This window comes from Macaca fascicularis, chromosome 4 (assembly GCF_037993035.2).
Source record: "Macaca fascicularis isolate 582-1 chromosome 4, T2T-MFA8v1.1".
NCBI lineage: Eukaryota > Metazoa > Chordata > Mammalia > Primates > Cercopithecidae > Macaca > Macaca fascicularis.
In genome coordinates, this window is record NC_088378.1 from 55,428,247 (window position 1) to 56,004,962 (window position 576,716).

The window sequence follows — 576,716 nt, forward strand, 5'->3', positions numbered from 1 at the left end:
GTGATTCGAAGGTGAGTAGTTGGACGGCTGAAGGCTGATACTAAATTTATCCCCCCACAATTCGAACCCCTTGCTCCATCGGGAACAGTGAGATCGTGGGCGAATTAGTTTTGAGGTCTCAATTTCTTCTTCTGTAAGATATGGCATATTACTATTTACCACATGTGTACAGATCTGTGAATAGATGCCTGGCATAGAGTAACTTTCCAAAAAATATTTGCTGATAATTTGTGTTTCTTAGCAGCATCATTCAAACTGCTGAAATATTTTCTTTAAAAAAAATCAAAGATCCTTGTGAGTTAGTATTGGAATATAAAGATAAACGTGACAAAAACGTCTGTACTTAAAAGGGGAATCGGTATAAAGTCACAAAGTCCACTTCCTTCCGGTGAATAGAATGAGTTTGGGGACAGGGACAACGCCTTAAAACGGGGCCGCGCGGACGCCAGGGGGCACTGTGAGTCCGCTTTGGAGAGGAAGAGGCGGCGGCCTGCGCGGGGCGGGGAGGGCTGCGCGCTTCTAGCATCCCAGCGCCCAGGAGCCTCGCCACCTACCAGGGTCCGCGACCTTAACTCGGCTCCGGAAAGGGCGTCCTGGGTGACCCAAGGCTGGGGCCACAAGCAGCTCCACGGCTCTCCGCGTTGGTCTCTCCCCTTCCCCCAAGCAGACAGTCCTTTCTGCCAGCTGTTCTTGAGATTCGTGAGTCCCGCGGTTTGGGAAACCAGAACCCCCCTGCAACTGTAGGGAACGTTTTGGGTGCGCCTAGGTCGGGTATTTTCCTGGGCAAAAGGACAGAAGTTGTCATCTGATTGTTTAAAGGGTTCGTGTCCCAAGAGGGGGTTAAGCTCTCTTGGTTTAGGGTAAGAGGGCCCACCCTACCTCCCACCCAAAGGCCAAACACACAGCAGGTCGGGAAACGACTCTGAAATCACTCCTTGTCCACCTCCCAAGGTCGGGCGAGAGACTGGCACGCCCCACCGGCAATCTTCAGGAAAAGGGTCAGATCCAGTCCTTAAACAGCTCAGGTGCGAAGCTGAATCGCCCTTCTGCGAAAAGAGAGGAGACGGTACCTGCCCCCGCGGTCCCTCACTTCCCTTAGTCTCAAGAAGAGGTCAGACACCGGAAAATTGGGCCCAGGCAGTTGGTCTATTCCACCTGCCACTCGAGTCCCCACTCCCAAGCGGTTGCTCAGACATTGGCATGATGGGGAAACTCGGTTGATTTTGTTACCTCCTAGAAGGAAAATGCCGTGGGCGGAGATGTCTGAGCGTCCCTTCCAACACGAGCTGGGTGGTGCTCTATTGATTTTCACGCAATCCACGGGCGGGAGCGAGAGCACAGGCTTGGATTCACGGGCTCCAGGACTGAACGCATGGCAGTGTCCCTGGGAGCAAAACCACCCAGGGAGCCCGTGCTACAAGGTGGGGGGCCCGGAGAGAAAGCATAGCGCCGACAAGGGTGAGGGGCCGGGCAGAAAGTAGGGTGGGGTACCAGGTGGGACAGACCGACCTAGAGAAAGTACAACCCACCCCAAACTTTCGCAGACCCGGGAGCTTAGAAAGGGAGAGCCAGGCAGCACAGCAGCCTCTCCTGCCGCCCAACGTGCCCAGCTGCAGCGAGGAGGGGCTGCGCTCACGCCGGCTGGACGCTGGCCGTCCCTAAGTCGCGCCCACCCTCGGGCCAAAGCGCCGCCGCTCGGGTCACAGAGTGGCCGCCCACGGAGGAAGCCAGATCGCCGGGCTCTGGGCTGCGTAAGGGATCCGAGGAAGGGGGATTCAAACGCGGATCCGGAAGGAAGGGACACTGAACCCCGCAGCGTCTCCAGCGCCGTGGGGCGGCGGGACTGTCCTTGGGCTGCCAGCGGGCGCGCAAGCTGGAGTCCGGCAGGGTCTGGAAGAAGTGAGCGCAGAGACTTCCACGGGCTAGAAGAGTCAAATTAAAGAGAAATGTGAAAAGCAACTCAGGGCAGCCAGCGGAGCTCGGCAGCGTAGAAGCCACCGGGTTCCCGCTGGGAGGACTACAGTGACTGACACTCGCGAAGACGAGGCCCTTCCAGCAGCCGCTGGTCTGGGCGGAGGAGTCGCCTCGCGGCGCGGAGCGCGCCAGCAGCTGCCAGAGCGCGAGATGCGGCGCGCAGCCTCCGGACCGTCCCGGCTGGGAAAACCCGCGGGCGGCCCTGCGCTGCGCTGACCCGGCGCGGGTCCGAGGGGTTTGCCCCTGCCCCTCCCGTCTCCACCCCCTCCCGCGCCCGTCGCGCGCTCCTCCCCGCGGCAGCAGCGGCGGCGGCGCATCCAGGGGCGGCGCGGGGCGGCGCGGAGCGGCTAGCCCAGCCCAGCAGCCAGTCCCTGTGAGCTCCGCGGCTGCTTGGGGAATTCACTTTGCTGCTTGTTCGCTTCTCCCTTCCTCAGGCTTCTTCAGATGTCTTTCCGCCCCCGGCCCGAGCCTTTCCTTTAAAAGGAAAACTTTACTGCGATACCTTTTTCCCCTTGGAGGAGAGGATTAAAAGTTCCAAGAACTGGTGACGCCTGTGCCATTTGGGCGCAGGGAAGGTGCTCGGCGGCTGGGTTCCCGGTCCCACCATGTGCACCAATATAGTTTACGAGTGGCTGAAAGCGCTGAAGCTTCCGCAGTACGCGGAGTCCTTCGTGGATAACGGCTACGATGACCTGGAGGTGTGCAAGCAGATTGGGGACCCGGACCTGGATGCCATCGGGGTGCTGGCGCCCGCGCACCGCCGCCGTATCCTGGATGCCGTGCGCCGGCTGCGGGAGCAGGACGCGGACGCCGCCGGCCTCTACTTCACGCTCGAGCCGCAGCCGGCGCCCCCCGGGCAGCCCGCCGACACCGTCCCCACCGGCCGCCGGGGGGAGCCGTACGGCGGCCCGGCCCAGGGCACCCGCGGGGACTCTCGCGGCCACACGGTCGCCCCCCGCAGCAGGGAGCTGGTGAGCTACCCCAAACTGAAGCTGAAGATCATGATCAGGGATAAGCTCGTCCGTGACGGCATCCACCTGAGCAAGCCCCCGTACTCCCGCAAGGTAAGGAGGTGCCGTCCGGGCGGCCTGGGGCGCGCGGCGGGAGGGGACAGGACCCAGCTGCCTGTGCCAAGGCTTTGCACCCCATTCCAGGTGACGACGGAGAGGCCAGGAGGCTTTGGGTATCTGGGACCCTCTTCTATGTTCTTTCTGTATTAGCTCATTATTTCTTCCTTCCTGGTGTCTCCAGTGGTTGGTAAGACAAGCCCACGCATCCAGTTGTTATCTCTAAACTAACGATCAAAACTCCACATCGTCTCTGGTGCTTGCCTGTCAGGAATCGGACTCGCGCTGCTTCTCCTGGTAGCCAAGGGGAATTCCTAATGCCCTCTGTAATAGTTCTGGGTTTGAAGAGTACCAGACAAATGGTTAATACCTACATTGCTTTCTACCTTCCTTTCTCTCTTTCTTTTCCTGTTTTGAGTCTTGAGAAACTCCCAAGGGAGATCGGTGAACTCTTCAGAGAGTGGGAAGTCAGGCCCTGCCTTTCTCAATTCCACAAAAAATTCCAGCGCTGCTGCAAATTTGAGAAGCGTTACCATTCACATGAGCATTTTAAGGGGAAAAGTGAAGGAAGCACGTGTCAGTCCACCTGAGACGATTTCCTAAACTCAGGTATACTGGAGGCAATAAGGTGCTAAGGACATGGGAGATAATCGGGTCACAAGATGTGCTTCAGAGGTCTGTGCTGTCACCAGTTTGGTTTATTGAGCCAGATAAGATGAAGCAGGTACAACTGTGACTTCCAGTAAGTGTGAGTGAACCTGCATTTGGGAGAGGAGAATCGAGCACAAGTGAACTAAAGGGGAATCCTCTGCACAGGGGGCCTCAGGAAAGGAACCTGGAAGTTCGGAAATGTGGAGTGGGAGCTGGGTAATTAACAGAAAATTGTACTTCACACCAGAGCTCTGCTTCTGGCTGCGAATCTGTTCCGTTTAGGTTTCTAGTTTGGGCGGCTGTCAGAGTAGAGGGTCCCGACTTGATAGAGAACTAGATAGCACCGGTAACCCTCAGGGTTGCGGAAGGTGCACAGGAATATGAGCACCTCACCTTAAAAATCAAGACTTAGAAGAGCCCAGAGAGAAAATGATGGCAAAGATACTCAGCTGGTGGGCCACATAAACCCAACTCCCTAACAGGAAATGTGGTTAATCTCAGTGTTGTGTGGGCATCTTGGGCCCTGGTAGTATTGCTGTAGAATCTTAAGTAAAGGCCGTAATGCCTGGACTTAAGGAAGTTCAAGGGAAAGCTTTGTAAAGAGTATATAACAATACCTAAGGTAGATGGGAATAAGGGGTTTAATATTATCTACTACCTTGCAGGTACCATAGGCAATTCAGATAACCTGCTTGACCATGTCAATTGGTTTTTTTAAAGAAGGATACAGAGAAGGCAGGTTAGGAGGACAGAGTGCTTCAAATTAAACACGTGTTCTGGTTAACCACTCTGACTGTGCCACTGATGTGTGCGCAAAACAGGAAAGGAGAGAACACTTTTCCCAGGCAGTTGCCTGTATGTAGGAGTTCTGTGTGTGTCTAGTGTGAACAGAGAGATCTGGTCATGAGTATGAAGGCTTGGTCGTGGACACAGCAGGTCAAAGGAGATCAAAGCCCAGTTAGATGTTTGTTATTAGCATCCCAGGAAGTAAGGTGGGCTTAGTCTGAGAGAATGTGAGTACCTGGGCACTTGGTGAGGGCATAGTTCAAGTCCTGGCAAGAAAAGAATGCAGAAAGCAAAGTGTGTCACTAGAGCTTACTTATTCTTCAGGAAAAGTGCTGTGTAATGGGGTGGGGAGAGCAGGGACACTGTGGGCTGGAGGTGAGAAGGGTACGCTTGAATTGACAGTTTAGTTCTGATTCTTAAAGAGCCAAAGACAGACCTACATATCAAACTTAGAGGCTGGAAAGGATGTTGAGGGGATGAAACGTCAGCGCATAGGCTTTGAAATGTGGACTCCTGCCTTGATCGGTGGGTAATATGGTAGTGCATTTGCATAAGTGCAGTTTACATAAGAAAATGCCAAGTTGCATTGCGATACTATTTACTTTCCATGTAAATAATTACTTCAGTCAACTTTGCTTTAAAATAAATCCCATAGCAATAATGCTTGATAACAAAGATATGCTCCTATTCACTTTCTATACATATTTAATTCTCCTCAAACCGATGGAAGAATAAAATAGAAACAGAAGTGTTTTCATTATCTCCTTCACTGATCCTTGAGTTGGGGACCACAAAAAAACTGGCGCTGACAAACTTTATTGTAAGAAAGAGTAACACACACTGAAATAGGCATTAACATATAATTAATGCACCCATATAATTAATATACATATATAGCAAGCTGAGCCTACACATGTTTAGTACCAGATCATGTTGATCATTCTGGATTTGTTGCTTATGTGTGCATTGCCTCTTAAGTTTTGGATTTTAAATTATTGAAGAATTTGTTTTCTGATGTAGCTAGTTTCTTCATGAACAGTGCTAGGACTTTTTCTTTTCTTATGTGATCCACATTCTAATTTCTCCACTTTTCTTGGCTTTGTCATGATCAAAATGTGTAGCATTTTGTTTGTTTGTTTGAGATGGAGTCTCACTCTGTTGCCCAGGATGGAGTGCAGTGCTAGGTCTCGGCTCACTACAACTTCTGCCTCCTGGGTTCAAGCGATTCTCCTGCCTCAGCCTCCCAAGTAATACCTGGGATTACAGGTACCCGCCACCACGCCCAGCTAATTTTCGTATTTTTAGTAGAGACTAGGTTTCGCCATGTTGACCAGGCTCATCTTGAACTCCTGGCCTCAGGTGATCCAGCCGCTTTGGCTTCCCAGAGTGCTGGGATTACAAGAGTGAGCCACCACACTGGCCAGAATATGTAGCATTTTTGATGTGCATTTGGAATTCTGCTTGGTGGAGTGGGCTTCAATCTCCTTTGCAGTCATTTGCATCGATGATGCCTGTGATTTTGTATTTTGCTGAGATTTTTAGATGGCTTGAAAGTGACTTATGCCAAAGATTATTGAGATAGGGAGAGTGAGTCTCTTACAGAGGAAAGTAAGTTGAGGGGTCTTCCCAAGAATCACCTGAAAGGATTGTAGGATTTGATCCAGTAATGGTCAAGGTTATGCAATTTAGGGATCAGTGAGTTAAAACGTAAATAAAAAGTAAATTTTCTTGTGTTTTCCAAAGGGAAGTCTATAGCTTTGGAAAAACAGGAGCTTAGAGAGAGCACCAGGCTTGAAATTAAACATCATTGGAAGATTTCCTCTTCTGCCCTGTATGTAGCTTCTCTGACTGCTGTGATTTCTACCTTTGTGAAATGGAGATAAAATAATTTTTTACCAAGCTTCTCTATGTCAGGCCTTCTGCTGGACTCTAGGTTGCTGTGGTTGGCAGGATGTGAAAGCTCTGCCCTCTGGGAACTTAGCATCCAGTAGGGAAGACTTAAAATGGAATGAACAATGATGATAATGTGTGATGATTGATTTGATGAGAAGTATATGATACCATGAACAGGTGTATCCAACCCAGTTTGCAGGGATTGGGCACCATCGCAGTTTTTCCAGAACTGACCCATGGCCTGAGTACTGACGGTTGAGCAGATTTAGCCTGAGGAGGAGCAGGGTCTTAAGGGGAAGAGTGTTCTCAGCAGAGAACAGTGTGTGCAAAGGCCAGGAAGGGGAAGAAGTTTAGCATCAACAAGAATGGCAAGGAATTCTGTCTGGTTAGAGCACTGAATGCCTGGAGAAATTGGCAGGAGATGGAGAGGCAGGCCGCGGCCAGTCTTGGGTGGCCTAGAAGTCAAAGAATTTGGAGTATATCTTGTGAGCAGAAGGGAGCTATTGACACATCCTGACCAGAGGCAAGCCGAACACTTAGGAGATCTTTGTAGTGTCAGGAGAGAGATGCTGGTGGCATGGGCCACTTATGACAGTAGGGCAGGAGCAATGGAAGTAGACTTGACACAACTTAAGTGATTGTTTGGATGACAGGGTGGGAGGGGAGAGGGGTTGGAATGACATGCAGATTCCTGGTTTAGGATTGTGCTGTGATGTAGGAGACCCAGGAGAACAGCGAGTTTGGGCGAGAAAGATATTGCCTTCAGGTTGAAACATATGGAGTGTGAGATACCTGTGGAATGTCCCTACATCACACACAGCACACTGCAGCTGTGACTACAGATGAGCAGTAGAGGGAGGAGCCCTGGGGAACAGCAGAATTTCAGACACGTGTAGAGGAAGAGGAAGCTCTAAGGGAGGCTGTAAGTATATTTTATTTTCTAGCAGACTTGTCAAAGCAAAAGGGAAGCTCTAGGGTAAATAATGTGGAGAGACTGACAAGGGTAAGCAGAGGGTAGGTGGAAAGCAAGAGGAAGTGGTGTTCTGGAAGCCACTGGAAGCAGTGATGTTTCAAGGAGGAGGGACAGGTCAGGAAGTCAGATAATGGTCAGGTAGGACAAGAACAGAATCACTTCATGGGAAGTGGTAACCATGCCATCGGTTACCTTTGCCACGGCAGATTTGGATGATGGGGCCAGTGGGTACAGACAGGGATGACCCACAACTTTGAAACCAAGTTTGATGAGAAGACAGAACTAAGGTTACAGCTAGAGGAAGAAGGGAGACTTTGTGTCAAGGGAAGGGTTTTGTGGGTTTGTTTGTGTTTAGGATGAGAGAATGAACAATGGAATGGAGTATGTCTGAGTGTTAATGGTAAGTAGCCAGAGAAAAGGAGATGTTGGGGGACATCCCAGGAGACCAGGGTCCTGGAGGAGGTGCAAGGGAATTGTGCCCAGGGCACATAAGTGAAGGGAGCATTCACTTCTGCTTCCAGTGGGCGGGGAGCTTCTCTTCCAGGTCAAGGGGAGGGAAGAAGAAGGGGTCAGGAGACTGGAACCTTTGGAGTCATTACACCAAAGAGCTCTCATTTCTCTTTCTGACTGAGTGGTACCAGTGAGGGAGGAGATGGAAGGATTAGAGGTTTAAGGAGAACATTGTATTAATATAGAAATGTTCGATGTTGTGATCTAGTGGAATCCTATCATTCCATCATGTCATGTTTAGATATGGTCATAAACATTACATGATGGAATGTATAGGATTCTAAGTACGCACACACAGAAGGAACGCTCACCATTCACATATTTGTGCATGACATTTTGTTGAATTCCATCATGTCTGGCAGTGCTTATGGGACTGTGGCAGATGTGAAGGGTATGGGGCTGTAAATATATCTGTCAAAGCAAAAGGCAGGCTCTAGGGTAAATCGTGTGGGGGAGGCGTCTACGTTTTTTCACTGAAAAGTTGCTCCTTGCCACATCTACCAATTAAAATTGTTTGAGTTAGTATGGCATTATTTAATAGTTTTGTAGGAGTGTTCATCTTCATTCATACCCTTAGTGTGACTTTTATGAAGTAACAAGAATCACATACTAAGGCTATTTATGGATATTCTGGAGAGATGGCCTGGAATGAAGGGATTTGGAGAGAAAGAGGTAGTAGGAAGGTTTCTGTCACTGGGGCCAGGGTAAAATATTTAGAAAGGAGAGAGAGAGAGAGATTGGCAAAGATGTGCTTGTGTCCTTTGGAGTTTTGCCTTGCGTGTTGGCAGAAGCTGAAATGACAATAAATATTCTTCCTCCCAAGAATTCCTTCTGCCTTCATGACATTACTAGGGACAGATTGGAAGCTGAAAAACTTCAACTGTCTCCGACTCAATCAGTGTCCTCAAATGTCCTCAACCTATATCCTTCTAGGTTTTTTTGTTTTGTTTTGTTTTGTTTTCAGTGGCTGATTGGAACACTGTGGAAAAAAGTGGGGGCCGGAAGGAGACAAGAGCTTTGATGGTGTGGGAACATCTGCCTTTGTGTTCTCCTCACTGTTTACTGCCTGTGGAGTTTCCATATAAGTGGACCATCAACCAACTGCCTGTCCACTCATCCATCCATCGATTTATTAATCTATCCATCCGTTCTTCCATTTATCCATTTGTCTCCCATCCATCCATCCATTCATCCATCCATCCATCCATTTATTCATCCATCCATTCTTCCTTCCATTTATCCATCCATCCATTCATCCATCCATCCTTTCATTTACCCATCCATCTCTCCATTCATCTATCCTTCCTTTTATCCATCCATCTATTCCTCCTTTTATCCATCTATCCATCCGTCCTTCCACTTAACAAATACTGAGCACATGCCATGTGCTAGGCTTTAAGATCAGGATTGCAAGGAACTAGACAGACATGGTCTCTGCTTGTATGTGGAGGCCTAATCCAATGCCTGACATGTAGTAGTTGCACCATATCAAAGTTGAATGTTATTTCTGCAAACATGAAGGATTGGAGAATATTGCACTTGTGTTTATTTCAAATGTTAAAGAAATCAACTCTGATTAAAACTCAAGTAAAGGTAACGAATGATGAAATTTCAAATCAAAATGTTTGTTCCTCAAGGGTTAGTGAAGAAGAGCTGGGAATGAAAATGCCACTCCTGTAGGACATTTTAGAAGAAGACCTCTTTCTGCAGCATGGCCAGGACTGGGGTGAAGCAAGTGAGATGACACCAAGGACACAAAATTGAAGGAGGTGCTGATTCTCAGGCTCATGCAAGCCCAGGCCGGACTAGATGGCTGACCACCATTAACAAAATAAATAAGTTACTGTGAAATATTAGTTATTAAGAGGTATTGTAGGTATTCCTCAAATCATACACCAAGTCACCTACTCTTCTATGCTTAATACCTGTCCTCAAGAACAATGTGCTGAGAACCATATCAGTGCCCATCTCCCAGACTAAGAAAACATGGCTTCTGTGAGCTATGGGAGCCCATGGAATTCATTTAAGTAAGAATGGTACTGCTTTCCGCTGACACTGTAGTGTAGTGGTTCAGCGCAACAGGCTCAGAACCAGATATCACAGTTCAAGTCCCAGCTCTGCTCCATACTAGGTCACTGTTTGCTCCTCTGTGAAATATGGACAAAACTAGTGACTGCCACATAGGGTTGTTATGGAGATGAGATGAGCTAACACTCATGAACTTATTAGATCGACATTTCTATGTATCCTAGAACTGCCATAAAAAGTTCCACAAACTAGGTGTTTAAAACAATAGAAATGTATTCTTTACAGTTCTGGAGGCTTTAAGTCCAAGATTAAGGTGCTGTCAGGGTCTTGCACAAAAACCCTAGAGGCCTGCACTGTGAGTCAGCTCTAAGGCCCAGCAAAGGCTTTAAACAGCATCCATGTCTGCCACTGTTACTTCAAGTACCTTTGGATCTGCTGGATCATATGGCCCAAGTGGCAGAGCAGCTTGCACGACAGCCTGGACCTGCTGCAGAACCTTCTTTTTTTCTGGCTCCAGTCAAAATTAGCAGCTTTGGGGTCACTCAGCAAATAGGTTTTTGTGGCACACCCAAATGAGGAATATGTTGCTTTCAAAATTCAAAGAGGCTCACTGGATATTGTGCATCCTTCTTGGTTGTAGGAAAAGCCATATGTAACACCTTATTCTTCATCTTAGAAGGGATATCTTGATTTGCCCCACGTCACTGGACCCCTGCAGTTTTCACTGAGGTAGAAAGTCCCTGATGTTTTGTCAGATTTATTTTCCACCTTCTGACATGCAAAGTAAGTCTAAAGTAACTGCTTCATTTCAGTCACTAGATCCAAACAGCATAATGTCATCAGTGTAATAGACAGCAATGATGTCTTGTGGAAGAGAAGGGCAATCAAGGCCCCTTGGAGAGGTGAGGTACCTGAGGTGGGACAGTGAAGCTGTTGCTGGCCTTCCAATTGAAAGTAACCTGCTTCTGGTGTTCTTTACTAACAGGTGTTGATCGAAAAAGAAACATTTGCCAGATGAACAGCCTGGCTGTAAGCACTCACCTGTGGTAGCTCCTCTGTACGTGGGTTTGCTTGGACATCTCAGTCTCCGTCATAGTGGCCATGTGTCAGCTGTGTACAGAAGGGTCTGCTGACCCAGGTCTTATTCCTAATGATAGGGGTGTTTGATGATAAATCGGTGGTAGATTTTTGGTGGAAATGATACCCAGTTATTCCTATGTACTGGAGGATGGAATAACAAAAATGATTTTTAAAAATATAAACGTTTCAAAATTTAGATATTCAAAATTAGGTAGTAATCTTGAAAACAGTCACTTGGAAGATCACAGTGTTGCTGTTTCTGTGTTGCTGTTTCTCAGAACATTTCTAGAGCTCTGTGTCTCAGAATATTCTTTGGAGTATCTTCAGTGGTGGCAAGCCTTCATTCTTATCAGATAGATCTGGTTTGGGGTAAACACCTAAAGTAATTTGGAGTCAAATCAGGCAGTTAAGAGTGATGACATTCAGTAAAGTATGAAATGGAAAATGTAATCTTGGCAACAAAATAATGAGTTTTTTTTGGTATGACTTATAGAATGGTTTTCAGATTTTATGATATTTACACTCCTTTTCCCTAGTTTAAAACACTTAAAAAATGCTCTTAGTGGGTATCCATGTTTGTAAATATGCAAATTCCTCCAAAAGGCTTTTCAAAACACAAAAGTCAATTCCCCATGTATTTGCAAAGAGCAAGGTATCTGTCATGGTCTCTCTAGATGGAATTTTAGTGTAAAGGTGTCTGTGACCCAAAAAGGGAAGAATTAGGTAAATCGTGCATGGATGTCAGTAAACTGTGCGGCACTCGATGGAATAATCAGGATTTGGAGAGTGTAATGGTGTTTTTAGGGCTCTTCATTTGCTGGTCCTTCTGTTCTTAGAAAGCCCTCTACTGTCTACCACCTTATCAAATCATAATGTAATCATAGCTGTGCTCATTCTTTCCTCCCCACTCTTGAGTGAAAAAAAGGTGCTAAAGGCAGGGGTGGCAATATTAAGGCTGCCCTCATGAACTTTGTCTGCTCTTCAGTAGTTATCTAAGGCATACCCATGAAAAATAAGATAGAAATCAGAACTCTATAAATGGATAAACATGCAATTCTCTTCAGATTCTGTTCAAGTGCTCAGATTCATCAGAAATATGTTCTGAAACTAATTTTCCTGAAGTAAGGTGAGTCAGATGACATGGACTTGATCAGGGTTGGTCCCAGAAATAAAGAAGGCCTATCCTGAGGTGAAGACACCCTGAAGCTGAAAGAACACTGTCCAGGGTGGAATAAAGTACAATGGGAACCATAATTGATGGCACACAGCTTCTCAAGGTTATAGCGTGTGCAAAACTAGAAACAACATAGCATTTCTGGCTATGGGAAAAGCTTGTTATTACTATTAATACTACTAATATTGAGTTGAAAGGTTTTTATCAGTGATTTTCTAAGTTTATGAAAAAATGTTCTTTCAGATCAGCCACTGGTTTGGACTTGGAGAAGCCTGAGAGGAGTAGTGAGGGAGTCCCCATTTTCAGTCAATATAAAAACTATTAAGGGCCAATAACTGTGGATCACGCCAAAAAGAATTAAACATACAATCTGTCTTACATAAAGACTAAGTGACATCTAATAGTTTAAAGAGATTTCATTACTGCTTCTAATTGAAATAAATGGTCTGATGCTGTCTAAAATCTTACTGTTACATTTCCATAAAGTTAAAAATGCAAACAAATAAGACCTCCTTGATTTGGAACGTGTCAGAAAGATAAGGAAAACGATTGGCACGTATTCTTTATTTAGCAAAGTTGTAATGCACAGATTGGACAAATTTAAAGATGTTTTTCCCCTAGGGTATAATGTAACTCTATAATAAGACTAGAGATATACCTACTGCATTTGATACCTAAAATGCATCATTTTTTAATACCTTCACTTTTATATGAAAATTTACTTTAAGTAATAGTCATGTAATAATACACAGTAATTATTATTGTCCTCATTCCTTCTTTAGTTTTAAAGCAATTAATAATTAAAGAAATACATTTTAAATTATTAAAATTTAGTAAAAATATTTCATCTGCAAAATAGAATTTGCATTTACCAAACTCAAGTATTGCACCTTGCAGTTTGTATTGTTTCACTGTTTTAATTTTTCAACACAAATAAAAACTTCAAGTGGTCACATAAGAATAAAAGAATTAACGTATCACAAATTTTGTTTGTTCATTTTTACAGATCATGGTATTATTGTTTATTTCAAATTGACTGTTTAACTCAAGAATACGTAGTCTCATGGGGGAGACAGGGCAGCTTTACAAAACTTACTCTTGAAAAGTACTTTTTTTCCAAGTATGTGGGTTGGGGGCCTCTGAATTAACTTCCATGTAGAATACAATGCTTATTAAAGGACAAGTAAGATGCTAATTTGAAGCCTATACAAACCATGAAAACTTAACATGCAGCAATTAGCATTTAGGCCAACAAAAGATTTTTCAAGGTGAAGTGTTTTATCACTGACCATTTTGGACATGTTCATAATAAAAAGTTTTGTTTTTAAGGATTCCTTTATTCTTATAACTAGAGTGACCCTTCCCTCTGCCTGGTCCTTGCAAGATATAGAGAAATGTGATCACTTTAAGAAAAGTTTCTGTATAGTGGTGCCAATATCTACCTCACAGAGCTGTGGTATGAATTAAATGGGATAATACTTATGAAGTTACTTTGTAAAATTCTAGATAACTTTATAGATTTTTTTTTTTTTTTTTTTTTTTGAGATAGAGTCTCACTCTGTTGCCCAGGCTGGAGTGCATTGGCGTGATCTCGGCTCACTGCAACTTTTACCTCCAAGGTTCAAGCGATTCTCCTGCCTCAGCCTCCCAAGTAGCTGGGACTACGGGTGCCACCACCACACCTGGCTAATTTTTGTATTTTTAGTAGAGACGGTTTCACCATGTTTGTCAGGCTGGTCTCAAACTTCTGACCTCAGGTGATCCACCTGCCTGGGCCTCTCAAAGCGCTGGGATTACAGGTGTGAGCCACTGTGCCTGGCCAAGAACTTTATAGATTTTAAGTGTCTTTACTGATAGTGAGTAAACCATTATGTTTATAACAAAATTTGAAAACTGTTTCTGTTAAAAAGCAAACACATTGTATTGAGAAAATTTGGAGAACAGTGAAACAGATTGATAATTTTAAGTGGCCTATATTACAATTTATGAGATTATGCTATATTTCTTTAAAAATCATTCATGTGTCAGAATACACAAAACTAGTATCACAGTCTAAATGGTTAAGAGTCAGGCTATTTTTTTGTCAGCAGATGTCATTTGAAAAATGATTTTCTCCTAGCTTTATTAAGATATAATTGACAAATAAAAACTATATATTTTTGGTGTACAGTGTGATGTTTTGATATTTGTATACATTGCGAGATGATTAAATCAAGCTAGCTTATCCATTACCTCACATACTTACATTGTAATGATGAGAACATTTGAGATACAATCTCTTGGCAATTTTCAAGTATACAACACATTATTATTAACTGTAGTTCCCATGCTGTATAATAGATCCCAGAACTTATTCATCCTGTCTAATTGAAATTTTATACCCTTTAACCAACATTTTCCCATTCTCCTTCCCTTCTGACAAATGATTTTAATACTAATACATATTTAGTCTCAAGTTAATACCATAATTAATTTAAGCATATCCTTATTGGCCTGAAATCTTACCCATGGTACTAATAATTATTTTTTTATCATTTGAAAATGTCATGTTTGAGAAGTGGCATTTCATCATTCTTTGAATTATATTTCTTAGATTACCAGTTCACATAGTTTTATATTTGTGGCTTTTTATGTATTGCCTGTTCATGGTACTTGCTTCTTTTTTCTACTGGTCTTAGACCACATCATGTTGCTTTGCAAGAGCTCTCAATGGATTAAAGAAAACAATTATTATTTCATACACGTTGCAAATATTTTCCCAAGCATAAGAATGTAACTTACGAGAGAATTTTATGAGTATTTTTAGATGTCCAGAAGTTTAAAATTCTTGTATTTTCCACCTTTTCAGTAATGTTTTAGCTATTTCTTTCAAACTGGAGAAATAGAGAGGGTGCAGTCTCAGACAGAATTGTCAATTCTTTCTTTACTGTTTACTTGAATACGTTTAGTTTTTGTAAACCTGAATTGCCTCATCTATAAAATGGGTGTAATATTACTTATTAAGGCTATTGTGAGGAATCAATGAAGCAGTATGTAAAGGGCCTCATATAATGCCTGCCACACAGTAATCACACAGAACATCTGACTAATATTTATGATGTTATACATAACTTTATGATTGTGAAGTGATTCTCAGTGTGAAGACCTTATGTTAAATTATTAGTTCATTTCCTTGCCATTCTGTAGAGACGTGGTTGTTCTTGTCATAATTTAAAAAACTTCTTTAAATAACAAGAACTACAACTTTTTTTTACTGTCACAGCCATTAAACAAAATTTGCTCAATTTGTCATTAGCCTTTTAGTTTTCTTTATTTAACTAGAGAAAACAGATCTTCTTTTGTGTTTGCTTTTATCTTTACAAATCTTTTCTCTAGTGCAAAATCCATTAATTTTCACCCATATCTCCCATTAATATTTTGGTTTCACTTTTACATGTAACTTTCTAATCTGTCTAAATTTATTTTAGTATGTGATATAAGGTAAAGCTCTATTGTTATAAAATTGCACACACATGATACTCTCATCTCCTCCTTTGCAGGAATTATAGCTCTTATTTCTTTCTTCTAGTGTTATTGCATTGGCTAGAATTTACATAGCCATGTTAAATAATAATGACAACTAGGTATTCTTGTATTTTCCCAATTTTAATGGAAATACTGAAAGTATTGTTGCAATTATCCTGCTGCTGGCTATCAGTTTAACATAGTTTCCATGACTATATTAAGGAAAAGCATTAAGGAAAACATCCTTCTTTTCCTAATTTTGTAGGAGTTTTTATTGGGATTGAATATGTAATCCTATGAAACATCTTTTAGACAACTTAAAAATAATCAGGAGCTTTTAAAACTGGGCCCAATATTGTGATGTATTAATATTACATTAACAGATTTCCTAGTCCTAAACTATTTTTACATAACTGAGAAGAAGTAAAAAATGAAACGATAGCTTTTAAAGAAAGCTGAGTGTGAGATGAGAAATTTATAATAATCTTACTCCAAGACCATTATGCATTCTTTTACACTATTATATATCTTTTCTATCATGATAAATGTTTGACATTTACCTTCAGTTGTGTAACCACTTCGATGATTGTTGTCATGATATCATTACAGTTGATTTCCTGCCAATAACTTTTTGGAAGTTTCGGGCTCTGTCTAGACAGGTACATGAGGCAGCGATAGCAGTGGGGCGTGGGGACCAGCAGCCCCGTTGCTCAAAAGGCAACAGCCACATAGTTGTGGGTAAAGGTTTCCTTTTCTAGCTTTTGCAGACATTCTGTTTTTGAACCAGGGGACAGAGACTGTGAGGGGGCAAGGAGTTAACTTGAATCTCTACTGATTTTACTGTTTTCACAGTAAAGAGGGTTTTTTTTTTTCTCAGTGTAGTTCAGGAAATTCCTCCCAGGATCTGGAATTCTGTTCTTCTTCTTCATCCTCCACTCTTTCTACTCGCCTCCCCCTCAATTCCCCATAGTCGACTCCCTTCCTGCTCCCACCCCACCCCAGACATTTTAGTGAAATATACACTTAGGAGTTGCTTGCCAGATGCCATGTCAAAGTGAAAATCCTTATAAAAGAAATTGAAATGACAGTCATTCTAATTTGAATCATGGGCTTTGCATAGAAACAACAACCCAATGTGTAACAAAGAAAATTGAAAATTCTACAAGAGATATTACTATAACAAATCCTTGATTTACATTTAAACATTTATTGAAACATCAAATAGGTGGATTTTTTTAAAAGGTCATTGAAGCAAGGATTAAGAACAGGGTACAGGCCGGGCGCGGTGGCTCAAGCCTGTAATCCCTGCACTTTGAGAGGCCGAGACGGGCGGATCACGAGGTCAGGAGATCGAGACTATCCTGGCTAACATGGTGAAACCCCGTCTCCACTAAAAAATACAAAAAAAATACAAAAAAAAAAACTAGCCGGGTGCGGTGGCGGGCGCCTGTAGTTCCAGCTACTCGGGAGGCTGAGGCAGGAGAATGGCGTAAACCCGGGAGGCGGAGCTTGCTGAGATCTGGCCACTGCACTCCAGCCTGGGCGACAGAGCGAGACTCCGTCTCAAAAAAAAAAAAAAAAAAAAAAGAAAAAAGAACAGGGTACAGGAATCGTATTTTCTGGAGAACATACCTCAACTGGGTGCTAAACTCAGCGAGTTTGCAGAAATGGATGCACCCAACACTTTCCAAGGTAACCATCAATCATGCAATAAAGATATAGCCACTTTAAACAATCATGTATCAATACAGAATGGAACACTGCTATATTAAGACACGCTCCTCTGGGAAGTTCTTGATTGACAAAAATAGTACTGTGTTAAGCAGCAGCAGTATTTTCATGGCCAGAAAGTAATAAAACTAAAGATGAGCTTTATGAAGAGAAAATATTTCACATAAAAATCCATGGAGCAATCCTTAGGACTTGCTTCCTTCAGGATCAGGTTAGGGGGCAAAATGTGAAATGTGAAAGTAGAAACTGATAATTTGCTAATTTGTTAATTACCCACACAACTGGTCTTACAGTCACTGTCATTTACAGGCATCTGAAGAAAGGATGGGATAGTTGCTGCCTGGGATCACACAAACTCACTCTATCTCTGGCTTGCTTAGGCTTGTACAGTAGGAGCAAAAATCAGGATATTCATATTGAACCCATTATAGATTAGAGTTGAGCCAGAGAGTATGCGAGTAATTTACTCTTTGAGACCTACTTCATTACAGAGAGGTGGTAGAGAGTCGGAGTTAGGTTGGTGACATTAACTTTTCAGTTTTATTCCAGTGTCATTTTAAGTCAGGGATTTTACTGCCACTTTTTGGCATAGCAGTTTGGGCTAGTGTATTTCTCTCTGTGTTAATGTGATCCTTCATATTGATATACTTACCTTGAAAAAGGTGGCGAATTGATTCCTCTGCTCTCTTCTGATCACTTCTCCAAACACTGTGGCATGACCCACTTGACCTGCTCTCCGACAGCCAGTGTGATATTCTTGATCATCCCCAACATAGCTGGTTTTGGATGAACATGACAAATTATAGTAACAGTGATTTGGGGGGAAAGGGGAAGAGTAATGGTTTTTTTTGTTTTTGTTTGTTTGTTTGTTTTTTGAAAGCAGGCAAATTGTAAAAGCAAGAGCTCCTATAATAGTGAACTGAAGCTTTATTCTGAAAACCTTTTCATCGTGCTTTGATTTCATTGATTGTAATAATTAGACGACTTCTTCATTTGGCTATATGTTAATTAGTCACAGATATGTCTGCCATTCCTTTTCACATCTGGAGCGGACTTCTCTCCTTGCTTGAACCACCTCCCTCCTTCTCTCTGTGGAGTTTAGAAAAGTAAAATATTGTTTTCCATTCGCACCTAGATTCACTTCTTAAATAAGACTTGCAGAAGTTGGGAGAAGCTTCGTGCTGTTGGTGGTCTCGTCTGCTGCATTAATAACATAAGGAAAAAGCCTTGAAATATGTCAAATCACAGAAACAGTAGTGAGTTTATATTCATTATCATTTGTGAAGAGCACTTTACCAGTCTTTCATTCAATCCTCACAGCAAGCTCTTAAGGTAGAGATTGTTTTTCCCATTCCTGTTTTATACACAAGGAAAACGAGGCTTAAAGAGCTTAAGTAACTTACACAAAGTCACATAATTAGAAAATTTCATTTGAAGGCCACATGTACTGACCTCAGAGCCCATGGTTCTCATCACTGTGCAATTTCTCCAAGAAACATTGCTTTATAAGATTTGGCAACTGCCTGTTTCTCTGTTGGTGAAAAGTAGGTATGGTATAGGGAGTGGGTATGTCTTAGAGATTTTTATTAAAAAAAAAAAAGTAAGACTTAGCAGCCTGTGCCCTCAGGAACTTGTGGCAATAACCGCTCAATCAGTAGGGTTTACATTGACTGTGGTAAGTAGGATGAGTAGCTGTGAGGACCTGTCTGCGTGGTTCATAGACTGGGCATCTAGTATGACAGGAAGGAAGATTTTCATGGAGGTGGTGATGGTGTGGCTGACCCCTGAAGATATGTGTTGGAGACAAGTGTGTCATCAATTTGGCCAGCCTGGAGTGGGAATACATTTTTAAAAGTCCATAGAACACTAATTAATACATGGGGAAATAAGAATAGACTGGAATCTGTGGAAATGGTATTTAATCTTTTAGTAAACTCTATTAATTGATATCCAAAGTATTAGTAGCTAGACGTTACAAGGGTAATGACTCTAAGTTTTCCCACTTGTGACTTGGCATTGTTGTTACTGGCAATGGAAAGGCCGAATTTAAATCACAGTCATCAACCTTCTAAAGAGAGTAGTTCAGAATTTAATCAAGGTGTGAGCTACGGGGGTTGCTTACTATGTGAGCAAAATCAACACCTATGTCGCAAAGTCTGATGAAGAGAGAAGCCTTTGCCAGTCAGCATTAGGGAGGCACTGGTTACTGCCAATGTCCCTGAATGTTCTTGACCAGTTCTGCTTCTTTAGCAGGATCAGTCTGTTGATGTGTTCACATACAAGAAGAAAAGCACAACCAAGAAAGCCAGCATGCCTTCTGGAAAGCTAGATGGTTTCATGGTGGTGACATCAGTCTCCAAATTAATCTTCAATTTCAACAAGCAGCAGGTATAGGCCCAGCCTTCTGGCCATTATCTTTGCATATACCACAGAGACCACACCTGGCTGCCTTTTGAGACTTCATCAGTGTCACCTACAACCACACTCTTCAAATAGCTTGCTAGAAATGAATTCCTAGGGCAGAGCTCAGACATGATGAACTGGGCTTGTTGCAATTCAAGTAAAAAGCATGAATATGTGCAGAGGGAATGGGAGCAGTGTTTTGCAGGGAAAACACTTTAAAACTGGAGTTTTATAGGCTTAGATTTGGTGAGTCTCATATTTGTGTTTAGTAGTGCATTTTAGCCTATTATGTGATTATTAATTAATACTATTACTTACATTCAGCAAATATTAATTGAGCATCAAGAATGTGCAAAGCACTGTTAGGTGTGATGGGGGAAATTCAAAGGTGACAATCGTATGAATGTGCCCTAATGGAAATTATAGTCTGGAGAAAGATAAACACTCACACATCCACAGATCCATCCATTCATAGAAATATATGTAAGTAAACAGAACATTTCAGTGTGATATGAATGCCAAAATGAAATACAAACCTGTGGGAGCACCAAGGAGAGAACTATTCATTTTGACTGAGGTTTTGGAGTGTCTTTCAGCAATAACTGAATGTGGAGGATAGGTAGGATTCTACCAGGCAGAGCCACAGTGTAGACTGTATACTGGAAGCTAAGGGAACTGGACTGTGAACTCCACAGGGATACTGTCCATTTATAAGCTTTTGTATATTCAGCACCTTGCTATAAATATTTATTGAATGAATGCATGCATGAAACAGCATTAGCAAAATCTCAGAGTGGCAAAAGTGCAAGGTATGGACTGGTGAGTGGTCCACTTTGGGCGGCGATAGGATAGGGGACAGTAGTTATGTGGTATAAATGAAGCATAAGGTTGGGCCGAACTGTTGAGGAACTTCCCTGTGGTACTAATGAGTTTAGAATTTATTCCAGAAACTGGGACCTGTCAGATATATTTGATCTGAAGAATTACCTAACCCTGTTTATTTAATGAAGCTCCTTCACATTTTTACCATTTTTGGATTTCTTTCCCATTCTGTCTTCAGGAGTTCCTCATCTCTTTATCCCTAGGCACCCCTTTTACTGTATCCCACCTTATCCTCCAGCTTTCAAGCTTTGCATTGAAAAGCTTTGCTACATTGCTCCAGTGATAATCAGTTCATTTTCCTATTTTCATTGATCAAAGGCACATAACTCAGTGTACTAGTCCATTCTCACATTGTTATAAAGAGATACCAGAGACTGGGCAATTTATAAAGAAAATAGGTTTAACAGCTCTGGATTCTACAGGTTGTACAGGAAGCATGGCAACATCTGCTTCCAGGGAGGCTCAGGGAGCTTTTACTTTCGGTGGAAGGCAAAGTGGTGATCCAGCACTGAGTATGGCCAGAGCAGGAGGAAGAGAGAGCAAGGGCAGAGGTGCCATAGACTTTTAAACAACCAGATTTTTTGAGAACTCACTATACATTTCCAAGGGGGTATGGAGCCAAACCATTCATGAGAAGTCCACTGCCATGATTCAGTCACCTCCCACCAGGCCCCACCTCCAGCACTGGGGATTACAATTCAACATGAGATTTGGGTGGGTACACGTATCCAAACCATATCATGTGGCCCCTGGCCCCTCCCAAATCTCATGTCTTTCTCACATTTCAAAATACTATCATGCCTTTCCAACAGTTCCTCAAAGTCTTAACTCATTCCAGCATTAACTGAAAAGTCCAAAGTCTCATCTCAGACAAGGCTAGTCCCTTTCACCTGTGAGCCTATAAAATCAAAAACTGCTTAGTTACTTCCAAGACACTGGGTAATTTATAAAGAAAAGAGGTTTCATTGGCTCACAGTTCTGCAGGCTGTGCATGAAGCATAACAGCATCTGCTTCTAGGGAGGCCTCAGGGGGCTTGTACTCATGGTGGAAGGCAGGCGTCTTACATGGCAGGAACAGGAGCAAGAGAGTGCGCAGAGGGAGGTGCCATACACTTTTAAACAACCAGATCTTGTGAGAACTCACTCACTATACAAGGCAGGAGGCTGCTAAACCATTCATGATGACTCCAACCCCATGACCCAATCATCTCCCACCAGGCCCCACCTCTAACACTGGGGATGACAATTTCACATGAGATTCGCTGGGGACACAGATCCAAACCATATCACTCAGGAACCGGATAAACCAGCAAGGGTTAAGCATGGATTTAACTGCTGACTGTATTCGTTTGCTATGACTGCCATAATAAAATACCACAGACTGAGTGGCTTCAGCAACAGAATTTTATTTTCTTACAGTTCTGGAGGCTTGAAGTCCAAGATCAAGGTGTGGACAGGTGTGGTTTCTTCTGAGGCCAGGTGCCCCAGCTTGCAAATGGCCGCCTTCTTACTGTGTCCTCATGTGGTCACCCCTCTGTATCTTGCCTGTGTCCTAATCTCCTCTTCTTATAAGGACACCAGTTATACTGTATTGGGACCCATCCTGTGACCTTATTTTACTCTAATCTCCTCTTTAAAGGCCCTGTCTCCAAATACAGTCACATTCCGAGGTACTGGGGGTTAGGACTTCAACATATTAATTTTAGGGGAACGCAGTTCACCCCATAAGACTGACCTAAGGAGTTACATCCGTGCTGTACCACCTGACTTAGAAAGTTATGTTGTCAGTGGTTAAGTTAATCCTAGTCACATGTGGTTGGAATTGGAGCTTGACTCTAACAGCTGATCAAACTAGATTGTTGCCTAGTGAAAGTGGTCTCCCCTAAATAGTTCAGTTTCTACCACATGCAGGAGCAGTCACTATTACAATAGCTTTAAGTAGGCTTGGAAAAGATGAACATAAATCCACTGCATATTTGCATGGCATTTGTTAGAGAATAACCCCCTAAACAAGGGCCAAACAGTACCATTGATGAAATAAATCTCAGACTCCCAATTCACATGGTCCTGACTCCACCACTTTTGATCTGTGTGACCTCAGCCAAATTGCTTCAGCTTTCCCTGCCACTGTTTCCTTATAGATAAATCTAACATAACAGTGTTTCCTCCTGCCTAGAAATGTTCTGAGGATTAAGTCAGAAAATGTATGTAAAGCACTTAGCTTAGTGGTTGGTACATAGTAAGCACTTAGTAAACTATTATGTATTCAGTGTTAGCTTTTATTAAAGGTGAAAATGGCAGATCTATTCACAGGCATGTTAGCAATAAAACTACTAGTGAAATATTACTACTAGTGAAATAAAACTACTAGTGAAATATTTGCAGTTATATTTATGTAAATCAAATAAGTTTTTATACATTGGCAATCATGTTTTTAAAATATAAATATTGTTCTTCTAACCTTATCAAATAAGATATAAATGTTATTCTTATCTATACCCCAATGTTATTCAAGAATAACTTCAATTGGTCTTAATCCAACAATTTGATGAATACCAATTTAATGTAATTTAGGTGTATTTATCTTCTAGAATTGAACATTCTCTTCTGCTAATAGTATAAACTTTAATTGTCTTATAAGGTATACACGCAGATGATCTCTCTCGTTGTGTTGCTAAGATATACAGAATGATTGGACACTTATTGTTTCATTATAGACAACCTCATAGGAAGCCTTCCAGAAGGTTTGCATAAAGGAATGTAGCACACCTAGAAAATGCTGAATAAACTCATCAGTAATGATTTCCTTGGGTCATTTTTACTTTCTGCCTACTTCATCTCCACCTCTAAGCAAAGCATTTGGTTTTATTAATGCTTTTCATACCACTTATTTTGCTAGTATTATACTCATTTTAGAACATTTTTTAATATCTAATAAAAATGAATTGGACACTTACAAATATTTTGTACTATAAGAATTTTTTTTGAATATTGTCATTAAAACAGTTATTTCAGGATTTCCCAGTTTATACAATGCATATGGCAACTGAGATACTTATGATCTGTATTATGTGTTTATTAGAATAAAGTTAGTGAAAAAGATTTATTAGTTCTAGAAATCGGTTGAGAAGACATTTAAAAATGTCATGTGCGTTTGGGATTCTTCAGCATTTTTTCTTATGGTGGTTTTTTTTTTTTTTTCTTAAAGTATGTTTTTACCATATATGGGGACGACTTTTTTTTCTCTCTGATATTTAGGCTCTGTGTAAACTCCAAACAGAACTATCAAACAAACATATTAGAGGTTTTGCTGCAGAAAGGACAATATTTATTTTTCGTGTTCAAGATTTCTTTGCAGTAATAATTAACCTTAGATTTTGAACTATCATTGGAGGTGATGTGGACAGGAAACACACTGATACTGGAGAAGAAATTATTTTTCGCAATACAGTAACTTACTACCTTGTGCACACAGGCACTGCCCATGTGCAGGGACGTTTTACTTGTCAAGATTTACCTCGCAAGAGCATGGTCTGTGCACAGCACAAAGGCGGCAGGTGCGGATGGCTTTTTTCTCAGTGATAGAGCACGTCAGTTCTTATTTCCTATATATTGAGGAGCACAAAGCGAAGCAGCCGGCGTTGCCCTCTGGGGCCAACCAGCTCCTTCCTTCCTCTTGCATCTTGGAGATATGCCATCCTGTCCCAGTCCCTGCCTCCTGAGCCACAACTGGCTTGTGGGTTTGCTTTTTGTCTTTGTGGTCCTTGTCGAGGTTTGTGTAATTAATAAGCAGAACCACCAGTGAGAGGCAAACCTTGTGGACAGGGGAATTCCTGCAAAAGCTAAGAATCACAGACTGAAGAGAGCGAAGGTGCAAATGGCTTGGGGTGGAGTTGAGGAATTGCCCGACCAGGCCATGGTTCCCAAACACAGAGAGAAAAAGCACATTCAGGGTTCTGAGCCCCAGGCATTTTGCATAATCAGCCTTCTTTGCTGTTTCTACTATTTGATGTCTTAATCTGTTATTCTGGGACCTATAAAATTGTGGAACACAGATCCAAGTTAATCCAAGTTAACCTCCAAACTTGCCCTACTTTCATTTAGAATTAGTCTTATTTAAAGTTGTAAACTACAATCATGACTGAAACACACTAAATAGTGTTCTGTTATAAAACATAAACCTTTTTCCCTCTCCTGTAGATCCCTTCTGGCTGAAGAGGTCTATATAAGAAAACCAGAATGTATTTTTCAGTTATCCCAGGACATTTAAACTTTTGAGGATTTAAAAATGATAGTCTTAAAAGTTTTTCTTTTTTTTTTTTTTTCATTTTACAGATGATAGAGATTCTTAATTTCGGTTCTGATTTTTAGAAAAATATTTTAATCCTGTTTATGTGAATAAAGTCCAGTCCACACGTGAAATTACACTGAAGCCATAATAATCAGTTATGATTATGTAAATTGTAGAACTGATTTTGGCTAAGCATTTCAAAATCCTGCCCAAAATTGCAGTATTTAATTGTAATCTTAGATTATTACCAGGATAATTGCTGTTTTAAATCTTCTTATTTCCATATGATGGGAAGGCAGGCCCATGCCTTACTCATCTCCTCGGCCCCAGGCCCGGCATAATGCCTGGTACCTGGCGGGCACCCAGTGAGTGTTGCTGGGAATGGAATGCTCACTAGGACACGTTCCTCCATTTTCATTTTGCCCATCGGTGCAAACAAATGTATCAACCAACATTCATGTCAGAACTTATTGCTCATTATTGCAACTGTAGGATGGCTTCCCATATAAGAGCTCGGCCAAAATCAACAAAAGACATTCTGTGAGAGCCAATTGGATATATGAAGTTCATAATGAGGGATATTATAGAGTTTATTTATTTTGTAAATTGTGTGCTACATAGCCTTTTATTTTTGGTCTAGAAAAAAATATTTTATTTAAAGATGAGCAATAAAATGACCCATAATAGAAATTTGTATGAGATTATATCATCAAAAAGTTTTAGAAAGGAGGAAATAGGAGAATTATATTCAATATAATAATTTGTCATGGACAAGATAAAAATATTGAAAAATTTTGTAGAAATTCAGTGAAGTAATCATTTCTGTAGAATAGGATCACAAAAGAGATACTAAAACCAACTATTATGTAGAGACTACCAGAAAACAAATGTTCGTCTCTTTTTTCATTACTCTATTACTATCCCCTAGAACAGTGGCTGGCACATACTGTTTCATATATATATATTTTTTTTTAATAATTATTTTTATTTCAGTTTTGGAGGTACAGGTGGTTTTTGGTTACATAGGTAAGTTCTTAAGTGGTGATTTCTGAGATTTGGTGCACCTGTCACCTAAGCAGTGTACACTGTACCCAATAGGTAGTCTTTTATCCCTCACTCCCTCCCACCTTCCCCCACCTCCTTGAGTCCCCAAAGTCCATTATATCATTCTTAGGCCTTTGCATCCTCATAGCTTAGCCTCCACTTATAAGTGAGAACATATGATATTTGGGTTTCCATTCCTGAGTTACTTCACTTAGAATCATGACCTCCAGCTCCATCCAGGTTGCTGCAAAACACATTATTTCATTCCTTTTTATGACTGAGTAGTATTCCATGGTGTGTGTATATGTGTGTGTGTGTGTGTGTGTGTGTGTGTATGTATATATATATACACCACATTATCTTTATCTACTCATTAGTCATGAGCACTTAGGTTAGTTCCATATATTTACAATTGCAAATTGTGCTGCTATAAACATGTGTGTGCATGTGTCTTTTTCATATAAAGACTTCTTTTCCTTTGGGTAGATACCGAGCAGTGAGATTACTGGATCAAATGGTAGTTCTACTTTTAGTTCTTTTTTTTTTCTTTTTTTGAGACGGAGTCTCGCTCTGTCGCCCAGGCTGGAGTGCAGTGGCCAGATCTCAGCTCACTGCAAGCTCCGCCTCCCGGGTTCCCGCCATTCTCCTGCCTCAGCCTCCCGAGTAGCTGGGACCACAGGCGCCGCCACCTCGCCCGGCTAATTTTTTGTGTTTTTAGTAGAGACGGGGTTTCGCCGTGTTAGCCAGGATGGTCTCGATCTCCTGACCTTGTGATCCGCCCGTCTCGGCCTCCCAAAGGGATTACAGGCTTGAGCCACCGCGCCCGGCCAGCTACTTTTAGTTCTTTAAGGAATCCCCAGACTGTTTTTCATAGTTGTTGTACTAGTTTACATTTCCACCCACAGTATCAAAGTGTTCCCTTTTCACCATATCCACACCAACATCTACGTAGCCTTTGTATCAGTACAGTTTATAACATAGTTATAATGAGGTTATGAATGTGTCCACATGCATACATTTTTCCTCCCGGAGAGCCAGTTGTTAAACATTTAGCCTGCACCACCGAGAAGGCATTTTTATTATGGTTACTTGTAGTTCAGATTTTGACTAATAAATGTCAACTAAAGTTCTTTTAAAGTGAGATTTGGGGGAGTGGTGGTGTTTTACTTCCTGTGTCATTCTCCCTGTACAGCAGAATGAAAGCAGTGCAGCCAGGGGTCAGGCCTTACTTGGGAAGGGGGCTGGCAGTGCCAGCAGAGGCCAGCATGCCTGGAGCCCAGACCCGGCACAGGGGTCCAGACCAATCCACCAAGCCCTGGAGCGGGTACAGGGCTTGCGGGGCATGAAGTGTATGAAATGTAAAGGTCTTCTTTAAAGGAAAAGAATACAAAATTAGGCAAAGGGCCTGGGAAAACCAGGGCAAGAGGGCTTGAGGCCTCAACTTCATAGTAGACCTACTGATCAAGAAGAGAGAGCATTTAGGAAACCAAGGCCAGGCGCGGTGGCTCCCACCTGTAATCCCAGCTACTCCAGAGGCTGAGGCAGGAGAATGGCTTGAACCCGGGAGGCGGAGGTTGCTGTGAGCTGAGATCGCACCATTGCACTCTAGCCTGGGCAACAAGAGTGAAACTCTGTCTTAAAAAAAAAAAATAGGAGGAAAAACTGACAGCAGGAAGGTAGAGGACAGGATTTGCAAGAGCATCAGTGGTGACAGAAGACAGCAAGAAGAGAGTCACCAGGAGTCCAGCAGAATGAAGAGATCTGTATTAGAGAAACAAAACCAAGAGGATGTGTTTCTTCCCTCTTCCCCTTTCTCCCCCCACCCCGCCTCCTCTCTTATTTTAAGGAATTGGTAACACCACTGTGGGGCAGACTGGCAGCTGCAGATCCAGGGATCCAAGAAAGCTGATGTTGCAGTCTTGAGATTGAGGGCAGTCTGGAAGCAGAATTCCTTTTTTCTTGGGGGACTTTAGTCTTTTTCTCTTAAGGCCACCAACTGATTGGATGATGCCTATCCACATTATGCAGGCTAATCTGCTTTATTCAGAATCTACTGATTTAAATGTTAATCAACATCTAAAAATTACTTCACAACAATGTCTAGACTGATATCTTACAAAAATAAACTGGGCACCACAGTCAAACCAAGTCGACACTTAAAATTAACCATCAGAAGCCCCAGTGTAGATTCTCAGCCTAGCCCAGGAGATAAGGAGGGCCAAGAGGGCAGGCCATCTCTTCCCACAGTGTGGACATGACCCGAGGTACCTAGAATAGAGGTGAAGGACTGCAAGAGGAATGTGGAATGCAGAGCCCTGTGATGCCATTAGCTAGTTTTGTTTTGGGCCCAAGGGCGGTGAACCCTTTTACCTTTGCAGTCTGAGTTTTCTGCTGTGTGAAGTAAGAGCACTTGTAGAGACATGACGAGTCACAGGCGAAAGGACTGAGTTCTTTTTTCTCATGGCACCCTTTTTAAAGCAAAATCTCGTGTGAAATCCAAACCTCCCCAAACAGAGTTCAACGTATCTTGTCTAAATGAATGGTTAGGGCAAGGATTGTAACTACCCAAGGGGTTTACCTTGCCTGCTGCCTAGACAGAGCCAATTCATCAAGACAGGGGAATTGCAAAGGAGAAAGTGTAATTCATGCAGAGCCGGCTGTGCGGGAGACCAGAGTTTTATTATTACTCAAGTCAGTCTCCCCGAGCATTCAGGGAGCAGAGTTTTTAAAGATAACTTGGGGGGTGGGGGGAAGCCAGTGAGCCAGGAGTTACAGATAAAATCATAGGAAGTTGAAGCTGTCTTTTTGTGCTGAATCAGTTCCTGGGTGGGGGCCGCAAGATCAGATGAGCCAGTTGGTTGATCTGGTTGGTGCCAGCTGATCCATCAAGTACAGGGTCTGCAAAATATCTCAAGCACTGATCTTAGGAGCAGTTTAGGGAAGGTTAAAATCTTGTCACCTCTAGCTGCATGACTCCTAAACCATAATTTTTAATTTTGTGGTGAACGTTAGTCCTATAAAAGCAATCTAGTCTCCAGGCAAGAAGGAGAGATCTGCTTTGGGAAAGGGCTGTTACTGTCTTCGTTTAAACTATAAACTAAGTTTCTCCCAAAGTTAGTTCAGCCTGCGCCCAGGAATGAACAAGGACAGCTTGGAGGTTAGAAGCGAGATGAAGTCAGTTAAGTTAGATCTCTTTCACTGTCTCAGTTACAATTTTGCAAAGGCAGTTTCAGTCCCTCCCTTTGGGTTTTATAACACCTTAATTTCAAGGCATAGGCTATGAAGACAGGAAAAGGCCGTTGATTGCTTTGGCTTCTTCCCGCTGACAGGAGACAGAGTGGGAATGGGAGTGAACCCCGAGGTGAGAAGTGTGGAACCGCTTTGTAATTGTCTGAGCGTACTCATGCAGACCTGGTTGAGCTTCCAAGGCTTTCGGGGCAAAAACATTAGTATTTTCATTTATAGTTTTACTACAGTGTTTAAGTGAACAGCCTACTATAAGGTAAACAACGAGTCCTAGGATGAGGAGTACAATTTTCAATTTTAAAAGCAAAGATTTGAAAACATTAGTTTGGGGACTTTCAACAAACACATAATTTAGAATTTAGTTTAAACTGCAGAAAAAACCTTAAGAACAGCTAACAACAGTGTACTATAGTTCTTCTTTTGAAGCATAATTTTTTTCTTTAGTCCCTATTTTTATTAAAAACAAATCATGATAGAACTGATTTGTTTACAAAATAAACTTTAGTCTTTCTGCACTTGGCCTGATTATTTGCATACAGTGTAGCAAGAATAATTATTTTTTACTTAGACTTTTTTAATTGGCTTTGATAAAACTTTATTCTATGAATAATTTTACCTAAGACTTTTTAAAAGCCAAGGCTAGCCATGGTTTATATCCTTAAATATATATGAGTTGGGCAAATTCCTTTTCTCTGGAGGTCCTAAGATAATGTGGGGTTCCTGGGCCTGTTAGAAGGTGACATTTTTTATTTACCACAGGTCAGGAACCTTGTACAGGGAATCTGTGTGGACAAGGTATGAGGCCAGGTGCCCCAACGTGCTTTAATTGGCTCTGTAAATCAACTTGGATTCTTTAAAGGAACCATGCCATTTCAGTCAAAGCCTTAATAAAATAACCAAGTTTTGTTTGTTTGTTTGGTTGGTTGGTTGGTTTTTTGAGACGGACTCTTCTCTCTGTGGCCCAGGCTGGAGTGCAGTGGCGTGATCTCAGCTCATTGCAAGCTCTGCCTCCCGAGTTCAAGCGATTCTCCTGCCTCAGCCTCCCGAGTAGCTGGGACTACAGGCACCCACTACCACGCCTGGCTAATTTCCTTTTGTATTTTTAGTAGAGACGGGGTTTCACCCTGTTAGCCAGGATGGTCTCGATCTCCTGACCTCGTGATCTGCCTGCCTCGGCCTCCCAAAGTTCTGGGATTACAGGCGTGAGCCACCGCGCCTGGCTGAAAATAACCAAGTTTTTAAATTGCGTTCTGTTACAAAAGAAAACAGATTTTTTTTTTTTTTTTTTTTTTTTTTTTTTTAGACAGAGTCTTGCTCTTTTACCCAGGCTGGAGTGCAGTGGTGCAATCTTGGCTCACTGCAAGCCCCACCTCACGGGTTCATGCCATTCTCCTGCCTCAGCCTCCCGAGTAGCTGGGACTACAGGTGCCTGCTGCCACGCCCAGCTAATTTTTTGTATTTTTAGTAGAGATGGGGTTTCACCATGTTAGCTAGGATAGTCTCCATCTCCTGAACTCGTGATCTGCCCTCCTCGACCTCCCAAAGTTCTGGGATTACAGGCGTGAGCCACTGTGCCCGGCCAAGACAACAGATTTTTATTGTAATATGCAATTAACTATACTGCCATAAATTGGGAATACTTACAAATAGTTTTTAAATTCTGGAGAAATAAGGTAGAGAAGAACAAATATGCTTTAAGTTTTGTTTATAGGAGCATACTTGTTAAAAGTTGCAAATAGCTTTAAAGATGTAAGTTTTTTGGCTTTGCAAATAAAATGCATTAGCTTTTTATGACAGTTCAAGAAATTTGTTTTTTTTTTTAATTCCAGTAGCACAATTTTTAAAGTTATTTGAGACCTGCACTTAGAGCCTTATATTTGATTATAAACTGCCTTTTGCAAAGGACCAAAGTAAGACAAAATATCTGTGGATGACAAGTCTGTAGCCATTATTAAATCTATAATTGACTAGGAATTTTGGTTACTTCTGTGGTGTACAATAATTTTACATAATTATAATTATTGATAATGTACACTAAATTATAGTAACATTGTAGAAGTTTTCCATAATTTTGGAATACATCTTAATAACATATTTATACAAATACAGTCCAAAGAAAACCAAACACCATTCACTCTTATATTTGAATAGTTTTTTATTCTAATGTTACAATTTTCCAAAGTTATTAATCAGAAACCTGCATTTAAGAGCACCTGTTAAGTTTTATAGCTGATTATAAAATCATTTTTTAAAGAGGACCAATGTGAGATAATAACTGTCTGTGGATGACAAACATTTTAGAGCAGCCACAGTTAAAGTCACAATTGATGAGGAAATTTACTTCTGTGGCACATAGTCATTTAACATAATAATTGTAATTATTACTGATAACATATAGCAGTTTAACATAATTTTGGAATATATATCAATAACACATTTACACAAGTATAGACCAAAGAATGCTAAACACCATTTTATATTTGACAATGCTTTCTGTTTGATTTTTGTATCAAATAAGCCAAATGCCATTTTTGGACTTTAGAGAACCTAATATCTAAAATATTAGGTTAGAAAGAGACATGATTTATAATTTGATTTTGGAAAGTTTGTTAAATATTAAAGGTTTAAAACACTGGATATCATGAAATAGAATTCCAGGTCACCATAAGTTATTCATTTGGCCAAAATGGTAACTCCAAAAAAATTTTTAAAAGAGAAAACCTTTACTCTGATAGAGGAGACTCACCTTGCCAAACAAGACCCAATAAAGATAGCATGAAGCTAACTAAATTAGTCTCTTTTCTTTTCTCCCTTTTTTCCTGGCCATTTACCCAAAGGAGATAATAAAACTCGTTTGTAATTTTTTAACATTGCATAAAAATCATCTTTGAAAGAGAAAAGTAAATTTCATGTTTGCATTAGTGAATTTTTAATGTTACAGCTAGTTTTTTATTTTTACTTTATTTGTTTATTTACTTATTTATTTATTTGTTTGTTTTTTGGGGTGGAGTCTCGCTCTGTCATCCAGGCTGGAGTGCAGTGGCGCGATCTTGGCTCACTGCAAGCTCTGCCTCCTGGGTTTATGCTATTCTCCTGCCTCAGCCTCCTGAGTAGCTGGGACTACAGGCGCCTGCCACCACGCCTGACTGTTTTTATTGTATTTTTAGTAGAGACAGGGTTTTTTAAATAAAATTTTATATCTGTTCAGTTTTAATTTGACCATAAAGTAAGATTTTTATAAACTTTTTAGAACCCTTCACAATTTTCCATCAAATAGCAGATTAATTTTTTTAAGAAAACCCTGTTATTTGGACACATAGGCCCAGATTCTGGCCCCACAACAGTATCGTTTTAATGTTTTAACCTATGGAAAAAAAGCTAAGTAATTTTTTTTTTTTTAATCTTAGCCAACTTGTTTATACCCACAGATTTGAGACGGAGTCTTGCTCTGTTGCCCAGGCTATATAGTGTAGTGGCATATCTCGGCTCACCGCAAGCTCCGCCTCCCGGGTTTACGCCATTCTCCTGCCTCAGCCTCCCAAGTAGCTGGGACTACAGGCGCCCCCCACCACGCCCGGCTAATTTCTTTTTGCGTTTTTAGTAGAGACGGGGTTTCACCGTGTTAGCCAGGATAGTCTCGATCTCCTGACCTCGTGGTCTGCCCGCCTCGGCCTCCCACAGTGCTGGGATTACAGGTTTGAGCCACTACGCCCGGCCAATTTTTTAATGCGATAAACTCTTTATAAACCCTTTCACTTTGCTTAAACTTTTAGTTTTGTTCCGTTACTCTTTTAGGTTAAGACCATCTTTAAGACCCTCTGAACTAGACAAAATTATATTCCCTTTAACAAAAGCCATATTCCCGTGCCTTTTTATAATCTTTTAACAAAAACACATTTTTTACACACCTTGCATGTAAAGCTGTTTCTCCCATTGTCTTAATTATATGTTACAATGTTACTTTTATTTTTAGTGAAAAACTTGATAAATAAGCAATGTTAATTATGTACCGGGGTGGATCCTAGGATGTCAGACAGAAATGAAGATAAGGTTTGACTGTTTTTAGGATAGTTAGTGGGCATAGCTCTTCATATGTCCCCAGGCCTTATTCATAATCTAATGCTCCAAAGTAGGTAAATCAAACAGTTTTCAAAAGTTAAGGAAACACTTTGACCTTGAAGCATTTAGCAAATCAGATATCTGACCTTAATTTAGACCAAATGTTTACACTTTGAAGACATTTTATTTTACTAATAATTTTTAAAACTGTCTTTATTTCCAAAAGATTACTGAGGTCACGTGAACAAAAAGGCATTAAAGTTTTTATTTTTCTGACAAAATATTTGATTTAAGCGCTTTTTAAAAATCAGTTAATCAGAGCTTTTTTATATATAAACATCACACACACACACAACACATATACATACAGACAGACAGAAGATTGAGCATTTATAAGATTTTTCATTTGCCAGTTTTGTGATTGGATTACTGGCCTAAGGGTGGATCGCTTGGAGGAACAGGGCTAGGAAAGCATGCATTTCTCCGGTCAAATAAGCAGCAAAAAAGCAGCTGAAAGCAAAGACAGATCCCCAAAATTAAAGGTGCCCTTTTATACTGGATCCTGGATCCCCAAGAGGAGGGAAGTATCTCCAGGAGAAGACAGTGCAGTACATCTACTCTGCATTTCATTGCAAGGCAACCCAAAGCCAATCAGCCCGTTTTGTAATCAGCCTATCCTTCACAGGAGTCTCATCTCCCAGTCGGGGGTGAGGATGTTTTCTTGTCCTCCAGGTGGCCAAGAGCATGCTTCTCTGATCCAGGTGTTCGAAGAGTCAAGCATCCCTCCATAACTATTATTAGCCATCCCTTAAAGTATATTTCCTACCTAGTTACTACACACCAAAGTTCTTTCATAATGCGAAGTAATTTCTGATGCCCCCAAAACTCAAAACCGTCAGATAACACAATGCGAAACAGAACATAACCTTTGATTTTGAGAGGGATTTATCTGCTTTTAATTCCTGGGGTATCATGAGGAAAACAGTGGTTTCTTTTTTTCTGCCCCCCAAAACAGGGTCTGTGGTGCCTTCTCTGTTTTTCCCAATGAGTTCCAGGCTACCAGAAGTTATTTTAGGACCACTTATGGGTGCATTAACAGTGGCAAGACAAAAAAAAAAAAAAATGGAGAAAAATAATTTGGTTGACTGAGAAGAAAAAACTTTTCTCTAGAAAAAGAAGTTCCAAGAGGAGAAAAACATAAAGGCCTTTTAAAGATATTTATAGCTTGTTTATCTACTTTTAATTGAGCTAGCTTTTAATCAAAGTGTTTTTTAAAAATCCTTTAAAATTTTTTATTATCTGACTTTAGCCATGCCAAGCAGCCAATGATTTTGGCTTTTGAATTTTACCACAGGTAATGTCCCACATGAAATTAATCAGTTTTAACTAAGATTATAACTTAACCATGGACATGTAGGTGTCTTAAAGAGATGATAAGCAGTTTCTTTTTTTTCTTTCTTTTTTTTTTTTTTTTAACAAGATTTAGAATCTCCTTCAGGGTAGTTTAGAGAAAGGTAAATTTAAGACTGCAAATCAGAAGCTAATAGGGGGAAAAACCTTAATAAATGGCAAAGTTACATAAATATAAAACCAGAAAGGAGTCATTCCAGAAGCCAAGAATAGAACCCAGGCTGTCATTGTCAAAAAACAAAGCCGTAGCTACTGAGTTGGAGAGCAGTGAGCAGTTTCTATTGCTCTTCCCAGAAGGAACCCAGAGAAGCCAGTTTCAAGCTTGCAGTGGCTTTTAACTGCTTAAGATAATTTTTAGGTCTATGACATGAACCTCAAAATTCCTGTCCTCTGGATGGTGGAAACCAAGAGGAAGTATCCCCACATGGTCACAAGGTTAAGCTCTTAAGGACACAAAACAAGACAGAGAAATTTCATACAGTATTTATTGGTTTCAGAGACCTGTAGCAAAGTTTGTAACTGACCAGCCTGCTGCAAGCTTGCAGGGGTCTTAAACCCACATTCTATCCTGTAATACTCCTTTCTCCATTACAGAAAACAGAAAAGCAAATTCTTAGCACAAAGTACACCAGATTTGCTACCACCTAAGACTAGTCTCACAAATCCTTTTTCTGTTAATCAAACCCTTGCAGAGAGACAAGAAGTGACATTTACCGTTTACCCAGACAGAGAAAGACAGAGAGAGGGGGACCAGAAACTTGGCTGGTAAGAATTTCTTATCCGTTTTTTTGCCAGCATACCAGGTTTCTGGGATCCCTTTCACTGCAGCTTCCTGAAGAATGGAGTGGCTTCTGATGACCCTGCTCACTGCACCATAGCTGTGGGGGTCAAGTCACATTTTTTTTTTTTTTTTTTTGAGATGTAGTCTCGCTCTGTCACCCAGGCTGGAGTATGTTGGCGCAATCTCAGCGCACTGCAACCTCTGCCTTCTGGGTTAGAGCAATTCTGTTGCCTCAGCCTCCCGAGTAGCTGGGATTACAGGTGTCCACCACCACGCCTGGATAATATTTGTATTTTTAGTAGAGATGGGGTTTCACCATGTTGACCAGGCTGGTCTCCAACTACTGACCTCAAGTGATCTGCCAGCCTCAGTCTCCTAAAGAGCTGGGATTACAGGCGTGAGCCACGACACCGGGCCCTTCAAGCCACTTTACAAGAGAAAATCACCTCTTCCTGTTTTATGGAACCATATGCAAGATTCTTAATTTGCAAGATGCTGCCCAGCAGGCTGCAGCGGGGATAAAATTAACATTTTCCACCCCAGCAAAACACACATAACAAAACAAACATTAGTCACCTTGTTTGGCACCAAGTATTAACCTGGCAAAGCTCAAACTTTTTCCTGTTGGTCCCTGTTGTCTTTGATTCATTCCAGGTGGGAAGGGACGACCTCCAAATGGTAATTCACAATGGAGTCTCTGGGCAAGGCAAAGAGCAGCTAGTCACTCTGAGAAACAGGCCTGTTGAGCCTTCTTTAGGACTCATTGAATGTGACCAGACAAATAAGGAGGGTTCTCTGAGTTAAGCATGCTGGACTTCCATCAGCAACCCCTTCTGAGATCCCTTCCACATATACAAACACACACAAAGACAAGACAGACAGAAGACCTTCCAAATCAGATCCCTAACCAAGAACTCCAAGAGTGTCCCTTCCAAACGATAGTCCTATTCTCCATTTGAGAAACCTCCTCAAAATCTTCCTGATTGAGAAGTCTCCCATACCAGGACTCTTCCTACTACTTAGAAAGAGCCAACCAAGATCCCCCAGGAGCTAAACAGACACCCCACAATGGGGCTATAGACACAGATACCCCATAATGGAGCTACAGAGAGACACCGTGCAGTGGGGCTGCAGAACCAGTCTGGAGAAGGAAGAAGGTGTTGGCAGTGCCTAGGATACTCACCAATCCAGACACCCCACAATGGGGCTACAGACAGACACCCCACCATGGGGCTACAGACAGACACCCTGTCATAGGGCTACAGTTAAGGTACATCTTCCCAGGACTATTTCTCCATTGCAATTAAATCCATGCATATTGTGTCGGCAGCACCCTGCCAGTAGAGAGAGTACCAGAGTCAGTCCCCAGTCCAAGAGAACTAGGTGGCTGCTTGGGCTGGCTTCTGGATCCATTGCTGGAGGAGTGCCACTGAACTAGGGGCAGGTAGCCACAAGGACAATCCCGGATAAGCCCCCAAATTTGTAACCACCCAAGGGGTTCACCTTGCCCACTGCCTAGACAGAGCCGATTCATCAAGACAGGGGAATTGCAATGGAGAAAGAGTACATGTAGAGCCAGCTGTGTGGGAGACTGGAGTTTTATTATTACTCAAATCCGTCTCCCTGAGCATTTGGGAAGCAGTTTTTGAGGATAATTTGATGAGTTGGGGGAAGCCAGCGAGCCAGGAGTCCTGACTGGTCAGGGATGAAATCACAGGGAGTCGAAGCTGCCTTTTTGTGCTGAGTCAGTTCCTGGGTGGGGGACACAAGATCAGATGAGCCAGTTTATTGATCTGGTTGGTGCCAGCTGACCATCAAGGGCGGGGGCTGCAAAATGTCTCAAGCACTGATCTTAGAGGCAGTTTAGAGAGGGTTAAAATTGTGTGGCCTCCACCTGCATAACTCCTAAACCATAATTTTAATTTCGTGGCTAATATTAGTCCTACAGAAGCAATCTAGTCCCCAGGCATAAAGGAGGCCTGCTTTGAGCAAGGGCTGTTACTGTCTTTGTTTAAACTATAAACTGTAAACTAAATTTCTCCAAAAGTTAGTTCAGCCTACGCCCAGGAATAAACAAGGACAGCTTAAAGATTAAAAGCAAGATGAAATCACTTAAGTTAAATCTCTTTCACTGTCTCAGTTATAATTTTGCGAAGTTAGTTTCAGGATTGGTCACCAGCAACCCTGGGCAGGCCGGACAACTGTGAGGAATGTGATTTGAAAACCATCGACTGGCATCATTCTAACCATACTCCCCCATCCTAGTTTTTTTAAACCACTGAACCTTCGTCTGTCCCAGGATCACAGAATGACAAAATTAAGAGTTGAAGTCATGTTCCTTCTAACTGCAAAATTCTTTTTATTGATTGAAAGCTGTTTAGTTTTATCCCTGTTTACATTAATTTGCCTAAACACACATGTTCTGATACCTAGAAACAACTTTGTAATTTAAAAATAGAGCATTTTGGTAGATCTCTCATTTCTCCTATTGCTAGAGAAAGTTCTGAGAGTGAGGGCAGAATTATAGAACTTAGTTGAACCTGCATAAAAGTGAGAAAATTTTAATTAAAAAGATTTACTATCAGAGTCTTCATATTGGTGTTTGTGTGTTTGATTTATTTGCTTGACACCTACCCACATTATGCAGGATATACCGAATTGGTTATAATTACCATAATTTATAATATTTAGGTATGTGTACTTGAGAAAGGACACCTTGTTCTGAACTTATGCAAGGGCTAGGTATTGAGAATTATGGACAATTTTCTTTACTACTGCAGCACTAAGATATGGTCTCTAATGATGAACTTACAGTTGACAAAGACAAATCTGTGAGATATTAAATCTGTGAGATATTAAATGCATAAGTTAAGTGACAGTTTGAGGCAGCAAATATGGGAAATCAGGGTGGTTATTAAATGAACTAAGGGTTCAGAATAGGGAAAATGATTTCTTCAGGATGAGGTGATCTGGGTATGCAGTCAGGTCTAGATATGAGTTGGGAGAAGGTTTGGAGGCATTGCAGGAGAGTGTAAAATGCAAGCATACATGGGAAAGGAATGTTTAAGGGAGAGCAAGCTCCTCTCTTTTAAAGATAATAAGAAAGGTATGTTTAAAATCAAGATACTCACAAGAGATTAAGGCCCTTAACAGTATACTGTGAATAGAAAATTATAATGCACATAATTTATAAAATACTTCCTAAGGTGGTACAACATTTTTATAAGAAAATTGTTGGGTCTGCAGGGCTGTAACCCCCATTGTGGACAACAGATACGTTATTGTCAAAATATAGAAAATTTGATTTTAATGAGCTGACTTGCATTGCATGATCAGTTGTATGATGTTAATAGTAAATAGTATATTTAGATATATCCATGTGAATTCTAGTATTTATGGAATATTAATCTGAAATTCTGAAAGATGCACTATCTTAGATTTTCCCACATAACCAATCATTCTTCCCAGAGTAACTTTTATATAAATTTATATGTGTAGCAAAACAACTTGACTTATAGTTATCTAAAGTATTCATCAGAGGAGTATTAAGGGTTTTTAAGAAGTGGTTATTAAGTTATAAGCACTTAAACTTCTATAGAAAGTTATATTCAGAGTATGGCCATCTCTCAGAATGGCTTGGTGGATTATCTTGTATTCATTTCTTATATTCATACGAATAAAACTGTTGTCATAGTGTCCTTGTTACCTTTTAGCAAATTTAGCGACATACCTTTGCCATCTTTAGAAAGGAGACTCATTTATGCTGACATTGCAGTGTCTGTTGTAGTCAGCTCCGATGGGTGGAGGTTTTGCAGTGGGATGGGAAGTGATGTACTACTTTATATCCTTTTGTGGCTGGTATATTCTATTTGATTTTTTTACTCTATTTTTTGCGTATCATTTTTGCTGTAGAAATGTAAAATCCTGAGTGAATAAGAAATAATTCACATAATTTTGTTCCAGAACAGACCACCAAATTTGGCAGCCTAAAATGCTGTTACTTATTGCTGTAGACAAAAATGAACACTTTCAAAGTTAATTCTGCATAGCTGAAATTCTTTGGCAACAAAATAAATTCTGGATACTACTAGAAAATTTATGGATTTCAATTAGAGTTTGTAGTGTGTCATAATTCCAGTTTTATATTCCATGCAGTTCAGAGTTTTGGGTTTTTAATGGGGCCAGTGCAGTAATAATAAAAATGATTCAAAATGCACCCAGTAATTACAGAGATTTGCTGTTGCGTTTGCATTAAAAATGATGATGATTTATGCTTGGTGAAATTGTGGTCTGTGGCTCTATTTAGGGCATTCTTGCTATTAAGCTGCTTATTAGTTATGGTCAGTGATTTAAAGCTTAAGACCTACATTAGAGGGCTGTAAAATTATTTATTCTTTAATAGATAATAGTAAATTTGAAGCAGACGTTAGGTTAATTATAATCTTGTACATTAACGAATACAGATTAGTCCTTTGTCTCTTTTTAGGTCTTTTGAAATTCAAGTAAATGGAAAAATGGTTGATTGAGTTAGAGAGTTCAGTGAATTTACTTTCGCTTCCTGGTTTGTAAATAGTTAACACCTTTTCTGAATGTTCTTGAAGAGAATTTTAACTTCTCATCGTGGCTCCTTCTCCACGCTAAACAAATGCAAGTTCTCTCAATAACCTGTCTTTGTTCCATGTTGACATTCCTTAAAGTAGCTGAAAAGATCCGAGAGGGAGGCTTTTTGCCTGATTTGTCAAATCAGGTGGGGGTTGTGGAGGATGGAAATGTAGTTAAGGATAAGCGGACTTTAATTTGGCATTGCAGAAGGGAGTTTGTCATTATTCCTATTACTAGTAATTATGTATAAATTTACATAGGTATGTGTATATATTTATACTCAGGTGCACACAAGCACAAATGTGTGCGTGTGTGTGTGTGTATATATATAAAAAACACAGACACACACATATATACATACATAAATCAGAATTTATATACCCTTCTTTATAGTTTGTATAAGACGGAAATCATCTAATATATAAACATCAAAGTGTATTAGGATAGGAATTTCTTGTAACATTAATTAAATTTGATATTCAAATTCCTGTGTGATGCTTGGGTGTTACACGCTAAAACAAGATAAATATCTAAGAGAAAGACACTGCGTATAAAGCTGTTAAATCAAATGAGAAGATATGTGGATATTATTCAGGATAAGGTTTGGTTTCAGGATATGGTTTAATAAGAAAATATCTACCCCTCCTCCAACCCCCTAATTCGCAACCTTAGCATAATAAATGCTTATTTCTGGCTCTTGCAAAGTCCTTAGGGTCTGTGGAGGCTTTGTTCCATTCAGTGACTCAGTGATCCAAGCTCCCTCCATCTGGTGGCCTATCATCTCAAAATATGACCCGACCTCTTCAGGGACAAGTGAAGACTGGCTTAGGATGATTTTTAAGAGTGAGGCCTGGGCTGGGCGTGGTGGTTCACACCTGTAATCCCAGCACTTTGGGAGGCCAAGGTGGGTGGATCGCCTGAAGTCAGGAGTTCTCGACCAGCCTGATCAATGTGGAGAAACCCTATCTCTACTAAAAATACAAAAATTTACTGGGCGTGGTGGCACATGCCTGTAATCCCAGCTACTCAGGAGGCTGAGGCAGGAGAATTGCTTGAACACTGGAGGCGGAGGTTGCAGTGAGCCAGGGTCATGCCATTGCACTCCAGCCTGGGCAATAAGAGTGAGACTCTGTCTCAAAAAAAAAAAAAAAAAAAAAAGAGTGAGGCCTGCAAGTGACTTCTGTTATTTCTGCTTACACCCCATTGACCAGCTCTCCATCAGGTGGCCCCAACCTATCTGTAAGAGAGCCTGGGAACTAAAGCCTTTTGTGTGTGTGCGCTAAGAAAGAGGAAAACAAAATGGCATTAGATGAACACAGTGTTTTGTCCGCTGCAGTATGTAAATGCTTCTGAACTCTCTGAATATAATCATGTGAATTTACAATCAGAAAAATGCCAAAAATGCATGGCATCTTTTAAAAACTTTCATGATCTCCCCATTCCCTTCTGCCCTATGTGCTAAGAATTGGAAAGAAAAATAGTTGGTTGTATCTAGATTCCTATCACTAGTGGTTTGGTACACTGTAGTTTATTCTAGTTATTCTGCCTCTTTCTTTCTTTAGAGTTGTTGATGGCCTCACCTGAGAATAACACTATACACCTGGGCAGGGTTGGCATTTCCCATTACTCTGTCCCACTTTGGGTCCTGCCTTTCCATCACTGACCTCCTCCCTCTTTCCCCTGTTGAATTCTCTTCCTTTTGTGAGAATTAATGGTGCACATTCTGAAGGTGGGAAAGAGTCATTATTTAGCTGTTTAACAGAACACCTCGGTTGATACATCTAGTTACATGTTGCATTAGTTTTCTATTGCTGCATAATAAATGGCCACTAACTTAGCTGCTAAAAATAACATCCATTTATTATCTCATAGTTCTGTGGGTGAGAATTCTGGGCAAGCCCCAAGCTTGACTGGATTCTCTGCTCAGAGTCGCAGAAAGCCAAAATTAAGGTGTCAGCCAGCCCGGGCTCCTATCTGGAGGTTCTGGGAGTGGGGGATACACTTCCAAGCTCATTTAGTTTGTTGGGAGAATTCCTTGCAGCTACAGATAGGAGGTTCCCGTATGCTTTGCTGGCTGTTAGCCATGGTCCACTCTCTGAGCTGGAGGCTGCTCTCACTCCTTTTCATGTGGCGCCTTCCATCTTCAAACCAGCAATGGTGGGTTGGTTCTTTGCAAGCTTTTAATTTCTCTGACTTATTATTTTCCAGCCAGAGAAACACTATGCCTTTTAAGGGTATTAGATTAGGCCAACCCGAGAGAATAATCTCCCTTTTGTCATGTACTGTAAGCTCATTGTGGGAGTGCCATCTATCATATATTCACAGGCTCCACCCACACTCGAAAGGGAGGGGATTACACAAGAAGAGGAATCATTGGGGTCATTCTTAGAAATCTGTTGACTGCATATATTTCTGCCCAAGATAGCTTAGGAAGAAAGTTTTTTCATGGAACCTGTAGTTTTGCCCAAATGCAGAATTGAAAGGCAAGAAATCTTTCTTCAACAAGAATTAGATACTGATAGGGGAAGAGGAGGTGGCTGAAGCTGGTAGGGAGAGAAGATGAATTTTCTTTTAAAGGCTTCTTGATATACAGAAAATACTTAAAAAGCAACTTAATTTAGGTAATGGGCATGTAAAATAGTTTACTTGCTTGATTTTCAAATTAAGAACAGCACTCATAAAATCTCATTTAATAAGTTCAGCAAGAAAAAATATAATAATAGCCAATTAAGAGAGAGAGAGATTTAGCAGGGAGTGGGAAGCAGAGAGACAGCACAGAGAGCAAAATCCATTCAGAGATCTTTATAGATGAACAGTATCCCTTGGAGGATAATGTTGCTAACTATTATTAAAAATCAGGTTGTGATTTTACATGAGTGGTTTAATAGTTTTTGTACATGTTGCTTCCTCAGAGAGACCATCATTTCAGTACCCCAACACTCATTATCATATCACTCTCTTACTGTCTTTCTAGAACGTGGCAGAATTTGAAATTGTCTGTTACATGTCTAATCGTTTATTCTCTGCTTCCCAATTTGAATACAGAATTATGTGTTCCCTGTTAACTTTATCCCAGAATGGGAAATACAGAGAACCAAGTCCTAGTCCCAGGTCTGTCATTAACTTGCTTAGAAGTCAATTAATTTGTGATTCTGAGAACTGAACTCATCTCAACATCTATAAAATGAAGAAATGTATAGTAGAAGAATTAGATGATTTCAAATGCTTCTCCCAAAGGTATCTCCTATACCTTTTTTTCCCTTTGGAAAATGATCTACTTAAAATGATCTGCTTTCTTGATTAGTACTTAATATTTCTAAAAATATTGGGTGATCATGTGCTGAAAGAAAAGATGGTGCTGTGAAGGAATTTGCACAGGATTCCCTGAAGTCAATTGTTTCTCTTACCGTTGGCTTTCTCCCTATGAAAATGAAGGCAGAGTATGACAGATTGTATTTCTCTTCTTGAAATCACCTTTCTTGCATTGCCCCACCCTGCAGGAGTATTATGTGTCTTCACCCTTTGATCTCTGACGTGCTTTGGTTAACGAAAGGTGAGTAGAAGTGATGTGTCTGTCTTCCAGGCAGAAGCTTTACAAAACTGTGCATGGTCCCCAAATTAAATATTTTCCCTTAGTCACAATGACTGGCAGTGATCCTGGAGTGAAGAAAATGGCACAGAACCATAGCTGACCCACACTGGATTTGTAGCATGAGTGAAAAATAAACCTTTGTTGTTGAAAGCCATTGAAATTGTGAGGTCATTTGTTACTGCAGCAGAACTGGCCCATCTTGACTGATACAAGTGGCCTGATACTTGCGTGCACCAATTCAAATCATCTTGGCCTGAATTCGTATTGCGGCCACTGCTGAGCAAACAGCTCTGCACAAGTTTCAACCAGCATCACATAGGTTCACCCTAGCAGCTCATTGATTTAGGCCTGTGCTTCTTGCTTTCGGTCCAGAGGTTCCTGTAACTTTGTCATGTACTCCCGTGGGAGCTGACTGGGCACTCATACATGTATGAACAGAAAGTGCAAGGATGTTAATGCCCATGAGACAAAACTTGACAAATGGATAATGGAAGGTGACGGATAAATGTTTCTCTCTTTGTTCTTTTTTTCATGCACAGCTCTGAGATGCATTTCCTAAGGCTCCTGGAAAGATTTTGCATAATAGAGCAACACATCTCCAAGTGGCCAACCCCTTCACGCATTGCATGGTTTTGGGCTTTCCTTCCTTTGTTTCACTCTCTCCTTCCTTTTATTCTCTGGGATCACATTCCTGAATAAACTGTCTACATATGAGGCTTTGCCTCATGTTTTGTTTACTGGGAGAACATGACTCATCACCAGTTAGACTCTCTTTGAATTGAACCAACTTGAACATTATCCCCCACCATAGCGAATTATGTACTTCTATAGCATGGAGGATTATACTGTACATTTATAGAAACTTGCAAAACACAAACAGTTTGCTACTTAGACTGGAAGTTATTGTTAGATTTGCTGATTTAAAAATAAGTTCTCCCTTCCCCCATTAATCCTCTATCAACTGGTATTATTAAAAAGTCAAAAATAGGCCATACATAATGGCTCATGCCTGTAATCCCCATACTGGGGGAGGCTAAGGCAGGAGGATCACTTGAGCCTGGGAGTTTGAAGTTATAGTGAGCTGTGATCACTACACTCTAGCCAGGGCAACAAATGAGACTCTGTCTCTCTTAAAATAAAAAAGTCAAAAAATAACATGCTGAAGGGAAAGGGAACATTTATACTCTTTTGGTGGGAATCTAAATTAGTACAATCTCTATGGAAAACAGTACAGAAATTTCTTAAATAATTAAAAACAGAACTACCATTTGATCCAGCGATGCTGCTACTAGATATTTACTCAAAGGAAAAGAAATTATTATATTAAAAGATACCTGAACTCGTATGTTTATCACAACACTATTCACAATAGCAAAGATATGGAATCAACCTAAGTATCCATCAATGGATGACTAGATTAAAAAATGTGGTATATGTACACAATGGAATACCATTCAGCCATATAAAAGAATGAAATTATGCCTTTGTAGCAATACAGATGGAACTGGAGGCCATTATGTTAAGTTAAACTATTCAGAAACAGAAAGTCAAAAACAGCATGTTCTCACTTTTAAGGTGGGGGCTAAAGAATGTGTACGAATAGACATAGAATGTGAAATAACAGACATTGGAGACTCAGAAGGGTGTGAGGTGGGAAGGGGTGAGGGATGAGAAATTACTTAATGGGAAAAATGTACATTATTGGGGTCACTGTTAGACTAAAACAGCCCAGACTTGACTACTACTCAATATATCCATGTAACAAAACTGCACTTATGCCTCTTAGATTTATATATATATATATGTAAATATATATATACACACACACACACACACACACACACACACTCTCCCATTATTAGTTCTCAGTCCATCCTGGTGCCATAACACACAGATTTTGGTTGGGAGGCATCCCTATTTTTTGGCGTTCAGTGATTTGTTGAGTAGCATGTTGTTAGACACAAGTTTCAATGTGAAAACACAGTAGAGGGGTTAGGAGAGCTGTCATTCTATAATACCTGTTGCCCTTCCACTCCAAGTTCTCAGACCACTCACAGTGCCCTGGGGGCACAGTTCAGTTGTTAGGTGCCAAGGGAAATATTGTTTTGTTTAGGAACTGAATTGGCCAAATTCTCGTTTGCTTCTGGGCTCTATTCCCTTTTTCTCCTCATCAGTCTATTCCCTAGAAATCATAAAATTACAGCATGATAGAACCAAATCTTAAAATCATCTAGCTAACTCCCTTATTTCATAGGTCAAAAAACAAGAGGTTAAGGAAAATGATCTACTTTGTGGGGTGAAGGAGAGAAATTAAGGGGGAATGTAATTTTGGCTGTTAAGGAAATACCATTCTCTTTTAACATAATTAAGTTCTTGATTGTGATGCTCTTAAATGAACCATGAAATTCTAAGCACTTACCATGCAAGTGTGATTTTTAACTAAGCCTTTTTTTTCTACCCCCAATCTGAATGTTAAGGTGGCAGATGCATAACTAATCTTAGCTGAATCTATATTAAGAAATCAGCAAGGTGTCTTTATTTAACTTCCATGATGTGTGAATATAATGTAATGTTAAATAGCATGATTTTGCCCATTATGTCCTAAAATAAAAACAACTCCCTTAAAGTGATAGTAAAATGCAGTAATGTGAAAAGTTATTTTTTATTTGATCTCAAACAAATGAAAAGCACAGAAGAAAAGAATTGGATACCTTATTCTTGAATGTGATTCTTATATATATGGATTACATATATATATATTTTAACATTTTAATTTATATATATTTAATACTTTTAAACCTGAAAAACAAAAGTCAGTGTTTGGGTTTGTGTTCTATGTCACACAGAGGAAGCTCCTATCAGCAGGAGAGAGGGTCTAAAATCCTTGTTATCCGAGTTTAAATTTTCCGAAAAATATCCCACCCATTGAGCTTCTATGTTCTTGCTCAGGGATGTCTCCGTGGGTCTGTATTAGTTCCAGGAAATTTGGGTCCTTTCTATTTTGTCTCTGGAATTGAGGTTCCTGCAGAAACTACAAGGGATTATCTGTGTTCTTTGCTGTTTAATGTCTTTGCTGCAATGAGTCAGATTCCTGAAGGAGTAAACAATGAAATGTTTTAAGGCTAACTGTGGGAGATTATGTGGAGAGGAAATACAGCTATTCTGAGAGAAGACATATAAAATGTTGGCCTTTTGCTTCTTGAAATAATACTGTAAAGACCCCTTGCCTGTTGTACATTAACCACTGCAAGCATATTATATTTGAAGTTGGGATTCTGGGGTTCAACTTTTTCTCAGTTAATGAATTTTTATTTTAATGTAATTGAATTTTCTTTAAGAACCCAATTTCCACTTCAGAAGATACCATTCCCCTGGGAAAGTGGCTCCCAATCCAAAGAACACAGACCCTTGAGGAATTAATACAAAACTCTTGGAACCTATTTGGACACCAACAATTGTCAGTGAACATCTACATAAATAGTGTTTTATATAAATACATTTGAAGGTATTCTTACATTTTTGGTCACTTTTTAAAGCAATACTTTTTCTCAATCAAAGGGTGGCAGGAATATAAGAAAAGCCTAACCGTAAGGTGACTCTGTGTATGTGTTTGTGCACATGCATACGTATGCCTGTGTGGGGCGGGGGTGTGGAGGGGCCGTCTGTGTTTCTAAAAACAATTAAAAAGGCCTTTATGCTTTAACAAGCTGAGATCTACTATGGTAGTTATGTTCTATACAGCATGCGTCACAAAGCTAAATGAAAAATTTTAAAGTTAATGGCTAAACAGTGCTTAAAGCATACACATTATTCATGATTTATTCTAATAACATTTGTGGATGACTAACTTAATAATGGTGCTGAACATCCATTATGTTTTTGTTCTAAACATGTGCCTAAGTATCTATGCCCCCTTAGGGGTGGGTTTACATCACTCAGTGATTGAACTAATGTGTAATTCCATGTCTCTATATAAGACAGGTACTGGAAAAATCATCCAGACAGGTATATAGGCTTCCACTGTGCCAGATCCTGTTCTAAACAGTCTTACAGATATTAGCCCATTTAATCTTCAGGATAACCCTCTGGAATGTAGGTACTGCTGTGGTTCCCATTTTGTAGATGTGGAACTGAAGCAGAGAGTGGTTAAGTTGGGTAATATGTCCAAGGCCATCCATCCAGGAAATAGCAGAGCTGGACTTTGAATCTGGAGTCTGAGCAGATCCTTTGCCCTGTCCTGCTTCCCCCAGGGAACTCATGTCTGTCCTGCAGGAAGGGATGGGATGACTGCTGGGGAAAACCTAGAGGCTGGCTGGTTTGGTTTAAAGCAGTATGCCTCATGTGTTCTGCACTCCCTACCTCCAACTTCCAAATTGTTTTCTCTCTTTCTGTTTCTTTCTCTCTCTCATATACAGACTCACATACCTACAACCACTCTGGACCCACTCTGGACACCATGCCATAAGTTTGGCTGAGAGGTCCTTTTATCTGGGCTTTGCTGTTAAACCTTCTCCTAGGAATTGTCACTGTATAACACCCAGCATGAATGGGTAAGGTCTCCAATGCATGATAGAACTCAGTCCTATTTACATATTTTCCTGCTTTAGGTCACCCATTTACGTTTCTTCCGAGTTCATTTGGACAAGGTCAACATCTTGAGTGTTATTCAGATGACTTTATAAGCCCGTTCTTTTAAAGCAGTTAGCAATGGTCTAACTTGAAAGCCACATCACAACATTTTTTTTTTTTTCTGAAAGTGTTCTTTTTCAGCCCTGCCAAAATTGGAGATGAGGTAATGGGATGGAAAACAGCACGGGTACCCTGGACTTCCTTCATTCTGGCTGTCACTAAACATGTGTGTTAGTCCATTCTCACACTGCTTTAAAGAACTGCTCAAGACTGGGCGATTCAAAAGGGAAAGAGCTTTAATTGACTCACCGATCTTCAGGGCTGGGGAGGCCTCAGGAAACTTACAATTATGGCAGAAAGCAAAGCAAACATGTACTTTTTAACATGGTGGCAGTAAGGAGAAGTGCTGAGCAAAAGGGGGAAAAGCCCCTTATAAAACCTTCAGATTTTGCAGGAATTCGCTATCGTGAGAACAGCAGTATGGGGGTAACCGCCTCCATGATTCAATTACCTTCCGCCGAGTCCCTCCCATGACACGCGGGGAATTTTGGGAACTAGAATTTAAGATAAGTTTTGGGTGGGGACCCAGCCAAACCATATCAACATGCAAATGTGCCTGGGAAAGAATTGCTAAAGAGGATGACGGCTGTTGTCTTGCTTCCTTGCCCCTTCCGATTCATCAAGTGAGGTCATGGCCAGTGGAGGCCAGGCTTCAGTGTTTGGGGAATTGAGCTTCGTTGCCAGGAGGCCACAGGCTATTTTGATATGGCAGACTGGCTGCACTCAGAATTGCTGGGTCACTTCAAAAGCTCTTGTTATTGGAAAGGCTGGCAAGCACAGTCCTTCAGAGAACCATGTTTTTTTCCAGGCAGAGCAGCCGTCTTTGCAACCCCCTCACCAGACTTCCTCAATGGCAGGAAGGTTCCAGACTTCCCAGTTCCTGAACGGGCTAAGTCAGATGAGAGCCAGCAGGGTGAATGTGGAGTGATTGCTAGGATGGAGCTATCATTTGAATGGGCAGAATTCTATTTCAGACTGACGACTTGGTTTGACACTTGATGCTGATTTTGTGATACCTACCTTGACTTCTTGTATCCAGACGTGGTATAGACCAATAGTTCTCAAAGTGTTGTCCCCAAGGCCCTTTCAGGGGATCTGCAAGGTAATAATTATTTCATAACAATACTATAATGTGATGTTATTTGCCTTTTTCACTGGGAGGGCATTTGTACTGGCAGCACAAAAGCAACAGCGGATAAAAATGTTAGTGTCAAACGGTGTTAGCACTTACTGGATTCTTCACCCATATGCACACCCACATACACCTGCCAAAAGAGGCAATTTTTCCTTAAAATAGCCTTGATGAAGCAGTAGAAATTAATGTTTATTAAATCTCAACCTTTGTGTACATGATTTTGAATATTCTGTGTGACAAAGTGAAAACTACTCATACAGTGCTTCTGTTGCAAATGGACATGTATGTAAATCTAGTCCCCTTGCAAACCACTTGTACTCCTGTTTGAGTTGCTGGCTCAACTGACTGCTTCTTCCATGTAACACCATTTTCACTTGAAAGAGCAGCCGAGAAACAAGCCATGCTTATTTCGACTTGGGTATTTGGCAGATTTCTTAAAAATAACTAAAGTGAACCTAATATTTCAAAAAACATGATTGACAGTATTTGTTATTAATGATAACATGTGAATGTTCAAGTGAGAACAAGAATTTCAGAAAACTTATATTTGTCCCAGTGACTTTGATAGTTTCATACTGCCTAAAGATTTTTTTGATTAGGCAACCTCGGGTGGTGATATTAACACATGGGATTTTAAAAATATATTGAATAATGATATGTGTTGACATTTGGAAGATCTGCATAATTCAGAAACTGAATATTTCCCAAATGACCAAACATGATACCATAAAATCATGTATGATGGAAAAAGTCAATTAAAAGTAGAAGATTGACTAAGATTTTAATGTAATAAACAGTAAGAAAAGTTGACTGATATGGTTTCAAATTTCAAATGGCAAGTGACTTTTAAGAAACCATCTCTTGTCAAGTTTTGCCATGGTATTAAAATGAATATCTACAATTATTTATCTGAAAAGTCTGTTCAGATACTCCCTACTTTTTCAGTGCCACGTCTGTGTGAGGCCAGATTTGCTTCATATACTTCAATTAAAAACATATTGCCACAGATCAAACATAAAGAGATATAAAGAGACATACACAGGTATGCACAAAAGTAAAACAATGCCATTCTTCTTAATTTTGGGGAGAATATATGTTTATTTTTCATAAAAATATTTGTGTTCACATGTAATGCATTTACTAGTGTTATTTTAAAATGAGTGAAATATATTTTTTAAATATTTCACAGTTATAATTTAAAATACAGTACATATCAATAGTTATAACCCGTAAAACAAAAGCTCTTTGGAATCTTCAGTAATTTTTAAGAATTCAAATGACTCTTAGAACCAAAACCAGAGAATGGCTGGGATACAACATTGCAGTGTTTCTCAAGTTTCTGAGAAACATAGTATTGTTATGGAGGTTTCTGAGCTGTCATGAAACTACAAAAAGTTTCCCAGGTTGGGAATAGTGACTTTTCATTATTAAAGTCACTATTTCATTATTAAAGTCACAAACAGAGACAATTACTTAAATATTTTTATCTTTAAAATGAAAACTTTGTAGAGCTTTCATTTGTAGAGCATGTGTATGCTTATATCACACATTAAACTCTCATTCTTCAATAACTGATATAAAAACAAAAATACTGGCAATTATTTTCAATTTTAATTTATCAGAAATAAATTATATCTACAACGATGGCATGTAATTTTTAGAGCAATGCTTGGAAGTGGCCACTAAAACCTTCTCTCTTGTCTTGCAATTTAAAATAAGTCACAAATACTCAAGTAAATAATAAATAAACCCATGGATATTTTGAGCAAAAGAAAAATAGTAGTTCTGTATGTTGACTATTTTCTATTTTTGATACTGTAACCAATAGTTAAATCTCAGTCTGCATATTAATACACATGGAGTCAACATATAAACATAGTTTTTTTACATATTTTAACAAATCATATTTTTCATACATAATTTAAACAGTTTGCATCATTTATTGAATAAGAAGAAATCAAACTTTTTCATTATGACATTAAATATAACTAAATAAGCATCATGCATAATATTTTATATTCTGAATAAAAATAAAATAACTTTTGTCTAAAATCACCTTTGTATCTATCACCAAAAGCAATTAAGGGATTAAAAAATATTTCTAATGGCATTTAAAATTCTGTGTTCGCTGCAAAGGAGCCCATGTTTTCTAGGGCTTCTGTAACAAAATAACACCAACAAACAACAGAAGTTTGTTTTCTCACAGGTCACAGCCAGAAGTCTGAAATCGAGGTGTCAGCAAGGCCATGCTGCCTCCAGAGCCTCTAGGGGAGACTTTCCTTGTCTTTTCCAGCTTCCGGTGGCTTCTGGCATTCCTTGGCTCATGGCTGCACCACTCCACTCTGCTTCCACTTTCACCTGGCCCCTTGTTGGTGTGTCCCTGTGTCCTCTCCTCTCCTTTCCTTATGAGAACACCAGGGACTGGATTCAGAGTCCACCCTAAATCCAGGATGATTTCATCTCAAGATCCTTAACTAAGAACATCTGCAAAGACTCTATTTCCAAATAAGATCACATTCTGAGGTTCCAGGTGGATGTGAATTTTGGCAAGGGGATGCTATTCAACCATTACAGTTTCCCAATAAAAAATGATTGGAGAGCATAGAAGTAGTTTTAATAAAGTGGGCTTTGCTGTTGCACAGAACCACCCTGCCACTGATTAGCAGTTTGACCCTGGCAGGTTGTCTACACTTTAAAGCCTCAGATTCTTCATTTATAAAGTTGAATCTATGGTTTACCATCGCATTGGCATGTGGTAAGAAGTAAAGGTGATTGGGAGCAAGATGGCCGAATAGGAACAGCTCCAGACTCCAACTCCCAGTGCGAGCGACACAGAAGACTGGTGATTTCTGCATTTTCAACTGAGGTACTGGGTTCATCTCACTAGGGAGTGCCGGACAATCGGTGCTGATCAGCTGCTGCAGCCCGACCAGCGAGAGCTGAAGCAGGGCGAGGCACCGCCTCACCTGGGAAGCGCAAGGGGAAAGGGAATCCCTTTTCCTAGCCAGGGGAACTGAGACACACAACACCTGGAAAATCGGGTAACTCCCACCCCAATACTGCGCTTTAAGCAAACAGGCACACCAGGAGATTATATCCCATACCTGGCCGGGAGGGTCCCACGCCCACGGAGCCCCCCTCATTGCTAGCACAACAGTCTGCGATCTCGCAGCAAGGCAGCTGCAAGGCTGGGGGAGGGGCGCCCGCCATTGCTGAGGCTTAAGTAGGTAAACAAAGCCGCTGGGAAGCTCAAACTGGGTGGAGCTCACAGCAGCTCAAGGAAACCTGCCTGTCTCTGTAGACTCCACCTCTGGGGACAGGGCACAGTAAACAACAACAAAAGCCAAAAGCAGCAGAAACCTCTGCAGACGCAAATGACTCTGTCTGACAGCTTTGAAGAGAGCAGTGGATCTCCCAACACGGAGGTTGAGATCTGAGAAGGGGCAGACTCCCTGCTCAAGTGGGTCCCTGACCCCTGAGTAGCCTAACTGGGAGACATCCCCCACTAGGGGCAGTCTGACACCCCACACCTCACAGGGTGGAGTACACCCCTGAGAGGAAGCCTCCAAAGAAAGAATCAGACAGGTACACTCGCTGTTCAGCAATATTCTATCTTCTGCAGCCTCTGCTGCTGACACCCAGGCAAACAGGGTCTGGAGTGGACCTCAAGCAATCTCCAACAGACCTACAGCTGAGGGTCCTGACTGTTAGAAGGAAAACTATCAAACAGGAAGGACACCTACACCAAAACCCCATCAGTACATCACCATCATCATCAAAGACCAGAGGCAGATAAAACCACAAAGATGGGGAAAAAGCAGGGCAGAAAAGCTGGAAATTCAAAAAATAAGAGCGCATCTCCCCCGGCAAAGGAGCGCAGCTCATCGCCAGCAACGGATCAAAGCTTGACGGAGAATGACTTTGACAAGATGAGAGAAGAAGGCTTCAGTCCATCAAACTTCTCAGAGCTAAAGGAGGAATTACGTACCCAGCGCAAAGAAACTAAAAATCTTGAAAAAAAAGTGGAAGAATTGATGGCTAGAGTAATTATTGCAGAGAAGGTCATAAACGAAATGAAAGAGATGAAAACCATGACACGAGAAATACGTGACAAATGCACAAGCTTCAGTAACCGACTCGATCAACTGGAAGAAAGAGTATCAGCAATTGAGGATCAAATGAACGAAATGAAGCGAGAAGAGAAACCAAAAGAAAAAAGAAGAAAAAGAAATGAACAAAGCCTGCAAGAAGTATGGGATTATGTAAAAAGACCAAATCTACGTCTGATTGGGGTGCCTGAAAGTGAGGGGGAAAATGGAACCAAGCTGGAAAACACTCTTCAGGATATCATCCAGGAGAACTTCCCCAACCTAGTAGGGCAGGCCAACATTCAAATCCAGGAAATACAGAGAACGCCACAAAGATACTCCTCGAGAGGAGCAACTCCAAGACACATAATTGCCAGATTCACCAAAGTTGAAATGAAGGAAAAAATCTTAAGGGCAGCCAGAGAGAAAGGTTGGGTTACCCACAAAGGGAAGCCCATCAGACTAACAGCAGATCTCTCGGCAGAAACTCTACAAGCCAGAAGAGAGTGGGGGCCAATATTCAACAGTCTTAAAGAAAAGAATTTTCAACCCAGAATTTCATATCCAGCCAAACTAAGTTTCATAAGTGAAGGAGAAATAAAATCCTTTACAGATAAGCAAATGCTTAGAGATTTTGTCACCACCAGGCCTGCCTTACAAGATACCCTGAAGGAAGCACTAAACATGGAAAGGAACAACCGGTACCAGCCATTGCAAAAACATGCCAAAATGGAAAGACCATCGAGGCTAGGAAGAAACTGCATCAACTAACGAGCAAAATAACCAGTTAATATCATAATGGCAGGATCAAGTTCACACATAACAATATTAACCTTAAATGTAAATGGACTAAATGCTCCAATTAAAAGACACAGACTGGCAAACTGGATAAAGAGTCAAGACCCATCAGTCTGCTGTATTCAGGAGACCCATCTCACACGCAGAGACATACATAGGCTCAAAATAAAGGGATGGAGGAAGATTTACCAAGCAAATGGAGAACAAAAAAAAGCGGGGGTTGCAATCCTAGTCTCTGATAAAACAGACTTTAAACCATCAAAGATCAAAAGAGACAAAGAAGGCCATTACATAATCTTAAAAGGATCAATTCAACAGGAAGAGCTAACTATCCTAAATATATATGCACCCAATACAGGAGCACCCAGATTCATAAAGCAAGTCCTTAGAGACTTACAAAGAGACTTAGACTCCCATACAATAATAATGGGAGACTTCAACACTCCACTGTCAACATTAGACAGATCAACGAGACAGAAAGTTAACAAGGATATCCAGGAATTGAACTCATCTCGGCAGCAAGCAGACCTAATAGACATCTACAGAACTCTCCACCCCAAATCAACAGAATATACATTCTTCTCAGCACCACATCGCACTTATTCCAAAATTGACCACATAATTGGAAGTAAAGCACTCCTCAGCAAATGTACAAGAACAGAAATTGTAACAAACTGTCTCTCAGACCACAGTGCAATCAAACTAGAACTTAGGACTAAGAAACTCAATCAAAACCGCTCAACTACATGGAAACTGAACAACCTGCTTCTGAATGACTACTGGGTACATAATGAAATGAAGGCAGAAATAAAGATGTTCTTTGAAACCAATGAGAACAAAGATACAACATACCAGAATCTCTGGGACACATTTAAAGCAGTGTGTAGAGGGAAATTTATAGCACTAAATGCCCACAAGAGAAAGCAGGAAAGATCTAAAATTGACACTCTAACATCACAATTAAAAGAACTAGAGAAGCAAGAGCAAACACATTCAAAAGCTAGCAGAAGGCAAGAAATAACAAAGATCAGAGCAGAACTGAAGGAGATAGAGACACAAAAAACCCTCCAAAAAATCAATGAATCTAGGAGTTGGTTTTTTGAAAAGATCAACAAAATTGACAGACTGCTAGCAAGACTAATAAAGAAGAAAAGAGAGAAGAATCAAATAGATGCAATAAAAAATGATAAAGGGGATATCACCACCGACCCCACAGAAATACAAACTACCATCAGAGAATACTATAACACCTCTACGCAAATAAACTAGAAAATCTAGAAGAAATGGATAATTTCCTGGACACGTACACTCTTCCAAGACTAAACCAGGAAGAAGTTGAATCCCTGCATAGACCAATAGTAGGCTCTGAAATTGAGGCAATAATTAATAGCCTACCAACCAAAAAAAGTCCAGGACCAGATGGATTCACAGCTGAATTCTACCAGAGGTACAAGGAGGAGCTGGTACCATTCCTTCTGAAACTATTCCAATCAATAGAAAAAGAGGGACTCCTCCCTAACTCATTTTATGAGGCCAACATCATCCTGATACCAAAGCCTGGCAGAGACACAACAAAAAAAGAGAATTTTAGACCAATATCCCTGATGAACATCGATGCAAAAATCCTCAATAAAATACTGGCAAACCGGATTCAGCAGCACATCAAAAAGCTTATCCACCATGATCAAGTGGGCCTCATCCCTGGGATGCAAGGCTGGTTCAACATTCGCAAATCAATAAACATAATCCAGCATATAAACAGAACCAAAGACAAGAACCACATGATTATCTCAATAGATGTACAAAAGGCTTTTGACAAAATTCAACAGCCCTTCATGCTAAAAACTCTCAATAAATTTGGTATTGATGGAACGTACCTCAAAATAATAAGAGCTATTTATGACAAACCCACAGCCAATATCATACTGAATGGGCAAAAACTGGAAGCATTCCCTTTGAAAACTGGCACAAGACAGGGATGCCCTCTCTCACCACTCCTATTCAACATAGTGGTGGAAGTTCTGGCTAGGGCAATCAGGCAAGAGAAAGAAATCAAGGGTATTCAGTTAGGAAAAGAAGAAATAAAATTGTCCCTGTTTGCAGATGACATGATTGTATATTTAGAAAATCCCATTGTCTCAGTCCAAAATCTCCTTAAGCTGATAAGCAACTTCAGCAAAGTCTCAGGATACAAAATTAATGTGCAAAAATCACAAGCATTCTTATACACCAGTAACAGACAAACAGAGAGCCAAATCATGAATGAACTTCCATTCACAATTGCTTCAAAGAGAATAAAATACCTAGGAATCCAACTTACAAGGGATGTAAAGGACCTCTTCAAGGAGAACTACAAACCACTGCTCAGTGAAATAAAAGAGGACACAAACAAATGGAAGAACATACCATGCTCATGGATAGGAAGAATCAATATCGTGAAAATGGCCATACTGCCCAAGGTTATTTATAGATTCAATGCCATCCCCATCAAGCTACCAACAAGTTTCTTCACAGAATTGGAAGAAACTGCTTTAAAGTTCATATGGAACCAAAAAAGAGCCCGCATCTCCAAGACAATCCTAAGTCAAAAGAACAATGCTGGAGGCATCACGCTACCTGACTTCAAACTATACTGCAAGGCTACAGTAACCAAAACAGCATGGTACTGGTACCAAAACAGAGATATAGACCAATGGAACAGAACAGAGTCCTCAGAAATAATACCACACATCTACAGCCATCTGATCTTTGACAAACCTGAGAGAAACAAGAAATGGGGAAAGGATTCCCTATTTAATAAATGGTGCTGGGAAAATTGGCTAGCCATAAGTAGAAAGCTGAAACTGGATCCTTTCCTTACTCCTTATACAAAAATTAATTCAAGATGGATTAGAGACTTAAATGTTAGACCTAATACCATAAAAACCCTAGAGGAAAACCTAGGTAGTACCATTCAGGACATAGGCATGGGCAAAGACTTCATGTCTAAAACACCAAAAGCAACGGCAGCAAAAGCCAAAATTGACAAATGGGATCTCATTAAACTAAAGAGCTTCTGCACAGCAAAAGAGACTACCATCAGAGTGAACAGGCAACCTACAGAATGGGAGAAAATTTTTGCAATCTACTCATCTGACAAAGGGCTAATATCCAGAACCTACAAAGAACTCAAACAAATTTACAAGAAAAAAACAAACAACCCCATCAAAAAGTGGGCAAAGGATATGAACAGACATTTCTCAAAAGAAGACATTCATACAGCCAACAGACACATGAAAAAATGCTCATCATCACTGGCCATCAGAGAAATGCAAATCAAAACCACAATGAGATACCATCTCACACCAGTTAGAATGGCAATCATTAAAAAGTCAGGAAACAACAGGTGCTGGAGAGGATGTGGAGAAATAGGAACACTGTTACACTGTTGGTGGGATTGTAAACTAGTTCAACCATTATGGAAAACAGTATGGCGATTCCTCAAGGATCTAGAACTAGATGTACCATATGACCCAGCCATCCCATTACTGGGTATATACCCAAGGGATTATAAATCATGGTGCTATAAAGACACATGCACACATATGTTTATTGCGGCACTATTCACAATAGCAAAGATTTGGAATCAACCCAAATGCCCATCAGTGACAGACTGGATTAAGAAAATGTGGCACATATACACCATGGAATACTATGCAGCCATAAAAACGGATGAGTTTGTGTCCTTTGTAGGGACATGGATGCAGCTGGAAACCATCATTCTTAGCAAACTATCACAAGAACAGAAAAACAAACACCGCATGTTCTCACTCATAGGTGGGAACTGAACAATGAGATCACTTGGACTTGGGAAGGGGAACATCACACACCGGGGCCTATCATGGGGAGGGGGGAAGGGGAAGGGATTGCATGGGGAGTTATACCGGATATAAATGACGAGTTGATGGGTGCTGACGAGTTGATGGGTGCAGCACAGCAACATGGCACAAGTATACATATGTAACAAACCTGCACGTTATGCACATGTACCCTAGAACTTAAAGTATAATAAGAAAAAAGAAAAAAGAAAAAAAAAAAAGAAGTAAAGGTGATTATGTAAAAGTGTACATTCTCATCACCGTCCCTGGGAGGTAGGCACAGAGAGAGTTCACACAGTAAATGTTACCAGCCGTTTGCTGCTATTGCTGGGGCCGGCAGGTAATAATAATCATAGTATGTTCTATAAGCACACTGTCATGGCAATTATATTGGTGATAACTGAAGTATGAGTTAGCAGATTAATGTTAATGGTGATTTCAAAGACAACTAGTATACAATAATAGATGATTTTCCTGTGGAGTAGGTTAATGAGAGAGAGAGGCAGAAGGAGAGAGAGAATGAGAACCTTAAGTGAGCAGCCCAGGAGCCTGGTGAGAGCAAGGCAACAGAAGTGTTGTATCCAAAGACCCACCATATTTTAAAGAACTGCAGTAGAGGCCAGACACTGGCATTCAGCACACTCCAGTATTTATGGCTATTTCTGTTCTGGGCTTGTGTTGCGTAGTTATAAGGCCTGTGTCTTGATCACATTTTGGATGGTATTTGGAGAACCTGAATCACAAGACAGAGGAAAAATCTAAAGGCACCTATCACTGTGATTCCAGTCAATCCAATCTAAACCTGCCCTCAGCTCTGTCAGAGTTCTCTTGGTGGCTATTTTTGAATCTCTCCCTCGTCCTCCTAGAAACTCTGCCCTTACCCCTCTCCTGGGCTCTTCTGCAGGTAGCCTTGGCTCATCAGAACTGAGAAGTGGTCCACAGCACACTCTCGCCCCCACTGCTTCTCTCACTGACCTCCAAATGTGTGGGCCCACTGACCCATCTGTCTTCATTCCTTCTGATTTTGATGAGAAATTACCCCTCTCCCCTTTAAGACTAACTCCCCCCTTGTCCACTCCGACCCAAGTGATAATTATGGTTCATAATTATCCCTTTGTTTTTTGCATTTAGTCTGTCTCCATGGAATCCTTCTGCTCCGTGTGTAAATATGCCCAAGCTCCCTCTTTGTTCTTAAAATCACTGTCCTTTCCAACGACCAAATACCTCCTTAATCGTTCTATTGAACTTCTTGAAAGAGTGGTGACCTTGCCCCCGCTTCTTGTTGTGATCAGCTGTTAATTATTAAACAATGGTTGAAAGTACAGTACAAAATTCCCAACAGTTAGAGTCCCAGTCCTTTCTTCCTGACTGAGATAAGGCATGTCCCTGACTCCAGGCGGTAAGGCGGCACTAGCCTCAGAAGCAGCTGTCTCTGGGAGCTGCCGCCTGCAGACCACAGCCCTGTGGGTTGTTCTTTTGTGTAGGAAGTTGGCATTCTCAGAAGTGTCAGTGATGGGTACAGCAAAGTACTTTTAAGAAAGTAGGGAATTTGCATAGCTATGCAGTTGGAAAAATTATAAAATCGGTTAATGCCCCAGGATAGCATAAACAAAGAGGCTTTTGTTTTTTAAACTCTGAATTTGTTTCTGATACTTTCTTCCTGAAGAAAAAGCCATAGGAAAATGTCCAGCCAGCCTCTCTACTATACTTTCCATTTGCTGAAAGCTGCAGAAAAGTCCTGAATGAAGGTTAGAACCTGTGTCGAAGCTGCAGAAAAGTCCTGAATGAAGGTTAGAACTTGTGTGGCCCTGAAGAGGCAGCGAGAAGCCCTGAATTTTTCTCTGGGAAGTAGAGAAAATTATTTCACTTACCAAGGACACACCTCTGATGAAGACAGGACAGTGAGAAGAGTTTATAATTAGGATGGCATTTGGATATTTGCTTCTAAAATTAAAAAAAAGAAAGAAAGAAAGAAAATACATGTAGATCATAATGTGGATCATTTTCTCTTCTATAGAATCTTAGAAAATGTACCCTAGAAGACTCTTTAAACAGAAAAAGAGCATATTGGGACACATGTGTAGGCCAGCCATTTGTATAACCTAACATTGCATCCTTCAGTCCTCTGGGTTCGGGAGCCCGCCTGAGCCTTCCCCAGTGTAGAAGCCGAAGAGGAGATGCTTAGAGGAAAGATGATCGTTAAGACATATATGGGCTCAGTGACCATATGTTGATCATGTTTTCTTTATTGTATAGGCAATAAAGACTATCTGACTTTCTAGACTAAACTTTTCTAAAAGGAATTTAGTTTAGTGAAAAATTTTTGTGAAAATTATAGTAGGGATGATTCAGTTGATCAGCAGTAGTGGTGGCTGACATTACATATAATGCTCCTATAGGAGATATGAACAAATGTGAAATGTGGGGGTTTTGTTCTTGGGAGAAATTTACAGTTACGGTGAGTCTGTATTTAACTGTCCTCTCTCCACACAAATTCCCACCTTTCTTGGTCCTATAGTAACAGCCAGTGTGACGTAGCTGAATGTTGGAAAACTGAAGTTGAGTTCTGTCATGAGGTCAAAAAATCTTGTGTCTTGTCACCAACCACCCAAAGACTCTGCTTAGTGCCCCTGTGTTACCAGAAGGATGGAAAGCAGCAATCCTACCATCATCAATTTTTTTGTTACACAGTTGTCTCCCAAATTGTATGCAAATTTCACATACTATTAATATACAGTCACTGGTTATATTTCTTCAGCAACCAAATATGGAAAATGTGTGTCAACTGGTTCTACAGCTGCAATTGAGCTACATCCTTTAGAATAATGTCACAATAGAGAAATGACTTCTGAATGGTGTTTAGCCTGCATATCACTCTGATTGCCTTTAATTAGGGGGAAAATCACAAGCTAAAAAGAGTAACAGACTTGAAGTCAGTTAAAAATCAGAGTAATCAACTGAGAAAAAAATGCAATCTCATAAATCTTAATTTTTAACCATAGGATAATAGTTTCTTTATTCATTGAATAACTTTTACTGCCTCTCTCTGCTTCTCAGATTAGAATTCTAACACTGATAGGAGATTTGGCATAGAACTGCCTAGCCTCTGAAATGAAGGGCCCCTCAAACCCTGTAAAAGCCTAGAAAAAATGAAACTGAGAAAGTCACACCCCAAGAATTAGGTTTGGGTGGCTTGAATGTAAAAACTCCCTGATTGAGAGTGATCTCAAAGTCAAAGGGGGAGAATAGACCAACTGTGATGCAAACATTTTAGCAATGTTCTCCTAGAAATAGGGAGATAATAATTTGGCACACTACAAAGAAACTTCTGGCAATCACTTTAAAAAACAACAGTAACAAAACCTTGTCTTTAAAAACGAAAAACGTTAGGGGTGTTAAGACACCAAAATATAACTTGGTATTTATTCCTGCAGTGGTTGGCTTTCATGAATTTATTTATTTATTTATTTATTTATTTATTTATTTATTTATTTTTGAGATGGAGTCTTACTTTGTCGCCAGGCTGGAGTACAGTGGCACGATCAGTACACTGCAACCTCCGGCTCCCAGGTTCAAGCGATTCTCCTGCCTCAGCTTCCTGAGTAGCTGGGACTACAGGCACACACCACCACGCCCAGCTAATTTTTGTATTTTTAGTAGACACAGGGTTTCGCCATTTTGGCCAGGATGGTCTCAGTCTCCTGTCCTACCTTGTGATCTGCCCGCCTCGGCCTCCCAAAGTGCTGGGATTACAGGTGTGAGCCACCGTGCCTGGCCAGCTTTCAAGAATTTTAAGAAGGGATCAATGCCTTTCGTGATTTTTAAGTCAACCTATTATGATAACCGAGAAAGAAGACTGTGAACACATGTGAATAGATTATTTTTCTTGGTGGAGTGAAGAAAGAGCTTTTATTTTCTTCATAGGGGTGTGCCTGAGAATTTAGGGGGAAAATGAAATATGAGAAATGTGTGATACGTATGGGAACAGCTCTGTGAATGTTTGTCTGTAAGAGTTATCTTCAGCAGTTACCTCCTTCAAGCTTGTCAGAATTTTAAAACTGTTCATTTCTGTTCCACTCGAAGAGTGAGATCTATCAAGACCAGCCTCTGCAGTGCCACGATGTGATTAGCCAGAAAAGAATGAAGGAGCATTCGGCACAGGGAAATCACCGACGTGTCCTATGGTCGTGAAGCAACATGTGCTCCACTAATTATTGTTCTCTCTGACTGCTCTCACATCTTGAAACTCTCCATGACCCATTGCGGAAATCCTGTTCATCTGCCCCCCACCCTCTCCCCCAAAGAATGAAAAATAGCAGATTGCAAGGCTGGACTTGTCTAATGAATGTGATTTGTTTTTGTGGAATCAAAGGCATGAGAGGTTTTGGAGGCTGTTAGTTTGACACTAGATTTGTGAAATGACTTCATGGTTCACACCGTTCGATGAGTTTAATAGGCAAGGTGTCTTTGCTTGCTAGATGATAATCTGTCCAAAGGCATTTTCTTTATTTTTCTATGTTTCTAGAGCAAAGTGACCTTTGAAAGTAGGCAGGATCATGTCTCTGACTTCAGGCAGAAGTCTATTGAACATGGGGCAGACATGGAATCTTGCATTATAATGAGAATGTCCTGAAGATACAGCGGACTCCCTCTGTGGCCTTTTCTTTTCCTGGAAGTAGTCTTGCTGCCATCTGAGTGCCCTAACACTGTAACCTAAGGCTTTTCCTGGATTTTTTTCTGACACAAATAGCTAGTTTTCTTGTACTCTATAGGAAATGCAATTTTTGGTGTTAATGCCTTTTTATGTATTCATTTATTAGAGCATTAAAAACCAAAGTGTTGGCCAGGCACAATGGCTCACGCCTGTAATCCCAGCACTTTGGGAGGCCAAGGCGGGCGGATCACAAGGTCAGGAGATCGAGACCATCCTGGCTAATACGGTGAAACACTGTCTTTACTAAAAATACAAAAAATTAGCCAGGCGTGGTGGCGGGCGCCTGTAGTCCCAGCTACTTGGGAGGCTGAGGCAGGAGAATAGCGTGAACCCAGGAGGCGGAGCTTGCAGTGAGCCGAGATCACACCACTGTACTCCAGCCTGGGTGACAAAGCGAGACTCCATCTCAAAAAAAAAAAAAAAAAAAAAAAACCAAAGTGTTACCTTCTTTATATTCAGGTAACTTCCCTTCTCTACAGAATTTTCCCTCACTCCTCCTCCCTCCCCACAAAAGCCCAACAACTTGGTTTGTTCAGATAGGTTGAAGATTACTTTTTTTGCAGTTTATAACAAGAGCTGATGTTTAATAGAGGTGTTGGGTTGCGTATGGGTTTATTTTGGCGACTATTTGAATATATTAATTAGTAGTAACATATCATTACTTAGTATTACAGCAAAATAGCTTGATTCTCTGGAGAAAGAAACTTCGTGAGCCTGGATAGTAATACTTTCCATCTATTTAGATGTGATTGCCTGATGGTGCCACCCAAACTAATTAATAATGACATATTAGCTAACATATTGCCGTCAGCAGGTGGCTGTTTGAGCAGGGGTGAAAATGGCAGGTGCTACAACAAATTGCTATACCCTAGAGAAATGTACAGAATTCTTCTTTTAAAGAGTCTTGATGATGTCTGCAATATGATTTTTATTTTTTGGGCACTTACAAGGCTTGGAGAGGTTGGAGAGATAGAGACTAGAAAAACAAAACTAAAGAAAGGAGAACAAAATTGATTTAACCTTTTCCAGTAGTTTTCCAATTCAATAAGCAAGTGGTTAGATCTAAGCAGCACAAAATTCCCAGGAAAGACTCAGGCATCCTTCTTCTTCCTTCCAACTTTCCTTTTCTTCCTCTTGTTTGTCCATCTAGATCTGTCAAGGGATTGTGGGCACACAGCAGAGCCCTGACAGATGGGCAGTGCAATGTAATCTACTGCTGCCTTTCAATTTCAGAGGGATAATTGTGACAATGAAGGGGTTAAAACTGTCAACAACTATCAGAGCTTGGAGATAATTACTGTAATATAAACCCAAGAACTTTGATGGCAAAGACCACCCAGCAAATGAATTCGACTAGGTTGCTGCTTTGTAAGAAATACTTAATTAACCTCTTTCCAGCTCACATACAACTATGGTTTTTATATGCCTATGTGAAAAAGTTACTGTTTATACATACAGATGACAATGATTAAATAGGATTGTGAATCATTTTTACTTTGGAAGATGCATTTCGAATTAGCACTTGCAGCTACAAGCTGAATAGATAAGTGCTCTTCCAGCATGAGATAGGTTGCCTTGGGAATGTCTCACAATGTATTGACTGTTGCTGTGGTACTAACGTTACTAACGTGTAGTACTTAGTGTGACTTAGGATGAACTATTATAAGGTATATTTTTATCTAACCTTTTTTTTTTTTTAAGTTTCCACCTCTTAGAAGGAACATAAAAGGAAAATAAAGTAGACCTTTTTAAACAAAATATAGGCTTGACAAGGATAAAATACATTCTTTGTTAATTAGCTTGAAAGAGAAAATTGATAGATAACAAGCAAAAACTCTTAGGGCTGTTCTTCAAAAGTCCATGTGGTAAGCAGAAAGAGATAAGTATGACTTAAAAATAGGAGCAGAAATCCATGATGGACTAGGGGAAGAATGGGTAAAGGAGAACTTCAATAACCCAGATATGTTCAAATCCACAGGTCCCAATGGCTGGCATCCTAGAGTACTTAATGAATTGGCCGAAGTCATCACAGAACCGCTAGATATCATTTTTGAGACCTCGTGGAGGACTGATGAGGTGCCTGAAGACTGGAAAAGGGCATATTTAGAACCTTCTTTCAAAAAGGGAAATGGATGATGACCCTGGAAATACTCATCAGCTTAACTTTTTGCTTGGACAATTTCTGGAATAATCAACTTAGTAAACTGGGTAACTGGCTTATAGCAGCTAGAAATAAGGCAGTGAACTATCACACATAAAGAAGTACTGAGTTCATTTTTTAAGAAGATACCATTATGAGATACAGTCCTATGCATTTCTTGGCATTCTCCCTTCCATTCTTAATGAAAACAGATGAGGTTGGCTAAGGCATTTGAGTCATAACTTACTTTAAGTATAATATAACAAAAAGATAGATTTCTGATATTAAGTAGTAATTATATTATTTCCAATTTTGCTTTTAATTTGAGAACAGTAGCTTTAATTTTTATATTCTAGCATACATTCTACTTCATTTCATATAGGACCATGTTTTCATAAGATAAGATATATAATTCTATGTAGAATAGTTTGGTGAAGGAATTCTTATTTTAAGGTGCTTTTATATAGTTATTTTGTATATTGGTACAATGATAAAGCTGATGAATTAAGGAACATTACCAAAGGAAGACAATTTCTTCTAACTTCTTTTTTTAAATTTAATCTGGCTGAGGTTTAGTATTAGGACTAATAAAAGTGTCTTGCTCTGACATGTATCAAGCAAGAGCCAGCTATTTTACTTCATAGCTAGTTTCTTGCAGTCTATGGAGACTGCCAGGGCCACAGACCACAGCCCGTTCTGAGCTGCAGTGCTTTATCCCACCTTGCTCTTCGGGCTTCTGACTTCAGGCCTGTGGAGGCCAGGAGGTGGGCAGTGGCAGTGGCCTGAGGAGCCCTGTAGAACTACGGCCGAAAAAGAGAGTAGATTGAGGTGGGGGGAGGAAATTAAGATGAATCTAGAATTTTTCTAATTCTTATTGTTCTTGTGTTTGGATGCTCATAGTTTTTTTGTGTTTTATTTTTTTATTTTTTTGAGACAGAGTTGCTCTGTCACCCAGGCTGGAGTGCAGTGGCACGATCTTGGCTCACTGCAACATTTGCCTCTCAGATTTAAGGAATTCTCCTGCCTCAGCCTCCTGGTAGCTGGGATTATAGGCACGTACCACCACACCTCAGCTAATTTTTTTGTATTTTTAGTAGAGATGGGGTTTCACCATGTTGGCCAGGCTGGACTCAAATTCCTGGCCTCAAGTGATCCACCCACCTTGGCCTCCAGTAATGCTGGGATTACAGGTGTGAGCCACCACACCCGGCCTGGATGCTGGTAGTTTTATTTTCTGCTTAGAAAATGCAACCATGTTGATGGGACCAAAAACTTAGTTGAAAGAAGCCATGGCAAAAGATGTTGACATGCAACAGGCTTCTGAGGCTGTCAATTTTTGAGAGCTCCCAAGTAGTACTGCATTACAGAATCTACTACTTAGAAGTACGTACAAGATGTAAGTTCCTATCAGCATTGTCATGGTAAGAAGAATAAGAAACTCTCAAAGGAAAAGAAACTTACATTCACTTTTTCCTGGTCCATTTTGGTTCCTAAGAATAGATAGGCAATTAAGAGGGATATTAGGTTTCTAAGGGCAATTTTAACACAATACTGCTTTAAAAATCTGAAGTTTAAATAGTTTAGCTATTTCTGTAGGTTAATTCAGGCATGAGTAAAATCAGTCTCCTTATTATATACAAATGTAAGGAAATTAAATTTTAAAAGCATGTATAGGTTGTCCTTAAACTATACAAAAGCTTGTAGTTTTATAAGGATCATATTCCAGTCAACCTTTCATCTTTTTTTTTTTTCCAAATGAACTAGGATCTTTAAAATTCCTAAGATAGATTCTTTTAAGTGGTAGAGGAGTCTGTATAAATTACAGATATAATTTATTGTGGTAACAAATGGCTTCCTGTTTGACCTCATTTCCAGGTGTTGCGTCTGTGGCCGATTTATTTCACAGATGTACATTTGCATGCACTTGTTGAACTTTGCTAGAAAGAACGCAAGTTTTGAAAAATCTATTACTTTCACTGTGGGCGTTACGAGGCAATCTACTGCAATGGAAAAAGGGTTCCTTGGTCATTTCAAGTTTTATTTTCTATTTGAGTAATATCTAACTTCAATTATTTTGCCAAGTTTAAACCTTTCTGTGTCTGCTGTTAGAATTTGAAAATAACAATGCTCTACTTAAAGTAAGAGTCACAGTCAGCAAAAAAAGCCAGTGGATTTTTAAAAGACATCTTAGTTAAAGCTAGAGGAAGAAAACTTTCAAATAAGCAAGAAGTATTGAAGGATGCCCATGAATTCCTTTGCATTAAAATCAAGATGAGGTAAGAGGTAGAATATAAGAGAAAGGAATTATTTTTACAGTGAATTGTATCTGGAGACAATTAGTCTTAGGAGGAGTATTTTTTTCAGTGTTTTTTTGTTTTTATCTAAACACCAATAATATATTTAACTTTTGAATATAAAAGAAGTAGCAATTGACTAAGAATAAATATGTTATAAAAACTAGAGTATTGTCTTGATTTGCATTTCCTAGAGCATTAAAAGAGACTAATTACAGACTTTTACTTGATAATATTGAGGAGTTTGGAGGGTCATAGCAAAATTTTCTTTAGTTCATCTTAAAATTTATGGAGGTAAAAAAAGATTTTATTCACATGAAAGATTTCTTGGCATAGCGAAGGCATAATGTTAAGGGCTCTTTCCTTACCCGTGTGGGAGCCGAACCAGTAATTGTGGGAAAAACTGAATTTATAGCAACAAAGGATAGTAGTTTCTCAACCTGGAGCGTTCAAGCAGTTTCTCAGTTCAGAGGTATTTATAGCATCTTGTTGTTATGCAATAAACAATGACAACAGTAAGCATTGAGTCTGCACTTTGGAGTTACTCAAGTCTTAGTTTAAATTCTAAAATTATTCCAGTAGTATTTTCCTGTGGTGAATCTGTTAAGGATGTAAGCTATACTGTAGCTTGGGGAATCATCTTGAGCAGTTATGAAACTCATTAAAGCTTCTTTTCCCTTGTCTGTAAAATGGGAAAAATAAATACCTCTATAGTTCTTAAGAGGCTTAAGAGTTTTACACCCACATACAGTCCTTGGCTCAGTGCTAGGCATGTAGCAGGTGCTGACTGCCTCTCTCCCTTCCCTTCTTTACTCTCAGTTGTCTTATTTCTTCTTATGTAGAAGAGATTACCTTAAAGCTGACTAGAAAACTCAGACATAAATTGACATTTCCTTATCATTGCCTGAAACCCACTGAGTAAGTCCCCTTTGATTTCTCTAAGGAAGGATAAAAATGGCTACAGTACTGGCTCATCATAGCAGTTCAGTAAATGTTTATTGATTGAATGAAAAGAATTTGATTAAAGGAAACAATAACACTCCATCCTGGGCAAAAGAGCAAGACCCCATCTGGAAACAAAACAAAACAGCAAATTCTTAATGGACGGCAGTTTCAAGTCTGGGGAAATAGGCACATAGACAGATATGAAGGCATTTTATTAGCTTTCTTCTTTTTATGGCAGCTTCAGATTGACAAATTTGATGTACAAATGAGTGAGTGGCATATGTACATTTTCCTCTGATTTTATGACTGATTTACAAATTAGGAGTGCAAATGGGCTATTCCCTGATAGCATCTTCTGGGAAGAATCCAGCCAAGATACAAAGCAGATGATGGTGGATCGGCAAACTCTTTTCTATGAAAAGAAAAACCAGATGTACCAAGGACTGGAAAGCACCTGCTTGAAAATTGATATGAGCATATCTGAATTTTTCTTTTATAAGAGCCTGAGTATTGTTAACAGCTCACTTGCATGGGGGGTTGAAAAATAACAAAAAAACAAGTTAACATAATTAAAATGCTTGGACAAAACATTTGCTTTATATAGATTCTTATATGTAATATTCAATTAGGTATCAAAATAGGTTCAGGCAGGTGGAAGAGTTCTGAATTTTCAAGGCAAATGAGGCATAAAGGGTGGAACATTGCATCTAGGGATGAATAGTGAAATAAGTGAAAGTCTGACCCTACACTGCCAATTCTCAGACCGAGTACAAAGTGTTAGGAATTTTTTATATCAACTGACATCTTGTGCTTAGAGTAAAGCCATATCGATGCACACATAGTTACTTTATTAAATCAAACAAATTGTGCAGAGCAGAGCAAATCCATTAGGCTTTCTCTTTTAGAGTTTTCTAATTTTACTCTTATTAACTCCCTCAGTTGTCATCAATTACATATTCCTACATCAGATATTTTAAACTATCAGATTCTTTGATTAAAAAATCATCTTCAGCTTTACCTTATTAATCTCTGAGGAGATAAATAACTTTCTAGTCCTTGATCATTAATCACTACTATTTTAGATATTTCCATAAAAGGCTTAAAGGGAAAAAATAATGGTAGGTACGTCAGAAAAAAATGGTGGGGCGGGGTGGCTCACGCCTGTAATCCCAGCACTTTGGGAGGCCGGGGTGGGCAGATCATTTGAGGTCAGGAGTTTGAGACCAGCCTGGCCAACATGGTGAAACCCTGTGTCTACTAAAAATACAACAAAATTAGCTGGGTGTGGTGGCGTGCGCTGTAATCCCAGCTACTAAGGCAGGAGAATGGCTTGAACCCAGGAGGTGGAGGTTACAGTGAGCTCAGAACGCGCCACTGCACTCCAACCTGGGCAACAGAGTGAGACTCTGTCTAAAAAAAAAAAAGAAAAGAAAAAATGAAGAACATAACTTTTCTACTTATCAAATAGATAATTTTAAAAAATTGTTTAAATTCCTGGAAATTAAGTGTTATTTTTTATTACTGCAGTTGAGAGCTACCTTTTAACAGAGGAAAACGAGAGGCTAAATTCCATGTTAAGAGCTAAGCAGTATTTTTTTTTTAACAATTTTGCCAGAATTTCTTCCACCAGACCAAAAGGAAGTAAATCTATAATAAATCTACTGTCTAAGTATTATTTAAGATGGGAAATGTCTTTTGTAGGTATATTCTGTATAATACCCTTAATTAGATGAATTATCCCTTATCATTCCAAAAATGAAATGCTGTGTTAAGTATCTCCGGGGCAAAGTGGTATGTTGACTGGGACAAATGTTAGAAATTGTATTGTTCATTGCAGTTGTTGCCCTGTTGCTCCAGCTTGTCAGTGTTTAGAGATACTATTTGGGTTGTTAAAGCCATCGTTCATAGAAAATTTCTGCCCCTACAGAAGTGTGTGCATGGGCCTTGGAAAATCTACATGTGTATATCTGAGTAGCCAAGCACAGATTCACTCTAATTGAAAGCAGCAGTTTGGTTTTGTAAATGTAATTGCAACTGACACTTTCTTTTTCCTTTCAGTTATTATTATTTTTAAAAAGGATGTTATGAGAAGGCACTATGAAAAGCCTAATTGGAACAACATTATGAACCATGTAATGTATGCCCATGCACACTGTGATTTGCAAACATATGTCCGCTCTTCAATAAATGTTACGGCTTTCACAGCGGTTCCGCCTTGGCCTCTTTTGTCATCTTCCACATTTTGATGAATGTGGTGGAGTTTGTGCATTGTTTAAATTGACAATATGTAAATGTTTATGGTGCTATAGCATTATGGTCAGCATGGGAAATCAGAGTTCTAACTGGAAAGAAAAAAGTGGCTCTTCCCACACTGCACACCAAAGTGAAATAAATCCATTTTATGAGCTGGGATTCTTTGGTATGGTTGTTACATAGGAGTATGTTGTAGGCTTCTCTTGTGTGATTCTGTGCCAGTCATGGCGGCTCACCACGGTGGGAGATGGGATGGTGGGGGCTGTCGGGTGGTAAGAGGGGCCATGTGTGGAGTTTCTGTACCTGTGTTTCTGCTGTGGTTCCCGCAGCCCCTGAATCTCCATCACCTGGAATGTGTTGTGAGTCAACTCCAGATAAGCAGTATTTCAGTGGTCATTAGACACAGAGTACTGGATTTGAATCCCAGCCTTACTACTTTCTGGCTTCAGGACCTTTGGCAAGTGGACTAACTACTGTGCATGCTTAACACAGTCACCAGTCCCCAGACATTAAATTGAAGACGTTTTATCACAGTGTTTTGGGTTTTATAGAAATGTCATCATGTGCGATGATTTCATGATGGTGCTCATTGTTTTTCCCACTGGATACAAGATGAGAAGAAAGTAAATATAAGAAAAAAAATGTATGGTAAATATTAGGAGGAATATGTACGAATTTGAATTTTAGAAATGAAAAGGACCTTGGGGATAACCTAGTCTGATTCATAAATTGTGTAGTTAAGAGACTAACGTGCCAGGAATTTGTGGCCTGTCCGTGATAACACCCCAGGTTGGTGGCAGACGATTGGCATTCTTCCATCTCCTTGAATCCTGGCTTTTGTCTGATGTCAAATCCTGGGAAGTATACCTAAAGCGTTCTGTGGCTCCTTCCAAAAAGACTCATTTTTCTAGAATGGACTTAGTTTGAACTTAGATCCCTGGTTTTTAAGGCATAGACATAACCCTTTTGTTCATAAACTAAAGCTCCAAACTGCCCCAGGGCTCTGCAGGGGCCAGAATTGTGGCTTGAAAACCTGATCTTTCAGCCTTAAAACCTTATACTTCAAGTCCTCCTTGATCTGATAAGCATATTTAGAAAAGTTCATGACACTGGTGGGCAGCCCTAAAAAGTACTTTTTAAAAATAGGGAAATGTACGCCTGCAGTAAAGTTCACAAATAAGTGTTTGTCAAAGAAGAGGATGGTTTATATCATTAATGAAATCACATCACATAAGGCAGCTTTTAAAACATCTTTCATCTGAATCTAGATAATGAATATCTTCTAGTTTCATTCCAGGCCATTTGCTGTCCCACTGAGAATTTTTTTTAATTTAAAAGAGGAATCTTGAATAATTTTAAATGAAAAACTTACTCCACCCGCCCCCCCCCCCCCGCCCACCTCCCAGAGTTACCCTGAGGACAGAGTACATTCATGTAATTATGGACACTTTTTTGACTAACTCGTCTACTTTGAAGTACATTCATGTACCAATAACAGGATGTCTGTGGAATCTCATTTGTTTCGTGGCTGAATAATGAGCACCAATTGTGAACACTGTGTATTCAGTGTACATTGTTTTAGATCCCTTTAGCTCAATCAATTTAACTTCAACTTCATTTTGGAAGTTAATTAATCTACATAATAGCATTTACAAAAATATCCATTTTGAGTGAAGAATATACATTTAATTAAAAAAAATCCTTGCCTGTAAATCAGAAGTTCTTAAATCCAGTCTCTTGGTTTTGCTGGTGAGCGGAGCTATCTAAGTCACTTCCTTTTACACCTTCAGTCTCCCATCTGCAAAAGTGCTCAGTGGACAGCATTGGTAAACACACCCTGTGAAAGGTTTGAGACACAGATGGGATCTGTGAATAACCTCAAGTTTTTGTTTTTTTTTCTTGATGACCTCCACCAGGCCATCAGTCCATCTGGTTTGTCCCACTGGGGTTGTTCCCCGCTTGGTGTTTCCCTCATTCCTAGTGTATTATCTGGCATGGTGCAGTGCTCAGTAATATTGTAGAAAGAATGAAGGACTAAGTAAACTTTCTCATAAGCCTAAAGAAACTGAATGCTTAGGTTATATGAGATGGTTAGACAGGGCATTTCCTATTTTCAGGGAACCTGAAGTAACACTGGCTTTGTGTTGGAAGAATAGTGGCTTTCTCCCCTATACCTGGGAAACCAAGTTTCCCTTTTTTGGAAGTGCACTTTATGGTGTGATTTTGTTATTATTCAGATTTTCTGACTTTCCTGTTTACTTGTCTATAAAACCATAAATGCAAATAAAATTCATAAAATAATATTTTATAAACTCAATTAGGTTTGCTGTTGCAGAAATGTACTAAACATTTTAATTTGTGAAACCACACAAAAAATACTAAAATGACACAGGAAAACAGGGTCTCACCCTGTCACCCCGGCTAGAGTGCCGTGGTGTGATTGTGGCTCACTGAAACCTCAAACTTCTGGGCTCAAGGGATCCTCCCACCTCAGACTCCCAATGAGGCACTATTTGAATTAAGATTTTCTTTAGGTCATATAGTCCTACTATGAATTATGAGAGGGATATATGTCTGCAATTAAAACTAGTAAGAATCAATTGATTTCTGCAATTATAGCTAATCAAACTATGGTTAATATACTTAATCACATACATGTTAGTATATGGTATACTGCTAGACAAAACACCAAGACATTTTGATGTGTTCGGCACAAACCCTAATTTACCTCTTAGATTACATTTTTGACACATCCCCTTTTAGATATATTTGATATGAATTTGTGACCCATAATTTTGTCCCTGGAGAGAATTATTTCTTCCCTAAAGGGTACTTCTACCCTCTACCAAAATAAAGGCAAAAGAGAGTGAAGTAGTTAAGAACAGTCCAGGATCATTCAGACCTGACTTTGAACCCCACAAAGCTGCTGAGAATTACAATTGCTTGCCTTAAGAATGAGCTTGCAACTCTGCAGTCATTATGTGTCTTGTTTTCCTTTTCTTCCTCTGATATATATGGATTACCTGGGAGCCAGAAATGGACATGAGAGCTTTGAAGTCACAAAGGCCTGGATACAAATCCCAGCTCTTCACACCTGGCTGTGTGTATTAGTCCATTCTCACACAGCTACAAAGATACTACCCAAGACTGGGTAATTTATAAAGGAAAGAGGTTTAATTGATTCACAGTTCTGCATGGCTGGGAGGCCTCGGGAAACTTACAATCATGGCAGAAGGTGAAGGGGAAGCAAGGACTTCTTCACATGGTGGCAGGAGAGAGAAGTGCAAGCAGAACAAATGCCAGATGCTTATAAAATCATCAGATCTCATGAGAACTAACTCACTATAATGAGAACAGCATGGGGGAAACCACCTCCATGATCCAGCCACCTCCCATGAGGTCCCTCCCTTGATACATGGGAATTATGGGGATTACAATTCGAGAAGAGATTTAGGTGGGGACACAGAGCCAGACTATATCACTATGTGACCTTACGTAAGTTACTAAATCCTTTCCAGTCTGTTCTGTTATCTGAAAAGTGAGGTTACTAATACCCCATCAGAGGGTTTCTGGGAAAACTTAACAAAATGACATGTAAGATAATGATAGAAGATTTTGTATTGGAGGAACACAAGTCCTTACTACATAGCAGCTGGGCAATAGAATGTGGAGGGTGGGAACAGAAAAGAAGTTTGTGACTCATTAATGAAAATTGTTTTCAATATATGATAGAATAAAAGCTTTCATTCTATGAATGAAAGCACGGTGGCTCACACCTGTAATCCTAGCACTTTGGGAGGCCTAGGCGGCTGAATCACGAGGTCAGGAGATAGAGACCGTCCTGGCCAACATGGTGAAACCCCATCTCTACTAAAAAAAACAAAAACAAAATTGGCAGGGTGTGGTAGCGGGCATCTAGCTACTCAGGAGGCTGAGATGGAAGAATGGCATGAACCTGGGAGGCAGAGCTTGTAGTGAGCCACAGTCACGCCACTGCACTCCAGCCTGGGCAATAGAGTGAGACTCTGTCAAAAAAAAAAAAAAAGTTACATTCATTACTCAATTACAAAACAAAAACATCAAAAAATATGGTTGCCAACAGTAAAAAAAAAAATTTAATATGTGCCCAGGATAATTCAAAGCACTCCCCGTGTATTATCCCATTTAACCTTTACAACAATCCTATGAGATTATTCTCATTCTACAGATGAGGAATCTGAGGTAAAGATGGGTTTTTCATAATTTACCCAACGTCACACAGCCAGTAACCAAGAAAGTTAGAATTGGAATCTCAGCAGTGTGACTTTAGGTCTGTCCTCTTAACCTTTATTTATCTTCTGTGGGGACTAAACTTAATACAGAATCAAAATGTAAGGACTACATATCAAGAAGCAGGACAGTAGAAGAAGAAGATTGACAAAGTTCTGATAAAAGAGGGGGTGCTTGAGGGATGAGGAGACCAAATGAAAGTGGTGTCTTAGTCTGATTGGTGCTGCTATAACAGAATGCCTGAGACTGGGTAAAGATTTTTTTCTCACACTTCTGGAGGCTGGGAAGTCCTAGATCAAGATGCCAGCAGGTTGGGTTGTCTGGTGAGAGTTGCATTCTCCGGAGAATGTTGGCTGTGTCATCACATAGCAGAAGGCAGAAGGGTAAGAGACTGAATGTTTTTCGAAGCCTCTTTTGTAAGGACCTTAATCCCATTACTGAGGGAGCACCCCTCATGGCCTAATCATATTTTAAAGGCCCCACCACTTAATACTATCACATTGACAACACCTGAATTTTGAAGGGAATATATTCAAACTGTAGCATTCTGTATCAAATATATTGTATTTCATCAAATCTAAGATGAAAAGCACCACCAGTAAGTACCATTAAGAAAGGAGAATGCTGCCAGTTTAACTATATTAAAAGTTTACAATATTTTTCCCATTTAGATTTTTATTTTCAACTTATTGATAGAGCTATCTTAGGCTTATTTTTACATAGATATTTATGATTTAGCAGTTAAACATACATAACAATAAAAGCAAAGCTAAGTAAATGTAAGGAAATTCTATAGTACTTTTGTAAGCAGTCGCTTCTGAATCTTTTCAATTCATGTCCATCTATGGCCCTGTTGTCCTCACATGTTCTCTGGCCCACAGAGGCATTGCTGAAGTAGCACTTCTGAGAGCCCCTCTGTCATATCTGGATTTCATCTAAACCTTTCTATGCATTTATATGCTGGAACTTTCTTGATCTTCCCGGAAGTTGTCTGCAGAAAGTTTTCAGACAGCAACTCATTCTTTTCTCAAATAATCATTAAATGGTTTCTTGGCTCAAATGTCACGGGTTGCAGCTCTGCAGCAGTTGTGCCACCAGGAATGGCAGCCATGTCTGTGTGTTTGCGCATTGTGGCAACTGTATCAATAGCTGCCAGTCAAAATTGACTGTAATTTTCTATCTCCTCTTTTCAACTCTGGTTTCACACATGTTAAATGCGAAAACATGTGCATTCAAATCAATGAAATTACAAGGAAATTTGGACCATCGATTTCATTTTACCAACTGTCCCTTGACATTCATAATGATATATTAGTCATTTTGCATGTAAGTGCCTGAGACTCAGAATAAGAATATCTTTTGATATTTTTTGTAGTTGACTCTGCTAATATTATTCTCCAGTGGGTGTCTGACATGATTTACCCCATGGATACACATTACATACTGGTTGTGTTTGGCTTACTGCCGTTATTCTGTATCTCATGGAACTGCCTGGCTCATGGAAAGTCTTTAAATCATTATTTAAATATTATTTTATAGAATTTAGCATGTTCCCCCATGGAACAATATCAATATTTTATTTTATTATTTTAATTTTTAATAATAATGCCTGATTATAGGGTTACCCCTTGTACTACCAATACCACGCCCACTACTGGAAGCAGAACAGGAGTTTTTTTCTCACTGCTGGTTCAGGGCAAGAAATACTATATGTTTTCATTGGAATTCTAAGTGGCAGCTCAAAATTTACTATTTGGCCTTTAAATATTATAATTCTGTGAAAATACTTTAAACTTTTTTTTTTTTCTTTGAGATGGAGTCTTGCTCCTATTGCACAGGCTGGAATGCAATGGCACGATCTTGGCTCACTGCAACCTCCACCTCCCGGGTTCAAGCAATTCTCCTTCCCCAGCCTCCTGAGTAGCTGGGATTACAGGTGTGCACCACCATGCTGGGCTAATTTTTGTATTTTTAGTAGAGATGGGGTTTCGCCATGTTGGCCAGACTGGTCTCGAACTCCTGACCTCAGGTGATCTACCCGCCTTGGCCTCCCAGAGTGCTAGAATTACAGGCGTGAGCCTCTGCACCTGACCAAATATTTTAAAGTTTTAAGATGTCTTCAGGAGCTTTTAGACTTCCATTCCTTTATGCTCTGTGTGGTATAGTGGAAAAGGGGTGGGGCCTTGGGACCAGGGAGAAAGTGACTTCACACTCTTCACTACCAGGTGGCCTTCATTAAGTGCTTTCACTAGTCAGGGCAAGTTGTGTACACATTTCATTCAATCCTTGTAGTAACCCAACAAATAATTGTTGTTACTGATCCATTTTACAGGTGAAGAAGCTAAGGCAGTTTAAGTACCTTAGAAAATTAACTTCTGTTATCTGTGATGTCCTTAGATTTATAAAACAAAGACTTGCTGTATTAGCCGTAACATGCATAAAGCACACTGCACATATTTGGTGACTGAAATGGAATCTAATTTTATTACACTGGTTTTTAATTGCTTTTCTCCTCCATTCCCCAAGGAGTATTACATTGCCCTTTGAAATAGCCTTATAGATTCTAAAAGGAAAGTAAAGTTTTTAGAATTTTAAAACTGGAATAAAAATAACTTTCTATTATGCAATTTGATTCTACCTGTTTTGTCTTATGTGATTGATAATCCTCATTTCTTAAAATTGGGAAAACCAGTAGGCAGGTCCATACCTAAGCCCAGGATTTCCTACTGCCTGCACATCTTCTCCTTGATGCCTAAATTGAAGGAATTTGTACTTCGCAGTGATGAAATTCTTTTTTTCAGTGGATCTTTGGGTGAGGCAAGCTAACATCATCTATACTTTTGTGAATCAATAACCATCCAGCTGGATACATAACTTCTAGTAGTTTTTATCTTTATAAAACTTCAATGTCCACATTAGATATATTCCTTTTAGAAAACATTTGTCATTGCCCCTACCAAGTACAAAGAAGGGTAATATTTATACATATGTTTAAAACAGAAGTTAATTCAATAATGTGATAGGTATAATTAATTAAGGCGTAGTTTTGGAGAAACATTGCAATAATTGCCTCAAATTTTTGAGCCTGTCTGTCTTCCTTTCTTCTTTCCCTCCTTCTTTCCTTCCTTCCTTCCTTCCTTCCTTCCTTCCTTCCTTCCTTCCTTCCTTCCTTCCTTCCTTTCTTTCTTTCTTTCTTTCTTTCTTTCTTTCTTTCTTTCTTTCTTTCTTTCTTTCTTTCTTTCTTTCTTTCTCTCTTTCCTTCTTGGAACTGACAACTAAATGAATTGAATATATCTCTTTTAGCCCACAAATCCTATTCATCTGCTTTTATTTTTCTATGCTTTAATCTCCTTCCAAGTACATTTGAAGAATAAGTAAATATATTTTCTAAAAACCTTGGCACATTTCCTGATTTTGAAGGCATGAGGAGAGAGTTGGCAAAAAAGTGATTTTTGAATGAAAATAAGTCTATACTTACACTTAAAATCCCCAGAAACATCATTGATATAAACCAAAATAGCCATTTTCATAAAGAAAATAGCTAGATTTTATGTGCTTTTGATGATACAGTGTTTTAAAAAAGCATGTAGCAACTGAATATATATGTAAATCTAGTGTATAGTATTTCTACATCACAAACCGTAGCATAACCTAAACCAATAATTGGAAAAGAACAAACCAATGAAAGCTATATTCTAGAATCAAGTACAATATTACAAAAGTTCAGTCTACCAAAATAACAGATCTGTTAAATGCAATTTTAGGAACAAGGCAGAGCTTCTTATTCTGCCATACAATGGAGAGAAGCTGAAATGCATTTACAAAGCCCACTTCTCAAAGTTATATACAGTAGAGAGAATCAAGAAGGGTAAGAAAAAGCCATGCATTTCCTTTACTGTCCATCAGAAGAGGTTTCTCTCTACTTTATAAATTTTTTTAATCTTGTCTTTGAATTTTTTGACTCTAATTATTAGTTGCTTAAAATTTATTTTGATACCATGCCATTTAGTTGTGTTGTTAGTAGAATGTTTTGTTTCTGTCTCTCATATAATTTACCTGGCTTCATAAACAGGAAACAATGTTGCACAACTAAAGTGTCATACCCATTTCCATTCCCACCTCCTTGAAGAAGAGTGATCCTAAGTTACAATAAAAACATGCTCTGACTAATGCTTCTCTCTGTTCACCTTTGTAGATAGCAAAGGAGCTTTAAAATTCACATGAAATTCCATGAGAATACATTAGGATGAATTTGTTCTTTTTGTTATGCATAAATAATTCTGAAGGATTATCTAATTGCAGAAAAAAATTAATTTTCCCTTTAATGGTTAAGTTGATTATAGTAGACATGGAGGATGATAAACGTCAGTAGGTTGTAGCTCATGTTAGGTACTAAAATGCCACCAAAACAATTTGGTGTTCATAATCATAGGAAAATATATGGCAGGTGTTAAAAGTTGTTTGTGGGTAATAATCATTTATATTTTATACAGAACATCAAAAGTAATATCTGTAAAGTAGAAAAAAAAAACCCAATCCACATTTGTTACAGATGATAAAACACACTGCATCAAAGGAAAGAAGAGTCAGACACGGGTCTGAATTTCTTTCTGCCACCTAAGTCCATGTGGTCTTGGGTGAGTTACCTTGCCTGTCTCAGGATAATATAAATAATTTGCCTAGTTCTGTGCATAGTAAGTGCTCAGTAAGTGTTAGTTATCATCATCATAATTCATTTACATGTTTGACAAATATTAAGACTGTATGATGAACCAAACCCTAATAAATTCCTAAACAATCCAGTTTGAGAACAATTGACTGAGCAGTGTGCCCTGCAGGTACTGCACTTGTCTCTGAGGGAACACAGGAGGAATGAATAAAGGATTTACCATAAGTAGGAGGAGATAGCCAGGCAGAGAACTTAATCTCTATCAAAACAGAGTGGCACTAGTGTCAAATAAATTCCTGATACATGCTTACAAGCTGGGAAAGTAAAGAGAAGATGTATATAACTGAGATGAACAGTCTTAAAAGATTGGTAGGATTTGATAGGCATAAAGGGACAAGAGTGCAAGGCGTTTTATGGAAGAAAAGCAATTGGCCAGTGGCTTTGGAGTCTAGGCTGAGGGGAAGAATAAAAGCGAAGATATGCCTGCAATCGTTTGGAAGTAGGCCTTTATTTATTTATTTATTTATTTTTTGAGACGGAGTCTCACTCTGTAGTGCAGGCTAAAGTGCAGTGGCGTGATCTCAGCTCACTGCAACCTCTCCCTCCCAGGTTCAAGCAATTCTGCTGCCTCAGTTTCCCGAGTAGCTGGGACTACAGGCAAGTGCCTGGTTAATTTTCATATTTTTAGTAGAGACAGGGTTTCACCATGTTGGTCAGGCTGGTCTTGAATTCCTGGCCTCAGGTGATGCACCTGCTTCGGCCTCCAAAAGTGCTAGGATTACAGGCGTGAGCCACTGCGCTCGGCCCTGAATTCTTAAATGTTATACTTGGAAGGCATATTTTATTTTATAGGCTGGGTATTTTCCAACTTTCTTTAGGCTTATGAATGATGCCCAACATATTTTCATGCAACAAATATGTGTGGAATCCTTACTCTGTGCCAGGCACTGTTGTAAATGTTAGAACAAACTAGATTTAACTCCTAACATCATGGAGATTCTCTTTCTAGAGAAATAGAGTGTGGGCAATTGAATGCTGGCTACTACTTTCTCCTTCACTCAGGAGGGAATATCAAAACGCAAGTCCCTCGTGATTTGGTTATTATAGGAAGAGCCTAACTCGTAATGATGCCCACCACGCACAAAATGCTGCTTTAAATATAGTTGTTAGTAGATTGTTAGTGTACTGAAAATCAATGCCAACTCTTCTGGGTGTCTGGACCCCAGCACTGACAACTGCTGCTCAGGTCTTCCAGGAAGGCAGTAGTGTAACTTGAGAAAGAACCAGAGAATGTTAATATCAAGGCCAGTCTCAAGTTCTTCTGAACGCTACCATTCCACCAGGTCAGGGACGACCTTTCCCTAAACATCCCCTCAGGCCTCCTACTTATTTGTCAGACCTCCTCTTACATTTATGCCAAAGACGTAGCTCTTTCCATTGTAAATTCACCACTGGGATTTTCCTCTCTCATTATATCCTACCCCTCTTTGTTTTATTTTCCATCCTCATTTCTGTAATTGTATTTGTCTAGACTAGCACTGTCAAATAGGACTTTCTGTAATGATGGAAATGTTTTATTCTACACTGGTCACTGGGGTAGCCACTAGCTAGCCATGTGTGGATGCTGAGTAGGTGCAATGTAGCTAGTGTGACTGAGGACTAGACTTTAAAATGTTGTTTAATTTTAATTAAATAGTCATGTACGGCCTGTGGTAGCATATTCGCACAGGTCTAGATGTTCATGAAAATGTCCAATTCCGTATTCTATTTCCTTGACAATATATATCTGGTGAATTCTTACATTCAGTTTATCTAGCTTTTAAAGACATAAATTTCTTTTTTGCAGCTAAACTATGATTTTTTAAAAAACTGCTCACCTAATTCTAGGAGCAGGAAAGTGGTAGAGAATTTCACTCTTTGTCTACACTTGACCTTAGAGTCATAGCAGCAGCCGGGAAAGAGACGCTATGTTGGGGGTAAAGCTCTGCTGTGGCTTTTTATTTTAATCTACCTCTTGACATTCTCTAGCCAAGGAAAAGAGCAATTTTTCTCTATTTTTGTCTTTTTTTTTCTCTTTTCTCCAGAGAGGCTGCCTAAGGTAAGAACTGCAAGAGGAAAGAGGTAGCTCTGCTTAGGTAACAGTGTACTTTAAACAGTGATGTGATTCCTCCTCACTGGTTCCTGTTGCTAATGGATGTGGGGTGAAGGAGACAGAACAGACACGTATGACTTGACAGGTGACTGCATGCATGGCACCATTCATTCATAAATCATGTGCAAGAGAAAGTATACATTTGTAGGGCAAGGGGGATAATGGGCTCCCTTTTGGACATGTTGAGTTTGAGGTCTTTATGTTGAGATATGTCCTTGGAAGTTATCCATATGTGTGCGCCTCTGGAGAAAGATCTGTCCTGGAGATGAATGTTGGTGTGGGGGGGTGGATCATTGGTATATGCTAATTAAACCACAGGAAAGGATAAGATGGCCCAGGGACAGCGGGAAGAGTGAGAAGAGGAGAGGATGAGCGATGAAATATAGCCAGAGCACCAACATTGATATGATGGATGGAGGAATAGGAAGGAGCTTTGAACCAGGTAGGAGGGCAAAAACCAAGAGAAGGCAGTCACCGAGGATGAAAGGGGAGACAAGTCCAAGATAAGGAATGTTCAACAATGCCACCTGCTGTGGGACTGTCAAGGTAATGGAAGGACTGCAAAGTATCCATTAGGTTGAGCCCTATGACATAGAAGTCAGAGACCTCAGTGAGAACAGTGTCAGAACAGGTGACAAGGGTTCAAAGGATGGGTGGGAGGTGAGGAAACAAAGATAAAAAATATAGAGAGCTCAGATATTTGGTTGTGAAGAGAGGGAGCTGGAATAGCTATACCTGGTGGGGCAGGAGGGTGAGAGGTGGGTGGAGAGTTTGTTTTGAAAGTAGATTAGAGTATGTTTAAATACTGGTGGCAAAACGGATAAAGACACAGAAGGAAATGAGATCATTAAGGAACCAGCCCTTGAAAAAGGAGGAGGGTTGGGGTCTAGAGAACAAGTGGTGAAAGACACATTGACCTAGGCAGAGAGAGGGATGATTTTCGGTTTAAGATGGAAAGGAGGGGCTAGACATGGTGGCTCACCCCTATAATCCCAGCACTTTGGGAGGCCGAGGTGGGTGGATCACCTGAGGTCAGAAATTCGAGACCAGTCTGACCAACATGGTAAATCCCCATCTCTACTAAAAATACAAAAATTAACTGGGCATGGTGGCGCGCACCTGTAATCCCAGCTACTTGGCTACTTGGGAGGCTGAGGAAGGAGAATCGCTTGAACCCAGGAGGCGGAGGTTGCAGCGAGCTGAGATCTGCCACCCCCCCCCCCCCAATAAAAGGAAAGGATGGGTGTGGCTGCAGGTAAGTTAATAGCCTCAGGAGGTGATGGTTGAAAGAGGTCCTGTCTGTGTGCTGGCTTTGCCAAAACTAGTTTTATATCTAAGATTCTATATAGTCCTCAAGTGACTTTTATGTTTGAATGGAGCTGATGTGAACATTCTCATAAAAAGCATCCCGGTGCAAGTGAGTTGTGCATTTGAAGTTGGCATTGGGCTTTAGGAAAGCCAATCTGTCCAGTCTTATCTGCAGAAGGACTTCTTAGCAGCAGTCAGTTTTGGGGCTGTAAAGTGAAGAGGAGCTTTAGGTATTTGCCATTGACTAAAGTAAAAGCCAGAATCAAGCACAATACTTCTTTTGGCTTTTTCTCTCTGCCGTTTCTATTGGAAGTGCATGATTCTAATTTTGAAAACTCTATAGAAGTGTGTCCTGGAATGCCTAAGGTGCAGAGCCCTAAGCAGAGAGTGAGACTTGGGGTTGGGTCAGCACTGTGTTCAGAGGCCCCGTGTTCATGGTCAGCAGCACTTGTTTGTGAGGACAGTGGGGTCTGTAACGTGTGCCTGCCACAATGTACAGCTCAGACATGACCTTTGCAGGTCCTAGAAAACACATGTATTTCAGGCACGTGGAGTGTGTTGGGATCTGGGTGGCATCAGCATCTGAGAAAACCTTGTTATGCAAAATGAAAATATAAATAAACATTAAAAGACTTAATGATTTCTTAAAGCAATATACCCTTTCATTAAATAAAAACAGGACATATAAAATCCATATCTAGTTTTACACATAGACATTTCATTCCGTGAATATCTCTTTAACATGAAACTGAACAGCTGTTTCTCCAGATGCCACATCAGGGCTCTGAAGGGAATTGTTGCTAAATCCAATACCATAGTTAGCTAGATGTGGAAAGAAATGCTACTAGATGTATCTGATCTAATCAGTAAGCCTCAGTGAACTAAAATTTAAACACACAGCATGGAATTAATGTGAGAATTTGGATTACATTCTAAACAAGTGGAACGTAATTGCTAGGCCTTTGAGCTTACCACATTCTAATTTTTATTATTTAAAAAGTATTAAGGATCCTCTTTGTTTTTTCTACAATAAGTTGTCATCGTGGCAGCCAATTGTTTTGAGAGAGAAAGTACAACATTATTATTTATGAGAAAGAGCTGACACACACAATCCATATATTTAGCTGACTCTAATATGCCTGGACCAGCATATTAAATTACATAGATAACTACCTGAAAGATAGATCTAGAAGGTTACAGGTAATTTTTAATGCAGGAACCATCAGCCCTGTACTGAAATGAGAAAAATACTCATCAACTACTTTATAACTTATTGCCATTCTACCCCATAGAGTGGTAAAATGAACAGCGGGAGAAATTTATGCTCTAGGTCTATTGGTCTAGAATAAGTGACCTGATAAAAGGTGAAAAAGTGGAATTTTCAAACACACACACACACACACACACACACACAAAAGGGCTATTTACTTTGAAGAAATTTATTAGTAAAAACAACTAGTCAATCCTCTTTGACAAATAAATGATGAATTTCTTGAGTATCTTTCCATTTCTAAAACATGTATAAATAAAAATGTTCATTTATATTGCCAAGTTTAAGAAAGACTTTAAAATACTCTGAAGTACTTCAGAGCATATGATTTTAGAAAAATATATATATATATAAAATCTACACATCTAGGAAAAATACTGGCAAGTCAAACGGCAGTATGTTAACAATTCCTATCTCTGATTGCTGTGACTATAGGAATTTTTATTATTTTTCCTTTATTAGTAGATATCAGCATTGAGCATGTATTACTTCCATACATTAATATATTATTAATATAACCCACTAAACAAGTAACACCCTGAGCATTTCGTACGCTGTGATGGGAAGTTCATAAACATCATTCAGATGATGTTAACCAAGCACTTGCTTTTGTTTGTCAAAGAACTATCTTTTGCCTTTATCTTATATTATATTGATGAGGAAATTCTTTAATCTTTGTGATTTGATCCACTGCTTCTGTCACTCTTTGCCACGTATGCTTCTTATCCTCATGCCAAAGACCACAGCATCGGAGTACTGAACAGTGGCCACTTAGCCTGCAGCTGGCTCAGCCCATGTCCTCCCCCCACTTCCCAGAAACCTGGACTGGCCAGGGCTGCTCTGGCCTCACCACCATTGCCTTGGCCAGTCCTAGCCCACAGTCCTTATTATCAGCTAATGGGGATCTGAGACAGGGCCAACTGTAGGTGTCATTTGTTCATCTGATCCACACAGCATTTTATCAATGATGAATTAATAGGTGCATTATAATTATATACTTTTTTTTAGTATAATATGCCTTCTTAGAGTAAATAAATGAGGGTATGTATTTTCCTTTAGAGAGTTTCAGACCACTAATTAGATTAGCTCTGTAATTAGCAAAATATAACTTGTGTGTTATCCATGGCAGATATGTTACCAGCTATAAAACCTTTATTAGAAAATGTGACAGAAAGGAAAGAAGGCACATGAGAGAAAAATCTGTTGATTTTGCAAAAGTAGCTGCTGGTAAAAACAGCTGTTACAAACCAGTGGTTCTTAATACTTCAGGATGTCTAAATGTATGAGTGTACTAGAAGCATTTGGAGGATGGGAGAGAGCTCTTCTATAAATCGTACCCACTCATGTTGACTCTATGTGCCTTGTCCCCACCCTCCACTCAATGTCTCACCCACTTCCATGAGCCACTCTTCCTTGTGAGAGGTGTGTCGGGGCAGACAAAAGATTGAGACCCATTAATAGTGACATAAGAATGTGGAGAATATCATGGCACTTATATGGAGGATCTGTTCTTGAGAGGGATGGAAAGGAGTGGAGGATTTTTAAACATTGCAAGTTCAAGTGAAAAGTTATAGAGGTAACTCCAAATGCCACTGTAACTGTGATCAGAGGGAATGGAGACAGGAAAGGATGAACAGCATGAACCCCTTCCAATAGGTTTAGTCAGAAAACATTTCCCCAAAGTCAATAACTGATCTCACCAAACAGAATAAGAGTTTGCTCTTAAGAGCTGTGATGGGCTCAGTACTGACTCTTATGAACTCTATGTAATGGGCAAGAACTACTAACGGGAAGGCGCCAGAGGGCTCCTGTTTAGAAGGTGCATTAACTATCTTAGGCCACTAGGAATTTATTTAATAAATTGCTATTCTGGCATAGGAAATCACCCCTTCATGGCCTGAGAAAAAAGTGTTCCATGGAGCAGCAATTCACTCCCTTCTTGGCAGGAGGAACAAGCCCCATATACAATATTAAAAACCATCCATTTCTTCATCATTTAAAAAAGGATTCTGAGTTTTGGTCTTAAATTACTTGCATATAAATTATATTTGATGAATTTCTAAAGAATTTGATTTTCTTAAGACCTCATGCCATTTCACTTTTGAGAGAGAGAATATATACATACATTCACACTATGAAGGCTAAAAACAGCTGGTGAAAAAGTAAAAATTCAGTGTTGACATAAATCCTGTTGAAAGCATCTCAAAAAAGATAAAGGTTGTAATTTAAATCAAAGTTTCTTCATGTCGCCGTTCAGAACAACATGGTCATGACAGAAAAAAATGGGTCACATCAAAAAATGAGGTGAGTTTTAGAAGCTGAGATATCAGCCTTCCTTAAGGATGGCCACTGTAGGGCGCCATGATTAATTAAGGTATCTGCCAGTCATCTGGGCTTCAATCATTGCTTTGGAAAGGACAGAAAGCCCCAATATTTACATAGGGATCATACGCTCATATTCACAGTGGTGCTGCTGCTTCTCTTGGCAGCCTGTGACTTGCTGGCAAAATGTCTTCAATTATGGGCAAACTGCCTAGTCTCATATCATCACAAACCAATTTGTCAGGGTGTGTGTATTTGGAAAGCTCTGGAAACAGAAATGTTTTACTTATTTTAAGAGAGTGGGGAGAAACCCTAGTACACATACATTCAAAAAATACCAAGTCTTACAAAATTTTACCCTTAGACAAATATGTTTGTGCCCTCCATAAGGGAAAAAAGTAGAAATATCTATATTGATGTTCATGTGAAACAGCTCTATGGATGTTTACAGAGAAATTGTGGAATGGAGAGGCTAAAATCTCTCCACCTGAACTCCACATTTAAACTAATCAACATTACCATGGTTTTTCTTTAAATAAGTCCATATTATCTAGATATTTTTAATCACTATTTCTTCAATACTCTGTGATAATTGTGGGAGTTAAAGTATTAATTATAATAATTTATATTATAAATAACAAAAAGATATAAATGATATAAAGATAAATAAATGATACATGGAATGTGGAAAAGCGCCTATGGTAGCCAAAGTAAAATAAAGGAAAAGACAATTAATGAAGTAAAACCCCAAATGAGGAAATACATTAGCATTCTTCCAGTTTTCTTGCTTCTCACCTTTCTCTTTCTCTGATATGTTATAAAATAAAATTTCAGAATTATGAGAACTCATAATTATTTGTACATAAATTATGTTAACACTAATTTCATTCCTCATCTACAGTTTTATATATGATATTTTAAGCTTTGAAAAATATCTGCTTGCTTGCAGAATTGATTGTACAGTGAATATCAACAAAATGAATGTTATTTTCCTGTTAGATTTAGTTTTGGGGTTTGAGTATTTATTTATTTGTTTATTTGTTTAATTCATATCTTTTCTGCTTGATTGTAAGTTTGCAGAGGGTAAGGACTATGTCTTTTTCATCACTATATTCTCAGCGCCTAGGGCAATTGTAATTCCTGCTAAAAATACTTTTTCAATGACTATTTTTGTTTGTTTTTTGTTTCTTGTTTTTTGAGATGGAGTCTCACGCTGTTGCCCAGGCTGGAGTACAGTGACGTGATCTCTGCTCACTGCAACCTCTGCCTCCCAGGTGCAAATGATTCTCCTATCTCAGCCTCCCGAGTAGCTGGGATTTTAGGCATGTGCCACCACGCCAGCTAATTTTTGTATTTTTAGTAGAGATGGGATTTCATCATCATGGCCAGGCTGGTCTCAAACTCCTGACCTCAAATGATCTGCCTGCCTTGACTTCCCAATGTGCTGGGATTACAGGCGTGAACCACCACTCCCGGCCCTTTTCAATGACTATTGATGCTGTTCTAGAAAAGTATCTGGTATAAAAAATTGGAAATTTTGTAAAATAATTTCAGTTGAGAGATCATCTACTCCCATGTTATAATGGCTATATTAATATGCCAACAGGGATATGCTTTTCTGACTGGTGAATTTACTATAGAGTTACTTTTTCTCCTGCAGCAGTTTCAAGACTTGGTAGGACTTTCCCTTTTCTGGGCTCTCCCTTTGACTATCTGACATAGTTTGTTCTTCCCAATCTACCAGAGCAATCACTTATTTTGTTAAGTTCATAGAACTTAACCTCCTTTCTCTATTTCATGTCTAAGTTTATAATAACAAATAAAGCTAAACTGTGAGGATTTATTTTTCTGAGGTATGTTCTACAACTGGGAAACTTTCAGTGTTTGAAGCATTGCATTTTTCAAAATATGTCATGGATCTACTGTTTCAACTTTTTAAATTTAGCTCTCTATACATAGATTTCTTCAAAAGAGATATGTGTGCTTCTACGGTTTATAAGTGAAAGCAAATAAGTTAAGGTGAAACAAGCAATAATGTGAGGCAATTGAAGGCTAAGGAACAAAGTCCAGGGTACGGTCACTTAAATCTCCCTCATTCATTCTGAAAAGGAATCATTATAAGCAAATTAACAAATCTTAGTGAGAACTTGAAACATAGATACAGATCTTAATTTGTTTTCAAATAGTTTAGATAAATGCACAATATAAATAATATTGACCAGTTTTTTTTCCTCCTTACTGTTTTTTTTTTTTTTTTTTTTTTGAGACAGAGTCTCACTCTGTCACCCAGGTCGGAGTGCAGTGGCATGATCTCAGCTCACTGCAACCTCCGCCTCCCAGGTTCAAGCAATTCTCCTGCCTCAGCCTCCTGAGTAGTAGTCCCAAGTAGGGACTACAGATGCACACCACCGTGCCCAGCTAATTTTTGCATTTTTAGTAGAGACAGGGTCTCATCATGTTGGCCAGGCTGGTCTCAAACTCTTGGCCTCAGGTGATCTGCCTGCCTCGGCCTCCCAAAGTGCTGAGATTACAGGCGTGAGCCACCATGCACAGCCTGCCCAGTTTCAATGAATCATTTCAGTTCTCCAAATAAAATGTGTTTTTTGTTACCCTGTGATGCAATTTTGAAATAGCTTTTGGAAGATCACTACTCTAACAGTTTGCTTATCAAGACATTATACCAGGCTTACTTATTATAAGGATCACTTAGCTTACAGAAACTGGCATTTGGTTGTTTACCCCATCCATCTTTTTACTAATTTTCAATTCATGTACTAAGTACTCAAGTACTCAGTACTTCAGTTCACGAAATATGGGCATGATTCCATGTTACAGACAGCCTTGCTGGGGGATTATACCTTCTGATTTATGCCTGTGGTCCTGGCATTGTTATTATTATTATGAGATGAGGTCTCGCTCTGTTGCCTAGGCTGGCGTGCAGTGGCACAATTGGAGCTCACTATAGCCTTCACCTTCTGGGCTCAAGTGATCCTCCTGCCTCAGCCTCCCCAGTAGCTGGGACTACCACGTACCACCATAGTTGTTGTACTAGTTTACATTTCCACCCACAGTATCAAAGTGTTCCCTTTTCACCACATCCACACCAACATCTACATAGCCTTTATATCAGTACAGGTTATAACATAGTTATAATGAGGTTATAAATTTTTTTTTTTTGTAGAGACAGAATCTCACTATGTTGCCCGGGCTGGTCTCAAACTCCTAGGCTCAAGCAATCCTCCTGCCTTGGCATCCCAAAGTGCTGGGATTACAGGTGTGAGCCACCATGTCCTACCTGGCATTATTATTTTAACAATGCCTGTTTTCACTTTCAAAAGTTTCGACAGTAATTTATATGTTAGTCCGTCTGTAGGGACTTTTAAAACACCTTCCACATATTTTTCCCCACTTCTCTCCACCTCTGATTCTCACAGACCAAGCCTGTCTTTCTGATATGTGCCACAGAGACAAATCTAGCTTGGTCGTTATGAAACATAAAGGATTAGGAGTTGGAGCCAGACTACCTGGGTCCAAATCCCAGCTCTGCCATTTTCTGTCTGTGTGATCTCGAGCAGGCTAGCCAGCCTCTCCAGGCCCCGGCGTCCTCATCTGAGCATGGGGGAATGGTAGTAGCACTTCTTAGAAAGGCAGTAAAATATAGCAGTTACCAACCTAGACTTTCATATCCAACTGCATGGGTATGAATCCACCATAACTTAAGGCTGTGACAGCATTAAACACATTGATATATATATTCTTAAAATAAAGCTTGGCACATAAAAAATGCTTAGTATATGTTAGCAATTGTTATTAGTGCTCTGAAGATTAAATATAGTATAAGAGTGATGCGTAACACATAGTCAGCACTTAATTAATGAAATCCAATAGTGTCACTGGATACTTACCTGGAATGTCTCTGGCTTATCCCCCTGCCTAATCCCAGCACTAATGTATTCTTCACAGATATTCTAAATATGTGCATACATTTGTATGTGCATAGGCCCAGAATTAGAAACTCTGAGCAGATATTGCTTTATCTCTCCAAATAGACTGCTCAGGGCTGCCAAATTGCAGTTAAAAATCTAGCACAATGCCAGCACATTTCAAATAAGATGCAAATATGAAATTCGCTTACTCTTAAAGGGTATATAAAGGCTTTGCTAAATTAGAAAGGCAGAGAAGGGAGGTTTATTTATCCTGTTTATTTGAAGTGAGAGCCAGAATCATGATGATTTAACAGTCCTAAATATTTCCTTGGGTTTTTCCAGGAGAGAGAGATTGTATTTATCTCTTAAAGGCCCACACCTATTTCCACAAAGGAACTGGGAGTAATTTTATTTATTTAATGTTTCTCAAAGAAATCCACGATAGCTGGGTCTGTGTTTTTCTCATTTAAAAATCCACCTACGTAGCATAGTGTTTAGCTCATTGTATGCCCTCATTAACTGTTGGTTGTTTGTTTTTTGAAACAGAGTCTTGCTCTATTGCCCAGACTGGAGTGCAGTGGCATGATCTCAGCTCACTGCAACCTCCGTCTCCTGGGCTCAAGTAATCCTCCCACCTTGGCCTCCTGAGTAGCTGGGATTACAGGCATGCACTGCCATGCCTGGTTAATTTTTGTACTTTTTGTAGAGACAGGGTTTCATCATGTTGCCTAGGCTGATCTTGAACTCCTGAGCTCAAGTTATCTACCCACCTCAGCCTCCCAGTGCTGGGATTACAAGTGTGAGCCACTGCGCCTGGCCTCAGTAACTGCTTAATAAACCAATACTAGATGAATGATTGGCTTCTTTCTTGGAAATAATGCTGCTTTGGTAAAGAGAATGCTTTCTCAGAAATGATTTTCACCTAGAAAAATCTATTGGTTACCTACTGGTATCTGTTTTCCTGTAAGAAGTAACTAAATGGTAGTAAATTGTCTTGTTTTTAAGATGTGGTCAAGGACTTAAGATTATTTTGACGTTGTGTGTTATTTATCTTTGTTTAAATGTATTCAAGGTTAAAATGAAATGAACTTTATACCTTTATATGACTTTTTCTCCTGGGTGTATTAGTGCTATTCTTTGAGGTCTTTTAAAAAGCTGTTAAACAATGTAAAACCATGGAGACAATAGATGGAAAAAATTGCTTATCTAAGACAGACTCTTACCTGTATTGTTTCCATAACAGCATCAATTTATGAACAACAACAACAACAACAGTAAAAACAAGATGGGGAAAAGGTCAACAGAGCAACTACGTCTCTCAAAATCAACCATTTCACAGAATGCTCATACTGATAAGAAAAACACTTCACTCTTCAACCATGATGGTTTAAGTGTATAACTCAAAGAAGGTGTAACTCCAGTGGCATATAAAGCTGCTTCAGAGTGTGCACTACCTGATTGTCCTTGTATCCCTCACATGCCCAGCGCGGGGCCCTGCACCTGCTGCCACTCAGGGAGTGTTTGCTGAATTGAAGGGGGTCGCCACACACGGGAGGGGTCAGCCACTGCTGGATGTGTCAGTTTTCTTTCTTTCTTCTCACTTATGTACTAAGAACAGAGTTCACTAATGTGAAATCTGCTTGACCTGCTGGAGTATGTGACACTTTATGCATAGTTTTGAACGTTTCCTTATGACCAGCTTACATCTTATGGCTTGCACTATAAGGATGGACATTCTAGCACAAAACCAAATCAGTCATACATCTGGATAACAGGCTGTTCAGTTTTCTATTGAAATGGGGATTGTATTCATTTAGAAATAGGGGATTTTCACTAATTTGAAAAAACTAAGGATATAAAGATGTCTGTGGCATTTTTGGAGAATGAAGCTGTGACGAGCATATAGCATCTACATTTACAGGTCACCCTGACCCCCAGGACAGCACCTCCTTCAGGTGCTCCCTCGGAGCCTTTTCAGAGTTCCTGTGCCACCTCTGAGAAGGGCTCAGGAGGCAGTATCCCTCAGCAAGCAGCTCTTCTGTCTCTAGAAGTCTCTCTAGTTTTTCTAGCCTGGTGGGTAAGATAGCCACAGGAGCATTGGGAAAAACAGATCAGAATTAGTGCCGGAAAGTAGTAGAGAATTTTACTCTCTCCTGAGGCCCTGATGTGCCTCACCCTTTATGTTCAAGGAGATGGGCTCAAGCGATCCTCCAGCCTCAGCTTCCTAAATAGATGGGACTACAGACACGTACCACCACACCCAGCCAATGTTTTTATTTTTTAGTTTTTTGTAGAGACAGGATCTCACTGTTTTGCCCAGGTTGGTCTCGAACTGCTAGGCTCCAGCAATCCTCCTGCCTAAACAGGTATTTTCCTAAACAAAGCCCCACCTTTTCTCATATGAATTGTTCCACTCCCCTAGTGGCTGCAGAAGGTTTCTCTCCCACCATAGAAATGAAGAGGCAGCTAGAATGAAGTAGGATCAGTGCAAGGAAAGAGGTGGGTGCGGGCTGCCATGGGAGTGTGGGAGAGGCACCTCACATGGTCGCAGACCTTCAGGGATGGCTCCCAGAGGAAGAGGCGGGCATCTTAGTTAAGCAGCCAGCACATCCCAACACAAGAAATTGGCTCCTATGGATTTAAAGAGTGAACATAATTTAAAGAATGACATCCAAATATGTAAAGCTCTACTCAATTCAGATAGACTCTATTCTCCTAAAAGCCTGGGTTCATGTGTTAATAATACCCAGCAACTAGATGATGGTCTTGATTATGAACATGTTCGCTCCGAAGGATTGGGCAAGATGCTTAACATTTCGGTGCATCAGTCTGCTCTTCTGCAAAACAGATAATAACACCCATATCGAAAGGATGCATGAAGAATGTGTGAGAGAACATATGTTAAGTGTCCAGCCTGGGATCCGACATGGAGTAGAATTTATAGATGGTTAGCACAGCTGTTACCGTCATTCTTTTTTCTTACACTGTATTCAGGATCCGTAACATTCATCCACCATTGAGATCTTGAACCTCCTTGAGCCAGAGGTAGCTCCTAGACTTTTGGAGCTACAAGAGACTTCAGGATCATGTAGTCTAGGTGTTTGATTTTTTTAACAGCTATGTGGTGGAGTCCTGGGATACTGCAGAGGTAATTAAGGTTGTAAGGGATTGGGTTTGGGTTCATGTGTCAGGGAAATGGTGTGGTAGAGGGAACTGGCTTTATTAGATCACACCAGAAGTTAGTGGCTGGGACTGGAGTCCAGCACTAATGCATTTGCTCATTTACTCACTCATTCATTCATTTTACTGAACATTGAGATCTTACTCTGTATCATGCACTAGGAAAATAAAAGGCTTTATAGTCCTAAGCAAAATTAGACCTGTGCCCCTATCCTAACAGAGCTGAGAGTCCAGTAGGGAGACAGAAAACATACAAATAAATATCCAAGTAAATGTATGATAAATGTATGATCAATACACTGAAGCAAAAGGAAGGGAGGCTACGGGGAAGGGGTGAGAAACCTATTTAGATTAAGGAACCAAGAAAGGCCATCTGTGCAAAAAGTCACTGATTTAACAGAGCTTATAGAAGTGCCATAAAATGTTTGATCAATAAATCTGGTATATTCTTTATAGCGAATGTGTTGGAAATAGTAACCAATGCCCCAGCTGTGTATTGAAGCATTAGTATTAGTCACTTGCAATTGCCTGGATGCAGCGTTTTTCAAGCTGCCTTTATCTGAAGGTTTTTCAGAGAGTGACATAACTTGAACACAGATTTCAAAATGATTAAAACTGCAAAAGCATGCATCAAAGTTAGACTCTGCTCTGCTCGCTTCTCCACAGTCATATCTTGGGCTTACTTTCCTTCTCCACGTCTGAAGGCTTAGAGGACACATCCATTGTAGGAGCTCTAAGACTCTTTTGAAGACTCATCCCCATGAAAGTAAAATAAAAAAGCAATAGGCAGCCGGGTCCGGTGGCTCACACCTGTAATCACAGCACTTTGGGAGGCCAAGGTGGGCAGATCACCTGAGGTCAGGAGTTTGAGACCAGCCTGGCCAACGTGGTGAAACCCCGTCTGTACTAAAAATACAAAACTTAGCCTGGCTTGGTGTGTGGGTGCCTGTAATCCCAGATACTCAGGGGGCTGAGGCAGGAGAATCGCTGGAATCTGGGAGGCAGAGGTTGCAGTCAGCTGAGATCGTGTCACTGCACTCCAGCCTGGGTGACAGAGTGAGACTCAGTCTCAGGAAAAAAAAAAAGCAATGGAAGCAAAAGAATAAAATGCAACAATGAGCACTTCCATTTCCTAGTCTGAATTAGACCATTTGTGAATTATCAATAGCTGAGTACTTGGATCCCTTTTTCCCTATCCTTTGCTCATCTCTCGCTCATTTGCTTGCTAAGATGTGATCAGAGTTAGGTAATAGCAGAATGTGGAGAATGCAATAGTCTCTGTTCCTTTTTGTTAACAGCTGTTGTAAAAGGTTTTGAGAGCAGAGAAGATTGAAGGTAAAATGAGACTATAACTAAGTTCACAGATAATGTCATTGATTTTAATTATGCCAAGTTCTGAGTAGCAGACTGAGACACAGTTTATTCTATAAGTTTTTATCTAATCCATTATATTACAAAGGTAGGTATTGGCAAATTGTTGTCTCCACTTTAAGGTCTATTATTAAACAGATCTAGTAGAGTTATTATGACAGCAGATTCCTTTTAGTATTCAAAGGGGAAAGACAGGGGGATGGAGCGGTGGGACGTTCAGAGCCCATCCAAACTCCAGCTTTACTTGGGGAAGATAACTGTAAACACGCTTCACTAACAGTCAATCAGAAGTGGTCACCAACCAGGCATCTCTCAGAAATTTTGCCATATGAAGAAAATTGGAGTCCAACCTGAAGGTCTTCAGGTAATTCAAGAGGTTGAAGTAGCCTCTGAAGTCTCTTAGGAAAACCGAAGTAACTTCAGTATCATTTTGTTAACTATTCGTATATTCTTTCCTCAGAAGTTGGTGATGCCTGCATCTTGAAAGATGATAGTTCTGCTTACCAGAATTTTTATTCATCTAGTACATCCCTTCTCTAACCCCAGGTGGAAAATATAACTTATCCTACTTGACTAAAACTACAGATGAAAAACTTGCTGAAGCTATTAATTTTATGTGTTAGAATAAGTTTCATATGCTATCTTAGTACTTGCTGTACCTGTTAAGACCACTGCATAATATAACGTCTTGAGAGTTGCTCTAGCTCAGAGATTCACGCAGCCTTGAGCAGGTCCTTAAAAAATGCCTAATATATTTGGAATGTTTGCACAAATTATGAGATCTATTTCTCAGAATAATGACAATAATAAGCATTGATATTATTAACACCATGCAAAAAGCTTTATATGCAACATATAACTTAGTAGTCACATCAAGCTATGAGAGTACTCTTATTTCCCCCATTAGTTTGAAACTTAGAATAACTTTCCCAATAGTTAACCCAGATTTTAATTTTAACTCGGCTCTTCAACCCAGTCTTTGGCGAACTGCTATTATTAGGCCTCTAGAATAAATGTGCCCCAGACTATCCCCACCCCCTACTGTATTTTTAGTAGCGACTAAACTACTTTTTTTTTTTTTTGAGACAGAGTCTTGCTCTGTCACTGAGGCTGGAGTGCAGTGGTACCATCTTGGTTCACTGCAACCTCCGCCTCCTAGGCTCAAGAGATTCTCCTGCCTCAGCCTCCTGAGTAGCTGGGACTACAGGTGCCTGCCACCACACCCAGCTAATTTTCGTGTTTTTAGTAGAGACAGGGTTTCACCATGTTGGCCAGGATGGTCTCGATCTCCTGACCTCATGATCCACCTGCCTTGGCCTCCCAAAGTGCTGGGATTACAGGCATGAGCCACTGTGCCCAGTCTAAACTACTATTTTTTTAATTAGTAGGCAAGCCATCCATATTCCTCATGTTTCAATTTTCTTACCTGGAAAATAGTGATAGCAGGGGCCCTCTATACAGCTCCATATTACTCTTATTATTAGGAAGCACATGCATGTGGGATAGACTTTTAGCAGCATAGATTGTGCTAGCCAGGGATATAATGTAAAATATGTTTGGAACACATGCTGATTACATGATGAGTTTGGCTGTAATCCCTTCTGTGTTTGTCAGTTTCCCAGTTAAGTAAGAAACTCAAGGCCATGGAAAAGTAACTGAAAATTGGCTGGAAAACCAGATTACTTAACTATTTCTTTTTTCCTCATTTGCTTTCTCCTCTTTGCCAGGATTATGTTTGCTGATTCTGTCTCCATTTTTTAAAATTATTATTATACTTTAAGTTCCAGGGTACATGTGCACAACATGCAGGTTTGTTACATATGTATACATGTGCCATGTTGGTGTGCTACACCCATTAAGCCATCATTTACATTAGGTATATTCTCCTAACACTATCCCTCCCTGCTCCCCACACCCCACAACAGGCCCTGGTGTATGATGATCCCCTTCCTGTGTCCAAGTGTTCTCATTGTTCACTTCCCACCTATGAGTAAGAACATGCGGTGTTTGGTTTTCTGTCCTTGCGATAGTTTGCTGAGAATGATGGTTTCCAGCTGCATCTATGTCCCTACAAAGGACATGAACTCATCCTTTTTTATGGCTGCATAGTATTCCATGGTGTATATGTACCTATATGTACCACATTTTCATCATCACTGGCCATCAGAGAAATGCTAATCAAAACCACAGTGAGATACCATCATCTTACACCAGTTAGAATGACGATCATTAAAAAGTCAGGAAAGCACATCAAAAAGCTTATCCACGATGATCAAGTGGGCTTCATCCCTGGGATGCAAGGCTGGTTCAACATATGCAAATCAATAATCATAATCCAGCGTATAAACAGAACCAAAGACAAAAACCACCTGATTATCTCAATAGGTGCAGAAAAGGCCTTTGAAAAAATTCAACAGCCCTTCATTTTAAAAACTCTCAATACATTCGGTATTGATAGAACGCGTCTCAAAATAATAAGAGCTATTTATGACAAACCCACAGCCAGTATCACACAAATGGGCAAAAACTGGAAGTATTCCCCTTAAAAACCGGCACAAGACAGGGATGCCCTCTCTCACCACTCCTATTCAACATAGTGTTGAAAGTTCTGGCCAGGGCAATCAGGCAGGAGAAAGAAAGAAAGGGTATTCAATTAGGAAAAGAGGAAGTCAAATTGTCCCTGTTTGCAGATGACATGATTGTATATTTAGAAAACCCCATCGTCTCAGCCCAAAATCTCCTTAAGCTGATAAGCAACTTCAGCAAAGTCTCAGGATACAAAATCAATGTGCAAAAGTCACAAGCATTCTTATACACAAATAACAAACAGAGAACCAAATCATGAGTGAACTCCCATTCACAATTTCTTCAAAGAGAATAAAATACCTAGGAATCCAACTTACAAGGGATATGAAGGACCTCTTCAAGGAGAACTACAAAGCACTGTTCAATGAAATAAAAGAGGACACAAAGAAATGGAAGAACATTCCATGCTCATGGATAGGAAGAATCAATATCGTGAAAATGGCCATACTGCCCAAGGTAATTTATAGATTCAATGCCATCCCCATCAAGCTACCAATGAGTTTCTTCACAGAATTGGGAAAAACTGCTTTAAAGTTCATATGGAACCAAAAAAGAGCCCATATTGCCAAGACAATCCTAAGCAAAAAGAACAAAGCTGGAGGCATCATGCTACCTGACTTCAAACTATACTACAAGTCTACAGTAACCAAAACAGCATGGTACTGGCACCAAAACAGAGATATAGACCAATGGAACAGAACAGAGTCCTCAGAAATAATACCACACATCTACAGCCATCTGATCTTTGACAAACCTGAGAAAAACAAGAAATGGGGAAAGGATTCCCTATTTAATAAATGGTGCTAGCCATAAGTAGAAAGCTGAAACTGGATCCCTTCCTTATACCTTATACAAAAATTAATTCAAGATGGATTAGAGACTTAAATGTTAGACCTAAAACCATAAAAACCCTAGAAGAAAACCTAGGCAATACCATTAAGGACATAGGCATGGGCAAGGACTTCATGTCTAAAACACCAAAAGCAATGACAACAAAAGCCAAAATTGACAAATGGGATCTAATTAAACTAAAGAGCTTCTGCACAGCAAAAGAAACTACCATCAGAGTGAACAGGCAACCTACAGAATGGGAGAAAATTTTTGCAATCTACTCATCAGACAAAGGGCTAATATCCAGAACCTACAAAGAACTCAAACAAATTTACAAGAAAAAAAACAAACAACCCCATCAAAAAGTAGGCAAAGGATATGAGCAGACACTTCTCAAAAGAAGACATTCATGCAGCCAACAGACACATGAAAAAATGCTCATCATCACTAGCCATCAGAGAAATGCAAATCAAAACCACAATGAGATACCATCTCACACTAGTTAGAATGGCAATCATTAAAAAGTCAGGAAACAACAGGTACTGGAGAGGATGTGGAGAAATAGGAACACTTTTACACTGTTGGTGGGACTGTAAACTAGTTCAACCATTGTGGAAGACAGTGTGGCGATTCCTCAAGGATCTAGAACTAGAAATACCATTTGACCCAGCCATCCCATTACTGGGTATATACCCAAAGTATTATAAGTCATGCTGCTATAAAGACACATGCACACGTATGTTTATTGTGGCACTATTCACAATAGCAAAGACTTGGAACAAACCCAAATGTCCATCAATGACACACTGGATTAAGAAAATGTGGTACATATACACCATGGAATACTATGTAGCCATAAAAAATGGATGAGTTCATGTCCTTTGTAGGGACATGGATGCAGCTGGAAACCATCATTCTCAGCAAACTATTGCAAGAACAGAAAACCAAACACCGCATGTTCTCATTCATAGGTGGGAATTGAACAATGAGATCAGCTGGACACAGGAAGGGGAATATCACACACCGGGACCTGTTGTGGGGTTGGGGAAGGGGGAAGGGATAGCAGTAGGTGATATACCTAATGTAAATGACGAGTTAATGGGTGCAGCACACCAACATGGTACATGTATACATATATAACAAACCTGCACGTTGTGCACATGTACCCTAGAACATAAAGTACATAAAAAAAAGAATATAAAGTTCTCTACAATGTCAGTAGAAGAGTTGAAAGTTAATTCATGTTTTTTCAGTGCAATTTAACTTCACCATGAAACTTCAATGTGTGTAGCAATACTGCAAAATGTACTACAAAAGCATATATCAGAAATCTAAAAACATGATAGTAATGAGGAGTAAGATGAAGTTTGCATAACTCTAATAAAGACAATGTAATAAAAAAAAAAAGTCAGGAAACAACAGGTGCTGGAGAGGATGTGGAGAAATAGGAACACTTTTCCACTGTTAGTGGGACTATAAACTAGTTCAACCATTGTGGAAGACAGTGTGGCGATTCCTCAAGGATCTAGAACTAGAAATACCATTTGGCCCAGCCATCCCATTACTGGGTATATACCCAAAGGATTATATATCATGCTGCTATAAAGACACATGCACACGTATGTTTATTGCAGCACTATTCACAATAGCAAAGACTTGGAACTAACCCAAATGCCCATCAATGATAGGCTGGATTCTTCCTCCATTTTTTTAATGATTCCTGTGATTTGTCAAGCAATATGTCATAGTATAGATGAGTTATTGGCTAATGACTGTCTTTGCCTCAGTGCCTTCAGTACTGTAAACTTTCTTATAAAATATTCTCAAGTTTTAAACTTAGCATGATTTTTAAACATTGATTAAAAAGTATATTTTCAGTTGCATATTTATTAGACCTACTAGTCTGTGGTTATGGCCATAATTGCCACTCTGGCAAAATTTTGGTTTGTATGTATATATGAATTCTAATGGAAACTAATGTTCATTCTCTACAAATATATTTTTCAGAGAAAATGGGATTATCATTTGCTGTGAGATTGTCATGTTAGTAATTCAATTTGAATAATGAGCTATTAAGCACTCCAGTATTTCTCTTTCCCCAATTATTAATGAGTTATTACCAAAAACTCTATAAAACTATAGGAATGATAAGCATCACTTAGATTTGCTCTAGCCACACTTCGTAAACAATACTTCTTTTACAAGTATTTTTTAAATTTACTTAACAAAACTGCCCATCCACTAACATTTGTACACATCTGCTTCATTGGTTAGATAGGTGTTATTGAAGAAGGGTCTATGTCTGGTTTGATTTTATTTAGAAAAATGTCACGTGAACTAGTTGCATGAGCTGATGGTAATGTTTCTTTACATTTATTCAGAACCTTCCATTTCAGAGGAATTGGGTTACTTTTGAGGGCCATGTGCTTTAAGTTTCAGATAAATGTCATTTGAGGACTTTTCTTTCATGCCTTAAGTGCTTATGGTTCTGGGTCATGGTGGAAATGTGGGGAGTGGACGCCCAGCTGAGGAATCACCTGGATTCGTGATAGCATGGGCATCCTGGGATGCCATTGTCTAGTTAGCCAGCAAGTATTTTGGAAGGATATTTATCATACAGATGGATCTTTAGAAAATCACCATTTTCTCAACTGTAAGGTTGATGATTTTTAGGATTAATTAGTAAGGTTATTAATCCAAACAATTAAATTCTCTCCTAAGAGTACAGCTGTCTGATTAATTAATCTATTAATTAATCAGTGGCTCCTCCAGATGTCTATTGAGATACTGTCCCTTGAGCACTGCTGAGATGTGTTTTCAGACCATGAATTAATCCGTTTCACTTATTCAACTCTACAGTAAAAGGAGACTATTTATTAAGAGAGCCCAGTTGTGGGTTTGCTGTGAACAAAAATCTATTTGTAATTATTTCAGGTTATCCTTCTCACTCACGTATGTGACATACTTCTGTGTTGTGAATTGATAACGTTTGATAAAATCTTAATAGCTTTTTAGATGTATTTCCTCTCACCCTACCAGAAAGTGTACTTACAGAATTAAACATTGCAGTTGAACAGAGAAGAGTCATCACGTTCTAAAACATGATTTATTTATTTCAATAAAGCAAGAAAATTATACCAGTAATTCTAGTCATATAAATTTCATGATCTCTTCAAGAGCCACTGTTTTCCAAGGCAAAACTTGATGCTGCAACCAGTTTTTTCCTGACTCTTGCTTCAAACTCACATGAGCTCCAGGTTCCCTCAACAGTCCTTCTGTGGCTGTAGCTAGGAATCACCAGGGAGTCATGATCTGGTAGCTTACAGGGTGACTTCTCCCTCTGGGCATGACTGACCCACCCTGTCTTCTGGTCACCTAGATACTGCCCAGATAAGAACCACCCTGCTGGCCAGGACACTCAGAGCACCCCAGGCCTGCATAGCTGCTCCTTGGGATGGCTCCCTCCTTCCTGGTGCCATGCTACTTTGGCTGGATTATGCCAGGCCCTCCAGGCAGAGTCACCACACCATTGATGCAGTGGAGTCTGGAGGTGACAAAGTTGCCAGGTATTCTTTTTTCTTTTCTTTTACCAATTATTTTATTTTGTTTTATTTTTGAGACAAGGTCTGGCTCTATCGCCTGAACTGGATTTCAATGGTGTGATCATGGCTCCCTGCAACCTCCGCCTCCTGGGTTCAAGCAATCTTCCCACCACAGTCCCCCAAGTAGCTGGGACTACATGCATGCACCACTACACCTGACTAATTTTTGTATTTTTTCTAGAGAAGGAGTTTCGCCATGGTTCCCAGCTGGTCTCCAACTCCTGAGCTCAAGTGAACCACCTGCTTCAACCTCTCGAAATGTTGGGATTACGGGCATGAGCCACCGCGGCTAGCATATTCTTTTTAAAATGAAAAAGCATGGTTCTCTTTCCCCTGCTTTTTTGGCAACAATATAGTACAGCAGAAAACAATATAGATTTTGAATCAGAAAGCCCTGGGTTTGAGGCATTCATCTACCCAATGTCTACATAGATTAAAAAGAGGATAATCATGATGATGCTGACTTCACAGGTAGCTGTGAGAAATTGCACTGGGAAAACTGAATAGAATCCAGGCATCTCATTCTGCTCTTTCTGGAATCCAACCCTTGGATCCCCTGCAGAGTTAAGACCATCCTCTTCTGTACATCTGACATGTGCATGCATTCATTCATTCGTCAATCTGCACCTACTGTGTATCTATCATTAATATTTAGGACTGTGTTGATGTATGTCCTGAAGGTGTGTCCCAAGTGCATAAAGTTGGGGAAGAAGACAGGAGAGAAGAAAAAGCCTGGGTAGAGGTTGAGGTTGCAGATTAATTGGAACTGAATATGCACAAATTAAAGGGACAAAGGCTGAGGATGTACTTCTGGGGAACACAGACATTTCAAGGGAGGGCAGGAGAACTGTTCAATAATGAATGCTGACACTGTGTCATAGAACACTGAGGACATCTGGTCAGTGGAGGGGGAGGAGAACTGAGAACCACAGTGGGGGAGGTTGCAGAAGATGAGGGAGAGTTCCAAGGGGCACGTGGAAGCATACCAAATGGTTCCAAGTGTCCCTTTGGTTGGACAAGGCTAGGACTTCTATGACCTTGATGGAGTGATGGCAAAGAATGCCAAATTGCTGTGGGTTTAGAAGTGAGTAAGGAGAATGTATAGGTTTCTTGAAAGAAGCCTGACTCTAAAGGCAAGAAGGCAGTAAAAGAGACAAACAGGGCTAAGAGGTTTGTATTTTCAGACTGCACAATGTTGTGATAAGTTTCAGATAATTTTGCTTGCCACAACAATTTAAACTTTGCAGCGAGATAAGGTTTCTAAAATTGTAAAATGTTAATGAATCTGTGAGCACAATGTTAATTATTAAAGTATAAATTCTAATCTAATCTAGCCATAGAAGTTGTTGGAATTGTAGGGAAAATGTATTTTTGAAATTTTTAAAAATTCTTTTCTTCCAGATAAAATCTGAGATTTTGACTAGTGAAATCCTTTGGGGGGAAAAGGACATGTCCACATACTTTTCTGTGACCTCCTTTGAGGCCTCAGCATTAAACTTGAAATGTTTCTTTCCTGAGTTAGAATTAGAAGTGAAGAGAACCAGAACCATTGTCAGTTCATACTTCCGTTCCATTTCTTGTCACAAGAGATTTGTGAAAACGAACACAGTTTTGCTTCACTGCTTGGTAAAGCCAAAGACCTCACTACCAGACTGGTCATTGGCTGTTTCTCTCAGTTATTCATGTAAAAGTGTTATTTACATGTATTTTATTGTAACAGCCTGACTTCTGCGGCAGTAAGGAAACAAATGCTGAACTTAGTGTACTGCTGGGGCTCCAAGAGGTCCCAGCAGGTATGTATGGGACCAGGAGGTGTGTATGGGACCAGGAGGTGTGTGTCGGACCAGTCGTGGTCACCCCATCCCTCTCCTGCTGCCTGTTTCTCCTGGAGCATTCTGGTTTGGGGAGTGAGAGCCACTCTACTTGGAGGAAAAATGACCAGGGAACATGGATCCTCTTTGCAGTGTGGTCAGAACAGATGCTAGATATTGAGCCTCTGGGTCCGTGAGGAGCTCCTTCTCAATGGAAAGGTCGTAGGAATGGTTCCTCATGGATATTCTATTTAGTCAGGAGCTCTAATGACTTCTGCAGCAGTTTTCCCTGACCCGTCCTCTTCCAGGTATCTCTGCTGTCACTCCAACCCTGCTCTAGGGAGTTCACCTGGGAGGCAGCCTGTGCCTGCATAGAGACTAAGGAAAAGTCCAGACTTTGAGATGGTAAACTTTTCTTTGATTTTTCTTCTTGGCTTCAGGTAGGTTTTCTATTCCTTGATAGATAAAAGAGGTAAAGAAATAGCACTGAGCGATGACCAGCCTCCCATTCTTGGGAGTTTCATATGGAGCCTCCTCCCACCCTCCTGTCTAGTTCACAGGGTTCCCTGATCTCCGATTTGTCTTTCTCTTCACTTTCAAAATTAGGTAAAGAAACATATCTATTCTTGGAGTACATCACTTTTCTCCACCCTCCCTCTCCTCATTTAGAATCCTATGTTTTGACATAATTTATCATGGATTGTCACCCTTGATGATTAAAAATGGCACTAATGAGATGAGGCTTGTCAAGACTTGATCACAGGGCCTCTATGTTCTGTCAGATGGTGATAGGACATCTTCAAGAGACTTTGAGAAAGCAGAAAGTGTGAGAACAAATTATGGATTCTTGTGGATAAGGGCAGAGGTGAGATGAGGCTACCTCAAATCTGATTCCTTAAGGAAATGGAATGCTGCTATCGCAGTTCTACCCTTGACTGTGTGTGAACAGTGCACCAGGCAATATGGAATGAATGCTAAAACTTAAAACTAGATCGTCACAATCGTACAGTCTTAAAAATCATGGGTGGGCTGTTCTTGCTGTGATTGGGACCGAACTCTGATTATTTTATTTGGGTGACAAACAACACATGAAAGGCTGACAGATGTATTAGCTTTCCATGGGTTCCATTTAGAATGCACAGGCTGACCGCAGACAGGTGAGACTGAGTTTACACACTTCTTCAGTGGAGCGTGTTTGAGATCCGTCTTCTATTCTCCATCAGTGTGGTGTGTCCAGCAACTTGGCAGCAGTTCATTAGGAAATGGGTATCCAAAAATAAGCAAATCACAAAATCCATCAGGTTTCTCCCATATGAGTTTATAGATTGTAAATGCACATTATTTGCCCGTCCCCTAAACACCATAAATCAGACTTTTTTTTTTTTTTTTTTGCTGGACTGCGGGCAACTATTTCATTCAGATATTTGGATAATCAGTTTATTTTTATTTCTAGAACAACCTCTCTAACTCATGTAAGGACTTATTTTACTGTATGATTTGTATCTGACTGTACCTTGTGGTTTAAAAAAAAAAAAAAAACATCGTACACGTGTCAATTTAATATTGTTTTAGAGAGTAGGAACTTCGGTGCGTCCTGAGCTCACACTTTGATCAGATCTTCCCAACGGAACACATGTCCATGTACACGTTGTTTGAAAATAAACATACCGTAGATTATAATGCTCTGTCCTGGCCATGAATTGAAACACTTGTTAGAAAGATAGAAAATAAGAAACAAAATTAAATAATTAAGTTAAAGCATTATTTTCGCCTCATGTTACTGTTCTTCATGTCTTATGTGGTATTAAAGGATTAATCACGGTATGTTGCCCGTCGACCCATAGATTTGACACAGTTTACTTCACCGTGAATGCAATTATGCATTTTGGGGTTTTCATGAAGAAGCAGCTGCCAGAAGGAATGGGTACTAGGGAGTGTTCATATTTCATGAAAGCTATCTTAGTGCATTGCTTCCTTCACTTGAATTAGCACTCAATTGTCCTAAAGGAAGGGGCTGAAGACTCAGCAGAGTTGTAAGAGACCTCCAATCTCATTAGTATAACAGCAGCTGCCTGAATTTGCTCACATCAAATTGCAGCAACTTGTTTCATTCTGGTTTTGCTGTCTTACTTTGTAAGAGATACAAATGCATTTCACATTTTAAAAATATTCTCACACAGATTGAGAACTACATAACAGCTTGAGAACTGGTCAAACCTTTCACTTCTTAGATATCTTTCATTCCCATTTGGGTTGGACAGGCTAAAGACTGAAAGTGCATCATTTTCAACATAACATTTTCAATTCTAAACCAAACAATTGGACTGGAAAGGGTAACAGTGCTGAGTTAATGCCATTAATTCTGCGTTAAAAATTATACTAATGTATTTTTCCAAATTACCTATAGGGATAGTATATCAGGTCATATTTCAGAAGTGTTCCTTTGCTATGTTTGAAGTGATCCTTGTGGAAACAAACATTGTCACAAAAATTCTCACCCAGTAGGGCAGGCGTAGTGGCTCATGCCTGTAATCCCAGCATTTTGGGAGGCTGAGGTGGGTGAATCATCTGAGGTCAGGAGTTCAAGACCATCCTGGCCAACATGGTGAAACCCTGTCTGTACTAAAAATACAAAAATTAGCCAGGCGTGGTGGTGGTAGCCTGTAATCCCAGCTACTCGGGAGGCTGAGGCAGGAGAATCACTTGAACCTGGGAGGCGGGGGTTGCAGTGAGCCGAGATTGCACCCCTGCACTCTAGCCTGGGAGACAGTGTGAGACTCTGTCTCAAAAAAAAAAAAAAAAGAAAAGAAAAGAAAAACAACAAAAAAACTCGCCCAATAAAATAGAGTAGTTCTAGAATAAGAAGAGTTAATAGGTAATTGAACATAGAAGAAAGAAATATTCAGGCCAATAATGCTAAAATGAAATGTGTGGGTGTGGAGGATGAGGGATGCTGAAAGCCCAACTGTGTCTGGATCTAGTGGAAGAGGGGCTACGTTATTTGAAGTTGATAAGAATCAACTGAAATGGAAGGAATGGATGGAATGGAAATACATTTCCTAAGTATACACAAATTACTGTGCTATAATTTTAAGGCCATGTAAAAGTAAAGATGAAATTGAAAAGATAAGACTGCCCAAGTTCAAGATTCTCATTCTTTAAAAAGAAACAGATCTTATGTTTCTTCTTGGGGAATTGCATCAAATATATTAACTGAAGTTATTTCTGGGTAAATTACAACAGAAATTAAATTGAGGTTTAGGGGGGATATTAATAAAACAGTCTATTGGCAGCACGATTTCAGGCCCACCGGTATATTATGCAGTAGAATATTTTCAGTGTCCTATACAATAATTTTTCTCAGCATGGAGGTGTATGTAGATGTTATATTGATGGGTTTATACTGATGAAGAGAGAGATCCTTTTTCATTAGATTTCTAGGTTGGACCTTTTAAAAATTATTATTATTAGAGTCAGACATTCCCCAGAGGCAATCCTTACTTCAAAACTACAGGGATCAGTGCTTCAAATTTGCTCTAGTTAGCAACTGACAATAGTAAGTTGAGTTGGAGGAGTGACAAGAATGTGGCAGCCTCTCAGTGGCTGCATCTCCCAGCACCAGGGCCTGGCTGCTCTTCAGTTCTTGTGAGGACCAGTGAGGGCAGCTCAGTGTCACAGAACTAGTGATGTGTAAAGCCAGGTCTGGAGCATAGGTTTCCCAATTTCCTAACCAATACCTTTTCACTAAGCTGTTCACAAAGAGTTCATGTAAATTGACATTTGGCATACTTACGAACAGAGTACATTCATTTCATTAAAAAACAAAACAGAACAAAAAACAAAAACAAACAAACAAAAAAACAAGCCACCTTCCTTGCTGGGAGCTGGAGGGTTTGATTTTTCCATGTTTATGGAGAAATTGAAATCTGGGCAGGATGGAGTTAGTCTCGGTATGCTTCTAGCTTTCGCTGATACTACTCTCTAATAATCTTTCTAGAAGACATTCTATCTTACCCTATGAGGCTGCATGTATGTTTTTAGGCCTTAATTTCCCATAGTGGTTGGATTAAAAATGCACATTTTTAAATTTAATAACCCTGGTGTTTAATCTGGAATATAGGCTTAATATTATGAGAAAATAATGTTTTGTTTCTAACACGAAGACAGACGACTAGAAAAATTGCAAATTTAACACAACAGCCAAAGTGAGTTACGCCAGACTGACAAGATTATTTTTTACATAAATATACTAACTTTTTTTTTTGTTTTTTTACTAAATGATGCTTAAATATCAGGACTTATGACTTGAGTTATGCTTAGATCAATGAAAAGTCTCATTTTTAACATTGTCCTTAATTATTTCTCCTATAAAGACCTGGCAGTTCTTGATGAAAAAAAGAGGACAGCAAACATGTTCTGCAGTTGGAATGAGATTGTGAGGAAATTATGCCCCTTTCCCCCTAGCACGTAAGTTCCAGCCAAGAGATAGTTTCCCTGTTAGGTTAAGTGCTATGTAATTACAAAATCACTTTCAAGAGAGGGAAAAATATAGTTGGCAGAATTGGGGAGTTTTGAAACACGTGAGCCCATGCCAGCAGCAGTAGGTGGGGATCCAATTTCAGTTCTGGTTTTCAAGAATGCAACTAGTTTTGGCGCATCTTTCATTGAAGTGCCAAGGCGCTTTTGCTCAACTTGGTTGGAAGAATTCTTTTGATTCTCCGGCACATTGACTTAATTAAGCTTCAGCATCATGGAATATGTGAACCAAAGCTGGCAAATTTATTGAATAAATTTACCTACTACGTAATTGCCTTAATGATAGTTTTCTATGTATGTCTTCTAGAATACCTGCAGTCCACATGTGTTGATGTTACAAAAACTCCAGGTTATATCTTATTGGATTACTGGAGCATGGAGAATAACATAATGACTTTTAAAAATTTAATTAAAAAGATAGTGGGGAACTAAAAATGTTTTGAGGAAGAATTTCTAAAGCTCTAAAGTGTGACCATTGATTTATATATGAAGGATAATCGGAGCCTTGACCACTAAAATAAGGAATTTATGGTTTGGTTCCATTTCCACATCTAAGATTTCTCTGACACTGTCTTCTGTCACTTTCAGTACTAGTTCAATGTCATGCTCATGTTGTTGTTTTTAGCATTTTATTTCATTATTATTTTTTAACAGACAAGGACTGTTCCAGGCTGGAGTGCATGATCATTTCTCACTGCAGCCTTGAACTCCTGGACTCAAAGCAAACTTCCTGCCTCATCCTCCTGGGTAACTGGGACTACAGGCATGCACCACCACACCTGATTAATTTTTACATTTTTTTGCGGAGATGGGGATCTCACTATGTTGGCCAAGCTGATCTTAAACTTCTGGCCTCAAGTTATCCTCTCACCTTGGCCTCCCAAAACACTGGGGTTATAAGTATGAACCTCCATACCTGGCTTTGTTTTTAGCATTTTAATTTCATAAAATGTATTGATAAGAATGGATGGTAAAGAATCTGTAAGTAATCTTTGTAGTCTTAAACCTATTCTGGAAACCATAGTACCATGTAATATGCTTGGAAAAGAAATACTTTTCCAGGTTTTTCTATAAACAAAGCAATGTACAGAAAAAGGAGTGAATGGGAGGGATTTTTAAAAAAATATTAACCCATTTTTAAAACCTATTGAAATTCCATTAAAATCAGAGACTTAACCCCTTTATGCTTTCCTAAATTCAACAGAATTCACATTAATTTAATTGCCATGTATGCAAATTTATCACACAGAAATCCAAGATGGACTGATGAATTGAGCTGAAAGATAAAAACAATTACCGTCAGGACTGTATCTGATGATGGGCAGTGTACCTTAAACGGAGAAAAATTCCTTTTTTTAAGCTGGGAAGCCAAAATGGCAAAGGGAATAAAACTGTTTCCCATGGGGTATGTTTGAGGCACATAGTGCTTATCACAGAGAAGACTAGTGGGCCTAGAGCAGGGTTGGCACACAAGATATAGCGGATATTTGATGAACGCATGAATAACGGCATTCAAAAACTCTGGGATTATCATGTGAGGGAGGAATTAGATAGGTTCTGTTTGATCCCACAGACAGAATTAGGCTCTATTCTGCTCAATAACAGGAAAAACTTTTACCTTCCGGCTGTTTACAGGAAGTTGGGCATTCTCTCAGGGGGATTCCTGCCCAGGACAGACTAGATGACCCTTTGGCATGGGTGCAGTAGAGAGGACCCAAGAAATGTGCGGAAGGTGGGCACAGGTGGCTTTGGTGGCCTTCGGTGACTTTGGTGGCCCCCTTTGTGTCTGATGTACTGTAAAGTGATCTTTTGTTGTTGTTAGGTTGTTTTTCTTGGATTCTCACTTGATTTCCTTCTTGGCAAATGTTGAGGCTTTAATAGTGCTCCTGGATTTATTAAATAAAACTAAACAGAACAAAGATAAGCCATGGCGAGATTAGGCAGGCCCGATGACCCAACGTAGGTCTTTCATGGCAATAATCTTTATGTCTGCATGGCACAAGGAACATCTGTTACCACTGCATTTTTTAACTTTTTATTTATTTATTTATTATCTAAAAAAATGACAGCTAACTTAAGAAAAATACTTTTTTAAATGAGTGTAGGTAGTGGGTAACAGACAGAGGAATCACAGTGACAACTGCAATAGTAAATACTTTCAAACCACTAACCGTGCCAGGCACTATTCTAAGAAATATATATATATGTGTATATATATAAAATATATATACATATTTATATATATAAATAAATGTGTGTGTATATATATACACACACACATATATACTCTCAATTAATCCTCACAACATATATATAGTTCACTTTACAGATGTGGAAACTGAGAAACAGTGAGATTAAGCACAGCTTTTTCACAAGGTCACACAGTAGTAAAGTCAGACAAATCCAGGCAGAATATTCCAGAGAATGTACTTTCAATGATTATTATACGTAGTTAAAGGAGGAACAGAGAGAAATGTATTATCCAAAGTCATTCAAATCTGTAGCAGCTTTATTCAAAAAAAAAAAAAAAAAGAAGTATATGAAGTCCTTGTATTCTGCTTTTCAAGTAGCAAGTCTAACTCCAGGCTTACAGCACATTTTAAAGCAGTGACTTGCAACCATGGCTGGACATTATGTCATCTGATGAGCTTTAAAAAAATTCTTTCATTTTTATAATTGTTTTTATTAACTCTCATAGAATTTTGAATTTTTTTAAACAGAAAGTGGAGGACACCAAAATAATGGAAAAATATTCCATGTTCATGGATTGGAAGAATCAATATTGTTAAAATATCCATACTACCCAACACAATCTACAGATTCCATGCCATCCCTACCAAAATACCAATAACATCATTCATAGAAATAGTAAAAAATCCTAAAATGTGTGTGGAACCACAAAAGACCTAGGACCAAAGCTATCCTAAGCAAGGAGAACAAAACTGGAGGAATCACAGTACCTGACTTCAATTTATACTATAGAGCTATAGTAACCAAAACAGCATGGTACTGGCATTAAAAACAGACACATAGATCAATGGAACAGAATGGAGAACCCAGAAACAAGTCCATTCACCGACAGTGAACTCATTTTTGATAAAGGTGCCAAGAATATACACTGGGGAAGAGACTGGAGGGTATCCATATGCAGAAGAATGAAACTAGACCCCTGTCTCTCACTGTATACAAAAATCAAATCAAAATACATTAAAGACTTAAATATAAGACTTCAAACTGTGAAACCACTGCAAGAAAACATTGAGGAAACTCTCCGGAACACTGGTCGGGGCAAAGATTTCTTGAACCATACTCCACAAGCACAGGCAACCAAAGCAAATACAGACAAATGGGATCACATCAAGTTAAAAAGCTTCTGCACAGCAAATGATGCAGTCAACGAAGTGAAAAGACAACCCACAGAATGGGAGAAAATCTTGGCAAACTACCCGTCTGACAAGGGATTAATAACCAGAATATATAAGGAGCTCAAACAACTCTGCAAGAAAAAAAATCTAATAATCTGATTCAAACCTGAGCAAAAGATTTGAATAGATATTTCTCAAAAGAAGACAAGATGGCAAGCAAGCATATAAAAAGGTGCCTACCATCACTGATCATCTGAGAAATGCAAATCAAAACTATAATGAGATATCATCTCACCCCAGTTAAAATGGCTTTTATCCAAAAGACAGGCAATAACAAATGCTGGTGAGGATGTGGAGGAAAGGGAACCCTTGTACACTGTTGGTGGGAATGTAAATTAGCACAACCACTATGGAGAGCAGTTTGGAGGTTCCTCAAAATATTAAAAATTGAGCTACCATGTGATCCAGCAATCCCCCTGCTGTGTATATACACAAAAGAAAGAAAATCAGTATATCAGAGAGATCTCTGCATTCCTACATTTGTTACAGCACTTTTTACAACAGCTAAGATTTGGGAGCAACCTAAGTGTTCATCGGCAGATGAATAGATTAGAAAATGTGGTACATATACACAATGGAGTATCATTCAGCCATTGAAAATAATAAGATTCTGTCATTTGCAACAAAATGGATGGAACTGGAGGTCATTTTGTTAAGTGAAATAAGCCAGGCACAGAAAGACAAACACCACATCTTCTCGCTTATTTGTGGGATCTAAAAATTAAAACAGTTGAATTCATGGTTATAGAGAATAGAAGGATGCTTACCGGAGGCTGAGAAGGGTAGTGGGGGGTTGCAGGGGAAGATGGGATGGTTAATGGGTTAAAAAAAATAGAAAGGATAAATAAGACCTACCATTTGATAGCACAATCAAATTGTTATAATAGTCAATCATAATTATATATTTTAAAATAATGTAAACAGTGTAAATTGGATTGTTTGCAACTCAAAGGACAAATTCTTGAGGGAATGGAGACCCCATTCTCTGTGATTGCACGCCTGCATCAAAACAGCTCATGTACCCCATAAATATATGTATACCTACTATGTACTCACAAAAATTTAAAAAAATAAAATTAAATAAAATAGAAAGTGATCACTTTTTAAAGGATACTTGTTTTCTTGTATCAAATGGGTAAGAGCTCCCTTTTAAAAGCTATTATTTTTCAAGTTTCTTGTTCTGAGCTTAACTGCGTTCCCCCACCCCAAATTCATATGCCAAAGTCCTAACCCTCAGTACCTCCGAATATGATCTTATTTAAAGATAGGACCTTTATGAAATAATCAAGTTAAAACAAGGTCATTATAGTGGGCCCTTTTCCAATATGACTTGTGTCCTCATAGAAAGGAAATCTGGGGCCAGACACACACACACACACAGGGGGAGCACCTTGGGAACATGAAGATGGCCACCTACAAGCCAAAGAAAGAGGCCTGGAACAGAACCTTGCCTCTCAGGCCTTAGAAGGAACCAACTCTGCCAACCTCAGTGTAGGACTTCCCACCTCCAGAGCTGCAAGACGATAAATGTCTGTTGTTTAAGCCACCCAGTCTGTAGTTGTTAGTTATGGCAGCCCCAGCAAACTACTGCACTCCCTGAAAGACATTACTTCCCATCACTACTGGATTGCTAAAGGGAGAACATATTTACCTTCTTTTTTTTTTTCTTTTTGAGACAGAGTCTCACCCTGTCGCCCAGGCTGGAGTGCATTGGTGTGATGTTGGTTCACTGCAACCTGCAACCTCCGCCTCCCTGGTTCAAGCGATTCTCCTGCCTCAGCTTCCTGAGTAGCTGGGATTACAGGCACTCGCCACCACGCCTGGCTAATTTTTTGTATCTTTGGTAGAGATGGGGTTTCACCATGTTGTCCAGACTGGTCTTGAACTCCTGACCTCATGATCCGCCAGTCTCGGCCTCCCAAAGTGCTGGGATTACAGGCATGAGCCACCGCACCCGGTCAGGGAGAACATATTTAGTGGATCAGAGAAAAACACTTGTCCCATGTAAGCATTTCTATTTTTTTATTTTTTAGATACACCTGGATTTAATTTTTTTAACAGTCTAGTTCAAAAGACCACAGCTTGTTGTCTCTTTGTTGTTTTCATCAAACAGTTGGGAAAATAGCCACGAACCAAGTATGAAGATCGCACATTATGCTGTGTGCTGTGCTCTGTAAACAATGAACATAATTTTCTCACTTATGAGATACTTTCCATGCCGGGCACAAATCTCTTGTTACACATCTTACACTGTGCGTGTTCAGGTTTCCATTTACATTTATATGTGAAAAGTATTTGGGCTGGCTGATAAACACACAGTGAAAGGAAGGAAATGGATCATTTACCTGGAGCATTTAGTCTGTTGCAGTTCCTATTATTCCTAACTGATCTACCCCACTGATGTAAAAATAGGAGAAAAAAAAAAGTCCCCTCTAAACAAGAGTCTGTATTCAAGACATGACCGGCGTTGGTGCAAGGATGACACTCCTGGGAGCAATCTCAATGCCAGGCGACGCTGTATGTAAGCGGTGCTCCAGGGAGGTGATTCCGGAGCGGTGTCTCCCCACTGCCATCTGTTATGCAATATATTTCCTCTAAAATTGTATGCAAGCATGGAATTGAAATGTTTATCATTACCAGTAGTTTTCTAAAGTAAGGCACTTGCTGGACATGGCAAAGTAACACCAGAATGTCTCTGAAATTCAAATTGCCCACTAGTCCTTTTAATCAGACCCACACATACTGACTGTCCCAGGAGCATCCTGATTGGCCTCAGTCTCGCAAGATTGACAAGTCCTGAATCAGTTGCTCTGGTGAGTTTCTGGCCCTCATTTCTCTTATGGTTGCAGGAGGTTTGATCAGGATTTGGGGTTGGGCCCAGGAGGGTGGCCTGGGATAGGCGACCAATTAGAGAGAGATGGATGTGGAGAGAATCAATAGGATGAATAAAAGCCAGAATTTTTTTTTTTTTTTGAAATGGAGTCTCACTCTGTTGCCCAGGCTGGAGTACAGTGATGCAATCTCAGCTTGCTACAACCTCCACCTCCTGAGTTGAAGCTATTCTCCTGCCTCAGCCTCCCGAGTAGCTGGGACTACAGGCGCCTACCGCCATGCCCAGCTAATTTTTGTATTTTTATTAGAGGTGGGGTTTTTCACCATGTTGGCCAGGCTGGTCTTGAACTCCTGACCTCGGGTGATCCACCCGCCTCGGCCTCCCAAAGTGCTGGGATTACAGGCGTGAGCCGCCGCACCCAGCCAAGGCCAGAGTTCATCGTAAGAAGTTAAGAAGCCTGGCTCCGGAACTACATACAAACGCTTAGACGGAAAATGCAAGACAGGAATTTGAAATAAGAGACCGAGAATCATATCCAAGTGGAAGCTTGTTTGGAAGCCACATAGAGATGGGTGCACTGGCTCATGCCTGTAATCCCAGGACTTTGGAAGGCTGAGGCGAGAGGATCACCTGAGACCAGGAGTTTGAGACCAACATGGTAAAACCTCACCTCTACTAAAAATAGAAAAATTAGCCAGGCATGGTGGTGCGCGCCTGTAATCCCAGCTACTCAGGAGGCTGAGGCAGGAGAATCGCTCGAGCCCAGGATGCGGAGGTTGCAGTCAGCCGAGATCACGCCACTGCACTCCAGCCTGGGTGACAGAATGAGACTCTGTCTCTTAAAACAAAACAAAACAAAAATAATAAAAAAAAAAAAAAAAAAGAAAGAAAGAAGGAAAGAAAGAAATCACCGCGGAGAGTGAGGGACAACCACTGTGACCTGCCGTGGGGTTTTCATAATGTGAAAGGTGAAGGGCACATTGAACACCTCTGAAGATTTGGAGTTGAGCCAATCTTGAGCTTTGCTGCTGGTAAAATTCTTTAGCTGGGAGGAACAGAGACTCCTCAAAGTCACCTGAAGTACTACAGCCTGGTTACAAGGATCTGTGGCCAGAATCTCACTCAGGGAGGTTGCCTAGAACCCTGGTTACAGTCATACATTAGCTTCATGGAGATGAAAGTGTAATCTGGGAAAAGGACAATTGTCATTGGGCTCTAAGACAACTGGAACTTCTAATTATCTTCCCAACACCTGAGCACAACAGCTGTAGATACCTGCTAGAATGCTGGGCCATCGATGAAGCTCATCTCCCTCTGATTCTGCTTTCCTATATATGCCTTTAGGCATCTATGGCTATTACCAATTGTTTATCTATCATCGTGTGTCTCAAGTTCAAACTCTCCGAAAGCAAGGGTAGTATAGGTTTAGTTGATTGTATTATGGCCTAGTTGCTGTCCAGTGAATAGGTGGATGTATCTTGGGTCAATTCCTAACCCTTAACTCTAACCCTAAGCCTAACCCATCTCTTGTCATGATGGGGAGGTCACGTGGTTTCCATATGGTGACACAGAGGAACACTGTTGGTTGGCAGAGACTGTGAGTTTGGTACCATTCTGAGACCTGTTTAGCCTAAAGCATAACCAGCCCAAAAAGTCACAATGTGCGCAACTTTTATACTAACCTAATGGCCTAAATCATTCTTTTTTTTAAATAAGACTTTTGTATTCCTATTTTTTCAATAAGCCTTTTAAATCATTCTTTGTATTTTATATTACCTCTGATTTAAAAACCAAAACTTAATTCCAGTACTGCTTCTGAAGGATCAAGTCTACACTTCATTACTTGGCATTGAAATCCTTAGTCATCTGGCCCAAACTACTTTCCTAACCTCCTCCTCCATTAGTGTTCTATTCTTTTTCTACCATCTCAAATTGCTCTCTCTAAATTCCTTTACCTATTCAAATCCTGCTCGTGAACTTTTTATTTTTGAGAAATATGGTAGGAACAATGCTAGATTTGGCCTCAGAAACCCACGGAAGCACAGAGGAACCTGCTGTGTAAAATTGGATGAATCACAGGTTCTCCCTGAATCATCGTCTTCATTTATAAAATCTATTGAGTTCTATCACGTTATGTAAGCGCCTTTCTTCATTTTATACTTGCTGTAGGTCTGAGCAGTGACACAACTCAGTCTTCCCTCTGACTCTGTTTTCTCCTTCCTGAAGTTGTCACAGTTAAAGTCTCAGCTTTTATGGAAAAATTTGGCCTGGTGTGGTGGCTCATCCCAGCACTTTGGGAGGCCTAGGCGGGTGGATCACCTGAGGTCAGGAGTTCAAGACCAGCCTGACTAATATGGTGAAACCCTGTCTCTGTTAAAAATACAAAAAAATTAGCCGTGTGTAGTGGCCTGCGCCTGTAGTCCCAGCTGCAGTGAGCCGAGATCACACCACTGCACTCCAGCCAGGGTGACAGAGCAAGACTCCATTTCAAAAATAAAAAATAAATAAAAATTCATTATGATTATATCTCATAGAAGCATTTGTCCTATCATCTGCTCCTCCACCTTCCTGCATCCCCTAGAGCAGCTGTGTAGTACAGGAGGAGTGTGTCTAGTCAATGGGTTTTTGTCCTGTGAATCTGTGGGTTTCTTCCTTATTGAGCCCCTGATCCTCTTATATGTCTTCCGAGAGCCCCACCCACTAAGAGATAGTCTGACCCATTGTCAAACTTCTGGCTCCTTTTCTGGCTAGTCGAGACTCGGCACTCACTCAGGCTTGGAGACAGGGATTATTCTCTACTCCTAATAGTTCTCTTCCACTGCCACCTTGAGACCATTCTTTTTCTTCCCCTGATACCCTGAACAGTGACCACCAGGCCTGCTGCCTGCTGTTTGGGAAGAGGTATAATGAAAACTCCAGGAACTTAGTAGCTAATATTCCATTAAATGTTTGTCAAGTGAATTCACTAACACAAGAAGAGGAATAAATGAACATATAAGGCAAAGAAAACAAAGAATGAGATTGAGAGAAACAGAGAGATGCAGAAGAAAGGGTAGAGGAGGAGGAAGAGGAAGAGCAGAAGGGGGAAGGATGGAGAAAGAAGAAAAGAGGTGGCAGGAGAGGAAAAAGGGAAGGAAAATGGTGAGAATGCATCTGGGCCTTAATTAAACATTTTCCTCCCTCTGTCCTCCACGGCTCCACCTCCCAGCTACATTCATCCACCAAGTGACTATTGGTCTGTGTCCTCTCCTATCCTTCTGGTGAGTGCTCTATAGAATGAGGGAACCAGCACTTCCTGTCCCCCAGGGAGTACCAACACACCACATGTGGCAAAATGAAATGCCTTTTAAAGAAGACAACATGAGCAGAAAAGGAGCTGCTGTCTGGGGAGATCGAGAAAAGCCTGATGGAGAACATGGTGTTGGGTGAGTTCAGTAAGATCAGCAAGATTTGTGAGGCAGCGAAGGTGGCATCTGACACAGAGTGAACAGCCTGTAGAAAGATAAGCCAATAGGCCGGGCGCGGTGGCTCACGCCTGTAATCCTAGCATTTGGGAGGCAGAGGCAGGCAGACCACCTGAGCTCAGGAGTTCGAGACCAGCCTAATCAACATGGTGAAACACCATCTCTACTAAAAATACAAAAAAAATGAGCTGAGCGCGGTGGTGGGTGTCTGTAATCTCAGCTACCTGGGAGGCTGAGGCAGGAGAATCACTTGAACCTGGGAGGCGGAGGTTACAGTGAGCCAAGATTGTGCCATTGTACTCCAGCCTGGGTGACAGAGCTAGACTCTGTCTCCAAAAAAAAAAAAAAAAGATAAGCTGATAAAAACCAGCAAAAGAGTGATACATGCAACAATGTGGAAGAATCTCAGAACTACAGTGTTGAGTAAAAGAAGCCAGACACAAAAGAGACACTCATAAGATCCCATGTCCATGAAGATGAAACTCAGTCTAAACTAATCTGTGGTGTAGGAAGCTGGAAAATGGTTACCTGAGATTTGGGGTGGGAGAGGGTTGGGGATAATACTGCCTGGGAAGGGACCCAAGAGAACTTTCTGGAATGTTGTCAGTTTGCTATGAATAGTGAGTACACGAGTACGTACATACATTAAAATTCATCAAGCTGCATACTTACTTCACTTAAGATTTTTGCATTTTACTATAGAGTTGGCCTCTGTATTCGAGGTTTCTGTGTCTATGGATTCAACCAACCACAGACTGAAAATATTTGGAAAAAAAATGTATCTATACTGAACATCTTCAAACATCTTTCTTGTCATTACTATGTTATAAACAAATTTATATCTATGTTTAGATTATTTAGAGAATCCAAATAATATCATATGACAATTATTTGCATACCATTTGCATTGTATTAGGTATTATAAGTAATCCAGAGATGATTTGAAGTATATGGGAGGATGTGTGTAGGTTATATGCAAATATACACCACTTTATATAAGGGACTTGAGCATCTTGGAACCAATCCCCCACAGATATTGAAGGATGACTGTATATAAATTATACTGCAGTTTTTAAAAAAGCTAAGCAGAATAAAAGTATACATGTAGAACAGTACATTCAAAATACCAACACAGTCAAACAAAGCATATTAGACACTAGCCCTGATTTTATAATTTGTATTTCTGGTTTTTAAAAGCTCATTGAAATTTTAAATTAGGCTATATTAATGCCATGTGAATAAATTATATCTCTGATTTTAAGCTTAGATTCAATAAATGTGTGAACCTTTAAATAGTTATTAACTTAAAAATAGATCACTGATAATATTTGTCTCATGCCTTTTGGGCACCTATTTTCTATGATTTGGGGAAAAGCATTCATTTTTATTTACATCAAAATTAATAAAATTGAGAAAAATGAAGATATTACTTATTTTGAGGAGCAGATGAATGAAATAAATGAATGAAAATTATTTCATCCATGGTTGTGAACTCATTTATAAAAGCCCTCCAGAAATAGCTGAAGAATTTGCCATGCATATATTAGTGAAATCCAAATATTAATAAATACTTACTTCTTTGAAATACGCCTCAAATGTGTGTCGGCATAAACATATCTTCCTCAACAGAGTGGTATGAAAATATTGGCTAGAATGATTTAACTGAAATGTTTGCAGTTGAGTATTTTTTAAATAAATAAATTATATTAACCACAGTTTGAAATATACCAAAAACATAAAGTCCTTCACTATGATTCTGCTGTTCTAGATGAGAGGTCCTGACTTTCATCTTGGCTTCTAAGTTGATAAAACAAAATGTTGCAGAGGCTCTGGGGAATGAGGAGTGGGTCACATGTGTGGTTACATTTAGGATCCACAACCTCATAGGTGGTGTGACATTGGGCTTTGGCCTTAACCTTTCTGAGGCTCAATGTCCTCATCTGCAACTGCTTGTGCAGTCCCTGTGAGGACTGAGTGATAGGACAAGCTGAAAACACAGTCTGGCATATAATAGGTGCTCAATAAATGTTCCCCTCCCTCTCTCTTTTCCTGGGGATTCCTTGGTCACTATGATCCCGCCATTAGTCAGCAGCAGTGGCTGCACTCATACTGTTGCTCTTTGGCTTTAATGGTTCTATTCACTAGCCATATGATATTTTCAGAATATTAATTAGTAAACAGAGAGGGAGTGTTATTTGGTTCAGATAACATTTGTTCCTTTGTTTGGAGTGTTAATAAATAAATTCTAGTTTGTATTAGTCAATTTTCACACTGCAATAAAGAAATAACTGAGACTGAGTAATTTATAAAGGAAAGAGGTTTAATTGACTCAGTTATGCATGGCTGGGGAAGCCTCAGGAAACTTACGATCATGGCAGAAGGTGAAGGAGAAGCAAGTACCTTCTTCACAAGGCAGCAGGAGAGAGAGCTAAAGAAGTGTCACACTTTCAAACCGTCAGATTTTGTGAGAACCCACTCACTATCACTAGACGAGCAAGGGGAAAATCACCCCCATGATTTAATCACTCCCTTTCTTGATACTTGAGGAATGCAGGTCCCTCCCTTGACATGTGGGGATTACAGTTTCAGACGAGATTTGGGTGGGGACACAGAGCCAAACCCTATCCGAGTTGGAGAGAGCAAGTTGAAATTATGGGATAAAAGTTTCTCCTTGGTAATTTAATTATTGAGATCTAGTTGAGGCTCTTCTCTTCTTGAGGATCTCTCTTCCTTTGTTATGTGAGGGGTATCATATCGTGGATAGTCTTTGTTTAGGTGAGTCTTATTTATACCTGATATGAAGAGACACTGTCCTCTGAATGCGAGATTTGCAGAATTATGCTAACTCAAAGGGTTATTAGGCAAAATTATTCTTCAGGGAGAGTATAGCTTGACAAGCAGGTGAGAGACACTCAGGAACTTTAAGAAAATGAGGACCTTTTATGTTGGTCGTGTGTTCAGCCCCGGCCGCCATGCCCTTGGGCCTCAAATTATGGAAAAGTATCTGGAAAAAGCAACTTTTCTGATTCATTGGCCTTTGGAATTGGTTTGTGACTTATAGACTCTACTTAGAACATGATTATGCCATTTCCATCTTCATAAATGTGGCATACTCTTGAATCTAAGCTGCAGGGATAGCTTTATGAAACGAAATTGCTCCATAGTGCTTTAAATGGAAATTGCTGCATCAGCTACATGGCAGTATCTATTCTGGAAGCTAATTGAAATTGCTCTGGCAGATGCCGGAAACAAATGCTGGGTTACATTAGCTTATGGGGGTCACTTTCTCCACTGTGTCACATGCAGAACTCATCACACTGTCCTGCATTCTGGGAATGCGCACAGGGCTAGGGCTAGGAGAAAGGGAATTTGGCAATTGCCCTCCATACAGCATGTACTTCCAATGGCATCCAGCTCTGTCTGTGACTGACAGATGCCTTGTATACAATAATAATGCCCGTTTCCCATAACTACCACCCAGGTTTGTGGATATTGATTCAATGTGAAAGTGTTTCAAAGATAAAACTTACTGGGCAAGTGAGTAATTTAATTTTTTAATATTGATTCTGTCATTATATCAATATTCATTTAGTCTTTTGTTCAACAAATATTTACTGAGTGCCTAATAATAATGCAAACTTTATATTCAATGAAGTTCAACTTAGAATATACTCAAACAGGCTACTTTCTATGTTTTGACTCATTGAATCCTCATAGTAACTTTAGAATCTCTATTTTGTAGGTGAGGAAACTGATATAACTAAGGCAAAGAGGTGAAATGAGTTCTTCAAACGTTGGTTGAGTGCTTTGAATGTGCTCGGCACTGGGATGGATGCTAGGAATACACAGAGCAATAAGATACAGTGCCATGCTCACCGGCATTAGTGTGTAGGTTTGGAGGAAGGATAAGAACAGAGAAATTGACCAGCCTGTGTTTAAACCAAAGGGTGGACAGGCAGCTCAGTGTGGAGGGGAATCTCGTAAATTAGGGATAATTAGTAGCACTTGAGAATGAGTAGTGGGGGTACCAGGAGGGGGAGCAGATTCCCAGCGATTGGGAGGAAGGTGGGACTCATTGGAGCCTGGGGCTTCGCTGGGAAGCAGGCTGCCTACGAGAGTACTTTGCAGCCAGTGGTGAAGATAGTGGAGGTCAAAATAAAGCAGGTGATGAGAAACAGAACAGACAGAGCAAGGTATGATCAGAAACTCAGGGTGACTGTCCCCTCTGTGTAACCATGTTGTGAGGAGACGGAGAGTACCACTAATACCCAGTCCTTGGTGGGAGCCCAATATCTAGTCAGTCTAGAGAGTGTCAGTCCCTCCCCAGACCAATATGAAGCCTGCCCCTCAGGGCACCTGACTGCCCCGTGAGCTCAGTGAGGATATTTAAAGAAGCCACCCAAGCTTGTTCCCGTGAGCTTTCCCCTTTTTACTAAGTCATCTGAACAACACCCTTCTCCTTAGGAGATTCATCTCTTCAAAGTACTGTATTCCTGTATCAATGGTTTGTCAACATTTCTAAGTTATTTAATCTTTTAAAGAGGATGTATCTTACTAGGAAGTTGGAATTCTTTGCAAAAACATAGCAAAATGGGAGCTATCCTTCCAGATCGTTTAAAAACGGCATCTTCTACAACCTTATTTTTTTTTTAAGTATGAAGCAGGACATCTAAAATGAGAAAAATTAGAAATCACCTTGTATTTGAAATGAATTATTGACATGAATTCTGCATTTATAGCTGAACCTTCTAGTAGCCAAGATAAAAACAGAGAAATGCATTGGGTTATTTAGTTTTCATATTCCAGCAGAAAAGAAGCACACACCTTGATCTCGAGAGAAACTTCCCGAGTTTTGTATAAGATCCAATGGCAGATACACAAATACTCATGAGTTAGATACGCAGATACTCATGAGGCAGATATGTGGATACTCGTGAGGACACTTTTAAGTAAAGATATTCCTTGATATTCCTAAGGTCACAAATTAATCCAGGAAGAGATCCTTGTTATCTGTCTCTAAATAAATAGAATTGAAGAAGGAAAATTGTGCTATTTCTGCTTTTCTGTTATTTCTAAGAGTGAGGAAGAGCCGGCCCCCTCAGAAATTCTTTGGAAACAGACCAGTCAGGGGAAAGCTGTTGGCAGTATCAGGGCCTAGAGATAACTGTTGGCTGCAAGAGAGGCTGGACCATCATCATGGTTACCCTGTGTCTGGAGAGGCCATCACAAAATGGAGCCTACTGCCTGACAAGCGGGAGGCCACCTACTGATGATAGCTCCTCAAAGGCTGATACCCAGTCCTGAGAGTTCTCCAAGGCCCTGCTGGCTGTCCCTGATTGAGTCACTGCAGAGGGTCTGGTGGGGTCCTAGGAGACAGCAGGAATCTTCAGCTGCCTACCATTTGAATTGTTAAGGCTTCTATGTGAAATATAATGTTTTTAATAAAAATAAGTTGAATGTTGGTGTTTGGTCCTCGAAGCCACGTATAGCCCTTGTGGGAATGAGCAGTGACAATGTTCGTGGCATCACAGTGCCCTTCCCCTGCTTAGGGAAGCCCCATGGGTTCCATCCTTCCTTTCCTCGAGCCTCTCTTCCTCTATCCATCACCCGCTCTCCATCCCACTTCTGCAACTCTGAGCACTGTCCTGCACAGCTCCCTTGCTCATTTTCTTCTTGTCCTTCTCCCCATCCATGGGATGATTCTTGTCTCTTCTGCTCACAGATTCTGGCCCCAGGCTTACTCCCGTATGACCCCTTACCCAGCCAGCTTTGATCACTTGTCTATTTAGCGCTGCTCTCACAATGAAGCGCACAGTTCACAGCATTTGATTCGCATTTCTATGCCTGTAACCTGTATTTATTGTGCAGCAGTTATGTGCAAAGCCTGGGCAGAAATTCCACCTTCAAAGAATTTACAGCAGTGAAGGAGATAAGCCACAAGTATACCTAATTCTACTTCAAGGTAGAAGTAGTAAATGCCATAAGAGCCATAAGATACATTACAGAGGGAGAAAACACTTCTAGAAGGACCCAGAGTGATTTCATGAAGGAGACTGTGTTCCCCAAAGCAGAGCTTTCTCATTGATGTGCTGGGAGTTGAATGCAGGCGAATTAAGTAGCCATCACCTCTGCTGGAAGGACCTAGCTGACTTGGAGGCTTACCTCAGGGGCTGTACAAAGAGCTTCATGTCCTCTGTGTGTCCCCAAGTGGAACTGGTCAGAACACCTTCTTAAAGTTGGGGTCAATTTAGATGTTGGAACTATGTATGAGGAAGAGTTAGAAGGGAGACAAAGTTAGAAGAAGGAACCATGACTCCAGTGTGTTTGTGTATGTGAGTGTATGTTTGTGTGTGTATGACTGTGTATGTGCCTGTGTGTGTGTGTGTGTGTGTGCACGCACGCGTGCACATGTGCATGTACGGAGCAATACAGAACACAGCAAATTGCAAACAAGCAATCATAAAGGTGGGTTGGAGCATCATCACAGAGGGTCTCACGTGTCAGGCTAATCGCTTGAATTTTACTCTGAAGTTAGAGCAGAATGATGTAATCTGAGCCAAGCTTCTTGTACGCTTTTACATACTTCTCGGATTAATAGGGGGAGTGAGGCTGGAGATGAGAAGACCTTGGAGAAGGGTTTTGAAATTTCAGAAGTATGAAATAATGAAACGTGAAATAAAACAGTGACAGTGAGATCATGAGGTTGGACGGATGCTGGAGGTGTTTTGGAAAGATAGTCAATGGCGCTTGACTTCTGATTGGAGGAAATCCAGTGTATGAATCAAGATTGGAGATGGGGGAAGGAGAAAGGGAGAGTCAGGGATGATGCCAGAGCCTTCAGCCTGGTAACTGGGTGATGCTTACAGCTGCAGCCACTGTCAGGAATCCATACAACAGCCATCCCTCCTTCTCTCTTGCTGACACAGAGCTATCCCTCATTCTAGAGAATGACTTGTTATTGGCCTGAGCCTGTCAAGGCCATTCATTTTTCTTTGCTAGTGATGGTTTGGGAGTAGACGTATGACCCAGGTCAGGTCAACAAGCCAGATGAAAGGAGAAGTCAGCTAGGGGTTCTCTGCCAAAGGAGAGCTGCCGAGGAGCAGCCTTTTGTTCCCTGCTCTCCCTCCCTTCTGTGGGTGCTGTTTTGTACTATTATGATACCTGGGGCCATGGCAGGCATTTCTGGACCACAAAGGGGAGGCCAAGAGAATCATGGACAAACCAACTAGAGTTCTGACATTATTGAGCTCGGAACCAACTGGAGAACCATGTGTCTTCAGCCTGTCTGCTAAGTGAGATCAGATGCGTCTGGACTGTTAGTGTTTTGTTACCTGTAGCCAGACATATCTGAATGGATAAAATGATTCTCAGGAATGTGAAAACGGAGGAGGAACACATAATTGTGCTGGTGCCAGTAGATGAAGAGAGAAAATGAAGAGTTTTGCCCGGGCTGTGCCTTCTTGTTTTCCTAGGTTGTCTTCTGATTCTCTCTCACCAGCTGGAGCCTGATATTCCCAAAGATAGGCAGTGTATAGCCATCCCTCACTATCTGTGAGGAATTGGTTCCAGGACCCCCACTGTGTATGCCAAAATCCTCAGATGGGTGCTCAAGTCTGTGATACAAAATGGAATCATATTTTCATAAATCCACACACATCCTTCTGTATACTTTGTCATCTCTAGATTACTTATGCTACTTAATACAATGCAAATGCTACGTAAAGTCATGATACTCTGTTTTTATATGTATCTTTTTATCGTTCTATTGTGGTTTTATTGAAAAAGTATTTTCTTTCCATGGCAGGTTGAATCCTGGGATGTGAAACCCACGGGTATGGAGAGTCAACTGTAGTTAGTACTGTTCTTTTCAACACAACAGCAGAAAGTATCTTGAACTGACTTATACTCCAAAGCAGAATTTATGCTAAGTCTCAAGGAATATCTTCTAGAAGCCAAGTGTAGGAAGCTGAGACTCAGGAAGGAATGGAGTCTGGGACTGTCAAACCCACCAGGAACTTTTTCCCGTCACTCATCCCTGGTGAAAATGGGCTTTCTCCCTTTCTCAGGCCATGCGGCAGGAAGATGCCTGCCCAGCAGCACCTCTGGTTCAGGAGACTGACTCAAAATGTCACTTGGTTCTTGAATTAGTCCGTTTTCATGCTGCTGATAAAGACATACCCAAGACTGGGTAATTTATAAAGAAAAAGAGGTTTAATGAACTCACATTTCCACATGGATGGGGAGGCCTCACAATCATGGTGGAAGGTGAAAGGCACATCTTACATGGTGGCAAGCAAGAGAGAATGAGAGTGAAGCAAAAGGGGAAACCCCTTATAAAACCATCAGACCTAGTGAGACTTATTCACTATCATGGGAACAATATGGGGGAAACAGCCCCCATGATTAAATTACCTCCCACCAGGTCCCTCCCACAACACGTGGGAATTATGGAAGCTACAATTCAAGATGAGATTTGGGTGGGGACACAGCCAAACCATATCAGTTCTAATCCCACATTCTTGGACAGACAATCTCGCCTGGCTTAATTCACTAAGACTGTGAAATTACAGTTTATAAGCCTGTCAGCTGTGTGTTGTAGGGGAGGAAAGAGGGGATCAAGAGGGGTCCTCATGAGCCTCCCAGACACCCCAGAGCCTGTCTGCTATTCTTATCAGTCATTTAGCTATTCTCTTCCAGTAATTTCTCCCACACCATGGGATTCTTAATAAATAACTAGCCCCATATGACAAATAATGTTAATAATATTAATAGTCAAGTCATTACTTGACTATCAAAGGACTTTGACACAAAAATTGTATTTCCATATTTTAGGACATGTGCTTTGAATTGTAACACATATTACACTAACATTGTAAGAGGAGTTTGTTCTGCCTCCCACCCCACTGACATACACAGGAAGGACTAGACTGAGTAATCTGATATTATCTTTGCCATTTTCATAATTTATTTTCTTGTTAGAACACATTCATTGAAGGAAATAATATAACTCAGCAGATACTTGCAGCAGTTCTTTCTAAAAACAAAGTATATTGCAGAAAAATAAGCTTTTGCTCATCATAACTGACTCTATTATGCCTGGTGTATCTGAAAAAACTTAAGATTTCAAAAAGCCATTACATTTAAGTAAGATTGAGCACATTAGAAAAATGAAGAATTGGTAAGTGGTAGATGGTAGTTAGAATGTTTCAATTAGGCTGAAATTTAAGTGGGACTTATTTCCTGGATAAGTTTATTTTACAGTCTTTTTAAAAAAAATTTTTCTTTTTCTTTTCTTTTTTTTTTTTTTTTTTTTGAGATGGAGGCTCACTCTGTCACCCAGGCTGGAGTGCAGTGGCGTGATCTCGGCTCAGTGCAAGCTCCGCCTCCCGGGTTCACGCCATTCTCCTACCTAAACCTCCCAGAGTAGCTGGGACTACAGGCGCCCACCACCACGCCTGGCTAATTTTTTGTATTTTTAGTAGAGACGGGGTTTCACCATGTTAGCCAGGATGGTCTCAATCTCCTGACCTCGTGATCCGTCCGCTTCGGCCTCCCAAAGCGCTGGGATTACAGGCGTGAGCGACTACGCCCCGCCTAATTTTTTTTTTTTTTTTTTTAATTGAGAGGAAATCTTGCTCTATCGCCCAGGCTGGAGTTCCATGGTGCGATCTCTGCTCACTGCAGCCTCTGCCTCCTGGGTTCAAGTGATTCTCCTGCCTCAGCCTCCCAAGTAGCTGGGATTACAGGTGTGTGCCACCATGCCCAGCTAATTTTTGTATTTTTAGTAGAATCGGGGTTTTGCCATGTTGGCCAGGCTGGTCACAACCTCCTGACCCCAAGCGATCCACCCGCCTCGGCCTCTCAAAGTGCTGGGATTACAGGCGTGAGCCACCATGCCTCACCAAAATTTTTAAATTCTGAAATCAAAGGAGAGTAAATGATCTAAAACCACAGTTAGGCTTGTAACTAACTTAACAGTGGAGTGTGCTCAGAAGGCCAAGCCCAGTTGAGGGTCCTGATTAGGGCATGCTGGCTTCCCCCACCCCACCCCCACCCCTAGCCCACCCCCCAGGGGATGTGGAAGTGCCCCAAAGGACACAGGCCACAGGAACAAAGGCTCAGCCACCTGGAGTGCACGTTTTGCTGCTCCAGAATTAAAATAATTAAAAATATTACTTTTCATAGTTTAGCTCCCACTGTTGAATGAGAACATGTGATGTTTGGTTTTCCATTCCTGAGTTACTTCTCTTAGAAGAATAGTCTCATATCCCATCCAGGTTGCTGCGAATGCCATTAATCCATTCCTTTTTATGGCTGTGTAGTATTCCATTGTATATATATACCACAGTTTCTTTATCCACTGGTTGATTGATGCGCCTTTGGGTTGGTCCCACATTTTTGCAATTGTGAATTGTGCTGCTATAAACATGATACAATGGACTTTTGGGATTTGGGGGAAAGGGTGGGAAGGGGGTGAGGGATAAAAGACTACACATTGGGTTCAGCGTATACTGCTCAGATGATAGGTGCACCAAAATCTCACAAATCACCACTAAATAACTTACTCATGTGACCAAACACTACCTGTTCTCCAAAAACCTATGGAAATAAAAAATTAAAAAAAAAAAAACATTATTAAAAAAATAAAACATGGTTAGATTATGGAGAGAATGCAAGAAGTGCTTGAGTTTTTAAAATGAAAACAAATAATAAAATAAAAACTGCCTGTTTAGGGCAGTTCTTCTCTAGCTCTGCATGCAGAACTGAGGGTGGAAGCAGGTGTGACACTTGAAAAGACTGGGCAAAACAGGTGCCTTTTGTTCCAGACCAGTTATTCCATTGGTGTGGTTTATATGTGGGGTTCCTGGAGGGTTTACATGAATCCTGATGATTACCCTCATGAATATCCCAGGCCTGAGAAGGGCCCAGGGTCTCCCAGGGATAATGGAATCAGTCTGCTCATATTTAGTGCTTCATGTAGACATGGTGTTTCCACTGTTTAGGCTTTTAGTCGTCATGGTAAATGCTGCTGCTTCCATTTCTGATGCTTTCATAATGTTAGGATCACTCAGTATTAGTGCCAGGAGGGACTCATGGTTCATTTAGTCAAACTCTCATGCCACCAAATAAAGTCAGCACTGGCACTGGAAGAAGTCATATTATTAGGTGAGCTTCTGAAATTACTGAAGTTATTAAGTCAGTCAATTGTTTATTGGGAGAATTGGCTAGGAGTCTGCTTTTTTCTAACTTGGAGCTGCAATTCTTTTGAGCAAATAAAAGTGTAGATATGAGGATATGTTAGGCTCCTAAACAGCATTAGCTAATCCAGCTTTCCTCAGTGCCACCCTTAATACCTGCAGCCTTATCCCCAGTCAGCAAACTACACCCCCACCCATAGCCTATTTGTAGATAACTCACAAACTCAGCACTTTTAGAGGATCGTTAAAAGAACACACACATACACACACACACCACAAAAACAAAGATGAATCTGTGGCAAAGACTTTTTCTGGCCTTCAAACTTAAAATATTTACTATCTGGTTCTTTAGAGAGTTTGCTGGCCCCTACGGCATTGTGGCAAACTGTGGTAACTCCACATCCCGTCCCACCCTTGCAACAGAACCCCACTTTTGTTCCAGGCCCCAGGGTGCCTAGCTCCAGAGAGTGGGTCAGAGCCAGTCGTGACAATCCAGTTCATGCTTCTCAGCTTGTTTGCTGTTAAGGTTAGCCGTGCGATGTAGTTCTGACCTACGACACCTAAGCAGAAGTGTTCTGATTGACGGGGTGGGGAGTTGAGGCAGGGTATAGGGAAAGCTTTTGCTTTCTGTTGTATTTATTTGACAGTGCTGGCCTCACTTCTTTGAGTGTGATATGATGGCTGGAGTTGCAGCAGCTCTCTTGTTGACATGAGAAAATGGCCAAAAGGGTCACAGTGTCATTGGCCCTTACGTTCCTGAACCAGTGCCAGCAACCCCCATCTCAAGCTGTCTTGCTATGTGTGAGGACATTAAACTCATGTTTTCTTAAGCCACTGTAATGGTTTTAGCTGTTAAAGCAATTACAATCTAATATTTTCTTACTGATAGAGGCAACATTTAACCTCAAAAATCCCAATTGCTTTCCTTTTTTTTTTTTTTTCCAAGGAAATAATTTTGGGTCAACCAAGAGTTACTGGACATTTTCTGATCTATGTTTTTGTAAACAATTGCCCCCATCCCCTCATTATGTAGTCGAACATAGATTTAGCTTTTGTAACTAGTGTGATTTTTATGCCATTTAGATCAGCTGTATAGTCTTGAAAAATTACTTACCTTTTCAGTTTTCAGATTTCTAAAATGGAAATAATACTAGTACCTACCTTGTAAGGTCCTTTTGAATATTAAGAAGAACCAATGCCTTAATATAAAAAAAAAAAAAAAAAGGCATTGGCTAATTGTGGTGGCTCATCTCTGTAATCTCAGCACTTTGGAAGGCCAAGATAGCAGGGTCGCTTGAAGCCAGGAGCTCAAGACCAACCAGGGCAACATAGCGAGACACTGTTTGTATGAACAAAAAAAGAAAGAAAGAAAAAAAAATGAAGGCATCTGAAGTACTTAGCATGCTGCCTGGCACATAAATAGCACTCAAAAATATTTGGTGTTGTTGCTGTTGCTTTGTTGTTATGCTATTCCTCTTCCTCTTCTTCTTTATTTCTCTAGGTCTTTACTAAAGGAAAAAGTACTTTAGGTCATATGGGAAACCCATCCCTTTGCTAATGGCATGAAGGCAATGGCCTTAGAACTACTCAAAAAAGATGTACGTAAAGAGGAGAAGCTTTAACTTTTAAGTTTGATATTGGAAATAACCTGAAGCGCTCTCATTCCTGGGTGGAATTTTCATTTGAATATTGATATGGACAGATTTGGAGTACAGAAGACAGCAGAGGAAGCACTTTTTTTTCCCCCTCTTTCCTTGTGTCAAAAGTTACCTGGTAAACTGAATAAAAATATTTAAGAGAGCATCTCATGACCAACTGAAGGCCCTTGCTTAGGTTTACCACACAGTGATGGCTTTAGAGGACCGGGGTGGTGTGGCATCTGAGAGATATACATTTTTTGTGTAGGAATTTTTATCATACTAATTTATATTAATCATAAAGAACCCTTGGGGGTTTGACAGGAAAGCGAATCTATTTAGTAAAATTAGGAACTGGGAAAAAATAGTGTCTCTTTTTTCAAATGATGCTTCAAAAGGAGGAATATTTCTATTGCAATAAATTATTTTTTGATTGCCTCTATACCTCTTCCTGCTCCACATTCCCATTCTGAATGGCATCATTAAACAGTGCCCGGTGTGAATATTAATGCGAGTCAGGAGAAGTCTGCCAGCCACACACAATGCATTCAAATGTTGGCTTTACATAATTATCCTTCCTTTTCCCTGTGTTTTTTATGATGCCCAGTCTAGATTTTGCAGTGCTCTCTAGTAAATCTGCAGTGAAAATTCCTCTGTATCTGGATGACAGCCTAAAGTATCGCTTGCCATATACCTGGATACATTTGTCTGAAATAAAGGAAGCCAGTGGAAAAAAATGAAATTTTATTAGAGTTTTAAAAATACTATTTACAGTTCATGGATGTTTTACTTCTTCTTTGTACAGATGTTTCCTGCCAGTCAATTATTGTTCCATATCTCTGTGTGTAAAAGGGTTAATAATGAAGGCTGTTGAATTCCCCTGCCCAGGATTTGTTCAAAATACTTATTGACTACTGAATGAAAGTCCTGATAAATATTTTCAGCCTATGGAAACATATAGTTCCTCACAAATGAAATATTATATCTGTGATCCAACAGATATTGTTGGTAGGTTTGCTTGTTTGTTTTCCCTAATGTTGATGAAGTTTCTGTAATCTAGTCACAGGCTTTTGGTAAGGACCCAAATAGACAGGGAACAAGAGAACTTCTAGTTCCTCTAAGCAACTTGAGATAAATGAATTACCATCTAACATACTAAAGAAAGTGAAAACCATATTTCTAGATCATTATTGTTCATTTTTAAAGGATCTGTGGTTAACATGAAATATAATTTTTAAATTTCTATGGTTTGGCAAAATGTAGTCCTGATTTTCAAAAATGATAAACTTTATGCCTGTTCCAACCTAGCATAAGACAGACTCTTAAACATATTTTGAGAATGAAAGAAATGAAAAAGCAACAGATCACCCAGGAGCCACATGGATCGCCTAAGATTATTTGCTTTGGTGATGGGATTACTGGAGTGATAGGGAGGGAAAGGTCAGGACAGTCTATCTGAATCTTAAAGGCATTTATCAGAGGTTATCTTGATATTCTCATAGAAAATAGAGAAATTTGGCCTAAATCAATGCTTTTCAACAATCTGTTGAACACAAAGGATTTTGTTCAAACAAAAGATTATGAGGAAATACAATACCCATCCTCCCCTCCAAAAAAGGAAGAAAAAGATCTGGCCATAGGAATAGGGGAGAGGCCACCTCACTCTGCTGACCCATGGAACTCATCATTCTCTGTGAAGAACAGGTGGCAAATCACTGGCCTATATGATGACGTCTTTGGTTGGGTTCATAATTGATTGAATAGCCATACCCAAAGAGTGCTCATTATCATATTTCATGACAATCTGGAATGCATTCTCCAGTGGAATGTCACAGATCTTTATCTCTAGTTCTCATGTTTCCTATTTTTAAAATTTCTTGGGTAAAATTTTAAAATTGGTGATCAAATTTCTGAACATGGGCTGGGTGCAGTGGCTCATGCGTGTAAACCCAGCATTTTGGGAGGCCAAGGCGGGAGGATCACCTGAGGTCATGAGTTTGAGACTAGCATGGCCAACATGATGAAACCCCATCTCTACTAAAAGTACAAAAACCAACCAAACAAAAAACATTAGCCAGGCATGGTGGTGAGCACTTGTAATCTCAGCTACTCAGGAGGTCGGGGCAGGAGAATTCCTTGAACCCGGGAGGTGGAGGTTTGTAGTGAGCTGAGATTGTGTCATTGCACTCCAGCCTAGGCGACAAGAGCAAAGCTCCATCTAAAAAAGAAAAAAAAATCTGAATGTGAATCTAGGGGAAATATTAACGTATTGGAAGGCAAATTCAGACTTTAAAGAGGTCTCAAAAGGGTAGAATGACAAAAAAATCCAATAGGATGAAATTCAGTGGGGACAGATGAAAAGCCCACATTTAGATTCATAAAACCAATACATATAAGACATGCAGGATATAATTCAGCAACAAGTATGAGAAAGGTTTGACATTTTCAGTTGATTTTAAAGGGAAAACTAGTGGAGAGTAGTAAAAGGATACTATCTAGGACAGATGACAGAGGACCTTATATTATTTGATGGTCAAAAGTAACCTAACTATTGTGTTCAGCCTGCTAATAACAATTCTGAAACACTTACTCTGTCAGACATAGTGCTTTTTCTTTCATTTTACATGGACTGTTATCCCTAGATAACATGTCCTGACCATGTGGTTTCCTCTTGTGGGGCTGTGTCAAGAATCTCCGGCTCTAGCACCTCTTCCTTCCAGCTTGGAGGGGATAAGGGAAGGTATAATGACTACCCTTTGAACCTTCAGCAGTTATGTGCTCTGGAGGATCCAAGTCTAACACTGACCCATTAAAGAGTTTTCAAAGAGTCACACCCCGTAGGTTTTCTTTTTTGTTGTTGTTTTGAGACGGAGTTTCACTCTTGTTGCCCAGGCTGGAATACAATGGCATGACCTCCACACACTGCAACCTCCACCACCCGAGTTCAAGCGATTCTCCTTCCTCAGCCTCCCAAGTAGCTAGGATTACAGGCATGCGCCACCATGCCCGGCTAATTTTGTATTTTTAGTAGAGATGAGGTTTCTCCATGTTGGTCGGGCTGGTCTCGAACTCCCGACCTTAGGTGATCTGCCCGCCTCAGCCTCCCAAAGTGCTGGGATTACAGGCATGAGCCACCGCACACAGCCAGGTTTTCTTAAGAGGAAAGAATTCTAGTTTTTCATCTATTCATGACAAAGAATGGATCAAAGGGTCATGGGTGATTCATACTACTGGATTGATATGAGAGAGACTTGTGACAACAGACTGTGGTGTTAACTGTTTGCTTCTAGCCTACTGAGTCATAAACTTAAAAGTTTGTGCAAATGGCTAATGTTCTTCTTAATAATAAGCCTTAAAAATAATATTGTTTTTCCGTGGCAGATGTTAGATTAGTACCACTTACAACTTAAATTTTAACAGGCTATTGGGCAGAATTTCTACATAAGAATTTGAATTCAAACATCTTAAAATTAATGTAAGTCCTTCTTTCCCACTCCCCTTTCCACAGTCATGCCTTTTCAGCTTCTTAACCTCCTCCTTTCTTCCTTCCTTATTAATCACCTTTGATGCCACAGGTTCTGTAGAACAAAAATAGAGTGAAACTTGCTCAGTCAGTGTTCAGATGTAACCCTGAAGAGGTAAATTGAATCAAATGACAGAAATACAGGCAGTTTCAGTTTTTTGGATGCCTTCTTAAGGGGAAACATCGAAAAAATAGACCACCTTATTGGATGGCAAAGGCGTGATGAATTTTGTTCCCAAATATACCAAATACAGCATTCTAGAGGCAAAGTGCCCAGATCTTTTGTCTTAAAACTGTAGTAATTACTTTAGATAATCTTTCACCAGAATTATAAGCCGTGTGCTTTGAAAAGATGAAAAATTCCAGCGGGCACTGCCTGCTATGTCTTCTCTTTGTGAAGTTTCCTGACCCGAGGGCTCTTTCGGGCTGCGGTTTCTTATTCCTTCTGTCACCAGCAGGGGAAATAGCCAATGACATTATTAGCTTTGCTGGTTGTTGAATGATTGGGAGTGACTAGGGACATCTTCTGCTCACACTAGCACAGTATAGCATTTCGTGGAGATAGCCTGAGGGAGGAAGCTTACACCACCATAGGCTGACAATAGCTATTTTTCCAAATAAAGGAAAGTACTGATATTAGCGTGGAAGTAATTTCCTCTGGAGACCAACATACAACAGCTTCCATGCAAAGTGTTGATCCCAATCTGGTAATTTCTATATACGTTTAAAATTTCAGATAATACTTTTTTTTCCTACAGTCATAGAGCAAGCTATGATGCCTATTCTCCTTCCTCTTCTTTTCCTTCATCTTGCATTCTGTGTGTGTGTGTTCAAAGGACTGTATTCATTTTTTCATTTGTTTTATTGAGATAGAATTCACATACCATACAATTCACCTGTTTTAAAGTGTATACTTTCATGGTTTTACTATATTCACAGAGTTGCATAACCATCACCAAAATCAATTTTAGAACATTTCAGTCACTTGTATACTTTAGCAGTTACTCTTCATTTTTCTCTGGCTTCATTCCCACCCCCACTCCCAACCCTCCAAACCTACTAATCTCCTTTCTGCTTCTATAAATTTGCCTACTGTGGACATTTAATATAAATGAAATCATACAATGGGTAGTTTTTTGTGTCTGCTTTTTTTCACTTAGCATAATATGTTTAAGGTCTGTATTAGTCCATTCTCACATTGCTATAAAGAATTACCTGAGACTGGGTAACTTATAAAGAAAAGATGTTTAATTGACTCACAGTTCTGCAGGCTGTACAGGAAGCATAGCTGGGCAAGCCTCAGGAAACTTACAGTCATGGTGGAAAGTAAAGAGGAAGGAGGCCCCTCTTACATGGCCGGAGCAGAAGGAAGAAAGGAGGGGGAGGCGCTACACACACTTTTAAACAATCAGATCGCATGAGAACTCACTCACTATCACGAGAAGAGCAAGGGGGAAATCTGACCCCATGATCCAATTATCTCCCATTAGGCCCCTCCTCCAACATTGGGGATCATAATTTGACATGAGATTTGGGTAGGGACAAAAATCCAACCATATCAAGATTCATCCACATTATAACATGTATCAGAAGTTTATTCCTTTTTATGACTGAGTAATATTTCATTGTATAGATATACCACATTTTAGTTCTTTCATTTTCTTGAAGCACCGAAGTTTTATCTTTTCTACTAGAGTATAACTATTTTAAAGAGAGGGATTTTACCCCTTACTAAGCTTTTATTTTTCACCCCATAGAATGCAGCACCTGCAACATAATAGACATTCAATATTGTTGAACTGATGCTACAGAAGTCAATGTGGAAAAAATGAGTTCAGCATGTTTGTGATTTTGATAGAGTAAAGGTTGTTTAGGGAAGAGAGGAAAGGGAAAGTGAGAGAAGTGGTTTCATGTACTAGATTGAATGAGTATGAACTTAAAAGGACAAAATAAAGAAGAGACATGAAGCCCCTTAATAGTGCGCAGAGGATCTTTGGCGAGAAGAAGGCTCATAGATAGAGTGGGAACAGCCAAAAGGAGACACTCATAGACCAACACAGGCAGTTTGAGTAAGAGCCAAAGTGTTAGAGTACCCATCACAGATTACATAGAAAATTTTGGCAGAGATAACTGTGTACATAGTTTTGTTCCTTTAGTTTGTACTGTAGGGATATCCTGAAATTACTGGGTTTGACTGTAAAACTAGTTCATAACTGAAACTTTCTGTAACTTGTCACTGCCCTCATCACCATCATCACTGTTGTCACCACCACCACCACCGTCATCATCATGAACATTTATCAAACACCTATTAAAATTTCATGAAAAATAGCCATTTCCTGGTGCCCAGGGCACTGTGTGACAACATTTTACATGAGTTATTTCATTAGTCTTCTTAATAATCCTGTGAGGCAGGACCTATTAATATCACCAGTTTTACATATGGGAAAAATGAGGTTGGAATTTGAACTGCATTGGATTGACTCTGTTGCCTATATATTTTCTAAAGTAGTTTTTAGTTGAAGCTCTCAAACTTTTAGTTTTATTTCGCCTTCAGTCTATTTCGACTTCATGCTGATTTCATTTTTATGATGGTTTGTATCATTGTCAACAAATCTTCATACCCCTTCCACTCCCATTGTGGGTGCTTTCTACCCCACTAACTTGGGCTCACGTGACTGACCACAGCCAGTGGAATAGTAGGAGACATCATGTAAGCAGAGGCCTTAAACGTGCTTGCAACCTTTGGCTTGCCTTTCAGGCACTGGTGATCCATAAGAAGAGGATGCCCAAATAGCCACTGCCCCTTTAGTTGTGACCTTAGAATGAATACATATGGAGCCAATTTGAGACAACCCCTCTGGGGCCAACACAGCTGATTTTCAACCTGAAGGTCACTCCGATCAGCTCAGCTATGCCAATCCATGAGCATGATAATCAATGTTTGATATTACAAGCTGCTGGGTTGGGGTAGTTTGTTACACAGACTTATCTGGCAATAGTATCTATTACAATAGGATCTCTTTTTTCTGTCATTCATTTAGCAGTTGATTCAACCATGACTGATTTGATTGTATACCATGTGCAAGTTAATATTGTAGGTATTGGACATATAAAGACACCCATGGGAAAGCCTTTATTGTCTGGATGTCTAGTTTTAAGTTAGGAAAAACAATGTGTCTATACATTATTAGAAGGCAGGATAAAATCTGCTAAGTACCCTAGCAGGCCACTGTATCTATGCTCTGGGAGATCTGAGGAGAGGATATTATGACAGTGGAGGTATTCAGAAAGGCTGAGGGACTATGAACATGCAAGGTAATTCTGTAATAACTAGAATTTAATTCCTCTGAACACCAAGAAATGCCATTTTTGTAAGTTTTTCTATCCTATTTTTAGCAAGTAGAGATTATGCTCTCATCAAAAATTTAAAAATTAAATATCCATTATCAAAAATTGAGAAATTAGAATCTCTCCCAGTAATTCATTGGTATGAGCATGTAATCAAGACACATGCATGAAACTATAAGAATGAAACTACAAAATCTTCTCATTTTATTCTTTTTCGTATCTCCTGGCCTGGATTATAAAAATAAGATATCTGTTGTTGGATTGGTGCATCTGTCACTTTTTACCAATTTTTTTGTGGCCACTGCCTGGCATGGTGGGTAGAGGCTGCCTAATGGTTAGGCATTTGGGTTCTGGGGTCAGACAGACCTTGATGAAGATCCAAGCCTTTCAAATTACTTAACTTTTCTACACCTAATAATCCTTATAAAGGGTCAGTCATGTGGTTACCAAATGTTACATTTTACTCAGTTTGGTCTAAACCCTTGATGAACAACCCTTGAGACCCAGCTAGCTGTCAACTGCTGCTACCTACTATTGTATTATGGTCCACAGACTGATTTCAAATTCTTTTCGCTTCAGACCACACAATAGACTTAAGGAAATTTTTTTTAAAAAAGACATTGTATTGGGTCTTAGAATCACTCATCCAGGGTAATAACGCTCTAGCCAAGCGAGAACAATGAAGAGGGAGAAGTGACAAGTCTGCAGGAGTGACAGCAGCCCCCAGCAGGCTGAGATCTGGGTGCCAGAAACCCATGGAGCTCACATGGAGTTCACACGGCGCAGAATAGCCCAAGTGTTAGATGGCCACCATTCTCTAGCACCAGCCACATCATTGTAGCTATCAGGGCTCCCTCTGCCAAGCCCTCCCCACGTTAGCAAAGAAGAGATCCCAGGCCATAACTGAGGGAGTCCTGGTTGGGTGAGCAGAGTGCCTCATCATATTCAGCTCAGTGGGACATACCAGGCTCTCCATAAACCTCACACTTAATGGAATAAGCTCATTTCAGCTCCATATCCCTAGTGAACTTACAGGCAGGTGTGACTTTATCTCTCTGAACCTCAGCTTTCCTAAATAAAAGTGGAGATGATAATACCTATTCGTCACACTCAGGGTTAAGGATGGAATGAAATACCGTCTATAAACAGGCTTCTGTAATGTGCTTATTTGGTGGGAGGGATGAAGGGCTATAAGGCTATTGCCATTTTGTGACTCCCCAGATGTGCTAAGGTATTTACATCTCAGCAGAGCTAAGCAAACCTGCAGTCTAAGTGGTAAGACATAGGCGAAGGATTGTACACCTTTTCATTCTGAGAAAGGAAAAAGAAACCGTTCGCCTCAGGAACACTTTTCAGCTTTTCTAAATCCACCCTTATACAGTGCAGTGGTATTCACCGTGATGGTGACAAGAGGACTTACAGGTTCATTCTCACTCTTGTGCACAGCAGCTGTCTCAGGAAAATGAATGGTAGGCTGTCACCAGAGTGCTTTTCTGAGTATGATTTAAGCATCTTCCTTTTCAAAAGCAAGTTCTGCTTTTTTTTTCATTTTAAACCAATTTAATACCTTTGTTCAGTACCAGCCATTATTAATTTCTCTCATGCACATATTTCAAATTCCTCACATGACAGTTTTGAGAAACTAATGAAAATTAGAGTGTGTTAGCATATCACATTCCTACAGAGACCTGCTAATACATTCAATTATACTTAGTAATGGTAATGGAGACTACAGAGAAAAGCCTTGCCATTTATACCTGCTTGCCTGAGCATTCTCTCGCTTTCTCTCTCTCTCTCTCGCTCCCTCCCTCTCTCTCCCCACCAACTATTTGGAAGAAATATAGCATAATGCAAAGGAAGTCATTTTTGATGCTATTTTTAAACGTGTCTATTTCTGAAAATGCATTGCTTCTTGATAAGAAACAGGATAGGATAGTGGTGGCACACGTAACTTACTTCTTATTTGTCAGTTCGGAGCATTAGCATTAGTCCATTTATCTAAACTACTGAAAATTTTCCTTCTGCTCACCAAAGGCTTCAAAGAAATTTAATAAAGGTATTTTTTTCTGCCTAAATATATACTTCGGCAATTTGATTTTGTTTTAAAGTAGGATAATTACATTTTCTCCATCCATTCTGTGAATCACAGTTCCCTTGCGAATTCCTTTGAAAACCCTGATTAGGAATAGAAGATGTGAGTGACTGGTGTGTGATCGTGTTGATGTTTTCTCGTCTCCTGAGCCTGGTTTGAAATTCAGCTGTGCCTAGCAGGGCTTGCCCTCAGTTTTGAGGCATTATTTTGAGATGTGTGGGCTCCAGTAACTGTGTGTGTGTGGCCAGCAGGTTGGCCAACTCATCTTCTGGCAAATAAGTGTGGGGGACCTCAATCCTTGATGTCAAACACTTTTATAGCCTATTATGGAATAAATTAAATGCAGATTTATTCTTCATAAATGTGTCAATTTCAATATTTTCTGTTTTACATGATGAACTTCTGGAATTCAGTGCTATTAAATTGATTTTGTGTTACCTGTAATATGCATTTTGACAAAAAATTTAACAATACATTGCTTTACTAGATAATGACTTAGTAAGCTAGTGTTTTCTAATATGTATATTCATTTGTTTGCATCAGATCAAATACTGGCTTATTTTTCCCAGTGAGATGGAAAAATTAGGACAGATACATAGACTTTGGCTGACCTGGGTGAGTTGTGTGCCAGGCATTGTGCTATCTATTGTGATTCTAAAGATAGACAAGGCAGGGTTAATTATTTAAGCTGCATATTGTGAGTACTTGGCAAATGAAAGTTATTCATTTTCTGACCTTTTTTGAATTTTCTAGTCTTGGAATCCATGACAGGAAGCCAGAATTTCTAGCTTTGATGTGGTTTCAATTTGACGTAATCTAAGCAAAATACGGTAAGTATATGAATCAAGAAAATATAAAAGAACAATTAATGAAGTTGATTATTTTTAAAATGCTGAAGATTATTCATTATTTCGTCTATGAAAAAATATATATATATATATATGTCCAAGATAGGATATTAACATTTTATTCTATGTAGCCCATGCATATATATATGCATGTGGATGGTATTTTCAATACACTTCATGCATAGCTGTGTTCAGATCCCTCAAAGCGCAGCCCGTGATGAGTCACAAAGACTGTAGCTACAGCTCTGGGGTCCTCGAGGAGCTATGGCTCATCCCCATCTCGGTGGGCTTCAATCCCAAGAGGTGGGTGCTACATCTCCATCCTCCCTTGTCCCAGCAACGTTCTCCTCTTTTGTTAGCCAGGAATCCTGGAGGAATAGCAAGAGCAGAGGGTTGCATAAGACTTGTGTTCCTTCCTAACTGCTGCCTTTCTGATTAGGAAGCATTGAGAAACGTACTTGTAAGTGTCTCCTCTGCATCTTACTTTGGAAGAATTTTTCATGTAAATCATGAGATAAGAGTTATTCAGATTGATCAGTTTGAACATCCATTCCGTTTTGGTTGGCAGTCATGCCCTAAATACTTCAGTGTAGATTTTTTTTTTTTTTTTTCTTGCGATGGAGTCTCGCTCTGTTGCCCAGGCTGGAGTGCAGTGGCTCGATCTCGGCTCACTGCAAGCTCCGCCTCCTGGGATCATGCCATTCTCCTGCCTCAGCCTCCCAAGTAGCTGGGGCTACGGGCGCCTGCCACCACACCTGGCTAATTTTTTTAGTAGAGACAGGATTTCACCATGTTAGGCAGGATGGTCTCAATCTCCTGACCTCGTGGTCCACCCGCCAAGGCCTCCCAAAGTGCTGGGATTACAGGCGTGAGCCATCGCGCCCGGCCCAGCATAGATCAGTTTTAATAACCAGGTAGAAACAGGGGCAATTTCTAATTGAGATTTTTTTTTTCTATTAGGACAGGTTGCCACTGACTGTACAGGGCAAGACTATTGGAAGTTGTTTGTAAAGGTGGAGATGGGAGAAAAGAATAATTTGAAATCTGAATTGTTCAGCTGCAGTCACACACATTATAGCTAAAAAACTTCATGATAAAGACTGACGGCTGGGCGCGGTGGCTCACGCCTGTAATCCCAGCACTTTGGGAGGCTGAGGCAGGCAGATCAGCCTCAGGTAAAGAGATCACGACCATCCTGGCCAACAAGATGAAACCCTGACTCTACTAAAAATACAAATATTAGCTGGGTGTGGTGGCACGTGCCTGTGGTCCCAGTTACTCAAGAGACTGAGGCAGGAGAATCACTTGAACCCAGGAGGCAGAGGTTTCAGTGAGCTGAGATCGTACCACTGCACTCCAGCCTGGTGACAAAGCGAGACTTCATCTAAAAAAAAAAAAAAATTAGCCGGGTGTGGTGGTATACACCTGTAATCCCAGCTACTGCGGAGGCTGAGATAGGAGAATCGTTTGAACCTGGGAGGTGGAGGTTGTAGTGAGCTGAGATCATGCCACTGCCTTCCAGCCTGGGTGACAAAAGCAAAACTGTCGGGGGGGGAAAAAAAAGGACATAAAATTAAGCAGAAGTCTGTAAAATCTAGTCAAGATTCAAGGACGAAGCCTTAAGCATGGTTAATGCTAAAGTTTTTCTCACATATTGAAGAAGGACATACTATTAACTTCAACGTTTACCCAAATAAATCAGTATTACTGTGTCCCGTCCCATTTAAAACAGGTTCAATGGGAAGCGTCATTATTAAAATAAATAAAATTGTATGATGTTGCTATTTCCTTAATACCCAAGTGGAAAAGCACCTAGAAAAGTTGCCAAGCCAGACAGCCACAGGCTTTGCAAGATTGTGCATCATGCTATGACCTACAAAGTTAGACCTGAGGACTTTGTCTTTAAGATCACTTAGAGGCTTATCTTGTTGCTTAGCAATTAAGTATTTTTTAATTTAATGTTAGCTTCTCTTGTCCTGTTTCTTCACCTCCTCAAAAATCCCTTTGAAAATTCACTGGACTCTTATAGAAACGTTAAAATTGCATAATAGTAAGCTTGATTCCTTAATCCGCTGTAAACCTGCTTTAACATCCGGTAGACGTTAATAATGGTTGGACACTGATGGATAGTGATTGCTTTGTTGAATGGCGTAGGACACAGGATCTCAGAAGCTCAGCTTTTTGACCCAATCTCTAAATTCTTCCTCATATGAGAGCTTCCTGAAATGCTCAGCTCCAGCAATTAAGATACCTGATTCAAATATGGAGGTCCAACATTGGAAGGTTTCCTCCAAGAATTTCCTTTCTCACATTTCTTCATTATAATGGGCTTTGACAGCTCATGATGAAATTTTCTGCCCTCTTACTGGGGAGCTCAATTTTGGGGCTTCATTGACTACAGTGAAGTCAAAAGACCCTCATCACAATGTATGTGATGGAGCAACTGACCTTTATTTGGAAGATGGACCTTTTGTACCTGGTAAAGGGAAGTGCTCAGGAGAGAGCCACAGAAAGCAGGGGTACATAGCAGACATTTTGCATTTCAAGACAACCTTTTCAACTTGGATTTTGCCTTGTAAAACACACTCACTCTCTTTCTCTGTCTTCAATTTTTTATTTTTTATTTTTTGGCTCAAAAGTTTAATGGTTGTATGCCTATATTCTCATAAATTTTCAAAATGTCTATAATGAGTGTGTGTGCTTTTAAATGATGATTCAGATCTTAGCTTTTGAAGAGTTACGTACGTGACTAATATCCAGCGGTCTCAAAACTCCACTGCGCACTTTTCTTTACTGTTGCCAAGTCTTTGTGGTTATGGAATCTTTTAACTTTACCTATAAACTTTAAATAACTTAACTTTTAATGTTTTGAAGTAATCTTGTTTGTTTCTTTGGCATTTGAATTCATGCTTACCTAAAACCATTTTCCCCTCAATTTATTTATAAAATGCTTAGAAGGAAATCTTATTCTTAGAATACTTACTTTTTCTATAACAATGATTTTTTCTTATAACAATGACAGTCTAACATGATGTTTGATTTATTTTCCCATTTGATTGTTCTGCTTTAATTCATGCAGATCCAGAAGTAATGAATTATACCTTTTGTTAAAACTTTCTCTTTTGTTTAATGGAAAAGTGCACAACAGAGTTATTATGCACACATTATACAATGTTTTTTTTTTCTTTTTCTTTGTGAGAAAATAATGAGCTAGGCTGCAACCACGCTGTAAGAACGTTTGTGGCATTTGTGATGATTTCTCTGTTTTAAGAAGTCCATTTCCTCTTTCTTACTTTAAAAATTGGATAAAAGTTTTTATTTTTTTTGTTCTTCTCATTCCACCTATTGTCTTAGTGCTTTTAATTCTGTATGACAAGGGCTGTGAAAAAGAACTCGAATAATGTCCTCATTGGTAGATGTGCTGCCTCTCAGCCTCAGTTTCCTCATCTGTAAAATGAGAGACTCGTATGAGATGATCCCAGAGGTTTCACAAAGCTCTAAGTTAAGTGACACTTTAATGATACCAGTGAGCAAGATGAACAAGTCATTTCAGTGGCTGAATTACCCTGCTCATGTTCCACATTCTTGAGATGTGACCTTTACATTCAAACTGCAAGTTCGTCATCTCTGGATTCCCTGAAAGGCATTCATTCTTAGAGATGCCTGCCAGCGACCATTTAGCCCAACCCTTTCATTTTCCAGATAAGAAAAATAAAACAGTGTTTTATTGAAGCATCAATAGGAAAGCATATAAACTGACTTTTTGTTTTCTTTCTAATAGCTATGCAATCCCAGTCTTACTATAAATAATCCCAAACCAAGGCTGCAAAACCACAAAACTAATTCTGTAAACATTCTAAGACTACGACCTACCCATTGCCTCTAGGGGAGCCCTTCTCTCCTGCCTGGGGTGCAGGGCCTCAGTGCTAATATGATCAGGGTCCCAGTGGTTAGTTGGCTGCCATCTGCACTATTGTCACCCCAGAATAAATAATTGAGAAGCATATGCCACTTAGGTGTGCCTAATTCTGCGAAAATAATTGTTACTTCCCCAGATCCAAGAAATTTAGCAAACTCATCACACTGTAATAACAATTTTATTCATTATTAATCCTGGTGAAGAAAACTTCAGCTGCTTCATATCTATTTTATACCCTCCACTTTGACCCCTGTCTTTGATACTGCAAGTCCTTTTGTTGAAGGGCATGTGAGATTATTGGTGAATCAAAAAGGTGGTGTTTCATTCCATATGTTAATGCTTCTTTTGTAAATAAAGAATTTATTTTTGTTTGTAGTTAACTCAAATATGCTTTTTTGTGGGCGTCAGTGTTCCATTAATTTTGTTTGTTTGTTTGTTTGTTTGTTTGTTTGTTTTTTGAGATGGAGTCTCGCTCTGTCGCCCAGGCTGGAGTGCAGTGGCCGGATCTCAGCTCACTGCAAGCTCCGCCTCCTGGGTTTATGCCATTCTCCTGCCTCAACCTCCCGAGTAGCTGGGACTACAGGCGTCGCCACCACACCCGGCTAGTTTTTTGTATTTTTTTTTTTTTTATTAGAGATGGGGTTTCACCGTGTTAGCCAGGATGGTCTCGATCTCCTGACCTCGTGATCCGCCCGCCTCGGCCTCCCAAAGTGCTGGGATTACAGGCTTGAGCCACCGCGCCCGGCCTGTTCCATTAATTTTTAAAGGAATGAAATATTTGCTTAGATGTGCCTTCCACAGTTCTTTCAATCATGTCGGTAGATGTTTTCCCTTAGTTGTCTATGTTAAAAAGGGGAAAAAACGACTAAAACACACAGTGAAGAATGTGATTTTTTCCAACTGTGTGGTATTTCTATTCCTTCACTTGACTTTGATGTAGTCAAAAAGTGGTCCTCTGGTCTGACTTCAACTTTACTTCTTTTACCCCGTGGCAACATTTAGAAGGAAGAGGAATACAATCTCCAACTGGAAAATCTCCCAAATTCATTAGACTTGCCACTTATTTACCAATAAGAAGTTATTTTAAGTTGCGGCTTTCTGCTCCAGTAAAGTGTATAGTCTGAAGTATTTTGTTACCCAGAATTTGGTGTATTTTATGGAAGGCTTTACTAAAAGGAAAGAGACAGAAAAGAGGGAAAGAGAAAGAGGAAAGGAAGGGAGTGAGGGAGGGAGGGAGGGAGGAAGGGAGGGAGAGAGAGAGAAAGAAAGAATGTCCTAAGGTAAAGAAGAGAGTCTTTACTAAAAAGGATGGAAGGAAGGGAGGCAGGAAAGAAAGAAATGATAAGTTCCTAATACATGAGCAAGGGTTTGTCTGGGATCTCAACTTGCCTGGAGTTAACTAGTGTTGTTGCAGGTCCAAAGTAACTGGGTTTAAATGTCACACATGATGACAAGTAGGAAAATTGGAACGTTATTTGCATGTGAATGGGGATAGAGGTGACTGGATGTTGATTCATTGCATGACGAATGTTTGCCCTTGGTTAAATGTTTTACCTTCCATGAAATTATAAACAATATTTCTTACTGACTGTAAAATGTAGACACCAAGCCTAGAAATGTCTGCTCCTGAAATGCTGCTCCAATTAGAAAACTGTTTTTAAAACAAAACCCAATTAGAGGAGGTGAGGAATCTTGGAATTCTACACTTTTGAGGAAGGACTTCCCTTCATGTATTGCTTTAGGTTTAGGAGAGTTGGGAGTGGATCTGGGAAATATATATATATATATATATATATATATATTTTTTTTTTTTTTTTTTTTTTTTTTTTTGAGATGGAGTCTCGCTCTGTTACCCAGGCTGGACTGCAGTGGCCGGATCTCAGCTCACTGCAACCTCCGCCTCCCGGGTTCACGCCATTCTCCTGCCTCAGCCTCCTGAGTAGCTGGGACTACAGGCGCTCGCCACCTCGCCCGGCTAGATTTTTGTATTTTTTAGTAGAGACGGGGTTTCACCGTGTTAGCCAGGATGGTCTCGATCTCCTGACCTCGTGATCCGCCCGTCTCGGCCTCCCAAAGTGCTGGGATTACAGGCTTGAGCCACCGCGCCCGGCGGATCTGGGAAATATAATTCGAAGATGCATTAGAGATAAATGGACAAAGATAGTTTACTCACATTCTTTGCAAAATATTTTTGAAGTCTCTAAAATAAATTCGATTTATTATTCTTATACTGTTTTATGTTAGTAATGTTTCTCTATATATTGATCTAATGGGCTTTTTAATTTATAAAGCTAATACTTTTGCAGGAATAAACGCAATCTCAGCTGTGAGACTCTTAAGGAAAAAGTTTTTTGTAGACAATGCATCAGTATGTCTTCAAGACTTATAATTAGTCTTAGAACTTGATCAAAAAGTGTTTCTTAATTTTTTGGAGAAATATTATCAACTACTTCCATTGATTGAAAACATTGATTTTTCCAAGGTCACTTTTCTTCTTAATCTTTTCCTTCAGTTGGATTATAGCGATTGAATGATGGAAAACTTTCCCCACTATTGTGCCGTGACAACTTGTGGTATATGTGTATTGTACATTTTAACTTAGTAATTCTCCAAATAATCACAAGAGAAATGGGATTCATGGAAACCCTTGGATTAGCCCAGGGTCAAACAATAAATTAGGATCAGGGTCAGAATTAGAGTTCACTAGGGACCCTGAATTTTGAGTTTGTTTTTGAAGCATGCTGGTTGTGGTTTGATCTGCATAGAATCAGAGGTCAGGATGCTCACAGATAGGTTTTTGTGCTCTGTGAAAAGACACTACAAAACCAAACATCAGAGAGCATGCGGGATGCCAGCTTCTTAAGATGTGGAATGCCAGAATCCCCGGACTTTAACAAGGAGATGCCACAATCAGAGGCTCCGTGGGACTTCCAGGCTGGGGCAACCCCACACAACAGGACATCTTACTGATTTGAAGAAATGCCACTAGCAGCTGACAGCATGTGCAAGGAGGGATGACAATCGCCACTTGGGGGTCACTGGGCCTGACATATTTCTTTCAAGAAATTGAACAAAGGCCAGCTCCCTCGGGCTATGTAAGGTAAACATTCCAATCAGCATCACCCATGGAAGCTGATTTGGAAATCATTCTCAAGAAATACCGTCCAAGTTCGTTTCTCTAAGCTCACGCAATATATTTTTAAAGCAAAAAGAACATTGACCCTTCCTCTGCTTGAGGTGATAATGTTGATTCCCATGTTAGAATTATAGAATTTTTCTAGACCTTATGTATTTATACACTTACTGCAGATACAGCACAGAGGCCATCCTGGGAAAAAAAGAGCAAGTTACACTGAATTCTAATGTGTTGCATATGATCTTGCACAGGTGTGTGAATACTTTTCATCTCAAAGGGTTTCCCCTAGTTTTATATAGGAGCAGGGTATAAGCTCGGATGATGGTGAAGCAGGCCAAGGAGAAAAGCCTAAGAATTGATGAGGTCTGTGATAAATCATGGCACCTCAGTATCATCTGAGTTGAGTTGATCCTATGCAGCTCTAGCTGCTGACTGTGTGAGAAATACAGACCCAGTGCTATCAGATCTTAAGACTTGCTTTCACAATAAATTAACACTCCAGGTTTTTAGGTGAAATTTTGCCATCTAATGAAATGTATCCATGGGCCAGAACTGGCTCTTGGGTCATCAGTTTGTGATAGACTATCATCATCAGTGGCTTAGTATATGTCAAGTTTTGTGTCAACTATTGTCTTTGTCTCTATTTCTCTATCTATCTATCTACCTATCTATCTTCTATCTATCTAGTCTTACCTATTCACAGTTGACCCTTGAACAATATGGGGGTTAGAGGTGCCAACCCCCTGTGCAGTCAAAAATTCAAGTATAGCTTTGACTCCCCCAAAACTTGAAGTACCACTACTCTACTGTTGACTGGAAGGAAGCCTTACCGATAACATGAATAGTCGATTCGTAGACTAGCATGGTGGCATGTGCAGTGAGCCATGATCATGCCACTGCGCTCCAGCCTGGGCGACAGAGTGAGGCCCTATTGCAAAAAAATAAAATGACAGATACATTTGCATTAATTGTTTATGCTTCATGGATTCATTTAATATTCAATGCCTCTTGACCTGTTTGGTTTCTACTTATTTTTATTGGTACCTATCACTTCTCAATCTCCAAGGATTTTGGTTGGCCTGTTTATGTCTCATGCTTAATAATATCCCGCTTGATATAGCATTTGTGTCCTGTGGTATGATAAACTAGAGAGCTTATCATTATCACTGTACAATCATCTGTAGAAAACTTTGTAATTTGAAAATTTGAGGTGGGACCTCTAGTGTTGTATAAATGTATGCAGAAATAAAACCATATTTAGAATTATTTCTTTTAGAATTAATTATGCTTTAGAAAACACTGCATTTCTTATCTCTTCATGTGTATAAAATAAACTTGAAATTCCACTTTGGGTTACCATAAAAAATAGTCAATCATACATATTTTGTGTTATATGTATTACACACTGTGCTCTTAAAACAAAGCAAGCCAGAGAAAAGAAAATGTTATTAAGAAAATCATAAAGGCCAGGTGCAGTGACTCATGACTGTAATCCCAGAACTTTGGGATGTATCACCTGAGGTCAGGAGTTCAAGATCGGCCTGACCAACATGGTGAAACCTCATCTCTATTAAAAAACAATACTAAAAAAAACAGCTGGCCATGGTGGAAGGCACCTGTAACCTCAGCTACTTGGGAGGCTGAGGCAAGAGAATTGCTTGAACCCAGGAGGTGGAGGTTGCAGTGAGCTAAGATCATGCCATTGCACCGCAGCCTGGGTGACAAGAGCGAAATTCCACCTCAAAAAAAGAAAATCACATAGAAAACACATGTATTACTCATTAAGTAAAAATAGATCATCATAAGGTTCTTTATTCTGTCACCTTCATGTTGAGTAGGCTGAGGAGGATGAGGAAGAAATATTTAAAACATAGAACAGGCCAGAAACGGTGACTGAATAGATGCAGGGGATGATCAAAATGAGGTTAAGGTTTCTGGTTTAATTAATTGTGCAGTTGGTGAAACCATTCACCAAGATTTGGAGTTTGAAAGAGGGGGTTTTGAATCGGGTGGCTGATGAAGCAATCAGGTTTGGATGGGTCGAGTCTGAGTTTCAGGTGCCAGTGGGACATTCAAGTGGAAATTTGCAGAAGTCATTTGGAGACGTTTGATGCTCTAGGGAGCAACTTAGGCTGGATAGATGATTGTAACTGGTAGATAGTGATGGAAAATATGGAAAAGGATGAGTTGGCCACAGTAGGGTGTGTATTAAGAAGCAGCACAAACACTTTGAAGAGTATTAGTTCCAGACATTGTGAGTTGTTAAAAGCAGCCTTCATCAGGCTTCTTGATACCCTGGCAAGATGTCACTCTGAAGAGAGAGAATATCAGCACCATTCAGAATTCACCTTCCAAGAGAAAATTTAGGCAATTTGAGAGGCATCACTCACGAATAACTCACACCCTCCTCTGAAAATGTAGCCTTTGAGCTTATCTCGATAAAAGATGCCTCTACAATTTAGGTAACAGAGTGTTGGTGTTCATTCAGACCCATTCTTCTGTTGGACCACTACAAGAGATTAAGTAAATTGATCAAGATTACATGACAGAATTTGAACCCAGGTCTGTCGGTCTTGACTTCAACCCATGATCAGTTAGGTTCCTCCTGTTATTGGGGTGACTTCCCTCCAAGGCCAGCTGTCTGTTTTATAGAAGTAGATTTGTGGAATGCATCAGTGTATGTATTAGTCCATTTTCACACTGCTATAAAAACCTCCTGAGACTGGGTAATTTATAAAGGAAAGAGATTTAATTGACTCAGTGTTCAGCATGGCTAGGGAGGCCTCAGGAAACTTACAGTCATGGCAGAAGGCAAAGGGAAGTGAGGCACCTTCTTCACAGGGCGGCAGGAAGGAGAATGAACACAGAAAGAACTACCAAACACTTATAAAACCATCAGATCTCGTGAGAACTCACTAATTATCATGAGAACAGCATGTGGGAAACTACTTCCAGGATTCAATTACCTCCACCTGGTCTCTCCCTGGCTATGTGGGGATTATGGGGACTACAATTCAAGATGAGATTTGGGGTGGAAACACAGCCAAACAACATCAGTGTATAAACTAGTCCACTTCCAATAAAGGAGCTCAAAGCCTCTGGCTGACAAGGATGCACCCCCACCATCATCTTCCTTTTAGCTGACGTACAAGACCTTACAACCATTCTTCTGCTAGAAATAGAAAACTCTGAAAGAGATATAAACCGTAGTCTCAACTGTAGATCCTCAGAATTGGAGATGATGTATCTTAAATATCTCTGTTCAGGTGGGACAAATGTGCTTGGTACTCTTTTGGCTGCATCTGCAAGTCATCAAGAAACATAAAGAAAGTAACTGGTCCAAAACTTTATTTGGAACTGTAGTTCAATCAAAAATTTACTTTTAACTTCTGCATTTATGTATCAGTTAAAAGGCACTGGCCAATGATGCTTCACTATATACATTTAATTACTATAAAAACTTGATAGGAAACATTATTTTTCTTCCACACTAACATTGCATTAAACTTTAGCCATTTGAACTGATAAAAGCCATCACCCTGCAAAGAAGAACTAATCGTGGAAGTGCATTCAAACAAGAGAACATTTTTTAGATGACCTCTGTTGGATTCTTATTAGCAATGTTTATGTTCCATGTAATGTTTTCCATATGCTGTTACTGTTTGAAAGTTCAGTCTTGCATTTATTCTCCTTGCCAGCTGTGGAAGTCTAGACCCTAGGCAGCAGCTTCTACCCACATGTCTGCATATTCTGGCATTCTGGCCACCAGAATTATTTATTTTATTTTAGTTCAGTTTAGTTTTGTTTTTCATGGAATGAGGGTTTGGGTCGCATATTTGTGAATATAATCACAAACTTCAGATGTCTTTTATCTTTATGATGGAGCCACCTTGTCATATACTTAGATGACTTCCAATTTGCAGAATATTGGCATGTTTCATAGTTCTAAAGATAAAACCAAATATTCTAGATAATTCACATGAAATGAATTATCCTGTGACTTTTTCACAATAGCTTCATTATTTTTATAAAAGGGATGTATGCTCAATGAATGAAAAGAAAGTAAAGTATGAACAGGCCAGGCATAGTGGTTCACACCTCTAATCCCAGCACTTTGGGAAGCCAAGGCAGGTAGATCACCTGAGGTCAGGAGTTCAAGAGCAGCCTGGCCAACATGACAAAACTCCGTTTCTACAAAAATACAAAAATTAGCCAGGCATGGTGGCACATGCCTGTAGTCCTACCTACTCGGGAGGCTGAGGCAGAACAATCGCCTGAACCCAGGAGGCAGAGGTTATAGTGAGCTGAGATCATGCCACTGCGCTCCAGCCTTGGCAATAGAATGAGAAAACATCTCAAAAGAAAAAAAAGAAAAGAAAAAAAAGAAAAAGAAGTACCAACAAGTGGAAAAAAGCCACCTAAAACTTTACCACCTGGGCAAGAACATAGTTCAGTGACCGATCTCCCCAGATCTCTTGCTCTGTGAATATATTACCATGTCTTTTAAACGGTATTGTTTATTAATAAGGGTATAAGTATACCTTATATGTCGACTTACAGAGACTGATGAAATAATTTATTGTCTACACCTGGACACTTTGGAGAGTGAAAGGGAGTGCTATTAACAATCAGACTGGGACAACAGATGTGTACCTGAACTGTCCCAGGCACCTTGGCCTAGTATTGCCCTCCACATAGACCCTTTACCATACACGAAGCTATTCATTTATTACACATTCATTGAACATTTATTCAATGCCAGACATTAATTAGTAAAGTTAATAAAACACACAAAGGTCTACAGTTCAGCAGAAGATAAAGTCTCACTCAGTAGGGACTGTGGTGAAGGACACCTGTCATATTGTAAGCCATATGGACTCTCAGGGAAGGTGGAGGTGACTTTCAAAGGATCAGTGGAGTTAGGGTGGCAAAGGAGGAGACAAGGGACATTCTCCCTACAGTAAGTGATTTATGCAAAGACTGGAAACAACAAAGCATATGGGAACTGGGGAAACTGCAAAAGGCTCAGGATGGTTCGAACCTTTGGTGGAAAGAAGAGGCGTAGCTGAACATGAGGCTGGACATGAACTGCTTGATATGCAATGCTGTAGAGATTGGGTTTCACCCTAAGGACACTGGCATGTTTTAAACAGAGAAGTCATCAGACTTGCATTTTAGAATTCTGGATGAAGGTATTCCTCATGGAAATGATTGAGGTGTATCTGATGTGATTAAGGTGGTTGCATCAATGTGCAAGGGACAGAGGAGAGTTGTGGAGTCAAATTCAGGCACCAGGCTGAATGGTAGAAACATTCACAGAAACAGAACTTTCAGGGAGGAGATGGTTTGAGTGAAAGGGAAGAGGGTAATGTGGTTTCCATGTATTCAGTTCCAGGCTCCAGTAGGGCATCCAGGTGGAGATACCTACCTGTGTGATTTTAGTTGTAACTCAGAAGACAGATCTAGGTCACAGAGAGAGATTTTGGGAGTTGGTGGCTTTTAGGCATATTTAAAGCCATGGGAATTTGAGGCTAGTTGGATTTTTATTACTTATCATGAATTTCTATTAACTCTGGTTCAAGGTTATTGAATTTGTAATAGTGTTGAATAAATGGTAGCTAAAATTATGACATTTTGAAATGTATTCATCTCCACCCATATTCATGAAAGAAACATTTGTCTGGAAGATATAAAACGCCACTATTCCGAATGTATTGTCCAAAGGAATTGGCAAAGAGATTCTTAGCCAAAAATCAAACTTAGAACATTTCCCATTCTTTCCCTTTCATAATAGAGAAAAGTGATTAAAGCTCTTTGGCTAAAAATAGCAAATGATTATGGCCCAGCTCGCATTGTAGGAACAGGAAGCCTTTGGTTCATTGAACTCCACAAACAATCCCCACACATTGTAGCCACCGTAACTTTCTCCATTGCTAACTCTTTAACATACGATTTTCCCTCTGAGAGTTACTGGTCTTGCTAGTTGCTATGGTCTGAATGTTTGTGTCCCTTACAAATTCACATGTGGAAATCCTGACCCCCAAGGTGATGGTATTAAGAGGTGGGGTCTTTGGGGCGGTTGATTAGGTCATGAGGGAAGTGCTCGGATGGAATGGAATTAGTGCCGTTACAAAATAAGCACAGGGAAACTCCTGGCCCTTTCCACCATGTGAGGACACGGTGAGAAGGTGGCCATCTGCAGGCAGACAGCAGGCCCTCACCAGAACCCAAGCATGCTGGCAGCCTGATCTCTGATTCCTCAGCCTTCAGATCCATGAGAAATATATTTCTGTTGTTTATAAGCCACTCAGTTTAAGGTATTTTATTATAGCGGCCCAAACAGATGAAGACTAGTATTCAACTTTTACATAAGGAACAAAGTTAAATTAGAGCGAGAATTATCAGAGAATATGGGAACTCTGAGTCACATTAGAGATTCTTTTACCAACTGTGTCATTTTTCTAGACAAGGCAGCGGAAGACCAGAGTGATTCAGTGCTTTCCTCCAAGACCACACCCAGGTCCACACAGAGTGGAGGTCAGAGTCCTGCAGCTCAGCCACCCCCATCCAGCCTCTTCCCTCAGCCAGGACCCTGTGGATGATTTTTGCCATTTAAAAGTCGTTTGCTCTTTCAGAATACTGATAAATAGAAGTACTGAATAATGTATCTTAATTGAGCAAAATGTAGGGACAGAAAATGAAAGGAGACAAAGGTGCGTTTCTTACACTATTGACTTAGGCTAGAATTTTCCCCTGTAATTGCAAATATGCAAAGTGTGTCATCTTTCTGATTATATGTCCTTTACTTAATTGCACTAAAAGCTATTTGGTTTCATCAGAGATTCCAAATATTGTCTTTGGTTTAATAGCCAAAGGTTTTTTTTTTTTTTTTTTTTTTTGGAAAGTGGCTTTTGAAACCATTTTATAAGTGTTTTATAACAATTGCCTTTCTCTTCTCAACCTAGCAAAAACATATAGATAAAAGGTCAATCAAGTAGAGATTCTGAGGTTTTATTAATTTTCTGTAATGCTATTGAACAAAAGCTCAAGGACATCGAGACACCATGGATCAGTAGCAATCATGGAGGAGGCACCCTGGTTCAGTAGCAATGGCAGTCTAGACACGTGAGACACCATAGTTCAGCAGCAGTAGTAGGGGAGGCAGGAGACTGGACTGGCTGGGCAAGTGGCCCTCTGGGGCTCCTCATCTCAGATCCCAATGTATTCACTCCTGAGTATGTCACACGTATTGGGCTAGATTGTTTTTAAAGGTTCCTGGTAACTCTAACAATTTATTATCCTACAGTTAAGACACATATTTTCATTTTATCACAATCTCTGATTCTTCACACTTTTTCTTATCCCACGTGATGTGTTGGTGAATCCCGTCACTTTGCTCAGTCAGCATTAATGTACCATTTATTATTTATTTACTTGGTGCCAGCAACTGTCTTAGATGTCTTTTTGCCTGTCATTTTTTCCATTCATTGTGGCTTCCTCCTCTGAACACTGAGAACCCCCAGAATTCAGTGACTTCGATTTGTTTGCCTCCCAGAGACTAAGCCGACCTTCCTAGTGTACACACAAAATGCTCCCACTTAAGTACATACTCTACCATATTCCTTCCTGAAAGTATAAATCTATCTTCTGAGTAGTCCAAGGTGTGAATGTTTGATTGTCTTGATTAGGAATTTAAAAAATTAGAAGCAAGTTGAACAAATCATTTCACATTTAAAATCCACATATTTCCTAGAAATGTACCAGATTTTGATCTAAATAGGAAGTAAGGTATTTTCAGAGATAAATACTTCAAAATGGAGTTAAATAGACTTGCTTTATACTCAGAGATTCAAGAAAGATGATCTAAAGTTTGGCTACATTATTTTTTGTTTTTAATTCCGTTTTCCTTTGATTGCCTCATTTACAAAATGGCAACCAAAGACATTTTGGACAGTGAGAGTATGTGTCTGATGTGCATATCACAGCTATAAAATGTGTACATGTGAAGACTTCACACATCCATATGCATGTTATCCATGGCTCCATCCAGCAGTCCTCTTAATTATGCTTTATATACGCTTTGTGCAGCCAGGCATTGATCTTTCAAGTACCGGTGTCTGGTTCAAAGACTTGTAATTAGGCAGAAAGATCTGGTAAAATAGATTCTATGGAATTATTCAAATTCTCTGTGTGTATGAAATTGTTCATCTAGAATTATTTATTTGGAAAAACAGACACTTTCAAATGTGCACAGAGCCTATTTTAAAATTGTATTCCTTTCCATTATTTACTGATATTCCACGCACTTCTTGGAAATTTGCAAATTGCAGGGCTTTTTTTTTTTTCTGTTTTGATATGAAGCTGCTTTGTTCTTTGCTGTGGGCCTGTTAATTGGTGAGCTCTTTATCCATGAGATCAAGAATCGGGGGCTTTTTATTAACTCATTGTGAGCTCTAAGATATTCCCATGGGCATGGAGAAGAGAAGTTGCCTTTCAGACTTCGTGCTTCTCCTATTCTTTTACAACACTGGTCACAGCCCGGAAGATGTAATCAACAATGACAAGAATTTAATCCACAGTTTAGAATTAGAATCCCCTGATACTGAAAATTCTATAATGAGCCTTTTTGTCTTTTTTTCTTTATTTTGTTAGCATTTACAGTTCCTTTTACTTGTGCACGCTTTCTATTCCAGGATAAAATCCTGTTAGGGATTTTAAAATAAATAATTGAATTCTGCATTCTAGTTCTAAAAGCCATAAAAGGTATAATGTTTATTTTTCTGGAAGACATTGTCATGGTCCATAGGTGGTGATGTAAAAATTCTTAGAATTTTCTTTCTTGAAGATGGAGAGACCACTAAATTCCTCTTTTCTCTTTCACACGTAAACACACCATCATCACATACCTTTCTATAAAAGTATGAATTTCCCCGCTAAGTAGTCTGAGAAATTATCTCTCTACAAAGAGCTCCTTGGGGGATTTACAGGGTTTGGAAGTGAAGAAGAGTATGAAAGGAGCCCCTGAACAGTTTCAGTGACTCCTAGGAATTTCAATTCTCCATTGCTACATGGCTTATTATTATTATTATTATTATTATTATTATTTTTACCAAAACATATGATACCCCTTTCTAGGCCACTACTATTGCTCCATTTTAGCATTTTCAGAGAATGTTTTTTGCTTCCTTCTGATTAGCCTGTTTTTCTGCTCCTGCTGCTGCTGCTGCTGCTATTTTGATGTTAGTGCCTGTGAGTAAGCAGTGAGCTCCAGTGTACAGGGTTTTTTTTTTTTCCTTCGGTTCTTAACAGCTTTTCTATTAGAATGATTTTATGCCTGGATGGTTTGACTATCTTTTTCTCAACCAAAAAAAACCATGAAAGTGCAGGAAACCTAAAACACCTTCCCAACAATTAGAAATTTGCTTGTGGTCAGTTTGCCCTCCATCCTCCTACCTGAGTCACTAGAAGCATCTGGGTCAGCCTGGGGATTGGTGGCAGACACATCTGGGGTCCTTTTGATTGACAAGCACAATGAACCCAAGTGATCAGGACCATGAGTGACCATTCACCACATGTGTTTAGTTATCATCATCAAGGCACCTAGCAATTTTACTTCTGAATACTGAAACCCATTTTCACTCTTTCCCTCTGTATTTTCCTTGCTTTTCCCACATTTTGTCCAGAGGAATATGTTGGTTCCTTTTGATGTTTCATTTCAGGCTAGTTCGGGCACACAATTTTTCCTTTTCCCAAGATATTCTCAAGGTGAGGAAGGAACTCTGATGTACACACAGAAACAGGCTTAACATGTAAGTGCAAAAAGAACACACTTGACTAGCTACTAAGCAACCCGCATGACAGGAGAGATTTTGTACTATCTTGCTATGTGACTTTAGGTAAGTCACTTTACTGGTCCTCATTTTTGTCATATGTATGCCTTTCCCAACTAAAAAATTCAAATATTTTTATTTTTATAAATTTTCTCTTCTGAAACAATATTTATGCATGCATATCCACGTTGCTCTAGTTTTCTTAAAATAACTTTAAGGATCTTAAAACAAGAATATTACTGAATGGACAGAAAAACATATCTGTACACAAAGACATTCAGAGTGACTTTATTAATCAGAATCTGTGTAACAAAATTGGCTCTTGCAATACATCATTATAGGCAGCACGACAAGTGCTAAAGAATATTTATATAATTTATAAATTACAATATCTACTTGGTTCTCTAGAATTTCCATGTCAAGTAAACAGAGAGGTTGCAAACTCTTTACATCTTATGTCTGACTGATTTTTCATTGTAGTTTGCTAGTTACAAAGCTGTTTTTCATTGTGAAAAAATGTGTTAATCATACAATACAATGAATGTGGTAATTAACATAAATGCAAAAATCATATGGGTTTACAGAAAGAATGAACTCAAGTATAAAAGCATTAGATAAAAGAAAGAATAACATTTTCTAACATTAGAAGCCACAGTCTACAACAAGGTTATAGCAGTTATGGATATCTATGGACCAAATAACATAGCAACTGCCTGCATAAAATAGAAACCAATGGAATAGAATGTACACAAACACCAGAGTCATCTAATTACGGATTAAAATCCAGTATAAAATAAAGGTAGTATTTAAGACCATGAGATAGAGACAGTCTTTTTATAATAAATGGTGTCGAGACAACTGGAAAGCAATTTTGAAAAAGGTAAAATTAGATCTGTTTCTCATACCACACACAAAAATAAACTCCAAGTGCATCAGAGATCTGAAAGTGAAAAGAAATAACCTTATACACACACTAAGAGAAAACATGACCGAATCCCTCTATAACTTGAACACAGAGAGACTTTCTAATCTTTAAAAATCCCTATACAACAAAGCAAAATATAAATGTGGCTACATAAAAATAAAACTTTGCAAGTCAAAATCAAGAAATTGAAAACAAACAAGTACACAAACTATCTACTCAAAATGGTAAACACCATAAGCAAAGAAGTTAAAAGACAAATGACCATTGGGAGAAAATATTTTCAGTGTTCTTTTTCATAAAAGGCAAATACCCTAAGTTGTAAACATCTTTTAAAAATTAAAAAAAAAGAACAAAAAGTTTATGAACAAATGAGCAAATATGTGAAGCAAGAATGCACAAAAAGACAACATGTGAAAAGATATTCAAATCTTCTCATTATAAGAGAAATGAAATTGGAACAACACCAATGCTATTTCTAATTCATTAGATTGGCAAACTTAAAAGTTTGACAATGCATTCTGTTGGAGAGGATGTAGGGAAATAGGAGCTCTCCTACATTGCTGGTGGGAATAGCAAATGGTACCATTCCTATGAAGGAGGATTGGCAATATGTAACAAAATTGTATATGCATTTAGTTTCGATCCTAGCAATCCCACTTGTAAGAATTTACTCTGAAGACAAACCTCCAACAATACAGTATATGTATATGTCTGTGTGTATGCATAAGGTATTCATTGTTCATTGAAGCATGTGTTGTAGTTGCAAAATGTTGGAAACTACTTGAATGTCCAAGCATAGAGACTGATTGTACATAGTATTTATATGCACTGTGTATTATGCAGCTGTAAAAATATGAGGAATTTTCACTTCTATAATAAAGTGATTTCCAGGATATATACTTAAGTGAAAAAAGCTATGTGCAAGAGTATAAGGAAGCTATGTACTTTCTTATAGGTATGAAATAAGGAAAAATTAGAAAACATACTGATCTTGTGCTAGAGGGTAGAAAATGGTATAAAAGACATATTTGGGACAACTGATAAAACTCGGAATACTAATTGTAGGTTAGATACAATTATTACATTAATGTTAAATGTCCTGAAGTTGATAACTGTACTGTGGCCATGTAAGATAATAGCCCTATTCTTGGAGGATAGAGAGCTTGGTCTTATGTAATTTATTTTAAAAAAGGGGTATGTAACCTACTTTCAAATACTCCAGGACAAACATGAGAGAGAGAGAGAAAAAGAGAGAGAGAGAGAGAGAAGTGAAAGAGAGCACAGATAAGGTAATGAGGTAAAATGTTGAAACTAGGTGAAGCTGGTTGTCTTTGTCAGCTGAGGCTGCTATAACAAAATACCATGAATCAAGTGGCTTATAAACTACAGAAATTTATTTTTCACAGTTCTGGAGGCTCGGAAGTCCAAGGTCAAGCCATTGGCAGATTCAGTGTCTGGTGAGTGCCTGCTTGCTGGTTCATAGATGGCGCCTTCTCGCTCTGCCCTCACATGGTAGAAGGGGCATGGAAGCTCTCTGAAGTTTCTTTTATAAGGGCATCAGTCCCATTCATGAGAACTCCACTCTTATGCCTTAGGCACCACCCAAAAGTTTCACCTCCTAATATCATCCCCTTGGTGGTTAGGATATAAACATATGAATTTTGGAGGGACACAAAGATTCAGTCTGTAAATTGGTGAGAAGGTAAGTGAAGATTCTTTGTTCTATTTTTGTATAGATTCTTTGTATTGATCTTTGCATTTTTTAAAAGTTTGAAATTATTTCCAAATAAAATATCTTTAAAAATGGGGATAAAATAGACTTCTCACATGCATCCAAAGGGGACTTACACAGGTGGTAAAAGATGATTCTTGTCACTTTGTTCAAAGGAATAGTATAAACCTTTCAGGCCAGTCCTATGACCTCTGGGGTCAGTTCAAGGATCTCTTCAGAAGCCTCTCCAGTGTCCCAGCCCAGTCCAGTGAGGCTGGGCACATTTTATCCAGAGGATGTTAAGAGGATAGTCTGGGAATCAGTATTATTTCATAGCTCCTTTTTGGAACCACAGAGGCAGCTGTCGCTGCTTAAAGCCACCAAAACCAGTAGTGCCCAAAGTGCAAGTTCACAGTTAGATGTGGAATTGTGTCTCTTCACCCTTTGAATCTTTTCCCACAAGATGATGGTTTATTTATTTATTTATATATATATATTTTTATGAGTACAAGATGATGATTGATTTAGCAACTGAGATAATTGATACTATTCATCTCAAAGTGTAGCAAACCTTAGTGAGAAAGAGAAAACAGTGGTTATTAAAGGACTTAGCACAGATTTCTGCTCACCTATGTACTTAAAAATGATTTACTAATTGGAATAATATGAGAGGCATTAAAGGCATTACGGGTGAGATTGTCATCTCCTACTGGTTTTTTTTTCCTACTTTCAAGTCAGAACGTGGGTGGAAGAGAGCATTCTTTGAGCACATGGAATTAAGGTAAGAATTGGGCTAAACATGAATGGGGATCATGTTTATTTTGTAAGAATTGATCTCAATCTTCTTTGGCTATGTACTAATGATGCAAGTACTAGCTAATAGTTATTGAGTGTTCTGGGGACACGTTGTGCTAAACCCTTGTATGGATCAGCTAATTTGATCTGTGTTCGTTTTAGAGATGAGGAAACAGGCACAGAGATATAATTTACTCAGTTAATGAGTGGTAATTATTCCAGAGCCTGAACTACTAAAGCAGATTGACTCTGAGATTAAGGGAATTTAATACAGAATAAAATAATGAGTTTAGAAGACATCCTCTCAAAGGCAAACTTCCTTATAGCAAACACTGTAGATTATGGCTTTGTAACAGAATGGACTGAAACATTTAGACCAGTGTGTTCTTAACTGCTTTATAATTGGCAGATGGCAGTTGGTGTGCTGTGAGTTGTTAATAGGTTAATAGGTATTCTTTGGGGAAATGAGTTTCCTAATCAAGTAAAATTGGTAAACAGGGCATGTTCTCAGTACATTGAAAAAAAAACTTTAACATTATTGAACGTGGCTGGGAAATTTTTTTTTTCATGTCCCTGGTTCTGTGAATTTCTTTATCATCAATTGTTTCGCTATCAACAAAGCTTATCAATGTGACCTACAAGATTCCCCAAAAGAATACATAATGACAAGAGAGCAAAACAACAGGATTTGTATTGGTATTTGTATACTAGCATTTTTTTATCACTAACTTGAGTCTTCTATACTAGCTCAACTTCTGGCTGATAAATGGGATGGTTTGGATGATGGAGAGGTTTTCATTAGAAAGATAACAGATTCTTAGGAGTGATTAGGAAAAGAAGAAAGCATAATTTTATCTGAAGCTTTCCCAAAGTATACAAGAATGAGTGTATTCCGTTTAGCAATTTCTGTTAAATTGCTTTCATTAAACCAAAATGAGAGAAGTAGTGGCTAAAGTAATAAGCTATATCAAATAATTTATTGGAAATATCTAGCAATAGGGTGTATATTTATAGCATTAGGGTGTATTTCCCATTCCACCCCTCCCCATCACCAGTGATAGATTTTCATAACTTGTAGTAGCTGGAAACAGGACTGGGAAAAGCTATGGTAAATCTCCTGTAGGTCACTGCCCTTTTGTGACTGTGGAAAGAAACCAGCTCTGCTGGGAGGGAGGGAAGATGGCCAGGACGTCCTAATAGGCCATTTTCTGTCTTCTCCCCATGATTGTTCTCAATCACTTGGCAATCACGATGCTATTAGGAGCACCCTGACCGAAGACACTCAGATGCTTAGCCTTGCCATTAACAACATTGACAGGAAGCGTTGAGGTTGCTGCACAGCTGATGGGTCTTGAGAGCCTTGAATTAGAAGTCGGCCTGTCCTTATGACATGCCGAAATGCCTCAGCTCCTTCTGCAGAAGGATGTTCAGGCAAGAATTGGAACTGTACATATGTGAATGTCTAAATTATTTCATCTCCTATATCTCTTCATATTCTATGATTTATTACTTGGAAGTGCAGTAAGTCATGGACGTTGTCTGTATGGTAATGGCTTGTATTGAACCTTGAAGTTCACCATGCCCTGGGAGATGGTCAGAGTGACGTGCAGAACCCCTTCCTTTCCTAGACCTTGCCCTGCAGCCACCCTGCTTCCCTACCATGCTGAGCCAGTGTCGGGCAAAACAGACATTTCCAGGGTTTGTCACCCCATCATGGTCCTTTAGGCTTGTTAGAGTTCATGATCTGGTAGTGATATGGTTTGGCTCTGTGTCCCCACCAAAACTTCATCTTGAATTGTAACCCCCCATATTGGAGGAGGGACCCGGTAGGAGGCAATTGGATCACAAGGGCGCAGCTCCGCTCTCACTGTTCTCGCGATAGTGAGTGAGTTCTCAGACGATCTGGTTGTTTGTGTGTGACTCCTCCCCAGTACTTCTCTCTTTTCCTCCTGCTCTGGCCGTGTAAGTTGCGGCTACTTCGCTTCGCCTTCCACCTCGATTGAAAATTTTCTGAGGCCTACGTAGCCATGCTTCCTGTGCAGCCATGGAACCGTGAGTCAGTTAAACCTCTTTTCTTTATAAATTAGCCAGTCTCAGATGGTTCTTTATAACAGTGCAAGAACCAACTAATACAGGTAGGAACTGGGAAGTCAGGCACAGGTTTCTTTGGGACAGTGTTTTAAGACAGATCTTGCAAGTTTCCTTTTTACAACACCCTTTTTCTGCCAAGGTGCTCAATGAGGTTGTGCGTAGATTTGTCCCTTAAGTGTGGGATCAGGAGTATATGAATCTCCAGATTGGCTACCGGTGTGAAAGTTCTGGATGACAAAAGGCAATTATATGTATACATATTCCCTTTAGAAGCAAAATCTACCAACTTTGTTTTCTTTTCCTGGAAAGAGAACATGAAAAACAAACTAGAATCTGGAGATTCCTAATAATTGTCATCCTTAAAGGGCATTTACACCTGAGACAACCTTCAGATTTTTTATGAAAGAATGTAATTTAAAAATATAAAATAAAAAAAGAAAGTACTGCTTTTCACATGGAAGTAAATGCATAAAATATCTGGGAAAACACATCTGCTCTCATTGCAGAATGAAATCAGACATTGTCGTGATGGGAGAACAATCTGTTAAATTTTAAGGCAAGAGTTTTCTCTAAAAGTTCTCATTAATATCTTTGAAGTGTAGGAGCATCATATGATCTCTGAAGAAGTTGCCAGCTCCCAAATTATTAGTCACTCTCAAATGAATATCCATCGTGTAGGAAACTGACTTTTTGGAAGGAGCAATGCTTAACATTAACCACAGCATTCTATTTGTTAGGAGGACCTTGATCGTTAAAACCATTCTTTGTGTTTGTTTGTTTATTTATTTGAGATGGAGTCTCTCACTGTCGCCTGGGCTGGAGTGCAGTGGTGCGATCTCCGCTCACTGCAAACTCTGCCTCCTGGGTTCGAGCGATTCTCCTGCCTCAGCCTCCTGAGTAGCTGAGATTACAGGCGCCCGCCACCACGCCCAGCTAATTTTTTGTATTTTTTGTAGAAATGGGGTTTCACTATGTTGGCCAGGGTGATCTCAAACTTCTGACCTCGTGATTTGCCCGCCTCAGCCTCCCAAAGTTCTGGGATTACAGGTGTGAGCCACCACACCCGGCCCAATTAAAACCATTCTTTTAAATAAGATGCTTGCCACTCATTTAAATTCATGGTTGCCCATTCTGTAGTCCTTGAAGTTCTTCCTTGACTCATTTCCTCCTCTCCTTATGTTTCACATCTTCACAAAAATAGGAAGAACAGCAGCAAAGGGCTGATGACCCACATGCTGTTTGATGGGGAAGAGACTAGGACTAGCAGGGTTTCCCATGCTTACTGGTGAGCATGTTTCTTTGGTGTCATGATCTGAAGTAAGCAGATACTCTTCTTACTTCATACTCTTCAATCACACAGCTGAAGTCCATCCCATTTTTTATTGATCAAACTTCGGGAACAGACAACAAATGAGATTGTAAGTATCTCCTTTCAGAGATGGATGCTCCAAGCAGACCTCTGGGACTCTGTAGTACTCTTGGCAATTAACAGCTTCATTCTAAATTTGTAAACTCACTCTGGTTTATTTTAAAAATGGAAATGAATGAGGAAGCCAAATCTTAGAAATGAGGAAAGATGGCTGATTTCCATTTCAATATGTAAGACAATTACGTGAGATTTAAAAGTTAAATATGAAACCAAGGAACCTGGTCAAAAATTGTGCAGTAAATTGTTGAATAAATGAAATACCCCTGGAAATATCGATAGCCTTCACCTTGTTGATGAATGCACATTGGTGTATCAGGACCTCTCACTCAGATTCTCTATCATGGGCGAGAGTGTCCAGATCAGTAATTCCAGAGAATTCTCCTCTTCTGCTACATCAGTCTTCTGCATGCACGTAATCATTTCAATCTGCTGTCAGGTGCCCTCTACACCATGTGCATAATTGGCTACATGCACTACAACAAAAAGATCCACTTTGACATCTGCCACTTCAAAAAACAAGTGCAAGTAAAGAAACAAGAATATTATAATAGACAAATGTAGTTATTTTGACAAGTGTGATTTGTTTTTAATTATTAATATTTCACAGTATACTAGTAACTGTCTTGTAGAATATTTTGTAAAAGCAGTGACATCTGATAATGTGTCATTACCACATTAGCATACCTCTATGCAATTAAGGCTTTAGTCAGAAGAAGGGTTGGCTTTCATTTCTAGTGTGAATTACCATGAAGCTGGAGAAAAATGTGAATATTAGAATTAATAATAGTATTGCATTTATGTTACACTGTTCATCGGCAGCTTGAAAACATTTTATTGTTTCTGCCAGGGTCAAACACTGAAACCTTAATACAAGAATCTCCAATACTTGATGTAAAATTATTTCAACTGAGAACACATGGACACATAGAGGGACTAACACACACTGAGGACTTTTGGAGGGGGAAAGGTGGGAGGAGGGAGTGGATCAGGAGAAAGAACTAATGGGTACTAGTCTTAATACGTGGGTGTTGAAATAATCTGTACAACAAATCCCCGTGAACCGAGCTTACCTATGTAACAAACCTGCGCTTGTACCCTTGAAGTTAAAATAAAAGTTAATGAAAAAAGAAAACGAGGGGGCCAGGTGCGGTGGTTCAAACTTGTAATCCTAGCACTTTGGGAGGCCGAGGAGGTGGGTGGATCACCTCAAGTCAGGAGTTCAAGACCAGACTGGCCACATGGCAGAAACCCTGTCTCTACTGAAAAAAAAAAAAAAAATTACAAAAATTAGCCAGGTGTGGTGGCACATGCCTGTAATCCTGGCTACTCGGGAGGCTGAGGCAGGAGAACCACTTGAACCCCGGGGCCAGAGGTTGCAGTGAACCAAGATCGTGCCACTTTACTCCAGCCTGGGTGAAAGAGCGAAAGTCTGTCTCAAAAAAAAAAAAAAAAAAAAAAAGAGAGAGAGAGAAAAAGGCTTATCATCTGATTAAAAAAAATTCTATGATTATGACAGTAATCCATTTATCTGAGTTTTTTACATGTAAAATTCCTTTTTTTTTTTAAAAGAAATTTGCTTTTTAGTCTTTTGAAAATTTGTAACGTCACATTTTTAGTTCTAACAGATTAAGCTTCAAGAACACATGTAAGCTTAGAAGGACTAGAGGAGTTCTTTGTTTTTGAAATGGTTAGAGAAATCTCAAGGACCACTGGCAATTTCTCAGCAGTATTGTCTCATTCCATCTTCACTCAACAATAAAACCTTCCGCATTCAGCCTGTATCATCTCTATTTAAATTTTCTGGTGCTGGATTTCCTTGACAAACTTGAAACAGTGAGAAGACAGATAAGGAAGGAAAGATTCTGCCCCTCCCCCATTTCCACTGCCCTTTCAGAGACTAAAAAATCTGATTTTGCTTTAATTTGTACTCAGCAGCGTCAGCTCTGTCAGAGGAAAGGGCATCCCTGCTGACAGTAATCATTATAACTCCAGGAGACTAGCAGAGATAAATATACTATAAGCCATCTTCTGAGTGGGTCAAACTTGTCCTGATACTTTTAAGGTCCGGGTACTTTGCAGAGAGATTTCTTCCATCAGACTAGTTTCTCAGCGATGCCCAAAGCTGTGTTTCTGATCCTGTCATGGAAAAATGTTAATATGTTACACACCAAAGTATGCCCGTAGTGTTGATTGAAGGACTCTTTTTTAAGTGGAAAATCATGCTAATATTCAGCAAATAACAATCTCCATATAATGAAAATAAATAAAAACACAAATCTGGAAACACTGAACACCATATGTAACTTTAACTTGGATTTCTTTCTAATCTCTTGAGATTAAATTGGATATTTGCAGAATTCGTTGAAAATTGAGTATATATTTATAATGTTTATCAAATTCAGAAGCATAAAGTATCTAGGTTTTTGGAGGTTTTTTGGAACTAGAAAAAAAAATCTAAATCCTACAAATGGTAAAACAGCACCAAGCAAGCATTTGCTGGTGAAATTATATTGTATTGCTTTTTGCTGCTGCTTTGAATACTGTTGTTATTTTTTTTTCCTTTGTTCTCTGTGTTTGGCCTGCTGTAACCTTTATAAAATTTACCTAGGTAGCAATTTCTTTAGCATGTCCCAAGATTGTAGAGAAACAAGTGAGGAATCACTCAACCTTGTTTAACTAGAATGGGCATTTGCTCTGTTACAGTGGAACATGTTCCTGATAATGAAGATTTTTCCCTTGAAATAATGTTTTCATTGTATTTTTTTACTGTATTGCCATTGCCTTTATTGTATTTAGACTTAAAATTTAAGCAACTGATTCTACAAACATAGTTTAATGTAGTTCATATAATTCTACAGGGTGCTTCTTTTTTCATTTTGTATAGACAGGTGACTTTCCTTTTCATATACATTGGTCAAATGAATCCTATGAGGTATCCTGTCAATGAATGATTTGAAAGTGTTGCAATAATATGGGGAAAACAGGGAGAAATATCTAATGAAAACTTATTATATCTACATGGTATGATGGTAGATGAGTTTTATTTCTTTCATTGAATATTTTCTGTACCTTGTAAAAATTGAGATTGTGAATTAAGTATTATTATAATCAGAAGAGAAAAAGAACTGTGTTTTAGAAAGAAGGGACAGGAGATGAGTGAAGACCAGGCTGCCCACAGGTGCTTATGGAATTCCTACTGTGCACATTTCACTAATCAACTCCATGGTCAAGATTTATGCCTAATGTAATGAGAGGGTGACTTCCCACTGCTTTAGGAAACTGCCCCTTCAGCCAGCCACAAAACCATTTCCACAACTGGAGCCCCTGAAACATCAACAGACATAATTTCTGCCAAGATAATCCTTAATGTGATACCATCTTTCAATGAAGGAGATGTCTCTGGGGTGACAGTCTTTGCTAAATTGAGTAAGATAGTTGTTAGGTCTTTTTTTTTTTTCTTTCTGTGAAAGTCTTAGAAATTAATTCAACAGTGTTTTTAACCTTCTCTGTGTTTTTTTCTCCTAGGCTGCCTATGTAAGCAAATACTATGAAAAAGTTTTTTTTCCCCATTTGAGAAGTTTCTTATTGCTCTCAATGAGAGTGTGTGTGTGTGTGTGTGTGTGTGTGTGTGTGTGTTTTGAGATAGGTTCTCACTGTGTCACCCCAGTTGGAGTGCAGTTGTGCAGTCTTGGCTCACTGCAACCTCTGCCTCCCGGGTTCAAGTGATTCTCCCACCTTGGCCTCCCAAGTAGCTGGGACTACAGGCGCCCGCCACCACGCCTGGTTAATTTTTGTATTTTTAGTAGAGAAGGGGTTTCACTATGTTGGCCAGGCTGGTCTCGAACTCCTGACCTTGTGATCCGCCCACCTCAGCCTCCCAAAGTGCTGGGATTACGAGCCATCATGCCTGTCCATGTTTTTAAATTTTTACTTTTATTATGAAGTGATTTGGTAAATTTGTCTTACTCTGACTTAAAAGATGTGTATAGGATATATTTGTACCAGTTTATTGCAATGTGTATTTTGAGAAGAGGGCCTTAAATAAGAATATTTTCCAGACATTCCCCAAATGACTTCATTCACATGCTGTGCATGGGAACAGTGTGCATCCTGCAACCTGTTTCTGCTTTTGTGCTGGCTGTTAAAGCTTCAGGCCCTTCCTCCTCAGCTCCCTGCCAGAGAGCTTGCTTTCCCTCTCTAGTTTCTTAAACTGCTTTAGAAAGCAGATGAGAACTGAAAGAGTCTCCCCTGGTGGCCTCAGCAAGCCACACTCTTCCTCTGTATCTGAAGGGAGATCTCCTTTCTTTTTGTGATCAGATTTAAAATGAGGTGATTTGGGAATAACAAAGCTTTTGTATTTGATTCAAAATGCCAAATTTTGTAAATACAGAGATATACAGGGAAGTCGTCATATTATGTAGCCCCCAGAGACAAGGAGTAAAAATCCATAGCATCCTCAAATAAGAGTGGGACATTTACTGGGATGCTCTTGATAAGTTTTGTCCCAGCTTGCTTTTTCAGGTTGTTTATTCCCGTAAATTATATCTACCATCCTTTCCCCTGGCCCTTTCCCAATCCATCAAGCTTTCTCACCAACTTACCGGCAATGCTCGCCCTGAAGTCTTTTGTCATATGCATCTTTCTTGCAATAACCCTTTCCCCCATTTTTTCGAGGCCTGGATGATGCGTCACCTCCCTCATGAAGCCTTCTAGAGCCCTTCTGGTTGGAAATTGCCCTGCTCTTCATGCGCTACGCTGTCCTTAAAGTCCTTATTAAATTCAGCCTGGTATGAAAGTGGTTGCTTACGTATCCAGGTCCTTACTGTTACATTGTTAGGTTTTACAGAGATAAGCATAAGGCCTGTGTGTTATCTCTTGTCTTCCCACAGTTTATTGTATGGAATTTTGCATGTATTAGGCATTAGGTAAGGTGTTATTGTTGTTGTTTAATTTGAATCCTCAGCATCTTTTTTTAATAGTGAGGTGTTGATTAGAAAAAGAAAGAAAGACATTAAAAAGTAATTTGCAGGAATTGGTAATAATCATATCTAACAACTTGTGTAGCTATTTGCAGTTTTACAAAAAGGCGTTGGCATATAATAAGGAAGACTTAATGGCAAAGCCTGGTCTGGAACAGCTTTGCGACAAAATCTAAAACGGGCCAAGAAAAAGCCAAGGGCAGAACAGATTCCCCTTGTCCTGTTTGCATTTTCTGTGTGCAAGGAAGGCTATTAGGTTCTCTGCATTCACCAACTTAAATTCCTGCACCAACTTAAATTCCTGATTATTTTTATTACGATAATAAAATGGTTGCTTTCAAGGACGTTGATGTTTTCCATCACACTGAGGTAGATGACTAGCAATGTCCTGCAGAATACAGCTAGGCTTTCCACATATCTTCTAGAATTACTCAAAGTTTCCTTAATTTCTTCTTCTGTCTCCTTTTCCCATTCTCTTTCTTCACAACCAGTTTAAATATCAGAGCAAATAAGAGAAGTAAAAGATAATGAAATAATGTGAAACTGAAAATTGAACATATAATTTCAGATTTCGTACTGCTTATTATTTCTCTTTCCTATAAAAAGTCCAGGTGATAAAATTAACATTCCAAGTTAAACATGAAATGATAAAAATATACTTGCCACAGGCTTTTGTTTTTTGGTAGGTTGGTTTAAAATATTTTAAAAATTGCATTATAAAAATTATGTCCAACTAAAAATGGGATACAAGAATTTCTGCCCCAAGCAAAAATCTCAAATTCATACTAGAATGTATAAAATAAAATGTGAATTTCTGCTTTTATTCTTCTGCCCAATCTCATTTTCCTTTTCAGAAGGAAACTTTGTTAAACATTCTATGTATATTTTGGCAAACCTTCTCCTGTGCATCTATATACATATGCACATACATATGTAGACCAGAAATAGCTTGTATCATACTAGACATTTATCTACAATATGCTTTTTTCATTTTCAAAATTACTTTGGAGATCTTTCCACATCAATACATAAGACTCTACCACATTGATTTTATGGCTACATAGTTTATTATTTATCCCATAATGATTGACAAGCAATTTTCAGGGTTTTTTTTGTAAGTAAATTTTAATGTACATACGCAGGTGTAGCTTGGAGATATTGTGGGTTTGGTTACAGACCACCATAATAAAGTAACCATGGCAATAAGGCAAGTCACATGACTGTTTGGTTTCCTAGTGCATGTAAAAGTTATGTTTGGCTGGGCACGGTGGCTCACGCCTGTAATCTCAACACTTTGGGAGGCTGAGGCAGGCGGATCACTTGAGGTCAGGAGTTCAAGACCAGCCTGGCAAACATGGCAAAAACCTGTCTCTACTAAAAATACAAAAATTAGCTGGGCGTGGTGGCACAGGCCTGTAATCCCAGCTACTTGGGAGGCTGAGGCAGGAGAACAGCTTGAACTTGGGAGGTGGAGGTTGCAGTGAGCTGAGATTGCCTGGGAGATGGAGCAAGACTTTGTCTCAAAAAAAAAAACAACAAAGTTATGTTTATACTGGACTGTAGTCTAGTAAGTGTTCAATAGCATTTTGTCTAAAAAACAATGTACATAACTTAATTAAAAATACTTTTTTGTCAAAAAATGCTAACAATCATCTGAGCCTTCGGTGAGTTATAATCTTTTTGCTGGAGGAGGGTCTTGCCTGATCTTGATGGCTGCTGACTGATCAAGGTGGTGGTTGCTGAACGTTGGGCTGGCTGTGGCAATTTATTAAAATAAGACAACAATGAAATTTGCCACATCAACGGACTCTGCCTTTCGTGAGAGACTTCTCTGTAGCATGTGATGCTATGTGATAGTATTTTACTCACAGTAGGACTTATTTCAGAATTGGAACCAATCTTGTAAACCATGCCACTATTTATCAACTAAGTTTATGGAATATTCTAAATCCTTTGTTGTCATTTCAACAATGTTCACACCGTCTTCACCAGGAGTAGATTCCATCCTAAAAGACCGCTTCCTTGACTCATTCATAAGAAGCAACTCCTTATCCATTCAAATGTAATAATGAGCTTGTAGCCATTCAGTTACATCTTCAAGCTCCACTTCTTTTTTTTTTTTTTTTTTTTTTTTGAGACAGAGTTTCATGCTGTCACCCAGGCTGGAGTGCAGTGGCATGGTCTCGGCTCACTGCAGCCTGTGCTTCCCAGGTTAAAGCGACACTCCTGCCTCAGCCTCTGGGGTAGCTGGGACTGCAGGTGTGCGCCACCACACCCAGCGACTAATTTTTGTATTTTTAGTAGAGATGGGGTGTCACCATGTTGGCCACGCTTGTCTCGAACACCAAACCTCGGGTGATCCCCTCGCCTCAGCGTCCCAAAGTGCCGGGATTACAGGCATGAGCCACCACACCCGGCCTAGCTCCACTTCTAATTCTAGTTATCTTGCTGTTTCCACCACATCTGCAATTACTTTCTCCACTGAAGTCTTGAACCCCTCAAAGTCATTTATGAGAATTGGAATCCATTTCTTCCAAACTCTTGTTTATGTTGATATTTTGACCTTCTTCCATGAATCATGGATCTTAACGACATCTAGAATGGTGAATTCCTTCCCAAAGGTTTCAGTTTACTTTGCCCAGATCCATCAGAGGAATCACCATCTTTGGAAGCTACCACCTTACGAAATGTGTTTCTTAAATAAGACTTGAAAGTCAAAATTACTCCTTGATCCATGGGCTGCAGGAAGGATGCTGTTACCAAGCATGAAAACAGCATTCATCTGTTTGCACATCTCCATCAGAGCTCTTGGATAACCAGGTGCATTGTCAATGAGTGGTAATATTTTGAAAGGATTTTTTCTTTTTTCTGAGAAGTAGATCTCAACAATGGGCTTAAAATATTCAATAAGCCATGTTGTAAAGAGATGTGTTGTTATGCAGACTTTGTTTTTCCAGTTATATAACACAAACAGTACATTTAGTATAACTCTTAAGGGCCCTAAGAGTTCCAGAATGATTGAATGAGCATTAGCTTCAACTTCAAGTCAGCAGCATTAGCCCCTAACAAGAGAGTCAGCCTTTCTGTTGAAGCTTTGAACTCAGGCATTGACTTCTCCTTTAAAGCTATGAAAGTCCTAGATGGCAACTTCTTTCAATAGAAGGCTGCTTCATCTACACTGAAACTCTGTGGTTTCATTTAGCTGCCTTCACCCATGATCTTAAATCTTCTGAATAACTTGCTACAGCTTTTCTGTCAGCACTTCCTGCTTCACCTTGCACTTTTATGTGTTGGTGATGGCTTCTTTTCTTAAACTTCATGAACCAACATTTCCTAGCATTAGACTTTTCTTCTGCAGCTTCCTTACCTCCGTCAGCCTTCTTAGAATTGAAGAGAGTTAGAGCCCTGCTTCGAATTAGGCTTTGAGTTAAGGGAATGTTGCGGCTGTTAGGATCTTTTATCTAGACTATTAACAGTTTTTCCGTATCAGCAATAAGGCTGTTTGGCTTTTCTACCGTCCATGTGTTCACTGTAGTAGTACTTTACATTTCCTTTAAAAACTTTGCCTTTGCCTTTGCATCTTTCCTGTTTGGCATCAGAGGCCTAGCTTTTGGCCCATCCTGGCTTTTGACATGACTGCCTCCCTAAGCGTAGTAATTTCTAGCTTTTGACTTGAAGTGAGAGAAATGCAGTTTTTCCTTTCACTTGAACACTTCGAGATCATTGTAAGCTTATTAGTTGGCCCAATTTCAATGTTATTGGGTCTCAGTGAACTAGGCTCAAGAAGGGCAAGAGGGACAGAAGAATGGCAGTCAGAACACACTTTCATTGATTGAGTTCATCATCACGTGGGAGCAGTTTGTGGCACCCTGAAACAACTACAAGGGTAACATCAAAGGTCTCTGATCACAGATCACCATAGCAGATAGAATGAAAAGTTTGAAACATTGCCAAAATAAGACACAGAGACACAAAGTGAGTACATGCTGTTGGAAAACTGGCGCCATAAGACTTACTTGATGCAGGCTTGCCACTGACTTTCCATCTGTGAAGAGTGCAGTATCTGAAAACTACAATAAAGCAAAGCACAATAAAATGAAGTATGCTTGTATTTTTGACATACAGATTAGTATATCTGCAGGACAGAGTTTCAGAAGTCGACTTACTGAGTCAAGGTTTAAGCACTTTTAACACGTACAGTTTCTACCAAATTGTTCCCAGAGTGACTGAAACAAGTTGCTAACACCAATAGCATAAGAGAACATTGTTTCCTAATGGGTCTTTGGTCATTGGGTGTTATTAATTTTTTGCTTAATATCTTCAAAAAATTGAGCAACAAAGCCACTCATTACTTTTCTCCCATTTTCATTTATCTTCTTGTTCATTATTGCTCTCATGCCACATTTTGAAAATTACTGGAAATTTAAAATATGCTTTATATTTAGTAGGACATGTTTCTTCTCATTTTTCTTTTTCAAGATTTTTTTTCTTTTAGCTCATCTCGCACATTTACCCTTCCAGATGGATTTTAAAATCAACTTGACAAATTCCATAGAAAATTCTCTCGGGGATTTTGTTGCAGTCTGCATTGAATATATAAATAAATTTTAGGGGCGTTTACATGTTTACAATACTGAGTTTTCCAACCAGGAACATGGTTAACCTCTCTCTTTACAGGTTTTTATTTGTAGCTTTGTATAAAATATCATAGCATGTGTACTTTTGTTATTTGTCTTAATACTAGTGTTTTCTACTTTTTGCCACTATTGTAAATGGAAAATTTTCCATTATGTGTTGTAATGATTATTAAAGACACACAAGGAAACTAATTTTTGTTTACCTTGTTCTAGATACTTTATGGTATACTTTCATTAATTTTAGCATATGTTCAGTGGATGTTCTTGGATTAAGAAATTCTTTAATTACAAAATGTTAATAGTACATATTGTAGTAAATTTTCCAAAGTCTAAATTTATAAAGTATAAAGGGAAAATGCTTCTCCATCACTTTGAACAATTCTGTGACATGAATATTTTTTCACTTACAATGTGTTAGACATTTTCATATTAGTGCGTGGGGATGTACTCTATTCTTTTGAGAAACTGCATATTCTTTGTATGGATAATCATGGTATATTTTTATCCAAGAAATGTTTAACATAGTTAAATAAATCAATAGCAAATAACACTAAAAGGTTTATATTGAAGAAAATCAGTCTCCTTATGATAGCCCCCCACTCCTACCCCCCACATACACCTTCCACAGAGTCCACTTTAAGCAATTTTTTATTTTTTGTTGCATTTATCTTCATATTTCTAAACATTCTGATTATACTGCTCTTTCTTGGTATTTCAACATTCATTGATTTTCTAGGTGAAGATTTGCTTTTTTCAAATCCCTCTCCTTTGCTCCTTCAGTTCCTCCCAAATAATACAACTCACAATTTATTTTTGTAAATCAAAAGCCACTATTTCCATTATTGTAACTGTTTAACATAGTTTATTGTTAGACCAAACATTATAGCATGACTTGCTTTCATCTTGCATTTTCTAGGTAAGTGATAGCTTTAATTCTTCTCTTTCTACAATTATGCTACTCTTATCTTTTTCTCATGTTATTTTGTTGGCTAGAACTTCTAGAATAATGTTGAATAGTAACAATAATAATGATTTTTCTTATCTTGTCCTTGGCTCTTACAGAAATACCTTGAATGCTGATTAATTGTTTAGAAATAAACATTTAAATGTCTCAGCTCAGATAATTTTTGATACCAAAAAGCAAAAACCATTTTTTAAAATAAGATTTTTAGCTTTTTCTTTTGGAAGATGGCACTTGTGAGGACACTTCCTCTATTTATTGATGGTCTCAGGTTTTTTTCCTGGCTTAATAAAAGCAAGATACAGTAACATAACTATTGTTAAATGCTGATTTCATTTTTTTAAATCAGATGTATCAAATCCATGAAAAATATAATTAAAAGAAAAAATTAAGGACCTTAAACATCAATTCCTAGAGTTGAGACTGTGGTGAAGCTCACCTATATCTAGGGTGTTGTCAATAAGAGCAACATGAATGAAAGACAGAGGGAAAAGGAGGGCTTAATCTATGCAGGAATAGGGTTTTAAAAGAAACTGGAGGTCAATTTGTCAGAAACAAGAGGATAATGGGTTAGAGGTCTTCAAGTATTTGGGTAATTAATAAAAATACAATGTACAAGGCAGTTTTAAGCTCTGTGATTATTAGGAAGGATTAACAGTAAGTATGACTTGGTATTTAATCACAGTTGTTCAGTGGTTATGCTAATGGCACAATGTTGTGCTGTAAATGTAAATTGAAAAGTGTTCTCTTATTTTTTTTTACTTTTATACCTGTTTGGGGTAAGAGAGAAAAGGGGGATAGGGGCTGTCATTAGTTGTCATTTCCTAAGTGCTACTACATGTCCCTGGAGTTCCTTGTACAGAGTTTGGTAGGAAAAATAAGACAATCAAAGCTTCTCCTAGGTAATGGAGATGGAGAACCCTGGAGGGTGGAGGGGGCTGCTGGTCACAGAAACATGTGCCTCTTGGCCACTGGCATGTGCAGCCCATGCTTATGTGGTGCTCACCAATTCTCTCCCAGGCTTTAAATTCACCTGATTCCACCCTCCCTTTCCCTCCCAGTAACACCAATCTCAAAGCTTCGATTCGTAGCACAAAACACTACACCCTTTGCACACACCCAGCTCAGTTTTTCCTCGTTAGAATCTGGCAGGCATTCTCTAATCTGAGTCCTTCTCAGTGCACTCCAGCCAGGGTTTTGGGGTAGCACAGAGGCACTACAGCACTGTTTGTGTAGGACTTCCTTTCAATATTTGGTTCAGCTATGGAGGAACCCTGGATAAAATCTCTTCCTGCCTGAAATTGGAGTGGATTGGAGTGGATTCTGCTTTTCTGTCCAAACCCTGACAGATGCAGTATCATTCTCTTGTTATTTTTTGTGTCCTGAGAGGTAGATAGCTTGTACTCTGTGAATGAGTTACCTGCACTATTAAAAAAGATATAAATCCAAAAATCTACAAGTGAGGAGAGACAGCTGAACAAAGAAACTGCCCACTCTCTTTCTGCTGTTTCCCCTTTATTTCCAGTTCTCAAGCTAGATTTTTCTTCCACCAGCATGCCTGATTCACAAACTAAGGTATTATCATTCTTTGAAGCCAAGAACAGCATATGAGAAAACACTAACCCTTGCCCATGACAGACATCAATAATTGAGCACAGCAGTCTTGCCTGCTGATCACCTATTTGGCTTACATTCTTCTCAGTATGGTGATCTGGCCAGCTACTATTAATCTATTGAAATTGGCATGTATAAAGAACCTCATCTATTGCCCCAAAGCTTGGACAAAAAACCCTCAAAGATGTAAAAACCATAATGTTCATACAGAAACAGTTACTTTCAGAGAGTATCAGGAGAATCATACATCAAACACCGCTTTTCTCTTAGGTTTTATGGATAGCCTATCATTCTAACAGGGAGACTAAATGCTTTAATTATAACTCAAGCAGAGTTTCAGCCTATGTTCCTGGGCTTCCTTTAGAATTGTAACCACAAGTAAGCTCTGAAATGTGAAGAACCCATCCTGAACATGTTCCCTCTGCTTTCCTGTTGAGGTTATCTTGCCAAGTGAATACCTCATATACATCCGTACTATAAAACATGACTGACTCCCCAACAACGTAATTGAAGCAGATGTTCTAGATATAGTTTTACTCTTCAGTGATGTCATCTCATTAGGGATGAATCTTTCTTTGTTGTTTTTTATGAATCATTTTAACTCATTCTACGAGGGTTTTGTATGTATAAGAAGTTTTTGCCAGTGGTTGTTAGCTTCTGATTTATTTTAATTGAAACTTATATATGGTATATGTCATTAAGGCCTCACTCTTAAATTTGCTGTATTTGATACAGTATTGTGGCCATTGATTGGTCCAGTGATGTAACTTAAATGTAGATTTTAGGATGTTTTTTGTGTAAGGGGAAAATTATAACACCTTCATAGAATCCGTTTAAAATGAATTGACAGTGGTTTTCTGTTAATGCAGAGCTGCAGCAAGTCACTGAAGTTCAAGGGTAATGAAACTGCTGGCCATTTACATTAATGCCACGCAAAGGAAATAAACTTCCTTTGCATTTTATTACTCACTTGTAAATATGTTGGAGAATACCAAGAATTTAGCTTGAGTTTCAATATGTCAACACCAAGGACAGTTACTTTTTAACTGTCTATTTTACACTGCCTGGTGAAAGCGTGGAGTATGTTGCTTTTATGGTAATTGAAGTTTGTCATCTTTCACTCAGTTGCCTGCTTGTAATGTTACCCGTGAGAAAAGTCATCGAAAATGGGAAATGGACCTGGACAGGAATAAGCAGAACATGCTGTAGGTATTAAGTTCAATTCAAACATCGTTTTTATTCAACCCCAGCAAAATGCTGGGGACCATTTTGGAAACTGGCAGTACAAACCTGTGAGAAGTCTCTCACGTCACGGAATTCACATTCCAACTCTGGACACTGAGATATTAGCAGTGCACACTGATCTCACCATTCTTCAAATGCAAGCTCAATTCCTCACCTCCTTCAGGTGTTTGCTGAAAGATCATCTCCTCAGTGGGGCTTTCTTAGACCACCCAATTTTAATGTTGCAGTTTCCCTCCCAACTCTCAGCACTCTTTCTTCTATCCTGGTTTATAGCACCTATTGTTAGAGTATGCTATTAGTAAATAGTGTACTGTTTTTAAAGTCTGTCCCTCTTGTGTATTATCCATTTCCTCCTATTGGAAGGTGAATTCAATGAGGGTAGGGATTTTCATCTGTTTTGCTCATTGATGGATCCCTAGATCCTGGAACATGCCTGGCACGTCGTAGGCAGTCAATATATACATGAGTAGGGATGAATCACCCTAAGACGGCTGAGAAAGGAATCAAAGAGAAAGTAACATTTAAACCAGACCTTGACGAAGCAATAGAAATGTCCAGGAGAGATGCAGCTTTCCAGTAGAGAGACCGCTATGAGCAAAGCACATGTCTAAGGAGGAAAGAGTGGCCTGGGGGTGGGGGTGGGGGGGCTAGAAAATCAGGGCAGAGGGGGCTGGATGAAATACAGGATTGAGGGAGGGGACGTGGGAGTAGGAAATGACACACGCTGGGGCCAGATGGTGAGGGGCCAGATAAAAATAAAATTAGCATATAAATGGACTGGCTTTGCTCAATCAAAGGAGGATTTTCTTTCTTAAAGACAGTGGCTCTTTTCCTGATTTTTATGACTTCAGCTCATAAATCAAATCTTCAGAGCTACTGACAATGGCAGCCTGCTGATGTTTAGGAGTGGAGGGTGACTGAGCAATGTGGTGGGCTGCGCATAGTCATGTCATCAGCGAGGGATGTCTCAGAGTCTACAAACCTGGACCTCCCTGTATTGGACAAGGCTGGGGAACAACTTTAAGAAGAACTGCATATTAAAGGAGTTATCATCTTGAATAGTGAGAGAGGTTCTAAGAACAATGGCAGAGCCACTCTGAAGTTTCTGAATAAGGTGGAGGAGGGGGAGAAAGTGCTATGGTAAGGAACTTCAGTGGAGAAGCAGCCCAGAGAACTGGGAAAGCAATGACTTGAAAGCAGCAATGAGTTGGTGTTGGAAAAGGAGTGGCTGCCATTGGGAAGGTTTAGAGGACAAGCTTTGAGCTTGAGGAAAATTAAGTTACATTTAATGTGAGTAAATGGAGGAAAAATGTGATCTGTATCTAACAGAGAGAATGGGATTGAGTTGAGTGTCTAGCACAGAGAATGGGATTTAAAAACCCCAGGAGGATGAAGCCTCAGAGTAGCATAAAGGTGCTGGTCAGCAGAAGAGCTCTGGGCCAACTCACCACTGTGGAGGAAGCAGGAAGGGTGCCCAGGGATGGTGGGCGGGGGCTTGGGAGCAAGGCCATGGGACATAGGCACTGTAGGGGGATGGGGAGATTAGAAGGTGTGTGGTGGTTGCATCATAGTAGGGAGTCTTGTGAATTGTCACCTTAGAGACCCAACCAAAAAGTGAGCAAGCCAGCCCCTTCCACACTCAGGCACTTTTGAGTAATTGAAACAATCCTGGCAATATCCCAAGTGTCATCTTATATTACCCTGAAAATAGCTGTTCCATTTAGGGTTGCATTTAACAGAGCTTATGTAGAAAAGATAAAGAATGGTGCAATTGGTTCTCATCCTACCTCTTTGGTTAAGGGCATTTACTCCACTGCGGGGTGGAGGTGGGAGCAGGATAATGTGTAATTTAGGGTAAATTATCATAGATATTTATAGATGCATTTTCCCATAAGATTGTCTTATTGTTATTTTACACGCCTGACTTACACTTCTGAAAGAAGGCAAAGGCAACTCTTATCTTCTCGTTTGCACATTAAAGCACATGTACTCACTTATATTAAAATAACATTGATAGCATTTTCTGTCTTGTCACTATTAAAAATAAAACAGTAGAATTTATAAAGAATAACAAAATTTGTTATTGTAAACTAGCACAGTCTCTCATTGTTATGCTGTTATAGCATCTTCATATTTTAAGGAATTTGCAATCATGTAAAATGTATTTGATAGACTTCACTATAAAACAGCTGAATGCTTCATAACAACCAACAAAGGAGTTGCATTTTTTTCTGCTTGGCAGATTAACTGCTGGTTTTGTTTCCTGCCAGATCACTCGCTGTAACATGAGTAATAAATCAGGATAATTTTCTTCCTTTTTAGGGCTTTTTTTAAGTCTACCAAAACTCTCTTTTCTGATAGGCAGAAAGATGGGGGACCTCATCTGTACGTGTTCCTTCTCCTCATCAACAGTCTTATTCAAAACCAAACACTTAGATAAGATGGATGGAAGGATGTCCCAGTGTAGAGAAAGAGGCCGTAAAAGAACGCCTCGGGAAATGGGAGTTTGTGGAAGAGGGAAGGGTTTTCTCACCGTGTTACTTGACATAAGTGAGCTCTCTTTTTTTAAAACACCTTTAATGAGGTATACTTGTCATACAATAAACTGCACATATTCCAAGAGTACAATTGTGTTAAGTTTGACACAGGTGTGTACCCATGAAACCATCACCACAATCAAGATAATGAACATATCTATCGTCTCCAAAAGTTTATTGTTGTATGTCTCAATAGTTCATTGCTTTTTATGGCCGAGTGATGTTCAGTAATATAATTGTATACTAATATATGGCTATATATACCACAATTTAATGGATAGATATACCACAATTTGCTTACCCATTCACCTGTTGATGGGCGTTTGGGTTGTTTCCGGTTTTTGATTATTACAAAGAAATCTATGAATATTTATGTACACATTTTTATACGATCACATGTTCATCTTTTGCTAGGAGTAGAGTGGCTGAATCAAATAGGGGGTTTATGTATCACTTTTAAAGAAACTTCTGGACTATTTTCCAAAGCAGTTGTATCATTTTGTATTCAGACTGCAGAGTATGAGAATTCAGTAGCTTCATATCGTAGACAATACTTGGGATGGCCAGACTTTTTCATTTTAGACACTCAAATAAGTTTGTAGTAGAGTGTCATTATAGTTTTAATTTTTATTTCCCTAATGATGAATGACATCTTTATGTGTTTATGTGCATTCGTATACTTTGGGGAAGTGTCAGTTCAAATATTTTGTCCATTTTTAAACTTGGGTTTGTTTTCATATTATTGAGTCTTGAGAATTCCACAATGAATTTGTGTATTCTAGATTAAATTACTTTATCAAATAGGTGATTTGCAATTATTTTTCCCAGTCTGTGGCTTATTTTTTCATTTGGAAAATAATGATCTCTAAGAACAGAGTTTTTAAATGTTGATAAAGTCCAATGTCTCTTTCTTTTCTTTGATTGATCATCATTTTGATGTCATATCTAAGAAATCTTTGCCTAACCCAATATATATTTTCCTATATTTCCTCCTGGAAGTTTTATTTTGAATTATTGTGTATAATGTAAGGGATGGATGAAAACATTTTTTCATGTGGATATCCAATTGTTTCAGCACCATTTGTTGAAAGAATATATTTTCCCCCTGAATTATATTTAAACCCTTTTCAAAAATCAATTGACCATATGCTGCGGTTTTATTTCTAGACTCTACTTTGTTCCATTAATTTATTTGTCTGTCTGATGTTAGTACCTTACTATTTTGATTACTGCAGATTTATAATAAGTCTTGAAATCAGGTGATATAACTCCCATATTGTTCTCCTTTAAAAAGTTGCTTTGGATTTTCTAGGTCCTTTGCATTTTCATATAAATTTGAATTAAGATGGCAAATAACTTATAATTTGGAAAGAATTGATGACAATGATGAGTCTTCTGACCCACAACTGTCTCTCAGTCTTCATAACTTTATTTCATAAAGTTATTTCATAACTTTATTTCAGTCTTCATAACTTTTCTCAGCTATACCTTGTAGATATAAATATGCAGGTCTTGCTCATTTTTTGTCAGAATCGTCTCTTAGAATTACATATTTTGATGTTATCATAATATTGTTATTTCAATTTCCAATTGTTCATACTTGATAGCATATGGAAATACAAATAATTTTTGTATCTTGATCTTGTATCCTACAAACTTGCTAAACTCTCGTATTAGTTCTGGTAAACTCATTATTATTCTGTAAGCTTTTACATACCCATGGACATGTGGACTGCAAATAATGATGGTCTTAGTCTTCCTTTCAGTCTGGATGCCCTTTATTTCTTTTGCTTCTTAAACTGGGTAGAACCTCCATTACCATGTTTAATAGATGTGGTGAGCAGACATGGTTGCTTTGTACTTAATCTTAGGTGGAATGCATTCACTGTTTCATCATTAAGTAAGATATTAGCTGTAGGTTTTTACAGATGCCCTTCATCGGGTTGAGAAGGTTTTCTTCTATTCCTAGTTTGCTTAGAGTTTTTATTAGGAACGGATACTGGATTCTGTCAAATATTTTTTCTGAATCTACTGTGATGGTCATGTGGTTTTTCTTTCCTGGTCCTTTAACATGATTAAAATATGGATGTTAAAGCAACCTTGCATTCCTGGGTAAACCCCACATGGTCAGGCTATATTTTCATTTTTATGTATAACTGGATTTGATTAGCTAAAGTGTTGTTATGTAGTTTTGCATCTGTGTTCCTGAATGATATTGATCTTTAGTTTTCTTTTCCTGTAGTCATTTTTTATGATTTTGGCATCACGGTTATGCTGCCTTATAGAATGAATTTGGAAATATTCCTGTCTCTAATTTTCTGGAACATCTGTATAAAATTGGCATTACTTCTTCCTTAAGTGTTTAGTACAGTTTACCAGTGAAGCAATTTGGGCATGCAATTTTATTTATTTATTTTTGTAGGAAAGCTTTTAACTACAAATTTATGTTTAAAATTAGTCTGTTTAACATTATCACACAGGCAACTGATGCATTTTCCATTTTTTAAAACATCAATTTTTGTCTCTGTTTTACTTTAGATAGTTCCTATTGCTATGTCTTCAAGTTTACTCTTTTCTTCTGTAGTAACTAATCTGCTTTTAGTTGCATCTAGTACGTTTTTCATCTCAGGCTCCATGTTTTTCATCATAAACTGTTTTAAATTTGGGTCTTTTTATATCTTCTATGTCTCTAATCTGCTCAGTTGTTCCCTGTCATATTGTTTATATTGAATATAGTTATAGTAACTCTTTTTAATGTCTTTGTCTACTAATTCTATCATCAGCATCATTTCTGTGTTGGTTTCGATTGATTATTTTTGCTCCTTTTTATGGGTGTTGTTTTCTTGCTTCTTTACATGCCTGGTAAATATTTTATTGAATGCCAGCCATTATGAATTTTACCTTGCTGCATGCAGGAATTTTTTCTAGTTCTATAAATATTCTTGAGTTTTGTTCTGGCATGCAATTAAATTACTGGAAACAGCCTGAAGATTTCGGTTCTTGTTTCTCAGATTTGTTAGCCCTAGTTAGAACCCAAACAGTGTTTATTCTAGGGCTAATTTTACCCCATCACTTAGGCAAAACTCTTCTGAGCACTGAACCTAATCACCCAATGAACTATGAGGTGTTCCACTCTGGCTGGTGGGAAAAGAGGCTGCTTCCAATCCTGTGTGAGGCAGGAATCAGCTCCTCTCCAGCTGCCCCTTTTGTGAGTTTCTTTCCCAGGTGCTGGGTAGTTGGGCTAGTTACATGCATGTGCTAATCAGTACTTAGCTGACAGTGCATGGGGACCCTCTGCAAATCTTGGAATCTCTCATTCTGTGCATGTCTTCCCACTGTGGCACTCTCCTGCCACCTTACCTGCCCCTGCCTCCGTGGACTCTTATCTCTGTCTCCTCCATTTACAGTGGCCATCAGGCTCTGCCTGGGATCCCCCTCTTCCTCATGGCCTGGAAATTCTTACTACACAGTAAGCTGGAGCGATGGTAGGGCTCATCTTGTGTGTTTCCTATTTTGCATGGATCACCTTCCTGCATTGTGTAATGTCCAATGTTAAAAACTTGTTTCACAGATTTTGTCTAGTTTGTAGTCATTTCAAGTGGGAGGATAAATGTGGTACCTGTTACTGTATCTTGACCAGAGTTGGAAGTCTGTTTGTTTGATCAGGAGTAGAAGTCTGTGAGAGTTTTGATTGGTCCACAGTTGGTCCAGAGACCGTCTTCTGGTCACTACTAATCTCTGATTACTCCAAGGTGCACCCTAGAGGATTTAGGGCCCTCACAAAAGTTGCCATACTTGGCTAAATTTAGCTGTATGTGTGGTATGGAGGGCTGTGCCTTCATTTTTAGATTTACACCTGAGGAAACCCCAGCCATGCAACTTTCTTTTTAATGAATGTACATGTGTTTTAAAATCAAAATCATAGGTTGGTTTAATATTTAGTCTTCAACAGTTTGAGAATTAATCAAGTTGTAGGTTTTGAATTAGCTGCTGAGAATAGCAATTAATTATCCTTACTGGTCTTTACATTTTTAAATCTTATCTTTGTAGGATATATTTTTCTCATCAGTTCTTGGAGTTGATGTATAGTTGATGTCTTTGTTGCTTATATATTTTGAGACATTGAGTAACTCTTATTAAATCATACTTGTAGAAATACCTTACTTTACATAATACTTGTGTTCTAAAACTGTATGTAAAAATCTAATGAAAAATAGATTTTTGGTTTTGTTCTTCAGTGAAATTCTATGGTAATCAAAGGTATTTATCTTCAGATGACAAGTAACCATGTCCTTTTCTCTGTGCTATATAGAACCATATTTTCTTTCATTGAATAAATAGAGGCAACTTCATCCATATCCCCAGCTCTGCCTCACGACAGGGAAATTCTGATCATTGGGGCAGAAATTAGGATGAACGTTAACACTGCGTGCCATTTGAAATGCTTGCCTATGTAAATAAAGCTTACACACAGAATTGGTTGTGTGATGAATGTTTTATCTACTTCAGAAGTTTTTAAATACTTGAAAAGGGGCTTATTTACACATAGGTGAGAGAGTTGCAAAATAATCACGGACCCTGTATTTCCTAAGAGTGATTTTTTTTTTTTTTTTTTTTGAAATGGAGTCTCACTCTTTTGCCTAGGCTGGAGTACAGTGGCACAATCTCTGCTCACTGCAGCCTCCACCTTCTGGTTTCAAGTGATTTTGCTGCCTCAGCCTCCCGATTAGAGGTGCCTGCCACCATACCCGGCTAATTTTTCTATTTTTAGTAGAGACAGGGTTTCACCGTGTTGTCCAGGCTGGTCTCGAACTCCTGACCTCGTGATCCACCCACCTCGGCCTCCCAAAGTGCTGGGATTACAGGTATGAGCCACTGCGCCTGGCCTGTAAAAGAAAACTAGATTTTCGATGTTTCTTCTTCAGTGAAATTCTGTGGCAATCAAAGGTATTTATTTTCAGATGACAAGTAACCATGTCTTTTTCTCTGTGTTATATAGAACCATATTTTCTTTCATTGAATAAATAGACAGAAGGCGACTTCATCCATATCCCCAACTCTGCCTCATGACAGGGAAATTCTGATCACTGGGGCAGAGATTAGGATGAACGTTAACACTGCGTGCCATTTGAAATGCTTGCCTATGTAAATAAAACTTACAAACAGAATTGATTGTATGATGAATGTTTTAACTACTTCAGAAGTTTTTAAATACTTGAAAAGAGGTTTATTTACACATAGGCGAGAGAGTTGCAAAATAATCACAGACCCTGTATTTCCTAAGAGTGATTTTTAAACTTTTTGGTCTCAGGACCCTTTCCTACTTTTAAAAATTATTGAGGACTCTAAAGAGATCTCTGTCTATTGGTGTTTATTGTATTAGAAATTAAAACTCAGATGTATTTAAAATATGTATGTATTCATTTGAAAATAGCAAATATATTACATGGTTTTTTTTTTTTTTTTTTTTTTTTTACCACTTTGTCAGTTATTCTTAAGTGAAACTGGTTCTTCCTCCTCTTCCTCCTCTTCTTTTTCTTCATCTTTTTCTCCTACAGTGAGGAAAAGATGGTTTCCTATTTTGCATGGATCACCTTCCTTGCAAGGTGTGTGGAAGTGCATGGCAGTGAGTGAGTACATGGCAGAGAAGCATATGATGACAAGTAGTACAGTTTGGTAGCACTGCTTGATTCATGCTAAGGAATCTGCAGTTTTCTAGTCATTGCTTTTATAGAATTATTACAGATGACAACATAGTAGAAAATGCACATGATGTTTTTGAAATAATTCTGACCTCATGGGTCATCAGAAAGCACTTCAGGTATCTTCAGGGTTTCTCAGACCATTTCAGAATTAGTCCTAGGCTAATGCTTTATGAAATAATTACAGATATTTATATTACATATTTAAAACATTATTCTTTGCTTTAGTTTTTCACACAAATTTTATTAAAGCATAATAGTCATTCAGAAATACCACACATATCATGAACATACATCTTGATCAGTTATCACAAGGTGAATGCACCCATGTCGCCACCATCCAGATCAAAAAATAAAACAAATCAGCATCCCAGAAGCCCCTGCTCTGTCCCCTTCCCACCACTACCTCTTTCCCAGAGCTAAGTGTTTCCTTATGATTAGTTCTTCCTATGATTGAGCTTTATAAAAGTGGATTTAAATGGTCTGTATTCATTGTGTTGGGCTTCCACACTCCACATTGTGCTTGTAAGATTCCTCCATGTTATTGCTTGTTGAAATCTATTAATCTTACTTCTCTATATAAATAATTATATTAAGGATATGAATATGCTATGGTTTTTATATCCATTTTACTGTTGATAGTCATTTATGTGTCTTTTAGATTATTTTGAGAAAGGCTACTATGCACAGTGTTGTATAGAATTTTTGGGATACACATCTGCATATGCCTTTCTGTTGGGCTTATACTAGGGGTAGTTAGGCTGGGTCATAGAGTCCTAAGTTGTACATTTGTGCAGTGTTAGTGGATGCTGCTAAATACTTCCAAAGTATTTTAACTCAACTTACACTCCCACCAACAATGCCTGAGAATTCAAGTTTCTTTGCATCCTGGCTGACATTTAGCATTGCCATCCTTTTTTTTTGATTTGAGCATCCTGGAATGCATGCTGTGGTGTTTAACTTTTCATTTTCCAGATGACTAATAAAATTGAACATCGTTTTCCTATACGGGCAGTCTTCACTTTGCACAGGATTGCAGGTCTGTAAAAATTATCATGTAAAATGAAATTGACCAAAGCTAACTTAATAATCAATTGAAAAAATTACAATTGTTCTGGGTCCTTTAAAATTTTTTGTCAAAATACATTTTTAAAAAAACTTCTCATACCGTTGGTTATAAATATGTAGGGAAATGAAAAAATTAGTAAAACTAAATCTTATTTAGTTCACTATAATTTAAAGCAGTGGGAATTTGAGAATTAAAGTGTTTTCTCTTTCTTTGTAAAAAAATTGAATAATAGTTTGGATAGGGCTTGCCTTCTCATTGTATAACTTATGGTATGGAGCAAGCCTCCTTTCTATGCCTTGGCAAATTGTCATACTTCTTTCTAAGTTTGGATCAGATTTATGTGGCTTATCCCTCCACACTTCCAATGTTGTGAAATATCTCTGAGAGTTCCTTTAGTTTTTTGTTTTGTTTTGTTTTCCTGTTTTGAGATGGAGTCTCACTCTGTCACTCAGGCCGGAGTGCAATGGTGCGATCTTGGCTCACTGCAACCTCCGCCTCCTGGGTTCAAGTGATTCTCATGCCTCAGACTCCTGAGTAGCTGGGATTACAGGTGTTTGTATTTTTAGTAGAGACGGGGTTTCACCATGTTGCCAGACTGGTCTTGAACTCCTGACCTCAGGTAATCCACCCACCTCCGCCTCCCAAAGTGTGGGATTACATGCATGAGCCACTGTGCCCAGTCAGTTCCTTTAATTTGAAGTCTTTTGCTGGAGTCACTTCCTCTGGGACGTGTTAATCCTTTTCATCACAGCCACTTCCTTCATTTACATGGATAACTTTGCCTTCATGGAGTTCTTCTGGCTGCGTATCTGGAGTCTTTACAATGGCAGTAGTGTCAACATACCTGAGGTCAATTCTTTCTTCTCTAATTCTATTTATGTTAGATTTTAATTATACTTACATTAGTATTGCTTTTTTCTCTCTTCTTTTTTGTTGACCAATTTCCTCTGTTGATTTTTCCATTTTTGTAGAACATCATGTGGGTTTATCACTGGGATACAGGAAGGCAACACAACTACATGCTTTGCTGTCTGTGCGTGCACTAAATAAAAGACACACAGTGACTAATCATTGACAGACTTTGAAAGAAGCGATGTGATAGGTCACTGATCCTGATGCACAATTATTATTTAACTAGTGATTTGTAGGCGGAAAAGCTGCCAGCAAAGTTTTTGTTTCATACAATTGTAGTTAATATACTGTGGCAACTGATTCTTGCATTGTGTTTGGTGACTGACAAAATTTGCGTATATCAAAGCCATGCAAAATGTGGACTACCTGTATTTATTGATCATATTGATATACTCTTTTGTAAAGTATCTATTCATATATTTTGTCCTTTTTAAAACAGCAAGTTTTCATTTTTTATAGATATATAAGGAATTTTTGTATATTGTTGGAATTAGGATTTCTTTGGTAATATATTGCAGGCACCTTCTCTGACTCTGTGACATGTCTCTTCAGTACTCTGTAGTATCTTTCAATATTATTTAGTCTGATTTATAAAATGTTTCACTTATAGTTAGTGGTTTTTATGCTGTGTTTCAGAAACCTTTCCCAGTTCCAAGGTCACAAAGGCATTCTCTTCTATTACCTTCTAAATGCTGTATTGTCATGCCTTTTATATTTAGAATTATCATGTGGAATTGGTTTTTGTATTGATATAAGGTAGGGGACAAGATGCACTTTTCCCCATATGGATATCCAGTTGACCTAGTCTCGTGTGTTAAAAAGATCATCCGATCACTACTGCTGTGCCATGTCATAGCAGTACATACTACAAGTCATATGTCCATATAAGCATGAGTCTGTTTCTGGTTCCTCTATACTGTTTATTGGTATATTTTTCTATGCTCTCCAATACTGTGCTATTTTAATTCCTATAGCTTTTTAAGAAGTTTTGGTATCCATCATAACAACTCTTTTTTTTTTTTTTTTTTTTTTTGCCTCAGTCAACGTATTTATTTAAAGGAAAAAGCTTGGTAACTCTAAGGCAGCATTTCCAAAACTGTATTCCATAATCATGGCCATTAAACCAGAAACTTTCTAAGCTAAATATTTGGCTTCTCAAAACAAAACAACCTTCTTCACTGTGGATTTTTCAATCTTTTTATTAGTATTATTATACTCTAAGGTTTGGGATACATGTGCCAAACATGCAGTTTTGTTACATAGGTATATTCTTTATGATATTTTTGGCTTCTTGTGATTCCATGGAAATTCAGAATCAAAGTGTTGATTTGATAAAAATAACATTGGAATTTTTATGAGTTTATATTGAATTTATAGATAAATTCTGGGACAAATGACATCTTTATGTACGTATATATGTGCACACATACACACATTTTTAAAACCCTACAAGCCATAATTACTGTTCATTTATATAATCAGTATTCATTTAGATATATTCTCATATTTATTATTTCTGTTTTGCTTCATTTATCCTCCCTCCCTCTCTCCCTCCTTCCCTTCCTTTCCTCCTTCTTCTTTTTTTTTCTTTTTTAATTTGTGATAGTCCCACTCCGTTACCCAGGCTGGAGTGTGATAGTCTCACTCGGTTACCTAGGCTGGAGTACAGTGATGTGATCTTGGCTCACTGCAACCCTGACCTCCCGGGTTCAAGTGATCCTCGTACCTCAGCCTCCTGAGTAGCTGGGACCACAGACATGCGCCACCATACCCAGCTACTTTTTGTATTTTTTGAAGAGATAGGATTTTACCATTTTGCCCAGGCTGGTCTTGAACTCCTGGGCTCAAGCAGTCTGCCCACCTTGGCCTCCCACAGTGCACTTCATTCCTTCTTCATACTTCTATCTGGAATCATTTACCCCTGACTGAGGAATAACCATTAATCTTCGTTAATGCAGACTTCTGGGCAAGTCTATTAGCTTTTATTTGTATTAAAATGTTTTTATTTTATCTTCATTTATAAAGGATATTTTATTTACGAAGGATGTTGTTACACATGTAGAGTGTTGTTGGCTGTCACTTTTAGCAGTTTGAAGATGTAATTCAGTTGTCACCTGGCTTGCATAGTTTCCGCTGAGAAGTCAGCTGTAAGTTTTATTGTAGCTTATTTGAGGGTAACATTTTTTTATCCCTTCTAGTGGCAACATGAAATAGTAATGTGACATGTATAAGTCTAGTTTTCCTGCTTGAAATTCACTGAACTTTGAACTGTAGTTTAAGTCTTTCATCAGTTTTAGATGAAAATTTCAGCTTCACCTCTTCATATATTGTATATGTTTCTTCTGGGCCATTTTCTTTCCTTTCCATCTGGGACTTCGATTACATATATGTCAGAACTTTTCACAGGGTCCCATATTCTTTTTCTCTTTTTTTTACATCAATTTGACTCTATTTTCTTTGTTTCTGTTTTCCTTCTTTCTTTCTTTTTTGGTTTAGTTTTGGGTTCCTGCTAAAATTCTGCATTTTATGAATTTCAATTTTATTAATCTTGGTTTTTAAAATTTTGTATCTGATATCTAAAATCTGTCACTTTACATCATCTCTGTCTCTTGTGTTCACTTTTTGTGTTTTAATTTGCTTTTGTCACCTACTATTCTTGGTAATTTTTTATTTATTGCCAAATGTAGTGCACTAAAATGTAGAGATAATTTGAGATTCTCAGTGATAGTTACCTTTATCCAAAATAGGCATACTTTTATTTCAGGCAGCACTTAGGATAAAGGAGATTGCTTTAATACAAAGAGGGATTGAGTTGATTTGAAATTTGGTTTTAGCTTTGTGAATGCTTGTCTAGTTCTAATTCATTCTTAGTTTTAGCATAGAGCCTTTACTGGGAGAGGTTCTCACCTGAATACCAGTGGACCTTGAAGGCCAGTTTTTGTTATTCTTGGTTTTTAAAACTACTAGAAGTTCTCTGCAGCTTCTTAGTTTCCACTCAGGTACCTCAAGGGAAACCCTGTGCTAGCTATCAGACTCTTCCAAGCTTCTCTCGTCTTAAGGATTTTGCTTGTCAAGTCTTTGCTGCTTCATTAACTCCCCAACACTTAAAATGGAAATTTTTGGGGTCCAGATTTTCAAGGTGTTCCAGGTGGGATACTTTTTGTTTGTAACAAATTAGTCCATCATCACCAAAGATCAAAATCCTGGCTTCATTCTTTAATGAGCAAACTAGTCAGAAACCTACTCGATATAGTTTGTGAGGCACCAAAAAGCTCTCTTGTTTAAGATGTCACTGTAGCTCACTAGAGATCCTTTTTAGAGTTTTCAATGTATTAAGTAGTAGAAGTGTGTGTTTCTCTTGAATTCTTTGAAGTAGGCTCTTTTTTTTTGACATGTTTTCTTGGTTTGCTTTCTTTGGTTAGCCTTTGAATCGTAGGAGTAGAGTTTATTGAAAGTCCTGGAAAGTTTTAATAAGATGGAAGTCAGCAGGAAAGAGGGGCAAGACAAAATCCATTCATGGGCCAGTAAGACCCAGCATAAAGGTGACAGGCAAGAGAGTGCAGCCAAGGTATTCAAGGCCAGGGGTTTGGCTCGGAAGGTTGAAATGTGAATGCAAACTCTATTTACCATTACAGTTACTCTAAGTTAGTTTAGTACTAAAATGGAAAGAGTCAGCTCAGAAAGAATGGACTTCAGCCATACTTCGAAAATAAACCGACTCATTACCTTGGAAAACCTAATGAACCTGAGTATCATTATCTTTATATGTAAAACGGTGACAATACCTTACTTTGCCAGAAGGAGGATTAAAAAGACAGTGTATATAAAACATAGAAGTTATTATGTACTTATCTCTGCTAACTCTCTTTCCTTTTCCCAGTCAAAGGAACTGAAAGGGAAGTGACCAAAGAGGTATTTTTTTCTAGGTAGTCAGATGTCTTTGCGAGTGCATCTATATAGTAACTCATTAAAAATGACAGCAGTGCGATTTTGGAAAGAGAGAAGCTATGTTGGTGCTTTAGGAAAACAATCACATATTGTAAAAAACAATTCTGTTTCTTGATGCTGCAGGCCTTTCTAGGAAATACATATGGTGAATGATTTCACTCTCTGCTGAAATTTAACTGTGTGCGGGGTGGGATATGGCAAATTCACAGGGTGATGCTTGTGAAATTGAATTCAAAATCTTTTAATTTCTTTCATCTCTTAAAAAGTAATTCTGTCTGGAAATCAATGTATAAAGAGTGTTAGAGTGCTGTTTTGGAAAAAAAATTCAAAGAGACTTCTGTTTCCTTGATAGTTAATAGTTTGGCTGAGATCTGCACAGTGGGACCTATTTGAAGACATTAAAAAATCTCTCTTGATTTAAAAAGTTCCACCCCACAGTAAAAAACCGTGCAATTTTGAATCAAACTGTTGTTGGAGACATGTTATAAGTAAATATAATCACATATAACAATGAGTGAAATGGTTTGATTACAAGGAAAATTAGGATATCTGTTTTGAAATCTAAATTATAATTCTTCAGCCATACAAACCAGTAACTATATTATACTCTGTGGCACCTCACTTGATACATGTATTACTTTTTTAAAAATAGAAAACTTTAGCTATTTAATTAGCTACTTGTAAGCTAATGCTGACCTATGTCATAAAGAGTTTAAAATTTTTTTTAATATGTCTCTTTAAATCCCATTTCCAGGCTGGGAGTGGTGGCTCACGCCTATAATCCCAACACTTTGGGAGGCTGAGGCAGGCAGATCCCTTTAGGTCAGGAGTTCAAGAAAAGCCTGGCCAACATGGTGAAACTCGTGTCTACTAAGAATGCAAAAATTAGCCGGGCCTGGTGGTGGGCGCCTGTAGTCCCAGCTTCTTGAGAGGCTGAGGCACGAGAATCACTGGAGCCCAGAAGGCAGAGGTTATAATGAGCCGAGATTGCACCACTGCACTCCATCCTGGGTGACAGAGTGAGACTCTGTCTTACAAAAAACAAATAAATAAGTAAATCCCATTTCTAGAACAACAAAGTGCAGTGGAAATTTAGAATGAGAAGACTTTGATTCAGTTTTTTTCATTCTTCTTGTTTCATCTATGTGGTTGAGCAAAGCTTAACTTCTCTGAATTTTAGGTTTCCTCTCTGGAAATAAGAGAATTGGTCTAGAACTCCAGATGTTGGCATTCACCATCTGACTCAAATAATAATAATTTAAAAACACACATACAGGGTTTAACCCAGAAGAAGTGTGATTTCTTTTAGCACGGAATCTCCAGATGGTCCCTTTGTTTCCTTCCAGCTCTCAGGTATTTTTTTTTTTTTTTTTTTTTAGCGGGGTTGGAGGGGCGGGATAGAGTTTCACACACTGTTGCCCAGGATGGAGTGCAATGGCACAACTTTGGCTTACTGCAACACCCCCCTCCTGGGTTCAAGCAATTCTCCTGCCTCAGCCTCCTGAGTAGCTGGGATTACAGGCAGGCGCCACCACACCCGGCTAATTTTGTATTTTTAGTAGAGACGTAGTTTTGCCATGTTGGTCAGGCTGGTCTCAAACTCCTGACCTCAGGTGATCCGCTTGCCTCGGCCTCTCAAAGTGCTGGGGTTAGAGGCATAAGCCACTGTGCCCAGCCTTAAGTATCTATTATTTAAAGACATATTTAACTCTATTCCCTAGCAGATGGCAACCACTCTTTTTCTCAGTGTATTTTGATTTTATTCAGTCATTCATTAATACAAAAATATCTTCTTTTCTCCAAATTATAGATATATATACTAAACATTTATAATTTTTTTCAACTGTGACATTCAGATATACCAAGAGATTGTTTGTTACCTAAAAGAGTAATGCTTGACTTATAAAGTGATAAAAATGTGTATTTAACAAACTCTGGTTTAATGTGGCAGCTTGGGAAGCTACATATTTACTCTGCTGAAGCCTTCATTACTCAAACAATCTTGCAACTCCTGTTTTGGAGTTGTCTGTGAGTTTAGTCAGAAAGCCACCGAAGCAACTATCTCCTTGCTTTGGTAGTGTATATCTCAATCTGGACCCCAAATGATATTTTCTTGACTTGCTTATTTGAGACTCTTATTGTTCTCATTTCTGAATGACAACACTGTCCAGAAATCAAGGCCAATGTCACAGGAAGTTTTTCCAGTCTAAGATTGTTCTTTGCAGATACTAAGTACTACATAAATCTTGCTAAAGAGAATGGACTGAAGATTCTGAAAATAATTCAGAGGGAATTCAGAACACTTGCAATTTAAACAGTTACAGCCTCATTGGCCTTCAGATATAAGTAGGATGTATGTCACACACACACACACACACACACACACACCCACCCACCCCTGATTGAGTGCCAGGTACTAAACATGATTTGTCCACAGTATCTCACTTGATTCTTCCAATAACTATTTGAGTGATTATTTGAAGTGGATGATAACTTATTGAAATGTGAAAATTCTAGTGTAGATGTTTAAAAGGGAACTTTCCGTCCTGTAGAGCCACATCTCATATGTTTCTTCACTGTTCATGAAATTCTCTAGAGGAGAGCATCTATGACTGTCTTTAGTATGGTGTATTTCAACCCTGCACAACTCTTACAATAAGTACCTCTTTTGTGTTGTAAATCTTAAATCCCTCATGATGCAATTAAATAGAAATGTTCATCTAATCCTGGTCTTGATATAAGGAAGTGTTTCCTGTTACACATAGAATTCCCAATAGAATGTATTTTCTCTTTTTGCAGGGCCTCATTTTTTTCTGTCATTGGAGCCATCATTTATTTAGCAGCTTTGTTAAATAGAAAGGGGTCTGTCCTGCATGTGCAGTCTTTGATAAGTCTAGATAAACACGAAGAAGATCTTACATCAGCATTACTATGAAATGTCCCTGGCTATTAGTTGGTATCACCATAGGACACAGGTGATCGTTACACTCAGTTGGCGAAGTGTGGCCCCAAGTCCATTCTCTAAATCATAACTACTTGTAGCAAACACCTTTTAAGATGCAATTGGCCAGTGACACAAGTGTGTTCCTGTGGTCCCTACAATGCAATCAGTGAAGTTTTAGAGAGGCTGCTCTCTAAGCGACAGCCAGAATGTTGGGGCCTTTTGCAATTCTGATCCACTAATACGTGTTTGCTGTTGACAAATAATGGAGATCACTGGTTAGGTTCACAAAAGTACAACTCAAAAAATAATTATGTTAAAATATACCTGCAGAAATCAGCCCAGATTAAGTGCTGTCTCTTTAGCACACAATCTCCAAAAGTTCAGAAAATCATCGTATTGGGGAGGGAGTCGGGAAAGATGACAGAAAAACCTGTCACCACTTACAAGAGCTTCATTTGGCTTTTAATCAATTGAAGGACTTTGCAGAAGATGGTACTTGTTAAATTGATCTCAATTAAAATCAGCCTGAGTGTGCGCTGTCTCCGACAATAGCTACACAAGGCCTGGGCGAGGAGTCTTTCAATTCTTCCCGTACGAGAGCACGAGCACCTGTCTGGACTACGCTGGCACCTTTCCATTTTTTAATTTTCACCTCAGCCTTTTCTTCTAAGCAGTCTTTGACCTCCGTGGCATCCCTAACGAAGTCCTTTCGGTGTGTGTGCCCTTCTTCCCCACATTGTAATGGAGGTGCGGTGAGGAATGGGAGGTTGCTTGGAGTCTTTCGCCTCTGACAGCAGGGCCTGCATCCTGCATGCAGCTGTCAGGACACTGACAGGGCTGCACAGCCGGATAATTGGTTACTTGAGGAAGATTCATAAGGCTGTATGCTGCAGAGCCCCACGTCCTGCCCTGGGGCAATAAGGGGCAGAGAGGGGAGGAGAGAAAGACAAGACTCCGATGGAGGCTAGAAACCTAGCCTTGATAAATAATAATCTATTTATAACAGGGAATGATGAAGACTTTGGTTCACAATAAGGACACAGTTCCTGCAACTGGAGGAATGATGTTTAAAGATTTCAAGACTGAATTCCACGCAAGGTGAACCACAGCTAGATTAGTGAGAGAATCAGAAAGATTGGGGCCGGGCGTGGTGGCTCATGCCTGTAATCCCAGCACTTTGGGAGGCCAAGGTGGGGGGGATCACCTGAGGTCAGGAGTTTGAGACCAGCCTGGCCAATGTGGTGAAACCTCATCTCTACTAAAAATACAAAAATTAGCCAGGCAATGGTGGTGAGCATCTGTAATCCCAGCTACCTGGGAGGCTGAGGCAGGAGAATCTCTTAAACCCAGGAGGCGGAGGTTGCAGTGAGCCAAGATCACACCACTGCACTCCAACCTGGGTGACAGAGTGAGACTTCATCTCAAAAAAATTGGGAAGATCCCGTCCAAGAGGAAGGAGTGTCAAATGGAGCAGTTCTTTTTATACCAGGATGTTGTATTTGTTGTTTTTGTTGTTTTTAATCAAAGCAAGCCATCTGACAGCTCATTATGAAGAGACAACAAGAGGTGACTTTATTATGATAGTGTGGAGTTGGTTCCTCTGCAAATTAAAGTTCTTTGTTCACTTGTGGCCATTTGCTTAGGAAACATCTGGTAAGGGGTGCCAGGTGGGATAACATTTTAAAAGTGTAATGTGATAACAATTAACCTATCACTCCTTTTTCTCATATTCTCTCTTTTCAATTTTATTAGATAGATTTATCATCAAAGGTGATGAAGACAAAATCTTTCAAGTGATTTCCTTGTGAAGTAGCCCCTCATGACTGGCATAATCTGTTACAAACTTATTGGGATTTATTTTCCCAAATAATTATGATTTTGCTCATGTGATGTGATAGGTTGGTGGTGAGTTTGCCTTCCTCACATATGAAAGGGCAGAATTCTTCATCAAACATAAAATTCTACTGGTGAAAATAATAATGTTGATTTAGCCAGTCAGCATATGCTATTATTAAATATAAGATAAAAATTCAACTTTAGGAAGTCAAGGTGGGCAGATCGCTTGAGCCCAGGAGTTTGAGACCAGCCTGGGCAACATAGGGAGACCTAGTCTCTGCAAAAAACAAAAAAAAATTAGCCAGTCATGGTAGCTCAAACCTATAGTCCCAGCTACTCAGGAGGCTGAGGTGGGAGGATTGCTGGAACCCCACAGGTCAAGGCTGCAGTGAGCTGTGATTGAGCCACTGCACTCCAGCCTGGTGACAGAGCTAAAAGCTGTTAAAAAAAATCATGTAGGATCAGAACTATGAAATAAGACTTTTTCTGCAGTGATATCCTGGGAATTCTGAACTCTTATGTCAATAAGCCATCAATAAAAGGTCTTTTGATTATAAGACTTCATGTTTGATAATCTGGAAACTGATTTTGAAAGGCAGAAACTAGCATGAGTAAATAACAGCCCATAATATGAAAGTCTCATACCCACTTCAAAGCTCTGTCATTGGCTGGATTTCGAAGGCTCATCCCATCTCTCTTCTATCTCAGGTATTTTCTCTCCTTCAGGTTACTCCATGAAAGTCACAGCGTATCTGTCCCATGAAACAAATACATGATATCTAGGCATTTAAAATAAAGATACTGCATTTCTCTTTCTTGGACAATGAACAGAAATTTCTCTGACATGTTGAAATATCATTTTCTCATTGTTTAGTTAAATATTGTCAGAGATAAATTTCCCCAGTGGGAATGTGTTTTTAATTAATGAGATCTGCTTTGAGTTTGTATGATTTTTTTTCCATAAAACCCTCTAAAAATCAAAAGCCTTCATTATGCTTGGGCCAACTGTGCATATGTGTTTAAATTATTCCTTTTTTGGGGTGATAATTTAGGTGATATCATAGCTTTTGCTTTTTGACAGCTAGAGAATGCAGGCCTAAAATAGTAAGTGGATCAGGACATTAAATAACTAAATGATCTTATACTGCTATTTAAAGTGCTTGTCAGTAGAAATAAAGAATATGATAACTTTTTCTTTCAACTTGCATTATCTCTTTAAGAAACTATCAGTGTTATTCCATTCACTTGTTCATCCAGTATTTACTTAGAGTCTTCTATGCGCCAGATAGTGTGCTAGCTACCAACGTCTACAAAGATATTGGGATGGGACAGGGTCCTGAACCCAGGAAATTTAAAGCTAACAAACTCTCCAGGCAGAAGTAAGGGCCAGGTGAGAAATGAGTAAAGAGCACAGCAGAGACATTACTAAGACTTTGTACCATATATATACTTTATATATATATGCTTCTTATAATTCTCCTCTGCATGTATAAGCAATCCAAAAGTATTAGCAGAACAGAGAAAACTTCTTCCCCTTAATTTACCTCTTCTTTATCTTTCAGATCTTCTGGGAATTATCAAATTAACACCTTCTAGTTAAGAGAAACCATGTCTTGCACAACCCTGGGTTTCAGATAAGGATGACTAGCTGATTCATGTGTGTAGTGGACAGTTGATGTGTATAGTGGACGGTTGATGTGTGTAGTGGATGGTTGATGTGTATAGTGGGCGGTTGATGTGGGTAGTGGATAGTTGATGTGCGTAGTGGACAGTTGATATGGGTAGTGGACGGTTGATGTGTATAGTGGACGGTTGATGTATATAGTGGACGGTTGATGTGTGTAGTGGACGGTTGATGTGTATAGGGGACGGTTGATGTGGGTAGTGGACAGTTGATGTGGGTAGTGGACGGTTGATGTGTATAGTGGACGGTTGATGTGTGTAGTGGACGGTTGATGTGTGTAGTGGACGGTTGATGTGTGTAGTGGACAGTTGATGTGTGTAGTGGACGGTTGATGTGTGTAGTGGACGGTTGATGTGTGTAGTGGACAGTTGATGTGGGTAGTGGACGGTTCATGTGTGTAGTGGACGGTTGATGTGGGTAGTGGACGGTTGATGTGGGTAGTGGACGGTTGATGTGTGCAGTGGACGGTTGATGTGTGCAGTGGATGGTTGATGTGTGTAGTGGCAGAGCAGGTTGGGCTTAAGTCAGTGTAGGGTGTTCACTGAGCAACCCTACTTCTTCTGTGCTGTTTATCTCAATCCCCTCCCCCCACTCCATGATCCCTGGTACCGCACTTCAATCTGCCCCTTCCACCCTCTGAACTTGCCTTCTCCTTATCCTTTTACTCATTCTCTCCTGAACTGCTTAGTGGGGTTGGGTGGGGGATTACCTAATTAGACAAGTTAATGTATACTAAATTCTTAATGTCTGATGATGGCTTAACCAGCCTGTGTCACCATTCTCCACAAGACAGCAGATGTAGAAAATGACAGTATTTGTTCTGGCATCCTGGGGTAACACATAGGTCACTAAGGCCTCAGGCAGTCATCTTGGGCTTCTGCTACCCAGGCCTCCCTGCCCACCACAAGCCTGATGGGACCAATGGGTCTGGCACCCCTGTTACCCGTGCACTCTGCCCGAGCCCAGCATGTACACTGGGAGTTCTGGCCTTCTTCCCTTCCTGTGGATTCCTGGCATTTGATTAGGAACCTTCAAAGCCCTAATACAAAAGGAGGAGATATCTAGTGTTGGAGTTATCCTAAGCTATGTTAGATTTTTCCTAAGCTGTGTTGGATATCTGGCTCGTTTCTGTTAGCTGAGTGACTTTGGGCAGTTTATTTAACTCTTTTGCATCTCGGTGCCCACTTCATGGGATTAAAATGTGGACTGGATTTTATGAGTTAATATACATAAAACAGTCAACATGGAATTTCCATATAGGGTGCATTCCATTAACCTGCCCTGCCACTGTTTATGGATATTTTAGGCTGTAGCAAGGCTACTGGGGCAGATATTAAGAGAAAAAAAATATTTAGCATAAGTCTCTTATCTCAAAGCAAATAGCCTGTGAGCTACAGACATTTATTTCTCACAGTTCTGGAGGCTGGAGAGTTCAAGATCAAGGTGTGGACAGATCCCTTATCTGGTGAGGCCCACTTCCTTGTGTGCAGATGTGTCTTTCCAGTGGTGGGAAGAGCAGAGCACTTTCTGAGGTCCCTTTTGGGAGGGCACTAATCCCATGTATTGTTACCGAAACATCAGGGTTTCCATCTGGGTCCTGCTGCTCCCCGCAGAGATAGCCAATGACTGAGACAACAACCCGTATTGCCAAAGAAGAAGGGTTTAATCGGGTGCTGCAGCCAAGGAGGTGGGAGCTCAGTCCATCTAGATTCATGGGTTCTAAAATGAACCTAAATACGTGGAGAATTTCTTGAATAGTTTTGTTCTTTAAACCCAGTTTGGTTGCCTTGTGAAATGATTCCCTGCAGTAAATGGACTTTCGTTTATTTAATCATTCAAACTTCCGCTCACATCTGCATGATTATAGAAAACATGGGGTACATAGGCTAGTAACACGTAACAAAATTACAGCAAGATGGTAATGAAACCTCAGATTCATCTTAGCATGTTTCCAAAGGAAAATGTTTAAGTGTTTATTGTTCAGTTTATTACTTATCACTTGATTAATTATTTTTGTTGTATTAAATCGTGTATGTTGCAGCTTAGCAATAAAATCTATAAAAAAACTAAACTAAAACTAGGGATTTATATTGCAAGGAAGAAATATAACAATGTGTAAGAAGGCAGGAACTAGGGAGGAGCAAGGAAACAATCATGATGCATGAGGGATCCAGCATCTCATTGTCTGGATGTGGGGATATGGTGAGTTTCAGTTCTTCTGTATTTTTCTTGAGAGACCTGAAGATCAGTTCCTGAAGATGGAACTCAGATAAAACAAATGTAAGGTTCATCAGACCAGAAGGGTCAATTTCTATATTTAGCTAAAAATAACGAGGGCAGCTGTCCCCAAGCTTTTTGGCACCAGGGACCCGTTTCATGGAAGACAATTTTTCCAGAGTCCTGGGGTGGAAGGATGAAACTGTTCCATCGCAGATCATCAGGCATTAAATTCTCATAAGGAGCTCACAACCTAGATCCCCTGCACACACAGTTCACAGTAGGGTTTGTGCTCCTATGAGAACCTAATGCTGCCACTGATCCAACAGGAGGCAGAGCTCAGGCTGTAATGCTTGCTTGCCACCTGCTCACCTTCTGCTGTGTGGCCTGGTTCCTAACAGGCCACAGACCAGTACCTGTCTGTAGCCCTGGGGTTGGGGACCCCATATCTGTGGACTATCGGATGGGTTTCATTATGAAGGTTCCACCTCAGGACCTAATTATCTCCCAGAGGCCCCACCTCCTAATGCCATCACCTTGGGGATTCCAGTATATGAATTTCACCAAGCCATAAACATTCAGCCCATAATAATGGAATTTTCTACGCTTGGAAAACACTTTTCCTCCTTTCCCTTTTATTGTCCAGCTAACTCCTCCTTGTTTTTCAACTTAGCCCAGATGTGATGTCCTGTGGAAAAAAATAATATTCAGACTCAAAAGGCAAGTTTCCTCAGTATCCCTCTAGTACTCTGAGCACACTTCTGTCATAGCATGAATTGCTGTAGAGTAGTCATTTCATTCATTCATTCATCCATCAATTCACTTCAAAAATACATTTACACAAAGGATCTACCATGTCCCCAGCAGACAGGCTGGAAGTTCTGGTAGTAGTGGCCGAGGCAGATAAGGCCCCTTGTACTTGCCCAGTTTATATTCTAATGGAAACAGGCAAGCAGTCGACAGGTAAACAAATAAATAAGACTTGAGAATTGTGATATCATGGAGATTAAACAGATGGCTCTATGGAATTCCTGGGCAGAGTTGGAGGAACTTGGAGCCTGACAGTGGAAGAATGGGGAGGAGCCAAGCAGGGACTTTCAGTGGAGGAGTCTCAAATGAAAAGGCTCCATGGCAGAAGTCAATTTGGCATGTTTGGGCAACAGAAAAGAGGCTGGTGTGGCTGGCCATATGTGGTGAGCTTGAGTTGCGAGTGGTGGGGTAGGGATAGTGGTATTAGAGGAGGTTGGAGGCTCAGGCCGATCCATGGCAAGGATTTCCTGGTTCTCGACACCCACTGGGTGCTGGAAACCATGTGCCTGATTTCTAACAACTCCCAGTGGAATCTTGTTTGGAGGACCCTCCCCCACCAACACCCCAATTCTTGGACCATAGGCTCCTTGACTTGGTATCCTTCAGCACCTAGACTGATGCCTGGCTCAAAGCAGAGGCTCAGTATATGTTCCCTGCATTTGCACATGAATGAACTGAATAATGGATACATATGGGAAAACAAATTATTGCTTTAAGAAGACACTGCCTTCTTGCAGAAATGATGACTTTTATCTAAAAAGAACCCTGAGGTTTCCCTTGCCCCACCTACTTGTACTGTAGTATTAGAGAGGTTTTACAAGTTGTTTCTTTTAAGAATTCTTGAATATAATTTAACATTGAATAAAATGAATTTTTCCCCCTCCTACTAATTATAATCATACAAGCAGTGAACTAAACAGCTGGGGGTGAAAGAAATTCTGATGATGTTAAAAATGCAAATAGTTTTCACACCAGATTAATTCATTTAACTAAGAGTCCTGATCTTTAAACATTAAATGTTGGAGTGTGAAACGTTTTATTCACAGGGGAGATAGTCCACATGAATGAATCTGAAGCCCATTCCTCTATCTAGGGTGATTTTAAAATAAACAGGATGCATATTGTTAGCTAGTTATTAACCAGCACGTTGTAAGTTCTTCAAAACAGTTCAGGATGTAATTTACATGACTCAAGATTAGCAAGACTCAGGGTACTATGAAGCTGCTGTTTGAGGTTAGGAGAAGCGAGTCATACAAGGATGTGAATGAATGTTTGTATTATCTGTGTTTGACTAATATTTGAATTAAATGTTTTATATTTAATCAAAGCAAGATTGAAATTCATTATTACTGCTGATATGCAGTACTAATTACAGGAAATAACCAGCCCTTCCAAGTTCAGTGCCAAATGCTGATAGTGTGGTAGTCTATTCTCTGGGGGGAAATCAAAGGCCTCAGATCTGAAAGAGAATTTAGTCCAGTTTTTTATGTTTTAAACCCATGCTTCCTTTTGATTAAAAAAAGATCCCTTGCCTTTATTTTCTTCAACCTTTCTTTAGTTTGTATTATTAAACTAGTGAGATTTTTTTTTAAATACAGTGTAAGATTTTATTAGAATGATAGATCTAATTTTCAAGCCACACCTCTGCTCCATCCTGCCTTGCGTGATCCTAATTGGGAATCACTGTTCTAATCTAATCCCCCTCTTTAGAGATCAGAAAACTGAGGCTTTGTGTTATTAGGTCCTGAGATAAATCTTGGTCATAGAGCTGTTTTAATTAAAAGCAGGTGCATGGTTTAGATTTCACCCCTATTTATCTTATATAAGTCCCACAGGAGTTTGGAAATCTGAATTCAGGGGTTTTCCCCCGAGATATTCAGTTCTATTTCACCTAACCCTGTAACATTCCAAACTACTGTGTTGGTAGGTCGCCCCATGTGAGCTGGTATAACAGGTCTGCATTTCCCTCCGCGTCTCAGGCCCTGTGCACATGTTTTATTTGTATAGCAGCAAGTGTCTTGCCCGGAATGATCGTTCTGCTACATGTGGTGGTCTCTGGAAGTAACAGCAAGTCTACATTAGAAGTATGTACCACATTCTTTTATCAAAAGGACTTGGCCTTAGCCGTATTTTACAGAGTAAACAACAACTGGCATATTTTAAAAACAGTATTAGGAAGGATAATGGCAAATGTGATTGGCTGGCGGGAAACCGAAGTCACAGATTAAATTACGTTCTTGGCTAGAAAATTCACTAGGAGAAGAGACCAGAGCAAGTGCCAGCAGAACACAGCCCTAAGATAATAAATAAAAATTATCTGATTGAAGAGGAAGATAAATCAGGGGAGAAGCAAGAGTCTTGTGAATGTGCCTGGTTATAATTGCTTCTAGCTGGTAGAAAAGGATCCTTGAATCTTACATGTTCAGCTAAACAAATGAGCTAGTTCCTTCCTGTAAACTACACTGAAACTGGCTTCCGGGGCCTCTGCTTGGGAAGTTAGGATTTAGATTGTAATGACAATCATTATTATAATAAACAGCCATTATTTGAGGGGTTCTGGACACTGATCTCAACATCCTCACTAAAGGGTAAGATTAAAGAAAAGTAATTAGATATTTGCAAGCACTGTACATTTTTGTAAGTACTGATATAAGCATAATATATGATAAATACAAAAAATTATATATAAGCATGCAGATACACATTAGATAAAACACAAATTTAAACAAGATATAAATATTTTTAAAACTGGACTGGGCATGATGGTCATACCTATAATCCCAGCACTTTGGGAGACCCAGGCAGGTGGACCACCTGTGGCCAGGAGTTGGAGACCAGCCTGGCCAACATGGCGAAATCCCATCTGTACTAAAAATACAAAAATTAGCCAGGCGGGGTGACACTTGCTTGTAATCCCTGCTACTCAGGAGGCTGAGGCATGAGAATCACTTGAACCTGGGAGGTGGAGGTTGTAGTGAGCCAAGGTTGTGCCATTGCCCTCCAGTCTGGGTAGCAGAGCTAGTCTGTCTCAAAAAAAAAAATAAATAAAAAATAAAAATAAAAATAAAAACTGAATGATATGTATTAAATTGGAGGGTTCATTTTATTTTGATTATGAACACTTGCCACAATTGTATATTTTTAGTTAATCAAATTAAGGTGTCCCTTAATATGCTTGCCAAACACAAGTTGATCATCCATATTGGCTTTGGGTAAATAGAGCTTGAGAGAGAGAACGTAGAAACTTACTTAAAAGATAACTGGGGAGAAAATTCATCTAGGACTAGATGGGAGAAATCCTTAGATACGTTTATATGTTTTTAAATTATGACTCAACTTGAGGAACCTGAATAAAAAATTGGAAATGGGAAGGGACCTTGTATTAGTCTGTTCTCATGCTTCTAAAAAAGACGTACCTGAAACTGCGTAATTTATAAAGGAAAGAGGTTTAATGGACTTACATTTCCACATGGCTGAGGAAGCCTCACAATTATGGCAGAAGACAAAAGAAGAGCAAAGGGACATCTTACATGGCAGCAGGCAAGAGAGAAAGCACGTGCGGGGAAAAATCATTAGATCTTGTGAGACTTATTCACTATTATAAGAACAGCATGGGAAAGACCCGCCCCCATGATTCAGTTACCTCCCACTGGGTTCCTCCTAGGACATGTGGGAATTATGGGAGCTACAATTCAAGATTTGGGTGGGGACATGGCCTAACTATTTCAGACCCCACAGGTAAAATTCAATATGCAAAATTTTGAAACTCTAGATGAGAGGCAATACAACATTTGGGAGGTTGAGCATTTGAGCAACATCAGAATAATAGATAAGGGGTGACATATATTTGAACTGATTTACAGAGGAGAAATACTAGGTATATTTGGTGATAAAAGATTTTCTACAGAGCTAGGGATATGCTAATGAAAATTATGGCATGTGAAGATTATTGCTTAATAAAAATAATTTGGGAAGCTAGAGAATTTAGGAGTTCATGTACAAGTGACAGGGAAAAATTCACCATTTTGTGGTCAGATGTTTAATATCACGAGTTCAGTTGGGTGCAAGCTGTCTTGCTGTGAATTTTACTGAGTGCTCTTAATACTGTTCCATTAAGTGGCCTTGTTAATAATGGACAAATGGAGCTACTGGCCTCTGATATTTTAAGGATTAGAAATAGTGTTTAGTCTATTTGTATATGTGTGTGTGTGTGTGTGTGTGTCTGTCTGTCTGTCTGTCTGCCTGCCTGTTTCCCAGAAAGCTTACATACAAATTTTTTCTACCTTGAATTGTATTTGATAACTAGGCCTTAAGAAGTCTGTTCTCTTGGGCCAAGTGTCCAGAAATTGAAGGTGGGGAATTCAGGAAGGACCTTAAGATAAATTTTGTCCTTTGAGTTTTGCATTTCTGCTCTCCATGTGTTACAATACCTTGTCTGTTCACTCACTTACACTTCATTTTTGTTTTGTTTTGTTTTTTGAGGAGTCTTGCTCTGTCACCCAGGCTGGAGTGCAGTGGCACAATCTTGGCTCACTGCAACCTCTGCCTCTCAGGTTCAAGTGATTCTCCCACCTCAGCCTCCTGAGTAGCTACGATTACAGGCGCCTGCCACCACACCCGACTAATTTTTATATTTTTCGTAGAGATGGGGTTTCACCATATTGGTTGGCCATGCTGGTCTCAAACTCCTGATCTCAGGTGATCTGCCTACCTCAGCGTCCCAGAATGCTGGGATTACAGGTGTGAGCCACCATGCCTGGCTGCTCACTTGTACTTTGAATAGTTAATCTTAGACTTGATTTTGATGGTCTGCATTTCATTTGTTCCCTATTGTTTGCAGAGCCCAAACAGTATCCTACCATTAAACAGGTTTGTTGATGATGAAACGCATTTCCACACACAAGCACTTTTATCATGCAAAACCTCAGAGAATGGGAAGACCCTGGTTTACATATTGCCAGGTTATTCTGACCTTGCTGTATTTGTTTTATTTGGGAGAAGTGGGTGGGCAAGATATTTGAGCTACAAAGTCCAAATCACAGTCTCTTTCCTCTAAGCTAGAGATGGCCCGAAATATCCAAGACAATGTTTTAAGTGGTACAATTTAGAGATATTGTAGAAGAGTAAGTACATTCCATGTGAGCACACCTGTCTTTATCATGATGAGGTTGAAGTAGGAAGCATCCATGGGCAGTGCTGATGTAAAAAGATGTAAAAAAATTTCCTTTGAAAATCTAATATCTAGAAACATACTTATTTATACATGGAAATTCTACATTATTTATTTATTTATTTAGAGACGGGTTCTTGCTCTGACGCCCAGGCTGGAGTGCAGTGGCACGATCTTGGCTCACTGCAAGCTCTGCCTCCTGGTTTGACGCCATTCTCCTGCCTCAACCTCCTGAGTAGCTGGGACTACAGGCGTGTGCCACTATGCCCAGCTAATTTTTTGTATTTTTAGTAGAGATGGGGTTTCACCATGTTAGCCAGGATGGTCTCGATCTCCTGACCTCATGATCCGCCTGCCTCAGCCTCCCAAGGTGCTGGGAATACAGGCGTGAGCCACCACACCCAATCATTATTTTCAACTCTTTAGTTGAAACACCTTAGTTTTAATATTTTACAGGAGGAATCATAAGATAGGAGAAGACCTTGCCTACAAAAAGAGGCATACAGGCACCCTGAACATTTAATTTTCTAGAAAAAGAAAAAATCCCTACTTGTAATTATTGTCCAAACCCTTCTCATTGTATTAGCCACAATTTCATTAAATTATGTTCTTCACTCATCATCTCTCTAATGAAAAAATTACATTTAAATACTCACGTCAAATAGAAACTGATACAAAATAGATTGAACTACTCTAGTAATCCCGGAAGAGAAATTTAAATTCTATAGTTAATTTGTAGTCAATTACAAATTATATTTCTGATGCAAATCAGAAAAAAAAAAGGAGGCTGTGACAGGTAGTGGGAGTGTGGAGTGGGAAAGATTGGAAGAAGAATATATTGTTTTCCTGTGTGATGATGGCCTTGGAAGAAAGATAACCAGATCCCTTTAAGGTTGACAAAAATAAGGATGGAAAGACATGAGGTCCATTCTTTGAAAGGGTGGCCAACAAAGAGGAAAGGGAGACTGTGTTTTTTAAAAAATAAAAGATGAAATGTGCAGTGGTGCCAAAAGCACTTGGTTGAAGCTGTTCTGTTCCTCCTTGGGGATTAGCTGAGAGAGCTCAGGCCATCTCCCCGAATCATGTTACCAGTCTGGTTGAGATAGCACATCCCTTAAACTCGAACTTGTCATCCCCATGAGACATCTGGTATGAAACGCCACATTTTGTCACCAGTAACTATGGCTGTTGGCACTGAGAAAGTGAGCTGGGAATTGTGAGCAGTGATTTAGGAGAAGAAGATTGAAACACTTGTGTATAAAAGATGTTAGAATTCTCCCCACTAGACCAGTAAGGTAGAAGAGAGCCTTGTAAGACAGTAAGAAAACTGGAGAAGGAATACATTTTGCTACTGTCTAATGAAATATGTTTTAATATTCTGAATGTCCTTCTCACTTTTCTTCTCCTGTATAAAAACTATTCCCTCGGAAAGTTAATATTATATGTATTGTCTGAGTAGAGGATATGTGTTTTCCACGAGTGCATAGAACTAATGTGGATATCTAAAAGTTAACTGTATACTTTATAGTGTCAGATTTATAAATCTCTAAGAATTACCATCAACTCCTTGCTTTGATATTATAAAAAGAATAATTTCCTGAAATTATAAAAATAATAATTTTCCTAGAGTAATTTATTGATGCATCTATCCATTTAAATATTCATTTTATGCTATCATATTATTTTTAGATTATTGAGTGTTTTTTTAAGATACAAAAGAAACTTCAAATTTCTGCTGTGTTTCTGAAAGATTAAAGCAAAATTCCATTAGGAAATAGTAGGAGAATTCTACTGTATCCTCTCATGTGTTACCAGCATTTTGCATTCCAAATAGAAAACATGCCAAGGTGCATTGTGTATTAATCAATCAAAATGCAAAAGTAACAGCAAAATTCACCATAACAACTGAGAATATTCCTTAGGGGAGCTTTCATTGAATTGTCTCGGTTTTGACATAGAGTAACCCAGCTGCCCAGCTATTGATTTGGGCATAATTATCTGCTGCTTAGTAATTATTTACATATGCATTGGAATTGTGTCACTGGGCTCTTCAGTGGGATTAGGAGAAGTGGTGAAAATATATTACTGTTTGAGGGCAACATTGTGGTTTCCAACAATAAGGATCTATTGTTAGGCCATTTAGTGGGTTGAAGTTTTCCACTGGATATAATCCCATCCAGAGAAACCAGAATTTTTGTATGTTTGTTTATATATTTTATCTTTTAACAATCCATAATTAGCTGTTATATTCATTTACATACCTGAGCTTGAAGCCATTTCCTAGATTTAAGTGGATTAAAATGTCTGTGTTGTGTGTTGTGTGTGTATGTGTGTTTCCTTGACAAGTTTTGCATTATAAGAAATTTTATTATTTATTTATTTATTTATTTATTTTTATTGTATTTTAAGTTCTAGGGTACATGTGCACAACATGCAGGTTTGTTACATATGTATACATGTGCCATGTTGGTGTGCTACACCCATTAACTCATCATTTACATTAGGTATATCTCCTAATGCTATCCCTCTCTCTCCTCCCCACAATAGGCGCTGGTGTGTGATGTTCCCCTTCCTGTGTCCAAGTGTTCTCATTATTCAATTCCCACCTATGAGTAAGAACATGCAGTGTTTGGTTTTCTGTTCTGGAGATAGTTTGCTGAGAATGATGGTTTCCAGCTGTATCCATGTCCCTACAAAGGACATGAACTCATCCTTTTTTATGACTGTGTAGTATTCCATGGTGTATGTGTGACACATTTTCTTAATCCAGTCTGTCACTGATGGACATTTGGGTTGATTCCAAGTCTTTGCTATTGTGAATAGTGCCGCAGTAAACATACGTGTGCATGTGTCTTTATAGCAGAGTGATTTATAATCCTTTGGGTATATACCCAGTAATGGGATGGCTAGGTCAAATAGTATTTTTAGTTCTAGATCCTTGAGTAATTGCCATACTGTCTTCCACAATGGTTGAACTAGTTTACAATCCCACCAACAGTGTAAAAGTGTTCCTATTTCTCCACATCCTCTCCAGCACCTGTTATTTCCTGACTTTTTAATGATCGCCATTCTGACTGGTATGAGATGGTAGATACCATCTCAATGACATCTCACCATCTCATTGTGGTTTTGATTTGCATTTCTCTGATGGCAGAAATTTTAACTATTTGGTTATGATTTTGTCTTGGACCAATAATGCTTGCCTTGTGACAAATCTGTTTTTCTTGTTTTTGTTTTGTTTGTCTTTGAGATGGAGTCTCTGTCACCCAGGCTGGAGTGCAGTGGCACGATCTTGGCTCACTGCAACCTCTGCCTCCCAGGTTCAAGCAATTCTCCTGCCTCAGCCTCTCGAGTAGTTGGGATTACAGGTGCCTGCCACCAACCATGCCTGGTTAATTTTTGTAGTTTTTTAGTAAAGATGGGGTTTCACCATGTTAACCAGACGGCTCTCGAACTCCTGACCTCAGATGATCTGCCCACCTCAGCCTGCCAAAGTGTTGGGATTACAGGCATGAGCCACCATGCCCAACCATGACAACTCTTTATGAAGTAAAGGGGAAAAACAGTACAGTTGACTTTTGTACAACACAGGTTTGAACTGTGAGAGCCCACTTACTCTAAACACAGATTGAAAATACAGTATTCTTGGGGATGTGAAGCCTGACTTTTCTGGTACTTGGCTCTGCAGGGCTAACTGCAGGACTTGAGTATGCGTGGATTTTGCAGGGAGTCTTGCAACCCATCTCCTGTCTATACCAAGGTGTGACTGTATTTAAATTCATTGTCCCTAAAATAGAAGCTAAAGTTAATGTTTCTCTAATTAATTCACTCTTTGGGACAATGCTGAAAAATGGCCTTCCTCTGGTTCCCCATAAATTGTCTGCATAAATCCATGGGGAGACTGATATTTTGGGCCCACACTACTCATGACTGAGGTTGAGATTGTGATCAATTAGCTTTTAATTTTGTCCAAATTAACTTATGGTATAAATACAGACTAACACTTGGTTATGTACAAATGCCAATTAAAGGCAACTTCTACAGGGAAGTTGTTGGCTAATGATGTATTTTTGAGGAACAGAGGTTTTAGTCATTAGAGGGGTGCTGTTGTTCACATCCTTATCATGCTTAGAAGGAACATTTTCCCGTGTTTATATATTGGTAAGAGTATTGTGGACTTCTTGACTTGCTCTTCAGTGACTGAGAAGCTTAGCAAGATGTCTCCTCAGCTAAGTTTTATGTTTTAATATAGAGCCAAACTTTCAGAAGAGTTGATGCTAGACTGATTTTTTATGACTTAAGTAATTAAACATTTTTGTGAATGCATCATTTTGTTTAGAAGCACGCTTACAGAATTTGTAATAGTAACACGTTGCAGACAGCAAAGGTGAACAAAATGTTGGAAAGCTGTAATAGTGTTAAAGTAATGAATTAATGAAAAAGTAATGAAAAACTGAGTAGATTTCTGAGGCTCCTGAAACCCCTCCCACAGGAAGAGAGATGAAGATTTCCTTCAGACCAGCCTGATCTAAATAGGAAACACCCTCAACTTCCTCCCAGTTCTGCTTATCTCTTTGCTTGGGTTTAATGTAAAATTGTCATTATTTAGAGAATAGAGACATTCATTCAGAGTTTAGCATCTGTCCTTTGAACTTGTTTGCATTGGTGTGGTCTGTCATTAATTAAAAGCTCCTAGATTGTAGGGTCAAGTTTTCTTATACTCTGTGACTAAGATGCTTATTACCATCCCATACTAAACAGATACTGAATAAAAGCATTCAGTATGCTTTTGTTTACCTTTCTCCTTGCCTCTGGTGGAAAAATATTTTTCTGGATTGCTTCATCAGTAATACCACTGGTGAGGCTGCGGGTGAGGGGGTTGAGATATGATATGGGGTTAAAGCTAGGGAGCAATTTAGGGTGGGGAGTAGGAGCTCTTTGCAATCAAACAGATCCAGAATATTCACTTCACAACTTACCATCTTTCTGGCCTCCAACTTTCCAAGCCCAAATTTCCTCACCTGTAAAGTGAGGCTATTATACCTGTGTTACGGGCTGAATTGTGCCAGATCTCCCTTCCCAAATTCATACATTGAAATCCTAACCCCAGAACCTCAGAATGTGACTGTATTTGCAGATACGGTCTTTATGGAGGGTACCTACATTAAAATCAGGTCAGCCAGGTGGGCCCTAATACAATATGACTCATGTCCTTAGAAGAAGAGGAAATTTAGACACAAACTTGTACGAGGGAAGACATCATAAAGATACAGGAGAAAGATGGCCATCCATGAGCCAAGGAGTGAGGCCTGGAACTGTTTCTTCTCTCACAACCCTCAGAAGGAACCAACCCTGCTGACACCTTGATTCTGTACTTCAGCCTCTCATTTAACTATGAGAAATCTCTGTTGTTTAAGCCACCCAGTCTGTGGTACTGTGTTATGGCAGCCCTTGCAAACGAATACAACCTACCTTACACTCCAGTTGTAAATAGATCAGACACTGTGAAGAGCTTCTGATGTGTAAAGACACTCAGCAAATGGGAGCTTGATAAAATGATAAGAGCTAGAGAAGGAAACAGAAGTGGAAATATTTCTAGAAATATATTTGAATTCTTAAAGCCTGGTAGACATGGAAGTTAGGTTTGGAAGGAAATTCAGAGAAGTTTCTTTTTGCTTAAATTAGGCCCCCTGCAAACATGAGAGCATGTATGGACCAACTGTATCCAATTGTGTTTTCCTTTGTGGTTGTCTTTTGTGGATGATAAATGAGCCCAAATGGTAACAAATGAGCCTCACAGAAGGATTTATGATCGTGAACCATAGGGTTCAGATGGTGTCTGCAAGTCGAATGCTTGGTAAAAATATGTAAGTAGTGGTGGCCCACTGTATCTGGATTTGTTGGATTGGTTTCACACATCATTGCTTTCTGGCAAAGAAATAGTGCAAGCCCAAATAATTTTAAAAATTGCCAGTGTTAAAATAATGCCTCCTGCTATTCACTCATACTCCTCTCTGAATAATCAGCGGTGACTATATTTATATGGATCTAGGGAACATTTAAAAATATCAGCTTTACATGCCAAGTTACCCTTTTTAACTTAAAGAAAGTTCTTTTATTTGCAAGCTATTCTTCAAGATAAATAAGTATTATTTTCTTATTTTGTACCTTCAAAGAATAATTCCTTCTAATTTGAAGTTTGGTAAAATTATAATTTTGAGTAATTTCTTCTTAAGTGCCTGGATTTCTTATAAAAATAGCAGGATTGGCAAACCTCTTAAGATATTAGGATTCTTCACCTACTTCGCCCTTCAACTACTTTGATGCAACGTGTTTTGTTAAACACTGATAGGTCTTCCGAAGTCATAGCAGCAGTTAGGGAAGGTCATGTAGGTGGGGACGTTTTATTTTGTGAACTATTCTCCCTCTCCACATAAACATAAAATTAAACCATAATCAAATTGATTCTTTAGAAGGCTAATCAGGGTTTTGTTTTGTTTTGTTTTGGTTTGGTTTGAAGATAATTCTGTGAAGAGTGCTCTCCTGGCACAGAAACAAGACATGGGTCACCACCCAGAGAGGTGACTCCACAGCAGTCATTAGCTGGACCTAACTCTAGCTTCAATACCATGAGTCACAAAGGAAATATATAAGTGATAATAGCAGGTACTTACTTGTGCTTATAAACTGTCAACACCCAGCACAGTGGAAAAAGTGGTAAGCTTATTTGATTAGCTCAAAAGTTCTCAGAAGTTCCTGGGGCTGTTCTCAGTTTGAAGAGGAGATAATAAAAATTCTAACTACTCCCCTTCTGGTACCCATCATCTTTTCTCTGGAGGACTTCAAAGGCCTCATATGTGGCCTCACTGTCTTAACTGCTGTACCTCCTCCACCATACTTCTAAAGCACAATTGTGTCTTGCCACTTCTCTGCCTAAAACTGTGCAGTCACCCCTAATTACCCTCCAGATAAAGTTTCAATCTCTCAATGAGGTCTACAAAGTACTTTACCATCAGGCCTCTGTCTACCTCCAAATTCATTTCCTGCAACTACCTTTTGTGGTGCCTCGTTGTCAGTCAGTCAGAAATACCTGCAGTTGCAGGCTTTCTCATACCTCTGGGCCTTTGCATGTGATGTTCCTGTTGTGAACAACAAGCTCTCTGACATCTAGATTTCTTGATCTAGCCACCTACTGCTCTCCATCAGCTCAATCTAGACTTTCCCTGCTGTGAGATTGAGTTGAATGTTATTTCCATGTGCTCCTCCTACCTGCCCCCTACGTGTTATTGTATTGAAAGTACAGTTACCCTGCCCTTATTCTTGGGCTCACTCTTTGAGGTTTTAGTTGCCTATGGTTAACTGTGGTCCAAAAATATTAAATGGAAAATTTTGGAAATAAATAGTTCATAAGTGTTCAGTTGCATGCCATTTTAGGAAATGCAGTGAAATCTAACTCTGTCCAGCCCCATCTCACCCATGATGTGAATTGTGCCTTTATCCAGCATGGCCACACTGTAGACATTCCCTGCTTGTGAGTTACTTGGTTGCTCACCCTGTTATGGTTATCAGATTGACTGTGGGAGCATCACAGTGCTGGTGCCCAAAGAACCCTTATTTTGTTTAATAATGGCCCCAAAGTGCAGGAGTAATGATGCTGGCATATTGCTATAATTGTTAATTGTTCTGTTTTATTGTTAACCCCTTGCTGTGCCTAAATTATGAATTAAACTTTATCATAGGTATGTTTTATATAGGAAAAGACAGCATATATCGGGTTCAGTACTATCCCTGGTTTCAGGCATCCACTGAGGGTCTTGAAATGTATCCCCCGGGGATAAGGGGGACTACTATACTTGTCTCCTGCACTGGATAGTAAGTACTTTGAAGGAAGAAACAGTGTCTTGTGCCAGTTTTATATACAGTACCTAGCTAGTGTCAAATATAAAAGAATATGTGTGATGAAGGAAGGAAAGAAGGAGGGGAGGAGGGAGAGAAGCAGGGAAGGAAGAAAGGAGGGAAAGAAAATTGAAGGAAGGAAGGAGGGAAGGAAAATGGGAAGGAAAATGAAAGAAGGAAGGAAAGGAAGGAAGGAAGAAAAGGAGGGAGGGGCAATGGAAAGTATCAGAAGTGGGAGGGGGTTGTGGAGAGAAGGAATTGGTGTTAACAGAGAACTTACTATTTATCCTACCAGTCTCTTTCATTAAATCTTCATGACAGCTCTTTGAAGCAGGAATTATTATCTCTAATTACAGATGAGGAAAGTGGGCCTCAGAGAGTTCAGCCCATTGTCAGGGATTTCACAGCTCGTAGGTTGTGGGACTGGGATTTGAATGCAGATCTGCCTGATCCCCAAACCTGACCCTCTGCTCCTTGTCCCATTTCTAGCCATATCGTGGGACAGATAGGATGTCATATAATCACCTGGTGTATTCACCATAGTCTTGATCAAGCCAGGCCGCTCTAATTCTCAGCTGCTTCTCATTAGCCAAGATTCCTGCACATAAGGCTGAAATAGAAAGAAGCTCAAAACAAACCCACTGGCTTATTTTTGTTAATCACTATGAACGGTGGCTGTAGCAGAGCTGATTCGTTTAATTGAGGATGTAGAAAATATTGCAGAGAGTAAAGAAAAGGCTAGGAATGCCAAATTAAATTTCTTGGAAAATAGTGGTTTGCATTCTTCAAAGGGGTCATTGCTGAATTCGTAATCAGACTGTAATGAATATCAGCCAAAGTATTAAGTTTGTGGTATCCAGAAACCAGGAAATATGTTTGTATTGTGTGTTCCTTACATCATGGAGTGTCATGTGCGTAAGTACACTTAATTAGATACTCTGATGACATTAGTAACAGTGTCGAATGTCATGAATGGCTAATTGCTTGCCAATCGAAAGCCCTATTTACATAAACACCAGGGGCCCACTCAGAGGTCTGCACCAACTATCTTTTAAGCTAGGATGTATCTTTAGTACCTTGGGACAAAGCAATGAGCATTTTCATACAGAAATCCAAGAGACACTACAGGGGACGTAAAGAAATTTTTTTGAAGAAAATGTCTCTCATCTGATCAGTTAGAGATTGGAAACTGTAAGAATTTTTTAAAATAATAGTTATTAAAATGCATAATATTTTGTGGCCTTTATATCTAGCTAAAGCAGAATACCATCTTCTATATTTTATATTTTCTAAGTGTACTTTGATTCTGAATGGAGAGTTTCAGCCAAGCAACTTAATTATATTTTGAAAGCCATTCTGGAGTTTTAGCTTTACAAAGTTAACTTCCCACTTCCGTGCCACCACTCACACATACTAGCATCAAGTGTATATAGAAAAACAACAAGTTAAATTTTTCCAGGAATATTACTTGTGTCCTAGATTTTTTTTTTTTTTTTTTTTGAGACGGAGTCTCGCTGTGTCTCCCAGGCTGGAGTGCAGTGGCGTGATCTCGGCTCACTGCAAGCTCCGCCTCCCGGGTTCACGCCATTCTCCCGCCTCAGCCTCCCAAGTAGCTGAGACTACAGGCGCCCGCCACCACGCCCGGCTAGTTTTTTGTATTTTTAGTAGAGACGGGGTTTCACCATGTTAGCCAGGATAGTCTCGATCTCCTGACCTCGTGATCCACCCGCCTCGGCCTCCCAAAGTGCTGGGATTACAGGCTTGAGCCACCGCGCCCGGCCTTGTGTCCTAGATTTTTAAAACAGACATGGATGTTAAAATTGTCATCCAGTTTTCCTCATTTTACAGGTGAGAAATTAATCCCCAGAGATTTACAGTAATTCACTTAAGGTCACCTAGCTCCATGTTTTTTCTCCTCCACTCTTGTTATGGGCTGGATGTTTGCTTCTCCCTCTTCCCTAAATTCATGTTGAAGGCCTGACCCGCAATGTTCTTGTATTTGAAGGTGGGGCCTTTGGGAGGCAATTAAGTTGAGATAGAGTCTTGGAGGTGGCACTCTTTTGATGGAATTAGTGCCCTTTTAAGAACAGAAAGGGAGGGAGAGCTCTCTCTCCGGATGCATGTGCCATGGAAAGGCTATGGGAGCACACAGTGAAAAGGCAAGGTGGCTGTCTACAAACCAAGAAGCGGGCCCTCACCAAACACCAAATCTTCTGGCTTAGACTTCCCAGCCTCTAGAACCAAAAAAAAAAAAAAAAGTCTGTTGTCCAGTCTACAATATTTTGTTATAGCAAACTAGAATAATCCTACTCATACAGAAAGGATTGGAGCAGTTTATTGGTTCCTATAAATGATTACGATCCATTTTTATAAATGATTATTCAAACCATCGGGAATGCAAAGCATTTTTTTCTTAAAGTCAAGCAGTAAATTGACAGCAAAAATGAAACAAAAGATCAGACCTCCTGATTCATGGTCCAGAGCTTGTGATGTCAAGCATGTTGCTACTTAAAGGAAAGAATGTTTGTGTTTGATAATCCCATCTCTTTTTAAAGCAATACCTGTTTGTTGACTGCATTTTGCAAACTCTATTTGCTATCTTTAGTCTTTTAGAGAACTCACAAACTTTCTTGATATACAACTTTGACATTTAAAAATTGTTCTGCTATGTTTGAAGAAAACAAAGGATGCAAAGGTTCTCTAACAGCTGCACGAGTTCACTGAGACAACACTCACACTGCAGCTCTGGGACCCTGAATTTATATACCCTGGGTTCCACTTGGTTTGCTGAGTCGAGTGCTGTAGAACATCTACGTCTTGTTCTAAGAAGAATGAGGACATAACCTGGGTTGTTCTGGATATCTCCTCATTATCTTGGGATGTTGCATTCTTGGTAAATTCTGCCTGAGAATTGCAAACGAGCAGCAGAAGAGCTGGGTCAGCCAAGGTCATCTGGGGACCTATTCTTCTGCAAAGGGAATGACCCCATATCATGAAATCTCATGCATAAGCTGTAGGAACAGGAAAAAGTTAAATGGTAGAAGAGATCATAGTGTCTATCCAAGAGTGTTTGGGGAAAACTAGGGCCCAAGGGTGATATATTTGGTGACTTGTACACAGAGTGTGAGGTAGAAGCTGAACAGAACTATCACCTACATTCAATACTATTTCTTTATCTTTCCAAGCAAAAGTAGTATGTATGACAAAAGGGTGAGACAAGGGTAAGTTATAGTTTTCCCCTCTTCTCTCCTCCCTTACTCTTCCCTTGCTTCCCCTTTCATCTCCTTCCTCTTCTGTTCTTTCCTCTCCTCTTGTTCCTTCCTCACCCCTCCCTTCCTATACATTATGAAGAAATGAAGAAATATGTATTGAGATGTGTTTTTAGAACTTCTTCTCAAAAAAGGTCTGTAGTTTTACTTCTGTGCATTTGTGGAATTAACTGACTCCACTTAACAGTAAAATAACACAGCACTAAAAGAATATAAAGTTTATGTTAAATGGTTATGAAAATAATGGGTCACCTTGGCCCACTGAGATCGTGTTGAGTGAGGTTCAGTGAAGATACTAAATAGGCCCTCTTGCACCTCACTGGGAACCAATTGACAGATACGGAAGTCAGACAGAGTGAGGTATTTTGGTCTGTTTTTTATTACTGAAGACTAAACTGGAGGATGTGAACTACCTGGCTGGCAACACTGGGCTTCCAAATAGACTTTCTGACTTAGTCATGAGCTATATGTCTTAAGCCTATGGCCTGGCAAAAATTGGAAGAAAATCATGCACTCTTTGGGAAGGCATCCCAAGAGAGTGCCAGAAGGGGCTGGAGAAGCACTCCTGCTTCTTCTCCCCAGTTGTCAGTCAGCTAAGTTTCTCCTCCTTCCATGGAGGAGTGAGTGAGGAGCATAGTGTTGACTTATTGAGGTCCTTCTACCTGGAGGAGGGGAGGGGGACAATTGCTTTTCTGTTTCTAAACATATATTAGAGGCTAAATGGTTAGGAAAAGATAATCCAATTTTCTTATGATTGAAAGATAAGTTAAAGGTGTTTTGGTTTTGTCTATGTGTAATTGTTATTCGCTGTTTAGTTAAGACAAAAATTACATACTTTGAATCAGTGATTTTCAGATTTAGTGTGCATTGGGATCATCTGGACAGCTTGTTATAATACAGATTCCTGGACTCTATTCTTGGACACTTAGTAGGAATGCCAAAAAAACGAATGACTTAGGTGGTCCTGGGACCATCTGTGAATGTCTTCCTCCTCATCCATCCATTTCTGAATTCTTTTTGTATTGTGGGTCATTACTTAGCCATTTCAAATTTAGTTATTAATGTTGATGATTGTTTACCAAATCACTATTATTAATACATTTATTTCTTTGTTTATATGTTCACAGGGAAAATATGGGTATATATACATGAAACTGTAAATGATGGTTATCTTCTTGGCATGACGTTACAGGAAAGGGTAGAGTTTTACATTCTTTTTCCTGCACTGGTGTCACAGGATCTTTGGGGTGTTTCTTTTCTCGCCGGAAAGTTCTGTGGCTGGTAGTGCCTTTGCCCAAGTTTTTACTCAGGCCTGCTGGGCTTGTTCCACCCTCCTGGCCTGGCAGGCTGCTCTCAGCTCGTGCTACAGGCCCAAATCTCGTGCCCGCCAAGGGTGAGCCAGGCGCAGAGCAGTGAGGAGTTTGAGAGTGAACATGGGCTCCAGACACTGTGCACAGCAAGGCACACTGGTGACTGCAGCAGGGCAGGCAGCTCCAGGCACCAGCATGGGTGCCGGCTCCCTCTGAGGCTGAGGCTGGACCAGGTGTACTGTAAGCAGCTTCCACAGCTGGCACTGGGGAATGTGGTGGTGCCCGGAAGCTTGGAGATGCCAGGAACCACAGAGCCCCAGAGAGGTTGTCACAGACCTGGTTCAGGGAGCTCCTAGGTCTGGGTTCCCCAAAGGGCCACAGCTCTTCTCCCCTCTCCTTCTTGTCACCCACATTGTGGCAAGCAAGGGGCATGTTTCAGTCCTGTTTGTGTTACAGCTCTTTTAGCCCCGCTGTTCGGCAGGTCCCAAGTTCTTGTCCTGCATCCAGGAAGAATGAAGTATGTGGATAAATGGAGAGTAAGATGATGAGGAGCTTTACTGAGCAACAGAACAGCTCAGAGGAGACCCACAGTGGGTGGGTCCTTTCTGCAGGTGAGGTGTCCTGATGAATATCCAGCTTTCAGCAGAGAGGAGACCCTGGAGTGGGTAGCTCCTCTCTGCAGCTGGTCATCCATCTCTCCTCCTCTCCTGGAGTCTGGCTGAGTTCAGGGCTTTTATTGGCCTCAGAGGGGAAGAAGTGCAGGCTGATTGGTCCATGGGTGGCCATGAGTAGGCCTGGAAAAAGCACCATAAGTTCCCATGCTGGTCCATGGGACTGGCATCCCACCCCCTAAGGCTTTCAGACTTTCCAGGGCTTGAAGGCAGAGCTTCATCAAGGACCCGCCCCCTTCCACTCCCAGGAGCCTGTCTTCCTCCTGCCGCCATTCATGGCACCTATGCTGTTCCTGTCAAAGGGTGCCTGCAGGCCAGCACGGGTTGCCCTCAGCACCCCCTTGGCCTCCTTCCTGTGCTCGTCACCCCCTTAAGTCCAGAGCAGGCTGAGGTGGCAAGGGACTGGTGTGTCAGCGCTGCTCTGGGTGTGCACACACCTGGCTGTACCACAACAGTGCCTGGCTCAGCCCCAACCTTGTGCAAGATCAGAGTGGGTGCTAGGAGCAGGGAGAGGCCAGACAGTGGGAGCAGACGCTTCTGAGCCTGCAAGGGCAGGGGTTCCTTCCCAGGCCCCTGAGAGGGCAGAGATGCCTGGGTCCACAGCTGTGGCTTGGCAACTGCAGCTGTGCCTGGGAAGGCAGGACTTCTGCCTATTCCTGGCTCCCAAGGGCACAGGGATGCCCGGGTCTGCAGACGCAGCTGGGCAGCCACAGCTGCACCCAGGGAGTGTGAAGCTCCCGCCCTGCCAACTGATAAGGGGACGGGGCTTCCACCTATTCCCGGCTCCTGTTGGCTCTGTGGAGCATCCAGCCCCAGCTGCACCTCCCCCAGTGCAGCCAGCATCATGGCAGCAGCCACTCTAGATGGGCCACTGCTGCCATCGCTGGTACATTTTTGCAGTTTTTATTGCATTAAAGTAAAGATACTTTTATTTTGAAAACAGGCAGAAAAGAGGAAAGGAAGGAGAAAGAGAAAGTCAAGTTCTGAGTTTTTAAGGAAAAAGGGGAAATTATCTCTTCCCATTAAACTTTACTTGAATCTTGACAGCACCTGTGACTAGGGTGTCTCTTGGTACAGCTGAACCGATTGACTTATGACACGTTCTTACTCGGCTCCACCTCCTTCCAGCCTATTCTCCGGAGATACACCTCTCCATAATTTAAAATGTAAACCATATTACATTACTCCTTTGTCTAAAACCTCCAGTGACTTCCATTGCACTTAGCTAAAATCCAAATGTTCCATCTCAAGGTTTTGCATGATCCAGCCTGCTAAATGTCTCTGTCTCACTCACCTCTATGTCCTCATAGCCTATACAGTACCTAGGCTAAAGTAGATGCTCAACAAGTACTGGTGAATTAAAGAATGAATGAGTGAATGAATGTCCCTTTCAGAGCTTGAAATGTATGCGTTGTTGAATTTCCTTCCAAAATAGACAACTGGTCTTTTCTGCTGGCACTCGTGAGACTCCAAGGGGCATATTCATTTCCCAGATTGTATGCTCTCCTAGTTGGACAGTTCTGATTTTTCATGGATCCTTAAAATCCAGCTAAGCTCTTCTCTGACACTGAGGTGAAGCGGCTTAATTTCTATTAGGCAGTGCAGTGAGGAATGGACTCTGCCCAGGTCTCAGATTATCTGCCTTTCTAACTGGCTCAATGGTTTTCCAGATATTTTTGCTCAGGAATCACTGTGTCAGAACAAGGGAAGGACCCCATGTGTCCATTCTCCTTCACCTTCCACCTGTGCTGGTTTGTACATGAAAAAATATATGTATCTACAATGAATTTTAAAACTGTCTTCCACAAGACCAGCTTGGCCAACATGGCGAAACCCTGTTTCTACTAAAAAATACAAAAACTATCTGGGTGTGGTGGTGGGCACCTGTAGTCCCAGCTACACGGGAGGCTGAGGCAGGAAGAATTACTTCAACCCGGGAGGTGGAGGTTGCAGTGATGCAGTGAGCCAAGATTGCATCACTGCACTCCAGCCTGGGTGACAGAGGAAGACTCTGTCTCAAAAAACAAAACAAAACAAAAAAACTGCCCTCTGATATGCCACCAAGAAGATATTCACATTGTTTCATTTTCGTAGAATGTTGGAAGATATGAAATTAAAACTGGGATTTTCTAAGCAGTATCTGGAGTAAAAGTAAAAAGTGTTCTTGCTTCAAGATTTCCATTTGTGGTATCATTCACAAGAGAAATTTCCCCTTTTTGAAAAGTATTGGCTTTGATCCTATAACAAAATTACTTTCAAGAAGTAGATTGCTTACTATATGAGGTGAATTAATTTTTACAGTGATGGAAATCACTCTTACAGGGCACCAGGGTATCATTTAGTACATTGGAAGAGGTAATTTTCTGAAGAGTGGTTTATTTATTGTCTACTAAGCTGAGCATTGAGGAGCAGATGCAGTGACTGGTGCACATCCCCCACCAAGTGTGCATGGAAAAACCGCCTAAATCAGACATTGCAATGGAGAATGTGGATGTCTCCAAAGGCTCCTTTACAGTAGAAGGAGTTCTTTCCATGGTTTTCTAGTCTGCTGAACTAGAAGGAAGCAAGTTAGGAGGAAGAACAGGAAGGCTGCCAAAGTGTGTCCTTAGCAGAATGAATGGTTATTTATCTTTACCACCTCATGAATTTTTATTTCAAGGTCTAAAAATTTCCACAATTTACTAAAGTAGAAAAAGAATAGGGCTCTATTGGGTTAAGCAAAGTAAACCGAAAGATATATAGAAACTTCAAGGAAGTGACAGTTTAACCAGGTTCCGAAGCAGCAATGGTGCTGGACAGTGTGGCCTTTATGTGGCTCTTTCTCTCCTTTTTTTTTTTTTTTTGAAAGCAGAATCTTGCTCTGTTGCCCAGGCTAGAGTACAGTGGTGCAATCTTGGCTCACTGCAGCCTCCACCTCCCAGGTTCAAGTGATTCTCATGCCTCAGCCTCCTGAGTAGCTGAGACTACAGGTGTGTGCCATCACCCCTGGCTAATTTTTGTATTTTTATGGGGTTTCACCATGTTGCTCAGGCTGGTCTTGAACTCCTGACCTCTGGTGATCCACCTGCCTTGGCCTTCCAAAGTGCTGGGATTACAGGCGTGAGCCACCATGCCTGGCCTTTCTCTTCTTTTAATTACAAAAAAAGGGCCAATCATCCGTTACCTGTAACGCAGAGGACACTTGAGAGGTCTGTTCATTTACAAAGGAAAGATGATAGTAAGTGTGGCATCTCTCTGATTCTGACCTCTGTGTCTTTGTCTTTCATATGTTCCAACACCAAAGTCATCTAGAGGGCAGTTAGCTCTTAAAAAACAGAGCAACTTTAGTGAGATTAGTAGAAATAATTGTTATAAAAATGGGGAGGGAGACAGTTTGTGGAGCCAGAAGTGTCTCTTTTCACAATGTACATTCTCTTGTGGAAACAAACAGCCAGATTCCAAAGACTTTTACTGCTTAGCAGATGCTGTGGTGGATCCCACGCTGCTGAGTGTCAGCTTCATGTATCAGTTGAAGTGAGTAGTCGGTGCTCTGATGTCAAAGGGATGCGCCCAGAGCTATTCTAGAGAATCAGAAAGCTGACTTCTCTGGAAAAAGTCACATCAGGACCCAGAGCAAGGAAACAGGTACCAGAATATCTGAGCTCCAAGGTATCTCAAGCAGATTTTATGAGCGTTTTTTTTTTTTTCTTGCTACTGTTTTAACGGGCTTGGGGCTTTTCCCTGGAGTGCCCATCTTAAAGATGGAGGTGCTGAGCCTAGAAAATTGAGAAAGGGATATCTGATTCATTCTGTTGAGGGCCTACGGCTCTTAGGCTCAAGAGAAACCAAAGGCGCAGCAGAAATTCTAGCCTCGTCATCTCCTTTGATGAGTAGTTCCTGGTAACTCTGTCTTTGTTGAGCCCATTTCTTAACCCTTGTGGCCTCTTGAGGAAGTATATTATGACTATCATTGAACTGCCTCCTATTGGCTACTCCTGTCCCTTCAGATTTCTACACTTCACATATTACCTCAGCGAGTATCAGAATTTCATACAATATCCACTGTGGTACATCTCATTAGAGGTACAAATATACTCAGTAAATTGTGGGAGAGCATAAGCAGAAAAACTGGGAGGATCTGGGAAATTATCTTGGGACAAAGATGAAGACAGATTTTTGCTAAAAAACCTAAAAAATACGATTTTAGCTTGAAAATATTCTAATGCTAATTTGCATTCTAATCCTTGATATAACTATGTTTAATTATCAAAAAAATAATGTTTTCTCCAGAAAGTTTGAGAAAAATGAATAATCCAGGAAGATGCTCCATGCTTATCCCTAATGCCTGAACTCTTGACACTTGCAAACCCTCTGGGGCACACGTGCCTATCTAAGAAGCATGAATATGCTTATAGTCTTCGTTGCTCTGGCTGTGTTTTATCCCATCTAGTCTTTCACAGGTCTACATAAAGGAATGCAAAATTGCAATGACTGTATAAACACCAGGCATGTACAGTGTCTGGAGTGTCTAGTCCCTCCCAATCTAGGTAAGAGGAGGAAAGAGGATCAATGACACCAATGGAGATTCCACGGTCTCCCCCACCCCCAGTAGAACCCATATATTCTATTCTACCTTGTGTAGAAACGATACCAAAGGAGAACTTTCTCACAGAAAAAATGAGGAGAGGAGTAAAGATTGATTGTATAGTGTTTTTGCAGCTTCCTGAACTTCTCAGTGGCAGCCTATAAATAATCTACACTAACTGTATATATATAAAACTTTAAATTTCATAATGAAAATCAATTTAAGCCAATTGTATTGCAAGTCTTATACAGTTGCACCATTTCCTTAATATAGTTTCTATCCAAAGCTTTCATAGTTTAATGTTGTTTTGGGTTATTTCCATAAAGTTATAATTTTTATATCCCATTAAAAAACATATGAATGTTTATGATGTTCAAATACCGAAGTCAATTATGATTAACGAGAAGTGTTACAAGTCATGTAGTTCACTTCATTCAACTTTTTAATAAAAGAAAGAAAAAATATGCTTGGTATTATTTCCTGTGAATAGAGAAATGCAGAAAACTTATTTAAATTTATACCAGTATACCTATTTTTAAAACATTGTGTCTTGGGATACCCAGTAAGCTTCAGTTATTACAGGTATTTTCATTTAAGAGTGTCTTTTTGATTAAATGACGGCCATCACAGTATCAAGAAAACCCAACCTTGCCAATACCAGTTTATGAATGAGCTCAATGATACACAAGAGGTAAGTGGGGTCACTTCATTCCAGTATATAGTCAATTTGTGTTTTTTTTTTCCCCAAAGAACAATTGGCATTGTATATAGATGTGCATTCACAGACACCATGAAGAAAGCACCAAACAATTGAGAGAACTGTTTTTTTCCCTAAGGCTGTATTGGCCTAATATTTGCCAATATTTTATGCCCTCTTCATCCATCCACACTTTGCACAAGCAATTTCTTCTACTGAAATGCTTTTTCCAGTTGTCCTCATAGAAAACTGTCATTAACATCTCTTATTTGCTTTCCCTGGCCCCTCTTCCTAGGCAGAAATGATTGTTCATTTCCCTATATATGTAATATTTCTAATACACTTTGAAATATTCCTAATACAGCTCTTTATTATAGTCCATTTCAGTTATTGGCTAATAGGCCTCTCCCCTAAGCAGGAACTTAATGAAGACAAAGACTTGTTTGGTCATATTTTTTCTTGCTTTTTTTATGTGCCTCATTATTTTTGATTGAGTGTCAGACACTGTGTATAAAATAACAGAAGAGACTGAACTCAATAGTATTAACACCTAGAAATGAAGACACTTCTTGTTCTGTGAGGCCGTTACTGTGATTGGGCCTGGGTTTTGTTGTTATTATAATTAATCTTTGTATTTCTTGGACTTCAAATTCTTCCAGCAGTGGGCTGCTCTTACCTTGTGCTCAGTGTGGGTCTGGGATTCTGAAGGCAATTTCCTAATGTTTCTACTCTATCCTTAGATTTCAGCAGCCCTTACACACTGTGGCCATTCTTACCCTTCCTCCAGCAGTAGATTGCTATTGCTTGTTACTAAGTACTCAGCCCATGTTAGGGCCTGTGGAGTGAGGAGTTTCTCAGTTCTCATGATCCATCCTCAGTCTCAGGAAGGTCCTGTGAGCCTGGGCCTTGAGGGTAAGGCTTTCTCACCATTTCTGTTCCTTTTCCCCCTTCCCTTTACCATGGTAGCCAAAACTCAAGTAGGAGTTTTCTGGTCTTGCAGTAGCAGATGTCTTTTTGGTATCAGTGCAGGATTTTAGGCCCATGAGCACTTCCTATACTCCTCCACACAAGACAGGAATTTTGCTTTTATTCTTCCCCCTAAAGCATTGGGCCTTTGGCTCTGCCATGGAACGAGAGGATTGCCTACCCTTCCCCTAGCAGCTTAAGGCTTTTGCTTCACATACAAGAAGCATCTGGGGAAGAGGAGGAGCTGTTGTGTTGCCCCAAGTGGCAGCCAGTTACCTCCTACATGATTGTTCTATTGCCCCCAGACTTCTTTCTGGCCCTCAATCTTGTTCATAATCGTACAGTAGAGAGTTGCAGGTATGTGTGAGTCCTCCTCATGTCTGGGGCTCCTGATTTTCTTAAACTGTGATGGTAACACACACTCAGTCTTTAAGAACTTATAAAATATAAGCCACTTTCATATTACCAGGTTTCCCCATATCTTGCCAACAGCAGAACGGTTTATGTAGCCCATCTGTCCTTGGAGGGAACTGCCGTCTTTGGAATTCAACTCACTGGGTTGCCTTGGGACTTCGGCTCTCTTATGGACTCCAGAAAATGTGTAATTTTGTAGGTTATCTGCCTCGTTTTATTGTTAAGGTGAAAGTAATATTCTTTTGTGGCTTTCTACATATCAAGTGGAAGTAGAACTCCTTAGGTATAATCACTAAGTGCCCCAGGGCCCAGCAGAAGACTGGGATATAGGAGATACTTCTTAAATTGTATTGAGCCACGTTTCCCCTCATGCAAAAAATCCACAATCACATTGCAGGGAAATAACTCAACATTTTTCGTTAACATTTCTCATCAATTTTACTCCAATGAGAGTAAAATTGTACTTGAAAAATATATATATTTTTTGAGACAGAGTCTCACTCTGTTGCCCAGGCTGGAGTACAGTGGCACAATCTCGGCTCACTGCAACCTTTGCCTCCCAGGTTCAAGCGATTCTCCTCCCTCAGCCTCCCGAGTAGCTGGGACTATAGGCGCGTGCCACCACACCTGGCTAGAAAAATACTTTTTATTCTCTTGGCTTAACTTTATTTTTTTTCAGAGCTCAGAAATTAAATGCCAACAAATTTTAAGCTTTATCCAATTATTTTTAATCCTTCAGTCATCCTAAGAAAGGAACCTGTCACAAATAAACATGCTGGGTCATTTTTAAGGCAGATCTGAGCTGATTCTTTTTACTTGTTGCCTGAAACAAAAATTCAGATAAAATAACTATGACAGCCTGTGACAGAAGTACTATTGAACTATCTTTCTTGCCAATAATAAAAAGAAGAAAGTTCTTTTAAAATGTGCAACTGAAAAAGTCACCTTCTCCTGGCCCCTGTGGAGATCCTGCTGGAGTAGTGAGCCATGAGGCTGCTCACGGGGCTTTGCATATTGTCCTGCTGGTGTTTCTGGCTCATCATGGAGATGGGGGAAGGGAACAGCCTATTTGCAGTGTTGAAAAAAAATCAATTTTCATCTTCAAAAGATGAAACTACCAAGCAAGATATTGACTTAGAAATAAAGTGTTTCTTAAAGACTTCTCATATCCTATAAATGTCATACCAAAACCTAAGAGTTTGGTGATTTAAAGTTTACTGCTAATTTCAGGTAAACATGCATATAGCTCTGCCTCAAAAAAAAAAAAAAAAAAAAGAACTAGTTAATGTATGAGTTTATTGCAGATTTTGTTGCATCTACTAGTGTCAGAACCTTCAAAACCAGTCATATTTTTTGTTGATAGACATAAACTTGATCCCTTTCTATTTATTTTCCATCCCAAGCTTTTATTCTTCTTTGTCTCATACGTAAATTATTACCAAGTTTTTATGACAAATTTTGTATAACTAGGTTTGATATACTTTCAAATGCAGCTTTTGCAATATATAATATCCGTACCATCTGGACTTTAATAAGGAGTACGTTTTTAATCATTTGGGGGAGATCTAGTTCTTGTCTGGCCTTGAAGGCCCAATGAAGACTTGCTGATAGATGGTTGTTATCCCAACACACAAAGTAGACATGGACCAAGCAGGCAGTGCAGGGGGAGTGAATTCATCCGCAAATCTTGTGGGGGTGGACCAGCCTCAGCAGGGCCTGGACTGACCTGGCTTTTTTTTTTTTTTTTTTTTTTTTTGAGACCGAGTCTAGCGCTGTCACCTAGGTTATAGTACAGTGGCTCGATCTCTGCTCACTGCAACCTATGCCTCCTGGGGTCAAGCGATTCTCCTGCCTCAGCCTCCCAAGTAGCTGGGATTGCAGGCACCCACCACCATGCCCAGCTAATTTTTGCATTTTTAGTAGAGACAGGATTTCACCGTGTTGGCCAGGCTGGTCTCGAACTCCTGACCTCAGGTGATCCACCTGCCTTGGCCTCCCAAAGTTCTGGGATTACAGGCATGAGCCACTGCACCCAGACTTACCTGTCTTTAAAAGGAGGACTTTATAGGATATTGAAGTGACTGTTGTCTCATCGCCTGCTTCCTGGGAATGTTATGTTGAAGTGGGTTTACCCTGACTTGAGGCATACATCTGGATACTATTTTATGAAGAGTAAAAAGAGCGTCAGGACAAAAGGAGAAATGATGGGAGAGACTGAGATTACTATTTTTTAAAAGGAGATTCAGCATTACCTGAAGGGGTTATTAACACTGTTAGATCAGACTAAACTTTAAACTCGATGGGAATATAAAATGTTTTCCACCATTAACCCATGGAGCAGAGCTCGTGAGGCAAACAGATTAGCTATAGATAAAATAACGAAATTACTTCTTTTCCTCTGAATATTAGTATGGCATTATGAGTTAAATTTACAACCCTACTACATGTATTTGAGAAACTACTATTTGCTATAAACTGCAAGAAATAAAAGAGAATTTGGTTTCTGCTTCAATGAGGCCACTCACAAATGGAAAATTATCTGAAATTATCTTCTGTCCCCTAACTACCACCCACCCCCATTCCTCCTTACTTCTGCACCCATTTTTTCTTACCTTGGTAAATATCACTTACATGGAGAATATGGGGAATATTTTTGAATAACCACAGTAATAATAAATGCTTTCTTTGCACCAGACATTGTACATGCAATTTACCTATATTATTTTATTCCTCATGATAATCCTGCAAAACAATTTTCAGACTTGTAAAGATTTTATAGTTGCTTCAACGGAGACCCAGGAAGATCAAGCCACACTCCATTTCAGATGAGGTTTCAGAGCCAGTCTGTATGCCAGGCCTGCCTGGTGCCCAGGCCCAGGCCCCCGCATTTCACAAAGCTGCTGTTTGACTGCAGTCATCTCCTCCTACTTTTATAGGGCGTGGGGGTTAAGAGCAAGGACTTTGTGGCTCCATACTCTGGATTTGAATGTTAACTCTCCTGTGGCTAGAGCTTTATCCTTGGCACATGACCTAACCTCTCCTTCCCAAGAACCTTCACCTATAAAATGAGATAGTAGCAGTACATGTGACATGAAGTCATCATAAGGATTCCAAGAAAGAGGTGGGCGGAGGGTTTACGGCAGCACCTGGCTCATTACAATCACTGTATAAGAGCTCCATGCTATTATTTCATATTTACAATTAATTTTCAGATCTGCCTTACTTCTTCTGTCATTTCCTTTCACTTAGACTTTGCTAGTAGCCTCTCAATTAGCCTCCATAACTCCAGCCTCACCTCTCTGCAGACTTTCCTTGACACAACTAAAAACTAGCATTTCTAAAATTCAGAATGGATCATGTCATGCGCCTGCTCAAAGCCTTTTAACTTTCAGGTCCAAACACAAAGTCCTTAATGTAGTATCCTGTGTCCCCCATCACCTGTCCCCTGCCTGCCAATTAAGTTTTATTTCTCTCTACTTGCCCTTACACACACTGTGTTCCAACCACAGGGAATCATTTCCATTTCCTGAACAGATCATGCAGTTGCACAAACTGTTCCCTCTGTCCAGAATGCCTTTCCTGGCCCAATTTGCTTGACAAACTCCTATGCATTCCTCAAAGCCAGGAGCAGCAACGTTTTCTCCTCCAAGGAGTCTTTCCTACATCTCTATATGCTCTAAGAAGGGTGCCCTTTCTACTTGCTTGTATAATGTTTTGAATGTACCTGTGTCATAGCATAGCCCTTACCACACGGCATTGAAGCTAATTGTCTGTCTGGTTGTGTTTTCCCACTAAATTGGTAGGTTCCTAGGAGCAATCTTACTGCCGTATTCTTCCTTTCAGGGTCCAGCACAGGGGAGGCACTTAAGTTACTAGTCAATGATTGTGGAGCATAAACATGGTTTCCTGGTACATCTTTAGAACCTCAGTAGAGAAAGTCATTTCTTTCTGGATGATTTTCAACAGCAGGACCACTGGAGACTTAGGCACCTGGCTTTTTTTTTCCCCCCCAGATTGGTCTGAAGACTCACCAGAGTCCCAAGGTGAAAACAACAATTATCCTCTTTTGGTTACCTCAGCTAATGCAGGGAGTCATGTATGTTGGATGCCTAAAAGTGTCACACAGCAATAAACTTAAAATGATACTACCTTTTTTCCCCACAGCAGTCAATGATTACAAAACAAACTAATTGACTACATTCAAAGTATAATAGGGAATCAACGCATTATTTTGAAAACTGGTAAACAGAGGTACAGAATCTGGCATTTTTCTTAACTTTTCTATACAGACTGCACCAGGGGTAATCACCTAGTAGAGGAGGGTGATTGCCTCTTTATGAAAGTATTCCAATCAGTAAATGAAAATTAAATGATAAAATTTGAGTAGCACCGTTTTGTACCCCTAATGAGTTAATAGATCTAGTACTGAGTATCCAGAGTGCTGACATCACAAAAACAGAGATAACCAGGCTGGGCACAGTGGCTCACACCTGTAATCCCAGCACTTTGGGAGAATGAGGTGGGCAAATTGCTTCAAGTCAGGAGTTTGAGACCAGCGTGGCCAATATGGTGAAACCTTGTCTCTACAAAAAATACAAAAAATCAGCCAGGCATGGTGTTGCATGCCTGTAATCCCAGTTCTTCGGGAGGCTGAGGCATGAGAATTGCTTGAGCCTAGTAGGTGGAGGTTTCAGTGAGCTGAGATCACATCACTGCATGCCAGCCTGGGTGACAGAGTGAGACTCCCTCTCAAAAATAAAAAAAAAAAAAAAATAACCAGTTATCATTTGTCTCCTGATGAATGAAGCACAGCAAAAACCTACATTCTGGCCAAAGGGATTGGACCTGAGTCTGATCAAGCCTCTGGATCCCATTACCAATTTGCAGAAAATACAGAGGAACATAGAACTGCAGACTGAGGGTGCATACTGGGGAGCACTCTACAGGACAAATGACCCAGGTTCTTCAGTAGACAAACGAAAGAAAAGAAAGCAGTAGAAAGAGTTGTAGGTAAAAGGAGACTTAGCACATCAAACTTTAAAACTAGACGAGTCTAAACTGAAGTGTCTAGGAATTTTTCTATATAAAACTCTAAAACACAAGTGATTTCTGTAAAAGTCAGGATTGTAGCAAAAGTTCTATTTATCTGCATGATGGTTACAGAGTATTAGCTTTATAATAAACTCTTTATGTAGTTGTTTTGTGTAGCTTTCTGTATCTGTTTCATTTTGAAATAAATACAATAAAAGTGTTCTTTCAGGCTGGGCATGGTGGCTCAAGCCTGTAATCCCAGCACTTTGGGAGGCCAACATGGGTGGATCACGAGGTCAGGAGATCGAGACCATCCTGGCTAACACGGTGAAACCCCGTCTCTACTAAAAAATACAAAAAACTAGCCGGGCGAGGTGGCGGGCGCCTGTAGTCCCAGCTACTCGGGAGGCTGAGGCAGGAGGATGGTGTAAACCCGGGAGGCAGAGCTTGAGGTGAGCTGAGATCCGACCACTGCACTCCAGCCTGGGCGACAGAGCAAGACTCCGTCTCAAAAAAAAAAAAAAAGTGTTCTTTCGAAAAATGATTGTGCAAGGCTATATTCTTCTGCTGGGTTGCAATCACAATATGCTACAAACTTGGTGGACTAAAACGCAGAAGTTTATTTGCTCACAGTTCTGGAGTTGGGAAGTCAGATGATGGTGCCAGCAGGGTTGGTTTCTCCTGAGGCCTTTCTCCTTGGCTTGCTGACGGCAGCCCTCTTGCTGTGTCCTCACATGGCCTTTGCTCTGTGTGCAAACATCCCTTGTATATTTTCCTCTTCTTATAAGGGCACCAGTCATATTGGATTAGGGCCCCACCCATAGGGCCTCACTTAGCATTAATTACCTCTGTAAAGGTCCCATTTCCAAATAAAGTCACATTTGGGTCTGGGACTCAACATATGAATTTCAAGGTGATAAAATTGAGCCCCTAACAAAAGCCAGTGTTTCCCTTAACTATTTTCACTACTGTCTACCACAAGATTGACCTTGCAAAATATTAAAAAGTGCCCCAGTGGAAGAATTTCTTTCCAACACCTTCATTGGCTACCCACTGTATGCCAAGAATTGTTCTAGGTGCTGGAGATTCAATGATGAACAAAACAGGCAAAATTTCTCTCTTTATGAATCTTGAAAACTGGTCAAGAAACAAAGAATAAACAAGATCAATGCAATGTGTTTTAGGTGGTAATAGGTGCTAAGGAATGAAAAGTAGGAAAAGAAGAAAGCAATGACAAGAAAGGGCTCTGATTTTAGATGGAGCCGCCAAGGGAGGACTCAAAGCGAAGGTGAGCGTGAGTAAAGAGCTAAAGGAAGTGAAATTGTGAACCATGTGGAAAGCTGGGAGAACATTTTAGGCAGTGGCAAAGGTTCTGAGAGGTGGTGTGCCTGATGTGTTCAAGAAACAGCAAGGAGGCCAGGTGTGGCGACTCATGCCTGTAATCCCAGCACTTTGGGAGGCTGAGGTGGGTGGATGACCTGAGGTCAGGAGTTTGAGACCCGCCTGGCCAACATGGTGAAACCCTGTCTCTACTAAAAATACAGAAATTAGCTAGGTGTAATGGTGTGTGCCTGTAATCCCAGCTACTCGGGAGGCTGAGGCAGGAGAATTGCTTGAACCTGGGAGGTGGAGGTTGCAGTGAGCCAAGATCATGCCATTGTACTCCAGCCTGGGTGACTCTGTCTCAAAAGAAAAAAAAAAAAGAAAGAAAAACAGCAAGGAAATGGGTGGGGCTACAGCAGAGTGAAAGGGAGAAAAAGAAGATGATTTCGGGAAAGAGCCTCGGAAGCATGACTTTGGTTTTCACTCTTGCTGAAATTGGGAGACATCAGAGGGTTTTGAGCAAAGACATGAAATTCCCTGACTTACATTAATGGGATCACTTTGGCTGATGTGTTTAGGAACTAAACACAGACTAAAGAGAGACAAGGATAAAAGTGGGGAGAACAGTATGAGGTGCCTACAAGAACCTCACCAAGAAACAGAAGAGGCTTGGTCCAGTAGATAAGCTGTAAGTGCTTGGATTCTGGATATGTTTGAAGGTTGAGCTAAATAGGAGAAATCAAGATATGCCAAGGTTTTTGTCCTGAAACTGCAAGGACAAAGAGATGCCATTTCCAGAGGAGGAGGTTTGGGGAAGATTATCAGGAGTTCAGTTTGGGGTATCTTGCATTTGGGATGTCTAGCTTTGGACTTCAGGAGAACAATCTAGGAGATGTGGGCATGTTGATGATATTTAAAGCCACGAGACAAGATTACCTAGGATAAGCATATATAGAAAATAGACAAGGTCCAAGAACTGAGCCCCAAGACATTCCAATGTTAGACGGGAGAGAACCAAAAAGAGGGGACAGAGAAAGGAGAAAGCAGAGACAACCAGGAGTTTTAAGGAAGGGGAGTGACCACAGTGTTCTGTGTTTTGGCACATAAATGAGAACTCTGAATTGACCATTGGTGCTGGCAGTGTGTGGACCACTGGTGACTTTGATAAGAGCAGTTTTAATGGAGGTGGTGTTGGAAGCCTGGTCAGAGTAGACTCAAGAGAAAATGAGAGGAGCAAAAAAATTGTCTGTTTAGAGGAATAGTAACAATGACAATAATAGTAAATTTTGAGTAAATATTGAGCCTCTGCTAAGTAGCAGGCATGGCTCTTCTAAGCACTTAAATAACTCTTTCAATCTTCACCATCACCTTATGAGGGAGATGTTATTATTATTATTATTTTTTATTTTTATTTTTTATTATACTTTAAGTTCTAGGGTACATGTGCATAACGTGCAGGTTTGTTACATATGTATACTTGTGCCATGTTGGTGTGCTGCACCCATCAACTCGTCAGCACCCATCAACTCGTCATTTACATCAGATATAACTCCCAATGCAATCCCTCCCCCCTCCCCTCCCCATGATAGGCCCCGGTGTATGATGTTCCCCTTCCCAAGTCCAGGTGATCTCATTGTTCAGTTCCCACCTATGAGTGAGAACATGCAGTGTTTGGTTTTCTGTTCTTGCGATAGTTTGCTAAGAATGATGGTTTCCAGCTGCATCCATGTCCCTACAAAGGACACAAACTCATCCTTTTTTATGGCTGCATAGTATCCCATGGTGTATATGTGCCACATTTTCTTAATCCAGTCTGTCACTGATGGACATTTGGGTTGATTCCAAGTCTTTGCTATTGTGAATAGTGCCGCAATAAACATATGTGTGCATGTGTCTTTATAGCAGCATGATTTATAATCCTTTGGGTATATAGCCAGTAATGGGATGGCTGGGTCATATGGTACTTCTAGTTCTAGATCCTTGAGGAATCGCCATACTGTTTTCCATAATGGTTGAACTAGTTTACAATCCCACCAACAGTGTAAAAGTGTTCCTATTTCTCTATATCCTCTCCAGCACCTGTTGTTTCCTGAGTTTTTAATGATTGCCATTCTAACTGGTGTGAGATGATATCTCATTGTGGTTTTGATTTGCATTTCTCTGATGGCCAGTGATGATGAGCATTTTTTCATGTGTCTGTTGGCTGTATGAATGTCCTCCTTTGAGAAATGTCTATTCATATCTTTTGCCCACTTTTTGATGGGGTTATTTGTTTTTTTCTTGTAAATTTGTTTGAGTTCTTTGTAGGTTCTGGATATTAGCCCTTTGTCTGATGAGTAGATTGCAAAAATTTTCTCCCATTCTGTAGGTTGCCTGTTCACTCTGATGGTAGTTTCTTTTGCTGTGCAGAAGCTCTTTAGTTTAATTAGATCCCATTTGTCAATTTTGGCTTTTGTTGCTGTTGCTTTTGGTGTTTTAGACATGAAGTCCTTGCCCATGCCTATGTCCTGAATGGTAATACCTAGGTTTTCTTCTAGGGTTTTTATGGTATTAGGTCTAACATTTAAGTCTCTAATCCATCTTGAATTAATTTTCGTATAAGGAGTAAGGAAATGATCCAGTTTCAGCTTTCTACTTATGGCTAGCCAATTATCCCAGCACCATTTATTAAATAGGGAATCCTTTCCCCATTTCTTGTTTTTCTCAGGTTTGTCAAAGATCAGATGGCTGTAGATGTGTGGTATTATTTCTGAGGACTCTGTTCTGTTCCATTGGTCTATATCTCTGTTTTGGTACCAGTACCATGCTGTTTTGGTTACTGTAGCCTTGTAGTATAGTTTTGAAGTCAGGTAGCGTGATGCCTCCAGCTTTGTTCTTTTGACTTAGGATTGTCTTGGAGATGCGGCCTCTTTTTTGGTTCCATATGAACTTTAAAGCAGTTTTTTCCAATTCTGTGAAGAAACTCATTGGTAGCTTGATGGGGATGGCATTGAATCTATAAATAACCTTGGGCAGTATGGCCATTTTCACGATATTGATTCTTCTTATCCATGAGCATGGTATGTTCTTCCATTTGTTTGTGTCCCCTTTTATTTCACTGAGCAGTGGTTTGTAGTTCTCCTTGAAGAGGTCCTTTACATCCCTTGTAAGTTGGATTCCTAGGTATTTTATTCTCTTTGAAGCAATTGTGAATGGAAGTTCATTCATGATTTGGCTCTCTGTTTGTCTGTTACTGGTGTATAAGAATGCTTGTGATTTTTGCACATTAATTTTGTATCCTGAGACTTTCCTGAAGTTTCTTATCAGCTTAAGGAGATTTTGGGCTGAGACTATGGGGTTTTCTAAATATACAATCATGTCATCTGCAAACAGGGACAATTTGACTTCTTTTCCTAACTGAATACCCTTTATTTCTTTCTCTTGCCTGATTTCCCTAGCCAGAACTTCCAACACTATGTTGAATAGGAGTGGTGAGAGAGGGCATCCCTGTCTTGTGCCAGTTTTCAAAGGGAATTTTTCCAGTTTTTGCCCATTCAGTATGATATTGGCTGTGGGTTTGTCGTAAATAGCTCTTATGATTTTGAGATATGTTCCATCAATACCGAATTTATTGAGAGTTTTTAGCATGAAGGGCTGTTGAATTTTGTCAAAGGCCTTTTCTGCATCTATTGAGATAATCATGTGGTTTTTGTCTTTGGTTCTGTTTATATGCTGGATTACGTTTATTGATTTGCGTATGTTGAACCAGCCTTGCATCCCAGGGATGAAGCCAACTTGGTCATGGTGGATAAGCTTTTTGATGTGCTGCTGGATCTGGTTTGCCAGTATTTTATTGAGGATTTTTGCCTCGATGTTCATCAGGGATATTGGTCTAAAATTCTCTTTTTTTGTTGTGTCTCTGTTAGGCTTTGGTATCAGGATGATATTGGCCTCATAAAATGAGTTAGGGAGGATTCCTTCTTTTTCTATTGATTGGAAGACTTTCAGAAGGAATGGTAACAGCTCCTCCTTGTACCTCTGGTAGAATTCAGCTGTGAATCCATCTGGTCCTGGACTTTTTTTGGTTGGTAGGCTATTAATTATTGCCTCAATTTCAGAGCCTGCTATTGGTCTATTCAGGGATTCAGCTTCTTCCTGGTTTAGTCTTGGGAGAGCGTACACGTCCAGGAAATTATCCATTTCTTCTAGATTTTCTAGTTTATTTGCGTAGAGGTGTTTATCATATTCTCTGATGGTAGTTTGTATTTCTGTGGGGTTGGTGGTGGTTTCCCCTTTATCATTTTTAATTGCGTCGATTTGATTCTTCTCTCTTTTCTTCTTTATTAGTCTTGCTAGCGGTCTGTCAATTTTGTTGATCTTTTCAAAAAACCAACTCCTGGATTCATTGATTTTTTGGAGGGTTTTTTGTGTCTCTGTCTCCTTCAGTTCTGCTCTGATCTTTGTTATTTCTTGCCTTCTGCTAGCTTTCGAATGTGTTTGCTCTTGCTTCTCTAGTTCTTTTAATTGTGATGTTAGAGTGTCAATTTTGGATCTTTCCAGCTTTCTCTTGTGGGCATTTCCCTCTACACACTGCTTTAAATGTGTCCCAGAGATTCTGGTATGTTGTATCTTTGTTCTCATTGGTTTCAAAGAACATCTTTATTTCTGCCTTCATTTCGTTGTGTACCCAGTAGTCATTCAGGAGCAGGTTGATCAGTTTCCATGTAGTTGAGCGGTTTTGATTGAGTTTCTTAGTCCTGAGTTCTAGTTTGATTGCACTGTGGTCTGAGAGACTGTTTGTTATAATTTCTGTTCTTGTCCATTTGCTGAGGAGTGCTTTACTTCCAATTATGTGGTCAATTTTGGAATAAGTGTGATGTGGTGCTGAGAATAATGTATACTCTGTTGATTTGGGGTGGAGAGTTCTGTAGATGTCTATTAGGTCTGCTTGCTGCAGAGATGAGTTCAATTCCTGGATATCCTTGTTAACTTTCTGTCTCGTTGATCTGTCTAATGTTGACAGTGGGGTGTTGAAGTCTCCCATTATTATTGTATGGGAGTCTAAGTCTCTTTGTAAGTCTCTAAGGACTTGCTTTATGAATCTGGGTGCTCCTGTATTGGGTGCATATATATTTAGGATAGTTAGCTCTTCCTGTTGAATGATCCCTTTACCATTATGTAATGGCCTTCTTTGTCTCTTTTGATCTTTGATGGTTTAAAGTCTGTTTTATCAGAGACTAGTATTGCAACCCCTGCTTTTTTTTGTTCTCCATTTGCTTGGTAGATCTTCCTCCATCCCTTTATTTTGAGCCTATGTATGTCTCTGCGTGTGAGATGGGTCTCCTGAATACAGCAGACTGATGGGTCTTGACTCTTTATCCTGTTTGCCAGTCTGTCTCTTTTAATTGGACCATTTAGTCCATTTACATTTAAGGTTAATATTGTTATGTGTGAACTTGATCCTGCCATTACGATATTAACTGGTTATTTTGCTCTTTAGTTGATGCAGTTTCTTCCTAGCCTCGCTGGTCTTTACATTTTGGCATGTTTTTGCAATGGCTGGTACCGGTTGTTCCTTTCCATGTTTAGTGCTTCCTTCAGGGTCTCTTGTATGGCAGGCCTGGTGGTGACAAAATCTCTAAGCATTTGCTTATCTGTAAAGGATTTTATTTCTCCTTCACTTATGAAACTTAGTTTGGCTGGATATGAAATTCTGGTTTAAAATTCTTTTGTTTAAGAATGTTGAATATTGGCCCCCACTCTCTTCTGGCTTATAGAGTTTCTGCCGAGAGATCTGCTGTTAGTCTGATGGGCTTCCCTTTGTGGGTAACCTGACCTTTCTCTCTGGCTGCCCTTAAGATTTTTTCCTTCATTTCAACTTTGGTGAATCTGGCAATTATGTGTCTTGGAGTTGCTCTTCTCGAGGAGTATCTTTGTGGCGTTCTCTGTATTTCCTGGATTTGAATGTTGGCCTGCCCTACTAGGTTGGGGAAGTTTTCCTGGATGATGTCCTGAAGAGTGTTTTCCAACTTCGTTCCATTTTCCCTCTCACTTTCAGGCACCCCAATCAGATGTAGATTTGGTCTTTTTACATAATCCCATACTTCTTGCAGGCTTTGTTCATTTCTTTTTCTTCTTTTTTCTTTAGATTTCTCTTCTCACTTCATTTCATTCATTTGATCCTCAATCGCTGATACTCTTTCTTCCAGTTGATTGAATCAGTTACTGAAGCTTGTGCATTTGTCACTTATTTCTCGTGTCATGGCTTTCATCTCTGTCCGTTTGTTTATGGCCTTCTCTGCATTAGTTATTCTGGTTGTCAATTCTTCCACTATTTTTTCAAGCTTTTTGGTTTCTTTGCACTGGGTACGTAATTCCTCCTTTAGCTCTGAGAAGTTTGATGGACTGAAGCCTTCTTCTCTCATCTCGTCAAAGTCATTCTCCGTCCAGCTTTGATCCATTGCTGGCGATGAGCTGCGTTCCTTTGGAGGGGGAGATGTGCTCTTATTTTTTGAATTTCCAGCTTTTCTGCCCTGCTTTTTCCTCATCTTTGTGGTTTTATCTGCCTCTGGTCTTTGATAATGGTGGCATACTGATGGGGTTTTGGTGTGGGTGTCCTTCCTGTTTGTTAGTTTTCCTTGTAACAGTCAGGACCCTCAGCTGTAGGTCTGTTGGAGATTGCTTGAGGTCCACTCCAGACCCTGTTTGCCTGGGTGTCAGCAGCAGAGGCTGCAGAAGATAGAATACTGCTGAACAGCGAGTGTACCTGTCTGATTCTTGCTTTGGAAGCTTCCTCTCAGGGGTGTACTCCACTGTGTGAGGTGTGGGGTATCGGTCTGCCCCTAGTGGAGGATGTCTCCCAGTTAGGTTACTCAGGGGTCAGGGACCCACTTGAGCAGGCAGTCTGTCTGTTCTCAGATCTCAACCTCTGTGTTGGGAGATCCACTGCTCTCTTCAAAGCTGTCAGACAGAGTTGCTTGCATCTGCAGAGTTTTCTGCTGCCTTTTTTTTTTTTTGTTGTTGTTGTTTAGCTGTGCCCTGTCCCCGGAGGTGGAGTCTACAGAGACTGGCAGGCCTCCTTGAGCTGCTGTGAGCTCCACACAGTTTGATCTTCCCAGGGCTTTATTTACCTACTTAAGCCTCAGCAATGGCAGACGCCCCTCCCCCAGCCTGGCTGCTGCCTTGCGGTTAGATCGCAGACTGCTGTGCTAGCAATGAGGAAGGCTCCGTGGGCGTGGGACCCTCCTGGCCAGTTGTGGGATATAATCTCCTGCTGTGCCCGTTTGCTTAAAGCGGAGTACTGGGGTGGGAGTTACCCGATTTTCCAGGTGTTATGTGTCTCTGTTCCCCTGGCTAGGAAAAGGGATTCCCTTCCCCCTTGCGTTTCCCAGGTGAGGCGATGCCTCGCCCTGTTTCAGCTCTCGCTGGTCGGGCTGCAACAGTTAACCAGCACCGATTGTCCGGCACTCCCCAGTGAGATGAACCCAGTACCTCAGTGGATAATGCAGAAATCACCTGTCTTCTGTGTTGCTCGCACTGGGAGCTGGAGACTGGAGCTGTTCCTATTCGGCCATCTTGCTCCGCCTCCCGATCGAGATGTTATTATTGTTCCCATTTTATAGATGAAGAAACTGAGACACAAGAAAGGACAAGTGATTTGTTCTCCATCATCCAGCTGACAAGCAATGGAACCAGGTCTGAGCCCAGACATTGCACACCAGTGCCCAAGCTCCACTATCTCCCCATTTTAAGTCTAGGTTTAAAGTGATGCTTTTATGATGACAGTGTCACAGGTGAGTGCTGCTGCAAAACAGCATAGCCCGTATCCAGGGCTGAAACATACATCAGTCAGAAGAACATAGAATGCAGAGAAATTCTTGAAAGGTTAATACGTATAGAAATGCTTCTGGGTTCATTATAACCTATTAACTCAGAGAGGAATGCTCATGGGCTGCTGTGATGGAAAAAAATAACCTAATTTTCTTTTAGTAGCTGAGGAAAACAATGCACAGCCATAACCTTTGAAAATCTATTTCTTTTATTGTATATTCTCTGTACTCTGTACCCTCTGTCTCCCTAAACTCTCCATTATTTAGTTTCCCAGTGAATAATCTGTTTAGAATTACTGTTAACACTTTACCCTCTCTTTTCTCCTCTAGCCACTACAAAAAATAAATAAATAAATCCTGAATGCAACCTCCCTCCCTCCCTCCTTCCCTTCCATTATTGTAGTCATCACTTTTTGTCTCCAATAGTAACGCAACCAACAGAATTTAGAGTGGCTTGTCATTCATTCACTTTCCGTATTTGTGGAGCAAAGGTCTGTCAAAGGTGAGGAATTGTGTCAGCAGCATGTTAAGAGGCAAGACCTGTGCACTTATAAGTAAACATGTGGCTGCCAAGGTAACAGATTGACTACACTATTTCTAAAATTGTAAAAATTCCGAGGTTTGGAAGTAGAAAACAAGACTTTTGATGATTGGAAAACTCACACAACTAAATGATTTGTGGACTAATGGGATTTTTCAATGAAAATGCAAAATCGTAAAATATTACTATTAAATGGAGGACTGATGAAAAGCAATTACTGGAATGCAGTGTACTTTAAAAGAGGATTGGATTTCAGAAAAAGGACCATCAGCCAGCCAGGCAGCATCTCTCTTTTTGCTTTGTAATTACAATTTCTAGGCCTTCTGAACAATTGCGTGACCCTTGAGAAAAGAATTAGTGATTGCAATCATAGCCTCCTAATCAAGCGTCTTGAAAGGAGCAATACTTGAAAATCTTCCTCATATACAGGGCATGCCAACTAGTTTTGCAATTTCTCTCTTATATTACTGCTATGATTTACTGTTTGCGGTTTCCTAATAATTCTCTAATTTAATTAAATCAAATATGGAAGTTGAAATAGGGAAGCCAATAATATCATCTGCAGAAAATAGGAGTTATTGGTTTAATTGCTGTCACTTTATATAAAGCTTGAATTCTTACGTAAGTCTATGGGAAACACAAGAATTGTATCAAGGTGAGAGCTTGGTCTGCTCATACATCTAGAAATGAAGAGGCAGGAACAATGCATGTAATCTACTATGAAAAATGAATATGATGTTATTTGGCTGGATTTCAGATTTGTTTTTGATGGCATGGGTCTTGTTTTCCCTGGTGTAATACCATTTTTTCAAGGGTATTTGTTTTTGGAATCTTGTTAAAGGATAGCTGGCTCTGACGTAAACACCCCAACATCTTTCTCTTCTCCTGTGCTTGTAATCAGCCATTATCCAACAGAATTAGAAGAGTAATTTACAGGGATAAGCACCTGTTGTTAGAAGCAGTGTTTTAAATCAGACACAGAGAAAAAATTTAAGGCACAAATGAATTATTCACTCTAAATGATACACAGAGCTGGTTGTAAATTGTAATTTAACAGGTTGTTTTTCTTGAAACATGCTAGGTCTGTTAACTCCTTCATTTAAGAAGGGACTGAGCACCACTGGAAGCTTTTGTGTATTTCTTTTGAGTGTCAACTGATTCCATTTCATTCCTAGTTAGGTCTATCATGCTGCCTACATTTTGACATTTCTAGCTTTTATTTCTTTTATACTTGAATTCACTTGAAAATGAAAATATTTTTGTTTACATACCTGAGCAAATTTACCTTTTTCCTGGATTAGCATAAAGTAGGTCATAACAAAAGCAATAATTGAACAGCATCAAGTTTGAAGGGATGCCAATGATTAAATAGCCAGGTTTCTTTTTTTTTCCAATGTAATGTTTGTTTAGTAGCAGGATTTTACTTGGTTAGTGTATTTGTTTGATTTATAGTTTATTAATAGCAGTTTTTGGTTCTTTTACCCTGTTCTTTCCTGGAAGTGTGGGTTTTGTGTGCTTTTTCTGCAGGGAGTACAGGTTTGCTGTGGTTTGGGGATTTGGAAATACGGCACTGAAACAACTGGACTGAGACCACCATTCTAATTTCACTTCAGGCCTTTCTCACATCAGTGGTCAGAATGATTTTTTAGTCACTGCAGTCAGGACTTGAATCCAACTATAGTCTCAGGGGTGAAAAGTCAAGGGGTAATCCATTTAGCTATCCAATTCTCCAGGTAGAACTTTGATAACCATTTCAATTACTTTATTCTCTCCTCCCTTATCCAAGAGTTGCTATACTAAATGTTATATTTGAATCCCCACTATGATTCATGTTTTTCTGGGATTTAAAATTATGGAAATTCTTCAGGTAGAAAATGGGCACATATGGTTATCACAGAAAAGCTGTTTTAAAGCCAGTATTAAGGTGAGCCGCTGAGATTTTTGCAGTTAAAACACTTGGCCTGTGCCTGCAGCTGGAAAAGCGCCATTCCCTCGGACAATGTTAAGTATGAGTTCAGTCAATTTTCAGTTCCTCAAAATTGGAATGAATGCTGCCCTGTTTTCTCTGTCCAAAATGGACAGGATCTGAAATAAGGAAAAATTAGGCCTTTCCATTTTATCTTAACTCCTATTCACAACTAAAACTTTGTTATTTTTCCCTATAACATAAGTTTTTCCTTATGACATAAAATGTTTATGTTGGGATAATTGGAGAACTCTGTTAAGCATCATGATAGCTTATTTATGTAAGAGTGGATTTGGTCATAATTCCGTCCCTTAAGTGGTTTTAGTTTTTATGTGTTGCATTTCTTTGTAAAATTATTATGAAGGTTTCGGAAGAAATGATTAGTGAGGAAGGATCACATTTTAAGGTCTCTGTTTCCGATTCCTGTAAAGCCTGTTGTTTTTTCTTTAGATTGAAACTTGACTTTACATTGACTCAGGGATCTAAGACAAAGCGGACAGTGTGTTTTTGCCTCTTTCTGTGAAGATGTCTGCTTTATGTATCTTTGCATTGACTGTTAAGATTTAGAGACCCAGGTGGGGCGCGGTGGCTCACGCCTGTAATCCCACCACTTTGGGAGACTGAGGCCGGCGGATCACGAGGTCAGGAGATCCAGACTATCACGGCTAACACAGTGAAACCCCATCTCTACTAAAAATACAAAAAATAAGCCAGGCATGGTGGTGGGTGCCTATAGTCCCAGCTACTCAGGAGGCTGAGCCAGGAGAATGACGTGAACTCAGAAGGGGGAGTTTGCAGTGAGCCGAGATTGCGCCACTACACTCTAGCCCGGGCGACAGAGTGAGACACTCTGTCTAAAAAAAAAGATTTAGAACACAAATCAAATATCTGGATAATTAAATCCGTATTTAGAAGGCACACATAGATACTCAGTCAATGTTGTTTAAATGGTTGAGAAATGCAAGTGAACGAATGGTGTTTTAAGGTAAGGCACCTAGGCTAGAAGCGCTAATTTTATGAATTCTGCAAGGTATTGACTCTTAATTCCATCATGACTTGATATTGGCTGCCAAAGTGATATATGTGCCTCATATCTTCTCACTAAACCACATAATTTTTGTTTTAAAAAGCCAGCACAATCAAGAGAGAGACAATTATATGAAAAGCATTTATTGATGAGAGGAGTAATATATAATAGAAGAGCTGGTTAAGTGCTTCTGAAATGAAAGCCTATTGTTTATGGAAAGATTCTCTTCTTCTTTTACGATTTCAGTTATTTCCAAGTTGACAAATTGTGATCAATACTCTGTTATTGGTCTGATAATTAATGGATGATGGCCTGTCTCTATGAATGGTAAATGCTGGGTGCTAATTAACATTTGTTTTGATTACTTGGTATTCAGTTGTCAAAGACAGCTATTATAATGGCATAGGATGTTAGAAAAGGGCTTTTTATTATGGCTTTGATTGTTATCGGAAATGACTTTTTTTGTGTGAAGAGATGCCTGATTCCTGTTACTGCTCACTGTAATATAACTACAGTAGTCTGAGAACTCATCTAAAAGCCTTAAGTATTGCTAATGAATTGTAACTGTGACCTCTCAGCTTCAAGAGAAAGAGGGAAAGGATCTGTAATCAAGGGTGGAGATGGTGAGATTTCTGAATAGGAACTAAATGTGCTAAATGTAATTGACTGATATATCTCTGATTTAATCAAAATTTAAGGAATAGTATGAAGTTTTTAAAGTTTCAGAGATTGTATCATCTACTTTACTTTTTTTTTTTTTTTACATCAGTCTATTCTTTTCCATTCAAGGAGGAAGTTTCACTGGGATTTTAAGACAGGCAGTTATCTGTAAATCCAGAGTCACCATTGTAGACTTGATGTATTTTCTAGAAAAACCAGATAGTTGATGTATTTTTCAAGCTTGAAACTTCCTTATCTGTTTTCATATGTTCAAGGAGTACTACAATTAAGTGGAAAGTGTGTCAGCTCTGGATTTAGACAGGTTTGGCTTCAAATCCTAGCTTCAAAACCTGCTCCTTAGCAGTGCAACCTTGAGCATCATTTTAAAGGCTCTTTTCTCATCTGTAAAATGTGACTAATATTATATGTCTAGGTGGGTAGCTGTGATGATTAATGAGATCATACGTATTAAGATCCTACCATAATACTTGGCACAGTTAAGAGACTGGAGCCAGATTGGCTGTCTCCAAATCTAGGCTGTGCCGCCTGCTAGCAGTGTGACATCAGGCAGGTTATGCAACGTTTGTGTGTCTCTGTTTCCTCATCAGTGAAGCAAAGACAGTAGTATTATCAATCTCATTCAGTGTTGTTGCACAGACTAAATGAGTTGATAATGTAAGGTGCAAAGAACGATGCCTGGCACATAGTATGTGTTATGTGTGAAGCGTTCGCTGTAATTATTAGTGTAACAATAATAAGTTCTCAAGAAATGATAGCCATTTTACATCGTTTCTTTTCTTTAAAATACTATCTAAAGCTTTCTCCTTAGTTTGATATGTAATGTTTGAAATATCATAAATCGAGAAAAGTCTTGCTTTCCATAATGATAATTTGTACAATTATATATAACTTATACAGATTATTTACACAGCCCACATTCATTGAATAGCTACTAAATGCAGTGTAACTCAGGAGAGTGAACATATAGACTTAGATGGGCACAGGGAAGCAAGAGATTACTATATTCATGTACCAACTATTTATGTAGACTTTCTTGAGAGCATGTTCTGATGGGCTTGGGCATTGGGGATGATAGCTCACAAGGGCATTTCAGAGAGGCTGAAATTTTCGTATTTTGACCAAGGAAAACCTAAGTATGTTATATGCAGAAACGAATCTTTAAGCATGTGTCTTAGCATTTAGTCTCAAAACTGAATTTCTCTTCTGTGACTTAGTTTTCATTCTTCAAGGGGCCATGATATCCCTTGAAGATGCAAATTTTAATCTGGGGCCTATTCTTAAACTTTGATTTTATATTGCTAACAGATAAATACAAGATGTGTTTGGAGGTATTTATATTTATTCATATTAACTACAGAATGACCAGTCTTATTTGAGCTTTGACTTCTTTATGAATATAGTAGTGTTATTAAAAAACAAAGATAAATCAACATTTCAGTACAAATGAAAATGAAGAGATTGATTTATGATTGGGTTAACTTTGCAATGCATGTATATTATATACATGCATATTATGTATATTATATACATTATAGTGTATTATATGTTACATATGTGTTATACTATACATACATATATAGTAATGTATTTTTTTTATCAAGGTCTTTTATACTTGACAGCATGTCCCTCCCATCCTCGGGAAGGGTGAGTTTTCAGTTCCCCCTTCACTGTGCTTTTTCAGTATGATTTCACTGGGCAACACTTAATTAAACTTCATTTCCTCTTTTTACGCTCCAGGTATTATTATGCCGCTCCCTTCAAGAAGTAATTTGCGTGCTGTTTATTGGAGCTTTGAATTTAATCATCTCAATCCCACGCTATTGCAGGATGACTATAAGAAGATGTATTGACATTTCTTTGGACACATTATTTTGCCTCCATTGTGTGTTGTTTTGCCAGAATACTGAAGGCAATGTTTGTATGATGGCACATCCAAATAAAAAGCATGTCCTCCTTTTGGGATAGTGATCCATTTAAGTTATTTGTTTCAGTGCATGTCCTTAGAGCTGAAGTTTTAAAATAAGAGTAATCCTGGAAAAGATGTTTAAAGTACCACAAAGGATAGGCTTGGAAAGGAAACAAAGATTGAGGGCTTTTTTTGCCCCTGGGCTGGAATAGAATGGAGTATTAAACATCCCAAGTCTCCCAGCCAGCCTCTCCTATGTTTTATATATATATATTACATACACATGCACACCTTTCAAATTTCAGTCTTACAGTGTATGTAAATGTGTATACTTACGTTCTCTGAACAAGCCAGGACATTGGTTATTTCCTAATCTAGTCTCCAGAAGAGAAAAAAGAAAAACATACAGAAAGGAATGTATATGTTAAGGAGGATAAAGAGAGAGGGGTTATGATATGATCAAAATAATAGCTAAGATCTTTTGAGATTTTATTATTGTAACCAGCTACAGTTCAGCTGCTCACCACTCAGAGACCAAAAACACAAGAAGCAAGGCATGATGAAAGGAAAGGAAAGGCAACTTTATTGATCAAATGCCAGCAGATGGGAGATGGTCGGGCTTCTGCCTCAAAGAAACCATCTCTGCCTATTGGGATGAGTGAAGGGGTTTTGGCAGGAGAAGGTATGGGAAATATATGGTAGTGATGCAGGAAGGCGCAGGTCTGCATGTCTAGTTCCAATGTTTATCTTGAGTAATTGCCTGTTGGGTTGGTGTCATCCTGACTGGGGCTGGATAGTGGTGGGCTAACTATTCATACTCCTCCTAAGTGGGTGGATTCTGCAGCTTGGTCTCTTTACCTGTTTCGCTTCAAAATTGGTCTCTGGAATTTCTAAGCAGGCACATAATTAGATAAGCAAGCACTGTGCGCAGAAGTTCCTGGTGTGAAAGGGAGAAATTAAGAGTTTCAAAGTATGTTTCAAGGTTGAAAGCAAGAAAGGAGAAAAATGTTTTCAAATGCATGTTGAGGCTGGAATACTTGGCTTCATTATGAGCTTGTTATTCTAAATATTTTATATAAATTAGTGATTGTAGTTTTGAATATTTTCATAGCAGAGGGTGGAGTAATTGACATAGGGGCCTGAAAAATGCATCTAGACGTCTATCTGCAAGTTTTACAGACTAAGAGTTCACAAGGCTCAAACAAGGTAATGCCTGGGATGAAAAACCATAAACTGAGCACAGAGACCTGTCCGGCCACCCCTGACTGTGGCTGACTGCCCACAGTTGGTACAACTTCCAAGTTTTAAAGAGAAGCCATTAATCTGGATATTTATATGTGAAGTCTCTTGATTTTGAATTTCTGGGAAATAATTCAAAACCTTTTCCTTGACATATTTTGAAAAGCACACCACACACCCCCGCCCACGAGCAGGCCTCATCCTGTGGGCCACCTGCCGGTTTAAGAGACTTACAAAGTCAGCCTGGAGCCCGTGAGAAAACCCGGAGGGGCAAACTGAGATCCTCGGTGGTTTCATCAGTGGTTTCCTCGGGAGATCACCTGACCATTTAAAAGCTCTGCCTGTCTAGGATGGTGTTTAGGAAAAAGCATCACAGTAATCAAGGCAGGTTTCCCTTCAGACAGAGCAGGGCAGTGTTTCTGGTTCTGTTTTCCTTGAACCTAGTCAAACATGCATGAATCCAAAACTTGAGTGGCTCTGCGCTACTAAAGCCCTGGATCCTAGTTTTATTTTTTGCCAAAGAATATTTGAATAGAAACTGACTTAATACACTATAAATAGTATCAATTTTTGGCCAAGCACAGTGGCTCACACCTGTAATCCTAGCACCTTGGGAGGCCCAGGCAGGAGGACCATTTGAGCCCAGGAGTTTGAGATCAGCCGGGTAACATAGTGAGACTTCATTTCTACCGAAAATAAAAACAAAATTAGCCAGGCATAGTGGCGCCTGTAGTCCCAGCTACTTGGGAAGCTGAGGTGGGAAGATTGCCTAAGCCAGGAGTTCAAGGCTGCAATGATCAGAGATCTCACCACTGCATTCCAGCCTGGGTCACAGAGTCTGTCTCAAAACAAAAACAAAAATAGTACCAATTTTTTAGATCAATGGGCAGAGATTTTTAGTACTGTCACTCTTTTTTCTGGAAAAAGAGAAAATTGGTGATTTACTAGTCAAATAGATGCAGAGTCATTTTTGAATAGGCAGTTATTTATATTAGTTATTCACATTAATTAAATACATTATTTTAAATTATGTATACTTTTTTATTTTATTTTTATTTTTTATTTTATTTTATTTTTCTGAGATGGAGTCTTTCTCTGTCACCCAGGCTAGAGTGCAGTGGCACAATATCAGTTCACTGCAACCTCCGCCTCCCAGGTTCAAGCAATTCTCCTGTCTCAGCCTCCCAAATAGCTGAGACTACAGGCTCATGCCACCATGCCTGGCCAATTTTTGTATTTTTAGTAGAGACGGAGTTTCACCATGTTGACCAGGCTGATCTCTAACTCCTGACCTCGTGATCTGCCTGTCTCAGCCACCCAAAGTGCTGGGATTACAGGCATGAGCCATCACACCTGACCAATTTATACTATTTTAAATTATTCACATTATCCATTATTATATTAAAGTATTCAGATTTATTACATTATGACTTGCTTCATTTTAAACTTTTCCTTTGTCATGCAATGCTGCCTCTTTAAAATAAGTAAGCTACCCCGAGATATGCATCAGAAACAATGGGATGGTTCTCTACTGCTCAGATATCTAGAGGTGAGAGCTACACATGAGTATTTTGAAAAACGTTCCTATGAAATATAAAAGTGCCTTTCTGAAGATAACACTAGGCCAGATGAGCTTTCGGCTGTGTTTGAATTGATTTCCCACTACATTTCTTTCTTTATCTTAAACCTGAATTTCACTACAAGTTACCTACGCATAGGATTCCAATGTGAACAGATGCTTCATTTTAGCTAAAACAGAACTTCCTTTCAGTGAAGACGTGTGCCTCCACTCCCTCTTTGTGGCACAATGGGCTGACATTTTTGGATCACAGATCACACAGGCCTAACCTTGCCATACTATTCCTTCACCTTTCTGGAATTCAACTCTTGCTTCAGAATGTATTATCAGATGTACAAATGAAAGCAAGAAAAACTAGGCCATTCTTAAAATGCTCCTTTTTCCCTAAACACCTAGTTGAATTTTTTAAATAAAAGAAATATGAATATATAAATAAGTAAACAAGATCAAATGAATCGCGTAATGTACTGTTTGACCCTGCCTGTCTATATGGGAATTTTTAGCATCAAGGCTAAACATACACATGAGGCTTCCTTAACTTCTGACCAATCCTCTGTGTTGTTGTGTCCTAGTTAACTGCCAAAGCAGTTGGCATTACTAGGAGAAATCTGACATGACCTTAATGCACAGGCTGGGTTTCAAAATTGACTGTGTTAAATGTGCTGTTTAATTTTAAAAACAAGAGACGTTTTTCTTGAGGTATACATTCAAGTATTCACCGTGGAATGGTGTCTCTGGTATTGTGTCTCAGATACTTCCTGAAAGGCAAGTCAAAGTCCTGGCTTTACAGTAAGACATATGGATATTAGATCTACTAGAGGTAAAGAGATGAAACCTTGCTTTTCAAACCAGGGGTTTGAGAAACCCAAGAATGAGCTCCCCAGGGGAGACGTTTTTCTTTGCTGGGAGTCTCCAGACCGTGCCAAGTCCCTGACGCCTTGGACATACAATAACCCTTGGACCAGCCACCCTCTCCCAGGGTTCTTTGTTGCCCTGGGGGTCTTTGACTAATCATTCAAAATTTTCTTGAATTTCACATTTGTTTGCTGGGGGTCTAAGGGTTTTACTCAATTGAGCAATTACTTCAGCATGTAACATGTTGGTTTTATTAGTACTAGCGTATTCTGAACTGTTGAAGTGTATCTGTTTTCAAAATACATTGCATGAGGATTAACATAAAAAGGCAAACAGAAATGGTGCTTTCCTGTGAATGTTGGTTTTGAATGACGAGTGTGTTTTCTGTCCATGATGAAGCTCATATGTGTTGTTGGCAGGTATCCCGTGCGCCATTTCCAAGGGTAGGAACAGTACAGGGCTTCTGATCACAACCCTACAGAAGGGAAAGTGGTGAAGAACCTTGCATATATGGAAAAACAGGTGGAGTGTGGTCTGAACCTGAGGGTAGTGTGTTGCCATGAAACACAATTCTTCTGTGGGTATGTGTGCATGGGGCCTTCCTTCTCTGCTCTTTTCTTTCACATTTTCAAAGCTCATAATGCTGCCATTTCTTTGAAGAGGTTTAGAAGTGTTCTTATTAGGCACCTCAAAACTAGGTCCCATCCATGTCTGTTTCCCCTCTGTGTGTTTATATAAGAAATAAATAAAAAAGTTTCACGATCTCTAGTTTGCAACCCATATTCAACATGCAAAGACTGACAATATTGTTGAAATATCTAAAACCTAAGAAATTATTTTAGTCAGTGACCGTGGCCTGTTTGTGTCATGAATGTCCTTTTAAAAAAATATGAGTTTTATATATGCAAAAATGTAATAACAAAATTGTGATAGTATTATAAAACAGTTGCGGGCTGGTTTTGTCTGGCCTAAGTGGTCTTTTGCCCTGAGCACGTTCACTAGCGTGTGTGTGTGTATGTGTGTGTGTGTGTGTGTGTGTGTATATATGCGTGAGTGCTTTTTTTCCTTTGTGTGCAGTGGAAGTTGCCTGCTGTGGGCCTCTGGGTCACTTTGGGTGTTTGATTGTTGAATTGAAATGATTATTTGCCTTGTACTGCAGAAATAACTAGTAATAATCTTCACGTGACCTGCATGTTTTAAGAAAATTATCCTGGGGCTATCCTGGTAGGATATATGTACCATGCAGTTTCTATGATATGTAAAATTTTTATCAGATGAAAACAAAAAAATCATATCAGGAAAACATTTCATTCCTTATTTTAGAGCTAGAATGGACTTTGACTTTTCTTCATGCTTATTTATCTGAGAAAGCATTAGGTGGACCCTGAAGGAGGTGTTTGCCTTTCTCCATGGGCTGATGGGGGCAGTACTCTATCCAGTTAAGAACTAATGAAGTTGGACAGTTGGGCATTGGAATGTAACAGAGGCTTCCAGAAGATCAAGATAATGAGGTTTCTCCTTGATCACCTTTGCAGGGTTTTTTAAAGGACAAAGGAGCAACTAAAAATGATTTTCCCTCTTCAGGAAGGAATTAACTTCTTATTTATTATTTTCCTAAAGAAAAAGTACAAGTAGAAAAATAATAAATGATTAATTTTACTTGTTGTACATAGAGGCTATCACTGTGTGGTGCTCTCTTTATATGTGAAAGTGTATTTGAAATAAATCTTAAAATGTGGAGGTAGAAGAAGGTGACTGTTCTTTAAGTTGCTGTATTACTGTATAAATTTGAAGGGAATTTTAAAAGAACACCATATATTCCATTATTTTGACAGCCCATCAATTTATGAAAGTAATCTGAGCACATACTTCAATTTATTAGAGATAATTGTTCTGGGAATGCTAACACCCAAGCTCAATAAGATCAATAATAAGTTTGTACCTGAATTTGGGGTTATGGTTTAACTTTAATCCAGTCTATTTAACTACTCCTCAACTATTTGCATACTATAAATTGTTTGTATTAAATATATTAAATAGGAAATATATCTTCTAAAGTTCAATCATTTTATTTGAAGCAAATGCACATAATTTTAACTGATATTGATTGTCTGCTTTTTCATCTCTCGACTGTTTTAACACAATGTTTTATGTATTTTTATCAGATGACAATTGTTATCTCTTTAATTAATCCAGTTAACCCATCCTGCAATTAATTCACAATAGGCATTTTAGTTGTGACTCAGAGTCCCCGCTTAGTAAATGTTTGTTAATTCATAAGTAATTTTCATGACTGAATGCTGGAGAAAAACTGCCCAAAGATTTGGGACTTAATAGAGTCTGTCGACTGCATTCTTAACTGGTGTGGTTTATTGTAAGGTGAAATTTATAAAAAGGGATTTCACAGTTAGCCTTTGAAATGGCTCTCTGGGTGGGGTTCATGTTTAGTGTTTATTAAATGCTCACTGTATATCAAGAAAACAGAGCCTTAGTACCCTGCTCAGAGTCACATAACTAGTCACATGAGTAGTCCATATGTGGAATAGTCAGACTCAAAACCCAAGTCTAGTGCCTTTTCAGCTGTACAGCACTGACTGCAAAAAATGGTTAGATCAAGTGAACATTTAATATTCTTTCAATCTTAGTTTCTCAATAGAGCTGTCTGCCTATTTACTAGCTGTGTGACCTTAGGTAAGTTACTTAACCTCTCTGAGTCTTAGACATCACATCTATAAAAAGAAGATATTATTATGGTAATTAAATGAACTAATATTTGTGAAGAAATGAGAATAGTTCCTGAGACATAGTAAATACTAAATACATACTTATCTAAGTAAAATAAATATAACTATTTCTCAAGTAAATTTTTTATACGAGGATAAAAGTGTAACAAATGATAACAAGCAGAAAATTACTCTTGAGCTAAAGAGAGGAAAGTAGAATTGCTTATACTGAAAGAGAAATGATTTTTATATAGCTCACAGGATTCTGTGGGAAATTATATCAATGAAGACAAATGACCTCGTTTCTTCAACCAAAAAATCTGTAAGGGAGAAACAAGGAAGGAAAAGGGGAAGGCTGTAGATTAAAAGAGACCCAGGCTGGGTGCAGTGGCTCATGCCTGTAATCCCAGCACTTTGGGAGACCAAGGCGGGCAAAACACCTGAGGTCAGGAGTTTGAGACCAGCTTGACCAACATGGTGAAACCCCATCTCTACTAAGAATACAAAATTTAGCTGGGTGTGGTGGCATGTGCCTGTAATCCCTGCTACTTGGGAGGCTGAGGCAGGAGAATCACTTGAACCTGGAAAGAGGAGGTTTCTGTGAGCTGAGATGGCACCACTGCACTCCAGCCTGGGCAACAGAGTGAGACTCTGTCTCACAATAAATAAACAAGTAAGTAAAATAAATAAAGGAGACCCAACAATCACTGGGTGTGAGGCTTACTTGGATCCTACTGTAACTAAACTGTAACAAAAACAATTATAAGATGGTAGAGAAATAGAGGCATCAATTGTATATTTGATAATATCAAGCAGTTACAATTAAAATTTTTAAGTGTGATAATAGTATTCTTGTGATTTTTAAAAACAAAATTCCTCTATTTTAGAGAGATATACACAAATATTTACAAGTGAAATTATGCCTAGAATTTGATCAAAATAACTGTGTGCGCGTGTGTGTGTGACTACAGATGAAATATATCAAATATTGAAGCTGGGAGATGGGTATGTGAAGATTTAGTCTGCCATTCTTTCTATAATACTTTTCTCTATGTTTGAAAATTTCCATAGTAAAATAAATTTAATGGAGAAAAAGAAAAAATATCCGTACTGGAAAAACTATTATCAGAGTTCTTGATAATGATATCTGATATTTACAGAGTGCTTTAGATGAATTGTCTCAATCTTTACAACAACTTGATGAGGTAGGTTAACAGATGATAATATGGGCCCGATCTTTGCTCTTCAGCAGTCTGTCTTCCAGAGGGGATAGATGTCTGCATCAGACAAATCCGCTCCTGAGAACTGCTGTCCATGCAGAGTGGGTAAACCAGGAGAGTGCCATTCTCACAAACAGTGTTTTTACAAAGTGCACACTGTCCAAGTGCATTACATGTTAATTACACCCACCTTGTGTCTCACTAGTGATTTAGGAGAGTAGGCCAGGCATTGTGAAAAGCTCCTGTACTAGCTGTGTGCCTCTGGGAAAGTTTCTTTCTTTCTTTCTTTCCTTCCTTCCTTCCTTCCTTCCTTCCTTCCTTCCTTCCTTCTTTCTTTCTTTCCCTCTTTCCTTCTTTTCTTTTCTTTTCTTTTTTCTTTTCTTTTCTTTTCTTTTCTTTTCTTTTCTTTTCTTTTCTTTTCTTTTCTTTCCAGGATTTCCCTCTATCACCTAGGCTGGAGTATGGTGATGGGAACAAGGCTTACCGCAGCCTCCACCTCACAGGCTTATTACAGGCATGCGCCACCACACACGGCTAATTTTGGTATTTTTAGTAGAGACGGGGTTTCATTATGTTGGCCAGGCTGGGCTCAAACTCCTGGCCTCAAGTCATCTGCCCACTTCGGCCTCCCAGAGTGCTGGGATTACAGGCATGACGCGCCATATCCAGCCAGCAAGTTACTTTCTTTTTCTGAGCTTCAATTCGCCTGTAAAAATTACTATTTCTGTCCCTATTTCACTGGATGGTTGTGATGATGAGTAATTTGAAGACAGAGACCCTTGAAGGGATCAGACAAAGAAGGTGACTCCTCTGGATCCTCAGTGCTGGGCACAGAATGAATGTTTAGAACTGTGTCTTTCATGATTGCCTCCCTCCCTTCCTCCTCTTTTGAGTGGAGTGAAAAATTTGAAGCTGTCTCCTAGGCTGCTCAGACTCCCTGAGGCCTTGGTGTTCTGTATTCAGGGATGGCTGTGAATGAGTAAAACAGTGTAGGTGAAGTGACCTGGGACTTCCTTGACCTGGGACTTCCTCTGTTGTGTGTTGATTGCACACACCCATGCTGGATTATTTCTAAGGCCTTAGTGGTTCAAGTTTACAGATTTTATGGTACTTACTTTCCATTTCACTTTCAGATACTTCGTCAAGGAGAATAATCTGTAGACTAGAAATACCAAAATAATTAGAGTTAAAGTGGAAGTCCAAGATGAGAAAGCAGTGTGAGAGAGCACATGAATTTAGTTAAATGAGGTCAAAGGATACTGAAAAGGCTTACAGATATGTCTTCATAGTCAGTCCGATGTCTTCAAGAAACTATCATGGAAGATCTTAGAAGACGTCTGATGAACCAAAAGTCGGCGGAGGTGGATTTCAAAAACTATGGGTTGGTACTCAGTGTGCATAGTGGTAGCCTGGAATCAAGGACTAGTACATTTTACTAATGTACATTTACATCTAATGTACATTTACATCTAGAATGTAAAGCAGGGGTCACTAGACGGCAGCCTGGATTTGCCAAAAATAAGGCATCCAAAAATAGGTTCATTTTCTTTATGATGGGGTTGAGACTAGGTCATGGGCTGCAACACATGTGACTCTATCAGGATTTCAAAGGTTCAAGTAACACACCCCCTCAATCTACCCATAAGGACCATGTTCAGTAACAGTCACAGCCTGTTAAATATCATGTCAAAAGAAAGGCCTGCTCTTCTCTGGGTACCAATGTTTTAGAGGGATGCTGACACTGAAGATGATGTCAAGTCTGGAAATTAGGAAGTAGTTGAATGGGTCAGGGATGTTTGCGGGAAGAAAAGAATCCCTGTGGCACATGTGAGCATTGTCCTACAACATTTGAATATGAGGAAAAAGAGATGTTTCCTTATCTATGTTTTTTGGGAAATGCTCCCGCAGGGATTGCTAGGACAGCAGTGAAAAACATGGCTGGAAGTTCTGTGAGGCTGAAGTGAGTGGTCTAGGCCCTGAGGGACTGGTGCTGCAAATGGAGGGGCAGGATGTTGTTCAGGGCACGAAGGCAACAAGATTGATGCTGAATTAAATGGGGTTGGTGAAGATGGGGGCAAACTCTCTTTTGACTTCACTCAATTTAATATGATCTCTTCTAAATTTTGACTTATACCATTCTTGTAGTAATTTTGCCATGCCATGATTTTTTTAAACGTGTCTTTTTGTTTTTTGAGATGGGGGTCTCACTCTGTCACTGAGGCTGGAGTGCAGTGGCACAATCTCAGTTCACTGCAACCTCTGCCTCCCTGGCTCAAGCAATCCTTCCACCTCAGCTTCCCGTGTTGCTAGGACTATAGGCACACACTACCATGCCCGGCTAATTTTTTTTTTTTTTTTTTTTTTTAGAAGAGATGGGGTTTCACCATCTTCCCTAGGCTGATAAACCTGTTTTATTATTTTTATTTATCAGCCATTTGAGGGTAGGAACTCTGTTCTATTCCTTCTTGAATTACTGTAGCTGCTGCATTGGTTGTCTTTAGTATTTTCCATTAATTTTAATACCATTTTCTATCATTTTCAAATAGCTATTAAGTTTACAAAAGTAATTGTTTTTCCGAGAAGACAAACATCAAAGGAATCATGCTTGGATTCTGGAAAATACATCTCTCCCTACATGTTGGTGGGAACAATTCTGCCCCTTCTGGCTTAGTCACCATAGACAAGTTGTTCTTCTCATCTAGAGGGCAATAGTGTTTTATCTTATAACACCTCACTCATCAAGCCAAAGTTTCTCACCAACTCTGTTGAATACAACATGTAATTACTTAAGAGTATTATATTGTCACCATGGTAAGTGTTCAAACATTGCAGATTTATCCCAATTATCAAGTCTGGTTGGGAAGAGCCTTTGAAATGGAGTCCACCATGTAATGGGGGAAAAGATGTCACTTACTCAAGGAGACCAGTCTCGGTATGTGTGTGGTGGAAGGGACAGACTGTGGCACATTCACTGTTCAGGAGCACAGGTCATTGGGATTAGAATCAGATTCTACCTCTAACTAGTTATCTGACCTTGGGCAAGTTACTTAAACTCTGTGTGCCTTAGTTTCCTCACCTGTGCCAAGGAAATAGTAATAATGCCCACCCCATATGGTGGTTGTAATGTTTGAATGACTTATTGTATATAAATACTTAGAGCAGTACATGGGTAGTAAGTATTACATAAGTGATTTTTATCATCATTATTATTCATAAGGCCAATCCAATGGAGAAAACTTCCTTGGGAAAAGAATAAAGAAAGACTAATTGTTTTTCTTCACCTCTTTGGTTCCTCTTCTGGTTTGACAGTGTGGCCACAGTTTCATTTGGGGAGAAAAAAGGGAGGTATGGAAAAGGGAGAGAAAAAGAGAAAGAAAGGAAGGGGAAGTTGACAGCTGATATTGTTGAAGTTCATTGCATTGATGGACAGTAATTCCCTAAAAAAGCAAATTCCAGAGTTAATACAAACAGCCATTGGGTCATTATTATAAATTTCACTTCTGAAGCATTCAGCCAGGGATAGAACCAACCCTATATATGGGTTGAACCAACCTGAATGGCCCTGATAATCAGTAATTTGATCGGGCAGTACAATTAAGTAAATGAATGCCTACTAAGGTACTCTCCATTTATTGACTGTTGTTGATTTAAAGGCTAAGGGCCTTCTCTCTAAGTTGCATTTTGGTTAATGACATTTAATGATATTTTCATGCTAATAACCTCTACTTGCTGACATCTTGAGATGTATTTCTTTGGCTTCTATATTGTAACTTTCTTTGGCTACCCAAGTTTTTGATAGGAAATGTTGTCTGTTGCTGAATATTTTTGTTTTTTTGTTTTTTGAGACAGAGTCTTGCTCTGTTGCCCAGGCTGAAGTACAGTGGTGCGATCTCGGCTCACTGCAACCTTCACCTCCTGGTTTCAAGTAATTCTCCTGTCTCAGCCTCCCAAGTAGCTGGGATTACAGGTGCCCAACACCACACCTGGCTAATTTTTGTATTTTTAGTAGAGATGGGGTTTCACCATGTTGGCAAAGCTGGTCTTGAACTCCTGACCTTGTGATCCACCTGCCTTGGCCTCCCAAAGTGCTGGGATTACAGGCACGAGCCGCTGCACCCAGTCTGTTAGTGAATAATTTGTTGGGAGAGAACCCATTCTATAAATGCGTGGAGGACTCTTTTTGGGGATGATGTCATATTTTAAGTTTTCAGTAAACATAGGTTGAATGAATAAAGGAATATGAATCATTTCAAGCAGTTTATACCAAACCATTTGATGGAATATGACCGGGTTAGAGTGTATGATAGATGTGAATGGCAAAAAAGCCAGAGGAACCTTGAGTTGCATTCAAAGGATATATTGACTCTGAAGATAAAGGGTAGAAAAGAGTTAAGAGGAAATCTTGGTATTCATTTGGCGAGATTAATGTAAAGAAAATTGTAACCTCCAAAAATAGAATAGCGATTCTGTTCTATTACTAAAGTAGTGTGTCTATGCACACATGTGTGTGGTTCTACATGTATATATACATAAAAAGCAATGAAATTAGATTTTTCTTAAATAAAACCCGCTTATTTTCATCACTGTACAAATTGTTGTCATTCAGACTTTTGATAAATTTATTATTTTCTTTCCTCTTTCTTATTCCTTATCTGCTGAATGCATATCACACCCCTCATGAGCCAGAAACTGGTTTATTATATGATATAAAATAAAATACATCAAGGTTATTGGCACATATGGGAACTTTCCTGTAGGAGACATATAATTATGTGTTTTACAGAACTTCTAGAAAACACAGTCTCTACCTGGTTAGAATTTACATTTGAACATATTGAGAGGTAGGTATTGTCTTAAGCAAAACCATTGCTTGACTCAAAATGTCAACATGCATAAATAGCATATGAAATCTGCTTTAAATCACAGGTGAGGTCATTGAAAATGTGCATCTTTTTAGATGAATGCAAATATAGGACAAAATTTCATGAAAATAATGTATTTCACTTAGTTGGCTCCATATTCCCAATCTGGGTTATTATGTTATCATTTTATCCTAGTAACTCTTTTTTTCAATTAATTATTTAATGTATTTTTTTGTATCGTTATATAGTCATCTATTTTTGTTCCAGTGCCACATGTCTCCTGACTTCTCTTCCTCAGAGTAAAAAGGCAAGCATCCGTTGCTTCTCTCTCTTCCTCTCCTGTGACCTCTCTCCCTTGCACACATTGCTTTAGACCAGGCTTCTCACAGTTTGATGAGGCTCAGGATAATGGGAGAAGGAAGGCAGCTGTTCAAACACAGATGGCTGGACCCGGCACAGTGGCTCACGCCTGTAATCCCAGCACTTTGGGAGGCCAAGGTGGTGGATCACAAGAGGCCAGGAGTTTGAGACCAGCTTGGCCAACCTGGTAAAACCCCATCTCCACTAAACATACAAAAATTAGCCAGGCATGGTGGCACATGCATGTAGTCCCAGCTACTTCGGAGGCTGAGGCAAGAGAATAGCTTGAACCCGGGAGGCAAAGGTTGCAGTGAGCTGAGATCGGGCCACTACACTGCAGCCTGGGTGACATTGCAAGACTCCATCTCAAAACGAACTAACAAATAAACAAAACACTATGGATGGCAGGACTCCACGCCTGGCCCTAGATTATGACAAAGTAGATCTGAGAAGTTGCGTTGCTGACAGAGTTCTGGGTGCAGCTGCTGCTGGGCAGATAACCACATCATGGTTCCAGCGACACACCTCCTTTCTGCTCCTGGAACACACCAGACTTGTCCCATCTCAGGGCCTTTCCACTGGCCATTTCTTCTTCTTGGAAAGCTCTCGTGTTGAGACCCTTCAGGTGTTTCCTTAAATGTTATTTTCTCGTGAGGGCTTCTTTGGTTGCTGAGTTGGAATTGCAACTCTCCTTTGCTCTACAATACTTCCTACCCTCTTTCCCTGCTCTTTTTTTTTTTCTTTTTGTTGCCATTTATCTTTCACCCATTTAACACGTTATATAGTTTATTTATTTGTAGTGTTTTTTCCCCCCATCTGTCTCCCTAGTAAAACATAAGCAATGAAAGTGTCTCTATTTGGTTGCTTTCTTGTATCCTCAGCACCTTGAACAGTTCCTGGTACATAGTAAGCCTCAGCAAACACTTGGTGAAGGAGTGGATGACAGAGATTCACTAAGAGTTTACAACAGGGGGCCGGGCGCGGTGGCTCAAGCCTGTAATCCCAGCACTTTGGGAGGCCGAGACGGGCGGATCACGAGGTCAGGAGATCGAGACCATCCTGGCTAACACAGTGAAACCCCATCTCTACTAAAAATACAAGAAAATTAGCCGGGCGAGGTAGCGGGCGCCTGTAGTCCCAGCTACTCGGGAGGCTGAGGCAGGAGAATGGCGTGAACCCGTGGGGGCGGAGCTTGCAGTGAGCCGAGATCGTGCCACTGCACTCCAGCCTGGGGCACAGAGCAAGACTCCGTCTCAAAAAAACAAACAAAAAAAAAAGAGTTTACAACAGGGATCCCAAAGAATTATTGCAACCACAAAATAGGGTTCGGTCAGTGATGGTTATAGTTAATGCACGCCGAAGGCTCATAGCTCTCTAGGGGTTTGGAGAAAATGTTTACTTTTCAGGAATTTATATCCCGAAAGACATGAAATTACTAATCCCCATAAAATAAATGGATCAAACCAGATGACACTAATCACACGATTGAGGCCTGTTCTTGTACTGGGTGCAAAAGAGTTGAGTTTCTGCTGGTAAGATGCTAGCTTTCTTCTTCCTAGGACTTTTGTTTACTCTTTTTATTGGATTGAAGGATAATACTTGTAGAAATATTCTTCTTTTTTCAGAAGAGATCTGAACTGACTTACAGGAAATACAAATGTATATAATAAATAGAAGATGGTACATAAATAATTATATAAAAATCTGGTAATATGGTAGTAATAACTAGTAATAGAAACTCTCGTTACATATTGAATATCGATTGATTATATCTCATCGTAGCATTCTATCAGAACCTTGAAAACAGGTGCATCCCTGGCTGATATTACATCCCTGGCTAATAATATTAAGCATTTGCTTAAATATTAACACTGTTATCAGTGTTGATTCTGACATTCAGAAAGCCAGTGCTTTTAATTCTTTGATAAAATTGAATATATTTGTAGAGCAGAGAATCTTTGTGCACATGTATATGTCAGTATTATTCCTCATTATCGCTATGGTAAAATGGAAGATATAAGCATCTTATTCTTGAAGTCCGAATTTATAATCTTGGTATGTTCCTCGGACAAGTGCAAAATCTTACTCGTGTCACCTCTGCCTTTAAAAATAAACTATTGTCTTTATCAAAAACAACAGAGAAACACCAGCTCTCAAATAATGCAATCAGCTTTCACTGTGATACTAGTTCTCAGTCTCCCTTAGGTATTTTTCTAACTTTTGAAGTTTAAACCTAATAATATGAATTTTTATCCATGTTTTATATACTTACGAAATTTTCAATATACATATTGCCACAATGGAAATTTTTGGAAAGCAGAAAGAACTGTTAATTATTCCATCGTCATTTGCAGTAATCTCCTATAAACCCTTTTCTGGAATTGATAGAGATATTTTTCAAAGCTTGCAAGTAATAATTATAGTATTGAAAAACTGACAGTTTGTGTCTACTCACTGTGAGCTGTGTACTTTTACTGGAAACATGCAAATTAGGGCTCATGGAGGGCTGCATAATAATAGCCTCTAATTATGTCATATTTCCCTGAAATTGTATTATATTTACATATTCTGGAACTGAGGATGACACCATAGAGGGTCCTCTTATAGCACACTTATGGAATCTGACCTCATGATGGCTCAGTTAAGGCAGGAATGAACACAGAAAGCTATGCTAACTAGAGATTTCAGCAGTCTGCACTTAAGCATTTCCAAAAAGAAATATGTTAGAAGCAATCTGAAGCATGTTGGAATTTGTTTGGAATCCAGATTTCTGCTTTTAGAGCTACTTACTGTATACTTAAGGAGTTCTCATACAATTGGAAGCAATTTGTGGGTGACTGTATTTATTTTTGCCTTACTGCCCTAGAGCAGTAAACTGTCAGACTACAACAGAATTGGAATGTGATGCTTGTTTCATATGATTTTACAAGGAGTATGACCGATTTCACTTTGACAAAGAAACATAACAGTCAATGCATTTGCTTAAATATTAACACTGTTATCAGTGTTGATTCTGACATTCAGAAAGCCAATGCTGCTTTCCTTTGCTGCAGCCATGATTTAAACATGCATTCACTGGGAAGTGCAGAGTTCATGGGAGGCAGGCCCTGTCCAGGAGTAGAGGAATTTGTTGGACTTAATACAATGTTTATCATGTCACAGGCGTACATTGAATGGGAAAACTCCACACACACACACGCTCCTACTCATAGTTGTAACTGTTTTGCTTTCATTAGTACAATATTTTCATTTTATTTCATTTCATTCTCATTAGTACAACATTAACATTTGTGGGTACATAGTAGGTGTATATATTTTATGGGGTACATGAGGTGTCTTGATACAGGCATGCAGTGTAAAATAAGCATATCATGGAGAATGGAGTAGGTATCCATTCCCTCAAGTATTTATCCTTTGAGTTACAAACAATCCAATTACACTCTTTAAGTCATTTTAAGATGTACAATTAAGTTATGATTGACTGTAGTCACTCTGTTGTGCTATCAAATAATAGGTCTTATTCATTCTAACTACTATTTTGTTACCTCTTAACCATCCCCACCTTCCCCCCAGCCCCTCACCACCCTTCCCAGCCTCTGGTAACCATCTTTCTACTCTCTATGTCCATGAGTTCAACAGTTTTAATTTCTAGATCGCACAAATAAGTGAGAACATATATTTGTCTTTTTGTGCCTGGCTAATTTCACTTAACATCATGATCTCCAGTTCCATCCATGTTGTTGCAAATGACAGGATCTATTTCTTTTTATGGCTGAATAGTACTCCATTGTGTATATGTACCACATTTTCTTTACTCATCTGCTGATGGACACTCAGGATGCTTCCTGATATTAGGTATTGTAAACAGTGCTTCAACAAACATGAAAATATAGGTATCTCTCCGATATACTGATTTATTTTCTTTGGGGTATATACCCAGCAGTGGGATTACTGGGTCATATGGTAGCTCAGTGTTTAGGTTTCTGAGGAAACTCCAAACTATTCTCCATAGTGGCTGTACTCATTTATATTCCCACCAACAGTGTACGAGGGTTCCCTTTCCTCCACATCCTCACCAGCATTTATTATTGCTTGTCTTTTGAATATAAGCCATTTTAACTGGGGTGAGATGATACCTCATTGTAGTTTTGATTTGCATTTCTCATTGATGTTGAGCACTTTTTATGTGCCTGTTTGCCATTTGTATGTCTTTTTTTTTTTTTCTTTTTTTTAGAAATGTCTACTCAAATCTTTTGCCCATTTTTGGATCAGATTATTAGATTTTTTCCTATAGAGTTTTTTTGAGCTCCTTATGTATTCTGGATATTAATCCCTTGTCAAATGGGTAGTTTGAAAATATTTTCTCCCATTCTATGAGTTATCTATTCACTTTCTTGATTGTATCCTTTGCTGTGCAGAAGCTTTTTAACTTGATGGGATCCCATTTGTCCATTTTTGCTTTGGTTGCCTGTGCTTGTGGAGTATTCCTCAAGAAATCTTTGACCAGACCAGTGTCCTGGAGATTTTCACCAATGATTTCTTGTATTAGTTTCATAGTGTGAGGTCTTATATTTAAGTCTTTAATCCATTTTGATTTGATTTTTGTATATGGCAAGAGATAGGGGTCTAGTTTCATTCTTCTGCATATGGATATTCAGTTTTCCCAGCACCATTTATTGAAGAGACAGTCTTTGCCCTGGTATATGTCCTGGGCACCTTTATCAAAAATGAGTTTATTGTCAGTGTATGGGTTTGTTTCTGGGTTCTCTATCCTGTTCCATTGGTCTATGGGTCTATTTATATGCCAGTACCATGCTGTTTTGATTACTATAGCTCTGTAGTATAATTTGAAATCAGGTACTGTGATTCCTCCAGTTTCGTTCTTTTTGCTTAGGATAACTTTGGCTATCCTGGGTCTTTTGTGGTTCCACATAAATTTTAGGAATTTTTTTTTCTATTTCTGAAGAATGTCCTTAGTATTTTGATAGGGATTGCATTGAATCTGTAGATTGCTTTGGGTAGTATGGACATTTTAACAATATTGATTCTTCCAATTCATGAACATGGAGTATTTTTTATTTTTTGGTGTTCTCTTCAATTTCTTTCATCGGTGTTTTATAGTTTTCGTTATAGAGATCTTCCACTTCTTTGGCTAAGTTAATTTCTAGGTATTTAATTTTATGTGTGGCTATTGTAATGGTATTACTTTTTAATTCCTTTTTTAGTACAGTATTTTTAGTGTTCAAGAATATGGTTAAGGAGTACAAAAGCAATCTTCAGCATAAAAGTACTCATATATGGCAACCACTGTCAATGGTACTCATATTGATGTGTCTCTTTTTTTCTAGAAAGTGGGAAAATGTAAAACTGCTTGTCTAAAATGAATTTTCTGTACATATATGAAAGTCAAACCATTATCTTCTAACTGTGCAATTCAGATATATTATCCTCACTTCCTCCATTATTATCCTCACTTCCTCCATTATGGAAAAGGCTTGCTTGGGTCAGTGGTATTTAAGCCAAGACTTTCCCACTACTGATACTAATTTCATGCAGTTCCAGATTTGGGGAATAGAACTTAACCTAGAGGAGTTCAAGATCATTGTAACAACTCTTACTGAATGCAGGCTGTATACAGAACATCTCATTTTGCCAGGGACCATGGAGAGCCGTAAGAGGAAATACAGTGCTTCTTCAGAGTTCATAATTAAACTGTAAAAAGGCGGCTAATATAATAAAGATGTTTAATTATAAAATATATGTTATGTTACTGACTTCTAAAACTAACATTTTTAATCTCAAAAATGAATGCTTTTCATTTCAAAATAGACTCCTTGCACAGAAAATATAAACTTATCTAATAACAAGGCCATTTCTCAAGAGCATTTTAGAGCCTATATTGCATTTTTTAGTATTATCAAAGGAGGATAATGCATGTCATTTGCCAGAATTTTGGAAATAACCAAAAATCATTTGTAGCCATGTCTGATGAGTGAGATCTACAATCAGAAAGATAAACATCAGGTTTAAAAAAAAAAAAAAAAAACAATGTTTACAGTCAAAGAGTTGCTGTAATAAAGAAGACCACCATTAATCTTAGTCAATGTATTTGTGTCATATAAGATTCCTTGAGTATTTGAGATATATTAAAACTGATTTGGGCTATTAATACAATACGCAGCATACACAGAAATCAAGATTTGCTACTTCAACAAAACCAGATAGCAAAAAAGAAATCTTGGTGTTCAAATCAAATTATAATTTGATTTGGATCCTGGGGATGTTGGAGTTTTCCAGTAAGTACATTAAGCATTTTGCATCTAGATTATGTTACAAGAAATATTAAAAATGTTTAAAAAGTGATTTTTAAGCTACTTTTTTTGGAAGACGAAAGAAAATGATCCATCTGAATGTTTTCTTTTGTCACCTAAAATGCACAGCATAAGTTTTGTAGAAATTTTTCTAGCAACATAGTTACTTTCAGAACAAGTCAACTTTAGTTTTACCATTCAGGAGTCATTTGATTTCAGTCTTAAGATTCCTTATCTGTAAATAGAGAAGGCTGGACTGAATGGACATTCATGTCCTTATCAGCCCTGCACTCACGCTGTTATTTGTTCCTTCCTTTAGTATAAGTCTGTAGCCACCATTTGTGTCTTAATTAAATGAACTAAATCTTTAATGTTTTCACCATTTTTATGAATGAATCTCAGAGACTGATCAGATAGTCATGTCATGTAGCAATATAAACATCTTCCACAACCTTTTAAAAAAGTCTGTGGGCATTAGAATTGTGGCTTTCAACATCCTTTCATTCCCAGAGGCTTATTTTAGCATGTCAGGTGGATATGTTGAAGATTTATCACATAGAACTCCACATTAATTTTTTACTTTAAGTGATCACCCATTTTTGTTCTGACATAAAGCAATATTCACTGCAGCTGTTAGCATATGACAGTTGACTGGCTGAACTTGGAAATACTGCTGCTGCTCGTTGAAACACGCTGCCATAGATTCCTGCTGCAATGTGATTGCTCTTCTGTCTGTCTTCACAAGTTATTCAAGAAGAAAATTAGTCTCATTTCTTTACAGAGACACTTTGCATAAACATGCAGTCATCATTGATCTACAAATCATATAAAGTTAAATGTAATCAATTACAGTTATATATAAGTATTCAGGGTGCTACTATAGGGGTGTCTGTGCTGCCAGTGGCTGAGAGGGGTTGACAACATCATTTCAGGGACCCTCATTCATTTGCAGCTGGGATTCCTTGATCTAAGAATGGACTGCCATGTTTTTATGAGTATAAATACTCACAGATGTCCTCATTCTTTCTATTCTTTCTGAGCAGTTTGGATGCCATTTTGAGGCCAGTTAGAACCCTTTCCCACTCTATTTGGTTAAGAGACAGAATTATGTCAGATATAAGCCAACACTGGTTTAATCCAAAAGTCATTTATACATTTGGCATCAGTTCTGGTACTTCAGCTTTCTGCTGGTGTTTGTATCATAGCAATAGATTGATTCCCTTGAAGAGTCATAGGTGTCTGTGGATGTGTTTAGGGAAGCAATGTTTAAATGCACTGAGAGGAATTGCGCTCACTTAGAAGAAATTAGTCATCAAAGTTGGGAATTTTTTAATCCTTGGAAATTTTAAGGGATTTTATTTTTCTACTTAACTAATTAAGGATATTTTGGAAACTTAATTATTTTGGTCAAATAAAATAAGTAGGCTGGGCGCGGTGGCTCACGCCTGTAATCCCAGGACTTTGGGAGGCGGAGACGGGCGGATCACGAGGTCAGGAGATCGAGACCATCCTGGCTAACACGGTGAAACCCCGTCTCTACTAAAAAATACAAAAAACTAGCCGGGCAAGGTGGCGGGCGCCTGTAGTCCCAGCTACTCGGGAGGCTGAGGCAGGAGAATGGCGTAAACCCAGGAGGCGGAGTTTGCAGTGAGCTGAGATCCGGCCACTGCACTCCAGCCTGGGCGACAGAGCGAGACTCTGTCTAAAATAAATAAATACATAAATAAATAAATACATAAATAAATAAGTAAACGGTATTTCCCCTTTCCAATCTTAATATTGGTTCTACCTAAGAGAGTGAATTCTTTAACTTGTTTAACACTAACCTTTAAAACAAATCGGTAAACAAAGTAGCATTGCAAGCCTAGTGAGTTTTTCATTCAACTGAATGAAATCATACTTAAATTATTGGTTTAGACAGTGTTTGCTTCTACGATTTGTTGTTTAGGAAAAATTGTATGCACCACAGCACAGCCACAGCCTGGGTTGTGCATACTTTGAGAAGCCTTACTGGGTGACAGAATGGGGTAACAGAGCCATAATTTATAGTCACTAATATGAAGATGTTATATCAATTACCTAGGAAAAAAATACCCCACTGGATTTATATCCTTTGGTTATTAAAAAGTGGCAGCTATCTTAAATTAGTTATAGAAACTAAAGAATTTAGCGACAGAAATTAATCACTGTCATGATCCATACACAGACTCTGAGTTGCAGCGCTCTGCAAAATATTTGTTTGGAAAAGGAAAATTGCTATTATGGTCACCTTAATAGAAACAGACAATCAAACAAATCTTAATTTAAAAGATTGCATGTGGTCATAAATCATAATGGCGCTGAGATTTAAGGCACAAAAAGCAACTTCATAAAGAAATGAGGCATGCCAGGGAGAGCCAGCAACCGTGGCTGGTGCCGTCCTGTCTGCCCATCCTATCAGTGATGTTACAGATGTTTTGATATTTCAGCGCTGAGCTGGAGTTTTCATTTCGCAGTAAGATGCAGCAGTCTCCTAATCTGTTTTCTTGCCATTGGCTTTCTAATCTTCTTTAACCGATCCTCTACCCAGCAAGTGGAAGAAGGAGAGCCTTAAAATGGAAATCGAGTCAGGGTATACCTTCCCCGAAGTCAAAATCATCAGCATCTTTTACTAGCAGTTGGGATTAAATCCAACTCCTTGAAGTGATCTGACCTCACTTCCTGGGGTCCAGCATACCGGCCTGCTTCGGTTCCTTCCCTCCTCCTGTTGGGGGTACTCTGAAAGAAGTACTTTGGGGTACTCTGAAAGAAGAGTACTCTGTAAGAATGGGGGATACTCTAAAAGAAGGTCATCTTAATATTTATTCTGCATTGGATGTAATCCATTATTTCTAATACTTTTAGTTTCACTTAAGCTGAGTCACAAAAACCAAAACACAAAACTTAAAAAAACAACAAAACCTCCTTGAGAGAGGAATGGGGTAGGAGCTAAGCAATGGAATTAAAATCACTTAGTAACTGCGGTAGGCAATGCATATTGCTAATTGTCATATTAGCCGTATGTTGTGTTCTGTTTACATATGGTGAAATGTATGTACACCTTAACTGATATTTTGTGGATGAGCACAAATGTTTGCATGCCTCTGAGTGATAGATGCCCATTATGGAGTGTTACTTGGGAGTTGCAACACCCTCTTGGAAGGCAGAAGAAATCAACATAAGCTAAATTTTCCTCATTACTGTATTGCTTCACCATCTGTCAGCCTAGCTTTCTCAGGCTTCTTTAAATAGGCTTCAGACTGGCCAGTGTCACCAAGCATCCAAGCCTTACAGATGGGGCCTAGATGCTGGGCCAACTGAACTACAGCTGTGTCTAGTACAGGCCAGGGCACACTCCTTTTGGCCAATAACTCTTGTTTGATTTTGATAATGGTCTGATAGCATTAATATCTCAAAAGAAGAATTTGTTGTCCTTATTGGTAAGATAAGATAAATATATATGTGTATATATCTAATATGTATAACATACATATATTATTTTTATATATTTATTAATTATATATACATATACATAATAATTTTTAACCAAAAATAAAAACTGCCAACTTCAGAATAAACAATTATTTCTTAAAGTCTAGGTTCCCAAGGCAGGAGTAATGGGAAAATTATCTGCAGTCAATGAAGTGAGGTCATTATTTGGCAGCATGATTTCAAAATGGAATAATCAGTGTATCCTATATGAATTATGTCTAAGCCTTCTGTGTGGTCTTTCTTTAGGAACAAAGCACAAATAGAGTTGGGAAAAAATAGACTCAAATGCAATTTCATTTTTTTACAATATTATACAGAATATGTAAATTCTTAAAGCACATGCTTCCTGGATTAAGTACAACCTCATGAAAATTCCATATCTACACTCTTCCCTATGAATTCATTGTGTAAAATGGAGCTCAGAATTGAAGAAAATAAATAGGATTGTGTCTGATCTTTCTGCATGGCTCAATTATAAATGACACAATGCAGCTTTTTCATGTAAACATACGGAATTATAAAAAGGATCTAGTTTGGAGCTACATAGATTAATGCATCATTTTTTATGTCCTAGGCCAGAAAGTAGTGACTCAGATGTAGCTTATCTTTGCTTCATAACCAGTGAGCATATTGATGAAAATGGTGCCTCATTTAAATGACAGGTCTCCCTTCTACCACCATCTGCCTAGCCGCAATGGACAATTGAGGTATATGTTTGGATGTCTCCTAACAATAATTTTGTATGAAAGCACAGCATAACTAAAATTGCCATGACCATCCAAAAGCTTATGTCTGATTATTTTTTTTTTGACTGTCATGGAAAATGACCCATTTTTTGGTAAGGTAGTAACTTTTAAAATCTGTAGCATAAAAGGAAGTAACAAATTCAGCAAACCAACTTGAGCCAGAGCTATGGGTTTTGGCTCACTAGATCATAAAACTAGCTGCCATTTTAAGCACTTTACAAGTTACTTGCTATGGTTTCTCATTTTTGAGGCATCTTGAATTGCCAGTGAGAACACACGCAAAGAGGGATGTTCATTTTTATGATATTGAGAACACTGATGTTGAATTTAAGTGATTGTTTTTCACTCTTTACAAGGTCACATGAATGTAGGTAAATGAGACAGTGTAGGCAGCCGTGTTAATATCTAGAAATGATCTGAGATGGTTTGGCTTTGCCTAAACTTCTACATTCAATTTGATTAAATTTCTGTGTTAATCTAACTCCTTCATGATTTCTAGTCTTCTATTGACCTCTTCTCAATTAGAATTTGTGGAAACAAAATTTTTAAAAATAGGTACAGATACATTTATCTTTCTGTTTTGAGGAGTGAGGAAGAGACAATTTGACAAATAAATTACTTTGAATTCAAATAAAGCACAAAAATAACATTCATCCTACCTGCAGGAAATAATGTAAAATACATTTAAAACCCCTTTAAAATTCTTTTATCAGTTTTCATACATGTAAAATTCATTTAAAGCTTCTTTAGCATTTTATTCTATTTATAAATAACTTCGTAACAATTCTCTAATTAAAATCCTTTAGAGCTTTTACTTTGTATCTTTGTGGGGAAGTAAACTTCATTAAAAAATAATTTTTGACTCAAACTTTTAACTTAATTTCAACTTTAATATTTTTCATTTCCACAAGACTGAATGATAATATATACCCTACAAGGCCTACAACATACTACTGAATATTACGTTAACTTTTTTCGGTGTTGTGAACTTGCTTATTGGAAATGAATGGTAATTGTCATTATTCTGTTTCATTGTGAAGTCCAGAAATTAGGATTTCATGGCCCAAATATGGCATTACTAGAGAAATTTAAATAAAAGAGACTAAGGTATATGCACCAAGGTATGGGCTTTGATAGGACAAATAAATATAATTTTTGTAATATTTTTCAGTGCTGTATAGAATTCTCTCTAAAAAAAACTAAAATTAATTATAATGTAATTATTATATAATAAAGGTTATATTTCAAAACATATATGCTAACTTTAGAACTTTATTTCTCTCCGTAGAATAATTTTTACAAATGTGCTCATTCTAAAAGATTATTTATATCAGATCAATCATGGGTTAAAAAGTAAGCTTTTGTAGAACGCCTGGTAACAAAACAACTTTTTTTGTTTTTTTACTATTTTGAGATGGAGTCTTGCTCTGTAGCCCAGGCTAGAGTGCAGTGGCAAGTTCTCGGCTCACTGCAAGCTCCACCTCCATGTTCAAGTGATTCTCCTGTCTCAGCCTCCCGTGTAGCTGGGATTACAGGCACTCGCCACCATGCCTGGTTAACTTTTGTATTTTTAGTAGAGACGGGGTTTCACCATACTGGTCAGGCTGGTCTTGAACTCCTGACCTCAGGTGACACACTAGCCTCAGCCTTCCAAAGTGATGGGATTACAGATGTGAGCTACCGTGCCTGGGCTTTTTTTACATTTTTAATAGGAAATTCGTTTTACAGTATGAATTTTGGGTGCCAGAAGTATATTTGTCCATCTCAACTGTAGCTAAAATTCAATATTCAGCTTTTTCCTCACTAAGAACTCATGGGTTCTATGATAATGTATTTTTAGTCCCATTTTTTATGATATCAAATGAATAACAGTGGCAAAAGCGATTATTTTATTTATTTATTTATTTATTTTTGAGACACAGTCTCGCTGTCATCCAGGCTGGAATGCAGTGGTGCAATCTTGGCTCCCTGCAACCTCTGTCTCTTGGGTTCAAGCGATTCTCATGCCTCAGCCTCCTGAGCAGCTGGGATTAAAGGTGTGCACCACCACACCCAGCTAATTTTTGTATTTTTAGGAGAGATGGGGTGTCACCATGTTGGCCAGGCTGGTCTCGAACCCCTGACCTCAGGTGATCCACCCGCCTCAGCCTCCCAAAGTGCTGGGATTACAGGCATGAGCCACCATGCCTGGCCCAAAACCAATTATTACATTCTTTTATGTTGTCATGTTTTCTTTAATATGATTTCCTTAATTAATTGCTGTTAGTAAAAAAGTAAATTAAAAAAATTTACAAATCTATAAACTCTTAAAAGTAGTGGAGCTTTAGAGATCGTTGTATAACTCAACCAATTTAACAAATGATAGCCCTGAGCCTCAGTGATATTGAATGCCGTGCCTGAAATAGTAACAGAACCCGAAGTAGAGCTTAGGGCTCCTTATTTCCGGTTTAGTCCTTTCACTCTACTCCCATATCAGTCGAAATATGTATTTAGTAGTTCATGTAAAATATTGAAGTTTTAGGTGATACGATGGGTACAGTAAAACATAAGCTATTTCCTGTGTTCAGGGAGTTTGATCTGTAGCTGAGCAGTTTATAAACTATTTAGACAAATAATAGTATTCATTGGTAGGATTTAATAACTTTTGTACAATGCAGAAATTGGAAATTATAGCTACGTTTTTGTTTATTTTTGGACCTACAACAAAACAAAAAAAGCTTGAGAAATAAATACACAAATACATACCAATGCCCCATGCCAAGCTATATTGGAGTCTGATGCAAAAGTGAAAATAAAGATGGATACAGACTGTCTTTATTTAAAATTTTGGTTTTTTTTTTTTTTTTTTTGAGACAGTCTGACTCTGTCACACAGGTTGGAGTACAGTGGCACAATCTCGGCCCACTGCAACCTCCACCTCCCGGGTTCAAGCTATTCTTCTGCCTCATCCTCCTGAGTAGCTGGGACTACAAGCATGCGCCACCATGCCCAGCTAATTGCTTTTGTATTTTTAGTAGAGACAGGGTTTCACCTTGTTGGCCAGGCTGGTCTCGAACTCCTACCTCATGATCTGCCCACCTCGGCCTCCCAAAGTGCTGGGATTACAGGTGTGAGCCACCACGCCACACCTGGCCCATCGTGGATTATTTTAATTAACCAGAGTCCATGCTCTATTCATATTTACTTGGTTTTTACATAATGTCCTTTTCTGTTCCAGACTACATTACCTTTAGTTGTTATGCCACATAGTGTTTTTTGCATTAATCTTGATTTTCTTTTTTTTTTAGACAGAGTCTTGCTCTGTCGCCCAGGTTGGAGTGCAGTGGCACAATTTTGGCTCACTGCAAGCTCTGCCTCCCCTGGGTTCAAGCCATACTCCTGCCTCAGCCTCCCCAGTAGCTGGGACTACAGGCACCCGCCACCATGCCCAGCTAATTTTTTGTATTTTTAATAGAGACGGGGTTTCACTGTGTTAGCCAGGATGGTCTCGATCTCCTGACCTTGTGATCCGCCCGCCTCGGCCTCCCAAAGTGCTGGGATTACAGGCATGAGCCACAATATTGATTTTAAAGCATTATATTAAAATATTATTTATCTTGATTACTGAGATTTGCACCTGAAATGAATGTGTAACTTGACTTCCTCTAGCCCTGACTTGGGTGCACACATGCATGCAGAGACGGAGTAGTTTATTTTATTTTTGAGAGAGATTTCTGTAAGTGCTCTTACTCAAAAACAGAAAAGCCCTTAAGTCCCAATGGGCAATTTGCTAAAATGTAGGGGGAAGAAAAGTGATCCTGGTATACAATGCAAAGTAGGAGCAGATTTCATAAATAACTCAGGTATGTTAACTAGTATTTATGGATGAAGCCACGAATTTCCGATTGTAAATATCCAAAGTTCCATAGTGTACATATTATCTGAGCTCTCAGATCAGGCTTCATACCAGTGCAATAAAATGAACACATAAACCTGACAAGCCAGAAGCCAGAGATGGGTCTGCCCTTAATCATACCAAATCTAGTAGCATTCTACTCTTACTTTTAACATTATTATTCAATTCTTACAACAAATAAATGTAAAGTTTGTATTTAATCTTCCCCAGAATATTTCATCATTTTGCAACTGAAATGCAAGATAATTATTTCCAACAGATGTTATTTACTGACATAATTTCTGGACCAGACGATAACATTTAACACTCAGTGTAATGTTTTGATGTTCTCTCATGCCCTGATACATTTGGACTTATTACCAAATCATTACTACAAGGCTGGAAGTTTCAATAATTTACAAAAGTCATTACGTCTGGAAAGGTAGTAACTCTGCCAAAGAGATGAGTTAAATGTCCCAAATACATCCCATATTCTTCAGTCCTCCCATCTGAGTTTCTCTTATACCCATTTTTCTTATATATAAAAACAGAGCAATATTTTGAACAAGATTTTAAAAGAAAGGCTCTATTTCATCACACGGCCCCATTTCTTTTTTTCTGTTTGCATATCTTGTACATGGATACAATTTAATCATGTAACCATGTCCATTAAATTATTAGCTGATTGCGTTTGATGTTAAGATTGGACTTTTGCTTTCTCTTTGTATGCGTGGTGGTTTGATATCATCTCTCTGCTGGCACTAAGTTTTCACAGAATAGTAACATTTACAGTTTATAATCTATAGATCTCTGGAGAGATTTGCTTAATAGAACAATACATGTCAAGATTCTTTGCCCAAGCTTGTCTGCTCTGTGCAAAATGTACAATGTATATTTTGCTTGCATATTTTTACGCTAATAAATGGCTCTGTAAAGAAAGGTATATTTAAGAACACATTTTAAAAATTGTACTGAGTTTTACAAAAAAGCTATGACTCCCTACCTTGGAAATCTTGGTTTTTTTTCTTTTCTTTTTCTTCTGTTTTTCAAAGTATGAACTGTCCTTTGTTAGCTCTGTATGAGGAATGAACCATTTTCTCAAAGTTCTATGAATGAAGACTCAGAGAGAGGCTAAATTCTTGTGTTAGAAAGAATTCTTGATCATAGACATGTGAAATGATAAATGCATATTTGGAAATAAAACATCTTATAGGGCTTCTACTTAAAAATGACAGTGTGCTCATACTTGTATTTTCTCCCTCTTCAAAGCCACCTAATGTGCATTAAGAAAAGCCAAAATATGTTAATTCACAAGGACAAAGAGAGCCAGAGAAAAGGCAACAGTGGAAAAATCTTTTAACAAACATTACTGAAGCAAGGAAGCAGATGGTAATTAATTTATCAGAGCAGAAGAAATTTCCACCTAGCCTGCAGAGGACATTATCACCAAGAAATGAGTCAGCATGCTCCTTGGAACTTTACCTAGGGACACTGGAACTGCTACAGGCTGTGGTGAGGCACGGGCTGAAGAGAGAGGCTTTGCCAGGAAGGCTGCACAACAGATGTACATCAGGTCTTCTCCCCAACTCATCCTCCCTGGAGGGTACTGGAACTCTTTTCTCCAGAGAAATGCAGAGACACCAGTTGAAGGCTAAAGTGAGATCCAAGGATAATGTTAAGAATAAAAAGTTGTAAATGTTAAGTTGTAAATGTTAAGAATAAAAAGTCAAGAATCACGCAGCATTTTAGGAAAGCCTCAAATTGACACCTGGAGGAAACAGGATTTTTCATGGAGCAGAAGAAAACGTAAGAAAAAAAATCTCTAATATATACAAATATATGAGGAATATGCCCATGAAAGCAGGAATCTCTAAAAAAGAAACAGAGACTAAGACAATGCTTGAAAATTTAAAATGCGGTAAGCAATGGAAGAAAAAAAAAACCAGGAAAAAAGGATTGGGACATAAATAATGTATGAAATCTTCTAGTAAGTAGGAAAAAAAGAGAATATAAATAGAAAGCAGAATTATAAGATCAATATGAGAAGTTCATTGTCTCCAATTTAAGGAATTCCTGGGAAGTAAGGAAACAATGAGAAAATTATCAGGTATAATGAAGAAAAATTCTCTCTAGATCAGAAAAGAACACAACAAACCCAATTAAATGGGCCCACCAAGCACCTAGCCCAACGAATAAAAAATAGACTAACCCAATACATCACATTTCAAAACACCAGGAATAAAACATAATTTTCTTAAACTTCAAGAGAAAATGAGCCATTTATACCCAAAGAAAAGAGTATCAGAATGACTTTTGACTTTTTGCTAACATTGGATAAAAGAAAATTTAAAAACTTGGAGAAAAAGTGGTTTTTAGCCAACAGTTTTATGCCCAGGCATAGTATCAATAACATGTAATTAAAGAAAAACAAATGTGGAAGTACTTCCAAAATAAACCGCCCACGTCTTAGAGAATGTTATTAAAGAATAGGCTCCAGCAAAACAAAGGAATAAGCCAAGAAAGATACATATATGGGATTTGTGAAATCAAAGTCCTGACAGAAAAATGATAAAGAGAGTTGACAGAATGACACTTGTGTAGAGCAATAAGTATCTATGAGAGCAGGAGGGTAAACAGCTGCAGGAGAGAATTATCGAATAGCCAAATAGAGTTGCTAGAATAGTTATGATGTACGAGATCTGCAAAATTTATTGAGTCATTTGACAGATCCATTGACTTACTGGGAGAAAGTAAAGTTTGTAGAAACTAAGCAGATGAACAAACAGTAGCTTTATTAATTGTAAGACAAAACAAAATATACATGAGAAAGGAATGGTAATAATAGGACGCTATTTAGCTCAGCAGTGAGCAGTATTTCATTGTTATAGTGATATAATGGTGACCGTTTAACCAAAAGTTGTTACATAACTATACTGAGAGGATTAGAAGGGAAGTGTGCATGTATGCTAGATTCACTACCGTGACAGAAAGTCTACAACAATATCTGAGATTGGGTTCCCTGTAAGAAACACTGTGCAGGAAGTTTACTGAGAAGTACCTGTCTTAAAGATCAACACCTGTGGAGGAAGAAGGGCACAGGATAGGGCAGGGGGAGGAGCTGAATTGTGATGTTGATGCAGTTACAACAAAAATCTCCCTCTAGAGCTGGATGGCCCCCCCAGAGTGGTACTGCCTGAAATCAAAGTGTTTGGGCCTTTATACCCCCAGAATCTAACAGTCACTGGAGCTGAGCAAGGGACATGTTATAGACTGGATGTTTGTATTTCCCCAAAACTCTTATGTTGAAGTCCTTAATCCCCAATATGGTATTTGGAGGTGGGGACTTTGGGAGATAATTAGGGTTAGATGAGTTTATTGGGGTGGGGTTTCTTATGATGGGATTGAAGCCCTTATAAAAAACAGACATGAGAGCTCTCTCTGTACATCATGTGAGGACACAGCAAGAAGGTGACCATCTGCAAGCCAAGGAGAAAGCCCTCACCAGGGGCTCAATCTCCAATCTGCCATCACCTTGATCTTGGACAGTGAGAAACAAATATCTGTTGTCAAAACTACCCAGTTTATTGTATTTTGTCATGGTGTGTGCTAATGCATGAGGTGTCATAACTAAGACCGGAGGGATCATGATCTTAGACAAGGTGGCCCTTTACAATTGAAGGCTATTTTAACTAAACTGATAAATCAAAAATAGAAATAAAAGCATATTATTTAGAAACATGGAGGTAAGTGGCACAGGAAACAGCAAACACATTTAGAACTGGCAGAGGAAGGTGGGCGTAGTGAACAAGAACAGGTTCTTTTTGTTATGAGCCATTCACCATTACTTGATTTTAGCTATGTGCACCCATAACGTTGATAGAATTAACAGTTACTTTAAAATTAACAATTCAACTGCATCCAGTTATGGAAGCAAAGTGTTAAATATAATGCCATTTTTGGCGATGGCATACACAACTAGGTGTACCAATCTTAACACTGACAAATGTTCAAAGAAGAGGCCAGGCTCAGTGGTTCAGGCTGGGCATGGTGGCTTACACGTGTAATCCCAGCACTTTGGGAGGCTAAGGCAGGTGAACCACCTGAGGTCAGGAGTTCGAGACCAGCCTGGCCAACGTGGTGAAATGCTGTCTCTACTAAAAATACAAAAATTAGTGCGGTGTAGTAGCACGTGCCTGTAATCCCAGCTACTTGGGAGGCTGAGGCAGGAGAATCATTTGAACCCGGGAAGCGGAGGTTGCAGTGAGTAGAGATCGCACTGCTACACTTCAGCCTGGGTGACAGAATAAGACTCTGTCTCAAAAAAAACCAAAACAACAACAACAACAAAAAAAAAAACAACAGAAAAAACAAACAAAGAATAATTACAAAAATAACAATAATGGTAATAAATTGAACTCTTACTATGTGCCAAACACTGTGCCAAATGATTTTTAATACTTATACCTATTTTATTTTTAATCAACAAATAATGTATATCTAGATGGGGTACAGTGTGATGTTTTGATGCGTATTTAAATTGTGGAATAATTCAGTCAAACTAAGGAACTTATCCATCACCTCACATACTTATTTTTTGTGGTGAGAACATTTAAAATTTATTATTATTATTTTTTGAGACAGAGTCTTGCTCTATTGCCAGGCTGGAGTGCAGTAGCATCATCTCAGCTCACTGCAACCTCCACCTCCCGGGTTTAAGCAATTCTTCTGCCTCGGCCTCCCAAGTAGCTGGGACTACAGGTGCGTGCCACTATGCCCAGCTAATTTTTGTATTTTTAGTAGTGATGGGGTTTCACCATTTTGCCCAGGTTGGTCTCGAACTCCTGATCTTAGGTTATCCACCTGTCTCTGCCTCCCAGAGTGCTAGGATTCTAGGCGTGAGTCACCACACCTGCTGCCTCTGGCACTGTAAGGTGAGTGTCATAATGTTAACCTGCCTCACTGAGTCCTTGGGCAGAGGAAGTAAGTTCAGACACATAAAGCAAAGAGACTGTGCCTGGCCCTTTGTAGGTGCCTAGTACGTATTAGCCATTATTATATATTAGTCTGAAAAAGCAGATTGCAACAAATCAAGTACTCCCCAGCTGCTTCTAGAGAGTGAAGCTCCATTATTTCATTTAAATGCCATTAATTTCCTACACTTCAATTCATCTTTTCACTTTCATTTTCCTTTCTTTTTGTGTACGCACCTTACACTTTTATCAGGCATTTCATTCAATTATGTATTTTCTCTGTGCTTGGCTTCTTCCACTCCCAATTCCTCCCAAACGCACACATCGAACAACTTCCTTACACAGCGATAATGGGATTGGGTATCATGTCAGTTTCCTCTGCTGCCTTACTTTTGGAAGAGAAAGCAAGATTAATAAATTATAATCATTTGTACATGTTTATTTTATTTTGCTAAATGGCAGCGTCTTCATAACCTTTTCAGGTTTATGTCAGTAATGTGTTCCCAAGGTCTAAATGATGATGTTTACACAGTTTGGTCTATTAATAGGCTTTCACTTACCATTACAAAATCTCTGTTTGCCATGCTTAACCCTACATTTTCTGCCTAAGGAGATTAGGGAGTTAGAATGGGTTTGTCATATTTGGCCAGATGTGTCTGTTTTCTCGGTCTGTCTCAAGAAATGGAAATTACACTTTCCCTGCCTTTGGTCTACTTAAAGTGTCACAGAAGAACAAATTGTACTGTGAGTTTGAAATGGCGCAGAGTGTGCATGAATCCGGTGGCACTTGAGGAACAGAAGCTGTTAGAGTAACTGACACCTGCTGTTGTTGATTAGCGTCCTTCCCATAAGCTGTAGAATTGATGCACTCTTTGGGAATAGGCTAACTGCTTACTGGCTTGGCTTTAGTTTCTTAGTTGGAATCAATGGATGATTTTAAGACTGAAAAAGAAATGCTTGGGTATGTAGCTGGGGATTGTGATCAGATCAGCTCCCAGCTTATCCATTTTAAATCTCCATTTAGCCAAAGCTAAACACATTTTGGATTAGTTGCCTTTTGAGGTTATCTTGGTCCCTGCTGCCTTCCATTAGTATTGACTGTACTTTAATTAAAAAAAAAAAAAAAAAAAAATCTAGTGTCGATTTAGATTGAGGTCTGTGCAGTAAAAAAGGATCACCTTTCCAAGTAGGGAAAGAGATTAAGCATATGGATCATAGAGCTATTTATTAAAAGGGATGGTTTCTGTCTAAATCCACATGAACTTATGACTATCAGCATAAGTAATGAGACTGCTGACTTGGGAAATCGGACTCTTTTGCCATTCATTGACTGATTGAGTTGAGCATAAAACTGAAATGATTTTATGGACCATTCTTTTTGGCAATGTCAATCCTAAATCTGATATGAAATGGGGCTGCCATTACAATTGTTGTGAAATATAACTATTTGAGTACTTTGAGGGATTTTGCTTTTCATTTTATTTTATTTTTTTTACCAGCGGAGTAGATTCAAATGGTGTAGATTGTAAGAGAAGTTAAAAGACTTTCAATATTGATTCTAAGATGATTTGCTTTTTATTTTTTCATAATTATCATAGGCATTTGAATGTTTATTTTGCAGTATTTCTTCATAAATGAACCTCTTTTAAAAAATAAATTCCAGACCTTAGACAACTAACTTAATGGGCTGGGAGAAGTTATTTAAACTTTATGAACTAGCTACTGTGCAATTCAAGTGAAGGAAACAATGCCAATAATTCATTAGTAATTGCTAGTGAAACTAAGTTCATTCTACAGAGATGATAAAAACCTGGACTATAAATCCTCAGGCATACTTGAAGGTCATCATATACTTGTAGAATGGGAAGAATGTCCTTTCTAAAATCCTACAACTATTTATAAGTAGCAGCTCTTTTTGGGGGGAAAATCTTGCTACCTTTTTTTCATGACCTTTTATCAGGTAAATGCCTTGAGGATAAATCAGGGCTTCTGAATAATGCTTGCTCACCTAAAACAGGGTGAAAAATGGTAGATTCCAAGCCTCAACCTACCATTTGTGGCAACTCCGTAAGAAACATGTCTCTGAACATGTCAGCAGTAGCACTCAAGGATGCTCTGTGTTATCTAATTGCTCTTGTACCTTTTTCTGACTTTAGGATAAGCAGTGGGTATGCCTAGGATGGCATGTCCCTACTGACTGCTAAAACATGAAATGGTTGCAGTTGTGGTTCCTGCTCTCTATCCTTTCCCTCACACCCATCCCCTTTCCGGAAGCAGTAGTACTCCACCCTGGTTATAAAAAGGAATGAAGGCCCTGGTAATCGTAACTCATAAAGCATGTCACATTCTTCCTCCGTCTCTTCTTTTCTCCTATTTTAATTAAAATTGAATTCGTGCCTCTCAAATGAGTGGATTCACAGGGTGACAATATCTTTCAGATTCTAAGGGCCATATGGGAGGTCAATATTATGCATTGTCTTATCTCCAGTATAACATGGTGGCTGTTTTGACAGGCTTCAGTCAAAATGTGAAGTTCCTCATCACCAAACATTCTAGAAATTGTTCCTGCACCCCTCAACTCCACTCTCTCCCTGGGTCACTGGTGTCTTTCTCTTCATCCTGTGTTCATCAAAAAGGAAAGATAAGGAATGGAGTGTCTACTGCAAACATTATTGCAGTTTTTAAATGCAATATTTTATTTCTAACTTAAATGACACCAAGATCAAATCAAATTTGCCTAATCCCAATCCCTCCATTGCCATAACAGCTACATTAAAATATTATATGCTTGCCCCTAGCACCTACTAAGTGCTCAATAAACATTTACTGAAAGAAAATAAATTTGATTTAGACACTTGAAAGTTTTTTGCTGAAAAAGAGAGTCCACATATTCTGTTGTCATAGAGACTCGAAAATCCAATCTTATTTCGTGATGAGCCTCAGTTGTCATAGTTCTCCTTTTCTTCTCCTTCACAAGACAGTAATTGAGTTTCAGGATGTGGGATTGCTACTAAATATTCGCTTGCAATTTGCATTGAAATGTCAAATACATTATTTGGGAATATGCCAGATAACTTAGGAAAGTGTTTAATTTAAAAACCTGCCTGAGGGGAAAAGTAGTCTGTCTCAAATGAAACAGGGAGCACTTGTAGAACTTTTAGAAGTCAGCTGGACAAATGGAATGCTCAGAACTTCAAGAAAGGGCAGGGAAGAATCTCCATCCTAGATGGGGACATGTTGAAGCATTTTAAAATATTTCACATTTAAATGCCCGAGCTCTGGCTAAACATTAAAATCAAATTTTGAGGCTATTAAATTTTATGTCTGTATTAGTTTGCTCAGGCTGTCATAACAAAATACCACAGACTGGGTAGCTTAAGTCAGATAAATCTATTTCCTCACTGTTTTAGAGGCTAGATGTCCAAGATCAAGGTGTTACAGCATTGGTTTCTTCTGAGGACTACAAGGGAAGGATCTGTTCCAGGCCTCAGTGCTTGGCTTACAGAGAGCCACCTTCTCTCTGGGTCCTCATGGGGTCTTTCTTCTGGGTACCTATGTCTCTTGAGTGTCCAAATTTTCTCTTCTTACATGGACACTGGTCAGACTGGATTAAGGCCCACTATCAGGATGTCATTTTAACTTAATCACCTCATTAAAGGCCATATCTCCAAATATAGTCACATTCTGAGGTACCTGGGGATTAGGGCTTCAACATATGAGTTTGGGGGAGAAACAAGAGAATGGCCCATAACAATGTCGAAGTGAGAAGTTGACTTGCAAACTGATGATATAGGCAGTAAGTAAGCACTGAGTGCCCACTATGCTGTTTTGATCCACTGAGGGTGGAATGATACTCACATATAGCATGTCTCTCATAGGGAGGTCCATAGAGTCACATGGCCATTGTCTTAGATGAAATGGACAGGGATATTCACAAACCCAGTACTCTTAACCACTGGCCATTTCCAGCATTACCCTTGGGGCTCTCCCCTCCTATGAATTTTCAATACCCTTCAGCTTCTGTGTTGCTGGCTCTGCCTGATGCTGCATGTGGAAATCTTGGGGTACACATTCTTTAAATGTTAGTAACTTGTTTTTACAATGATTCATATCTCAGTTCTCAACAGGCCAGTTCATGTTATAGCCGATATCCGGATGTCCAGGCAGAAGAACTAGGTTTGAAAACCAGCCCCATCAGATACAGATGCAGCTTGAGCAAGGCACTAGTTATCTCTGAAATCACAGTTCTCTCATCTGTAAGAGGAGAAAAGAGGATGGCCAAGTAGTGTGGGGAAGTATCATAGTCCATCCAGGCTGCTGTCACAAAATGTCATAGATGGGTTATAAACAACAGATATTTATTTCTCACAGTTCTGGGGGCTGGAAAATCCAAGCTCAGGCCGGGCGCGGTGGCTCAAGCCTGTAATCCCAGCACTTTGGGAGGCCGAGACAGGTGGATCACGAGGTCAGGAGATTGAGACCATCCTGGCTAACATGGTGAAACCCCGTCTCTACTAAAAAATACAAAAAACTAGCCGGGCGAGGTGGCGGGTGCCTGTAGTCCCAGCTACTCAGGAGGCTGAGGCAGGAGAATGGCGTGAACCCGGGAGGCGGAGCTTGCAGTGAGCTGAGATCCGGCCACTGCACTCTAGCCTGGGCAACAGAGCGAGACTCTGTCTCAAAAAAAAAAAAAAAATCCAAGCTCAAGGTGCTGGCAGATCTGGTATCTGGTTAGGGCCTGCTTCCTGATATGCAGTTAGCTGTCTTCGTTTTGTGTCCTCACCTGGTGCAGAGCAGAGAGACAGAAAGCAAGCTCTTTAGTGCCTCTTTTTATGTCAGCACTAATCCCATTTAGGAAATCTCCACCTTCATGGCCTAATTACCTCTCAAAGGCCCCACCACCCAGTGGCATCATATGGGGGAATAGATGTCAACATATGAATGATCTAGTTTCCTGGTTCATAGATGCTGTCTTCCCAACGTGTTCTCAGGTGGTGAAAGGGGCAAGGAAGCCCTCTGGGGCCTTTTTGTTTTTAAGAGACTGGGTTTCACTCTGTTGCCCAGGCTGTAGTGCAGTGGCATGATCATGACTCATTGCAGCCTTGACCTCCCGAGCTCAGGTTATCCTCCCATCTCAGCCTCCCAAGTAGCTGGGACTACAGACATGTACCAACACGCCCAGTTAATGTTTGTATTTTTGTAGAGATGGGGTTTTACCATGTGGCCCAGACTGATCTCAAACTCCTGGGCTCAAGGGATCCTCCCACCTTGGCCTCCCAAAGTGCTGAGATTATAAGTGTGAGCCACTGCTCCTGGCTGAGTGTCTCTCTTATAAGTGCACTAACCCATTCATGAGGGTTCCACTCTCATAATTTAATCACCTCCCAAATGTCCCACCTCCTTGTACCGTGACCTGGTAGGGTTAGGATTTCAACATATGAATTTGAGGAGGTTCATAAACATTCGGTTCATTGCAGGGGTACTGAATGAGGTAATATGGATGAAGTGCAATTATGCAATAAGGCTCAATTAAAGTACAGTTGTCCCTTGATATCCATAGGGGATTGGTTCCAAGCGTCCCCTTGGGTACCAAAATTTATAAATTTTCAAGTCCCTTATATAAAATGGCCTGGTATTTTCATATAAACTATGCATATCCTCACATATATTTTAAGTCATCTCTAGATTACTTATAATACCCAATACAATGTAAATGCTATATAAGTAGTTTTATACTGTGTTGGTCTTTTTTACTTATATTATTTTTATTGTTGTATTGTTATTTTTTATGGATTTTAAGATAATACTTTCAGTCTACAGTTGGTCGAATCTGTGGATGTGGAACCCATGGATGTGGAGGCCTGACTATAAATTTCAATGATGTTTCTTGCAATTTTACGGTTGAATTTGAACCAAACTACTCCTTCCCTTCACACCCACCTCCCCTTCACACGCACATGATTAAAAATAGCACGCAAAGACATAGAAACAACCAACATACACAATTCCTTTCATTTACTTAAAGCCTTGAGATTATGGAAGAAGGCCCAAAATGAAGTTCCTAAACAAAGCCAGGAGGGGTGACCTCCTGGCCTAAATAGTCCTGGCATATCTCAGGAGTAAAATTGGAGGGGATGGGGTGTTGTCCTTCCTGACATTTGATTATATCGGGCTTATGTGAGTGCTTCTCAGTCCCCTAGGCTCACTGGGCAGGCTTGAACCTTGACTGGGTCCCCACGAGGCCAGGTGTGTAGATCACAGACTGGAGTCAAATCCTGACTCTTGCCATTTTCTAGCTGCAGGCACTGGGCAAGTTAGTTAACCCCTGTCAGCCTCAATTTTCTCATCAGTTAAATGAGAATACAAATAGCATCTACCCAAAAGGTTGTAATGAAGATTACCTGCAATAATCTACATGAGTATAGAGTGTTTATATAGCACCAGGCTAAGCTTATTAAGGTAAGCTTTTAATAAAGTAATGTTAACTATTGATGTCATCACTGGAGTTAGTACTCACACCATCAGTATTCCTTCTCTCTGATCACTCTCTCCTTGTCTTACCTCTACCCAACATGCATATCAAATAAATGTATATTAATCAGTGGAAGTTGTTTCAACATATTCAAATGGTCTGGAAATGCTTCTGTTCTCTTTTGTCCTTTTATGTATGGGTGATCAGATACCCAAGGAGTATCAGGAGTCAGTTGGGAAATGGAATAAGAAAGAGACAGAGGATTGTGGTAGAAGGATCATTGGTTTGAGTGTTTAGGACTTTGAGGAAGAGAGGCAACTGAGTATACTGACCAGTTTACCTTCTCTGGAGCCAGACTGAATGTAAATCCCTTCTCCAGTTTCCCAGCTGTGTGATACAAGTCAAGTTACCTAACCTCTCTCGGCCTCAATTGCCTTCTTACAGAGAAGGGATGGCGATAATGATATTTTATAGTGTTATTAGCAGGACTTGATTAGTTAATATTTAGAAGACATTTACATCAGTACTGTGTATAAACAGAATATAAATGTTGTTTAATTTTTTTAATGTCCAGAACAGGTGCTGGAAACCATAGTAGTATCTGCAAAGCTGAAGTCAAAGTAACTGTAGGCTAGACATTGAGAAGACATGAGTTCTGTGTCCTGAGGGAAGTGATACTACTTTTCCTAGCCTTGGGGACCACGGAGCTCTCTCCAGCTTTAACATGCTCTGAATCATTGTCTTGGTAATGATCAGGATCAAGCCTTGCTCAGGAAATATTGGTTATTTAGTTGCTTTGGAAAATGTAACAGGAAGCTAGAATTTAAGTTTTACAAGCATAACCCTAGGAATTATTTCAACCTCTGAGCCCATTTTCTAGCTACTTACAGATTACAGCTCATGGGCCAGTATTTTAACTGCATTAATTCTTCTTGTTAACAACTTCTATAGTTTTTCCTTTGTACTCTCATCAAAAAAAAAAAATTACTAGAATTATGAGCTCCTTCGCACTCTGGTTTGGAGATGTTTGGGAGTCTGCAAGCCCTGAAAATACTTAAATTAAAATGTTGGTTTCAAAAATAGGCCCATTGAAACATGGAAATGTGTTTCTTTTCCGTTTTTATTCTGTGGATTGCTATCCACAGCGGGATAAACTGAGAAAGGCCATGAAGAGGTGGTCTTTGTAGATTTTTCTCCCCTACCATCTTAAAGAAACTTTTGCTTTCCAAAGTGTAGAACTGTTAGTATAGTTCGATGACCTTACATCACAAGAATACTTAAAGTATTGTTTTTAAATGTGGTGACGAGGGATGGAGAACAAATAGTTTTTCAGAGGAATTTTCCTGGAAAAGCTGTGAACTGACTGGGGTTAATGTCCAAAGGTAATGGTCTCTCCCAGTGGGTCATTAATTCCCAGGAATTGGCCTGTGCCTCAATTGCTATTGCTTAAGTAAACAATAAATAACATCACACAGATATGTAATGAACTATAAAATGACCACTTTTCAACCTGCATTGTAGATATGCCTGCAGCACATACAAGACTGCCTTCTATTAATCACCTCCCCAACTTGATTGATTAGTTTCAATCAGCACCCTGTCCCCTATTTTCTTTTAAAATAGATTAGTTTCATACTTGTGAGGTCAGAGAATAAAAGCATGAATGTTAGGCCTAGTAAAAAATGGTGTCTGTGCTAAGTATTTGACATTTCTCTCTCTCTCTCTCTCTCTCTCTCTCTCTCTCTCTCTCATTTTTCTCTTGCACTTTCTGCTACTCTGCAGCAATTAGTTATAACTCACATCATGCCCCAATAATACCAAGATTTGTGCCGATGACATTGGTTAATGGAAACTGAATGAGTCTTTCAAGGGCAAGGATTATTTTAATTATGTTAATAATATAAGGGTTCCTGATCCGTCCACCCACTCCACTCATTTCTCTGTCATTTCGCTTGCCCTCTCAGAAGTTCCTAACCCATCTGATTATTTCCTTCCACGAAACTATTTACTTGGCCTCCACTCTCTCCCGGTTTTCTTCCTGCCTCATTTGCCACTCCTTCTCAGTCTCTTCTTTTAGCTCTCTTTTTTTAAAAAGTTGTAAAATATACACAACGTGAAGTTTACCATTTTAACCTTTTAAGTGTGCCATTCAGTGGCATTAAGTACATTCACAATGTTGTGTAACAATCCTCACTGTCTACTTTCAAAACTTTTTAATCACCCAAAATAGAAACGGTAACCTTTAAGCAATAATTTCCCATTCCTCCTTCTTCCAGCCCTTGGTAACCTCTCTTTCTGTCCTTATGAAATTTGCCTATACTAGATACCTCATATATGTGGAATCATACAATATTTGCGTGTTTAATTCTGGATTATTTCACCTAGTATAATGTATTCAAGATTCATCATGTTGTAGCATGCACCAGAATTTCATTTCTTTTTATGGCTGAATAGTATTCCATTGTATGTATATAGCCCATCGTATTTATCCATTTATCTCTTGATGGACATTTGGTTGTTTCCACGTTTTGGCCATTGTTAATAATGCTGATATGAACATGGGTGTATAAATGGAGTAGAGCTGCTCAGTCGTATGATAATGATATTTTTAACGTTTTTAAAGGAACTGCAAAACTGCTTTCCACAGTTTACTTTTTCACAATTTTACATTCTCACCAGCAATGCACTAGAGTTCCAACTTCTGTACATCCTAATGATTGTTATTTTTTTATAGTAGCCAACCTAGAGGGTATGGGGTTCTCCTCGTTTGTTCTATCTTGTCTTCCAAACTTGTCATGACTGAAGCACCTGAGAACTTAGTCTCCCTGTCTTCCCTTTCCCATCTATTTCTATCCCTTTGGTGATCTCCAGCCCCCTGGCTTTAAATAATACCATGGACATGCTGATGTGTATTGCTAGCGCCTACCTCCTGCCAAGCTCTAGGCTCGTCAATGCTGTTGCCTGGTGGGCATTTCTACTTGAATATTCAATAGGCATCTCAACCTTAAAATGTCCAAAACTGAAGGCAAATTTCAAGTCCCTCATCCCTTGCCCACCATGAACCTGGTTCTCCCACAAACTGTCCCTGTCTGTCAATGGCATCTCCATTCTGCCTGGTTCTCAGGCTCCAAACCTTGGATTCATCCCTTCCTTTTCTCTTTTCCTTTCTACATACAGCAGCAAATTAAGTTTGTTCTACTTGCAAAATAAACTCAGAGCTTTGATTGGGTCTCGGTTCAAATGTTACCTGCAGAGGGACGACCTCTCCAAGCCAAACAGCCCCTGCTCCCTCCCTCTCCATTCCCTTATCTGCTCTGTTCTTCAGAGTACTTGGCATCATATATATTTAAGTTTCATCTCCTGCACCATCATGTGAGGGCAGGAACTTATTCGGTATGTTTTCTGGTTTGTCTCCTTTGCCTGATTGCAATAAAAAAAAATTTGTCGAATGGATGATTAAAGGATAAGTGGAAGATACGGTGTCTGCCCCTGAGGAAGCAATGAAATCAAGACTCTATATATGAAGCAACTAAAAACAGGAAGCCCCCTTGGATTTTTTTCAGGGAAAATGGATTTTTTTTTTTTTTTTCAAATAAATCCTACCTCATCATGTGACCAAAACATGTCTGCTTGAGTTGAAAGTGTTTTTGCCATGTTAGACACTTTCCTGCTGAGACAGGCTATTGAGCAAACTTCTTAGTAAGTTAGTGTTGCTATTTTATTTATATATGTATATAGAGACACACAGATTACACACATTATTTTGCTGTGGCTATTTTTTTTTTTTTTTTTTTTTTTTTTGAGACGGAGTCTCGCTCTGTCACCCAGGCTGGAGTGCAGTGGCCGGATCTCAGCTCACTGCAAGCTCCGCCTCCCGGGTTCACGCCATTCTCCTGCCTCAGCCTCCCGAGTAGCTGGGACTACAGGCGCCTGCCACCTCGCCCGGCTAAGTTTTTGTATTTTTAGTAGAGACGGGGTTTCACTGTGTTAGCCAGGATGGTCTCGATCTCCTGACCTCGTGATCCGCCCGTCTCGGCCTCCCAAAGTGCTGGGATTACAGGCTTGAGCCACCGCGCCCGGCCTGCTGTGGCTACTTTTAATTGTATAGAATCCATTTTTGTTGAGGCCCTCCTCATATGCAGTTATTTTTCCTTGAAACTGCTGCTAGTTTGCTAAGAATTTTGTCCTAAGAGAGGGTGAAATGCTATAATACGAAATGCATTTTATGAGTTAAAAATTGATCACATATAAATAATAAATAATTGTATTAGTATGACCAGAGAACTTTTAAAATGTTCTTAGCATTAGAGATTCTATTGAAAGTTCCTTGAAGGCAAAACAATGCCTTCAGCAGCTCCGCATTCTTCTCAATGCCTGAAGTCATCCTTTTTTTTTTTTTTTTTTGAGACAGAGTCTCACTCTGTCACCCAGGCTGGAGTGCAATGGCACAATCTTAGCTCACTGCAACCTCTGCCTTCTGGGTTCAAGCGATTCTCTTGCCTAAGCCTTCCAGGTAGCTGGGATTACAGGGATAGATGCTCACTAAATAATTGCTGAAGGTTTCAAATATTTTCAGCACAATACAATTACACTATCTCTTTGTCCCTCCTGGAGAGATAGCTCTATATGTATACTGAAGGGAAGACAGATGTGGGCTCAGGGTCTGGCATTTGCCAGCTGTGTGGCTTTGAGGAAATCATTTTTGACAATTTTTGACACTGTGAAGTACTTCTCTGTTGGTAACAAAAGGAATATAAGGCTCTCAGCATTTCCTGTTTCCATAGAGGAGACCTATAGTCCTATAGTAAGTAAATTATAAATTGTGATAGATATTAGTTGTTCTTGTTGTTACATCTGTTCTTATAATGTTTCATTTTCATAGAATAAAAGAGTAATAGAAAATATAAACACATACTTTAAGCCTGATTCAGGTCAAATTAAATAAGCTTTTGAGCTCCTTCTTTTCCGGCCACTGAGCTGAACATTCAGCCAGGCATGTCTGCATGTTTTGTCTCATTCAACTTTATTTTTGTTAGATCACAGTATCCTCACGTAAAGATTCTCTCAGAATTGCCATCAATTTATAACTTAATTCTTTTTTTTTTTTTTTTTTTTCAAGACAGAGTCTTGCTCTGTCACTTGTCCCCCAGGCTGGAGCACAGTGGTAGATCTCAGCTCGCTGCAATGTCTGCCTCCTAAGTTCAAGCAATTCTCTTGCCTCAGCCTCCCGAGTAGCCTGGATTATAGGTGCCCACCACCACACCTGGCTAATTTTTGTATTTTTAGTAGGGACGGGATTTCACCATGTTGGCCAGGCTGGTCTCGAACTCCTGACCTCAGGTGATCTGCCAGTCTTGGCCTCCCAAAGTATTGGGATTATAGGCATGAGCCTTTGTGCTGGGCCTATAAACTTAATTCTTGAATTATATTTTAAAGTTTAAAACTTCTTAAGGAAATATTCCATGAGTGAAATATGGACCAATGTTTTAAAACCAAAGTGTTTGACTCAGTAATTTTTGAGGAATTATTGAATTCAATAAATTAATGAAATGGGAAATCTTACGTTCAGATAGGTTTAATTAATATTTTTCTAGAGTGACATATTTGCTACTAAAATTTAAAAATAATTTAACTTTTTCATATAATAAATGTCTTTTAAAAAGTGGAAGCTACTTATGGAACAATATAACAATTTGTTTTTTGAACTTTTTAAAACTTGATGACCTGTTTTAATGGGACTTGAGATTTTGCTGAGCCTGACATGCTAATTCTTTGATTTATTCAAATACCCTTTAGATACTTCATTGTTATTCATAAAATATGTTTAGCCTTTGTTACATGTAATAAAATAATTCACATTATTTAAGTTCAGGAAAAGAAAAAATATAATTTAAGTGTTGCTGAGCAGCAAAGAGCAAAGGAGAGATACATACAGTATACAGACTCAAGGTTTTCTTAGTTTTCTGGTTTTTTAATTTTCCTAATTTTAGGCAATGAAAAATAATTTTGTCATCTGCCTTAAATTTTTGTTCCAATGGTTGGTTTGGTTTTGGATTTGTTTTTTTTTTAGACAGGGTCTCATTTTGGCATCCAAGCTGGAGTGCAATGGCTTGATCACAGCTCACTGCAGTCTTGACCTCTCAGATTCAAGTGATCCTCCTACCTCAGCCTCCTGAGTAGCTGGAACTACAGGGACATGCCACCATTCCTGGCTAATTAAAAAAAAAAACTGTAGAGACAGGGTGTCATGATATGTTTTCCAGGCTGGTGATGTGCCTTACATTTAATGTTGCCTCCGAGACCTGAAGAGCAGACTTCCCTGTTTTACTTAAATCTAGGTACATCATGACAATTGAAACCCATTTGGAAGCTCCTGGTGACTTATTTAGCTTAATGATGTTCATCTTACTGAGAAGCAAACTCACAGAGCCTTCCTTATTCCACCAAATGTTGACAGAGTTCCAGTCCAGTTCTGCCACTTTCTAGTGCTGTGACCTTGGGCAAGAGCCTAGTTGCTCAGAGCCTCAGTTTCTTCTTCTGTAAATAGAGATAATAACAGAAGCACCCTCACAGAATTCACATTAGGATTAAATGGATGTATACATTTAAAATATTAGCATATATTATTATAGTATTATAATTTGCATTAGTATGATAATTTGCACATATATTGTATTATATATGCAATGTATAATATTGTATTATAGTATTATACTATAATACTATACTACTATAGTATTATAATTTGCATATATAATGTATATAATTTGTGTGCGTGCACACACACACAGCTCACACAGCTTGGAAATAGTGCCACCATTTAATATGTGCTCTGTAAACATTAACTATAAAATTGATGGTGGTTGTGGTAGTGGTGGTCCTCAGCCTCCCAGGATATCAAAAAGGAACTAAAGGAATGTTTTGTCATTTTTAAGAATGTATCATGATGTGTAAAGGGACAATGTACAGTGGTAGATAATATGCAGTGGAAGTGAGTTTTAATTTTATTGCCAAAGCATATGTGTGTTCTTTAAAAAAGTCATTTCAGGAGCTGGTGGTGCAACGCATTCCAGTTTAACGATTCGATTTCATAAAATCTTTCTGAGCTCTTTGAGATCATAAAAAGAAAACAAAAAAACTAAAAAGAATAAATGACCAGAAGTCATACTTTGCTGGAGGTCAAAGAAAATAAATATGTTCAGGACTAGGCCTAAAGGCTGAAAAAGATTAATTTAAATGGCTCCACTTAGAGAATATGACAAAGCTCCAACACTTCATGGCAGGCACAGTATTTCATGCTTAAAGTTGCGTTCAGATACATTTTTTCTTCACTCTCATCTATCCCGTATAAATGAGTGCCAGTTATCTGCACACAACGGCAACTTGACAAAAGGATATGACTATATGAACATGCCATCCAAGTTAATGATGCCATGGATTATAATGCAATAAAATCATAATCCGTCTCTGCTCCTAGTGCAGTGCTTTTTAATTCAGCCATGACATCCTATATGGAGATGTTTATCCTGCACTTCTCCCTGACTGTGGAAATTATTCTCCTGCAGTCGGCAGGGGACTATCTGATGATTCACCAATAGGGTACTATTGGCACTGGCGATTAAAAGGATTACTTATTTGCTTACTCAGGAAGGATTAATGGCAGAGAGCAAAAGCTTTGTTTAAAAATCATGTGCCCTGACTTCCTGGAGCTTAAAGAAAAGAGTCTAAAAGGTATTATACCATTTTATGAAGAAGCATTTTATTCAAAAATTAAAATATTGATCCAGAAAATGGTCCCTTACTGATGAATTCTGAGCTAGCATTAAATAATCATTTTCTAGTAATGCACTCCCATTGTGTTTTGGCATTTCTTTAATCCAGGGTCTGCTGGAACTGTTTTATTCTAGCTGGTTATTTAGGGAGATTATTTTTTGTGTCTGTAATTGAAGTCTAAAATATGGAACTTAATCATATACTAAAATAAATCAACAAGATTAAAAGAGCGTTTAATTCTTGTGATGACTGGAGATTTCTCATTTTAGTGTATCTTTAAGATTTCCCTTTACAAATAATACAAATCTTCATATTATTTTTTGTTTTCTTCGTTTAAAACAATAAGCATAACAGAAATTGCAGTGTTTTGTGTGACCCAAATATTACTTGATGGCAGTTATTAAGTCTTGTACTCTCTATATAAGATCTCAAATTTGAAAAATTCTCAGGATCTGGCCATTACAACCACTGTTAGTATTTAAAAATATCAATGATAGTAGTATACAAAAACATCAACCAACATTGGACCTCAAAATACATCAGACCTGATCTAAACTCTACTCTGTTGTGAAATTTTCTGTTGAAAATACATTTTTTTGTGGGGGGGGTGGAGGTGGGTGGACATGGAGTCTCGCTCTGTGGCCCAGGCTGGCGTGCAGTGGTGCAGTCTCCGTTCACTGCAACCTCCACCTCCTGGGTTTAAGTGATTCTCCTGTCTCAGCCTCCCAAGCTGGGACTACAGATGCCCACCACCACGCCTGGCTAATTTTGTTGTATTTTTAGTAGAGACGGGGTTTCACTGTACTGACCAGGCTGCTCTCTTAACTCCTGACCTCAAGTGATCTGCCCGTCTTGGCCTCCCAAAGTGCTGGGACTACAGGTGTGAGCCACCGTGCCTCACCAGAAAATACATTTTATAATATTTCTCCATTTCACTTTCTGGCTAGCTTGTAATGAGATTTAATTACCAGAAATGTGTTTCCACTGAGATCTTTTTCTTCATTTCTTCCTAGGAAAAATTAGGAATTAGGATTTGCCAAATTTTCTCTGTTGAGCTACTGAATCGATGCTATTGATAGCATCTTAGTGGATTAAGAGGTGGAATCTGAAATAAAATTCTCCTTTGAGTCTTCTGGGCTGTACCTGTGCCTGCCATTAGAGTCCTCAGGGCAGGGAGTGGTCTGTCCTGGCAATGGCAGGTTCAGGACGGGGAGATTACACAGGCCCAGTGGCATGGATGAAAAAGCACTCATTTCTCCTACTGCTTTCATTTATTTTGCCTCGATTGTCTCTGAATCCTTTCAGAGCCACCACCTACCCCTGCAAACGGTGGTAGAAGAGAAAAATTATTTTAAAGGTATTTCCATTTGAAACAGAAATAACTTTCTTAAATTAAGGGGATTTTTTTTTTTAAGCTGAAAGATGTTTAGTTTCTTTTCTTACCCATAGGAAGCACAGATGGATGGTATTTTTGTACATAATAGTCAACTGTGACTAGTTAAATGACACACACATGTAATCACTTTACCATTCTAAAAATATTATCTCTCTGCTTTCCTGATCATTTTCTAAAACACATGTGAAAGGTTGTTCTGACCCATTTATGGCTTTACTGGGTTATCTGCCCAAATAATACCATCTTATCATTTGTTTCCCGTATAAGCTGAAAATTTTCTTATTAACCTCCATGACATCTCGATATATGTTTTGTTTACTGCCAGACCCTACTAAGTTTATTGATAGAGTTTACATGAAACTGCCTGGTAAATTTGCAAATGCAGCAATTACTGCAGTGAATTGAATTTTAGAGATAATGTCCTGAATTTTTCCTTCAAGACAATACAAATGGTGCCGTCTAATGCCAGTGATAACTAGCCACAAGCCAAGTCCTTTCCAATAAATACAAAGTTCATAATGAGATGGTGGCTTTCTTTTTATAGACTGAAGGAAATTGGTAATGAAAACTTAGATTTTTTTTCCCCTGAATTTTATTAAATCAAATGAATCACAGTCTGGTATTTAAAATCAATAGCACTAGCTAAAACAAACTGCGTTGTATCTGTAATTACAAATCTCTTCTAAAATGAGGGTGATAAAGATAGGGAAAGCTTCCTTTTTAACTTGTTAATTTCATTCAAATGATAAACTAGCAAATATATTATCAAATGATAATGTATTTGTTATTTTCAATGAATTCTCTAAGTAAATTATAAAGTTATGGCCCCAGATTATTGTGAGAATTAAGCATCTCTTGCTGTATCCATATGCTCTAATTATATCTGCTTATTTCTCAAAAAGGGGTATGAACATATTGACCATCATTCCTTCCACCCAAATATCCAAAAATCTTTAAGCTCCCCACATACCTCTTATTCTCCAGTTATGGAATCATGCTGGCTTCCAGTTAGAAAATGAAAAGTACTTGTTAGGCTCCCCGTGTCAGAGTGCCTTCCTTCCTTACCTGGTTCACTTCTTCCAGAACTGGAATCCTGTCCTAGGACTCCTCCTTATTGTCATAAGCTCCATTTCCCAGCTCTTGATGTCCCAGACACTGTGCTTTACCCACCACTGCCCCCAGCCAGATCCCCTTGGCTTAGATCACCTTTGGTAGGGACCACATCTTACTGGGTTTTTGACATTCACCTGATTTTCCTTCCTAAACCCTCCTAGTTCTGTCTAATCTCTGAAAGTCCTGGCCACACCAGCCAAATCGCCAGTCAGCTCTAGTTCTGACATTCTCCAGGCATGAATCTTCTGGGTCAACACCCAAGCCCAGACTTCCCTTTGATAGAATTAGATGGGAAAGATGATTTTTAGAAGTGTGCACATATGTCTTACAGTTATGTCCATACTCTTACATAAAGTTAACTATATAAATAGTGTGGTGACATTTGAGGGAATGCTTAATGAGTACAAGGGACAAAAAGTATAAATGCTAAGGTTCAAAAGAAATACTTCTCCGAATACTGAGGCAAATGATGAAGAAAATAACAAAGCATTGGTTATTAACAGTGTTACTACAGGAAGGTCTGAAGAGATTATTAATTTTATCCATGCCAGACAATGACTTTTGAAAATTCCTGATTTCTGAGTTGAGAATCAAATATAACAATCGCTTCTTGAATTAGCCACACAAATGTAGTCCACACTACATGAAATTCTCCTGTTGGTTCTTGCAGTGATGGTGATATGAATATCTTAGCTGCTTCTCAACTCTGGTTAATCCCCCTTTGTAATTACAGCAGGAAGGCATGCTCACTTTTTCACATTTTCTGTTTACTTTGGAGTGTATATTTTAGGAAACTAAGACTTCTGAGTTCCGCAAAATGTCTCCTAAGCCTATTCATCTCTAGCGTTCTTGTTTTTAACATATTCTCCAAGTGCCTGACTATTGTTTTTGCAGATTTATATAGCCTTATGACATTTATATCAACTAAAATGTGAAATACCTAGTTTTGATGTACAATTATTGCCTATGCTTCTGTTTATTTAATTGTAAACATTCTATAATAATTTATTATCCTTGGAAAACACTGTTTTTTTCCACTGGAAGCTTGTACTATAGTGATGTTATTTCCATATGGATGAACACAGTGATCTGCAGTCTAATTTATTCATCTGGAAAGTCAAAACTTCATTTTGTGAGGCGAATATAAGCTCATATACTCCCTTGTGGTAAATTTAGATGAATATTCTCATTGCTTCAGAATATATTGTGCATACCTAGTTAAGGGACCTTGAAGCAAACTTGTCATTTCTGAATTTCATCAGGCAAAGTATGTATTTGCCTTGGCTTTATACTTACTTAAAGGACAGGGGCTGATGTGGAAAATTTTCTCAGGTGCAGAGAACAGCAGACTATTAACATATGGTTGACATGGTTTCATTTGATTGTCCTAAATTACAGGAGTTGGGCTCATTTTGATGCTATCCATATTGCTGCCAGGTTTTCTAATTTATTTTGAAATCATTCACTCTTTCCTAAGCTTTTCCAAAGCGAGAGGTGGGGGTGAGGGATTATTGCCTTGAGCATCAGCTGGACTGGAATATTCTAGTATGTTTGACCTGATAGTTTAACTACGAGGCGTGACCAACTACACTGTGTAGTCACATTGATTTCTTAGAATTTTGAGTTCCCAACATTTAAAAGATTTGCAAGGATATTTGCCTTTCACCTTGATTAAATTCTTCGCATACAGAATTAAGTAATTTCATTAAAGTGCATTGGAGGAGAAAAATAATTTACAACAGGAAGTCTATAAGTATAAGGAATTTAGCCAGAAGTTGTGATGTAATGTTAAACAAATAACCTTCAAAAGTTATCCTGAAAAATACATTTGCATGTCACAATCTGTGGGGTGGGCTCCAATCATAAAGAGTTTTGTTACAGAAAGCTCTCAATGAAATGGCTAATTTTTTTCTTTCCAATTATCCATGGAAATGGAATTAAGCCTCGTTAACTTGAAATAGAATGGCTGTCCTCCATGACGGAGCAGGACAGTGCCTCTAGATAGCGCAGATGCGAAGTCCTCAAAGTTCATTTCTCTCACCTGGGGTAGTCACGGAGAGTTTTAAAAATTATACATCTTTTTGATAATTTCTGAAATTGAAATAAGTTGAGCTGAAGCCTTTATTGCATTGAATTTCCATGTAAGTCAAAGACCAGTGGACATGAATAAGAATTAAAGAGATCCACAAATAGAACCCTAAAAAAATCCACTTACATTTCACATGGATACCACAATTGGACTCAGTCCTGAATTGTCATTGACAGGTTTCTCAATCTTGTCAGTAATGATGGCATCCTGGTGGTGGCAGCAAACAGAGAACAATTTTCTGCAGTGACCGTTGTGGACAATTTGTATTAAGATGAAATGTTATCATGAGACAAATACATGAAAGCCTTGTTCTTGCTTCTGTGTGATGCAAATTTTTTTTTCTCCGCTTGGTCAAGCACAGAGTACCAAAAAAAGATTTGGAAAAGATGCACTGGCACTGAACTGCAAAGTGTCATCGTATCCTTTTCCAACACAACATTTTTACAGTAAAGGCAGAATGAGTTACATGTACTACCAGTAGCTCGATAGCACCAAGGCTCACTTGGCCATTGAAAGATATCTTTTGGGCTTGTCAGCTGTCAAAGGGGAACATATTTGGCTTACATCAAGGGTTGCATAAGTATTCAATGAATGGTTAATAAGGCTTTTCTTTTAATGTGAGACAGTAATTTGAAAAAGTCTGCTTGGATGTCAACCCAAACAGCTGAGCTTGCTATTTGATTAAGGAATTGGAGTTGCATGGGTGGGTTTATTGGAAATGGCAGACACTGAACTGACAGATGTCTGCCCTGAAGGTTTACAATTCTAAATCTTTTGTTTTCAAAATATTTAAGGTAAAATGTTTACATTGAAACAGAATCCTATGGATATTTCAGTATACATATTGCCTGTATAATTAAGGTTGCCTACATTATTTTGAAAGCCAGTGACAGCTACATAGAGTTTATACCACTAATAAATGTAAACAGAAATTACTGAAGAATTTGGCATATTACTTTCTTGAATAAAACATCATATACATGAACTTGAATATTGAGAGAAAATTGAAAGTTGGCTACAAAATTAATAATGAAGTATTTGCATTTTTTTCCCATGAGGATTATAGATGTTTTTAAGTGTGGCTATAAAAATACAAAGATTTTTCTTTTTAAATATAGAAACATACCTGTGCTTATACCTACAGGAGTTGATCCTTTTATGTATAAAAATCTATATATACTTTCAAAATAAGATTTTCCCAGTCAATGTAGTCACTTCCAATAATTGATATAGCATAGTGGTTAAGAATATGAGTGAAGTTTTTAGAATAGCTCCAGAAAATATTAAGTACTATGTGAATATTAGCTCTTGGCTAATGGAGGTGTAATGATGCTTTCCACTGAATGGCAAAAGTAATTTATTTTATAAATTTTGATTTGAGGCCCATTAAAAACCAACACCAGGCTGGGCGCAGTGGCTCATGCCTGTAATCCCAGCACTCTGAGAGTCCGAGGCAGGTGGATTACGAGGTCAGGAGATCGAGACCATCCTGGCTAACACGGTGAAGCCCCATCTCTACTAAAAATACAAAAAAATTAGCCGGGTGTGGTGGCGGGTGCCTATAGTCCCAGCTACTCGGGAGGCTGAGGCAGGAGAATGGTGTGAACCCGGGAGGTGGAGTTTGCAGTGAGCAGAGATCACGCCACTGCACTCCAGCCTGGGCGACAGAGCAAGACTCCGTATCAAAACAAACAAACAAACAAAAAACAAAAAAACAAACCACCACCAGCCAGGCACAGTGGGTCATGCCCATAATCCCAGCTCTTTGGGAGGCTAAGGCAGAAGGATTGCTTAAGCCCAAGGAGTTCAAACTTACTGTGAGCAATGATGATGCCATGCACTGAACTCCAGTCTGGATGACAGCATAAGACCCTTTCTCTAGAAAAGAAACACACACACACACACACACACACACACACACACACACACACACAGCCAAAACCCAAAACACTACCATAAACACATACATACACGTAAGTGCTATAACTTTATAACAGCACTTTATATTCATGCTTCTGCTACCTCCCAGCCCTGAGATTTTTTTTTTTTAATTTTTGAGAGTTATTTTTTAGGAGGATGATATGTAAAGTAAGCATTTTATTTAAAAATACTTTTAGATTTATTGAAAAGTTGCAAAAAGAGTGCTATTCTATATGGTCCACATGGATTTCCCCTATTTTATTTTATTTTTTTATTATACTTTATGTTCTCGGGTACATGTGCACAATGTGCAGGTTTGTTACATATGTATACATGTGCCATGTTGGTGTGCTGCACTCATTAAGTTGTCATTTACGTTAGGTATATCTCCTAATGCTATCCCTCTCCCCTCCCCCAACCCCACAACAGGCCCCAGTGTGTGATGTTCCCTTTCCTGTGTCCAAGTGATCTCATTGTTCAGTTCCCACCTATGAGTGAGAACATGCGGTGTTTGGTTTTCTGTTCTTGCAATAGTTTGCTGAGAATGATGGTTTCCAGCTGCATTCATGTCCCTACAAAGGACATGAACTCATCCTTTTTTATGACTGCATAGTATTCCATGGTGTATATGTACCACATTTTCTTAATCCATTGTGTCATTGATGGACATTTGGGTTGGTTCCAAGTCTTTGCTATTGTGAATAGTGCCACAATAAACATACGTATGCATGTGTCTTTATAGCAGCATGATTTATAATCCTTGGGATATATACTCAGTAATGGGATGGCTGGATCAAATGGTATTTCTAGTTGTAGATCTTTGAGGAATCGCCACACTGTCTTCCACAATGGTTGAACTAGTTTACAATCCCACCAACAGTGTAAAAGTGTTCCTATTTCTCCACATCCTCTCCAGCACCTGTTGTTTCCTGACTTTTTAATGATTGCCATTCTAACTGGTGTGAGATGGTATGTCATTGTGGTTTTGATTTCCTTTTCTCTGATGGCTAGTGACACTATTAATACTATCTTACATGTTTTGACACATTTATTATAATTAATGAACAAATGCTGATACATTATTATTAGCATTACAGTCCATACTTTATCAGATTTTGTTAATTTTTTTCTGTTCCAGGATCTCACCCTGGACACCATATCGCATTTAGTCATCAGGTCTACTTAGGCTCCTCTTAGCTATGACAGTTTGTCAGGATCTCCTTGTTTTTGATGACTGTGACAGTTTTGAGGAGTAGTGTTTAGGTGTTTTGTAAACAAAATGTCCTTCAATTGGGATGTGTGGTCGTTTGCTCATTAAGGAAATATAAATATAAATATAAATATAAATATAAATTAAAGCTACAGCAGGGTACCACTATGCACCTATTAGATTTTTTGGCTAAAATCCAAAAACCTGACGATACCAATCATTGCCAAGAATACAGAACCATAGGAATTCTCATTCATTGCTGGTGGGAGTGTAAAATGATGCAGCCACTTTAAAATACAGTATGACAGTTTCTTACAAAATGAACATAGAGTAGCCATATGATCCAGCAATTGTGCTCCTGAGTCTTTACCTGATTGATCTGAAAACTTAAATCCAAAGAAAATGGCATGCAAATATTTCTAGCAGCTTTGTTCATAATCAGCAAAAATTGCAAGATGTCCTTCAGTAGATGAATATATAAACAAACTGTGGTATATCTATACAACGGAACATTATACAGTGATAAAAATAAATGGGCTATCCATCCATCCACAGAGATGAATCTCAAATGGAGGTTAGAATTGTAATCCCAAAAGATGATCACAAATTCCATATGCTAAATGTTGAAATCCCAAAACATCAAAATTCCTAATGATTAAAACCTCTCATGTCTAAGTCCTTGATATCTAAAACCCGGAAAAATCACAGTCACAGGATAATTGCATCATATTAGGTAGAACTATTACCTTGCTATTATCTTTGTTTGGAAATTAAGTGTGGTTTAAAAAGATGTGTATGGATGCCAAGTTGACAAGTGGTGACTTGTGGATTTAATTTTAGGTGTCAATTTAACTGGATTAACAAATACTTAGTAAAGCATCACTTCAGGTGTGTCTGTGAGGGCATTTCCAGAGATTTGTGTGTGAGTATGGGTGGACTAGCTGGGGAAGATCTGCCTTTGGTGTTAGAGGGCACCATTCAATCAGCAGCCCAGAGAGAATAAATGCAAAAGATGAATTGGTCAGTCTCTCTCTCTCTCTCTCTCTCTCTCTCTCTCGCTCACTCTCTCTCTCTCTTTTCTCTATCTCCTCTCTCTCTGAAAGCTGAGGCAAACTTTCCATCTGCTTCCTTGGACGTCAGATTGGACATCAGAAATTTGACTCTATGAAAGTGCATTATCACGTTGACTTTGTGTTAGGTATTGTGTGTGTTTGTAAAAACATCCGAGATGTCCTTTCTGCACATCTGCATCTGTGAAAGATAGGCTGGGTGTGGTGACTCACGCTTGTAATCCCAGCACTTAGGGAGGCTGGGGTGGGCGGATCACTTGAGGTCAGGAGTTCGAGACCAGCTTGGCCAACATGGTGAAACCTCACCTCTACTGAAAATACAAAAAGTAGCTGGGTATGGTGGTGCGCACTTGTAATCCCAGCTACTTGAGAGGCTGAGGCAGGAGAATCACTTGAACCCGGGAGGCGGAGGTTGCAGTGAGCCAAGATTGTGCCACTGTGCACTCTAGCCTGGGCAATAGAGCAAGACTCCATCTCAAATAAATAAATAAATAAACGGAAGATAAAGTTTCTAAAGATCTCGGCTCTTTAGGTGACTGTCTACGCAGTAGTGACCCATCTTGATTTTTGATAGATCTCATCAAAGATTTAGGTTGTTTGTCATGGTATTTCAGATGACTACAGTTATAAAGCTGGGTGCACGTATGTACTGACCATAGTGATATACGTTCATACCTTTCACTTTTTGACCTATTTCTTTATGAATACAGCTGGTCTACTCATAACTGTTAGACCTATGTGACCGTCATTAGTATACCTGAATATTTATGCCTGCAAAAATATGTTGTTATTGCCTGTTTTATTGTGTAAAGTTGCCTGTGAAGTGTTCCATTGTATTTTTGTATTTCTCAAATAAATCCCCCTTAAAAGTGTAAATAAATATCCTTAAATTTTTAAAAATTTTTTCCACAGAATTATATTTTTGGGATTTTGATCTTTCCAGATTTCAATACTTGGGATTAAGATTATGTCTTTCCAGATTATGATCAGTTGCCCTCAAATGCATATTACTAGGTGAGAGAAGCCAGTCTGAGAAGGCTGTATATTTTATAATGCCAATTATATGACTTCCGGGAAAAGGCAAAACTATAGACAGTAAGCAGAGTGGTGGTTGTCAAGGACTTGAGGAGATAGAATTGCATAGGTGAAACACAGGGAATTACTAGAGCAGTAAAACTATTCTGTATAGTACTATATATGACATGCATTTGTGAAAACCTATAGAACTTTATAGCACAAAGAGTGCCTCATACTATAGCAAATTAAAAAGTATTAAGGAGATTGGGGAAATCTCAGGATGGAATGCAGAATGAGAAAGGAATTTATTATAAATTTATGAAATGATCTTATTGAAGGGAGTGGGGAGAAAAATTGCAAACATAAGTAACTTTGGAAATGAGTAGAGACTGTATTGCTAAATGCAAAAGTAACTGTACATAAGCATAATATTCTGGTTGATAAAAGGTTGCCAGTTCTGAAACAACTATAATAATATACTAAAATTGAACAATTAAGCAAATGAATAGTGAGTGGCGGAAGTCAGATGTTTTCCTTGCTGGAGTAGGAGGTTACAAATAAGTAAAGGGAGAAAGCTAGAATGCTCCGTTTGGTAACAGATTAGGAATGCAGACACTGTTTGTGAACTAATGTTTAGCTAATATAGTTGCATATGGATGTATATATAGAAATATATATACATATGTGTGCATATACAGATTCATATACTATTTCCTTGCTTTGTCAGCTGAGAGAATCCAGAAGCAACAACACCTTACTAGTAATAAGCACACCTAGTGCCCAGATCTTAGTTTCCAATTTCATCCTTTAATAAAAGGAATCAAGGATCCCTGAAGAAATGGATGATTCTATGACTGGGGCAGGAAATACACAAGATGAGCCAGTAGCATTTTGTAGGACTAGAAAGTAAGGAAGTACTCAAGAAACATAATCAACAGCCACAAAAACCAACAACAATGATGATGTGTGTCAAAGGAACACAGGGGCCATCTGAAAGTGCTCCCGACGGCTGACACTGGGACAATTTGAATAAGAAAATAAAGTAGTAGTGGATTGTAACTCAAATTATAAAATTTATGAGTCCATACTGACATAAATAAATGATTAAATAAATAAATGGGAGACGAATAGATACATCTCCCATGCAAAAAACTTCATATAATTTATGGAGATAATTTACCCTCAAAGTAGAGCATATATCCCCATTCTTTTAAGTGTGGACTGCACATAGTGGCTTCCTTCCAAAAAGTGCAGTATGGGAAAGGGAAGAAGAATAACTTTGCAGAGAGAAACCTGACAAACACTATCGGAGCCAGGTGATCAAGGTCAACATCAACAACAGTGAGTCATGTTGCCAGCAGGTACAGTTGACAAGATGTGGTGAAGATGAGCTTTACTTCTATGGCACCTTATCCCCCCAAATCCATAATCCCACTCTAACCATGAGAAAAACATCAGATAAATCCCAGTTGAGGGACATTCTACAAAATGCCTAACTAGTACTTCTCAAAACTGTCAAGGTCAGTATAAGCAAGGAAAGTCTAAGAAACTGTCCCAGCCAAGAGGAGCTTCTTAAGACATGGTGACTAACTATTATGTTGTATTGGATGGAATCCTGGAACATCAAAAGGACATTAAATAAAAATCAAGGAGATATGAATAAAGTATAGACTTCAGTTAATTAGAACAAGTGTATATACATATATATTTAAATACACATATAGCTAGTATCATGCCAGTGTTCATAGATCTATGTCTTTTTTAAACAACTAGGTATTATTTCATTGTATGGATGGAAGTAGTGGAATGCATAAGGAAACATACATTTATTGGTACCTATTTAGGTTGTTTCCATTTTATTTCTTACCCTTTTTGACAATGGTGAATACATACACTTTTACAAAAAGAAAGAGTTCACTGCATTTCTGTGAATCTGCATTCAGCCTCTAAGTTCTGTTCTGTCGTTTACTTTTTCACCAATGCCACTTTACAGTAAATCTTGAAATCGGATAGTGTGAGTCTTCCAACTTCTTCAGTATTATGTTGGCTATTCTAATCCCTTTGCCTTTCCATATAAATTTTAGAGTCAGTTTGCTGATACCTACAACACAGCTTACTGGTCATGATTCTTTTCTTCAATCATACCAGACTCTAAATAATTGTTTACTGCTCCAGTAATTCAATTTCACTCTTAAAAACTTGCCTCCAATATGAGGATATTCATCCTCAAAATATTTGAGCAATTGCAACACAAGTGGGAAAAAATGCATCTGTCTTCCCAAGGCATTTTCGTTAATAAATAGCACTTATTTGAATGAATAAATTTGAATATTTAAGATATTCAAATCCTATTATGTTTATTTGATAAATATCACACTATACAATGGTTGCAACACCTACCCTCCGGATTGTTGGCAGAGTTAAATTGGTGAGCCAGTAAGATTTAAATATGTTTAGAGCTTCAAAAGTATTCAATAAATATTTCTTTTCTTATAGTTAACCCATTTTCTCATTACAAAAAGCCTTATGCAGGATATAAACTCACATAATTGTCTACTATAAGACTTATTATTTCTTTAATTATTGTTTAACATCATACTCATTTAAAGCACAATATTGCATTATATAAAAAGACTTCCATATAAATGCATTTAATTTCACCCTAGGATACATTAAACATTTGTAATGTTAAAGCTAATGGATTTAGAAGTATTACATTTTTGTAAAAAGCATAACTTTGAGACTATGTAAATATATACTTTAAAAAGATGGTAAAGTTATGAATATTAAGAACTTTTACCGATTTCTCCATTCAATATTTGATTATTCGAGTTCATGTGATATGATCATATGGGGTAAGGCATAGGAAGCATAAAAACTGAATGCCCTTGAGGCACAGAATAATACATAAAGAACAGATGTACAGTATGTCTGCCAATACCCCTAGGTACAGTAGCCTGCAAAGACTTACCCTTTTAATAGGTCATTGTAGGGCTCGCCTGTTATTTGACTTTCCTGGTAATGCTAATACCAAAAGCATTGATGGTGGTGAAGAGGGAAGATGAACAGTGAGAGATCCTTTCTGGTGAGTGAAGACCCTACACAGACAGGGACCACTAGATAAGGGATAAAATCTATTTAATCAAAGAGTATGTACTATACACCAGAAATCTGTTAATAGGACTCATTAAAAAAATGAATGGGCCGGGGTTGGTGGCTCACGCCTGCAATCCCAGCACTTTGGGAGGCCGAGATGGGAAGATCACGAGGTCAGGAGATCGAGACCATCCTGGCTAACACTGTGAAACCCCGTCTCTACTAAAAAAATACCAAAAAATCAGCCAGGCGTGGTGGCGGGCGCCTTTAGTTCCAGCTACTTGGGAGGCTGAGGCAGGAGAATGGCTTGAACCTGGGAGGCGGAGCTTGCGGTGAGCCGAGATAGCGCCGCTGCACTCCAGCCTGGGCAACAGAGCAAGACTCCGTCTCAAAAAAAAGAAAGAAAGAAAGAAAAAAGAATGAGTACATACTATGTATCCCATCCTTCTATTTTTAAAGAGGGATCTCAAAAGATTTTTGTCTGATTATTTGAAATAAGATTGTTAGTGGTTTAATGGTTAGTTCCAAAAGCCTAATGAATTATTACTGTTTTTAAAATAGCACTAATAATAATAGTTTTCATGATGAATCAAATCCATAATGTTTAGAACCTATTAATGAAAAATTACATTATTTAAGTAAAATATGTGCATTTCTGTAACAAATACCTTCATTTTTGTAAAATGAAAGGAAACTATTCTAACCAAGCTTTTACCTTGTTGAAATAAAAATATATTTTATTGATAAGGGCATGTAAAAATATGTATAACTAAATATTTTTATTATTCGATTTGAATATTAAATTTTATTAGAATACGTGTATTTTATTATATCAATTAAAATTGAGAAAACATTCTTGCTTTTAATGTAATTAGTAGAAAGAAGTTTGTTCTCCATATACAGTGCTCCTTTAGATAACATCTAAAACACCTACAATTGAAGCTTGACATAGCACAAGGATTAATATGGTTCACACATCACACTATTATTAAAAATTCTGACAAACCAGACATTGCAGGGCAAAGAAATGTTTTTATTTTATGGAATCCTAATTTTATTACTATTAAAGCATTAAGTGACTGTACCCACTCATTTAACAGGTGTATTTTTTTTAGTTTGCTTCCACTTGTGCCTGTCAGTCTGCTTGGTCCTGGGCACACGAAAACAAATACTTCAAGGAGTTCATGTTCAGTGGTAGAGATGAAGATAAAAACAGAGATTGAAAACCCTGTATTAGATGACAGAGGTAAACACAGGAACCAACTTAGGAACCACCAAGAAGGAAAAAGGGGAAAGAAAGGGAAGCCTTCCCCGAAGCCTTCTTTTCTCCCTAGGCTGTTCTTTGGAAGGACAAGACATTGGCCCAGTGTAGAAGTTGTTGCCAGGCATTCTCAATGAAACGACTGTTTTCAGACATTGGGCAACAGGTAGCACAGGGCTGTAGTCCTTGAGATAAGGAAAACTCCACATTCACCCTGGCTTCTGCCTGGACTTCCCAAACTGCATCACAGGAAAATGGGGCCCAAAGACAGAGGAGCCTGTGTATTGGCATTAAAGTAGATAAACACATCAATAGAACAGAATAGAGAGTACAGAGTTAGACCCACACACATATGGTCAATTAATTTTTGGCAAGGTGACAAACCCAATGAAGAAAGGAAAATCTTTTTAATCAATGGTGTTGGCATAACTAAATATCCATAGGGAAAAAAAGAACCTTGACCCCTATTTCACACTGTATGACACATTAATTTGAGATGAATCATAAACCTAAACATAAAAGCTATAACTATAAAGCCTCTAGAAGCAAACAGAATAGACTATGTTCATGACCTTGGGACATGCAGAGATTTCCTAGGGCATAGGATTTCTAACATTACAGGAAAAAATTGATAAACTGCATTTTATCAAAATTAAATGTCCTGTTCATTAGCAGACACAATTAAGAAATGAACAGGTAAATCACACACTGAGAGAAAAGGTTTACAATACACATATTTTTCAAGGGATGTGTATCTAGAATATATAAATAACTGCTATAATTTACTTGTACAAAGACAAAATACCTGATTTTTTCAAAAATAGGAAAATATTTACACAAAAACTTAACAATAGGAAAATATACAAATTGCCAGTAATTGCACAGAAGAGTGCTCCGTATTGTTGTTCATTAAAGAAATGCAAGAAAGAGCCAAATGAATATCACTGTGGAAACACTAGAATGGCTAAAATTAAAAAGACTAATAGCACCAAATTTTTGCAAGGATGTGGAACAACTGGAGCTCTCATAAATTGCCTGTAGGAGTGAAAATGGTACAGCCAATTTGGAAAGTAGTATAGTAGTTTCTTACAAAGTTAGACACGCATTTACCCTATGACTCAGCAGTTCCACCCCCGGGTAGAAAGAGAAGAAAGGAGAACCTATGTTCACAGAAGATTTGTAAAAGAATCTTTGTAGCACCGTTATTCATAAGCCTAAAACTAAAAACAAGCCAAATGTCCATCAGAGAATGTATAAGCAAATTGCAGTATAGTCATATAATAAAGTACTTAACAATAAAAAGAAATTAAACTACCAGCACACGCAACACAAAGACAACTCAAACACATGCTGAGTGGAAGAAATCAGATACAAGTGTATAGACCATAAGACTCCATTGATACAAAGTTCTACGGTGAGCAATATGACACAGTTTTTAATGGACTTTACATGGATAATTGCCTTTTGTGGGCAAGGGGCACCATTTGACCAGGAAAGGGCATGAAGGAATTTTCTGAGGGTGTTTGTATGTTGACTGGTTGTGTATCACACAAATGTAGCATTTGCTGAAATTCCTCAAACTGTGCACTTCAGATCTGTACATTTCACTGTATATAAATCATATTTCAATTCGAAAATCAGTAAATGTTGACAAATGGACCTACACTAAATACTTATTTTCTCTATAAGATCTAAGACTTTTGACCTTCCTTTCTGTGTGTGTGTGTGTGTGTGTGTTTTACATAGATCATGTTGAGTAAGCTACTATATAAATTATGTAGATTGTATATGTTTCTTCATTGATTCTCACACAGACCTTTGAATTTTTTTTTCTACCAAATTCAGTTGTTTAAAAGATCCTGATCGTTCCACTTGTAAAACATGTCTGCAATTCACTCCCTCACCTTTGCCCTCTGTTCAGCTATTGTCATCTCTTGCCTGGACATCACATTGGTCTCCTACACAATGTTCCTGCTTCTAGTCAGTTCTTTCATCTCTCTTCCTTCATGCTGAAGACTTATTCTAAAATCCTAATATGATGATAATATTCACTTGATTAGAAACCTTCGGTAGTTACCACTGTCCACATGCCCATGTGTTATAGCACATAATTACACTTAAAATGAAGGTAATCTTAGAATGTGGTAGACAGCATGTCTTATGTTTATAATCCCATATTATCTGTGTAACAGCCTCGTGCAGTGAGTGCATTCACCTCCAGCTTATAGACAAGACATTAGACCTATCTGTTAAGCAGCTTGCCCAAAGACACGTGACTGGCAAGTAGTAAAGTCAGGATTTGAAGCTATGCTCTCTGATTCCAGAGCCCAGATACACATGTGCTATGTACATTGCCTCTTTTTAGGGTCTGCCTCCAGACTTTGTTACCCAAACTTGTCTCCTCCAGCCCTGGGCATCTACCCTCCATCCACAGCCGGCTCCTCTGTGTTCTTTGACACTTCCATCCTTTGGCTCCCATGGCTTTCTCTGAAGCTCCTGCTCCTTCTCGCCTTGCAGACTCTCCATTGTTCAAGTTCCCATTTAGGTGCTACTTCCTTGGGAAAGCTTTTTCCAGACTCCTCCAGGTCACCCATAGGTCTGTTCAGCCACAGCATGTTGGCCATGGGCCCATTCTTGTCTTTGTTATTTTTTCTTATTTTGAATATATCTTTTTTTTTTCTTTTTTGAGAAAGTCTTGCTGTCAGCCAGGCTGGAGTGCAGTGGCACAATCTTGGCTCACTGCAACTTCCACCTCTTGAGTTCAAGCGATTCTCCTGCCTCAGCCTCCCGAGTAGCTGGGACTACAGGTGCACGCCACCATGCCCAGTTAATTTTTTTTTTTTTTTTTCTATTTTTAGTAGAGATGCGGTTTCACCATGTTGGCCAGGCTGGTCTCAATCTCCTGACCTCGTGATCTGCCTGCCTCGGCCTCCCAAAGTGCTGGGATTACAGGCGTGAACCACCGCGCCCAGCCTGAAGATACCTTTATGTGTTTTTCTCCCCTCACTGGAGCACCTGCAGAACGAAGACCTCCCCATCTTTGCTGTTCCCAGCCTTTAACGTACAGAGAAGAAGGCTCATAACAACTGCTTGTTTAATGAATGTTTTACCGCCAGATAATCTAGCATCAAAGTTTCTTTTGCCTAATTTTGACCTGCCATTGTAACTTATTTATCAGACAGTTATAAAACAGTTTAAAGCTCAACTGAAAAGTGCAAACAAATCAAAAAGAGGAAAAAAGGGAGGGGTAGTATCTTGTTTCTTAGGCTGAGTAACATTATGAGGTTACTCTTTAAGAGCACTAGAGAATGTTTAATTTTTTAGAGCTTAAAATGATTGGCTGAGATATTAAGCTGCTTTGCCAGCTGTTCAAAAATGGATTGCTCCTAGCATATAAATAACTACTGTTATGTCTCTATAAAATTCTAGACCTTGAATGGCGTATTTGATTAGAGTGAAATGAAAAAGAAAGAATTGTTACAAACAAGAAGCTGAGATTAAAAAGGTGTATTCAGTAACTACCTATGGTGAGTTAAAATCATCTTTCCATGAGTGAACATAGAAAATTAAATACTTGCAATCTTGAGGGAACTGAAACATAGACCTTAGTGAAGTTTAATCATACCCACGACAATCTCTTTCTTTTATCCTCTTCAAATGGGGTTTATTGCAAAGGAGAATCAGTTGTATGTAGTTTAACAATTTCTAGCCCAGTTACATAAGTCTAACACCTTTAGTGTCTGCTTATGTGATATTTATTAAGAATTTTCTTTTGCTTCTGTTAATATTAATTACAGACCAGATGCATCAGATGTGAATAGCAGCAGCTTGGAAATGCCCAAGTGCAGCATGAGTCTTCCATTTTCATTGTAAATATTGACAGTGGGTGTCTTTTTCAGTGTCACCCATTGCCCCATCTGATCTCAGCTATGTTTACATACAGGATGTTACTCAGTTCTATTCATTATGTTACATCATAGTAATGGAAATCCAATTTCCTTTATTGAAATGATGACAACTGATTTGAAAAGACCTAGTATGGGGAAATTGGCCAATAATAATGGACGTGTGAGAAGAAAAAGAGAAAAGAAAAAACAACCTTGAAATAAATGTATTGTTGCCGGGCGCGGTGGCTCAAGCCTGTAATCCCAGCACTTTGGGAGGCCGAGACGCGTGGATCACAAGGTCAGGAGATCGAGACCATCCTGGCTAACCCGGTGAAACCCCGTCTCTACTAAAAAATACAAAAAACTAGCCGGGCGCGGTGGCGGGCGCCTGTAGTCCCAGCTACTCCGGAGGCTGAGGCAGGAGAATGGCGTGAACCCGGGAGGCGGAGCTTGCAGTGAGCTGAGATCCAGCCACTGCACTCCAGCCTGGGCGACAGAGCGAGACTCCGTCTCAAAAAAAAAAAAAAAAAAAAAGAAATAAATGTATTGTTTCAAGCTAGCAAGCATTTATTGAACACTGAATTGTGTGTCCCGCTCTATGCTAGATCCTGAAGATTCCATCCTGAAGACACAAATTCACAGATGAAAATATAGGGTCTTCCTTTCAATAATCTCAGCAAGATAGAGTAAAAGCTGCAACGCATCAGAAATTAAGGAAGAGTATTGGCCGAGATCTAAAAATGTTTAGGAATTTCTCACCAGGTACAGTGCAAATGGAACAAAATTAAAAATATTGAAGAGGCATTCACAATTCACTGACCTGAGATTGATCAACTTCATCAATTGGAGGAAGTAAGAGATATAAGGTAACAGATCCACTTAAAGTTCTGAAATTTGCAAGGAAAACAATGAGCTTGCAATGCTGTTGGGTAGCATACCCTTCACTCTAGGTTTCGTTATTATGATCAGCTGCATCAGAACAGTTTCAGAGTTCACTTGGGGACCACAGCAAGCAGGAAACCATTTGTGTGCTAGAGACTTGACAGCAGTCAAGGGGAGAAACCAGGAAGACTCACAAGAAGTGTATGGCCTGGAGCCGTATCCGTGAGAAATTCAGCTACAGAAATGGGGCTGACGCATGGTATCTTCCAGGGCTACTTAGTCGGCTGGTGGATGAATCCGTGGGATATGTTTGTGCTAATGAGACATCCTTGGGCAAGAGTAATAATCTGTGCAGCTAGATCAACAGAGACACTAAGGGAAATCCACTTCAGAAATGAGTGCACGCGTGTGCACGCACACACATACACTCATTGTGATTCATTTTCTGCTACTTCCAGTCACCTCCCTCACACCTTATCTTTGGTCCTGTCAGAGTAAAGACACAATAGATGTGTCAATTGTGTGACTCACAACATCTTTCTGGCAGAGCCATGTACCTGTTTTGACTCATTGCTATGGTGTTTGGAACCAACTCCCGCGTACCTGCTGGGATTGAGCCTCCCGGCATGCTCTGACCTCTAGCACATGCATGGTTCATCATTTCTAAACATTTGCCTGCCTATACCACTGAACTAGAACCCTCTTGATTGTCGGCTTCTGGCCAAATTTTTCTTTTGCCACATTTCTTGCTCTTAATGTTTTTTGCACCTCTTGCCTGCACTAATTTTTGAGATCCTTCCCTGCCAAGCACCATGAAATCCTCTCAGCAACTTTGAAAGTGCTATGAATTGAATTATATACCCCCAAATTCATATGTTAAAGCCCTCAAATCTAATAGGATCATATTTGAAGATTGTATTTGGGAGGTAACTAGGCTTAGATGAGGTCATGAGGGTGGGGCCCTCATAATGGGATTAGTGGCCTTGTAAGAGACACCAAAGCACTTGCTCGCTCTCTCTTTCCACCATGAGAGGACACAGTGAGAAGGTATCCATCTGCAGGGGAATAAAAGAGTCCCCACCAGAAACCAAACCAGCCAACATTTGATCTTGTACTTCACAGCATCCAGAACTGCAAGAAATAAATTTCTGTTGTTTAAGCCACACAGTTTGTAGTAATTTTTAAGGGCAACCCAAGCAGATGAATACAGAGAGGAACTTTCAAATGAGAAAAACAAGACTCAGAGAAATGAAGCACTCTTAGAAGTTATTAAGTACTCCATTTTACTGAAAAAAAAAAAAAAAACTTTGCTCTTTTCACCACACAGTACTGCATTAAAAATTGGATAGTTTGCCCCACCCTCATACTAAACATATCATTACTAAAATAGAGCTAAGGTTTAAATTATCCATCATCCTTATGAGTAAGATGTTGAGGACCACAAGCTTAGACAATGGTTAAACATCCCATATTTAGAACCGTTTGTGGGTCTTACTTGCATTTCTACCCAGGACTTATCTTTTTTCAATGTATTTGCATAAGGGCATGTGTATCCAAGTTGCTTCTATATCATTAGACTGTAGAACTTAGTCTGTTGACTTTCAATAATATAGCACTTAGCTAAACACCAGACATGTGGCTTCTGTTAGATAGTATCTAATTGTAATACATTTTTATCATATTTTAGTGATGTATATAAAGGTAAGCAGAAAAATATAAATAAAAATCTGATCCTCATTTGCTCCTCAGCCATATTGAATGTTTTCTGAAAGAAGAGACACTACTTTTGAGAGGCCTCAAAATGAGAGTCTAGACAGGCTGTTAGCATCATCCTTAGGAGAAACCTGTTGAGGTCTAGGGTCAATTTCATGAAAGGCAACCTTTGGGAGGCCAACTACTGAACAACTTGTGGCTATAAATTTGGTCTTGCATTTTTGCATTTATTATTATTTTTTTGGAGACTGGGTCTCGCTCTGTCACCCAGGCTGGAGTGCAGTGATGCAATCATAGCTCACTGCAGCCTTGAATTTCTGGGATCAGGTGATCCTCCCAGTTCAGCCTCTTGAGTAGCTAGGACTACAGATACATGCTGCCATGCCTAGCTAATTTTTTTAAGTGGTTTTTTTTTTTTTTTTTTTTTTTTTGTAGAGACAGAGTCTCACTATGTTGCCCAGGCTGTTCTGGAACTCCTGGCCACAAGTGATCCTTCCACCTTGGCCTCCCAAAGTGGTGGGATTGCATATGTGAGCCACTGCACCCAGCCTGGTTCAGCACTTTCTATGGCCTCTAGGTGACTCGGTCTTAGCTTGTCATGACACTAGAAGTAAGAGGGTATTATATTTCCAAGGAATTATAAGAATTAACTTTGTATCTTTAGGATTGGATCTGTTTTAGGAAAAATATCTTGTTTAAAGTTTTGTTCTAGGCAAAAGTTCAGCTATTTTATTTTCCCAGTTTAAAAAAATGAATTGAATGTATAATATATTGAATCCTCGTAGTTCTGTTAATGTTATTTCATCAGCTGTATATGAAACCCATTCATCTCTGAGTTTGAGGCAGCTCTGCTTGTGTCAGCAGTTTAAAAGCAGAGCTGTGGATTTACAGACATACAAGGGCAGCGAGGCACAATAATCCATTTCCTTTTAGAATGTTTGTGGCCTAAACTGAAGCCCAATTTCCTCATATTAAGCAATCCTTTTGAAAGAAGATGATAATTCCATCTAATAATTATGCTGTATATTTATAAACAGACAGAAGCGAAGTTTATGACGTTAGGGCTTAATTTAATGGATTTGGAATTGCATGTATAGTGAGTTATGGGAAAAAGTAGAACCTGGAGACGTGTGCTTATCTTTTTTGCCGTTTGTCAAAAGGAGCCTCTTTTTTTTTCCTTCTACATATTTTCTCTGTGTTCGTTTCTCTACAGTAGATGGTATTTCCACAGTTTAAAAATATCAGTGCTTTTCCTTTATGTGAAAATTTAGATCTTATCCAGAAAGACAGTTCTGAGACAGAGTACAGATTTCTAGCTGCTGTAGCCTGGGCGTGGTGACTCCACCTCCTCCCCAGCTTAAAAGAAGAGAGCACAGAGTGGCACTGTGGAGAACGGACCACACAGCTGTACCTTTCGGCCATGGACACTCCATGAAACAAGCTTTCTGAAGCTATTGTCACTTGGAAAATTAAAAGAAAAAAAAAAACCTCAGGGAAAATAATGTTTCAAATTATTTTCTTTTTAAAGAACAAATGCAGTTAATACAAACATAAAGGTAAAAGATTCAGAGAATTTATCAATGATTGGGTGGAATAACAGAAAGTTAAATGTGGAGCAGTGTTCATCGTTTCTTCCATTGGCAATGGCCTTGTAGATGTTGATTTCACCTTCAGTTTTGGATTCAGATTATCAGGAGTAACTCTGGTCCCTAGCCATGTCTAGCTCTAGCATTTACTTAGTAAATGTCAATTGAATGACTGAAAAGATGAAACTGGTACATCTATGTATGTAACCATTTTTTTTTTTGGTATCTGAATATGTCAATATGTATGTAGTTTATTTTAAAATGATAGGTATTTTGGTTTGTTTTTCTAGGAGACCTTTTATTATGATGATGATAAGTTTCATATAATTATTAATTCCCTTTTCTTCATTAGTTATAATCACATAATACATTTATACTGCACAGGTATATTCCTGTGAATTTCGGAGAGATTAGTATCAGTTTCTTTATTATTCTTTCCTCATGGCATAGTGTTCTGGGGATGCCATGGTCCTAATAAAGTCTGGTTCTATTAAAGGGATGTCATGTGTCTTCCAGAAAGGCTGGTGAAAGGACATTGGTCCTTTTGGTTCCAACTGGCCCTCAGGAGCCTGTGACCCAGGAGCACTTTGGCTGTGTGTGGTGCGGGCTTGACCCTGCCCCAGTGAGGCAGCACAATAGTGGGCTGGTCCTGGTACCTCCTGGAGAATGTGACAGTTCTGAGTCACCTGTGGAGGAAATAGAGGCAGCAAATAGAGACAGTGGAAAAGCCAGGAAAGGAATGAAACATAGTGCTGAAGTGTTTCTTTTCTTAAGGCTGACACTTTCACCCTTGCCCTTTTAAGAGGAGCAAATAGGCAGCCATCAACATGGTTCACCCTTGGCCTTTTAAGAGGAGCAAATAGGCAGCCATCATCGTGTCAGCTCTTAATGTAATTAGCATTTAGGTAGCACTGGCAACAGGGCCAGGCACTGTTCTGAGAACTCTATTGGATTTACTCATTTAATTCTAATGGTACAAAGAATGCACTATTATTGTCCCCATTTTACAGAAAATAGTGGCACAGAGAGGTTCATCGATAAATTCAATAGACATCATTGGAGTGCACTCCCTACCCTGGGTGTTGTGTATAGAATATAGTGTATTCATACATGACATTCTCCTTGACCTCAGGAAGCTGATATATAACTGGTAGAAGAGATAATTAACACACAAAGTAGCAAGTGGAAACATGTTAAATGCCATAGAAGAAGAAAGACAAGGTGCTATGCGTTGCTTGCTGTGCCACATTGGGCAAGGTATTTAACTTACCTAAACGTGTTTTCTCAAAAATAATAACACCCACCTGTGGGGTTGCTGTGAGTACAATGTTCGGGTATAGTAAGTACTTAACTAATGTCATAGAGTAGTAGAGTAAGAGCAGAATGAGACGTTTCTTTACTTGGGTGTACCAGAGAGTTCTTGGAGATATGATTTTAACTGAAGCTTGAAGGACTGGCAACACTTAAACATCTGATAACAGGAAATCCATTCTCAAGGAAATAATGTAAATAAAAGTGTAGTACAGGGGAGCTCATAAAATAGGAAAATCCTAAGGTTTATTTATGGCAAGAAAGAGTATAGCAGAAGAAAAGGTAAAAAGGTAAGTTCTGAGGTCACATCATGACATTAGCCTCAGGTTAAGGAATTTGGAGCTTTTCATTAGGCAATGTGGACCCATGGATAGCTTTTGAAGAGTAGCAGTGCTTTAGGGAGATTTGTCTTCCATTCATAGATGCAGGATGGATTTGATTGGAGGAGAGAGGCTTCCAGGGCATAACCAGGAGGCAATTGCATTGGAGAACACAGGCAGGGCTGATGGTGCTGATGACCACCAGAGTGCCAGAGAAGAGGGGAGGGGGGGTCATATTGATGATGGAATTGACTGATCCAGTGGCGGTAGAGGAGGGAGTTGTTTCAAGACAAAAAAATATCAACAAATGAACTTTAGATACTGAGAATGAGTCCCTGGAAGGATTGTGTAGCAACAATGAAGATCCAGAAAACTCAAATATAAGCTGCAGGGGTGGCTAATGAGTTCACTTTTGACATCTTGAGTTAGAGGTGCCATCTGTTTGGGGCGTGCAACAAACATCTCCTTTCCAGAACAGAAATCTGAGCTAGAGACAAAAAACCAAAAGGTGTTTAGGTTGATGTGGTAGAAGGAACTGGAGAAAGGATAAAGGACTTCACTTTGCGGGGGAGAGGGGAGTGGATCAACAAGCAGCCCTGCCTGAAGGGGCAGAGGAGGGCAGAAGGGAGGTAGCCGAGAACCAAGAAGAGTCTCAGAAGCCCAGGACAGAGTGACTCCAGGAAGCAGCGCTGATGAATGGATTCAGCTATTTCAGAGAGGCTGAGGACGACCAATTGGGCTAGTCATGGGACTTGACAATCAGAGTATTTTTTTGTTAAGAGAAGATGTTTTGTTCTGTGATGGAGTAGGAAATACTGTGGTAAGGAATGAATGTTGGAGGAAAAGTCTCCAGTGCTTATATGGAAAAGGCTCGGCAAATTCACATGCCCACCTTGGAAATTTCCAGGGTCGTGTCAGTTTTTGAAAAAAAAGAGTGTGTTTGTTTGTGTGTGAGTGGGTGTGTCTCTCTGTGTGTAGTATGTGCATAGAGGAAGGGTATGGGGAGCAGCAGGGCTCGGGCATTCTTTCAGCCCCAATTAATTGTTGCCATATGGAAATGTGAGCCCAGTCATACCAGCAGTTTTGATTTTTCAAATGAAGTAGGCAATCTGGTTTTTTTTGTTTGTTTGTTTTTGTTTTTTTTTTAAGTGGGATCTGTATATTTAAAAATCTTGGCCCAAATTTTTAAAACCCCTGCCCAAGCCAAATAAAGCCTGTCTGCAGGTGAGACACAGCCCGTGAAGTTGCATCCTGCTTCTCTGGAACAGATAATGGATTCAAGAGAGACAGCAGCTCTAGTAAGGTGCCAGGCTTACCACAGGCATTAGATAACTCTTTGTTGAATGAGGAACAAGACTGTGGGGAGATTATTTTTAGACAGGCAGAAACACAGGTCTTTAATTTGATGTAGCTATGATAGTATATGTTGTGGATATAAATGACAATTTAAAATGCTGGTAAATTAAACTATGAAACATTTCCATTCAAGAGTATTATTTTTAATTCCTTTGTCAATATTGGCCTCTCATCACCTATTAAAATGATTGGCTTCACACCACTGATAATGGTGACAGAATGCAGATCCATTTGCAGTATTGTTATTGTATCAGCACCGATGAAAATTAGTAGTGATTAGAACTTCAAGAGTAACTCCACTAAATCAGGAGACAAGTACTCCTTATCTGTTCTTTGTAATGTCATTTTAAAATTGTCAAATTTCTCTGCTTGTGTTAAATTAAAACCAGGCCATGGACTTTCCACAAGACGCAGGTCGATAGGAAAGGAGGGAGGTAGAGATGCACGTGAGTAGGTGCATCGGAGATGTTCCAGTTCACGGTTCTCTGTAATTTCTTTAACTTTCTGCAGGTTGTTTACTTATCAGATTCCGACTTCTCCAAAGTACCTTTGTTCTGCTCAAACTCAAATAGAATTGAGACCACAAATAGTTTAATTCTAGATACACAGACTGGTTGATTGCTGAAAGTATTTTGTGACTACCAAGTTGGGAAATTGTAGTAAAACCTATCTATGGATTTGTCTGTGTTTTCATTCCCTCTTCAAATGCAAGAGCTATATAAGTATATATATCTTTAAGAAAGGTAATGTTGCCCTTTGACAGATGAGAAAACTGAGGCTCAGAAAGGTCACACAGCCTACTAAATGTCAGATGTTTACTTAGTTATACAGCTGGAATGTGATAGAGTCTGACCCCAATGCCTGTGTCTTGAGGCAGCTTTAGCCAAATTAAAGCCTGAGTAACTTGCTCCATTGACTTTCAGGAATAAAGCTTCCTAAAGTAACAATATACCTTCCTTTGCTCTAGCCTGTGGGGACAGCTAGATTTCTGTTCTTCTAAAAGTAATGGCAGGAGTAACTCTTTGAACTGAGTACCTGTGATTTCCAAGGGGAAGCTTATGGTTGCCGATCCATGTCTATATTTTAATTGTGAAGGCTATGGGACTTTCAATGTTTTACCTCTTTCTTTCTTTGTAAGACAATTTTGTTAAATTACCATTTCCTTATTGGGGTTGGCCATGTGTGAATTCCTAGAAAGAGAAGTTGTGTTTACTCTATTCTTTGCTCCATCGTTTTTCTTTGTAGTTAAAGCTGTCACATGGCTCATGTTTTTCAGGGTCTATGCAACTGGGAGGGAGATTTTTAAGACTATGTATAGTTCATCTATCCTTATAGGAAGACTTCAGAAAGATGCCTACATAGGCATAGGATCCAATGGAAAACATTGGTATGCTTCATTTTTTGCTTCCAGAAACTCAGATGTGTCTCTATTCTTTGTCACAGTTTAAAATAAGCATCTAGGGTTTTGTTTTTTAAGTAAATGTATGTGTGTATTTGAATGAAAAGACATAAATATTTAAATATATATTATATAATTATATTCACGCATATTCAAATGCAATCGATGTTTCCCTTTAGACAGATGTTAATGAGATGAGAAATATTAATATATGTTACAGGTATACAACTTCGTAAGATTCTCTATTTTTTAGGCAAAAAATATGTTCCTCTGCAACCATACCACACAGACTTAACATCTGTTTTAAAGTGTGTTAAAATCCTGCAACTCAATGTCAATTGGATCTGGCTTTACGGTATGCTTCCTTCATTATGGCTCTCACTGGGGGAGGAGAGCTTTCCGCTACCATCCAAACCTCCAGAGCACCATTGAAAGCAGCTGGTATTCTATATATTACATAATTATGAAGCACACCGTGTAGTTTAGAATACTTAAGAGGCACTAGGGGCCCACTTCTCAAAATATTTACAGCCTTTTATTCTTCCAAAAACAATCATTTGCATGCCTAAAATGATTTGTGTACCTTTGCCATGCAAATTTCCTTTAGCCTCTTTTTTCTTTTAAACCTTGCTCTGAAAATATCAATGTTTAGTAGTAAATAGGCCAGAGGGAAATGTAATTGGCAAGAATGGAGGTTTTAAATGTTTCCCCCAAATTTTGGGTATTCAAGGGGAAATGGGAGAAATCATGGAGAAAGGAAGGGCTGAGGGAAGGACCCCTTGCTGAGGACAGGTACCAGATCTAAGGAGAGGCTCTAGGACAGGGGCCAGGCTTTGCATTGAAAGGGACAATGAGGGGCTGAGTGCCATCCAACAGGCCGGTTTTGGGGACAGTTACTGATTTAGAAGAACATTAAGAAAATGGTTTGGCTTTTTAATGATTGCCATTCTAACTGGTGTGAGATGGTATCTCATTGTGGTTTTGATTTGCATTTCTCTGATGGCCAGTGATGATGAGCATTTTTTCATGTGTCTGTTGGCTGTATGCATGTCTTCTTTTGAGAAATGTCTGTTCATATCCTTTGCCCACTTTTTGATGGGGTTGTTTGTTTTTTTCTCATAAATTTGTTTGAGTTCAATCCCAAAGTAAGGCAGTAAAGCAAGATCTCATGCCAAGGGTTGTTAAAGAGATCATTCTTGGAGCTCAGTGACTCTGATCACACAGAGGGTCTCCCCTTACCAGTCTCGTTCACTGCCCTGTTTCCAAATCTTGTCCACCCTTTAGAACTTTGCTCAATCAGCCATTCATTCGACAAACATGAATTGCACATTCTATGTGCCAGGCGCTATGCTGGACAATGGGAATAGGAAAATAAATGTGATAGTATAACCCTTTAGAGACTCTGTTGTCGAAGAGCAGAAAGGCATAAAACCCAATCAGTGTGCCCAGGTGTCTGTGGCATGGTAGTAAAAGCAAATATAGGAATAGAGGGCACCAAGGAGGAAGTGCTGTGTTCTACCTTATGTAGCATTAGAGGTCAGGAAGGATTTTACTGTGGAAGTGATTCCTGAGGCAGACACAGCAGGGACAAGTGTTCTAGAAAGGGTCTGGAGGCATGACAGGCCTGGGGGCCACTTGACATGCTCTAATGCTTTCTTTGTTTAATAACTTTGTCTTTCAACAGAGCCCTTTGGAGCTTTTCTAAGCGTTCTCATTTCTTCTGAGTTATCTGTGTCTATTAGGGATCAGGAGCTTGGTATTTGGTATTTACAGAAAATGTCCCAGATGGAAATATTGCCATCTTGGTGGAATGAGTCCCCTCCCAGGAGTCAGATGGGTCAGTGTCCTATGAGTTATCCTCCAAATGGAACCTGTAACAGAGTATTCAATCTGGCTTCAATTTCATTTTGAAATAGATGATTCCAAAAATGAGTATACTTGATAGCGGATTAAAACAAAATGAGCCCCTTTTGGAATTTAAGCTTACTATGCTTCTCTTGTTTATGGGACTATTCTAATAAAAATATATCAGAAAGAAGGCCGGGCACGGTGGCTCATGCCTATAATCCCAGCACTCTGGGAGGCCGAGCGGGTGGATCACCTGAGGTCAGGAGTTTGAGACCAGCCTGGCTAACATGGTGAAACCCCGTTTCTACTAAAAATACAAAAAATTAGCCAGGCATGTGGCACACACCTGTAATCTCAGCTACTCAGGAGGCTGAGGCAGGAGAATCGCTTGAACCTAGGAGGTGGAGGTTGCAGTGAGCCGAGATCGTGCCATTGAATTCCAGCTTGGGCAACAAGAGTGAAACTCCATCTCGAAAAAAATATATATATATATATTTTATTATATTATATATATATTATATATATATAATATATGTATATATTTAGAAAGAAAAATTACTGAATCAGAGTATTGGTTAAATATACATCTTTAGAAGTGGTATTAAATATTAAACAGGTACAGACTATATCTTGAGTGTAGACTATTAAGTATCTACAGAGTACTTATGTAATATTATCACATACAAAAGGCAGGCAGATAGGCCAGTATCTTAGTGATAGTTATTTTGGATACTGTATTACAAAAAGATAATTATTTATTTTTTATGATTTTCTGTGTGTTTGCAAAACTATACAATGAAGCTGCATTCATTATATAAACAGAAAATATTCTTTTTTTCTATAATAAATTTTGGAGGTAACGAATTGAAAAAAGTCCTCCTTCAGGAAAGGACAATAGGGATACTGTTAGCCATCCCTAGAGGACCATCTTCTAAGATGAGGCTGGCCTCAAACTGTTGCACAGAAAATGATACAATCTCTACTCTGTTCATTCATTCACCAACAAGACAGCCTCGTATGTGCTGATACCAAGCTATAAAAGATAAGTTTATCCATGGCCTCGAAGGTCCTGTAGTCTAGTTCAGGTAAGAGACATGTAGAAAAAAACAGGCAAAGACACATTACAAGTATAATAAAAGGTATCTGATCAGGTTACTAAGAGAAAGTGGTTAATTAAAATGGAGACCTTACCTGGTTCATCATGAATTTTCTTGGGTCTGAAAGCCTTTGCTCTGAAAGCCTTTGCTCTATTCCTGCCAGGCTTCCCTTTTTTCATCATCATCAGACTTAAATGTTCTCTTGAGTGCCATATGCATTTCTGCCATGATGTAGATTCCCCGAGGGTCACATTATGTCATATTCATATTTATGTACCTCACAATACCTTGCATGTAGTAGAAATTCAGTACATATTCATGGGAAAGTGAATGGTCCAGCTATGCATACAGCAGTATTGTAATATAAATAGTTCATTTCAGGCTCAAGCAAACTGTTTTATAAATCTGACAACTTCCTGATAGTGAAAGAAAATGACTACATCTGATTTCAGCAAGTACTGATTGATTGATGCTTCTTCCCAATGCCATGTGGCAAAGGAAGAGGTTTCTTCATAAAGTTAGTAGCCTCTGACATGCATCACAGTGTCTTTTTTCCTTAACAAACAGTCCTTTCTATCATGAGGTCATGCACCTGTTAGGCAGGAAAATAATATCACTCTTAGAAATATGGAAAGACAGACACTTCCCTTTATTAAACCACAGCTCTATGGTTTGCAAAAAAAAAAAAAAAAAAAAAAAAAAAAAAGATGCAACACAGAAAACAGTTGTTTGTGGAGGGTTTGGCTGAATTATTACAATCTCCATGGGAGCCTGAGTTTTATGTGGGATCCAGGAACTGCATGGGTGGCAGCGTCCACACTCTTGGTTCACAGATCCCCATGCCCCCATCGTGAGTGTTATCATTCAATTTTCACACAGCAAGAGTGACAGGAGCTAATTCTTTGGATCCTGTTTGTGTCCTTCTAACCCCATGCAGTTGAGTACTTTATCCTCATCTGAATGGCCAGTTGGAGTTCTAATAATAGAGTGTCTAAGCTTGTATATAGACTGTGCCAGAAAGGTTGGTTCCATATGGTGAAAAGAAGACACATTTCAGTGAAAAGAAATCTTTCTGAAAATTTACTTTAGTTAAAAGGGTAGCTTATTTTTTTGGGAAGAAATCGCTACTTCTAGTGCATATCACATTAAGGTATATTGTGAAGGCATGTACACATGTGAACACATTCACATCCACACACATGCATGCTGTCATACACCTTCTTCAGTGGAATAAACTAAACCATTTTGAGCCTTGGACAATTGGGAACTTGAGTTCTAGGGACTTCCAGTGGATGGTTATGCCATATAAAATTGAACTGATGGTATTACTTGTGGTCTCTTTTGGAAAATGAGGCTGACAGTTTCTTCCATTGCAAGAACACTCAAAATTTTAGTGTGCTGATCAAAGGAGCATGAGGAAACTTTTGGGAAAGACACATACGCTTACTGTCTTGATTGTGGTGATGGTTTCGCAGGGACATACATGTGTCAAAACTTAGCAAATTGTATACTTTAAATATAAATATATGCAGTTATTGTATGTACTTATTACTTAAATAATAAAAAACACAATTCTAATGTGCAGGACCGGAAGGCCCCTCCACATACCTCACAGGAAGAGGTTTGGTAGTGAACTAACACAAATGCCAATGTGTTAGTTAACCTGGCAAATTCCCACATGCATTATTTCTGTAATCATCCAACACTCCTTCCAGGATATAGGAAAATGGCTAATAGTAGGTGAGTTTTGTGCTAAACACGTGTGTATCCATTCAGTGTCTAGAATACCCATGGCCTGGACCTGTCTCTGGTCTGGAAAGAGATAGCAAGTTGTCTCATCACTGGTGAAGTTAGGAAATAATTATAATCCAGAATGCACAATAATGACTGTGACACCAGCAAGTTACAGTTATCCCTTGTGACCCTTCAATCCTACATGGTTAATTTTATGTCTTAATGCGTTTAATTGTCAGATTCAACCATTACATTTAAACGTGGAAAGCAGTGTGACAATTCCTCGAAGAGCTAATAACAGAAGTACCATCCAACCCAGCAGTCTCATTACTAGGTATATACCCCTCAAAATATAAATTATTCTACCATAAAGACACATGCATGCATATGTTCATCACAGCACAATTCACAATAGCAAAGACATGAAATCACCGTAAATGCCAATCAATGGTAGACTGGATAAAGAAAATATGGTACATATGCACCATGGAATGCTATGCAGCCATAAAAAAGAATGAGATCACGTCCTTCTCAGGGACATGGATGGAGCTGGAGGCCATCCTTAGCAAACTAACGCAGGAAAAGAAAACTAAATACTGCATGTTCTCACTTATAAGTACGAGCTAAATGATGAGAACACAGGGACACAAAGAGGGGAACAACAGACACAGGGGCCTACTTGAGGGTGGAGGGTGAGAGGAGGGAGAGGAGCAGAAAAAAAAAAACAACTGTTGAGTACTAGGTTGTGACACAAATTTACCTATATAACAAAGCTGCATATATACCTGTGAACCTAAAATAAAAGTTAAAAAACACACAAAAAAATCAGATTAATTTACTTTTAGCTGCTTCCTGAATATATTCTTTCCTTGCTACTCACTGCAAGAAATATAGACAAAATTGTAGAAATAGAGTAAAAAAGAAAGAGTTTGCAAATTCCAAGTGAGTTTTAACAAAGGTCAATGACTTGTGTGTGGAGAAGCCTCTTAGCAGTAGAAAAAGACAAATTCCAGTCCCATCTTTCCCCACATGGAGACTGGAATGTGTCTCCAAGTTACCCAGCCCTGGACCGTGGATAGGGGCTCCCCAGATCTGTACCTGGTAGGTCCAAGCCTGAGAGCCGAGGCAGGGATTGGGGCTCAAGGAGGTGACAATAAAAATTGCTAGAGTTGAAAAGAATGTGGGAAAAGAGAGGGCCTGAGAAACAGGCAGCTAAGGAGAGGTAGGGTGTCAGCAGGTATACACATAATTCCCATGGTCATGGGGCAGCACCACACATCTTGGCACATAAGCAGGAGAGAAAGGAGGAACCAGGAGGCTGAGTGGGTCAGAAACATGGGATTTGAATGGAGAGGACAGAAGAGACAAGGTATGGCAGCAGCATTTCCAAAGTCTGTGGGAGGTCGGGTGTGGGGGATTAAGGTGGCCTCTGTGCCTACTGAGAGTGGATCAGAATTTATTTGATTTTATACTTTGAGTTGGAGGAATTAGGTACTCCTGGAGTTTTTCTATATCCCTTCCTTTATCTCCATTATTTCTTATTCACCTGCTTTAAACGTGTTTCTGCTTCATTTCAAGTTGGAATCAACTTTTTAAGTTCAGACTTAGGTTTTAGAGGTGAATGTTTGACAAACCAACACCCTGATATACAAACGTTAAAAAGAACTTAAAAATTAAATGATGATATCTATTTTTCTGAACATCTGAAAAAGAAAGCCCAGTTATTCTTTATTGTTGGAATATCCTATTATAATTAACTTTAATCCATACTAAATGAGCTTTAAGAAAACAGGCTTTTCTCACCTCAGTTCAATTTCATTTTTCAGTCTTAATGATTTGAGGTAGCTCCTGCTAATTTTTGTTAGCCATGCACAAATGCAAATGGTAATGAGGCTTTTGTGTATGTGTGTGAAATTCAAAATCCATCCCTACTCTATTAACTCTGTAAAGAAAGCTACACCGTAGGAGACCATAGTAGTCTGAACAAAAGGGCTTCTATTGTACAAAACCAATTTCCATGTAATCAAGTTGGGCGACAGAGTGTTTGCTCTTGAATGATATTTGTGCAGTGTTAGAGATGTCTGACCTGTGCTCTGTGCCCAGGAGTTCTATCACTTTGCCGGGTGGAAGGTCAAAGGAAAGGAATGTCTCCTGAGTGTCGGAGCTGAAATTGTGAAGCTTCACAATGGGCTCGCTCTGTGGCCACCTCAATTATTACTTTTGTCAACTAAAATCTGGCAAAGCATGGGCATCTTTTAACTGATTTGGTTAGGAAACAGCAAGAGATTTCTGTAACTAAAAAAGTATCTCATTTGGAATTAGGACTCTTCTTTTTCTTAATGTGTGAAGTTTTATTAAAGTTCTAGTTATCAGTTAATGCATTTTTCCTTGTGCATCTAACTGCAGTGCCAGGTACACAGTAGGGACTCAGTAAATAGGCATTTTTATTAAAGAATGAATGAGTAACAAATGAACCAAATGTCTCTTAAGCAACAGATGCAATATTGTATGACTTAATCATACCAGTCTAGGAAGCTTGACATATTTTGATCTAAAAACATTTATATTCTATAATTTTCTTGTAATGTAAAAATTAACACATAGTCTTCTTCCGTGGATGTGATATAAAGTTACTTTTTGTTTTTGAGTAGATATCTTTGTAAGACTGGAAATACCATTTTGCAATGTAGGCAGCCATTAGATGATGTTACACCCTTAACGGCATTTTAGCTCAGTGAAGAACCCCAGTGTCCTGCAAGACCCCTCCACGTGGTTCTGCAGTGAAACCTCTGAAGGCTCCAAGCAGCAACCTGATTGTCACAAAGGCAGCAAACAAAAGCTCTCACGGTTTTGCCCCAGAATCAAATAGGAGAGCCAAGTGCTACTTTTAAGAAGCAGCACCACACTGACATGCTGTGGGGTTCTGCCTTGTAAATCGATGCTGATACAATTCTACAAGTCTGTAATCAGTTTGAGATTATGCTCTGGTGTGTTCTACAGCAGACGGATTGCAATTTTCACTTTAGTTTTCTAGTAAAACAGAAGATGATTGGGCAAGTTACCCTGCAGTATACTTGTTAGTGGCTTTAAAAACGGCATTAACTTTTGTTCATTTGCTTGCTACAAAACTGAAAAAGGCTCTGTGAGACTCTGACTTTTTCCTACCACATTGTATTTTATAAGTATGTCCCCATTTCCAGCCCCAGACCACATGTTCCTCCAGAGAAGAGTCTGTTCAGGTATTAGATGTCTTTATATCCCTAGGGCCTAGTGCAATGTCTAGATATTTTTTTCAGAATGAAGTAATAGAAACATATTTTTTAAAGTTAAAGAAGAAAAAAATTGAGCATCTTTACTGTTAACTCAAAAATGCATTATCTAATATTATTGGTTTGCACCATGTCCATAACCTTAAACTAACTAGGTATGAACACCTATAGACAAACTCTTCTACAGTGAGACCAGACCAAATACACATGTTAAGTGCATACCAGTTTATATGATCAATCCAGTTGGCACTGACATTATTGTAACGTGACAGGTGATGTTTTGTCCAAACTGGTGTAATTCTTACAATGTTTAACAATCTGTTTCCACTTGCCAATTTGGGTCTTCCAATTTTGAGTATATTATTATTTGACAATTTTTCTCAATTATTTGAACCATCATCGTTGTCTTGGTTATTATTCCTTTAATGGTGAATGGGAATTTAAATCACTATTTGTTTTGATATGCTAGTTTAATAGATCACCTCAAAATATAATATTTATTTTAAAATACCAGATGTGGAAAATTCTCAATTGCATGTTTACTTCTATACCTGGTATAAATTACGTATATAAAGTTGGTCTATCCGAGTCACAACATAAATACGGTGCTCATGACCATTGCAGGGTGTTCTGAATTTCTCAATGCTATGCCACCCTGTCAGACTTCAACACTCTTGGGAGTTTTCTCTCTAAAAACTTTGGATAATTTTATTTATGTGTCAACCCTTGGTTATAAGAAGTCATTCGGGTGATGCAGAATTTTAAATATTTCCCAGGATTTGCAAAACCAGCAATTATTCCTCTCATCCTTCGTGCCCCCAGGTTTAAGAAACACTGCAGTGAATGTACTCCAAGTGAGTGACTGAATGCAAAGCCATTAATGTGGCCTGATCTAGAATATTATTTATTTTATTTATTTATTTATTGAGACAGAGTCTCACTCTGTCAACAAGGCTGGAGTGCAGTGGCATGATCTCAGCTCACCGTAACCTCCGCCGCCCGGGTTCAAGCAATTCTTCTGCCTCAGTCTCCCTAGTAGCTGGGATTACAGGTGCCCACCACCGCACCCGGCTAATTTTTTATATTTTTGGTAGAGACGGGGTTTCACCATGTTGGCCAGGCTGGTCTCGAACTCCTGACCTCAAGTGATCCACCTGCCTCGGTCTCCCAAAGTGCCGGGATTACAGGCATGAGCCACCAAGCCCGGCCTAGAATATTATTTAAATACAAGCCAGCATATATCCTTGTGTGCTTGACTTATTTATGTTTTGCTATTTTTTTTGATTTGATGGAAATAATAAAGTTGGATTTCTTTAACAACTTAATATTTCTTTGGCAGATTTCTGAAAAATACTACAAGTATTTGCCTGTAGTAAGCTTTGGGAGAACTTTTAAGTTTCCTAACTACTCCTCCAAGGGTATCATGTCACCCCCAACAAAATTCTCCCAGGACTTAAGAGATTCCTAAAATTAAGAACTATTGGAATTGCTTTAACTCTTTAGTAATACTGCATTTTAACTCCAGTGGCATAAAAAAACACAAAATCTAAAAATATAATTGTAACTCTTCAGGGTTTAAATACCAGGAACAGAACCTGCAGTCTCGTACCTGGATACCTACCTTTTAGAAAATAATGACAGCAAACCACCATGGCGTACGTATACCTATGTAACAAACCTGCACATGCTGCACATGTATGCCGGAACTTAAAGTAAAATCAAATAAAATAATTAAATTTAAAAAGTACCAAAAAATAAAGAAGAGAATTAGGCACTACAAGAACTGAATGTGAGGCTAAGGAGAAACAGATGTAAGCTAACGCTAAATGCTATTTTATCTCTTCTTTTTCCACCATAAGCATTTAATTATTTCTTAGCTTATTTAATTTTTAGGAGCTTTTAATAAAACAGTAATGCCAACAACATTAACTTACATTTATATATTTAGAGGTAAATACAGTTCCAGGGTATACTTTTTACGTACCTCATCTCATTTGATTCTCATCAAACCTGTCTTCATTGAGACTTACTATTTCCATTTGAAATCATGAATTTCCATTTGAAATCATGAATTTCCATTTGAATTATGGAATTATGAAATTGTGAAGAGTTGAGGCTCAGAAAGGACTCTGACTTACCCAAGACCTCTCAGTGAAGCAGAGATGGAGGGGAATGCAGACCATCCCCTGAGCCAAATGGATTTCCTCAGTGCTCAGAGCCTGGCCATCTTCAACACTTGGGTACCTGGAAGTCTTTAGCAACTCGGAGTAGTCTGCCAGCTTTTAAATTCTATCTTTAAGTTGCAGCTGGCATATTGCTTTGGAAAGTTGTGATAAACTGATCTCTCTTAAGAACCTAATTCTAATGCATGAAATTGTGGGCATAAATTTGATAACTGTGGTCACATTCTAAAGACTATATTTTTAGCATCTTAGGGGAACTATGATCAATTCCATGAAGTTTGGCTTAAATGTTTTTAAACGATGAGTTCAATATGCAAATGTTTACAGGCATGCCACTCTAAAAACCTAACGGAGAGAAAATGACACAAAACAAGTAAACTAGGAATTGTTTAATTGCATTTTAAAAAGTGGATTTTTTACTTTATAAAAAGGTCCTCAGGGCCCCTTGATGTGCTCAGCTCTCCCAGTGCATTTAAATGTTTGATTGCGGATCATTAACCACTTGGTTAAATGGCTGGGGAAAAAAAAAAGAGGAAAAATTGCCAAAGGTTTGGGAATCAATACTAATTACAAAACAATCAAAAAGGTTGATAAAGTGTTTCTGAATTTTAAGTGTAAATTTAAAATTTAATGGAGAAAGTTCATTTAAATCACCCCAGTTTTACTTATATACAATAATTTTGTGAAAGACACCTTTAGTAACCTAAGATTATTTGTTACTTAAATTACTAATGTGCTTCATTTATTCATTCATTCATTCAGTGCATATTTACTGAGTGCCTAGTGTGTTCCAGGCATCATGCAAAGCAATGGTGAGTGCAGTCTCTGACCTCTTAGATTGTGCGCTGTAGTGTTTATTAATTTTGTTTTGAAGTTTTATGGGACTAGTAGATGTAAAGTGGCAATGAATAAGAAAGTTCTCTTTTTAAAAACTTACTCAGGACTGGGTGTGGTGGCTCAAGCCTGTAGTCCCAGCACTTTAGGAGGCCGAGGCAGGTGAATCATCTGAGGTCACAGAAGTTCGAGACCAGCCTGGCCAAGATAATGAAGCCCTGTCTCTACTAAAAATACAAAAAATTAGCCAGGCGTGATTGCATACCTGTAGTCCCAGTACTAGGGAGGCTGAGGCAGGAGAATAGCTTGAACCTGGGAGGTAGATGTTGCAGTCAGCCGAGATTGCACCACTGCACTCCAGCCTGGAGGACAGAGTGAGACTCCGTCTCAAAAACAAACAAACAAACAACAATGACAACAAAAAAACTTAGTTCCGTGTAGTCATATCTTTGCATTTTGTAGTGTATCTTCTCTACACACTTTCTAAAATACATTATTATAATGAATGATTATTATTTTCTGGATTATTTGTAAAAGATAAAGGGAAAAGCTTTCCTTAGTTTGGTTCTTGGCATATTTATATGGATATTTTGAGGCTACAGAAATGGCAATTATCATAAATATTCCAGCTGGCACATTTTATCAGCACGAGCTCATATAACGTAGATGAATCAACCTGGCATTTTTTCTTTTACTGTTTGGTCACCATAAGAATTGGTTCTATTACAGGTTGGTATTATGATCTTAATTTCCTTTGGTAAGCTTGAGTGATTTAATCTCATCAATGAATTATGACCTGGAGATATATTTCAGAATTTTAAAATCCCATAATTTTTGTGAAGATTTCTCTCCCTTGTGAATTTAATGAAAGAAAGTCATCTATTAGTACTTCACATAGATTTACTCACTCATGTGAAAGTGTTACAACTCCAAACTCTGTTTATATAAGCTATCCATAGGAACTGATTTTAATTCATTTACTTTTACCACGATTATAACTTTTAGGTGAGCAAATATTAGACTTTATTAATCCCACCTGTGCTTCCTGCTGGGTAATAATATGTATTGGCACATGTATTTAAGATTCTTCAGGCTTTGAACAAAAATGTTGCCATGGGAACCTGATTTCACAGCCCATAGTCCTTTGCAGAACTACACCTGCCTTATGGTAGAGGTTTCCATGGCAACATTTTTGTTCAAGGAACATAGAACTTGAAGAATATGCTACGAGTCTCTTTTAAATATGTGTGTTGAGAGTTGTGGTATTACTATAGTTAATGGGCATTTTAGAAAGACAGGTGGCCCCTTGGGCCTTGCAGTGAAGAGCTTTCTATTGAGTTTGGTAGTCACAATGCATTGAATCAGGAAATTAGAGCAATTTTTAGCCTCTTTTCCTTCTCTCCGTGCTCTCCTCATTTGACCCTAGAGTGTGGTGAAGTAACCCTCAATGGTCAGCATTTCCAGAATAACCATTTGTGATCATGCAAAACTGTGAGAAAAAGACGTGTCACAATGTCTGGCCAAGCTCAGCAGGTTCTCTTTAAAAGGGCAGCATCAATCCTGGGAGCCTCTAACACTACAGAATATTCTACTAATGCTTCTTCAACCTCCTCCTGTATACTTTACTCCTCGGAAGAGCACCAGATCCAATAACAAAGCATGACGAGGATGAAGTGAGAATTCGTTTTCATATTTCTGATCTGGTGTCTAGTCTCTCTATTATATTAACTTTCAGCATTAAAAAGTTGACAATTCTTAAATGAAAGTGGCCCGGGTTCTTCCTTTGATCATCATTCATGTGTGTCATACTACATTTGTAAGTAAGGCCATGTGGGATGAGTGTGCTGTTGCCCTGCAAGAGATCATCTAGGGTCACCACTGTGGTGTTATTATGGTCCTATCCACTGTTATATGTATCCTCATCCATCAGGACCGTGCTCTTGTTGTTGCAGGTATGCTGGCATGTCGCTGTTCCTGGCAGGTCTCAAAACATGCAGCAGTGGGTTTTGCAGCAGCCTCAGAGGCTGCTCACGTCCTACAGAGGAGCTGAATGGGCACTATTATGAATGCCAATCATCCTACACCCGCAAGGATATCAAAGGGACTTTTAGAGACCACAAGGCTGCTTTCACAGAAACCCTAATCAGATCATCTTCCTTGATCAGGGAAGGGAATATAGGTAAATTAGTTAGGTTAAAGGAATTAGAACAAGTAAATGCATTCAGAATACATTTATGACAAATTAGCTCAGAGTGCAAATAGAGATTGCTTTGTCTGATTGAGTAGAAGCATAAGTTAGAAGCCTGTGAGGTCAGGCTTCTGCCAGCTTAAGGCCTTGGAAAGTTAAATACAGGAAGGTGCGAAAATCTTGTGCCTTGCACACACATATACACAGAAAGAGGAAGGAAGGAAGGAAAGGAAGGAAGGAAGGAAGGAAGGAAGGAAGGAAGGAAGGAAGGAAGGAAGGAAGGAAGGAAGGAACGAAGGAAGGAAGGAAGGAAGGGAAAATGGAAGGGAACAAGGAAGGAATAATAAATATAGGCATAGTGAAATGATAAACTCAGTAAGTTAACTGAGAAAAATGTCACTACAAGGGATGGGCAAAAAAAAAAAATAACAGGTGAATTTCAATGAGGGGAAAGTACAAGCAATAGAGCGGAACCTGTACTGGACCAGGAGTCAGACAATCTTGGTCTTCCACCTCATCTAACCTCAGTTGCTTTTCTAAATTAAATAGTGGAGCCCGAGCCAAGATTTTGAAACTCAGTGTTCTGTGAATGCATCTGTCTATGCAGTGGCGAAGGCTCTCGGGAAGGGTTCTTGTCTCTGGAACAGCTATTTCTACTAGAACAACTCTGCTTTTATATTATGAGTGCTCTAATGAGCTTGTATTAGAAGAAAATGCTTCCCGAATTATAGGAAGTTTTGAAACTAACAGAATTGCTGATTTCCTAAATTCTGCCTGACCTAACATGACATTCTATACCCCTGTCTCTGCTAACCTTATAAAATGATGGATTTTAACCATTGTTTAAGTATAGTTATGAGGGTGTTAAACTCATGATCATTGCTCAATTAATATTTCTTGTGTTGAACTGAATTAAAATGGACCATACGAATTCTTTTCCTAAAATGGCAAAGAAATGCTCCATGTGAATAATCGGGAAGGCTGGTAACCCAAAATAAACCTTGGCCCTGCTCTTGCAAAAAAAGCAGGTGTGATGGTTAATACTGAATGTCAACTGGATTGGATTGAAGGATGCAAAGTATTGTTCCTGGGTGTGTCTGTGAGGGTGTTGTCAAAGGAGATTAATTAACATTTGAGTCAGTGGGCTGGGAAGGGCAGACCTCAATCTGGGTGGGCACAATCTAATCAGCTGCCAGTGCAGCCAGAATAAAAGCAGACAGAAGAACGTGGAGAGACTAGACTGGTTTAACTCCTGAACCTACTACATCGTCCTCCCGTGCTGGATGCTTCCTGCCCTCAAACATTGAACTCCAAGTTCTTCAGCTTTCGGACTCAAACTGGCTTCCTTGCTCTCAGCTTGCAAACAGCCTATTATAGGACCTCACCTTGTGATGGTGTGAGTTAATACTCCTTAATAAACTCCCTTTTATATATACATCTGTCCTATTAGTTCTGTCCCTCTGGAGAACACTGACTAACGCGGCAGAGTTTGGCCACACCTGGGAGATTTTGTGCAATTTGGGCCACTGAAGTTCAAAGGAAGATAACAGCCTTAAAGCCCAGGGAAGCTGAAAACAGAAAGGCACTATAAAAGGAGCCAGAACGCTCAAGTGAATAGGAGCCGGCCAGGCATCCCAGAAGAGGAGAGATGAAACCATTAGGGCTTTACCCCTTCAATATGGAGTCTCAAGGAGCTACGATCAAAGTCTAAAACCAACAAGGAACGTGAATATAGTGAACACACATTTGTTCATCTAATCCTGGAATGTTATTACAAGGGAACCAACTCTACTTGCAACTTCAGAGAGGTAAGTTTAGGTCAAATGGAAGTCCTGTTTAACATAGGAAGTAGTTGCTAATATGGTTAATTACTCTCAGTGTTCGAATAAACTGGATATTTAAAACTCAAGCCAGTGCAGCAAATGTAGTCCGGTGATAGGGCCCCTGCCTCCAGCTGTTTTCTGTGTGTGACCTGGCAACTGTGCCTGAGAATGCGAGGAGAAGCTCTGGGGCTCATAGGCTCTGCCCCCTGGATAGAGGGTTGTTCTACGCTAAGTTAGACCAGTGGTCCTCTCCTAATTCACAAACAATGAGCTTCATGCATGGCGTAGTCTCAGTTTCAGTACCTGACTTTACAATTCAACCTACTAAGGGGAGAGGCAAATTTTCTCAGGATTTTTTTCTGAAATGACTGCTTATTTTTGCTAAAATCTGGTAGATAATAATTTGGCACCAAAGTTTGTGTGCACGTATACATGAATATATATGCATATACATGAATATTACATGTGTTTATGTAGTATGTGCATGTGTGCATGCATGCACATTTAGATCAATAGGGCAGCATTTCCCAGTGGTCTACCAAGAGCCCTATGATTTCCAGGTGTTCTCCAGGTGGATAGACATGGAGATGGCAACACTTCAGGTCAAGGCAGCCATGTGAATTCATACTCACAGCTACAAAACTGCCTGTGTGGTTTCCATTCTGAGGAACTGCAGATGGTTCTACACAGGCAGCTGGAACTTTGGGTGAAGATGGGCTGTGCCAGGAAGGGGAGTTGAAACATAATAAGGTTGGTGATCTAAATAGATGCCAGATAATCGGGGTCCTGGGATGCTCTATTATACCTGTGTTCATTATTTCATAGGTAATGGGACACAATTGAAGACTTTCAAGCGTGAGAAAAGCATGATAAATCTGTGTGTGAGGATGCTCACTCCAGATGCTGGGTGGAAAGTGGATTCGTTGCAAGAGTGAGGCCAAAGAGATCTCTGGGGTTAGAAGTGATTTATTAATATTGGAAAGAAAAAAAAAATTAGGGCCTGAATTTACAACAGTGGCAATAGAATTGGAGAGAAAGGATAGGAGATGCTTTGGACTATTTTTATCTTCTACTCCCTCCCAATAAGCTCTTTCTTTCTTTTTTCCTTTTTTTTTTTTTTTTTTTTTTTTTGAAGTGAATCTTACTCTGTTGCCCAGTTTGGAGTGCAGTGGTGCAATCTTGGCTCACTGCAACCTCCACTTCCCGGGTTCAAGCAATTTTCATGCCTCAGCCTCCTTGGTAGCTGGGATTACAGGTGTGTGCCACTAGGCCCAGCTCATTTTTGCATTTTTAGTAGAGATAGGGTTTCACCATGTTAGGCTGGTCTAGAACTCCCGACCTCAAGTGATCCGCCTGCCTCAGCGTCCCAAAGTGCTGGGATTACAGGCATAAGCCACCATGCCCAGCCCCCCAAATAAGCTCTTTTAATTTGCACTTCTTTTGTCATAAGCAGAGGATGTTGCTAATAAGAGACAGGCAGATTGGGGAACTTTGTTTATTTGTTTTCTACCTGCTTTCATATGTTCCCCTTTTACTACTTGTAACATTAGTCTTCTAGATAAGGGAAAAGAAACAAAGGAAAAAATTATTCTATTTGCTTAATAGCAAAATAACTAATAGGTTATGAATGAGCTGCATTTATTTTTTCTTCACGAATACAGGATTTTCTGCAATGAATTTTGTCAGGAAGATCTAATTAAACCAGACTAACAGTCACTGGGAATAATAACAAGAAACATGTTAAATAGATTCTTGCTAGGTAATTTTTCCACGCTATTGTTACCTCTTCTAACCTTTACAAAGCACTTTCCCAATGGAATATACAGTCTACGTACCAAGGAATTATTCAAGTATGAAGTTACATACATCTTACAAACATAAAAGCTTCAGCCCCTGGCACATGTAAGAGGAACAGAGGTTCCTGTCGAAATGTAGAAAATGTTCACTTTTGGTCTGGTGTGAAGATAAAGTTAAAAATATCTAGATCTGATTGCATACCTAGTCTTGAAATAAACCATAAGTCACAAAAGTCAAGGGTGAATGCAAATTGTTTTTATCTTAAGAATAAAACAAAAAAAGATATTTATTATGGAATAAAACTATCAAAGCTCCAAATCCATTAAAAAGGTCGCATTGGGAAGCTAAAACTTCTCTTCCTGTTTGTACCACCACATTTATTAACTGAAAAATTTTCGTGGTATATTGGAGCATATGTGAATGGCGAGGAATAGAAAAAAGACTTTCCACCCCAAACCTGCTCAAGTTATTAGCATTCCCACTGCTCCTGCTTTTCTCTTTTTCTCCCAACATAACGTCTCACGGCTTAAGATGAAAAGACTTATTGGATTCTCTGTTGTCAATTGGACAAGTCCTCTCTGGGGTCCTTTCTGTCAAGATCCTCGGATTCCATTTGAATTTAAAACAGACCTGTAGGCTTGGGAAACGTGGCAGCCCTGTGTTCAGGGAAACAGAGAAAGAGTTATTTTTAAAATATCTTACAAGATCTTCATTCCCAAGGCAAGTTAGGGGAAAACCGGTGGATGTTTCAGAGTGTTTGTTATCAACTAACTACATGTTGAAGATCCAGAAAGGACGTGATCACTTAGGACAGCAATTATTGAATGTGTACACTGAATTTCTCAGCTGAATTTTTTTTTTTAAATTTAATGGACCAAGTCATTTAAGGCATCATGCATTATGTAGCTCAATGACATTTTGACTGTCGGAGCAAGACTCTTGATTTGGTAGAATATCTGGCTGTGTCTTCCTTTATTTCAAAGAACTATGATTTTAATCTCTTTTTGTTAAAATCTAAAAGAAATGATCTTACACCACATTTTTCAAGAAGTTACTCCTTTTTTTTTTTTTTTTTTAGTTTTAGTGGCATCTCAATTGCCAAATCAGTAGGCTAATATTAAAATATTTTAAATTGTGTGATATGGTAGAAAAAGCAAGGAAGAGAAAATAATTCAGGCATGAAAAAAGGAAGAAAAACATAATACATAGGATGAAAGCAATCATTGTTAATAAATGCCTGTGGGACTTATAAAAAAAATTAGGTATAAAGATTACTTTCAATTGTAAGAATTTTTGCCCTTTCTTAAGAGTGTGCGTATTTCTTTTTTTAATTTAATGCTACCCAAGTTATCTTTTAATATTATTATGGACAGGCATGAGTGTTCGTATTTAATTTTACTCATATTGTTATCTAAACTGATATTTGTTTCCTTTTATTGACAGAGCTATAAAAAATAAAAACGATGTGAATGTCCTTGTCTTTTTATGTGTACTTAACTCCAATTGATTTTACTGACAAGAGTGCATTTAGGAGAATTCTCGCAATATTCTACCCACAAAACTATCCCTGCAATCTGTCTAGTCTCCTGATGGTCCACCCCATTCATTAGCTTGATTCTTTCTAGACTACCATCGACTGTGCATCCCCCCTCTGCTTAAATGTACCTTCCTTCCTCCTCTCTAGAGAAGTCACACCTCATTCCAGACCTCGATCACTAGGCTCTCTGATGACTCTACTTACTTTTGTATTTCATCTATTGCATCGTTAATACTTTTCACTACCGTCCGGGCGCGGTGGCTCACGCCTGTAATCCCAGCACTTTGGGAGGCCGAGGTGGGCGGATCATGAGGTCTGGAGATTGAGACCACGGTGAAACCCCGTCTCTACTAAAAGTACAAAAAATTAGCTGGGCGTGGTGGCAGGCGCCTGTAGTCCCAGCTACTGGGGAGGCTGAGGCAGGAGAATGGCGTGAACCTGGGAGGCGGAGCTTGCCTTGAGCAGAGATCGCGCCACTGCACTCCAGCCTGGGCCACAGAGCGAGACTCCGTCTCAAAAAAAAAAAAACAAAACAAAACAGAAAAAACCTTTTCACTACCTAATTACTTTATCACATCAATATTTGCTGCTTCCTCCTCTAGAGTGTAAGTTCCTATGGCCAGGAATACTGTCTTCTATCACTTCTGTACTACGATACACACTAAGCATTAAACCCAAGGCTCCCAAATCCTATTTTGTAAAAGAATTTTCCCCAGAATAAAAGAAAAAATGATAAGAATGTTGTGAGCTAGTCACTAAGCTCAACTTGTCTGATAATTTTTGTTCTCAGATAATGTTCTCTTTAATTTTTGGTGCTAGAATTTCCTTTATGGAAATAAAATACAGTGGTTTTAAATAGCAGATTTGTTATTTTTACTTTTCTTAATAAAGTAGCAACTCAATACCAGTCCCTCAAATCTTCTGAAACTGAAATCCCAGTGCCTGCGAACCACTGGTTGACAATTCATCCCCAGCAGGCCATGATAACCGTCCCCTCTGGAGACCTCCTGTAACTTTGTAGAACTCATTGACCATTCAGTGAGGCTGTGTGGCTCTTTATGCTCTTACATATTTGCCTGTACCTGCAGCTAATTTAGAGCCCCATTTTATACTTATTTCTTCTTCTTTGTGGCACCTATTTATGATTACAATGTTGACAGCAAATCTCAAAAATATGCTTGTTGAAAAATTGAGTATTCAGAATTATTCCAAATTTGGGGAGCTAAAAGAAATCATGGATTTGGATGGATTAGTTTATATTAAGGGAACTAAAATTGTGTATTTCAGACAGTAAAAATAGCCAAATTATGATAAACTCTAAATCATACGTTAGACTGTGTTTATGGAAAGGTATCAAAAAACACATTGATTTGAGAAGCCCTTTGTAATATCCTTCTATAAATGCTTAAGGAAACAGAGAAGAATATTTTTGCAGGACAGTATCATTTTCTGGTGAATTCTGTGACTGTAAAACGTTGTTGTGGTTCCAATGCAGAGTTCTTTTTATTCCTTATTAGGCGTATAAAATAGTACTTTTTTTCCTGTATATGTAAACATAGTTTTAGCATAATTTTTTCAATCAAGAAATACTTTTCTATTTTCTTCAATTTGTGTCTAGCTATCAGTACCATTCTTACAAATATTCTTAGTCCATGGAACATATTTTCTGCTGAGCACTGTGAAATTTAATTCAGAAGTAGTGCTTTATTGATGCTTCGTTTTTGTGACCTTTCCAGTCCTGTGTTGGTGACATATTGGTCCTCTGTCTCCAGTGCTTTGTGAATCTAATAGATAGGATGGAATGGGTCAGATAATGAAAGTCCCTGGTACATTAACTTTCAATTTCATGAATGTCTGAATATTGCAGAGAAGATGAATAGCAAGACTTCCTTTGCGTTTACATTTTAACATTTATAAGCTAGTTAAATTTCCCTTGTATTATCAGCAGCATAGTTCTAGTCTACAACATTAACACACACATTTATATTTTTTAGCAGTGGCATAAGAGTTTAAAATAATTTATAAACCACAGAGCAGGCAACTTACAAATGCATGCTACTAAAAGAGATGAATAAATAGGGGTTTCATCTCATATGAGTTATAGCTTATGAAGTATATGCTGAAAAGCCTCCTTTATTTCTCTTTGCGTTGCCAACGTAAGAGGGGAGTTGGGGGTACGTAGTCAGTCATATGACTGATCTGTCATTAGGTAGTTACAATCATCCCCAAAAGCAGTGTTATTGTTTTGAAGAAGCATTCATCTTCTCTGAAGACATTATACCAAGTGTAGCCATTTGAAAGAATCTGTTGAAATAGACTAATCTTTGGATGAGGCTTAAAAGCACGGGAGTGATAAGAAACACAGGAAGAGCCTGAATGATTAGGCGAGGACAAGGATGAGAAGGCACACAGCTGTTCAATTGTTGGGGTTCGGACACTGATATGTGCACTCATTTGTATTCCCTTGGGTTGTTTTATAGGCATTGCATCATCTGTTCTTGCCCTAGTCCAGTCTTACCACTGTATTTATAGCAACCATTCTTATGAAATATGGCCAGACTTAGACAATACGGTTTGGCCTTTCGGATTGTGCTTGATATTCTAGCTGTATTTGAACACTTGCCCTATCTCGTCATGGTAGGAGAGCTGCTTTTGAGACCTTAGATTATGCCCTGAATGAGAAATGTAGTCACTGGCTTGATTCAATGGGAAATGGGAAACTGTGACATGGAAACTCCACCTAATCTGGACTCCATAAGTATGTGATTAAATGTAAATAGTACAATATGCTTTTATCTTTTGACACAGAAATGAGGCTGGGTATGGTGGCTCACAGCTGTAATCCCAGCACTTTGGGAGGCCAAGGTAGGTGGATCACTTCAGGTCAGGAGTTCGAGACGAGCCTGGCCAACATGGTGAAACCCTGTCTCTACTAAAAAATATAAAAATTATCCGGGTATGGTGGCAGGTACCTGTAATCCCAGCTGCTTGGGAAGCTGAGGCAGGAGAATCACTTGAACCTGGGAGGTGGAGGTTGCAGTGAGCTGAGATCACACCACTGCACTCGAGCCTGGGTAACAAAGAGAGACTCCACCTTAAAAAAAAAAAAAAAGGCTGTATATGAGATTGTGCAGTGGCTGTTGTGTTTGGACCAGTTCCATCAACTGGTTTCTTTGAGAAGTTGTGAGCCTCTGGCTCCAGTTCCAGGCTCTTCCATAGTGACATCTGCCTCCTCAAAGGGGGCATCAGTTTTCCTCAGCTGCTGTTTAATTTAAACAATTACGGAGGAGCCTTTCTCTCCAGCTCATCTTACTTCGCTCCATGAATGCAGCCTCCAGTCATGATGATCTATGCCTTTACCCTCTTTAGAGCAGTGAAATGGCCTCAGTCATCTATTACAGAGGTCACTATTGGCAGAGGCTTAGTGGCTTGGCTTTGCACTTTCCTGCCATGCCATTTCTGTTTACCCTGAGGGCCACTCCTCGACTTCCCAACTTTCCCCTCTTCTGCCCCATACCACAAGCAGCTGAGCCGACAGCCCCCACATTACTTGGATTCGGGCAGGTTGGACCAATGAACACAGGAGGGAGACTGGGGAGAAGGAAGGAGAAACTGAGGTATTTCTTCCCCTCCCCTTGTCTTGGGCAGCACCTCCAGAAGAAGCTGCATCACCTCCTTGTCTCCAGCTCTCTCTAGATAGGTCCTCTAAGATACCAGATTTTCCTTCATGACTGAGGCCTTTGGTCCCCATCACCCCACACCTGCCTTCTGCCCCTCACTTCTAAGCTATGCTTACATGCACGTTCAATTACTGTTCACATTAGGCATCTCACCTCTTGATTACTGTATGAACAAGGCTTGGCACCAGCTTTACGCTTTTTAAATACAAAGAGTGGTTTCTATTTCCCTAGTTAGAGCCTAATATATCCATTCACTGTAACTACTTCCATGTACATCCCACCTCCCAATCCCACTATTCTCAAGGCAGACTGAACCCAGAATTTCTCATTAAGCTGATTCCTTTAGCCACATAGGCTCATCAATGAGTCTATGCCTCCTTTTTCGTTGGTTAGCATGCAGATTCAGAAAGATTACTCTTCCAAATTCTGTTTAGTGCAGATGGCCAGAAATTACCTGTCTGCTTATGGACTTTTAGAGTACTTTGTACTTACATTAAGACATATGCCAATTCTGCTTTAAATCCATTATAAATGCTCCTTGACTCGTGAAGGAGTTATGTCCCAATTAACTCATCATAAGTTGAAAATATAAGTTGAAAATGCACTTAATATGCTTAACCTACAAACATTACAGCTTATCCTGGCCTACCTTAAAGATGCTCAACTGGCCTACCTTAAAGATGCTCAGAACACATTAGCCTACAGTTGTGAAAAATCATCTAATACAAAACCTATTTTATAATAAAGTATTGAATATGTCATATAACTGATTGAATACTATACCGAAAGTGACAAAAATAATGGTTGTATGGGCACTTTTAGTTTCTACTGAATGCAAATTACTTTTGTACCACAGTAAAGTTGAAAAAGCATTAAGTCTGAACCAGTGTAAATTAGGGACCACCTGCATTTAAAAACACGTCTTCTCAACCTTACTAAATTATAAGCTCTTCAAACTCAGTCACTGTATCTTCTCTGTCTATCTCCCTCATGACTCTAGCCCAACTTCAGGTACATTTTAAGTGCTCAAAAATATTTGACAAATGAATGAATGGCAATTCAAACTAAAAATGAAGTTTATATAAAAATTCTCCTTTGTCAATAATGATAGATATTTTGCTCATTGCTGGGAAGAATCCAAAAGGAGAACAGAAGGGATTTGTTCCTCTAAAAAACTTGAGAGAATTGGACTACATGTATAAAAAGCATATACCACGAACAAAATGCTGGTAGACATGTTGAGAATTTCAATATGCTCTTCCTAGAGATAGACTCACATTTGAGTTATCGAGAGTATTGACTCGATAATTATTTTCTTGTATTGTGGTGGTGAATTTGTTTATTATTATTTAAGTGGATACTGTTGGTTGTTGGTGGTCCACTCAGTGTCTGCTCCCCTCTTCCTCCTTCCTAAGTTCCTCCTTCTCAAAGCTTCTTCTTAACCCAGAAGAATCTGGGATAAGATGACATTCTCCTCAGCTAAGGACTGGGCACATGCTAGTCCAGACCAATCGGGAAAGTCCTGTTCTCCTTACGTCTAGGTTGTCTAAATGGTTCAGATAACTCAGACATAAGCCAATCCACTCATGGCACTCGTCTGGCCAAGCTGGACAGAAAGTAGCTTAAGAAAGGGCATATGACCTCATTTAGATCAGTGACACATAAGAGGAGAAATCTAAAGGCTTCTGAGGAAACTGTTGGAACAAAATGTTCTGTCCCCTTCTGCACTGTGTGGTTTGCAGATATGAAGGTTAGACCTGCAGCAACCATCTTTGCTTCCACAATGGCAGCTGACGTTAGGATAGAGCTGATTCTGTGGAAGTCAGAGCAGAGAGACAGAAGTTAACTGGGTCCTTAGAAATACCTTGGAGTGTCTGACTCACTTAAATACCATGGAGTATCTGTCTCTTATATTTTGATGAGTACTACTCCTACTTCTAGGCTTCCCTGTATTATGAGTCAAACTCTTTGAGTAGGGTTTTCTTTCAAAGCATTTTAAAGCATTTAAACTGTAATGCCACTCTGAGAACTAAAATACTTGACTCAAATGGTGAGTCAATGAAGTATCTAAACATGAGAGGCAAAATTAGCCTAGCAGTGAATTAACCACAGGGATGGAACTCCCATGCCTCCACAGTGATTTAGCCCTCCTTCTTTCTTTCTTGCCCTTCTTCCAGTCACTGCCCTCAAGATGCTCAGAGTATAATGGTCCACTCTCTATATGGAGTATTCAATTATCAAAATATGTATATTATTAAGTGTGCGTATATAGGCAGTGCTGGTTTTACTCAAGAGACTAGGAAAGAATTTAAGATCCTCAAATACAGAGGAACTTGAAGGAGAAATTTGAGTGACAAGAAGCCCTACACTCATAAATTTCAGCAAGTATGGAACAGAAGAGTCTCAAAACTATGGAACTGTTGAGAGAGGCATAAATTGGCCATCAAAAAGTTCTGACATATTCTATAAAATATGATATGAGAGGTAGGAGACTGAATAAGATCCTGAAGGCAGGTATCATGGTTAAGAACTAAGTGCATGAACCTTGGAATCAGAAAGACCTTTCTGTTCAGTTCCTGATTCTACCTCTGCACAACCTTTGTCACCTGTAAAATGGGTAATAATACTGTTTAATGGTGTTGTAAGAATCAAATGAAATGTATATATATTTAAATGTCCACATAATATTGCCTAAAACACACTAGGAACTAAGAATAGCCTGCGCCCCCCCCACCATAGTTATTGTTTATATATTATCAATAAGCAATAACTGTTAGCCCTGGACTTTTTGTTCCTTGATGCAATTTTTCTGAGTTAGTTTAGTCAACCTTACTTTGCAGGAGTGAGACCACCTTGGCCACAGATTTGTGCTAATATCTGAGTTGACACATCCCAGGGACAGATGACAGATAAATGAGATTTATCTAGGGTCAGTTTTGAAGAAGAAACCTTATTAAACTAGATTTTGTGAGGCATACTCACTTGTTGGGAGTAAGAGAAGCAAGGCAGCAGCCCTCCACATATCATCAGTAAGGGCTGTGACACACTAAAGGTAAAGCACAGGCCAACACGGCTACGGAAGGAGGCCTGAAGCATGTGCAAGAAATCAGGGCAACAACTGAGCATTTTGGGGTCAAAGGCAAGGCCAACCGGGGCCTGGAATAAATCACATTTTTTGGTATTCACATCCAACATTTCTATACAGGTAGAACAAAGTCGAAATACATTTCTAAAGTAGTTCAAATGTTACAGTCTCTGAGATACCATCCACAGTTCTCCCAACCTTACTGACCTCCACCTACGAACCCTTTCTCACGCTGCCCATAGTTCTGTGCTACACTCACCTACCCTGTTGTATTCAAATTCTCACATGTGTGTCCCTCATCCTGCACCAAATTGGATTCCTGATAAAAGGGACCGCATCTTATTCTTTTCTCATCGTCTTGAGATCATCGTCAAAGGATTCCACCTGGGCAGAGTCCTGTTACTGTTTAGATCAGAGTTTAAGAGCTATCAGCTATCCAAAATAAATTTAATATAATTTTTTTTTAAAGTTTCTAGATTTGTAATCCGCATATCAAGAATCTTATATTTGGATCAATTCAGAGACTTGTCGATTCTTCAAAAGTAAAACTGGCCGGGTGCGGTGGCTCAAGCCTGTAATCTCAGCACTTTGGGAGGTCAAGATGGGCGGAGCACGAGGTCAGGAGATCAAGACCATCCTGGCTAACACGGTGAAACCCCGTCTCTACTAAAAAATACAAAAAAAAAAAAAAACTAGCCGGGCGAGGTGACGGGCGCCTGTAGTCCCAGCTACTCAGGAGGCTGAGGCAGGAGAATGGCGTAAACCCGGGAGGCGGAGCTTGCAGTGAGCAGAGATCGTGCCACTGCACTCCACGCTAGGCAACTGAGCAAGACTCTGTCTCAAAAAAAAAAAAAAAAGTAAAACTTGCGCTGGGCGCAGTGGCTCACACTTGTACTCCCAGCACTTTGGGGGGCCAAGGCGGGTGGATCACATGAAGTCAGGAGTTTGAGACCACTCTGGCCAATATGGCAAAACCCAGTCTCTACACTAAAAATACAAAAATTAGCTGGGCATGGTGGCATGCACCTGTAATCTAAGCTACTCGGGAGGCTGAGGCAGGAGAATCACTTGAACCGGGGAGGCGGAGGTTGTAGTGAGCTGAGATGGCACTACTGCACTCCAGCCTGGGCAACAAGAGCAAAACTCCATCTCAAAGAAAAAAAAAAGCAAAAACCTTAATAGTACTCTCATGAATTACAAAAGAAAATGATAGAAGTGACAGTATAAGTGCCTATTATGTGTCCAAAGACACTGTGCAGACATTATCTCATTTGCCCCACACAATAATCGTGTGAGGGAGGTGTTATTAAGCGTGTTTCAAAATGAGGAAATAGACGCTCAGAAATATTCATAGTGTGTCTGAGGAAACTGGCAGAGCTGAGATGGGAAGCCAGGCTTTTGATCCAAAACCCATGTTTTTTCACTGTATTAGTTCTGTTGTTTAATTTTTCTAAATTCATGTTCCTTTTCATGATGAGCTGTAGCATTCATCAAAGGAAATGTCTGTATATGTAAATTCCCTGCACTGATAGACCAAGTGATTATTTATAGCCTGTTGACATTTGCTGAGTTTTCTGCTCACATTTACATTAGCTTCACACCCTCTAGAGAAGGCTGGGAAATGTTTTGATGGCATGTCAGAGATTTCCAAATGTATATTCACTGACTCATTCTACAAACGCTTATCGAATGTTTACTGTGTACAATGCACTGTACATGGGGTGAAGCATATACAATCTTTTAGGTGCAGTTGCATATAACATCTATTGCAAGAGCAACCATTCTTCAAGATCTATTCTGGGCAGGGGTTCAAAAATGCATGTACATGTACATTGTATGGGGATTTATCTGTGAGAAACAGGTGTATTCCTGGCAACCCAAACATAGACAATTAGACTTGGGAGAAAGGGCACCTGCTCTCAGCAGAAGAAAGAAGAACTCAACAGGAAGGATAAAAGGGCTGAAGTAACCTAGAAAGCATTTATAGTCAAAAGGCACTTTACCTGTAGTACTGAAAGAGCAAAGGGTATGAGTGGAAAGCAAGAATTCAAGAATTATCTCGTCTGGTTAAGGAATATTTGCTGTTGAGCATATAACTTAATTCCTTCTAACTCAGTTTCTTTATTGGTAAGAGAGGTAATGATACTTCTTTCAAATGAAGTAATAACATTTTAGTAAAATATAAAGGGATATATGAATGCCAAGATGATATAATAATCAGTATTTACGTTTTGTTTAATGCTCTGGAAATCTTGGAGATGAACAGAAGCAGACACATGGTCAAATGCATGCTCCATGGTTGACCAGGGATTCCAGCATGGAGCTGGGAGGAAGAAGAGTTTTGTTTATACATATATATCAACAGAGGTCAAATAATAATTGGAAATTTGAAAGGAGTCTGGATTTTGAACTACAAAAGTCAGAAATAGTCATTCAAAATACACAGCACTGTTAAAGAGGAATGAGAAGAGTTATTTTTCTAGGGTGTACATATGCTAGTCCTCATCAGAATTTAAGAGACAACTTTGGAGATGCAGATTTGTGATTCTGCAAGTGTAGAAGCTTTGGTTATATGTTCTGCTTCATTATCTGCCTTTTGATATCATCCAGAGGAGCATTTCTTGGTCTGAAGCAAAAACTATTTAATGAGAGTTTATTTAAGGTTAGATTCTCCTGATGCAGTGCCCTGCCATTCAGAGTTACCTGACTCACCTTTAATAAACTGGGAACAACAAAGAAGGTTTTCTGTCTGAGCCAGCCAGCAAAAATAATAAATAAAACCATGCAGGTTGTTTTATTTGGGTTTGAAGATCAAGTTTAAAGGGATCTTCAAAATGATTAAAGCCATCTAGATTTCGAGTTTGCATTTAATAGAATGAGAGCTCAGTTCTCTTCTATTCACATTAGTTTGGGCCCAGAGGATATTTATTAAACAAAGAACAGCAGAACAAACTAATGCTAAAGGAGGAAATTGGTTTTCCTGCAGTCTAACCTATTTTTAAATTAGCAGAAGCAAGTGCTAATATGAAACCCTCTGACCAGTAATCACATTTTCCTTTCTCTTTGTTGGAAAATCACAGCCATCCATATTAGCATTTCACACTAGTTAAGAGAGTGTGGTAAAATGGTCCAAGGAGACTGTTCAGGGTGAGAGCTGGGGAGGGAGAGGTGATTTGGGCAGTGAGGTTTCCTGGGAAAAGCACCTCAGTAGGCAATTTCATGTGGAAGTTAAAAAGCCTTTTTTGGACATCAGTTCAAAAATAAAGCACAAAAGACAATGAACATGGCTCCAGACGGAGGCTGGGTTATAGTTTACTCAGGTGTTGACAAAAAATCAATACTGCCACCACCTATTGATGATTTATTTCAGTAATTACTCTTGAACCCATAACTAAAATGCTGTCAAAATAGGACAACCTTGTGCTCCTAAATGCTTGTGCTTTCTTCTTTCAGTAGATTAATTTACATGTAATAATGAAAACAGCACAGTTCTCTGATACTGATCAGTCAGCAATCTATTAAATGGTTTTAAAAACAGGGAGAAAAAATTAACTGCTTTCAAACACCTTTGGCTTGGGTGACTCAGTTATTTTCCCATTGGTCTGGTTAAAATTGTTGGTCCATAGAACTAATCTGGAAGCATAAGGACCTAACACGCTTTCTCTCCAAAGTGAAAAAACCTCAGTGATTCATGGGAAGTCTCAGCCATTGTCCATCACAACCCTCAGCCTTGTGTACCTGGTGAATGCTCTCCCAGGTTGTTGGAGAATTTTCTGGACAAGAAATGTATTTATTTACCAGGCAACAGAGGTGCATTTAGAAACAGCTAATTGTTGTAATGCTCTTTCATGATTTAAGCTGAAATAGAAATCATTTATTAGTGATAAATAGTATACTATCTACCAACTGATCCTAGCTTTACCATTTCTAGAACCATATGAAATAAGTCAATTTTTTCTTCTAAATCAGTGAATTAGAAGACCTGGGATGCTTGAAATTGAATGAAAAAAAATGCATCTTTATTTTCAATAACATCTGACTCAGCCATAGAATTTATTTGGATTGTAAATGTAGGCAAATAAGCCAGTGGTATATGTGGTACCTATGGCTTTAAGTTCAGTAGAAATCACACACATTTTCATGAAATCTTAGTTGTTGCACATATCTTGAAATAGGTTTTTGTGACCATCACCCTTTGAATTGATGATAGTTGCCCATCATTTTGTTAGATGTTATTCAACATGTCAAAAATATCACAATTTTTTTTTAGAAGGAGTCTCACTTTGTTGCCCAGGCTGGAATGCAGTGGCATGATCTTGACTCACTGCAACCTCTGCCTCCCAGGTTCAAGTGATTCTCCCACCTCAGCCTTCTGAGTAGCTGGGATTACAGGCACCTCTCACCACGCCCAGCTAATTTTTGTATTTTTAGTAGAAATGGGGTTTCACCATGTTGGTTGGCCAGGCTGGTCTCGAACTCTTGACCTCAGGTAATCCGCCTACCTCAACCTCCCAAAGTGCTGGGATTACAGGCGTGAGCCATTGCACCTGGCCAGAAAATGTTTATTTTTAAAACATATGATAACTGTATTTAAATGAAGTTGATTTCAATTATACTCCTATGTATTTCATGCTTTCAAAATATTTTTCTGAATACTTAGGAGTAAATTTCACCAAAGAAGTGATCTATATACTAGAAATTATAAAATATCGATTAAAGAAATTGAAGATGACACAAATAAATAGAAGGATATCCTGTGTTCACATATTGGAAGAGCTAATATTGTTAAAATGTCTGTATGGCCCAAAGTGATCTACAAATTCAGTATAATTCCTGTCAAAATTCCAATGTCACTCTTCACAAAAATTTTTAAAACTCCTACAATTTATATAGAACCACAGAAGATTTCAAATAGTCAAAGCCGTCTTGACCAAAAGGGACAAAGCTGGGGGCATCACACCATGAGATTTCTAAACATATTACAAAGCTATGGTAATCAAAACAGCGTGATACTGGCATAAAAACAGACATGTCAACCAATGAAATAAGATAAAGAATCTAGAAATAAATTCACAAATTTACAGTCAATTGATTTTTTACAAAGGTGCCAAGAAAACAAAATGAGGAAATGACAGTCTCTTCAATAGTATTGGGAAAACTAGAAATTCACATGCAGAAGAATGAAAATGATCCCTTATCTGACCCTTATGTATGAATCAACTCCAAACATGTAAAAGTTTCATGTAAGACATGAAACTATAATACTACTACAAGAAACATAGGGGAAAATCTGCGTTACATTGGTCTGGACAGTGATTTCTTGAATATGACCCCAAAAGCACAAGCAACAAAAGCAAAAATAGACAAATGGGATTGCAACAAACTAAAAAGCTTCTGTACAGGAAAGGAAACAATTAATAGAGTGAAGAGACAACCCACAGATTGGGAGAAAATATTTGCAAATTGTACATCAGATAAGGGGCTAATATCCAAAATACATAAGGAACTCAGACTACTAAATAACAAGAAAACAAATAATCCTATTACAAATTGGGCAAAGGGCTTGAATAGACATTTCTCAAAAGAAGACATACGAATGGTCAACAAGTATATGAAAAACTGCTCAACTTCTCTAATCATCATAGAAATGCACATTCAAACTACAGTGAAATACCATCTAACATCTACTAGATTGGCTATTATCAAAAAGATGAAAGATAAATGTTGGGGAGGATGTGGAGAGAAGGGAATCTTTGTGCACTGTTTAGGGACATTGTAAATTAGTATAGCCATTCTGGAAAACTGTAAGGAAATTCCTCAGAAAACTAAAAATAGAACTACCTTATGATCCAGCAATTCCACTTCTGGTATATACCCAAGGGAATTGATACCAGTGTGTCAAAGAGATCTCTGCACTCCCATGTTCACTGCAGCATTATTTACAATAGCCAAGATATGGGAATAACCTACGTGCTCATCAATGGATAAGTGGATTTTTAAAATGTAATATCTAAACACAACAGAATACGATTCAGCCTAAAAACAAACAAACAAACAAAAAAACAGGAAATTCTGTCATTTGTGGCAACATGGATGAGCCTAGAGGATATTATGTTAAGTGAAATAAGCCAGGTATGGAAAGACAAATACTGTATGATCTCACTTATGTGAATCTATAAAAGATAAAACTCGGAAAGAGTAGAACAATGGTTACCAGAGACTAGGGTGGAATGGGGTGGATGGGGAAAGGGAAGATGTTGGTCGATAGGTAGAAAGTTTCAGTTAGACAGGAGGAATAAGTTCTATTGCACAGCAGGGTGACTATACTTAATAATAATGTGTTGCATATTTCAAATAGCTAAAAGAGAAGCTTTCAAATGTTCTTACCACAAATAAATGGTAAATATTTGAGATGATGGATATGCTAAGTACCCTGATTTGATTATTCTGCAATGTATACATGTATCAAGACATCACATTGTACCCCGTAAATATACAATTGTTATGTATCAATTAAAAATAAAATAAAATTTTAAAGCTATGTTTTTCCGATAGGCTTTTCAAGAATGATCTTGGAGCAATTGACATTCATAGCTAAAAAAAAAAAATTGAACCTTGCCATAAACCTCATACCTTATACAAAATTAATTCAAACTGGATGGCAGACTTAAATGTAAAACATAAAACTATAAAGTATTTGGGAAGAAAAAACTATTCAGAACCTTGGGCTAGGTGAAGAGTTCTCAGAATTGATCCCCAAAGTGTAGTCTATACAAGGAAAATTGATAAACTGGGTCTCATCAAAATTAAAAATCTTTGCTCTGTGAAAGGTCAACAGGATGAAAAGGCAATCAGACTGGGTGAAAACTTTTATGAATTTCTCATCTGACAAAAGACTTGCATCTAGGCTACATAAAGAAGTCTCAAAACTCAACAATTAAAAAAAAATAAAAATGAACAAAATCCATGAGGAACAGTTTCACTGTTCATCTGAAAAATAAATACAGATGGCAAATAAGAACCTGAAAAGATCAACATCATTAGCCACCAAGGAAATGCAAATTAAAATTACGATGAGATTTCACTATGCACCTATCAAAATGCCAAAAAAAAAAAAAAATGGTAATACTAACTGTTGGTGAGGATGAGGGGAAACCAGATTACTCATACATTGTTGAGAGGAAGAAAATGTGTCAGTCACTCTGGAACACAATTCAGCAGTTTCTTCTAAAATTCAACATGCACTTACTATACTTAGCAATTACCCTTTTAGGTATTTATCTTGCAGGAATGAGAAACTGTGTTCACACAAAAACAAAGCATGGATGTTCATAGCAGCTTTATTTGCAATAGTTACAAGTTAGAAACAACCCAGGTTTCCATCAAGAGGCATATGATTAAACAACCTGCCGTTCATCCATACCGTGAGATGCTATTCAGCAGTTAACAGGAGTGAATGATCGATACATACCACGACCTGGATGAACCTAAAAGGAATTATGCTGAGTGGAAAAAAAAAAAAAGCTATTTTAAAAGTGTCATATAATGTATGATACGATTTATATAATACTTTAAAAACATTACAGAAATGAAAAATAGATTCGTGGTTTCCAAAGGTTAGGGATTTAGGGGATATGTGCTATAATGGGGTAACACAAGGAAACTTGAACTGAAGGAATGGTTCTGTATCTTGGCTGTAGTAGTCATGACACAAAGCCATGTATTTAATTAAATTGCACAGAATTATGCACAGACATAATCACATGAGTACATGTATAACTACTGAAATCTGTATAAGCTTTGTGAATTGTGCCAATGTCAATATCCTGGTTTGCATACATAGATGTTAGCAATAGGGGAAGAGCCAGTAAAGGGTACACTGACCTCCCTGTATATATTTTTGCAACTTACTATGAACCTAGTATTATTTCAAAGTAAAGAGCTTTTTAGGCCAGGTGCGGTGGATCAGGCCTATAATCCCAGCACTTTGGGAGACCAAGGCAGGGAGATCACTTGAGGAAAGGAGTTCGATACAAGCCTGGCCAATGTGGGGAAACCCAGTCTCTACTGAAAATACAAAAGTTAGCCTGGTGTGGTGGCACACGCCTGCTATCCCAGCTACCCGGTAGGCTGAGGCATAAGAATTGCTTAAACCTGGGAGACGGAGGTTGCAGCGAGCTGAGATCGTGCCACTGCACTCCAGCCTGGGTGACAGAGTGAGACTATCTCCAAGAAAAACAAAACAAAACAGTTAAGAGCTTTCTAAAAAGTCAAAAAACCCAAACATGATTCTCATTATGGATGTTGCCAGACTACCAACGTGTCCTAAGTGATAGAAAAATAAAGGTTAAACACTATTGTTAAAAGTCCCTATTATAAATGAACTCTTATAAATCATGAACTACTTGGTTGGTAGATATCAAGAAGTTAAATAACTGCTTTTGTTCAAAGAAAAATAGTCCTCTTGCTAACCACATACAAACAAGCAGATGCAAGCTCATTTATTGGGTCCTGACTTGCCCACTGGGGTTCAAACCAGTGAAGACCAAAGACAGCTTGCCTCCTTCCTCTCTTCTTCTCTGTCTCCTTCCTCCCTTCCTTCCTTTCTTTAAGGAAAAATCTCCCAGTTTATTAAGCAGGTTTGTGTATAATTTCTAGGTAAAACTAGCTCCAGAGCAGTCTAATTCAAGTGTTCTCGTTGATAAGAGTCAGTAAACTCTAAGCAGAAACTGCTTCTGCTTGAAGTACACCATGCACATTGTTCCTCACAACAAAGCAGATTTATTCTAAGATTTTTAAACCGTCAATGAAAAGCATTTCTTACAAAAACTTAAAAAAAAAAAACCCACCTCAGTATTAGTTTCTAGCGAAGTAGATAACTGATGTCAAGGTTCAGCATTTGGTGGCTAAAACAGACTCCTAAATACAAGAAATCAATTTTAAAACTCTCCTTTTTGCAACAAAAATATGAGATCCAAAGAATATTACCTGGAGCCAGCTGCGGTGCCTCACGCCTGTAATCCTAGCACTTTGGGAGGCTGAGATGGGCGGATCACTTGAAGTCAGGAGTTCCAGACCAGCCCAGCCAAGGTGGTGAAACCCCCTCCACTAAAAATACAAAAACCAGCAAACTATCACAAGAACAGAAAACCAAATATCACATGTTCTCACTCATAGGTGGGAATTGAACAATGAGATCACTTGGACACAGGAAGGGGAGCATCTCACACCGGGTCCTATTGTGGGGAGTGGGTAGGGGGAAGGGATAGCATTAGGAGATATACCTAATGTAAATGACGAGTTAATGGGTGCAGCACACCAACATGGCACATGTATGCATATGTAGCAAACCTGCACGTTGTGCACATGTACCCTGGAACATAAAGTATAATAATTTAAAAAAAAATACAAAAACCAGCCAGGCATGGTGGTGCATGCCTGAAATCCCAACTTCTCGGGAGGCTGAGGCAGGAAAGTTGCTTGAACCTGGGAGGCGGAGGTTTCAGTGAGCTGAGATCGCACCACGGCACTCCAGCCTGGGCAACAGAGCGAGACTCCGGCTCCAAAACAGAAACAAAAACCAGCAACAGAGGAAAAACAAAGAGTATTACCTGGACAACAATGTCATGGTCTTCAGTCTTTTGACCACTGGCAGGATATGGCATTGTCCGTTTTTGCAGAATATGAGAGAGAGGAAGCAGGCAGATTTCGCTTGATCCCTTAGTATCCATTGTTCCCTTTTTCTCCATAAAATTATTTTCCATGATGTAACTTTTGATGTCTAAAATATTGTTTCCAGAATAGAAAATGTGCTTGAAATCTCACTACAGATGGGCCTAGAGGGAAATAAGAAAATTCTGTTAGACTTGTCTTACATTAAAGAGCATTTACACAATAAACCCCATAGCAGTAGATCAAAAACTTGACAAATGGCTGTGCATTTGCCTCAGTTTCCTCACCTGGAAAGTGAAGGGGCGGTCTGGATGAGCTCTAAAGTTATTCCCGTTGCTTAATTTCTCAGGATTCTGAATTCTGTGATAATTCAGAGCCCCACATCCTGAAGCCTTAAATCTTGAGTCTCTCAAAGTTTTTAGTTAAGAAGACAGTGATGGTGAATGTTTACTGTCCATGGATTACACGCCAGACACTCTTTTAAGTACTTCATATGTCTTAATTTATTTAATCCCAAAGCAGTTCATCGAAGAAGGTGCTCTTGTTTTCAATATCCTCAATTTAAAAATGAGACTACTGTGACTCAGAAGGTCAACAAACTCACCTAATAGATACTGCTAATAAGTGGTAGAGATGGAACTCAAACCATCTACCTGTAGAACTCAAGTTCTTAACCACTAAACCCTATTTGCTTGTGAAGTTAGGGGCTTTGCCCAGAAATGTTGTGATAAAGCAACCTTTATCACAACATTTCTGGGCAAAGCCCCTAACTTCAAGTAGCTATAGACATAAATTGCCACACATCGCGAGACACGATGCAGACCTCAACCAAGCAATTTGGTCCACAATTCAGATCAGCCACAGCACTAACTTGTCCTGACTATATTTTCGGACTTTCAGCCATTTCATTTTTCTATATCAGGCATAAATTCCCTTAGGCATTTGAATCATTTCCTTCATACAAATTCAGAAATCTTGCCTATATATGAATTCTTTAGTTCAGGGATTGGCAAACGTTTTCTGTAAAGAGACAGATAGGAAATATTTCAAGCGTTGCAGGCAGTAAAGGCTGTCACAGCTACTCAACTCTGCTGTTGTGGCTCAGAACCGGGCTGTAGTTTGCCAGCTCCTCCTTTAGAGAACTTGGCATTCTCTGTAATGGTTTCTTTGGATAAGCCAAAGGTGTAATAGTTGAAGATAAATTTCCCTGTTCTATACGATGAATTTTTTTTTAACAATTCTGGATTTTAGAGCCTACCCTAAGCAGATGATCCCTTAATTTTTTGAAGAAGTTCCCATTTATATCAAAAGTAATTTTTTAATTTTGAGAAAAAAATTCACAAGTGCAGTTATGTGTCTCATATAATCAAAACGAGGCAAAGTGCGATCTAATTTTGAAGACATTGCTTTAAAAATTATTTTTTTAATTTCCTCTGGTTGTTACAGTATACTAGTAAATATTCCAGTTTTTTTCTTCTGCTTCTGAAAGAAATACGCCCTTTTTTCCCTTAAGGAAGGCTCATATACAAGGGTTTTGATTTACTTAAGAGTAACGCTCAAGGTCATATTTAAGTACTATTAGTATTGCATTATGTTGGTACTAAAGTGCTTAATGGACGCTCAGCATTATTTTTTGTATCCTGATTTAGCACTAATGTTGGATTATTGCTGATCTATGCAGCTTTACGATTAATTGTCCAAATTAGGTCAAGGCAAGCCTCTGTGAAAAAAACGTTCATAACTCTGTATGTTACCAGAGTGCCGAGGGCACGTTCACAATCACCGTCTCCTATAAAGGAACAGCCTATCACCTGAGGCTTTTGTTCAGACTAGGGCAGACAGAACCCGGGCTGGAGGCGAGGGGTCAATCTAGACAAAGAGTTAAATATTTGGTATGCTGCATAGCATTGAAGACAACGTCTGCATGCAGCTGTATTCAATTTTTTAGTTGGATTCTGGCACACAGTGACAAAGGCATTCGTCTGAAGATAAGAGTGACATACTTTTGGTAACCTAAGATGTGTTGTGATGAACATGAGAGAAAGCAAATAGTATGATTTAAGAGCAGTCTGATCTTTTTGGCTTCTTTACAATGTATGCTTTAATAAATTTGTTTAAACTTGACTTGCATTCCTTTATATAAAAATTCATAGTGACTAACAGTGTCATGAATGCTGCTTAAATGAATCTGGAATCTAGAGAAAACACATGTATACAAACCTAGCAAGTGTTATGGTCTTTGGCTTTGCAAAGACAACGTGAAATAGAAAGTGCTTATTGAGTTAATTAAATGATAACATACCAAGACAATTTACTATGGACATATTTAACCTAGTTTTTAAAAAAATAAATAAATAAAAAATAAAACTATGATAAAGTTAGAAAATCTAGGACTTGCTAGAGATGAAAATTAACTGGTTTTGAAATTAACCGGTAGAGGGCTATATCTGAAATTAAACTTATATTACTTTCACTAGAGGAAATACCATGCAAGAGCTTTTCTAAACGAATCCTTTACTTGTAGGAAGTTAATATTTCATAATGCCATGAGAAACACAACAGTAATACATTTTCAGCAAGTAGGCAGGTTTCGCCTTAAAACAAATAAAAATAACTTGTCAGTTATACAATCCTAAATTTTGTGTTGTTTTGATTTTGATTACAATAGTCCCCTATTATCCTTGGTTTTGCTTTCCTAGGATTCAGTTACCCAAAGTCAACAATGGTCTGAAAATGTAAAATGAAAAATTCCAGAAATAAACAATAAGTTTCCAACATTCAGATCTCATGCCATCCCGCCCTGTCCTGCCCAAGATAGGAATCCAGGAATCATTCTTTTGTCCAGTACCTCAGTCCTGTTTGTGCTACTGCCCATTTAGTCACTTAGTAGCGGACTCGGTGATTTCAGATCAACTGTGGCAGTATCGCTGTGCTTGTGTTCAAACCACCCTTCTTTTACTTAATGGGCCCCAAAGTGCAAGAGTAGTGATGCTGGCATATGGTTATAATTGTCTTTTTTTTTTCGGAGACAGAGTCTCTCCCTGTTGCCCAGTCTTGAGTGCAGTGGTGTGATCTTGGCTCACTGAAACCTCCGCCTCCCAGGTCCAAGGGATTCTCCTGCTTCAGCCTCCCAAGTAGCTGGGATTACAGGCACCCATCATGCCAGGCTAATTTTTGTATTTTTAGTAGAGACGGGGTTTCGCCGTATTGGCCAGGCTGGTCTCAAACTCCTGACCCCAAGTGATCGACCTGCCTCAGCCTCCCAAAGTACTGAGATTACAGGTGTGAGCCACTGCGCCCAGCCAATTGTTCTATTTTTTATAATGACTTGCTGTTAATTTTTTACTGTGCCTAATCTATAAATTAAGCTTTATTATAGATATGTATAGATAAGAAGAAAACATAGTCTATATGGGGGTTGGTACTATCCTTAGTTTCAGGCATCCACTGGCAATCTTAGAACATAACCCCCTTAAATAAGGGGAGACTACTGTATTATAAGGTTATACCGAATTCTGAATCTTAAACTATTTCACAAAATCAATTTTGAAAGGTAAGTATTATTTAGAAAGCAAAACTTCAAGGTGAAGGCTTGTGAATGGAATCTGAGTGTATATCACAGAGAATGAGAAACGATCATATTCTGCCTCCTTAGCTCAACTTGTACCACCTCTTAATTTTTTTATGACCAAGCTCCAGGTAATTATTTCCCATCTGTTCTTGATTTAGTGCTCCTGAAAATCAAGGAATACTTTTGACTTAGACTTTTAAAAAAATTTTTGAGAATATATTTACTATCCAGAGAGTACTGATAGATAATTAAATAAGATCAACTGTCCCCTCCAGCCAGCCTTAAATCTGGAAGCAGATGGCCATCCCACAGGCCACATTAGTTTGGGTATTCTAATAAACTGTATAATGAAAAAGAATATCCAGAATTTTTTGTCCCCCAAATTTAATTTAAATTGTATTAGGAAATAAAATATTGCATGCCAATACACAGGTGCTTTTCTACCTCATGACGTAGTTTTACTTATATACGTTATACTCTTCAGGACAAAAACCAACACAATTGCTTACAGTCTAAAATACAATTACTAGTCAAATATATTTTTCAGTATCATAAAAGTCCTAAAATAGATCTATGAGTACTGTACTTTTATACTTACTAGCATTTGTTTTGCAAGGCCCTAAAATTTATAGAAAATGTAAATCACTTTTACAGTTCATAACTATTCTTTTTTTTTTTTTTTTGAGACGGAGTCTCGCTGTGTCTCCCAGGCTGGAGTGCAGTGGCGTGATCTCGGCTCACTGCAAGCTCCGCCTCCCGGGTTCACGCCATTCTCCCGCCTCAGCCTCCCAAGTAGCTGAGACTACAGGCGCCCGCCACCACGCCCGGCTAGTTTTTTGTATTTTTAGTAGAGACGGGGTTTCATCATGTTAGCCAGGATAGTCTCGATCTCCTGACCTCGTGATCCACCCGCCTCGGCCTCTCAAAGAGCTGGGATTACAGGCTTGAGCCACCGCGCCTGGCCGACTATTCTTAACATTACTTGATATACAAGTATTTATCTGGCATATAGAATGTTTCCATAAATACAGCTGTATTTATATAAATACCCTATCCATATATACCACATATGGATACCTCAATTTATGGTCCATATGGATCTTTATATTTAAACTCAGTAAAATAAATAATGTCAACAAGCTTTTAAAGTGCAACCAATTAATAATATTGGTATATTTTTATTCAGACATACTTGAAGACCTGAGAATAATTACATGGTATTTCCTGAGTGTTTACACATTGTGTTATGAACATGTGTTTAATTTTTTCAATAAACTCTTGGTACCCATATTTCTAATAATAAAATTTTCTATCTTAAAGAAGGTGATTAGCTGGGAGTGTTACCATTAAGACTGAATTGATTAAATGCAAATTAATGCAAGATGCAAGTAATAATGCTTTAAAATAAGTACAGACCTGCATTTTAATTGAAAAATACTCACAAAGAACTGCCTTCATATTCCATGCTAAATCTCCCAGTAATTTTATCAGTATGCTACATAACAGAAGAGCAATAGCCATGATGAGCAATGAAGATAACCAATTTCTTAAATTAACAAATACTAAGGAGATAGCAAAGAACTACACTTTTCCTCCTGAACCAACACATTGCTCTTTTCTGTTGCTTCTAGGCCACGCCTCCCATCCATTCATTTGACTTAAATTACAGCCAACTTAACTAATTTGTTAAGAATGTTTTAAAGCATAAGCGCCATATACAATTTTTACATTTGTTTCTCATAGGCCCTTACAACATTCGATTTGTCATCTCTTCTACATTAGAAGAGGTGACTCACTTCCAGTTCACTGGTCAAGAATCAGTAAGACAGAAAACAAACCTATATTCCAAAGTTTAATTCAAGGTTTGTTAGATTGTACAGATTCTGATGTCTCCTTCAGTTTCCTTCTAAAGAATGGAAAAGTTTGAAGCAATGCTCTCTGACGGGTCAAATATGCCTAAGCCAAGGAGATATATAGATGCCCTGGTGCCACAGATTTCTCTCATGGCCTCTTTCCCCTAAGTCTCAGTAATTGGATTGTCACTTGGGTCCCTGACACAGGAACTCTAAGAAAAGATGGCTTCTCAAGGAAGGGAAGAGAAAGCCCTGTGAACAATTAGGGTGATAACACTTCCCATGTGAGTTGCTTTGGGCTCCTTTGAAACTCAAATTCCAGAATGTGAGCCTGTGAACTGTAGCAGGAAGCTAAATTAATATCAAGCATGAGCTAACTTAGGGTTAATTCTCAACCACTACCAATGAGTAGACCTGTTAGGTTATATTCCTGATCAGATCAAGCAGAAAAGGGTAACGAATTATACTTTCAAAGGCGTGTCAAAGTAATAGAAGTAGCAAAGATCCAAAATGTATCAATTGTGCCCAAATAATACTTCCTTTTTCTTTAGGTAAATTACCTTTTGAAAAGCATGAGAATTTTTTTTAAGTATCAATTAATGTTTCCTTCCAAAAGTTTCATTCATTAATTTCCTGCAAAAGAAAAACTTTGCTCTGTTGGATATGTTTCTTAATGACTCTGACCTTTTAGTTAACACTGCATATGGATAAAATGCTTTATCATGGTTAATGAATTTTTTCATGTTAACAAATCCCTTTACGTTGAATAAATAATATTATTCATTATCATTAATAGTCCTTACTGTTAGAAACAAACAGTACAAGTAATATCAAAACTATTCTAAATGTTCTTAAGTTACATTCTATTATTGCTTTTTTTAAAAAGTCAATTCCCGTTTCTATTGAATAGGTTGATTGCTTAAAAATACTCGTTAAGAAACTATTATGCCCATTCAGTATGATATGACAAACCCACAGCCAATATCATACTGAATGGGCAAAAACTGGAAAAATTCCCTTTGAAAACTGGCACAAGACAGGGATGCCCTCTCTCACCACTCCTATTCAACATAGTGTTGGAAGTTCTGGCTAGGGCAATCAGGCAAGAGAAAGAAATCAAGGGTATTCAGTTAGGAAAAGAAGAAGTCAAATTGTCCCTCTTTGCAGATGACATGATTGTATATTTAGAAAATCCGATTGTCTCAGCCCAAAATCTCCTTAAGCTGATAAGCAACTTCAGCAAAGTCTCAGGATACAAAATTAATGTGCAAAAATCACAAGCATTCGTATACACCAGTAACAGACAAACAGAGAGCCAAATCATGAATGAACTTCCATTCACAATTGCTTCAAAGAGAATAAAATACCTAGGAATCCAACTTACAAGGGATGTAAAGGACCTCTTCAAGGAGAACTACAAACCACTGCTCAGTGAAATAAAAGAGGACACAAACAAATGGAAGAACATACCATGCTCATGGATAGGAAGAATCAATATCGTGAAAATGGCCACACTGCCCAAGGTTATTTATAGATTCAATGCCATCCCCATCAAGCTACCAACAAGTTTCTTCACAGAATTGGAAAAAACTGCTTTAAAGTTCATATGGAACCAAAAAAGAGCCCGCATCTCCAAGACAATCCTAAGTCAAAAGAACAAAGCTGGAGGCATCACGCTACCTGACTTCAAACTATACTACAAGGCTACAGTAACCAAAACAGCATGGTACTGGTACCAAAACAGAGATATAGACCAATGGAACAAAACAGAGTCCTCAGAAATAATACCACACATCTACAGCCATCTGATTTTTGACAAACCTGAGAGAAACAAGAAATGGGGAAAGGATTCCCTATTTAATAAATGGTGCTGGGAAAACTGGCTAGCCATAAGTAGAAAGCTGAAACTGGATCCTTTCCTTACTCCTTATACGAAAATTAATTCAAGATGGATTAGAGACTTAAATGTTAGACCTAAAACCATAAAAACCCTAGAGGAAATCCTAGGTAGTACCATTCAGGACATAGGCATGGGCAAAGACTTCATGTCTAAAACACCAAAAGCAACGGCAACAAAAGCCAAAATTGACAAATGGGATCTAATTAAACTAAAGAGCTTCTGCACAGCAAAAGAAACTACCATCAGAGTGAACAAGCAACCTACAGAATGGGAGAAAATTTTTGCAATCTACTCATCTGACAAAGGGCTAATATCCAGAACCTACAAAGAACTCAAACAAATTTACAAGAAAAAAACAACCCCATCAAAAAGTGCGCAAAGGATATGAACAGACATTTCTCAAAAGAAAACATTCATACAGCCAACAGACACATGAAAAAATGCTCATCATCACTGGCCATCAGAGAAATGCAAATCAAAACCACAATGAGATACCATCTCACACCAGTTAGAATGGCGATCATTAAAAAGTCAGGAAACAACAGGTGCTGGAGAGGATGTGGAGAAATAGGAACACTTTTACACTGTTGGTGGGATTGTAAACTAGTTCAACCATTATGGAAAACAGTATGGCGATTCCTCAAGGATCTAGGACTAGATGTACCATATGACCCAGCCATCCCATTACTGGGGATATACCCAAAGGATTATAAATCATGGTGCTATAAAGACACATGCACAGTATGTTTATTGTGGCACTATTCACAATAGCAAAGACTTGGAATCAACCCAAATGTCCATAAGTGACAGATTGGATTAAGAAAATGTGGCACATATACACCATGGAATACTATGCAGCCATAAAAAAGGATGAGTTTGTGTCCTTTGTAGGGACATGGATGAAGCTGGAAACCATCATTCTTAGCAAACTATCACAAGAACAGAAAACCAAACACCGAATGTTCTCACTCATAGGTGGGAACTGAACAATGAGATCACTTGGACTCGGGAAGGGGAACATCACACACTGGGGCCTATCATGGGAGGGGGAGGGGGGAGGGATTGCATTGGGAGTTATACCTGATGTAAATGACGAGTTGATGGGTGCTGACAAGTTGATGGGTGCAGCACAGCAACATGGCACAAGTATACATATGTAACAAATCTGCACATTATGCACATGTACCCTAGAACTTAAAGTATAATAATAATAATTAAAAAAAAATAAAAATAAAAATAAATAAAAAAAAAGAAACTGTTATGCACCACATATTATTCTGATTTAACTGGTCTAGACATTGGCATTTCTAAAAATCTCTCTGGGTTTTTAGTATGTAGCCTAGGTTGAAAATCATTGCTCAGGAGGCCTGAGTCTGGAAGGAGGACAGGAGGCTTTCACAGGATAGGTGACATTTGAGAGAGACCTAAAGAGAAAGTAGGAGTTTCCCAGAGGTTGAAGAATGGAGAAGAAACAAAGAGGCTTGACACAACCTTGGTGGGACTGGACCATCTGTTCTTGGGGAGGTAAGAAAGGAAGTGACCAGAGGAAACCAGAAGGATTGGTCAGGGCCACACTGAAAAGAGCCTTCATAGCCATGCTGACCAGTTGACAGGGAATCACTATATCTTCACATTTTTAAGAAGCAAATATGGCCTGAGCTGATCTCTGTTTAAGATGAAAATCCTGTGAAGTACAGGATGCATTAGAGCATGAGAACTTTGAAATTAGCAGAGGTTTGCATCATTCAGGTGAGAGATGATGATAGATTATGATTGTTCCAGACTGACTTGCTCTATTGTACCTTGGATCACCAAATAAACATCATAGCTTCCTATACTCAATTTTTAAATGTTATCAACAATTGCTGTAAATATGTTAATTCTATGCCCAGAAGATAAAAATATTTGGCAAAAACCACAATTACTTTTGCACCAACCTAATAATATTCTTGATCCACAAGGAGTTCAACAACTAATTCCTTGGTACTAAAGAAGCAAAAATAATTAATAGCAAGTGTTCTTTTAAAAAAATCCAGTATTTACTCAACAGATTTGAATAAATGAACTAATCAGTAGTTGTACCTACTCAGTTATTAGTCCTATAGTAGACACTATAGAGAATGTACAGGGAGCACCAATGGGTTGGAGGAACAAAGTTAGCCCAACTGAAATAATAGTGCACAGTTTTGTACTAATGCTGTGATGCAGATCACAAGTACAGGTGGCATTCAGAAGAAAATACAAAAAGTTTTGGAGGCTTCAGGGAGAATAAGGATCCATTTTATTTTACTCCTAGTGGATACTCAATAAGTATTTCGCTAATACTGCATTGTATGGTATAAATATTTGTTTAGTTACTGCTCATTGAATAAGTGAAATCAGTCTTCAAATTTGCTGTGAAGATGGGCAAGATTTTGGATTGATGACATAAAATAGGGCTTTTGAGATAAGGAGATAAATGAAGACACTGATACAACATAGAGGTTATAATAACCATATCAAGAATTTTAGTTTTAATGCTGTCAGGACCACTGGAGGAATATTTTGCTTGCAGAAGATAAAATTTAAAATGAGAAATTATGTGTCTTCAAATATCCGAAAGCGAGGGAGGCTTTCACTAGAAACTCTATGACTTTCCAGAAAGCAAAATTATGTCCCAAGAGCAGATGCCAACGCTACACTTTCATGCAAACTGAAATTATACCCCTTGCCAGTAAATTTTTTTCATCACTTTTGGTTTTTACTCAAAGGATTAACTTGGTAAGAATGTTACAGAAGACTTTCAAGCAAAAAATAAGGCATTGCACTAGGAGATCTTCAAAGTTTGTTCCAACTCTTATAGTTTAAGTAGCAAACATTAGAATTTGTTTGGGTTCACGTGACTAAGTTTGGACCAAAACAAAACAAAAGAACCCAGGAGATTTCTGCCTAGCATATTAATAATTAAAAAGCAGAGTTTCTCACATTGGATTAAAAAGCACAACACAACTAAAGGCTGCCCATAAAAAACAAATTTGAAAGAGAAAGACACAAATAGATTCAATGCAATACCACCACTTTGGAAAATCGTCTGGCAGTTTCTTTAAAAACTTAAAAATACACCGACCATATGATCCAGTCATTCCACTACAAGATATTTATCCAAGAAAAATCGAAAGCATATGTCTGTACAAAAACTTGTGCATGAATGTACATGAAAATTGTATTTGTAATAACCAAAACCTGGAAACAAGCCAATATCCATCAAGAGATGAATACATGAGTAAACTATGGTATAGCGATACTATGGAATATTGCTCAGTAATAAAAAGGAATAAACTGTTGATACGTGTGATAAGGGATGAACTCAAAATAATTATGGTATGTGGAAAAAGTCTATAACACAAAGAAGTGAACATATTGTAAAATTTTATATAAAATTCTAGAAAATGCAAACTAGACTTTAGTGAAAGAAAGTCAGTAGTTGTCAACGAGTGGGTGTGGTGTAGTGAATGCAGATGGGAATGGGCAGGAGGGAGAAATGACAAAGGAGAATGATGAAACTTGGGGGGATGCATATGTTCGTTATCTTAATTGTGGCACTAATTTCATGGACATGTAAGTATATATATCAAATTGTATGCTTTAATATGTGCAGTTTGGCACACCATTATGATTAAAAAGTCAAAAAGTGGCCGGGCGCGGTGGCTCAAGCCTGTAATCCCAGCACTTTGGGAGGCCGAGACGGGCGGATCACGAGGTCAGCAGATCGAGACCATCCTGGCTGACACGGTGAAACCCCGTCTCTACTAAAAAAATACAAAAAACTAGCCGGGCGAGGTGGCGGGCGCCTGTAATCCCAGCTACTCGGGAGGCTGAGGCAGGAGAATGGCGGGAACCCGGGAGGCGGAGCTTGCAGTGAGCTGAGATCCGGCCACTGCACTCCAGCCTGGGCGGCAGAGCGAGACTCCGTCTCAAAAAAAAAAAAAAAAAAAGTCAAAAAGTTACAAAGTAGCCATATAAGAATTTAATTTCAGAATTGATACATAAATTTTTTCTTTCAAGAGATGTAAGATAGGACAGGATGTGTAGAGTAGAATAGTGACTTCACACTTGATAGGAGACTCTCAAAAATGATTCTTGGATAAAGGTTACTAGGACTACCACCAGAAACTCTCTTCATGATCAACAGACCCTGTGCTAGATATGCTCACTGAGCCAAAGGATCCAAAGCTGGCTTAATAGGTATAACCCATCTTCCTCCTTTTAACCATCAGCAGTCCAAGAATCTAGTGCTTTTTCATTGACATTTTCCAAATCCACCCATGTGGCTTAATGACTTAGTTTTTTTGGGGGGGGGAAAAAAAAAAAAAACCTTTTGTTAAGCTTTAAGCTTTCTGGAATTCTGTAAGGATTTTTTTAGTAGCAAAAAAATGTGTGCAACAATGCATCTTATGTTAATGTTAATTGGCAGAGGGTGATTAACTTCCCTTTTCCATTGAGTTCTGCTCTCACTTCTGCAGAGTGAAGAGAAGTAGCACAAAGGGAGCTAAGAAAATGGGTGCCAATGGAAGCCATCTAATCAAGAGATTCCTGCCATCAATATTTAAGGCAGAGCAGACAAATACTACCAGATGGTACCAACCACCGTAGGGAACAAGACACAGTTGGAACATTAAGCCAGAACCCCAGAATTCCCAGTCACCCGCCACTCAGGCTCATTTTCGTCACTGTTCGCCTAATAATAATGCAACTATGGGCCAGGCACAGTGGCTTATGCCTGTAATCCCAGCACTTTGGGAGGCCAAGGTGGAAGGATAGCTTGAGTCTGGGGGTTCAAGACCAGCCTGAGCAACAAAGTGAGACCCTTGTCTGTACCAAAAATTAAAAAATTATTAGCCAGTCATGGTGGCATGTGCCTGTAGTCTCAGCTATTCCAGAGGCCGCGGTGGGAGGATTGCTGAAGCTCAGGATGTTGAGACTGCAGTGAGCTGTGACCGTGCCACTGCACTCTGTACTCCAGGCTGAGTGACAGCGAGACCTTATCTCTAAAAAAAAAAATTACATAATTATAATAATGACGATGTACTGTGTATTTTATGCATTAAATTTCTTGGGTCCCATTTCTGCCAATATGGGTAGGTTTACTGTACCTCAGCATAAATTGTGTCATGTATGTGTGCCTGTAAATGGGCTGTAAACCTCACCTTAGAGTTTTTTCTTTTTTCTTTCATTTAAAATATCTTTATTAGGAATCAACACTACAGAGGGGACAGCTTATACTTTGTATAGTTACCAAAATATGTACAAAGGGCTAATTAATTAGCATAAAATAGGTAAAATAGTATTTTTCCATGAAGTTTGCCGCAAAGAACTTTATGGATACCACTGCCCTTACAGGCAAGCCCCAAAACCAAATACCTATACTGTCACCTTTGAAGTCTAGAGATAGCTTATTCTTATCTATCCCTTCCTCAATTTCCATCCCTGGTCTGATTGTTGCCTCATCCCCTGTCAGAATATCATCATATATGCCCAGGGCAAACTTTTCATTCAGGGTGCTCTCAGAGGCATTTTTGTGGCTGCTGGCTAATGAAACATGGTACTTTTTGTCAGAATATGGAAGTAAGCTTGCCTTAGTCAGAACCAATTGTAATCAAGTTGTGGAGGGGATCTGTAGCCCCCTATTTGCCTCTGATCATGGTGGTTTAGCATATTTCCTAAATGAACCCTATCAGTGTTGCCTGCTCATATTGCCGTTGGTCAGTTAGCAACACTTTGTTAATAGACCAGATTAGAATTTGCAGTCCACTCCCATAAGTGCTAGTATAGTTCTTGGGCCTTCTTCAAATATTGCTTTCTGTTTTCATGCATCTTTTTAGGTTGCTCTGTTTGATGCTTTTCTTAAGAATTGTTTAATTTGAGCTTTATTATTCTGTCCTCTGAGCAATTTATTGTATTAGTTTAGGGCCACTGGAGACACCTGATCCTCCCCTAGTTGATTTATGAGGTCTTTAGATATTGTACACTTGGATAATGCTTCAGAAGTAATTAAGCAAAATGTGGCTTTGGCAGTTGGAGATAATCAATTCTCAAAAATGATAAAGTGTTTATAACGTACAGTTGATGATAGATGCTTGATTGGGTGGCCTAGAGTAACAATCACCCATCAACTCTTCTGCTCACTCACTAAATCGCCCCATCAGGCTTTAGAAATATTTAAGCGTAAGTGAGAACTGTACTCATTCTATCTTGTAAATTGGTCAGAAGCTGTGGCATGGTGAATTCACCTCTCATGCTTAACAAGGAAAGCAAGCACAAGTCTTTCCTCTGTAGTTTATTTATTCAATAAGTAAATATTCAGTGCCTACCATGTGCCACGCACTATTCTTTGGGAATACAGCCGTGAACCATGGAGTCAAAAGTCTCCCTTGGAATTTGCATTCTAGTTGGAAAAAAGACAACACCATAAATAAGTACAATATTAGTATGTAGATATATGTTAAGAAGGAAAAAGAAAAGCAGGGAAGACTGAAACCTCAAAAAGGGAGTTTCTGTTTTTCACTAGGGGCCAGGGAGGACCTCACTATGAAGATGACGGGAGCAAAGACCTTTGTGTTTTGGGAATTGTCCAGTAAAGCAATGTTTACTACCCTCAGAGATGGGCATTCCCCCAGGTGTGCTTCCATGTCCCTGAGTGGAGCCTCCCTTTGTGCACTAATCTACTGCCTGAGCCAACAGCATAGGGGGACGTGATTTACTATATAGCTTGTCAACACTCTTGTCCTGGTTAGGGCTGAATTTTCTGGCTTACTCTCTACCTAGATCTGAAGCATCTGGCCATGCCTACCATAGGAAACAATTGAAAGAAGAAAGGCAAACAAAACAAATTCTTTTCAAATGATATCACATGGCTTACAGAGGGATAAAAGTATGTCCCGCATAGCCCTGTTAAATACTGATGTCTGCTGATTTAGGAAAAGCTCCTTGTAAGGAAAGATAAAATAGAGATGATGAGACTTTGTTGGCTTTCCTTTATGAGTTACACATGAGTAGGCAAAACATTAGTGGCTAAAAGATAAAACAATTATCCAGTTTTGAGATAAACTTTGTAAATATTCATTTACCTTTGGGTTTCACTAATTGCTGTCCAACGAGAGAACCCAGGGTGATAAGTAGTCAATAATACAACACACTTAAAAGCATTTTCTTCATTGGTTGCATGTAAATCCCAGTGTGCAATTCTTATTCTGTTTTTTTTTTTCTTTTCTTTTCTTTTCTTTTAGTTTCCTCACCGAACTGCTGAAAATTTATCTCTGGCATTCACTTACTGGAATTTAGGGCAATTACATGAGCATAGGTCGGATAATAACTTGTGTCTGTCCATATTTAAATACAATAGATGTTACTTATCAGGCACCAAATAAGAAAGTCAGTTTTCTATTATGCAAATTAACTATCAAACTTGTTTTAAAATATTTAACCTAGTACATTTAATGTACTAGGGCTATCATAACAAAGTGCCACAGATTGGGTGGCTTAAGACAGCTGAAATTTATCATCCCACAGTTTAGGATTCTAGAAGTCTGAAATCAAGTTGCCAACAGGGCCTTGCTCGCTCTCTCTCTCTGAAGGCTCCAGAGGAGGATCCCTTCTTGCTTTCTTGGTTGCTGGAAACCCTTGGCATTCTTTGGCTTACAGATGCATCACTAATCTCCACGTCCACTGTCACATGGCATTCTCCCTACGTATTCCGTTTGTCTTCTCTTTTATAAAGACACCAGTGATATTGGACTAAGGTCCGCCCTAATGCCATAAAACTTCATTTGAACTTGATTACATCTGCTGAGACCCTATTTCCAAATAAGATCACGTTCACAGATGGGAGTGGTGGTCAGGACTTTGACATATCTTTTCTGGGAACATAATTCAACCCGTAACAACTAATATCTTAGTGACTCCATTGCACGTTTTTAAACAGGTCAAATATTTTAAGCCACTCATTTATTGATATTCATGAAGATGATTCTTTACTTTGAAATCCTTGGAATTTGAATAAAATCTGCCTGTGCATCTTTGAACAGTAAAGATTTCACTAGTTGCCAGCAAGAGCCTTAGGAGCTATCATTCCTCAGGCTGATCACATCCCCACATGTACTTTGGATGAACTGGAAAAGAAGTCAGTGGGCTAGATACGAGAAGCTTGACCTAGTATCCACTTCTAATAGGAACACAAGAATTAAGAGGATGGTAAGATAGCTTTCTTCCATAAAACTGTGTTCTGTATTTTGTTAGCTTGTTTTGTCAAAACCTTACTTATGACTTTTTTTCTATGAATGGGTTCCACAGGAATATGTAATTTCAAAATGGAAAGAAAATGAATTATTTGAATCAACTGAGTCATATTTTTCCTTCTCCGTATACAACAATAATTAAGAGATAATAGGAATACGTAGATAGTTGAACTGTAGAAAACGTATGTATAGTGATGTAAAAGCTAAGATTTCCCTTGCCATAGTAAGCTCAACAGTTGCAAAAGTAAAGCAGAAATTAAGTCACTGGCCTTCCCCGCTGACAGGATGAATCACATCTGTAGTGGGTCTTTTCAGCTCCAATGGTTGGCAGTTGGTGATGCACACAGAAAGCCGTTTCTCCATTTCTGCAGCTCACTGTGATTATTTCTTTTTTTTTTTTTTCTTCTTTTTTTGAGATGGAGTCTCGCTCTGTCACCCAGGCTGGAGTACAATGATGCGATCTCGGCTCATTGCAACCTCTGCCTTCCAGATTCAAGCAATTCTTCTGCCTCAGCCTCCTCAGTAGCTGGGATTACAGGTGCCTGCCACCATGCCCAGCTCATTTTTTGTATTTTTGGTAGAGATGGGGTTTCACCATGTTCACCAGGCTAGTCTTGAACTCTTGACCTCACGTGATCCATCTGCCTTGGCCTCCCAAAGTGCTGGGATTATAGGTGTGAGCCACCGCACCTGGTCCACTGTGATTATTTCTTTTTTTTAATATATATATATACTTTATGTTCTAGGGTACATGTGCACAACGTGCAGCTTTGTTACATATGTGTACATGTGTCATGTTGGTGTGCTGCACCCATTAACTCGTCATTTACATTAGGTATATCTCGTAATGCTATCCCTCTCCCCTCCCCTCATCCCGCAACAGGCCCCAGTGTGTAATGTTCCACTTCCTGTGTCCAAGTGTTCTCGTGGTTCAGTTCCCACCTATGAGGGAGAACATGCAGTGTTTGGTTTTCTGTTCTTGCAATAGTTTGCTGAGAATGATGGTTTCCAGCTGTATCCATGTCCCTACAAAGGACATGAACTCATCCTTTTTTATGGCTGCATAGTATTCCATGGTGTATATGTGCCACATTTTCTTAATCCAGTGTGTCATTGATGCACATTTGGGTTGGTTCCAAGTCTTTGCTATTGTGAATAGTACCGCAATAAACATATGTGTGCATGTGTCTTTATAGCAGCATGATTTACAGTCCTTTGGGTATATACCCAGTAACGGGATGGCTGGGGTCAAATCGTATTTCTAGTTTTAGATCCTTGAGGAATTGCCACACTGTCTTCCACAAAGGTTGAACGAGTTTATAGCTCCCCCACCAACAGTGCAAAAGTGTTCCTATTTCTCCACATCCTCTCCAGCACCTGTTGTTTCCTGACTTTTTAATGACCACCATTCTAACTGGCGTGAGATGGTATCTCATTGTGGTTTTGATTTGCATTTCTCTGATGGCCAGTGATGATGAGCATTTTTTCATGTGTCTGTTGGCTGTATAAATGTCTTCTTTTGAGAAGTGTCTATTCAATTCCTTTGCCCACTTTTTGATGGGGTTGTTTGTTTTTCTCTTGTAAATTTTTTGAGTTCTTTGTAGGTTCTGGATATTAGCCATTTGTCAGATAAGTAGATTGCAAAAAATTTCTCCAATTCTGTAGGTTGCCTCTTCACTCTGATGGTAGTTTCTTTTGCTGTGCAGAAGCTCTTTAGTTTAATGAGATCCCATTTGTCAATTGTGGCTTTTGTTGCCGTTGCTTTTAGTGTTTTAGACATGAAGTCCTTGCCAATGCCTATGCCCTGAATGGTATTGCCTAGGTTTTCTTCTAGGGTTTTTATGGTTTTAGGTCTAACATTTAAGTCTCTAATCCATCTTGAATTAATTTTTGTATTAGGAGAAAGTAAGGGATCCAGTTTCAGCTTTCTACTTATGGCTAGCCAGTTTTCCCAGCACCATTTATTAAATAGGGAATCCTTTCCCCATTTCTTGTTTTTGTCAGGTTTGTCAAAGATCAGATGGTTGTAGATGTGTGGTATTATTTCTGAGGGCTCTGTTCTGTTCCATTGATCTATATATCTCTGTTTTGGTACCAGTACCATGCTGTTTTGGTTACTGTAGCCTTGTAGTGTAGTTTGAAGTCAGGTAGCATGATGCCTCCAGCTTTGTTCTTTTTGCTTAGGATTGTCTTGGCAATGCGGGCTCTTTTTTGGTTCCATATGAACTTTAAAGCAGTTTTTTCCAATTCTGTGAAGAAAGTCATTGGTAGCTTAATGGGGATGGCATTGAATCTATAAATTACCTTGGGCAGTGTGGTCATTTTCATGATATTGATTCTTCCTATCCATGAGCATGGAATGTTCTTCCATTTGTTTGTGTCCTCTTTTATTTCACTGAGCAGTGGTTTGTAGTTCTCCTTGAAGAGGTCCTTTACATCCCTTGTAAGTTGGATTCCTGGGTATTTTATTCTCTTTGAAGCAATTTTGAATGGAAGTTCATTCATGATTTTGCTCTCTGTTTGTCCTGTTATTGGTGTATAAGGAGACTTAGACTCACACACAATAATAATGGGAGACTTTAAAACCCCACTGTCAATATTAGATCAACGAGACAGAAAGTTAACAGGGATATCCAGGAATTGAACTCATCTCTGCACCAAGCAGACCTAATAGACATCTACAGAACTCTCCACCCCAAATCAATAGAATATACATTCTTCTCAGCACCACGTCACACTTATTCCAAAATTGACCACATAGTTGGAAGTAAAGCACTCCTCAGCAAATGTAAAAGAACAGAAATTATAACAAACAGTCTCTCAGACCACAGTGCAATCAAACTAGAACTCAGGACTAAGAAACTCAATCAAAACCGCTCAACTACATGGAAACTGATCAACCTGCTCCTGAATGACTACTGGGTACATAATGAAATGAAGGCAGGAATAAAGATATTCTTTGAAACCAATGAGAACAAAGATACAACATACCAGAATCTCTGGGACACATTTAAAGCAGTGTGTAGAGGGAAATTTATAGCACTAAATGCCTACAAGAGAAAGCAGGAAAGATCTAAAATTGACACCCTAACATCACAATTAAAAGAACTAGAGAAGCAAGAACAAACACATTCAAAAGCTAGCAGAAGGCAAGATATAACTAAGATCAGAGCAGAACTGAAGGAGATAGAGACACAAAAAAGCCTTCAAAAAAATCAATGAATCCAGGAGCTGGTTTTTTGAAGAGATCAACCAAATTGATAGACCGCTAGCAAGACTAATTAAGAAAAAAAGAGAGAAGAATCAAATAGACGCAATAAAAAATGATGAAGGGGATATCACCACTGACCCCACAGAAATACAAACTACCATCAGAGAATACTATAAACACCTCTACGCAAATAAACTAGAAAACCTAGAAGAAATGGATAAATTCCTGGATACATACACTCTCTCAAGATTTTAGCAGGAAGAAGTTGAATCCCTGAATAGACCAATAGCAGGCTCTGAAATTGAGGCAATAATTAATAGCCTACCAATCAAAAACAGTCCAGGACCAGATGGATTCACAGCCGAATTCTACCAGAGGTACAAGGAGAAGCTAGTACCATTCCTTCTGAAACTATTCCAATCAATAGAAAAAGAGGGAATCCTCCCTAACTCATTTTATGAGGCCAACATCATCCTGATACCAAAGCCTGGCAGAGACACAACAAAAAAGAGAATTTTAGACCAATATCCCTGATGAACATCGATGCAAAAATCCTCAATAAAATACTGGCAAACCGAATCCAGCAGCACATCAAAAAGCTTATCCACCATGATCAAGTGGGCTTCATCCCTGGGATGCAAGGCTGGTTCAACATATGCAAATCAATAAACGTAATCCAGCATATAAACAGAACCAAAGACAACAACCACATGATTATCTCAATAGACGCAGAAAAGGCCTTTGACAAAATTCAACAGCCCTTCATGCTAAAAACTCTTAATACATTCGGTATTGATGGAACATATCCCAAAATAATAAGAGCTATTTATGACCAACCCACAGCCAATATCATACTGAATGGGCAAAAACTGGAATCATTCCCCTTAAAAACTGGCACAAGACAGGGATGCCCTCTTTCACACTCCTGTTCCGCATAGTGTTGGAAGTTCTGGCCAGGGCAATCAGGCAGGAGAAAGAAATCAAGGGTATTCAATTAGGAAAAGAGGAAGTCCCTATTTGCAGATGACATGATTGTATATCTAGACAACCCCATCGTCTCAGCCCAAAATCTCCTTCAGCTGATAAGCAACTTCAGCAAAGCCTCAGGATACAAAATCAATGTGCACTGTGATTATTTCTAAAAGTTGCTTGGCCAGTGAGAACCTCAGCTTTCCCTCCGTCACAGCCCAAGATGCCTGCCTGCACTTACAGTCTAGGTTTCCATGTAGAAAAGACAAACTCATTTTCATTAGCTCTCAGTTTGAACCTGATGCTCAGGGCCTAGGAACACTTTTGCTATGACCAGATTTCTTTAAAACCATCAAAAGGAAATGTCGGTTTCTGTAGGACTGGGAAGGATCTCTGCAGGTCCCTCCCTCAGGTCTACTTCCATACCGTGACTCTCCTTTCCAGGACCCACCCTTAAAGCCCAAGGGAGAATATGCCAAAAGAAAGCCCAACAAGTAGAATCTCTGAGGGGATGCCCCTCATGTGAACTTGGGACAGATATTCCTTTCTGGCTCTGTGACAGCAGCTGTTATTCCCTGACACTGAGCTGAGAGCAGCCCAGCTGAGCATATCGCCTTGCACATAAATAGATATATTTCCATGCTTCCTGATGGAGATGACAGCTCAGAAAGGGGGAGGTCCAGTTTTGCGCCAGAAAACATCCTCACTAAGAATGTTCTGAGGCTGTCCTTTGACCTCCTGAGTTTTTACCTTCCTTTATATAAAAATTGCACAGATAAGTCCATTCAAAGCCACCACATATGATTGACAAATCAGATAAGAGATGGGATTTGTTTATTGTTTAGTTTTTTTTTTTTTTTTAAAAGAGAATTATTTTTATGGTTATCTAAATGCTCTGGAAATCAGGTTGAGTGTTGCAAGGAGGCTCTTGTTGCCTCTCTCCCTTGAGAATATGTTTCTAATGCCTGTCATGTGTGGTGGAAAACTTAACTCATGCTGCTGTTCCCTTACTGGACTTCAATACTGCCTGGAAATCCTATCCTTTGATAGTTTCTAAGCCAAAGCTCTCTAGAATTTATCAGTTCTCTTGATTGAGGCTGGTTCTCCTTCTTACATTTTATTTCTTCAGGCTTCTAAAAATGCATGCCTACTACCAAGATGAAAAGACGCTGTAGGGGATGTGGAGCTCCATGCCCCCCTCTACTCTCTAGGATGGACCCGGGCAGCCTCCAGATATTTCACTTGCACCTCGGGAGCTGGGAGGGATTTTGAAAGGCAAGATGTGAGAGAAGAGCAGTTTCTTGTTATTTACAACTTATTTACTGGTATCAAATAGTGTATCAAATTTACCCTACAATAAGTATAGCATTTTTGTGTTATCAAATAGAGCTCACATGTGATAGCACATTACTATTAAACAGAATTTTGTGGTCAGCAAAATTCATAGCTGACTCTTCTTGTGACTTCTAAGGATAGCCTCTTTAAGGTCTCAAATGTGAAATTGTCTGATTTTGCATTTTAACCTAAATGAGGTATATGTTCTATAGAAAGGAGATTTTTTGTGATCAGCTTTTAGTCTGAGTCTAAAGAAAATTATCAATATAGAAACTGCCCATTGTACTGAATGTGCTTGACTGTTAGTCTTAGCTTCCAAGAGTATTTCCAAAAGCACGATAAATGTAGGCTGGGGAATCACGGCAAGGGGTACAGAGGAGAGAATGAGAGGTCACAGCAGATTCCAACATATTTTTAAATGATTTCCCCTTACAAATTGATCTTATTTATAAGGATTTGGAGGAAGAAATCATTCACTTGGCAGGATCTTTGTCATAGGTAAAGGGTCATAGTTTCAGAAGCAATATTTGTTGACATACTGGAAAGTAAATTCAGAGACTGGGCATCTTTACAGTTTCACTGCATTCTCCAAACTCACGCTGTGGACCCAGGCCCTCAGGAATATCTTTTTAGAACTGAGTCACATTGGTAAAGAAAACTGGCAGGGGAGACTGGGCTATCCTAAAGGAAAACCCTCTCTGGTGTATTTCTAACTGTGCCCTGATTTATAATATAAGACATAACTCTTCACCAACTAGAAATCATAACAGAAGTTTCAAAACACCTTCCTGCCTCTCATTATCATGTGAAGTTAAAAGATTTTGTTACCTACTATAAAAGCCGCTGAAGCAAAAACTTAAGTAGAAGGTTGTTTATCAGATAGTTGTGAAATGGAGTTAAGGATTAAGCTGGGTAACATCTCCCCCAAACCCATTTTCTCCCCTTTTGTCTCTTTTATGGCATTTTTTTCAGGCAGACATTTATAGGTAACATCCATGTCATCGTTCCAAATAGGACCCAAGGTATGAGCTTTCACCATGAACCTGTCATAGTATCTCGGTGTCCATCCGCCACCAGTCTTTAGGTTTTGTCTGTCACTCAAACACTTGCCTTTGGAAGGTGGGAAAGTAGCCAGTTGTTTCTTTTCATCATTTCACTTTGATTTCTTTCCACTTTTTTTTTGTTTGTTTGTTTGAAACAGAGTCTTGCTCTGTTGCCCAGGCTGGAGTCCAGTAGCACAAGCTCGGCTCACTGCAACCTCCACCTCCCAGGTTCAAGTGAATCTCCTGCCTCAGCCTCCTGAGTAGCTGGGATTATAGGGGCACACCACCACACCTGGCTAATTTTTGTATTTTTAGTAGAGACAGGGTTTCACCATGTTGGCCAGGCTGGTCTCGAACTCCTGACCTCATGATCAATCCACCTTGGTCTCCCGAAGTGCTGGGATTACAGGCATGAGCCACTGTGTCCGGCCAGAGAGGTTTGCCACCAAGCAGCGTAAACATCATCTTCACCTATGTGTGTGGAATAACTTGAATTTTCCCGCCCTAGGAAATGTTCTGTTTGTGTTTTATGCTGAGGGACTTGGCCAAAAATGTCAGTTTCACTGTTTGAGAATTCTTAAGAGAAAGCGTCAGCCTCTAAGTTGTACTTAAAGTAGATACCATTAGGTTTCACAAATCTTTCCCTGTTTTCCTTTAAGAATATTCTGAACATAAAGAAATGATTTGGTCAATAAATAAATGCGGTTGTTGAACTGACCATCTTGTGCTACATCTCTGAATGGTGCCCTACACAGTAACAGCCCAGAAAGGTGTTAGAAATGAGATGTCCTTCACAGGCAGCGTTTGGGGGAGATCACAGAATACCATGTTAGCTTTATAGATGCCAGGAAGGAAAGGAGCAATGCCAGACCTTTTACAAAACCTATTAAATCAGAGATCTGCAAAGGAATCTTGTGATAGACGAGAACCTACAGTCACCTTTATTTAATTAACTTATTTGTTTTGGTATGTGAATGTGAGCCTTCATGTTTCCGTTTTTCAGGTTATATCATTTTTATAAAACAAGCTCAAAGGGTCCTAGAGAGAAAGATGGTTACTTTATGAACCTTGTGATATTCCACATATGTCTAGTCATGATATTTGATGCTTCCTAATCATAAGGTCCTCTGTGCTGTATCATTTTCTGTGCCCTGTAGCTGGTAGTGTATAGTAAATAAACACACACTTCCAGTTTAAAACATTCTGGAGCCAAAAAGTTGAAAGCAGGCTTCACCTATGTGAGTGAAACCTGCAAGATTTGCAAAATTCTGCAAAAATTCTTCCGGAGCCTTACTATGCTAATGTGTATCAAAAACCTCCATTAGAGGAGTAAAATACATTGCTTCCCAAACTTACTTCACCAGGGAACTCTTCTCTGCTGGGCATCTATTGGGGCCAGTGTTGCGTGAATCATGTTCCTTCTTACTTTAGAGTGAACTGATGAGAATCAGTGGCAGGTATGTCAAGACTTATTCATACAGAGTGTTGGGTTTCACCATATATGATAGACACAGACTCTGACGTGTGTGTGTATGTGTGTATGTACATGTAAGTATATACCTATGTGTGTATGTACATTTGGTATATAAGTGTGTGTGTGTGTGTGTGTGTGTGTGTGTGTCACAGAAAAAGGGAGAGAGATAGAGAGGGCAAAGAAAAGGGAAAAAGAGGAAAGATGAATTGGCCCGGGATCAGGCCACCTGATTGTTTGAACCTAGGATTTATTTAACAGCTGCATAGATGTAACACGTTTGCAGGTTTTTGCCTCTTTATTACAACATTAATTTAGCAGCTTCACAATTATAAGTATTGACATGTAATAAATTTTGTGTGAATTAATAAATGCATGAATGAATGCCTCGCAGGTCCCCATTTTTGTGCGTGCTTTCCTGACATTTTCTGAAATGGCTTTGAATGAGGGTTTTTCTTGGGGACCCGTGGATGCCAACTGAGGACAATTACTATGAATATTTGAAAAGCTGAGCCTACAGTGTTCACTTCAGGGGTATTTTAAGGCAAAAGGAAAAAGAAAACTCTCTTTCATTTTGTTTTGCTGACACCTAATATGTTTTAAGTAAAAAATCCATTTTACACAGGCAAATAACTGCTTATTTGGAGCAGAAAATGTATTTATGCCAATTGATAGCCTATTAATTTAGGTAGAAAACATATTTTCCAAAGCATATTTGAATAATAAGCACAATATAATATATTTTAAAGTTTTTTCCAACTGGTTTCTACTTCTGGTTTTTGATTAAAATACACACTTGAAACTGTTATGTTTTTAATAGCACTAAATTAAAAGAATCAGGTTTTCATTTATACAATTATTTTTAACATTAATTTTAAAAATAATCATTGTACCTTAGTGAGCTGGAATTTTTTTTCCCGATAAACTACTTTCAAGAATGCAGAAATACCAGGGTGTGTATCATACACCTGCAACCAGACATACACATGGACACATTTATCTTCTGTTGATCAATTTATAACTCATCCACTGCTAAGCAAAAATCTTAGGGAGTAAATTAGAGCTAGTTTCTTGAATTGCCATTGCTGAGGAGTTTGAAGCTTAATTACACGGGAAGGATACATTTCCTTTGTGTTACACCAACAATACATGTGGTTTTGATGAGTAATAAGCATTCCCTCAAGGAAGACGCCAAGACTACTAGAAAGTGCTCACAATGTAATGAAAAGTGAGACGGTAAAGATACTAAACTCTGGGAGGAAAGATCCTATTATATAATAGTGCATAGGAAAAAAATGAAAGTACACCAAAATTCCAATAAGATTATCATTGGTCATTGCACTTATGGGCAGTTTTAACTATCCTCTGTATACTTTTCCTTATGTTCCAAATTTCGACAATGAGCTATGGTTACTCAGAAAACAAATGTTATGAAAAAATACTTAACTCTCTCTTTTCCCCACTCAATTTCACTACCCTCTTCCTGCAACCTGGTAAAATAGTCAGTAAGCCATATAACTAGAGGCACTTTTATACTTCTGCATAATGTAGATTCTGGCTAAAATCATTTTAAAAGAACACCAAATACATCACAGATGCAAAAAAAGAGAGAAGGGCACAGTAGCATTATATCCATGTGATTCTGTTGGGCTTATTTCCTATAAAAACATACGACTTGAAATTTTGTTAATATATATTGTTCATACAGAGCTGTTAAAGAAGAAATTGAGTTATTTTCCGGTGTGAAAAAGTCTATATGAGAAAGAAAGTTACATGGACAAAATGCTAAATAGCAACTATTTTATGAATGCCAAGATCCAAGCTAGGAAAAGGAAGATTTTCTGAATATTAATTTCTCTATCCAGATAAGAGTGAACTGTAATTTACAGACACACTGCTGTTGGCCTGATGATGGTAAAAACACTTTGCCAAATATTTCTTCCCTATATAAATGATATGCCTGGCCCATCCTACTGTAATATATCTAATTCACTCTTATTTACCTTCTCACAATTGTGGGACAGTTAACCATACTGTAGCATACTTAGTCAAAAAGGTTTTGTTTTTTTTAACTTAACACTGATAATGTTTTTATATTTTATACTCTAAAATATAGCCACCTGTGAATATATGGAGAGAGAAAGATATCTTCGGACTTGCTGAAAAATCAGAAAATTTCCTGTGAAACCTGGGTGGAAAGATTTTTTTCTTAAGCTGTAGAAATAATATGTAAAATGCCTTTTAAAGAAGTTCATGATAAGGGCAATTCATTTGTGATGGGAGGGAATGATTTCCATTTTTGAAAAGAAAAAAATGAAGTCTTCGCCTGGCTGACCCTGCGTCTCCCCTCTCCCAACCACTTTATATCATGTGATGCAATCAGCACAGGCCGAAGGGCCTCCTTTGTACTGCCTATTGATTTATTTTAATAGTGTCATAGAGATTACGGCTGTAGTATGCACATTAAGTGGCTAAGGCCAAGGGAGGATTGGTCCTTCTAGTTGGCTTTTAAGTTTAGGTTTCAATGACCTCAGTATTGTACTTCCAGCAGGCCAATGTCCCAATAGTTGGCTTAAAAAATTGGTGGCTGAATATTTTGTGTCTCCTTTATTGCTGGAAAAAAACAACAAAAAATTGTATTGCTTCTGGGGTGTTCCCAACAGAAGCCTAGAATAAGAATGTTTTTAAAAGATTCTCCACTATTACCAATGTGTTTAATATTAGAAATTTGCTTATCCTTATTGCATAATTCTTTATGTTGCAAGAGGGTAGAGGGAATGTGAATTACATACTTTTTATAAGATGTTGACTAAAGCTAGAAATGTCATTAGAAAACTTACTTTGGAACAGACTGATTTCCCTTTACAACTATTCAAAGCCGAAAGAATATTGAGCAGATGCAGGTAAATGTGCAGGGAAAATTCCTTTTAACCAAAGCATGCTTGTGAGTTCTTTTAGATGGTTTCTTGGGTTATATAAATTTAGTTTGAGGTCATTATATGGATAATTTGTTACTAAGTAAAGTAGTTTGTCAGGTTACGAGACATTAATCTTCCAATAGGTCTTTAATTAGGACAGATGCACTAAATAATTCATAGCAAGACTTGGCCTGGAAACATTTATAATACTCAATTATACCATTTTACAGGCAATGGCAAATTGTTTTTGTGTAGTCTGGAAATTGTGGGACTTAATTAATTACCTTCAATGTTTTAGACATCTGCTCTGCACTCTTTTAAATGCATTAAATTGGCAACTCGTGAAATGTTAAAAATAGAGTTCAAATTCCCAGATGGCAAAGGGTGAAGATCAACTATGACAGAAAAGAAAAAGCCACTCTGTGGTGTACTGGAAATATGAAACCAAATTACATATCCAGTAACATTTGGCTTAGAAGGCTCTCAAGTGTGTGACAATTATTTTTAAAAGAATGAGAAATTTTCATGGTTTTAAAAAGCATTTAACTTGCCATTAAATACACTTCCTCCCTGGTTTCCTTTGATAGGCTGCAGTAAACAAACTGGGAAACCAGGCAGAGTGCGGATATAAAACACATATCAATCTCTGTCATGTAAACACCTCTGAGTGAAATTTATTCCTGCACAAACAAATAACTTTGCCCCTGTAAGTTGTACGAAAGACGTGACAAAAAATAAGTACTCTAGAAGTATTTGCAGAGGCATTTTCATGTCATAGATCATAAATGATGGAAAGGGGAATTAAGAGCTTATTCTATTTGTAATTAGATCACAGAAAACAGATGGTGATGGCTTTGCACTGGGTAGGAGGATGTGACCATTTAAGTAAACAAAAGGAAAAGCGATGTTCATTTCATTTTTCGTCCTAGAAATTTCTCTGAGAAAGATGTTATAAGGGTCTGTGATTAAGAATAATACATGAATCAGTTACAGAGGATCTAAACGCATTCTGAAAGCTCGAAATGAGGCATGAGTTTGCAGATGAAGGGATCGCCTCTGATTGTGATAGTCAGCTGATGCTGTGGCCCTTGGAGCCCAGATATCTGCAGCTTTCTGAAGGGCATTTCTCTCAAGGTTGTACAGTTTCTCCAGAGGGCTTGGGAGATGTTTTCTTCAAATGGGCATAGATTTCAGGTCCTGCCTCCAAAGCAGTTATGCTGGGTCAACATGTGGGATCACATGGAGGCAGAATTGTTTCCTACTTGAGTAGCTCCTGAATGGAATGGGAGAAAATGGAATTGACTACCAACATGCTCAGTGAGTGGACAGGGCTTTGGGGCCAAATCCCTTAGAGAATGTAGACGAACTCTCTCTAGCAGAAATCCAGTGCAAACCACATATGGGATTTAAAGTTTTCTTGGAGTCACAATTTAAAAAGTAAAAAGAAACAGAATGCAATTAACTTCAATAACATGTATTTTATCATCTCCACTTGTAATCAATATAAGAATTATTATTTTTATTATTTTGAGACAGGGTCTCACTCTTTTTCCCAAGCTGGAGTGTAGTGGTGCGATCAAGGCTCACTGCAGCCTTGACCTCCCAGGCTCAAGGGATCCTCCCACTTCAGACTCCTGAGTAGTTTGGACCACAGGTGCTCACCACTACAACCAACTAGCTTTCTCTCTCTCTCTCTCTCTTTTTTTTTTTTTTTTTTTTTAGAGATGGGGTCTACTTGTATTGCGCAAGCTGGTCTTGAACTCCTGGGCTCAAGTGATCCTCCCACCTCAGCCTCCCAAGTGTTGGGATTTTAGATGTGAGCCACCACGCCCGGCCAATATAAGAATTATTAATGGGAATTTTTACATTCTTTTTTAAAATACTAAGTCGGCAAAATCCCATGTATATTTCACACGCGTAGTACATCTCCACACTAATGAGCCACCTTTCAAGGAGCTCCATAGCTCACTGTGGCTAGTGACTACCATATTGGACAGTGCAGCTTTAGGTAATGAATGGGATAGCAAGGTAGCACATATGAACCTCCAGGGTATACATCTAGCATGGTGCTGGGAAGAAACTAAATAGGTACTCATTATAAAGGCCGGAAGAATCCTTCCCACCTGCCAAGCATGAGCTTAGTATTCTCAGAGGCCTTCCCTTATTTTCCTCCATCCCCATTCCCTGCCTCCAAGACAGAAGGTGGCCCTTTTCTATGCCACAGAAGCACTCTATTTTCCCTACATCCCCTTTGGTATATATATATATAGCTATTAATACGGCATCATAATTATGTCTTTACAATATTCTCTTAAGCAAATTTTAAGCATCTTGAGGACAGAGTTGGTGCCTTATCCATGTCAATTTCCTGACACACAAGGGGATGTTCCATAAATATTTGTTAACTTGAATAAAAAAATTCAATCAGCAATTCAGATGAGGGAAGAATGCCAAACTGCACAATCAAGACAGGGCAGAAATGAGGGAGAGGAAATCTGGAGGTGAGAGGGGGCGGGCAGGAAGTGGGGAAGGGAGAAAGAGAAAGAAAGAGAGAGAAGAAAAGAAAAGAAAAAAGGGAAGAGGGAAGGTAAGGGAGGGAGAGGGGAAGGAAGGGAGGAAAGAAGGAAAACTTTGAGGGACACAGCTTATCCAGACTTATGAACTAGCATTTCCCAGAATTGTTCCACTGAATTACTCTGCTTTTGAGGACAAAGTCCACATTTGTAAAACAGGGACGATATCTAGTTTGGGATTAGGGGTAGCACTGGAAATACTTGTGCGTATGCTTGCTTGCCAGCCATAGTGAAGTTTGTAAAGGAAGGCTTTGATTCTGTTGTTTGGTGTAATTACTTGCTCCATTAGAAAACAAAACAATAAGACCCTTGTACACACTCTGGAATGTTCTCCCTAGATCAAGTCACCGTTAATACAAACCTCATCTAAATATTTTCAGCAGTGTTAAATTAAGATAATTTAATTAGAAATCTATTTCTTAACAGGATCAATTATTTTTTACTGTAACAGAATGAAAAGCATACACAAATAAACTAATATTTTAGAGTTACATATGACTTAAATTTTTTTCTTTAATTACTACTATCAGAAGGGATACATTTAGGCTTAAAAATGGAACTATAAAAACTATACAAATTTACCATTGCACCTCTCTAGCTTTGATGTTATTAGACAGCTGTTTGAGGCTAATTTTCCCACTGAAATCAAAAAAAAAAAAAAAAAGGACGAGACAAATCTCTAAAATGTAACCTCATTTTCAAGATGACCAGGCAGAGCCTCAAAATAAAAGAAGTGAAGGAAGGAGAGATACAAAGGTGAGAAAAGTTAGGAAATTTTATTTGTCCTTCTCTTTCAGTTTATCAGAATAGCAAAATTAACAATATCATTCCAGTGTACTCCTTGGGCACCAGCAACATCTTACTGCTTATCTCTAGTACTATCTGGAACCTTAAGCAATTCACTTTGTCCTCCCCTTTGTCCTATTAGAGACATCAGGCAAGACAGCAATAGTAGGAAAAGGCATGTTTGATTACACCATTCAAAAATCTGTCAGTTCTTTCCAGTATTCTTTTAGACTTTCTTCCCCTACTGTAATTCCTCCTACATTCCAAATTTTATTTTCATGAGGCCAACCATTTGTTTCTAATACAGAGAATTAAATCTGTAACTCTCTTTCTTCAAAGTGATTAAAGAAAGAGAAAATTAGCATTCAGAAAAATAATAAATATATATGTAAATTTAACAGGAATCCAATGCTTCTAATTAAGAAAAGGAGAATAGTCTTACCTACTGAGAAGAATCACGAGCATTTCTCTAGTTTATGACAACTTTATTCTGATTAATAAACACACTATATTATTAGTAGTATTAGCGGTAGTATTATTAAGACCTGGTCTTTCTCTGTCACCCAGGCTGGAGTGCAGTGGCACAATCATAGCTCACTGCAACCTTAAATTCCTGGGCTCAAGGAATCCTCACACCTCAGCCTCCCAAGCAGGTAGGATTCCAGGTGTGCACCACCATGGCTGGCTATTTGTTTTTTAGAGATGGGGTCTTGCTGTGGTGTCCAGGCTGATCTAAATCTCCTAGCCTCAAGAGATCTTCCCATGTCAGCCTCCCAAAGAGGTGGGATTATAGGCATGAGCTACCTGTGCCTGGTTTATTATGTAATCATGCTAAACGTGCTCTGTGCCAAGCACTATTGTTAAGTGCTTTGCCTGAATTAACTAATTTGATCCTCATAGTATCCCAGTAAGGGTGGGTTATTATCCTCATTTTACAAATGAGGAAACACATCAGTGGGTTCGGTTCCTTGCTGAAGACAACATTGCTAGGAGGAGGCAGAAGCTGGATTTGAATTCATGTTTACATCACTCCTCTACGCTGCTTTTCCCTAGTGGAGTATGGAACGAGGATTCGTGGGGACCGACCTGGTGCTCATGGACTTGCTCACTTCATGGTCCCTGATGGAACAGGCATGAGGAAAATCCCATTCCCATCACCTACACTCAGTCTGATGGCACTGGGTTTAGGCCACACTCATGATGGCTAATCAGTGAGAACAAATTGTACAAACCTGTACAAATCAGTACAACCTGATGCCGTATTGAAAAAAACTAACTCAAATTGGAAATTCTGCTCCCTGACAAGTCCCATAGCTCCATGAAGAAAGGAAGTGTGTCCAATTTTTAAAAATTTTCCTTGGTGCTTTCTTTTTAATCAACTTCAGGGCCATTATAGTGCCTTCTACAGGTACATAATCAACAAGTGCTAACTGAATTGATCTATGCCTTGGTAGCATTGCCCTTAAAAATTGCACTCTTAAATATGATGAAAAACTAGTTGTATACTGAAAGTGGGTGCGGTGGCTCACGCCTGTAATCCCAGCATTTTGCAAGGCTGAGACGGGTGGATCACGAGGTCAAGAGATTGAGACCATCCTGACCAACATGGTGAAACTCTGTCTCTACTAAAAATACAAAAATTAGCTGGGCGTGGTGGTGCATGCCTGTAGTCCCAGCTATTCAGGAGGCTGAGGCAGGAGAATTGCTTGAACCAAGGAGGCAGAGGTTGTAATGAGCCAAGATCGCGCCGTTGCACTCCAGCCTGGCAACAGCGAGACTCCGTATCAAAAAAAAAAAAAAAAATGTAATTTAACAACTAAGTATATTTGTCTGGTATCTGTTCTAACTATGTTGTTAGTTGATTTTTCAGTATTCTAGGGTTTAAAAAAATGCATGTTGCTATTAATTGTAATGTGAGTTTCATAGAAAGAAGAAAAAGAGTAACCCAAGACTTGAAAATAAAATTATGTTGAAGTATTCATATGATGAAGGAAGGTTTTCTGTGTATATATTATACTAATACTAATGGTACTTATTAGTTATATGGATTATTCATTAAAAGTATAAATTTTTATTAAGTGGTTCTAATTTTATAATTAGAGAAATTTTAAAGTACCTGAGTTAAAATAATGACTTGTTATTTAATTTGGCTTCCTTTCCTTGTAATTAAAAATTCAGTACTTTCTTTTTATCAGATTTCTCTTCACTTCTTTATTCATTGAGCTAGCTACAGTGGTTTCCATGCGTAGATTCTTTTAATGTCCTATATACCTTCTGGAAAGTTAGAAAGTATTTTATGATGCATCACCAATGTTATTTCAAAAACCCCAAATTAGCAGCAAACTTACACATAGGAAAAATAGAATGAGTCAGTGAATTGTTTTATATTGTATGTCTCTTGAGAACAAGTCATCAAAAGTTACAGCATTTTAAAAAATGTACCATGTATACAGTAGAAATCTGTCTTAGCTGCTGTCTGCCTTTAGTGAACATGATATTATGCTTATTTAATTGCTCAAAAAACTTGAGGCAATGCTAAGAAAGAATAGAAGGCTTTTTCCTAGGGTGGAGAAATATGCTGATTGGCTTTACTTCCTTAATTATGGCTTTACAGTTTAGGCATTACAGAAATATTACATATCTGACTCTTAAAGTCTTTACCCATTTTATATTAGACCTTAGATTTCTTCATCCCATTGTTGATCTAAAATGTCTCTAGCTCTCTCAGGTAAAGGAAGAACATGCCCATGTGTTGCACTGGGTAATTCCTATTATTGAAAAGCTGTGTTCAATCTAAAATGACCTTTTCTTGTATTTATTGTCAAGCTAGCTTTGCAGCCCACATTAAATTGAAGCTTTTGTATGAGGACTGAGAAGCCCATTGTTGCGTGTGCAATGACACTCTTAGGATGTTTGCTCAGGACAGCCGGCCCTCCAGCCAGCTGGTGGCAGGAGCCAGAGCATTTGGCCAAGTATTCATTGTTGCTTTTTGAAAGTCCACAGCAAAGACAGGGCATTGGGTCTGAATTTGGACTATAAAGAAAGATGGACAAGTGCTATGCAAAGAAAAAGTTCATCTGTGAAGAGGATCTCTGTGCTTTCATAATCGGAACTCACAGCATCAGTACCTTTGAAGATGTTGAACAAGAATTTTGGGAGGGGCAGAATGGAGATTTGGACTTTTCACAAAAATAAATTTGATAATCAGCATTGGTTTTACTTTAATTTTAGCGATCCTTTATGATTGTACATGTTTATAGTGACAAATTACATCTGTGGGATTCGGGCAGGACTTTGAAAATGGCCTGATTATGATGTTAAGCTGCGTTAAGAGTTTTCTGGGAGGCTCACATGACTTCACTCAGAGAAAATGCCCAAATGGTAAGAGAGGAACTCTCTTAATTGCCTATTTCCCGCATGCTACTGTTTTTTTTAAGCAAAGATTGTTCATTTACTTACCTTTTAAGTTTGTGTTTGCACTTCCAAGTTGAATTTTAAAACCTCTTCTTTTAAAATAATAATAATAGTGATTTTAAAATTCTCTCCTGATTAGAAAGACAATTTCTCAAATTTTAACACTAATTTTATTCTTGCCAAGTTTATTTTGGTTTACATTATATGCACTGTTTTTTTCCCCGAGACCTTAAAAGCAACCTTATTTGAGAAATGTGAATTATGTGATTAGAATGCCCAGTTTTACTAAACCCAGCAGAGTTCTAGCTACTGACCATACACCAGTGGCCTGCACCACTTACGGCAATGACCAAGTAGTGGCCCCCTCTTAACTCTTTTACTGTCTGTGAGTTGCGACCTTCTTTACACACCCACATACCTCTAGTATACATTAAAGTCCAGCCTGCCCAGATCTATTAAGCAGCTATAACTTATATTTTCCATTTGACTATCTCATCCTTCTTCTCTTCTAGTCTCTTGTCAGCTGAGTGTTCTATCCCCTAGAACAGGGGTCCCCAGCCCCTGGTGTGTGGCCTGTTAGGAACCAGGCCACACAGCAGGAGGTGAGTCGTGGGCAAGCCAGGAAGCTTCATCTGTCCTCACAGCCACTCCCCATCACTCACATCACCGCCTGAGCTCCACCTCCTGTCACATCAGTGGCCGCATTAGATTTTCACAGGAGTGTGAACCCTATTGTGAACTGTGCAGGAGAGGGATCTGGGTTGCATGCTCCTTATGAGAATCTAATGCCTGATGATCTGTCACCGTCTCCCATCAACCCCAGATGGGACCATCTAGTTGCAGGAAAACAAACTCAGGCTCCCACTGATTCTACGCTACAGTGAGTTGTGTAATTATTTCCTCATATATTACAATGTAATAATAATAGAAATAAAGTGCACAATAAATATAAGGCACTTGAATCATCCCAAAACATCCCCTTGTCCCCTGGTCCGTGGAAAAATTGTCTTCCATGAAACCAGTCCCTGGGTGCCAAAAAAGTTGGGGACCTCCTTTGTTTGCCCTAGAACACTAGAGGAAGAAGAGGGTCACTTTCATGGGTGTGCAACTTACACACTCAGAAGATCCCTCAGCCTGGCCGAAAGCTCTGCTGTTGCCATCTTAAAAATATTAGTAATTTTTAAACAAGGGGTCCTGCATTTTAATCTTACATTGAGCCTCACTTTCTTCCCTGCTGGTTCTGAGAGAGAAGATGTGAGGAACTGGGAAGGCCCTGAGCTCTGCAGAGTCTCTCTTCATCATTGTGAGTTTCATTTTGGAATACCTGGTCACTAGCCTCTAGTGCACTGTTTCAAAGAATATGTCAGTGAACATTGATGCAAGAAGCACTTACTAAAAATGGTAGATTCCTCAGCCCGGACAAATGAATCACAGTCTTGAGGGATGGGGCCAAGAAGTTTGTTTTTTCGTAGACTTCCCATGATTCTCAGTTCACTAAAGGCTGAGAACCTTTGGCTGGTGAATTGCACCTCTGAGTTGACATATCTCTAATTCTGTGACTCCATATTGGTGGGTTCACAACTAAAGGAGAGGAAACAAAAGAAAATGAATTCTGTTAGCTCCAGTACACTTTATGATACATTGTCAGAGGACAAAAATACTGGTTTGTACCAGAAAAAGAACTCTGTTTGATTTGGCAGAGAATTGTGATGTCTTCATTTGAGGCTAAGTTATTTTAAACCACTTTTTTGGGGAGTTCCTATTTTCACTTATTTCTGCTACCACCATTAGAAAATGGAATATTTTAGTTAGGCAATTATGGGTGATCAAACAGCTATTTCAGCCAGTCACTGGCCCTGTCAGGGACTTTGCAAAGATCAATTGCAATGACAAGGATTGTTGTATTAAAGTCAGCTAACCAAGGCATCAATCATTATTTAAAATAGCGTTTTTGCAGGTAGCAGAGTTTAGTGGTTGAGAGGCTGCATTTTGGAGGCAGACAGGCCCCAGTGGAAACCAGACCTATCATTTAATAGCGGGACCTAACACAATTCTTTTTTCCCAACACATCCTAGGTTTTCATTTAAAAAAATCATTGATAAGGATATTAATAGACTGTACTTTATAAGGTTGTTTTGAGAACAAAGCAAGACAGTCCAAGTGAAATCCTAGTGCACAGTACCTGGTACATAGTGTTAAATATTAAATATTAAATAAAATATTATTTTTAACTGCCAAGAAAGATTTAAAAATTAAGATCTATGAAAAGTTAAGAACTGAAGCCAAACTGAAATCCTGTATTCAAATAAATTCCAGGTGTAATAGCTAATCCTTGTATATTTTTCCAAATTGTGTACAGGATAAACTCATTAATTCAACCTTACAACAGAGAAACTGACTTCAAATTAGCAGGCAAGCAAGCATGGAGGTACAAATGGTTATGCATAGGAAGACAGAAATACAATGTCAAAATGTGTTTGACACATTTGTTTTGACAAGTGCAATGATTAATTTTCTGTGTCAATTTGGCTTGGCTGATTCCTTGCCCAGTTATTTGGTTACAGGACAGTCTAGGTGTTTCTGTAAAGGTATTTTTTGATGTGTTTAATATTTAAGTCAGTAGACTTTGAGTAAGACAGATTACTCTCCATCATGTGGATAGTCCTTATCCAATCAGTTGAAGGCCTTAAGAGAAAAGACTGAGGTTTATACAAGAAGAAAGGAATTCTGCCTCCAACTCAAGACCTGCCTTGCAGATTTTGGGCTTGTAAGCCCCTATAGTCACTGAATGAGTTCCTTAAAGTCCCTTTCCCTCTCTCCCTTTGTGTAAACACACACACACACACACACACACACACACACACAATAGATAGATAGATAGATAGATAGATAGATAGATAGATAGATAGATAGATAGATGGATAGATTGTTTTTTTTTCTTTTAGAGACAGAGTCTCACTCTGTCACTCAGGGTGGACATCAGTGGTAAGATCATTATCTCACTGTAACCTCAAACTCCTGGGCTCAAGTGATCCTCTTACCGCAGCCTCCCAAAGTGCTGGGATTACATGCATGAGCCACCATGGCCCAGCCTATGTATGATGTATTTATCATATATATATTAATTTGGGCTGCTATAGCAACAATACCATAGTCTGGGTGGCTTGAAAAACAAATGTTTTCACAGTTCCAGGAGATGGGAAGTCCAAGATCAAGATGCTGGTAGGTTCAGTGCCTGGTGAGGACCCTCTTACTGATTCATAGATAGCCATGTTCTCACTGCTGTTTCCTCACATGGTGGAAAGGAATGACAGGGCTCTCTGGAGTCTTTTTTATAAGGACTCTGTTCCTGTTCTATCTATCTATCTATCTACCCTTACCCCTCTAATCCCATTCATAAAGTTTTACTATCATGGCCTAATCACCTCCCAACGGCTCTACATTCTAATACCTTCACTTTTGGGGTTAGAATTTCAACATACTACATATCTACATATAGATTAGTATATAATATTAATTACATATAGATTATTATTAGTAATCACAGTTCTCCAGAGCAACAGGAACTATATATAGATATATATACACATGATATATCTCGAGATAGATATATATACACATGATATATCTCTAGATAGATATATATACACATGATATATCTCTAGATAGATATATATACACATGATATATCTCTAGATAGATATATATACACGATATATCTCTAGATAGATATATATACACACATGATATATCTCTAGATAGATATGTATACACACATGATATATCTCTAGATAGATATATATACACACATGATATATCTCTAGATAGATATATATACACATGATATATCTCTAGATAGATATATATACACATATATCTCTTTATATTTACCGAGGTTTATACATATATCTATATATAGATGTATTATCTAGTATATAGGTATATCTAGTGTATATCTCAATATATCTATATATAGGTCCTACTTTTCTAGAGAGTCAATACAACACAATGACTAATATAACACAAGCTTTTTTGCCCAGGCTGGAGTGCAGTGGTGCGATCTGGGCTCACTGCTAGCTCCGTCTCCTGGATTCATGCTGTTCTCCTGCCTCATCCTCCTGAATATCTGGGACTACAGGCATCTGCCACCACGACCAGCAAATTTTTTGTATTTTTAGTACTTTTTACTTTTTTATTATCGCACAGTATTGATGTGATATTCCATTCAGCATTTGGCTCACAAAAATAAATATTTTGGAATGCAGTTATTTTAAGGAAGCACTTGGATATTGAATCCTCACTGTGATATCCAATGAAAACACTTTCCTGTAATGGAAATTAAAGACAAGATGTTGCAGATCAACAGAGAATGTGTGTAGAGTCAGGACTGTTACTGCCCCGTTTTGTGCTTACCTCATATGCATTGCTCTGCCCTCCAGGCTGTGCTGAAGAAGCTGCGATTTCACAACTGCTTCTGCACAAGCAATATGGATAAAGAATTTTGCCTTTCCATGAAATGGCTCAGCCAGGGTAATTATTTATCTGTGCAGGCTGATGCCTTAAGCTTAGTGCCTGTGAACTCCTCCGAGAGCAGAGATGGGCGTGATTGACAGATAGCTGAAACTCTGTCACCTGGGTAAAACCCTGCTGGTAATGAAGCATTCATACTCAGACCTCACCTTTCTGGACCTGCCAGGCTGCATTTGCTGGCAGCAACTCTGAAAGCCTTCCATGGGAAAATGATGTTTCAAAGGTGCCAATTACAGCACATATGTATTTCACCTTGAGAATTTCAATTGGCAAAGATAATATCATGGATTGCCCTTATAGTTTTGATGGGACATTCATTTGTACTAAGAGATCTGATCGAAATGCAGTTATTAATGGAGGCTTTTGAAAACAGTGCATGAAAAGCAATGGGGGATTGGTTTTTTTAAAAGCATGTCCTAAAGGACCATTTACCAGCTAGTGCTCAGCAAATGTTTAAAGAATAATGGTGTGCAAATAAGCATGTTCACCTAGAAACCAACTGGATTCTGATTCCCTGATGGAACATTGTATGTAAATATAAATTAGCTTGTTCTAACCCGTGGCATTGGACACCTAGACGCGGCTTCTTTCCTTTTGCACAACACGGACCTGAGGAGAAGGAAAACAGAGCTTACCTTGTTCCTGCTCTGTCCAGACAACCCTTACCCCTTTGTTATTTTGCTTCTTTTTAGGATAACTCTTAGGCAAAATAATGAAGCCAGAAACCAACATGGTCATCAGTGCATGTTTATGGAACATCTACTATGGGTCAAGTGTTTTACATATGTCGTTTTACTTAATCTTCATAAAAATCCTGTGAAATATGAGAGAAGAAGCATTTTTGTTTCCATTTTCTCTAGAAGAAACAGATTCTAAGGGTATCAAGTAATCAGTCCAAAGTTGTCTAGATAGGTAAAGTTCCAACGACTTTGTCTCTTTGCATTTATTTCTTCTCATGTAAGTACAAGTCAGTTCCTCTCTCTCTCTCTCTCTTTCACACACACACACACACACACACACACACTCTCTCTCTCTCTCTCACTGTGTCTGTCTCTTTGTCTCTCTGTTGCTCTTTCTCTCTCTCCTCTTTTTTTCTCTCTGGGTCTCTCTCTCTCGCACACACACACAGACACATGTACACACACACACACAGATAACCTCTGCCCTCTTCTGTACTTCCAGACCTCTGTTGTACTGGGTGAAAACATTGGATAAACTCCTTCACACTCAATTGGTAGAGACTTAATATACTGTGCCTTCCCTGAGCATTTTAATAGAAGAGGTCAGGGACAGGGTGAAGCTTAGTAGAAAGAATCGCTTTGTGAATGGATTCTCGAAATCTGTAAAGAATGTGGCTTTGGACTGAATGCTTTCTCAGAACCCCTCAGACAATCCCACTTGGGAACTTTGTCCTCTCCCCCAACTCGTGGGTGCTTTTAATGTCCCAGTTTCTTGTCCAGCTGCTGCTGTCTGTCTCCTGGGCAGCTCCTCCTTGTCTTTCAGACTTTACATCATGCAGACTGTCCATCATCCCAACAACTCAACAGATACTTTTTGAAGGTACAAATCAAAATTTTGGTTAGATTCTTGGTAAAATGGTACTAGATCCTGAAAAAAACATCTGATTTTGGAATTAACCTTAACTTGGTATCCTTCTCATTGTCAAGGGCCTTTTCTTTGGGCAAGGATGTTAATCTGCAGGCCTGAATACCCTAGACACTGGGCTAGATTCATTCTTCCTTTTTAACTTTTACTTGAGCAGTTTGACACAGGTTTTAGATAAGCTGAGAAGCACGTCCACCTGCCATAGCAAATAGGAAGACAAGCACTCTCTTCCATATGGATGACCCAATTCTACTCTCTCAACCCAGCAGTGGCCCTAACAAGCAATAGAACCCCTTGGCTAGTTATTTTCAGAAATGACAGCTCTGTAGCAATTATGGAAAAACTAGGATCTTTGTTTTTGACAGGAACTCTTAACATTCAAAGGGAGAGTGAGACCCAGCAACACAACAGGGTGGGGCATTTCATTATTTAGGGCTAACTTGGGCAACAAAATCATTCTAACAGGATCATTTAGATGCCACCCGAGTCAAAATGAAACTTTCTCCAAGCCCCACGTCAAGGTTCCCCGCAGCAGCGGTGGATAAGTGGTACATCAGACCCTCACATTCTTCACTGGCCTTGTCACATCCTCCGTAGGGACATAATACAGCATTGGAGCATCACGAGTCCAAAACCGCTGCTTGCCTGTCATCTTCCTGCAGCCTCCACACAGTAGAGGTGTTCCTCCAGCAGTGGATTTCCAAAACAAAGCACCAGCTTGACTCCTGCTTGTCAGAGACGGAGGCCCCCTGAGCTCTCTTCCTTACAACAGCACACAATAGCTGCCGGCTGTGTTCTGCATCTCAATTCGGCAGTGTTTGCTCCCATCAAATCCTGGTTGAGAGAAACAGCCCACCAGGCCTGCCAAAATCGGCTTCTTGCGAATTCCTCACTTTGGGAGAATCCCTCACTTCAAGAAGTTACATAGGTACTTGGAATGTGTGACCTTAGCTGTGCCCTCAACTGAGCTATGAATTTAACATGATGCCCTTGGCTTTGATCTGGGGGGTCGATGTGAGAAACTACCACAGGAAGAATGCCCTGGCATTTTGCAGAGTGGCTCTGGCAGGCCCCATCCATTACATTGTCCAGTGCCCCATATGATTGCGTGAGACTTAGACTTCCGGGCTCACCTAAAAAGGTTTTTCTTCTGATGAAAAGGTGTGCATCCATTTATAAGATAATGAGGGCTCTTTAACCTATCACGTGTCTCTCCTTACCTGAGCTGCAAAAACCCAGGGCTAAATTTTCTTCTCAGTCGTAGCAGCTTTCTTTTACTTAAGCTTAGGATAGAATTATTCCTACTCTTTGTCCTCTTATTACTTGACATTTTGGTAGACATAGAGTTAGACATTATCTTGTTGATTCTCACAACCACACCCAAGAATATCTACTTATTATCATTATTTTATAGAGCAGGAAAATAAGGAGAGAGAGATGAAATGATTTGCCCCAGTTGACAAAGTCCCGTTAGGAACTTTGTTAGTTATAAACAGTAAACAAAGGAATGGAAAAGTCACAGTGTGTAGTCATAGTGCATGCTCTGAGTCTATGTAAAATGTTTTTAGCCAGATGTGGTGATGCACACCCGTACTCCCAACTACTTAGGAGGCTGAGGCAGAATGATCACTCGAGCCCAAGAATTCTAGGCTGCAGTGCACTACGTTTGCCACTATGAATAGCCAAGCACTCTAACCTGGGCAACAAAACAAGACTCTGCCTCTAAAAAGAAAAATGTTCTTGTGGTTGTTATCGTTGTATAACCCTGGCGAAGCCACTGACTGTGTTGATATGGCACTTGTTCAGGAAACCAGCCCTTCTAATGTCAGGTAAGCCATGCGGTGTGAGGGCCAAGAAAAATGTTTAAAACAAAAACTTACCATAACATTTAAAGCTCCACATGAAAAGATATAGATCTATCTCGTGTACATATGTTTTGCCCTGTTTTTAGGAAGCAAAATTTAGAAGACAAGTAATTATAATTTAAGTAATTTGTTTAATACAATACCTGAAATTACTGTCAGATAAACATTTCTTGAGAAGATCAAAATATATGGTTATTTTACATTTTCCCATTTGGATCTCTTTCAATTTCTGCAGTTTATTAGCTTGGTTCAGTGTCTTTGAGCATTAGTCAACATTTAAAATGTAGGTTTTTATTATTCTCGAAGAAGCAATTGCTTCCGAGGGAGAAAACATTCTGTAAATTACATGTAAATGTTTTTACTTGGATGAGTTCTTTTGCATCTGTGCAGAGGATCATTTTAATTTACACAAGAATGAAGGTTTTCCGTGATTGAATGTAGTATGCACGCTTGTGTATCTAATTTCCACTTCATTTATACCAAAGTCTAGCAGACACAAGGGGCATTTTGTTATAATGTAAGTGCTACTTAAAAATAAAATAAAATTATAATAAAAAGCTAAGGATTAGTGTGCCACTTCTAATTTTATTTCAGAGCTGCCCCTTGGAGTGGGTTGGAGCAGATCTGAGTCTTGTAATTTGGCATTATGATGCTCTAAAGATACAGACCATAAAGACTTCCTCCTAGGAACAAAGCAGATGAGAAACTCAGAGATGTGATTGACTAAAAACATCAAACCGTCTCCCCTTTCCCTCACAACTATACATTTTAGAGTTCAGTGTATTTTTCCTATATAGAAAACTGTTCTATAAATCATTTCTATTTCTTTTTCCTTAATCTCTAAGATTATGTAGCCTTTGTAAGAATCGGGTGTTTGAAAATCCAAAGGATTATAAAGGCTTCAGCTAATTCAGCTTCATCTCTTTGCACCATTAAAATCTTTCAGAGAAATAACCAGCTTCTAGTCATTGTTTATTGACAGTGAAAAGGATGTGACATTTTGACATTAATCAGTTGCTAGGCTGGAGACAAATGTATAGGTTTTGATGTTCTAATATCACTGCAAATGTAATAATAAAGGCCACTGAAATGTGGAAATGGGTGTGAATATTTGCCTCTTCCTAACTGAGAACTACAAGACTTCTTTTTATCTTATTAAATCCACGTTATTAAATGCCCTAAATTAATGAAAGGTTATTGCTTAAGAATTCAAATTTATATAAAACAGCCATTTCGAAGCTTTTAGTCTCCGAGCCGCTCCTTCCTCTTTACAGCTTCTTTGTTAGGCACAACTACATTTTTAGCATTTTTCTTCTATAGTCGTTTTTGGGTTTTTTGTTTGTGTTTGTGTTTTTTTCATGCTGTCATTTTTCCCCTTGGCCATCTTGGGAAATAAACTGGTGGAATTTCTCCTTACAATAGAGAGTACTGAGACTCTGGAAGAGTACAGACATCTTGCCTGAGATGTACAGTTGGCAAAGAGAACTGATAGGGTCCCATTCTCTAGGGAGGGCCAGCACATTTAAACAGGCATGGTCCAAGGTGGAATGGAGGTTAATGAGCATTAATACGTTTCCTTTGCATCCACCAAGACGCCTCCTGGGTGGACAGGTAGAGAGCTAAGGCAGCCCCAGGTTGATTTCCCAGGACAACTACAGTTGCAGAATCTTTGGGAAGGACTTGTGTTTTCAAATTCTGAAAGCTAAGTGCCCCAGTCTCAGATATGCTGGTCAGTTACCTGCCTACAGAACCGTAATACCTCCCCTAATGAATATAATTGATTACAAATTAATTTTGAGCTACTTTCAAATTCTCTAAAGCACAGGTAATTTTGAAGGTACTTATGGGATGTTGCAATGAATTAATCACTTTAAGATAGAAAGAAAGGGTGTAAGATAGATTTTTTAAAACTTTCAACCTTATGTTTATTTTCTTATTAATATAGGTGGCTTTGTTTGGCTAATCTTATTTTAATTTAATTATTTTATATTAGATGTGCTAATTATATAAACACTAATTACCTGAATCCATTTAATTCTGTGGCATTCATGGTTACTTGACAAATACTGAATTGAATGACAACACCTAAATAAAACTGCATGACTTAACTGTCTGGTGCAATATTTGCATTATTAGTTAGGGAGTTGTCATCTTGTAAAGAAATAAAATCATGAACTGTTTATTTACCATAGCTTTACTTAATAATACAACAGGAGATATTGCTGTCTCAGACAATGTAGCTTCTAATCTTGGTTTAGAACCAGGATAGCATCCTTAAGATTTAGAAAACTTTGAATAACCTTTTAAAAAATGTTTTTAAAATCATATGCTGTGCCAATTAGTTTTATAAGTCTAATTATCAATATATTGCTTAAAAGTTCATGAACTGCCAGTATTGCTTTTGTCTCTCAGATGGATTCTAAGGCAGCTCTTATAGTCTTGTCTATAGGCCAGTTGTGATCACTAACCCCTGTAATCCCAGCACTTAGGGAGGCCAAGGAGGGGGAATCATCTGAGGCCAGGAGTTGGTGACCAGCATGGGCAACATAGCAATAGTAAGACCTCATATCTACAACAATTTTTTTTACATTTATAGTGTTGTAAGTGTGAAACACGTTCAGATGTATATCCAAAGTTTTAGGACTTTCACTTAATAACATATTTTATCATCTAAGTTTGACACAACCTTTTTTTCTTTAAAAACAAAATAAGTTTGGGTCAAGATGGCAGTTATAACAAAATATTTTGTTTCTTCTCTTACCCCAAGTTCCCTCAAATTAAAAAAAAGTAAAATTTTTAATAATTAATACTTCTGGTAAACAAGAACATGTACCATGAAGAAATAAGAAATTTTAAGGAAATGCAAAAATTTAAAGGCAAGCAGGATTAGATCCACAAAGGAAAAGAGACTGTAAAAAAGCAAAGCAAACATAACAAAACAAACAAAAACACTACCCAGATTAAATATGAGAGAAGACTACTGCTGAGAATTTTCTAGGGGTACTCCAAGCTCATGACCAATGAACACAAGTAATGGGAGAAATCCTTGGAGCAATGATCATGGTGATTGTACAGCAACTGTATTTGGGGCTGCCCAGCCAGTCAGCCCTTTTCCATCCTTGGCTTTTTTGCTCTGTGGGCAGCAAAACAGCCAAGATGATTTCATGGGAAAATTCTACCATATCTCTAAAGAACATATAATTTCTATATTATACAAATAGTTTCAAGGAGAAAACATAAAAAAGTTTTCCAACTCATTCTTTAGGGCTAACATAATAAAGTACCATAAAATAGAAAGAAAGCTATAGTCTAAGCTTGTTTCTGAACTTAGATGCAAAAGTCTTAAATAAAATAGTCACAAATGAAATCCAACTGTGTATTAAAAAGAGCATTTCCTAGGAGTACAATCATGACTCATTATTGATACTTCACTAGAATTTATTGAAAATTAGTATCACCATATTAACAGATTCTAAAAATTCAATCTATATACTCAGCTCTATTGATGCCAAAACTGCATTCGATGTAATTGAATACCAAATCCAGACCACAACAATGAAACAAAAAAGAGAAACATAAACCCAAAACAAAACAAAATACCTCTCAAACCACACTCAGAATACAAAGAAAACTTGATAAAGGGCATCCAACAAAAATGAAACCAAAGTTTTTGAAGAATTTCCCATTGAAGTTACTAAGGAGAAGAGGAGAGAGGAATATCTGTGTAACACCCAGATTCTGAAGTGACCTCTGCGTCTTGGTGGTCCTGCCTTTCTGTAATCCTCTCCCCCTTGAGTGTGGGTGGGACCTGTGACTTGCTTCCAACCAACAGAATATGGCAAAGGTGATAGGAGGTGACTCCTAGATTACTTTATGTTGTATAAGACTCCATCTTACTAGCAGACTTATTCTCTTTCTCATTCTCCTACTGGCCTTAAGGAAGCAAATGGCCATATTATGAACTGCCAATGGAAAGAGCCACATAGCTTGCACAGTGGCAGTATCGCAGCCAATAAGGTTTATCTGAAGGTGATTACTGGTAATTGGAAAGGGCCACATGACTGTAGGCTGTGAATGGAATTGAGGAGCTGAGGGAAGGCTCTGGCCAACAGACAGCAAAAAATGTTAAAGCTCCCAGCCCTACAGCTACAAGCTATGAGGAGATGAATTCTGCCAATAACTTTACTGAGTTTGGAAATGGATTCTTTTCCAGTTGAGCCACCAGATGAGAATACAGCCCAGCTGACATCTTGATTGCAACTTGTGAGATCTTGATGCAGAGAGCCCAGCAAAGCAGTGCTCATGCTCCTAACCCACATAAACTGTGAGAAAACAAATGTATGCTGTTTTAAACTGCTAAGTTTCAAAAAAAATTGCAGCAATAGATAACAAATACAGTCTATTCTCACCGCTACTTTTTATAACATTTAAGGTTTTTATTTAATGACGTGATATAGAACATTGACATACAATGAACTAACTGTTCAAAGTGTGCAATTTGATAAATTCTGACTACAGATACACACAACTGTGAAGGCACCAAAATGATTAAGATAAAGAACACAACCATCACACCTAAAAGGTTCCTTGGGTCCCTTTGTAATCTCATCCCTGTCTTGACCCCCATTACCAGCCAACCTCTGATTTGCTTTCTATTGCAATAGATTAATTTGCATCTTCAAGAATTCTAGAATGTACTCTTGTTTTGTCTAGCTTCTTTCACTCATCCATTGAGTGAAATCTCTCTCACATTGAGATTCATCCATGTGAGAACATGAATTAATAGTTTATTTTGTTGTTATTGAATAGCATTTCATTATACAGCTACACCACAGTTTGTCTTTCACCCTGTCGATGGACATTTGGGTTGATTCCAGTTTTTTACCATAAAAAATAGAACTCTTTGAACATTCATGTACAAGTCTTTGTATAGACATGTGCTTTCATTTCTCTTGGGTAGACACCTAGGAGCCAAGCAAGTGGGTCATATAGTACCTATGTTTAAATTTTAAGAAAATGTCAAACTGCTTTTCAAAATTGTTATACCATTTTACATCTCACAAAAAATGTGTGAGAGTTTCAGTTCCTCCACAGCCAGCACTTGGTATGATGTGTCTTTTTAGTTGTAGCCATTATACTATGTGGGTAGTGATATCTCATTGTGATTTTAATTTGTATATCCTTGATGACTAATGATGTTAAACATCTTTTCATGTTCTTATTTTACCACACTTAGTAAAGTGTCTGTTCAAAATCTTTAGCCTATTTTATATTGGATTGTTTTTTATTACCAAATTTTGAGAGTTTTTTATATAGTCTAGATGAAACTCCTGTATTCAACATGGGATTTGCAAATCCCGTTTTCTTTCTGTGGGTTGTCTTTTTATTCTCTTACCAGTGTATTCTAAAGAGCATCATTTAATTTTGATGAAGTTCAATTTATTATTTTTCTTTTATAGATCATGCTTTTGGAATTTTATCTAGGAAAACGTTGCCTAACCATAGGTCACAAATATTTTCTCCAGTAATCTTTATAAATTTGTGTAAATCAAGTTTTCACCTGTTATTATTTTCTTCTGCTTGATATACTTTAACATTTTTTGGAGTGCAGGCCTGATAATGATGAGTTCTTCTAGCTTTTGCTATCTGAAAACATTTTCACTGAGCCTTAATTTTGAAAGGTATTTTCACTGGGTAAAGGACTGCATTTGCAGTGTTATTAGTTGCATTTGCACGTTATTATTTCAGTACTTTTCATATTGTTGGGGCATTGTTTTTTAGTTTGCATTGTTTCCTATGAGAAATCTGTTATCATACTTATTTTTGTTCATTTGTACATAATGTCTTTTTTCTCTGGCTGCTTTTAAGATTTTCTTTGGCTGGCCACTGTGGCTCATGCCTGTAATCCTAGCACTTTTGGGAGGCTGAGGCAGGTGTATCACCTGAGACCAGGAGTTCGAGACCAGCCTGACCAATATGGTGAAACCCCATCTCTACTACAAATACAAAAAAGTTAGCTGGGCATGGTGGCAAGTGCCTGTAATCCCAGGTGCTTGGGAGGCTGAGGCAGGAGAATTGCTTGAAGCTGGGAGGCGGTGGTTGCAGTGAGCCAAGACTGTGCCACTGCACTCCAGCCTGGGCGACAAGAACAAAACTCCATCTCAAAAAAAAAAAATTTTTTTTCTTTTTCTCTCTGCTTTCAAGCAATTTGATTATGATATGCCTTGGTATAGTTTTCTTCATATATTTCTTGTGCTTCTAATTTGTTGACCTTCTTGGACCTGTAGTCTACAACTACAAATCCAATTTGGAAAGGTTTTGGCCATTTTTTCTTCAAATACTTTTAGTTTCTTCATCCTCTTCTCACCTTTGTATATTCCAATTACATATGTGTGTATTTGGTCATTCGAAGGTGTCCGTAGCTCATGGATGTTGTGTTCATTGTTTTCTGTTATTTTCACTCTTTGTTTCATTTTCAACAGTTTCCATTGCTGTGTCTTCGTGTTCACTATTTTTTTTTTCTGTCATGTCTAATCTTCCACTAAACCTATCCACTGTTTTTTTAAACTCACATATGTATTTTTAATCATTAGAAGTTTTATTTGGGTCTTTTTAATCTCCTCCCATGCCTCTATTTAATGTGTTCACTCTTTGCTCTAGCTTCCTGAACACACAGAAGGCAGTTGGAACAACTGCCTCAATTTCCTTGTCCACTAATTCTATAATCTGTGTTATTTCTGGGTCTGTTTTAACTGATGGATTTTGCAGTTTCCTGCTTCTTTTTATGCTGTATAATTTGTTATTAGATGCTAGACATTTTGAATTTTACCTTATTGATTGCTGGACTTTTTTATTCCTATAAATATTCTTGAGCTTTGTTCTGTCACATATTTTGGGTCAAAGGATTCTTTCCCATTACTGAGGTAAGACAATTCCTAGTATCCTAAATATGCTCCCCAACAATGACGGGATTATGAGCCACGGGTAACCCGGCTGTTGAGAACACACACTACTCCTGGCTCTGTGTGGACTCCAGGCATTTGTTTAGTCTGATCTTCGGGGCGAACATTCTTTCATGGACCTCAGATAGTTTCCTCAGACATATGCATTGATCAGGCCTCTGCTGCGTTCCGACAGGAAACTCTCTGCAGGTCTCTGGAGTTTTCTCTCTGTGCAGCTCCTTCCTCTCTGATATGCTGCCTCTAGCATTGGTGTCCCTAAACTCCCAACTCTGTCATCTTAACTCAGGAGGGCTGCCAGGCTCTGCCTAGGAATCCACTCTCTGCACCATGGCTTAGAAACTCTCTCGAGACAGTAGACTGGGGCTATCATCATGTGCTTACTTTTAATAATAGGAAAAATTTTAAATATTTTGAACCAGGAAGAAACACAATACTATAAGCAAATATAAAAACAAATGTGAGATTGAGGAAAAATATTTTTTACATGTGTAGCAGAAAAAAATACTACTATTAAAAATAAACAAAACATAAATCATTAAGAAAAAAAAAAAAACCCGAGATAATAAGTCAAATTCACAGAAGAAGAAACATACATAGCTAAAATGCATGTTAACTTATCCTTGACCTAATTAATCACCAAGGTAATGTAAATGAGGTATAATTTTTTCAGTTATCTTTTTTTTTTTTTGAGATGGTGTCTTGCTCTGTTGCCCAGGTTGGAGTGCAGAGGCGTGATCTCAGCTCACTGCAACCTCCACTGCCTGGATTCAAGCAATTCTTCTGTCTCAGCTTCCCAAGTAGCTGGGACTATAGGCACACGCCACCACGCCCAGCTAATTTTTGTATTTTCAGTAGAGACAGGGTTTCACCATATTGCTCAGGCTGGTCTCAAACTCCTGACCTCAGGTAATCCAGCCGCCTTGGTCTCTCAAAGTGCTGGGATTACAGATGTGAGCCACTGTGCCTGGCCTCAGTTATCTTAAATGATAAAAAGGTCAATAAATTTCAGTGTTGATACAGATGCAGGAAAATAGAGACTCATGAAGGCTACAGATATTTGGATAGTTTTTTTTTTTTAAGCGAAGTTAAATAATTTATATTAAAGATTAGATGTACATCCTCTTCAACTCAACAATATCAGTTCTGGCAGTCCTATATTACTAATTGCACATGTGCGTACAAATTTTCAAAGAAGGTATTCACTGAAATAAAATTGGAAACAACCTAAATGACCATCAACTGAGAATGGCACAGTGCGCTATGTTACATCTGTATTGCAGAAAATAAAAGAGCCACTAAAAAAATGTGGTAGCCCTTTATGATTGCATATGGATATTTCTAAAATATATTGTTAAGTGAAAAATATTACAAATGAATACATCTAGTAAGGTCCCACAAATGTCTTCAGAATAACCTTACATAAGAGAATATATTCTTATGAAGATATAAAAGCATTAAAAAATATTGGAAGGCTATGAATTCAATGTCAGCCATGATTACCTCTTGGGGAGGAAGGGAAAAGGGGAGCCAGTTAGAGGGAGAATTGCATACTCTACATAACTTCTGTATCACTCGAATTCTTAGAATAAAAAGTCTATGTATTATTTGTGTCATTATAAAATTAAAACATGGGGAAAACTGATGCCAAAATGAAAGAGAAAAAGAAGATCAAAGGGAAAATGAAAAGAAGGAAAAAAATTCTATTTTGAGATTTATGGCAGACTGGTGGATATCATGTGGCATACTTAAGTTGCTTTATTCACTCACGGTCTGTTTTGAGGGGGATCATAGGACATAGAGGAACATAATAGAATTTTAGGGGGTGGTAAGTACTCATTATTCATTGGTAAAATGTGGATTTGGGGCCCTATGATGGGATTAAATGTGTAAGAGAAGCAATTCCATTTGAGGATAAGGGAAGGCAGAGGCTTTCACATTTCCAGCTGATTGTTAAGGACAGACAGGTAATATAAAAAATCTAATGTAAGAAAATGTAGTTTAAAAACTGAGAAATCCATTTCTGAACTCATTTAAGTTTTCTCCCCAGATCTAAGATGAAAGCTCATCAGCTGTAAATACTCAGTGCTTTCCACCGTGACAGAGTTTAAATTAAAAAAAAAAAAAAAATCCAGAGCTCGGCAGGAAAGCAGAGGTCCATGGTATGAGCCTGTGGCCAGACGTGCCTGGAAGAAAAGAGCAGAGGCTGAGTTTCCATCAGGTCTTGCTTCTCCTAGCTGTAGCCCTCTTGCAGATTCTAGGTTTCTATGGAATGGTTTGTTTAAGCAAGAATTTGTCAGTGGTCCAATAGCCCTCTCCAGTGAGGAGGGTGCATTGGGCTCCTGATGCCGAGTTCAGTCACATTGCATGGCTAGCCTTAGGCTGACAGTGCTAGATCAGTCAGGCTCTCCTGGGTTGCAAATACTAGTTCCTGAAACTGTCCTTCCTCTCTCCCTGTCTTACTGTCTCCTTTCTTGCCTCCTTCCTTCCTTTCTTCTTTCATCCTTTTATCCATCAACAATTTATTGAACAGTCACTGTGTCAGGCATTGCTCTAGTGGAGATTCTGGAAATACAGCAGTGACCTCGACAGAGAAAATGCCTTCGTGGCTATACCTCCTTCATTCTTGATCTGTTTTCAGAATTCAAACTTCTAAATGTAAAAGTTGACTGCCCTATCAGAGATATTATTTACTGATTGTGAATTTCTTGCTGTACTTTCTACGGGTAATTGTAGTATGCATTGCAAATGAATTACCATTTTGATTGATAAACCAATCCCTTATTATTTTATTTGATATGAATTAAACTCCCTGGGTAATTCTGTGTGTACTGACAAAATTCCATTTAGGGACCTGTACACCGAAGTGTTACATCTCCACTTCTGCTGCCCTGAAGGCCCCGCCTTGGTTCCCTCCTTGAATTACCTCTTTTCCCCACCTCTCAGATGTAATACTTAATCCTTAGTGAATGGCTCCAGTTGCTAATTAACTAAAAAGGAAATATTCAGAGAACTTGGACTAAGAGATGGGATGGGAAAGACAGCTCCTTAATACACAGCAGAGGGTTACTCCTAGAGACACCTACCATCTGCTCCTGCATTTTGAAATTCCTTCAGATTAATTTAGGTTCTGCCCAGAATCTATTGCCACAACCATAATACTCATCTCTCCATTAAAAATATATATATATAATAACTGTAGGTCTCTTCAATTACTGGCACTTTTTGAATAATAAAAACTAACATTTTAAAAGTAATCAGTATGGACCAGGTGCGGTGGCTCATGCCTGTAATCCCAGCATTTTGGGAGGCTGAGGTGGGTAGATTGCCTGAGGTCAAGAGTTCAAGACCAGCCTGACCAACATGATGAAACCCTCTCTCTACTAAAAATACAAAAACTTAGCCGGGCGTGGTGGCACATGCCTGTAGTCCCAGCTGAGGCAGGAGGATCACTTGAACCTGGGAGGCGATTTTAGTGAGTGGAGATCGCGTTATTGCACTCCAGCCTGGGCAACAAGAGCGAAACTCTGCTCAAAAAAAAAAAAAAAAAAAAAAAAAAAAAAAAAAAAAAAGTACTCAGTGTGTGTCAGGAACTGTGATTAGTATTTGACATTCTTATACTTGTGGGTATTACTATCCCCATTTTACTTACATGGAAATGGAGGATTAGAAGAGTTACATCACTTGCCCAAAGTCATTTAGCAAGTTATGGACCCAGAATTTGAAGTGAGAATCTGACTCCAGAGCTCATGAAGCACTCTGCATTCCACCACTTCTTGGTTATTATTATATAGAAATACAAAAACCATAGTAAAACATAAGAATGTAATGCACAGGATTGTCGTAAGGATTAAATGGCCCGCTAGGTGGAAAACACTTAGCAAGAGGATGGCTGTTGATCTTCCTTCGCTGCATAAACTCCATTTTTTTTCAGCCTTTTTCTCAAAATGTGGTAGCTTCCACCAGGTTAGTTCTAAGCAGCACAGGATCTATTGACACTGTTGCTTGATATGTTCTGTACTAATGCTTTGTCTTTCAGCAGCTTATGAGTACATTTTCTTTTAGCATTCAAGGTAAAATTGCTGTTCATATTAATTTTATAGTCATCTAAAATTTATCTTTAAAAGATGAACAGTTCTTAAGTAGACCTTATCCCATTTTTGTACTCATATGGGGGTAATTTGTATGTATTTCTTTCTGGTCTTTTCTCTAGACGTAAGTTTGCATAGGCAGGTTTAGATAAAAATGAATATATACATTTTTGTTTAATAGCCTACTTATTTTTCATAATATGTATCATGACTATTTCTCCATGTCATGCAAGATTCTTCCAGAACATCATTTCAAAGGCTGCATAGTATTCCATGATACAGATGTACTTTGTTTAATTTATCATCTTTTAGGGGATTTCTATGCTCTTTTCCATCGTCTAATGCCATCTTTTTTTTTTTTTTTTTTTTTTTTTTTGAGATGGAGTCTCATTCTCACCAGGCTGGAGTGCAGTGGCATGATCTCCACTCACTAAAACCTCCACCCCCCCGGGTTCAAGTGATTCTCCTGCCTCAGCCTCCCAAGTAGCTGGGACAACAGGCACATGTCACCACACCCAGCTAATTTTTGTATTTTTAGTAGATACAAGGTTTCACTATGTTGGCCAGGATGGTTTCCATCTCCTGACCTTGTGATCTGCCTGTGTCAGCCTCCCAAAGTGCTGGGATTACAGGTGTGAGCCACCACACCCAGCCTAATGCCACATTTTTAATACTGACTCTGTAGGTCACCCAGAAAAATAAGCTCCCCATCTGCCCAGTTCCTAATGATACAGTTCTGAGACTTGTCCTGATGCTGCTGTTCAGTGATGCCAGCAGTGCATCCATGAGACCTACTGGGGGGAAACATTTTGCTAAGCAGTATTTATACCCCCTCTTAAGCAATTCTTTAGGAAATCCCATATTAAACACAGCAGAAACAGACCCCATTTATCTCTGAGGACATGAATATTCATATGCACTCGTGCAGGCAGTTGTTCTATTTGCATAGAATTTATATTTTTAGTGTGCTTTACTATATACAAGATACATACACGATCTCATTTGATACTCAAGAAAAGCCCATTTTACCAATTAAGTAACTGAGGCTCATTTTTTTGGAAACTACCTCTTCAGCAAGTGGCAGAAAAGGAATTCACATCGAAATCATGATTCTAAACTCTGTGCTCCTTTCTGTCTATTTGAGGATTAAATTTTGATTCATTAGCGTTTCAGTAATAGGAAGTATTAGCATATCAGATTTGCTCAAGGCAAAGTGGAGTTTTCTCATCTCACCTCTCATTAATAAAAATTATTCTGCGGGCAAGAATTGCTACAAAGCTTGATTAGTTAAAAACCAATAGCCTAACTCTAACATCAAGATACATAGGCATCGATTTTATTTGGTGAAAAGTGCAGCTTTGGAGGAGCCCAGGCCAGCTGTACGCACTGACCCTGCCTTTTCTTGCAGATGCTGAAATGCTCTCTTTAATGTGTTGTCATTTAGAGGTGGCAAAGTCCTTAACAGCCATGAACATTACAAGTGCAACAATAAAACATGATTTTTCTCCCCTGGAAAATGCGCTTGTTACAGTGCTCCAAAAATGAGTTAGAGATGATTTCCTTGTTGCCCCCATAGACCTTTAACTGGAATATATTCAAGGCTTTCTGTAGCTTGCATCCTTATAAATTTATTCTTGTCAGGTCTAGCCATGTATCTGCTCCCAGAGTGAAATATGAGAATGAAAATGGAAGCAGCATCAGACGCTGACACATTTGCCAGAGGGATTCAGAGTGAGGGAGACTGTCCAAGGCGAGGAGGTGAGCCCAAGATAGAGCATTGCAGGTGGCATCCACTGTTCCCTTCCTATTCCTGCCATTGTTCAGATCCTCTAAAGCCGAGCAAATGAGAGTAATGAAAGGCTTGATTCCGTTACACTGCCTTGACTTTGCTGCCAATCATATACCTCCAAATCCTAATAAAAGCACATGACAGTTCAACACAGGGATAGAAGATCGAAGAAAGAGGCTGACTGGTTTGACCTCGGCCACATTAGAAAATCAAGTGGCCTCTAAGATCCCTATAGCAATCAGATTTTGTTGTGGGTAAAGCCTTCCCCTGTGGCCAGAGACACCGTACCAAATAAGCCATGCTGTTCCCAAGAAACTGGACCTGGAAATGTTGTCTTCAAAAACAATTTTTGGAATGTAGGACTCCAAAGTCAGGGAAATTGAAAGAGACAGCTGGTCTTAAGCACTAATATTTGATTAGTGAAGGCAAGAGGGAGTGTGTTGCATGTGGCATAGCTTCCACAAATTTATTTTGTCTTCAAAGGTTTTGTTCAGGTTTTATGGAACCTCTCTGCGATTAAATTGTGCTGGTAGTCCTGATAGTGCACCTGAGGCCTTTGGGGAACTTTGTTATTTTCCTGTTACTTTCTACATTCTCCAGAAAGGTCCCATTACTGTCCTTGTCTTTTAATTCAATTTGATCTGTAACACATATGTTGAGTACATTGTGTGGTGGGTGGGGGTGTGTGAGGGATAAGATGGCCAAAGCCTGATTCCTGCCCTCATGGAGCTCAGCATCACTGCAGAGACATTCAGAATAAACAACTGGAAATCCCTGAGATAAGGGCTGGACTCTGACCTGGGGCTGGGGTTGGGGGAGCTCAGAGACAGGACAATTCATTCTGCCTGTGGACTTGAAGGAAGCTTCCTTGGTGCTAAATGGGCTGATCTCAGAGCTCTGGAAGGAGAGGAGGTGCATGGTCCAGTTCGGGCGCCAGAGTCTCTGTAGGATGGTTTGCCACATGATCTGGCCAGCGGGGAGGAAAGGTGGATATGGGGACAGGATGTGCAAAAATTAACCCAATAACAGAGCAACAGATTGTAATTTTTAAAGTAATATTATTTAAATTAAAATGATGGTAGTAAAAATTCTCCAAGTGGAAATATTATACTGTGGGAGTTTTTTGTTTGTTTGTTTGTTTGTTTGTTTGTTTAATTCACTGGAATATAGAAAAGAACATTAACCAAAAAAAAAAGAAAAAAAAAAAAGCGCATCACCAGCAAAGCGTGCAGTTTGGGGATTTGGCCACAATCATTATTCCCAAGTCTTCACAGCACCAATATTGAAGTACTGACCCATGCAGAGCATGGACGGACCTCAAAAGAACTGCACTCAGCAGTCGAGGCCAGTCACAAAAGACAATGTATTGCATGATTCCATTTATATGAAATATCCAAAAGAAGCAAATCTGTAGAGGCAAAAAGTAGATCCATGGTTGTCTGGAGGTGGGTTGGGGGGGAAGTGACTGCTAATGGGAATGAGGTTTCTTTTTGAGGTTAAAAGAAAATGTTCTAAAATCAAAGGATGATGATGAGATTGTACTCTAAATATACTAAAAATGACTGAAATGTATATTTTAAATGGGTGAAGTTTATGCTATATGAATTATGGTACAATAAAGCTGTTTAAAAAATCTTATGGCCCCAGCTTTACATGCTTAGCCACGAGCTTCACTTGCAGGTTTAGACACAAACTAGAGAGGGGGAAAGAGAACCTGCTAGGCTGTACTGTGCGTGTGTTGAAATGCATCCTGGGTGGCAGCAGGCGACCCTTCTTGAACTGCATCACCAGCCTTAGCTCTGGGCTACTCTGGACTGCCCAAAGGAGAGCACTCTTGGAGGAGGGGGGCCAGGTCAGCTCCTGTACTTAGACATTTGTGGAAAATGATCGGAGCGTGAAGGTCATTTCTAGCAGTAACAGCAGGGCAAGACTGGAAAGCATGATGTGGTGGAAAGAGAAGTGGCCTCATAGGAGCAATCAAGGTCATGACCCAGCTCAGCGATGTGCTTACTAGTTGTGAGGCTTGGGGCAAATCGCCTCATTCCTGGGGGCCTTCAATTCTTCTCTAGCAAATGGGAATTTGGATTACAAAAAAGTAGTCAGACCAGGTACAGTGGCTCACGCCTGTAATCCCAGCACTTTGGGAAGCCCAGGCGGGTGGATCACTTGAGGTCAGGAGTTTGAGACCAGCCTGGCCAACATGATGCAACCCTGTCTCTACTAAAAATACAAAAAAATAGCCCAGCATGGTGTCATACACCTATAATCACAGCTACTTGGGAGGCTGAGGCAGGAGAATCACTTGAAGCCAGGAGGCAGAGGTTGCAGTGAGCAGAGATCGGGCAACTGCACTCCAGCCTGGGCAACAGAGTGAGATTTTTCTTAAAAAAAAAAAAGAAAAAAAAGTAGCCAGGTGAGGAGCATGTAGGATGCCAGCTGCAGGCTGTCAGGATCCTTCAGAAGATGACATTGACCTTGGCAAGTGGATCACAGCTGAGGGCCTAGTATTTGGCTTGTCAAGCTCCAAATCTTAATTTCTATGACTTTGAAGCTGACCCTTCCCTCAGCGGCCGATGCTAAGCATGCCCACGGGACTTGGACTTATATGTCAGCTTACCAATTTATAAATTTACAGCATGATAGATGACTGCCAAGAAGACTCAATACTCACTTCTCCCAGCCAATGCATCTACTCCCTTTAAAAAAATCTAGATCAAATGCCAAATTATGATCAGAAGGTTACTCAGTGAGCAACGAGTTCTGGGCTGCAAGAGCAGGTTCTGGGCTCTGGTAAGCCAGTGGGTTCAATTTACGGTGGTCATTTATCTCCCTCTAGGACAGAACAAGCTGAGTTGTGTGCTTAGGTCAGAACTGGTTTTCCCTGAGTGCCAGGATGGGCACTTCCTCCCTGCACAAGCATCTTTACCAAACTCACCAACACCCTCACTACCAAAAGATCAGTATCCTGTTATGTTCAGTTCTTTGTCCTGTTAGAATATAGCTAATGGTTTGCTTTTTAAATTTCTGACTCAGAAAATATTATCTCCAAGGTCTCCTTTTTAACAATTTGGTCTTATTCATTGCATATAATTTCTGTAGTTTACCTTTAAGAATTTGGGGAGAGCCTTGCTATATCATATTATAGCATATAATAATATAGTAATATCATATGTAACTTATGTATTCATATGTATACATACATGTGCTTATATATATACACATATATAATCATGATCAAGCAGATAATAATATATCACCCTATAACCAATAATAAGAGTATGCTTGATTGATGATTGTGAAAATCAAATAAGATAATGTGTGTTGGCCGGGCGTAGTGGCTCACGTATGTAATCCCAGCACTTTGGGAGGCTGAGGCGGGCGGATCACGAGGTCAGGAGATCGAGACCATCCTGGCTAACACAGTGAAACCCCCTCTTTCTACTAAAAATACAAAAAAATTAGCTGGGCGTGGTGGCGGGTGCCTGTAGTCCCAGCTATTTGGGAGGAGACTGGTGTGAACCTGGGAGGCGGAAGTTGCAGTGAGTCAAGATTGCACCACTGCGCTCTAGCCTGGGTGACAGAACGAGACTGTGTCTCAAAAAAAGAAAAAAAGATAATGTGTGTTAACAGTGCATTGAAAACTGGAAAGCATTTTCCTCATGCAAGATATTAATGAGCAGCCTTGGGACCCAGATCCAATTTGGGACTATCACTATACCTAACCTAAATATATAAGAGTTGTGGGGCTTGGGGCTAAGGACCAGCTGGAGAGAAGATAATTGTCAAGGTCTCAAACTGCATGTCCTGGGAACAGCTCAGGCCCACAGTGTGTTTTTGTAAGGCCTACAGAGTGTTTTTAGATTTTCAATTAATTGCCAAAATTTAAAAACGAGAAGAAATCACAGAAAAGGAAATATTTTTCTCCTTCCATGGAAAAAAATCGACTATCTGTCTAGCAGAGCTAGGCTAGTATTCTTGCATGACTACAGTGGTAGCATCCTTAGAGAAGGCATGAGCTCTCCAGCATGCAGTAGACATCGCCGCTCCCTCTTGTCTTACTCCAGCCTATTCTATTCATTCACATTACCAGAATGGCATCTGTAGGCATTTGAGCTGGGACCTTTGTGTGTGGAATAATTTCAGGGTTTCTGGGAAAGCTCTCCCTTACAAAAGCCTCTACTGTTTCCTCCCTGATAGTTGAAATTAATTTACACAGACCAAAGGCTTGTATTCCACAATTAGTTAGAAGAGCTCACACTCTAGGTAGAGGTAAATTATTCACACCAAGTTGTAAAATTTTTGATCTGGGCCCTTTCCCTGGTATAAGTTTTGGATGAGTTGAGGGAGAGACTGTCCAGCTCCAGGGAGGCAGGCCAGTGAAGGAGTCCCAGAGAGAGAAGGAAGAAGGGAAGCAAGAAGGTAAACTGGTGATGCTAAAAGCAAATGTGAATCTATCTGATAGTTTCACTGGACTTTATTTCTTTTAGGATAGACCCAGTCTCCATGAAGTCTTGAAGACTAAGTCCCAATCTACAGCCCCTGGATGTCCTGTTGGTTTTGAACTAGTGCAGTTCTGTACTAGGGAATGATTGTAACAGCTGTAGAGCAAGGATCGTTCCCAACTTGTCAGGCCCCATGGAGGATGGGTCAAGGGAGGGGGAAGGCTGTGACATGTCGCTTCCATACACCAAAATGGCTCACATGAAGCAGAGATTATGATCATTTCCTCAATGCTGAGTTGATAAAGCCATGATACACTCTGAAATATGCAATGAATTTGCAAGAGCTCACTGGGAAATGAGCCAGTTCTCCTATTTTGTCTTTCATCATTTTGCTGGAGACGCAAAAGTCTACACACAGGTCATTCGTATAATGAGCAGTGCTGCAGTAGTAAGACCAGCCCCATAATGAACAGGGTTGCCCCAGCCCGTGATGCTGACGCAAGTGAGATAGGAAACAGGAGGCTAATGGGTGCTTGGTCGGCAGCTCACCTGCCAAGGAGGAATGAAGAATTGCAGGAGAGTTACCTAGATAATTCTGGGAAAACAGAAACCCTCTCTGTTTTCTCACTGTCACTAATTGTGCCAGTTATCTATGTCGCTTTGAATATAAGCAGCTCGCCTACTCAAACACAGCAGGTCAACCTATTGCTGGAAGAGTTAAGGAAGGAGGAGGCCAGGTGACTCCCCAGATTAGATGTAATGCCACCTGTCATGTTTTTATTACGATTTTCAAAAGCCTAAACTTTTATCCTGTCCTTTGGGAAGTTATTATGAATGTTTTGCCTTACCTCGTTTTTTCTATTATAAAACAAAAAGGTAGGGATTTTTTTTTAGAATCACGACAAAATTTATTTGAATACTTAGGTAGGGTCTAAGGGCTGAGAACCTTATTTTTCTAAAGGAAGCAATGCACATAGAAGAAGTAGCATTAGAAGCTTAAGAGTGTGTTGGTAAGGGTTCACATCACACCTTCATCAATTACCAGCTGTATCACTCTGAGCAAGTCAGTTAACATCTCTGTGCCTCAATTTTTTCATCTGTAAAATGGGATAATGATAGTACCAGTATTATAGAGATATTATGAGGATTAAATAGGTTAAAATACATAAAGAATTGGGAATAATGCCTAGCCCACAGTACATACTTGGTAAATATTACCTAATTTATGGTTTATACATCCATACACATCTATGTGTTTATACAGAAGTAGGATAGTTAATTGAAACAGGGTTATTTAAAGCATATTTATCTCAATTATGTAAGTGGAAAGTAATTTTATACAAATAAGAGAGTTCATCAGGTGTCATTCTTGAAGACTGCAAAATGACAATTTGGTATGGTCACATAAGAACTAATCTTACCTTCACCTTTCCTAAAGTTCATCCTGTATTCATTTGTCGTAATATGTTAAAAGACTATGTGCCCTTTCTAAAGTAGTTTTTTTCATGCTGGATTAAATAACTTCTTTGTAGATCATTTTCACATTTGGATGTGACCATTTCTATTATACTCAGGGTAGTCAGAAATCTGCCAGTTTTCTGGAACTAAAAATATGAGGATAGGCATCTGTATCTGAAAGAGTGGGAAAGAATCAGAAACTTGACCACAATAATGGAAGCTTTGATATAATCACTTATTTAGCATTTATTCCATAGGCAGCACTAGGAGGCATTGCTAAGTCTTCATGTTACACTTTTTATAGGTAGAATATTATTAAGCAACCCTTCACATTCATGTATTCGTGTTGATTTCCTTACACTTCATTAGGAATCCCCTACCAGTATCCCTGTTCCATTTCCTCAGTTTCCACCAGGTAAATTAACTTCTGAATTATTAAAGATTCTCGGCGCCTCAGCCCTAACGTGATACTTAATGATATTCTTTATTTCCAAAATGGCCTTCTCTCCTCATTCTTCATTGGCTTAGATACTGTTTCTAGTTCAGAAATCAATAGTCTCCTCTTAAGACATAGGGCCTGAATATTTTCTGATATTACATTGCTTTTGTAATTGTGGCTTTCCAATTTAAGCCTTGAATAGTATGGAAGGGAAAAAAAATCAATCATTCCTGGGCCAAATGACCCTGCACATCTCTCAGACATGGCTCTAAACCCTTGTTAAAACTGTGTTCATTTGACATTTGTCACATTTGTTGCATTCAAAAATGCTATGTATCAAAGCCACATTATAAAATCCAGTTTGGGTTTTAACTGTCTGTAAGGTATAATGTGAATGAAACTACACTGAGAAGGTTTGGACCTTGATTTAGTTTTGAAAAATTCTTTGTTCTGCATCTTCTTCTTAGGGATTCACAGAGCTCATTTGCATACCCTTGTGCTCCCAGTAACACATGGTAATGAAATAGAGTTAACCTTATTTAACCAAGTATTTCTCCAACTAATTTTTTGACCATGGGAGCCTTACTTTTTCTCAGAATCTACATGAACCTGTCACCAAACAAATCATCTGCCCACACTTTCAGAAAGCCATTCTAAAGAGTTGACTATGTCCTCCTAGCTACCTGTATGATTAATACCAATAAAAGATTTAATTCTTCTCTTAATTCTAATTGATTGTAATTGTGAGAAATATCCTGTGATCCTGTGTTTCTTACTCACCATCCTGACCTTTTACACTGAGTTTCTAATCATTCTTCAAAGAGTGGCTTAACTACTATGATCTTCTTGAAACTTTTCCTGTTCCTTTTCCAGTTTACCCTAAAAAGCAATTTCCTGCAGCCCTCTTATCACATTCTGATTTTTGTCATAATTATGTGCGCACCTGTATATTCTGAAGTCAGAAACGGTGCAAAATTCCTTTTTTGATTTCCTATAAAACCTAGTTTAAAATAAGTGTTTAATAAACTTTTTTTGGCTACATTGTAAGGCATCAGTTTTTGTACACTTTCCAAGAATTCATTTGCCAGAAAAGATCTTTTAAAGCCACAGCCTTGGTCATCTATAATATCAAAAGGTAAGGAGTAGTGTTAATTATTTCTTCTATGAGGTCAGGCCTTCAAGAGAGGTAGCAAATCCTTGCACATGCAATTATGGTCGAGTCACTGTTCCATGGCTAATTACTTATTAGTCATTTCATTGCTAATTTAATTAATCACATGAATATAAACCTTTATGTTGATTTTGTAAAATGCATTACAAGTTAGGTCAATATCCTGGTCCTCATTATATGGATGGGGAAAGAAGACATAAAACGTTGATCTGATTGATTACTTCAAGGTTATTCTTTATGGTAAAGATAGAACAAAATAAAAACTCATCCGAATCCATTTCTAACATCCTGAATATCTTCTTATTGTAACACTAGGACTAAGGAAATGCATGTTTTTGCTAAATGTGCATCTGTTCAGTACAGATTCAGAAGTGAAACATGGCCAATGGCATCATCTAACAGCAGTCATTTCAAGATGGTGGACTGACCACAAATGGAAGCTGATTCACTGTCAAGTATGTGTGGATAATGCTAGGAAGGTTAAGCAGATATTTCTATAAACATTAGATTTATTTTTTATAAAACTTCTAAGATCAGCCGGGTACGGTGGCTCATGCCTATAATCCCAGCACTTTAGGAGGCAGAGGTGGGTGGACCACAAGGTCAGGAGTTTGAGAGGAGCCTGGCCAACATGGTGAAACCCCGTTTCTACTAAAAATGTAAAAATTAGCCTGGCTTAATGGCACATGCCTGTAGTCCCAGCTACTTAAGAGGCTGAGGCAGGAGAATTGCTTGAACCTGGGAGGTGGAGGTTGCAGTGAGCTGAGATCATGCCAATGCACTGTCACCATCCTGGGCGACAGAGCGAGACTCCATCTTGGAAAAAAAAAAAAAAAAGCTTCAAAGATCACTTAATATTCTAACAGGCATTGTGAATTTCCAAGGTGGTCCTAGAGTATGGAGTCTCCAGATTTCTTTGTCTATGAAGCAGACTGTACAAAATGTTGCTATACGTTCTCCACATTGTGTTTTATCACTCTGCTTCCAGGAAATGCCTCTTAACCAGTCTCTACTAGCTGTCTCATTCCTGTGGTTCATCCTTCTGTGGCACTGCCAGCTATTCACTAACATTGGTTCCTCTCTTCTTTAATAGCAGCTGGATCTATGACTGCCCGGATGCATATAACAGCCTCCTATGTAGCCAGGGGACTAGTTTTCCCCATTGGCATATGCATGAAAGTGATATGTAAAGCCGGGCGAGGTGGCGGGCGCCTGTAGTCCCAGCTACTCGGGAGGCTGAGGCAGGAAAATGGCGTGAACCCGGGAGGCGGAGCTTGCAGTGAGCTGAGATCCGGCCACTGCACTTCAGCCTGGGCGACAGAGCGAGACTCCGTCTCAAAAAAAAAAAAAAAAAAAAAAAGAAAGTGATATGTATAACTTACAAGCCTGGCCCCAAAAAGCTTCCAAAAGTGCTCCAATATCCTCTTCCATGGACTCCAGCTCTAGTCCTATGGCTAGACCAGAGCTACCAGAGGAAGCCGCATGTTTAAGATGGCAGAGCTAGTGCCTAGCCTGGGTCTCTCGGAAGAAGTGCATGGAACAGAGCCTCTGCCACTCTTGTCACCCAGATTGGACTATGTGAGAAAGAAAAATATTCTAATGTGTTTGAACCATTGCAGTGTGGGTCTGTTTGTTACAGTCATTTGCCCTGCCCTCATACACATATACTCATGATTTCTCTTCCCCAAGCCAGACTCCTTTGTCACAAAAGTCAGTGGCTCCCCTCACACATGGTTGCCTGGGCTGATCTTCCTGTAGCCCCTGCAAGCTAAGCTAAGGAGCTTGGGACTCTTGACTGCTTTTCCCACTTCTGGTTGCCAGCTTTACCAGAGATACCTCTTTCCCCCATCAGATACTCTGAATTTGGAAGAAATTCTACTGTTTTGTGCAGTTTTTTACATTACCTATATGTGTATATTCTTCATTAGAACATAACTCAAAACTAACATAATGGTTTTAAAATAGAGTTTATGCCTTTTTTTTTTTTTTTGAGATGCATTTTCGCTCTTGTTGCCCAGGCTGGAGTGCAATGGTGCGATCTCGGCTCACTGCAACCTCTGCCTCCTGGATTCAAGCAATTTTCCTGCCTCAGCCTCCTGAGTAGCTAGGATTATAGGCATGCATCACCACGTCTGACTAATTTTGTATTTTTAGTAGAGATGGGGTTTCTCCACGTTGGTCAGGCCAGTCTAGAACTCCCAACCTCAGGTGATCCGCCCGCCTTGGCCTCTCACAGTGCTGGGATTACAGGCATGAGCCACCATGCCTGGCCTTTTTTTTTCTTTTGAGACAGAGTCTCACTCTGTCACCCAGGCTGGAGTGTAGTGGCACAATCTCTGCTCAGCTTCCGCCTCCCTCCAGGTTCAAGTGATTCTCCTGCCTCAGCCTCTGGAGTAGCTGGGATTACAGGTGCATGCCACCATGCCCGGTTAATTTTTGTATTTATAGCAGAAACAGGGTTTGCCATGTTGGCCAGGCTGGTCTCGAACTCCTGAGCTCAGGTGACCTGCCCACTTTGGCCTCCCAAAGTGCTGGAATTACAGGCATGAGCCACTGCACCCGGCCTGTGCCTATTTTTTATTCCAAATGTTTAGAAATTTTAGAAAATATAGATAGGCAAAAATAAAAACAAAATCACCTCTAATCTCACTACCTAGATATAATCACTGTCAATGTGTTGGTATATAATTCATGGCTTACTGAGCGTATATAAAATCGTGAAGTTGAACATGAAAACTTAGATCTACTTAAAACCACGGATCTAATTTTCACATGAATAAAATACACCAGGGAGCTCCAGAAAATTAATTGATTTCAAAGAAGGGTAAATATCAACTTTCAGATGAGTTCTAAAACTGTGTGGGTCCACAAGATAATTTTCTTATAAATTTCCACTATGCTCAATCAAATGCCAAAGACTCCTATCCTCTGAGGCTTGCCTTTTATTGGGCCAAAGGGATTTGTAGTTGTTTTGATATGTTGCAAAGCTCCATGCTCTGAAACCCACTAGACAGTGAGCAATTTGAGGGTTGTGTGGGGCCTTTTTTCCTGCTGTCCCAGCACTTGTCCCACAGCGAGATCTCAGAAAATGCTTTTGGAATTAGTGGCCCTGGACAGTTTATAAATTATAAATTGTGTCCTCAAGTATTTCTTATGGAAATAGTAACACAGCATCCCAATGCCAAATTGTTTGAGATTTGAGAACACTTTTAATGAAGAAAAAAGGAAAAATAATTTCTGAAGATTTTTCACCATATTTTTACTTGAATTTTTGCTAATACTTTTTTTCTCTATTTTGATTACCTTTATCTTCTTTTCTGCCTTTTGGTGACATTGGCAGGGCCTGGAGCTTAGCCACGGACAGAAAATTAGACTACAATGAATTTTTACCTTGCACTTTTGAAGATATACCAACTTTCTTCTCTGCCACTGGGCTTACGTTCTTCATGGGTGAAAGTAGAAGGTTGGACTCAGTGGCCTCTGTCATGCCTGCCTTCTGGCTTTTACACCCCAGATTCTACAGATCCTGTTTCTGGCCAACAGAATACCCCTAGAATTACTCAGGGAAGAGAGGACCAAGACTGAAAAGAATCCATTTGGGGATGGCCATTGACAAGTGCCTGGAGCAGTGATTTATTCTTGAAGAATGCCCTTTCCCTGTTGATGCTTAGTCAGCAGGGACAGCTGCTGGATAGGATGGGTAGGATAGTTTGTAAGTCATTTTTGGTGGAATATCAGGAATCAGTGCTCAATGAGGTGGGAGAAGTCTACATACTTATATAAAATCATAAACTACCTTAAGAATAGATCAAACGACATGCAATGCACACTTCCAGAAAAGTCTTGCGGCAGGTAGCGTTTTAAGTCTTTCTCCTAATGTCTGTATAACACATTTCTTCTGACATTCCATAGGAGAGTCACCTTAAACTCAGCTGAAATAGTTTTTAAGTTTACTATTTTAGGCTGAGAGCTGCAGCTTAAGGATTTAGGTGGCTTTATCCTGACGAATAGTTTTTTCAAAGGTACTTTCTTGTAATAGCCAGTGCAGTAGCTGCCTCACTCTGCTTTTATAGAACATTTTGATGCTTGACGTCTGCCTAAGTCTGATTAATCTTCCTTTTGCCTCAACACTGGGTACTGACTTCACAGAAAGTCAGAGGATACATGAAGAGGGCCTCCTCTGAAGCTTCAGTTTGTCTCCAAATCTCTTTCAGTCTGGAAGAACCCAGTAGTCTAAAGTAATCTTCACTCTTGCAATTGAGGTGGTTTCCCATTTAAGATCCTGGGTCTGGCAGGGTACAGTGGCTCGTGCGGTGGCTCACGCCTGTAATTCCAGCACTTTGGGAGGCAGATGCGGGCAGAAGTTTGAGTCAGGAAGTTTGAGTCCGGCCTAGCCAAGATGGTGAAACCCCGTCTCTACTAAAAATACAAAAATTAACCAGGTGTGGTGGTCCACGCCTGTAGTCCCAGGTACTCGGGAGGCTGAGGCCGGAGAATTGCTTGAACCCAGGAGGCAGAGGTTGCAGTGAACTGAGATTGTGCCACTGCACTCCAGCCTGGGCGACAGAGTGAGACTCCTTCTAACAAAAATAAAAAAATAAAAAAATAAAAAAGAGAAAAAAGAAAGATCCTGGGTCCAACCAACTACTTTAGTCCACCCTTGAGGAAATTGAAGCTCTAGAGCCTCATAAATTCAATCTGCTTGGCACCTCTGGGCTTGCAGCTAATCCCCTGATTGTACCTTTTTAGGTTTTCCATTGAAAATTATTTTTAAATGTTGCTGGAATTTGTAGGAAGTAGGTAATCAGTGGGACAGGATGCTTTATGATTCAGAGAGGTTTGAAAAATTCTGCTTGGATGTCTCCATGAATTTTTCCAGTCTTCAGAGTTAGCCAGCCCTCTCATTAAGAGATGCAGACTTACATGGGCCTATGAAGGATACTGTAGGCCAGTATCCCCCAAGGAGGATACTCAACAGCACTGTGAGAAGCAGGCTTTTATTTCCTTCTTGTGTTTAGAAAGACAGAAAATTGAACAGAGGAGAAAAATTGATTCGATTAAAGTGAACTAGCTAGAAATGAGGCTCAGAACCTGGGCAGTGCCCTACCCACAGCACCTGTCCTCAGTCCCAGGCTCATTCTGCCCCCAAACCTTGGTGCATGCTGCTGTTGTACCAGGGAAATGGGTGAGCATCACCCACAGCATCGATAGGCTGTGTTCACCTGTGGTGTCCCACCCGCTACCCAACTCTACCCACCTCTCCACTGTTCGTTTTTCTTTCCCTTTGCCTTTTACTTACATCTTTTTCCTTCTTTCCCAGTCTGGATGCTGTTAACCTCTCCCCCAGTCTCACAACAAGAGGAAAAACATGATCATGATTTAGTTGTTCAGCCAATCAGTCAATTAAAACCTACTTCAGGTATTTATTTATCCATGCACTAGCATGCCAACTTGTAAAGCTATGACTAATTTACACAGAGTCCAGGAAGACAAAGTTGGGAGCTATATGGAACCTGGTACAAATGGCCTGAAAGGATAGAATGCTGGTATGATACAGGTACTTCTCCTGATTTTCTAATCACCATTTTTTATCCTCTTACAAACCTTCAATTCATGCTATTATGTAGAGAAATAAAAGTCAAATCCTGGTGGTTAGCAAATCGATTTGCAGGACAACTTGATGGTAACCTATGCATTGCTAAAAAGCAGAGCCTCAGTCTGTAGGTTTGAAGGGCAACATCCTGTAGAGCACCATGAATGTGACGTTGATAATGGGATCTGGATACCACCTACCAGTGTTACCCCTTGCCCCTTGCGGTTTCATGGGTGAGTTCCGCGAACTCTCTGAACTAGTTTCTTTTCATATAAAATGGAGATGATAACACCTACCCCATAATGCTACTATGACAAATAAAGTCACACAGCAAGAGCTCAGTAAATATTCTCTCCTCCCTTCTTGCTTTTTCCATGCTGGGCAATGGACACCAAATCTGCACATAGGTTACAGGATAAGAAAGAAAAGTGTTACCCATATTATTAGGTTGGTACAACAGCAATTGCAGTTTTGCCATTACTTTTAATTTGCCATTACTTTTAATGGCAAAGATGCAATTGCTTTTGCACCAACCTAATATCTACCCTGGGAATATCTCTGTGTTCACGTGGGCACTGCGCTTGGTAGGTGATAGGGAAATTTAACTCATCTTTTGGAGCAAATAGTGTGGGGAATGCAGACCCCTACAAACAGCAGATGACCACTGGCTCTGAGACACAGTGAGGACATCAGCCAGGACACCACAGGGCTGGGAGGGATCTTTTCCTCTGCCCGTGATATCTTGGATTGTACTCTTAGAGGGTTATTCCTTTGACTGAGGCCTTTGTTCCCATAAAAATGCAGATATTCCCAAGAGAGCAGCACATGAAACCTTATCATCCACGTGCACAGTTCATTTTTCAGTTGTGCTGCTATTCTCTGTAATGATATTTTTTTACCTGTATGAAATCTCACATGCTCAGGTGCATTCATTTTATGGAGTTTTAAAACTGATAACCTCAACCAAAATGCATATTATTGGTGTTTTATTTTCCCTTCCTTTTTTGCAGTAATTTCAAAGGTGTAACTGAGCTTAGCTGTAAATTGCTGGGTTTAGCTCTTCATGGCAGGCAGCATTTGATCATTGACAACTCTGTTTTCTTCATTGTTTCCTGACTAAAATCTCCACAGCCTCTATAAATATGTAAATTACCCAGATCACTAGTTTTCCATTATTTCTGCCCCTAAGCTGCTTAAAATGTTTCTATATTCCTACATTTGCAGTGCAAAACAGAGCAGCAGGTGACAGCTGAGTTTGACTCTATTATGGAACCTCTATTTAGCAGCTACTTGTTTCAAAGTTTCTGATAATCAATTTTGTCCTAGGGTGGGCTCCGTGTCCTGTGCTGAGGCTGGCAAAGGCCAGAATCCAACGGAACAGGAATGCAAAGATGGGTGTGTGTGGAGGCAGGGCCTGTGGACATCTCATGCTACACAAAATGCTGCTTGTGAACTCTGGTTTTATGACAATGGAAGTAAATGGGATTCTTTTTATTGCCTTCTCTTCCACTGGCAAGACTCAAGTAGTGAACCTAACATGGTGCCTGCGTATGATTTTGTTATCCTCTTCCGATTCATTGTCCATTAAGTGAGTCTGTCATGAGCTGTATCATTGGGTCTCTGTGTGGGCTTTTACCACTTTGCAACAGGGAAAGAGAACAACTATATGTTGCATATATATTCCTATGGATTTATATAGATACACATATGTGCATACAACTTGAAAGAAACCAAGAGAGAGAGACACTGAAACAATAGGAAAAAATTTTAGGAAATAGATCATTGACAGGAAAGCTTAACAAAGGGATCTTGGTATTTGTTTACCCAATTCAAACCCTAGTGCTAAGGATGAGAAATAGGTTTCCATACTGACTGCCTCATGTGACTGAAGCTGACCCAAGAATGAATGTATATTTCAATACCAGATGCAGGCTAAGCCTGAGATAGGCATCCATCTAAACTAGGCCTTGGGCTGGGCACAGTGACTCATGCCTATAATCCCAGTACTTTGGGAGGCCAAGGTGGGAGGATCACTTGAGCCCAGGAGTTCGAGACCAACCTCGGCAACATAGTGAGACCCTATCTCTACAAAAATTTTAAAAATTAGCCGGCATAGTGGTGTGCGACTGCAGTCCTAGCTACTTGGGAGGCTGAGGCAGGAGGATCACTTGGGCCTGGGAGGTTGAGGCTGCAGTGAGCTTTGCTTGTGCCACCACATGCCAGCCTAGGCTGGAGACCCTGCAACAAAAAAATTAAAAAAAACAAACAAAAAGAAACTGGACCTTGATGTGGAGGGGCAGGAACCATCCATCTGTGGATGTGTTTATTTCAATCTTCGAGGCTGCTTTTGTACAGTAAAGTCCTAGAAGAATCTACACTAAATTCATGTCAGTCATGTTGATCTCACTGATAATGAAAGCTCATTATATTTGTATGGTATTACACACCTTTGAAAATGTTTACGTGGTAGACTGAAAATCTGTAGGGTAAAGAAACTGCTAATGTCTCCACTTGACACAGGAGAAGAGAGATTCAAGAAAATTAAACAAAACATAATTATTAAATGGGAAAAGAGCTCAAACGGGGAAAAGGTGCTGGCAAGCTATGACCATCCATCTTTTGTCTTTCTTTTCTTTTCTTTTGTGCCATCTGTCCTCGTAAATAAAGTTTGATTGGAGCTTTAGGGTGGAACAGCTGTCCTCATTTGTTTGCGTGTTGTCCATGCCACTTTCACACTGCAGTGGTAGGGTTGAGTCGCTGTGACAGAAAACTTATGCCTAAAATATTTACTATCCGGCTCTTTAGAGAAAAAGTTTGCTAACCACTGAGCCGAATCACAGGCCTCCCAGGAATGCCCATTCAGTCTACGGTGACGAGGCCTGTTCATGTTACACCCGAGGAATTTGTCAGGTATTCGTGTGGACCCGGAGCACGATGTTACGAGGCTTTCATTATCCCCACCTGAACTCATTCAGCACTCCAGTGTCTTGATGTGTGGTGACAGTTTGAGGGGGAAAGCAAAGGATGTTTTAGAGAATTTAGTTTTCATTCATAGAACTTCTGGAAATTATCATCTAATCCCTCAAGAACCATTTCCCAGCCTGCTAAGAGAATGTGATCGGTAGGGTTTTTTAATATTCTCAATGACCACACTTGGCCCATTTTAGTGACAGATACTCCCCTCAAATAGAAGGGATCGCTTATTCACCAAAGCGAATGATATCCTGGTAGACCTCAGTTCTCATTGCCTGCCCACCCCCAGGCCACCCAGGTGCTAGGGCTCCTGGCAAGTGGCGTATCTGGGGGAGAAGGTGCCTCCTGAGGTCACACCGCTTTCACTTGCAAAGGGGTTGGCAAGAGAAGTGAGAAGGGAGAGAATGAGCAAGAGAGAAGTGAGACTGTATCTCTGCTGCTGCCTGTCTCCCTCTCCGGGCGCAGCAGTGCCCTCCTTACTTCCCAGCCATTTCCTTAGTGACCCTGCTCTTGCTGGGTAGAAAATGCCACTCAAAAGGACTCAGGGCTCATGGAAAGCTCCCTGCAACAAGTCGAAAGGCTCATGTTGTTTGATCTAAAGAGAACTATTATAAAGTGACCCAAAAAACCTCGGATCCATATGTGTCCAGGCTGCGAATGAGAAGAGCACATTATCTGGGATATTTCAGACTTTTACACAATACGGTGGAGCTGTGTCATGCCAGATAATTTGTTCTGGCCAGTCTATATGTTATTTTCAAAAAAATAGAGAAAAAAAGAAAGATTTTTTTCCACCTATACAACAAATGACGTGTAATTAATGACTAGTTATATTTTATTTGGAGAAAGAGCAGTTTTACAAATATATTTTGTAATGATGTTTTCAGTGATCAGGATGCTCAGCACCCTAGTGCATCCAAATCAAACCTGGATTTGTTTGATCACTTGACAGACAGGACTAATTGTTGATGCTAGTCACATTTTCAGAGATACAATACATCTCTTTGTGGTGTTTTCTCAAGAATTGAATGTTCTGTCAAATACTATATGAGATCCTTTGAGGTGGGTGAATATTATTCATCCTTGACTTAGCCTGTTACCTCTGGGCAAAATTATTTTTTAAAAGCGTGCATGTAACTGAACAGAAATGCTTACAAAGGGATAAAATTGTGGAATGTTTTTCTATGATCTATTTTCCTGAAAGTGCCCATAGCGAATGAGAAGGAAGCTCCCTTTGGACCCTACCTTAGCTGGATGGCCACATCAGTGCTACAGCAACATGGTTGTTTAGCAGAGGTAAACACTGCCTGCCTGCCTCCTTATCTTACTGCCTTCCGTTACCTTCAAAAGTCAGGATTCCTAGGTTAACTCACCAAAACTTTAGATCCCCACCGTACGATGTTAACACATCAGCTGACAAGTTAGAGTGAAATGGAACTGAAGATTCGGCTCCTCTTCCTCCTTTATACATGAAGATGTCATAGCTCAGGGACTGTGAGCTACAAAGCCAAAACTGGGATCCAAATTTAGGGCCCCTGCTCCACACTGCTGAGATCTGTGGGGCAAAATATGTTAGCAATCTCTGACCAGCCCTTTCCCTGTTCAGTCCAATAGTGTCTTTCTTAGAAATACCTTTCCCTTTGACCAAGATGACCCTTTTGCACATTCTAGGAGATCTGGACAGAGTTACCTTCACGACAATGCCATGCCTTTGCTGTACCAGTTATCTATTGCTGTTTAAGAAACTACCCAAAAACTTAGTGTCCTAATATTACGACCATGTGTTATTATTTTTGAATCTGTGGGTCAACTGAGTAGCTGGTCTGGGCCAGATGCAGCTGATCGCAGACAGACTAGCCATGCACCAACTCTCAGCTGCTAGGTCAACTGGGGCCTGGCAGATCTAGAAGGGCCTCACTCACCTGTCCGGTGATTGCCTGGCTAAGAGTGATGGCTGTAACTAGACCATATGTCTCTAGCCATTCATCATGCTAGGACAGGTTTTTCTTTCACAAAACAAGGACAGAATCTCAAAAGAGTGTGTGGAAGCATGCAAGGCCCATGAGGCCCAGACTCGAACCTGATGCACCATTACTTCTCCTAGATTCTGTTGGTCAAAGCCAGTTCAATACAAAGGGTGGGGTAAAGATTCCACTTCTTAGTGAGAAAAACTGCAAAGTGTGAGTAGAGGAAGGAGTGGAGAATTGGAGCTATTTCTTGCAGTCAGTTTATGTAGATACGAACCTAGGCCTGGAGCCCTAACATGTGAATCATTTAAAATTGGAAGATATGTTCAATATCATCCAGTCCAGCCCCCTCAATTTATAAATGAGGAAACTGAGGCCCTCTCCAACACACAGTTCCTGATTGTCTGCTTTGAGCCAAGGCCAATCCAGTGGACAAGCTGCTTAACCTTAAATAGCTATTAGATAGAGCATAAAAGGGTAAAAATCATCTTAGGTCCATTTCTAGCTATCTAGGTATTATCCTTCAATCTAGCAATTCAACTTTTAGGAGTTCACCCGAGCATACACCTCCAACAATACGAAAGTACATATGCACAGGTTATTCATTACAGCAATATTCGTAATTTTGCAATTTTGGAAACTATCTAAATGTCCAAGCATAGAGAGTGATTGAATGGCCTATAGTACATATATACACAGGATTACTATGCAGCTGGAAAAAATGGTATGAGAATGATCTCCAGGAACTGATATAGAGTGATTTTCAGGATAAGGTGTTAAAGGAAAACAGTGACATACAAAAGAACATAGGCTATATTTTATATAAGAAATAAGGAAAATTATTAAAATATATGTACCTTTGCTTATTTTACAAAACAAAACTAAACAAAACTAAAAAAAACAAAAACAAGAAAAATAATCCACAACGCAATGAAGTTGGTTATCCTCAAGGAGTGGGAGAGAACAGGATGGAAAATATACAGTAAAGAGAAATTTTTTTCTAAGTATACCTTTTTGTACAGTTTTCACATTAGGAAGCATTACTCTCTATCCTTTCAATCCTCAGGTTAACTAAGGAAGTACATATTGGAAAAATATAATTAAATCTTTAGAGAGGAGAAGGATTTTAAAAACCTAAAAATGAAAGCAAATTGAAGCAAGTCAACCTAATTATATTTTAAATGAATATCCCAACCACAATAAATGTGAAAAAAAAGAAAGGAAGAATTAATCCATGTAATTTGGAAACACAGTATCTGGCTACCTGTCCTCAGTATCGGGCAGATAGGGGTAGGGGCAAAATTTCACGTAAATATTGGTATGAGTGAAGCAGTTTCGAAACAATTTTAAATGTATCATAGGATTGATGAAATATACATACAAATATGAAATGGGAGCTGGGGGCAGTGGCTCACACCTGTAGTCCCAGCACTGTGGGAGGCTGAGGTGGATGGATCACCTGAGGTCAGGAGTTCGAGACCAGCCTGGCCAACATGAAGAAACTCTTCTCTACTAAAAGTATAAAAATAAGCTGGGTGTGGTGGCACATGCCTGTAATCCCAGCTACTTCGGAGGCTGAGGCAGGAGAATTTCTTGAACCCAGGAGGCGGAGGTTGCAGTGAGCTGAGATCCCGCCATTGCACTCCAGCCTATGTGACAGAGCGAGACTCTGTCTCAAAAAAACAACAACAAAAAAGATGAAATGGGGAAAATAAGAAATGTTGTGTGGGATGGACTTGAATTAGATGTATTTATGTGAACTATCTCTTTAAAAACATGCACACACATGCGTGTGTATATATGCATTCACCTACATATGTGTGTGCACGTATGTATGTGTAAGCAAGTGTGTGGGTTCATGTGCATGCTTCCTAATTCACTCACCACTGAAAGACATCCATGAGCAGTGAGCACACACAGCATCCAGATCTTGGTCTTTCATTCAATTCCTTGCTCAAAGGAACCAGGGCTCCTTGGAGAAATGGGTGATTGCAGTGGGGTCCTGGTTAAGATGAAGCTAGAGCAAACTTGTCCAACCTGCGACCTACAGGCCGCAGACAGCCCAGGATGGCTTAGAATGAGGCCCAACACAAATTGATAAACTTCCTTAAAACATTATGAGATTGTTTTGCGACTTTTTTTTTTTTTTTTTTTTTGGCTCATCAGTTATTGTTAGTGTTAGTATATTTATTTTATGCATGGCCTGAGACAGTTCTTCCTCTTCTAATGTGGCCCAGGGAAGCCAAAAGATTGCACACCCCTAGTGCTAGAGCATTATGTCATGTTAGGAAGGAAGGAGGTGCTAAAAGAAAACAGACAACAACAACAACAACAACAAAAAGATAGCCACAAGGCATTGAAGTCAGCTACTAAGGAGTTTGTTTTGACCACAGCTAGGACAATTTGAGTAGCAAAAGAATTACAGTAACTAATCACACAGAATTGGAAAAAAGTAGGAATTCATGCCTCCGTATCAATAATAAATTGATAATTTAATGGCAGAAAAGGGAGGGTTATTGCTTGCGGTGAACTCTGACTGGAAGAAGTACTGAATTGGAGAGTCAGCCTTTTGCAGCCATCAAAGTAAAGGTTGAATAAGGCAAAAATCATCAAGCATTGCTAAATGTAGGGAAAAATTTTGGTGCGGAATATATTTGCGTTGACCTACAATATCTCTCCAGTGGCTGCTTTTTAGTTGCAAGGGGAAAAACAGTAATTATATAGTGGAGTAATCAGTTCACACCTTGACTAGGTGATCAGAATTATTGCCATCAATGAGACCTGTGCCTTCAGGTGCAATATCGTAAGAAAGACATAATGTCACCTGTAATATTCAGGAGAGAATGATAATCATGATGAAACATCAGACAAATGCAAAATCATGGACTTTTGAAAATAATAAATTGGAGCAGGAAGTCTTCATTTTCAGAAATTTACATATCATAAAAGGCAAAAAATAAATACTGAGAATCTGTTCCAGATCAAAGGAGACTAAAGAGACATGAGAACTAATCTCAATATCTGACCCTAGACTAGGTCCTGTAATTGATGAAATTGGAATATAGACAGTAGATTAGATGACAGTATTGTATCAATGTTAAGTATACAGAAGTTAATAGCTTTTCTGTAGTCAGGTAAGAGAACATCTCTATTCTCATGAAGTACATGCTGAAGTACTTAGGAGAAATGGCTAAGATGTATGTTACACCCTCCAATAGTTCTGAGTACATAATGACATATAGTTTCTGTATTTATAGAAAAACAGAGAGTCTGCAATAATAAAGCAAAGGAAGTCAGTGTTAGGTGGACTTTGTTTTTGCCATTTTTCTGTAAATTTGAACTTATGTCCAATTAAAACATTTAAAACATTTTTTAAAAAAGACAAATGAGTTTGAATACTGGTCCACCATCTACTAGTTGTGTAACCGAGGACTCTACTTGATATTTCTGATCTTTGGTTTCCTCATTAGAGAAACAAGAATATCACCTTTCTTGTCTTCTCTAGAGGATAAGACATTGCACATCAAGTGACTAGCAAAGTGCCTGGCCCTACAGTGTAGGCATTCAATAAATGACAGCTTTTCCATTCACATCTTAACATACTTAGCTTATCTTTACCTCAACTGCTTTATTGGTGAAGATTCTCTTTTTCAAAGTAGTCTGAAAGCTCCGAGAGGAAAGATTTGCATTTTCTGCATTTTCCTTTTTTCTTCTTTTTATTTTTATTTTTTTGAGATGGAGTCTTGCTATGTTGCCCAGGCTGAAGTGCAGTGGCATAATCTCGGCTCACTGCAACCTCCCCCTCCCAGGTTCAAGCAATTCTCCTGCCTCAGCCTCCCGAGTCCTGAGTAGCTGGGACTATAGGTGCGTGCCACCACACCCAGCTAATTTTTTGTATTTTTGGTAGAGACAGAGTTTCACCGTCTAAATGAATTTAGTCAGGATGGTCTCAATCTCCTGACCTCATGATCTGCCTGCCTTGGCCTCCCAAAGTGCTGGAATTACAGGCATGAGCCACAAGAATTGCACTTTCTAACACCAGATGACTAACATATCATGGGCCCAGAATTGAGTTAAAATAAGGAGGACAATCCAATCTAGGGATAGGGAGTAACTTAGTTTGGGTGCCTTATCTGTCCCTTGGCAAATGGCATAGTTTACACACTTGTCACTATATTGTCTCATTGGTCAAGGAGATGGTTGAAAAAAGGCACAGCACTTTAAGAAGCCACGTGTTACTGATTGGTAATGCATGAGCCAAGCCTCTGCCCCATCAAAAATCTGGAGACTTCACATGGAGGAACCAGGCTACCACCATGTTCATCACAGAAATCTTTTTGTCATGGCGAGTTTCACTTGTTCTTATAGAAAGTGAGTTATAACTTGTGGGCTATCATGTTTGAAATGAGAAACCATGCTCCAGCAGTTAAATTCTTCAGGGCCTGGCAGAAACAAACACCAGAAGACAGTAAGCATCAGCAGGCCCCACTGATTTATGGTGAGCAAGGAGAATGAGATTTATGACCCTGAAACATGGCAAATATTCATTGGCATTAGCATTCAGAATATTCATGTGTTGCCACTCTTTCATGTTAAATACCTGCTTTAAGCTCTTTGGGGAGGAAAAAAACCACAATACTTTCCCTTTGGACGGCCTGACCATATTGGCTGACTGTCTGAATACATGTGGAATACCAATTCCCGTTTTTGAACTTGAGTTTTGTCTTGACTTTTAAAGTTGGTTCATGTTTCTTTTCTCTTCTTCCTTGTCTTCATGAGTATCATTCAAGGGATGTAAAATCATAAAACTTTACAGCTAGAGAAAATTTAAGAGATTATCACATCTGTCCTCCTTTGAGGCTAGGGAAGCAACGTGACCTCATAAGGACTCAGAGTTAGTGAACGTCATAAAGACACTGAGAATTCAGTGCCTCCTGTCCAGTGCTTATTTTAATATTATACATGGATTTTACTAAATCCCTTTTACACCAACCACTGTGCTTGTCATTCGATTTGATTTTCAACATCCCTTTGACTGAACTTAGAAATCATTTTAGCCAAACTATTTGTGATGGTTACTGTTGAGCGTCAACTTGATTCGATTGAAGGATGAAAAGTATTGTGTCTGTGAGGGTGTTGCCAAAGGAGATTAACATTTGAGTCAGTGGACTGGAAAAGGCAGACCCACCCTCAGTCTGGGTGGGCACCATCTCATCTGCTGCCAGCACTGCTAGAATGAAATAGGCAGAAGAACGTGGAAGGACTTGACTTGCTGAGTCTTCTGGCCTTCATCTTTTTCCCTTGCTGGATGCTTCCTGCTCTCGAACATCAGACTCCAAGTTCTGCAGCGTTTGAACTCCTTAGACTTACACCAGTGGTTTGCCAGGGACTCTTGGACCTTTGGCCACAGACAGAAGGCTGCACTGTCAGCTTCTCTACTTTTGAGGTTTGGGGACTTGGACTGGCTTCCTTGCTCCTCAGCTTGCAGACGGCCTATTATAGGACTTCATTTTGTGATTGTGTAAGTCAGTATTCCTTAATAAACTCCCCTTCATATATACATCTATCCTATTAGTTCTGCCCCTCTACAGAACACTGACTAATACACTATTTAACACCAAATAATTGTAGACTGTAAACCTCAATCTTTTTTCTTCAGTTTTTAAAAAATAATCATTTGGAGCCATCTATCCAAAGAGCTGATGCAGGTAATAATAAGGACGATAAGCAAAGAACACTTGATTCAGAAGCTAGTTAGCTTCATGGCATTACTGTTCAGGCAATGGTGTTCAGTTTGAGTTTCTGAATAGAATTATTTTTCAGGAACAATACGAAAACACTGTAGGTGGTGAGTAACATGTTAGATAATGACATAAAATAGGACAAAATTCTCGAACTAAAATGCTCCTTTGATTACCCATAGCTATGATATCTACCGTGCTTTCATCTGTTACAATTATTTTAGAAATAGAGGAAAACACAAAACATTCTTAAAAATCTCAAACCTAACTTGCCTGAATTCAGGCCTTTAGACATTTCAACATTTCTTTAATTCATTCCTTAGCCACATTATTATTGAAGCAACTATTCTGAACCAGACATTGGTCTAGAATAAGATACTGCTGAATAGCCAGTGTCCTTACGGAACTGAGAGTTGAAAAAAGTCAGGCTAGCAAGAAATTACAATCAAATGGAAAAAACACTGACTGTGATTCTTTATAAAATCAATGATTCAATCACCATACCAGATAACACTTTCTTAAAACGAAAGAGTCTAACACACACACACACACACACGCACACACACACACACACACCAAAAACAGAAGAAGAAGAAACAGGTAAGTTTTACCAAAGAAGAGCCAAGGAAACATGTTCGTATTAGGATTGTTGTTGTGTAGGAGTCTATGAGACGTTAGTGCTGCCACCACAGCCCTCACAGCTAGTGCAGCAGTTCTCACTTCTTAAAAGGGATAGTCTCATGACTACATTAATGTCAACTCATAGAGTTAAGGTTTAAAACTGGAAGGTACTAATAGAGGTCTGTCTAGTTAAGTCCATCATTTTCCATTGAATGGACTCAGGGGACTTTTCCAAGACCACGCAATAATTGTGTTTAAGCTGCAGATGTTAGTCCTGCTTTATCCCAAACCTCCATGCATTGGGAGGTGGTAGTGTTGGATCAAGATGATTCTGTTTTGGAGGGCAACCACCCAGCTGACATTTCTTAAGCCAAAGCCCAGCACCCCCTGGCCTGTTGCCCATGGTGCTGTCATATTTTGACCCAAAGTGAGCTGAGACCTCAGATGTATTCAACTCTGAACAGAGAATAGTGTTTCCGTATAACCATTTACTGTTAAAGGGAGAATCATTTTGAAAAATACTTCGTTATGAGAAAAACAATACAAAGTTAAACAACACAAGCAAAGGATAGAAGTATTTTATATAATGGTCAGAAATTATCCTGAAATGATACTGGAACACATGATGGAAAACACAATTTAAAAACTCAGTTGCATTTCATCTTACAAGCATCATAACAACTCAGTTCTTTTTTGCTTTAGATACAGAATCATGTTCTCCTAGATTACTTCCCCAGTATACCCATTCTCCTGACTTGATTGAGGTCCTGCTCTGAGTCCCCAGGTCCCGTGTGTGTCTCTGTCGTGGCACTTGGGACACTGTGCCAACATTGTCTCTTCATCTTGCTCCTCCCCTCACTAGACTTAACCTTCTCCATGCCCTGAGCAAACTGATTTCCACTGCTTATTAGCAGATCTGACAGTATCCGGTACATTCTAGTACTCACTAGAACTTTGAAGGGAACTTAATAATTTAAAGCAGTTACAAGCATTTGCATGCTCTTCTAACTAATATTATTGTTAACATCTTGTAATGTGGGAAAAATACAGTTATGGGTGTATGTAGGTTGTTAGGAAAAATTTCTCTTGTTTTAAATCTTAAGATGGATCTACCCCTCTACCCTAAAAATAAAAAAGAATGTATTCTTATATGTATCTGCTAGTTAGAATCCTTACTAAAATATTATGAGTGCAGATAAGATGAGGAAGGATATTTCTTGGATAGCAAAGTGGCATTCCCCAATCAGTTCTGCTGTAATTAATTTAGAATTTAAAGCTAAAATTCCAGACGTTCGATGATGTGTTCAATAACTCGTGCTGGGATCTATTTTTTCAGTAAGGCTTATCTTTCCAAGGGGCATAGTTAATTTCTTCAGTACTACTCTGTAAATTATTACAGAAATTACAAATCTACTAAAAAATCAATACAACTAATTGTAAATTAATAGATTTCTAAGTGTGAAGGAGTGTGTAATAATGGAGATGAGTTCTTTAAAGAAAATGCCAGTTCCAGTATCAAGGGCTCAGGGCTCCAGCTGTTTCATGTGACATCTTCAAGTGTAAACACATTCCTTTCCTTCCCCCAACTCTCCCCCTCCGCCCCCTCACTTCCCACTGATTTAGTCTGCCACTGCCGCGAATAACATTTCCATTAGCCACCTACTGTTAAATCGCAGAGTAACGATGATAAAAAAAATTCCAGCATGCAAACAAACCAATAGAGAAGCAACTGGGGTTACCGTCTGTCTCAAACATTTTTTATGGGGCCCACCGGTGTTGAAACTAAAGGAAAACAACATGTGAAGTTAAACAAACTGGATCGAATAGGGAGCTCCAGAATGCAGGTTTATAACAAGTGCAAATCTGAATCCCATGCATTTCTAATTCTATATTTGATATGCTGAACGAATAATCTTTAGTATTGTACTTGTGTGTCCATGAATTTTAGCGTGAGCTTAGTTATTTCTCTGTATATATGCCACATCATTGCCAATCAATTTTAGGCAATGATGGACTTGTCAATAAAAAGACCAATAATTATCACCATTACGTTGAATTAATCAATGAGAATGTGCCAAGGTCCTGTTGTCCTGTGCACTTAGATGAATTTTTTAATGCTATAATTTGACATTAATTTAGCACTTCACAGTTTACAAAGTGCTTTCCATGTAGATTTTGGTCTCAAAACAGGAAATTAAGGCAGATGTTAATTATGTTCTACAGGTGAGAAAACTGGTTGAGGGAGGTTCAGAAACCTACCCTGGATCTAGAGCTAATTACTAGTCAGGATGCTTTCTCAGAACCAGTTATATAATAGTATTCTATTTCAGTACACGATATGGCTGCAGAATTGTACTTGAACTCTGACAGCTCAAAGTAAAGCTCTAGGTTTATACTGTATAGGTGGTGCCTGGGCCAGCTGATAGGAGATGCTGGAGAATCCTCAAGGATGCACATCCCAGGAAGGGGCAGCTGTCACCAGCAAAGCTGCTGGGCATATATCGGCCTAGACACCCCATCTTGCACAAGTCTTTCTTTTAGCTTACAGGAACCTGGAAGATGGTCAGGTTTGACCGAATCTTCTCTATTCAATGGTTAAGGAACTGGCTAGGTACCTAAAACAGAGATGCAGAAGAGGTATCTGTGGTCCTTGCCAGTGGAGTGAGTCAAAGGTTCAATGACTGCCTGCTTCTCTTCCCCATATACCTGTGTTATTTGGTTACTTCCTGTCTTATGGCAATTTTGGTATATATGGGGATGGTGTGGGGAAGTGGGACCTTGCAGATGGGGAGAAAAGAGTTTGCTCACTCAGCCTTAGGCTGAGAGGTGAACCTTAGGGCGCTCATTCTCACTAAAACTGATCATAACAAACACTAGTTTAGCAGGGGGAACACTGTAGCCTCTTTGGTTTACGCCTAAGCGAATCTACAGTGTAAGAGAATCTACAGTGTAACTGAACTACATTTTCAATTCATCAGTAATGAGTAGGCTTATAGGGTACACTGATGATAAAATTTTAATTTAATGTAATTTAACCAAGTTATAAAGAGTCTTCATGTTGCTATTATTTGACATATATGGCCTGTAAATGTATGTGCCGTGTGCTTTTCAGAACATAAACCTGATCTGAAAATTTTACATTTTAAATCTAAGTTGGCATATGAAGACAGTCAACTAAATCCTTTATTAACTTGAACTAGCTTATTTTTTTCTAGCGTTTACTATTCATAGGAAGTAGGAAAGTTCAATATACAAATAAACCAAACAAAACCAAAACAAATCCACAAAACTAAAATAATATATAAATAAACTAAAATAAAATAAAACCAAATTCATAAATTATGTATATAGATAACCAAGCAAAACTAAAATAGATCTCGTGAGGATAGATGTTTTAATTTTGTTAAAAATAAATAAATAAATAAATAAATAAATAAATAAATAAAATCAACTTCAGAAGCTAGAGCTGGAGTAAATACTTTCAACCCCATCTCCTATTTCTTTCAGATCTTTAATTCTTGATGATATGTAAAATTTAAAATTGTGACCTTGAGGCATTGTGATTGACTAACCACTAAGAGAGGCTAAGTTTAATGTCTTGTATTTACTCAGGCATGGAACATTTCTAAACAAAAAATTTTTGAAATAAAACTTTACAATTAAATACCACTTGGCAGGGAATAAAGTTAGTATTATGGACTGAATGCTTATGTTCCTGCAAAATTCATACCTTGAAATTCTAACCCCCAATGTGATGGTATTAGGAGATGGGGCCTTTGGTAAGTAATTAGGTCATGAGGGTGGAGCCCTTGTGAATAGGATTAGCGCCCTTATAAAAAGACATGAGAGAACTTGCTCGCTCTCTCTATCTCTCTGTGTCTTCACCATGTGAGGATACACCTAAAAGAAATCCAACTGCAAGTTAAAAAGAGGGTCCTTCCCAGGAACTGAGTCAGCCAGCACTTTGATCTTGGACTTCCAGCCTCCAGAACTGTGAGAAATACATTTCTGTTGTTTAAGCCACCAGTCTATAGCATTCTGTTATAGCAGCCCAAACTAAGTTGGCTTCTCCTAAATAAGTAATAAGTACTTGTTATAGGAACTATGGAAAATTAAGAATAGAATTTTTTTTAAAGGGAGTTCTAGTATCCTGATTGTTGTCTAACCTATTAGTATTCCCTATGTTTTTGAAATTTTCTTCTGAAATGTTAATAGTTACATAATATTAAGGGACAGTCAACGTTTGAAAGATGTTCAAAGAATTTATATGTTTAACTATTCCTCCATAGGATTCTGAGAATTCTTTTTTTTTTTTTTACTTTTATTTAAGATTCATGAGTACACATGCAGGTTTGTTATATATGTAAACTTGCGTTGTCGGGATTTGTTCTACAGATTATTTCATCACCTGAGTACTAAGCCTAGTACCCAATGGTTGTTTTTTTCTGCTCTCTTCCTCCTCCTAGCCTCCACCCTCAAGCCCCAGTGTTTGTTGTTCCCTTCTTTGTGTCCACTAGAAACATCTCATCGTTTAGCTCCCACTTAGAAAGTAAGAAAATACAGCATTTGGGTTTTGTTCCTGCATTAGTTTGCTAAGGATAATGGTCTCCAGCCCATCCATGTTCCTGCAAAAAACATGATCTTGTTCTTTTTTATGGCTGCATAGTATTCCATGGTATATATGTACCACATTGTCTTCATCCAGTGTGTCATCGATAGGCATTTAGGTTGATTCCATGTCTTTGCTATTGTGAATAATGCTGCAGTCAACATTCATGTGCATGTATCTTTATAGTACAATTATTTATATGCCTCTGACTTTATACCCAGTAATGGGATTACTGGTTCAAATGGTAGCTCTGTTTTTAGTTCATTGAGGAATCGTCACACTGCTTTCCACCATGGTTGAGCTAATTTACACTCTTATTGATGGTGTATAAGCATTCTCTTTTCTCTGCAACCTCACCAGCATCTGTGTGTTTTTTTTTTTTTTTTTTTTTTTTTTAATTTTTTGCTAATAGCCATTAGCAAAATGGCTATTATCTGACTGGTATCTCCTTGTGGTTTTGATTTGCATTTTTCTAATGATCCATAATACTGAGTTTTTTCTCATATGCTTGTTGGGCACATGTATGTCTTCTTTGGAAAAGTATCTGTTCATGTCCTTGGCTCACTTTTTAATGTTTTTTTTTTTTTCTTGTAAATGTTTAAGTTCCTCATAGATGCTGGATATTAGACTTTTGTCAGATGTATGGTTTGAAAATATTTTCTTCCATTCTTTGGATTGTCTATTTATTCTGTTGATAGTTTCTTTTGCTGTGCAGAAGCACTTAAGTTTAATTAGATCCCATTTGTCAATTTTTGCTTTTGTTGCAATTGCTTTTGGTGTCTTCTTCATGAAATCTTTGCCCATTCCTATGTCCAAGATAGTATTGCCTAGGTTGTCTTCCAGGTTTTTATAGTTTGGATTTTACATTTAAGTCTTTAATCCATCTTGAGTTGATTTTTTTATATGGTGTAAGGAAGGGGTCCAGTTTCAATCTGCTGCATATGGCTAGCCAGTTGTTTCAGCACCATTTATTCAATAGTGCTTTAGCCATTGCTTATTTTTGTCAGCTTTGTCGAAGATCAGATGGTCGTAGGTGATCTTATTTCTGGGCCCTCTATTCTGTTCGATTGTTCTATGTGTTTGTTTTTGTACCAATACCACGCTGTTTTGGTTACTGCGTCCCTGTAGTATAGTTTGAAGTTGGGTAAGGTAATGCTTCAAGCTTTGTTCTTTTTGTTTAATATTGCCTTGATTATTCAGGCTTTTGTTGTTGTTGTTCCATATGAATTTTAAAATAGTTTTTTCTAGTTCTGTGAAGAATGTCATTGGTAGTTTGATAGGAATAGCAACTGAATCTGTAAATTGCTTTGGACAGTATTGCCATTTTAATGATATTAATTCTTCCTACCCATAGGCATGGAATGTTTTTCCATTTGTTTGTATCAACTCTGATTTCTTTGAGCAGCGTTTTGTAATTCTCATTGTAGAGATCTTTCACTTTCCTGGTTAGCTGTATTCCTAGATATTTTATTCTTTCTGAGGCAATTGTAAATGAGATTGTGTTCCTGATTTGGCTCTTGGCTTGGCTGTTGTTGGTGTATAGAAACGTTCATGATTTTTGCACAATGAGTTTGTATACTGAAACTCTGCTGAAACTGTTTATTAGCTGAAGGAACTTTAGAGCTGAGACTATGGGGTTTTCCAGATATTAAATCATATAGACATCTGCAAACAGGGATAGTTTGACTTCCTTTCTTCCTACTTGGATGCATTTCTTTCTCTTTCCTGATTGCTCTGGCTAGGATTTCCAATGTGATGTAGAATGGGAGTGATGAGAGAGGGTATTCTTGTCTTGTACGAGTTTGCAAGGGGAATGCTTACAGCTTTTCCTCATTCAGTATGATGTTGGTGGTAGGTCTGTCATAGATGACTCTTATTATTTTGAGGTATGTTCCTTCAATATCTAGTTTACTGAGAATTTTTAACATGAAGAAATGTTGGATTTTATCTAAAGCCTTTTCTGTATCTATTGACATAATTGTGTGGTTTTTATCTTTAGTTCTCTTTATGTGATGAATCACGTTTATTAATTTGTGCATGTTAAACCAAACTTGCATCCCAGGGATGAAACCTACTTGATCATGGTGGAGAAACTTTTTATGTGCTGCTGGATTCAATTTACAAGTATTTTGTTGAGGAGTATTGCATCAATGTTCATCAAGGATATTGGCCGGATGTTTTCTTTTTTTGGTTGTGTCTCCACCAGGTTTTGGTATCAGAATGATGCTGGCCTCATAGAATGAGTTGGGGAGGAGTCCCTAGTTTTGGGAAATAGTTTCAGTATTAATGGTACCAGCACTTCTTTGTACATCTGGTAGAATTCCACTGTGAATCCATCTGATCTTGGGCTTTTTTGGTTTTTGGTTGGTAGGCTAGTTATTACTGATTCAATTACAGAACTCATTATTGGTCTGTTCAGGGAATCAGTTTCTTCCTGGTTCAGTCTTGGGAGGGTGAATGTCTGCAGGGATTTATCCACCTTTTCTGAGTTTTCTAGTTTTTTCACATGCAGTTGTTTGCAGTAGTTTCTGATGATTATTTTTATTTCTGTGGCATCAGTGGTAACATCTTCTTTATCATTTCTATTCATATTTATTTGGATCTTCCCTCTTTTCTTCTTTATTAGTCTAGCTGGTGGCCTATCTTATTATTTTTTTGAACTACCAACTCCTGGATTCATTGATATGTTGAATGGTTTTTCATATCTCATTTTCCTTCAGTTCAGCTCTGATTTTGGTTATTTCTTGTTTTCTGCATTAGGGTTGGTTTCCTCTAGCTTCTCTAATTCTTTCAGTTGTGATGTTAGGTTGTTAATTTTAGATCTTTCTAACTTTTTGATGTGGGCATTTAGTGCTATGAATTTCCCTCTTAACACTGCCTTAGCAGTGTCCCAGAAATTCTGGTATGTTGTATCTTTGTTCTCATTGGCTTCAAATAACTACTTGATTTTTGCCTTAATTTCATTATTTACCCAAAAGTCATTCAGGAGCATGTTGTTTAATTTCCATATAATTACGTGGTTTTGAGTGTTTTTTAGTCTTGACTTTTATAAAATTGTGTCGTGGTCCAAGAGTACGTTTGGGATGATTTTGGTTCTTTTGCATTTGCTGAGGATTGTTTTTCATGGTAGTGTTTAACTACAGCAGTCACTCAAATGCATTCAACATATGTGTCACAAAGAACCACACTGTCCCAGTTCCAAAATACTTATTTTGCCCAATAAGTAAGTTCAGCTGTCTTTGCTTTTTTAATGGATTTAAATATTCTCAAACCTAAACTAGTGTCAAAGTCAGGTAGTCGAGGTTTAAAATTAGAAGGTGCTATAGAGACATAGTTTAGCCAATCATTTTCCACTGAGTGGACACAGGGAAATAACATCACTTCTCTAAGACCGCATAATGGTTGACCAAGACAGCAGGAAACCAAATCTCCTGATGCATTATTTTATTTACACCAGTGGGTCTCAACCCTATCACATCTAACACTCCTTTTTAATGTAAATATTTTCTAATTTTATCTTGCCCATCTTGAAATGTAATTCATAAATGATATAACTAATATACATATATTTTAAAAATACAACCTAAAACTTACCAAAATTAAGAAATAAAAGAAAAAATTATAATACAATAATATGCATCGCAATCTGTAATGCTCAGACATTGCATCGCTGTTGGGCATACTTATGTCAGATGGTCACACTTGTATGTAGAATAACTATAGAAGTGACATCTACAAATGCAGACTGATGTAGTTGGGCTATGTTGGCAACTTATATTCTGCTACTGGATTATCACTGTTGATGGGATTTTCTGAACTGGCGAACAAATCTTGGTAAAACATTGGGGGAAAAAAGTATAACTCTCCTTTGATATACATAGTACTTGAATTCCTAGAAAATTTAGTGTAGCTGAAAAATTAACCAGAAATGATTTATGTTTGAAATAGTTTGATTCTGGGTTAAGGTCATTACAAACCAGTTTTCACCTACATAAATGTCCAGTAGAGCATTTAAAATGTATGTGAGGAAAAGTCCTTTATTGTATGGCACTCTCCTACACACTGTAGATTGTGCAGCATCCCTGGCATCTACCCACTAAATGTCATAGACCTTTTGCTGCTTAGAAGTTTCTCCTATCAGATACCCTAGATTGCCCCCTCTTAAGTTCAGCCATCCACAAAACTCTAGTGCATGGACACAAGGCAGCCAAGTACTTTGCTATGCCTAGTAATACGACCTTTGCTCCAGTTCCCAATAAGTTCCTCATTTCCATCTGATACCTCCTCAGTGTGGCCTTTCTTATCTGTATTTCTATCAGCATTTTGGTTACAACCACTTAACTAGTCTCTAGGAAGTTCCAAACTTTCCTTCATCTTTCTGTCTCCTTCTGAGTCTTGAAACTCTTCCAACCTTTGCCTGTTACCCGGTTCCAAAGCCACTTCCACATTTTCAAGTGTGTTTATAGCCACTCCTCATACCAATTTTCAGTCAGTCTCTCCAGAGAGACAGAACCAATAGGAAACATATTGGTTTCCTGACACACATGTTTCTATAATATATAAATAAAGGGAATTTGTTAGGGAGAATTGGCTCAGAGGATTAAAAGTTCTACAATAGTCCATTTATAAGCTGGAGAATGACAGAAGCATGGCTTTTAGAGAAGTTTGTAGTATGGCTCCTAGGGAAGGCAGTAGCATGGCTTGGTCCAGTTCTGAAAGCCTCAAAACTAGAGAAGCTGACAATGCAGGCCAGAGACCTGACAGCCCCTGAAAAGCCACTGGTGCAAGTCCCAGAGTCCAAAGGCCAAAGACCCTGGAGTCTGATATGCAAAAGCAGGAAGAGGAAAGGGTGTACTGCTACAAAAGAGAGAAAGAGAATGTGAGCAACAAAAGAAAAGAAGGCTGAATGTCCTCCTTCTTCCACCTGCTTTGTTCTAGCTGTGCCTACAGCTGATTGAATGGTCCTCACCATGCTGGGGGCAGGTCTTCCTCTCTCAGTCCACTGACTCACACATCAGTGTCCTTCCACCCTCACAGACACACCCAGAAACAATTCCAGCCCTCTAGGCATCCTCAATCCAGTCAAGTTGACAGCTAATTATTAACCATCACAGGAGGTATCAGTTTTCTTAAAGAATCTCTGAACTAAGGTCATATTGCCTCTCATTGCTACAAGAATGACAGAAGAACATTCTAAATAGAGACTTTTGGAGAAAAGTTTTGACTTTCCCAGTGCAAAAGAGTTTTCTTTGTGAGATAAAGTATAATAATCGTAAATCATCTATTTTTTCCTACCCTTTAAAAATATGATGTGTGGGGGTGAAAATGATGCAGAGGATGTAAATCTGGGTTGGTTATGATAAAAATAGGATGTGATAATTATCTTATTTGTCAAATAAAATAATATCCTCTCCTTATTCAGCTCTAAACTTCAAACATATTTCAGCACATATATCTTGCATTTATATTAAAATGCCCTCATTTTTGAAAATTGTTTACTAGAAGTATAATCTCTGTCTTCTCTTTTGCAGAACCTAAGTCCAGTAGGACTCAGGTCCAAACTCAGGCTTTGCCTGACAATCCTGTCCCTAAGGTTACCTCCTGTATCATATGGGTTTCAAGATGGACATTCTAGAAATTAATAATTGGGCTGTTTAAGTCACATTGACATATGCATTTCTCTCTTTGATGCCATGTATTTCTGAACAAGAAGTGGCAAAAATCAATAAATTCATACTTAACTTACAGAATGTCATAAAAATTTTTGTTGTGCTGCAGAGCAAGGAAACGTGCTGCCAGTCTGTTCTTTCTGATAAGAACATTCTTCTTTGAATTGCAATTTTACTATGTGTTTATCTGTATTATACAAAAGCCTATGGCAATCAGAGGAGGATGTTTGCATCTTTGGTTCCATAGAAATTTGCATATCAAAAATATGCAATGCTGTAGTGATATATTGCATAGAAATATACAGTTCAATAAGCATAGTATTTTTCTTGGCACTTTTGAATGAAATACTTCAAGCAGTACTTTGCCTGAGTTCTAAATGTTTTTCACAGAAATCCTCCACGTCTATCTTTCATTTCTATTTTAAATAAAGAGGTAGAGAAATGTCATGATGTCATATTTTCTTGTATAATAACATTAAATTAGTCCCTTTCTTCTGGAATGCTAAGCACTTTTCTGTTTCCTCGTTTTATCGTTATATATAGCATATTTGTGGAACCAGATAAGACAAGCATTATTCCTATTTTGTGAGTAAACAAACTGAAGTACAAAGGCATTAAATAGACAAGAGCAAAGACCGGCAACAAAATACGTCAGGGTAGAGGGGACTTTTCAGAGAGCTGGTTTCTAGGGTATCCTGAGAGGGAAAGCCAGGGGATTCCAGCTGATCACCTTGAACCTGACTCACAAATAAGCTCAAGTATGGCTTGGAGGACCCAGGAGTGTCAGCTGACTTAAATGTACTCAGATACCCCACAAAGTGGTGTGCAGGTATGTCATTAACCGTCTTCAAAGGGTATTGTACTTTTCCTAGCAAACACTGTGAATGGTAATACTTTAACTCAGGCAAATACTAAAATTATTGTCTTCCCAACCTTCCCCTCTCTTCTTGAACTGAAAATCGAGCTGTATCAGGTCTTAAAGAATTGTATGTGTGTGTGTGTGTGTGTGTGTGTGTGTGTGTGTGTGTGTGTGTGTGTATGTGTGTGTTGGGGTAAAGGAATGAAAATAAGGTGTTGCTCAATCTTAGGGGAAATGAGGCACACCACACCTGCACCAGCTGAACTTACAAATGGCTGAGTAGCCACAGAGAGTATTTTCCCTTTACTTTGGTGTTCATGGTAAACACTCAGGCAGAGTCTGCTGACTGATGGAAAGAGAATAGGTTTGCTATTGAACATTATCTGAATAACCGTTCGGTGACTGATGTGCTTTTCTTGAAATTCGGTAAATTGATTTCTGTAGCAAAATCATGATGATTATGCAAAAACAGTATTTTAAACTACACATTAAAGGGGCATAAGATTCATCAATTTTTGCAAATTCGATGAGGAAAACGACAAGCAAGACCTAAACCAGCTTGATAATAGCCTTTCTGTTTAACTGAGGATCTTTGACCAAGAACAGAACCACTGGACAGCCTGCACATTTTCTTCCTCCTTTCCAATAGTGTGGATAAAATTCCATCACAAAACAGAATATTGAGAAGCATCAATGATCATCAGAGATAGGAGATTTGATAAGCTATGGTCATGGTCCAACACATAAGAACAATGAGTAAAGACTCTGAGCATAAAGTCATGCAATCAGATTAGACACAAAAGTAGTGACCTGCCAGACATGGCTCATGGTATCTGCATGGGGAACAAAGTTAGGTTCTTGGGAATTCATTGAGAAAGTGACAGTGTAGGAAGAAGATATGAGATAGTGGGACTATGGAAGAGAGACACCCAATTAAAGAATTTCACAGGAATTTCAGCATAGGGTACTGCTAATCCCCTCTTCTAAATGTTTTCTGACAAACGTGTAAAGCTTGTATTAGGATGGAAATTGGAGCAGGCTAGGGAATAGGGAGCTGGAATTCTACTCTTTCTTTGCTATGTAACCTCAGGCAAAGTATCTTCATTCCTACCCAGTGTGGTGTCTTCATTTGTAAAAGGACTGAATTAGACTGAGGTGTTGTTTTAGAGGTTCCTTTCGATTCCAAACAATCTAAAATTCTATGACATCTCAAAATAACCTAGAGTAATGCAAATGCCACTTTTTAATATCTAGCATTAAAAACAACAAAAATAACAAGGGCTGCTTACAGGCATCTGTATTACCATGAGCACAAATTGGACACATTCATTACAACCAAAGCAGAGAAAATGCGTTGGGTCTATTTCACAAAAATCATATCCTGAGGAAGAGAAACGTGTCAAAAGGTACCAGATTATGTGCCAAAATAGGAAATATTGTTCGAGTTGCAGGTGACCTTTCATAGTGAGATCATTCACTTGCTGGTTATGCTGTCACGTAACTTAATACTGCCCTTTAAAGTTCATTGACATGGGTGTGCCCCCGGGGCACGTCCTAATATAAGCCTCTAATTTACTTCCCCCCTACATAAAATACACCCTATAATGAGGCATGGTTCCCCCACGCACTCCTAGTCTGGTGGGAAACATTTTATCCTTGTATTATAAGCATTTTACATTTAAAGATATTGATGGGGGAGGACAAAAGGTAAGATACTTCATTGCAAACCTTTGTTACCTTCACTGATTAGGGAAGAAGTCATTCTATAATAGGAGAATATTTCCAGAGAGCTAGAAGTGTTTAACTGTTTATATGACATAACATTACAACTTTGAAAAAAATTAGAATCTTTATGTACAGTGCCAAATGTGGTATAACTGGTAACTGTATGCCTCTGGCAGCAGAAAGCACTCGGCAACATTTGACTGTATGTTGTCAATTTCATTTATTTTACTTGGTTTCAAGGTCTCTTTTGAGAGTCGCCATAAGCAAAAAATCATCATTCTGTAGGAGACCCCTGACCGAGTTGGGTGTGTGTATCAGGAGAGACACAATGAGAAGGTGAAACGAAAATGCATGAAATGGAAGAAATTTGTTACTCACAAGTCCCAGAGAGGTGAGGGGTAATGACAGGTGGCGGGGGGGGTGCAGGGGAGGACTGATGGGAAGTCCAGAGGCAGCAGGGAGCATAACCAGTGGGTGGCAAAGTGAGAGAGGATTGAGAGAGAGAGGGAGCAAAACAGAACTTATGGACCTGTGGGACTCTGCCTATGCTAAGGTCTATGGGCGTTATCCCTTAGGCTCTTATGGGGATTGTGGATTAGCTAGTTTAAAGAAAATATGCATGAAGGGGGAACATATTTACATGATTCTGGTGTTGACCATTAGGTTTTATTGTGGTCAGTAGCTGTGGGATATGTCAGCTTTTGAGTCAGTGAGGAACAAGTGGGCCAAATTGCAAACACCCATACAAGGGGGGACGTTTAAACTTCCCTCCTTGTGAGCCAAAGGTCATAGAGCTCATTCAGGTTTCAGACAACTTGTGTAGGCCTAAACATGGATGCCAAGGCAGCAGCTACATTAAACAAATTTATGATATTGCTCCTTACTATTGCAACTTTGTAATGTGCAATGTGATTTAGCAAACATATAGCAAGTGTTTCCAGTGTGACTGGCCTGTGCAAAGGTTGGAATAGATAGACTCAAACCTTGCTCTGTGTAGGTTTGTGTTGTCATCCAGGTATTGGCAGTTGAGCTTGGCTCAATGCTACTACATCCTAGGTATGCATGTCTTCTTCCTGCCTCTCAAGATCACTCAAACGGCAGTACTGGTGGGCACATCTCCAAAGTGATATCACATGACCTTGAAGGAAGATGAAGCTTAAAGGGGTTAAGAGACTTCAGCCCACCCCAGAGAACTCTGCCTTTTTGCTTGTTGTCCTGAGAGATTGTGTGCCCCTTCATCACAGTCTAGTCCACCTTTTGAGCCCACTACTTGCAAATAGCCACCATTCCATTCCTCTCCCTCCTCCCTGCAGTTCCTCTGCAGGTCTTTTATATTTCCTGGGCTTTTCATCTCCTACAGAAGAAGGTTGTCCTTGAATAGATATTATGACCTCATCATCCATATGATTAATTTAATAGATATTTCTTCATTGCTGTCTACATGCCAGGGATTTTTCTGGGTATTGGTGTAACAGCAATTAACAAAGCAAACAAAACTCTTCACCTACGTGGAATTCATGTGTGGATCTAGAGAACACAGACAATAAACAAATAATCACTCTATGTAGCCTGTCCTATGATGATAATGCTATAGTTCCAAGTAAAACAGAAAGAGAGATAGAGTGTGCTGAGTTAGGGGAGGGGGTAGATTGCAATTTTGAACATTTACTGTTTGATAAACCCGCTATGACAGGCCTCAGTTTGAACTGAATGTATTTGCTCTGATAAGTGTTCAGGGATTGTGTCTTGGTCTCAAAGGAAGTTTTGTGCTGGGATTCTTTGTACCAGAGATTGGGGATTCATAAATCCAAAATGTTGCTGAAGTAGAAAGAGCCCTGCCCCGCTCTGGGAAATGGCTTTAGTCAAGGCCCATCCAATGCCCTTGGGTAGGCACCAACCTTTTCAACTTGAGCTGGGGATCAAGGGTCTGTTTCTGCATCATAGGTGGGTCTGTGATGAGACCCACCTTAGACCCATCAAGGATAAATTGATGAGAGAGTCTAAGGATCTGAATACTTCATAGGACCTCAGCAGGCATAGGAAGGTCCTGGATGATTTTCAGACAGCAATATGCTGGGTGGTACTGAAAATCAGTCTCCTGGTGGTTAGGGGAGTCAAATGCAGACTTTAGTGTGCAGGCACCCTGAGCCTCTCCTCTACTGGTGTTGCAAGGAAACCTTGTTCCATCCTCTGTAAATATTTTTTCAGCGACTATAAAGTAACTCAGCTATGCTTAGACCTCCACTTCAAGCTTTTCTGGTCCAACATAGTCTTGAAAAGGCCAAGTCATAGTGGGTTCTGGTTCCCTGATAAAATAGGCCAGCTCTCTGTGACTGGAAACACTCATTAGGGTGTGGGGTGTCCACAGCCGGCCTAGCAGCAGACTGGGAAAAAAGAGGACAGACAGAACCAGGTGCCCAGTTAGGCCTAACTAAAGCCAAGCTGCTAGATTGGAGCTCCTGAAGGGCCCCGGGTAGGAGTCCTGGACCATAGAGAGAGGGGAGCAGAGGTGGTCAGGTCATTATAAAGACATAAAAGATGTCCTTAGTAAATACTTCTTAAAAGATGAAGGAAAGAGCTTTCTTCAAGAAAGTGGTGGTAGGAAAAGAAATGAAAAGTAGAACTGAAAACCAACAGAAACAGAGATGACAAATAACATCTGAGTGTATTTGTTTCCTAAGGCTAATTTCTTAGGGTAAATTCCGACAAACTTGATGGCTCAAACCAAAATAAATTTATCCTCTCACAGTTTAGGATGGCAGAAGTCCAAAATCCTTCTGGAAGGTCTGAGGGAAAATCCATTTCATGCCTCTATCCTAGCTTCTGGTGTCTCCGGCTTTCCTTGGCTTATAGACACATCCCCCTAATCTCAACCTGCATCTTCACATGGTTTCCTCCTGTATTTCTGTGTCTGTGTGTCTGAAAGCTCTTTTTTCTTTCTCTTATATGGACAGCAGTCATTGGAGTTTAGGCCCACCCTAAATCCAGGATGATGTCATCCCAAGATCCTTAACTATATCTGTAAAATCTACATTACCAAATAAGGTCACATTCACAAGTACCAGTGGTTAAGACTTGGACATGTCTTTTTGGGAGACACTATTCAAGTCACTATGTTGAGGTTAGTATCTAACAAGACATTTGCCAATTATGTGTAATAAGAATATGGGCCAAAGAGAGGCTCTTCTCATTTTTATTCTCCATCCATGAGAGGAAATAACCTGAGATCCACTTCTCTGCAAAAGTCAGATTTTAGGACATAAGCCATATACACCCACATGCTGAGCTCTTGGGTCTACACTGCTTCATTCTTTTATAAAATAAACATAATACATATGCCAAATTATCCCTTTAATAGATGTGATGCTACATCACTACCCAAATTATAGGCTAGTCCTTATGGATAACTGTTTTAAAGATGACTAATGGGCAACTTTACCTCTGACACTGTAGCTATTACAAGTAATATGAAACAAAAGTAGAGAAGGAATAACATAAGCCAACATATTTCATAGTTAAGGTGATGTCCTACAGAATATAATTCACACTTAACATCATACGATTTGGCCTCTTAGTACTATGTCTATTAAAGCAGAATTTTTAAGTATTTCAATATCATGGTAAGTTTTTTTAAGGAAAAAAACTGCATGTAAAACTAGTCTCCTTTTGCGAAACTGTATTTTAAAAGGGAGAAACCAAAAAGATGTGGTTCTAGAATGAACTGCGATGTCAACTGCGTGAGCTTGACAAGGTCTCCCTAGATCTGTGTCACTTACTATGCTGTATAAGCCAGGGAAAAGCAAACTGCTAAGTTATCTACTGGGTTCTATGCCAGAGTTACACCCTGTGCAATTATGTCTCACAGTTGACCACATTATTAATTCTGGGGCTAAACTCAAGTTTTCCCACAAAGTTGAGGAATTTAGAAGGAGTGGAGAGGGACAGCCAATAAGTTTATAAGGTTTAAATTTAGAAATCCCTTGGTAGCCTTAGCCAGCTTTCTTTCCTATATTGCCGCACAAACTTGCTAACCAGCAGTCCTTGTAAAATCAGGCACCAGGAAGTCAGCCCTACTGATGCTGGGAGAGTTCAAGAGAGAGTAAAGACACAGTCACCAGTGGTTTCTCAATACAGATGGAGAAGAGAAAACTTTCCTAGAGGTATGATAGACAGCATTTCAATGGCCCTTAGGATGTTGTACTCTTCTCAGCCCATTAATCTCCTTGGTCTGACCATTACCCTTGTATTAGTAGGTCATTCTTGCATTGCCATAAATAAATACCTGAGACTGGGTATATTATAAGAAAAGGAGTTTAATTGGCTCATGGTGGTTCTGCAGATTGTATAGGAAGCATAGCACTAGCATCTGCTTCTGGGGAGGCCTCAGGAAGCTTACAATCATGGCAGAAGGTGAAGGGGGAGCAGGCACATTACATAGTGAGAGCAGGAGTGGCGAGGGGCAGTGGTGGGGGAGGGGGAGGGATCACATACTTTTAAATGACCAGATCTTATGAAAACTCACTATCATGAGGACAGCACCAAGGAGATAGTGCTAAACCATTCATGAGAAATTCACCCCTGTGATCCAATTGCCTCCCATCAGATCCTACCTCCAATACTGGGGATTACAATTCAACATGAGATTTGGATGGGGACAAATATCCAAACTACATCAACTATCATAAGGTTAAAATTAAGAGAATGAGATGATTTTCTAACAGAATCACAAGCAAAGAGAAGAAAGTGCCAATGGCCTCCAAGGTAGAAAGGCAATTCATTGCCCTCTGATTTATCCCTTCATCTTCCATGTAGCATTGCCAGCTTTCATGCCAAAATAAGTTTGCAGGAAATTTTTCATTGAGGAAAATACATTTCTGGGGCCTTAGGAAAGTACCTTTATGTGACATGTCATCAATCTTGGTATTCAGGTCTTCAGAGCAGATGACATGGGCATGAACAGGGACTGTGTAAGTGTAAGTGTGTGTGTTGCGGGGAGGACGAGGGCAGAAAGAAAGATATATGGTATTAACAAAAATTGGATCCTGCTTGCCACGGACCTGAATAATGCCTGGAAGATAGAAATACTAGTCATACAATCCTGGAAATCAACAGCTAATCCTCAACAACCTCACCACCAACCCACCTTTGTCTCTGCCATTTACCTTATTAGACTAAGAATAGTAAAGAGTTATTGAAGGCTATAATAGTTAAAGCCTTTTAAAAAGTCTCTAGGTTCTTTTTGTTTTGAAATTTAATTGGCCAGATTCCAGAAGAGGAATCTTGTTCTTGTTGACTAAGAGATATAGTCCAGGCATCATCCAAAGCTAAGGAAATTTGGATCCTCTAGCAAGGCATGCTTACGTCATCTGTAGCAGCACAAGCCTAACCATTCCTTAAAGTAGGGCTCTCTGCAGGTTTCCTAGGCTAGGCTTATTGGAGTTGGTTGACCGGTAAGTCACTAACTTAGATAGGTACTCTCTTTAGAATCCTCCTAGGCTGAGGATGGCCTAGCAGTCCAGCTTCATCTGTCAGGAAAAGGTTTACAGAGATGTTATTTCCTTAGACTTGGGAGCAAGAGTTGTTGATTGCTGTTTTGCAACAATGAGGCAGGACTCGCTAGGAAAAAGAATTACACTTCAGGGGAATGGTTCAGACTGCAGACAACATAGCCTTTGGAATTTCCCCTGGGAAAGTATCAAGGGATATTCTTAATAACCAGAGGGTTAAAACTATCCTCAGTGCAAGATTGCAAGTGTCAGATACCTATATAAGAATTTTAATTCACACCATAGATTTAAGAAAGTTTGATAATGTCGTATATCTTTTTTTTTAAGTTCAAATTGCCTAAGACTTATCTCAGGTGCTTGGTTTAAAAATCAAGATTTAAAAATCACATATGTATATACAAACATACACAGCTTTTCTAGAGTCTAGTACTTGAAGCTCTTTAAGACACTTTAACAATTGGGAATTTTTCAGTGAGAAAATTCATGGTTGATTAAGTTGAGTCATTTACGAATAATAGTAGACCTTCCAATGAAGTAAAACTTCTTTGTAATTCAAAAGGTGATTGAGTCTTCAATGAACCTATGCCTTGTGTTCAACTTCTAGGAGATACTGGCTTAAAGTAGGAAATTAATCTCTGTCAGAGAGTATGTAATGGGGAGAAGTGAATCGGTTATATTCATCACTAATCTATGCTAAGCAGAGCTTCAGTTTCTCAGTTCCCTAGCCAGCTGTTTTGATGACAATGGAAGGAAACATTTTTTTTGTTTAATACTTTCATTAAAAGATCAAAGAACTTTTATTACTGACAACAGTACTAAAAGTGTGTTAATCAAAGGAAAAAGATAATACTCCTCATTTATTCAACTGATATTTAGTGAGTACCTCTTTTGTGCTACTAATCTATCAGATAAGGGATGCTCAATGGAAATTATGGTACAAACTCTACAGTCATGGAGTTTATAGACTAGTAGGAGAGATGGACTAATAGACAATTGTCATGTGATGTGATAAACTGACATGCTATCTTCCCTGGGCTGAGAACAGCCCACTACCCACAGGGGTAGGCCTTGACAGCCATTTTAAGATATAGGACTGTTTCCAAGCTGTAGTGATTATTCCAAGGATGGCACTATATTCCAACTGGTGAGGCAGAATCTCTTTCTTTTAGGATTAGAATTGAGAAAGAAAGTGCTAGCATATCAGAGTGGGTTGCTTGAACTGGGTGAATAGCAGATGGGGCCAGTGGAAGAGGATGGTTGACATGGTATGTACTGTTCTTACTCTCAGCCTTTGGAAACCAAATACATGGATGTTTTTCTTCACACCAACCAACTCTCCAACTCTCTGGACTCCAACTGATTGTTTTATAATTCAGTTCTCACATGAACCCCACAAGTTAAGGGCTCAGTTCCACAAGACTGCCCTCACTGTGGCTGCCAATCACTAGGATCAAGAAACTAAGGCACCCACACTCTGTCCGACTTGGTTGCAAAGTCTGGGGTTCCCACAGCCCCCTCCTAAGATTTGAATCACTCACAGATCTCAGGTAGACGCTTTACTTACCATTGCCAGTTTATCATAAAGGATACAACCCGGAAGCAGCCAATTGGAAGAGATGCCCAGGGCACATGGCAAAGGCCAAGATGCTTCCCTGGGCTCTCTGAGCCCCTACCCATCACCTCCATGTGTTCACCGGCCCTGAAGCTCTCTGAACCCATTGTTGAGGGATTTTGTGGAGGTTTTGTTATGTAGGCATGATTGATTACATCACTGGCCACTGGTGATTGACTCAGTCTCTAGCCCTCTCCCCTCCCTGGAGGTTGAGGGTGGGTGTGGAAGGGAAGGTTGGGTAAAACTTCCAAACCTTTAATCATGCCTTGGCCTTTCTGGCAGCCAGCACCCATCCTCATTTTATGTAGGGACCAACCAAGAGTTAGTTGCCTCCTTAAAACAAAAGATATTCCTATCACCCATGAAATTCCAAGGGATTAGGAAGCTGTATGCCAGAAACCTAGGGACAAAGACGAAATATGTATTTATCACACCAGCCATGGAGATGCCTAACAGTGCAATCTGGCCTTCACAGAGAGAAGGCTTGTAAGAGATGTAGAAGAGAAATAGTAGCAAGAGACTGCAGGACTCAACACAGCAAGAGAAAGAGACCAAGCAATCGGTAGTTCCATTTTCCAATGGCTTCCCAGATGACAAAGTGGTTCCCACCTTTCTAGAGGCACAGTTGTTCAACTTTGCCTCAGGTTCTATGAGATACCCCAGCATTTTTAAAAAACTTTTTTTTTTTTTTTTTGAGACGGAATCTTGCTCTGTTGCCCAGACTGGAGTGCAGTGGCCGGATCTTGGCTCACTGCAAGCTCCACCTCCCGGGTTCACACCATTCTCCTGCCTCAGCCTCCTGAGTAGCTGGGACTACAGGCACCTGCCACTGCACCCAGCCAATTTTTTGTATTTTTAGTAAAGACGGGTTTCACCGTGTTAGCCAGGATGGTCTCGATCTCCTGACCTCGTGATCCGCCCGTCTTGGCCTCCCAAAGTGCTGGGATTACAGGCGTGAGCCACTGTGCCCTGCCTAAGAAAACATTTTTTTAGCCTTGCCTTGCTTAAAATGGAATTCTGTTATTACCAAAAGTATCTGGACCAAGACATATTCCTGTAGGGGTAAGAATATGATGTTATGGGATCACTTAGGAGGAAACTAGCTCAGTCTTGTAGCAACACGGAAGGATTTCCTAGCGAAGTACTATCGGAGCTGTGTTCTAGAGAATAGAAATCAGCCAGCAGGTGTCTTAGGCAAAGGGAACAGCACCTGCAAAGCCCAGAGGTTAGATAGTATGGCCCATTTTGGGAGCTACAAAGATTCTCTGTGGGTCAAGTATATAGCTAGGAGCAGCACATATGTTTGTGGGAGGAGAATGTCAGTGTCAAGAGATAACTCTACCAGGTCATTGGCAGAATTCGTTTTTTTTTTTCTTTTTTTTTTTTTTTGCAACAGTAGGGATTATGGCAGCTTGCTTCTTCAAAGCCAGCAGCTGAGAGGGAAAGAGAGACAGAGTCAGCAGGATGGGATTTTATATAACATAATGCAATCAAGGGAGTGGCATCACCTTTTCCATATTCTATTAGTTAGAAGCAAATCACACACATGGGGAGACCATTCTAAAAGGGCATGAGCACCAGGAGTTGAAGCAACCTTAAAGCGTGTTCATCACAGCACCCTGCTATATGCTTTTACTTAGTCCACTTGTGAATGAAAAGGTGGGCTGCATTGCAGCTTCTCTGGCATAATCCACTATTCTGTTATGAAGGAACTTTAATCTTGGGAAAATTCTACCATCTGAAAAGTCTATTAGGAAATATTTCTGCAGTGTCAGCAAATATCATGTATTCTGCTTTACCACAAAAACTGTATCGGCCAAACATCTTGTGATCAAAGGCAACATTATGATTCAAAAGTGTATGCCAGGCCAGGCCCAGTAGCTCACACCTGTAATCCCAGTACTTTGAGAGTCCAAGGCAGGTGGATCACTTGAGGTCAGGAGTTGAAGACCAGCCTGGCCGATATGGTGAAACCCCATCTCTACTAAAAATACAAAAGTTAGCTGGGCATGGTGGTGCATGCCTGTAGTCCCAGTTACTTGGGAGGCTGAGGCAGGAGAATCACCTGAACTGGGGAGGTGGAGGTTGCAGCGAGCCGAGATCGTGCCATTGCACTTCAGCCTATGCAACAGAGTGAGACTCCATCTCCAAAAGAAAAAAGGTGTATGGTTAATTCAATTATGCCATAACATGTTTTCAGGGTTCATGAAAACAGATGCTCAGTCAACTTCTCCAACATCTTTCTTGAATGTTTACTGATTGAAACATCTTAAAGACTTTTTTCTCCAAGTTACTATTATGTATAGGATTATCCTCTTCTTTATACTGTATCTGTATTGTTTATTTTCAATACACAATATTGGAGGCAATACCTGTCTGTGTTTAGCGTGTTCTCTATGATGCAGCACACCATCAGGGAGTGTAGGTCTCTAATGCATGCCATCTGGTGATTCAGGGCCACGTGTGTGAATAAACAGTGACTCTGTTGATTACCTACTTGGTATGTGCATTTAATTAAGTGCACAAATTCCTACAGGCATGTGGTTAAAGGGGCTTTGGCAGATTTCCCCTCTGGAGGGCTTGGCTGTGTGGAGCTGGAACCCTCCCTGGCAATGGAATTCCAAACGCGCCTGCATTTGTAACAATAAAGAGTGGTTGAACATCATGGAGGCTTTCATCTGCTTACGTTTCAGTCTATAGCCAAAGCACTGTAATAACTCACACTGAAATAGAATATGGTTTTTTAGGGGTACTGTATCTGTTTACTTCATGCAAAATTAACATTTATAAACAAAAAATGTGAATACCACAACGTAATAGTATCAAAACAACCTGTGTGTGAGGTTTGATCCTTTCAGTAATTGTTCTTCAGATATATTGCTTTGTATTACAGAGCAACCCAATGAGAATGGTGTTTTAAAACAGAAACCTACATAAACAAAATACACTTTATTTTTCTAAAATATAGTGACAAAATGATAGTACTTGGGAAGTTAATTTAGAATATTTCAAACTAAAATTGTGTGTGTGTGTGTGTGTGTGTGTGTGTGAAGTTGGTCTTTTTGTTTGTTTGTTTGTTTGTTTTGAGATAGAGTCTTGCTCTGTTGCCCAGGCTTGAGTGCAGTGACGCAATCTCAGCTCACTGCAACCTCCGCCTCTCTGATTCAAGCATTCTCCTGCCTCAGCTTCCTGAGTAGCTGGGATTATAGGCGCCCACCACCACGCCTGGCTAATTTTTGTATTTTTAGTAGAAACGGGGTTTTACCATGTTGATCAGGGCTGGTCTCAAACTGCTGACCTCGTGATCCACCCACCTCGGCCTCCCAAAGTGCCGGGATTACAGGCGTGAGCTGCTGCGCCTGGTCGTGTGAAGTTTTTTAAATGGGCACATTTACTAATAGATGGTATTGAATTCCATTTGAGGCAGTGCAATGGGAAGGGCACAGAAATGAGAACCAGGAAGAAATCACCTCCAGATCTGGCATTCCAAGCTTTCAGATTTGGGGAGAATTAGCATTTCCTGGGTCTCAGTTTAGCTCTAACAATTGGACTCCCTGAAAAGATGCAAAATAAAAGCAAATATAAGTAAGATGCGATCAAATGTTCTGTTCAACTTGAACTTTAGACATTAGAACATCTGTGTGTCTAAATGCTTTGCTTAACTTCTCAGTAACCTTTTCACAGTCAGCAAAGAGTAGAGAAGGGCATTGTGAGAGCAGAGAAGCCCTTCAAGCTGTGAACTACTGAAGAGGTCAGAGCGGTGGCGGTGGGAGCACCGTGTCTACTACAATATGCAGATACTCATCTGTTCGTTGATGGCTAAGAGGCTCCTGTGGAAAAGCTGCAGCTCCAGATGTAGACCCCTGAGGGGCTTGCCACGAGAATCCCCAATTAGACAGAGGAATGAAGAGATGGTGAATTTCTCTTTCTTTCTGTTTACAATCTAAATACTGTAACTGGGAATAGCACAACTGAAAACATCAAAAACATGTATACAATGCTTATATTGTTCTCAATGCTTCTTTTTTTTTTTTTTTTTTTTTTTTGAGATGGAGTTTTGCTCTGTCACCCAGGCTCGAGTGCAGTGGCACAATCTTGGCTTACTGCAGCCACCACCTCCCAGGTTCAAGTGATTCTCCCGCCTCAGCCTCCCAAGTAGCTGGGATTACAGGTGCACGCCACCATGCCTGGCTAAATTTTTTTTAATTTTATTTTTAGTATTGATGGAGTTTCACTATATTGGCCAGGCTGGTCTTGAACTCCTGACCTCAGGTGATCCACCCGCCTCGGCCTCCCAAAGTGTTGGGATTACAGGCGTGAGCCACCACTCCTGGCCCGTTCTATTGCTTCATCTTGCTTGAGAGTATGAATCCCAGAACAGATGCCCCTGTTTTATAGACAGATCAGGAGTTGAGAAAAACTGTATGTGCACAAACATCATTTTATCTATGTTTTTAGATGTCATCTTTGAATGCCAAATATTGTTCCTTGGAAAGTTGGTTGGTTTTTTTCCCCCTTAACTACTGTATCTTATTACAAGGAAAATAGAAAATACAGTGTCTGCCTTTGCTGCTCTATGCTTCAACCTTGCACAACTCATTTCTTCTCCCATGAAACCAGACTCCCACTTCAATCTGCTTCTTGAAAGTCCCCCTAATCTCCAAAACCCATGCATCCTTCCAGCCTCCTCCTTCTGGTTTGCTCTGCATATTTCATTCTGAGGGCTCCTCCTCCTAGCGAACCTCCTCCCTAGGCTCCCAGCAAGCTGCAGCCCCACCTGGCTAGTCCCCTGCCTCCATCACTCACCTCTGCAAACTTCAATAGTTTGGGGTCCTCCTTCTGCTCCTCTCCCTAACTCCTCTCCTCAAAAGTATCATGTTCATAAGGGTCTCTCCTGTTCTCTGCTATATTCTTATCCTTCGTAATCTCAACCAGCCTTTTTTCAGAGGACTCAGAAATCTCACTCCTGCCCTCTCACCTGCACCCCAACCAAACCTCCTTTCCAGTCCCCTGAATCTACAGATGGTGCCTAAAATTCTGCATATGTAAAAACTGAACTCATCTCAATGCACATTATCCTCCTGACCCCTTTCCCTGGTTCTCTCATTGCTGGGAGGCTGTGCGAATGTGCAGACTGCTGATGGACCAAGGGCACCAGGGATGCCCTTTGGGATCATCACCCAAGCCCAGCTCCACGTAGGGATACCAAGGAAGCTACTTCTGGAGAAGGTAAAGGACTCCCCAGTGGCTTTGCCAGATCTTCCATAGACTGTGATTAAGGCAGCTTCTGTCCAATTTTCCCTCCCTGTCTCTCACTCCGTCTCTCTTGGCTACACCCATTCACACACACATCTCCCCTAAGAAAACCCTTGCATGTTTAATCCTGTCTTAGCATCTGTATTAGTCCTTTTTCATGCTGCTGATACATACCTGAGACTGGGCAATTTGCAAAAGAAAGAGGTTTAATGGACTTACAGATCCACATGGCTGGGGAGGCCTTACAATCGTGGCGAAGGCAAGGAGGAGCAAGTCACCTCTTACATGGATGGCAGCAGGCAAAGAGAGAGAGCTTGTGCAGGGAAACTCCTGTTTTTAAAATGATCAGATCTCGTGAGACTTACTCACTATTATGAGAACAGCATGGGAAAGACCCACCCCCGTGATTCAGTTACCTCCCACTGGTTTCCTCCCCTAACACATGGGAATTCAAGATGAGATTTGGGTGGGGACACAGCCAAACCATATTGGCATCTGATTCTCAGAGGACTCAGATGATTGCAAATTCCCATCCTGAAAAACTATTGACTATCCTAGCAAAGATTCTTAGAGATAACTCCTCCTTTCCTGTCCACAAATCTCTATTCATTTCCTAGGGCTGCTGTAACAAAGTACCACCAAATGGCTGTCTTCAACAACAGAAATTTTTTGTCTCACAGTTCTGCAGGCTGGAAGTCCACGATTAAGGTGTCAGCAGGGTTGACTCCTTCCAAGCACTCTGAGGGAGAATGTGTTCATGCCTCTTACTGGCTTCTGGTGACAGCCAGCAGGCCTTGGCATTCCTTGGTTTGTTGATCCATTGTTCCAGCCTCTGCCTCTGTCTTCACATAGATTTCTCCCTGCATGTGTCTTATACATCCTAAGACTTTTTCAACAACTGAGATATAGTCCCCATTGTTGCCTGCCAATTCTATCTAAACTTCATAGTGGTCCATTGGAAGCCTTTAGAGACTGAGTTCCAATCTCTCTTATTGTCCAAATGTCCCACAGCTCCGAATCTCTAGTCCTGCCTGCCTATTCTCCATTTCTAGAATGTTCCCTGAACTTTCCCACCTTATCCCCCAACTATTTCATCCTCCTGATCCCACTTCTCTCCCTGTGGCTCTATCCATCAGACCCCAATCCATCTTCCCCACATGCCAAGTGCTGCCTTGCTCAAGATACCCACAGCCAGAACTGACCTTTATCTTCTTGGGATTTCTATGGTACTATCATTTTACCACATGCTGCCTTATATTTTGTTATTTGTGTATGCTTTACCTCCAAATTGTACATTTCTTAAAGAACAGAACTATATTTTCAGATTTTTAACCCCCAAACATTATTTATCCATGTATAAATACATGTCAGATGCTCATTTAAAATTTTGGCCAAGTAATAGAAAATAAAATACTGGTTTTTAAGGATGGTGAATTCATTGGAGGTGATGTCAGGGATATAGTAGAAAATCCTTCGGAAAAGTAGAGAAACTTCCTAGAGGGTGATGAATAAAAGTGACGCTATTGGAGAGGGATTTATATGCGGTGGATGTTGTGGATGTGAAGGGAGGTGGTGACTGAACAATGGTGGTGAAGTAAACAGCAGGAGGAACGTTAGCCCCACCTCCCTCCTGGCTGTGTGTTGGAGGAAGTGAGCAAATATGTGCCAATCTATCATGTCGCCTCATATAAATGTGACTGTGTTTCTAGAGTTCCTACCTTGTGCCAGGCACTAGGATTATGCAAAAAAGAGAGCAAGACATGGTCACAGCTGTTGTTGTAGCTTGTGTATGTGAAGAAATGCATTTTGGTCTCTTAATGACCAGCTCGTTACTGGGAGGTGAGAACAGGAAGAGGTCAGCCCAGCATTCAAGGACTACTAAACCATGGCCCTAGGCTGCTTTTCAGCTTTTCTTCCCACAACTTTCTTATAAGAGACTCCTAAATTAAACTTGGCTACCAACTGGACTGTGTGTAGATTATTTAGCAGATCTCACTTTGCCTATACTCATATCATATACAACCTGATATGTCACAGCCTTCTCTCCCCCAGCCCTTGAGTATGTTCTAACTTTTCTCCATGAATCCTCTCTGGCCACCCTAACACCAGTCAGCACAATTTAGTTTGTACTTCTCTTTTGACCACTGTATCCCTCTACCATCTTGATGTGTGGGTAGGCATCCTTTTTCTTCTAGACTGTAAGCTACTTAGGGACATGAATGTTGTTTTTGTAAGTATCTGATTTTCATACAAAGCCTGAGATAATCTTTTATACATAGTAGGCATTCAATACACATCTCTGGAATAAATTAATGAATGGAGCATCTAAGAACTTTTTCATGGAGCAGTAGAGGTGACTTTTGCCTGGAAACCCTTTCCTCATTTTGTTTCCTAGTCACTTCCAGCTGTGTTTCATGTTCTATATCTTTTTGGATTCCTTCTTGATCTTCACAAGACTTAAGTAAAAGAATAGACTAGTTTGCATTTTTAATTTAAGAATACTGCAATTAGAAGTAATTATTTATGTACTGGAGACTGTAACTGCAATGAATTTTAAATACAATTTAATTTCTAGTGCACAGTTTCTGTGCTATTTTTTCTTCTGTGTTTTATGATCTGTAGCTGAGGTAACAGAGCCGCAGTTATATTTTATAACCAATTAGCAACTGAAATTAGAAAGTTTTACTTTATAATTAATTAGTGACTGAAATTAGAAAGTTTATACCAATTATCAACATTCAACATTTTGAATAACTTGACAATTATGAATATTTTGGATCACTGTTAACCTAAAATCATAAATACCTAATTTCATGATTATTTATCTGAGATCTGAGGGCCAATAAGCTATTGTTATTGCTTCTTTCTAGAAAATTGAGTGTTATTCCACAAAGCACCTGGCCAAATCTAAGTTTGCAAACTGGGAATGGTTGGGCTCTGGTTTAGGGGGCAGATCCTTCCTTTGGAAACCCGATGGATTCCTTGCAAAGCACTTAATTCCTGATCCTCTGACCATCTTTTGCTCTGCATAGAATAAAAAACAAGAGTGTGTTTTTACTCCCTTGAGATTCCCGCTAATACTTTCCCCCTTTTGCTTGCCTGTGGTTATATGTTGCAGTAATTTAGGTTGGAATTAGCTCACAGGAGTTTTTGCAACAACATGGTGCTGTCTCGTCAAAGACTTGCTTGCTCCTCACAAAACTCCCTTTATGCCATAAATAAGTTAAAACTTGATTTTCTACTAAAAAGTTAATGGTGTTCATTGAGAGAATACTGGCAATACAGGAGCTAGGATAATCTAAGAACGGCTGCAATTGCTTTTAAATGACAGCATCTTAATCTCTGTATTACCTTTTTCTTTCCCTAGGTAAGTGGTGTTTTATCTTCGTTGCTTCAGGGAGTGTTGATTTGTCTGGTAAGTGTTCATTTTGCTGTGGTACATGGTACTCCTTCAAAGATGCATGTGAATTGCTTGTGAGAACCAAAAGGCAAACCAGAAAGCATAAGCGAACTTTGGAAATACTTTATATTGAGAAGGCTGGTGTGTGTTAAATCTTTTTCAGATTTTTTTTTTTTTTCTGAGAGCTTCCTTTGGAGTTACAACACACTTTGTTCTTCAGTCTGGAAAGGAGCCCAGGGACTGATTAAGTGTTGATGAAAACTTGCCTTCCATAAATTCTTTTTATGTGAATTTTCTTTTCTTTTTTTCTTTTACTTCTTTCTGCCTTTATTGGAATTTTTAAAATGCTCTCCATTCAGATTTGATAAAACCATAAAACTCCAGATAGAGGCATTTTGCTGAAGTTTTTGCTACTTACGTATATTGTGTTACTCCAGTATTTTGACTAAATTGTTACCCAGAACCTCCTTTGCTTTCCTGTTCTCCCCTCCTGTGTCATGGTGGTTCCATCTGTACAGTATTAATGTTCCATTGGTACTCAGCACAATGTGGCGATTAAGTCCTACTTCCTAATAACATTTTTATTAAGCTACTGAAACAAATATGTCCCTAAATTTCTAGCTATACTGGCACAGACATTATTTTACTGATTCCTTCTATAAATTAGTGACTGAGAGTTGCTGTTTTTCTAGATATGTTGTTGATACCAAGATTTTTCCTTTAAAAGAATGACCAAGGAGCTCTCCAGGATGAAGACGAATTGCAAGGAGAAAAAAAAAAAAAAAAAAAACACGAATCGTTTGATCTGTGAATTTCATAGTCAAATATACCCAACATCAGATGATTTTATTTTATTTCTTATAATAGTTGACTCTCCCACTTTTTTGAGCTGACACAGAAAATGCCAGAACACATTGTCCTTTGAACAAAATATAGCAAATTCTATTTCCCTGTGTGGAATATCTATAGAACTTGGTTATCTTACATTATAGGCTCAGATTATTGGTTCCATTACAAGTAATTGTTCTTTAAAAGCATTGAATTTGGTTTAGCTATATTCTGCTGTCCTCTCCTTCACATTCACTATCCCCCAAAATTTTGCCATTGCATTAATAAATGTAGCTGATATGTATATATAGTTAGTTGCTTAAAGAGGCTTTTATTTTAAATATACATTAGATCTGTTTGGCTTTTGGAGGAAGGGTTCTTTTTTGTTTTGTTTTGGTTTGGTTTTTTTTTTGCTTTTGATAATCTGACCTTAAAATGTTTTACTTGTGTTTATGTGTGTTTAATAAAACATGTTTGAAGAAGAGTCCCCAGAGGTCAACTAAATTGCTCTTGAAACATTCAAAAGACTGCGGACATTGCTTTAAATAACCCACATGGGATTTTGACCCCATGCTGTTTTCAGTCCTGCAACAGAATTTTTCTATTAAAGATTCTGGATTAAAAGGATCAGCAAACAGGAGACAGAAAGATGTAGGAGTGAAGAAGGTTAGATTTCAGACTTGCATAGGCTTTTCCCCAGACTTTGAAGCCTATCAGAGACCCACAGACATGTGAACCAAGCCGTTATTTGAACAGCCTGCTTAACAACGGGCTGAATGGAGAACCACATTTTAAACTGACAAAGTTAGCCCCTGCTGAGAGTTTTTTATTCTTTGCCTTTGACCTTATTGGATACTGTAAATGAAATATGGTGGTGCAGGTTTGAAAAGGCCAGGGGCTACTTAGTTGTACCACTCCTATGGTGGGAGAAAAAACCCGAGAGTGAACAAATACAGTATATTTAACTCTATCCCCTTAACTCAGACCACAGTAATATAAATGTTCCAATCCGTAACCCCAGTTTGGTAAGAAATCTTTTGTTATTTTTAAATTCTTTTCACTATATTCAGGTAAGCCACACAGAAAAGTCAAAGCTGGAGAGGGGGCTGAATTTTATTTTCACTGTAAAGAGAACTTGAAAACACTTTCTTTGAGATAAAGTCTATTTTTAACTTAGGTTTCATGATTTCTATTATGCTACTTCTAATGCTTCTACATGCTACTACTACCACTCTAAAATCAGATGCACTAGAGTTTCTGCCAGCAAACTTATCTAAAATATCATTATTTTTCTTATTAAAAAACGTCAATCTACTATCTGACATACAGTGACCACACTGGATTTCCACTGCTGGATAAAAGCAACTATATGATTATATAAGTGACAGTTGTACAATGCTCATTTCTATATTGTTTGAGAATTCTTATGTGATATGGATAACTAAAAGATACTATACTTCCTCAACATTAAATTTTTAATTCTATTAGTTTCATTTTGTTATATTCCATTTCTTACATTGTTCAAATATAAAATATATTGTAGAATTGGACTGAATTATGAAATGTGCTGTAATTACTTTCTTTGCTCTAGTAACTTGTGTTAGTACTTTGCTGATAATAAGAAATATGATCTATCCTGGACCTCATGAAGATACAATGTTAGAGTAGAAGGTATAAGCCATGACACTTCAGAAACCAGAGAGAAAACCAAGATGGAATATGAAGCATGGAATAGAAAACAAGCATTTTAAGAGAAGGGAAGGCATTGAAATTTGCATACAGGTAGCCATGCAGAGAAAACACAGTTGATTTTTCTATGACTAATATGATCTTTCGCATTCTTACCATACCAGGTGGGAGAAATTGGGATTTGCTTTTTAATGTATCTCAATCTCTTCTAATTTAAACCATCTTCCGCCATCCTAAAAAAGTAGGCAAAGCTTAACTTCCTGTAGGTTCTGGCTGAAGAGTATCTGCTCTGCCTATCTGCAGCCCCTAGCCTCAGTATGGCCTCCTGGTACTGGGCTGGTTCACATGTCTCCGCTAGCTGGGACCCACTCAGCTGCATCAGGGTTTATGCGTGGCATTCAGACTGCTGCTGTGAACTGCTGCCTCTCCTGGATTGGTATGTCTTCCTGAGGTCTAGCTAACTCACATTTGGCCCCGACCGGGCATGACCACCCTCACACTGTACCCACGCTATCAGGGACAGTTCATGCTGGGAAGTTCACAGCCAGTACAACCTTCTCCTACCTCCTAATGGGCACAGTGGAAACCTGGGCTATCTCCCCAAAGCAGCACGGTAAGCTCAGGTGTTAGGGACCTTAAGTTCCCTCACTGAATGCAACTGTTTGGACCTCCCAGGTTCTTCCAGGCACTCTTTGAAACAGTCTGTTCCCGAAAACCCGAACAAGAAGCAGGCTAAAATCCTCACCCTCAATAGAGGTCTCAGCCAAATTTAACGATCCTCCCTGCCAGGATTTTGAAATAGAGAGGGGAGGTCAAGTTATCTTTCTCTGTTTCCCTCGCCTCCGCATCTTTCTCTTCCCACCGTCGTTCTGGAAGAGAGTTCTGCTTTCTTTACCTCATAGACCTCTCTACTCAGGGCAGGTAATAAATTCTAAGATCTGGTAGCCAGATTTGGCTCTCCATGTGCTAAGTGAGAGCAAATAAGACCTAAAAAATTGTTTTCTCCCTCAATTCTGACCTTTATGACCTGTTAACCCAACTCCAGGATTCTATTTGGTCATCAAAGACTGAATATTGATCCCTTCTTTTCTCCTTTCCTTGTTTCTTTTCTTTCATTTCTACCATCACAGTCCTAATGCCCTTTCTATACCAGAGAGGTCAGTGCATTTCTACCCTCACAGTCCTAGTGCCTTTTCTATACTAGACAGGCCAGTGCATTGGGCTCACAAATGAGCAACTCAAGTACACAGAAATACAATCAAGAGAAGTACATCGAAATGTGTCTACCACACTGCGTGTCCTTCAAGGAGATTGGTGTGGGTTCCGGAGGATTGTGTGTTTGATCAGCAAAAAAAATAAAAATGATGTTTATTTTATTTGATGGCTTATGTCAGGGGCATAGAGAAAGGCTGGGGCTAGACTTAAGGGGAATTTGGTTGATTGGCCAAAGGGTTCAGTCATATAGAGCCACACTCCGAAAGTGATTTTGGCAAAGCAGTCGTTCCCTAAGATATTCTGACAGACAGAGAATAAATGTATTTAGGATTGCTACATACCATATGGCCCCTCGTAAGACTCTTAATGTGTATTAGCATAGTAATGTTTCAGATAATTCCTGCCACATAGGAATACATAGAACACCATTTAACACAGGGGGGCCATATTCATGTAACACCTATTAACAATCCAGCAATCTTTCCCTTGAGAACTGCTGCTAGTGTAATCATGAAGCTAGAAATTGGTTTTGGTGAGAACCAACAGGAGAAAAGTAGAGCTTTAGGAAGCTCTTTCAGTTTTTATTGAGGACTTACTCTGTCCAAGGCACGCTGATTAATCAGTCCAAAAAGATGAATGCCAATTCAATGCTTGAGGACTCAGAATTTCCCAAAATTGCCATCTTTATGTATAAGAAGTATAAAATATCAGCTGTTTACAGTCACTTTGCTATATAGTACAAGTAAAATACTCTGCTTGTATTTGATATATCAAGATTATTGAAGAAATTACCAACCTTCCCCCAGAATAATTGTTTTTAGTGAACAGTTACTTTATTTCTTTTGCTGGGTAGGCATGATATATTAATGGTGATGGATATCAGTTATGTATCAATGACAATGAATGAATATCAACACTTTAAATATACCATCAAGGTATTCCAAAATATTTTTATGGTGATATTGCTGAAACTAAGCCTTTTTTGGTGATCTTTGTTTTTGGGGTTTTTTTGTTTGTTTTGTTTTTTGTTTTGTTTTGTTTTTGATACAGAGTCTCGCTCTGTCGCCCCAGGCTGGAGTGCAGTGACGTGACCTCAGCTCACTACAAGCACTGCCTCCCAGGTTCAAGCGATTTTCCTGCCTCAGCCTCTCTAGTAGCTGGGATCACAGGCATGCACCACCACACCCGGCTAATTTTTTTGTACTTTTTGTAGAGAGGGGGTTTTGCCATGTTGGCCAGGCTAGTCTTGAACTCCTGACCTCAAGTGATCCGCCTGCCTTGGCCTCCCAAAGTGCTGGGATTACAAGCATGAGCCACCGTGCCCGGCCCTTTTTTGGTGATCTTTGAGAGAACCTATATAAAATAAAACTTGGAGAGACCTACATTTCATTTTATAATGAAATATCTCCTTTTTTAATTGAAAATATTACAACTTTCTATGTTAATCATGATAAAATGCCTCAGAGGACTTTTTATGTTTTATACAGCATGACCAATTTTATGTTTTAATTTTTCATTTTTTCTCCTGTCTTCATATAGTATTCTTCTTTTTTAATGTGCCTTTATCCTCACTGAATACCCTGACATGTTCAAAACCTCTTACAGTTGATGTCAGTAATACTAAGTGTCAAGATCTCCAAATTCATCTAATTCCAGTTTACTTTGTGAATAATCCTTTGTCCTCTTTTTAAAGTGTGGCATATTTTTGAAAATAATTAGATATTTTTAAACCTGTGTAAAACGGGAGAGTCCACTGTATATCTTTGCTTTACCAAAGGTGGTTTATTCAGCTACAACTTCTCTCAGTTTGGTTTTATTTTTCTCTTTCTTCCTTTGGCCATTTCAGCCATTCAACTATCAGAAATTCTTTCAGGAAAAACAAATGGATATGAAATTTGAAGATAAAGGTTTGTAGGGAAAGAATAAAAGGATCATGAAATGTCAGTGCTGAAAAATATCTTAGAGAGCATCCAGCCTAGTGTTCTATTCACACCAGCCCTGTTTATCTACCAGCCTAGTGTTCTATTCACACCAGCCCTGTTTGTCTCCCAATCCGATTCTCTTCCTATTGCATCAAACTGAGTTTTAAAGAAGTTTGAAACTATGCATTTAAAGACTATTTGGTGATTATGTTAATCTCCAATCCTGCCTATTTTTGATTATGTTAAAATCAGCCAAAATATAGAACATAGAGTTATACTTATGCCCAACATCATAATATGCCTTCAGTTAACATATGTTGTGGGTAAGCTTGTTATTATTTGAAATATAAATATTTGTATGTGTAAGGTATAAAAGTTTTCAAATATATCCAATGGTTTATTTGTCTATGCTACTAATACATCTTTGGGCACCCAATTTTAAGTGCAGTACATTTTGCTGGTTGATGTACCAAGGAATGACTTATAATTGTGATGAAATTTGAACTTCATATTGCAAAAAATAATCATCATTTCCTAGAAAAAAATTAAGTCATTTAAATTTTTATCATAGAAAAAACTAAAAGAAATTCTAAGTGTATTTTTATAGATAAACCATTTAGGAAATTTCACAGGTAAAACACCACCAGCTTGTTGACAGAATTAAGCTACCAAAAAGGCACAGCAGAATGGGCCATAACATAACTTCTTACCAATGTAACTTACACTGTAATTTAAAAGTGTATATGTGATCAAATATGTTTCCTTTGTTTTCACTGGAGTATTTTTATTCAGTAAATAGAGTCATTATTTTATCACCTTCATGTTTTAAGCTCGAATTATATTGAATCATATTCAATAAGTAAAATAATCTATACTCCTGCAATGATATTTAAAAAGAGAAGTCTGAAAGTGATTCAAATCCCTTTTAGAATAGCAGACTGAAAAACAGCAACTTCATGTTGAGATACAGTCATGGGGTGCACAGTGATATTTTGGTCAGCAATGGACCACATGTAGGATAGCGGTGGTCCCGTAAGATTATAATGGAGCTGAAAAATTCTTATCTCCTACTGACAGAGTAGCCATTGTAACATTATAGCATAATTACTTTATTTTTATAAATTTATTGTGGCCTAAGTGTAAGGTGTTTATAAAACCTACAGGAGTGTACACTAATGTCCTAGGTCTTCACATTCACTCATCACTCACTGACTCAGCCAAAGTGACTTCCAGTCCTGCTAGTTCCATTTGTGGTGAGTGTCCTGTACATGTTTACCATTTTTAACCTTTTATGCCACATTTTTACTGTCCCTTTTCTATTTTTAGATATACAAATACTTACCATTGTGTTACAGTTGCCTACAGTATTCTGTATGGTAATATGCTATACAGCTTAATAGGCTAGGTGGGTTATGACTAGATCATACCATCTAGGTTTGTGTAAGTAATCTGTATGATGCTTGCTTGACTAAATTGCCTAACAATGCATTTCTTAGAACATGTCCCTATCATTAAGTGATGTGATACTGTATTTGACACTATCTTCTTTTGTTTTTTGAGTCAGAGTTTCGCTCTTGTTGCCCAGGCTGGAGTGCAATGATGCGATCTTTGCTCACTGCAACCTCCGCCTCTTCATTTCAAATATATTCACAGTTTGGAGGGTTAGCTATGAGTTTTTCCACTTGTGGAGACAATTTAAGAAATTCTACAATTATTTAATAGAACTATTAGTGGTAAATTCTATAACTTTGTATAACACCAACTAAACTGATAGAGACTGAAAAAATATTGCAGACTGTTGTAACTCCATAATGCCTTATTTTAGAAACGACATTTAATTCCCCTTGTTTGAAGTGAACAAAGAGTTAGAGGTGACTTTATCTTGTTAAATTATAGGTGTTAATTTTGAATGCAATTCACCCGAGAGCACTTAGCCGAAGTATTTACCTGCATTAATTTACACAATACATACCCCAACTATAATAGATTAAAAGTCTACATTTTAAAAATAGTTAAATAATTTTTAAACATTTTATTTCTTGCTGATACTATTTCAAGGCAATTGTGTATTTCATTTTGTTGTCTTGATAAGCTCTAAAGCCTAATGCTTTTGTTTAATATAAAAATTAAGGCTTCAGAATCACCATAGTGATGGTTTCCTATGAAAGAATGTATTATTTCTCAGATTTTAAATTGCTCAAGGGTATAAAAAAGTATTAAAAAATAATTTCATAGATCATAATAAAGCCAATGTTTTATATTGTTTTTTATAAAATGTAAAATTAATTTGAGCAGCTAAGTCTATTAACACCAAAGAGTAAATCTATTTAAGTGAAACATTATTTTCCTATGTAAGGTTTTTTATGAAAGTATTTTATGAAAAATATTAATGGAAATTTTTTTCTTATATACTGAGTCATTTACCTTATTTGATGTGTGTTCTTGAAAAGCAAATATCTTTTTCTTACTATATCCCTCTTAGGAGATATTAAAAAGTCATTTATATATATTTTTTACAACATTTGCACAATTATCTCTGAAGGTTTTATTCTGGATGCCTCTGCACCAGAAAGAAGGTTCTAGACATAGATATCCTGCAGCTACACTGATCACACAAGTGTCAAAGCACCGTTTCAATTCTACAGTCAAACTTATTTAATTTGGTAACCAAATGCATCAGTTCCTTCAGTTCCCATAATCCAGTTTTTGTCACCTATCCAAGTCCACTGTGGGTGACCAGGGAGTTTATCTTCACCTATTCCTGAGCTGCCTCCTTTTTAACCCACAGCACAAGAGGATTCAACTGCATTTGATATGCAAAGTGCAGAGAACTTTAATGACCAAGTCAAATTAAACATATCATCACTCTGTCATTGAATCAATTATTGAGTGCTGCCATCAAGGAGTTCATAGATAACATTGTTTGAATATGTGTATTTTAATAAAAAAGGAAATATGTGCTTTCCTCCATCACAAAGAAAGAAAATTTTAGTGAAAAATGCCTGTAGAAACAGTTCAAATAAAACTGAAAGAACCACAAGTTATTGTCTTTTTGTATTTGCATTTTTGCTTGCTTGATTTTTAATAAGATTTTAATAAGTTTGGTGGTTTTTTACAATGTAAAATTCAGAAGTGAGATTCGTTTTCAGAGTTTTAGAGAAAAGCTGAAACCGACTCAAATGCTAGACGACTTGTAGCTCAGCCTCCCCTGGCCCCCTTCTTCTTTCATCTGCCTCTTGATCAGGAGCACTCCTGGATTGGACAATGGCCAAGTCCTTGGCATTGACTCTCCAGCACAGCTTTTCTTCTCCCATGACCCATGAATGTCTAGGGAAGGCTAGGCCACTTGGCATGTTCTGGACTGAAGGGAGATTTGATGATCCTTGAATGCCACACCAATCTCTTTGTAAGGTTCCAAGGAAGAAAAAATACAGGCCTTTCCCTGGAGCTTAACCTGGAGAGATTTCTCCTGTCCGCAACCTTCAAAGCATATTTTGTGTCTTTGTGAAAGTGTTGAGGGGAGAAGTCCAAGTTTTTCTTTTCTTCTTCCTGCTACAATACAACTCATTCACAAAGCATGCCCTACCCTTTCTTCATTTCCAAGGGCAGAGCTTGGTGGACTTGTTCCAACTCAGGGACTATGTGATTGTGCTTTCAGGCATTGCCTGTCTTCTACTGAACCAAGGAATGGTAAATTTAATCTAATTGAATTCCACTGCAGTGGTTCATTTATGTTTTTCCTGAGAAATATTCCCACTGCTTAAGCTTGGTGTTTGAATTGTATTACTGCTAAGGACAGAAATACATAAAATGTGTATGCTACGGGTATTCAGTAATTGTTATTCGTATTTAGATATATTAAATGTCAAGAGTCCTAAAATTATATACTATGTTTGGGGAGTTTTGTTCATCAAAAAATAAAACTCTCTGTAGCTGAGACTTTACCCTGATAGGTGGCTGCCTCAGTTTTAAAAGACATTTCAAAAACAGCTAATTGACGTTAAAATTTGTGAGCTTTCCTCTACCCCAGGACAAAAACTCATGTTCAGTCATGCAAAAACTATCCATGATTCACATCAACTTTCCTATTGAAGAATTTGGTGCTAAACCATGTTCTTTAGGGAAAAAGTCCATAACATACCAGATAAGTTAACCATTCAATTAGAAATTAAATAAGAGTGGCTGCAGTTGTAACTTGCAAAGTTATGAAATCTATATTAAATGTGAAAAAGTTTATCTAAATCCAATTAGTTAGTTGAATTATATAAAAACGCCAATATTCAACTGTTTCTGATCTGTTAAAAAAAAAAAGGAGATTTTACACAGTTTAACCGAATAACCAGTAGTAATATTGAGCCCTACTCTTCTAGTTGAATTTTAATTTACTGTGGTAACTACTGTTTGAATCTTGAAGAGTAACGATTGCCACGCTGTGATTTGATTAATAGTGACTAAATATATCCTTTATATTTTCTTCTTGGGAAAAAAAATGGCATCAGAACATGGCTTTCAATGGCTAGGCTTCCTTCTAATTATGCCTCAGCCCCATATTCCCAAATCCCAGAGTTTTAGTTGGCTATTTTGGAAAAATCTAAGAGAAAACTAAAGGCCTTCTGAAGTTTAGGTATTTTAATGGTCCTATCATCAAGTTTGCTGATTATTTCTTTGGCCACCTGAAATCTGCTGCTGAGCCCTTCTAGAGAATGTAATACATTCTCTAGAATGTATACATAGAGGTATTTCTTTGAATATAATGTAACATAAAAACGTGACCCCAAAATTTAAAACTTAAATAGTTGCCTATGTTGAAGGATAAGGATGAAGTCCCCCTAATTGTGAAGTCATTGAATTTCTCCTCAGTGCCTGGGGCAGAAGCAGCTGTGGTTTTTGAGCAGGTGAAACTCCTGATTTATCGTCAGAATGCAGTGCTATAGTGAAGACTCACTGGCTTTAAATCTGTCATTAGAACTGGAGCATTTGAAAGCAAAAGTGGTTTTGGAGTATACCAAGTAGCTTACTTTCCATTTCTGTGATAAAGTTTGCATAAGAAAATAAAATTGAGGTCATACAGCCATATGGAGTAAATAAATATATTCATAGAAAGAAACTGTCAGGATTAGTTTTTAAATAATTGTAAGAAAACATCATTTTCTGGAAATAGTAGAAATGTGTACAAATCGAATCACCTGAGCATCTCACTTTTGTATTACGGCTCCGGCTGAATTTCTTGATAGAATTATATCTACATTACCACCAGCTGCCTCTTCTCAGTCTTAAATATAATTCCATTTAGGGGCCCTGTTATTATATCAAAATAGAATAAAAATCTAGTTATATAGTTCAAGAGTCTTCACAATTGGGTACTCTTTGATTGTGCATAGTGTGAACAGCTCATCTTACTAATCTTTGATTCATCTTTATCACCTAGTCTTATTTTAGCATCCTGAACAGCACCTGCCTGGAAGTGACTGCAACAGTTCCAGTTGTATAACATCGTGTTACTAGGACTATAAGCAGAGAATTTTATAACTGGGCAGGGTCTCTTGCAGTGAAGACAACTTCAGCTCCAAGAGTTTCAATGTCTTAATGAACACTTTGCATGTAAATTTAGTTGCATTCTTCAGTCACCAACTCTATAGGAATACCTACACCAACACTATATTTCTATTCTTATATCAACACTATAAGAATTTATGAGATATAGTAAATAAAGAGCAAATGAATCAAAAGAATGAATGTATTGCAGCTCCCCATTAGGTAAACTTCCTAAGAACAGGCACTATATTTTTTTAACACCCTTTAATAGTACAAATATGAAGGAAAGAAGTAGAGCATAGTCCTAAATAGGAGGCACTCAAGTATCTTGGTTGTCTTTGTTTTTCAAAAAAATCATTGATGGTGGATTTTTCTGCCTCTAACTCTGCTTAAGTGAAACACTCAGAAATCACAAACTTGGTTGCAGTTTCTCAAAGGAGTAACTAATTCCACTCTAAAAAATACCACGCACATCAAAACAGATTCAGAATGATTAAAGTGCTTTATAATCTCTTGGGGACTATTGACTTGTAATTTGTTATTTCTTGGACTGTCAAAGGCAGCTTTTATGAATGGGGAATGATTGTTATTTACAGCCTTATTTGCTTTTGATGGAGGCTTATGTGCTGCCAAGGTTACCCAGGCTTTGAGAAAGAAAAAAGATTCACTTTCCCTTTTTTTTAGATGAGTGGTTTGTTGAATTTGAAATAAAGTAGAAAAGACTCTTTTTGCTATATTACCAAAAATAGAAAAATGGAAGAGAAACTTGGAAGGTATTCACATCAAGTGGAATGAAATACTGATTATGTCATCACATTAATTTGTGTAATGTAGGCTGCCAATATAAAGAATTCAGTGCGACTGGTAGAATTTTTAGCCTGAATTAGTTGATATTTCTGTTGCAGTCTGTGTTATGGATTAAATCTCAGATTAAAAAAAAAAACGAATAAAGGAAAGCAGGAAATATTCAACAAATATTTTGAACAGAACTGAGAAAATAATTTCCATTCACACAGGTAGGCATACCAGTTCACAAATGCAACCCATCTCTTAATTGTACAGAGCTACAGAATTCCTCTTGCCATTGAACTTGACTTCTTCCTCATACGGTCTGAAAATATGTACATTCAAGGCCAATATTATTGGCATCTGCAGGTTCCTGTGCTGCTTCCACACAGCAGTGAGGCTGTTTAGTGCCCGAGAAGTTGCCTCGCTGCAATATAAAAATTCATTTAGAAGCTCTAGATAAAAACTTAATTAAAAAGTTATGGAAACAAAAGCACCATGTACGAAGCCTTACAACTTGCTAAGCTCTGGTTCTGCTGAGCCACCAGAAGCAATGAATTCTGCAGGTGCCGGGCCTCATCTGTGAAAAATGCCTGGCTGCCAGCAATAGACATTCTTGGCCATAACAAGAAACCAAGGAGGGAAAGGTTGTCTTCTTATGAATTACCTACTGAAAAACTACTGCCTCGTGTATCAAGACCCCCTTCTGGAATTTCACCTGAAATATGCTCCTAATATGAAGGCCACGAGAAATATGTGAGGCTTTTAAAGCTCCAGCTTGGGGTCTCCTACTGAGAAGTCAAGCTGTGCAAGGCTGTTTGTGCACTGCCATGTCTCAAACATATGCAGACTTGTGATCCGCATTTTCTTCTCCTTAATAATATAAAAGTCTAGCTAATTAAAATCCAGTTTTTATGTTTCACACCATCATCTCAAAATGTAAATAAAAAGGATGCTTCTCAACCAACAGTTTCTCCAGCTGTGGTGGAGATGTCATTTGTTGGGTTACTGTGCGGGGTCAGACACCTAATTTGTGCTCAGTAAATAAAGTTGAATAGAAGAATACATGTTGATGAAGTGGGTGCTATTGTTCCTTGAACTAAAGAGGTGAAGTAACATACCCAAAGTCACACCCAAGCAACGTGACTTCAGAATGCATCTTCTTAAGCAGGACAGACTCTAGTAGTCCCAAAAGACCTTGATTTTCTCTGAATCAAACCAACTAGATTCTTTTTATCTAGGGTGGTTCTAGATTTTGCGGGGCCTAAATCTCAAACCATCCAAGGTGGTACTAGATTTTGTCGGGTTCTAGATTTTGTGGGGTCTCAAGTTGATACAATTTGAGAGACCCTCTTTAAGAAAAAGAATACAAAATCAGGCATATGCAATTCTCAGCAGGGCCTTGGAGAGAGCTCAGTGCAAGCACAGGGTCCCAAAGCTTAAGCTGCTTTGGTTTCATGGTAAACCCTGCCCTTTTCTCTTCACTCTGCCTTGGCCTCCAGCTTCAGAGTGGTACTTCCTTAGAAACACCCACTGTGGAGTCAGGGAGATAACCCACTGGTTCATTTAAACACATAATATTTTGACCTAAGTCTTGGTTCATCTTCTTATAGCAATTTCCCACTAAATTCTATGTGCAAGAAAGCTTGCAAGATAGATTTTTCTCTAAGAACTCAGAAAAATCTCTCTTGTGAGGCACTTGGAATACAAGGACATGATTATTGGCCTCAAGTGTCTCACATTCTATAAGGGTAGACAGACATGTTAACAGCTATCATCCAGTGTGATAAATGCTGTCAGACAAGAGTGCATAAAGTGTTCCAGTGGTCCCATCTGTTTTTAGAGATTGGCCTCTGACTCTGCCATCTCAGTGAAGCCTTCCCATACTTCTCTGTCTCTCAATAGTCTCCTCTAAAGTGATGAGACACTTTGGATCTATACTGAAGGAACATATAACAACTTGAGCAGTCCGTTCAGCCTGATCTTCCCATCTAGACTGAAACCTCCTTGAAAGTGGGTAGTCTGCCTGTTTCCATGGGCTTTATGGGGTGGGCACTCAATAACTTTCTGACTGAGTGAATGGCTGAACCACTGATGGGTGGATGTCAATGGAGGATGGCAGTCTTTCTGAACGATGTCATCTAAAAGCCAGTCAGCAGAAGTCATCACTGAGCGTGGAAGCTGTGGTAATTTTTATTTTTTTATTTTATTTTATTTTTTTTGAGATGCAGTTTCCCTCTTGGAGTGCAAATGGCACAATCTCGGCTTACTGCAACCTCCACATACCCAGGTTCAAGCAATTCTGCCTTAGCCTCCAGAGTAGCTGAGATTACAGGCGCCCACCACCATGCCCAGCTAACTTTTGTATTTTTAGTAGAGACAGGGTTTCACCATATTGGCCAGTCTGGTCTCAAATTCCTGACCTCGTGATCCACCCAACTCAGCCTCCCAAAGTGCTGGTATTACAGGCGTGAGCCACCGTGCCCGGCGGTAAAACTTTAAAAAAAATTATAATGCTACGTTTTAGTGTGCTCTTGAGAAGTAGGTACATTTGATGTTTTATCCCAAAAGAGGATTCACAAAATTAATTTCCTCTATACATATTTTTAATTGAGGTAAAATTCATAAAACATAAAATTAATCATTTTAAAGTGAAAAATTTGGTAGCATTAAGTACATTCATAATGTTATACAACAACCCCCTCTATCTTGTTCCAAAATATTTTCATAACCCCAAAAGGAACCCTATACCTGTTAAGCAATCACTATCAATTTCTTCTTCCCCCGAGTCCCTGGCAACCATTAATCTGATTTCTATCTGTATGGAATTACTTATTCTGGATATTTTATATCAATGAAACCAAACAACATATGACCTATGGTGTTTAACTTCTTTCACTTGGCATAATGTTTTCAAGGCTCATCCAGGTTCGAGTATGTATCATTACTTCATTCCTTTTATGGTTGAGTAATATTCCACTGTGATAGACCAGTAGACTGTGTTGATCAGTTCATCCACTAGCGGACACTTGGGTTGTTCCCTTATTTTGGCTATGTGAATATGATATATCTCTTATTTGGCTATGTGATCATATTTGGCTAATATGATCATACATGTGTGATGAATTTGTTTGAGTCTCTGTTTTCAGTTCTTTGGGGTATAGATCTAAGAGTGGAATTTCTGGATCATATGGTAATTCCATGTTTAATTTTTTGAGGAACTGCTACACTATTTTCCACGGCAGCTGTACCATTTTACATTCCCACCAACAATGTACGAGGGCTCCAATTTCTCCATATCCAATACTTATTATTTTCTTTTTTAAATTAATATTGTAGACACTCTACTGAAATGGAGGTAAATTTTATGTTCAAATTATTACCCTCATTTTTCTAAATATATTCAATAGTCCTACAGGTTGATTCATATTCCATTTCCACTTTTTAATTTGAGTCCCAGAGTCTCAGAACCTGGTTGTTTGAAAACATTTGCTAAGTGTGGTGATTCCTTAAGGATCTACAACCAGAAATACCATTTGACCCAACAATCCCATTACTGGGTATATAACCAAGGGATTATAAATCTTTCTACTATAAAGACACATGCACATGTATATTTATTGCAGCATTGTTCACAATAGCAAAGACTTGGAACCAACCCAAATATCCATCAATGATAGACTGGATAAAGAAAATGTGGCACATATACACCATGGAATACTATGCAGCCATCACAAAGGATGAGTTCATGTCCTTTGCAGGGACATGGATGAAGCTGGAAACCATCATTCTCAGTAAACTAACACAGGAACAGAAAACCAAACACTGCATGTTCTCACTCATAAGTGGTAGTTGAACAGTGAGAACACACAGACACAGGGAGGGGATCATCACACACCAGGGCCTGCTGGGGGCTGAGGGGCTGAGGGGGATAGCATTAGGAGAAATACCTAATGTAGATGATGGGTTGATGGGTGCAGCTAACCACCATGGCACGTGTATACTTATGTAACAAACCTGCACGTTCTGCACATGTGTCACAGAACTTAAAGTATAATAATAATAAAAAAAATTTTGCTAAGAATCACTAAGACCATATAACATTGTCTATAAATGAAATATTCTCAGGATGGAGCATCAGGAGATAGTGATCAGTCAAATAAAGAAGGATGCTCAGCTAGTCAAGCTCCCTGAAAGTAAATGTTAAAGAAATTTCAAAATTGTACACAGCAAAAATGAAAACTTACAGGTAAATTTCATTTCAGTTATTTAATTTAGTCTTCATATTTTTAGACTTCTCTGAAAAGTAGATTTCTAGAAGTAGATTAAAAAACAAACACAACCACATGTTGATTATCTGAATTACATTTTATCCTCAGCAAAATTTACTTTATTGTTATTGGCTAATTTTCTTAATCAAATATTTAGGTATCCTACACCCTTTGACTTACTTCTATTTTTCACATGTAGAAGGTAACATTTGAAGATCAGACATTCCAGTTGCATTCTTTTTTGGAGTCGGTATTTGAGAGGCTACTAATCTGAGAGCTGGACTACAGGAAACTCTGAAAAAGAAGGTGAGGATGTGCACAGTGGACCCCTCCCTTGACTTACTTTTATAAACTTACAGAACTTTGGACTTGTAAAGAAGTTTTAGGCTTTTTTTTGGTTTTTGTTTTGTTTTAGACAGTCTCGCTCTGTCGCCCAGCCTGGAGTGCAGTGGCGTGATCTCAGCTCACTGCAACCTCCACCTCCCGGGCTGAAGCGATTCTCCTGCCTCAGCCTCCCGAGTAGCTGGGATTACAGGTGCCCACCACCACTCCCGGGTACTTTTTTTGTATTTTTAGTAGAGACAGGGTTTCGCCATGTAGGCTAGGCTGGTCTCAAACTCCTGACCTCAGGTGATCTACCTGCCTCGTCTTCCCAAAGTTCTGGGATTGCAGGCATGAGCCACCATGCTGGGCCTGTAAAGAAGCTTTGATGTCAGCTATTTTAAAACAGATCTTTCAGAAGAACCTCTCTCCTACTATTTTTTTCCAAAATAAATACTATGCAGACATAAGACAATACATTAGACAAAGAAGCAGAAACAAAACAGCAACAAAAACCTCGACAAACAGAAGTGGAACTGCTCTGGTTAGTCAGGGGTGGGGGCTTGGAGCCCTTATAGTATTGAGCATCCTATGTGACCGTCCTAATCTATGTGACCCCCGAGGTATTTGTTGTTCCTTCTCAAGATTCTGCAGAACACAATTTAGAAAGCTCTGATCTAGTCAATTGCCCTCTGTCTGCTATGGAAGATTCCAGCTGCTGCTTGAACAATGTAAGTGACAAGGAGCTCATTCCCTTTGGATGTATCCTATTCCATTTGTGAACAAGTCCAAATGTTAGAAAGAAGTTGGACACGTTGAGGCAAACCTTTGTCCCTATAACTTCAATCTGTTAGTTCTTATCTCACCTTTTGGAACTCTAAATCTCTTTTCCACATGACAGCACTTCAGTTGTGTTGTCTCCTTTTGTAGTTGACATATCCCCAATTATTTCCACCTCTGCAGGCATGACATAGTTTCCAGACTCTTGCTGCCTTCATCACTCTTGTCTGGAATGGCTCCAGATGTCCTGGACCATTTATTCCAAGTGTGAACTGACCAGTGTTGAATACAGAGGACCTTCTTTCCCCTGCATTTTTTTTTTTTTTTTTTTTTTTTTTAAGACAGAGTCTTGCTTTGTCACCCAGGCTGAAGTGTGGTGGTGTGATCTCGGCTCACTGCAATCTCTGCCTCCTGGGTTCAAGCAATTCTCCTGCCTCAGACTCCCGAGTAGCTGGGATTACAGGCATGCGCCACCATGCTAATTTTTGTATTTTTAGTAGATACAGGGTTTGTCATGTTGGTCAGGTTGGTCTCAAACTCCCAGCTTCAGGTGATCTGCCCGCGTCAGCCTCCCAAAGTGCTGAGATTACAGGTGTGAGCCACCATGTCTGGCCTTCCCTGCCTGGACTTCCACCAAAGAACCTGAAGCCTGGATGTTTTTTGGCAGCCTAGGTTCACTATTAGCATGAATTAAGTTTGCAATCAAGAGAAGCCAGATCTTTTCCACCTGAACAGATGATTATCCAGTTAACTTAAACCTCTAAAAGGTTATGTTTGGAAGTGAATCTGTAGAATATTCAATCTGGAAAATAATTACCTAAACACACCATAATGTGTTTAGAATGTAAATGTCTTTTCCAATTATTTACTATTGAGGATTATCCATGGTTTGGCCATCCTATGAGAATAAAAGAAATTGAGAAGTGGCAGATTTTTTCCATACAACAACTATATAAAGGATATTTACATAAAATCCTTAATAAATAATACATCATATATAAATAAACATATCCCAGAAAGCCTAATGGGATAGTACAAATCCCTTTTTTCCCATTCTTTTGGATTTTTCAGGCTCTTATGACTTGTCTAATCACATGTTAGTATCAATAGTAATGATGCTTATCTTTTTATTATATAGTTTTTCTAGGTTACCAAAGTGCTTTGATAAACATTACTACATTAAGTTTCCCATAATCCTCCAAGATAGGTCAGGCAGATACAGTTAATCTCCTTTTTCATGTAAGACAACTGAGGCCCAGAGACAGTGCATAATGCATACAAGGTTGCCCAGCCAGGGATGAGAGTGTGACTGTACATCCCAGTTTGCCTCCAACAGTGCCAGTTTATACAGGTTGACCTGGTCGGCGAACATTTTTTTTGGAAAAAACTAGCTATCTCGATTTGGACAATAATTAGAATGATGCTCTTAAGTAAGGACTTATGCTGAACTGCACGGCCTCTTCCCTCTGCTCTGCGCTGTCTTGCATCCACATGTGCTAGTGGTAAAAAGTTCATTCAGAGAACTCAGATTACATTTTCTTCATAGTCTTTGGCATCAGAAAACGGTCTCAACCCAGGGGAAATTTGTCTTAAATGACTTCCACTGCTGACATGTCTGATCAAAAACATCCCTCCATATGGAGCTTTGAGTAGACAAACTATTTCTTTTTTAAAAATTTTATTTCATTTTTGTATTATACTTTAAGTTCTGGGATACATGGGCAGAACGTGCAGGCTTGTTACATAGATACACACATGCTATGGTGGTTTGCTACACCCATCAACCCATCATCTACATTAGGTATTTCTCCTAATGCTATCCCCCTCAGCGCCCCCCAGCCCCCGACCGGCCCTGGTGTGTGATGTTCCCCTCCTCGTGTCCATGTGTTCTCATTGTTCAGCTCCCACTTATGAGTGAGAACATGCAATGTTTGGTTTTCTGTTCTTGTGTTAGTTTGCTGATGATGGTTTCCAGCTTCATCCATGTCCCTGCAAAGGACATGAACTCATCCTTTGTGATGGCTGCATAGTATTCCATGGTGTATATGTGCCACATTTTCTTTATCCAGTCTATCACTGATGGATATTTGGGTTGGTTCCAAGTCTTTGCTATTGTGAACAGTACTGCAATAAATATACGTGTGCATGTGTCTTTATAGCAGAAAGATTTATAATCCCTTGCGTATATACCCAGTATTGGAATTGCTGGGTCAAATGGTATTTCTGATTCTAGATCCTTGAGGAATCGCCACACTGTTTTCCACCATGGTGGAACTAATTTACACTCCCACCAGCAGCATAAAAGTGTTCCTATTTCTCCACATCCTCTTCAGCATCTGTTGTTTCCTGACTTTTTAATGATTGCATTCTAAGTGGCGTGAGATGGTATCTCATTGTGGTTTTGATTTGCGTTTCTCTAATGACCAGTGATGATGAGCTTTTTTTTCATGTGTTAGCCACGTAAATGTCTTCTTTTGAGAAGTGGTAGACAAACTATTTCTAAGCAATCAGGCTATGAAAAGAGGATCTACCAATATATTTTACGGTCCTATAACATATCTGCAGTTAGGATAAAGCAAAGTCTAAACCACGGGTTTAAGAAGCCAGAGCTGGATAACTGTAGTTCTTTCCTATGTGAAAATTTGAAAGCTGGGTGATCTGCAAATGATGGGAAATTAGTTTAAAAGCAGAAAAATAGAGTTCTTCTCTCATCTTTTCTCAGCAATTTCTGTAAGCCAAAAAAAGGGTAGGTTTTTCAAGATATGTTTTGAAAGATATTGTTAGGATTCATAAAAGATTATTATGTGCTCATATAGTAAATGAGATGAAGTTCTATTCTGTGGTCATTCATAAATGTTTATTTAGTGACACGCCCTGCACTGTTAGAACCTAGTTACTAAAAGCTATAAAAAGCAGCAATCCACAAAAACGCTTTTGGGATATTTTGTGTGTTTTGTGAAGAATTTTTTATGTGGGTTTTGATTGCCTCATTGAGATGACTATAGTAATATGAACAAGCAACAATATTTTGTACATAATGTACACTGGGAATCTAATCAAAGCACTTGAAAAGATAGTGACAATAATAAATGTAAACTATTAATATTATTGTTTGGGACATCTGTCAAACTGTATTTGGCCTCATATTTCCCTTATTGGAACATTTGAGCCCTCATCAATCACGTATCATTCCCAAAGGCAACAAATCATAATGGCTATTTCTCCTTTAGGACAAGGCTAAGCTTAAAGAATTTAAGTCCTGCCAGTGGCCATAAGACTAAGTGCTAACAGGGGAAAGATATAAAGAGTCTTTTTTTTCTTTTTGGTAGGAGCATTAAAAACAGTCACCAAACCATTCATTTTAACAGCTTACAAAGCTTCATTAAAAAGATTTTATATGTTCTCCTTTTCAATTCCCAACAATGAAAAGAACTTACGTATGATGAAATCTGTATTTTATACAGACTTCTTCCTTATATTTCCAAGAAATAATTTTATATATGTATATGTGAGTATGTACATGATTGTTTGTTCCTGTCTTTTTTATTCCCCATAGTATAATTATAGAGTTATACTATCTAATCTTTAGTCCAAAAACTAGATAAAATCTTATCAACGTAATTTAACTAATTCCTTGACTCCCTTTGGGACATTATCTAGACATTTGAGACTTATATGAACCTAAACCTTATAGACAAGCATTGCTTCATAACTTATAGACACACCTAGTCTATCACTGATGGATATTTGGGTTGGTTCCAAGTCTTTGCTATTGTGAACAGTACTGCAATAAATATACGTGTGCATGTGTCTTTATAGTAGAAAGATGTGTTTTGAAAGATATTGTTAGGATTCATAAAAGATTATTATGTGCTCATATAGTAAATGAGATGAAGTTCTATTCTGTGGTCATTCATAAATGTTTATTTAGTGACACGCCCTGCACTGTTAGAACCTAGTTACTAAAAGCTATAAAAAGCTAAACATTATAGACATACATAGGCCTACACTTTATGGGCACATATTGACTTGCAGCTTTTAGGCCCTTAGAAGCTGATCCTTGATAGATATGTATAGACCTATAACCATGTACATAGACTTCTAGGGGCCTATGCCTTAGAGACACACATAGGACTTTACCTCATATGCACATATAGGCCTGTAACTTGGAGCCACATAGAGGCCTAGACATATAGAAAGGACCAAAATTCCTTGATGAACATTTTAAGGGCTAAGCATGCACAGTTGAGATGTTCTTATATTCACAGACTTTTCCAACTTAAAGGTTCAACATCCTAGGCTCTCTCTCCCTCTGAATATCTGATTGCCAAGGAAATTGAGACTCCAGGTGATTTGCATTAAGCTTGGAGATTTGATGATCAAGGACAACTCTTAAGTGTTCTGATTCTAGGCCAGTCCCTATGCTCTAAGTGCATAACCATAGCTGTTCTTTGAACATAGAATGTACAGACATTCTGACCTCAGCATAATATGCTAGATTTGGAACCTAATTGTCGCAATAAATATGAGTAGATAAATTGATCTTATTCATAATTTGAAATTCATATATTGAAATCCTAACCCCCAAAGTGATGGTATTGGGAGATGGGATCTTTGGAAGGTGTTTAGATCATGAATATAGAGCCCTTATTCATGGGATTAATGCTCTTATAAAGGAGACCTCCTTGCCCCTTCTGCCATGTAAAGACATAGTGAAAACGATGACTGTTTATGAACCAGTAAGCGAGAGCTCACCAGATACTGAATCTGCCTTGATTTTGGACTTCCCAGCCTCCAGAACTATGAGAAATAAATCTACTGTTTATGAGCTACATAGTTTATGGTATTTTTTATAGCAGACAGAACAGACTAAGAACAAACCATTTTTGAGGAACCCTTTTTTTTTCTAAACCTCACTCATGTTATGTTCCTTTACATGTAGATATCTAAAAATCTACCACAGTATCAAAATGGAGTCTCTTAAGATAGTCTAAGGCATTCTGGTATTTTTGCAGTTAATACATTTCATTTAAAACATCTCTGAGGCAGATTGTTGTCAGCTTGTAATTTATTTAAATTGTTGTTGGTTTCATTTCCATTTCTGTGGTCTCTGGCTTAGCATTTCAGAGGCCGAAAGAGAATCTGAGTTCAGAAAATGCCATATATGCTTTTGAAAACATATGTTAAATCTTGCAAGGCCTATAAGTAATGACTGATTTCAAAATTAAAAATAAGAAACCCAATGGCAAGGCAGGTACCTTCTTTTCAAATGAGAAGGTGAACATTTTTAGACGGGCTGTCACAGATATTGGAAACTGCCAAGCAAGCCAGTGCAGTCTGGGGCTAGCATGGAGTATTGATTCAGATGTCATAATTAAATGAGTCTGAGACTGAGCTCAGATAGACACTCTTTGGAAAGATGGATAAAGAGTCAGGAAGAGATATGAGTTAGAGTCTCTTTCCCTAATAGTACTTGTCAGAATTTCAAGGGTGAGAGGTTCTATCAATTGGAACAAGAACGGCGTGGGTGTGATGGGATTTGGCACCTTATCAATTCTCTCCCTTCTAGGAGAACATGTGTGACATCTGTGATTTATTTCCGATCTACCAGTCTGGTGAGCATGAGTTTTGAGTTTGCTGCCAAATTACTGTACTCGTCTACATGCTAAAAGACTGCTGTCACATTTAAGACTGTCAGAAATTCAGATCCTTCCCATGGGTGATCCCAGAGAGCACACAGAATAGGGACTTAGTTTTTGTTTGTGGCGAGCCATGTGTGGGAGTTATGTTGTTACAATCAACTTATATTTATCAAATTAGCTTTTCCTGCCTCAGTATCTGCATATATGATTAAAACAATATTATTGCCATATCAATGGAAATACAAAACATGAAATACATTCTCCTATAATCTTACCACCCTGACAGAAATGCTACTTTCACAGCCTCTGTTCATATGCACCCTATAACATTATATTAACTTTTTGAAAACTTTTTCTGATCAACAGTAGCTTATCCCATAAGGCGATATCTTCAGAATTGAGGAGGAGTGCATTCTTAGTTGAATAGGAAAAAAGAAGAGCGCTCTAAAATCTATGGCACATCATGGGGATGAAATAAATTCGATTGCAACAGCTTCCAAAAGGGACACATATTTTCCTTATCTTTAGTGTGGCTCTTGGAAGCCCTTTCATTTGCAAGCCAACTCTATATGGATTAGGTGCTCTGATCTTTATATCCTCACCCTCAAAGGAAAGAAGCAGGTGATGATATAAGCATATAGGGCATCGGTGATATTTTATATTTTTCTTTAAATGCCACCTCTTCCCAGGTCTGTAGCAGGGAGGGGCATCATTTAAAGTTGACACCGCAGTTCCTCTGGCCACTGAATCATGACCTTCTGACCTGGGAGCTAGCCTGAATCTATAGGATTTATCAAGAAGACCTTAATATTGCAGAATGGCAGTCCTCACCAATCATTTGTTCACCATCTCTCTTTTCATGTTTTATCCTCATTATTTGAAGGGTCATTATTTTAAGCCATTGAGTTGCCTCAGGAACTGTAAAGTAATCCTAGTGATAATTCTCTGTGGCACTTAGAACCACATAGTGTTCCCCTGATCATTTGGCCTAACTTGCCTAGAAAATGAAATTTACAAATTTTTTTGATTCCCAAGGCTTTGTGCTACAAAGGCTCTCACCATCCATTTTCTTGTAATCAACGAATGGTAATCTTGTAATACAAAAGAATTGTAATCAAACTGGAAAACCACCAGGATATATTTTATTTATCGACAGGCTAACCTCCTGCATATTTGCAATATGTAGGTTACGAAAGTGTGCAAACTGACCAAAAATGTGATATAAAGTGTTTTATATGATGGGAAGTGCTCACATTTTTTTAGAATTCTAAAACTGGAAAGACTCTAGTTATTCCATTGCCCAACTCCCTAATCCGACAAATAAGGAACAGGAGGCTCCAAAAGGTTATCAGCCCAGAATCTGAGGCTCCCAGCAGTGTAGCACAGGCTTTGAAGTCAAAAGGCCTGGTGTGAACCACTGATTTGTCTCATACTTAATCCTTGGAAATCCGTCAGCAATTTACTCAGCTTCTCTCTATAGCGCTGTGTCCTCAGCTGTAAAATGGAGAGGAGATACCTCTTCTAAAGTTGTTAGGAGGATTAAATGAGATAAGTTAACAAAATGCTGAGCCCACCACTCTTAGCACATTTTGGTTGGTGGAAGCTACTCTTTAATTAATGGAAGTGGTTCTTTATGTTGGAGGTGGCCACAAAGAGATTCCATCCCCAAGACTGGAAGTCACACATCCCTTTGTCATAGGGGAAAGAAAGTCTGTTTTGAAGGAACACCTCCTTGGAGGAAAGCTTATTCCTGTAGTATTTGGACTTTCATCCTCATATCTAGATATGAGAAAATTGTTTTGTACATTTATACAATCCCTGCTGGAAAGTGTTGCCAGAAATAAACAAGCTGTCAGGAGCACATGATTCATTTCTCATCTACTCAGATGACATCTGGTTTAAGTGTGATGAATACATGCTTGTTTAAATCATATAGTGACGGTGATGCTATCTGACAGAAATGTGTGCAAGTATTTTGGGAATCCCTTTAAGTGCTTGCTCCCAAAGAGTGAGCTTATTTAAAAAGAGGTAAAGCATAAACTTCAGTCTATCAAATCAATGCTTGCATCTATCTCCTAAGGCTGTAAGATTTGGAGCTACAGTGGTCACTCTATTTCAAGAGTAGGTGGCTATTTTGACATTAAATGTAGATGCCACTAGCAGCATGAGGATGTGAAACAAATGCTCAGCAGTCACTGGGACATTTAGGAAATGGCCTTTGAGTAAAAGAAATGTCAAGTGACCCTACATGTTTGAATGGACTTCGGTGCATTTAATGGTTTGGTTATTGTTTTTATTACCTTCACAGTTATTCATTTAATAGTGTTTAGTGGATTCTGCTAAGCCAAACACAGAATGCCGAGGAGGAAATGGAAGATGTGTGTCTGCCAGGGGACTTCACATGGCCACAGGGGAAATAGTCAGTCTTAACATAATGCTTGATTATTCAGATCCACACCGGACAGATGTGGCACATCCTGAAAAATGTCGATGTGCTGGGCATTATCAGCTCTTTTGGATTGTTCTTGCCAAGCCCACCCTTCCTATCCTGAATAACCTGAGAATTAGCGTATTTAACTGAAATATATGGAGAGTCATTTATATGAAGGGAATTTAAATTATATATAGAAATTCTAAGTTATCTGAATATTGAAAGTTGAAGGCTTATGCATAATGCATAACAATTGCTCGCTGAGTTAGAAATAAACACTTACATGGATAAAATCGTGTGAAACATGGCAAAGCATAAGGAATGCAGGCTTGATATACAGCCCATTTAATAACATATGCAAAAAAAGAGAGAACAACTATCTCTTTTATGCAGGCCATCAATAGCTACTATTTGTGTAGCACTTTACAGTTTTGAAAATACTTTCCATGAATTATATCATGTGAGATAATGATCCTATTTTATACCAGGTAATTAATAATATTTTTCAACAATATCATTGGCATTTCAAATACATAGTTGTTTTCCTGAAACATCAATAAACAAAACCAATTTTATGAGCTATTTATATAAAGTAGGCCCCAAATGTTTCAGAATAATTGATTTTTACATATGAAGCCTATTATCTCTATCATTATATTTTCTTCAAGTTATTTGTTGCTAATTTATGTTTGGAATGATGGGGAGGTCTATAGATAGCATTGAAGTGGGCATTTTATGGTGGAACCAAAAATATATCCATTTGTCACATATTTCAGAATTTTTCAAGCATGTCCTCAAGCATTAATGGTAATAGAGTAAATGTACAGTGAGCAGAAATCATCTCTGCTCAAATGAGAATGAGCTTCATTTAATGGAAAGAGGTTTGGTGATTGTAGATTGCAACAGCATCTTGGAATACCTTCACCAGACTAGATTTTATAAGAGTACAAAGTGCAGAGAAGTGCATATAAATATGTGGATGTGTGTATGTGCATGCATGTGTAGGGTGCATAGAATAAAAACTGAAAGGGTACACACAACTGATAAGGAACTCTCTGGGAAGTGCTGTGTAAATAGGAAGGTAATGGAAAGGGATTTTTTTTCCTCCATATACGTCTATATTATTTCCATGATTTTTGCAATGAGAATATATTCATTTACTACTTTTATAAATTTTTAAAAAATAATCCTAAAATGCACAATGATACCAAGAATTAAAAATGGACCAATCTTGGTTTGTAAAGGAATCTTCTGGTTTTTCCTCAGATAGACGTGCTTCTGAGTATCTAGAAATGGAGACTCTCCATTTTTGGCCTTTCTTATCTCATTTGCTCTATCCCTGTTCAGTGGTGTGCTATTAACTGTTGAACAGCTGGATCCTGGGATAGGAAAGAAGATCCAATTTTTAGCATTTGCTGATATCTGTGGTGTAAATATTTTCAAGGTAGCCAATTTTCAACTACCAATCTGATGTCAAGCAGCTCACAAAATCTCTAGAAATTGTCAATTGGCTGCCGTTCCGGTGGCTCAAATCGTGGTGTCTAACGCCTTGATTCTCCCCCAAAAGGGTGCTCTTTTGGACTGAGTATCAGATTTCCCTGAAAACCTATGCTGTTAGAAGGGAATGTTCAGGACAGAGAAAGAAGAAGATTCGTTGAATAATTCTTTAGCCAACCAAGAGTGGAACTGGAGGCCTAAAGGCTGGGTCTTCCAGAGCCTGCCACCAGATTGAAGTGGCAGCTGCCAGTCTTCCCCACAGTGGTGACAGACACATTCCCAACCTAGTAGTGCCCATATAGAAAAAAGTTTAGTTGGCCTCAAGTTCTTTATTTATAAAATGGAAATAATAATTCATGGAATGGCTAAGAACTATAAATCACTTAGAAAAAAAGTGTTATATTTAAATATTTGGGCCCAAAGTTGTTTTCTTCTTCAGATCAACACTTTTGAAAGCTTTCCAGCTCTCTCCAAATGGAACATAGTATGATTCCTACAGCTTTATGTTCTCATTCTGATCAATTCCAAAACAATCTTGAGTCAGTCTTAGAGACAATAAAGGGTATTCTCTGGACCTCTAAACAGCTTCCCCTTTCAAGGCAATTTACACTAAAGGACAAGCTAGCCTAACAGTATGCTTTAGGCATAGCATGGTCAGCGACAACTAGGGGTTTTGACTTAATTAAGATGAGGCTTCTTTCAAGTGACTGCTTGGAAGTCAACAGAAGAGCCTTGGGGTAGATCTGGCCTTCGTGCTCAAATGGCAGAAGCTGAGAGCAAAGAATGGTGTTTGAGTCTTTAGGCAATGGATTGAATGATGAGAACTTTTTGCTCTGTCCCTGACCCATAGATGAGAGGAGGATGCTTATTTCTATGTGATGCCAACCTGTAGCAAGTGGGAATGTGTATACCCATTTCATCTACAACCAGGGAAGTGGCTGATTGACTACAAATTAGACATCTTGATATCAGTAGAGGTTATTTAAGGGATACAGACTAAGAAAAGCACATTGACACAGTCAGCACAGGATAACTTAGATTCTCTGTGAGGCCGACTTCTCCCAGTATCCAGCAGTGGCTGTGAAAGGAATCCTGGTCTCTGTCTGCTGGCTGCTCTGCTCTCTGGAGAAGCACACACAAGAAAGAAGTGTTTGATTTGGAAATGATGGCCGGAGAGGTAGCTGGCAGAATGTCTTCATCTGAGTTTGCTTTGGTCACTTGCTGAGCATTCTGGGTCCAAGGGAAGATTAGACCTCTTTTGTGCGTTTGGAGCAAGCATTCAGAACATCCAGGGCCCTCAGCCTCCTCCAGCCACTGGGCAGGTAAAGGGGAAACCTGATGCCTTGCCCTGAACTAACGGGCTTCATTAAAATTTCTCTTTTTCTCTCTCCTGTACTCTACCTTGAACTAGACTGATGATTGTGTTTATTCTTTGGTCTCTGTGTGTTTTGTTTTTTGGGATTTCTTTTTTGTCTGTGATCTCTAGTTTTGTTCAGCAGTGATTTGTAGGAGGCATGCTGACTGTACCGAATACCACCCCAGGTACTGCTCAGAAGGCATCCCTGAACTTCAGCAGCTGTTAGATCCTAGCATAAACCGACACAGAGAGACCGGCTTGTGGTGAAACACTGGCCTTTCTGCATGCTGGTTCCAATCAAACACGGATTGTCCTTTCTGCCTGGGAGAATCATTTCCAAAGCCAAGTGCCTTTCACAAAAGAAATGTCAGCACTCTGATCAAGGGCTTTGGGCTTCTTCGTAAATGTCCAACTGCATGCGCTAGAGTGCTTCCCCCTGGTGCTGCCTTAGTTGTGTGTTGGTAGCACTGAATCCTGTTGCTTATTTTTATTTTGTTAGAACTTTGAAGATGGCTATTGTTTTCCAATTCTTCTATTAAGTCTTCTGCTGAATACATTCCTGTGTGTGTCTCTATTTCTCATTTCTGCATAACACCCTGAAGTATTCAAGAGGTACATCCGAGGTTACTATTGTATGCCCTACTTATGTGATGCCTTGATAAGGAATATTTTTCACTTCTTGTTTGATACGAAATTTTAAATCCTAGTGAATCAAAGTTGTTGGATGGCATCTTGTGAGTTGCATTCACAATAAAGAATTGTTCATAAACTTCCTCTCACCACTTGTATAATCTATAAGCTACGTGAACTGAATAGACAATACTTTCTAACATGATTTGTTAACAGGATAGTAGTGGGTTGATAATAACTACTATTACTGAGCCTCTAAAATGCCAGATCATGTGATAAATGTTTTACATATTCATATTTGAATCTTCTAAAGTAGCTTCAAAGCTAGGTAGTGAATAAGGATAAAGTCATTGTCCAGGATCAAACACCTAGTAAGTGGCAAAGCTGCTCATGAACTTGGATCTCTGACACCATTCCATCTCTCTCCATGAGTCAATGCAGCCATTCTTGGAAACTGAGCAAGAGACAGAAAGTGGCATACCATAAGTATGCAGAAATGCCACTCTGGTGTGGGGTTGTGTAATGGCACACTCAATCTACCTATATAACTACTGACTTATCACAGCTAAATAAATCCTTTTAATGGAATAAGATGCTCAGGGGAGTCCACTCTCCTACATTTCAAACAGGAGGGAGAGATATTGTGATAAATGAATTGAATAACAGAGTAATTTCACTACTACTTCTAGAAATACCTTTCAAAAGTCCTAGGAAGTTTAGCATTGTCATGAAACTTCCCTATAAAGGACTTAAAGTTTTATTTTCTTTCACAGCATCCTTTGAGTGTTACATTCTTTTTCTTTGTGGGTGGTTGACTGAGATTATTTTTCTTAAATATAGAAAGTATGCCGTAGCAGTCGTTTTCAAGGATGATGGCAAGAATGTGCATCAAACTTTTGTAATCAGGACTATGGAGAACAAAAGAGGATCCAAGTGAAAGACAAAATGGTTCTTCAGCACCCCAAGGGTCTGGTGATATGGTTTGGCTCTGTGTCCCCACCCAAATCTCATCTTGAATTGTACTCCCATAATTCCCATGTGTTGTGGGAGGGACCTGATGGGAGATAATTTCAATCATGGGGGTGGTTTCCCCCATGCTGTTCTCATGGTAGTGAGTAAGTCTCATGAGATCGGATGGTTGTATCAGGGGTTTCCGCTTTTGCATCTTCCTCATTTTCTCTTGCTGCCACCATATAAGTATTGCCTTTTGCCTCTCCCCATGATTCTGAGGCCTCCCCAGTCATGTGGAACTGTAAGTCCAATTAAACCCCCTTTTCTTCCCAGTCTTGGGTATGTCTTTATCAGCAGCATGAAAACAGACTAATACATATGGTATTCTTAACTTTTTCTAGTTCTTTATTTTATTTTTTAAAGCTTTAGTCTTGCGTGAATTTTTTCTGATGGAGATGCCATTGATTTTCCTTCTGTGGAAGGTATGATTTCAACATTACATTTTATGGCAAGGTGGATTTTGACCAGTTTTGCATCAATTTGCAAATTTGTGTCACCACTCGCCAATTGTATCAGGAATTGGCAAACTTTTCCTGAAAATGGCCAAGAGTTCATATCAAATAGTAAATATTTTAGGCTATCCAAGCCATATGGTCTCTGTCACAACTACTCAACTGTGTTGTTGAAGCTCTAAAGTAGCCATATGTAAATGAGTGTCTCTGGCTCCATTCTAATAAAACTTCATTTATGAGCACTGAAATATAATTTTCACGTCAATAAATAAATAAACTTGGTCTTACAGTAAAGATCTCATGCTCTTTTCACTCTCTGAAATAAGCCAATAAAGGGTCCTCTAGGGAATTTTTGAAAACAAAAAAATGCAGCAGAGCTTAGAAAGGGGCATTGTGGAGGTCCAGCACACACACAGTGTGCACACACACACATACCCATTAAACACACTCACAGACAGATGAACACACATGCACACCCATCACGCAAGACATTCACACAGACCCATAGACACCCTCCTAGCCAACACACGCACAAACCAAGTGAGATAAATGTGCAGATAACATAATCAGAGCTAGCATTTATTGAGTGACTAAGGTTTGCCTTCCGCAGGCTAAGCATGTCACAGGAATTATCCTGTTCTTTTCTCATAACCACACCATGAGAGAGGTGCTATGGTTACCATCATTTTACAGATGAAGGAGCAGGCTCAGAGAATACAGTAGAAAGGAAGGAAAGAATGCATGGTTCTCCTCTCTGCACCTAAACTGTGCATACGATCGGAAAACTCACAAGCATTGCAGCTTAAATCTGTTGCTTTGGCAACTTTATCTTTCTGCCATACAGTCATATAGACGTCTACTCAGTTGGCAAATTGTAATGCAAACTAGTATGCTTGAATAGGCTTTCAGAACGGTCACCTGCCTAAACTGAGGCCTCAAAAGCTGCTCCTGGGGTTGATGCCATTATCTCCTGACGCGCCTCTTTCTCTCCCCATCCCTACTCCATTTTCCACACTAGCACAGGAACACTTGCTAAAACACAAACCCCATCATGTCACTGCCCTCCTGCTAAAAAAATCCTGCAATGAGGTAACATAGCCTCATATCTTGAGCATGACATTATAGGTCATTAAAGAAGGCCTCAAAGAGCTCGGTGCTAGCTCTTACTGTTCCCTTTGGTCACTATTGAGATATTAATATTTCACTACCAAATAACAACACATGTAATAGACATACTTCTAACTCGGATTCTATTCTGTCTCTAGTCCCTCTTCATATCTATATCTGGAACACTCCTCTCTTTCATACAAGACCTGGTTCACACATCACCTCTTGAGGTGCCCTCCCTAACTCCTCTGCCAATGTGCTTTATTTTAGCCCTTACTAAAGCAGGATGGCTTTGTTTCTATTAATATATACCCCTGCTAATGAGACTTCTACCTGAGAGCAAAGACTGCAGTTTACTAGTCTTTGTTCCCAAAATAGCACGGTTCCCGGCATGTAATGACCACTCAAAATATTTTTTTATTTTTGTTTTTCTTTATCATTGAGTGAATGGATGAAGTTCTGTTATGGTCTCACTTCAGTCTATCACTTTTCTTGCTGTTATTTGTGTATAATCTTTTGGAATATTTGTAACATTATGTGATTAACTCAAGGTCATTTTCAGAATTTCTGCACTTTGATAGGTGTACTTCTTTTACATCTGTTATTTGTTCTTGCTATTTTCCCTCTCAAAATGTTCTGTTTTTACTGGCTTCTCTCTGAACAAAGATATTTATGAGGCAGTGTTTCCTAGTGGTTAGATCCATGTGTCTAGGGTCGTGATCTAGGCCCACCACTCATGGCTCTGTGATACAGACAAGTTGCTTGTGACCACTTCTCCAGTTGTCAGTGGGATATGAAAGTTTGCCCAAGTCATGCAGAAGAGGCCATGCTCGCCTCATTCATCCCAGTCATTAAAGAAGGCCTTGAGAGCTCAGTGCCAGCTCCTACTGTGTTCTCTTTGGTTGCTATTGAAATATTAATAAGATTATTGAATAGTATTCTCCCACGAACTGTGTCACCCTTTAACTTTGAATGTGTCCAGATGATTTTAATGAGAAAGCAACATGTGTGTCATGAAGAGGGGAAAAAATGGCTTCTTCAGCCCTTTTTGGAAGCAGTTAAGATATAAGTCATAAATTACAAAGAAGTTATTGAGAAAAAAGTGAAAATTTTTGCTGATGTCATAAAAGTATATCTTATCTACCCCTCCATAACTCTAAAATATAAAAATAGTTTTTAAATTGCTTATCAAGCCAGATATGAAAATTAGGACTCGTGAATATGTGAACTGATATGAGCTCCAAAAGTTTGCCAAATAACAAGTTTGTAGGCCTCCCTGAGTTTATTTGATCTATTTTTCACACTTATGGTTATAAAACTGCTTAGGATGTGTTTTATTTTAAATGAAATCAGCACCTAGCACCTAGAGGTCCTCGAGTATTGATTCTCCTTCTTCCATACTTCATTTACAAAGTTAACTTTTAATGGCAAAGACTGCAATTACTTTTGCACCAACCTAATAGAAATTGTGAGTTTGGAGGACTCCAAATTTACACTTATGAATGGCTGATTATCCAGCAAAGACTCCAAACAGGCTGCCTGGCGAAGAGGCTGAGTTGTACCAGGCTCTCCTCTGCTCTAGCAGAAATGTGAATTTTCACAGTTGCCTGAGCTTCTTGGATAATGTTTGATATTCTTCTCTCTCTATTGAGAAAGAGAGAGAGAGAAAGAGGGAGAAGAATCAGGCTCATTACTACATTTTTTTTCTTTTGATTCTGTGCTTGGAGATTAATTTTAATGGATTCACCAGCATTGAAAATGAATATCTCTACTTAAAGGTCATCGTAATTATGTTCCAAAATAGGTCATATTTTTTGTATTGCCACCAGAAACAAATGTGTTGTGTATGTTTCTGCCACAGAGCATACCTTCTAACCATGTTTGTGTGTATGCCTCACAGAATCGTGTGGGTAATTCAAGAGAAAAACAACGTATCCAAAGAGGATGAAAATGCTGACGCTTATACGTGTTGCACCATCTCGTTGACACTCATAGGACGCCTTAGGATCTTAAATGTATTTACCTTGTCAATGTCTGTGAATTTCATCTTAATATTTAAAGAACAGAAGCTACTGATGAACAATTTGGCTCTTCCTCCTCATTAGACCTATGGACAAGGCCGGGCGCGGTGGCTCAAGCCTGTAATCCCAGCACTTTGGGAGGCCGAGACGGGCGGATCACAAGGTCAGGAGATCGAGACCATCCTGGCTAACACAGTGAAACCCCGTCTCTACTAAAAATACAAAAAAAAACTTAGCCGGGCGAGGTGGCAGGCGCCTGTAGTCCCAGCTACTCGGGAGGCTGAGGCAGGAGAATGGCGTGAACCCGGGAGGCGGAGCTTGCAGTGAGCTGAGATCCGGCCACTGCACTCCCGCCTGGGTGACAGAGCGAGACTCCGTCTCAAAAAAAAAAAAAAAAAAAAAAAAAGACCTATGGACAAAAGCAGGTGACCAGGTCCACAGGGCCAGAACTGGCAGATGGCCACTTCCTATCTTACTAGAGATGGGGTGTGGGAAGGAGAGGCTTATATTTCTTGGCATTATTTTTCACATCTTATTTCTTAGCCTCCAGAATTCCATGATTTTAAACAATTTTATCAAGCCGTGAAAATGATTCTTTGGTTTATCTTCCCAAAAAGGAAAATATAGATATTGACTGGAAAGCATTGGTTTCATTTGAGCCTGTTTTTCAGTTCAGTTCTTAATTCTGCCTGTGTTCAAATCACCAGGTGCTCCCAAAAGCACGGGAGTACGTGTTAGGCCCGCATGAGCTCCTGTTATTGGTGGAGGATTTTAAGAAGGGGAAGGAAGCAGAATTGGAGTCTTGTTCGATGTGATTAGTCTTTTGTGTTTTTCTGAAAATATTTGTCTGTTTTATGTTTGCCATATCTACTTGCCTTTCCCTTGGAGTCATTAAGAAACAAAGCATGTTGCTATGCAGTGTGAGGCTTAACAGGATTTTTGAGGTTTACAGATCCCCAAATCCTGCAGAGACACAGGTCTTGCTGGTAACATTTGGACAGAAGAAGATTCAAAAGCAGAATGAATTGACAGTCATATTTCTCCGCCAGAAGCGCCAAAAACCCTGGTGTTACCTTTAAGGGAAAGAAGAGCACAATCTGAGTTTGAAATATGATTTATGTCAGAAAAATCATAAACTGCACATGGGTTGTAATTTTTTTTTTTCAACCCTTGAGACAAGCTGGAAACACAAAGCTTCAGTCCTAAGCAAGGTTTCTAAAAAAGGAAAGAGTAAAATCTATTCCTGCACTTCCAGCTGCAGTTCCAAGCGAAGGGATTGAAAAATCTAAACAAAACCAATGTGAAATTCATTGCAAAGCCAAGGCTTTCTATCACCACGTCTGGTTCAAAAGTGAGTTGTTATAGCAACAGGAGAAAAGTAAATGAGCATTTCATATTGTAAAATTATGCCCGCCTCTGTTCTAAACAGCCGCTGTCCAGGCAGTCAAATGAGCCCAAGTCATTTAAAGGAGAAGAATTCCATTTTAATTGTTGAGGCTTGCATGAAAGCTACCTTTCAAACCAAAAGTTCATTTCAATTAACCTTATTCCCCAAATCGATATAATAAATTCTCTGGCAGGATGAGACCGAGCAACGGCCTGTCTGATGAAGATGACCTCAGGAAAACATGGTGCCAAGGATTTCAGCTCTAAAGAATGGCCAAAGCGCTGCGTGGCACTGAGCTTGTGGCCCGGGCACAGAGCCTTTCACCTTTAAATCATTGTTTTTAATCCAGTATAGATTGGAAGCAGACGAGAGACCTTGCATTTTAACGCTCGTTCACTGACCTGTATTAAATTGGATGTTGATCGGGGTCCAGCTTCAAATAGATGTCTATACAGTGGACATTTTCTGATGCCCACACTGGCTTCAAGAAAGAGGCAGAAGGCTGAATGAGATTGGGAGGATTTTTTGTTTTTTCACTTCTGTAAATAAGCGCTCCACAGCTAACGGGTACAGTGTAAGGAGATTGCTTGGGTCAGTGGTTTTGTCGTACTTGTCTTATAAGGAGCCTGTCTCAAGATTGACACATTTCTATTTAGTTAAGCATTTTATAATTATCAGTGTTGCAGATTATCACATTTAAACGAATTTGGAAATATGTAAAACAACAAGGGAAGGAAAACCAACCCTTAGTCCCGAAAAGTGACACTCCCACAAAGCCTAAGGCAAATTTTTATTATTAGCTATAAGTGATCTGCATAATTAGCCTTGGCTAATATTCCCTAATGCCTTTTGTTTAAAGAGACAGACACACTATTTTCATACACAGACAACTTTGCAATTCCTACAAATCATCTTCATTTTAGGAGTAAGAAGCACTAAGCAAGTTAAGATTGGCAATTTGGGATTCTAAGGAGAACCAAGCCTCATAAAGCCCTCACCAGGGGGTGCTATTGTACACACAAAGGGAGGAGAAGGAACAGAGTGGAATTTAGAGCCCCAGTCTTGCCTCCATTGTTGAATGCATTGTTCGGGAGTACCTGTAGACCCTCCTGACTCCCTATTTGTGAAGATAGAAAGCAATTGTTAATCTTGTGTCCCAAGCCTCAGTGGCATCAATCGACTTTGCCTGCTCCTAGAGCCTGCACCAGGAGTCCCAACATGACCGATGATCTGACTCATCCAGGAGGATATAACAGAAAGAGAGGTTCTCTGGCCCTCATAATTGTGATACTGATTCAGGAAGCCTTGGATGGAGTTTGGGAACCTGCATTTTTAATAAACTCGCCAAGGTATCATGACGATCATCAAGGCTTGCAAACCGTTGCCGAATCTTTGCCCACTCACTTTACCTGCAGGGATGTGGAGGGCCAGGAATGGGGATCACCAGTGAAGTCAGCCCCAGGCGCTGGCTGGGACTGCTGCATAATATCCTGCGTGTATCCAACCCCATCTGTTCTTTTCCACAGGCAGTCCTCCCAGGGCATCTCATCCTTCAGATTTTCACAAATTCTGGAGCATTTTGATATAATTCTGTAATTTCTCCTGAGGAAATAGAGTAAAACCAAAACTCAGTGTCCTGGACCACCAGGCCCTTCATGACCTACTCCTTTCTGCAACCTCTTCTCCTACCCTCTGCTGATGATCCTTATTCTGCTTCAGCCAAACTCCTGTCTGCTTAGGGTATTCGTGTTGTTTTTGCCTTGGTCTTTCCCCAGATCATGGCTTGGCTGTCTGTGTTCCATTTCTCAGATTCTAACTTACATATCGCCTCCTCGAGTGGTCTCCTCGGATGCTCCATCTCCGTATAGGTACCTTACCCGCCATTCCGCTTCCGTCCTCCCCTACAAGTGACCCTCCATTACAAGATCGTGTTTCTTTCTTTCCAAGTCCTTAAAACACTCTGAAAATATCTTCTCTATTATTTGTTCAGTGTTGATTGTTCCTCTTCCTGCACTAAAGTGTAACGTCCATAATCTCAGAAGCTCGCGGTTGCTGTGATGAGTTTCTGCCATCTCTCAGTCTCACACAGCTAGTATGGACCCAGGCTAAGCAACTCCAAGGCTCACATACCCTCCAAGGTGGAGGACAGAGATGGAGCACAATCCTTTCATTTCATTTGCCCGCTGGCGGAGCAGATGGAATCATTATGACTAGATACATTCTGAATGATAAGTGTAAATTGAGGATTCTAAGTTTTATTAGAGTCGATACGATATTAAGTGGTTTTGTTGTTGTTTTTTGCTTTTGCTTTTTGTTACAGGTAGAAATATATAGGATCATTTTCCATCTTAGTGGCCTGTGTCTTCAGCACAGAGACATTCTTATTCTACAGTATAGTTTTTATCACTGGCCCAGGAGATTGACAATTCATTAACAAAAATAACATACAGTTAAAACAGGGGGAGGAGCATTAAAATGACACGGTATATAAAAATAAGAGAGGAGAAACTGGAACAGATCAGCCACCTTTTATCTGAACGTATTTGTTAGATAGTAGGTACTTCTAACACTAAAACCCTAAGGACTCTTTATGACACAGTTTGGCATTAATGTTCAATTTATTTTAAATTCAGATTTTCTTTAAACACTTCTAGGAATTGTCCCCTTTTTATTCTTCCAAACCCTGGCTCTTCTCCCCAGCCCACTCTCCCAATCCAGATACATATTTTTCTTAAAAAAAAAAATTTTCTTTCAAAAATTTTTTTGAAAGAGAACTGCCAAGGAGTTGACACTTGGCATGCGGTGATTCAAAAAATACACTGTCCCTTCTCACCACCCCTGATGTCTTTATCTGACAAAATCCATATGCTGTGTGGTCACCATGGCAACTAAGTAGGGTTGTAATTGCAACCCTGGAAAGCCTGTGGTGGTTTTTTTTTTCCCCCCTCAAATTGTGGCATACGTTTAACCTCTCTGAAGTTTCAACAAACCATCTTTTAAATGACAAGGGTTGTGAAAAGTCTAATTTAGTCTGTTTGTTTGAAGGCACATTTCTTCCTTTTTTTAACTTGATAAACTAGCTTTAAAAGGGGGTGGGAGGAGTGGGAGAGGCTGCAATATTTTCTGACCTCACCTTACAAAATTACACCTGATCATTTTATAACAGTAAAATCTAAATGTATGACACTTCTGGAGAGTGCACAGACAGTGTCTTCAGACTGTGTAGTGAGAATCAAGCAAGGCTCCATGGAGGTACAATGGCAGACACAAAAGGGTCTTAAGGCCCAGGTTCTAAACCTTTGCCTTCCACCTGCCATCGAGAAAATTCTGCCTCCCCTGTGACCAAAGGCATGAATATTCAAACTAGAGGGCTACTAAATTAGTTTCTCATTAAAAACATTTTAGCTCAGGTGGGTTTTCTCCTTTACTTCTTCACAGTAATTTCTATAGTGGCTGCATTTTGTTCTTCTAAATAGAGGAAGCGTGACTTTTGGAAAGATACATGGGCGCAGTCATGAGATCCCATGGGATGTGAGAGTAGTAAAGTGTCTGGTGAGGAAACTTGAAGAACCTAGTTCTGCTCAGCCAAGCGTGGTAGGTATTATGCCCAGAAGTCTATCCTGTAGCTACCTGAAACTTCATGGTATTGAAGTAAAAGCAAAGGAATGGAATTCAAAAGACTTGGATTCTAGTTCTGGCTCAATTCCTTTCTAGTTGTGTGACCGTAACTCAGCATTGTGCAAATGCACGGTTTGGCAATATGAGCTCTGTGTACCTTTGAATCCACGCCTGCCCGGTCTGCCTGGAGGACATAAAGAGAGTCTGGCATAAACATATCTGCTTGAGGGACAAGAAACCTTCAGGGAAGGCCCCAACCTGAAACAAGGGAAAACAAGGCAGCCCAGCATGGGTTGTCAGCAAGAGTGAGCAGAAAGCGGAGGGGAGATCTTGAATCCAGCAAATCAGTGAGTGCATCTTCCTCCCCGCTTCCCGACACCCATCCAAGGCATCATAGGACCCCTACCATAGTGCACCAGACAGCAGAGGCTGTGGCCAACAATGTTAAACCAAGAAAAGAGCCTTTTTCCTAGAGTGACAACACCCGTGAGGTATTAGTCCGTATTCACACTGCTATCAAGAGCTACCTGAGACTGGGTAATTTACAAGGAAAAGAGGCTTAATTGAATCACAGTTCTGCAGACTTAACAGAAAGCATGACTAGGAGACATCAGGAAACTTACAATCATGGCAGAAGGCAAAGGGAAAGCCAGGGCCTTCTTCTCATGGTTGCAGGAGAGAGTGTGAGCGAGCGGGGAACTGCCACACACTTTTAAATCATCAGATCTAGTGAGAGCTTACTCACTAACACAAGAACAGCATGGGAAATGGCCCCCATGATATAGTCACCTCACATCAGATCCCTCCCCTGACATGGGGATTACAGTTTGAGATGAGATTTGGGTAGGGACACAGACTAAACCATATCACCTGATTTGCCTGGGATAACCTTGACTTAGATGCCTATTGTCCTGGCATCATTATCAATAGCTCCTTCCCTTCATTATCAAAAGTGCTCGGATTTAGGTGTTAAAGTATGTGGCCACCTGCTTTTTGGAGATATTTCTGTGAGTTGAAGAAAGCCAGGAGGTGGTGCCACTTTGTAGAATGTGTCACCGTGTAGCTCCCAGGGTAGAACTGAGGAACTCTTGTCTGCTGAGGTGCCCGAAACAGATGCAGAGTGCTGAGTGGAGAACTTGGATTGTTACAACTGGGGATGCAGAGCAGAACTGTCGGTTGGTAGCACCAGAAGCATCATCACAACCCACAGAGTGGAGCCCAGGAGATTGGCCATGCGAGGGATGACTGAAAGGCCTGTGCATGGGAGAACATGTATAAGACACCCCACAAACCCTCGAATGTAAGGGGAAACTGAGAGGAGGCAGAGAACCATGGCTTTGCTATTGGAAAGTGGTGGGGTTGTTGACCACATCTTTCCCAGCCTAGAGTACTGTCAAGCTCATCCGTTCATGCCCCCCAGGTGAACGTGTAGGTGTGTGCAGTGTAGGAAGAGCATAGGAACAGCGGCACAGGCTTCACAGCACTCTTGGACTTTCCAGCGATGCTCCCAGTGGAGATCTTTCATCAGGCCCAGTCCCCAAGCTCATTCTAGGCCATGTGTCCTTTCTGTCGGTCAGTTCCTCAGGACCTTCTGGTGGTCCCTTTGCTTCTCTCTCCCAGTCTCCTGCCCACAACTCCAGTGAGATCTCAGGGTTACAGAAAACAGTCTCCCTTTCCTGCCTCTGATTTCTTCTCATCTAGACACTCTGTCTAAACTCAAAAATTCCTTTTCCCTATGGCCTTATATTTCATCAAAATATACATATCAAATAGTAATATTGTATGCTTTTTATTGTATTATATATTTAAATGTATTTAAATATATCTTATATTTTATTAATATTTATATTGAAATATAAATTTATTTAAAATGTGCAGACAAATTCTGGACATACTGTCCACCTACCCTCATAGCTCCCTAAAACACAGAGCCAACTTCCTTTTTAAATGGAAGAAAGAGAGATGGAAAATTATAAGGAGAAAAATAGTACATTGATTTCCCGTAACAAATTACCAGAAACAAAGTGACTTAAAACAACACAAATTTATTATTTTACAGTTTTGCAGGTCAGAAGTCTGGGTGGGTGCGGATGGGTCCTCTGCTCTGGGTCTCATGAGTCCAGAATCAAGGTGTTGGCCACCCTGGGCTCTTACATGGAAGCTTGTGTGTGTGGCAGGGGAGGATCTGCTTCTAGGTTCATTCAGGCTATTGGCACAAATCAGTTCAATGTGGCCATAGGTCCCCCTTTCCATCCTGGCTGTCAGCTGGATGTCATCATCTGCCTTTAAAGGTTGTTGGTTCCCCAGCTCATAGCCCCTGTAATAGTTAATTTTATGTATCTTCTTGACCGAGCAACAGGACACCCAAATATATGGCCAGACATCGTTCCAGGTGTTTCTATGAGAATGGTATGGATGAGCTTAGCATTTGAATCAGCAGACTTAGTAAAACAGATGGCCCTCCCTAATGAGGGTGGGCCTCATCCAATCAGTAGAAGGACTAAAGAGAACAGAAGACTGACCTTCTCCTAAGTAAGAAAGAATTCCTCCTGCCTAACTGCCTTAGAAATAGGACATGGGTAAAGACTACATGACTAAAACACCAAAAGCAATTGCAACAAAAGCCAAAACTGACAAATGGGATCTAGTTAAACTGAAGAGCGTCTGCACAGCAAAAGAAACTATCATCAGAGTGAACAGGCAACCTAAAGAATAGGAGAAAATTTTTGCAATCTATCCGTCTGACAAAGGTCTAATATCTAGAATCTACAAAGAACTTAAACAAATTTATAAGAAAAAACAACCCCATCAAAAAGTGGGTGAAGGATATGAACAGACACTTCTCAAAATAAGGCATTTATGCCCCCAACGAACGTATGAAAAAAAGCTCACCATCACTGGTCATGAGGGAAATGCAAATCAAAACCACAATGAAATACCACCTCACACCAGTGAGAATGGCGATTATTAAAAAGTCAGGAAACAACAGATGCTGGTGAGGTTGTGGAGAAATAGGAACACTTTTACACTGTTGGTGGGAGTGTAAATTAGTTCAACCATTGTGGAAGACAGTGTGGCGATTCTTCCAGGATCTAGAACCAGACATACCACTTGACCCAGCAATCCCATTACTGGGTATATACCCAAAGGATTATAAATCCTATGTTTATTGCAGCACTATTTACAATAGCAAAGACTTGGAACCAACCCAAATGTCCATCAATGATAGACTGGATAAAGAAAATGTGGCACATATACACCATGGAATGCTATGGAGCCATAAAGAAGAATGGGTTCATGTCCTTTGCAGGGACATGGATGAAGCTGGAAACCATCATTCTCAGTAAACTAACACAGGAACAGAAAACCAAACACTGCATGTTCTCACTCATAAGTGGGAGTTGAACAATGAGAACACAGGGACACAGAGAGGGGAACATCACACACTGGGGCCTGTCGGGAGGTTGGAGGCAAGGGGAGGGAGAGCATTAGGATAAATACCTAATGCATTCAGGGCTTAAAACCTAGATGATGGGTTGATAGGTGCAGCAAACCACCATGGCACATGTATGCCTATGTAACAAACCTACACGTTCTCCACATGTATCCCAGAACTTCAAAGAAAGAAAGAAAAAAGACATGGATTTTTTTGTTTTGTTTTGTTTTGTTTTGTTTTGTTTTGCGTGCAGACTCAAACTAAAATGCTGACTCTTCCTGCGTCTTTAGCTTGCCAACTCACTCTGCAAGTCTTGGGACTTGTCAGCCTCCATAATTATTTGAGCTGATTTCTTATAATAAATCTCTCTTCATCTTCAAAGCCAGCAACAATGGGCTGTATGCCTCTCACATGTTGAATCTCTTTCACTTCCTTTTCTGATGAATCTTTCTTCGCTTACAAATGGAGAAAGTTCTCGCTTTTAAGGCCTTATGTGATTAGATGGGTTTCTCCCAATAATCTCCCTATTTTAAAGCCCAAAGTCTTAATTTCATCTGCAAAGTCTCTTTCACTATATCGTATAGCATAACCAAGGTGTATCAACAGAGGGTAGGTCACAGGAGCCAAGATTCTGATTACCTGCAAACTTAGTATCTCAAGAGTAGCCAGCTACACTACCCTTCTTGTAGTTCCTTGTTCAACCCCAGCCAAAGGGGAAACCCTGAAGAAACAAGTGAAGAAATATAAAACGGAAAACACCCAAAGCACATGCTGAGGTGAGGATCAAATTAGGATGGTTGAAGAGTTCAGCGGAGAGTGTTGTAACTTTGCATACAAAACAGGTGGTGTACAGCCACGTCCCTACAGCCCTTGTCTAATGTTCGCATAATCCCTTCTCAGAGGAGGCCACTGCAGCCCCATGGCAGTCACAGATGTTATAAAGAACAGCCAGGAGCAAAAAACACAGTCCTCATTCTTAAAGGATCAGCCTAGGAAGAGAACGGGAAGATGGAGCAGAGGAATGAATCAGAAACCAGCAAGACATAGGAGAGAAGTGCTGCCGGATTGGGAATGATGTTTGCCGAGTTTTCGATGTGTTTTCTTTCTTTCTTTCTTTTTTTTTTTTTTTTTTTTTTTTTTTTTTTTGGTGATGTATAAATTTAAATGCACAGAGTGAGAGTGAATATGAGCATATATGACATCCCAATTAACCTTGGTGACTCTCTAGCACTGAGAAGCCACTTTAACCTTAATACCAGCTGGTGACCTTGGCCTGAATCTTCAGAAATCGCTCACCTAGTCAGACAGGGTGTCCTCACTATAATGCCATGAAGTTGCTGTGGCAAAGTGGTAGGAGACAGTGGAGCTGAAAGAGAAGAGGGGATGATAGACAGAAATCTTGGAGTAATATCCACGTTCTTTAACTTGAATTGAGTATATAAACTAGAAGCTTAAAAGTAGAGGTCAGTGTGCTCTCAGGCAGTTATTAGAATTATATTCTCCGTCTTCTCCCATCCAGTATTGCAAAGCTGTTTTTGTAGGAAAGAAAGCAATTCATGTTTCATATCTGCTGTCATTATAAAAGAAGTCACAGCTACAAGTCTAGACTTCTATGTTTATTTCACACGGACTTGTCCTTATAAAATAATCATTGTTTTATGCCAGCTCTGCTTTATTGATCTACTATGTACCTGAAATTATTTAGATAGGGGAAATAAGACTTTCTTCTCTTTCCAGCATGCAGAGAAAAATTGTCCTAGACTCCTGAGAATATTATAAACATCTGATATTAGAAACACATCGGAGTTATATTTTGTATTTATCAAGATCAGTTTCATATATGCCTCATATTGAAAGATTTTACTACTTCCCTCATTAAGAAAAAAAGTTATACCTTCAGTTATGAGTCATTTTTGTTTCTACAAAATAAGGAGAAAGAAAGACAGGGGAAAGTGAAGGAAGAGGAAAAGGAGAAAAAGGGAGAAGAGGGGAGTAAAGGGAGAGGGAGTAAAGAAAGGGAGGAGGGAAAGATACAAGGAGAGAAAGAGATAAAGAAGGGAAAAGAAAAAGGAGAAGAAATTATTTATAGTTATCTGGATTTTATAGTTCTCCTATGAGCAGGTGGTTCGTATGAGGAAGCACAGGGGTTAAAATATTTATGGCAATGACTGTGGAGTCACCAGCTAGTGAGCACTGGCCTGGAGGGAAAATTCTTACATTCTCTAGCCTCAGCTTTTAATGGTGCTTCCATGATTCATTGTCCTATAACCAAATAATTTTGGGGGTAGTTCATGGCAGATGTCCCTGGCTATAAATCATTTTTATATGCTCTAGGAATCACTTCTTTTTATCTGTCTTACAGATGAAAATGTTAAGTGTAGCTTTCAGGTGCTAATGTACTACATTCATTAATATTGATAGGAGGGTAAGCCCTCTGTGACTCAATATTAACCTTTAATATTTATTTTATTACTTATGCAAGATAATTCAATGACCCATATTTTCTGTTGATGAGTGTGGATTGTACTTTTTCTTGCTTTGCCTTCCTATCTGGCTCTTGTCACAAAGGGTAGCCATTTGTACTGGGGTGTGAGAAGGAGGCCTCTGCATGAGAAGCCCGTGTTAGCTGATTTATCTTTAATGCTTTCTCCAAGCACTATAATTCACCCAAATTAGATTTTGAACATATTTTTTGCCCCATGTGAAGTATCTCCTTTTTTTTTTGGTTACTTGCTGGAACGGAATTCTAAACTGTTATACTTTCAATGTCTCCCAATGTTTCTTCAGAGGTTTTTATGTATTGAACAAAAAGTTTTCAATCCAGATCAGAAGGATTGAAAATTGGTTCAGCCAGCGTGGAAAGCAGTTTGAACATCTCTTGAAGTACTAAAAATAGTGCTACCATTTGACACAGCAATCCCATTACTGAGTGTATACCCAGAGGAAAATAAATCATTCTGCCAAAAAGACACATATGCTCATATGTTCATTGCAGCACTATTCACAACAGCAAAGACATGGAATCAGCCTAGGTGCTCATCAAAAGTGAACTGGATAAAGAAAATGTGGTACACATGCACCATGGAATACTATGCAGCCATAAAAAGAGTGAAATCTTGTCCTTCCCAGCAACATGGATGCAGCTGGAGGCCATAATCCTAAGCAAATTAATGCAGGAACAGAAAACCAAATAGTGCATGTTCTCACTTATAAGTGGGAGCTAAATATTGGGTACACCTGGACGTAAAGATGGGGACAGTAGACCCTCAGGACTACTACAGCAAGGAAGGAGGGAGAAAGGCCAGGTTTGAAAAGTATCCATTGGGTGCTATGCTTAGTACCTGGATGACGAGATCAATTGTACCCCAAACCTCAACAACAAGCAATATATGCACGTAACCAACCTGCACATATACCCCCTTAATCTAAACTATAAATTAAATTTTTCTAAAAATGAAAAAAGAAAAAGTCATGCTGTGCCCATTGGTCAGCAGCAATAAGTCATGTCTCCCCGGTTTATGCTCCCAAACCACACAATCTTAATCTATATGTTTCATCATAATCCCCAATTTCTGGTAAATTGAGTTCCCCACTCTTCGTTTTCTCTTTTTAAGATATATGTTTTTTCTTGTCCTTTTGTTTCTCCATATACATTTTAGAATCAGTTTATTTTGTTCCACAAACAATCAAATGGACAAAATCTGCCAGGATTTGGATTGGAATTGATAGATAGATCCATTTGTTAAAAATTAGCCTTATTATAATTTTGCATTACACTATTTCGGAACATATCAATTTTGGGGGAGAGGGGAGTCTTTAACATTTTCAAATAAAGTTTTAAGATTTTTCCATAAAGTACAAAAGTAGCTGGATTTATTCTTAGGAAATTTTTATTTTGATACTATTATAATAATATCTTTTAAAACTAAATTTCACAATGTGTAGAAGAAATGCAATTTATATTTACATCCAAACAACTCTAAGGAACCCAAATTATCCAGGCCATTCACTTTCTTAATAATTGTAATACTTTTTCTGTAAATTCTGGGATATTTTGATATAGATGATCTTATAATCAGCTAATAATGATAATTTTATTTCTTCCCTGCTAATTATTTTACTTCTTTCTTATCTTACTGTGTTGTATCCACTTCCAGTTCCACACTAAATGGAAGTTAATGTGGGTACTTTTTGATGTTCTTCATCTTAAAGGGACTATTTCTAATATATCACATTGAGTATAATATTTAATTTATTCTGATAGTCATACTTTTTCCCATCTTCTCTAACCTCATTTTGCTAAAATTTGAATGTTACCCAACACTTTTTAATGAAATTATTGGGATCATCATGTTATTTTTCTGTCGTGATCTGCTAATATGATAAAATATATTAATAGATTGTCCTATGTTAAACTACCTTTGCACGTCTGTGATAAACCTAACATGGTCATCATTTATATTCTTTGCTGGATTCAGTTTGCTAATATATTTAGGATTTTTACATCTATTATGTATTAATTAGGCTAGAAACTAAGCTACTGTAACAAAGAGAACCAACATATGTAGCACACATACGACAGACATTTACTTTTCTCTCTGGTACAGGTAAGAGTCTGGAGTAGGGGAGTGGTTTGTGGCTGGCAGAGCTGCTTTGTGTATTCAGTATTTGGCTTCCAAGTCATCATTATTTCTCGGCCAGTTCAGAGAAGGGCAGAGAGTCCTGAACAGTCTTTATAAAAAGACGACCAGGAAATTGCCCTCCCCACACCCATTCATATCTCATTCACCCAAAGCTAACTTCATGGCTGCAGATACCTGAAAGCCAAACAGAAAAATATTTTCTGTGGCCAGGTGTCCATGAATCCAGGTTGTATGAAGTTCTGTGTGAATGCCCATCACTAACAGAAACAAAGGGCAACTTAAAGGCGGGAGATAGTTAACAGTTTCCAACACATACGGTCATGAGAAAGACTGCACCGTAATTTGCTTGTTGTACTATCCTCAATTTGGGTTTTGACATGAAGATCATGTTAGCTTCCACCCCACCCCCTGCCAGAAAAAAATTAGTTTGATAAATATTCCATCTCTTCCTACTCTTTAGTATAAAGTGGGTGACTTTGTAACTTTAAAACAAACTTGGTAGGACTTATGGGTAATAAGTACTACCTGGTGTTTTCTTTATTTAATGATCCTGAATGCTCACTAGATGTGGCCTTTCTATTTATTCTCGAGTCAGTTTTGGGGGATATTGGATATGTTCTGATATTCAACATCATCATTATAATTTTGTTCTAAACTTTCTCTAAATTTTATCACAATTTCTTCTATAACCTGTGAGGTTCTTTTTAGAAGAGGAACATTTCCATAAATGCAAAATTCAAAATACCATCTATCGTATGCTACCTCTTATATAAGAAGAGGAAATTAGAAAAAAAAAAACAGATATCTGCTTTTAATTTCAAAAACAACACAGGAAAGATAAATCATCAATGTTTTATTTCAAAAAAGTTTGTCTACAAGTGGTAGTGAGAATTGGAGTGGAAAAAATTTGGAGAGAAGGGACATTTCTCTTAATATACCTTTTTTGTACAGTTTTTACTTTTGGAGGCATGTTAATGCTTTATATACTCAAAAGAATAAAATCAACTAGGTTGGGAAGAGAGGGAAAAATAAAGTTAAAAGCAAATAGAGGCCGGGCGTGGCAGCTCATGCCTGTAATCCCAGCACTTTGGGAGGCCGAGGCAGGTGGATCACGAGGTCAGGAGATCAAGACCATCCTGGCTAACACAGTGAAACTCCGTCTCTACTTAAAAAATACAAAACATTAGCCAGCATGGTGGTGGGTGCCTGTAGTCCCAGCTACTCGGGAGGCTGAGGCAGGAGAATGGTATGAACCTGGGAGGTGGAGTTTGCAGTGAGTTGAGATTGCACCACTGCACTCCAGCCTGGGTGACAGAGCAAGACTCCATCTCAAAAAAAAAAAAAAAAAGAAACAAAAAATGAACCTAATTTATTTCAAATGAATACCATAACTACACTGAAAGAAAATTTAAAAGAACTAAGTAACTCGTTAAAACAGTATATGATTGTATATTCTCCGCATAGGAAAAGTTGTGGCACAAGAGCTTCAAACAAATCTGTCATTCTGTTTAGTTTATTTTATTTTCTATGATGGCATAGATAAAGCAATTCTGAAACAATTTATATTATGGGATCCAACCGGCAAGTAAGTGTGCCAATTTTGTGGGCAGCCAGGTTTGTCATTATGAAAGAAGGGACATACAAATATGTAATGAGGGTGAACAAAGAACCCTGTGAGGCCAGACACGGTGGCTCACGCCTGTAATCCTAGGATCTGGGGAGGCCAAAGAGGGCAGATTTCTTGAGCTCAGGTGTTCAAGACTAGCCGCAGCAACACAGTGAAAACCCATCTCTACTAAAAATACAAAAACTAGCCAGGCATGGTGATGTGCACCTGTAGTGCCAGTAATTTGTGGGGCTGAGACAGGAGGATTGCTTGAACCCAGGAGGTCAAGGCTGCAGTGAGCTAAGATCACACCACTGTACTCCAGCCTGCATGACAGAGTGGGACCCTGTCTCAAAAAAAGAAAGAACCCTGTGGGATGGATTGGAATTGTAGCAATCAGTGTAAATTCATAATTTCTACAATAAGCATACTTGTGTAGGTAATGCATGTAATATGAGCATATGCATACATGTATGTGTCCACATAGGTATATATTTGCCTGTGTGTGTATATATATGCAGATATTTTCTAGCTCTATTCAATAAAAAGGCCTAGAAACAAAGACATCCTAGTAACTATGAACACACCTAGCACTCTGATCTTAGATTCTAATGCCGTGCCTCACTAAAAGAAACCATGGCTCTGTTGAACAAGGGCTCACGACATTACTTTAAGAAATAAATTCTGGGAAAAGAAAAACTTTTGATGAATTAAACTCAACAGAATTTATTTGACCAAAAAAATGATTCATGAATCAGGTAGCACTCAGAACCAGAAGAGGTTCAAAGAGCTCCACCCAGGAGCATAAGCAGTGAGCTTCCATAGGCTGAACATGGAAGCCAAGCAGAGAAGCCATCTGACTGGTTAAGCAAGACGTTTGTCTTACTTGGACATGGTCTGATGAGTTGGCTGACTGTGATTGGCTGAAGCACAGCTGCTTATGATTGGCTGAGATCTGCTTTTTTGTTACATAAGTTAGACTCCTAAGTTAGATTTCAGTTTGTTTCAGTACTGCCTTAGGTTGCAGTTTCTTATACAGAAACGTAAAGTACAGAGACAGTCTTGGGCCAATGGCCTCCTGCTTATTTAGCCACTCTCAATCATGTTTTTATTTGCAGGTTATTTGATTCGTCACTCCCCGACTCCATTGTCTTTAGAACGTTATATTTGTCTTTGGTATTGTGCAATTTTCTATCGTGTATTTACTTTTAACTTTGTTTATTTATACTACCTAGTATAAATGGCACAAAATGGTATATAAATATTACAAATATATATTCAGTATAAAAATAAGGAAATTAGTCATTAATTCTTCAAATGTTGCTTCTGCCCCATTTTTTCTTCTCTTTCTGGATTGCCAGTATGATATGCTTTTTACCTTCTCACTCTGTTATCTATGTTACTTGTTTTTTAGATTTCTCATCTCTTTGTCTCCATTTTATTCTGGAGAATTTCTACAGTTCTAGTTTCAAATTCATTAATTATCTCCAAGTTATGTATAAAAACTCTCATTAACTGAATTTTTAATCCCAAAGACACTTTATACAGTGTCTCAAAGTTCTATTTGTTTGTTTCTTTTTCAAATATTTGCTCTTTTTTAAAAAAAAAAAAAAGTCTCTTGTTCTTTTTATTCATGTCGTCAAACTTGCTGGGAGTTTTTTTTACCTATTAAACATAATTATTTTATATTCTGTTCTTGACAATTCTAATATCTGAAAACTTGCAGATCTTATTTTACCCTCTTTTCTTTCCTAATACTTGTGCTCTTGCTGCTGTTTTGTGATTGTTTTTTCATTCAGTCTCACAAGGGGAGTGTAATTGCTGGTTCACCCTACACTATGCAGGTAGACAATTCAGATGCCTCCTATTGCAAGATCTCATATGAGAGATCTTGGATGAACTCTGGCTTTCTTTGTGTTCTGCTCTGTACGTTTCATTAGTTTGTGAAAATGGATGCTAAGTTACATTCTGATGGTAAATGCCATTGAAACCAAGGTCATCTTCAGTGCTTGGCTTACCTTTCTAGATTCTTGCTTTAACTTGGTTTTGACCTTTCAGTCATAAACTATTTTTAGCATTTTATTTTGAATTTTTAGTTATTTTCAACAGGGGGGTTAGTCAAGATATCTGGCCCACCATACTGTTGGAAAGAAACTTTTAAAGTTGCCTGTATATATTTTAGTCAATCTTATATATTTATGGTTTATACATTATTTCATTTAAAAAGAACTTAAAATGTACAGCTAAAATGCCACCTTACCTAACATGTTCATGTCACATTGAAAAAATAGTAGCAATACCAGGGCCAAGTCTCACTTCTCCCCACCCCTGCTTTAGTGTCTTCTACAACCAAGAAGTTGGCAATAAGAAGGGGTTAGGAGGGAAGTGTTAATCCAGGGCCTGCGATTTAATGCCATTGTAAGTGGAGTTTGTGAACATAATGCTCCTGGGCATGTGGCATACCTTCTGTCCCTGTGCAACTTCTACTGCCTTGAAACTCTCAGACCCAATTTTCATTCTAGGTGTTTTCTTAAGACAAACCCTCAGTCTGGGAAATTCACCAAAACTCAGTTTCACATACAGACATACACTTGATCTCCACCAATGATAATATTTGGTTAGACTCACTTTTTTGTTAAATATATATATCTCTAGCATGAGACAATGTATTCATAATTAAATAATATTTTCTGATGATTCTGTGTGCACCATTGTCTTTAACAAACGTGTATTACCCATTGAATGGTTGTATCAGAGTTTGACCAGCATTTTGTTTTTAGTACATTCATGTTGCTTCCAACTCTTTTCTCTCACAAACTGAGCCTCTGTGAATGCCTCTATACTTCATCTTTACTTAATGTATTTAATTATTTGCTCAGAATAAATTCTCAGAATTTAAATTGTAAGTTCATAGGGCATGCGTGCTTTTGAGGCTTGATAGTTCCTGCCCACATGGCTCCCTGAGGAGTTGTGTGAGTTTACCTTCGACGGTGGCCCACAGAAATGTAGTGACGGAGGCTGGCTTTTTAAAGGTGACATACTCAGAGCTGATCCTTTGATTAATTTCTAATAAAAAATTTTTCATGAGATTTTTTTTTTGTCTGGCTCTTTCCCTGGTTTAAATTTATGAAAGGTATGCTATAGCACTCTCAGTATTATGCCTGCTTAAAGATCTTACAAAATATCCAGGCTTCCCTGTTCCTTCCACTTTATAAAAATTTAGTATCTGAGAGTTACTGCAGTTTCTCAAATTACAGACACATCTTTGCTTTGACAAAACCCTAACCATCACACGCTGACTAGCAGTCTTTGGTAGTTTCATCATTAATTTGAACTAAATAGCCGTGTCACAGTAAATAAACAGACTATTTTCCTATTGTTAGCTCCTCGACTGATCGTTTGTCCACAGATCCACTGGTGGTATTTCATAGTGAGACCTCTGTCACTAATGTGCTGTAGCAAGACTATAGCTTTTCTGACACTAATTCTGCTTGGATCTGGTCACATGAGAATCCAGGGATATGATTTCTAGCAGATAACATTGAAATATTGATCTTATAAAGTAAACTGGAGGCTGGCCACACAGCATGGTTTTAAATTTGTTTCCCCTTAATAGGAGACAGGATTTTTGTTCATTAGATCTCTTGCTGTCCTAGGGTTAGACCTCACTGCCTAGCTCTTCCTGCTGTTGTGATTATGCTATGTAAAATGACATTTCTACATAAAGAGCTTTTGGCCGGGGGGAACATACCAGCTAGTATAGATTTGAAATGGCTATTTCTTTCTCACCATGAATGGAAAGACATTTTAAGCATATGTAACTCCTTCACAAGCTAACATCTGTCAGTTGCACCATGTACAACTTCATCAGCTGGGAATTAAAACCCATTCATAATACTCCTGTTTGCAAACTTCTGTCTTTGAGGCTATTGAGGTTGTATATTCTACTGCAAAAGAAGAAAGGGCTAGTATGCTGAAGAGAGCCTCAAATTTTGAAGTTAATAGTTGAAAATTGCATGGGGGTGGCAATTGCATGAAAGCTAGTTTTCTGAGTAGAAGTTGGGAAACTTGGATGTGCAGCCCCTTGAATCATTCCTGATCTTATCAAAGCTTATCTTTTCTTAAACATTGTATGGATTTTTCCAGTGGTTTATGTTGTTTATTTGGTTACAATGAGGACCTTTCAAAAAGATTTTATGTTGACTTTCCTTGTGGATTTCAGCCTAACAATATCGAAAATATTAAATTTAGAGATCAATCTCATAAAAACTGAGTCCGAAAAAGGAGGGCAATGATTACTCTTAATTTGGTATGAAATTGTAACCAGACTCATAAATACCTGTGTGACCTATAAAAAAGCAGCATAAAAAGGAACAAAATAATGGCATTTGCAGCAACCTGAAGTTGGAGACCATTGTTCTTTTTTTTTTTTTTTTTTTTTTTTTCCCCCTGAGATGGAGTCTCGCTTTGTCGCCCAGGCTGGAGTGTAGTGGCATGATCTTGGCTCATTGCAACCTCTGCCTCCTGGATTCAAGTGATTCTCCTGCCTCAGCCTCCCAAGTAGCTGGGACTACAGGCAAGCACCGCCACAGCTGGCTAATTTTTGTATTTTTAGTAAAGACAGGGTTTCACCATATTGGCCAGTCTAGTCTCGAACTCCTGACCTCGTGATCCACCTGCCTCGGCCTCCCAAAGTGCTGGGATTACAGGCATGAGCCACCGCACCAGGCCAGAGACCATTGTTCTAAGCGAAGTAACTCAGGAATGGAAACCTAAAAATCATGTTCTCACTTGTAAGTGGAGCCAAGCTATAAGGACACAAAGGCATAAGAACGATATAATAAACTTTGGGGGCTTGGGAGGAAGAGTGGGAAGGGGGTGAGGGATAAAAGAGTACACATGGGGTACAGTGTACACTGGGTGACAGGTGAACCAAAATGTCAGAACTCACCACTAAAGAACTTGTCAATGCAAACAAACACCAACTGTTCCCCGAAACTATTGAAATTTTTTAAAAGAAGAAGCAAAGAGAGAGTCTACCCACTGATAACAAGAGTTTAGATAAAGTGCTTCTGCATTTTTTAAATACTTTCAACTTTTAGCTTAGATTCAAGGAGTATGTGTGCAGGATTGTTATCTTGCCATAGTATTTGTGCAATTATATGTTTTTATTGTAGAATTGAAGTCTATACTTTTGTTGTTCTTTGGAAGAAATGGAATAGTTGTAATTTTCAGAGTAAGCTTATAGAATTGATTTAGGTAATACTCAAAAATTAGAAGGATGCAGAAGAATCACCTGTGAGATTTGTTTAAATTGCAGATTTTGGGGTGCCATCTCTCATAATTCTAATCTGATATACCATGAGTAGAGCCAAAGAATCTACCTTTCCAGCAAGCACCCCCCAAAATTCTGAGTTGGGTGGTCCCTGTAACAGAAAAACACTATAAAAATACAATCTTACAAAGATTAAAATTAAGGAAAAGAGAAGCCATTTCGTGGAATATACAAATGAAGAGTCTTGTTTTACTATATAATTTATTTTTATAATTAAGGGACGTTGTCAGAGTGCTGATTCCTTAAGCAGCAAAGCAGATAACACTGTGAAAAGTATGTATGTTCCAGGGCCAGAGTTTCTTTAAAGACCACTCCTGCCTGGGACTCAGTGGTCACTTGATTGTCATCATCCTGTCTTGTAACTCTTTGCCTTCCCCTCTAAATGGGAAAAATCAAAAATAGCAAAACCTTTCTACCATCTAGAGACACTGAATATAAGGCAAAACAATCATGAAGTTGCTTTGTAAATCTAAATTGGTGTCATTAGATTCAACACTCGGAGAATGCTTAGTTCTCTCCAAATCGTCAAATTTAATACACCATAATCACAAGTGTGCAGGCTTTAAAGTCAGACCCTAAACTAGATAATTGTAGCCTCTTAGAAGTCTTGAAGGGTAATGCTAGCTCACAGTCACGTTACATGTAAAGTAACCCTGAAATATATCATCTTAAAGCCTGTTAGAAAAAGAAATGTCACAGCTTCACTTGGCAGTTGTGTGCTTTAGGGCTTGAAATCGTGCAGCAGAATTCAGCGTTCCTAATCCAAGCTGTCTAAGCCACATTCTATAGCCTATGCTTGAGAGAAAGACAAAAACTGCTCACCACAACTCACACTATCCTTGCATAGACTGAAAAGTGTTAAACTTTCTCTTGTTCTTGTTGTTGTTTTAATGCCAAATATAAAGCCAGTTCCTCTGGCCTTCTCACATAAGGCCTCAAGAAATATGCCATGTGTATGTATTTTGTTCCTTGCTTTTTTCATTCTAGGCATTAAGATGTAATTTGATGGTGACAGTGGCTGTTACTTGTGAAATATTTCTCTAAACTCTGCTTCGATTGTCAAGTAAATGTTCTTTTTTTTTTTTTAATTTATTTATTATTATTATACTTTAAGTTGTAGGGTACATGTGCATAACGTGCAGGTTTGTTACATATGTATACTTGTGCCATGTTGCTGTGCTGCACCCATCAACTCGTCATTTACATCAGGTATAACTCCCAATGCAATCCCTCCCCCCTCCCCCCTCCCCATGATAGGCCCCGGTGTGTGATGTTCCCCTTCCTGAGTCCGAGTGATCTCATTGTTCAGTTCCCACCTATGAGTGAGAACATGCGGTGTTTGGTTTTCTGTTCTTGTGATAGTTTGCTAAGAATGATGGATTCCAGCTGCATCCAAGTCCCTACAAAGGACACAAACTCATCCTTTTTTATGGCTGCATAGTATTCCATGGTGTATATGTGCCACATTTTCTTAATCCAATCTGTCACTGATGGACATTTGGGTTGATTCCAAGTCTTTGCTATTGTGAATAGTGCCGCAATAAACATACGTGTGCATGTGTCTTTATAGCAGCATAATTTATAATCCTTTGGGTATATACCCAGTAATGGGATGGCTGGGTCATATGGTACATCTAGTTCTAGATCCTTGAGGAATCGCCATACTGTTTTCCATAATGGTTGAACTAGTTTACAATCCCACCAACAGTGTAAAAGTGTTCCTGTTTCTCCACATCCTCTCCAGCACCTGTTGTTTCCTGACTTTTTAATGATTGCCATTCTAACTGGTGTGAGATGGTATCTCATTGTGGTTTTGATTTGCATTTCTCTGATGGCCAGTGATGATGAGCATTTTTTCATGTGTCTGTTGGCTGTATGAATGTCTTCTTTTGAGAAATGTCTGTTCATATCCTTTGCCCACTTTTTGATGGGGTTGTTTGTTTTTTTCTTGTAAATTTGTTTGAGTTCTTTGTAGGTTCTGGATATTAGCCCTTTGTCAGATGAGTAGATTGCAAAAATTTTCTCCCATTCTGTAGGTTGCCTGTTCACTCTGATGGTAGTTTCTTTTGCTGTGCAGAAGCTCTTTAGTTTAATGAGATCCCATTTGTCAATAAGTAAATGTTCTTGCACACCTTTATAAAGCCTACTAAAAATTTGTCAGGAAATTTCCTCATTAGTTTTACAGTGTAACTCTGGCAGACCAGTTTCATCTCCCTGGTCCTCAGTGTCCATCAAATAAGGGACTTGAGCTAGATGCTGCTGATTTTGTTCTTTACATGCTCCTGAAATTATTTACTGTAGAAATCGGATGGGCTTAACCCAGAGTAATTCTGTGGCAATGAAGGACTCTTTTTTTAAAAAAAATAATCGTCATTGGTTCCTCTCCCTTTTTGTTTTTTCTAACATCAGATATTCTCTTCTGATGATGCACTTTTGTCAAGGAAAGGCAAGAGGAGGAGTGGAAAGAAGGAAGAGAGCAAAGGAGAGTGGGAGGGAGGGAGAGTAGAATGGAAAGCAGTGATCCCCAACCTTTTTGGCACGAGGGACCGGTTTTGTGGAAGACAGTTTTTCCATGGACCAAGAGTGAGGGGGATGGTTTCAGGATGACTCAAGCATATTACATTTATTGTGTACTTTATTTCTGTTATTATTACATTGTAACATATAATGAAATAATTATACAACTAACCATAATGTAGGAACCCTGAGCTTGTTTTCCTGCAACTAGACAGTCCCATCTGGGGGTGATGCGAGACAGTGACATATCATCAGGCATTAGATTATCATAAGGAGCATGCACCCTAGATCCCTCATGTGGGCAGTTCACAATAGGGTTCACACTCCTAGGAGAATCTAATCCCACAGCTGATCTGACAGGAGGCAGAGCTCAGGTAGTAATGCAAGCGATGGGGAACAGCTGTAAATACATATGAAGTTTCATTCACTTGTCCACCACTCACCTCCTGCTGTGTGGCCTGGTTCCTAACAGACCATGGACTGGTACCAGTCCATAGCTGGGGGGTTGGTAACACCTGTTGGGAAGGAATAGAATGAGAAATAGAGAGGGGAGGAATACAAAGAAGGAAAGAAGGCCTGGCATGGTGACTCATGCCTGTAACTCCAACACTTTGGGAGGCCAAGGCAGATGGATCACGAGGTCAAGAGATCAAGACCATCCTGGCTAATATGGTGAAACCCCATCTCTAATAAAAATACAAAAAATTAGCTGGGCGTGGTGGCACGTGCCTGTAGTCCCAGGTACTTGGGAGGCTGAGGCAGGAGAATCGTTTGAATCTGGGAGGCGGAGGTTGCAGTGAGCTGAGATTGTGCCACTGCACTCCAGCCTGGTGACAAAGTGAGACTCCATCTCAAAAAAGAAAAAGGAAAGAAAGAGAGAAAGAGAGAAAGAGGGAGGGAGGGAGGGAGGGAGGGAGGGAAGGAAGGAAGGAAGAAAGGAAGGGAGGGAGGGAAGGAGGGAGGGAGGGAGGGAAAATATAGCCAGAAATAACAGCAAGGAGTAGATACCCCAGATGCACAGTTAAAAATTAAACTTACCTTGTTTGTGGTGCCAGGTGTACTCTTTGCCTGAGGGGCTAATAAAATATGGTGCATTGAATCCAAATTTCCCAGGCTCCTCATGGTTTTGGGACCTCACTCACTCTCCTAGTTTCTCCTGAAATATTTGATGGCTGTTTCTTTGGATGTTCCTTTATTCAGCATTCATTTTCATTTACAGATTCAAATTTCATAGCCTTAATTGCTTGCATTAGTAGTCTGGTAAGATGTTTTTCTTTATCACTGTTCCATCTCTCTCAGTGGAGAAACCTGGGGACTTTATTGGAGGCTATGCGTGTGGAGTTCTCGGTGTAGCCTTTGAAGAATGCATCTTGATTTAAACCTCTTTGATGTTCCCATGGATTTAAAAAGATACCCAGATTGCAATTCCCTGTTGCAGGATATAGAAAAGTAGCTTCTAATTTATGTGCTCTTCCTGTCACAGTGGAAGCCCTTGTCAGGGACGGCAGGAGAGCTGAAGATTGCATGGACGGGAATGTCTGCCAATCTCAGCAATATGCCACTTCCTGCTCGGCCTGTAGAGGGTTATTCCAATGCAATGAGGATTTTAGGTTTGGGTTATATACACACACTTAAAAAGACTGTATTATTATTTAGTCAAGGTATAAATTTTTCCCCTAGTAATCTATTTATTAGAATATTCTCGAACAGGCACAGTGGCTCATGCCTGTAATCCCAGCACTTTGAGAGGCTGAGGCCGGTGGATCACAAGGTCAGGAGACTGAGACCATCCTGGCCAACATGGCCAACATGGTGAAACTCCATCTCTACTAAAATACAAAACATAAGCCAGGAGTGCTGGTGCATGCCTGTAGTCCCAGTGAGCCAAGATCGTGCCAGCCTGGTAACAGAGTGAGACTCCATCTCAAAAAAAAAAAAAAAATTCTGCAGAATGTGCCAGAAAAGAAAGTGGAAAATTTATGAAAGCAAGAGTTATATATCACCTACAAATACAGAGCCAGCTTCCAGGATGTCACATCAAAACATTACCTCTAAATATTTCATTGTTGTTTAAGGATTTTTGCCAGACAATTCCTATTTGCTTTCACAAACATAACTTCCAATTCACCACTGTGGAGAAGTCAGAGCTAGATAGTGTGAAATACTACATTTATTATATAGAATGCCAGTCAAGGCTATGATTCTTTTTCTACATACTTTATGATGTTATTTTGTCTAGTCTTTTATTTCCTTGTTGTCCTCAGCTACATTGATTGCCAAACGGCTTTAATCAGTTATCTCCTTCATTCAAAACTCTGTGTCCAAACAAGTTTGAAAGGAAGCAGAATGTCCTTTTTTTTTCTCTTTCAGAATATGGAAGGTACCATTATAGTATAAAGAAAGGAAACTGTGCTTCTTAAATTGTGCATCATGTGTCTTGATTAAAATATATACAGAGTCCTTTGTAAGTTCCCCACCCACCACCTCAGAGCCCAGTAATGAAAATTTAGCCAATAACAACATACAGAGCATTTTTAATTACAGAGCCTCATATATTACAGAAGTAAATTTAGGTTTCCTATACCATTTATATTCTCCTTGGTCTTAGATAAAGCAAGACAGCTAAATGTATTTTTTTAGTTCCAATATGTGAAAAGTTTGGGGATAACAATATTAGCCTTAGGGCTATACCTAGTCTTGATTTTAAAAAACTATATCTTGAATACAACTTACATCAAATAAATTCTCCAATTTGGAAAATATATTAAGAATCTACCTTTTTAAATGAAATGTGGTAATTACTACTAAGATTAGATCCTTCATATTTTTGTGAGTAGAGTACCTACAATTATAGAAACATTATGATTCTAATTCTAGTTATAATTTAACAGGAAGTCATCATCCAATATTACCAATTTAATGTCTTTTATGCATAATAGTTTCTGAAACAGTGTCCATCATTTTAGCAATTGTGTTATATTGGTACCACATTTCTAATTCACTAAGCAAATAACCTATATGGCTTCTTTTTTCACATTTTTAAATGAAGTACTTAGGTTAGATGCTCTCTGATGTCCATTTCAGCCCTAAAATTTTATGATCTTGTGTTCTGTGAGATAAGCCATCTTGTCTTTTGTATGATCCCACCTGCTAACTCATATGTAGTCCTCTCCCTCGTTTCCAATAGAAAACATCAAAGTTATTTTATAGATGGGATAGTTTTTTTTTAAATCTAGTGAAATGAAGATAAGAAGGAATCAACTGAAATTTAAGCAGAAGAGAATAACATTTAAAATAAACTTCTAACTTAGAAGAAATTTGAATCATCTCTGATATTTTGCTCCTAGAATGATGTAGTTATGGTTATTTCTAGAACACAAGTATCCATATTATATTATATCTCATGGTCTGACCCAAGCAGTCATGTGGAATATAATGATTCCAATGAAATGATGCCATGAAATATGTAAGGCAGCTGTTCTTTAACACTTTCATTGATATAAATATTATGCTCCTCCATTTGGGCATTCTTTCTAAGACACCATGAGCATTTCTAAGGGGACAAAATCAAGTTATAAGAAATAGAATACATAATTCTTCTTCTATGGTGATATAGAAGATATAGTTTATATAGTGATATAGAAGATATAGTGATATAGAAGATATAGTGATATAGTGATATAGTTTGGCTCTGTGTCCCCACCCAAATCTCATCTCAAATTGAAATCCCCACATGTCAAGGGAGGGAACTGGCAGGAGGTGATAGGATCATGGGGGTGGTTTCCCTCATGCTGTTCTTATGATATTAAGGGAGTTCTCATGAGATCTGATGATTTAAACATGGCAGTTTCCCCTGCTCTCTCTCTCTCCTGCTGCCATGTATAATGTACCTTGCTTCCCTTTCACCCTTTGTCATGATTATAAGTTTCCTGAGACCTCCCCAGCCATGAAAAACTGTGAGTCAATTAAACCGCTTTCCTTTTAAAATTTCCAAGCCTCAGGTCGTTCTTTATAGCAGTGTGAAAATGGACAAGTACATAAAGATTGGTACTGGAAGGAGGGCACTGCTATAAAGATAACCTGAAAATGTGGATGCAACTTTGGAATTGGGTAATGGGCAGAGGTTGGAACAGTTTGGTGGGCTCAGAAGAAGACAAGAAGATGTGGGAAAGTTTGGAACTTCCTAGAGCCTTTTTGAATGGTTTTGATCAAAATGCTGATAGTAATATGGACAATGAAGTCCAGGCTGAGGTTGTCTCAGATGGATATGAGGAACTTACTGGGAACTAACCTCTGTGCAGTTTTGGTACTTGGTGCCCTGTGTCCAAGCCACTGTAGCTCCAGCTGTGGCTAAAAGGGGCCAAGGTACAACTTGGCCTATTGCTTCAGAGGGTGCAAGCCTCAAGCCTTGGTGGCTTCCACTTGGTGTTGGGCCTGTGGGTGTCCAGAAGATAAGAGTTGAGGTTTGGAAACCTCCACATAGATGTCAGAAGATGTATGAAAATGCCTGACTGTCCAGGCAGAAGTCTGCTGCAGGGGTGGAGCCCTCGTGAAGAACCTCCACTAGGACAATGCAGAGGGGAAATGTGGGGTTGGAACCCCCACACAGAGTCCCCACTGGGGCACTGTCTAGTGGAGCTGTGACAGGAGGGCCACCATCCTCCAGAACCCAGAATGGTAGATCCACCAACAGCTTGCACTGTGTGCCTGGAAAAGCTGCAGGCACTCAATACCACCCTATGAAAGTAGCTGCAGTGTCTGTACCCTGCAGAGCCACAGGGGCAGAGCTTCCCAAGGCCTTGGGAGCTCACCCTTTGCATCAGCATGCCCTGGATGTGAGACATGGAGTCAAAGGAGATTGTTTTGGAGCTTTAAGGGTTTTTTTAAAATTTTTATTAATTTTTCTTTTAAGTCAGAAGTGGGATTTAAAGAAGCTTTAAGATTTAATGAGTGCCTTGCCAAGTTTTGAACTTGCACAGGGCTTGTGGCCCCTTTGTTTTGGCCAATTTCTCACATTTGGAATGGGAATATTTACCCAATGCCTATAGCCCCATTGTATCCTGGATGTAACTAACTTGTTTTTGATTTTACCAGGCTCATAGGCAGAAGGGATTTGCCTTGTCTTAGATGAGACTTTGGACTTGCACTTTTGAGTTAATGCTGGAATGAGTTGAGACTTCGGGGGACTGTTTGGAAGGAATGATTGGTTTTTAAATATAAAAAAGACATGAGATTTGAGAGGGGCCAGGGGTGGAATGGCATGGTATGGCTCTGTGTCCCCAACCAAATCTCATCTGAAATTGTAATCCCCATGTGTTGAGGGAGGCACCTGGTAGGAAGTGATTGGATCATGGGGGCGGTTGCCCCCACTGCTGTTCTTGTGATAGTGAGGGAAGTCTCATGAGATCTGATGGTTTAAAAGTGGCAATTTCCCCTGTACTATCTCTCTCTCTCCTGCCACCATGTAAGACATGCCTTGCCTTCCGATTCACCTTCCACCATGATTATAAGTTTCCTGAGGCCTTCCTAGCCATGTGGAACTGTGAGTCAGGTAAACCTCTTCCTTTGTAAATTACCCAGTCTCAAGTCATTCTTCATAGCAGTGTGAAAATTGACTAATACAAATAGCTAACTTAAAAATGTGCCAGGCACTACTCTGAAATTCTGATAATGGTTCTTACCTCAGTACTCATGACATTCCCATGGAAAGGAAAGGAAAGTGGAAAAGCGGGATGCAGGTAAAAGCATCTGCACCCTCTGACATTGTGATAGGAAGATCTTTCTTTAGAGACAAATTTTTACTTAGTTCATTCATTCATTTTATTTATAGCACTAACTGGTGGAGCTGCCCTCTGATTCCTCACTGGTCACTTCCTAACTCGCCACCCCCATACTAGTCCTCCCAGGAAAATTGAGCTGCACAAAGCCAATGCCTAGGGTTCTTACTGCATCACCTTTCCCTCTGTGCAGATTGTCTGTGACATTCTGATGTGCATTTTGCATAATTACCCTTTGCGGTTTCCTAGCCAGAGGTCCCATATGAAGTGAAAGTAGAAACTCATTTTCTCCTTGGATTTCTGTGCTCCAGGGGAACTTCACCTTGAGCCATTTTTAAATTAGACAACCTTTTTCTAGGAGTTTACAAAATTCTCCTTTTTGGTGTGGCTGACATTATTCAGGGCCCTCAGAGTGGACTGCAGAGCTTGACACATAGACTTCAGCAAAGATTCCCTGCTGACTCCATTGACCCATTCAAGACCTAGTGATTTCCTTGCCAGCCAGGTTCTTTCTAAGTGAACAGTCACTTGTACCCAAGAGGAGGTTTGCATGGGAACCACTGTCCTCCAGGGATTAGTATCAGGCTATCAAAGCACAGTATTTTTTGCAACCTAGATGAGTTGAATCAAGACCAAAAGAAAAGCCTTTTTCCTAATTCTTTAGATTATTTATGACCTCCTTCCTCCTCACCACCCCCAAATTCTTATCCTTTAATTCTGAAACTGACATAAATAACAGATTCTCTGTCATAGGCATTTCCATAAGGTTAAGATGAAGTAACCTGTTTAACAAGTATTTCATTAGAGTGAATAAAAAAGGAAGACTGAGAGATTCTAGTAAAAGTTTGTTATATAATTTTAAATGGTTTAGAATAACGTCACAATATCCTGCTTAAAAAAAGATCAGTCCTTTGTGGGAGATGTTATTAGTGAAGTCCTTGAAGCAAGTGGTGGAAAATGACTTTTTCATTACTTCAGAGGCAATATTAAAGGGCCATGAAATTCAAAGCTCCCTTTTTTATCACAGACATTTTTATGTCAGGATTTAAACATTTTCCTACTCGACATTCCTCTAACAACTGTAGTTTTGTATGAAAGAATTGTTATAATTGGCCTGGATCATAGTATGATTATTAAATGATAGGCATCAATTAAACTTATATTTAAATTGAAGATATTCACATCAGATAAGAGGAAAGTGTGATTATCATTAAATGCATAAAATGTATAATCGGCTTTGGGAGTACACTTTAAACCTATTAAGAGGATAAAATGTGATTATTTGTTGGAATATAAACTGTCACAAAAGTTCTTCTGCCTATTTTCCCCTGCTCACTGTCACTAAGTAGAAATAAGATGTTTTATACATGTTTTCCTTAATTTTAATATGATTATGGGAGTGCTTTATGTAGATTATCATGTTGAGGCTATTAGCATTAAGTAATAAGAAAAAACACCAAGAGGAGGAATGCTGGAAACAGTAACACAGAATTGCTCCTGTGAACCAGAGTTGCTAACACACTTGTGTTCCCCAGAGTTAACCGTTTCATTTCCAGAATTTTGCCATGTGATATTTTTATAACATTAACGTGAATGCAATAATGAAATAACAATGAGCTGATTAAGCACTTAGGAGCTCAGCAATTATGTGCATTCATTGCTTTTAAGTTTAAAGTATTATTTGTTTACCTATTGGGATCAGAAGAACTCAAAGAAAAAAAAAGAGATTTACAGATTTTAATACCAATACTTGCTTAAAGCAAACAAATAAAAAATTCACTAAATTCATCAAATGATTACCTCATCACATTCATACACTTTTCACTTGAAAATAGAAAAGTTCTTCATTGATGTTCCGTGTCTTTATATCCACACCTGAAACATGAGCAAATGGCTTTTTTTTCTGTTTCTCTAATATATCCTTGGTGGCCATCCCAGGCATTGATAAGTGTTTCTTGGGGTGACCCAACTTAGGCTATTGGGTAGCAAGCCTGAGTCAATGATCAAGGTAGTCTCCCACTTCTTGCCATAGTGACTGCCCGGAGGTGATTGTGTGACGTAATTTTATTTAATTAGAATGAAACTCTGAATTCTTGTTCAATGTTAAAGACAGAAATGCGACCCCTACCCCTCTAATCACACCACGTGTGTTCTGGAGAGAGGTGTGTATTTCGGGTTCTAGTTGCAGCAATTTGATGATTCCAAGAGAAGGCCAGCTTGAAGATGAGGCTGATCCATAAAGGATGAAGGAGAAGAGAGAAATGTAGGGGCATGGAAGAACCAGGCCTCTAGCTGAAGTGCACCCACCTCCCTAACTTTTTAGTTTCAGTTACATGAGCCATTTAAGGTCCTTCATGACTTAGCCTGATAGCAGTGGTGTTGTATTACTTACAAACAAAAGCACCCTATCAGATACAGAATTTGGTACTAAGAGGAATGGTGTTCTGCACATAACAGATCCTAAAATGTTGAAATAAACTGCATCTAGGTCAGCAGAGCAATAGGGAAAAATTCTCTATGATCAGAATTTGGTAAATTTTTTTATGAAGTCACAAAATAACTGGCTAATTATGATTTCCTGTTGTACCTTAGAAGGAAGTTCAAGTGCCGACAAGATTGTAGCATTTGGTGATTTCATAAGAAAATAAATATAGCTTTCACTGAAGTCCTTCAACAGAAAGACAAATTTGGCCTGAAACTAACCAAACAAAGAAAAGAAGAAAGACAATATAAGTTTTCTGAGACAGACACTCTCAACAAATGGTTTTTCTTCCTAAATGGGTAAAAGCTGGGTTATCTGTAAACAGACAGGTTGAAAAAAAATCATATTCTCTGCCCCAAGGTGAGGTAAATTGGAGCCAAAGCAGGGAGGTAGGAGCCATCACAGGAGATAAAGCTGATATCTGAGAAGAACCTAATCCTTCGTTCTCTCCCAGCAACTAAAATTCCTAAAGACTCCCCAAGCCAAAGTTTGGCTATTGTTCATCCCTAGGGCAATCTCCAAGCTCTTAAAATCACATATGTTGACCCCTAGGGTGATGAAGACCCAGAAAAAGAGTTCTGCCCAATGTCCATCTTTGATGTAACCCTACACTACAAAGGATAAAGAAGATCCTCCCAGAGAGTAGGACTAAGGTCTACAAGTCCAGCCAGCTAAGTCATTCACTCCTCCTGCAAAACAAGGATCACTCCATGTTCCTGTCCAGCAGGATATGAAATGTGCTATGGCCCAAAGGCCACTCTGTGTTGTTTCTTATTGTTTTTTAAAATGGAAATTTGTATTGTAGCTTGTCATTCTCTCTCCACCATTGTATGTAAGTTGGAGAGTGCAAATGATGGGTAATGTACCATTTATTGACTTGTTATTGGCCATAAGGAGTTATATCAGAATTTGATTTTTAAGAAAGAATTTCACTCAGAAATCCTGCACTTGAGATAACTGGAAAATGATTTGGTTGTCTCCCGTTAGACAGTGTTTCTCAACTTGGATTGCACAACTGAACCACCTGGGAAATTTAAAAAATTTCTATGGCCAGGCTGCATCCCAGGTTAATTAAATAAGAATCCCTGGGAGCTGAGCTCAGGCAGCAGGTGATCCCAGCATGCAGCCTAGTGGTGAACCACAGCTTTTATTTAGAGGTTGGGATATGGAGAGCTTGATATAGGGAGGAGGATATGGATGGAAAGTGATTAGCAAAAGATTGCAGTCATCTTTTTTCTTGTTCCTCAAATCATTTCACCTCTTTCCCTTTGGGTACACTCTTCATTGGCTCCATCCTAGCTTCTGTCAGTCATAGGAATACACATATCTTGCCACAGGTATTGATTCAGGAGAGGGTATTTGACCTAATAGATTCCAATTAAAGTAAAACTTTGAATTTTTTTAGCAGTTGGGAAAGAAAATATGAAAAAAGATATATAATGCTGATTGTCACTAGACGCAATATTGAGAGGAGACCAGACCCTGGAGGGCAGCAGAAAAAGGGTGCTAAAGTCATGAATATACCATGTCTGAAACGTACACTATCTCTGAATGGAGACAGCCGATTCCTTTTCTTGATTAGAACAGTTTGAAGTAGGTTTTCTGTTATATGTATCTGAAAGCATTCTAACTCATAGGGCCTGCAGTGGACATGGTCAAATCTCTGCTCAGATACCTAGATTCATTCGTCTATTTTTGTTCCTCATTCCTTATACCCATTTTGCTTCCAATGGCTCTACCCATGACACTCCTCAGGGACCTGCTTGTTTGCTCAAAGAGCCAGAAGTGCCTTGGATTTACATTCTCCCCAGGGCAGGCCTTAGCTAACCACCTTCTGGTACATGAGTATGAAGCCCTGCTTCCCTGGCAAGCAAGACAAATCCTGAGCTACATTTTACACCATAGAGCTCACCTGTGAGATCTGCACCTTGGGTTGGCGTCTTCCATTCTTTATTCAATGTCAGACTTGCTTCCCAGTTTCTCTTGAGAGCACTTTCTTAACAAATGCCTTGAGTTCAAATCCTCAAACTAAGACACATGCTAATCCCCACTGGGTGCTGAGTCCTATTTAAAGCACGTGGGATGGGACTAATAAATGTAACTGACTAGCTCAGCAGCCAATCACCTTTCTGAAAACTTTGACTCATGAAGTGTCTCTGTATTAGCCTGTTCTCACGCTGCTAATAAAGACATACCCGAGACTGGGTAATTTATAGAGGAAAGAGGTTTAATTGACTCACAGTTCCGCAAGGTTGGGGAGGCCTCACAGTCATGGCAGAAGGCAAAGGAAGAACAAGATCACATCTTACATGGTGGCAGGCAGAAAGAGCTTGTGTAAGGGAACTCCCCTTTATAAAACCATCAGCTCTCATAAGACTTATTCGCTATCATGAGAACAGCATGGGAAAGACGTGGCCCCATGATTCAATTACCTCCCACCAGGTCCCTCCCATGACACATGGAAATTACAGGAGCTACAATTCAAGATGAGATTTTGGTGGGGACAGAGCCAAACCATATCAGTCTCTTATCTTATATTTTCAGCGCAATACCAAAACATAAGATGAATAGTAGAATCTAATTTTTTAGAGCTAAAGTCCAGAAAGATCATCTGGCAAACCAGTCATGTTACATGTAAAGAAACTGAAGTCCAGTGAAACTACATAACTTACTCCAATCTCCTTGGCTGCTTAATGGCAAGGCCAGGGTTTGAAATCAGTGCTTTTTGTGTGCCTTAGGCCACCTATCTAGTGCTGTGCCCAACTGTGGATTCAAAACACCTTAGTCAAATCACACTTTTTCTATTTAGAGACAAGTTATTTGTCTTTGTTGTATACAGAAGCATGTACTAATAGCTGAATTGTTAATGCTAAATATTGTCTATATGAATGTAACAAATGTAAATTAATGTTCTGAAACATATGAACCACGGGATTAGCGAATTTCTGAACCAAAGAATAGTGTAAGACAGGAGAAGAATGTGACTCAAGAAGATAAAGGGCATAAATTGTATTCTTAATTTATTCTGGACACCATAGTAGGTAGTCACTGAACGTTTGTTGAACAAAATAGAGTGAGTTCCACAAGAGCATATGGAAGGCAGTTTTCTGGTGTCAACAGTAGAGAAGAGGTAGATGCACATGAATTAAACTGAAACAGAGAAAATGGGCCTTGTGTGAAAGAGATGAAAGAGCTGAGCACTTACCCTGGGGTGGGTGTGGGGGTGTGTGTGTATGTGTGTGTGATTTTATCGCCTTATGTTTTTCTGTCACCCTAACAAGGCCTCTAACAAGGTCTTATGTAAATGTCTGAGCTAGGTCACAAGTTATTAAGGAAAGGACTACCTAGCTATTCTGAGCTAGCATTTTGATTATAGAGCCTCACGCCATGGAAGTCAGCAGAAAGATGTCAAGTGTGATTAAGGAGAGATGGTCAGGGCACTGGTGAATTGTGGAGATAACAATTGGGACCATGGTCCACAACACGCTTGGTCTTCACTACATGGAGATGATCTCTCCACTGTCATCTCGGAGGCCTTCAATTGTATTTTGTTAATACAGTTACTGATTTTTCATACACAAATCCAGAACGATTTTTTATTTAAAATAAATATGAACAATGACTAACAATGACTTAGATACTCCAGGAGTTTAGTATATAAATTTAGAATGTACTTTACAGCAATCTCAATGAGTTTGTCAATCTAGTTAATATCTGCATGGATATGGTTTCTGTCCTGTCTCCAGAAAAGATTATCTAAAGTGTATCTTTTAATGGAGGATAACTTGAGGGAAATTCTGTTCTAAAAAGAAAGAGAGGAAAAAAATATTTCCACACATCCTTGGAGTATTAAAGATTAAACAGATATGAACTGTAAATAAAATTCCAGCAACATCAATGTTTAAAAACCCTTTTAATCTCTTAAAGCTGGGATACTAAGAAGATAAAATGCCCAGCTGACAAAATTAAATTCTCCTTATAGGCCAGCCTCCATATGAAAAGAAAAAATGTCAAGAGGAATCAGGGGAGTTTGCCATTAAATTAAGCTTTATTAAATCACTTATTATGTTCCAGGTATCCTTTTACCTGCTTTCAACCTTATCTCATTTAATCTTCAAAACTGCCTCTTAAACAGTATCTGATATGTGAAGAAAACAGTTACCTAGTAAGGTAAAATAACTTCCATAAGAGAGCAACAATGGGTTTAAACCCACATTAGTCAAGTCCAAAGGAACAGGAAAAATGAATGAAGTAAGCTTAATGAATTAATAAAGATCTTTTAAACCTTTTTATAAAGTTTATCAATATTTGGAAAAAATTAAATCTAACATTTGGATTTTGTTTTATCCTTAGAAGTGAACATGGTACCTTGAAAACTAAGTGATAACATGAACATTCAAGCTGAAAGTGTCAATGGTTTGCTGTAGGATTAACCACTACGTGGTGTTAGGTGTTCCTAGGCTGATGGATACACCCAAGGATGAAAAATGGTTAAGAGCCTGGACCAAATCCTATTATTCATGGAATTTGTTCTGCAAATTGAAAAAATATCCCTTTGAAAGTTGACTAAAGTGAAATTCTATGTATGAACTCTACTTTTCCATCGACTCTCATGTGAAAGCAAATTATATTCAGTTAATTGATAAATGTTTGTTACCTTGTTTATTCAAGGTACAGTCTCCATGAGGTTTTCCAAAAATGAAGACTAAGGAAAAACAATGATGAAACCAATAACCTGAAGAAATGATCTGTCCCAGTTTAATGACAGAATTCGTTTTGGTTTCATTTCCAACTCTTTCGTGTTCTTCTTTCTAATACTGCACACACTCAAACCTGAACACACCATATCCACTCTCACTCTCCACCTCAAACAACTTATATTTATCTAAGTAGGGCCTGTTGACCACTATAGGACAGTATGAGAAATTCAAGATGCTAAGACTACTTGTTAACATTTAGTACTTAACCTGTGCCAGGAAATGACCTAAAGTTTTAAGATGTATCTACTCATTAAATTCTAATGAACAACGCTGGAAGTGGGTAGTTCCATTATCTCTAATCTGTCTATGAAGAAACTAAGCCACTATGGTGTTAAGGTCACACTCTCAGGAGAACAGGGATATTCTTTATAAGACAAGAGGCAATGAAGATAGGTGGGGTAAATTTAGATACAGATAAATTTTTTAGATGAAATGTGGAGCAATTGAAAGAAATTATCTTTATCCTTTCTGCAAAATAGGAGGTAATATAACTAAAACTAAGACTAACGTTACTATCCTTAGGCACTCTGATGTCAAACATTTTGCATATAACTTTTACCTACTTCTTACTACAGCCCTTCCAGAAAGATATTAAGTTGCTTAGTAAAAGTCTACAAATTCAACATTGTTTTCCATCAAATCTTGGTTCTTACCCCTCTGGCATCTTACTATTCAATTCTCTAGTTGGTAGGAATGATCTTGGGAAATAAAGAAGAGCAAGGAAGGTTTGGAACAGTCACTGTAGGGAATGAAACTCACAGCCAGTTAGAAGTGAGTGAAGAATTGCCTCCAAAAAGTCTAAACACCAGATCTTAGGATTTGAGGCCACAAAGTGTGATATTAACATGGAAACTCTCTGGATGATGGAAGGATTCCCTATAGAAGGCAGTGCTCAAAGCATGAAGTTGAAACTGGGAGATAAACAGAATGTTTCAAGTCACACTTTTGACATTGGTATACACAAATACCTAGAGTAGGAGGCAAAAATCCTGTATGATACCTGCCATGAGAGAGGAACAGAGAGGGTAATACTTCCTTCACTCTAATGCTAAAGTCTCATATTTTAATGCCTCAAATTTGGGATGTGTCTTTAAATGGGTGGCATCTTTTTCCACTGATGGCGAGGTAGTCATCATAATGTAGTTGTGACTGGATATTCTAGAATTTGGCCTTGACTCAATCGTCCTCTCTGCATATGAGTTATGCTCACTGTGGATACCGTGAGTTATAGTGCCATTTAAAATATCTTCTAAGTACTCTACAGTTTCTCATTGAAAAAAGTTATTACATACATAAAGGAATGGAAATAGTGCTGTGAGGCATGTATGACTTGTTAATAGAGGAAATATTTATATCAATGAAGTAAATGTGATCACAAGTCCATATGTTTTTGTGAAGCAGCAACCCAAGTGCTTTGCATAACCTGTGCCAACAAGTAGATGCAGCCAGTTATGTCTGTTCCTGAGACAACTGGAAAGGATTGCCTAGCACAGATCAAACAGTGCACCTAAAGGGAGGAGAAATTGCCAAATTCCTGGAAATAGGTGTATTCCAGTCATCTCTTGCTACACAACAAATCACTCGAAAACAATCCTAATAATTTTATCATCTCTCACATTCTCCATGGGTCAGGAACTAAGAAAGGGCTTGCCTGCAAAGTTCCAGCTTCATGTCTGTCATCCAGTTGCAGTCTGATGTGTCTGGAGATGGGACAGTGGGGAGCTGAAGCAGCTGGAAGCAGGTCAGGCATCTTTCCATAGCCACAAAGCCTCTTCCTGTGATCTCTCTGCATGGGCAACTTTGGGCTTTGAAATAACTTGGCAGACCTAGATTAGCTGAACTGTTTACATGGAAGCCAAAGACTTCAAGAGCTAGAGCTGGTGACCCATGAGCAACGTGGAAGCCAAATCTTTTATGACCCAGCTTCCAGTGTCGCATAGTCACTTCTACATTCTGTTGGTTTCCAAGAGATTCAGAAGCTGTCCAGATTCTGGAGGAGGGGAATTAACTTCACCTCTTGATTGGAAAGTAGCAAGTTTCTAGAACATATGGTCTAGGAGATGTTGTTGCAGCTGTATTTGTAAAATACAATCTGCCACTAGATAAAGGAAATATCAAAGTGCCAGGAAGCTGGTGTTACCAGTTCATTGATTGTGCAGGATATAACATTAAAGCACTGAAATTCCACTGAACTTCCTGCTGACTGAACAAAGCCATCTAACTTCCAGCCACGTGTGATTCAGTCAGGGAAAAACAAATGAAATTACCAGGTTATGTTAATTAAACCTTGGTGCTCTTGAAATACATTGTCAATGCTAAAGTTATTAAAGAAGTCAAATTCATGATCACCAGTTACACATCTTCCATGTCTAAATAATCCTAGAGCAGCTCACTCAGTAAGTTAGAATAGGAATTCCAAGTGATTAAAAACAAAATACTGTCATACTTTAACTGGCAACATTTTCTCTTAATGGTGCATAAAATAATGGTGTGTCTTACAATTTATAGCATTTCTAGCTTTGATGAAGTGCAGTAGGTACCATGAAGGTGCGAGGTCAGGAGAAATTTCCTTTTCCTGGGAGAGTCACGAAAGGACCCAGAGGAGAAATGGTTCTGGGAAGCTCTAGGCTTTGGAAGGTAGAAAACAGACTGCAGAGAGAAACAGGAAGTCAAGGAGTATGTTTGAAAAGCACTTTAAACGAAGCTCCGCCACTTCCCCCCAGGCTTTGCCCAGCATCCGGTATGTGTATTTCCCACTCCAATCAGTCTTTCCACTTTCCCTTGTGAAATTCCCGTCAGTCCTTCATGACTCCTTGCAGGTCCTGTCCACCGAGTATTGAGAAGATTTTTCATGGCTGCCACTGGGGTGGAGGAGGGAGGCAGTGTTAACTCTCAATCCAGACCCCCAGAGAGTATTCTTGGATCTCACGCAGGAGGGCATTCAAAGTGAGTCACAAAGGGCAGTGAAAGAGGCAAGTTTATTAAAAACTGCTCTATGGAGTAGAATGCCCTCAGAAAGGAAGAGGAGGAATGCCTGGTAGTGGGAAGAGACAGTTTATTGAAAACTACTGCATTACAGAGTAGGGCGTCCTGAGAAAACAAGCAGAGGAATGCACCATCTTTAAGTTTTTCTTATATAGGTGTCTTCTCTATGTAAAGACTAAACTAAGCTGTGACTATGTAAGAGTGAGAAGATGACATGACAAAATATATTATTCTACTGATTTAAAGAAAACTATCGTTGACATTTTATTTTATTTCATTTATTATTTATTCATTCATTTGAGACAGTGTCCAGCTCTGTTGTCCAGGCTGGAGTGCAGTGGTGCGATATGGGCTCACTGGAACCTCCGCCTCCTGGGTTCAAGTAATTCTCGTGCCTCAACCTCCCGAGTAGCTGGGACTAGAGAGGCACACCACCACGCCTGGCTGATTTTTTTGTATTTTCAGTAGAGATGGGGTTTCACCATGTTGACCAGGCTGGTCCTGAACTCCTGACGTCAGGTGATCCACCCACCTCGGCCTCCCAAAGTGCTGGGATTACAGGCGTCAGCCACCGTGCCTGGTACTGGTCTATCCTTGACATTTTACTGTGGTAGTATATCAAAACACAACTGTTATTATCTTGAAAGCTTATATCTTTATGCGTATTGGGACATCTGGATTCTCCATTAATGTAAGAGCGTGTACTTGTAAGTATCTTTAGGCTGCTTCCTCAACTATAAGCATCTTAGGTCCATGGATTGTGACTGGTAAGAAATGTACTTTGCCAGTTTGAAAATGGAGTTGATTTTAAAAATGGCAGCACTCTGGTTCCCCTAGGCTCCTGCTTCCCTAACAGTGGCATGCAGCGCAGAGCTTGGTCTGCCTGTTTTACCTATCAGGATTTTTTGTAAGCTTTCTAGTGATGAATGGGATTCACAGCTTAGAAATGAAAATAAAAATGTAAGTCACTGCAATATACCACACACTTCCATGCTCAGTCATACCGCAGCCCATGAATTAACCATCCCCCATCCATTCAATTAGTGCCTATTTACTAAGCATCTTCTAGGTGCCCCATTAATTAACCATCCTCCGTTCATCTGATTAATGCCTATTTACTGAGCGTCTTCTAGGTGTCTGGTACTGTGTGATCCAATTGCTACTTCTGGTATATTTTGTTTCATGAAACTTCTGAGTTGGAGAGAAAGAAATTAAGTAAGTTTTGCAAAGACCAAATTAGAAATTGATGAAAGAGTAAGGATGTTATAAGAACGACAGGGATTCCAAGTCTTTGCTATTGTGAATAGTGCTGCAATAAACATACGTGTGCATGTGTCTTTATAGCAGCATGATTTATAATCCTTTGGGTATATACCCAGTAATGGGATGGCTGGGTCATATGGTACTTCTAGTTCTAGATCCTTGAGGAATCACCATACTGTTTTCCATAATGGTTGAACTAGTTTACAATCCCACCAACAGTGTAAAAGTGTTCCTATTTCTCCACATCCTCTCCAGCACCTGTTGTTTCCTGACTTTTTAATGATTGCCATTCTAACTGGTGTGAGATGGTATCTCATTGTGGTTTTGATTTGCATTTCTCTGATGGCCAGTGATGATGAGCATTTTTTCATGTGTCTGTTGGCTGTATGAATGTCTTCTTTTGAGAAACCCAAATGTCCATCAGTGACAGACTGGATTAAGAAAATGTGGCACATATACACCATGGAATACTATGCAGCCATAAAAAAGGATGAGTTTGTGTCCTTTGTAGGGACATGGATGCAGCTGGAAACCATCATTCTCAGCAAACTATCGGAAGAACAGAAAACCAAACACCACATGTTCTCACTCATAGGTGGGAACTGAACAACGAGATCACTTGGACTCGGGAAGGGGAACATCATACACCGGGGCCTATGATGGGGAGGGGGTAGGGGGGAGGGATTGCATTGGGAGTTATACCTGATGTAAATGACGAGTTAATGGGTGCAGCACGCCCACATGGCACAAGTATACATATGTAACAAAGCTGCATGTTATGCACATGTACCCTAGAACTTAAAGTATTAAAAAAAAAAAAAAAAAAGAACGACAGGGATGAAATGATTTTTACAGGGACATTTTAACCATTTTAAATCTAAATCAAGTATGTTTGATTATACCATATTTTCTTAACCACGGTAAGCTGAATTTTATTTGATATCTTTATAACTGTAAGTTTTCCTTAGCATTGAATATGTGTTTTGATTCTCTCAGCAGTTACTGAAGATAATAGTATTTAATTACTGAGAAATACTTCACATGCATTTTCTCATTAATTCTCACAACACCTTTATGAAGTAAGTACTGGTAGCATACTCCTTTTTTAAAGATACCAACTGAGATACAGAGAAAAGGAGAACATTGCCCAACCAAAGTCATACTGCAGGCAGCCAAACTTGAGCACATTTCCATTACCATATGAGCTATTTTATGACCATTATAAAGGCCCTAGGATTCACTCATACTTCCTAATTAAAGTTTGTGTATGGTTTTTAAAGTTTTGTTGTTTCCTCTTTTATGTTTTTATTCATCCTTCTTGAGCTACAATTTAACACCATCCATTGTATCCCTTTAGAGTGTACAGTTTGATCATTTTGACTGTTGCATACATTCATGATATCACCATGCAGACAAGATATCAAACTTACCAGCATCCCCAGAAGTTTCTTCATGTGCCTTCTCAGTTCGTTCCTCATCTCTCTAAGATTTTAGCAACCACTGAGGGAGAGAAAGAGACACAGAGAGAGAGAAACAGAGAGACAGAGACAGAGGGGGACAAAGACAGAGACAGGCAGGAACAGAAAGAATGAATCTCTTTTATGCTTTTCGTACCTGGCTTCTTTCTCTCACATCATGCTTTTGAGATTCACCCATGCTGTGGCGTGTGTCAGTAATATCAATGTAATGTTTTGTTGTTGAATAGAATTGTATGTGTGTATCACAATTTATTTATCAATTTACCTGTTGGATATTTGGGTTATTTTCAGTTTTGGGGCTATTGTGAATGAAATTGCTGTGAATATTTGTGTACATGTCTTTTTGTGGACATACATATGTATCTACACCAACACTTAGTATGACTGGCCTTTTTAAAAATTCTAGCTATTTTAAGGATGTACATTAGTATATCATTATGATTTTAATTTGTACTTCCTTGATGATTAATGATATTAAGCATATTTTCGTGTGCTTATTGGCTATGTGTATATCTTTTATTTGAAAATAAATTTTTGTTCAAATTTTTTTTAGAAGAAGTCTTGCTCTGCTGCCCAGGCTGGAGTGCAGTGGCACAATCTCAGCTCACTACAACCTCCACCTCCTGGGTTCCAGGGATTCCCCTGCCTGAGCCTCCTGAGCAGCTGGGATTACAGGCACCTGCCACCATGCCTGGCTAATTTTTTTTTTTCTTTTAGTAGAGATGGAGTTTCATCAGGGTGATCAGGCTGGTCTTGAACTCCTGACCTCAAGTGACTCAGGAGGCCACCTACCTCAACCTCCCAAAGTGCTAGGATTACAGGCATGAGCCACCACACCCGGCCTGTTGTTGTATGTTCTTGATCATAGATTCTCCAATGTGTATGTACGTCTTTATTTGCATATTATACACACATATCATTGAAATTGCATTTATTTATAATTTTTAAAAATAGAAATTGAAAATAATGAAATAAATCTAAATTAAACTTTTAATATTTTCCTTTTTTAATTAATGAATCATTCTATGATTTCTTACTCAGAGATACAATCCAGGATTCTTAAATTTTAAATTGGATTCTGGAATTAAGCACTCATGTGTGAGTGTTACAATAATGAAATTTCATGCATTGGATTTCAGAATAATAGAGGAATTATGTTTATTAATTATTATATTTAGAAACCATACGTCATAATAAATAAAAATTTATTTTGTAACAATACAATGGATTAACAATGAAACTGTCCTTTAAAAATTTCAAACATCACGTACTCAATTTTGGCCAAACTTTATTTGTTGCTTAAAAAATAAGCATTTATACACTGCTTTACTCAAAACCGCCACAGAGTTGTGAAAAGAGTTGCTGTGCATTTCTTATGAAAATGTTTGGATACCCCCACCACACACATCTGCACAATTCTCATATTTATAATCATTCATATTCAGTATGTGTCTTCTAAGTATGCCAGTGAAAAATAAAATGATTACTTTTCCTCAAATGTTCAGCAGACACTCTAAATTAGCCAGCTGGTCTCTTGTCATGGCTGGAAATATATAGTTTTTTTATAAAAAGTGACAGTAAATATGTCTATGGCCCAGTTACTTTATATGCAAGTGGAAATTCCATCGGTGCAATGACTTATGATTGGAGAAGAGCAAAAAAGTGTATAAAGAAAGAGAAGCAATGAGAATAGTGTTTCATGTGCCTTGCAGTGGCTCGCAAAAAAAATAACTCATTTTTAGTAAGTGAAATCACCTTGTTTTATGGCTAGGCAGTAATCTCAAGGTCCACATGTTAAGTTTTTTTTATTATTATTGAAGATTCAGAAGTCATTTAAAAACATGACCTGTTAGAACAATTCAGTGCACCAAGTCTATTTGGAAAAATTGTGTGGTAAATCATGATTCATTATGCAATTGTGATCGGCACACAGTGTTAGAAATTCATCTATCTTGACTATATAGTCCTTTCCATACAGTTTCTTTATACAGTCTAATAGTCCACACCCCACATTTATTTCTTTTTCTTTGCTTGTTCTATTTCATTATATTATTTTTCTATATTTTGTGTTTTGCTCTATTTTAAACTATTTACTCTGTTTAAACTATTACTCTATCTTAAACTTTTTATTGGTCTGTCTTTTGTAATCTAACTTGTGTCACCAATACCATAAAATGTATGATAGAAACAAAGTGCCATAATAAATAAAACTATCTGTACCTGCACCAAGACTCTGGGCTTTGAGTCCCTCACAGATCATGAAGTGAAAAACAAATACATTGCCAGATACTGGAGTTGGGGAGATCTTATACTCTAGTCCCCATGGTAAAGATGAGAAACTGAAATCCAGAGAGGCCAAGGAACCTGCTCAGATGACACCTCCAGACAGGAACAGCCCCAAACTTGCCTTTTTCCCAGATTCGTGCATTCTCCCCTCTGCCTTAGTTTTCTTTGTGATTAAAGGAACTGAGTAATTGAAGGTAGTCATCATCTCCACGGCTGCATTATTCGTGGCAATTGTCTTTTTCCTTGAGAATTTATTCGACCATTATTCTATGACTATTGATTGAGCAACTACCATGTGCCAGGCACTGTTAAGGTTATAGCAGCAAAGAAGACAGAACTCTGCCTTCCTGGAGGTGGCATTGCAGTGGAGTGAAACAGATGACAAACAGCACAAATGAGGGAAACGTATAGTGTGCAAGATGGTGATAAGTGCTTTGAAGAAAAATAAGGCAGAGAAAGGAGATAGGGAATACATTTATATTTTGTGTGGGAGAGGAAGGGTGGGAAAGGATGAGTAAAATAAAAAGCCGGAAAAGATGTCACAGAAAAGGTGACATTTCAGGAAAGACCTAAGAAGGTAGAGAGCCATGCAACCCATTTCCTTCATGACCGTGGGAGATCTTAGCTTCCTCCACAGGGAAGAAAGTCAAGATTTTTTTCAGACTTTTTTCTTCACCTTCTACAAGTATCAACTCTACTGAATGAACATTCTGATGGGAAGAGTTTTTTCTTTTACACAAAATATTTGCAGCGATCAGAAGGGTTTCTTTTATGTTTCATATCTAGATACCACTAATTATAGCAACTGTAATCCTGCCTATGAATAATGCAAGTGGATTTAGCTGGCATTTGATTGCTGGGCAGGGAGAACTGGGTTTCCGTCAGCTGGGCCTGGGCCTGCTTTTTGGTTTACTCTCTGCTCATCAATTACACTTAGTCTGCAGGGCTCAGGTGAATCACAGCTCGAGAGGTCTCTACCACTTGGAACCACTTTACGCTGAGACCTGGAAAGCAGAGAACAGGAGAAAAGTCACTTGTGTAGTTGAAAAGGAAGCAGTTTTCTGACAATGCCCATATCTTTAAGGACTTTTGAAGAAACCACTTCTCAAAAGTGCTCAGGAGATTTAACCATTAACTAACTTTTACTGTGGGTAGAGGAGAGTTAACTTTGTGATTAATTTTCTCATGCTCTGTATGATGTTAAAAGAAGAACATTTTCTATTATTTAAAAAAATAATCAGGAATCTCTGCATGTGTGCCATAGACAGGAATAAATGTGAGACTTGTCAGCCAAAAGTACTTCTATGTATGGATGCGTAAACTTTACAAATAAGTCTACATTGCCCTTAGATTCTTATAGATTTCATGTATGTGTCTTAGTTACAAAAATTATATTGTTTCAAAAGGAAGAATGTCTTTATCAAATTCCTAATTCTACCTTCATTTATTCATCCATTCATTTACAAATATTTACTTCATGTATATTGCATGTTAGGTACCTTACTGGCAGCCTATACAATGAGTTCTAGAACTACCTTTTCTATAGTTTGTATATTTCCTTATTTCTTAAGATCAAACTCTTGGCTGGGCATGGTGGCTCACACCTGTAATCCTAGCACTTTGGGAGGCCAAGGCGGGTGGATCACCTGAGGTCAGGAGTTCAAGACCAGCCTGGGCCACATGGCAAAACCCTGTCTCTACTAAAACTACAAAAAATAGCCGGACATCTTGGCATGCACCTGTAATCCCAGCTACTTGGGAGGCTGAGACATGGAGAATTGCTTGAACTTCGGGGGCGGAGGCTGCAGTGAGCAAAGGTTGTGCCATTGCACTCCAACCTGGGCAACAAGAGCAAAATTCCATCTTGAAAAAAAAAAAAGAATCAAAGTTTGGTATAATTAGATGATTAGATGTTCATCAGACAAATGCTTTTTCAAATTTTGTGTTTATTAATACATTATAAACTATAATGAGTTATAAATTGTGCAGTACTATCAACTTCAGGTGGGAAAATGTTCAAGTTTAAATTAAGTGTTACTTTAAAGGACGGAAAATCACTATACAATGTAAGTATACCTAACTTTAAAAGAACAAGCAATTTAGATAAACAACAGGTCAATTAAGAGGACAGTGATATTAATAAGTGATAAAACAAGTTTCAAAATTTTCAGTTTTCTAAATAGACTCTTCATTATTTTATTACAATGTCAAAGAGATATCAAATCTATTTTCAGCCAGGGTATGCATATTTGGAATCTTCACAAACTTCATAGCTATGAGGACTTTTACTTCTCTAAAGATGGAGTAGACATACTTTTTCACATCTCTTCTGCTAAATGTAACTAAAAACTCTGGACATTATATATGAAACAAACAGAAGAAGACTCTGAAAGGTAGACAGAAGAAGGGAAACTAATTAGGGACCTTGGGACCCAAGGAATGACACAGCAGTGAGTGGCACTTTGTCTTTTCCTCACATATATCCTAAATGGACTGCTGAAGAAACCAATGTGTGCAAACATATTAATCTGGAAATACCAATGTGTGCAAACACAAACAGCCCCAACAAAAGCTTTGTCTCTCTAACCAAAGGACCAAGAAATGAACAGAGACTTCTAGATGGTAACTCTTCTGCTTTAGTCTGGGGCCCATCAGAGAATTCCTGCCTTGATAGTCTTTATGTCTCACCTAAGCCTGGATGGTGAGGCTGAGGTAGGAAAGCTGAGAAACACGTGTCAAAGTCACAGCTCACTAAAAGCCTGAGATTTAATAATAATATTATGAAAAGCTTCTCTTTTCCCATATGTTAACACCACCCCGACAGGACTTCAGTATAATAACAGTGGATTTCAGCCAAATGATCTACAAGACACAAAATAAATCAGAATAAAACTGTTAGAACAGAAAGGAAATATGGACAAATCTACAGTTATAGTTGGAGACTTCAACACTACTCTCCCAACAATCATTAGAACAACTAGAAAGAAAATCAGCAAGGATATAGAAGGAATCAACAACACCATTAACCAACAGGATTGAATCAATATTTATAGGACACTCCACCCAACAGCAGAATAATCATTCTTTTCACGTGCCCTCAGAACATATACCAAAATAGACTATACCATGGGCCATAAAACAAACTTCAACAAACTTAAAAGAATTGAAACTATACATGATATTTTCTCTGATGGCAATACACTAAAACTAGAAATCAATAATGTAAAGGAAACAGGAAAGTTTTCAGACACTTGGAGCTAGAGAATACACTTCTAAATAATCTATAGGTCAAAGAATAAATGTCAAGGAAAATCACAAAAATACACTGAAATGAATTAATATTAAAATATATCAAAATTTGTGGAACACAAAGCAGGGCTGAAAGACAAATTTCTAGCACTAAATAGATATATTACAAAGGAGGAAGAGTTTCAAATCTGCAAGATGTCTTCAAAAAGTTTATGGAAAATGTGTATTATGAAAAATTATGCATGGATTTCAGAGTTTTTTGGCACCAAAATAAACTCATACTAGCATGTTAAGTCATATCTGAACAGGATCTAGTTTAAAGCACTACGAATAATAAGATATCAGTTTGACACCAAAAGCAACGGCAACAAAAGCCAAAATTGACAAATGGGATCTAATTAAACTAAAGAGCTTCTGCACAGCAAAAGAAACTACCATCAGAGTGAACGGGCAACCTACAGAATGGGAAAAAATTTTTGCAATCTACTCATCTGACAAAGGGCTAATATCCAGAACCTCCAAAGAACTCAAACAAATTTACAAGAAAAAAACAAACAACCCCATCAAAAAGTGGGCAAAGGATATGAACAGACATTTCTCAAAAAAAGACATTCATACAGCCAACAGACACATGAAAAAATGCTCATCATCTCTGGCCATCAGAGAAATGCAAATCAAAACCACAATGAGATACCATCTCACACCAGTTAGAATGGCAATCATTAAAAAGTCAGGAAACAACAGGTGCTGGAGAGGATGTGGAGAAATAGGAACAATTTTACACTGTTGGTGGGATTGTAAACTAGTTCAACCATTATGGAAAACAGTATGGCGATTCCTCAAGGATCTAGAACTAGATGTACCATATGACCCAGCCATCCCATTACTGGGTATATACCCAAAGGATTATAAATCATGGTGCTATAAAGACACATGCACACGTATGTTTATTGTGGCACTATTCACAATAGCAAAGACTTGGAATCAACCCAAATGTCCATCAGTGACAGACTGGATTAAGAAAATGTGGCACATATACACCATGGAATACTATGCAGCCATCAAAAAGGATGAGTTTGTGTCCTTTGTAGGGACATGGATGCAGCTGGAATCCATCATTCTTAGCAAACTATCACAAGAACGGAAAACCAAACACCGCATGTTCTCACTCATAGGTGGGAACTGAACAATGAGATCACTTGGACTCGGGAAGGGGGACATCACACACTGGGGCCTATGATGGGGAGGGGGTAGCGGGGAGGGATTGCATTGGGAGTTATACCTGATGTAAATGACGAGTTGATGGGTGCTGACGAGTTGATGGGTGCAGCACACCAACATGGCACAAGTATACATATGTAACAAACCTGCACGTTATGCACATGTGCCCTAGAACTTAAAGTATAATAATAATAATAATAATAAAAGATATCAGTTTGAAAAGAGGCCCTATCAGAGCAACATGGATTCTGCTAAAATTGAAGCAATAACAAACATCACACTTGTCGTGAAGCTTGGGTGGAAGACTGGTGAAATCGCTGATTATTTACAAAAAGTTTATGGGGACAATGCCCCAAAGAAACTGGCAGTTTACAAATGGATAACTCATTTTAAGAAGGTATGAGATCATGTTGAAGATGAAGTCCACAGCAACAGACCATACATATCAATTTGCAAGGAAAAAATTCATCTTGTCTGTGCCCTATCTGAAGAAGACTGACAACTAACAGCAGAAACAATAATCAACACCATAGACATCTCAAATGGTTCAGCTTACACAATTTTGATTGAAAAATTAATGTTGATCTAGTTTTCCACTGTATAGGTGCCAAGACTGTTGCACCCAGCTCAGCTGCAGACAAGAGGAGAGCTTTCAATGGAAAATTTAAACAAATGGGATCAAGATCCCGGAGTATTTCTTAGAAGAATTGTAACAAAAGATGAAAGATAACTTTACCAATATGATCCTTAAGACAAAGCACAATCAAAGCAATGGCTACCAAGAGGTGGAAGGGGGCAAGTCAAAGCAAAATGGACTGGTCAAGAGCAAAGGTCATGGCATCAGTTTTTTGGGATGCTTGAGGCATTTTGTTTGTTAACTTTCTGCAAGGCCAAAGAACAATAACATCTGATTATTATGAGAGTATTTTGAGAAAGTTAGCTAAAGCTTTAGCAGGAAAACACCTGGGAAAGCTTTGCCGGAGAGCCCTTCTCCACAATAGTGCTTCTTTTCATTCTTCTCATCAAACAAGGGTAATTTTGCAGGAGTTTCCATGGGAATCATTAGGCATCTACTTTACAGTCCTGATTTGGCTCCTCCTTACTCCTTTTCATTTCCTAATCTTAAAAAACCTTTAAAGGGCACTCATTTTTCTTCAATTAATAATGTCAAAAGACTACACTGACATGGTTAAATTCCCAGGACTCTCAGTTATTTAGGGATGAGCTTAATGTTGGTGTCATTGCTTACAAAATTGTCTTGAACTTGATGAAGCTTGTGTTGAGAAAGAAAGTTAATGTTTTTATTTTTATCTGTTAAAATTAATATATTTATTAAATCTATGCATTTCATTTTTCCATAAACTTTTTGAAGTCTCCTCATGTGTATATATTCTTAGCTCCCACGTCAAGAACCTAGGAAAAGAAGAGCAAAAGAAACTCAAAGCAAGCAGAAGGAAGGAAATAAGATCACCGAAAGCAGAAAATTAGTAAAGAAATAAAATAAAGATGTAATTCTTTGAAAAGATAAAATTGATGAAGACTGACAAAGAGAAAAGACACAAATGACCCATATCAGGAGTGAAACTGTGGATATCACCAGATCCTGTATGTTAACTTCCTAGGGCTGCCATAACAAAGTACTATAGACTTTATGTCAGTAATCACAGAAATGTATTGTCTCACAGTTCTGGAGGCTGGAAATCCAAAATCAAGGTGTCAGCAGGATTGGTTCCTTCTGAGGGCTGTGAGGGGAGAATCTGTTCCAGGCCTTTCTCCTTGGCTTGTAAATGGTCATTTTCTTACTATGTCTCTTCATATTGTCTTCCATCTATGCATCTCTCTGTATTCAAATTTCCCTCTTTTATAAAGACATTAGTCATACTAATGGAATAGGGCCTATCCTAATGACCTCACTTTGACTTGATTGCCTTTGTAAGGGCCCTGTCTCCAAATAGGGTCACATTCTGAGGCACTGGGAGTAGGACTTAAAGATGAATTTTGGGGAGTAAAATTTAACCCATAACACTTTGCGAACAACAAAAGGATAAAAAGGAAATGCTGTAGGAAAAACTCTGCACACATAAATTTTGTGATTTATATGTCCAACTGCTTAAAAACACAATGTCCCACAATTTATTCAATATGAAATACATTATTTGGGCTGGGTGCAGTGGGTCATGCCTGTAATCCCAGTACTTTGGGAGGCTGAGGCGGATGGATCACCTGAGGTCAGGAGTTTGAGACCAGCCTGGCCAACATGACGAAATCCCGTCTCTACTAAAAATACAAAAATTAACTGGGTGTGGTGGCAGGCGCCTGTAGTCCCAGCTACTTAGGAGGCTGAGGCAGGGAGAATTGCTTGAACCTGGGAGGTGGAGGTTGCAGTGAGCCAAGATTGCGCCATTGCACTCCAGCCTGTGCAACAGAGTGAAACTCCATCTCAAGAAAGAAAGAGAGAGAGAAAGAGAGAAGGAAGGAAGGAAAGAAGGAAGGAAGGAAGAAGGAGGGAGGGAGGGAAGGAAGGAAGGAAGGAAGGTAGGAAGGAAAAGAAATAGATCATTTGAATAGCCCCATAACTATTAAGAAAATTGAGTCCATTATTTTAGAGCTCCAGAAGAGAAAAGAAAAACCAACTCTGCAGTTATAGGTGGTTTTACTGGAGAATTATATCCAACATTTAAGGAATTCACATAAATTCTACACATCTTTCAGAAATTGTAAAAGAAAGAAAAATGAGAAAATGTCCATTTATTCTATGAAGCTACTAGTATTACCCTTGTACCAAAACCAAACTAAGATATTACAAAAAAGAAAACTACAGATCAATATTTTTTATGAATATAGATGCAAAAATCCTTAACAAAATATTAACAAATAGAATTTAGCTATATAAAAGTAATTCTACTCTATGAACAACTAGAGGTTATTCCAGAGATATGAGGCTGGTTCAGTATAATCCGCCATATTATAATGGGCTAAAGAAGAAAAATTACATGAAAACAAAAACTACAATTGATACAGAAAAGGCATTTGACAAAATTCAATATCCATTCTTGATTTTTTAAAAAATCTCTCAGGAAAACTATGAATAGAGAGGAATCTCCTCAACTTGATAGAGTGCCTACAAAAAACCTACAGCTAAAATTATACATCATGGTGAAAGACAATATTTTCCCTCCGAAAACAGGAAAAAGGCAACAATGTCTGCTTACACTGACCAATGGATCAGAACAGAAAATCCAGAAAGAAACTTACACAAAAATGCCCAATTGACTTTTGACAAAGGTACAAAAGCAATTCAGTAGAAGTATATTCTTTCCAACAGATGGTGCTGAAGCAATTCAACATCCATAGGCAACAAAATGAACCCAGACTTAGGTCTCACACCTTACAAAAAGTTAACTCAAAATGCATCATGAACTTAAATGTAAAATGAAAAACTGTATTTTTAAAAACAGAAGATCTTTGGCATATAGAGCTAGGCAAAGAGTCCTTAGTTTTGACAGCAGTAATATAATCCAATAAAAGAAAAATTGACAAACTGGACTTCATCAAAATCAAAAACTTTTTTCTGTAACAAAAATTTGTTAAGATGAAAAGATAAAATATTTACAAACCACATATCCAACAAATAATTAGTACTTAGAATATATAAGAACTCTTAAAACTAAATATTTAAAAACTGACAATTAAATTAGAAAATAGACAAAGACATGAAAAGATATTTTACCAAAGATGAATAAGCACATAAAAAGGTTCAACATCGTTAGGGAAATGCAAACTAAACCCACGTCGAGATGTCACTACATGCCCATCAGAGAAAACAGCAAATGCTGGCAAGGATGCGGAGAAACTGAATCTCTCATAAACTGCAGGTGGAAATGCACACAATGGCACAGTCACTTTGGAAAACAGTTTGGCAGTGTCTTAAATTTATACCTACAACTACCATTCCATCCAGTAATTGCCCTCCTGGGCATTTATTCTAGAGAAGTGAAAACACTCATTCACATACATTTGTACATAAATGATTATGACAACTTCATTCATAATAACCAAAAATTAAAAGCAACCCAGATGTCCATCAACAGATGAATGGTTAGACAAATTGTGGTACATCCATACCATGAAGTATTTCTTAGAAATAAAAATAAACAAGCTATTGATACAAACAACGTAGAGGAATCTCCGAAGAATTATACTAAGTGAAAAAGAAATGTCAATCCTAGAAGGTTACCTACTTACGACTCTATTTCTGTAACATTATTAGAATGACAAAATTACAGAAATGGAGAATGTATTAGTGATTTCCAGAGGTTAAGGTGGGGTGGGGGTGGGAGGGAAGTAGGTGTAGCTGTAAAAGGGCCACATGAGGGATCCTTGTGGTGACAAAAAGTTCTGTATGTTGACTTTATCAATGGCAACATCTGGGTTGTGATACTGTGGTACATGTAGTATTGTAAGACGTTACCACTGGGAAGAACCGGGTAAAGGATATGCAAGATTTATCTGTATTATTTCATATATCTGTGAATCTACAATTACCTGAAAATAAAATTTTAATTTAAAAAATTCCACTAACTCCACTTGAAATACAGCCTCATCTACTTGCATTCACCATTTAGATTGTCAGTACTATAAAGGTGAATTGTATGGAAGACTGAACATGTTTTAAAATCTGTAATTGCCTTCTTTAAAAATAAAATGGTAAATTAGCCAAAGAGGTTTGCTAATGACTGCAGGGATTTCTTTCATATTATTGATTGGCTTATTAGTAAGCCACAGAAATAGCAGAAAATCAAAATGAACAGGGTCCCAATTTGTTTTCTTTTTCTTTAATAGTTGTAGTTTTCCTTAATCAAATAAAATAGAGGTTATAGGTTATCCTGTGGTTCTTGCTGCCATAGGGAATCATCCAGTTCTCTATAAGAGAATTGTCTGGTTGAAATGGATGTCTTATAGAATGTGTTTTATAGAACACAAGCTGATGACATGTACTCAATTAAATTTGTTATTCTGTCACTCATGCCTCCACTCAAACATTTAGGGAGTACCTACTATGTGACAGGCACTGCTCTAGATGTGGGATTTCCAGAAGCAAACCAAATAAAGCCTCCAGTTCATCTAGATAAAAAGAGAGTGCAGGGGGAGTATGTTCTTCCCTTCTCTAGCCCATGGCTGTTCACAGGCTTACCTCTCTAACTATTCTGCAAGCTCTTGTGTTGCTTCACCCTTTGAGTGGTGGCAAAGCAACAATGGGTTCTCTAAGAACAGAGGAAAGAGCTTATCATTCTACAGTTTCATCTCATTTCTTATGAAAATTAATTACTAGTATGTCCTCCTCCTTCCTTTATATACATATATACGATGTATTAGTCTGTCTTCATGCTGCGGATGAAGACATACCCAAGACGTGGTAATTTATAAAGGAAAAGAGTTTAATGGACTCTATTCCACATGGCTGGAGAGGCTTCATAATCATGGCAGAAGGTGAAAGGCACATCTTACATGCCACCAGACAGGAGAGAAAAGAGCCAAGGGAAAGGAGTTTCCCATTATAAAACCACCAAATCTCATGAGACTTATTCACTACCACAAGAACAGTATGGGGGAGAATGCCCCCATGATTCTGTTATCTCCCACCAGGTCCCTCCCACAACATGAGGGAATTATAGGAGCTACAATTCAAGGTGAGATTGGGGTGGGAACACAGCCAAACCATGTCATATAAAGGGACAAATATCAAATTTTCTTATAATTCTGCTTTCTCTTTAGCATGTGTCATTGTTCATGCATAAATCCCATCCTTTTTTTAGAGTTTAGATTCCAGTTTCTCAACAGGAAAAGCATTGAGAAGTCTAAGCAGGGCTGCGTCATCTCAGCTATGATTTTGTCGACTTGCGTTGTGGATTGGAATGTTATGTTGGCTGTCTTTTCTTTTTGTGAATATTTTACTTTAGTTTTACTAAATGTAAATCCCAGGGATGCTGTATTCATTAAGACTGCGTAAGTGATTTTTGCGACCTAGAATTGGATGAGATGTCTGATTATGAATAAGAATTTGCGGAGTGTTGTAAAAAGGGTAATGAGGTGCAGTTGAGTCATGAAACCCGTTGACAGGGCTAAGTAAAGGACAGTCAATAGATAAATCTGTGTGTAGCAAAGGATCTGACACTTTTCCCTAGACTCATGGTATAGCTTTGACAAAGTGCTTTTCATCAAGTGTAATAAAAGTGTATTCATTGTGTAAGCAGCTGATAACTACTTTACAACATAGAATAGAGAGTAGGGGGGTAACCGTGTCTGTCTCCACACACCTGTTGCAGCAGGGCATATTAGGGTGATACCTGATTCATCTAAAAATAACTCATACATATTCATCCTTAAACCAGGATCCCCTTTGTCTGCACAAAGGTGCTAAACAAAACCCTCTCCTGTTGGAGGCAGAGTGGGAAGGGAGAAGCAGCCCCTCCTCTCTGTATTTTCCCCTCCAGCCAGGCATAGCTCAGTAGGTTCCATCCTTAACCCCAGTACTAATTCTCTAGGTCTTTATCTGAACTACTTTTAAATTAAATTTAAGCAACTATTTGCTCCATTAATCCATGCAACCCATTAGCACACTGTGTGCACTTACTGTACAATATTTCAAATGAAGTAAAACTTCAAAGCCGTCTGATAGGTATGGGAAAAGGGGGGCTGATATAGCCAGAAGGAAGTAATAATCTCCCAGGGATTTCAGCAGGAGAGCTAAACTTAGTGGCAGACTTCACTTTTCATTTAACTTTAAATGTATAGCAACTTGGAGAGGCTTGAGACCCTGCCTTGTCTCGCAGATAAAGCCTTAGGAGTAAGGAGGAGAATGGATCTAGCTGGTCAGAATGAATATTTCTGATCATTTTAAATTCTCTTTCCCTGCCCGAGTTACCAAGGAAACCAAGTTCTTGATGTTTCACTTGAAAATAAGTATTTTTACCTTGAAGCAGGAGTCTTACGTTGGGGGAGGGGTTGGTACTATGGGGAGACTCCAAGGGCTGGCAGGAGAAGGGCATGGTCAAATGACAAAAACCACTGCCCCTGGAGTTAGTCCAGCAACTTGGGTCTGACTTCAGGGAGATTTTATGGATCCAAAGGAACAAGGCCGTTTTGTTCCCTTTCCTTGTGAGAACTGAAATACACAAAAGATGGGTGCATTTCTCCACTTTGATTTTCTCTCCCAGTTATGAAGCAGACTTGACTGAGCTGGCTCTTTCCAGGCAAGTTGGAAATCCATCAGCATGGATCAGTCCTCTGAAGCCTACCTCTGGCATCCAGTCCCATAAAACGCATACACACGCACGCGCACATGCACAGCACACACACGCACACGTGCACATGCACGCACACGCACACACACACGCACACGCACACACACACACTTCAACAGTATAGTTTCATTTTCTCCATGCACAGCTCATATTTATCTGACTCTGAGGATTTTCAAAAACACGAATACCTACAGTTTCTACAGTATGGTACAGAGCGCATACATCCAAATCCCTGTGAAAGAAAAAGTTTTGTCCCAACTCCCTCTCAGCAAATAGTCTTTCATCAAAAAACTAGAGAAACTCTCAACAATAACTTCTCTTCCCGTTTTAATACAGTATTAATTCCACAAGAATCTACCATACCAGAACCTCCCTAAAAAGACTAAAAGCACCCCCAAAACTATTATTCATGAAAACAAAGAAAACAGTACTAAATAACGGATAATGAAATGATAAATGGAATACACTCAGATGCAAAAAATTAAATAAAACAAGGTTCAGCCAGTGTGTCCTGGGGGCTAGGATTTAGAGGTATGATTAGGAAGTGATCAATCAGAGTGAGCTGCAGGTTCTCTCTTGTAAACTGAAAAAAGATGTCTGTCTTAGGGCCCTCCGGTCATTTTCAGCGCAGCCCCATTTCCCCTGGTTGACTCATCTGGTTGGTTATCCAGTTCTTAAATCTGAAATAATTCATGCCTTTTTGAGTCACAGTTGCACTGTGGACAATCTCAATTAAAATGCTTAAGTGAAAAGCAAATACTCTTTGCAGAGAGTGTCTACTGATGCGCTGAGTGAGAAGTTGCTATTGGTTACTTGTTCACTTGAACATACTTTAAGTGTGGATGTGCATTGTGTTATAATTGCTTGTGGAAATGGCCTTTCTATTTTCAGATTTTTGTGTAGCCTTCTATTGCTGCTGTTGTAATAACACTGTTTTTCTTTTCATATAAAAAGTGAGTTAGAAGCAGATAAAAAGAGAAGAATTTGATTGCCCTCAATCAGGCGCTGGCTTGCGGTTGTCATTAAATCAGAGGCTTATTTGAAATCTGTTATTGGCAGTAACCCACTCTTAGCCAGCTTATGTGATTCTCGAGTTCGTGTGTAATTTCATGTTTTATTTGTTCTTCATGCACTGCTTCCGTGATGTGCTCATTGTTATGCACCATTTCTGGGGAGTCTCACCTTGGAGCGTGCTTAGAAAGCTGGCAGAAAACAGTATTCGGTCTGTGGGCTAGCCATGTGGAAATGACAGTGTAAAAACCAAATTGAATTCATAAGCCAAGTCCTTCATTTCTTGCTCAAGATAGTAACTGCAATTCCAAATGGCATCATTTTGACATTTTTTAGTTTCTTTACATATGAGGTAGAGAATGCTCAAAGTCAACTAAATCATTAAACCTTTTCTAATTTCTATCCAAATTCTCTTTGCACTAAAAAAGAAAAAAAATGTGACTACCTCGGCTGAAAGTGAACTGAAATGTACTTGTAAAACTAGAGCTTGGAGGTGTGGATGCTCCATTTCTCTGTTGGTCATTGGTCATTCTATATGACTATATCTTATAAATAGATACATTTGTGTCCATAAGTGTCTATGTATTTTAATATTGATTAGTATCTCCACACCTACTCTTCTTTGCCTGTTAAACTTCTCCCAAGGAGTAATATTCCTGTCATGCATTATTGTAAGTAAATAACTGTGAATGTTAAGATCATTTCTTACCCATATGTCACCTCTAACCTTTGTGTAAAATGTCTTTTACATTAGCATAAATATTAAGAAGATGCCATTTCTACTATATATAGGGCTGCCTTCAGCTAATCAGTTTTTCATGCATTTAAATAGAAATATTAGAATGATGGTAATTACTTTAGTTTTCCATAAATGATCCATCAAGACAGTGCCTTTTACTAGATGGTATTGCTCAGGGTTAGTAGGACCAAATTCAATTGTTAGCTGGGTGATCTTCAGTGTCTTGTGACTTTTAAAAATAAAATTCATTCTCAACTCTATTGTCTTTTCTAAGAGTAAATGCACAAGTTGCTTTAAGAAGAATAATATGTAGTGCATGGAGACTGAGAGAAGTTGTAACTCGTTGTAAAATAAGACCTGTTCGTTAAATGCATGAAAGACAAAAGATTTTCAGGCAGATGACAAAACCTCACACACACACACACACACACACACACACAGTGAATGTGGGAAAATTCGTACTTTTTGAAAAAGTGCCTTTGTCAAACAAGACTAAATTACTTTCATGTGTAAACTCAGGCTTTATAAGGTTGAATTTAAAACAACTTGAACTTTTGTGCATTATTCACATATCCTCAAACAGTCTTTATCTGCTAGAGTTAGATGTCGCTGACGAACAATATTTTAAACAATTTCATATTAGTGCTGCCTGGTAGCTGATGGTTCTGCTTCAGTCGCGTTTTTCTCTTTGTCTGCAGAGAAGTATTTGTTTGCACCAAGAAATCGAAATAATTGCATGGTTTGCTTCATTGTTTTCTAAAAATTAGCAGAAAATTGGAGAAAATGATTGGTTTGATACTGCAAAAAGCATAGTCTTTTAAACCTAGATAAGGAAAGAAATCTTGACACGTGCTGAAAGTTGCAAATCTTTAGATCAACAACAGAATTATTGAACTTGAGCAAGACAAATATGTATTTAACAAGAAAGAAAAGAACAAATATTGAAACATATTTTCATATTACAAAAAATCTTCCACAAAATTTTATGTTTGTATATATTTATATATACATGTATAGAAATATATGTGCATTCTTCTAAATGCATAGGATGGAAAATACCAGACTGATAACAGTGGTTGCCTCTGGGAATGAGAGTGGAATTTGTAAAAAGATGGTAGAGAGACTTTTGCTTTTTACTTCAGTATTGTCCGTGGTTTTGCAATATATGTTTGTATATTATTTGGGTATATATGTTTGTATATTATTATGTTGGCCAAGTTTCCGTCTAAAAAGTGGTGTTTAATTAAAGATGTTAGAATTATTTGTATAGATCAGAAAATAGAAGCTCCTTGTAACACTCCAGTCCATCTTTGGGACATTGGTCTTGCCCACATTTTCTAAGCTTCATGCACAAAAACACTGTACCTGCACATGCTAAAATTGGATCCTCCCCACACCCCCATGATGTCTACTGGACAAGCAGAGTGATTTCTTTGCTATCAGCCAGGTGATGCTACTGAGGCTCAAGAAGGTTTAGAAGGAATTTGCCCAAGTTCATATGTCATAGAACTGAACATGAACCCATGAGGGGATCTTTGGTTGCAGGTCCAGTGTGCCTCACTGATGGAAAGGCCCGTGTCTTCCTGAAGCTCAAAGACAGTCCAGCATCCTTTCATCCCCCAAAATATTTTTACTCTACCAAGGAACAAACTGCATTAGAGTATCCATCTGCCTTTTTATGATTATCAACCACCAACATTTGTTGTCTAGTAGTCTGAGGCATATTAGTATAGCGGGAAAAATAATGCTGGAGTGAAAAGGGAAGAACAGCATAGGTCTATTAGCCAATCTGAGAAAATGCCTTACCATACCTTTCACAAATCCTAAATGACCCCGTAAATGTAACTATTGGGCTTTTTGTTTCTGGAATCCTAGAAAGATCATGGTCTTTGGAGTCAGATAGACCTGGATTCAAATTCTACCTCTGCTACTTAAAACTCTAGAATAGTTCCTTAGCCCCAGCCTCACTTATGTGGGAACCTGTGTTTTGGCTCGTACCTAACAGAATTGTTGTAAAAATTAAAGTAACAATGGACATCAAGGCAAGGTATGGTGGCTCAAGCCTGTAATCCCAACACTTTGGGAGGCCAAGGTAGGCAGATTGCTTAAGCTCGGGAGTATGAGACCAGCCTGGGAAACATGATGACACCCCATCTCTACAAAAAAAAAATGCGAAAATTAGCTGGGTATGCTGGCATATGCCTGTACTCCCAGCTACTTGGGAGGCTGAGGTGGGAGGATTGCCTGAGCACTGAAAGTTGGGGTGGTGGTCAGCTGAGATCGCGACACAGCACTGCAGCCTGGACGACAACTGCTGGCACAGGCTGGTTTCCACTACAATGATAAGCCACTGTTCCTTCCCTTTCTTGCTTATCTGTATATTTTTGCCTCATTTCTTCTCCTATCTTGCTTCTATTCCTGCTCTTTTACAAAAAGTTGCTTTTGTTTTTCAGGTATGTTATGCAGAGCTTAAATCTGTAGACAAACTCTATTCTACTTTACATTACTTTAATGGTTTGGATATTAACAAAGTGCTTCCACATACACTAATGGTATTTGCTCTTCTAAAATATGTTATTAACTATCAATCCTTGGTGTTAACTTTCTCCTTGATCAGTCAGTTTCTCCTATGTCATTGAAATCTAGAATATTAACTGTTGGAGAATACAAATTTAGTGTCAACATAAAGCTCAAGAGACTGTGTTTGATGTGCTCCCATGTTTTATGCCATCAGCATATAATAGCAACACTTTGAAAAAAGTTTAAGTAGATATTGGCTTTTGTTGCCAATACCAAGATTTATTGGTTCAAGAGTTATTGATCATGGGCAAATCTTGGCCATTATTATGCCTTGAGGACAAATAAATCTTTATCAGCTGAACATGAATCAATATAATTATGCTTCACTTATGCACATCTTCTTCCTAACCATGTTGGGTTTTCAGCCAAATCATGAAATATGAGAGAAACTACTTAGGGAGGCAGTTGTAAGGAATTATGCCAAGAACGTTCGTGTTTTGCAGCAGTGCCAACGCCAGCTTTTGCTGACAGAATTGAGGTAATCTAAGCAAAATGGAGAAATTAATTTTTAAAGATACTAACTCAGATATACAAAAACATCATAGAAGAGAATAAAAAACTTTTAGAATTAGAAACAATATCATATGATATGTGTCCTAGTCCATTCTCGTATTGCTATAAAGAACTACCTGAGACAGGGTAATTTATGAAGAAAAGAGGCTTAATTGTCTCACAGTTCCACAGGTTATTCAGGAAGCATGACTGGGGAGGCCTCAGGAAACTTACAATCATGGGCAAAGGGGAAGCAGGCACGTCTTCCATGGCCAGAGAAGGAGGAAGAGAAAGCAAAGGAGGAGGTGCTAAACACTTTTATAAATGACCAGATCTCATAAGAACATCTGCCTCCATTATCCAATCACCTCCCACAAGACCCCTCTTCCAACACTGGCGATTATAATTCAACATGAGGTTTGGGTGGGGACACAGACCCAAGCCATATCGATATGCTAGAACAGGTAGCTTAGCAAGGTCTCAGAAAGGAAAGACAGAAAAGTTGTATAAATCCCAGGAAATTTGAATTATTTTAAACCTTATTCAGTGATTCTAATTTGCAGCCTTCAGGGAATGACTTACCCCTTTGTTAGAAGCAAAAAAAAAAAAAAAAGTTTCAAAATTTCCTTCTATTAGCATAGAATAATTTTATGTCACTTTTGTTTAAAGCAACCACATCACCTTTGATGAAAACCTACAGCTCTTCATTACATGACCTTTGGCCAAGATAAGTAGTAGGTCTTTGCTTATGACCTACTGTAAATCTGCTCTCAGTGCTAGATTTTTTTCCTGTTGAGTTTCAGCTTGATTTTGGTCTGGCATTTAAGCCACTAAATCCTTTTGTGTTTTGATTCTGTCTTGCTTGTTCATTACTGCTTTGTTTCCTTTGTCATTTAATCAGCTGCCTTCTCTATCTCAATACCAAGTACTGATAGAAGTTGGAAAGTATGTGCCAGAGAGTCTTAGGGTACCCCCAGACCCATACTTTTTTACATAGCTGTTTAAAACCTGATGCTTCCAGCCTGTCTCTCTGTCTTATATACATGTTCTAATTTTAGGCTTTATAAAATGCAATGCTGACATTAAAAAAAAGAATTTTGAATAGGTTCAAGGTGATTTCTAGTGAGCACCAAGCTGCCTGTCAAAACACAAGCACAATATTAATTACATGGTAGTGTGATTAACATCAGGAATACAACTCTAAATTTTTAGATACAGGAAATCTTTAGTCTTTTTTCTATTGTCCCCAAGTCAAGTTCAAACTGACATTGTTGTTAGTGCCTTTTATCTCAGGTTGACCTGACAGATAACTTTAAAATTAACCTACGTTTGTGGTGCCAGGATAAAAAATGGAGATTGGAAGAGCTACGTGTTGTGGACGTCTGTCTTTTATAATGTTTTTGCCCATGATCTAAGCAGAGGTGCTTGCTTTGATTTCTAAACATCGTAGAAAGAATATTTTTACTAAAAAAAAAATTTTAAGGAAGCATGCAGTTTATTTTTCTCTCTTGGTTTTTCTTTTCTTTTCTGAATTCCTAGAACTGGAGATTACACCTAATGAGATGATCATAACCTAACTACGATTGGCTTCAAATTATATATACATAGTATTGGTTACGATCATCTCATTAAGTGTAATCTCCAGTTCTAGGAATTCAGAAAAGAAAAGAAAAACCAAGAGAGAAAAATGAACTACATGCTTCCTTAAAAATTTTTTAGTAAAAATATTCTTTCTGTGATGTTTAGAAATCAAAGGATAGCCCCTCAAATATGGATGGTGACTGTCACAGGAACACAGCCCTTAGCAGTGGGTTGCTGTTTGATTTCCCAAAGCAAACGCAATCTCTAATGCTACAGAGAGGCACCAACCATACTTCACTGTTCCTCAAATGCTGCATCTGCCCTTTGCCACGTGGCTTCATGAACTGGTGCATTGGGTTGACTGGCAGCCATGAATGGTTCTGTAAAGAGTCCAAGGCATTTTAGGAGAACGGCTTTACTACTAGAGTGGTTGGCATCATCAGGACAAAATCCACAGCCAAGGTTTACAGCCATATACGACAATCTGTCCTTGACTCTTCTTTACTTTGTGCATTGCTTTATGATTGACAAAATGCTTTTGTACTCTAGTGATTTTACTTCTCTCAGCCACTTTTTAATGTAAGTCATCATCCCAACTTTATAGAGGTCACCAAGGCTCAGAGAGGGCTAGTAACTTGCTCCAGGAGTCCTACTTCTCATGGCAGTGCCAGGGGATGACCCTGGCCCATTGACTGAAGTTTCCAGTTATCTTGTCCCTAGAATGCAGCTCACTATTTTTCTGCATAAGATGTTCTCTATTTAGTCTCCAAATATTTCTGTATACACCAAAGCCATTAAGACATTCTGCACCCGTCTGTCTTCCTTTAGAATGATGGTGGCTAGAAACCAATACTCTCTCAGACACAAATCCTCTCTTTCTACCCACTTTTAGGCCCTTCTGGGAGACGATTTTTATTGCAAGCATAACACACACAGTGGCCATTTAATACTTCTTCATGGTGATCATATAAAATCCTTGTGGGAGGTCTTGTTGACATTTTTTAAACTTTCCCTTTAGTCATGTTGTGGTATGTTTATCTCCCTCCCAGTTTTAGTAAACTCATACTAGGATATTACTATACTGGGAAATGAATGTTTGCCTAGTGGTAGGGTAAGAAGAATCCACCACACCAGAGATTAGATTTGAGGTGTAAGCCTAAATCTACTGTCAATTTGTATTTCCTTTTGTGTACCCTTTCAAGAGAGAGAGAGTCAGGAGAGGGTCAGAGGGACATCCAGGGAACTCCTGCGACTCCAAGAAGCATGGTTGCTGTTATAGAGAGAGCGATGGTATATGAGTCAGAAGACTAGTTCCAGATGTGCTTTGTTAATACTATACTAGGGGACCTCAATGAGATCATTCATTCACTCTCTAAATGTCAATTCTTTCTGCTAAAAAAGAAGGATTCAGGTTAATGACTCTATGTGAAAGCATCCCACAAAACACTATAGAAATTTAAGATAAAATTGCCAAAGTATACCAATTTTACAAAAACCATAATAATGTATTTCTTTTGCAAATGCTGAATCAGTCTCTTAAAATACCCCCATAAGAACATATTTTAACACAGACTTGCATCGTTCCCTTTGATTACTATTCTCATTCTCAAACACTGAAAATAGAGAAACATGGCACCATACCTAACATTCACAGATCTTAGGTAGACATAATACCGAGAGTTGAGTGTTTTTTGTTCATCTCTACCCAACTCCTTTTCTCTCTGACTTGACTATGAGCTCATGTTTCATCGGTAAGCACAGCTCATGCAAGAATGTAATTTCAGCATCAAGTTATCAGCTGTCCACTGTGCAGCCCCAGAAGTTAGTTCAAGTGTCCAGGCCTTCCTTCACTTTTGTTAATATTCAAGCAATTGAATTTACACTTCCTCTGCAAAACTCAGAGACAGTAGAATAAAAGTGATGACTTAAATAGATTTTTGAGGCAGAAAGTCGAAACATGTCTCTCTTTTAGAAGCAAGCAAGTGCTGTCAAATCACTTTAGCATAGAACAGGAGTCATCGCTATGAAAAGACTGCACACATCACAGGAACACATTACCCAGATGGGGGACAGAGCAAACCAGTGATGATGGACCCTGATAAGATCATGTTGCCACTGCTTTATAAACAAAAGCTCTTCAACAAAACCAATGTCAGCAAAAGGTTCACTTATTCTTGCTTTACTGAGCATGAAATGGGATTGAAAGATGGTATTAAATGGATTATTAAACTGAAGAAATGATGTCTTGTGATCTTTCACACCAAAGCCCCCACTTGAGACATGCATCATCTCAGAGAAAAACTCTCCAAAGACTCAGGTCATTTATATGGAACCTGAGCCTTTTAGATATTAGACTGAAAGTTTTGCTTCCCATTTTCATGCTGGAGTTGTGATACGTTAGGGAAGATTATTGTTGTTCTTTGGTTATTTTATTCCTATGTTAACATGTAGAAAAGAAATGTTTGTGAGAATTAGTAAATTTAAAGAATAGAAACTCTTAATTTTCCTTGTACCAAGAAAGAAAAAAGACTTTATTTTAAAATATATAAACCACTTTTTAAATTTGTAGCATTTTGTCTACTAATTATTTTTTTAATTTCTACAGGTTCCAGATTAAAATGTAAATAATGTATTTAAAACATTTCTTTGTTTCGGCTTCTGAAGACAAAGTTACACAATAAATTCTCATTTATTAAAAATCCAAAAAATGAAAAGGGTAAAACAATATTATTTCTCCTTCTTATACAGTGAAACTTGGCATTCTTATATAATTAGGATCCAAGGCACAGAACAAGGTTAGGAGCAAATATATTCTTCACTGTACTGTTTCTGAAAGTTGTAATATTTTAATATGACAACTCAGCTGAACAAAATCATTAATCTCAATATGATTTTTCCAGTCTTCAAAAGGACTCCAAGTTTTGTTTTTGAATATATGATAGATTATCATAGACTATACACTTTGAATAGATCCTCCCTCTAAAAAGAACTGAAAATTATGGACTTCCTAACAACTTTAAATGCTTATATGAGATGGTAAAAATGTTAAAAATTCAGAGACCAAAAATATCTGGAAGTAGGAACCAGAGGTGTGGGATGACTACTGAAACTAACATTTAACCTGAGGGCATTTGCTCAAGTTGATATTGAGCTTTCTGGTCTCAAGGAGACCTCAATAGGAGTCACAAATGAAGGGATCTCTCCCAGGATGGTGAGCCTCATAGGAATACCTACTAGCATAAAGTTAAACTGGAAATAACCCAAATCTTCAACATTCATCTTTATCCTAAGGTAAGCAAAGAAAATCACCTATCAAGTTCAGATGGAAAATTGGCACTGACAGAAAAATATTTCCCCTTAAATTCTGTAATGATGTCAGACATCAAACCAAATTCACACTCAAAAGTTTCAAGTTGAGAATGCCCTTTCTGTAGTCCCAGGTTAAAGATTTTATCAGTAAATTAACAGAGGCAAATGCAAATCCTCTGCAGAAACTCACCTGCTGTCCAGGCCTCAAAGAAATGTCATGGATACAGTGTAATGATATACACTGAAATAATGAGCTTCTAGTGGAAAACACAGAACACATAAGCAAACAAAGCTCTATATGCAAGATTTTGATACCGGGATCATCAGAAACAATGTAAAACGAGTATGTTTATTATGTTTTGAGAAATAAAAATATGAAATTAAAAATATGTCAGAAAAAAGAGACTTTTTTAAATGATCAAGGAGATTTGAAAGCAAGAAAACTGAACTTCTAGATACAAAAAATATAATAAATAAAACCTAAATTAACAAGAATTAGATACAGCTGAAGAGGGAACTGAAAAGCTGAAAAATAGATTAAATGAAAATTTTCAGATTACAGAGAGGTGAGAATATAGAAAATACAAAGAAAAAGTTGAGAGACATGTAGGATAGTATAAGAAGGACTAACATTCATATAATCAGAGTGCAAGGGAGAGAAAATGTAAAGAATGGAGAAGATATTAATCCTCAGAATCAATAAATTCTGCAAATCCACATTCAAATAAATACAAAGGAATCCACACTAAGAAAGGTCACAGTGAAGCTGAAAAACACCAAAGACAAAGAGATTAACAGACAGGGAGAAAAACAACTATTATGACAAAGGAATGGCAGTTATACTGATAGCTGATCTCTGGATAGAAACAAGAGAATCCAGACACAGCAGAATAATATCTTCCATGTGCTGAAAGAGAATAAGCCAATCAACAGTTGCCTACTCCATGAAAATACTTCCAGCTAGAAGTGAAAATGAAGATATTTTTGGACAAACAAGAGCTGAGAGAGATTTTTACCTATGTACTATCACTAAAGAAATTAGAAGGATGCACTTCAGACAGAGGAAGTTGATTCCAAATGGAAGACCTGGGATGCAAGAAGGAATAATGAACAAGGAAGGTGATAAACCTTTTAAAAATGACTATGTAAAAGAAACAATCATCTCTTATGTGGTAAGGGTAGACTAAAGATAGGCTAAAATACACAATCATGACATATAAATTGAAAACAGTATCACCAGAGAAAGTGGAAGGTCTTGTATTAATTGAAGGATAGAAGATATATTATATTTGAATAATCAGTTAAGTGTGCATGTAAAAAATGCCTAGAATAAACAGTGGCAAAGAAAATAGTCACATATCCAAGTTTGCACAACTGCCAAACTAATTGAAGGAAAAAAAATAGAATGAGAAAAATAATCTTTAGAAAAGAGCAAGAAATGAAAGCAATAAACAAATAGAAAAGGAAAGGAAAATAGACAAAACTAAGGTGATAGAAATAAATAGAAATATATCGATTAATTTTAAAAACTGCAAATCAAATTTTCAGTTATAAGACAAGGGTGGTCAGACTGTATATCAGTACTGTTTAGAAGAGATAACTAAAGCATAAGGAATCAAATAGTTACAAGTCAATAGATGGGAAAGATGAAGCAGAAATATACTAACCAAAATAAAATCAATGTAGCTATATTAATATGAGATTAATCTATCTTTAAGACAAAATACATTTCTAGAGATTAAAATATTCACTAGAGTATGGTGGAAGATTTAGTTGACACACCCCTATTTATAACTGATAGATCCAACAGACAAAAAAAAATCAAGCTATAGATTTAGAAACAATACGTTGATCTAATAAGTTATATAGAATATTCTAGAATTAATACTATTAGCAAACTTATGACATATTGATTAAGAAAAACGACAAATGAACCATTATAAAATTGAGAATGAAAAGGAAATTATATCAAACTATGTAAAATTTTAAAAATAATAATGAATATATTAAGACTTTTGCATCAATAAATTAGAAAAGTAAGCAAAGCAGACAATATACCACACCCCTCCAGCAAATAATTTACCAAATTTGAATCAAGGAGATAGAAAAACTGATCATTTCTATAATTAGTAAAGAATGGAAATAATTAAAAGTCTCCAAGAAAGAAAATTCTAACTCAAATGATTTCAAGAGGAAATTCTACCATTCTAGAAATAATTTCAATCTAAACAAACAATATATAAAAAGAAATGTATTCCCCAGTCATTTTATGAAGCTTTGATAACCTTGCTATCAAAATCCTGACAAAAGTGGCTGTGAGAAGGGAATAGTTATAAACTCATCTCTTTCACATTATAGACACAAAAACCCAAACAAAATATTAACAATCTTAATCCAGCAATGCTTAAAAAAAAATGATAAGACTGTTTTGTCCTAGTCAAACATGGTTTGTTTCACACTAGAAAATCTATTAATACAATTCACTACACTAATGATTTTAAATGATAATACAATTAAAAATTATATGATCAGTTCAATGGATGTAGAAAAAGCCATGTACAGTTTCTAGGAATCTAAGTCAAACATAAAATTTTCTTTAAGACGAAATTGTAAATCCCACTATTACCTGTTTAACTTAAACTAATACTTGTTTAACTTTTTAAACCTCCTTCCTACTTAAGAATGAGATATAAAGCATCTTAGATGAAAAACTTAGAGATGCAGTGGAACCATTAGGACTCAGAGGCTCTGCATACACCTGGTAGACCCAATCTCAGGTACTTTTGGTGACTGCTAAGAATCTTATGATTTCATTTGTTTGTAGAAGGGAGTTGAGAATTTAAGGAAATGAAAATATGCTTTTCTAGAATTAAAAATATTTTTCTCCCCATATTTATTTAGCTTGAAATAGTTATAAAATATATTTAAAAGCCAATTATTTTAAAATTAGCAAGACTGGTAAAATGTGCTGTGTTACTTTTATAAATAAATTCAAGAGGATCACACACTTCATCAACAGTGTCTTTACAAAATGGCAGGCAGGTCCGAGGAAACATTTTTCAGTACTGTGATGGTTAACATTAGGTATCAATTTGATTGGATTGAAGGATGCTTTGATGGCTGGTGAAGTATTGTTTCTAAGTGTGTCTGTGAGGGTGTTGCTGGAAGAGATTGACATTTGAGTTGGTGGACTGGGAGAGGAAGACCCATCCTCAGTGTGAGTGGGCACCATACCTTGGGTTGCCAGCCAGGCTAGAACAAAGCCTGCGGAAGAAGGTGGGATAACTTTGCTTGATGAATCTTCTGGCTTCCTTCTTTTTCCCATGCTAGATGCTTCCTCCCACTCCTCTGGCCCTTGGACATCAGACTCCAGGTTCTTCAGCCTTTGGACTTTTGGACTTACACCAATGATTTCCCAGGGTCTCTGGAGCCTTCCACCAGAGACTGAAGGCTGCACTGTCAGCCTCCCTGGTTTTGAGGCTCAGACTCCGACTGAGCTACTACCAGCTTCTCTCTTCCCCAGCTTGCAAATGGCCTATCATGGGACTTTGCCTTGTGATCATGTGAACCAATTCTCCCTAATAAACTCCCTTTCATGTATGCGTATATCCTATTAGTTCTGTCCTCCCGGAGAACCCTGACCAATGATACAAGTACCATTAAGGAAAGCATCTGATTTAAACAGACAGTATTCTACATTGGGAAATCCATGAAACAGACCAACAAAGGGGAGGAGAGTACCTATGAGTAGGCAGTTAGCTGTTTCGAGATTAAGAAAGATGCCCACAGTTTCATTTCAGTCAATTTTTTTTTTTTTGTACGCAAATGGGGAGTTTAAAGTAGAGCCAGGTTTTAAAATTTCCCTACAGAAAGCAAGTAATGCAAGTCAAACTACAACTGGAAATCACTTTCTCAAAAAGCAAAAACATAGGTATATGACAATGTGTTTCTCTCGAGTCTCAAATTTACATGCAGTGATTGAAAAGAGAGAAGATAATGCTAAGTGGATGGCATTATCATCAGTTCGTTTTGCGTTTGTACCTTTGTGGTAACTATGACTGGTCCATTAAGTATTTCTGAAGCAGACTAGCAGTTTGCCTGGAAGAAGGTCGGGGATGAAAGTGATGATGTCCTCTTTTAAAGAAAGATAGAGGCCGGGTGCGGTGGTTCAAGCCTGTAATCCCAGCACTTTGGGAGCCCGAGACGGGCGGATCACGAGGTCAGGATATCGAGACCATCCTGGCTAACCTGGTGAAACCCCGTGTCCACTAAAACATACAAAAAACTAGCCGGGCGTGGTGGTGGGCGCCTGTAGTCCCAGTTACTCGGGAGGCTGAGGCAGGAGAATGGCCTGAACCTGGGAGGCGGAGCTTGCAGTGAGCCGAGATCCGGCCACCGCACTCCACCCTGGGCGATGGAGCGAGACTCCGTGTCAAGAAAAGAAAGAAAGAAAGAGAGAGAGAGAGAGAGAGAGAGAGAGAGAGAGAGAGAGAGAGACTTTTCTTGAAAAAAACCCTTTTCCTTTAAATCATAAAGATTCCTGTCCTGGATGTCCAATTAATCTATCAAGTACAGGATCTTTCGGATTCGTCAGTTGGAGAGAAACTTGAGTTGCCTAAGTCTGGATTTTTATTCTTTATTTCTTTATTTTAAGAGACAAAGTCTCTCCTGTATTCTAGGCTAGAGTGCAGTGGCACCATCATAGCTCACAGCGGCCTTGAATTCCTGGGCTCAAGGGACTCTCCCACCTCACCCTCCTGAGTAGCTGGGACTACAGGCACGTGCCATGCACCCAGCGGTTTCTAGATTTTGATGAACTACTTCTTAAACTGCAATCATAAAAGTAACTAATAAAAAACTTCTTAGGGAGAATTTAGTCTTAAAAGGAAGAATAACTTTTACCCTTTAAGATAAACTGTACTCTTCATGAATAAAATGAATTTTATATCATTGGAAAAAGGGATTATGTAAAATAATGCTCAGCTTTCAAGAAATACTGAGCTGGGAAGCTGAGTGAGGTCACCAGATGGCCAGATGAGGATAGGCAGGAAAGAGGTACAGGGGTGTGAATTTGAAGTGACCCCAATGAACCCAGCCAGTGTTTTTCTCCATCCACACACAGTTGAGGAATAGGAGGACAGCAGAATGTAAAAGGGTTCAGGCTTTGTCATGCTGGTAAATCAAAATGAAAGACGAGAACGTTGAAGATATGTGCAAGGGGGTTATTCTAATGGTTGCCTATGATATTTTAGCTGAATAGAGAAGGAATTAAGGACATGGGGACAAGTGAGGTCTTGAGGAAAGAGGGAGAGAGGATGAGAAAATTGATGAACTTTAGAGCTGATGGGACTGAGAATTGGAAGAGGGATCTTAGAATTTGTATGAAATTTGAGGTGTTGGTCATAGAGCCAGATGCTGAAAGTCAAAGTTGTGTATTGGTTATTGGTTCTGAGAAGGTCTAGGTCTGATGACCATGGGAATAAGTGGCTGAGGTAGGTGGAGGACAAGACACTTTGAAGAGAGGGGGTCAAGAAACTGAGAGGCCAAGAAATTGGATTAATTTCTTACAAGGATATAAAAATCACTAACAATTTTAACAGGAGTAATTTTGCAGAGTGAGCCAGGAGCTAAAATCTTCAAGTAGAGCGAATGTCCTGGGGCTTGGTAGATAACTGCAACAAGATGTTACAGCTTGAAGACTTGAAACTCAACAGTGTTTATTGTTAAGGAAGAAGGGAGGAAGAATGATCCGGAAGGAGGAATGAGGGACAAGGAAAACTCATACCTCACCTCTGAGCCCTATGAGGGGAGGATTATGGGAGAAAAATGGTTACTACTTGAAAGGGCATCAGAGGAAACAGTTTTCTTAGTGGGAGCCAAGGACAAGATGCAAAGGAAACATTCAGAAAAGAGGTCAGGGTGTGGGGATTTTTGCCAATGACTGTGATTTCCAGAAGGCACAGCAGGTTTCCCACAACCTTATGGGAATTACTGTGCAGGAGAGGAAGGGAGCCCAGGGTTTCATATGGTGGCTGACGTTCTCAGGGGTAACAGTCATAATGACATTAGTCCTGAGTGCTTCTAGGCAGAAAATGGTAAGAATTCTTTGAATAATGTTAGGCAGATCAGACAGTGGTCTTGCCAGAAGTCGGCAAAAATTCTGAGGATTTCTTTGGCCCCTGATAATGCAGTATCATGCTAGAAATCTCTGCATCTGTATTATGCACAGCTGAATTGTTACCTACTTGTGTGTGCCTTGATTTTCCAGAAAGACTGTGAGGTATCCTATCGCTGTATCATTGTGTTTTTTGCATTGTACTTTCTTGCTCTATGTGACTGTCATACTTGTTATGGGTTGAACTGTCTCCACTCCCCAAATTCATATGCCTTAATCCTCAGTACCTCACAATGTGACCTTATTTGAAGATAGGGTTTTCACCTTACTTGGAGAGAGGATAATCAAGTTAAAGTGAGGTCATGTGGGTGGGCCCTAATCCAACATAACTGGTATCCTTACTTTAAGAAAAGAAACTATGGACACAAAGAGACACATACAGGGAGAATGCTGCGTGGACATCAAGTTGGCCACCTACAAGCCAAGCAGAGAGGCCTGAAACAGATCCTTCTCTCACAGCCTCTGAGGAAACCAACACTGTCAACAGCTTGATTTGGGATGTCCAGCCTCTGGAACAATGAGACAATAAATTCCTGTTGTTTAAGCCATCCAGTTTGTGGTACAGTGTTACAGCAGGCCTAGGAGGTTATTAATATTACATATGATTCTATATGAGAGAAACAATAATTCTTCTTGAGAGGAGGAACTAAATTTTATCTGCATTTCCACGGCCTCACAGCACCATGCACACCTTACTCTCACTCAGATTTAACTGCTATTTATCTCTTGTGTGGGTATATTTTTTTATTTGAGTTTTACTTGTTAATTGTAAAGCCATTAAAGAAGGAACCAGTGGCAACATTTAAGGAGTTAGTTTGCAGTGTTAAATGATCAGAGGAATCTTGAAAGTTATTTTCAGGAATTGGATTATGGCTATGCCACTGCCTTTAAAAGCTGGACCCAGTACCATAGACCAAAGTTCAACTACCTGCCTTTAGCATTATGCTGACATCAAAACATCCTACTTGCTATTTCTCTCTCATTTGCTCAACTGTTTAGGTTTGAGCCCAATTTACACCAACATAGATCTTTCCTTTGGATCCAATCCACGGGACTTGTATTGACCCCATAGCTGACTGCCTGCTTCTTCATACCCAATAAATTGGAGGCATTTTTTAAAAACCTACTTCTGCTGAAAGGTGGTCGAGGGATACCTTGGTCGAGTACACCTTTGATGTATTACTAATTATATTCTTATAATTTATTGAAAGGAAGGAGAATAACTTGGGGAGCTTTGGCAACCTGGATGAATAGAATTGATGATGGAGGGAAAACCTTATTATAAATAGCCTTGGAAGTGGAATATATTTGAATGGGATTAAAGATATTTATCAGAGGCAAGGACAACAGTTCACAGAGTGATTTGCTTGGCTATACAGCTACTGAATCTGATGAGATCCTTAGCTCACTTGGGTAAATCTCAAAAGTCATAGTTTCAGTGTCCACAAGCAGTAAGATTATCATTAAAAACCAACTTCAGCAAAAAAACAGAAACTAGAATGTCAGCAGAAATGCAAAGTTCTAAATTAAATTTGAGAAATTATTATGCAAGATTTGGGACTGTCTGAAGTGTACTTTCAGATGTTCTCTCTCTCTCTCTCTTTCTTTATACATATATATTGTACATAAAACTTTCATTAGAGGGGGAGAAACCTAAACAATTTAACAACCTTTTTAAGGCTTTATGCATCACTGGCCTTTTATCATATGTGCTATATGTATATAAGGTTACTTATGTAACTTTAAAACATATCAAAACAATAAAAGTGAATAGGGTACAGAATGTGAGAGAACTAATTGCTCCACTTCTCTATTGTTGTATAGCAAATCATCCCAAAACTAAGTGACTATAAACAGGCAATATTAACTCTTATGGATCTGGGGTTGATTGGGCTCAGCTGGGTGGTTTTCACCTGTGGTCTGTCATGCAGCTGCAGTCAGACAATGGCTAAGTCTGGAGTCCATTCAAAAGATTTCTCTCTCACATGTCTGACAATTAACATCAACTGGAATCTTAGCTGGGGCTTTCTGTAGAACACCTGTAAATGGCCTCTGCTTCCTCATCACATATCACCTGGGTTCTGAGAACAAACATCTCAAAAGAAACCAGATTGAAGCTCTGTCTTCTTGTATGACCATGCCTGGGAAGTTGCATCACTTCCTTTGCAGTCACATGCCTGCCCAAATTCAAAGGGAACATAATGCCACCTCTCACAATGTAGTGGCTACATTCCTCCTTTGAAAGACCTTCTTATGGCCAGGATGAAAGACCTTCTTGTGGTCATCTTGGAAGACAGAATCTGCTACAGCCCTCTCTCTGGCCAAGATAATTCACTTCCTCCACATATAAAGCATATTCATTCCCTTCCCTCAAGCTCCCAAGACTCAAACCATTATGGCACCAGGTGTAGGAATCATCATCTAAATCACATCTGCATGCTAATTAGGATCCTTGGGTGTGCCTCTTTGTGTAGGGCCCCTTAAGTACCATTCCTTCCTGTCTGAAAACCTGTGAACTAGAGAGTCAAGCTGTCTTCCCTCCTCCCTCCTAGTTCACCCAACATACAATAATGAGGCAAACTAAGATCACCTCCTTGTTTACTCTCGTTCAAAAAAGTGAAGAACTGGAGGCAAACAGCAAATCACTGCCACATAGCAATTCTGAAATCCTGCTGAGCACATATTGCCAGTTCCATGAGTCAGGCTCAGTCCTACTGTCTTGTTCTTCACTGTGACTCTTGTCTCTTAGTTCTGCTTTCTAAGTCATACTTTCTTTCCCGAAAGAAAACTGAATTTGTAATTGAGTAGCTTTCTCATCCTGCTTTCTGTCCATAAAAGATTTGGGCCCAAATCTTTTCATTTTGTAAAGTCTCTGTCCCTTTTAATGCAAGTTGGTGATGCTTCTGGCAACAGAATTTCCCCCAAAACTTTGTATTTCGTGTATACATTTATGATCCACTCTATTAGAAAGGGTCATATCTACAAATCTCTTGGAGATAAATCCTTCTCCATCTAGAGATCCTGGTGAGACTCCTGTAGGACAATGTCCTTAATATGCTGGAGGGGAGAGGGGTTTTTCTGTTCAAAAAGCACAGCCTTAGATCTTCCTTAAGATCATAACAAAGCATGCTACAGTCACACCTATGGCTTCATCTTTAGACGGCATTTTCCTGACACTTTTATCACTTTCACCCTGGATTTGATCTGTGTGTGTGTGTATGTGTGTGTGTGTGTCACCACCCAAATCTCATGTTGAATTGTAATCCCTGTAATCCCCACGTGTTGAAGGATGCGCAGGGTGGGAGGTGGTTGGATCATGGGGTGGTTTCTCATGGCTTAACACCATCCCCCTAGTGATGACTCGTGAGTGAGTTCTTGCCAGATCTGGTTGTTTGAAAGTGTTTCAGCACTTTCCCCTTCATTCCCTCTCTCTCCTGCCACCATGTAAGACATGCATCCTTTCCCCTTCCACCATGATTGTAAGTTTCCTGAGGACCCTCCAGTCATGTGGAACTGTGATTCAATTAAACCTCTTTTCCTTACAAATTACCTAGTCTCAGGTAGTTCCTTTTTTTTTTTAATTTAGTGAAGTTTTCTGATAGCAGCATTTGATTGGTTTTTTTCATTGATGTTTAAGTTTCGGGGTACAGGTGGAGGATGTGTAAGTTTGTTACGTAGGTAAATGTGTGCTATGGTGGTTTTCTGCACAGATCAACCCATCACCTAAGTATTAAGCCCAGCATCCATTAGCTATTCTTCCTGATGTTCTCCCTCCCCAACCCCCGCAACAGGCCCCAGTGTGTGTTGCTCCCCCCAATGTGTCCATGTGTTCTCATTGTTCAATTCCAACGTAAAAATGAGAACATGCAGTGTTTGGTTTTCTGTTCCTGTGTTAGTTTGCTGAGGATAATGGCTTCCAACTCCATCTATGTCCCTGAAAAGGACATGATCTCATTATTTTTTATGGCTGCATAATATTTCATGGTGTATAGGTACCACATTTTCTTTATCAACTCTGTCATGGATGGGCATTTGGGCTTATTTTATGTCTTTCATATTGTGAATACTGCTACAATGAACATACACATACACGTACCTTGTAGATTCTGGATATTAGACCTTTGTCAGATGGGTAGAATGCAGAAATTTTTCCCCATTCTGTAGGTTGTCTGTTCACTCTGATGATAGTTTCTTTTGCTGTGCGGAAGCTCTTTAGTTTAATTAGATCCCATTTATCAATATTTTATTTTGTTGCAATTGCTTTTGGTGTTTTCCTCATGAAATCTTTGCCTGTGCCTGTGTCCTGAATGATATTGCCTAGATTTTATTTAGTATTTTTATTGTTTTGGGTTTTACATTTAAGTCTTTAATCCATCTTGAGTTAGTTTTTGTATAAGGTGTAAGGAAGGGGTCCAGTTTTGATTTTCTCCCATTTCTTCCAGCACCATTTATTAAATAGGGAATCCATTCCCTATTGCTTGTTTTTGTCAGGTTTGTCAAAGATCACATGGTTGTAGGTATGTAGACTTATTTCTGAGTTCTCTGTTCTGTTTCATCGGTCTGTGTGTCTGTTTTTGCACCAGTACCATGCTGTTTGGTTATTATAGCCTTGTAGTATAGTTTGAAGTTAGGTAGCATGATGCCTTCAGCTTTGTGCTTTTTGCTTAGGATTGTTTTTGCTATTCAGGCTCTTTTTTGATTCCATATGAATTTTATAATAGTTTTTTCTCATTCTGCAAAGAATGTCATTGGTATAGAATAGCACTGAATCCATAAATTACTTTGGGCAGTATGGCCATTTTCACAATATTGAATCTGCCTATCCATGAGCATGGAATATTTTTTCATTTGTTTGTGTCCTCTCTGATTTTCTTGAGCAGTGGTTTATAGTTTTCTTTGAATAGATCCTTCACTTCTTTTGTTAACTGTATTCCTAGGTATTTTATGCTCTTTGTAGCAGTTGTGAATGGGAGTTCATTCATGATTTGGCTCTCTGCATGCCTATTGTTTGTGTGTAGGAATACTAACAATTTTTGCACATTTATTTTGTATTCTGAGACTTTGCTGAAGTTGCTTATCAGCTTAAGCTTTTGGGCTGAGATGATGGGGTTCTAGATACAGGACCATATCATCTGAAAACAGAGACAATTTGATTTTCTCTCTTCCTATTTGAATACCCTTTATTTCTATCTCTCTTGTCTGATTGTACTGGCCAGAGGTTCCAATACCATGTTGAACAGGAGTGGTGAGAGAGGACATCCTTGTCTTATGTGGATTTTCAAGGGAAATCCTTCCAGCTTTTGCCATTCAGTGTGATATTGGCTATGAGTTTGTCATATATGGCTCTTATTAATTTGAAATATGTTCCTTCAATATTTAGTTTATTGAGAATTTAGCATGAAGTGATGTTGAATTTTATCAAAGCCTTTTTCTGCATGTATTGCGATAATCATGTGTTTTTTGTCTTTAGTTCTGTTTATTTGATGAATTACATTTATTGATTCATGTATGTTGAACCAACCTTGAATCCCAGGTATGAAGCCAACTTGATCATGGTGGATAACTTTTTTAATGTGCTGGTGGATTCGGTTTGCCAGTATTTTATTGAGGATTTTTTGCATTGATGTTCATCAGGGATACTGGATGAAGTTTTTTATTGTATCTCTGCCAGGTTTTGGTATCAGCATGATGCTGGCCTCAAAAAACGAGTTGGGGAGAAGTCTCTCCTTTACAATTGTTTGAAATAGTTTCAGTAGAAATGGTACCAGCCTCTTTTTGACCTTGGGTAGAATTCAGCTGTAAATCCATCAGATCCTGGGCTTTTGTTTTGTTTTGTTTTTTGGATAGGTGTATTAGTTCGTTCTCATGCTACTATGAAGAAATACCTGAGACTGGGTAATTTATAAAGGAAAGAGGTTTAATTGACTCACTGTTGTGCATGGCTAGGGAGGCCTCAGAGAACTTATAACTGTGGCAAAAGGCAACTCTTCACAGGGTGGCGGGGGAGAGAATGAGAGCTGAGTGAAAGGGGAAGCCCCTTATAAAGCTATAAGATCTCATGAGAACTTACTTACTATCACAAGAATAGCATGGACTAAACCACCTCAAGGATTCAATTACCTCTCACTGGGGATTATGGGAACTACAATTCAAGATGAGATTTGGGTGGGGACACACACAGAACCATATCATTCTGCCCCTAGCCCCTCCCAAATCTCATGTCCTCACATTGCAAAACACAATCATGCCCTTCCAAGAGTCCCTTAAAGTCTTAACTCATTGCAGCATTAACTCAAAAGTCCAAGTCCAAAGTCACATCTGTGACAAGGCAAGTCCCTTCTGCCCATGAGCGCATAAAATCAAAAGCAAGTTAGTTACTTCCTAAATAAAATGGGGGTGCAGGCATTGAGTAAATATACCTGTTCCAAGTGAGAGAAATTGGCCAAAACTTGCATGTGGCCTGCTACATGCCACATGCAAGTCCAAAATCCAATAGAGCAGTCATTAAACCTTAAAGTTCCAAAATGACCTCCTTTGACTCCATGTCTCATATCTAGCTCATGTTGATGCAAGAGGTGGGCTTCCATGGCCTTAGGCAATCTACCCCTGTGGCTTTGCAGCCCCCCTCCTGGCTGCTTTCACAGGCTGGTGTTGAGTGTCTGTGGCTTTTCCAGGTGCATGGTGCGAGCTGTTGGTGGATCTACCATTCTGGGGTCTGGAGAACTGTGACCTTCTTCTCATAGCTCCATTAGGTAGTGCCCCAGTGTGGACTCTGTGTAGGGGCTCCAACCCCACATATCCCTTTCACACTGCCCTCAAAGAGGTTCTCCATGAGGGCTACACCCCTACAGCAAACTTGCACCTGGACATCTAGGAGCTTCCATACATCTTTTGAAATCTAAGCAGAGGTTCCCAAACCTCAATTCTTGACTTCTGTGCACCTTCAGGCCCAACACCACATGGGAGCTACCAAGGCTTGGGGCATTCATACTCTGAAACAACAGCCTGAGCTGTATGTTGGCCACTTTTAGCCATGGCTGGAGTGGCTGCAATGCAGGGCACCAAGTCCTGAGACTGCACACAGCAGGTGTGGCCCTGGACATGGTCCAAGAAACCATTTTTCCCTCTTAGGCCTTCAGGCCTGTGATGAGAGGGGCTGCCATGAAGGTATCTGACGTGCCATGGAGACATTTTCACCATTGTCTTGGTGATTAACATTTGGCTCCTTGTTTCTTATGCAAATGTCTGCAGCCAGCTTGAATTTCTCCCCAGAAAGTGGAGTTTTCTTTTCTGTTGTATCATCAGGCTGCAAAGTTTCAAAATTTTTATGCTCTGCTTCTTCTTGGACACTTTACTGCTTAGAAATGTCTTCTGCCATATACCCTAAATCATTTCTCTCAAGATTAAAGTTCCACAGATCTCTGGGGCAGGGGTAAAATGCCACCAGTCTCTTTGCATAGCAAGAGTAACCTTTACTTCAGTTCCCAACAAGTTCCACACCTCCATTTGAGACCACCACAGCCTGGACTCACTGTCCATATCACTATCAACATTTTGGTCAAAGCCATTCAACAAGTCTCTAGGAAATTCCAAACTTCCCCACATCTTCCTGTCTTCTGAGCCCTCCAAGTCTTTAGGGAGTTCCAAACAGTCCTACATGTTTCTGTCTTCTTCTGAGCCCTCCACACTGTTCCAACCTCTGCCTGTTACACAGTTCCAAAGTTGCTGCCACATTTTGGGGTATCTTTATAGCAGCACCCCACTGTCTGCAGTACCAATTTGCTGTATTCATTGTTCTCATGCTTCTATGAGGAAATACTGGAGACTGGGCAATTTATAAAGAAAAGATGTTTAATTAACTCACAGTTTCACATGGCTGGGGAGATCTCAGGAAACTTATAATCATGGCAGAAGGCACCTCTTCACAGGGTAGCAAGAGAGAGAATGAGAGCCGAGTGAAGGGGAAAGCCCCTTATAAACCATCAGATCTTGTGAGAACTTACTATCACAAGAATAGCATGGGGGAAACCGCTCCCATGATTCAATTACCTCCCACTGAGTCCCTCCCACTACATGTGGGGATTATGGGAACTGTAAGTCAAGATGAGATTTGGGTGGGGACACAGCCCAACCATATCAGTAGGCTATTTATTACTGCCTCAGTTTCAGAACTCATTATTGGTCTATTTAGGGACTCAATTTCTTCCTGGTTTACTCTTGGGAGGATGTATGCATCTAGGAATTTATCCATTTCTTCTAGATTTTCTAGTTTATGTGCATAGAAGTGTTTATAATATTCTCAGATGGTTGTTTGTATTTCTGTGGGATCAGTGGTTATATCCCCCTTATCATTTCTGATCATACCTACTTGATTCTTCTCTCTTTTCTTTTTTATTAGTCTAGCTAGAAGTCTATCTATTTTATTAATTTTTTCAAAAAAACAGCTCCTGGATTTAATGAGTTTTTGAAGGATGTTTTGTGTCTCTATCTCCTTCAGTTCTACTCTGATCTTGGTTATTTCATATCTTCTCATAGCTTTGGGGTTTGTTTGCTCTTGCTTCTCTAGTTCTTTTAGTTGTGATGTTAGGTTGTCAATTTGAGATCTTTCTATCTTTTTCATATGGACATTTAGTGCTATAAATGTTCTTTTTTTTTTTTTTTTTTTTTTTGAGACAGAGCTTTGCTCTTGTTGCCCAGGTTGGAGTGTAGTGGCACCATCTCGGCTCACTGCAACTTCCACCTTCCGGTTTCAAGTGATTCTCCTGCCTCAGCTTCCTGAGTAGCTGGGATTACAGGTGCCTGCCACCATGCCTGGCTAATTTTTGTATTTTTTTAGTAGAGACAGGGTTTCACCATGTTGGTCAGGCTGATCTCCAACTCCTGACCTCATGATCTGCCCACCTTGGCCTCCCAAAGTGCTGGAATTACAGGCATGAGCCACTGCACCTGGCCAAATGTCTCTCTTAAAACTGCTTTAGCTGTGTTCCAGGGATTCTGGTATGTTGTCTCTTTATTTTCATGATTTTCAAAGAACTTCTTGATTTCTGCCTTAATTTCATTATTTACCCAAGAGTCATTCAAGAGCAGGTTGCTCAATTTCCATGTAGTTGTGTGGTTTTGAGTAAGTTTCTCAATCTTGAGTTCTAATTTGATTGCACTGTGATCTGAGAGACTGTTTGTTATTCTTTCAGTTCTTTTGCATTTGCTGAGGAGTGTTTTACTTCCAATTATGTTATCAATTTTAGAGTAAGTGCCATTTAGTGATGAGAAGAATGTATATTCTGCTGTTCAGGGGTGGAGAGTTCTGTAGATATCTATCAGGTCTACTTGATCCAGAGCTGCATATAGGTCCTGAATATCTTTGTTAATGTTCTGTCTCAATGATCCATCTAATATTGTCAGTGTGGTGTTAAAGTCCCCCACTATTATTGTGTGGGAGTCTAAGTCTCTTTGTAGGTCTGTAAGAACTTGCTTTATGAATCTGGGTTCTCCTGTGTTGGGTATGCGTGTATATGTAGGATAGTTAGCTCCTCTGGGTGAATTGAACCCTTTACCATTATGTAATGCCCTTCTTTGTCTTTTATCTTTGTTGATTTAAGGTCTGTGTTGTCAGAAACTAAGATTCCAACCCCTGCTTTTTTCTGTTTTTTATTGGCTTGGTACATTTTCCTCCATCCCTTTATTTTGAAGCCATGTGTGTCTTTGCACATGAGATGTGTCTCTTGAAGACAGCACACCAGTGGAACTTGACTCTTTATCCACTTGCCAGTCTGTGTCTTTTAATTGGGACATTTAGCCCATTTACATTTAAGATTAATATTGTTATGTGTGAATTTGATCCTGTCATCATGATTTAGCTTGTTATTTTGCAGACTTGTTTATGTACTTGCTTCAAGGTGTCACTGGTATGTGTACTTCAGTGTTATTTTTTAGTGGCTGGTAACGGGTTTTTG

The 576,716-nt window shown here is 39.1% G+C and overlaps 1 protein-coding gene and 1 long non-coding RNA gene across 4 annotated transcripts; one reads left to right on the forward strand and one right to left on the reverse strand.

The window, feature by feature from the left end:
- The first annotated feature begins 2,340 nt into the window (after positions 1–2,340).
- On the forward strand, positions 2,341–247,268 carry SAMD5 (sterile alpha motif domain containing 5). Of its 2 annotated transcripts, none has more exons than XM_065543543.2 (2): positions 2,341–3,038; positions 246,801–247,268. In XM_065543543.2, exons 1-2 carry the CDS (start codon positions 2,580–2,582, stop codon positions 247,026–247,028), a joined length of 687 nt encoding a protein of 228 aa, XP_065399615.1. In that variant the 5' UTR covers positions 2,341–2,579; the 3' UTR covers positions 247,029–247,268. The 2 variants fall into 2 exon arrangements, with proteins under 2 accessions (XP_065399615.1, XP_045246291.1); XM_045390356.3 differs by lacking the exon at positions 246,801–247,268 and adding an exon at positions 64,941–70,547.
- A 104,795-nt stretch (positions 247,269–352,063) lies between these two features.
- On the reverse strand, positions 352,064–354,913 carry LOC135970551 (uncharacterized). Of its 2 annotated transcripts, XR_010586277.2 has the most exons (3): positions 354,776–354,913; positions 354,153–354,272; positions 352,064–352,666 (listed from the first exon to the last, which is right to left on the reverse strand). It is a non-coding gene; the product is annotated as an uncharacterized lncRNA (long non-coding RNA). The 2 variants fall into 2 exon arrangements; XR_012434418.1 differs by having other exon boundaries at positions 352,064–354,272.
- Positions 354,914–576,716: the final 221,803 nt, after the last annotated feature.

What these genes read in the sequence shown, in the direction of transcription:
- SAMD5 (XM_065543543.2), top strand. Translation starts at nt 2,580, where the DNA reads ATGTGCACCAATATAGTTTACGAGTGGCTGAAAGCGCTGAAGCTTCCG. An exon ending in AGCCCCCGTACTCCCGCAAG is followed by an intron (nt 3,039 to 246,800) that starts GTAAGGAGGTGC and finishes TTTACGCTCCAG; the next exon opens with GTATTATTATGCCGCTCCCT.